The sequence below is a fragment of the Triturus cristatus genome, chromosome 7 (genome assembly GCF_964204655.1).
Source record: "Triturus cristatus chromosome 7, aTriCri1.1, whole genome shotgun sequence".
NCBI classification, from domain to species: domain Eukaryota; kingdom Metazoa; phylum Chordata; class Amphibia; order Caudata; family Salamandridae; genus Triturus; species Triturus cristatus.
Genome location: NC_140590.1, coordinates 20,983,251 through 21,559,966, shown reverse-complemented (window position 1 = coordinate 21,559,966; position 576,716 = coordinate 20,983,251). Strand labels below are relative to the sequence as shown.

The 576,716-nt window shown below is 47.4% G+C and overlaps 2 protein-coding genes across 2 annotated transcripts; both read left to right on the top strand.

Annotated features, from left to right (window-relative positions):
- Positions 1-194,914: 194,914 nt before the first annotated feature.
- Positions 194,915-569,983, top strand: LOC146808708 (cell adhesion molecule CEACAM6-like). Its single transcript, XM_085614219.1, has 8 exons — positions 194,915-195,006; positions 403,456-403,824; positions 446,802-446,867; positions 488,161-488,298; positions 488,378-488,466; positions 537,100-537,132; positions 539,787-539,830; positions 569,206-569,983. The coding sequence occupies exons 1-8, from the start codon at positions 194,937-194,939 to the stop codon at positions 569,216-569,218; spliced, it is 822 nt and encodes a 273-aa protein (XP_085470345.1). The 5' UTR covers positions 194,915-194,936; the 3' UTR covers positions 569,219-569,983.
- On the top strand, positions 459,362-460,777 carry LOC146808709 (uncharacterized). Its single transcript, XM_085620359.1, has one exon. The coding sequence runs from the start codon at positions 459,362-459,364 to the stop codon at positions 460,775-460,777; it is 1,416 nt and encodes a 471-aa protein (XP_085476485.1).
- Positions 569,984-576,716: the final 6,733 nt, after the last annotated feature.

The following is a 576,716-nucleotide window of genomic DNA, read 5'->3' as shown; positions in this document are numbered from 1 at the left end:
TTTCGAAAGGGCTGGTATTGATTGGAAGTTCTGAGTTGCATCGGAAGGGAGTTCCAGAACACAGGGGCGAGGGTGGAGAATTTAGACCCTCCCCATTTCTTACGACGGAAGCGAGGAACTGTGAGTAGGTGGTGAGAAGAGGAGCGAAGTTCCCTGGGGGGGACATAAGGTATGATCTCCGAGGAAATAAAAGCAGGGGACCTGCCTAGCTGGGCCTGAAAGGCGAGACAGCCCACTTTAAAAAGGGAGCGTTCGCGCACAGGGAGCCAGTGCAGGGATTTCAAAAGGGGAGTGGCGTGATGGGATTTCGTCAGGTTGTATACCAGGCGGGCCGCTTGGTTTTGGACCAGCTGGAGACGACGTACGCTATAGGCTGGCATGCCATGGTAAAGAGCGTTGGCATAATCCAAGCGGGAGATGACCATGGTCAGTACAATAAGTTTCAGGGCTGTGAAGGAGAAGAAGCGGGAGACTTTACGGATAGTGCGGAGGGATAGAAAAGAGGAGGAAACCACCGAGCTCACCTGGGAGTGCATAGTGAGTTGATCATTGATTTTTATGCCCAGGGTTTTGACGGAGGAAGTAGGGGGTGGGGGAGGACCAAGTGAGGAGGGCCAGAAGAGGGGGGACCAGGGACTGGAGCAACCACCTGTCAGAACAAGCTCTGTCTTATCTGGATTTAGTTTCAGGTGGTTGTGATTCATCCAGTCCCGGATGAAAAGCATGGTGGATTGGAATTTGGATTTGGAGTCAGGGGAGTGAGACAGAGAAAAAATGAGCTGGAGGTCATCCGCATAATTGTATACGGAGACCTCCATCTGTTGAAGAGCAAAGATGAGGGGGGCTATATACAAATTAAACAGTAGGGGGGAAAGGGAAGAGCCCTGGGGGACCCCGCACGCTACCTTCCGTGGTTCAGCCCAGAAATCCCCCAGGCGAACTGCCTGGGTGCGTCCGCTTAGAAAGGAGGACAGCCAGACCAAGGCGGTGCCTCCGATCCCCGCCGCTCTGACACGGGAGAGTAAGATGGAGTGATCTACCGTGTCGAAGGCGGCCGAGAGATCGAGTAGCACCAGGGCCTGGGGGATGCCAGTGTCCATTCCCTCTCTAAGGTTGTCCAGTACAGAAAGCACGACCGACTCGGTGGAGTGAGCCGGTCGAAAGCCGGCCTGACGGGGCGCCAGGATTCGGTTCGCTTCCACGTAGGAAGATAGTGCTTTGGTGACATGCCGCTCCAGGACTTTCCCTAGGAAGGGGAGGAGGGAGATGGGGCGGTAGTTAGCAGGGACGGAAAGATCTGATCCAGGTTTTTTTAGAATGGGCAGGATTATGGCAGATTTGAGAGCGGGGGTGACCACGCCTTGGGCCAAGGAACTGTTAAGAAAGGTGAGGGGGGGTAGCGGACAGTTGGTGAAGACATGAGCAAGAATATGAGCAGGACAAGGGTCGTGAGGGGAGCCAGATTTGACCAGAGGGAGGAGGGAAAGGAAAGAATCTTCTGTTAAAGGAGGGTATGAGTGAAGGCGGGCGTCTATCGGGGGACAAGGAGGGACTCGGAAAGAGGGGGAAGGGGGAGGAATATTGGCCCTGATTGTCGCAATTTTGTCCAAAAAGTAGGAGTTCAGGGTATCACAAAGAGGTTGAGAGGGGGAGGGTGTAAGGGTGGTTCGATCAGAGTATGCGAGTTTCTTAATGATGGCAAAAATTTCTCTGGATTTGTTCTCCGCAACTAGGATTTTGGAGGAGAAGTACTCTTTTTTGGTGGACAGTATGGATTTCTTATATTGCTGCAAAAGGGAAGTGTAGTGTGATTTAAGCTGAGGGCAGTACTGTCTTCTCCATGCTCGTTCTGCGTGGCGGACCGCTAGTTTTTGTGCCTTCAGATCGTTATTGAACCACTGGTTGGAATCATTAGTCCGTTTGGAGGAAATGCGCCTCAGGGGAGCGATGGAATCGCAGGCTAAGAGTAGCCACGAGTTGATGGAATTAGCTTGATCCGCTGAGGGCAGGCCGGACAGATCGGGGCAGGAGGAGGAGAGAGAGGAGGCTAAGGCAGCCAGGTCTACCCGCCCCCAGGAACGGGCCCAGATGTTTTTGGGGTGCGAGGACTTGATAGGCGGTCCGAGTTGAGAGGAGAAAGAGATCAATGAGTGATCAGACCAGGGGCAGGGAGAGATGGACAGAGAAGAAATAGGGCAGTTCAGAGACCAGATTTGGTCGAGCGTGTGTCCATGAATATGGGTCGAGGTATTGATATGCGAGATGAAATTAAGAGAGCGTAAGGTTTCAGAAAATTCCTTGGAAGTGGAGCATTCAGCTGGGTCGGAAGGCCAGAAATTAAAATCACCCAGGAGCAGGACGGATGAATTGTTTACAGCTAGGGAGGCCACCAGTTCTTGAAATCCGTCCAAGAAGGTAGGCGACGGTTGAGGAGGGCGGTACATAAGAAGGCAGGTGAGGGGAGTATGGTAACAAAGAGAGCGAGCGACTAAGAAGTCGGCCGTGCCTATCGAGGGAAAACTGATAGGTTGGAATGGTAGATCCTTTCTGGCGATCAGGGCGACACCCCCTCCGGATTTACCCATTGGGCGGTCAGCCCGGAGGGCATAGTAGGTGGCTGGAAGGGAGGCAAGGAGATTAGGGAGGGAGCTGTCGCGGAACCAGGTCTCCGTAAGGAATAGGAGGTCTGGTTTATGGATATCAAGCAAAACTGACAGTTCGTGGCAATACTTAACCGCGGACCGCGTGTTGAGGTAGAATATGATAAGTGGGACCTGACTGGGGCCGGCTGGGGGATTAGGACGGGGAGGAGAGGGCAGGGGGGGAGGGAGGGGCGGAGTGAGAGGGGCGATCGGAGTTGCTGCGGCTGTGATGCCCAGATTCTTGATATGGATGGTCAGGGAGGCTTCAATGGGCCTGCTGGCTTGAAGAGCGAGTAGCTGTGCCGATGAATATTGTAATGGGCCGGGCAGGAGAAGGGGCCTAGGCCCTAGGCGCGTTTGGTCGCGGACGGGCGCAGACGGGCTTGCCTTAAGCGCGCCTTCAGCGCGCCATCGGCGCGCCCGCTGCGCTCGTCCGCTGCGCGTCCGGTAATGGCACATGATTTATGGGAGTTGAGGGAAGGGGAACATGGGCGTGGCCTCCGAGAGGGGGCGTGGCCTCGGCGCTCGCCAAAATGGCGTGAAGTATTGTCCAAAGGTCGGTGACCTCCCGCCGCAGCGATGAATCGGCTGCGCGGGGAACCGGAAACCGGTGCTGGGGCTCTCCAGCCCCAGTCCTGGCGCGAAACTGGACAAAGGGAAGGGGGTGTAACCACCCCCCTCCCAGGTCCCACCCGTAAGGCGTGACCTAGCAGGTAACCCAGCCCCCCAGATTTGGATAAGAGTGGTAGCTGGGCCCCAGCTACCCAGATTAGATTTCGACATTCGACGAAAGAAGAAGACTGAAGAATCTCCCTTGTGGCCAAGGAGTGGCTACCCTGTGCAAACAGGCACCATCAAGAGACTACCCTTTGCTTTGCTAAAGTTCTACGAGGGACCGACTGCAGAGCCCGACCAGAGCCTTGACTTCCAGACTTCTCCGACCCTGATCCACATCCACAGCCGAGCTGAGATCCGTGGAGGCGACGAGAGACGTGGGACCGGCTACCTGGATAAAGTGGCGAGTATCTTCCAGCGCAGCTTCTGAGGTACCCTCGAAGTTGTGCACCGGGGATTGAGAAGCCCCAACCCCAAGCACCATCTGCACCGAAGATCAGCCCCCCACACTCCACGAGTCCTGCGTGGGGCCCTTCTGCATTTTCCTGCTTGCCGCGCCTGTCCGGTTGCTTGCCCGTTGGCTAGTGGCCTTTGTGACGACGCATCCAGAAATCTTCACTGCTGGTTTGGCTCCTCCAGACTGGCTCCCGCTTCCTTGCAAAAGAGAAGCACCTCAGACCTTCCTGGTCTGCACCAGAAGCAAGTCCTCCGTTCTTCATGGGTTCCGCTTGCCAAGGCTTGGTGAGTCCTAGTCCAACTTCGACACCGCTGACAGCAAGAGCCTTCGTGGGACAGCTCGCCTCCTGGTCCTGGTCGTCCTCGACATTCCCTGGTCCTCGTGGCTGCAGCGACTAGCTTCACCTTCACCTGCAATCTTCACGACATCGCCTGGTTCCTTCCTGGTTCCACGTGGTCACTGGCTAGTGACCTTGACTCTGTCCCTTCTGCTTGCAGGTCTCCTCTCTTCTTGATCCCGGCCTTGGGATCCACCGGACACTCTTCACTGACTGCCTGTCAGCAACTTTCCTTCAGGCAACCATAGATTTCTACGACGAAACCCGACGCAAGTTCACACCTATGCACCCGCAGTCCGTGGGCTAGGTAACTTGGGTACTTCGGCTTTATCAAAACATGTCGTGTAAGGTGTCTAACACTTTGGAATAATACCCCCATCCCATTTCTGGGGATGAGGATATTATCCCTCCCTTCTAGAGGGAGAAGACATGTTGTAACCTACTTACCCGGTTAAAGTTAACCAGAGCCCCAGCATCACAAAATGGATGCTGCTGCCACAGACACGAGTCTGACCTCCTGCTGCTGGGAGTGATCCCGGCAAGGGAGGCTTGGACAATAGGATTCCTGCCTTGGGAGGTGCGAGCACCACCCCAGACAGGCCTTAGTGTATTGGGGCAGGGAGGGATGAAAAGAATGAGACATGCCTGGGGCACACAAGGTGTCCCGTGCATAGTCCAGTTCAAACCGGTGCTGGGGCTCTCCAGCCCCAGTCCTGGCGCGAAACTGGACAAAGGGAAGGGGGTGTAACCACCCCCCTCCCAGGTCCCACCCGTAAGGCGTGACCTAGCAGGTAACCCAGCCCCCCAGATTTGGATAAGAGTGGTAGCTGGGCCCCAGGAGATTAGATTATCCCGAACCTGCAACTTGAACAGAAACTCTGGACCTTCGACATTCGACGAAAGAAGAAGACTGAAGAATCTCCCTTGTGGCCAAGGAGTGGCTACCCTGTGCAAACAGGCACCATCAAGAGACTACCCTTTGCTTTGCTAAAGTTCTACGAGGGACCGACTGCAGAGCCCGACCAGAGCCTTGACTTCCAGACTTCTCCGACCCTGATCCACATCCACAGCCGAGCTGAGATCCGTGGAGGCGACGAGAGACGTGGGACCGGCTACCTGGATAAAGTGGCGAGTATCTTCCAGCGCAGCTTCTGAGGTACCCTCGAAGTTGTGCACCGGGGATTGAGAAGCCCCAACCCCAAGCACCATCTGCACCGAAGATCAGCCCCCCACACTCCACGAGTCCTGCGTGGGGCCCTTCTGCATTTTCCTGCTTGCCGCGCCTGTCCGGTTGCTTGCCCGTTGGCTAGTGGCCTTTGTGACGACGCATCCAGAAATCTTCACTGCTGGTTTGGCTCCTCCAGACTGGCTCCCGCTTCCTTGCAAAAGAGAAGCACCTCAGACCTTCCTGGTCTGCACCAGAAGCAAGTCCTCCGTTCTTCATGGGTTCCGCTTGCCAAGGCTTGGTGAGTCCTAGTCCAACTTCGACACCGCCGACAGCAAGAGCCTTCGTGGGACAGCTCGCCTCCTGGTCCTGGTCGTCCTCGACATTCCCTGGTCCTCGTGGCTGCAGCGACAAGCTTCACCTTCACCTGCAATCTTCACGACATCGCCTGGTTCCTTCCTGGTTCCACGTGGTCACTGGCTAGTGACCTTGACTCTGTCCCTTCTGCTTGCAGGTCTCCTCTCTTCTTGATCCCGGCCTTGGGATCCACCGGACACTCTTCACTGACTGCCTGTCAGCAACTTTCCTTCAGGCATCCATAGAAGTCTACGACGAAACCCGACGCAAGTTCACACCTATGCACCCGCAGTCCGTGGGCTAGGTAACTTGGGTACTTCGGTGCTCACAAGGGTAGTGACTATCCTAGGGTCTAGTTTCCGAGTCTCGACTCTCTAGCTGCTTCAGAAGTGTCCTTAAACTGTTAATTTCTAACTGCTAGTAATTCTATCGACTTTTACGCATTACGCGTGAGTGTTTCCACTCTGCACCTGAATCCCGTGGGCCTCCCACTTCCTAACTGTTGCTAGTGTAGTGTAGCCCCAGCGATTCCCTAGGCCTAGGCCTATCCTATTTCCGTGACAGTGGTCCTTATACCACTTACTTTGTATATGGTTTGCGTGGCCCCTAGGGCCTAACTGTATTACTTACCTGTGTGACTTAATGTATGCTTAAATAAGACTGTGTTGTACTTACCTCTAATCTCATAAAGAGTGCTGAGGGTTTGACTAGAATAAATACATTTTATTTTATATATATATCTGTTGTGGTGTCCTTTCATTTGGTATTCAAGGGATTATATATGGTATCACAGCTGGCTTCACATGCCATTCAGAGTTTAGCCTAAGACTGCTCTTCTCCATGCTACCACTAGGATAGCTGGTGTATAAGGTTGACTTTACAACCAATCACCATAAGGGTTGTTTGGACTGATATAAGGTGTACACTAGAACTAGTGACATCATACATCAGGCCAACTTCTCACACATGGAGTCCATTTTAAAGAGAGAGCAGACAGCCTGAGACCCTGAATGGCAGGATCTCAGGCCAACTAAGTCGAAAAACCAGCTAGACACTAGGCAAAAGGTTGGGGGTAACCATAGTCAGATATCCACCTTCCTACAGTCATAAGCGCCCGCCCTCCTCCCCGGTGGAGAGATAATTCTTCATGTGAGGAATGCTACAGGTCTGGCGTGCTACGCCTTCAAACAGAACTGAAAGTAGAAGGGACCTGCTGGGCATTCTGGGATACTGGGAAAGTTCTGGAAATCTGGAAAGTTTTCTTAAAGGCACAGTATCCTGTTCTCAGCCACATAATGGCAGCCTATGGGGCTTGTCTGTCCATTCCTTCCTCTCTATCATTCCAGAGGCTTTTGCTGGTAGAGGCAGGGTTTTTTCCTGTGTGGAGAAAAGCTGGACAGGCAGTGCTGTTTGTGGATGTTGGTGGAATTCTAGTTGAATTACTGGACAGTGTAGCCTGTGGGTATAGGCTGCATTATCTGTCTTTAAATTAAATTCTCTCTTAAAGGTGGATGCAGGTCTGCATGATTTGACACTTTAAGAGATTATTTTTTATTGCTCCGGGGTCCACGCACATGGGCGGGACTATTCACTAGATTATGACTATCACAGAGGTACCCCCACTACAGAACTGGAGTTACAGAAAAGAAACTACTCCTTACTAACTAATAACCACTAATTTTGGGTTCCAGAGTAGCGTGTCTAAGTCTGTTTTAAGTCTGTCTTGAGTCTGTCTTAAGTCTGTCTTAAGTTTGTCTTAAGTTTGTCTTAAGACAAACTTAAGACAAAATCCTAACTTCTGTGAATACCAAAAGTAGTCAGTTTAGGATTTTGTCTTAAGTTAGTTCTGTGAATCGGGCCCCTGGTTCGGTGGGGATCCATCTGTAGATTTTTCGGAGCATTCGGAGGATGGTGAAGCAGGAGGAGGAGACGGTGTTGACTTGCTGGGTCATGGTGAGCGTTGAGTCCAGGATGAACCCTAGATTGCGTGCATGGTTTGTGGGTGTCGGGGCAGCTCCCAGCGCGGTCGGCCACCAGGAGTTGTCCCATGCGGAGGGGGTGGAGACGAGAATGAGGACCTCCATCTTGTCTGAGTTCAGTTTCAAGCAGCTTGTCTTCATCCATTCTGCGATGGCCTTCATTCCCACGTGGAGGTTGGATTTGGTGATGGTCGGGTCTTTGGTGAGGGAGAGGATCAGCTGTGTATCGTTGGCGCATGAGACGATGTTGAGGTGTTGTTGTCGGATGATGTTGGCGAGCGGTGCCATGTAGATGTATGTATGTATGTATGTATGTATGTTTTATATAGCGCTCGACTTACCCTTGGGCATCTCGGCGCTTGCATTGGGAACCCATCCTGGTTTTTCCCTGTAAGATAACCCGTACTGGGTATCCCCAAGGTGAAAGCCAGGCATCCTGCCGCGGGGGGCCGTTGTGGAGATTAAGCAAGCTTGTTGCCCAGAGCTGCATAGTGTGAACTCGTGCTTAGAGTGGGCACCGAAGCGAGAATTATCAAGTCCGTGGACAATTGGGCTCCGAACCCTGCCGCGTCGGGAATCGAACCCTGGTCCCGGGTCTGACCTCTGCTTCAGGGTATGCCTCCTCTAACCAGTGAGCTACACTTCTCCAGATGTTAAAGAGGGTTGGGCTGAGGGATGATCCTTGGGGTACGCCGCAGGTGATCGTGGTGGCTTTGCATTGGTACGGGGAGGCGGACTCTCTGGGTTCGGCCGGTGAGGAAGGAGGTGATCCAGTCTTTTTTTGAGGAGGGCGTTGATTTCGGCATGTTTCCAGCTCTCTGGGAAGGTGGAGGTCTCGAAGGAGCAGTTGATGATTTTTCGAAGTTGGGGTGGGATGATGAGGATGTATGACGTTACAACGCATACTTTTACAACGCATGCACTTACAACGCAATTTTTACAACGCACCATCCACTACAACGCATTCCATTACATCGCATGACACTACAACGCATTTAAAAAAACTACCTTTACAACGCATTCCATTACATCGCATACTACCTTTACAACGCATACCATTACAACGCATAATGTTACATTGCATTTAAGGTAAGTATTGGATAGTATAGGGGTAAAAATTACTATTCTTACTCCAGGGGGTGCAACAGTAGGTTAAGTGTTGGATAGTATAGGGGTAAAAATTACTATTCTAACTCCAGGGGGTGCAACAGTAGGGTAAGTGTTGGATAGTATAGGGGTAAAAATTACTATTCTAACTCCAGGGGGTGCAACAGTAGGGTAAGTGTTGGATAGTATAGGGGTAAAAATTACTATTCTAACTCCAGGGGGTGCAACAGTAGGGTAAGTGTTGGATAGTATAGGGGTAAAAATTACTATTCTAACTCCAGGGGGTGCAACAGTAGGGTAAGTGTTGGATAGTATAGGGGTAAAAATTACTATTCTAACTCCAGGGGGTGCAACAGTAGGGTAAGTGTTGGATAGTGTAGGGGTTAAAAATTACTATTCTAACTCCAGAGGGTGCAACAGTAGGGTAAGTGTTGGATAGTGTAGGGGTTAAAAATTACTATTCTAACTCCAGGGGGTGCAACAGTAGGGTAAGTGTTGGATAGTGTAGGGTTAAAAACTAATATTCTAACTGGTATGCATTGTAATGGTATGCGTTGTAATGGTATGCATTGTAATGCCTGCGTTGTAGTGACATGCGATGTAGTGTCTGCGTTGTAATGGTATGCGTTGTAATGGTATGCGTTGTAGTGTCATGCGTTGTAAAGGATGTTGCGTTGTAATGTCTGCGTTGTAAGTGTAATAGTTGCGTTGTAAAGGTTGTTTCCCGATGATGATGCTTGCCTTGTTGAAAATGTGGTGGGGGCAGGGGTCGGAAGGTGAACTGGAGTGGATGGTGTTCATGATTCTGCTGGTTTCTTCGTCGTTCACATTGCTCCAGGTGAGCAGAAGGTCGGTGCGATCGGTGGGTGTTGGTTCTGGGGAGTCGGCGTCTGCCGATTGCGTCTGAGTGTCGAAACTGTTGTAGATGTCTGCGATCTTGCGGTGGAAGAAGGTAGCCAGGGAGTCACAGAGTTCTTGTGACGGTGGGATGTCGTTGGAGCTGGGGATGGCGAGTTCTTTCACGATGTTCAAGAGTTCTTAGCTGTTGTGTGCGTTGTTGTCTATGCGATCATCGAAGGAAGTTCTTTTGGAAAATCTGATTGGCTTGTGGTGTCTGCGTCTGGTGTTCATGAGGGCTGCGTGGTTGTCTGGTGTCTGGTCCTTGCGCTATTGTTTCTCGAGTTTTCTGGAGGTCTGCTTGTAGTTCTGGAGGTCGTTGTTGAACCAGATGGCTCTGGCGCCTGTGTGTCTGTTGGTGGGTTTCCTGATTGGGGTGAGGGTGTTGGCGCAGTCGTCGATCCATCTTTTGAGGTCGTAGGCTGCTGCGTTGGTCTCAGAGGGCTCGGGGGGATGGTCTTGGGTGAGTGCGGTGATGAGATTGTCTTCGGTGGTCGGTCCAGTGGAGTTCGGTGGTGTGGTTGAAGGTGACGTGGTCGCTGGTGAAGAAGATGTGGTCGCGGGTGTGTCCAGCGGAGTGGGTGGGTGCTGTGACGAGTTGTTTGAGTCCGAGGTTGGCGAGGTTGTCGATCAGTATTATGGAGTTGTTGTCGTTGGCGTTCTCGAGGTGGAAGTTCAGGTCTCCAAGGAGTATGTAGTCTGTGGAGGCGATGGCATGCATGCTGATGAGGTCGGCGATGGATTCACTGAACTGTGGTCAGAGGCCCGGGGGTCTGTAGACGAGGGTTCCTCTGAGGGTGGTGTTGTTGTTGACGTGGATCTGGAAGTGTAGGAGTTCGGCCATGTTGAGGGCGTCTTCGGTGCTGGTTGAGTCTCTGATGGTGTCCGTGTGGATAATGTCTATTCCTCCTCCAGGTTTGTTGTTGTTCCGGTCTCTGCGCGTGATCTTGTAGCCGTCGGGGTTGGCTATGGCTATGTCCGGTGCCGAGGAGGTGTTCAGCCAGGTTTCCGTCAGGAAGGCGAAGTCCGGTGCCGAGGAGTCAAGCAGGTCCCAAAGTTCGACGGCATGCTTGTGGTTTGAGCGCGTGTTGAGCAGTATGCAGCTGAGATGGTCGTGGCCTGCAGTGTTGGAATGGGCAAGGCGTGCTGGTGTGCGCAGGCTGTAGAAGCTGCAGCTGTGGCAGTTGAAGGGTCTGTGGGTGATCTTCAGGGTAATCACTTACCATCCATCAGCACTACCCACATTGTTAGGTGCACCTTATATATACCCCTAAGAAAACACTCTAACACACATTATAAAAATACATGGTTATTTTGATTCATATTTCTTAAATTCTTACTGTCTTCATACAGCCACTCTTTCAAGTGCATTGATTACAATAGGCCAATGCACAGAGCAGGTCCCACAATGTAACCCACAGGTATGTTCTAATACTTGGTTTGTTAAATGCTAGGATGATACTCCTCATCCTAATCACACAAGGTTACAACGACAATCATTCCCTAAGTGGGTCATCAGGTATCAGATTCCAAGGAATAGTTAGTTACCAAGCAGTGCTTCTCCAGATATGTATGTTGCACACACTAAAATCCCGACATTCAGGGATGCAATGATCACCTTCCAAGATAAGCATGTGCACCACAAAAAGGTCAAAGCGTTTGATGGTCAGGACATTTGATCATATGCTTTATATGAACTTGGGTTTCTCTTAGCTCCATTATGGTACACCCTTAAGAGCATTGGTTAAACAAAGGGCGTAGAAATTCCTGTGCTTCTTCTAGGTTGTGCGGTAATGCTCAGGGTCCTAGAAAAACAGCAACGTGTACCGGTGGGACTCCGGGGTCCCTATGGGTTTTGAAATGTGGTCTTATGGGTTCACCGGACAGCGATGGACAACGCGCTGCCTCGCTTTCACCAAAACTTGCCAATGCGGGTCGCTCCTCTTTAAGGGAGTACACTCCTGATGGATACACCGGCCACCTCTGCTTCTGAAGTGGAGAGGCCGGTATGCCGTGCACTGACTCAGCGAAGACTCAGTGAAGACCCTGTATTTAATGTTTCTTTGTAAGTGCCAGTGCGCTTCTGTTAAGGATGTTACGGTCGGCTGACACATTTCAACCACAGCGTGATGGGCAAGTAAAACACAAGTGTTAGAAATCGGTGTCTCTAGTTGGCAAGGGTTTGCACCTTTTTCCAAGTAGGGACCCTTCTTCCTAGTCAGGATAAGGGAGTTACACTCCTAAAATAACCCCTACTCACCCCTTTGGTAGCTTGGCACGAGCAGGCAGGCTTATCTTAGAGGCAGTGTGTAAAGCATTTGCACAAAACCAACATTAATACAATGTAAGCACTACAAAAGGACACCACACCAGTTTAGAAAAATAGCAAATATTTTTATATACATAAGACAAGACCAAAATGATAAAAATCCACAATACAGTACTTAAAAAGCTTCAGTTGTCAAAGTATCCTTGAAAAACAGTTCCTTGATGTTGACAGCTCCATCCAGGGCTATCACAGCGTCGTGAACAAACAAATCCAAACAATTCTGGCTGACCGTGGCGTCGTGGGTCAGCTACGCGGTGCCGGGAAGACCCGCAAACAGGACCTTTCAGAAATGCAGGTCGTTGATGACCTCTGGTGGTCCCACGCGTTGCAGGTCGTTCTCCTCTCTGATGGAATCAGGGGCGCTGGCGTCGGTAGGAGTCGGATACTGTGATGCGAAGTGCAGCAGTGCGGCTTGTGGTGCCCTCTGGTCGCGGTGCGAGCAGCGGCTAGGTGGCGGCATTAGATGGCGTCGTCGGTGTGACCACGGTCGCGAGGCGGTGCTCGTCACGGTGCTGGCAGGTCAGGGGGCAGCAGCAGCGTCGTCATTGCTGAAGCGCTGTCATCAGCTGACGAACTGGAGCTTATGGCACCGGCATCAGTAGGCCAAGGCTGCGGTGCGGGATGAGGGTGGTGCGTTGTGTATCTTTGTGAGCAGTGCCTTCAAACCACAGTGCAAGCAGCGGCATTGAGTCCGGCGTGGAGTGGCGCCGTCGGGGATACCAAGGCATCGTCATGAAGCGAGACGGTGTGGAGTGCGGTGCCCACAGGTCGCAGTGCGAGCAGCAGCTCGGTGGCGGTGTCAGCAGGCGTCGTCGGTGAGACCAGGGTCGTGGTGTTGCGTTGCGGCGGTGCTCTCTGCGGTGCCAAAGCATTGGCATGAAGTGAGGAGGTGCGGAGTGCGCTGCCCACATGTCGTGGTGTAAGCAGCTGCTTGGTGGCGGCGGCGGCTGGTGTCCTCGATGAGACCAAGCTTGCGGTGCAGCATTGCAGCGGTGCCCTCTGCGGTGCCTTCAGGACACGGAGTCGGCAGCGGCGGCGTAGACGGCGTCAGGCTTGAAGACTTTGCTGTTCCTGAGACTTCTTGAACAGGGGGCAAGCTCTACCTCAAGCTCTTGGAGACACTCACAAAAGTAGATTGCAGAAAGTTCAGTTCCTTCACTGCCCAAGACAGAAGCAGCCACTGCAGGCCAACACAGCAAAGCACGCAGCAAAGTGGTAGTTCCTCCTCACAGCTTCTTCAGCTCTTCTTCTTGGCAGTCTTCTTGATTCCAGCGAGTTCTCTGAATTCTTTCCTATTCCTGAGACTTCCAACAGGAGGCAAGCTCTACTTCAAGCCCTTGGAGAAAACTCTAACAGCAGGATGATGAAAGCACAGTCCAGTCCTTTCCCTACCCCAGACAGATGCAACCACTGCTGACGAACCCCTTAACACTCAGCATAGGGGCTGTTGGACTTGGCCCTTCTGGCATGTTCACCCCTGAACTTTTTGCTTTTATTTGGTGACCTAGTGGTAGTGGTTTTTGGTTTCTGCGCACTTTACCGCTGTGTCCCAGGGTAAAGTGCGTGCGTGTAGTGAGATAGGCCTGCCCTCCCATAGGAATGCATGGGGGAATGTATGTGTCCCTGGTAGTTCCTGATGCGTGGGGTGTGCAGGGTCGAGTCTGGTATGTGCGGACTCGTGTGATTAAATGCTGCGCGATGATGTGTGCGGCGTGCATGTAGCTAGTGTGGAAGTGCCACTTCTAGAAGTGGGCACTTCTGTGTGCAGTGTGAAATGTGTGCCTGGTCTAGCGATTGGCTGGTTGAGGTCATGTGACGGGCTAGGGAATCCCCCGAGTCAGGATGAGTCACCCAGTTGTGAATGGGGAGATCAGCAGCTAGATGGGTGGGAGGAGTACACCTGGGTCCTGAATAGGGCTGGGTTTTCCCCACACAATGCTGGCTCCGCCCCCTGTGGTGCGACTGATGACCCTGGCCTGTCTTCTGAATAGGGAGAGGGGCTGAGCAAAACAAAGTGCTCAAGAACCAGTTGCATCTGGTTCGCCCCTCCCCTGCACCTTGACAAAGGAATCCTGTGTATAAGAAGGGGCTGTGACCCCCAGTAAAATGTTCTCTTGCTGATCCAACTTGAGGGGGGCCTGCTGCTGCTGGGCGCCAGGAGAGACGGCCACTGGGGACTGCCTCCCTGCTGGAGGGCCCTGTGAGCTGGCCCCTGGGCCCAGTCTTTGCCCCCCTGCTTCTGAAGACTTTTGCTGGACTTGCTTTCTCCCCTAAGAGCCTGGAAGCGTTTTTTACTTATAGCGCTAGGAGCGCTCTATTTGTGGCCCCAGCAGCGCTGAGCTGCGATCCTTTACAGGGGAACCCCGACGTAGGTATTCCCCCGCTTTTGCCGGATTTGAAGCGGGTGCCCACCCCGCATTGCCGTGGTCGTTGGCGGGTGCCCATCCCGCTTATTGGTTTTATCTCCTCGCGGGTGCCCACCCCGCTTATGTGAGGTGATATCCTCGCGGGTGCCCACCCCGCATCACAGCCATCGTAATCACCGCCGCAGCCCGGAGTCCCGGCCGCGTCATCCCCCTGCCGCGCTGGGATTGGTCCAGTGGGAGGATGTGTGGCCCACGTGATCAGGGCCTCCAGGAAGAACGTCGCGCTGAGGAAGGGAGCAGCTGAGAGCCCACCCCGCGCTCCGGCGACCGAGAAGTGCTGCCGGCAGAGGAACGGAGTCCCCAGAGAACAGCCCGGTGAGTAGGGAAGGGCTGGGGGACTGTGGGTACCGTGGGTGCCGGTCCCAGACCGGCTGATCCTTCAAGCGGCCCCCGCCTCCAACGCGGGCACGTTGTGACTGAGAGCCTCGCTCAGCTCTCCAACGTCGGGGGCATTACTCTGAATTCCCCAGAGTCCAGAGGGACTCCAACGGTCGGGGGCATGAATGTTTAGAGCGCAAGGCGCTCCAACGAGGGGGCCAGTGTTGGCAGTGACGCCGCCGTAGCAGGCCACTGTAATTAAGGGGGCAGTGTTCCTGAGCCCCTGAGAGGCCCCAACCTACGCAGCATTGTTTTGATAGAGCCCAGGGAGGCTCCAAGGCATGCCAGATCTGTTTTAAAAGGCACAGGGGTGCCCCAGTGTTTCTCCAGCTGCCCAGCACTTAGTGGGCAGCTCTAACGTTTAGGACACCCAGTGCTAAGTTGCGCTTTGGCTTTCGCAGCTGGCGCAATCTTGCCCTGACTTTGGGACATAGGGCGTCCTAGCCCGCCCTTCAAGGCCAGTTGGCCTAGGGACTGCCACAGGTGGTGGCTTATGTGAGTTCTTGCGCAATTGTGTTTCCCTGCACCTCTGAATGTGTTTTTATGCGTCATGTGCCTTGTTTTACACCGCTGAACGTATTTTATGCATCATGTGTTTTCCTTCCTTACACCTCTGAATGTGTTGCGATGCATCATGTGTAACGTGCTATTACCCCTACAGGTATTGTGATACTTAGGTGGTTGTTTGTTTACTCCTAGTACAGGTGGTGCTAGTGAGGTCCTAGTTCCCTGCGTGACATTTTCCTAAGGTGGTTAGGGTTGCGTAGGTGGTACTTACCTGTTACCAGTAGTTACTGGTTGTGTGCTACATTTGCTATTTTGTACTACAGTATTTTATATCCTATGTGCTAATTCCTACAAAGTGCTAATTCCTGACAGTGGTCCATGTGGGCCTGTCTCCTGTACATATAATCCCTTGTAAATTCTGCCCGTGCCTGTTGGCACATTCTAAAGTGTGTGTTTTTATCTAATGTGTTTTTGGTACAATACAAAGGCTATTTTTATATAATACCTTGTGTGGAGTTTCCTTTGTGGTGGGCCTTGGGTGTTTTTGCTGGGTGCGCGCGCAAACGCTTTACACATTGCCTCAGAGATAAGCCTGACTGCTCGTGCCAAGCTACCAAGGGTGTGAGCAGGGGTTATCTTTGGCATGTAACTTCCTTGCCCTGACTAGAGTGGTAGTTTCTGCCTGACTTTAGCGGAAGCCTTAGCCATTTATATTCAAAAAAGGAGTTTGAGAGAGATAAATTACCAGGCCACCCTCCACTCAGTCACTTAATACAAAACAAGCCTTAGCCAACCAGAAATCCCATTTCTAACATTGGTGATCAGCGGTGGGATTTGGACTTGCGTTTGCGCTGTACTGCAGCAGCAACTGGCCGCACTACAAAACTCTGCATTTAGATAATCACATGGTATAGGGATTATTGTTCTAAGGTTGCTTTTAAATGTCATTTCTGTGGAAATGTGTTTCTGGATTCACCAGTAGGGTGGGATCCAGTGGTGGCAGCATAATAGTGTCCAGTACATTTGTCCCCCGCCCTGCGCCCAGAGTTTGGTACCTGTGTCACGTGTGGTCAGGTTGAGGAATCAGGGGTGGTAGAAACTGCCTTACCAGTCAGAGGGGAGGGTTGTGTGTAGATGAATAGTGTGTGGCACTAGTCAAGTGAGTGTGAGTTCTCTGGGATAGAGAGCTTGCTGAACCTTTTTTTTGTGAATTATGTACTCCTGTTTTAGCTCAGACCCCCAGGTTCCTTGTGTTAAACTTTTCTCGAGAACATCTGCCAAAATGGAGCCTGCTTTTAATTTCTGTGGTCTGTTTAGATACAGTATGTTGGAGTTGGTAAGGTTCTGTGAAGAGAGAGACATAGAGGTGGGTGAGTCAGATACCCAGTCCAAACTGAGGGACAACCTGATCCTATGGCAAAAGGATGAGTGGGAACGTGAGCGCAGTGAGGAAGATAGGGCCCGGGCCGCACGCCAAGAGGGTGCTGGGTCTGAGGGGAGCCCTGAGGAATCTGAAGAGGAGGAAGATTACCTGACAGGGACGCCAGTAGAGAGAGAAGACCCCATAGATAGGGAGTCCCTTGCTGGGTCCAGTGTCAGGAGCAGCACCCCATCCCTTTCCCTGTCCCCAGAGGAGTGGGTAGATAGGAGGGAAGAAAGGGAGCATCAGCTGGCCATGGAGAAGTTCAGGTTAGAGCATGCCCGGGGGATGGCGCAGCTGAATATAGAGGAGAAAAAGCTGGAGACCGAGAGGGTCTTAGCGCAGGAGAGGATAGAGGAGGCTGACAGGGCCTTCACCAGGGAGAAATCAGCTCTGGAGAATAGACTATCCCCTGCGCGCAGTCTTAGTTTTCTGGGCTCCCCAGGGAGGGTTGAGTCCAGTGGTGGCAGCTATATAGATTTCAGTGTAGGAAATCCCAGTCCCAGTTCCCCCAGTCTGGTTCCTGTTTCCCAGGAGGAGGAATGTAGGTTGAAATTCAGGGGCAGTAAGAAACTGCCTCACCAGTCTTGGGACATGTTTGTGGGTGAATGTGAGGATGCACTGGATGATTGGTTAAGGGTAAACACGAAATGGGATTTTGACGGACTGTATGCTCTGGTTATCAAAGAGCAGCTGCTCGGTAGTTGTTATCCCGGGTTGCGCCAACATCTGTTGAGGTATGGCTCTTTTTGCCCATGGGAGATTGCAGAGGAAGCAGACCGTTGGGAGAGTGCCCAAGGTCCTGATGAGGTATGGGAGAGTACTTCCAACAGCAGTGGCTCAGGTATCTTCCCGTCCTGGATGGGGGTGGAGGCTCAGAGTAGCCCAGCTAGGTCCCAAAGTAGTGAGAGGGGTGTAGGGGCTCACGTCCTGTCTCAGTGGAGTAGGAGTGAGTGGGTGACTTCGAGTCCCCAGAGGCCCGAAACCCAGTCTCAGAACCTGGATGGTTTCTTCAGGGAACACCAGGTTGGGGGCCTAGGCTGTCCTGTGAGTCCATTTGAGGAGGATCACCTAGTGTATGGAGGACCTGGAGCGTCTGTAAATAGAGCTCCAGTGGTTCTGATGTCTGGCAGTACCGCTCCAGTAGGGAGGGTACAGAAGTCCAGCGAGAGGAGTGGCATGGGGCTGTGTTCCCCGGTGGAGGAGCCAGTGGGTCAGGGACCAGCCGGGAGGGCTGAGTCTCCTGGAGGTGACCATGGTGACCACACGTCTGTCCTGGGGGATCTCCGCGCACTGTCAGGTGGACAGGGGACGGGAGATCTGCGCCAGGCAGACTGTCATGCAACATATGAGGCATATGTTACTCTCGAGGGCATGGTGTGTAAGTCCCCAGAAGTCCTGGAGTGCCAGGCAATTATTCCACCGAAGGGTCTAGACCAGAGGTTGGGAGGCCAGGTTCAGGATCAGCCTGACCTGAAGGGTAGGACAACTGTAACCAGTGTCCTGACCGGTTCTTCTTCCAGAGGTACCGCCCCAGTTGGTAGGGAGCAGGACTCTGGAAGGGGGTGCAGAGGGTGGGAGAGCCCACCTCTGACCCCGGTGCAACCTGAGGGGTTAAACCCTAGGTTGGGAGACCAGTTCTCAGGGAGGAGTCCTGAGCTGGTAGGTGAATTGCATTACGGGGTCGCCTCTCAGAGGAGGAGAGGGCGGAACCCTAGAAGAAAAGGTAGGGGGAGGAGAGCCTCTCCCGTGACTTTTGGTCAGCTTGAGGGTACAGACCCTAGGCTGGAGGATCAGTGGCAGTTAAGAACTGCCCTGATGAGGGGTAGAGTGGAGAATGGCTGCTATGTGCCAGGGGTTACTACCCCCCACTCTGTGGTTAGGCAAGGACCAGTGGCGCCTAGATGGCCTAGGGCCTGGTCCTGGCCACGGACAGCTGAGGAGTACCAGGGGGGTAGCCCAGTTGGTCCGCTGAGTTTTTTCAGAGGAAACCATGTGAGTTCAGAGTGGCGTAAAACCGGAGAGTGTCCCTGCCGTTGCGGGCCTGCGTCCGTGTTTTATCGCCCCAAGCAGGGAAGTCAATCACGGTGGTGATTGGTCTGCCCTGCGTTTTGGCTGGAAGGGGGTTGTGTTGGACTTGGCCCTTCTGGCAGGTTCACCCCTGAACTTTTTGCTTTTATTTGGTGACCTAGTGGTAGTGGTTTTTGGTTTCTGCGCACTTTACCGCTGTGTCCCAGGGTAAAGTGCGTGCGTGTAGTGAGATAAACCTGCCCTCCCATAGGAATGCATGGGGGAATGTATGTGTCCCTGGTAGTTCCTGATGCGTGGGGTGTGCAGGGTCGAGTCTGGTGTGTGCGGACTCGTGTGATTAAATGCTGCGCGATGATGTGTGCGGCGTGCATGTAGCTAGTGTGGAAGTGCCACTTCTAGAAGTGGGCACTTCTGTGTGCAGTGTGAAATGTGTGCCTGGTCTAGCGATTGGCTGGTTGAGGTCATGTGACGGGCTAGGGAATCCCCTGAGTCAGAATGAGTCACCCAGTGGTGAATGGGGAGATCAGCAGCTAGATGGGTGGGAGGAGTACACCTGGGTCCTGAATAGGGCTGGGTTTTCCCCACACAATGCTGGCTCCACCCCCTGTGGTGCGACTGATGACCCTGGCCTGTCCTCTGAATAGGGAGAGGGGCTGAGCAAAACAAAGTGCTCAAGAACCAGTTGCATCTGGTTCGCCCCTCCCCTGCACCTTGACAAAGGAATCCTGTGTATAAGAAGGGGCTGTGACCCCCAGTAAAATGTTCTCTTGCTGATCCAACTTGAGGGGGGCCTGCTGCTGCTGGGCGCCAGGAGAGACCGCCACTGGGGACTGCCTCCCTGCTGGAGGGCCCTGTGAGCTGGCCCCTGGGCCCAGTCTTTGCCCCCCTGCTTCTGAAGACTTTTGCTGGACTTGCTTTCTCCCCTAAGAGCCTGGAAGCGCTTTTTACTTATAGCGCTAGGAGTGCTCTATTTGTGGCCCCAGCAGCGCTGAGCTGCGATCCTTTACAGGGGAACCCCGACGTAGGGATTCCCCCGCTTTTGCCGGATTTGAAGCGGGTGCCCACCCCGCATTGCCGTGGTCGTTGGCGGGTGCCCACCCCGCTTATTGGTTTTATCTCCTCGCAGGTGCCCACCCCGCTTATGTGAGGTGATATCCTCGCGGGTGCCCACCCCGCATCACAGACATCGTAATCACCGCCGCAGCCCGGAGTCCCGGCCGCGTCATCCCCCTGCCGCGCTGGGATTGGTCCAGCGGGAGGGAGTGTGGCCCACGTGATCGGGGCCTCCAGGAAGAACGTCGCGCTGAGGAAGGGAGCAGCCGAGAGCCCACCCCACGCTCCGGCGACCGAGAAGTGCTGCCGGCAGAGGAGCGGAGTCCCCAGAGAACAGCCCGGTGAGTAGGGAACGGCTGGGGGACTCCGCACGAGTACCTTGGGTGCCGGTCCCAGACCGGCTGATCCTTCAAGCAGCCCCCGCCTCCAACGCGGGCACGTTGTGACTGAGAGCCTCGCTCAGCTCTCCAACGTCGGGGGCATTACTCTGAATTCCCCAGAGTCCAGAGGGACTCCAACGGTTGGGGGCATGAATGTTTAGAGCGCGAGGCGCTCCAACAAGGGGGCCAGTGTTGGCAGTGGCGCCGCCGTAGCAGGCCACTGTAATTAAGGGGGCAGTGTTCCTGAGCCCCTGAGAGGCCCCAACCTACGCAGCATTGTTTTGATAGAGCCCAGGGAGGCTCCAAGGCATGCCAGATCTGTTTTAAAAGGCACAGGGGTGCCCCAGTGTTTCTCCAGCTGCCCAGCACTTAGTGGGCAGCTGCAACGTTTAGGACACCCAGTGCTACGTTGCGCTTTGGCTTGCGTAGCTGGCGCAATCTTGCCCTGACTTTGGGACATAGGGCGTCCTAGCCCCCCCCTTCGAGGCCAGTTGGCCTAGGGACTGCCACAGGTGGTGGCTTATGTGAGTTCTTGCGCAATTGTGTTTCCCTGCACCTCTGAATGTGTTTTTATGCGTCATGTGCCTTGTTTTACACCGCTGAACGTATTTTATGCATGTGTTTTCCTTCCCTACACCTCTGAATGTATTGTGATGCATCATGTGTAACGTGCTATTACCCCTACAGGTATTGTGATACTTAGGTGGTTGTTTGTTTACTCCTAGTACAGGTGGTGCTAGTGAAGTCCTAGTTCCCTGCGTGACATTTTCCTAAGGTGGTTAGGGTTGCGTAGGTGGTACTTACCTGTTACCAGTAGTTACTGGTTGTGTGCTACATTTGCTATTTTGTACTACAGTATTTTATATCCTATGTGCTAATTCCTACAAAGTGCTAATTCCTGACAGTGGTCCATCAGGGCCTGTCTCCTGTACATATAATCCCTTGTAAATTCTGCCCGTGCTTGTTGGCACATTGTAAAGTGTGTGTTTTTATCTAATGTGTTTTTGGTACAATACAAAGGCTATTTTTATATAATACCTTGTGTGGAGTTTCCTTTGTGGTGGGCCTTGGGTGTTTTTGCTGGGTGCGCGCGCAAAAGCTTTACACATTGCCTCAGAGATAAGCCTGACTGCTCGTGCCAAGCTACCAAGGGGGTGAGCAGGGGTTATCTTTGGCGTGTAACTTCCTTGCCCTGACTAGAGTGGTGGTTTCTGCCTGACTTTGGCGCAAGCCTTAGCCAACCAGAAATCCCATTTCTAACAGGGGCAGTACTCCTCCTCCAGCTTTTCCTGTTCTTCTTCCTGGCAGGTTCCTTAGTTCAGAAGTAATCTAAAGTTCTGGGGTCTGGGCCCCAATATTTATACCACCATATCCTTTGTCCTCTGAAGGCAGAGGATCCTGTACCTAGTTCAAACCAGTTCTGGGTGCATTCTGCCAGTGTGCACCTTATTCCTTTGTCAGTGTGGGCAGGGTCATCAGACGCACCACAGGAGGTGGATCCAGCATTGTGAAAGGCAGGCACAGCCCTATTCAGACCCAGGTGTGACTCCTCCCACCCATCTACATGCAGATAGGTCTATTCAGCCCTGTGCTGACTCACCCTGTCTCCTGGAGTCTCCCCAGCCCCTGTCACTCACAAACCAGACAGACAATACACAAGCTAGCAGAGGCAGGCTGGATGGTTAGGCAAGAAAATACTTACTTTCTAAAAGTGGTATTTTCAAACACAGAATGTTAAAACCATCTTCACTAAAAGATGTATTTTATCATTCTGAGTTCAGGCATACTAAACTCGAATTTCTGTGTTCCCTGGGTCAGTTAGGATTATAGGATGTTATAATCAAACTGCCCATTCTGGAATATGGGTAGAGGTAGCCTTGCAATAGTGAAAAACTAAGTAGGCTGTAATTCATTATCAGGACATGCCACACACACCAGGGCATGTCATACCTTTCACATACAATGCACCCTGCCCACAGGGGTACCTTAGGGGTGACTAACATGTAGAAAAGGGAAGGCTTAGGGACTGGCAAGTGTGTGCACTTGCCAAGTCGACATGGCAGCCCCAGGCTGCACACAGGCTCTGCAATGGCAGGCCAGAGTTATACTTTACGGGCTGTTTGCGTGGGTGGCACAATCCAGTGCTGCAGCCCACCAACAGCATTTGATTTATAGGCCCTGGCACTCGTAGTGCACTTTACTAGAGACTGACACATAAATCAAATAGGCCAATCGTGGAAACACCAATTCATAACACAGTTTACACGGAGAGCATAAGCACTTTAGCACTGATTAGCAGTGGGAAAGTGCCCAGAGTCCTAAAACCAACACACACAGGTCAGGAAAAAATAGGAAGAAAAAGCAAAAAGATTAGGGATAACCCTGCAAAAAGGGCCATTTCCAACAACAAGGCGCTCACCATGTGCTGACACATGTGCCTGGGCGCTCACCATGTGCTGACACACGTGCTTGGGCGCTCACCATTTGCTAACACACGTGCCTGGGCACTCACCATGTGCTGACACACGTGCAGGCACCGGGGCTCAACCACCATCCCTGGAGAGCACTGGGTCACAAGAGCAGGGCAGGAAGCAGCACATGAGGCAATCGGCCCAAATGGTGGTACCTGCTAGTAGTCCAACAATCCTCTTGGAAGAACAGAGTCAGGGAGCAGCTGGCAGCAGGGCAACAAAAACAAGAACAAAGTCAGGGAGCAGCTGGGCACTAACAGAAGAACAGAGTCAGGGAGCTGCTGGCAGCAGGGAAACAAGGAGAATTACAGAGTCAGTGAGAAGCTGGCAGCAGGGCAAAAACAGAAGAACAGAGTCAGGGAGCAGCTGACAGCAGTGCAACAAGGAGAAGAGCAATCCAGTGTCTTTGTTAAGCCACCCAACAACTAGTAGCAGCAGGGCGACAACAGAAGAACAGTCCATATGAGTCCTTTGTGCAGCTCAGCAATTCTTCTGAAAGAGGTTCGGTCCCAAAAGTGCTAAAAAAATGGTCGGTCAGAGTCCATGTATTCATACTCTTGTGCCTTACTTCTAGAAGGTAGGAGAAGTTTCCAGAAAGGCCTGTGCAGTTCCAGGAGTTTCTCTGACATGGGTCCCGTGCTCTCCATGCCACTGGATTCAAGCTAGCCTGGCTGATGAGGGGTGATGCCTGGAAACTGGTCCCAGGATGCCTGTTTCCAGTCCAGGGAGGACCTGGCCTGGCAGTTCGGACTGGACTGTTCCCATGGGGAACAGGGCCAAGACTGATTTGCATAAGGCTGGGTTTAAACTCGAATGGCATGGTGAGCACAAATACGATGGATGTATGCCCAGATCTCTGTACTGGGGTGAATGTATGACATGGTTCTGCATTCTGTCCATCAATTGTTCTTTTTGCACTTTCTAAAAATGCCATTTCTAAAATAGTAAAAAAAAATCCACTTACGCCAGTAAGCATGATTTTCCACTGCTATTCCAAACATATCAAAGAAGACAGCACTACTTCTTCCAGATCAGAAATTTCCATTGAAAAACATATCAGGGAATTCCCAATGCTAGCCTGTGAGAAGAGTACACCTCACACCAGTGAGAAACCAAATAGGCTGTTTGTCACTACCATGACATGGCGCATAATGAAGGGACATATCCTACCTTTTAGCCACATAGCACCCTGCCCATAGGACTACTTAGGGCCTACTTGATGGATGACTTACATGTAGTAAAAGGGAACGCCAACGCTCTACTCTCTTTCACAGGGCACCTGTGCTCTAATCACCAATGACAGTAGTCTTGGATGCCCTGGAAAATGTCCCCTCAGGCCGTCTCCCCCAGTCCTGTCTATTGGCAAAAATTTCCTACCACCCAGCATTCCCCTTGGTCTCCCAATAAAAATTATACCTCACTTGTGTGGGTCTCCAATACAGAGTCAACTTTAAAACGTATTTAAACAAAAATATAGCGTATAGAGCCCACCATGCTATCCCCTCAATCTCTATGTTTTTGACCTTTGCTAGTCAAACAAGTGAGTTATCATTTTACTCGGGTGACCAAGGGGAGCGATGGGTGGTAGGAAATTTGTGCTGGCACAGCAATTCCCACATAGAAATCTGAGAAAATTTTGATTTTTTTTCAGCAAAATTTGAGGTTTACAGGGGCTTTTGGGTAAGAAAATGTTGGGAGATCTACACATCCTTTGACTTTCTAGTTTTCAGAAATGTCTGGGCTTGGTAGTCTTCCCTACATGGCCACCGAGCCTAGAACCAAAAACGCAGGTGACCCCCTTGGACAGCCAAGTCGTTTTGTGATTAATAATTTTTTATGTCTCCACAGTATGTTTCGGACCCTTGCCTGTAGAGGGCAATTGGCCCGCCCACACAAGTGAGAAAGCATTTTTATCTGGTCATTTTACCTGGTTGAACACTGGGTGGTAGGAAATTTGTGGTTTCTTGCTGATTCTGGAAGAATATGGCACAGTAATGCAAGACAAATGTGTGACTGTAGTCACATTTTGAGGTTTGCGGGACATTTTGGGTAAGATAACTTGTTGGGATACACGAGAGAGACATCACCCTGTACTTCCCTGGGTTTTTAGTTTATGTAAATATCTAGAATTGGTAGATTTTCCCTAGAGACAATGGACACCTTGGCAGAGAAAAACAGAAAATACAAATATTACTTTACAGCCAACTATTCCTCAAGTACACACTCATACTGGTTGGATTTGGCAAGAGGGTGAGTGAAGGTTCAGAGCGTAAAACTTTATTAACAAGAGATTTCACAAAAAGGAAATGCACTGTTTAATTATTAAAATGTTAAAACCCTAAATTAACGACTCACAGCTCCTGAGCTGTAAAGCCACAGCAAGGCACCAACCTCTTTACTGTGCTTTCACACACCTTTCATTCATGATACATACAAGACCATTCACACTGCCAGGTACACGCCCAGCATATTACAACACTCACATCAGCAGGTAGCGTCATTCAAGGGCCCATCACTTTCATATGCCTACATGCCTGACACATCAACCACACCGGCTGAGGTAGTGTGTGGACTGACGTTTGGCTAGCAGTGTTTGTAGTGGCCAGCAGCAAGTCACTATCCACACACCTCCAGCCAAGCGCAAGTCCACACACATTGCCAGCCAAGTGCCAGTCCACACACACCACCAGTCAAGAGCTAGTCCACACACATCTCCAGCCAAGCACCAGTCCACGCACACCTCCATCCAAGCGTCAGTCCACATACACTGTCAGCCAAGCACCAATACACACACACTGCCAGCCAAGCGCCAGTCCATGCACACCACCAGTCAAGTGCGAATCCAGGCACACCATCGGCCAAGTAGCAGTCCAAGCACCAGTTCAATGGCATCACATTTTTCATGCAAAAAATAAATTACAAACCTATTGGCAATATATACAAATCTATAACTACAAACAAAACAGCTCTAACTAAATGCATCACATTAATGCCAAGCATGATGTCTGAACAAAAAATATAAAACATTATAGACCAGTCAGTTTACTTTTACGCTCATGTTTACAACTAAAAACTCTGTTCTGTGTGGTACAATTTAAAACATGTGGGCACACACAGCCCAAGATTAGAAGGACAATAGGCGCAGTGCATACGGCTCTCCTTCTGGACACCTCTTCAGTAACAGACTTTACATTTCTTAGCGGGTAAGCCCTTTTTGACCGCAGAAGGAATGTGATGAGGAAAGTTGTAATCTTTCAATCTAGCCTCGTCCTCCACCAATGCTTCTCTAGGAACTCCTACCTGTTACATAGCGAAGCGACTATGGGGCATATGCATCAACATTAGCATTTGCGATTCCTTATTAGCGAAAAATAAGGAATCGCTAATAAGGAATAGCAAAAGGCTATGCATGTAGGAATCGCTATTCAAATAGCGATTCCTTAACATTCCTTATTACCGAATCGGTAATACCGAATCGGTAATAAGGAATACCTACCCATTCATTCCTATGGGCTTGGAGGCCCATAGGAATGAATGTAAAGCCATTCTGTATTAGCGATTCGGTATTACCGAATCGCTAATAGCTGGAGCACTTTCAAGGGTGCCAGGGTGTCAAAAGGACACCCTGTTGCACCCCTGAAAATGATATGTGCACATATGTTGCACACACACATGCTCTAAGGGCATGTGTGTGCGCAACATGACACTTTGAAAAATGCACAAAAGTGCATTTTTCAAAGTTTTTGCAAATTACCATGCAGTTCATCTTCATGGTAATTTGCTCCCCTTATTAGCGAAATCGCTAATTTTTTAACTTTGATGCATTGCATTTAAGGAATCTCACTTTGGGATTCCTTAAATGCAAGAGCTATTTAAGGAATCGGTATTTAAGGAATCCCTATTTAAAGAATCGCTATTTAAGGATTCCTTAAATACCGATTTCTGCTTTTGGGTTGATGCATTGGGATTGGGTATTTTTTACTTAATACCGGGAGCTAATAAGGAATCGGTATTTTACCGACTGGATTTTGGCTTGATGCATAAGGGTGCTAGCGGTCCATCGTTTAAACCATTATTAGCTGTCATAAAAGCGAAACTCCTTCCGACCTTAGCTTATGCCACTGAAGTACAACACGGCAAAGAAGCAACAATCCTTGAGAAAATGCAATAAAGACATATAAAACAGTGTTTGGTCTACCACGAAGTTCTTCCCCAGCACAGATCCGCCTAGAATTTGGCCTACTGCAGCAACATCTAGCAAGAATGTTCACAACAATAAAACTATGGTACAAAAGCTGGTCAAACTGCCAAAACCCGCTTAATAGCGCCATCTGGAAAGCTCAAGATAAGCCTATAACAAGTACCTGCAGCTATCAATAAAGTCAATGAAGGTGACAGATCTTTGGCAACTGAACTTACCGTACACAACATTTCGACAAACACTGAATAAAGCAGAAAAAAAGCATTCAGTAATGGAAGACAAAACTATATTCAGTAAGCGCTCTCACACGTGGATGGTACTGCAATCATTTTTGATTTTGCAACCTGCGGCGTACCTGAGTATAACATACTCCATACACTTTAAAAGGAAACTGCTAGCAATACGCCTTGGGTCACTACCAACTAATGCTGATCAACCAACCTGCAAAAATAATGGCCCACCGTCTTGCACTCTATGCAGTGCACCGAAGCAGGACTTTGTTCATTTGATCTGTTGGAACCAAAGATTGTGGCCTCCAAGGATGGAGATGCAGATTGGGAGCTGGCCTGCCTCTCCGCCCGCTGCTGAGAGACCACTGACAAGCTACCGAGGCAGATTTACCGCTCCTTGTGCGACCTCCTGTCGGCTGAGTCGAGACCCGACTTTACTGTATCATGTGACCGCAATGGGGGTGACTAAACTGCTGAGATTTGTTGCCTGACATGATGTGGAACAGATCGGCGGCGCTCCTGGGGCGAACGAGCTCTGCCTGACCCCTGGGATTGCACACCGCGCTCATCCAGTCAATGCTCAGCGCCCCTAAGCCATTTTGATGCGGATGTCCTGCGCTGCCGCAAGTGCACGCCAACATCTGTGGTGAATTGCCTGAAGCTGTGGCTCTTTGTGAGGACCGTGGATGTCCTGTGTGTGGTGCAGCTCGAGATCGGGGTTGGTGGTGTGCTGATCGGGTCGTTTGGGATGCCGGCCATCGGCTGGCTGCAGCCGCCATCTTGCGGAGCTGGAGCGGGATGCTTCGGCTGAACAGGCTGCGCCGCTGAATACCTCGTCGTGAGGCGAATTGTGGAGGAGCTGCCCGCCGGGATAACATCGGCTCTGGAGTGAAGTATGGCGGGGCGGGAAGGGAAGGATCGTCACGCTCCTCCCAGTGTCGTGGGCTAGCACGGACCTCCCTCTCTGGCGAGCCCCCTACAACGGCTGTGAGACGGGCGGCAGCATTCCTATCGGCCCTGCCGCGGATCTGTACGCATGAATAGGAGCGGGCCCCGTATGGACCGAGCAGCCGCACCCAAAGACACATGTTGGCTTTTGTGGGGTAGAGCTTGTACGCAACCCTAAGGGCCAGTATGGTCTTGTAGTCCAGCAAACATACTCACGAGGATGACAACATGGGTTGGAGGGACAGTGGGTGGATGCTGAGCTCATTTCAATCCCTTCCTTCAACTGGTAACCAGTCTATCCCGCAATGTATCTCACAAAGGATTTCTTTATGATGGCCAACAGATTATGAGCTCCGGCCAGGAGCACCTCTGCCAGGGACTGACTTTTAGGCTTTATTACCCCTGGAGCTGAGCAGAGACCTGAGCAATATGGCTGATGCCCGGTGGAGCTGCTAGACAGCTATTGAGGAGATTAGCCCTGGTTTCCCCCTCGACCGTCACCTACCCAGCCGGACATTGGACACAGTTCTTTCTCGTCTCACTGCTATGGCTCTTTCCTCCCCTCCTTTCCTACAAACTCTCTCAACCTTGTTTTTGGGCAAAGTTCCTCCTCGTCTCCCGCTATGACTCCTTCCTCCCCTCCCTCCTACGAATTCTCGCAACATTGTTCTTGTGTACTGTACCTTACTATGCTCTTGTAACTGATGTAAATTTTAACGCAACAATCCTAAATGTAAAGCTCTCTGATACCCTCTTGGGTCAAGTTCGCGCTATATAAAACTTTATAAGTTTTAATTAATTAATAAATAAATAAATAAATCTGCATATGTCCGGTTTTAAATTCAAATCGGCTTTTATTGTTACAAAATCTTTTTAACGGTAGGAGCATTCGCACCTGCAGGTCCGCCATACTAAAGTGTCTTGACCCAAACGACCTGCAATTTATCTGTAATCTGGTAACATTTGTACGCTTATAAGAGAAATTAATTTGGTCTAGTATCCTAACTAGCACAATAGCACTTTATCAAAACAAAAAAAACAAGGAAAAACTCTAGGGAATTTAGCTAAATATTTTCTCGTCTTCCAGTAAACGTATTCTTGCTGATCATCAGTTTTTATTATGTGTATTACATTGGTGATAAAATTGTCCTGACATGACTTTCTCAACTGTAAACATACTACCGGCAACCCATGATTTTAACATGTATATTATACTTTTTACAACTTGTTTGGTTTTATTGAAAAATTGTTATAGTTTTAATTAACTTAAACAATAAAGATTCTTTCATTCATTCACTAAAACAAGGCTGCCTATCAGAGACTGCTGAACTGGAACAAATGTCATCATTGACTCAGGAGAACAATCTTTAAATACAACAAAGGCATGGTAGCTAGCTAAATGGATAGCCAACGTCTTATACCAAATGTATGCCTTACGAACTCAGTGCAAGGTTCCAACCTCTGATCTTCTCAATCTACACCACTCATGTGCTTATTGTAGTCTAAAATGCACACAGGTTTGCACACTTCAGCAACCTGACCCCAAACAGTCACAGGTGAAGTATTTACTTCATGGATGGTAGTCAGCATGGAGACATCTCTCCTGTCAGAAAATGTCAGGGCTCGAAGTTCATCACTACGCAAGGTACTGCACTGTCCCTTGTCAAGATTTTTTTACAAACCAGCTCTTTTGGGTAACCATAATGGTTAGAGATGATTGTGCCACAAGCAACAGTGTCCACTTTGAACAATTCTCTGAACAATGGCACACCAGTGTAAAGGTGATCTACGTAAAAATGGTTACGTTTATTAAAAAGCCCCCTACCAAGTTCCCACACAATTTTTTCAGTAACTCCAAAAGTGGACGGACACCCGGGGAAGGGGGGTGTTCAATACTAGAATCCCTACAGGTGTATACCGTGAAATTATAGAGATATCCAGTACTACTCTCAGACAGCATATGCATCTTAATTCCATAACATGCCCTCTTGCTAGGAATGTACTGCCTGAAAAACAATCGGCCCTCCAACAGGACCAAAGACTCATCCACAGCTATATCTTTCAATGGCACTTAGATCTCTTAATATCGATCTACAGAGTGATCAAGGACAGGCTGAACATTAGAAAGATGGTCACAATCAGGGTGATCTTGTGGCAACGCTAAAATATTATGAACAAAATGCAACATCCAAAGAAGAAGCAAATGTCGATTATGACTCATGGTAGCTGGAAATATAGCTGTTGCCATCAAGGCATTAATAGACTATTATGAAGACGATGACAGCTTCCTTATCAGGTCCATCAAAAAGTGGGAGTCCACTGGGTAGCTCTAGAGTGGGGCTTAAATCTGGCACTGAGGTCCCTCAAAACTGTTCAGCATACAAATTACTCTGCTCAACAATCTCATCCAAAAAAACATAGTCCGTAAACAACAGAAAAAATGTATATGCAAAAAATGTTGACAATTTAATCAACACCCTTCAACCCCACTAAAGGCAGACAACACCGGCTGCATTATGTTTGGGTCAACCCATATCCAGCACTTCCAATGGGAAGCCTTGCAGCCCCAGGCTGCAATACAGATTCCTCTTGCTGCACTATCGGCACATCAGTTTCCTCTGCAAAGATAGGCACTTCATCCACACTGAGAGTAGCTTCATCAGCACTGAGAGTAGCTTCATCCACACTGTGAGTAGCCTCACCATCAGATGATTCCTTTTGGACAGAAAACTCACTGCAAGGATCCTGGCCTTCCTCCTCTGCCTCAGATGCAGAGTCAGTCTCATAATCATGGTCAAAAGAAGACTCGAAAAGCATCCCAACAACCTGCTGAGTGGTCATCCTGCGGCTAGCCATAATCCTTTACCCCTTCGATGCTCATGACGGAGCGGTTCCGTCATGAGCATCGGTTGGGCTGTGCTTATGACAGAACCACTCCGTCATGAGCACAGCCCCTGGGGGAAGCGCTGGCGCTCCCCCCTGGGGCATCGATCCTGCTCCCACAGAGGGGGATGGCAGCGGAAGAGTTTCTGCTGCCACCCCCGAGCCCTCCCGCGCTTCCCCATGACGTCAGCGCGCACAGCGCGCGCCGACGTCATCAGGAAGCGCTGGGACGCCTGGAAGCCATTTGCTTCCAGGCGTCCCAGCAAGGAGGAGGTAAGTTTTGCTGGCTGGTGGGGCCGCGGGGGGGATTTTGTTAGCGATTGAGGCATCGGGGGAGAGGAAAGAGTATTTCCTCTCCCCTGATGTCTCAATGCTGGGCATTCCTGCTTCACGATCGCGCACAGCGTCGCGATCGTGGAGCAGGGATGCCCCCACTAGACACCAGGGATGTCTTTGTTGTGGTAGGAAGCAACCCCTTGGGCAAGGGTCGCTTCCTGGGGCCCCATTTATTTTGGAAGACTTTTCTGCCCCCTCTGGGGGCAGATCGGCTTGATTTTGTTGCCGTTTCCGCTCCCAGGGGGGGCAGAAAAGCCCACTAGACACCAGGGATGTCTTTGTTGTGGTAGGAAGCGACCCCTTGGGCAAGGGTCGCTTCCTGGGGCCCCATTTATTTTGGAAGACTTTTCTGCCCCCTCTGGGGGCAGATCGGCTTGATTTTGTTGCTGTTTCCGCTCCCAGGAGGGGGGCAGAAAAGCCCACTAGACACCAGGGATGTCTTTGTTGCGTGAAGGAAGCGACCCCTTGGGCAAGGGTCGCTTCCAGGGGCCCAATAATGGTATTAAGACTTTTCTGCAGATCGGTCTTTTTTGTAGCCGTTTCTGCTCCCGGGGGGGGGGGGGGGGCAGGAAAGCCCACTAGACAAAAGGGATGATATTTTTTGAGTAAAGGAAGCGACCCCTTGGGCAAGGGTCGCTTCCTGGGGGCCCACATTAATATTAAGACTTTTCTGCCCCCCCCCCCCCTGGTGGCAGATCGGTCGTTTATGTAGCCGTTTCTGCTCCCAGGGTGGGCAGAAAAGCCCACTAGACACCAGGGATGTGTTTTTTTGAGTAAAGGAAGCGGCCCCTTGGGCAAGGGTCGCTTCCTGGGGGCCCAAATATTTTTCAAGACTTTTCTGTCCCCCCTGGGGGCCGATCGGTCTTTTGTGTAGCCGTTTCTGGTCCAAGAGGGGGCAGAAGAGCCCACTAGACACCAGGGATGTTATTTTTTTGCGTAAAGGAAGCGACCCCTTGGGCAAGGGTCGCTTCTTTGGGGCCCACATTTTTATTAAGACTTTTTTGCCCCCACTGGGGGCAGATCGGTCTTTTGTGTAGCCGTTTCTGGTCCCGGGGGTGGGGGGGCAGAAAAGCCCACTAGACACCAGGGAATTAGTTTAAATAAAAATGGAAGTGACCCCTTGGGCAAGGGTTGCATCCAGGGTGCAATTTTTTTTTATATGTATTTGGCCCACCTGCCCCGGGACAGAGTAGCCTTTTTTTTTTCCTGCTGTTTTCTGCCCCACCTGGCACACAACCCGATTGACCATTTGGGTAGTAACATAGCATGTTATAATGTTTATTGTTATATTTTTTGTGAATTGCAATTGCAATGTTTTTTTTTTTACTTTTTTGTTCTAGGTGAAGGCTTTTGCTCTTTCCAGTTTGCCGTTTCGTTACTGGTGGTTCTGCTGTTTGTGCAGTTTGGTAAGAGACTTTTTTTTGCACAATGTAAATGTGTTTGATTTCTCTGCATGAATTTTTTTTGCAAATGGTGTTATAATAGCAGTATGTTTGGTTTTTGAGTGTCAAAAACTGTTTGCATTTGGGCTCGATGTGCATTTTGTTGTCTTGTGAGTAATTTGTTTTTTTTTCTTCTTTCTAGTTGGATATCGTTGGTTTTTGCTGTGTCACTGCAGAGTAGGTTCTGGTGAGTGTAGCTGTCTCTTGTAATTGAATTCTATAGGTTTTGAGTACATTGATCTTTGTGATAAAGGTACACATTTCTTTACTTACTTGGTTTGCACATTGTTGGTTGTTGTTGACTTGTTTGTGCAGTCTTCTATCTTAGTAAGTATAATGGCTAGCCGCAGGATTACTGCTCAGCAGGTTGTTGGTTTGCTTTTTGAGTCTTCCTCTGACCATGGTTCAGAGACTGACTCTGCATCTGAGGCAGAGGAGGCAGGGGACGATTCTGGCAGTGAGTTTTCTCTCCATATGGAGTCATCGGATGATGAAGACACTCTTAGTGCGGATGAAGTGCCTGTGTTAGAGGAGGAGACTGATGTGCCGATAGTGCGGCAAGAGGCATCTGGGCTGCAGCCTGGGGCTGCAAGGCTTCCCGTTGGTGTAGTGCGGCAAGAGGCTTCTGGGCTGCAGCCTGCGGCTGCAAGGCTTCCCGTTGGTGTAGTGCGGCAAGAGGCATCTGGGCTGCAGCCTGGTGCTGCAAGGCTTCCCGTTGGTGTAGTGCGGCAAGAGGCATCTGGGCTGCAGCCTGGGGCTGCAAGGCTTCCCGTTGGTGTAGTGTGGCAAGAGGCATCTGGGCTGCAGCCTGCGGCTGCAAGGCTTCCCGTTGGTGTAGTGCGGCAAGAGGCATCTGGGCTGCAGGCTGGGGCTGCAAGGTTTCCTTTTTAAAGTGATGACCTCTGGGTTGCCCCTGGCATGGTGCAGCCGGCGTTGCCAGACTTTACTGGTGATCCAGGGTGTAGAGTGAATACTGAAATTTTGTTGCCGATAAATTTTTTTCAGATGTTTATGGACGATGTGTTTTTGGCAGAGATTGTTGAGCAGACTAATTTGTATGGCGAACAGTTTATGAGGGACAACAGTGCCAGTCTTAAGCCACACTCTAGAGCTACCCGGTGGACTCCCACAAATCTTGAAGAGATGAAGAAGTTCTTGGGTTTATCTTTTTTGATGGGCTTACTAAGGAAGCCAGCAATGTCTTCATATGGGTCTACTAGTCCCTTGATGGCAACTGCTATTTTTCCGGCAGTCATGAGTCTTGACAGGTATTTGCTTCTGCTTCGTATGATGCATTTTGTTGATAATGGTTTAGCGTTGCCACAAGATCACCCTGAGTGTGACCGTCTTTTTAAGATTAGGCCTGTCCTTGATCACTTTGTTGATCGATTTTCTGAGATCTATGCTCCTGGGAAAGAAATTGCAGTGGATGAGTCTTTGATGTTGTTCAAGGGCCGCTTGGCTTTTAGGCAATATATTCCTAGTAAGAGGGCATGCTATGGAATTAAGCTGTATATGCTGTGTGACAGTAGGACTGGATATGTCTCTAATTTCAGGGTGTACACCGGTAAGGAATCCAGGATTAACCCCCCTGGTTGTCCGTCCACTTTTGGAGTGACTAAGAAAATTGTTTGGGAACTTGGTAGAGGATATTTTAACAAAGGCCACCATTTATATGTAGATAACTTCTACACTGGTGTGTGGTTGTTTAGGGAATTGGCCAAAGTGGACACTGTTGCTTGTGGCACAATCCGCTCCAACCGTAAAGGTTTCCCAAAAGAAATGGTTTGTCAAATGCTTGTGCGGGGACAGTGCAGTGCGTTGCGTTGCGAGGAGCTTCTTGCTGTGAAGTTTTCAGACAGGAGAGATGTCTACATGCTGACTACCATCCATGATGAAAGCACTGCACCTGTGACTGTTTGGGGTCAGGTCGCTGAAGTGCGCAAAGCTGTGTGCATTTTAGACTATAATAGGCACATGGGTGGTGTTGACAGAGTAGATCAGAGGTTGGAACCTTACGCTGCTCTTCGTAAGGCTTACATTTGGTACAAGAAGTTGGCTATCCAACTTTTCCACTTGGCAATGTTTAATGCTTTTGTTGTGTTCCAGGATTCTTGTCCTGAGTCAAAGATGACTTTTGCTAAGTTTCAGGAGTCTGTAATAGGCAGCCTTGTTGTAGTGGAACAGGCAAGTGTTCCTAGAGTTGGAGTGGTGGAAGATGTTGCTAGATTGAGAGATCGCCACTTTCCTGATCACATTCCTCCCACACCCTCAAAAGATTTTCCCAGTAGGAGATGTAGAGTCTGTTGGCAAAGAGGTATGCGGAAGGAGATTCGTATGTACTGCCCGGACTGTCCTTCTAAACCTGGGCTGTGTGTCCCGGCTTGTTTTAGAGCGTACCACACGCAAAATAATTTTTGGGAGCATTCATGAGTGGTAAAGTGAACTGCCTGGTGTGTATTCTTTTGAAAATTTGATTCTGTTTCAAGGTTGGCGTTAGTGCAATGTATTTAGTTGGTGATTTTGTGTTTGTAGATTTGTATCTATTTGCGATTTGTTTGTGTTTTTATTTTTGTCTTTAAAAATCCTAAATGTGATGGCGGTGTGTGAAGGCCTGGCGCTTGGCTGTTGGTGTGTGTGGACTGGCACTTGCTTGGTGGTGTGCGTGGAATGGTGCTTGGTTGGCGGTGTGCGTGGACTGGTACTTGGCTGGCGGTGTGCGTGGACTGGCGGTGTGCGTGGACTGGTGCTTGGCTGGTGGTGTGCGTGGACTGGAGCTTGGCTGGCGGTGTGCGTGGAATGGTGCTTGGCTGGTGGTGTGCGTGGACTGGTACTTGTCTGGCGGTGTGCGTGGACTTGCGGTGTGCGTGGACTGGTGCTTGGCTGGTGGTGTGCATGGACTGGAGCTTGGCTGGCGGTGTGCATGGAATGGTGCTTGGCTGGCGGTGTGCGTGGACTGGTACTTGGCTGGCAGTGTGCATGGACTGGCGGTGTGCGTGGACTGGTGCTTGGCTGGTGGTGTGCGTGGACTGGAGCTTGGCTGGTGGTGTGCGTGGATTGGCGATTGGCTGCCGGTGTGCCTGGACTGGCGATTGGCTGCCGGTGTGCCTGGACTGGCGATTGGCTGGCGGTGTGCCTGGACTGACGCTTGGCTAGTGGTGTGCGTGGACTGGTGTTTGACTAGTGGTGTGCGTGGACTGGCGCTCTGCTAGCGGTGTGTGTGGACTGGCGCTCGGCTGGCTGTGTGTGAGTAGTGACTTGCTGCTGGTCACTATACACACTGCTAGCTGAGTGCCACTCCACGCAATCCATCAGCTTGTGTAGTTGCTGTGTCAGGAATGTGGGCGTGTGAAAGTGATGGGCCCTTGAATGGCGCTGTGTGCTGGTGTGAGTTTTGTTATGTGATGGGCCCGCGGCTGGCGGTGTGAATGGTTTTGTATGTCTCACACGTATGAAAGGTGTATGAATGGCCTGTAAAGAGGTTGGTGCCTTGTCGTGGCTTTACAGCTCATGAGCTGTGAGTCAATGGTTCAGTTTCTCGCCCTTTCAATTTTTAACAGTGCTTTTCATTTTTGTGAAATCACTTGCTAATACAATTGTATATACTGAACCATCACTCACCCTCGTGCCAAATCCAATCAGTATGTGTGTGTGCTTGAGGAGTAGATGGCTGTGCAGTAATATTTGTCTTTCTGAAGTAGGGTGTACCTTGTCCCTTTTTGTGAATTTTGTAATGTGTTTTGCTTTTGTGCCTGGTGGTGTGAATGGTCTTGTTTGTATCATGTATGAAAGGTGTGTGAATGGCCTGTAAAGTGGTTGGTGCCTTGACGTGGCTTTACAGCTCACGAGCTGCGAGTCATTGGTTTGGTTTTTTGTGAATTGAATTATTGACAGTGCATTTCATTTTTGTGAAATCTCTTGTTAATGAAATTTAATACACTGAACCATGACTCGCCCTCATGCCAAATCCAACCAGTATGTGTGTGTTTGAGGAATAGATGGTTGTGCAGGAATCTTTGTCTTTAGTTTCTCTGCCAAGGTGTATTTTCCATGTAAGAATAACCCACCAACTGTAGATATTGTTGAAAACACTTGGGAGTTCATGGTGATGTCTCTCTTGTGAATTCAAAAAGTTTTTTTTATCCCCAATGTCCTGCAAACCTTAAAATGTCTGCCACATTTTCATTGAAATATTGTTCCAAAATTCTCAGGCTGTAGAAACGAACCAATAATTATGTCTAAACTATCTGGTTTTGCAAGGGGGGTCATTTGGGTTTTTGGCCCGGTGCTTGGCGGCCATCTAGGGAAACCTACCAAACCCATACATTTCTGAAAACTAGACACACGGCGGCTTCCAGGGAGGTATGGCTTGCGTGGATCCCCCAACGTTTCCTTACCCAGAATCCCCTGCAAACCTCAATTTTAGCTGAAAAAAATCACTTTTTTCACACATTGTGGTGTGGGAAAGTTGTGGCATCACCGGGCTCACACAAATTTACCACCACCCAGCGTTCCCCCAGGTCTCCCGGTAAAAATGGTGCCTCACTAGTGGGGGAGGCCCAAGTACCCGCGGCAGGCAAGGGCCCAAAACGTAGTGAGGCGACATCAAAATGGCCTATCGCAAAACCTCCTGGTTTTGCAAGGGGGGTCACTTGGGTTTTTGGCCCGGTGCTCGGCGGCCATCTAGGGAAACCTACCAAACCCACGCATTTCTGAAAACTAGACACCCGGCGGCTTCCAGGGAGGTATGGCTTGCGTGGATCCCCCAACGTTTCCTTACCCAGAATCCCCTGCAAACCTCAATTTTAGCTGAAAAAAACACTTTTTTCACACATTTTGGTGTGGGAAAGTTGTGGCATCACCGGGCTCACACAAATTTACCACCACCCAGCGTTGCCCCAGGTCTCCCGGTAAAAATGGTGCCTCACTTGTGGGGGAGGCCCAAGTACCCGCGGCAGGCAAGGGCCCAAAACGTAGTGAGGCGACATCAAAATGGCCTATCGCAAAACCACCTGGTTTTGCAAGGGGGGTCACTTGGGTTTTTGGCCCGGTGCTCGGCAGCCATCTAGGAAAACCTACCAAACCCACACATTTCTGAAAACTAGACACCCGGCGGCTTCCAGGGAGGTATGGCTTGCGTGGATCCCCCAACGTTTCCTTACCCAGAATCCCCTGCAAACCTCAATTTTAGCTGAAAAGATCACTTTTTTCACACATTTTGGTGTGGGAAAGTTGTGGCATCACCAGGCTCACACAAATTTACCACCACCCAGTGTTCCCCCAGGTCTCCCGGTAAAAATGGTGCCCCAAGTACCCGCGGCAGGCAAGGGCTCAAAACGTTGTGAGGCAAAATCAACATTGCCTATCAAAAAAATGTTTGGGCCCTTGCCTGTCGCGGGTACTTGGGCCTCCCACAGAAGTGAGGCACCATTTTTGCAGGAAGGTGACCCACCCTTCAGATAAACAATAAAAAAACAATCAGTGTCGTATTTGTTTGAGTTAGAGCTATTCATATTGTAAATTGGAATGTCCTTTACCCATGTGTTAGTGGTGTGTAGTGGAATTAAGTGGGTTAGGGGTTAGATTGGAATAATTGGTTGTGGAATTGTGTGGCATGGAATTATGTGGTGTGGAGTGGATTTGTGTGTTGAAATTATGTGATTTGGTGTGCTGTGGAATTATGTGGATAGTAATTATGTGGCATTGAGTGTACTGGAGTTATGTGGAATTGGCTTGTGTGCTATGGATTGTAATTATGTGCAATGCTTTTTTGTGCTGTGAAGTGGTATGTAGTTATTCTAAATTATTGTAAGGAATGGATGACCTTTTAAAGGAGATAACATTATTGGACATGTTATGAAAGAGCAGGGAAAGGAGCATTTTGTCTGTTTAAATTTGTGTGTTGCACTTTAGAGAACTGCAAAAAACATTTATGATCATCCAACTATTTACATGAATAAATAAATAAAGTATTTTGCATTGCTTGAGTGCAACATTTGGGAAGGCCCTGGATTATCCTTAGAAGGAATTTCCCTTTGAAGATATGTTTCTGTACTCATTTCGACTACTGAATAAGCTGCCATCGAAAGGGTGGGACAGTTACAGTTGGCTAGTTGGCTATTGAGAACATGTGATGTAAGACATGCTCAAAGAGCTCATCAGTGACCGTATGACCCAGGGACACGAAGCAGATGGAGAAGGTGTGCATGTCTATCATCATTTGCCTTGTGAAATAGAACTGTACTTTTCAATAGCCTTCTTGACCAAATGCTGTCAAATAATAAGATCTAAGTTGTGCTTACATTTGTCACAAGCCCTAAAACATAGGCGGCTGAATGCTCAAGTATTTAGGTTCACAAACAGAAGGAAGGTGGTCACTTTATATATTGAAACTGCACAAAAAAATGACAAGGCTGGACTTTAAATCTGTAGTATCCTACTCATGTTCTTGTCATGCCCTTTACTCCCCCTGCTCAGCCAGTGTGTTTGTGTGTGTGCTCTCGGAATGTTGGAGTGATGATGCGATCGGAATGTTGGGTGCCTGAGAGGTTTGGAGGGACAGTTGAGAATGGGCTGAGCAGCAGGCAGGCTGCTCCTGGTGGGGCTGCTTCACAGAGCTTTACTTCTTGCTCTACAGAACCTAACTACCTGCTGTTTATGTAACTATCTTCAATAAAGCTTCTTGAATGTCATCCTACCTGCGTGGACCTTCATTACTACAAAATCATATCCAGCAAAGTATACAAATTGTCTTTCGAAATAGCCATCACATGTTTTGGAAAAGTTTGTTACTGTTATACGCTGAAATGGCTTCTAGATAATAAGGCCTTGCTTTTCTACCTACATACGGAATGGTTACATGTTGGATACACAAGGGTTAGCATCGCAATCAGTCAAGCAGCTTAGGGCAGGGAAGCTGTGTTTGCTACGGTCACGTTATCCCACTGAAGATTTACATTAATTGGGTCTTAGAAGTTTTAGAGGTAGGAAAGTCACAACTGTTTCATTGGCCCAGGGACTCCAATTTCAGACATAAATGCAACCGTCCACTAGGGCAGAGTTTAAAACGAGCAGGATTCAATCTATGCACGGGGAAAGATTAATACTGGGAAGCACGCATCATGTATATTGGGTACACTTTAATACACTTTACTTTACACAGTCTCAGAAATCAGACCTCTAGAAGGAGGCTGCCTTCACTCAAATAACAAGCATTTGCAATGCAACAGGTCTCGCATTTACGCGAGTTTCAGCTATTGGCACTGTAATGGCAATGCCTTTTTTTTAGGTTTTTCGATACCAAATTGCATTGCAAATGCTTGTATTTGGATATCAGAGCCTATTTTGTGTCCCAAGTCGACCCTGGTCAGGCAGATGAGGGCTGTTGCACGGGCCAGATGGAAATGCCAGTAGTGATAGGAAACAGCCCACTACACAGACTGAATAGCAATGCCCAAATGCAAGTCACAGGGGAGAGGGGCGACTCCGGGTCTCTGCCGCGCAGGCCAACAAAGAAGTACAAGCACAGAAAAGTGAGCGAGGAAAATAAAACACATCTTTTACACATATCAGAGTCCCATGTGCATAGAAGGGCCTGGGGTGACGTGCCTAATGTGGAAATATGGATTTTTCTGGTCAGTTATGTCCCCTATCTTGGACCCCAACGGTTTCATGTATAAATCACAAGTACATGTATGTTCCCTCCAGTTCCAGTTATGAAGACGCAAACACATGTGCGTCCTCCGTCAACATGTCCTCTTTCAGATCCGCCATGAATGGGCCGGATATTCCATTCCTAAGTACGAAAGGCCACCGGCTTTATATGGTTCACTTATGACATTTTACAGTCCAGGCAAGTAGGCCCTGATTCTGCCATCAAGCTTTTCCTGCCTTCTGCCTCTGAAAGCTCCAGTCCGAGCTCGCATCTGTATCCATGAACTTTGTCCTATTTCCTGCGCAGCTAACGGTGCCTGACATCAGCCTGTTGCCTGCCAAAAACTGTATTTCACCTTCGAAATTATCTGCTCCGCTCCCTACCCAATGCATTCCTGTCTAGTAGTTTAAGTAAACATTCTTCAAGCTACCGAGCAAAAGGCCCGGCTTCTCTGTCTCTATGCAAGTAATTCATAGCCCTGTTACTATGGAAGATTCCTGCCCTCGCATATTGTGTAGACACTTAGACGCTTGTACACGCACTCACAGTCAGTATAGTCAGTATAGAATAAGATTCTACTCTGAGAGACCTCTCTTTTGGATAACATAGTTCTTTAAACATAGGATGTTAGATATGATTTGGGATTAGGTTGACTTGACCCTCCAGACTTCTGTCGCCACATGTAGAGCTAAATGTCAAGTCCCCTTCATCCCCTAGTTGCACGTCAATTACACGTCATGCTGCTGCGCGCGCATTTCTGCCAAGTATTTCTGCTGACATTGCGAAATTCTTTCATGGAACCACCCTATTATGACATCATACCTGATGACGTTCTCTAGTTACGCCTTGTTACACCCACTTTTGCTACGCATGTATGTTTTATCTTTACTATCAATTGTCACGCCTCCTGCATTTGTTTCACTGTAATGCCTATTGTATAAAAATGATTACTTATCAATAAAGTAAGGTCTTCACTTCCTGAACCTTCGTGGTGATGGAATATGGAGCTCATTGATTTAAATCGATTCTGGAATAAAGCCCGTTCCGAACCTCTAATACCACGGATTCTGCCTCTTATTTTACTGAGCTATTGTTATAGATTTTCCGCATCAAATTAAGTCCCGGTAATTAAATTATTTACCACATAAATGGCGCCCGAATAGGGACACTTTCTCATCTCACGCGCCGGCGGTGCGTTGCAGGCCCGGTCTCCTGTCACAGCTGGACGGACAACAACGCGTACCCACAGGATTTCCTGTATCTCCCTCCTGCCGAGCGGGGGTAACTGAGGCTGCGATCAACACCCAGACGAGGCGGTGAGAAGTGCGAAGTATCCCGACCAGAGCCTAGCTGAGAGAGCAAGATCCGAGGTATACAGAGGCCCACCAGTTTCCGAAGTTTCCGAAGTTCCGAGTCGAGTCCAGTCCGGTTCAAGTTCAGTTCAGTTCCGAGGCCTTCCGTTCCGAGCTACCCGGTGAGTACCATTATCGGGGAGGCGTTCTGACGTGCACATAGGTTGTGCCGGTCAAGACGGATTTGGGTACACAAATCCGGTCTGCACTGTTTCAGCAGTGTATCTGTACTGTTTAGCAGTATATCAAGTATGTCTAGTATATAATTCAGAATTACCTAGATAGTATCGAGTATTATGCTTAGTGACGAGTTTCCCTAAATGGCCATCATTTGTCTATTTCATTTAAATGTTAAATGTTAAAATGTTTTAAATACGTTCTGTATACTGTGGTGTGAATGACTGTTCATTATTGTGTTTTATGGTATTAAACGTGTTCAAAATTAGGTATCAGATCAGTTCTCAATATGCCGCTCTTTTCGAAATTAAGACAGATCACAACTAGAAAAGGGGTACTCGAAGAAGCTGTTCCCATTCCTCCTAGGGACACTCCAGGGTACTTCATGTATCATAAACATGGCCTAGACGCCATATTATTTCTTGATCTATGGGTAGACTACACCAAGGAATTACCAGAAAGTCAGAGGTGGCCCGCAGCTGGGACCTGGGATGCAGATTGTATTATGAAAGTAGAAGAAGAATTGTGGAAGAAGAAAGCTAGACAGTCACAGAAAGATGCCATTGAATTATGGCGTAAAGAATCATATAGACGTACAGAAAAAGGGCTCAGACAGGAAGAGAAAAGTAAGGAGAATTCAAATAAAGTTCGAGAAAGTGTATTAATTGAAGAAGGTGCTCGAGTAAAGTCAGAACAAACAGACAGACAAAGAAATGCCCTTGTGAATGGTATGTATCCTCTTCTAGCCGAAGGATTACCTAAGGCTACTCCAGAAATACCAAAAGACTTGCCACCCCCATTGTTTCCGATAAAAGTACATCTCAAAGGGCATCCCAGAACCGCAGAAGATGTTTTTCTTTCCTCTTATTTAGACGGCGCAGCTCCCGAGTATGTTAATGCTGCGCCACATAGACCGTCTGCCGAGGGGGTTCAACGCCAAGACCCCCCTTCGTCTGTACCTCTGCAACAGCAAACTCCGACACAAGTTCCGGCAAGCACATCTGTTTCTACATCCGCATCCACACCTATGGTTGCTATATCCCGTTCAACGAATCCTTTCACATCCAGCACCCCAGGTGGTGCTACCGGAGGTGCATCAAGCATTTTTTCTACGCCACCCAGAACAAATAAACTTTCCTTTCAAGAATTAGCCCACCAACGTACACCCAAACTAGTAACTCCCAACACGCTCAAGGAACTTCTAATAGATTGTAGATATGACCCAGTGCCCGGAAAAGGGGACGAAATGATGCTGGCATCATTACGTATCCGACGAGCTGCAATATACTTAGGAAAGCTACCAGGAATGACTGCACATTTAGAAAATATATATCATTTTGTTCAGCCAGGGCGAGACCCTGAGAGTATTAACAGAGCCATGGAGTACCAAAAAGTGGAAATCCAGTGGGAACTGTTACGTTTCCTCATAAACTGTGTGATCAGAAATCAAGATCAACCAGGGGTAAATCCGGAACAAATGCAAATTCTTACCACATGGGGTAAGAATATATCAGAGGGGAGACACGATAAACGATCATGTATAGTAGCTATGAGCCGAAAGATCCGTAAAGAAATAGAACGAATACACGAGGAAAGATTAGCAGTAGACGAACCTGAACAAACCGAGGACGAGGAAGAATTAGAACTGCCCACAGGACAGTTAGAAACCATGGCCTATGTAGGTAGAGGAAGATCTTGCAATAATACTAGATGCTTTACTGATCCGATATGTCCGATACGTCCAGATAATAACAGAAAATTCCAAACTCCTATAATAAATATAAGGTCCCCCGAACATTCCTTCCAAGCCGCAGACAAATTACTCCGAGAACGAAGGGGTTATCATATACTCGATTCTATGGACGAACAAGAATTAGCCAGGTCAGCCGTTCACTGGGTTGATAGTCCTGGAAAATATGGTGATGATACACTAGCACATACGTTTTTGAACCTCGCCCCAGATGAACAGCGTTTAGCTGGTATCTATATGATTCAACAACTCCTTATATTATATAAAAGCCAACACTCTGATCCTGGCCCCTTACCTGATATATTGACTGAATTACTCACGAATAAATGGAGAGGTTCCGGTACTAAGTTAATTAGAGAAATACTAGAATTTAGAAGGCAGTACAGCCTTTTTGTATGTCCTGAACATGTCTCACTGCCCATCAAGGAAAGAACGACGTATTACATGGATAGACAGAATCCCTTACGCGAAGTGCACCCGATAAAAGGTGATGACAATGAGTTTAAACGAGTGTTTGTATACATACCCATATCCAAAATAGAACTATTAGAAATGAAGAAAGTGGTACCCAGTCATGACAAAGACCCAGCGGGTTTCCACCGTGAAATTAAAGATATGTTACTCATGGGAGAATATACCTACACCGACATTATGACAATATTAAAGGTATTAATGCCTGCGGGCATTTACGAAAAACTCAAGGAAAAGGATTGGGAGGTGGGAGACCAGAAGATAGATTGGACAGCATTAGAAAACTAAGAAAAAGCTCGAGGTCCAGGTTCAGGGCTCGGGGACAAGACCAAAGCACTACCAGGTTTACTAGTACAGGTACTGCCACGATTATTAACTACGAAAAAGGAAGACTGGGGTGCAATCTCAGCCTGTAAACAAAAATCAGATGAAGACACTAGTGATTTCTATTGCCGATTTGAGAAATGTTTTGGTATAAATAGTGGAATAAAAGCAAGTAGCGAGTCGTATCCACACCTGTTTGTGACAAAGTTAGTTGAAAATGCCTTGCCCCAAGTTAAGAATAGAGTATTGAAGTTCGAGAGTACCTGGCAAGGTAACACTCCGTCACAAATGTTACAAATGCTACAGTACCATCACAATAGAATCAGAGAAGAACAAGAACATGAACATAGACGCATGAAAGACACGAAAATGAAAATGCTAGTTTCCCAGACAGTTCCAGCTGATAGTCATAAGAAGGGCATAACACAGTCTAGTGTTTCAACAGGTCCTGTAAAAGGGACATGTAACTATTGTAAACAGCCAGGTCATTATGTACACGATTGTCAAGTTTTAAAACATAATATTGCAATAGGTAACACAAAAGAAAGACCACGACCACTTAGACAGGATCAGAATCAACAAGGAGCACCGCAGCATGTACAGTCCATGCCAGCTCCGCAACAGTCTATGCCAGTTCCACCACCGCAGCCCATTGCTGCCACACAAACAACGACCCGACAGATGTATCAGACCGCACAGTATGACTATCCTGATTATCAACGATACTCATGAAACAGCCTAGAGAGGGAAGTTGGCTTACCCCTTATTGAGGTCCCTGTAGATCAAGAAGGACCTTATGTACACAGTGAATTGTTAGGTCAAGATAGAAAATTCTTACTTGATACAGGGGCAAGCCGAACAACAATAAAACGTAGTGAAGTTCCAGGGGCACCCCTCTCAGGCTCACAGAATATTTCCCTTGGCTTTTCAGGAAAACCTATCATTAACGAAGTAACACAGCCTCTTCCACTTACGATCGGTCCCTTGACACGAACTACAGATTTATTACTTACTAAATCATGTCCAGAAAACTTGTTAGGCATAAAAACTTTGAAAGCTCTAGGAGCTATAATATGTTGTTCTCCAGAAGGAGTAAGATTGTTTTTACGTGATTTCAAAGGGCACTACGTGTCCCGAGACATGGATCACCGACTGCAGACTTTACCGACACATTTATGGGCACAAGGCCCTACAGATGTTGGTTGCATGAACATTACACCATATCGAGTCACACTAAAGGCAGGAGTGGTACTTCCACGAATGCGACAATACAAGTTACCCCCAGATGCTGTAGTGGCTTTACTACAAATCATTGACGAGCTTATTACCCAAGGAGTGGTTGTGGAAACTGACTCCAATGTATGTAATTCACCGATAATTCCGATTCTTAAACGAACCGATCCAACAGCCCCGCCAGTATATCGATTGGTTATTGATCTGCGCGAATTAAATAAATGCATAGTACCACAATACCCCGTAGTCCCAGACATTTCTTCATTACTGACAGCCATTGATTCCGAAGCGACATTCTTTACTGTAATTGATCTCAAGAATGCCTTCTTCAGCGTCCCAATAGATCCGGAAAGCCAATACTTGTTCGGATTTAGTTTAAATGGACGTAGCTTTAAATTCACACGCGCACCTCAAGGATTTACAGAAAGCCCCAGCATCTATAGCCAAGCACTGAAACGAGAACTCGACAGTATCCACATGCCAGTCAACACTGCCCTGCTTCAATATGTCGATGATCTGCTGATCACCGCTAGAAGCGAACCTGAATGTGAAAAAGCCTCACTGATGGTTTTACAATTCTTGGCCGAAAAGGGGCACAAGGTGTCCCCTTCTAAGCTGCAATTCTGTGTCCAGCGAGTTGTTTACCTTGGTCACTCGCTGTCCAAGGAGGGAAGGCAGCTTACACCAGATCGCATCCAGCTAATTGCTAATATGCCAGTACCCAAGACACAAAAGGAGGTGCGGGCTTTCATAGGCCTCACTTCATATTGTAGGCAGTGGATCCCTCAGTATGCATTTTTAGCAAAACCACTCATTCAATTGACAACACAGGAGGCAGCCACATCGACTGTTCTCCCTTGGACTCAGGAACATACACAAGCTTTTGAAAGCCTAAAGACAGCCTTATGCCAAGCACCTGTTTTAGCAACACCATGTTACAATAAACAGTTTACACTCTTCGTTACAGAACGCGAAGGTACTGCCTTGTCAGTTCTCACACAGGAACAAGCAGGATCACACAAACCATGTGCTTACTTTTCTAGTACATTAGATCCCGTAGCTCAGGCTTTGCCTGCGTGCCTGAAATCAGTGGCAGCAACAGCTTTAGCAATCAGACAAAGCGATGCCATAGTATTAGGACATCCATTGACAGTACAAGTACCACATGCAGTAGAGGTTCTCTTGAACCGCACACAAACACAACACTTGACTATAGCACGACTCACTGGTTACGAATTGACATTGTTTCAGCCACATATAGAAATCAGACGTTGTAGTACATTGAATCCTGCCACACTGTTACCAATAAACGGAACAGACCCACTTGCGCATGATTGTATTGAAGTTATCACTATCACGACGAAACCCAGACAAGATTTGACAGACGTCCCATTGTCAGACCCAGACCTGACGTTGTATGTAGATGGTTCATGTATGAGAACAGGTACAGGAGAGCTAGTGGCCGCTTACGCAGTCACAACAGACACTGAAATCATTGAAACAAATTGCATAAAAACCTTGTCAGCTCAAGCCGCAGAGCTCATCGCTCTGACACAAGCCTGTATTCAAGCCACAAATAAAAAAGTCAATATATACACTGATTCACGTTATGCATTCGGAGTTGTACATGACTTCGGCGTGCTGTGGCGAGAGAGAGGTTATTTAACTTCTCACGGTGCCCACATTCAGCACGGACCCCTCATTCATGCCTTATTAGATGCAATACATCTACCCACTGCAATATCAATTATGAAATGTAAAGCTCATACGAAAGTTACTGATATCATTTCTCAAGGCAATGATCTAGCTGACAGAACAGCTAAACAGACTGCTCAAACTCAAACATCCGACATGACAAAGACAATAGTCCCGACACCAACATATTGCATGACGGTTAAGGATCCCGCTCTTGACGTAATTGACATACAGACGCATGCTACACCAGACGAAATAAAGAAATGGACTGAATTAGGAGGGATCCAAACGGATCAAGGATGGATGACGAAGGAAAAATCTGTGTGGTTCCTTCCTGATTCAATGGTCCAAGTTATAATTAACACTGTACATAGTCCAGCGCATCTAGGAGAAAAAGCTATGCTAGACAGCATCCAACACATTTGGTTCAACAAACATTTACGAGCAGCAGCTAAACAAAAAGTTCGTACCTGTATGATCTGTTGTCAGTTTAACCCGGGTAAAAGCATTCCCGTAGAACAGGGTGGATTTCAGCCTCCTGATCACCCTTTTGAAGTCCTCCAGATGGATTATATCCAGATGGAACGATGTCGAGGATTCAAATATGTTCTCGTAGTTGTCTGTGCTCTTTCCCGTTGGACAGAGGCATACCCGGTTTCAGATTACACTGCCCCGACTACTGCCAAACAGTTAGTTCGAGAATTCTTCCCACGGTACGGTTTACCACGTGCTGTCTACTCAGATAACGGCCAGCCGTTCTCATCCGAATTAATGAAACACGTATCACTTTTGTTAGGCTATCAGTGGAAATTTCACTGTGTCCGACACCCCGAGGCAGCAGGTCTCGTGGAACGACATAACCAGACCCTGAAAATTAGATTGTCCAAAATATGCAGAGAGAAAGGTGTCGACTGGGTAGTAGCCTTACCCGTTGCACTCTTTTACATGAGAATGGTAGCACACTCTCGAACAGGGCTATCCCCTTATGAGGTGATCTTCGGTAGACCACCAAATATGTGGGGGACGCCTATACCACGCAAAATAACTGATATTGACTGTAATATGCTGACAGATTACTTGGCTTCCTTGATGTCTGCACTACAATCTTGTCGTTCACAGGTAGCTGCAGCCTTTCCCGACAACACCGAGGTGAAACCCCATGACGTAATTCCAGGAGATTTAGTTTTAGTGAGGAACTTTGATCGGAAGTCCCAGCTGGATCCTAGGTGGAGGTCGCCTCAACTCGTATTGTTGACGACGAGGACAGCCGTGAAGATCGAAGGTCGCAAAGGCTGGATACATTCAAGTCATATCAAGAAATTTTATGGACTACCATCAGACGTAAACGACACACCTTGCGTGTCTTCACCGATTGACTCTAAACTTCCTTTGGTTGAACTGACTAGCCATGAACAATACAAACTAAAACTTAGGTCTAACAAGTCAGGCAATTTGATTGTTTAAGTCCTCTCCAAGGTGAATCGGTCGAATTTGTCTCTGACATGTATCCCTTAGACCTGTATAGAGAAAAAAACAGAAGGATAAAGCTGAAACGACATGCGTACTGTAAATCACTGCGTAGTCATTGCACAGTGACGTTATTAATTTTGTTTTTCTTAAGTCTTTTAATAATTACTGCAAGTATATTGTTACACACATATTATCCTATTTCTAGACATGTTTATAATGTTACTGCTGAACATTCTTTTAGTGAATTACCTCCGCATGAATTGTCTTATAGATTTGCGCTGCGCAATAACACTTTTATTAGTATGTTACATCATTCCCATCAGGTTAGCAATGCTACAAATTGTTGGATATGTGGCCGACTCCCTCCCTATCAGAACTATAAAGGAATTTTACCTCTCTTTCCATACCCGTTCACACACAACGGCTCCTGTGGAGCATGGTTTAGTTTAATTAATTCCCTAGATTCGAATTCTGCAGTTTATCAGAATAACTGGGTATGGGGAAATTTGAACTTAGTTTTACTCAAAGTCTGTCACCCTAACAAGGAGGGACTTCCCAAAAGAACAGGAACTGATCTAGAAAATGAAGTATATGGATTAGGTAATTTTACACTTAATCTCATGATCCTGAATATCGAATCCGAAGCTACTCCAATTTTGCCCGCCATGTCAGTATTTCCAGTTAAAGGTGAATTATGTGTAAGAAAGAATGGTTCCATACATATGGGCCATAGTAGATGCACCACTGTAATAGAATTTAGTGATCAAGGCAAGTCTACATTTAGAGCTTCCCGCCATTCCTACTTCATATGTGGTCAGACGGCATATATACGTTTGCCACTAGATTGGGATGGTACCTGCTACATCGGATTCCTTTTGCCACCTGTTTTCCTAGCTCCTCCTGATTATCACAGAAACACTCATTTAGTACACAATAGAGAAAGGAGAGATCTCCCAATAGTCGATTACACTGAGACAGCATGGGAAAAATACACAGATTTCAATAAAGGTCTCTTTCCCTATATAGGTACAGTTACCAATAGTAAGCTGATACGTAGATTAACCAGAACCCTTGAAGCAGTAGTGAACGAAACTATTTCCGCCTTAGGCAATTTAACAGAAGAGCAGTCTGCTATGCGGATTGTTGTGCTTCAAAATCGTCTTGTCCTTGACGTCATCCTGGCCGATAGGGGCGGAGCTTGTAGGGTCATCGGATCAAGTTGTTGCATTTTCATACCAGAAAATTCGCCATCTGTATATAAAGCCATAACTCGCCTTCATAAGATTGTAAGCCAGATACACCAGAATCCAGGCACCTGGACTTGGTCCGGTTGGTTTTGGAGTGTATTATCTACCTTTGGATGGAAGGTCCTATCCTTCCTAGGTATTGGCTTTCTCATACTATTCAGTTGCTGTCTATGCCTACAATGTGGACCAGCGATTTGTGGTCTGTGTGCCACATCGTGTATTCCACCACCAAGATTTCATTCATCACGGAAGAAAAAAGAAGAACAAATGATGCTATATGAACAGATCGATGGATTGATGAAGATTGATATCTCTTGACGGGCAAGTAGGGGACAAGGAGGGAATGTGGAAATATGGATTTTTCTGGTCAGTTATGTCCCCTATCTTGGACCCCAACGGTTTCATGTATAAATCACAAGTACATGTATGTTCCCTCCAGTTCCAGTTATGAAGACGCAAACACATGTGCGTCCTCCGTCAACATGTCCTCTTTCAGATCCGCCATGAATGGGCCGGATATTCCATTCCTAAGTACGAAAGGCCACCGGCTTTATATGGTTCACTTATGACATTTTACAGTCCAGGCAAGTAGGCCCTGATTCTGCCATCAAGCTTTTCCTGCCTTCTGCCTCTGAAAGCTCCAGTCCGAGCTCGCATCTGTATCCATGAACTTTGTCCTATTTCCTGCGCAGCTAACGGTGCCTGACATCAGCCTGTTGCCTGCCAAAAACTGTATTTCACCTTCGAAATTATCTGCTCCGCTCCCTACCCAATGCATTCCTGTCTAGTAGTTTAAGTAAACATTCTTCAAGCTACCGAGCAAAAGGCCCGGCTTCTCTGTCTCTATGCAAGTAATTCATAGCCCTGTTACTATGGAAGATTCCTGCCCTCGCATATTGTGTAGACACTTAGACGCTTGTACACGCACTCACAGTCAGTATAGTCAGTATAGAATAAGATTCTACTCTGAGAGACCTCTCTTTTGGATAACATAGTTCTTTAAACATAGGATGTTAGATATGATTTGGGATTAGGTTGACTTGACCCTCCAGACTTCTGTCGCCACATGTAGAGCTAAATGTCAAGTCCCCTTCATCCCCTAGTTGCACGTCAATTACACGTCATGCTGCTGCGCGCGCATTTCTGCCAAGTATTTCTGCTGACATTGCGAAATTCTTTCATGGAACCACCCTATTATGACATCATACCTGATGACGTTCTCTAGTTACGCCTTGTTACACCCACTTTTGCTACGCATGTATGTTTTATCTTTACTATCAATTGTCACGCCTCCTGCATTTGTTTCACTGTAATGCCTATTGTATAAAAATGATTACTTATCAATAAAGTAAGGTCTTCACTTCCTGAACCTTCGTGGTGATGGAATATGGAGCTCATTGATTTAAATCGATTCTGGAATAAAGCCCGTTCCGAACCTCTAATACCACGGATTCTGCCTCTTATTTTACTGAGCTATTGTTATAGATTTTCCGCATCAAATTAAGTCCCGGTAATTAAATTATTTACCACACTACACAAAGGAAAGGGTTGCAGAGCTCACATACGTGAGAAAAGGGGCAGTACAGAGAATGTCGTGTGGGGAGGGGCACCAAAGCATTGCACTTTTGTGAGAGTAGACCGAAGCCTTGTCAGAGGGCACAGCGGTTCAGTGGGGTAATTGTACATGTATGGCAGCGTCTGTAAAAGCAGGGGGCACTGCTTGTGATGCGCTGCTGCATGACAGCCTAGAAAGATTCAGCGGACAGTCATGCGCACACACACACTTAGATTGGTACTTGTGGGAGAACTTTGGCCATTGGATACAGCCGTCCAGCCTTTGGCTACTGCAAGGCCCCGGTGGGAGTGTCAGCAGGGAGGGGACTGTGCTGTGTGCACACACCAAGGCTTGAACAGAAATGTAGGGGGACTGTGGGAGGAAGGGGAGTATTAAGGTTCACAACATAGGTGCAGATCCCTGGGGGGGGCACATGTGGCGCAACACTCACCAGTAAGCTCTCCACATTGATGGGGGACTTGGGGTCACTGATGATGGCCTCTAGCTTCTCTGCCGGTTCACCATATACTGCCCGGTGGAGGCGGACCTTTTCCCAGTCCAGGAGGGGGGCAGGCCATTCCTGCCTAGGCCTAGCGGTGGCGTTGCCCTCCCTCTACCAGGGGCGCACGGCAGGAAGAACCACTCTCCTGCCTCCTAGGAGCTCTGCGGGCACCTTGGACACATTGTTAGACTAGAAATGCTCCTGCTTACACATTTTCAAATGTAAGTTAGCATTCGCGGCACCATTTTCTGTTACGATGCCATTTTGACTCATGAATGAAACTAATGCTTTGCTATTTCTGAGAAAAGGCTTTTGCTAAGTTTCACTTCCCGAGGTTGGATTTTGCTTCACTAATGAATAGACTATTCTTATTAGCACATACCTTTCTCACTAGATAGCGGCCTTCTCCCACGTGTCTGGTGACGAGGCCGACTAGGGTAACCTTGGACTTCAATTTATATAAATACATTGCTAAGTTAGCACAACCTCGTTAGATGTTAGAAAGCCATCTTGACACTTTTGCTGCTTTTGCACACGACACTACAATTACATGTTATTATTTGAAAACTGCTTGCTCGCCTTTTCTTCACATGAGAACTGTCTGTTGTTCACATCCCTAGCCGTGAGCTGCGACCTTGGTCTGAACATTGTGTAAAGAAACAGTCTGGGTCGCCAGACAATGCATGTTTTTGAGTTCAGGTTGATCGGCCCACTATTTAGCCATAACACGCACACAGCTGCAAATACCTGAGAGTCGAGAGCTTTTAATATTGCAGTCTGCATGCCTTTAACACATTCTGAAGAAGAGCTTTCCCAGGAGCATTTTTTATGGTATTGTAACCATGCTGATGGTTTTGATTTTAATCGTTTGTCTGCTTATGTTAGCCAAAGTACTGCATCTTAGGACACAAGGTTTATAAAATAAACTCCTTAAACTTTACTGGGTCTTTGTTTACTCTTGTTGTGGACTGACATGAGAATAATTACGAACAGGTATTTCTGATTCCCACCATTCCTGAGAGTACACTAAGGAGCATATTTACAACGAGGCGATAATAAATTATCGCCGCTTTAGCGGCCGTTTTCGGCCGAAAAGCGGCGATAATTATAGCGCTATATTAGCAAGGTCACGCTAACGCGTGAAACCTTGCTTTAGCGTGGGGATTTCTAACGCCCAGCTTTGCATCTCTAATGAGATGCAAAGTGGGCGTTCCTGACCTGACATGATAGGAGAAATGTCGCTAAGCGACATTTCTCCTATCATCAAGCCCCACGCTATGAAGCATAGCGTCAGGAAAAGTAGCGATAACACCTGTTATCGCTACTTTCCTAACACCTGCTTCCGGACTGACTAAGCCATGATATCCTATGGAAGGAGGATATCATGGCTAAGTTTGTGAGTCCATATCAACAAGGCAACGTGAGATTATCGCTGGGTTTCCAGCGATAATCTCACGTTAGCCAGTTAGCGTGAGGATTTTTATCGCTATTGAGATAAGCGTTGCTAATAGCACGCTATCTCAGCGATAAAAATCCGCGCTAGCCGGCGATAATTATCCTAGCGCTAAGTGCGCTTTGCGCTAATTATCGCCGGTTGTTGTAAATATGCCCCCAGGTCGCTTGTTCTGGGTTGTCTATACATTGGGACCTCCGAGATAATATGGATAACGAATGGGACACTGATGCTGGTCGGATAGGGGTTCTGGGTTCTGAGGTGAGTTTTTGGTACACCACAATTCACTGAGGTCCTGGTTTCCTGCGCATAGGTCTGTGCATGAGCAGAATCCCTGCAACATGGCGCACCTAACGTTTGGTCTATTGATTTGAAACGCCTTAGTAGTGCTTATATTAGTCCACGACTCCCTCACTCTTGTTTCCGGATAACGGGAGTGACGGATTTTAACCTACCTATTACTCACCTGATAGGTTCATTCAAGCTTGATCATTAAAAAGGTTTCTGAACCCTTGTGCTACTGATTAAACCCGTTGTAGATCCTCTGTGTGTCCTTATGGCGGTCGAAATTGCTGCACATAGCCGTACACCTCTGCAACGTCATTTGACGACGTATGGGGTGCCGGACGATGGGATGGCCGTTATTTTTGTGATGAGTGCAAATGGAACCCATCCTTATGAGTTGTTCTACTCTTGGGTGACACTGCCAGCAGTGAATGCGGATGATAAAACGTTTCACTCGAATACTCACACACGGGTCCCAGCCAATTATATGCCGTATCGGACACTGGAGATCCCCCTTTCAGCTTGGCAGCATAGCATTTGGTTTAATGGCGCCCTTCCCCATGCAGTAGCACCGGCTAGACTAGGTCCTTTGTCAATTCCAGTGGCCACATTGCCGGTGCTGGCCGGATTTACGCCTCATCCCCACTATTTGACTATTGCGGTGGATGAGTTGCGTACGCTCCATACCAGCCTTATTTCAGTATATAGGGCTTTGGTGCAATACGTTTCGCGCAACGTGCAGGTGGGTCCTGCTGTTGCGGGGCTACCAGCTGGTCACCCGGCAGTTGTTATTAGTCCAGTCATAGTTAATTTGGTGATGGGCAAGCGCCCCCAAAATAAGGATGATTTTCCTTATTGGCTTGCCGAAAAATTTGACCAACTGGAAGCAGTGTTTCCACACTCTACGGAGGTGGAGAAACACAGAATTCTCACCATTAGTTTGCCGAAAGATATAATCCCTGATTTGTGCGATTGTGACAACTGGGGTAAAATCTTTGCCGCGGTCTACTTGAAGTGCTTTGGCACTCCGTCTATGGCCGTGCTGCCCTCCGTCATTAAACGTGTTCAAGATCAGCACGGACCGGAGGCGGCTGTAGAGTTGGGAATGAGACTTGTCGGAGTATTTGACGTTGTTGCCCCCCTCGTGCTTGGTAATCTCAAGGGAGATGCGGTACAGTTCCAAGTGGCTAATGGCTTAGCCCGCGTCGCTGAACTCGATAAACCCAAAGAGTTGCCTAAACTTATTGCGGAAGCCTATAGAACTCTTGGCCGCAGTAGTTTGGGAGTAAAACCGACTATAATCATTCCTGACTTGATACAACAAACTAAGGTGAGTTTGTCTAGTAAAGACGATCGTCCAGCTTTTCCAAAGCAGAATTGGAGAACAAAGAATCAGGGAAAGCAGCAACAGAAACAGGGGTCTCGTCCTGCGTCTCCCGTACAGCAAACTAGCGAGCGCACTTACGATTTGCGCTATCGTTCTAGTATTAAGTTGCCTGATAGATTTCAGGTTACTGAACAACGCTCTCCTCATTCTTCACAGAAAACTTCGGCCTCACAGTCCGGTGGCGGAGACCGTGGCAAGGGTCGGGGTGCACTACAAGGTCGTGAGCAACCCCGTCAGGCTGACGGCAAAGGCAAGCAAGACAAGTTTGCACGTCAACGTCCCCCGTTTCAGAAGAAGAAAGTTGCTGCACTAACAGCGAGGTATGCCACAGATAGTGCAGACGCAGCTTCTGAACCTGACATAGGCGCTAACGCTGCTAGACAGCGCGGCGGAAGTTATAGTAGTGCGGCAAGCACTACGTCCATATCTGGAGGCGACAGCAACTGATACGTTCATTACTGTTAAAACTGCTGACACTAGAGTGGCACCCCCTGACAGACTATATGACATAGTCCTCTTAATTGAAGTGACATGCAACGTACAATTCAAGGGATTTTTTGGGATAATCTGACCTCTTCTTATGACATTCTCCAAACGGAGGCAGACTGGCCCCCGGCTTTCATTTTAGATGCTCCTAGAGGGGAGGAAGTAATCCTCCCGTCCTTTGCGAACACAGTGCCAAAGGACCACGCTAAAAAGTTCACTGAGGAGTGGGCTCTGGTGCTTGCACCGGCTTTGTATCGTACTCAGGTAGGCTGGGATAAATTGTCCCCCAGCCATGAGATTCCATTGCGGTCTATGCCCCAGCCACAACACCAATATCCCATGCGTCGCAAAGCTAGACCTCACATCGCGGCAATTCTTGAACAATTGGAATATCAAGGTGTTATTGAAACATGTGTGTCACCAATGAATAATCCTTTATTCACTGTGACGAAGCCTGATGGGTCGTACCACCTAGTTTTGGATTACCCGCATTTAAACTTTCATTGCCGGACATGCGCGGTACAGAATACTCACAGTTCGGCTCTCGTCGATAGTCTCATGAGAAAAAGGTTTAAAACCATACTAGACATTTCCAAGGGCTTTTACAGCCATGACCTGTCCTCTATTAGCAGTCAGTGGACAGCGTTTTCTTCAGGCGGCAAACAAAAACAGTTTAAAAGACTAGCCATGGGCTACAAAAACAGCCCTTTTGTCTTTGCCGCACGTGTTGTCTCTCTGTTAGAGAGCATTGACCCTGATGGGTACTCGTATGTCGATGATATCTATCTCACAGACGACGAGTTGTGGCCGCATCTGTGTCGCGTTGATCGCATTATTGTTATGTTTGCAGACATCGGTTACAAATCCAACTTTGCGAAGTCTCACATTGCAGAGTATACAGTGTTGTTCTTGGGCTATGAGCTCAACAATGAAGGTCGAGGATTAGCTCCACACTTTCTGGAGAAGTGCGCATGCCTGCGTGCTGCTACAACACTGAAAAAATTACAGTCTTTGCTGGGCTTTCTGAATTTCGGTCGTACGTACATTCCTGATTATGCCCAGCGTATCAAGCCGTTTTATGGCTTGGTACAACCTACTTTTTCCAAATTGAGCTGGCTGCCAGAGCATTCAGCTATTTTGCAATTACTGCAAACTGATCTTCTTGCTTCAAAATACTTACTGACACGTGACAACCGCACTAACCTGGTAATAAGAATTGTACCTGGTGCAGTGGGTTTCATGTACTTAACGTTCAATGAGGGCAATACCGTCCCCATTGCATACAAATCACACCTGTACACTTCAGCTGAATTGCGTTTTTCCTATGTCGAAAAGGTTCTGACGGCAGTGCAGATGGCGATTCTCAAAGAACGAGCGCTGTCGCAAGGAAAACGCATGTTGGTTGTCACACCATATCCTGCCCTTGAGGCAGTGACAAAAGCAAGGGTACAAAATTCTAAAGCTTTGAATCCTCGGTGGATACAATGGGCCACTTCCTTGACATCGCCCGATGTAACATATATCTTTGATGCCTCATTACAGACTCAGGAGTACTTGCAGTATGAATTCGTTCATCCGGCTCCTCTGTCTTTGCGCCCGCTCGAAGATGACCATTGTGTCATTTACACTGACGGTTCCGCGCAACCGGCGATTGGATCGAAGCATGCCTATTCAGCGACCTGCGCAATTGTGGTGGGTACATTCATAAATGGTGAATTCCAATCTGATGTCGTGCATACGCAGTCATTGGGTGATTGTACCGCACAATTGGTGGAGCTTCGTGCTCTGGTGCTTGCACTAGAGTTTGCTGATCCTCGAGTCACTACTCTTATAGTAAGTGACTCGTTTTATTGTGTTCAATCTTACAACGACAATCTATATTTTTGGTCTCAAAATAAATATCGTGATTCCAAAGGTAGCACAATTAAGCATAAAACGCTTTGGGTTCGAGTGGCAGAACTTAAAGAGCGTCTGCTGCTCGTGAATGTTATTCACACTCTCGGTCACCAACGAGTTGGTGTCCATGCTGTCTGCAACAGCTTAGCTGACGAGGCAGCGAAAACAGCAGTGGCGACATACTTAGTAGCAGCAGTTACAAGATCCAAAAGTAAGATCGATGATGACATCTTGGCAGCTATCGCTGCTACAGAGAAGGGAACTAATTACCCGAGAGGTTTCCCTTCTCGTTACCATTATCACTTAAGTCCTAATAACGTCCCGTTAGTGAGGATTAACGATGTTGGTGACAGATTGATTCCCAACGCGGACTGCAGACCATCTTTGATATTAGCAGCTCACGAGGGTATGGCCTCTGCCCACGCCGGCGTTGCAGCTACTGTATCTCTGTTACAACAACGTTACTGGTGGTGCGGTTTATATAAACAAGCTTGCGCTTATGTTCTTGATTGTGACATTTGCCAGCAGATTAAACCTTCGACTGCTGCGCGCCCACCACAGACTCAGTTGTACATATCTAATAAACCACTTGGGTGCGTTTATTTAGATCACTGTGGTCCTTTTTCCTCTGATACTGCGTACAAGTACATCTTGGTTGCAGTGGATTCGTGCACACGTTTTCTGTGGGTATGGCCACAAAGGAGTGCTGATGCCTGTACTGTCATCAAGGATTTGCATGTCTTTGTGGGAAGTTTTGCATGTGGTACCTTTCATTCTGATCAGGGCCCTGCGTTCGCCTCTAAGGCGTACAAAGAAGCCATGAGAAATTTGGGGGTCCAAGTCAAATTTTCGTTAAATTTTCGTCTCCCTATCGGCCTGAGGGTAATAGTGTGGTGGAGCGAATGAATCGTGACTTAAAGCAATCTTTGACAGCTAGGGTTTTAGGCACTGGCCGGAACTGGCTAGCCCATCTGTATAACATCCAACGTGCACTTAATAATCTCCCTAGAAGGTCTCTGTGTGGGCGGACTCCATACATGATGCTCTTTGGCATACGAATGTTTGCCCCGGACCTTGATGGTCTAGACATGGCGGCGTCAGCTGCACCCTTTGACGTAGATGGTCACTGTGCTGTATTGCAGACTCTACAAGAAACCAGAGACAGTCTCGCGAAGGAACACGTGCCCTCCACATCTGATGCTGCGCTTCAGATTCCGGTAGCTGGCTGGCTACCTCGAGTTGGTGACCTGGTCCGTGAGAATGTGGAGAACAAGAAGGAGTTCGGCCCCTCTTATTGTGCACCGGTTCCAGTGCTTTGAGTGCAGGGTACAAGAACAGTCATTTTACCTCCACTTCCTGGTCGCAAGGATAACAGGTACATCTCTATTGACAATGTCAAGCTACAGCGAGTGGCTGATTCTTCTTAGTATGACTCCAGCGGTTTCTTGCCCTGCGATGCTGAGAAATTCTGTTTTGGCTCCGGCATCTACCACCATGCCTGATGTTGCCATCGAGATGCAAACAGTTGCTGTTCCTTTATTGATACCATCGGGTGGTGGCCCACCTGAAGATTCTGAGTATGCTTATCCTACAGATGTAGCATTGCCAGTTTTACAGTCAACAGCAGTTGCCCAGTCACGTTTCTCCTTTGACACTAACTCAATGACTTCCAATGCCCCTGTAATCCAGGCATCGCGGAAGACGAGACTTCCGTGCCCTCCAAGATGGCCGCGCCCCGATCCGAAGAGGATGAGGTTAGCGGGCTAGTCACGCCGGCCAACGCGGGAATGACGTCACGCGCCGGAACAAGAGAGGAGAACGCGAGGAGAGAGGAGAACACGAGGAGAGAGGAGAACGTGAGGAGAGAGGAGAACGTGAAGAGAGAGGAGAACGCAAGGAGAGAGGAAGAGTCGAAGGGCCAAGGGCCCCCAGCCTGTATCGCCTCAGTGTCAAGACGTCCCCCGGAGAAACAGGACGCCGAGACACCCCACGCTACGGTCCTGGAGGACCGTAGCTTCAGGTCAGTGCCTTTCTTGTACTATTTAAAACGGTTAACTGGGAGGGGAGATCAGGGAGGATAACCTAAGTCGGGCATTAGTTAGGACCGCTCCTTCCCCCACGTCCTCAGTCCCTCACAAACCGTGGTGATAGTCCGTTGAGGTGGATGGTTAGCACCACAACTACCGAAATGTAAGCCATATTACTGACAGGTGGTTGTTTTTGTGTTTTTTTGTTTCCCCAGGGGCGCCAAGCAAATCTGGGAGTCAACCAAGAGCTGAAGGGAAGCTGTGAGAAGAAGAGGGACCTGAGGAAGCGCACCCCGGACCCGTTATACTTTGTTGAACATTCCTTTGGGACACCCTCGTACCCCGGACTGTGTCTCTGCATCACCATTGTCATTTTTATTTATTTCAATAAATAGATAAAGTGTTACCACCTCTGTGATCATCATCTAGCTCCGAATTTGTACTGACTAACAAGAGGAGAGAGGATTAGGTGTAGGTCCTGGGAAGTCAGCTTACGACAGCCCCGTTAAAGGTTTCTATTTTTGCTGTTTGGTTTAAAAGACATTTTTTAATTCCCCCTTGGACTTACATTTGGCTGACGCTCATATGTATTTTTTTGTTCATGTCCATTGGATTTGTGGTCGTGTTTTTCCGTCTTGTGAATGGACACTACCTTAAAGAAAGATCGACAATTAGGCTAATTGATGGAACTTTGGCCCCCCACTCCTCATCACACATCATGAAGAGGGACCAGACTTTTGTGAATATTACTGCCTGGCCCGTGTTAGATGGGATTGCATGGGATGCTGTTAAATTTCAGATTTATGGTCCAACTGAGGTTATCAATGTACCGAATGTATTTCGTGTATCTATGGGTGATGTAGTTAAACAAAACATCCGTTCTGATGATTGGGACGTTCAAGCCATAGAAGCACTATTTTCTGATTTGAAATATTATGCCGCATTTGATGCTGAGGATTTGTATTTAGATACTGCTAATTATGGTGAACAATTTAGCTATCAACATTATGGCAATCATTTCCTGCATAAAGCGAATACGTTTAGAAATTTTGTAAATTTTTCCCAATGGGAACATTGTCCAACACCAATCCTAGGTAGCTCAACCACATTGGTAGACAAATTCACATATTTTTCTGATTTCAGTGTTTCCAATCCTGCCTCCTTTTATTTCAAAGTGGCAGCTGAGTCTGCATCAAAGGTTAGGCTGACACACACTAAATTATTGTATTCCAAATCCTTTATGGATGATTTGTCAATCAGAGGTTACGATCTGTGGAAGGCTGCTATTGATCTTAAATCGGTTTGGGGTTCCAAACCGTGGCAGGTACAAGGGACAGAAGCTTTGCATCGTGCCTGCCTTATACCAAACCACATATTGTTTTTAAATTCAACAATCTTCCAAACCACCTGCCTTGGATTGGCTACTTCGAAAAATTAAATTTTCCCTCTACTCCGGATCTGGGTGCTTATCCAAATTGGGATAATCATACAGATCTGTCCCATGATGCGTTGCAGTCATCTATCTCTAATACATCCTTCAATATGTCCAAATTTAATGCGGAAGGATGGTTAATATGGCAGAGACCCTCGTTTTGAATCTTCTCATTCCGTTACCACCTACTCTGTAGGGAAGTTATGCCAATCTTGGCGTCAACATTCCACCTTGGCATCTGTTAAACTTCATTTATCTAAATTACAGGCCAAAATAGATTTGAATGATTTTGTTAAGGGTCCTGTAGGTGGCAGGTCCAAAAGATGGGTATATGCTATTTATAACGAAGTTTGGAAATTATCACAAATTGAAGCTGCTTCCAGATTAAGGGCTATTGATCAAGCCAATATGGAAAAAGTACTAGCTGTTATAGATAATAGCATTAACACCCTTTCTTCCAGAATTTACACTTTAGACAATATTGTTACCTCTGTTGTTGATATTGTGCAGGACGATGTGTCTGTTTTGTATCATGGTCAAAATCAATTGCGGTCTGTAATGCAGTTTGCATGGACCTTGCAAACGTTAAAGACTGGGAAAGTCCCATGGGACTACATGAATACATCATCCTTGTTTCTTCCCTTTAATTTAAATGCGAAACAACAATTTATGTCCATGAAAGATGCAACATACTCGTTACTGCATAATGAAAAGTTAGAACCTTTGCCTTTCTTTGTGGCCAAATTGAATTCAGCTGTGTGGCTTATCCACGGGTTAATCACTTTGCCATTCCCTTTGTTTAAATTCAGTTCATGCGTGAAACATTATGCCCTAGGTAGATATGAACAACTTGGCACTGCCTTCCTGCATGAAGTTTGGTCACTCCCATTTACATATAGGTGCATGAGAGATGGTAAAGAGGTCTACTTGAAGGGTGAAGAGTGCCCTTCCACTCCTGATCACTCTGTAGTATGTAGGCACATTCAATTGCATGGCGCATGCAATGTGCACGCTCCTAATTTAGCTTGAGTCCTGAAAGGGATTCCAGTGCCAGGTATTATACCATCATTCACGCTGTTGGCTAACGGTAGTTATTTGCTCTTAAATAATGAAGCTTGCTGTGGGATGCTAGTGGGAATTCCCTACATAGTGACTGTCTCACAGAGGGTAGTCTGCTGTAAGAATGTCCTTTTCCCACCCCCGCATGGGCGGCTGGATATATCCATCTGGCCTTCCATTCCAACCTTGAAAGCAGAGTTCAACAAGATGAGCAGAATAAGGACTCTATTGTCTCAAAAAGAAGTAGCGCTGACTTCTTCCCGGGAAACATTTGTCCTTCACGTAGCAAATACGCGCACCGAGGTGCAAGCGCTTTTGAATACTGATCTCCCACTTCATTTTGGTACCCTGATTCAAACTATCTTTAATGCCTCGTCAACAAGTGGCTTGGCACATTTTTTCAAAATTGTGGGCTCCGGCCTCGTGACCTCCTTCCAAACTATTTTTGCTGTGATCCCGGCATTTTTTCATTCTATTTTTTCCAGCGTCTTTGGTGGTCTCCCGTTGATTCTGGCCCTCGTAGCTGGAGTGCTGTTGTTGGTCTGCTTACTGCACAATGGCTGCACGATTTGTGTCACACGACAGCCTGCCCCGGCTGCTACATCTCCGTGACCGGATGCTTGAATACTATGGTACATTACCTCTGGCAACCTTAAGCATAGCCTATGGATTGTCCTTCCGGTTTTCCTACTTTACACACGTACAACCTGTCTTTCATTGCCTAGACTGTCCCTTCCAATGGGCTCTGGATTTGTGCTTGTCAATCTCGGTGTCTCCCGCCCCTGAATTCTGATCGACTAATGAGTCCCTTAGTGGCTCATGAGTTGGACAGTTCTGGTGTCAGGATTATGGCCTGTGGAGCGGCACATGGAGTTCTAGGGAATTGGGACATCGGTACGGCTGCATATGACTTCCTGGCGAGAAGTTATCTTGAAGAACACGCCGGTTGTCCTCTGATGGTACTAGAGGCTCCAATTATCGAAGAACATGTATGTTCATTTTCCTTACTGAACTGGATGGCAGACACTTTTACAGAACATTCCAATGATTTCCTCTTGGAAGCTGTTGCTACTTACTGTGCATATACGTTGATGGATTAACATGGAGGTCGTCCAACTTTCCGTTGCACAGATTTTTGTTTTTTTTATTTTTTTCTCTTTTTTTCTTTCCTCATTGGGGCTCTCTGAGCCTTGCCATTAATTTTTCCATTCAATTTTTTTTTCCTTTTCTCGGTTTTTTTCTCTTCGAACTTTCACTGCCCTTTATATGGATTTCCAACTAGTGCACTTAGTTCCGTTCTATCGAACTTGAACTCTGCGTTCCCTGATTGTATCCCTATTGGTTAGTGGTCCGATCAAGGGGGGGTGTAGTGAGGGCTGCAATTTATATAAATACATTGCTAAGTTAGCACAACCTCGTTAGATGTTAGAAAGCCATCTTGCCACTTTTGCTGCTTTTGCACACAACACTACAGTTACATGTTATTATTTGAAAACTGCTTGCTCGCCTTTTCTTCACATGAGAACTGTCTGCTGTTCACATCCCTAGCCGTGAGCTGCGACCTTGGTCTGAACATTGTGTAAAGAAACAGTCTGGGTCGCCAGACAATGCATGTTTTTCAGTTCAGGTTGATCGGCCCACTATTTAGTCATAACATGCACACAGCTGCAAATACCTGAGAGTCGAGAGCTTTTAATATTGCAGTCTGCATGCCTTTAACACATTCTGAAGAAGAGCTTTCCCAGGAGCAGAGCACACCTGATCCTGTGATGTGATTCAACTCAGCTGATCTTTACGGTATGGGGTTCTCCATTCAAGCCTAGAGACCATTTATTAGTATAATAATATTAGTTTACTAACGAAAGGAAGGTGGCTGTATTCCACTGTCATTTGTAATATGATCTCTCCTTTCATTTTTTATGGTATTGTAACAATGCTGATGGTTTTGATTTTAATCATTTGTCTGCTTATGTTAGCCAAAGTACTGCATCTTAGGACACAAGGTTTATAAAATAAACTCCTTAAACTTTACAGTGTCTTTGTTTACTCTTGTTGTGGACTGATATGAGAATAATTACGAACAGGTATTTCTGATTCCCACCATTCCTGAGAGTACTCTAAGTCGCTTGTTCTGGTTTGTCTATACATTGGGACCTCCGAGATAATACGGATAACGAATGGGACACTGATGCTGGTCGGATAGGGGTTCTGGGTTCTGAGGTGAGTTTTTGGTACACCACAATTCACAGAGGTCCTGGTTTCCTGCGCATAGTTCTGTGCATGAGCAGAATCCCAGCAACAGTAGCACCTGCCTGGTAAATTACATTATGGGCGTGTTCTAGCCCAGTTACGAAATGTACTAAATGTATCTTTATGCTTGTCAATTTCGGTCCCTCTGCAGCACTCCTAGCGATTGGGCAGATTGGGCTCCACTCTGAGTGTACTTAGAATAAACAATTATTGGTTTGTATTCTCTACTGTCTAACCGACTCTTCATTTGGCATGGAAGGCTGAGAGGTAGTCATTAGTGACCCGAGTGACCCGAATCGGGCCACTTCCTTCAGTTGGCGCCCAAACAGGGACTGCTTCAGGTGAGTGACCCATCCCCTTTCCGCGGACTGAGTGGAGGTCGAGGCCATCGTCGAGTCAGACTGAGGGTTCAGGGATCCCTGCACGAGGAGTGTTGATTGCTTGCAGCTGTCACTTCTGTCCTGCCAACGGTGCCTCGCCCAGTGGTCATCCCGACTGAAGTCCTGAATGGCGAAACCCTTGGATCTGACCGTTTGGGTCTGAAGAGTCAGCAGTGGAGAAACGGTTTGTTTGTGCTACTCATATCAGGTGAGTTTAATTTGGTTCTTTGTGGATATTTTACTATTGTGGTTTGAGGTTGGTACGGTCTGAGGAACGTTTTTGATTAAAAGCACTTACAATTGCTTTGCCAGGCAAAAAAAAAAAGAAAATAACGAATTTGTTTTCCTTTTGAAAATGCCTGGCATCAATAAGTTTCTCTCTTTGTATTGTCGTTGTTGTTCGACAAATGCCCGCTTACAGGAAGCCCAGCCGGCGCCCCCAGAAGGCACCCCTAATTTTGATATGTATGTGAAGCATGCTCTTGGCCCTATTAGGTTTAGTACATTATGGCACAAATATACGAGGGCCAATGCTGAGTTACAGTGGCCGTAGACAGTAGACAGACGACCACGAAACCTTTGGGGCCGAATCAGTGAGTGTATTGTAAGGAGGGGGGCCATTGGCATAGCGACTGTTCTGTGCTTTTGCAGAAAGATGCAGTCCCTAGAGGGTATGGTCCTCGTGGCCGAGGTCATGGGACCGATAGAGCTCAAAGTGCTGCGGTCTCACAGGGTCGTTCTGATACCAATTACTTTGATGACCCTTGTGGTGGACAGTATTATCATGATGATTACGATACGGATGAGGTGACAGGGATGTCTTATAGCTAGGACAGTCAGGGACAGAGTGAGGGACCAGTTCTGATACCTGTAGAGCAGCGTGGTCCTTATGTCACTGCGGAGTTGAAAGGTTTGACTAAGGAATTTTTGGTGGACACAGGTGCAACAAAGAGTTCTGTCTCTCTGCACATGGGCTTCTCTGTATGGCCATAATAATGTTTTGGTAGGTTTTTCAGGTGTACCGGTAGTAAGCCCTATTTCATGACCTTTAGCATTTACTGTTGGTCCTTTCACTGTGGATTTTCCGTTTTTGTTGAAATCTAATTGTGGTGAAAATTTGATGGGTTTGGATTTATTAAAGAAATTGCATGCTACTATTTATTGTTCCCTGGAAAGTGAGTATATGACAATGGGCCCAAATTTGAGTACTAAACAGTGCTTGTCTCACCCTCTTCCCGTTGAATTTGCTAATGTGCCGTCCACATTATGGGCGACGGGTGATACAGATGTGGGACTATACCACCAGTTTTGATACGGGTCAAAGAGAATGCTATTTTGCCTCGCATTCCTCAGTATAAGATACCTCAGGTGGGAAAACAAGCCTTTCTACAGATTATTCTGGATTTGATACAAAAAGGAATAGTTGAGGAGACGTCTGCTGATATTTATAATAGTCCTACTCTTCCGATTCTTAAAAGGACACCCTCAGGCTCCATTGATGATCATGAGGATGTTTACCGTTTTGTGATTGATTTGCGAGAGGTTAATAAAATTGTGGTTCCTCAGTTTCCAGTGATTCCTGATATCACCACGCTTCTGACAATGATTCCTTCTACTGCTAGATTCTTTTCTGTTATTGATTTGAAAAAAACATTCTTTAGTATTCCTATTCATCCAGATAGTAGCTATCTGTTTGGTTTTACTCTAGCTGGTAGGAGCTTTAGATTCTGCCAAGGTGCTCAGTGCTATACAGAGAGTCAGAGTATTTATAGTCAAGCTTTAAAGAGTCAGTTGGATTCCCTTTCACTTCCCCCGGGTAATGTATTGTTGCAATTGGTCAATGACCTCTTCATTGCATTGGTTTTAAAGCACAGCACAGTTAAATTGTTGCTGCATTTAGCTCATCATGGGCATAACGTTTCCCTTTCTAAATCTCATTTTTGTTGACAGGAGGTCACCTATTTAGGTCACCTACTGTCGAATGAGGGTAGGAGGTTGACCCGTGAGCATATCAGTACGATTGTTAAAATGCCCATTCCACAAGCACAAAAAGAGGTGCACGCTTTATAGGTATTACTTCCTACTGTCACCAGTGGATACCTACCTACTCCCTACTAATTAAACCTTTGCTTGCATTAAGAACTAAAGAAGTGCATGAGCTTTTGCCTTGGACACCTGAATGTTAGCAGTTTTTTGAGCAATTGAAAGCTGCAATTTTTTCAGCTCCTGTGCTTGGCACACCTAACTATGGTAAGTCATTTGTGTTATATGTCCATGAGATGACTGGTTGTGCACTTTCTGTTCTAACACAAAAATGTAGGGATAAGCAACAGCCGTGTGCTTATTTCTTCGTTGTGCTTGATCCTGTCGTGAGAGCAGTGCTTAATTTGTGCCGGTGCTTTCCGGTGCTTAGCACCGGCACGTATTCATAAGGGCCGGGCTAGACCTGAGTGCCAAATTACATCAACGACTACGAACGTATTCCACAAAAATATAATCGGCTGCACAATCTGTCTCCACTCTCTCCGGTAATAATAAATGCATTCCTGCCCTTCAGTTATTACTTCCAGTGGGCGGGCCACCAATTGGGCTGGATTTGGTCCTGACTGTGGGTCTGTGCTGCGCAGCCGCGTGTGTAACCTTCCACGCAGCGGCCAGCCGTGCCGGCCTGTTTGCCCGCCATATCATCATTCATGAGGCATGCACATGAGTCACGATGCACGCACCGGCAGTTCAGCACAAAGCTACTATCTTTGAAGCAGTGTATCCAGCAGTAGGCCTCTAAATGCAGTAACCTTAACTGTAACCAAGTAAGTAACCAACACTCCTTTTTCTTGAAGGTGGTCACTGTGATAGTTACAGTGGAAAAAACTTGGTATGGAAACATTACGTAATGACTCCTCCAGTCAGACATCGAGGCATAGGATGATCGGGATAGACATGAACTTGCAGTTGCAGGGCCAGGACCTCTCCCTCTATCTGAAGCAGCATGCCCAATCGGGGATTTTCGGCTCTGGGGTGACCTTGTCCTTGGTGCTGGGATTCGGAGCTGCCTATGTCTGCTAATTCCTCAGTAACACCGCCAAGGTGAGCTCTTGCCCACCTTTGGGGATATTGCAGTCGATTCGTTGTTCTGGGAGGGAGTGGGGAGGGTCTGGGGGTGAGACTGTATTATTGCCGAGATATAGGCAGCGCCGCATAAATAAGATGAAGGATAGGGAAGACTCCTTAAATCCAGCACGAGACTAACCCAATAACAGCGTGCAAAAACTTGTATAATATTCTCAAGAGGCGTTTATTCCTTCACTCTTCAGTCTCCTGAGGGAGTGTGTTTTTCTTGGGGCTGAGTTAGAGAGGCTTAGAGCCAGCACCCAGTTCAGCCCAATCTAGATTCTGTACTTGATTCTCGGTTTGTAAAATTTGAGGCTGATGTAAGTATTTCACCTCGTATTTCCAGTTGCATCAGAATACATTTCAAAAGAGCTGAGCAAGTCGCTGAAAGCTGGTACCTTGCTCTGGCTCAGCTTGAGGCCCTTTTGGACCGTTGAACCGAAAATGAGTTTAACTTTTATTTGGCTTCTGCGTGCCATCAACGCTGAATCCATACACACAAAGAATTAAAAACAGCAGTTACCTTTGATGTAAAAAAAAAAAAAAAAAAGAGACACAAATTCATATTTAGTGTTGCGCAATGTCAAGTAGTAGTCTAGCATAGTAATTAGGTTGCATGGCTGGCCCTCCCATGCAGGAGTCAGATGTTTCTGAGTATATTAAGGCCCTCCCTCACAGGAGTCAGTTGTTTCTGAGTATGTTAAGGCCCTCCCATGCAGGAGTCAGATGTTTCTGAGTATATTAAGGCCCTCCCTCACAGGAGTCAGTTGTTTCTGAGTACATTAAGGCCCTCCCTCACAGGAGTCAGTTGTTTCTGAGTACATTAAGGCCCTCCCTCACAGGAGTCAGTTGTTTCTGAGTATATTAAGGCCCTCCCTCACAGGAGTCAGTTGTTTCTGAGTACATTAAGGCCCTCCCTCACAGGAGTCAGTTGTTTCTGAGTACATTAAGGCCCTCCCTCACAGGAGTCAGTTGTTGTTTCTGAGTACATTAAGGCCCTCCCTCACAGGAGTCAGTTGTTTCTGAGTATATTAAGGCCCTCCCTCACAGGAGTCAGTTGTTTCTGAGAATATTAAGGCCCTCCCTCACAGGAGTCAGTTGTTTCTGAGTACATTAAGGCCCTCCCTCACAGGAGTCAGTTGTTTCTGAGTACATTAAGGCCCTCCCTCACAGGAGTCAGTTGTTTCTGAGTACATTAAGGCCCTCCCTCACAGGAGTCAGTTGTTTCTGAGTACATTAAGGCCCTCCCTCACAGGATTCAGTTGTGTCTGAGTATATTAAGGCCCTCCCTCACAGGAGTCAGTTGTTTCTGAGTACATTAAGGCCCTCCCTTACAGGAGTCAGTTGTTTCTGAGTACATTAAGGCCCTCCCTCACAGGAGTCAGTTGTTTCTGAGTACATTAAGGCCCTCCCTCACAGGAGTCAGTTGTTTCTGAGTATATTAAGGCCCTCTCTCACAGGAGTCAGTTGTTTCTGAGTACATTAAGGCCCTCCCTCACAGGAGTCAGTTGTTTCTGACTGCATTAGTGTAGTGTTATTGCCTCATGACTGGAGTCACAGTGTTGTATCAGTCATGTGCAACAACTACTGTGGGGCACAAGTCCTCGAGCACCAGCAATATTTCAGCGAAAGGGTTTATAAATGTGCACCAAACTCAAGGCCCTTCAAGGCAGCAGAGGTGCCAACAGTGAGACTTTCTTAGCAATTCAGAACAGATAGTTGCTGCTGCTATACAACGTGACAACTGAAAAAGTGAGGTTGCAGATGTATTATGACATAGGGTTCACACAAAAAGGGTGTTTTTATTGTAATGAGTAGTAACGTTTTGGACATGCTCTATTATTTTAAGAAAACTGTGAATGTCTACCGATTATTACTGGAATTCGAACATCTGCGCATAAAATGCAGGCACTGACATTTCACTGCTTGCTTGATTAATCCGATTGTTTCAAAGAAAATCAAAACCTGAAACGTAATTTTTTTTTTTACTCTTTTACACGCCCATTGTCTTTTGTGACACATTCAGTCCAGTCATGGCTTTCCAGGCACCTTAGATTTACACACTGGGACTTTTAGATATTTTGCTGGCTAAAAATCCAACACTATCTGAAGGAATCACACTGGACATAGGATTACTTGAAAGCTGTGTTTGTAATGTAGTAAGTGGTCTAGTCCATTTCCATCGTCACTACTTGATGCGAATATACAACCAAATATAAATCTGGTTCACTTATTTGATAACAGTGTAATATTCAACTCTCATTATGCATAAAAAACAGCAAAAAGGCCATTTGTTTTGAATAGTGTGCAGAGGAAAGTTTTTACCAAGCTTCACTAACAGATATAGAAGGGGTAGCAGCAGGGCAAGCATTTTTGAAACACACACAGATAGAAAAAAGAAGAGTGTCAGTGGGAATGTGCATGAGAGTGAGAGTGTGTTTGAGAAAATCTGAGTGTGAGAATATGTGAGAGTGTGTGAGAATTTGAGCATATGTGAGAAGGTGTGCACGCAGTGTGTATGTGAGTATAGCAGGGTGTGAGAGTATTATGCTTGGGATTGTAATCCGGCCCTGGCATACTGGAGGTAATTCTTGAATAATAGGCAAGGGCACCCTTGGCATATGGATACTTATCCTGGCATATTCGATATATAATTCTTGGTAGGTGGGGCAACCCATGGCAAAATCCTGGTTCTGATATAATTTTTTTTTTTTTTTTTGAAAACCTTTATTGACATTTCAATCAATTACACGTATGGGCCTACAACCCCCGGGGCCGGCCGCTAAACAATCAGAATAACAAAAAGCAGGTCTATCACAGTCAGTACCTCGGGGAGCAAAATCTCGACGCTAGCATAATCTCAGTCTCTGAACAGCCCAAGTAGGAGACCAGGATAATAAAGGTTTACATTTTATGATAGAAAAGGATGGAAGGATCAGGTGCCAAACAGTTTCCCAGCAGCGAAAAATGGCAGGCAGAACGATGAACATAAACAATACACAGCAGTCTATCTAAGCAATGGCGCTGAAACAGGAAGTTCAGGATGTGGAGGAATGACACGGCCATTTGCGCCTGCAACCCCCTGCCCCAAGACCCAGGAAACTTCACGGAAATTGTGGCACTCCGGAAACAGCAGTGATTAACAACAAAGGAGTACTACCATGCTGATCCCAGAAAAAGACAAAGAAGAGTAAGAGAAGAAAAGGAGGCCATAGAAAAAGAAGGTGAAAGACTAAAGGATCCCCCCCCCCAACCCCCCACCCTGCACCTCTGCAGATGAGTACGGCCCCTCCCCCCAGCAGTGTGCCTGTCGCTCGGAACCAGACCCGAAATATAGAAGAAACAGAGAAAAAGAGTAGGAAAAGAGCCCCCACCAGACGGGGGGGTAGAGAGAGTATTAATAAACTGGAGGAGGGCCTGTAAAACACGCCCCCGGCTTTTCCCTCCCACACCATACGTTTTCCCGCAAAGCATACAATACAGAACACAAAATCGACCCTGTCAAAGTGAAGTAAGGAGCATTACACACTTGGTACACTAACAGTTATGCCGTGAGAGCACACAACTCCCGAGCCCGCCCGCCTAGTAGGTGACCACCTCGGGAGGGTCAGCATCATCCTTGGCCACTCTTTGCAAACCCACCCACGCATACCCCTCGTCCCAGTGCCATGTCCAATGTTACCAGGAAGAGAAGTGTCCAATAAAACTCAGGAAGCGACACACACAGGTAGGGTAGAGGGCTCTGAAGATCGACACAGTCAGCTCTAGGGAGGATCGTCTTTCCCGATGCCGAGCCAGGATTTACACTGCACACCAGGCCCAGGAAGGCGGAATCAGCCAGGGCGGGCGACCGTTGCTTGGACGTTGCCTGGGTCGTCGGAGACCGCGCACGGGACAAGGCCACCACCCCCCACTCAGGTCCGAAACCTCCGGAACAGACCAAATCCACAGCCAGCTGATCGCACTTTAATATACTGTCCGGAGAGTCCAGGCGTGCACTATTCACAGGGGCGGCCACGACACTGTCCCCCCGTGCGCGGCGTGAGAAGTCCCAGTGCACCTGGGGATAGGCAGTCGGCAACTGTTCCGACACTGATGTCACTCCATCGAGCTTGCTCCCCAACACCCAGGCTCCGTGAATCAGGGTGGAGTGAAGAGCACCGAGAGCCTCGAGAAGGTCACCGTACCCCAGCACAGCTCCCGGCGCTCGCTCCGCTACGCTCCTCAGAGTCGCCCCCTCCCAATCCTGCTGCAACCCGGTGTGCAGGATGGTGGACTCTGGCATACCAAAATGGTCGCTGGGTAGGTCCATCCCAGATAGGGACCGGGGCTCAGACACAAGCGCCTCGGGTTCCATGGCACTGGTAACTGGGTTCCGAGGGCAGGCAAACAATATGTCCGGTGTGTGGTCGCGGGCCACAGTCGTCCCCACCACGGACCAGCGCCGCGAAAATCCGGGAGCAGCCCGCAAGAATCGGGACAAGGTACGGGCGGCGTCCAGGCAGCTCACCGGCGAAGGCTGAAGCAATCACCGGAGAGTCTTGGAGTTGCCGCCTCGGGCACGCATTCGTTCAGCTACGCTGAGTGGTAGGAGCGACCACGGCAAAGCGCAGTCCGACATTCGCACCCCTCCGGCAGTCCGACCCCACCCAGTCACCAAAGGCCGTTGTTGTTGCACTACCGCCCGGCCACGGCGTTCACTCGAGGTCCCGGCTCCGGGGCTGCACAGGCCGCAAACTTCAGACGGACATTTCTCCGGCGGTACCGCTGTCAGAAACTTCGGGGTCACACGGCCGGTTGCCGCTCGCGTTCACCAACACGGGTAGATAGCGCAGGCTAAGGATCTCGTGCAGGATATCTGTGCGGGGTGCGGAGGTTCACGGAGCTGGGAGCCTACGCTGCCATCCCGGTCGCCATCTTGGCTCCTCCGGTTCTGATATAATTGAGGCAATTCTTGGCATAGGAGAGGGCACCCATAGTATAGGGTGACACAAGTCCGATTCTGGTCTTTGCATGCCAGAGGTAATTTTTAAATATGGGGCGCATTAGGGATATGTGTGTATATGATAACACAAAGCACCTTAACACATATCTCTGTATTTTCCTTTCCCCAAATCGGCACATAGAGCACTGGAATATTTCCTGTGCCCCTTTAAAATGCATTAGTCATTTTAGCAAATGTATTCCAAAATTGTGCTTCAAATGCACAGTTGTGATTTAATTTTTTTCAAACTTTTCACTGGGCGGGCGAGCCTCCTATCAAAACCTTGCTTGAGAAAGGCTCCTGTGCTGAAATTCAGATTAGGTATTACATCTGGCTTTCAGTAGTGCCAGTTAAGGATGTCGGTGGAGCCAATAGAGGAAGTGGGCGAGCCAATGGAGAAAGTGGTGGAGCCGGGGAAAGTGGATGTTGTTTCTGAGAAACATTTGAGCACCTGGACTTCATATTTTACAAATTAAGCACTGCGTGAGAGCCCTCCCGAGTTGTCTAAGAGCGGTCACGGCTGTGGCCACTTAGATCAGACGATTGGCTGGACTTGCACTTGATAGTGATCTCACAGTCATGGTACCCCATGCTGTGGACACCCTTTTGAACAAGACAAAGACACAGCACCTCACCAGTGCACGTCTTACCTGCTATGAGTTGACATTGTTTGCTAAACACATTACAATTAAAAAATATGCTACTCTGAATCCAGCCACGTCACTACCCTTCCCTTCCGATAGTGATGAAGTTGATACACATGATTGCATCTTCTGAATGGAGGAAGAGACAAAGGGAATGGTAGACTTGACTGATGTTCCCTTATCTGACCTACAAGGGAAACTATATGTCGATGGCTCTTGTTTTAAGTTACCAAATGGCACTACGACTCCAGCCTACGCTATTACCACACTGCGCACAGTAGTAGAGACATTGCGGGTCCCTTATCAGTCGGCTCAAGCTGCTGAGCTAGCTGCCCTTATTCAAGCTTGTGAATTGAGTGAGGGACTGGTTGTCAATATCTATACTGACAGTCAGTATGCCTTCAGGGTCACGCATAATTTTGGGTGACTCTGGGTGGAGAGAGGGTTCCTTACCTCACATGGCACCAAGATTCAATATGCGCACCTCATATTGAGGCTTTTGTCCGCTTTGACACTCCCTAAGAAATTGGCAATAGTGAAGTGTAGCGCCCACAGAAAGGTCACTGATGATACAGGTAGAGGAAATGTTTTTGCAGATCAGTCAGCTAAGGAAATGCCCGGGCAAACATGAAAAGAATGTTTGTAGCAGGCCCAGCTAGGTGGGTCCCTGAGGTTGGCATGTTTGAAGATACCCTTGAAAATGTAAAAGAGATACAAAGTGAAGCCACAACAGAAGAATTAGCAGTGTGGCAGGAACGTATGGCACAGTTGAATGACAAAGGATGTTGGATTGATAAATCAGGGAAGCAGAGATGGATGTTGCCAGATGCATATGTTCTTTCTGTGGTCACAATGGCCCACAGTCCAGCTCATATTAGTGCTAAAGGCATTTGTAAATTGTTAGATCTCGTATGTCAGAATGACAATATCTCTAAGACAGCTGCACACTTAGTGAAGTACTGCATGGTATACATGATGCATAATCCTGGGAAGGGTACCCCTACACCGCCTGGTAATTTTGCACCACCCACTTTCCCTTTTGAGGTCCTTCAAATGGATTACATCGATTTAGAAAGATGCAATAATCTGAAGTATGTTTTGGTGTTTGTATGTGCATTCAGTAAATGGGTTGGAGCTTATCCCACTAAAGACAATACGGCCATTACGACTGCAAGGCTACTCCTGAAGGAGTTCTTTACTTGTTTCGGCTTGCTTCGAGTAATCTGGAGTGACGACAGAAGCCATTTTAATGCAAAAGTGATTCAATTGATTTGTGAGGGTCTCCATGTTAAGCAGAAATTCCATGCTGCCAATCATCCTCAGTCAGCAGGTTTGGTTGAGAAGTACAATGGTACTCTCAAACTTACAATGGCAACAATTCAGTAGAAGACAGGTTTACAGTGGCCAGATGCTTTCCCATTAGCACTCTTGTCGACAAGAACAACAACTCATTCTAGAACAGGGTTTTCACCGTATGAGGTTGTGTTTGAATGCCCGGCAAATCTCTGGGGCGTCCCGTGCCCTCGTTGGATTTCTGAAATTGAGTATTCTATGCTGTTGGATTATCTTGGCCAGTTAACAGAAAGTTTACGTTCTATTCACCAACAGGTGCGGGAGTCCCTGTCTTCTACACCAGAGGGACCCAGCCACGATACTCAGCCTGGCAATTTTATGCTACCCCGGAACATTCAGCGAAAGAAAAGTTTGGAGCCACGTTGGAAGAGGCCGGAGCAGATCCTGTCGGTGACGCGCACATGCAGTGAAGGTTACTCGCTGTAAGAACTGGGTACATGCGACCCAGTCTAAGAGGGTTTCTCTGCCTCTACCCTATGACCAGTGGGTCGCTGCTGATGACATAGAGAACTCCGAGTGTGAGCAGGTACCTCGGTTCCTCCCCTTTAGTGATGCCCAGCTGACTTGGACTCAGACGGATAAGGAAAATGATGATGTGTTCAATGTGGCTGTTCCTCCAGAAATATAAGCTGTTCGAGAGCCGTTGTTCACCAGTCCTACAGTGCCTGGAGCTACCAGATACAATTTGCGCCCTCGGCTTAGGGAAAGTGCACCCAAAGAGAAAAGAGATTAGGGATGGACTGCGTAAGATTGGTTGTACTGTGTTATTGTACAAACGCAGATCTATTGAGCTTGGTGAAGGATTTCTGCTTATTTTAGTTAGTTGTTCTGAATACTAGATAGGGCAGACCAAAGTATACCGTGGAGGTATACCATTGCGATCAACATGGGATACGAATTTAGAACAGAGCAAGCTCCACCATCGGTGCTCAAGAGCGCCCACGTATCGACGGACAATAGAGCCTGTACCAGTGAGGCTCTGATGGACACTGGAAGCTTGTATATTTTCTTTGCATTAATACCCCATGTTATCATTCCTTATGCATCCCTTTGGTAGGCTGGTTGCTGAGGAAGATCAGCAAAACACACAAGATGATGGACGGGATGTTGCACATTGGCAAAACATTCACCCCCAGTCACAGATCTGGGTTTCATCCATCATTATTTTGCGCACCACGCCACCCCAGTTCAGACATGGCCATATGCAAATCAGTTTTGACCCTGTGCTTCATGGGAACAGTCCAGCCCGAACTGCCAAGCCATGTCTTCCCTGGACCGGAATCAAGCATCCTAGGACCGGTTTCGGGGTTTCACCCCTCTTAAGCCAGGATAGCTTGACTCCAGTGGCGTAGTGAGCACGGGGGTGAATGTATGACATTGTTCTGCATTCTGTCCATCTACTGTTGTTTTTGCTGAGGAAGATCAGCCAGTAATTCTTGTTGCCCCGCATAATGTAGTGTGGACCACCAAGAAGAAAATACCGTGGGGCATATGTACAAGCCCCTATCGCCACCACAACATCACTTTTACAGATGTTGTGGTGGCGATAGGGGCTGTGCCTTATGTACAATGCAAAGTTGAGCCACTTAACGTGGCGTAATACTGCCTTGCACATAAGGCACCCTTTAATGCTATGATTAGTGTGAAAGGGGCATTCCACCACAACACCCATTGTATTTGATGCTGCCCTCTATGTACAAGGGTTGCATACATAAGAGGCAGCGCCAAAACTGAGAACAGGAAAACCCTGGACTTAAGTTGGCAAAACAAGGAGAAATGCATTATTTCTCCTCGTTTTTGCTTTTTCAATGTGTGCTGCCTTATGCAGCACACATGGAAAAAGCAAAATGACATTATTTGTTGATGTACAGAAAGATGTCCCTTCCTGTACATAAACAAACCTTTAAAAGAAATGTCATTTTGTCACTTTCATGTGTGCTGCATAAAGCAGCACACATGAAAGTGACAGAATGGCATTTTTTGGATTGTTTATGCGCAGGAAGGGACACCTTCCTACACATAAACAATCCTCCCCAGCACACAGACACCCTTGCACTATGTTGCAAGGGTGCCTGCGTTGGTGCTAAGTACATAAACTTAGCGCCATCACAGGGGGAAACGCAAGGTTGCATCACATTCTTGTAAATATGGTGCAGCCTTGCATTTCAAAAGTGGTGGAGTGTGTCGTTAAGCCAAGGAGGCTAACGACACGCTTCACCACTTTCTTGTACATATTCCACTTTGTGTTGCTCTTGTGGTTTTATTGTTGATATATTGTGCAGGGTGTCATGGGTTTTGGAAAATGATCAAGATGGGTCTTTACGTACCAAGGTTAAAATTCTTTACCCGTCAAGAAAGAAAAGAACAGCCAGAGCAATGTGTTCCTAGACATGCACAAGACATTCTTTGGAGAAGGGACTGCTTGCTATCCCACTGAGTCTGGCACTAGTTTATGGACTGCATATCCATTATGTCTTGTGAACTATACCTACACTCGTCCAGAGCAATTTACTGAAGTGAAAGGAGTTTTTGGTTTTGGCTATCCAGGTCCTTGTTTATTTTATAGAAAGCCATGAGTAATGGGTTATCCAGGGTGTGATAACAGCACATATTGTAATTATTTTTACATGGAAGAAAAGAATGTCACTTTAGTGGGTTGACACAATAAGGAATTGATAGTTACCCGGGACTCTAGTTATTATCCTGCTTGTTGCCCCATTGTGAACAGCACGGACACCGCTTTGTAATCAATTGTACTGGCATAGTGCTGTTCAAAAATACAATTCCCCTGGTGAATGATAAAGATCCAAGTACGTTTGGAATGAACACTATATATGCACAGTAGATTATGAAGGTCCTATTTATGCACACCCAGGGTTTTATTTTTTGTCCAACGGTACTTGTTCTAATGTTCATATTGGTACAGATGATGTCACTCTTGGAATGTTGCCTTTAGGGGTGCCCTGTAAGTACGCTAAGCCTAATGTCCGCTGGGTTATAAGGACTTTAACCGAAGAATTCTGTGATGGAGTGATTGATATAGAGGTCAATAACTATAGTAATGGGATCCCTTTTGGGTATATCCTTTTGTCCATCTTTACTTTGGGTGGTACCTCTATGGCCCGAGGTGAGAAGGCCAGGAAATATTTTGGGTGCAAGTTGCAAGTTGCAAATAGTGTCTAACCCTACCGTAGCTGCCCTACGCGACATCACTACGCAGTTAGAGAGTAAGCGAATATATTCGGAACAGACTAGATACGCTGTGGATTTTATTGTGGCCAAGAGTGGTGGTATATATACGCGGTAGTGGGCGACCAGTGTGTAGTCGGGTTCAAAAATATGGAAAAGAATATAACTAAACACATATTAGACATCCTCAAGAACGTCAAAGGAATGGAAAGTGGAAATTGGAGTTGGTCTATTCTTGATGGCTGGGGTTGGATTCTTGAAAAAGTGATCTATTTGATTGTGAAATTGGTGTTGTGGTGTGTCCCTATCCAGTGCACCACCCTTCTCACTCTCAAGAGAAAAATATCGTTTCATGATACTAATGCCGCAAGTATGGTGCAGAAAGAGATAGATGACCTAATGCAGATAGATGAGGGCATTTTTGAGACTTCTTCCATCCTTGCAGTCTCCCTTCCTGATACTGAGAACATGGAATGCTCATAAGAATTTACTGTTATTAGTGTTTATAGCTTGCTGTTTTCCTGATTTTCTGCTCTCCTTTTTGATGTTCGAAAATGTTTTAGCTCATGCTAAAAGGAGGGTCTGTTAGACTAGAAATGTTCGTGCTTACGTATTTTCTAATGAAAGTTACCATTTGCTGCACAATTTTCTGTTAAGACGCCATTTTGACTCATGATCAAAACGAATCCTTTGCTATTTCTGAGAAAAGGCTTTTGCTAAGTTTTGTTTCCCCAAGGTTGGGTTTTGCTTCACTAATGAATAGACTGTTCTTATTAGCGCATACCTTTCTCACTAGATAGCGCCTTTCTCCCACTTGTCTGGTGACGGGGCCTACTGGAGTAACCTTGGACTTTGAAAGTTTGTATGAGATATAAGCTCTGAGACTGCTTTTCTTTGTATTTCATTGCCTTGTAGCACTTGCCTGGAAAATTCCATTATGGGTCTTGTAGGAACCTGGGGTCACCAGGCCCTATGGGCGGTAACGTGGCACGAGCCGGTCGGGCAACCAGAGGGCTATGTGTTAAGCAACCATACACCACACACTCTCCATGGACTAGGGACACACACAATAAGTGACGCCACACCGTTTAAATTATGCAAATACTTCAAGTTTATCCATGTATAGCTGGTCAGTTGCAGTTCAGGAAATACCAAGGCGATACATGCATCATAATACCATCAATCAGTGAATACAGCAATCTTGGCGATACATATGTAGTGCCTAACCTCGTTCATATACCCACTGCAGATGGCTAAGTGCGGGTGATTATAGCGCAGTGCGCGTTTACGAAAGGTCTTTCCCTGAACAGGCTGTCTAACACAGCGCAATACTCGGAGGGGGTAACATTGGGTACATCAACATGGAGCCCGTAGAACTGAGCGCTCCTCGGAATCAATGGCCCCTAATACTGTGGAGCAAGGCATATAAACCAAAGCGCTACGCGCAATCATTTGCATGTAAATACGTTTGAGCAGAGCATATAGCACAACGCGTTACTCTTAATCAGTTGCATGTAAGTACTTTCGAGCAGAGCATATAACATAACGCGCTACTCGCGATCATTGGCATGTAAATACTTTCGGGCAGAGCATATAACATAACACGCTACTCGTGATCATCGGCATGTAAATACTTTCGAGCAGAGCATATAACATAACACGCTACTCGTGATCATCGGCATGTAAATACTTTCGAGCAGAGCATATAACATAACACGCTACTCGTGATCATCGGCATGTAAATACTTTCGAGCAGAGCATATAACATAACACGCTACTCGTGATCATCGGCATGTAAATACTTTCGAGCAGAGCATATAACATAACACGCTACTCGCAGTCCCGGTCTCTCCGGCTGGGGAAGCGGAGTCGGTGGTGTGAAGCGCCACACGAGGGTAATGTCAGTCCGTACTTGGGACGGCTTCCAGCGGGGAGGGTTACCGAACTTGAGGAGCGGGTCCTTATGCTCCGGTGCAGTTCACAGAGCACTGCGCTCAGTATCGCGGAAGGGGGGGGCACGGACAGGATCCCTCGGCGGGGTCTCTCTGTCGCGCAGGCAGTGTAGGGGACTCCCACGGAGGGGACAACCCGGGCCAAGTGCGGTGTGGTTCCCAGACCAGCAGGGGGCGCACCAGGGGGGATCTCGGCCTCCGGGCTTACCTCTGTCTCGGCGTCAGCAGGCGTCCGTCCTCACGACGATGGGGGAACTCGGCACCGACCTTGCGCACCTCCTCACACGGCTGCGACGGCAGCGACGGGGCCCCGGGCTTCTCCTGGGCCTCGCGACACAGCAGGGCACTTCTCTAGGGCCTCGCGACACAGCAGGGCACTTCTCCAGGCCTCCAGGCCGCGGCGGTGACTGCGCTGGCTTCGTCGTCGCAGGGGGGGGCTCAAGTTAAGGATGGGGATATGGTGCTCAGCGGAGCACGCTGCCGGGGGTCCCAGACCAGGGCAGGGAGCGCGGGGGTCACAGCGCTAGTACCTGGTCGATCCCCGGTGGCTTGGCAATCGGCTTAGCATTTAGTTTGATAGGTCAGCTTGGACACGCAGTCTCAGCTCTGGCATTCAAGGCTTACAGCTCGCTCTTGTCATGCAGTCTCCGTTCTTACAGTTAGGTTTCAGTTCTCAGTTGACAGATGAAGTCTTGTGGCGCAGATGTATCTGGCGCCCTTACGGGGTTCTGTTACAGGGGGTAGGAATGGAGAGGGCGACTAGATCCTTCCTAGTCAGGCTGTCAGAGAGTCTCTGGGTCCTCCTACTACTGGGCAAGATCAGTGGGATTCACAGGGCACCTCACTCACTTAAGAGGCAGTACCTAAATCCTGTCACTCTCAGAGGCATAAGTCCCTGGCTAGGCCCTACCGCCTACACTCCTGGTGGATTCTTCCAGCTCTGCTTCACCCCAATGGCCAACTCACCACAAAAGTTTCCCTCCCACTCTTAAGTAGCCCTAGGTCAGGTGACCTCTAGCCAAGGCGGCAAAAGTAAAACCCCACCTCCCTTCTAGAAGGTTCCAGCATCTTCCAGGAGCTTCCCCACTCTACCTATGGGACAAAAAGGCGGGCTGGTGTCGCAACATTGTTGTGGGTCCCAGCCAGCTCCTGGCAGCTAGGGTGCTACTATGAAAAACGACCACCCTGCAGTAGCAGGGGTCTGTGGCAGCCATCTTGGGAGAAGGGAGCACCTGCACCTTAACACTGATTGGCAATGAAAAGGTGCCCGGAGACCTAGTCCAACATAAAAATGAGGGTGGAAAAAATGAGGCACGATACAAAAATAGAAGGGGAGACCACCCTAGGGCTGACAGGTCCAACATGCGTCCCCCCCAGCTGAAAGAGGGGAGAGCTACCCAACCTCTAGGGAGTTCTCTTCACTAAGGCGGAAAAACCTGGAGAGACCGTCAGCATTGGCGTGGTCAACTCCGGGCCGATGTTCCACCCAAAAGTCCATCCCCTGTAGGGAAATGGACCACCTCAACAACTTGGGGTTTTCGCCTCTCATCTGCATGAGCCAGCGAAGGGGGCGGTGGTCGGTCTGGATAAGGAAGTGAGTGCCAAAGAGGTATGGCCTCAACTTCTTCAGAGCCCATACCACCGCGAAGGCTTCTCTCTCAATGGCGCTCCATCGCCGTTCCCGAGGGAGGAGTCTTCGAGATATGAAGGCCACAGGTTGGTCTTGGCCCTCGGTGTTGAGTTGCGAGAGCACCGCACCTATGCCGTACTCTGAGGCGTCTGTCTGTACAATAAATTCCTTGCTGAAATCGGGTGTTGCTAGTACTGGAGCTGTACACATCGCATTTTTCAGCGTATCAAAGGCTTCTTGGCATGCAGCTGTCCATATGACCTTGCAAGGTTGTTTCTTTGAGGTCAACTCCGTCAAGGGGGTCACGATGGTACCATATCCCTTGACGAACTGGCGGTAATACCCAGTGAGGCCGAGGAAGGCTCGGACCTCGGTTTGGGTCTTGGGGGGCTCCCAAGCCAAGATGGTTTCAATTTTGGCCTGGAGGGGTTGCACCTTACCTCCGCCCACCAGGTGTCCCAGGTACACGACAGATCCCTGTCCAATCTGGCACTTGCTGGCTTTAATGGTTAAGCCAGCGCGTTGCAGCGCCTGCAATACCTCCTGGAGGTGTTGCAGATGGTCCTCCCAGCTGCTACTGAAGACAGCTATGTCATCCAAGTAGGCTGCTGAGAAGGACTCCAGGCCAGATAGTACCTGATTCACTAACCGCTGGAATGTGGCCGGAGCATTTTTGAGCCCAAAGGGCATCACTCGAAATTGGTAGTGGCCCTCTGGGGCGGAGAACGCTGTCTTCTCCCGTGCTCCGTCGGCCATGGCAATCTGCCAATATCCGGACGTCAGGTCAATGGTGCTGAGGTACCGGGCTGCTCCCAGCTGGTCCACCAGCTCATCTGCACGTGGGATGGGGTGAGCATCTGTCTTCGTGACAGAGTTCAACCCCCGGTAGTCCACACAGAACCGAAGTTCTGGCGTCGTACCCGGTGGGGCCGCTTTTGGCACCAACACCACTGGACTAGCCCACGGGCTGCTGGAAGGTTCTATCACCCCCAGCTCCAGCATCTTTGCCACCTCACGCTGGATGCTATCCTTCACTCGGTCAGAGAGCCGGTAAGACTTGTTCTTCACCGGGGGCTGTCCCCTGTGTCCACATCATGGGTACACCAATGAGTGATTCCAGGCGTGAGTGAGAACAACGAGGCGAACTGTCCCAGGACATGGCGACAGTCCCTCTGCTGCTCTGGGGTCAAGGATGGGGAGAGGACTACACCTTCCACCGAACCATCCTTCTCTTGTACCGCAAGAAGGTCAGGAAGAGCTTCACTCTCTTCCTCTTCGCTCCCATCCGTCACCATAAGGAGAGCAAGCTCCGATCGCTCATGGTGCGGCTTCAGGCGGTTGACGTGGAGCACCCTGAGGGGCTGACGGGGGGTTTTTACATCCACAACGTTTTGTGGTCTGGCCTCGCCTCTCCACAATGTCGAACGGGCCAGTCCACCGGTCCTGGAGGGCACAAAGCTCCCCAGGTTCCATAACCCACACCTTCTGTCCAACGTCCAACTCGACCGTCCGAGCGTTGCGGTCATACCACTCCTTCATCACGGTCTGGCTAGCCTCCAGGTTCTCTGTGGCTGCCTTCCACAGCTTGGCCATCTGGCTGCGGAACGCCAGCATGTAGCTGACAATGTCACGGGGAAGCTTCTGTGAAGTCTTCTCCCACCCCTCTTTCACTAAACTGAGGGGACCCCTAACGGGATGGCCATAGAGCAATTCAAACGGGCTGAACCCGACTCCCTTCTGCGGTACCTCCCGATAGGAGAATAACAAGCAGGGGAGGAGGACGTCCCACTTACGCCTCAAGCCTTCTGGAAGGCTTCGGATCATCCCCTTCAATGTCTTATTGAAGCGCTCTACAAGTCCGTTAGTTTGGGGGTGGTAAGGAGTGGAGAACCGGTAGGTCACTCCACACTCCTTCCACATGGCCTGCATGTAGGCCGACATGAAATTTGTGCCCCTGTCCGACACCACGACCTTCGGGAATCCCACTCGGGTAAAAATTCCCAACAGTGCCCGCGCCACCACCGGTGCAGTGATGGTCCTCAGAGGAATAGCCTCTGGGTACCTTGTGGCGTGGTCCACCAAAACCAAGATGAACCGGTGTCCCGCTGCGGTCGGAGGGTCCAATGGCCCAACAATATCGATACCGACCCTCTCAAAAGGGGTCCCGACCACGGGGAGCGGTTCCAACGGGACCTTCAACTTTGTCCCAGTCTTGCCACTAGCCTGACAAGATTTGCAGGTCTTGCAAAAGGTGTCTGAGGCAATCCTCATCCTGGGCCAATAAAAATGGGGGACTAACCGTGCAAAGGTTTTGTCCTGGCCCAGGTGTCCAGCTAAGGGGATCTCGTGCGCTAACTCCAGCAGGAAGGCCCGGTAACATTGGGGGACCACTATGGCCCTCGAAGATCCATGTACCGGCACCCTGGGCTCACTGTATAGGAGATTATCCTCCCAATACACATGATAACCTCCCAGTTCCTGACTGGCCACTTGAGCTTCGGCCTGCCGCCGCATACCCTCAAGAGTGGGGCACGTCCTTTGTGCTTGACAGAATTCCTCCCGGGTAGGCCCTCCTTCCACTTGCCAGTCAGCAAGGGTCGGTAAGTCCTCCACAGGAACGCCATCTACCTCCGCGGACTCCGGGGGCACCTCTGCGGCCTCCCCATCCGACTCACGGGGCATGTCTTCCACCACCTTCTTCTTTCCACGTTTGGCTGTGGGTTGGGCCCTAATTCCAGGCTCCAACCCCGGGTGAGTTCCATGCCGGGCAGCCATGGACCGCGTGCTCACGCAAGTCCACCCTGGTAATCCCAGCATCTCAGTGTGAGCGTGAAACTCGACGTCCTTCCATTTGGTGTGCTCCAGGTCGTTCCCTAGCAAACACCCCACAGGCAAGGCAGGGCTCACAGCAACTCGAAGTAGGCCTTTGACTCCTCCCCACTCGAATGGAACACGAGCCACTGGATAGTGACTCAAACTGCCGTCAGCCAATACGGCCGGATGGAACTCCTCGGGGACTACTTGGTCTGGGGACACCAGCCGCCGCACGACAGTGGTCATGCTGGCCCCTGTGTCTCTCAGAGCTTCCACCTCCTCCCCATTAATTCTCACCCTCTGCTGATATTTAGCAGTGTTCGGGGGCAGGGACACTACGGGGACCACTTCTCTATCCCCGAGTGAAACCAGCGTCAGGCCTGTCCACTCCCCTTCCCTATCTAAGGGCAGCTCCAACCCAAGCGCTATACTACTCACCCCGGGACTTTTCCCGCCCAATGGGGCTGGTGGTCGCTTGCGACACTTGGGATCTCCTCTGTAGTGTCCAATCTCCCCACACTCGTAGCACCGCACAATCCTTGGCTGCTGACTCCTGTCAGGGTAAGTGGGTCTTGTGGAATTGGACGGGGGTGGGGTTCCTACTCCCTTCCTAAACTTATTTTGGGGACCTTTCGAGAACTCCACCTTTTTATCTCCCCCCTCTTTCTTCTGGGGGAAACCCTGTCCGCCTTTCAAGCCATCTCCCCCGGGGCCCTTGTGAGACACCCGGGTACTCACCCAAATATCTGCCTCCTCCACAAGCTCTCGAGGATCCTTCAGCTTGCGGTCCACCAGATGTTGGCGCAGCTCCGGAAAGCTCTTATCCAAGAGGTGCTCCCTTAAAAAAAGATCGTACAACCCTTGGTAGTCCTGCACCTCGCTGCCACGCACCCAACCATCTAGTGCCTTCCTCGCATAATCCAAAAAATCTACCCATGTCTGGGTGGACAGCTTATGGCTGCCACGAAACTTCTGCCTATACTTCTCGGGGTTCAGGCCAAACTTCTTTAACAAGGCCTCTTTCATGGGGGCGTACTTAACCTGATCCGCCTTGGCCAAATATAACAGGGTGTCCCTAACAGTGGGAGGTATATACCGGTAGAGACCACCTCCCCAGTTACTCTCGGGTACCCCATGGGCCGTTAAGGCTACCTCGTATGCCTCCAACCACTTCATGATGTCATCCCCTAATGTATAATTGGCTATGACTTCTTTGGGTAGGTAGAATTTTGGTTCTTGAGGTTCCCTGGGTATGCTGCCACCATTGTCTTTGTTAGACGCGTTCAATTGGAGGGCGCGTAGCTCCAGCTCTTTTAACTGAAGCTCGTGCGCCAGCTTCTTCTCCTCCATTGCCCATTCCAATTTTGCTAATTCCTTTTCCTGTTCCAATCTGGCCCTTTCCCTTTCTTTCTCCTGCTCTAATTTGGCCAGTTCCCATTTTAATCGCCTCTCTTCCCTCCTGTCCTCGTACTCTTCTGGAGACGCGCTCCTCCTGGACCCTGTCCTACTACTGGCCCCAGAACGTCTTCCTGGGGACACATTCTCGGACATGTCTACATTCAAGATGTCTAGGACTTCCTGGGCGCTCTCCCCCTGAGGTGCCTCTGGCACCTCCTGTCCCTCATCCCCTCTCCCTTCTGGGTGGGCTTCTACCCATGCCCTAATGGCGGTACGGAGTTCCGGCCCTTTTGCCTTCCGCATCCCGGGCACCCCCATCTCCTGCGCGAACTCCCTTAGTTGCTTCACGGTGTACCCCTCGAGGTCCGCTAGCCGGGATTCCATTCTGGCAGGTGGGGACCTAGACACTAAGGAGAAAATTCCTAGGGTATAGGCAACAGTCAATAGCTAACCAGGCTTCTTGCACTCTCTACCTGGACAGTGGAACCAATAATCCAGCAACCAATGGTTTTTGAGCTATGGAACAAAAAACGTAGGATAGGCGTTTAATTGTGGCGCCCTTCACCTCACGGAAGGGTGCTGTATGGTCACAGGTCCCAAGGATCCCACCGCTCGCCAACAATGTAGGAACCTGGGGTCACCAGGCCCTATGGGCGGTAACGTGGCACGAGCCGGTCGGGCAACCAGAGGGCTATGTGTTAAGCAACCATACACCACACACTCCTCATGGACTAGGGACACACACAATAAGTGACGCCACACCGTTTAAATTATGCAAATACTTCAAGTTTATCCAAGTATAGCTGGTCAGTTGCAGTTCAGGAAATAACAAGGCGATACAAGCATCATAAGACCATCAATCAGTAAATACAGCAATCTTGGCGATACATATGTAGTGCCTAACCTCGTTCATATACCCACTGCAGATGGCTAAGTGCGGGTGATTATAGCGCAGTGCGCGTTTACAAAAGGTCTTTCCCTGAACAGGCTGTCTAACACAGCGCAATACTCGGAGGGGCTGACATTGGGTACATCAACATGGAGCCCGTAGAACTGAGCGCTCCTCGGAATCAATGGCCCCTAATACTGTGGAGCAAGGCATATAAACCAAAGCGCTACGCGCAATCATTTGCATGTAAATACGTTTGAGCAGAGCATATAGCACAACGCGTTACTCTTAATCAGTTGCATGTAAGTACTTTCGAGCAGAGCATATAACATAACGCGCTACTCGCGATCATTGGCATGTAAATACTTTCGGGCAGAGCATATAACATAACACGCTACTCGTGATCATCGGCATGTAAATACTTTCGAGCAGAGCATATAACATAACACGCTACTCGTGATCATCGGCATGTAAATACTTTCGAGCAGAGCATATAACATAACACGCTACTCGTGATCATCGGCATGTAAATACTTTCGAGCAGAGCATATAACATAACACGCTACTCGTGATCATCGTCATGTAAATACTTTCGAGCAGAGCATATAACATAACACGCTACTCGCAGTCCCGGTCTCTCCGGCTGGGGAAGCGGAGTCGGTGGTGTGAAGCGCCACACGAGGGTAATGTCAGTCCGTACTTGGGACGGCTTCCAGCGGGGAGGGTTACCGGACTTGAGGAGCGGGTCCTTATGCTCCGGTGCAGTTCACAGAGCACCGCGCTCAGTATCGCGGAAGGGGGGGGCACGGACAGGATCCCTCGGCGGGGTCTCTCCGTCGCGCAGGCAGGGTAGGGGACTCCCACGGAGGGGACAACCCGGGCAAAGTGCGGTGTGGTTCCCAGACCAGCAGGGGGTGCACCAGGGGGGATCTCGGCCTCCGGGCTTACCTCCGTCTCGGCGTCAGCAGGCGTCCGTCCTCACGACGATGGGGGAACTCGGCACCGACCTTGCGCACCTCCTCACATGGCTGGGACGGCAGCGACGGGGCCCCGGGCTTCTCCTGGGCCTCGCGACACAGCAGGGCACTTCTCTAGGGCCTCGCGACACAGCAGGGCACTTCTCCAGGCCTCCAGGCCGCGGCGGTGACTGCGCTGGCTTCGTCGTCGCAGGGGGGGGCTCAAGTTAAGGATGGGGATATGGTGCTCAGCGGAGCACGCTGCCGGGGGTCCCAGACCAGGGCAGGGAGCGCGGGGGTCACAGCGCTAGTACCTGGTCGATCCCCGGTGGCTTGGCAATCGGCTTAGCATTTAGTTTGATAGGTCAGCTTGGACACGCAGTCTCAGCTCTGGCATTCAAGGCTTACAGCTCGCTCTTGTCATGCAGTCTCCGTTCTTACAGTTAGGTTTCAGTTCTCAGTTGACAGATGAAGTCTTGTGGCGCAGATGTATCTGGCGCCCTTAAGGGGTTCTGTTACAGGGGGTAGGAATGGAGAGGGCGACTAGATCCTTCCTAGTCAGGCTGGCAGAGAGTCTCTGGGTCCTCCTACTACTGGGCAAGATCAGTGGGATTCACAGGGCACCTCACTCACTTAAGAGGCAGTACCTAAATCCTGTCACTCTCAGAGGCATAAGTCCCTGGCTAGGCCCTACCGCCTACACTCCTGGTGGATTCTTCCAGCTCTGCTTCACCCCAATGGCCAACTCACCACAAAAGTTTCTCTCCCACTCTTAAGTAGCCCTAGGTCAGGTGACCTCTAGCCAAGGCGGCAAAAGTAAAACCCCACCTCCCTTCTAGAAGGTTCCAGCATCTTCCAGGAGCTTCCCCACTCTACCTATGGGACAAAAAGGCGGGCTGGTGTCGCAACATTGTTGTGGGTCCCAGCCAGCTCCTGGCAGCTAGGGTGCTACTATGAAAAACGACCACCCTGCAGTAGCAGGGGTCTGTGGCAGCCATCTTGGGAGAAGGGAGCACCTGCACCTTAACACTGATTGGCAATGAAAAGGCGCCCGGAGACCTAGTCCAACATAAAAATGAGGGTGGAAAAAATGAGGCACGATACAAAAATAGAAGGGGAGACCACCCTAGGGCTGACAGGTCCAACAGGTCTGTTCTAGCCCAGTTACGAAATGTACTAAATGCATCTTTATGCTTGTCGATTTCAGTCCCTTTGCAGCACTCCTAGCGACTGGGCCGACTGGGCTCCGCTCTGAGTGTACGTCGAATAAACAATTATTGGCTTGTATTTTCTACTGTCTGACCGACTCTTCATTTGGTATGGAAGGCTGAGGTTGGTCATTAGTGACTCAAGTGACCCGAATAGGGCCATTTCCTTCAACATCGATCCCCGCTGCGTGGAGGTCCCCGCTCTGCTCCGCCTAGCCTCCATGGGAGAGCCCTGGCTGCATGGCAGACGCTGCCTTTTGCTTCCTGCAGTGGGCAGAGTGTTGCTGGAGCGTCAGCTGCATGTTCCTTCAAGTCCGGCCTTTCCGCTGCAAAGGTGGGGATTCTGCTTCTGCAGAGTGGCCCGTCCGGATCCTACCTGCTCACTCCTCAATGCCGCTGCATGCGGCGGGGAAGTGCTGCTGCTGGTGCCGCCTGCCTGCTCTATGCTCGGAGACCATTGAACATCAGCCTGATTCGGCCCCTTTACCACAACCCTCCTCTGCCCTGTGCACAAGCAGACAGACAGGCAGGAAAAGGAGCCAGTGCTCCTCCACTGTCCCGGAGCGCCCCGCCGAGGCTGTCCTGCAACACATCTTACCTGCAGCGTTTGCCCCCAGCGTGCAAAACACTGGCATGTGATTCACTTCGCGGCAGCAGACGATGCAGGGCTTACTAATATCGTGTGCCACTACACAATGCGCCCTGTGACGTTAACTTGAGTGATTTTCATTTGGAGGGTCTGACCTTAGTTTTATCCAAATTCTAGTTTAAAAAAACATTGTCCTGGCTCATTAAAGAAAAAGTTCACCTACCTTGTAACAAGCAAGTAAAGGGGCCAGTAATCATGGGAGGATACAAGTGACAACATGGCTGTACTAAGGAGGGACTAGCAAGCCTATGAACCAACCAGAAGCCTGCATTTACAGAGGACAAAGACACAAGCCAATAAAAAATATGGCCGAGGCTTCTCTCCCGTACTGAACTACCATAGATCATCGCCAGAGCCGCACTTGCGCGGTGGCTGAGGCTCGACCTAAAAATGTGCTGTCATGTTCGAAAACAATTCACTTTTGCATGTAGTTTTTTAAACATGATTCATGTTCTTGACTCCAGAAAAACAAAAACACATATCAATGAAGGGCAAGGGAAGGAGACAGCAGACAGCTACAGAAGTGAATGCAGTGTTGCTACCCGATGGGACCTGGGCTCGTTTTATTTGCGGTATTAGTTTTGTGCTAACAAGAAACACAGCTAAGGCAGAGAAACGCACAAGGTCCAGGAAGGCAAAGAGACACGCAGGTAGAGGAGGGAGGGAAGAGGGGCAAGCATACAAGATGATATTCCACGTCCCTGTAGTAGATGAAGAGTAGGGGGAAGTTGCAAAGAGAGAACAGCCCGAAGCGAGGGAAAGGCAGAGAGTGTTTTTTTGTGTTTGCCCACGATAATTTGCATGGGGGTGATGCATTTGGGAAATCCTCAAAACTGTGCAAAACCTGCAAAACAAAATTCCATAAAATCTACCCAGCTCAATACGGGGCATATCAACAACAACTGGCGATAATTATCTCTAAGCGCACTTAGCGCTAGGATAATTATCGCCGGCTAGCGTGAATTTTTATCGCTGAGATAGCGTGCTATTAGCAACGCTTATCTCAATAGCGATAAAAATCCTCACGCTAACAGGCTAACGTGAGATTATCGCTGGAAACCCAGCGATAATCTCACGTTACCTTGTTGATAGGGATAGGCAAACTTAGCCATGATATCCTCCTTCCATAGGATATCATGGCTAAGTCAGAAAAATACCAGACGTAAAAAAGCAGCGTTAACCACGGTTAGCGCTGCTTTTTTTGTCTCTAACAGGATTAGCGATATTCTTGATAATAGGAGAAATGTCGCTTAGCGACATTTCTCCTATTATTTTACTCTGGAACGCCACCTTTCAATCTCATTAGAGATGCAAGGGGAAGCGTAGAGTAAAAGGGTGCTAACATGCAAATTTGCATGTTAGCACCCTGTTGTTGATAGGGCGCTAGTTTTATCTCTCCTTTTTTGGCTTTTAAAGCCAAAAAAGCAGAGATAAAGCCCTTGTTGATATGCCCCTACATTTGTTGAAAATTGGCAAATGAACTGTGTAAGCGAAATTTCCCACATGAGCAGGTTTCTCACGTTCTTCGAGAATGTTTTTCCTTTCACTGTTTCCATATTTAAAGGTGGCTGTCTGCAGAAAGTCTGTAATTATACTAGTGGCACAGTACATTACCAATTATTAAAGCGTGTGCCATGACAGTAAATGGAGCACACAGGGTCACTCTCCTACCCGCACTCACCCAGTCAGAGAAATGAAACAGAACTTCAAATGTAGCACACGACGTGTACTTCGAATGCACCAAGACACGTACTTGAGCCCTGCTGAGAACTGTTTTATGAGGCCCACGAAAGTAAAAAGAATGAGATAAATACTTCACGTTAACAAGAGGCGCTGTGCTTAAATAAAAAGAATATCTTGTGAAGCAGGGTGCTTAAATTAAAATAATATTGTGTTTGTGACGGGTGTGCCACGAGGGAAGTGCTTGATCAGAATGGAGTGTGGCAGCCGTGAATCGGCACCCATATGAGTGTGCAAGCCACAAATTCTAATAATAACCAGCAAACAACATTCCAAACAGGAGCCATTAGCCAAGCGGGCATCATTACGGAAGCAGCCCTTGCGGGCAGGGATTTAAAGAAGAAGTCCCCATACAAGCATACAAGCACGTATAGTGTAAGGGAACGGTAGTTGGCCGGTGCTCCCGAGCTTAAACAGAAGTGATGTATCGGGAGCACCAACCAATGAGGAGTCAGTAAAGAACATTGACACAACGGGTGAACCTATGGTAAACAGCAGGCGGAATTTCCCATAATATAGTGAAAACAACAGGTCTTGCAAACAGTGCATAAGCGCTGTTGCTCGACCGAATGATGTTTTGCAAATTCTATGTGTGCTGCATTCAGCAGCACACATAGAAGTTTCAAAACGCCATGAATGATTGTTTATTTGCAGGAAGGGAGACCTTCCTGCACATAAACAATAATTTCCCCCAACGCTGACACCCACGCACTATGGTGCAAGGGTGCCTGCACTGGAGCTAGGCAGCCGAAATCAGCGCCAGCGCTAGGGGAAACGCAGGGGTGCGCTGCATTCTTGTGAATACGATGCATCCCTGCATTTTCAGAATAGAGAAGCATGGCGTTAGTAATGTTTCCTTAACTCCACACTTCTCCATTCTGTGTAAATATGCCCCTATGTTCCAGCTGTACTTTTTCCATGACTCTGGCTTGCTCAACAATCCACGTCTTGTATTCTGAAACACCCCTTCTGAAAAAGGAATTAAAGACGGTATTTTTTGTAATGTGGATCCAGTATTGTGGCACGAATGTACTTTTTGTATGACACAACGTCTCTTTGCAGCCTTGTATTCTCAGTCAAGTGAAGCATTAAGCTCTGAAACAAGGTAAACGCATCTTTGTTTTCATTGTCCACGTCTCTGAACCTGTCAGACACACTTTTTAACTGGCCCTTTAGCAGTTACAACAACGGGATAGCTTGGCCCATCATACTGTCCTTTATGCTACCTCAAAAGGAAGAAGCATCTCTGTCAGGCATTTGACGAGTTTCCCTTTGTCCAACCCAATGGCCATGCTTTTAGTTACACCCCCTCCTCTTTGCATGAAATACTCATCGGTCAGTTTGTGCTGCTCAAATAGATGTTACAACATGTAATACGTTGAGTTCCATGGCAAACATGGCTACCGTTGCATGCCGGTGAATGCCCTTAAAAAGTATCATCAGCACTGAGACAAGTGGATATCTGTTGCTTAACTCCTACAAAAGTGATGCACATGTAATCAGTGGCTTGACAACTGATCTAGATGTCTGTCAGCTGGTGGACAGTCTGAACAGCACTCTTCTGCAAAGCCTTTCCAACCAATTCCAGCAAATCATGATGGAGTGCTGGAACAGCCACTCCGGCAAAGCAGGTTCTGCTGGGAACATTCCATTTTGTGTAGCTGGCCGCCACAAGCTTTAAAAAACTTGTTCCTTTACCAAAAGAAAAAGGGGGGAGGTCCAGCGCTAACATTTTTGCCAGTTCCCCATTGTACAAATGTGCAGTTGGGTGGTTTCCCTCGCAGGGCACTCCTGCCTAAACATGCCCGTAAAAGTGGACTGGATTTTTTTCTTCTGTGTTGCCACTGATGCACGCAACTTCTGAAGAGAACTAGCAGGTGTTAGACTCAATGTGCATCATGGGGGAGTCTCTGTATGCTGTTACTGTCTCTATTGACTCTTGAGCCATTGGGAGGTTGCTGAGGTGGGTTATACTGGAGCACTGCAAAAAATATGTCAAACTCTTCTTCCTCAGTTTCATCAGTGATGACATTTGAGATGTTATCAGTGATGTCAGCATTGATGTCACTCACCATGCCATGAGTGATGTAATATGTAAAGTTAAAAGCAGTGCATTGCAGGGGCGTAAGATATAGTTAGCACAGTTAACTATAACTGCTGAATTTCAATGGTTTTGTACCCTAACTAAAATGTCCTTGTAATCTTTGTTTTTTGCGTTTTTGAGTGAGTTCCTAAGGTGTGTTTGCTGAGTGGTGGAGAAAGGTGGTGGGGACTTCCTCAAGCTCTCAGCAATCCCACTGTGTGGGACTTACTGGAGGTTACAGGTGGGGTTGTTTGCCCCTAAAGATCCTCTGCATACAAGGGGACTTCATCCTCCAACCAGCAGTGCACCAAGAGGCGTGTTTGCAGAATTATAGATAAAGGGAACGGGGCCTCTGATGACCTCTCAGCAATCCCACTGTTTAGGCCTTACTGGAGGTTGTATGAGGAGTTGTTGGCTTCCACGGGCCCTTATCAGTGAAGGAGACTTCATCCCCAACAAGTTCTGCACCAGAAGACCCCTTTGCAGAGTGGTTGAGAAAGGAGCTGGGCCTCCAGCGACTTCTCAACAGGGGCGGCATTTTTTTATTTTATCTAGGGGACTCCATTCCCGGGGCCTGGCGTTTTTGAACAAAAAAGATACTTTTTAATTTGTTAAATGGGCCATGTGCCAGGGGTGGCTGGCACGGCTCACAGGTTAGAGAGGTGGCTCGGGCGAACTGGGGGGCCACAGGCTGCTTTTGGAAAATAAAATAAAAAATAATACTTACCTTGCCGCTGCTGCCGGGCCCCGCGTCTTCTCTCCTGCTTGCCTGCGTCCCACTCTAGGTCAGAACAGAAAGCAGGCAGCCAGGCTCCCACCCATAAGCCAATCACAATGCTGCAATGCAGCGTTGTGATTGGTCTGAGCGCCGTGCCACAGTGCTCAGCCAGGGGCTGGAGGAGTGGGCATGATCTCCATGCCGGCTGTAATACAGCCTGCGTGGAGAACAGGGAAGTGCACATGACTGTTTTGGATGGCCCAAGAGGGCCGACCAAACAGTCATTGTGCACAGGAGTGTTCTACCTCTCCTCCCCTGCAGCTCCGCCCCACCCCCTCATGCAACATTCTGTTATTATCATTTTATTTTTTCCTTTCTTTGCTGCTCCTGGCAGTGGTGCAACGCTCCTCTGCCGTAGTGGAGTAGCCGCCACTGCCGTGTGACCACCCCTCCCCATGCCAATTTTGGCCCTGTATACCTCATTACCCGGGGCCTGGCCTTTCTAAACATTTATATATATTATCTACTGGCGGTCGCCAGTAGATAGTTATAGTTAGGACCGTGTTTCCATAGGAAATCTCAAAATTCTATTTTGAATAACTTTGGCGCCGGTTGACGAATCCTCGCGAAATTTTCAAAACTTATGGGGCGCTCCGCTCAGCTCCTACCCTGAAAGTCTCAGGGTGATTCGTCAAGTGGGGGCCGAGAAAAAAGGGGGGTCCCAAAACACGTTTTCCCGATGCATTTTTCCATAGGACCTTTAGTCGAAGGTACAGCCCGAATGGCTGAACAGAATTACTTGAAATTTGGCAGAGAGGTAGTCCTCAGGTCTGGTGACAATCTGTTCAGTATTTCCTGAGAAAATAGCATTTAAAAGCATATAAATATCTATACGCGCGCACCGTGCGCGCACGGTGCCGTGCGCGAGCGAAATTCTGATTGGTTGTTAGATGTCAGTCAACGTTCGAATCGGTCGAAATCAGGAAGTGTCGGCCGCCATTTTGTTTGTTTTCGATGCGAGAGAGAAAAAAGAGAGGTGGCGAACGTGAAAAGGGGACACGGTAGAGAGTCCCTGACCCCCTAGCCTTTGTCAGGGGATCCCTGAAGGACCCCGAAGGGCAAAAAAACCATTTTTTTTTTCGAAAAATCGCGGGGTGCGCACACCGTGCGCGCATGGCGAAATGTTTCTTTTTTTTTAAAAATAGGTTTTTATTACGTAGTTTATTGTAAAATAAATATAAAAAACATAATAATAGATACATAACTTAGCATTTAAAAAAACGTACAAATTCACTTAAAAAACCATAGGTTTCGCACACGTTATAGTTAGGAATTAGCATTTAAAAAACCTTGCAAATTCACTTAAAAAACCATAGGTTTCACACAGGTTATAGTTAGCTGGACATTTCACTCGTAAAAAACCAATGAAATTCCACCGTTATAGTTAGTTCAGATAACTATAACTCGCGCGACCGCCACTCTATCAGAAGGATGATGTCATCAGTGATGTCATGAGTGATGCCACTGACCATGTCATGAGTGATGTAATATGTGACGTCATCAGCAGTGGATTGCAGGCGTGCGAGTTATAGTTATCTGAACTAACTATAACGGTGGTTTTTTACGAGTGAAATGTACACCTAACTATAACCTGTGTGAAACCTATGGTTTTTAAAGTGAATATATATATATATGTACCTATCACTAATCCTATCCTGAGTCCATAGTGGGTGTATCATCTGCAAAAGCTCTTAGGCTTGCCAAGCCCCCATCTCTGAATAACTTGGCCAGGCAATCGTCCTGGAGTAGATTGACAGTCCCTCTCTGCAGGATAGAAGATCAGCAGGGCTGCATTTCGAACACAGCATTCGTTCCAGGATGGTAGTGACCTGAATGCTCCTCTGACCTCTAATAGGGCATATATAATAAAAACACTGTGTTATGGATACAGCACTAATGCAATTAGGTTTCTAGATATTAGAAGCTGTCTCTGATTGGACAACACAAGGACTAGGATATCCTGTTCTGTTTTCTTTGCCTTGCATAGATGCAGATACAAATGTTGCTTGCCTATGGTGCACTGCGGCGCTGAGATACCACTTCCGGGGTGATTTATGCACATTATAAATTATATTAACATAACATATCATACAGAATACATGAGGAGAAAAACTTCCCAAAACAAGCAGCATGTCAAGTATCTTCTGCAAATATTATTGCAAAACATATAAAATAAATCATTGCTAAATGAATGCCAGCCTAAAAGGGCTCAAATGTAAACCTATATGAAGAACCAAAGTGGGCCCAAGAGGGCCTCAAGATATCAACAGTGTGGGAGATTGGGTTGTTAGTTTAGGGGGGTGTTATCCCAAAATTCACTAAATTAATTTATTTTGCTTTACCCTGTGGTCCCTTGCATCAAAATCAGTCAGGCATAACTTAGAGTATTTATGCAGCACACAAACAATAATAAAATGAAAACACAAAAATCACATCACAAAAAAGTTCCTAACCAATTTAGTAAAATAGAGAAAAATGTAATACATTAACAACATTACAACAATCCAGTTATGAGAACCAGACATATGCAATTTTAAAGCTTTAGATAGGGAAACTGCCTAAAAGTGCAAATCATCTCTCGTGGTCATCTGTTCGTGTTAGACAAGGGGAAAGTCACACGTTCAGGATGACTGCAATGGAGCAAGAGACGGATACAGGGACCTGGTTTGTCCCACTGAGAAAGTTACCTTTTCAAATTCCAGTACGAAGAGTGCTTTTCTAGAGGAGTGCACTCTGATGTCAGCCAAGGGACCAAGCACCTCTTTTAGAGATCTGAGACTCACCCAAGCACAGACCAGCAGGCCTCATTCCGGGTCCAGGCCGGTCGAGTTGCAGCAGGGCAGCTGGGAAGTTTCATGGTGGCCTCTGGAGCTTGTTGTGTCCCTGTAGCCCAGAATAGGAGGTCAGCCAACTTAGCCTTAAAGTCACTCTGGTACCCTGGGATGAAAGGGAGCAGGCCCAGTCTTCCTTCGCAGAGAGCAGGGCGGACCCTAAGGAGCAGGGCAGTTCTATCTGGAACAAAGCCAGCCTCAAGGAAGCGTGGTCGTCTTCTGGAAAACCTGGCAGGCATAAAGCAGCAAGGCAGTACTCTGAGGACTAAGGTGAGCATAAACCAGCAGGGCAGTCCTCCGGGTACCAAGGCAGTCTTTGCTCTTTAATGTCTACAGGTCCAGGAGTGCACTGAAGATGTATTCTGAGGGTCACATATTTAATCAGTCTTTGAAGTAGGGCAATCTTCTTTCTCTACCCTCACATCTAGTTCTGGAAAGTTCCTTCTTACCCCTGCAAAGGCACCAAGAAGTCAAGGGTAACCAACTACTTCTGTTAGGTGGTTTGTGTGTGCTGTAGGCATGCGTCTTTGAAGTGCAAGTGTGCCAGGGATCAGCTGTTCCACCAGCTACCCTGGTACGATGGCCCTCTCCCAGCCACACCCTGTCCTACTGTTCACTGACTGGGTACAATATGCATCTTTTTTACAACTTGTATTGCCTTTCAATTTTAATTGATGAACATGGCCCATGTGGCCAACATACAATAAAAAAATAGAAGGAGAAAGGACATACAAAAAAGCAAATACCTGAACACCTAATCCTGTCCAACCCTCCACTCACATCCTATTAATAGGACACAACAGAAGTCCAAGTCTTAGAACACATGCCTCGCACCTCCCCACCCCTGTCTCCTCCCATGAATTTTACAACTTCATCCTGAACCACTTGATGCATAGAAAGGACAGGTACTAACTCAATGCTCCAATTATCTGCCCATACCGGCCACATTCTATGGTATCTCTGTGGGCAACCTTGAGCTTTGTCGAACGCCACCTCTAAGCCCAGCCAGTGGTCCATCCCTCTCTTCCACACTGCCAGGGACGGAGGAGTAATGCCCTTCCATTCTTGTGCAGTATAATGTTTTGCCAGAGTCAGATCCATAAATAATAGTGATAGTTTCGGGTCCATCGGAATAGATCAGGACAGACGTCGCCCATATAAGTAATCACTCCACGCCAGAAGCAGACCAGCGCAGGACAGTCCCAAACCATATGTAAAAATGTTCCGTCCTCAAAGCTACAAATAAGACAGTTCAGGGAGGCAATTATCCCCGTCCACCAAAGTCGATGACGTGTAAAATGCACCCTGTGGAGATATTTGAACTTAATCACTCTAAGTGTGGTGCCAATAGCCATCCCTCAAGGTGTTCCCAGCGCCTCGGTCCCATCCTCATCCTCCAGAGCTCCCACATCAGCCTCCCAGGCCCCTGGGAGAGCGCTCAAAGCATTGGGACGGTTATAGATAATCATCTGGTATATCTTTGCAATCTTGTGGTTTTCCCATTTCCTCATAATAAGTTTGCCCTGTAATGGATTAAAAACAATATGCATTCTCAATAGGAGAGCCATTAACAAGCCTAGGCAACTGGAAACTCCTAGAAGGCCTCAGAAACGTTTGGGCAGGAGAATGACAACTTTCTAAAAGTAAAACTACACAAGGTTCGGCCCATAATCAGTAATGCTAGGCCCTAATACTAAGAAGAACACCACAAATACCAGTACTGATAGCTTTTCATGAGATCATTCACTCATTAAATCACACTCACGTTATGACCCACGACAATTTATTCTTTTTTTCTTTTTTTTTTGTATCTCTTATTTTTTCTTCAAGTTAAACATTTTGAGACTCAATTTTTTCCAACAAAATCGATACACAGAAAGAACATCAACAACATATACAAATTTTAAATGAGTCAGATTAATTACTTTTTTTGTACAGAAAATTATGCAAACAATTACACAAACACAATCACAATTAAACAACAGTTTTGAACAGCCTAGGTTCCGTTGTTTTCTTTTAGTTATTTTTTGAGAAAAGAAAGAAATGGCCAGAAAGCTAATTTGAGATAATCAAGTTATTTACTCAACGGGCCAGCACCAAACGGTAAATTTGGTGGAAAATTGTCAACGCATTTCGGACCCCTTTCTATTGATTTATGGGGTTCTCCTCAGGACCCAGAACGCTAGAATGCTGAATATTCAACAAAAAGAAAAAAATTGAGTCTCAAAATGATTAACTTGAAGAAAATGTTGATCCAAAAATAAGAAATACAAGAAAAAAAGAAAAACTTATAAATAATACATTGTTGTGGATGGTAACGTGAGTGTGATTTCATGAGCGAATGATGTTAAGTCAAGATATCTTTACTGGCATTTGTGTTGTTCTCCTTAACTTTCTAAAAGTGGCATTTTCTAAATTGTATCTAACATCCATCTGGCTTTACCACTTAAATGAATTTTTAAATTGCAATCCATTTGAGATGAAACATGACATTTCTCCCTGTACCTATCAATGTTAGCACTTATTAAATGGAATGTGGTACCCCAATGTCAGGCTGTGGAGAGACCCAAGCACGTTAGCAGTGGTTAGCAGTGGTAAAATGCACAGTCCTCATGCCAACAAAACAAATTGAGAAAACCGGAGGGGTGAAGGCAAAAGATATGAGGGTCAAACCCAACACTGATATATTCTTTAGTCAGACATATAATCTTGGGCCACAGTTGAGTTTCTCTTTCTTTGATTCCTCTCTTAGACATTGCTCCCTCCTTTGGCACCAAATGTTTCTAATCAATTGGGTGCAAAAGGTGAAAATGGGATATTTTACGTCTGCCATCACCTCCTTGTCTTTGCAGGTTCTAATGAATCAGTTCTTACTCTGTCATGATTTGATCCATCTTCGACCTAAGTTGGATTGGTCGGAAACCTTCGAGTGTCTGCACAATCACATGCTGAGGACACACAGATGAATGAAGTTCATCCAAGAGCCAATATCAGGCCAGGATCCGCAAGTCGTGCTTGACGCCATCCTTGCTCGGGTGCAGAGAACTGTTTGAAGCTTTCTTCATCTAAAACAATGTGCCCTAAAACTCCCATTGTATTTGCATTACGGGTTTCACCTACAGCTAAGTTAAACCTCCTATTAATATCAGTGAAATCTGTTGCACATACTCCATACCAAATGCGCAGACTAAAACCTACAATGCCTGTAATGACACAAAAAACTAAAACCCTGGGAACCATGGCAGCTGTTTTTTCATTCCTTAACTATCGCAGCGCCCTGTGTATCAGCCGGTCTAAAAACTTTACAGGAAATGTCTAAGTTGCTGCGGTCAGAGCTCTCGAAGTGTGAGACAGAAACGCCTCATTTCTGAAGCTCGAAAAGGGTCACATGGCCACCTGTGTCTGAATGCAGCTCCAGTGAGGTATTCTGTGTGGTCTATAAAGGCTTCTGGGTTTAGCTTCTAGCAACTGTTTTATCAAAATCCGACCTCAGACAGCTCTTCTTAGCTACAGGAAACTCTTGTCACTTGTCGCCGGATGTTAAGAAAGTGCGACGCTCCTGTCACTTCCTTTTCACATACAAAGCTCCAGCGAGCAGGGGGCGTCCTTCCTTCTTTAGGTGTTTCTGCTGCGATTCTCACAAGAAAAGATTAAAAGTCCTTAGACTGAACTCTACAAGCTACGAGAATCCGTGGGTCAATAACATTCGGTGATAAACTCTCTACTGAGGACAGGATGATGTCAGGCTTACTCAAGGAAGCTTCAGAACCACATTCATTGAAAGGGGTTGGCCACACTGTGATAGGCATCATTCCCGTCCAATCGGCAACCAGCCTGAGTGACATGCAAAACCCTCCACCAATGGGAAGTACAAGCTGTGGGTGGGCCGAGAGACGACTGGCTGTTCTATGCTCTTCAGCTCTCCTTAAGTAACTGAGCCTGGATGGTGATTAGATATTCATACGTTCCCATCATCCTCCCCGGTGGAGGGACTGAGTCTGAATATGTGAAGAAGCCCATGTGTGAGGTGGGATGGAAGGTCATGGATATGCTCAGCTCATCTGATCCCTACTGAAGGAGTGAAGTGGGTCAGTGTGTGGCAGCGCCTATGCACGAGTCTGACCAGAGCTGCATGAATCTGTGTGAGGAGGAGGTGCCCTTCCTCTCTGGTTTGGGATGGAGACCTCTACAAACCAGGCACAGGTGGATGCCCAAAGCCCTGAGTGCTCCTGTCTGAATACTCTTGTGGTAACTACATAGGTTACATATGATGCTTCTCATTGTCTGCTTTGCCTGGGACTAGTGAACTGTTCTCGTTGCTGTCTTGGACCGCTAGAGCTGGGACTCTACCTGTTTCAACGCCGCTCCTCGCCGGACCCGCTGCGCGGGTCCCGCTTCGTCCTTCCTGCCTGCGGTGACCCTGCGTGCTGTGAGGACCTTTGGGGCATCATTGTTGTTGTTGGCGCGTGTGTGGGGAACATCAGGGCTGCAAGCTGACCCGCAGGGACTCAAAGTACCAGGAGTCCCTGCGTGAGGTCGAGACCCGCAACACCTGGGTCGCTCTCCCTGCCTGCCCCGCCCCTCCCTCAGCAAATAAGTGTCTGCAGCCGTGTAGCACCACTGGGATTGTCTGCTTTGCCTGGGACTAGTGAACTGTTCTCGTTGCTGTCTTGGACCGCTAGAGCTGGGTCTCTACCTGTTTCAACGTCGCTCCTCGCCGGACCCGCTGCGCGGGTCCCGCTTCGTCCTTCCTGCCTGCGGTGACCCTGCGTGCTGTGAGGACCTTTGGGGCATCATTGTTGTTGTTGGCGCGTGTGTGGGGAACATCAGGGCTGCGAGCTGACCCGCAGGGACTCAAAGTACCAGGAGTCCCTGCGTGAGGTCGAGAACCGCAACACCTGGGTCGCTCTCCCTGCCTGCCCCGCCCCTCCTTCACCACTTACCTCATTACTGGCCTCTGTTCCCGCTGCGCGGGAGCGCCCGGGGCGAAGCCCGGGGTAAGGGCGGGCCGTCAGAGGCCGAAGGAGGCCGTGCTGGGCTGTGTCTCTTTCGCCCGAACAGGGCTGCTTGTCCGTAGACTTTACAGCTGTCAGGAAGTATCATGGCTTTAAGTCCCACTGCTGGTATATCACTGCTAGCAGGGGGATCGAACCAAGGGACCTTAGATGGTTACTTCACTAGGACTTCTTTAGAAGCTGATAGGGAGCAAGCATTGGTTGAGCGACGAATCGAGCGTCGTCGCTCGATTGAATCCATGAAGGGTAGATGCCCATCCTTAGACCCTCTGCAATTGATTGTTCCACATCCTCTGAGTATCCCTAGCTCACCTGAAGGCCCTGATGTTTCTCAATTAGACAGCACTCCCGTGCTCTTCCGTGAAAAATCTCCCGTACCTGACTTAACTGTTCCTTCGTCTTCCATTCCTGTACACCCTGTTAGCGGCCCAATCACAGTGGTGGAGATCCATTCTGAGCAACGTCCTATAGGTGCAGGGACCGCACAAATGGATAGAGCTAGGAAAAAAGCGTCTACTAAGGTGCTGGGGCCCCCGCCTAGAAAAAGGAGAATGAGGGGGGGTGAGCAACCTAAAGCCAAACTAGTCACTTAGACTTTGGCAAAGCGCCCAAATCTCTTGTTTTGCCCTTAGATAAGCCAGCAAGTACATCCCTACAGACACAATCCACGGGAAATGAGGTAGTTTCTTCTGCTCTCCTAGGTGGTATAGAGCAGCTAATCAAATCCCTCATGTTCCCGATCAAGCAAACACTAGATAGGTTGGAGCAAAGGTTAGGAACCCTAGAGCAAACTATTGCTGATATTACTGGGTTGTTAAAAACTTTCGAGAAATCGGTACTGCCCTCTCCAGCTCCCGCAGAACCTGCTGCTATTATTACTACTCACAGCAAAGATATAAATAAAACCACTAAATCCATCGTTAGTGTCAAGCAGAAGGCCCCGCCCATTAATATCGAGCAGCTTGCACAGAATGATGGTAGTGTAGTTGCGGGGGGGCATAGTATTCTCCACCCAAGACCTGATAGCATTAGAGGGGTTTGTAATGTCAAAACAATGAATACGGAGCATAATGGGTGCCCAGTCGAGTTACCCCCTGAATCAGTACCATATGTGGTAGTCCTTACTGGAGTTCCCGCGTTAGCAGAAGGCAAAAGAGAGGGTTTCTTCCAGCTAAAGCATAAAGTTATGCATTGGTTGGCTCAGAATAGACCTCTCCCTCGCAATATCGATGGCGAGATCCTGCATGTTCGGCGCCTCCCATGGTTAGGTCGCAGGGTTAAGGACCTACAGGGGGATATCATTATTGTCAATTTTAGAGAGCAGGGAGTTGTTAGGCATATCTTAAACTGGTTCCCGGGGAGTGGAAGTAATCTCATCACTCCCTACGACCTAACGTATTTCTATCCAAGACCCCTGGTGTGTCCCCCAGTAAATTCTGGGATCTTAGTTTGTGATAGACCTAGTCATCATCCCGCACCCCGAAGCAATTGGCCTGTGCCCCATGCACTGTACCCCTTGGCCACTAATAGATCATTGGGGTGGCAGAATATCCCACTGAAACATTGTGGTCCTAGATGGAGAGGTATAACAGGCCCACTGACCCCTTCGACCCCCTTGGATGCGTCAAATAGATTTAATGCCCTCTCGGGTATGAGCGATTGCGATTGACAGTCAGGTTCCTTAGGGTATTCCATACCTGCCTCCACGTAAGTGGAGGGATTGGTTGACCGTGGTAATACCTCTAAGACACCGATACCCGACCAGGGATTGTACTCTCCAGCGGCCATCCAATCTCCTAATCGACCCACACTAAGCAATTCAGTAGTGGTAGTGGAGGTTGTGAATTCAGACGACACAAGTGCTTCCTGTATAAAGAATTCTGCACATGTACAGGGAGGGTCGGATGGCAATGGATTAATGATGGGGGTTATGAGTTGGAATATAGCGGGCATCTGTAGGAACCTGGATCTCCCCGAATGGCACTTACAGGTAGAACAGCACTGCATCTGCATCTTCCAGGAAACTTGGAGCCTTGAACCTGTTTATAAAGTTGGGTATTCCACATATTACCTGCCTGCCCTTCAGTCATCATCTGGGAGGGGCCGGCCTTCGGGGGGACTCTTCATCTGGGTGGATATCTCCCTGGGGTGCAGTATTAGACAGAAGCATAGTGGCTCAATGGACATTCTTAGAATTTCACTAAAAGGCCCAGGATCTAGGGGGCACCTAGAGATTCTGAATGTGTATGCCAGAGGTACTAGAGGTAGCTCTCTTTCCCCCACTATAGTGTCACTGGAGAAAGTCTTAGATGAGTGTGGTGAGGATGCCCAAGTCATGATTGCAGGAGACTTGAACTGCACGTTCGAACCCCTTGCCACAGAAGATATTTTGGGTGTGTTAGAGGATGATGCGAGGAGGGGTATTCCAGCACTATCTGCTGAGCCGATAAAGAGATGGTCAGAGAGGGCGACTCAGCTAAATTCTATGACCTTGGAGTACGGCTTGCGAGCTGTTAAGGGAAGAACCACCTCTGACCCATTGGGCAGTCATACATACAACAGGGTTAACCACTCTTCCCGGATCGATTACATCTTGCTTGATTTTGACCTTTGGCAGTCTGTTGTGGATATGGCTGTAATACCTACTACAGATAGCGATCACAATTTCCTTTCGCTTTCTTTAAGGCACCTATGGTTAAATCATAATACCCCAACCCTATCACCAGTCAAAAGGATAACATCGGACGTCACTCTGTCTAATTGTGGTAGGCGCCTCAAATGGCGGAAAGTAGCCTCTGACGCACCAAAACTACAGGCTATAGATACATTTTTGGAAACCACACTAAGCGAGATGGCAACAATCTCTTTAGATCAATCTACCTTACCCAGGACCACGCTGATGTTTGAGGAGACTATCAACTTGATTGGTAATCTCTTCAAGGCGCAAGCTCGTGTAGGTAGGCCGGATGGCCACCCCAGGTCAAATGAAAAGCAGGGGTGGTATACGTCAAAATGTAGAGAATTGAAGGCGTGCCTCATTCAAGCTGTTAGGACAAAGTCGCAGCCCCTTGTGCTGCAGGCTAGAGCAGAATACAAACGAGCGATTAGGATTGCAAAAAAGGAATGGGAAGACGCATACTGGCAAACCCTAAGAGAAGCAAGCACTGGGCGAGATGCAGCCCGTTTTTGGAATACTATTAGGGAAAGGAACAGACCTGTTAGTAACTGTATAACGTGTAATATAACTGGTCAGGTCTGGTTCGAACATTTTACTAACTTGTATTCGAACCATCAAGAGGCTTTTGCCCCCCCTGCATCCTATGGACCCTTAGTACCCATGGGAAATGAAATAGTCTCCCCATTCACAATCAAAGAAGTAGAACACGCTATTAGGTGTATTGTGCCCCAGAAAGCAGCGGGACCCGACGGAGTTCCGGGGGATCTGCTGCGCTCAAACCTGCAGAGGTGGGGGAAGCTTATTCATTTTCTGATCAGTGCAATCGACAAAGGAGCAGCCATTCCCGACTCTTGGAAGGGGGCAGAGGTTGTCCCTATTTTTAAGAAAGGTCGGAGGGACGACCCTGCCAATTACCGACCAATAAGTTTATTGGATTCAACCCAGAAGGTTGTGGGAAAGGTGGTCCTAGAAAGAATCCTCCAATGGATTAACGACGAAGAGATTCTGTCGGACTTTCAGGCTGGTTTTAGGGCTGGAACGGGCACGATAGAGCAGGCCTTCAGGCTTTTACTACTATACTGGAAGGTGGTAGTGATAGGTGGAGGCAGTCTTTATGTGACATTTATTGACCTGAAGACTGCCTTCGACCTTGTGCCCAGAGGACAACTATGGGGCGTGTTAGCTGAAATGGGGATTCCACCAAACATCCTATCTATCTTAGTGCGCCTGCATGATGGCAATTACGCGCAGGTGCGCTGGGGTACTGATGGCCAGAAAACCAGCAGGATCCCAGTGGCAAAAGGGGTGCGCCAGGGCTGCGTCCTGGCTCCCACCCTCTTTTCACTTTACGTGAATGGGGTTGTGGACCATCTACTCAAACAACCTTCGGACGCACCATCATTGGCAGGGGAGAGAATTCCCACCCTTCTCTTTGCTGATGATACCCTTTTAATCTCAAAAACTTCGGCGGGCCTACAGAGACTTTTAAACAACTTTCAGATCTTCTGTGACCAACGGGGCCTAGTAATAAATACAAATAAAACGAAGTACTTGGTATTAAATCCCCCCAAAAAATTAGGCCGTCCCCCTGTCCTTAGTGAAACCTCTCTGGAAAGGGTCACTGTTTTTGACTACCTAGGGATCCGTATCACAGATTCCATGCAGTGGACCCCTCATATATTAAAAATGTCTCTTAACCATAAACGGGTTATAGGGGCACTTGTCAGAGATCTTCTTCGACCAAGCCTATTGCCCCTGATATCTACAGGGCAAAGGGAGTTAGTTCCGCTTTGTATGGCGCTGAACTTTGGGGTACCTCTAACATCAGTGTCCTAACTAGGTCTGAGAATAAGTTCCTAAAACACATTATGTCTCTCCCGGAGAGTACACCTACGTTACCCCTCCGTTTGGACCTTGGTTGCCAGCAAATTAGCGACGTAGCAAGATTGCATCCACTGCTCTTATGGGCCAGGCTATGGCGCGTCTCCGAACTCGCTAAGTATGCTAAAGGCCTAGCAGAGTTGATGTCTATGGTAGGCTGGGGTAGGATCAGATGGCTTACTGATGTCAAGTCTATGCTCGGTAAACTAGGCCTTAGTGCAGCTTGGGAAAATAGGTCTTCCCCTCCGAAAGCAGCCTTGAAAACCTTATATTGGAACTGGGTTAGAAGCAGAATTTCCACGGATTCTACTCATGGTAGGCTCACAGAGGAGTTTTTAGTGCATAAGGATTCACCCTGCCTGGAGCTCTACCTGGATTTGGTCTGGAAGCCATATGACCGGGCCCTTTATTTTAGATTTAGAGTGGGGACCCTCCCTGTGCGTGCCCTAACATCTTGCTGGAAACCGCCTTACCAGACAGTTGCGTTTTGTCCCTTCTGTAGTACTCCCAAAGAGTCAATTGAACATTTTTTGTTTGTTTGCCCGGCCTATGCTTGCCCAAGGCAAACGTGGCTTAAGCCCGTGTGTAGGGCCTTGGGCACCAGGCATTCATCTGTGGCACTTCGAATTTTAATATCAGATACCCGGCCCTTGTATGTTTTTAGCCTTGCGAAATTTCTGTCATGGGCTTGGACGATCAGGACAAAACGGCTGTTAATTACTGTTTAACTGGTGACTTTTAATCGTCTAATTGTTTGATAACTTGTTTCTTTTTTTTTCTTTTTTGTGTTGCTTTTTTGATGTAACAATCGAAATAAAGCTGTTAAACAAACAAACAAACATATGATGCTTCTCATGTGCAGGTCCCTACAGTCCACACAGACCACACAGGCCAGAAGAAGAGTGAGTGACCGGTAGTGTGGGAGGAGTCTGTTCTGAGCATCACTGTTTCACTGCCAACTGTGACTCTAATATAGCGCTTGGACCGTCCACCTCGCAGACTCATAGAGCGCAGTCATGACGTAGGACTGAAGAGATGCCCTTGAGATATCAGTGGTTGCCATCTGTGCCCAGCTGTGCTGCGGGTCTGTGGGTCAGACTGAGCATTGGAAGCTTGGAGGGGGCAGAAAAGACATCATGGAGGAGGCTGTCGACTGTGCGACTCATACCGGGGCATAGATTACCTGCTGGGTTTGACTCAGCTCCTCCCGCTTTTAATGTGACATTCGATTTGGACAAAACCAGAGGCAATTTAAAGAGGAATAGAATTTGCTATATGGCTTGATCAGGCCTCTCATACTCCCTTGTTAGGTTGTAAAATGTTCAAATGACGACAGCGCCTCGAGGGAGTCCTGTAAATCAACGGTTATTCCTCATTCTCTATGATTATTCAAGGATGGAATGCAATTTTACCTCGAAGTGGTGTCCATCTCACAACATACGTTTGTGTTGACACATTTTTGCCTTAACATTGTTCCCCTTTTGGTGGTTTTCGCAAGGACTGTCGGGTGGACTTTGTATCTCACTCATTGCTCATGTGAAAGCTGTTCCCTTCAGTGTAGCCTCCATGTTATGTTTTTTCTAAATATTATCAGCCCCCAAGGGCCCCGTATTAGAGCCCAGTATTAGAGCCTGGTTTTAGAGCCCAGTATTAAAGCCCGGTATTAGGGCCCAGTATTAGACCCTGGTATTGGAGGCCAGTATTACAGCCCGGTATTAGGACCCAGTATTAGAGCCTGGTTTTAGATCCAGGTATTAGAGCCCGGTATTAGGGTCTGGTATAGGGTCTCGGTATTAGGGTTTGAGTTTGAGTTTGAGTTTAAAAATTCTTATATAGCGCTCTTACACCAGCGGTTTCATGGCGCTGTAACTGGCAGATCTCCTCAATAGACAAGGAAGGGAGGTCGGGTAACAGAGGATTAAATGAAAATTTTGCAGAAGAAGTAGGCTTTAAGTTTCTTTCGAAACTGGGAATATGGGGTTAGGGATCTGAGATCAAGGGGTAATGAGTTCCAAAGGGTTGGGGCAAGGGTCGCAAATTTTGAGCCCCCCCACTTTTTCCGGCGAAACCGGGGAACTATCAGGAGGGATTGGGAAGAAGATCGGAGCTCCCTAGTTGGCAAGTAGGGGATAATCTCCGAAGAAATGAATGCAGGGGCCGTACCCAATCGAGCCTGGTAAGTGATAGATGCAAGCTTGAATTGGATACGTTCCCGAACCGGAAGCCAATGTAAAAGTTTCAGAAGGGGGGTGACATGTGAGGATTTAGGAAGGTTAAAGACCAGCCGAGCCGCCTGGTTTTGGATCATCTGCAACCGCCTGAGACTATATGCAGGTATACCTGCATATAGGGCGTTGCCATAATCCAGGCGGGAGATGACCATCGCAAGGACGATCAACTTCAAGGCCTCAAAGGTGAAAAATCGAGAGACCCTGCGGATGGTGCGAAGAGACAGAAAAGAGGAAGAAACCACAAAACTAACCTGGGAGTGAAGGGTAAGGTGAGAGTTGAGTTTAATACCAAGGGTTTTGACCGAAGTAGAGGGGACCGGAGAGGGACCAAGGGAAGGGGGCCAAAAAAGTGAAGACCAGGGACTGGAACAACCACCCGTCAACACCAACTCGGTCTTATCAGGGTTGAGTTTCAGGTGGTTGAAATCCATCCAGTCCCTGATGAAAATCATAGTGGACTGGAAATTAGAGATAGAGGCAGAAGAAGAGGACAGATTGAAGACAAGTTGGAGGTCATCCGCATAGTTGTATACGGAGACCTCCATTTGTTGTAAAGAAAAAATGAGGGGAGAAATGTAAAGATTAAACAGAAGAGGTGAAAGGGAGGAGCCTTGGGGGACCCCGCCTAGAACTTTCCGAAAGTCCGCAGTGAAGTCACCCAGGCGAACTGCCTGGGTGCGGTCCCTCAGGAAGGAGGACAACCAAACCAGGGCCGTACCCCCGATCCCCGCCGCCGCGACACGGGAAAGTAAGATGGTATGATCCACCGTGTCGAAGGCGGCAGAGAGCTCGAGGAGGACCAGTGCCTGGAATTGATTGGTGTCCCTCCCCTCCCTGAGGTTGTCAAGGACCGAAAGAACTACGGACTCCGTAGAGTGTCCGGGGCGAAAACCAGCCTGGCGGGCAGCCAATACCCCATTTTCTTCCACAAAGGTGCTCAGAGACCTGGTGACATGGCGCTCGAGCACCTTAGCCAAACGGTATTAGGGCCTGGTATTAGAGCCCGGTTTTACAGCCTTTGTAATTAGGACCTGGTATTATGGCTCGGTATTAGAGCCCGGTATTAGAGCCCAGTGTTAGGGCCCGTTATCAGAGCCCGGTGTAAGAGCCCGATGTTAGGGCCCGGTATTAGAGCCCGGTGTTAGGCACCCAGTGTTTCTTCACATAGCTGACTATTGCTGCTTGAAGGATAAAGAGAGAGCGCTGGCAAAGTTCTTGTGGTTCATCAGCTCAACATCTGCAAGTAGCACCCCCACTGTGGAGACACCTTCCTGTGACCAAACAAGTATACTCCACCTCGTGACCAACCCAGTGGCTGTGGGGATACCCAGCAGAGGAGTATTAGGAGTGTAGGGGAGTTTCTGGTATGTGTATTGTAGTGCCTTTTTCCAATAAGTGAGAGCTGTTCACAGCAACAGGGGGGTTCCAGGCACTATCCTACAGTGTGGTAGCAGTACGTTGTGGGGGGCACCCTGTGTCAGAAATTGTGTTGTGGAACCTCATTTGTGCTGGTTCCGCCCGCCAGCCAGTACGAAAGCCATTGCAGCTGCCTTCCAAAGCAGTAGGCGCGGAAAACCAGCACCCACAAGACCCCTCTATCTGTCCCCATCTGCAATTTGGCCAGCCCCACCACTCGGCGGCCCCATCCCCAAATAAGGTCCGATAGGAGTGTGACCAGTGTTTTAAAAAGGGAGGCAGGAATGAGTACTGGTAAATTTGTAAAGAAGTAAAGCAGGCGCAGAAGCATGACCATCTTGGAGATGACTATTCTGCCCATCACCGAAAGGGGCAGTGACACCCAGAAAGATATTTGGGTGCAAAGCGCTTTAACCGCCCTCATCAGGTTGCCCTCTAATAAGTCCTGTGTGGTCCTATATATTTGGATACCTAGGTACTTGAAGGTACTTCTTGGCACTACTGAGAGAGAGAGCTGCCCAAACCAAATGGCCACCGGGCGCTCTCCTGGGTAGAAGAAGAACGCGTGGGACTTCTTGTTTATGGTTAGGCCCGAAATGCTTTTGAACTGATTTAAAATGCACAGTATGGGCTCTAGGTCACTCGCTAGGTCATGAATGTATAGAATTAGATCATCGGCATATGCTGACAGTACATGTATTGTGTTGCCCACCTCGATCCCAGTTTTCTCTGCTTTCTTCTGGATCCTTGTAGCTAGGGGTTCAAGCGCCAGCATGAAGAGTAATGGTATCAGAGGGCATCCCTGCCTTGCGCCTCTGCATACTGGGTAGGGCCGCGAGACATGGGCTTCAGATCGGGCTTGTGCCGTGGGGGCGGTGTAGAGCAACTTGACCCAACTCACATACTCCGGTGGGACGCCATACTTAGCCATAGCATTGAACATATATCCCCAATTAAAGGTGTCAAAGGCTTGGCGCAGATCGAGGGCAATGCACCCAGCACACAAAGAGTCCCCAGTAGTGGCCTCCATGACATGTTCAGGGAGGTACTACGAGCTGGGATGAAGCAGCTTTGGTCAGAGTGGATTAGTTTTGGCAGGTAGGGGAGTAGTCGACTGGCCAAGATTTTATTCAGAATCTCATATTCTGTAGCTAAAAGTGACAGTGGGTGGTAGCCCAACATGTCTTAGGAAAGGAAGTAACCAATGCCTGCATGGTGGTGGGGGGAGGCTACCAGCATCCAGAGCTGTTTGGTATAGCCGCTCTAGGTGGGGCACCAATTTGTCAAGGAAGGTGTTATAGAATTCCACTGCTAAGCCATCTAGGCCCGAGACCTTGTTGTGTGGGAATTCTTGGATGGCTTCCCTAATTTCTGTTTTAGTGATGGGTCCAATCAGATCTTTTTGGTCTGCCTGTAAAAGTTGGGGGTAGTTTCGATCACGCAGGAAATCTTCCATGGGCTCTCCTGTTGGGTCCCCAGGGGCCCTGTACAGTGCCTCGTAGTATTCACAGAAGACTAAATTTGTGTCCTGTTGTGTGTTCACTGTGGTGCCATCTAACAGTGCTATCTCTTGTATAGGGATGGTTGGCTGTGCATCTCGCAGTAGCCGTGCAAGGAGCAGTCCTGAATTATCTGCCTCTGCATGATTGAGCTGGGTATAGGATTGGTAATGCATTATTTGAAGGCACTCCAGTAATTCAGCGTTCTGTATGCATGCCTCCTGCAGCGCCCACTTTTTTGCGGGCTGGCTGACCGCCTCCTGCTCTAAATTTTTTAGGGTATCCTCTATGGTCTGAAGGTGCTTGTGGATCTCCTGTCTGGCCCCCACAGTGGCGCTAATAGCAGTACCCCTCATTACAGTCTTGAACGCGTCCCACTCTATGAGGCTCGAAGGCGCTGAATTGGCATTCCCATAGAAGTAATTGGTGATGGCCAAAGCCATAGTGGCTCGGGAGACAGTGTCCTCCAACATCCGTGGCCATAACCTCCAAGTAGGGATGGGCGTAGGGATTCTTCACCATGCTAGCATGACTTTCAGTGAGTTATGGTCAGAAAAGGTCTTCCCCAGATATGTGGCATGAGTCACTTGAGTTGTATTGGAGAGGGAACAGAATACCCGATCTAGTCATGTGTGTAGCTGGTGGGGTGGTGAATAGAATTAGTATTCCCAGCTGTTTGGGTTTTTGAGGTGCCAAACATTTGCCAGCGACCAACCCGCTGCCCACCTGCAGAGGGCATCCGCCTGTCAGATAGAGTCCGCTCCCTGTAGAGGGGGGTGGGAGTGGTCCTTCTGAACCTCCATGACCGCGTTATAGTTCACTCCCAGTATCCATGGGTATTATGCCCAGTCTGCCAGTACTGTGTTGAAAACTTGTTAAGAATTTGTCCTGATCATATATACTGGCTATGGTTATGCGTGTGCCATCGAGTGTGCCATGGATTATGACATACCTGCCATGTACATCTGCGTGCTGTTCCAAAGACGGAGAATGATTTGGTGAACACTTGGCCTCTCCACTTCTTACAGAGCTTGATAGCCTTGGAGACAGTGAGGCGTGTCTCCTGCATCAGGGCAAACTGCGCCTTTTGCCTGTTTAGTTGAGCGTGTATCCTATGGCATTTGTGCACCGCCACAAACCCTCTGATGTTCCAGGTGACTACACTATACGTTCCCAATGTGGCTATATATGTGTGTATTCAGCTCCGAGACCTGCCTGAGCTCGGGGCAGAGTAGTGTGTACCGTGCAGTAGGGGATAAGCCAGAAACCCAAAACCCATATTAACACCCAATACTAGGTCCAACCCCAGAACTATGCAGGATCAAACAAAATACACAACTTTGTAAAGAGTTCGCTGAGTTTGGTTTGCATTTGCTGTGGGTGAAGCGGTTCCAGCGCCTTGCATAACACTCTGGGTTGTGTGCTACATTATGAATGACCGGACCATGGCCGTTTACTAAGGATATAGAGAAGCTGGGGGAATGTAAAGGAAGCTGCGGAGGGCTGCAGTCCTTATATAATTTAGGTTCCTTGTGGCTCATCAAGGTGCTCGTGAGAAGGGGCCTTCAGTCCAGAAACTCATTTGCGGTTTGTGGAGTGACAGAGGGAAACAAAGCGAGGCTATTCTCTGAGTCTGAGTGCATAGAAGTGTCTTCGGTATACTCCAGAGAGGAGAGGGGGTCACAGTCTCTGAAGGCTTCCACAATGGCAAGTGAAGCCTCCCTGTTTCGCATGACCAGCTCTGGTGATGGTCTCTTTGAGTTGAGTTTGTGAGTCAATCCGGTGCGGTGTGTTCTTCCCTCTGCCGCTGCTTTTGGCTCCTGGTTTGTGCTTTGTGTCGTTCTCGCTGACGTGTGTAGGGGGAATGTAACTCCCAGCCAGTCCCCTCCGGCCTCCTATCAAAGAAGTGTGTCTTCTGCTCATGCATAATTTTCAGGCAGGCAGGAAGCAGCAAGGTTTACTTGAGGTCCGGGGCTCTGAGTTTCTTTTTAGTTCTTTGGTAGGAGGTCCTCTGGTGCTGCACCGGGGCCGTGAAGTCTGGGTATAGCAAAATTCAGTTTCAGGCAAATCCTGTGATTGTCGTATTGGATAGGGAATTTCTCCCTATTCTGAGCAGTGTATCCCGATCCTTATAGTTAAGTATACGGGCAATCATAGGACGTGGAGGAGCACTCGCTCCTAGCTTCTTGTGGGGATTCATTGGGCTCTCTCCAGACAGAAGAGGTCAGACAGGTTTTCAGGGGCTACATGCTTCCGCAACCATTGCTCCATGAATTGTGTGGTGTTTGGACCTTCACAGCAGGAGCGATCCCGTAGTCACGAGCTCACCCGGTCAGTTTGGGTGTCCGGCCGTCCCGACCTTATGGTGCCTTGATCTGAATTCAAGGACAGGCCGCCAATGCCAGGGTGGGGCAGCCCCTCGCCTGCCTTGTCCCAACACACAAGCCCAGCAGTTAATGGCCTCCTTTTGTCTGTAGCTCCCCCAGCGGTCGTGCAGGCAGCCCTCACAGATTCAGGCACACAACCTCAGGGATATTCAGTCAATCCGGGGCTCTGGCCCTCACAGTCCGCCACCACGTGCAGGGCCCTACAGTCAAGGTCAGAAGGTAGGAGAAGGCTCAAGTGAGGGCGCGCCGCTCTGCACGGCAAGCACCTTGGGCCGCGCGACTAACCGCAGGGTAGATAGAATCCGCGAAGTCCACATCCACGCCAGGAGCCCCAGAAGTCTGAAGTATGTCTGCCCTCTCCCCCTCGTCACCTCACCTCCGCGGGCCCAGCGGGCAGAGCCACCATCCTGTTGCTCCTAGCTGCAGGCCGATGTGTACGGAGAAGCTGTTCCGGTGCAGCAGCTAAATCCCATTCTCAGTGAGTCATCCATGGTAACCGCTAGCAGGGGCCCAGCGGCGCCGCAGCCCAGGGGGAGTAGGCGGTAGGTTGCACTCACCAAAGACGCTGCAGAGTGCATCGGCTCGGGTGGCTGCGCAGCCCAACAGCACGAGTCTCCAACGCTCCTGCCAGATAATGCTGGATCAGTCGAGGTGGAGGCCCAGAAGTCCCCGATATGCCGCAGTCTACTCCAGGCAGTCCGCCGGGTCCAGGTTCATACGTCACGCTCATCTCGGGTGATTTCATTGGTTTCACAGTCTGTATGGCGTCGTACGAAATGCACAGTATACCACCAGTATTCCCTTCAGTTTTTATGGGCAGCAGGGAAGGATGTAGCCTTGGATGTCCCCTAGCGTTGCCGTAATGATCCGTATAAGGGGGTCTGGTCTCGGAGCTCCGCTTCAGTGCGGCCGCCATATTCGGTGGTTAGCCACACCCCACTACAAATTAACTTTATAGACTTTTTGATAACTAATTCCTTATTTTGCTCTTTACCAAAACAAGACAAGAACTCTGGTCGCCCAGACAACAGACATTTTCCCTGAAGACCATCCTACAGCCTAAAAATTATTTTTAAGTTATTCACCTCTGTAGTATTTTTGTGCACACTCTGTCCCCAAAATGTGGTTTGTTCCATGAAACCTGCTTTTACATTCTTGCAACACATGCGCAGAGATTTCTTGCACCTCATGTACACATACACTGAATCTGTATCCCAGATGCAGTACACAGTGTGCTCCTACACAATACATGGTATCAACACATGGCCACCGTGGGCACTCAAACCACAAACAGGTCATGTTGCACATGCTCACTGATACCCCACGCCGTGGATGCAGACAGACTTTACTCACTCCAAGAGATAGCCCCTGAGAAAGCCACATGTCTCATTCACCTGTTTCTCAGTAGGATTAGGGCAAAGATACGACCCAAAGTAGAGTAGAACCACATAAAGCAGTAGTAAACATCTCCCGATACAAGGCCAACCCCACAGCACTGTACATATTTACCTAGAGACATTCAAACAGAGTTAGACAGAATATGCAGATGAAGCACTGTAGGGGAGGACACTGTTTGGCCCTGAGACGTCATAGAAAAGAGGTTCTTAGAGGTAGCAAAACCTCCACTCCAGTGCCCAAACGAGTCTGCTCCCACTTCTGTATGTGGTCTCCGGATGCACCCTAATGTACTTGGGGCTGCCTTTTTTAATGACAAATGGATCCCCGGTTTGGAATTCCAGTGTAGGGCTATACACCTCTACAACGCTAGGTGAAATGAGTCCAATGGGAGGACGTCGAGCTCCAGCACTGGCACCCCATGTCAGGAAATCTGGGATACTGAGAAAAATGGGTACACATGGTTGGAAGGGAAGGGGCAACCCCTATTTGTATGGAAACTTACACAGTATTCAGTGTGTTTCAGAGGCAAAGGGACGATACGCCTTGTGACCAATGTCAACTGTGAAGTGGTGTTGCACATACCGGACCCTCAATTTGGCAAATCCATGCTAACGGATTTTTACTGGCATTGTGTTGACCTTATCTATGCCCAGCTCATTCCTGAATGGCGGAGCCTCTGCGCCCTCATAACCATACACACCCAACCCTGGTCATCCCTGGAGTAGATCTGTCTGGGTTGTTCCAACATCCTCTACAGAAGAAAACAACTCCTACATCAGGCTCAAAGCATAAGAACTTCTGATTATTTTTGTTGGTCTCAGTACAATGACATTCTGAAGAATTCAGACTGTTCACAGACAGTCAAATCAATGCAGGAGGGTCCATACTTTTCTTCACCGTTTAAACAAAAGAAAATGCCCGCTGGCTACAAATTACCAGGTGGGAACTGTTAAAAAGGATCAGTGACACTGAGCTCGGCCTTAATGCTATCAGGGAAGAACTTAGAGCCTTATGGTGATGCAACATCGGTAAGTGTTGGACTTGATGACCGCAATGGGGGGAGGGGTTTGTGCCAATATCGGTGGTTCCTGTTGTACTTTATCCCTGGAAATGACATGGACAATGGGACACTGTCTCTTGCCATCATAGCACTGCATAGTCTACAAATTGAAATTAAGGCGAGGGGGTACCCCTGAGCAGGACCGTTTTCATAATCTCTTCGCCTGGCTTCCCCTATGGGCGACCAGGCTGTGCACATTGCTGCCTACTGTTGTCATGGTTGCACAATTAATTTGTGGTTTCCTACAGGGGGGAGATTTCCTGCTGTAAAAACTCCTATGCATATTTACAAAGGAGTGGCGGAGCGTGCCGCTAGCCTCCTTGGCTTAAAGAGACGCTCCGCCACTTCTGAATCACAGGGCTGCACCATATCTCAAGCAATTGGTGAAGGCCCCTACCAATGAAAAAGGTCACACATTGGATGGGAATTATTCAAACAACAGTGATCTTGTCTGTACCTCAGTTCTCCCTCGCTCCTGGTCCGATCATTATGCCATTCAGTTTGAATTGAGCAGTCACGGGGAACTTCCGGCCTGTTCTAAGTTAACCCAGGAGATTGCATTCAGGGCCTGGGGAAGTGTGGATATCGAGAAACTTGGAGATACCCTGAGGTGCTCAATGCGGCCTCTCCCCTTGGAAGTGGATGAGGCCACATTAGCCTATACTCAATGGCTAGGTACTATCTGCAACCTTTTAGACCCTGTAAAAAAGTGGATCTCCAAACGGGCTCAACCCTCAGCACCCTGGTACTCTGAGGAACTCCGCGCTGAAAAATTGGCCTGTAAGCAACTGGAAAGGGCATGGCGCAAAAAGTACATAGAGGCGGACAAGGAAAAGTACAAACTCAGTATTACCACCTATAAACAACTATTGTTAGAAGCCAAAAAAAGTTCTTCACCACACAAATAGCACTGGCCAAATCGAACTCGAAGGAACTGTTTAAAACCATCAAAAAACTTGCCACCCCGAATGTCCCAAAGAGCCAGAATAACTCCGAACTCTGTGATAAGTTAGCCGATTTCTTCCAACAAAAAGTAGAAATCATCTTTTAGTCGTTCTTACAAGTTGACAAAAAGGCACATGATCGCCCGCATATGGATAGTTCGTACTACTCCTGCCCCCACTGGTGATAGCACAATTCAAACCCCTTGAGACACCAGAAACTATTAAACTCTTGAACTCTATTCGTTCTGGAGCCCCTACCGATCCCTGTCCAGTACGGATCATAAAGCAAATTCCTGATATCATTGGAACAGGACTCACACCCTTGCTGAATGTTATACTCAGATCTGGCCTATTCCCCAAATCTGTTCTCCCTCTGTTGAAAAAACAGACCCTGGATTCAAAAGATCCTAACAGCTACAGGCCTATCTCTCGGCTCCCTTTCCCGGCCAAAATATTGGAAACAGCCATGAATATCCAACTGAGCGCGTTTCTGCAGCTCAACAACTCTCTTGACCCTTCCCAATATGGTTTCAGAGCAGAGCACAACACGGAGCTCTACTTAAATCCACAGAGGAAATCAGAGAGGCCTTGGATAGGGGTGGCAATGCCGTGCGGATTTTGCTAGACCTGTCGGCGGCATTTGACACGGTCCACCACCAACTGTTGATGGACCATTTGTCTGATATAGGAGTAGAAGGGCCAACATGGAAACTGCTGCATTCTTTTTTAACCGACAGATCACAAACTGAGGATCTGGATGGTAACAGTTACAAACCTTTCTCCCTTCCATGCGGTGTGTCTCAGGGCTCGTCCCTTAGCCCGACGCTTTTTAATATCTATGTGGCACCCCTTGCTGGTGTCATTAGATCATTTGGCTTCAAACTCACCTCCTACGCTGATGACACTCAGATAGTGCTATCACTGGTGGAAGGGAGGGAAATGGAAACCGTTTCCATGACTGTATGGGGGCCATCTCACACTGGATGGCCTCTAACTGCCTAAAACTAAAATCCACCAAGACTGAGGTCATAAAGTTCGGCAACAACCCACGTATGTGGACACCGGACTGGTGGCCAGAAGATCTTGGTGTATTCCCACCCCCCCCCCAAACAAGGAAAGCAAAAAACCGAGGGGTACTGCTGAACAATAAGCTAACCATGAGTGACCAAATAAGCATGGTGACCACAGCTTGCTTTCTAGTCTTGAGGATTATAAGGAAAATTAAGATCTTCCTGTCAGAAAATAGCCTCAAGACAGTCATTACTGCTCTGATAATGTTGCAGCTGGACTACCGCAATGGTCATTACCTCAATGCTCAAAAGCAGCACATTAATCGGCTCCAACTAGCCCAAAATGCAGCTGCAAGAGTGCTGTCAGGAACTCCTAAATTTGTTTCCGTGAGAAAGGAGCTGAGGCAACTGCACTGGCTCCCGGTGAAACAAAGAGTTTGCTTCAAGGCACTCTGCACTGTGTTTAAGGCTATCAATGGAACAGGACCCGACTTCCTTAGGTGCAAATTCCTCTGGTATGTCCCTGGAAGAATGCTACGCTCCTCTGGAGCCAAATAACGTACAAGTCCCCCAATTTAAAAGAGTCAACTGGGGAGGTAGGAGTTCCATTAACAGTGCCTCCAGAGCTTGGAACGAGCTTCCCCTCCATCTCAGGAGCACCCCGAATCTCCTCTCCTTTAGAAAAGGGTTGAAGACCTGGCTCTTTGCGCAGTAGCATACATTCTTTTCCCCCAGCAATAAGTGCCAGCGCCAGGACACCCCAGGGTAACCGTGCGCTCTACAAATGCAACTAACATAACATTTACAAGAATTTGGTGCAGCCCTGCGTTTCCCCCTGCACTGGCACTACGTTTAGCAGCCTAGTGCCAACGCAGGCACCCGTGCACCATAGTGCAAGGGTGTCTGCGCTCTGGGGAAGATTGTTTATATGCAGAAATGTCCCTCTTCCTGCACATAAACAATTATTAAATGTCGTTTTGCAACTTCTATATGGGCTGCCTCATGCAGCACACACAGAAGTTGCATAACAGCATTTTAAAATGTTTTTTGTTTATTAGCAGGAAGGGGGACCTTCCTGTACGTAAACAATCATTCGCTTTTTGCTGTTTTCAAACAGCAAAAATGAGGAGAAAAGAAACATTTCTTCTTGATGCGCCAGGGTAAGTCCAGGTTTTCGCTGGTCTTAATTCTGGAGCTGCCTCCTATTTATGCTTCCCGTGTAAATAGGAGGCAGCATCAGAATCATTGGATGTTGTGGTGGAACACCCACAGCAACACCCATAGCCCTCTCCTTTCACGCTAAGCATAGCATGAAAGGGGGCCTTATTTACAAGGCAGTGTTAAACCACGTTAGGTGGCTTAACGCTGCATTGTAAATAAATTGAGGACCCTATTGTAGGAGAGTAGGATCTGCTTCACATGGGTACCCCCACTCTTGGCTGGTGTTTCACTGTTTTTCGACCTTAGTCTGGCTGTGGCCCTGCTAATCAGGACCACAGCCTAGCTGCTTCCTCTCTAAAATGGTTTGCATGTACATTAGGTACATATCTAATTGGATTCTGGAGTGCCTTATAAGCCCCTAGTATATGGTATGCTATGTACCTAGGGCATAGGTACCTCAGAGGCCTACCAGGGGCTGAAGCATGTATTATGCCACCCCTGGGAAGCACTCCAAAATGGCACCACAGGTCTGCTACTGCAGCCTGGGTAAGGGTGTGCTTGCACCCCTTACAGTGGTATAGGCTACCTATATCACTATCATTGCACACACACATAAAACCTATAAGTCACTCCAATGGCAGGCCTTAACAAACCTGAAGGCAGAGTGCTTGGTTCTTATGTGAGAGGGTGCCCCTGCATGAGCAGAGCCCCTCTGCAGCGTTCGGAGTATCTCCTCTGATGCTGTTTGTGGTACAGCCTAACCATATACTATTAAGTGCATTATAACCTTGCGGTAAATGCTAACTTTGGGATGGCTGTACGTAAACATGTCGTGTTTGATGTCAAACGCTTTGGAATACTACCCTCCCCCCCCGCCAGTTCTGGCGGAAGGGGTAGCATTCCACCCTTCTAGAGGGAGAGACATGTTCACAGTGGTCAAACCCGGTAGGACTTTCCTGAGCCCTGGCATCACAAAATGGATGCCTCTGCCACAAAAACGGGTCCGGCCTCCTGCTGCTGACCGAAACTCCGGCAGGGGAGGCCTGGACAATAGGTTTCCTGTCCCAGGGAGGAGTAATCACCACCCCAGACAGGCATATGTGTATTGGGGCTGGGCGGGAGCACTCTCTGGTGCTTTGAAGTCCTGCACTGGGGGCACACTTGGTGTCCCTTTGCATAGACGAGTTCAAACCGGTTGCAGGGGCTACCTGCCCCTGCTCTGGCATGAAACTCGACAAAGGAAATGGGTGTAACCACCCCTCTTTACAAACCCTCCCATAGGTGGGTCCCTAGTGTATGTCCAACCCTCAAACTTTGTATAAGTATGGGAACCCAGTCCTTGCGACTTTAGATTACCCTGGACAAAACTCTGCAATATATATCCTGGACCTTCGACATTCTACTTTGCTTAGAAGACTGAAGAAATCTCCCTTGGGGTCAAGGAGTGACTCCCCTGCTTGGCAGGCACCAAAGAAGCAACTGTCTGATCTGCAATTCCGAAGCTCCGGTTGGACGCCGAAGCCTCTGCATCCCCAGGTGCATTTCCTGACTTCCCGGAGGCTACCCTGAGTCCACAGCAAAGCTGAGGCCCGTGGCTATTGTGGGTGACGAGGAACTGTGACCCCTGGGCACTGTGTACTATTGCTGGTACATCAACTTCCTGTTTACCCTTGAAGCCCTGCTTTGGGCTTCGAGTAGCCCCAGCCTTGAGCACTGACTGCACTGAAGATCTCTGGCCTCCACGAGTGACCCGTGGGCCGGGTTCCAGTGTGACCGCTCGAGGCTCCTTCGTGATCGGTAGCAACTCCTCTTCTGCTTGGGCTTTCCTGGTTGCTCCAAATGTGCCCCGACTTACCATCACTGGGTGAGTCCCTCAGACCTTGCTGGTCTGCACCGACGTCCTTCTTCTCTTTCCACGAGACTTGCCGTTGCCAAGGCTTGTTGGGTCCATTCTGGTCGCCGGCACCGCAGCACTCGACAGACTATGTGGGACAGCTCGAATACAGCTCCTGGTTGTCATCGGCGCCTCCTGGAACTTGTGGCTGAAGAGTCAAGACACCCGTCAACTCACCTGAAGCACCCGACATCGGTGGGCATTGGTCCATCCTGCCCTCGGTCACTGGCAAGTGACCCAGACTCTGTCTCCTCTGCTTTCAGGTTCCTTCCATCCTAGATCCGGGCTTGGATCTCTTTGGACACTTCTCCTCATCACGGCAGCAGCACTTCTTCGCCAGCTTCCATTGAAATCGACGACGCGACCCGACGCCAAAAGACACCTATGCACCCGTCTTCCCTGGGTGAGGTAACACGAGTACTCCGGTGCTCCCATGGGTACTAGCCCTAGAACTTCCTAAGTCCAAAATGGTTTGGTCCTAACTCGATTCTAAGTATCCCTAATCTTTAAATTTCCAACTATGACATTGTCCATAGAAGCTAACGGGAACCTGTGGTTGTGTTTACTCACTGCACACGGCCCCCTGGGTCCCCTGCGTCACTACCTTGGGTGGTTCCTTGGGGTCCCAGTGATTCTACAGGCCTTGTGTCTAGTTCAGTCGTGGTTCTTATACCACTTTATTGGTATATGGTTTGGTACGCCCCTAGGGCGTATTTGTGCTATTACTGTTTATTGCTAACTTGTAAATTAAGTACTTCGAACTCCGGTCTCATAAAGAGACTGGAGGGGTGTGTTTTATCTTAAATACATACATTTTAAATATATACCTGGTGTGGTTGTCCTTTCATTTGGTCATTCAAGAGATTGTAGACTGGTAAAACAAGCTGCTTTACATTCCTTCAAGACTGAGCCTGAAGGCTGCTCTCCACTAGGATAGCTTTCAATAAAGGTTGTCTTTAACCATTCACCATAAGGGGTTGTTTGGACTGATACAGGGTGCCCACTATAATTAGTGGACAGCATATATCAGGCCACCGTCTCACACCTATCACCATCACAACGTCACTGAAAGTGAAGCTGTGATGGCGATAGGAGCCTGTAAATATACCCCTGAAAACGAGGTAGTGGGCAGATAACAAGGGAACAGACACCACAGCGACTCACACCATTTAAAAAAATATGAGTATCATAAAACATGAGGAAAATGATGTAGTTGAAAATTCAACTCGAGAGGGGAGTGTTGATATAGATAAATATAGCAATGTACACCCTGATGTATGCATGAACAGCAGTGCTAATGGCAGTTAATGCTGTATTGATGTACACTGTAATCTATGAAAGCACGATGATGTCAACACCAGTAAATTCAATGCCGATGTACGCTGTAACTTATGCATGCATAATGACGTTAATCTCAGTGAATGCAATGTTGATGTACGATGTAACAACTGTGCATATAATAATGAGAATATCAATAAATCTGATATCAATGACTGCCATGTTACACGTAGACACACTCACAAACTCATATCATTTCTGTCTGATTCATCCAATATGACCTCCCCATCAACCCCGAGTCAGAGGTATGTGGTCAGACAAACGCTGCGGCCCAAACACAAGCCTACCGATTGACTGGTCAAAAGTGGGGTTACACTTAGCCTAAAGACAAACGTGCACCCAGGGAAAACACTGATCGATCGACTTGTGGATAAAATAACAACATCTAAGTAAGACAAATAATTTTTTTTTTGTGTAAATTTGTTTATTGGTATTTCAAAAATAAAATGCAGGATACATTTTACAACAACTAACAACTCTGGTGTACCAGTTCCGGTCATATTATACTTCAAAGTACACAATGATCGTCCATCTTCATTTACCCATCTCGGCCATGTGGCCCTAAAGCTCCCGGAACAGTAATTATGAAACAATAAATATAACGAGGTGACAGTCTCTTAATGTAAAATCAGTGTCCATAGTGCATAGTACAGTTCCCATAGCGTACACAAATCAATTCACCATTCCTCATTAATTATACATCCCCAGTGGAAGTCGCTGTGACCTCAGCATCTTCATTTGTGTTTGACTGCTCCCGAACCCAAGTGATAAACGGTTCCCATATCTCTTTGGGTCTAGAAGTGGGTGGCAGCAATTCCCAGAAAGTAGCTAGCTGAACGTGACCATATGTAACCTCTCTAATCCATTCCTTGGTCATAGGTTTCCTCCTCCTTCTCAGTGTACCGCAATTTGGCGTTTGGCGACCAGCAGCAATAATGCATGTAACTTGCGTTTCTTGACATGTGTTTCCTTAACATACCCTAATAGTCCCAGGAGCGGAGAGGGAGACAAGGACATACCCAGAATTTGGTTTATAGACGTGAAAACCTGGGACCAGTAGTCAGCTAGTACGGGACAGTCCCATGCCATGTGGAGGAAGGAGGCCGAAGCTACTCCACAGCGCCAACAGCATTCATCCTCCCTTAGCCCCATCCGGTGTAAGTGGATGGGTGTTCTGTAATATCTGTGTAGAAATTTAAAATGGCTCAAACGGAGCTGGTAATTTGGAGATAGCTCAGCGAGCTGAGCACAGCAGTATTCACATTTATCGTCAGTCAGTGGAGGCGATAGCTCAGCATTCCATTTCAACAATGCATTAGGTCTCGTCAGAGGTGCGTCATGTTGCAAGTGTGTAGAGTCTGGTTATAAGTCTGTGTGGTGAAGCAGAATGGAGTATGTTCTCCAGGGCCAATAATGTGGGTGGGGAGGGTTGGGAAGTCGCTGTGCAATATGCGGCAGGCTGCCCGTAGCTTATGGTAGAGAAATAGCTCCCCAAATGTCACCCTCTGTCTCTCCTCCGCCACAGGGGGGTCTCTAAACGTGCCTCCTGGAAGTAAGACAAATAATGTAAGAGCATTTTGGGGTATTATTAACTCTTTGGAACATGGCAATATGAGAGCTAGTAGTGCTAACAGTTCCACAATGGCCTGAGAGTCTTTTATTTCTACTCTGTATGGGATGAATACTGTAAATGGACCAAACTCCTTTAACAACACATGTAACCCGGTATCGATAATTAATAATATATATAATGAGAATAGAAGGCACGAAAACTCTTACGATCAATTATTAATATTTGAGACACCGCCGGTGGACATGGTAAAGTCATTGATAAGCAGGATGAAAACAAATGGTGCGCCTGGTCCAAATGGGATCCCGAATGCTGTTTTTAAAGCAAGAACAGACATATGGTCAAATTTCTTACCCAAATGTTCGAAGACATCGTAAAAACTAAGCAGGTCCCAGAATCTTGGCAAGGCAGCATAATACATCGGATTTATAAAAGTGGCCCCCCTGAAAACCCAGCAAACTATAGGCTAATTGCCCTAACAGATGTAGAGGCAAAAATGTTTGCAACATTATTACTCAAAGATTTAGAGGAATCGGCAACTACAAGGAAAGTTATACCAATTTTTCAAACTGGATTTCGTAGGGGACAATCAACAATAACAAATTTGCTGATACTTACCTTGCTGGCAGAGAAAACCAAATACAAAAACTTTTTATTTGTTATGTAGATCTAAAGGCAGCTTTTGATTCTGTTCCACGTAACCTTCTTTCGGCAAAGTTATCAGAATGGGGCGTACCAAAAAACCTTTTAGATATGGTTGTGCTATTGTATACAAATACGTGGGTAAAGGTCAAAGTGGGGGATGGAAGTAGTACCACTCGTTGCCTTGAAACATATAGTGGCCTTAAACAGGGCTGCGTACTTGCCCCCTGTCTTTTTAACCTTTTTATGGCGGATTTGTCTCATCATTTACATAGTGTCAATGCACACTCGCCAATTCTTGCAGGGCAAAGTGTAAAATATTTGCAATATGCAGACGATACTATTGTGCTGAGTCACACGCAAATAGGGCTGCAAAGATTGATAGAGTCATTTGATCGATATATATTGGCAAATGGTTTAAAAATAAATGCCAAAAAAACTAAAATTATGATAATAGGATCAACAAAATCAGATGAGACATTATGGAAAATGAAGGATTTATCTATTGAAACTTTAAAGCAGTATAAATACTTAAGAGTTACGCTGGATGATAGAATGACTTTTAAACCACACTTTGATAATTTAAAGGCCAAGGTAACTTCATTGTCTTTTGCCTTTAGATCATTGCGTGATAAACTTTCATGCCCTAGTTTCAATCATTTACTAAAAGAAATGAAAGCAAAACTTATCCCTGCGCTTACATATGGGTCAATAATTTTCCGAGGAAAAGATAGTCAACTGCTGGATAAACTACAAATAAAAGTTTTAAAGTCATTTTTTAGGATTTCAAAAAATGTTGGACACGCTACAGTTAGACTGGAATTCGGTTTGCTAAACCAAACATTGGTAAAACAAGTTGCATTTTTAAAATGGCTATTTTCACTTTATTTATCGGACCCTTGCATATATGTGTTGGCAAGAAATGAATAAGAAGGAGTATACTAGATCATGGAGGTCATAGTTAACGGAAAGTTTGAATACTTTAAAGTTCCAACCTTTTGATAAAATGATTAGAAATAAAACCCTTTTAAAACAGATTTTAAATCAATCAACTAAATTGGTATCATTAATGTTGGATCAGTAGCGGACTATAAAAAAAAGCATGCCTGGTCGGTTATTAATTCATATAATAAAATTGAACCCCAACTAACTTCTTGCTTGAAACCGGTGGTAAGGGATATGTTGCTCAACAAAAGATGGTACACCCAGATGGGTACAAGTTTGGCAATCACATAAGTGTAGATTATGTGGTTATATTAATGAAACGTTATTGCACATTGTGTGCATTTGCCCCAAATTGTGTCAAGAAAGATTAACACTTTTAAAACCAATATTCAACAAACAAGGGGTGAGAACCTGTCGCCAAGCAATAATACTGTGCCTTCAATGGCGTATCATCAATCTAACAGTTAACTTTGTCAAATTTATCCTTATAGCGGAGACAAAACTGTCTCAGGACAATGTTGTGGTCATTTAATAAGAATAGAAAGCGGCTAGGATTCCAACTATATTGTTTACCCCTATACTGGCAATGTGACTTGATAAATTTTATAAAGTATCTGAGGTTCGGGTAAATTTAAGAAGCGTGGATGCACTTTATATTTTAAGTACTAAGATCACAACTGGACCAAACATGTGTTACTGTATGCTCTGCTTCTTTTTAGGGGCTGATAAAAAACACCAGAGAGGGCACTCAAAGATTATCTTTATGGGTGGGTTTACTAATATGTATGGTGAATAATAATTAAATGCAATGTTTATATTTGGTTATGAACAAAATACCTTTTTATGATATTTTATGTATTTCTAACAGTTATAAAGATATGTTAACACCTCCTCATTATCTTTAAGGAATGTAAGAAATTGCCTTGTTTTACGAACTGTGTTGTTTTATTGTAATGATTTTAATTAACCGGACAATAAAGAATATATATACCACTGATCGATCCCACAGACAGGTAGTCACACCACAAACAGGACCAAGGAGATTGGCCCCAATAAAACACATTTGGCCAAAGGTGCATGTAAAAATCCTTCTTGAGGCATGGAGATCATGAATAAGTAGTTTATTTGCAGCAGCACAGTACAGTACAACCGTCAAGTATCAGTACAAATGAATCTCTCTCTAACATTCTCCTGGTTCCTAGAGTAACACTGGAACATTTAAAACTCCGCAGAAACTATGCACAATGAAATGTAACAGCACACTTTTCCAAAATACCACACAATTATATGCCGCATGTTGTTAGTAACACTCAGCCAATCAGGACACGGCACAGTGTGATCATGCGCTCACCACATCAGACATCTGGACAAGCATACACTGGCCCACTCTAGTTCTCCTCAAGGTTGAGAGTCATCTGTGTCCCCCTCATCAGGTGGTTGTACTTGGAATTTATATACTATGATGCTTTTCAATGAATGTCAAAGTGTTTTTATTGTACCCACAAAATGTATAAATTTACAGCCAAAACTTCTGTACTTCGAGACGGTCTTGAGACGTGCCTCTGTTGATACTCCCCCGGTCTCTGCATTTAATTAAACAAACTTAATGCCTCTTGTCTTTTCATTTATTTAAGGTAATTTCATACTCGAGAAACAACTCCACCTGACACAATTCTAGATGCCACAATGGAAATGATTCCAATTTGCAACTTACTCTCACTAGCCGGGAAATTTCACTTCTGAGCAAGGGCTTGACCTTTGTCCCTACTGACCAAAATAACTTGTTTGACCTACATGAGGATCTTCTGTGTGTTTTGTAGATGCATCAGATTTAAACAATTTTTCTCTGACAGACCTCCCAACAACAACTTTAGCTATTCCCCTTTCCACCCCCCCATTGACTTTTCTTCCACCAGTCATTACAATGCCACCAGAAATATTTATGTTTGAAAGATTGGTTCTACACAAAGTTATGGAGGTCAAACTTGTATTTGAATATGTTCATTACAAACTCACCCTCCTAGAGAAACATGCCTTGAACGATCTTATTGCCAATTCAAACATTGTGATCAAACCAGCTGGTAAGGAGGAGGCATTGTCAATATGGACCCAGACAAGTACAATGCAGAGATAATGAGGCAACTGTCTAATAGTGACCACTGCAATGTATAACCCTCTGATCTGATTCATATCCTAATCAAACAGGTAACTGACCAGGCTAGGGGTCAGGGTGTCATAATGGAGAAAGAACATTGTTTCCTGAATAGTTCTCACCCTCGTACCTCAGTACTACATGCATTACCTAAAATGCAAATGGATGAGATTAATTGCCCAGATCGCTCTATTGTTTCAGCGTGCGGTTGTATTTTAGAACCCCTCGTTAAATACATTGACGTCATTATCAAAGATTTTGTTCCAATCACTGACACCTATATAAGGGACAGTACAGACCTTATCAAATAGACAGAGGACAGAACTTTTAATCCTGAAACAGATTTGATGGTAGGCCTTGATATCGAATTATTATAAACAAACATCCCACATACTGAGGGCTCTGAAGTGATTCAAAATATCTTGAACATCTGCCCCAACTCAATCCGGATCCCCACTGACTTTGTGACTGACCTATTGAAAATTGTCCTTGTCATGTGTCACAGTTAGGCCTAGAGGGAAACACTGCCATTTCTACATGAACACAGGTTTCTACCTAAAGTTGTCTGACTTTTGACACACATTTGCATTTGTGACAGCCTGAACTTGTTTACTTGCTTCCAGTAACAACTTTGCAAGAACCCTATCTTGCCACCTTGACACCAGGTACAAGGTTTATTCATATGTTATGCAAATGTACTTATTGTTTTTGTACATATGGCAACACAGCTATCTATAACACACAAACAATTGCAGCCTGATTGAGATCTCGGCCCAAGACAAGGATGCCTTTTGTTATAAATAAACATCAATGTTCTGGTGTTAGCAGAGGAGCACGTCATTGTGAGGTCTCTACATGCTGATGCTAAAGCCCAGCATTTTGCTGATATCTCCTCAGGTAGTGGGGTTGAATCATCCACTACAGGGATTATTGGCAGTACATGATTCTTTAAACACTGTCTTGTGCAATGTAGATGTTTTTGACATGTGAATATGTTTCTTTGTTATTTGTAGAACTGTCCTCCTGAAGAAGGGCCTCCAGCCCGAAATGCATTGGGCATGCTGAAAAACATTGAAAATTGGATGTATGCAACATTATTTGAACAAAAATATGGTTTTGTGCATGGAATAAATATGATGTTATTGTAAAAACATTGTTTCCACATATATTATGTTGGAATATTGTGAAAAATTATGGTGCAAATTACATTGATCAGTGTAGATTAAAGACAAGTTCAGTTAATTCAAAATAATACACTGCAGTTGCACTGAGTAACAATACTTACCAGAACCATTTGTCACCTGTCTAGATATAGGGGGGCTTATGGTGGCACTGTGAGCTAGCTGGTATAACGGACAACATATCCTGAGTGGGTGCTCAGAATCAGTATGGCATCATCCCAATGTTATTGCTGTCCACAAATGCACAATTCACACTGTAGAGTGCAAACTACACAACACCCTGACCCATACCTATTTTCTATATAAAGACGCCTTCCGCAACCTCAGCAGTCCCGTATGTAATCGACAGTATACGGGCTGCTGCGTTAACCAAGGGATTGTATTCCTATTTTCCTGCTACATGCTGAATGTCGTAACTGATGATCGACCCTCTGAGGGGCGGTGCCTGGTCCCAGCATGTGACTGGGCATCAAAAATATGACGTCACTGTGCGTCTTTTCCTCTGTGTAAGCGTCACATGATTTTCTACATTATTCGTTGTCATGGAGACGAATACCTTGTGTAGAATTAGTCTGCCTATGTGGTTCCGATGTCCTTTTTTTATAAAAAAGAAAAGAAAGACAAAGACTTCTTAGTATCCGAATGCCTCTGACTGATTATTTACTCATGATAAACTGCTTGCTAAGCCAATCGTGCGTTGTTTGTTACATACAAGTCAAACTTAGTTCGGTTTTGTATACATTGCCTCCTGGTCCTGTGTATGAAACCAGTGTACATATTGCATATATATCTCTCCTGCTCAATTGATTATATGTGTTGTCTACTGGTAGTTTTCCTGACACTAGCTCTTCATCGTGATGAGATTCTTTACCGATGGTCCGATGTCTAGATCACATTGTTATATCGTAGTGAGTTTCGAGGCATAGTCCCTTAGTTTCTTCTATGGTATAGCCCTATGCATTAATCATGAGTTTAACCATGGCTTTGTGTTTCTTCATCTTCGTACTGTGTTTTTTTACTCATAGGTGGTATATTCAGAAGAACTTGTGATAACTACCGCAAGAGTAGCTTCACGCAACTCTCAACATCGCAGCCTATCGCGGGAAAATGACGCCGTGCCAACCAAATTTTCACAACGTGGCGGTAGCATGCGATAGTCACTAGATAATGCGTCAAATGGCCACGCAAAAATCAACACCACGCCGCAAAAATGCGAAACGCAAACACAAAAAATCATGCGATGAGGCCAATCGCGGTACAAAAAGTAGCGAAAACCAGCCACAGGCCTGCAAATCCCACGCGTCTGGTGGGAAAATGCACCATAAAAACCAAAGAAACAACACACCAGAAACAAGCCAAAGCACGTAGCAACATGGATGGACCCTGACTCAGCGCAGAGGCCAACGCGAACCCCACAACCCCCACAGACCACCAGCAAGGAACAATGGGGTCAGGGAAGGCGGGGTGCAGACCGCAGGAAAACATGACCAGCGTCACGGAGGTGACAGAACACTACCAGCAACTGCCCATAAGTAGACTATACTGAATGCAGACAGAGTGTCGAGGAGGCCAATGGAGGAGGCCAAGAGGCGCTGGCATGACGTGGAAACCTAAACCAGGCACACACCCGCTGACAACAGGAAGGCAGCAACAGCAGCAGGAGGTGGGAGTCCTGCACCACAGGAGGAGCTGGAGGAAATTAAGGCCAGTCATCAGTGTGGAGACGCTGCAAGGAGTTGGGAGTCCAGACACAGCTCGATAGGACCTGACACAACAACAGGGTGAGGATCTAAAAGGGACTGGGGGGACGGGGGAGATGGGCACAATGGCACACATGTGCAACGATGTGTAGCACACTGCACAACCACAAATACCCAGGGACCTGTCCCCCATCCCCGTGGCACACTGCAGCACACACACATAGCAATCACAGAACATCCCATGACAATGTGGCACAAAGTGCAACACCGACACTGCAGAACACGGGACACAACTGGGTCCACCCATGCGCAGAAACAGGCCAATCACATTGGACAGAGCAGGGAACTGTGAGATGCATATGTACGGGTGCAACCTCACATCAGTCAGGTAGTCCAAATGTCCACTGTCCCAAGTCAAATTGCCAGCCCCGCCCAAACAGTCATGATGTACATTGTCACACAGGCTGCATGTCCACAACAACAATGCGCCAACATAAATGTCAAAACAATGTCAACATGCATCTCCCCTTCACATTGCAGAGGGACAAATAACACCTCCAGAAGATCACACCAAACAACCCATCAGTGATGCCAGAGACAACCACCACACCTTCGACACCAACGCCATACAACAGCCCATGGACATTCCACGCAACCCACCACCAGGACCAGGGCAGACAAGCCACTTAGAGGAGAACCCAGCCCCTGCAACAGACCACACAGCATGAAGCACCCGCAAGCACGGCTGGCACACAACACTTCACTGACCCACACATGGCACACCAATGCCAGGTGTCAGAACGTCAAAAGGAGGAGTCCCAACAGATGCGGGTGTGGTCCGAACTCATGGAAGGCCTAACAGAACACATACGTGGGTGTCCATTACCGTTCAGGGACCACCTACACCCCACAAAGGAGACCCACACTGCCGTAGAGACACACACAGATGCACATTCCCAGTACAGAACCACGCCCAGGGGCACGCACATATCAGTTACACACCCACGTTGGCTCTGCATACGACGGGACAGTCCACTTCCCTTATGAATTGAGTGGGTGACGACAAAGCTACATGTCCAAGCTCTAACCCGCTGCCTGCGGTGACATGTCTGTGTCTGCTGTACACAGCTCAATGTAATGTTGTAGGGCCCAGGGCCGGCATTCATACAACAAGACCACAGGGACACACGCAGATATTATGTCGAACTGGCTACGGGCACGTGCGCCCGGCCCCTTTATTGGCAGGGCCACAAGTACAGTGACGCCTGTGCTGGATGTGTGTGGGGTGGGTGCAAGCCAGCCCTCAGGGAGTTGTTGGTGCTGGCAATAAATACAACACTTAACACAATGAATACAAAAACAGACAACACCAGCATTACAGAGACAATTGCGGAGAATCATGGAGGTAGCCTGAGCGAGTCCAGTGGGAACACAATGAGCAAACAGAAGTGTCCGTGAGTTGCAGTGCGCTGAGTCTGGTTCACCAGAGCTGAGCACACTCATGTGAAGAGAATGTCTAGGATTCTGTCCCTTCGGACCTTCATGATGCAGCTGCAGTGGGGGGATGTCACACCTGCATCAACTTCTTCATCGACGTTCCAGGTCTCCCAGACCGTCTAAGGTGACATTGCTGCGTGAACCCACCACAGTACATAATCAAGACAGTGATGGACGATGATTCGTGGTGTACTGAGTCAGTGGCACCTGGAGTGCTGAGCAGGGGATCAGGCAGAAGAAGGCATCCAGGACATGTGGAGGCAACTCCGTCAGTCTGCCAATACAACCATTTCGACACAGGCATTTTGCGGTTGGAGTCAGTCCTTACGGTGGTTTTGTGTGCCTCCTGCGGTGTTGAGACGTCTAGGCCGGTCAAGACTCGATTTGGTATGTGTGCCCTGGTGGGCCACAGTTGAGCCGGAGGCTGCAGACAGCGCAAGGCCACAGACACATGGCATTGATGACCCCAAACCCATCGCTTCAGAGGCCATCCAACATCTCAGAAGAAGGTGTCCCGGACATGACCAGCACAGAGTTAGTGTCCCCGGATGCACTGCGGCCAGCACAGGCACTCAGCCCCGGGATGGTGATTTGCGGTGCTGTCAGATGGGCCATGCAAGCTGAGCGGGTCCTCATCATTGTCCGAGGTGTATGTTGCGGAGGGTTGCGTGGGACAGTGGAAGGGGTCCTCCAGGGCATGATGCAGAGGATGGAAGCTGCCTGGAAGCAGCAAATGGAGGGGTGGAATGCCACGGCCTCGTTTTTGCCACAAAGTCAATATCACCGCCATGATGGCGATGAAAACCCCAAGTCCATGGACTCAGTCACCATCAAAGTCCAACCAGAAAGTGTTCATGGGTCTCGGGGAATAGACATTGTGGCACCGGGGCTGAAAGGGGATGCAGTCTGCGATGAGGCCTGTACAATGACATCAAGTCTGCCATAAAGAAATCAAGGCTGAATTCGAAAGTGTGTGTGACCTATTCGACCGCAGTGTAGGCAGGGGTCAGCGGTCAGCAAGGGCATACAGCCATGTGTCGTTGGGATGCTATGCACATGGTTGCTGCCACCTGATCGAAGGGAGTACAGTGAAGTAGAATGTTCCTTCTTGTGCGTACACGGACAATGTTTGATCAAGACTCAGTTCCAAATGTGTGACCTACTTGTCTGTAGTGTAGGCCGGAAGCGGCAGTAGAGTACGTCAATGAGAAAGGACTAAAGCGAGCCTGTGTCGTGGAGGCTGTGATAGTCTGAGGAGGCTGCCAAGGTCGCGGGCCTTGGACTTGGATCTTGCGCAGGCACGTGGTGGGCCATCCTTGACACACGCCGGTGTTGGAAGGTGATCAGTTTGGCCTGGCTGTGCAGGGGTGGGCCTGACAGGTTCAGGGTCCAGCGGGCTGGGGTACGGCAGGTGCAGAGGATCGCAGGCAACTCTGATCACAAGGACGGCGTTGGCCTCGTGGCGTGGTGCGAGGCGCCACCCTGTCAGAGACTTTGGGATTTCCAGAAGAGGACCACGTCCAGGGCTACGTGTTTTTTATTCATACCCCTACGCCAGCCTGGCGTACGCTGGGCCAACCCACTCTGCTCCTGCCTACGGGGGGATGTAACAGGCAACATTTCCGCGAACTCCCCCACTGGCTGGGGTGACATGGTTGTGTCCACTGTCCACCACACTCCATACACCAGAGGTGTATGTCGCCATGGATATGGGTGTGTTCTGTATACTGCGGTCTGTCCAGCACATCTCTGCCACTCTTGGCATTGTGTACTTTCCCAATCATGGTTCTCCTGCATCCTTCACACATGCCTGGTTGCCACCTCTCCCCACATTCGGCTATTGTGTGGCTGGGGTGCCATGCCGTTTACGGCTTGCCCAGGTTACCATTGTGAGTTGTTCTGTCGCGTCTGGTGTGTGGGCATGTTGTTTTGCATGTTGGTTGTAATTTGGTGACGTGTGCATTGCCAGAGTTTTGAGTTGTATGATTATGGAGTTGAGGTGAGTGGGGTATTCATTTGGAACTTGTCAAGGGGCTGTGCATTTCCCTTGGTACCATCCTGGGAACGCTGGTTTCTGATGGACTGTCGGAGGATGGAGGTATCATGCACACTGGCTGGGTATTTGGAGGTGACATTGGTGGAGGTTCCACGGTGTTCGGTTGTTGCCGGCACATTGATGTGAGATGTGTGCTTTCTGTTGCGCTGATTGTGTGCCGTGTCAAACGGGGGGCACAGGTAGGACATGTGTGCTGTGGATTGCCCCCAACACGTGCGTGCATCCAGCTATGGCGTATGGTCCTTTCTTGGTCTCCAGCGGATCCTGCGCATTGTGTTGGACGTAAAGGGCTGGGGTACCAGGTTGATGGTGATGTCCAGGACAGGTGTGAGGGACTTGGATGTGGCTGGCTGTGAGACTCCTCCGACTCTGGCAGGTGTTGGTTGGGGGGTACCAGGGGCCAACAGGTGCAGCACAGCCAGCAGCCTTGTGTGGGGTGGGTTGTTGGTTGTCCGCTGTGTTGGTGCCATCGGCCTGTTGGATGATGTTGGTCAGGATGAGTAGGATAGTTGTCCTTTTGAGCCTGTAGTGGGCAATGACATTGTCAGGTGTGGGGTCTGTGAGGCTGTTGCGTTTCCTGGGGGTCTGCTGTCTTTGCCTGCGCTGCCTCTGTCGTGGTCCGGGGGGGTTCTGGGTGGGTGTTGGGGTCCTGGGGTGGTGGCGGTGGGTGTTGTGGCCCTCTTGGGTGTCCGGGCCACATGATCAGTGGCTCCATGGTATCTGCTGCCCTTCCTATGTGGCTGTGGGCTGGACTCCCTTTTGTGGTGCAGGCTGTCGTCCGACTTTGCACCAGGTCTGAGCAGGTGTTAGTTTTCGGATGCTGATGCGCCTTATCTCCTGTTTTGTGTTCTTATCGCCGATCTGGCTGGTCATTGAGAATGTTAAGGTGTGGTGTTGTCGCGGCTTTTGGCACGGGAACGCCTACTCTGCATCTCATTAGCGATAGTTGCAGGGGTCATCTGTGGTGATGTTTTTGTGGCTGCTATCGAGGGTAAACTGGTGCTGTGGGATGTTAACACCAGCTTGTGATTGGGGCGATAAGTTTATCACAACTTTGGCTGTGATAAAGTGCCGTTAACTCGGCGAGAGATCCTTCTGAATATCCCCAGTAGTTGATTGGTCCAAAGTTTTGCGACTGTTGTTTGATGCCTTCTAGGGTCTATAGGGTATGTTGTGTCCCATTATTACAGCCTCTTGTTCTTCTTTGTGCTTGTCTTTTATATGATGTTTTTCCATGGTATACTACCGTTCAAGCCTGTCTTATGTGTTGACATCCTGTAAATCTAGTGCTGTTCTTTTTTTTTTTAAACAAACCTTCCAGGTTCTTTGAGGAGCATTCCAATTGTTCTATTACTACCTAGGTCATGTTGTTGGTAGTATGTCCTTGATGAATAAAGTTCTCTGCCATTCTTGTCTTGTTTCTACTTCACCTTATGTTGCTTTTGTGTTTGCGTATATGGGTTTAGATTTTTCTTGTGATCATGCCAACGTATTGTAAGCCACAGGTACATGTGATTAAGTAGATTACGTTTATTGAGTTGCAGTTGGTGTGTATGCGTAATGTCCAAGTTCTACCTGGTTCTAAGCCCAATGGGCTCCTTATTGTAGTTCATACATCAATGGTGGTAGGATTTTGGGGTCTTGTTCTTACAAGGTTGTCTTTCAAGCTCTTTGCTCTTTTGAAGGAGAAAATGGTTTTCTCCCTCTTTAGATTGCCTGATTGGAATATGCACCAGTTATTGTTTTTGATTTTATTTACGTTATTTCAGATGGTGCTGTGGGTTATTCCGTTCTCATTTCTGATAGAGGGTTCAAGGAGGTCTTCTCTAATCTGATTGCTTGCTCTTTTGTGGGTCTTTCTGATGATCATTTATGGATAGTCGCTGTCCTGCACTTTCCTTTGAGATCTTTCTCTTGGATTATAAAGTACATTTCTTAACAATTCCTTCTTAATCTATGAAATTGCCGATGTAAAAAAATCATAAACAGGAACTGGCTAATAGTCCAATCAGGCAACCTAAAGTGGGAGAAACCAAAAGGTTAAAAAGTCCATTGCTGAACCTAATGTTTCACAAAATTAAGCATGCTCTGAGTCCAGATATATAATACAGTTCAAGGTTTCATACTTTGATCCAGTCCCCTGAGGAGTTGGCTGACAGGAAGGCTGCAAATAGCCAAACTCAGGATGTAGGAGGCAGCAGCTACGCGAGAGGCAACAATTCAGCAATAATGGTGGCAGCATTCATCCAGTGTCCAATGGGGAGGTGAAAGTCTGAAGATCACAAGACCTTGTGCCCATCTATATGTTGTGTTTGATATTAAGTTCACTGGCCCCAGGAAGCTTTAACAGGAAGGACATCTCTGGGTCAGCAGCAGAGTGTCAAAAAATGCATCTGTGGGGGATTGCCAAACGGGTGGAGGGTTGCCACTAAAAAAGAAGGGGGAGAGCAAATAAAAAATAAGGATTTTGCTTTAGGCCCCGAAATAGTTCACAGCGGAAGAAGACCCCGACCCAACCTGACCAGAAAAAGAATGGATTTGTGGACAAGAAACAGTAAAGTTTGTTCTCAAGTGCTATGAGTGTTTTCACGTGAAAAGGGAAGCCAAGTATGACTACTGTAAGGTGTCATCTGGTGTCTTCAGAGCATTTAATACCCAATACCTTCCACCATGTTGTTTTAACCGCGAGAGCCACTACCCTGCTGCTCTGGTTACTATTAAGTTCTCAGGTTCTTTAAAAGTAGCTGTGAGCCCTGCCATGCCTGAGGATTGTCTGTTAGACAATGATCTGGAACACAATATTTGGAAAAAAGTGAAGCTCAACTCACCTAGAGTTGTTATGGCCGCCTGAGTTGGGGTGCCTGACAACAGGGTCCGAGAGGGGAGTCAAGTAGGCCTGGATCCTATACAAATATCCCAGGCAGCTGATAAAAAGAGGAAGGTCAAGGGGCATGGAAAAACCGCCTCTGAAACTCCCATAGTCCATAAAAAAGAGGTGTCGGAGGATGCCTCCCTGTAGTCTACTGGGGAGGATTGTGCAGCCCTGGTAGACCTGTCTATATTTTCTGGATGAGCCCACCAGGAAGGAGTTCTGTGGAGTTCAAAAAGAGTGCTCTACACTAGAGGGCATGAAGAAGCAAGCTGAGGCACAGGCAGCCGGTGAAAACTCTGCAGATCACCTGCTGTATTGGGAAAATTACCTTCTACATAGTCAGCTTAAGGTTCCTGAGCCTACGGCAACTTGTGTGTCGGTAGTCCCACAGTGCTACTGAACCTTCCTGCTAGATCTGGCTCATTATATACCCTTGGCAGGACAAGAACTTTGCAGGCTTGTCATCCACTTCTATTGGCCCTGGATTAAAAAAGCCTCAAATGCATTTTGCAGGTCATGTCCCACGGGCCAGGACAGTAGTTTCAGGAAATAAGCTAAAAACTCCAACGGTTCCTTTGCCTGCCATTTGCACCTCCTTTGATAGGGTGTGCTTCAACATTGTTGGGTCCCTGGACCCCAAAACTGCCTTTGGCAACAGGTTTATTCTGGTTTTGGTGGTCCATGCCGCTATATACCCCAAGACCATACCTCTCTTTTAGGGGAACTCTCAGTTTTGGGAGGGGTTGTGGCAAGCTCCCAAGAAGTGCCCCACAGAATGTAGTCAGCTACATGGTGGCTCTGAGAAACCATAATCCAGTGCCTCTGGTCTAGTTTCAGCCAAAAAGTATGGGTGAAGTAGTCAGGGCCCTCAACAACCACTGGTCAGGACCTTAAGAAGGGAAGGACAGGAAGGGGGAGGTCACCGAAATGGTGGACCTCAAGACCCCCAGGAGCCCATTAAGAGTACTCCATGTCAATCACCTCAAACCCCATTATGAGAGGTGTGAAGTCGACCTCCTAACTTTCCAGATGGGTCAGTGGAAGGTGTCAATCTCTCACCTACCCTGACCCCAGAGCAGAAGGGACTGTCGCAGGTTCTTGGGGCAGTGTGCCTCTCTGTTCTCCATGAACCCAGAGTTCACACATTTGGGTACCTATGCTATTGATTCTCGAGACAGTATGCCTGTAAAGAACAACATTTGTGGGTTATTTGGCAAGGTGATGGTCAGCACTAAGGAGAAAGTCTCCAAGATGCTGTAATTGGGTGCAAGTGAGCACTCAAATAGTCCCTGGTCCAGCCCAATAATGCTAGTACCCAAAGCCACCCCATGGGGCACTGCCCCAGAACTATGTGTGAATAACAGGAGGTTCAATTCAGTCACCAAGACTGCAGCTCACGCCATTCCCTGAACTGATGAGTTCATTGATAGGCTGGGAGCTGCCAAGTTCCTGAGTGTTTTTTACGTGACATCAGGGCACTGGCAGATTACCCTAATTGAGGGGGTTAAATAAAGGTCTTTATTCTCTACCCATTTCCAATTTAGTGTAATGCCCTTTGAATTGATGAATGCCCCTATCACATTCCAGAGGTTGTTAAACAGATTCCTGACTGTGATGGAGGACTTCAGTGTGCCTCACCTTGATGAAATAGATGTCTTGAGCTGAAAGGATCACGTGTGTCACCTGCCAACGGTGATTCAGGCTTTGCAACTGGCTGGCCTATCTAGGCCAGCAAGTGCCATATAGGGCAGGGTTATGTGGTGTATCTATGACTGCTAGTGGACGGGGCATGGCACATCCCCTCCAAGTCAAGATAGAGACTATTCTGGCACGAGAAGCCCTATACCTCAAACAAAAGTGAGAGTGTTCCTGGGTCTCAATAGATTTATTAGGAGGGTTGTCAAGGGTTATGGGACCAGTGTTGCCCCCCTGACTGAGCAAACTTCAAAGAAGCAGCCCAAGAACATGATCTAAATAGAGGCCTGCAGAAAGCCTTTAACACCCTCAAGGAGACCATGTGTACTGCACCTGTACTCAAGGCTCCTGAATTCTGCAAAGACTTCATAGTGAAGACAGATGCTTCAGAGCAAGGCAAAGGGACTGCACTATAGGAGGTTACTCCCCAGGAAACAGAAGTGAAGTGCTATTGAAAAAGAAGCTTTTGCTGTGATCTTAAATTCATTTTTCAATACTATAAGGCCTACCTCTCACATAGGATGACATTGGGTTACCTTATTATATTTAATAAGTAATAACTTTTGTTTGGGTACAGGTAGAAATATCATATTTGTTCACCAATGAATTGTAATTTAAAAAAGCTCTTTAATGGTAAAGTCAGATTTTAAGTCACAATTCTAAAAATTGCATTAGACGGTATACAGGTGCTTCAGGCAGTTGTTTAGGTGTGTGGTCCTCAGCATCTTGCAGAACTCAAGACGTGAGGAGGAGGATCTGATGTTTTGAGGGAGGTTGTTCCATGTCTTGAGTGACAATCAGCAACCTCCAGTTTTGCTTATGCAGATACGGGGAATGGATGCTGGTGAGAGTGAGCTAGGTGTCTGGTGGGTTGCTGAAAGTGTCTGCAGCTGTTCAGGTGTTGTGGTTCTGTGTTGTTTAGGGCTTTTATGTGTGCGTGAGAAGTGTGAATTGACTGTGCTTGTGAATGGGGAGCCATTGATGCTTCCTGGGGTGCGGTGTGATGTTAGTGTGGCATGGGAGGTTGACTATGAGTCTTACAGTGGTGTTCTGGATGGTCTAGAGTCTGTGTAGGAGTTTGGAGATCCCGGCACGGAGTGTGCTGCTGTAGTCCAGCCTACTGGTGATGTGTGCTTGCTTGACAGTTTGTTTGCGATTCTGAGGTAACCATTTTCAAATTTTTTGCTGCATGCATAGTATGTGGAAACAGGAAGGCCACAGTGCAATGACTTGAGCCGTCATGTTGAACTTGTCGTCTAAGGTGATCTCTAGATTTCTTGTGTTGATTGTGGGTATGGGTGTGGGTGTTGGTCCTAGCTCAGAGTGGCCTCCAGGTGGACTCCCATAGGAAGGTTTTGTTGCCAAAGACCAGTACTTCCGTCTAGTCAGAATTGAGCTAAAGACAGTTGTTTAACATCCAGCCTGCTACCATGGTTATGCAGTTGGGGAAGTTGGTTCTGGCTGTTATGTCCTTTCGGGTGAGGAGGAGTTGGGTGTCAGTGGCATAGGAGATGATGGTGATATGATGTTGTCATGTATAGGTTGAAAAGGCTAAGGTTGAGGGACGAACCCTATCGACCCTGCATATAAATTTCTCTGATGTGAAGGGTGGCAGCCTGACCCTTCGGGTTCTTCACATGTGGAAGAAACAGACCCCTTTGAGAGTGAATCCTTGTATGGCAATCTTGTGGGGTTTTCTGATGAGGGTGTTATTGGTGACATTTTTTAAGGCAACAGAGAGGTCGAGCAGGATGAGGGCCACTTTTTCTCCTTGGTCTAGTGTGATTCAAATGTCATTGGTGGCCGCAATGAGTTCTGTTTCAATGCTGTGGTTCTTTCTGAATCCTGATCGAGTATGGTTTAGAAGATGGCGAAGGTTGAGTTGGGCTGTCAGCTGCATGTTGATGACCTACTCAATCACTCATACTCGATAGCAGGGAGATACGTCTGAGGTTACTTAGTTAATACGGGTCGGTTGTAGGCTTCTTGAAGAGGGCGTTGATTTCTGCAAGTTTCCATTCATCTGGGAACATGGCAAACATGATGGAGTTGAGTGGATGGTCCCCATGATTACTGCTGAGTCATTTCTGGGGAGGGTTGTCCATTTGGTCAGGTGGCCGTCTTGGTTGGTGGTGGGTAGTTTAACAACAAGTCCTCTGATGTTGGGATGGTGAGAAGAGTTGCTGCAGATGTTTCCAATGTTGCTGTGGAAGAAGTTGGATAGGTTGAAGCAGAGTTGTTGGGAGGCAGCAATGTTGGTGACAGTGGCTGAGGGCAAGGTGAAATCCTTAGTGATTGAGAAGATCTCGTTGAAGTTGTTGGAGCTTCCTTCAATGCGGTCCACTAGTGCTTTTTTCTTGGTGTCTCCTATTTGCTGGTGTTAGTGTCTGAGTGAAGCCTTGTATGTAGTTCTGCTGCTGGTGTTTTGGCTGGCTGTCTGTTTCTTTTCTAGCTGCTTAAATTGTCGTTTGGTGTCTCTGAGGTCTTCTGTCTGCTAGCTGGATTGCTTGTTTGATGTACTATGCTTGTTGGGTTTGATGGGTGTGAGGGCGTCCATGCAGTTCTTGATCTAGTTGTTGAAGTTGTTGATGTCCTTGTCGAGTTTATCTTTAGGGCCATCTTTCCACAGATGGGGCTTGAAATGCTGAAGCTGGTAGGGGTGTTGACTTGAGGTGTGTTGATTTGGAAATGGATGATGGAGTAGTTAAACACACAAGATGATGGACGGAATTTTGCACATTGGCAAAACATTCCCCCCCAGTCACAGATCTGGGTTTTATCCATCGTTATTTTGCTCACCACGCCACTCCAGTTCAGACATGGCCATATGCAAATCAGTCTTTACCCTGTGCCTCATGGGAACAGTCCAGCCTGAACTGCGAAGCCATGACCGGTTTCGGGGTTTCACCCCTCTTCAGCCAGGATAGCTTGACTCCAGTGGTGTAGTGAGCACAGGACCAACGTCTGGGCATACCCTTCCCACATAGGGCGAACAGCAAAACACACAAGATGATGGACGGAATGTTGCACATTGGAAAAACATTCACCCCCATTCATAGATCGGGGTTTAATCCATCATTATTTTGCTCACCACGCCACCCCAGTTCAGACATGGCCATATGCTAATCAGTCTTGACCCTGTGCGTCATGGGAACCGTCCAGCCTGAACTGCCAAGTCTTGTCTTCCCTAAACCAGAATCAAGCATCCTGGGACCGGTTTCGGGGTTTCACCCCTCTTCAGCCAGGATAGCTTGACTCCAGTGGCATAGTGAGCACGGGAACCCCGTCTGGGCATACCCTTCCCACATAGGGCGAACAGCAAAACACACAAGATGATGGACGGAATGTTGCACATTGGCAAAACATTCACCCCCAGTAACAGATCTGGGTTTAATCCATCGTTATTTTGCTCACCACGCCACCCCAGTTCAGACATGGCCATATGCTAATCAGTTTTGACCCTGTGCCTCATGGGAACAGTCCAGCCCGAACTGCCAAGCCATGTCTTCCCTGGACCGGAATCAAGCATCCTAGGACCGTTTTCGGGGTCTCACCCCTCTTCAGCCAGGATAGCTTGACTCCAGTGGCGTAGTGAGCATGGGACCCACGTCTGGGCATACCCTTCCCACATAGGGTGAAGAGCAAAACACACAAGATGATGGACGGAATTTTGCACATTGGCAAAACATTCACCCCCAGTCACAGATCTGGGTTTAATCCATCGTTATATTGCTCACCACTCCACCCCACCGCAGTTCAGACATGGCCATATGCTAATCAGTCTAGACCCTGTGCCTCATGGGAACAGTCCAGCCTGAACTGCCAAGCCATTTCTTCCCTAGACCGGAATCAAGCATCCTAGGACTGGTTTTGGGGCTTCACCCCTCTTCAGCCAGGATAGCTTGACTCCAGTGGTGTAGTGAGCACAGGACCCACGTCTGGGCATACCCTTCCCACAGAGGGCAAACACCAAAACACACAAGATGATGGATGGAATTTTGCACATTGGCAAAACATTCACCCCCGGTCACAGATCTGGGTTTAATCCATCGCTTTTTTGCTCACCACTCAACCCGAGTTCAGACATGGCCATTTGCTAATCAGTCTTGACCCTGTGCCTCATGGGAACAGTCCAGCCCGAACTGCCAAGCCATGTCTTCCCGGGACCGGAATCAAGCATCCTATGACCGGTTTCGGGGTTTCACCCCTCTTCAGCCAGGATAGTTTGACTCCAGTGGTGTAGTGATCACGGGACCCACGTCTGGGCATACCCTTCCCACATAGGGCGAACAGCAAAACACACAAGATGATGGACAGAATGTTGATCTTTGGCAAAACATTCACCCCTAGTCATAAATCTGGGTTTAATCCATTGTTATTTTGCTCACCACGCCACCCTAGTTGAGAGATGGCCATATATTATCAGTCTTGACCCTGTGCCTCATGGGGACAGTCCAGCCTGAACTGCCAAGCCATGTCTTCCCTGGACCGGAATCAAGCATCCTGGGACCGGTTTCTGGGTTTCACCCCTCTTCAGCCAGGATAGCTTGACTCCATGGGCATAGTGAGCACGGGACCCACGTCTGGGCATATCCTTCCCACATAGGGCGAACAGCAAAACACACAAGATGATGGACGGAATGTTGCACATTGGCAAAATATTTACCCCCAGTCACAGATCTGGGTTTAATCCATTGTTATTTTGTTCACCACGCCACCCCAGTTAAGACATGGCCATATGCTAATAAGTCTTGACCCTGTGCCTCATGGGAACAGTCCAGCCCGAACTGCCTACCATGTCTTCCCGGGACCGGAATCAAGCATCCAGGATAGCTTAACTCCAGTGGCGTAGTGAGCACGGGACACACATTTGGGCATACCCTTCCCACATAGGGCGAACAGCAAAACACACAAGATGATGGACGGAATGTTGCACATTGGCAAAACATTCACCCCCAGTCACAGATCTGGGCTTAATCCATCGCTTTTTTGCTCACCCCAGTTCAGACATGGCCATTTGCTAATCAGTCTTGACCCTGTGCCTCATGGGAACAGTCCAGCCCGAACTGCCAAGCCATGTCTTCCCGGGACCGGAATCAAGCATCTTAGGACCGGTTTCGGGGTTTCACCCCTCTTCAGCCAGGATAGTTTGACTCCAGTGGCGTAGTGATCACGGGACCCACGTCTAGGCTTATCCTTCCCACATAGGGCGAACAGCAAAACACACAAGATGATGGACGGAATGTTGCACTTTGGCAAAACATTCACCCCGAGTCATAAATCTAGGTTTAATCCATTGTTATTTTGCTCACCACTCCACCCTAGTTCAGAGATGGCCATATGCTAATCAGTCTTGACCCTGTGCCTCATGGGAACAGTCCAGCCTGAACTGCCAAGCCATGTCTTCCCTGGACCGGAATCAAGCATCCTAGGACCGGTTTCGGGGTTTCACCCCTCTTCAGACAGGATAGCTTGACTCCAGGGGCATAGTGAGCACGGGACCCACGTCTGGGCATATCCTTCCCACATAGGCGAACAGCAAAACACACAAGATGATGGACGGAATGTTGCACATTGGCAATATATTTACCCCCAGTCACAGATCTGGGTTTAATCCATCGCTATTTTGCTCACCACGCCACCCCAGTTCAGACATGGCCATATGAAATCAGTCTTGACCCTGTGCCTTATGGGAACAGTCCAGCCGGAACTGTCAAGCCATGTCTTCCCTGGACCGGAATCAAACATCCTAGGACTGGTTTCAGGGTTTCACCCCTCTTCAGCCAGGATAGCTTGACTCCAGGGGCATAGTGAGCACGGGACCCACGTCTGGGCATAGCCTTACCACATAGGGCGAACAGCAAAACACACAAGATGATGGACGGAATGTTGGACATTGGCAAAATATTTACCCCCAGTCACAGATCTGGGTTTAATCCATCGCTATTTTGCTCACCATGCCACCCCAGTAAATCAGACATGGACATATGCTAATCAGTCTTGACCCTGTGCCTCATGGGAACAGTCCAGCCCGAATTGCCCAGCCATGTCTTCCCTGGACCGGAATCAAGCATCCTAGGACCGGTTTCGGGGTATCACACCTCTTCAGCCAGGATAGCTTGACTCCAGTGGTGTAGTGAGCATGGGACCCACGTCAGGGCATACCCTTCCCACATAGGGCGAACAGCAAAACACACAAGATGATGGACGGAATGTTGCACATTTTCAAAACATTCACCCCCAGTCACAGATCTGGGTTTAATCCATCGTTATTTTGCTCACCACGCCACCCCACCCCAGTTCAGACATGGCCATATGCTAATCAGTCTTGACCCTGTGCGTCATGGGAACAGTCTAGCCCGAACTGCCAAGCTATGTCTTCCCTGGTCTGGAATCAAGCATCCTAGGACCGGTTTTGGGGTTTGAGCCCTCTTCAGCCAGGATAGCTTCACTCCAGTGGCGTAGTGAGCACGGGTCCCACGTCTGGGCATACCCTTCCCACATAGGGCATACAGCAAAATACACAAGATGATGGACGGAATGTTGCACTTTGGCAAAACATTTACCCCCAGTCACAGACCTGGGTTTAATCCATCGTTATTTTGCTCACCACGCCACCCCAGTTCAGACATGGCCATATGCTATTCAGTCTTGACCCTGTGCCTCATGGGAACAGTCCAGCCCGAACTGCCAAGCCATGTCTTCCCAGGATCGGAATCAAGGATCCTATGACCGGTTTCAGGGTTTCACCCCTCTTCAGGCAGGATAGCTTAACTCCAGTGGCGTAGTGAGCACAGGACCCACGTCTGGGCATACCCTTCCCACATAGGGCGAATAGCAAAACACACAAGATGATGGACGGAATGTTGCACATTGGCAAAACATTCACCCCCAGTCACAGATCTGGTGTATAATCCATCGTTAATTTGCTCACCACGCCACCCCAGTTCAGACATGGCCATATGCATTCAGCTTGACTCTGTGCCTCATGGGAACAGTCCAGCCCTAACTGCCAAGCCATGTTTTCCCCGGACTGGAATCAAGCATCCTAGGACTGGTTTCGGGGTTTTACCCCTCTTCAGCCAGGATAGCTTGACTCCAGTAGCGTAGTGAGCACAGGACCCACGTCTGGGCATACCCTTCCCACATAGGGCAAACAGCAAAACACAAAAGATGATGGACGGAATTTTGCACATTGGCAAAACATTCACCGACAGTCACAGATCTGGGTTTAATCTATCGCTATTTTGCTCACCACTCAATCCCAGTTCAGACATGGGCATATGCTAATCAGTCTTGACCCTGTGCCTCATGGGAACAGTCCAGCCCGACCTGCCAAGCCATGTCTTTCCTGGACCGGAATCAAGCATCCTAGGACCGGTTTCGGGGTTTCACCCCTCTTCAGCCAGGATAGCGTGACTTCAGTGGCGTAGTGAGCACGGGACACACATTTGGGCATTCCCTTCCCACATAGGGCGAACAGCAAAACACACAAGATGATGGACGGAATGTTGCACATTGGCAAAACATTCACCCCCAGTCGCAGATCTGGGTTTAATCTATCGTTATTTTGCTCACCACGCCACCCCATTTCAGATATGGCGATATGCTAATCAGTCTTGACCCTGTTCCTCAGGGGAACAGTCCAGCCCGAACTGCCAAGCTATGTCTTCGCTGGACCGGAATCAAGCATCCTAGGACCGGTTTCGGGGTTTCACCCCTCTTCAACCAGGATAGCTTGACTCCAGTGGCATAGTGAGCACGGGGCCCATGTCTGGGCATTCCCTTCCCATATAGGGCAAACAGCAAAACACAAAAGATGATGGACGGAATTTTGCACATTGGCAAAACATTCACCGACAGTCACAGATCTGGCTTTAATCCATCGCTATTTTGCTCACCACTCAACCCCAGTTCAGACATGGGCATATGCTAATCAGTCTTGACCCTGTGCCTCATGGGAACAGTCCAGCCCAAACTGTGAAGCCATGTCTTCCCTGGACCGGAATCAAGCATCCTAGGACCGGTTTCGGGGTTTCACCCCTCTTCAGCCAGGATAGCGTTACTCCAGTGGCGTAGTGAGCACGGGACCCACGTCTGGGCATACCCTTTCCACATAGGGCGAATAGCAAAAAACACAAGGTGATAGACGGAATGGTGCACATTGGCAAAACATTCACCCCCAGTCACAGATCTGGGTATAATCCATTGTTATTTTGTTCACCGCGCCACCCCAGTTCAGACATGGCCATATGCTAATAAGTCTTGATCCTGTGCCTCATGGGAACAGTCCAGCCCGAACTGCCTACCATGTCTTCCCGGGACCGGAATCAAGCATCTTAGGAACGGTTTAGAGGATTCAATCCTCTTCAGCCAGGATAGCTTGACTCCAGTGGCGCAGTGAGCACGGGACACACATTTGGGCATACCCTTCGCACATAGGGCGAACAGCAAAACACACAAGATGATGGACGGAATGTTGCACATTGGCAAAACATTCACCCCCAGTCACAGATCTGGGCTTAATCCATCGCTTTTTTCTCACCACTCAACCCCAGTTCAGACATAGCCATTTGCTAATCAGTCTTGACCCTGTGCCTCATGGGGACAGTCCAGCCCGAACTGCTCAGCCATGTCTCCCCTGGACCGGAATCAAGCAACCTAGGACCGGTTTCGGGGTTTCTCCCCTCTTCAGGCAGGATAGCTTAACTCCAGTGGCGTAGTAAGCACATAACCCACGTCTGGGCATACCCTTCCCAAACAGGGTGAACAGCAAAACACACAGGATGATGGACGGAATGTTGCACATTGGCAAAATATTCACCCCAGTCACAGATCTGGGTTTAATCAATCGTTATTTTGCTTACCATGCCACCCCAGTCCAGACTTGGCCATATGCGAATCAGTCTTGACCCTGTGACTCATGGGAACTGTGCAGCCCGAACTACAAAACCATGTCTTCCCTGGACCGGAATTAAGCATTCTAGGACCGGTTTCGGGGTTTCACCCCTCTTCAGCCAGGATAGCGTGTCTCCAGTGGCGTAGTGAGCACGGGACCCACGTCTGGGCATACCCGTCCCACATAGGGCGAACAGCAAAACACACAAGATGATGGACGGAATGTTGCACATTGGGAAAACATTCACCCCCAGTCACAGATCTGGGTTTATCCATTGTTATTTTGCTCAGCATTCCACCAAAGTTCAGACATGGCCATATGTTAATCAGTCTTGACCCTGTGCCTCATGGGATTAATCCAGCCCGAACTGCCAAGCCATGTCTTCCCTGGACTGGAATCAAGCATCCTTGGACCGGTTTCGGGGTTTCACCCCTCTTCAGCAAGGATGCTTGACTCCAGTGGCATAGTGAGCACGGGACCCACGTCTGAGCATACCCTTCCCACATAGGGCGAACAGAAAAACACACAAGCTGATGGACGGAATTTTGCACATTGGCAAAACATTCACCCATAGTCACCGATCTGGGTTTAATCCATCGTTATTTTGCTCACCACTCAACCCCAGTTCAGACATGGCCATATGCTAATCAGTCTTGACTCTGTGCCTCATGGGAACTGTCCAGCCCGAACTGCCAAGCCATGTCTTCACTGCAATGGAATCAAGCATCCTAGGACTGGTTTCGGGGTTTCACCCTTTTTCAGCCAGGATAGCTTGACTCTAGTGGCGTAGTGAGCACGGGACCCATGTCTCAGCATACCCTTCCCACATAGGGCGAACAGCTAAACACACAAGATGATGGACGGAATGTTGCACATTGGCAAAACATTCACCCCTAGACATAGATCTGGTTTTAATCCATCGTTATTTTGCTCACCTAGCCAACCCAGTTCAGACATGGCCATATGCTAATCACTCTTGACCCTGTGCCTCATGGGAACAGTCCAGCCCGAACTGCCAAGCCATGTCTTCCCAGGATCGGAATCAAGGATCCTAGGACCGGTTTCAGGGTTTCACCCCTCTTCAGGCAGGATAGCTTAACTCCAGTGACGTAGTGAGCACAGGACCCACGTCTGGGCATACCCTTCCCACATAGGGCGAATAGCAAAACACACAAGATGATGGACGGAATGTTGCACATTGGCAAAACATTCACCCCCAGTCACAGATCTGGTGTATAATCCATCGTTATTTTGCTCACCATGCCACCCCAGTTCAGACATGGCCATATGCTAATCAGTCTTGACCCTGTGCCTCATGGGAACAGTCCAGCCCTAACTGCCAAGCCATGTTTTCCCCAGACCGGAATCAAGCATCCTAGGACCGGTTTCGGGGTTTCACCCCTCTTCAGCCCGGATAGCTTGACTCCAGTAGCGTAGTGAGCACAGGACCCACGTCTGGGCATACCCTTCCCACATAGGGCAAACAGCAAAACACAAAAGATGATGGACGGAATTTTGCACATTGGCAAAACATTCACCGACAGTCACAGATCTGGGTTTAATCTATCACTATTTTGCTCACCACTCAACCCCAGTTCAGACATGGGCATATGCTAATCAGTCTTGACCCTGTGCCTCATGGGAACAGTCCAGCCCGACCTGCCAAGCCATGTCTTCCCTGGACCGGAATCAAGCATCCTAGGACCGGTTTCGGGGTTTCACCCCTCTTCAGCCAGGATAGCGGGACTCCAGTGGCGTAGTGAGCACGGGACCCACGTCCGGGCATACCCATTCCACATAGGGCGAACAGCAAAACACACAAGGTGATGGACGTAATGTTGCACATTGGCAAAACATTCCCCCCCAGTCACAGATCTAGGTATAATCTATTGTTATTTTGCTCACCACGCCACCCCAGTTCAGACATGGCCATATGCTAATCAGTCTTGACCCTGTGCCTCATGGGAACAGTCCAGCCCGAACTGCCACACCATGTCTTCCCTGTTCCGGAATCAAGCATCTTAGGACCGGTTTCGAGGATTCAATCCTCTTCAGCCAGGATAGCTTGACTCAAGTGGCGTAGTGAGCATGGGACACACATTTGGGCATACCCTTCCCACATAGGGCGAACAGCAAAACACACAAGATGATGGACGGAATGTTGCACATTGGCAAAACATTCACCCCCAGTCGCAGATCTGGGTTTAATCTATCGTTAGTTTGCTCACCACGCCCCCCAATTTCAGATATGGCCATATGCTAATCATTCTTGACCCTGTGCCTCAGGGGAACAGTCCAGCCCGAACTGCCAAGCTATGTCTTCGCTGGTCCAGAATCAAGCAACCTAGGACCGGTTTCGGGGTTTCACCCCTCTTCAACCAGGATAGCTTAACTCCAGTGGCATAGTGAGCACGGGACCCATGTCTGGGCATACCCTTCCCACATAGGGCAAACCGCAAAACACAAAAGATGATGGACAGAATTTTGCACATTGGCAAAACATTCACCGACAGTCACAGATCTGGCTTTAATCCATCGCTATTTTGCTCACCACTCAACCCCAGTTCAGACATGGGCATATGCTAATCAGTCTTGACCCTGTGTCTCATGGGAACAGTCCAGCCCAAACTGCGAAGCCATGTCTGCCCTGGACCGGAATCAAGCATCCTAGGACCGGTTTCGTGGTTTCACCCCTCTTCAGCCAGGATAGCGTTACTCCAGTGGCGTAGTGAGCACGGGACCCACGTCTGGGCATACCCTTTCCACAGAGGGCGAACAGCAAAAAACACAAGGTGATGGACAGAATGGTGCACATTGGCAAAACATTCACCCCCAGTCACAGATCTTGGTATAATCCATTGGTATTTTGTTCACCACGCCACCCCAGTTCAGACATGGCCATATGCTAATAAGTCTTGACCCTGTGCCTCATGGGAACAGTCCAGCCCGAACTGCCTACCATGTCTTCCCGGGACCGGAATCAAGCATCTTAGGACCGGTTTCGAGGATTCAATCCTCTTCAGCCAGGATAGCTTGACTCCAGTGGCGTAGTGAGCACGGGACACACATTTGGGCATACCCTTCCCACATAGGGCGAACAGCAAAACACACAAGATGATGGACAGAATGTTGCACATTGGCAAAACATTCACCCCCAGTCACAGATCTGGGCTTAATCCATCGCTTTTTTCTCACCACTCAACCCCAGTTCAGACATGGCCATTTGCTAATCAGCCTTGACCCTGTGCCTCATGGGGACAGTCCAGCCCGAACTGCTCAGCCATGTCTTCCCTGGACCGGAATCAAGCATCCTAGGACCGGTTTCGGGGTTTCTCCCCTCTTCAGGCAGGATAGCTTAACTCCAGTGGCGTAGTAAGCACATAACCCACGTCTGGGCATACCCTTCCCAAACAGGGTGAACAGCAAAACACACAGGATGATGGACGGAATGTTGCACATTGGCAAAATATTCACCCCAGTCACAGATCTGGGTTTAATCAATCGTTATTTTGCTTACCATGCCACCCCAGTCCAGACTTGGCCATATGCGAATCAGTCTTGACCCTGTGACTCATGGGAACTGTGCAGCCCGAACTACAAAACCATGTCTTCCCTGGACCGGAATTAGGCATCCTAGGACCGGTTTCGGGGTTTCACCCCTCTTCAGCCAGGATAGCTTGTCTCCAGTGGCGTAGTGAGCACGGGACCCACGTCTGAGCATACCCGTCCCACATAGGGCGAACAGCAAAACACACAAGATGATGGACGGAATGTTGCACATTGGGAAAACATTCACCCCCAGTCACAGATCTGGGTTTAATCCATCGTTATTTTGCTCAGCATTCCACCAAAGTTCAGACATGGCCATATGTTAATCAGTCTTGACCCTGTGCCTCATGGGATTAATCCAGCCCGAACTGCCAAGCCATGTCTTCCCTGGACTGGAATCAAGCATCCTTGGACCGGTTTCGGGGTTTCACCCCTCTTCAGCAAGGATGCTTGACTCCAGTGGCATAGTGAGCACGGGACCCACGTCTGAGCATACCCTTCCCACATAGGGCGAACAGCAAAACACACAAGCTGATGGACGGAATTTTGCACATTGGCAAAACATTCACCCATAGTCACAGATCTGGGTTTAATCCATCGTTATTTTGCTCACCACTCAACCCCAGTTCAGACATGGCCATATGCTAATCAGTCTTGACTCTGTGCCTCATGGGAACTGTCCAGCCCGAACTGCCAAGCCATGTCTTCCCTGCACTGGAATCAAGCATCCTAGGACTGGTTTCGGGGTTTCACCCTTCTTCAGCCAGGATAGCTTGACTCCAGTGGCGTAGTGAGCACGGGACCCACGTCTCAGCATACCCTTCCCACATAGGGCGAACAGCTAAACACACAAGATGATGGACGGAATGTTGCACATTGGCAAAACATTCACCCCTAGACATAGATCTGGTTTTAATCCATCGTTATTTTGCTCACCTAGCCAACCCAGTTCAGACATGGCCATATGCTAATCACTCTTGACCCTGTGCCTCATGGGAACAGTCCAGCCCGAACCGCCAAGCCATGTATTCCCAGGATCGGAATCAAGGATCCTAGGACCGGTTTCAGGGTTTCACCCCTCTTCAGGCAGGATAGCTTAACTCCAGTGGCGTAGTGAGCACAGGACCCACGTCTGGGCATACCCTTCCCATGAATTTGAATTTGAATTTGAATTTTGAATTTGAATTTGAAAGTATTTATAGAGCGCACGTATACCAGCGGTTTCTTGGCGCTTCCCACATAGGGCGAATAGCAAAACACACAAGATGATGGACGGAATGTTGCATATTGGCAAAACATTCACCCCCAGTCACAGATCTGGTGTATAATCCATCGTTATTTTGCTTACCATGCCACCCCAGTTCAGACATGGCCATATGCTAATCAGTCTTGACCCTGTGCCTCATGGGAACAGTCCAGCCCTAACTGCCAAGCCATGTTTTCCCCGGACCGGAATCAAGCATCCTAGGACCGGTTTCGGGGTTTCACCCCTCTTCAGCCAGGATAGCTTGACTCAAGTAGCGTAGTGAGCACAGGACCCACGTCTGGGCATACCCTTCCCGCATAGGGCAAACAGCAAAACTCAAAAGATGATGGACGGAATTTTGCACATTGGCAAAACATACACCGACAGTCACAGATCTGGGTTTAATCTATCGCTATTTTGCTCACCACTCAACCCCAGTTCAGACATGGGCATATGCTAATTAGTCTTGACCCTGTGCCTCATGGGAACAGTCCAGCCCGACCTGCCAAGCCATGTCTTCCCTGGACCGGAATCAAGCATCCTAGGACCGGTTTCGGGGTTTCACCCCTCTTCAGCCAGGATAGCGTGACTCCAGTGGCGTAGTGAGCACGGGACCCACGTCCGGGCATACCCATTCCACATAGGGCGAACAGCGAAACACACAAGGTGATGGACGTAATGTTGCACATTGGCAAAACATTCCCCCCCAGTCACAGATCTAGGTATAATCTATCGTTATTTTGCTCACCACGCCACCCCAGTTCAGACATGGCCATATGCTAATCAGTCTTGACCCTGTGCCTCATGGGAACAGTCCAGCCCGAACTGCCACACCATGTCTTCCCTGGACCGGAATCAAGCATCTTAGGACCGGTTTCGAGGATTCAATCCTCTTCAGCCATGATAGCTTGACTCAAGTGGCGTAGTGAGCATGGGACACACATTTGGGCATACCCTTCCCACATAGGGCGAACAGCAAAACACACAAGATGATGGACGGAATGTTGCACTTTGGCGAAACATTTACCCCCAGTCACAGACCTGGGTTTAATCCATCGTTATTTTGCTCACCACGCCACCCCAGTTCAGACATGGCCATATGCTATTCAGTCTTGACCCTGTGCCTCATGGGAACAGTCCAGCCCGAACTGCCAAGCCATGTCTTCCCAGGATCGGAATCAAGGATCCTATGACCGGTTTCAGGGTTTCACCCCTCTTCAGGCAGGATAGCTTAACTCCAGTGGCGTAGTGAGCACAGGACCCACGTCTGGGCATACCCTTCCCACATAGGGCAAACCGCAAAACACAAAAGATGATGGACGGAATGTTGCACATTGGCAAAACATTCACCCCCAGTCGCAGATCTGGGTATAATCTATCATTATTTTGCTCACCACGCCACCCCATTTCAGATATGGCCATATGCTAATCAGTCTTGACCCTGTGCCTCATGGGAACAGTACAGCCTGAACTGCCAAGCCATGTCTTCCCTGGACCGGAATCAAGCATCCTAGGACCGGTTTCGGGCTTTCACCCCTCTTCAGACAGGATAGCTTGACTCCAGGGGCATAGTGAGCACGGGACCCACGTCTGGGCATATCCTTCCCACATAGGGCGAACAGCAAAACACACAAGATGATGGACGGAATGTTGCACATTGGCAATATATTTACCCACAGTCACAGATCTGGGTTTAATCTATCGCTATTTTGCTCACCACGCCACCCCAGTTCAGACATGGACATATGCTAATCAGTCTTGACCCTGTACCTCATGGGGACAGTCCAGCCCGAACTGCTCAGCAATGTCTTCCCTGGACCGGAATCAAGCATCCTAGGACCAGTTTCGGGGTATCACCCCTCTTCAGCCAGGATAGCTTGACTCCAGTGGCGTAGTGAGCATGGGACCCACGTCTGGGCATACCCTTCCCACATAGGGCGAACAGCAAAACACACAAGGTGATGGACGTAATGTTGCACATTGGCAATATATTTACCCACAGTCACAGATCTGGGTTTAATCTATCGCTATTTTGCTCACCACGCCACCCCAGTTCAGACATGGACATATGCTATTCAGTCTTGACCCTGTACCTCATGGGGACAGTCCAGCCCGAACTGCTCAGCAACGTCTTCCCTGGACCGGAATCAAGCATCCTAGGACCGGTTTCGGGGTTTCTCCCCTCTTCAGGCAGGATAGCTTAACTCCAGTGGCGTAGTAAGCACATAACCAACGTCTGGGCATACCCTTCCCAAACAGGGTGAACAGCAAAACACACAGGATGATGGACGGAATGTTGCACATTGGCAAAATATTCACCCCAGTCACAGATCTGGGTTTAATCAATCGTTATTTTGCTTACCATGCCACCCCAGTCCAGACTTGGCCATATGCGAATCAGTCTTGACCCTGTGACTCATGCGAACTGTGCAGCCCGAACTACAAAACCATGTCTTCCCTGGACCGGAATTAAGCATCCTAGGACCGGTTTCGGGGTATCACCCCTCTTCAGCCAGGATAGCTTGTCTCCAGTGGCGTAGTGAGCACGGGATCCTCGTCTGGGCATACCCATCCCACATAGGGCGAACAGCAAAACACAAAAGATGATGGACGGAATGTTGCACATTGGCAAAAACATTCACCCCCAGTCACAGATCTGCGTTTAATCCATCGTTATTTTGCTCAGCATTCCACCAAAGTTCAGACATGGCCATATGTTAATCAGTCTTGACCCTGTGCCTCATGGGAACAATCCAGCCCGAACTACCAAGCCATGTCTTCCCTGGACTGGAATCAAGCATCCTTGGACCGGTTTCGGGGTTTCACCCCTCTTCAGCAAGGATGCTTGACTCCAGTGGCATAGTGAGCACGGGACCCACGTCTGAGCATACCCTTCCCACATAGGGCGAACAGCAAAACACACAAGCTGATGGACGGAATTTTGCACATTGGCAAAACATTCACCCATAGTCACCGATCTGGGTTTAATCCATCGTTATTTTGCTCACCACTCAACCCCAGTTCAGACATGGCCATATGCTAATCAGTCTTGACTCTGTGCCTCATGGGAACTGTCCAGCCCGAACAGCCAAGCCATGTCTTCCCTGCACTGGAATCAAGCATCCTAGGACTGGTTTCGGGGTTCCACCCTTCTTCAGCCAGGATAGCTTGACTCCAGTGGCGTAGTGAGCACTGGACCCACGACTCAGCATACCCTTCCCACATAGGGCGAAGAGCTAAACACACAAGATGATGGACGGAATGTTGCACATTGGCAAAACATTCACCCCTAGACATAGATCTGGTTTTAATCCATCGTTATTTTGCTCACCTAGCCAACCCAGTTCAGACATGGCCATATTCTAATCACTCTTGACCCTGTGCCTCATGGGAACAGTCCAGCCCGAACTGCCAAGCCATATCTTCCCAGGATCGGAATCAAGGATCCTAGGACCGGTTTCAGGGTTTCACCCCTCTTCAGCCAGGATAGCTTGACTCCAGTAGCGTAGTGAGCACCGGACCCACGTCTGGGCATACCCTTCCCACATAGGGCAAACAGCAAAACACAAAAGATGATGGACGGAATTTTGCACATTGGCAAAACATTCATCGACAGTCACAGATCTGGGTTTAATCTATCGCTATTTTGCTCACCACTCAACCCCAGTTCAGACATGGGCATATGCTAATCAGTCTTGACCCTGTGCCTCATGGGAACAGTCCTGCCCGACCTGCCAAGCCATGTCTTCCCTGGACCGGAATCAAGCATCCTAGGACCGGTTTCGGGGTTTCACCCCTCTTCAACCAGGATAGTGTGACTCCAGTGGCGTAGTGAGCACGAGACCAACGTCCGGGCATACCCATTCCACATAGGGCGAACAGCAAAACACACAAGGTGATGGACGTAATGTTGCACATTGGCAAATCATTTCCCCCCAGTCACAGATCTAGGTATAATCCATCGTTATTTTGCTCACCACGCCACCCCAGTTCAGACATGGCCATATGCTAATCAGTCTTGACCCTGTGCCTCATGGGAACAGTCCAGCCCGAACTGCCACACCATGTCTTCCCTGGACCGGAATCAAGCATCTTAGGACCGGTTTCGAGGATTCAATCCTTTTCAGCCAGGATAGCTTGACTCCAGTGGCGTAGTGAGCACGGGACACACATTTGGGCATACCCTTCCCACATAGGGCAAACAGCAAAACACACAAGATGATGGACGGAATGTTGCACATTGGCAAAATATTCACCCCCAGTCGCAGATCTGGGTTTAATCTATCGTTATTTTGCTCACCACGCCACCCCATTTCAGATATGGCCATATGCTAATCAGTCTTGACCCTGTGCCTCAGGGGAACAGTCCAGCCCGAACTGCCAAGCTATGTCTTCGCTGGACCGGAATCAAGCATCCTAGGACCGGTTTCCGGGTTTCACCCCTCTTCAACCAGGATAGCTTGACTCCAGTGGCATAGTGAGCACGGGACCCATGTCTGGGCATACCCTTCCCACATAGGGCAAACAGCAAAACACAAAAGATGATGGACGGAATTTTGCACATTGGCAAAACATTCACCGACAGTCACAGATCTGGCTTTAATCCATCGCTATTTTGCTCACCACTCCACCCCAGTTCAGACATGGGCATATGCTAATCAGTCTTGACCCTGTGCCTCATGGGAACAGTCCAGCCCAAACTGCCCAGCCATGTCTTCCCTGGACCGGAATCAAGCATCCTAGGACCGTTTTCGGTGTATCACCCCTCTTTAGCCAGGATAGCTTGACTCCAGTGGCTTAGTGAGCACAGGACCCACGTCTGGGCATACCCTTCCCAAACAGGGCGAACAGCAAAACACACAGGATGATGGACGGAATGTTGCACATTGGCAAAACATTCACCCCCAGTCACAGATCTGGGTATAATCCATTGTTATTTTGCTCACCACGCCACCCCAGTTCAGACATGGCCATATGCTAATCAGTCTTGACCCTGTGCCTCATGGGAACAGTCCAGGCCGAACTGCCAAGCCATGTCTTCCCTGGACCGGAATCAAGCATCCTAGGGCCGGTTTTGGGTTTTCCACCCCTCTTCAGCCAAAAAAGCTTGACTCCAGTGGCGTAGTGAGCACGGGAAACACGTCTGGGCATTTCCTTCCCAAATAGGGCGAACAGCAAAACACACAAGATGATGGACGGAATGTTGCACATTGGCAAACATTCACTCCCAGTCACAGATCTGGGTTTAATCCATCGTTATTTTGCTCACCACGCCACCCCACCCCAGTTCAGACATGGCCATATGCTAATCAGTCTTGACCCTGTGCGTCATGGGAACAGTCTAGCCCGAACTGCCAAGCTATGTCTTCCCTGGTCCGGAATCAAGCATCCTAGGACCGGTTTTGGGGTTTCAGCCCTCTTCAGCCAGGATAGCTTCACTCCAGTGGCGTAGTGAGCACGGGTCCCACGTCTGGGTATACCCTTCCCACATAGGGCGTACAGCAAAACACACAAGATGATGGACGGAATGTTGCACTTTGGCAAAACATTTACCCCCAGTCACAGACCTGGGTTTAATCCATCGTTATTTTGCTCACCACGCCATCACAGTTCAGACATGGTCATATGCTAATCAGTCTTGACCCTGTGCCTCATGGGAACAGTCCAGCCTGAACTGCCAAGCCATGTCTTCCCTGGACCGGAATCAAGCATCCTAGGACCGGTTTCGGGCTTTCACCCCTCTTCAGACAGGATAGCTTGACTCTAGGTGCATAGTGAGCACGGGACCCACGTCTGGGCATATCCTTCCCACATAGGGCGAACAGCAAAACACACAAGATGATGGACGGAATGTTGCACATTGGCAATATATTTACCCACAGTCACAGATCTGGGTTTAATCTATCGCTATTTTGCTCACCACGCCACCCCAGTTCAGACATGGACATATGCTAATCAGTCTTGACCCTGTACCTCATGGGGACAGTCCAGCCCGAACTGCTCAGCAATTTCTTCCCTGGACGGGAATCAAGCATCCTAGGACCAGTTTCGGGGTATCACCCCTCTTCAGCCAGGATAGCTTGACTCCAGTGGCGTAGTGAGCACGGGACCCACGTCTGGGCATACCCTTCCCACATAGGGCGAACAGCAAAACACACAAGGTGATGGACGTAATGTTGCACATTGGCAATATATTTACCCACAGTCACAGATCTGGGTTTAATCTATCGCTATTTTGCTCACCACGCCACCCCAGTTCAGACATGGACATATGCTATTCAGTCTTGACCCTGTACCTCATGGGGACAGTCCAGCCCGAACTGCTCAGCAATGTCTTCCCTGGACCGGAATCAAGCATCCTAGGACCGGTTTCGGGGTTTCTCCCCTCTTCAGGCAGGATAGCTTAACTCCAGTGGCGTAGTAAGCACATAACCAACGTCTGGGCATACCCTTCCCAAACAGGGTGAACAGCAAAACACACAGGATGATGGACGGAATGTTGCACATTGGCAAAATATTCACCCCAGTCACAGATCTGGGTTTAATCAATCGTTATTTTGCTTACCATGCCACCCCAGTCCAGACTTGGCCATATGCGAATCAGTCTTGACCCTGTGACTCATGGGAACTGTGCAGCCCGAACTACAAAACCATGTCTTCCCTGGACCGGAATTAAGCATCCTAGGACCGGTTTCGGGGTATCACCCCTCTTCAACCAGGATAGTGTGACTCCAGTGGCGTAGTGAGCACGAGACCCACGTCCGGGCATACCCATTCCACATAGGGCGAACAGCAAAACACACAAGGTGATGGACGTAATGTTGCACATTGGCAAATCATTCCCCCCCAGTCACAGATCTAGGTATAATCCATCGTTATTTTGCTCACCACGCCACCCCAGTTCAGACATGGCCATATGCTAATCAGTCTTGACCCTGTGCCTCATGGGAACAGTCCAGCCCGAACTGCCACACCATGTCTTCCCTGGACCGGAATCAAGCATCTTAGGACCGGTTTCGAGGATTCAATCCTCTTCAGCCAGGATAGCTTGACTCCAGTGGCATAGTGAGCACGGGACCCATGTCTGGGCATACCCTTCCCACATAGGGCGAACAGCAAAACACACAAGATGATGGACGGAATGTTGCACATTGGCAAAATATTCACCCCCAGTCGCAGATCTGGGTTTAATCTATCGTTATTTTGCTCACCACGCCACCCCATTTCAGATATGGCCATATGCTAATCAGTCTTGACCCTGTGCCTCAGGGGAACAGTCCAGCCCGAACTGCCAAGCTATGTCTTCGCTGGACCGGAATCAAGCATCCTAGGACCGGTTTCGGGGTTTCACCCCTCTTCAACCAGGATAGCTTGACTCCAGTGGCATAGTGAGCACGGGACCCATGTCTGGGCATACCCTTCCCACATAGGGCAAACAGCAAAACACAAAAGATGATGGACGGAATTTTGCACATTGGCAAAACATTCACCGACAGTCACAGATCTGGCTTTAATCCATCGCTATTTTGCTCACCACTCCACCCCAGTTCAGACATGGGCATATGCTAATCAGTCTTGACCCTGTGCCTCATGGGAACAGTCCAGCCCAAACTGCCCAGCCATGTCTTCCCTGGACCGGAATCAAGCATCCTAGGACCGGTTTCGGTGTATCACCCCTCTTTAGCCAGGATAGCTTGACTCCAGTGGCTTAGTGAGCACAGGACCCACGTCTGGGCATACCCTTCCCAAACAGGGCGAACAGCAAAACACACAGGATGATGGACGGAATGTTGCACATTGGCAAAACATTCACCCCCAGTCACAGATCTGGGTATAATTCATTGTTATTTTGCTCACCACGCCACCCCAGTTCAGACATGGCCATATGCTAATCAGTCTTGACCCTGTGCCTCATGGGAACAGTCCAGGCCGAACTGCCAAGCCATGTCTTCCCTGGACCGGAATCAAGCATCCTAGGGCCGGTTTTGGGTTTTCCACCCCTCTTCAGCCAAAAAAGCTTGACTCCAGTGGCGTAGTGAGCACGGGACACACGTCTGGGCATTTCCTTCCCAAATAGGGCGAACAGCAAAACACACAAGATGATGGACGGAATGTTGCACATTGGCAAACATTCACTCCCAGTCACAGATCTGGGTTTAATCAATCGTTATTTTGCTCACCACGCCACCCCAGTTCAGACATGGCCATATGCTAATCAGTCTTGATCCTGTGCCTCATGGGAACAGTCCAGCCCAAACTGCCAAGCCATGTCTTCCCTGGACCGGAATCAAGCATCCTAGGACCGGTTTTGGGGCTTCACCCCTCTTCAGCCAGTATAGCTTGACTCCAGTGGTGTAGTAATCACGGGACCCACGTCTGGGCTTACCCATCCCACATAGGGTGAACAGCAAAACACACAAGATGATGGACGGAATGTTGCACTTTGGCAAAACATTCACCCCTAGTCATAAATATGGGTTTAGTCCAATGTTATTTTGCTCACCACGCCACCCCAGTTCAGAGATGGCCGTATGCTAATCAGTCTTGGCCCTGTGCCTCATGGGAACAGTCCAGCCCGAACTGCAAAGCCATGTCTTCCCTGGACCGGAATCAAGCATCCTAGGACCGGTTTCAGGGTTTCACCCCTCTTCAGCCAGGATAGCTTGACTCCAGTGGCGTAGTGAGCACGGGACCCACGTCTGGGCATCCCCTTCCCACATAGGGCGAACAGCGAAACACTCAAGATGATGGACGGAATGTTGCACATTGGCAAAACATTCACCAACATTCACAGATCTGGGTTTAATCCATCGTTATTTTGCTCACCACTCCACCCCAGTTCAGACATGGCCATATGCTAATCAGTCTTGACCCTGTGTGTAGGAGAGTAGGATGTGCACTTATGTTGCCCCCACTTTTTTCCTGATGTATACACTGGTTTCTGGCTATAGTCTGGCTGGGGCCCTGCTAATCAGGGCCCCAGTCTCTCTGTTCTCTCTAAACGACTTGGTGTGCATATTAGATGTACTAGTGATTGGATACTGTGCTACCTTATGAGATCCTAGTATATGTTACATTAGGTTCCTAGGGCACAGGCACTTCACAGGCCTGCCAGGGGCTGCAGCTTGTATTATGCCACCCCTGGGAAGCATTCTCAATCTGACACCACAGGCCTGCTACTACAGCCTGTGTGAGGTAGTGTTAGCACTCCTCACAGAGATATAGGTTCCTATATCTCACCATACACACACATATAAACCTATCAGCCACCCCTATGGCAGGCCCTATCAATCCTGAGGGCAGGGTGCGTGGTTTACAATGTGAGGGGGTGCCTCTGCATGAGCAGGGCCCCTCTGCAGCTACCAGAGTCTATTCTCTATGGCTGTTTGTGGATGCGGTTAAACCATATACTCTTAAGTGCATTAAAATGCTAACTTTGGAATGACTGCATCAAAACATGTCGTGTTTGGCTTCAAACAACTTGGAATCATACCCCCACATCAGTCCATGATGTGGGAGCATGATCCCACCCTTCTAGAGGGGATGACATGTAAAGCATTAGAAATCCTATAGAGCCCTGGCATCACAAAAGGGATGCCACCAGCACAGACACTGGACTGCCCTCCTGCAGCTGACTGAAACTCGCAGTGGAGGAAGCCCAACAAAAGGCATCCAGTCACAGGGAGGTGTCACCACCTTCCAGACAGGATTTAGTGTATTGGAGCTGGATGGGTGCACTCTTTGAGTGCTTTGAAGTCCCTCACTGGGGGAGCAGTAGGCTCCTCTGTGCATATGCCAGCTCAAACCGGTTCAGGGGCTACCTGTCCCTGCTCTGGCGCGAAACTGAACAAAGGGAAGTGGGTGTAACCACCCCCTACCCTGACCCTCCTAGAGGAGTGGTCATAGAGCTAGTCCCTCCCCTATCTTCACTATAAGATAGCAAGCATTGCCATTGCAAAGGAGATAACCCTGGACGACGCTCTACAAAGAAGAATCCTGGCCCCTTGACGTTCCACTACCCTTGGAAGACAGAAGAATCTCCCTTGGAGTCAAGGAGTGACTCCCCTGCTTGGCAGGCACCAAAAACCTTAATCAACGGTTGCAAACATTCCCGCACCTGCCGGAGTTCGTAGACTCTGCTGCCCCAGAAGTAGATTTCCTGACTTCTCGACAACCATTGTGAGTCCCCAGCAGAGCTGTGGTGAGTAGACCCTACGAGTGACAAGGAACAGCAATACCCGGGGACCGTGCACTTTTGTCGAGTGCAATCCCTTCACGACATTCTACAAACTTGTGCTTGGGATTATTTATGGCCCAAGCATCCAGCAGGTTTTGCAGCGAAAATCAGAGGCCTACCCTGTCCCGAGTGACCGTGGGCTCCTGTGAAGCATTTCCTGAAGAGGCGTCTTTGCAATCACTTGCCCGTTGGCTAGTGGGTCCCCAAATAATTTCTTATCAACTCAAAGTGCTCCTCTATTTGCTCCAGGCCTGCCCTCACTTACCTTCACTTGGAGAGTCCCTCAGTCTTTGCTGGTCTGCACCATTGACTTTCATCAGTCTACACAAGACTTGCAGTTGCCAAGGCTTGTTGGCTCCAATCCGGTTGCCGATAATGCCATCAGCTGCAGACTTTGTGGGACACTCCGAATCCAGCTGCTGGTCATCATCGATTCTTCCTGGAACTCGTGAGCGAAGAGTCAAAACACCATCGACAACCTGAAATCACCCGACATCTGTGGTCATCCATCTTCCTGGCCACCGGTCACTGGCAAGTGACTTTGAACACTGTCGCTTCAATTTTCAGGTCTTCTGAATCTTGAATCCACCCTTGGATTCCACTGGACACTTCTTCAGTCGACACAAGCAGCAAGTCTTCTTTGGTCTCCATAGAAAACAGCGACGCTACCCGACACCAAAAGACACCTATGCACCCGGCTTCCCTGGTGAGGTAACTCGTGCACTCCGGTGCCCTAGTGTGTGTTGGCCCTCAAGTACTTACCTTGTAAGTAGGCTTGCTTGTAGACTTCCTTGAAGTAACCTAAAACTTTAAAAATCAAACCGCGACTTGCACCTTTGTAATCAATAGGGATCCCGCGAGTGTGTTCACAAACTGCACGCGTCTCCCGTGGGCCTGTTACTTACCTGCTAACACTGCAGTAGTGAAGCCCCAGCGATTCCCCAGGCCCTAGGCCTCTTCATTTTGCAAGTCGAGTTTGTTAAACCATTTTTTTAGTATATGGTCTGGTACGCCCCTAGGGCTCCAGCCATATTTGTGCTTAATTTATTGTGAAACGTTGACATTTGAATGTGTATGTGGCTTCTAATCTCATAAAGAGATTAGTAGAGTGTGTCTAGTAATAAATACATATATATTTGATATATATACCTGTGTGGTGTCCTTTCATTTGCTAATTCAAGAGATTATAAGGTAAAACAAGCTGCTTTACATTCCTCTGAGGCTTAGCCTGAAGGCTGCTCTCCACAGCTACCACTAGGATAGCTTTCTTTAAAAGGTTGTCTTAAACCTATCTAGCATAAGAGTCGAATTGGACTGGTGCAAGGTGGCCACTATAACTAGTGACCAGCATATGCCAGGCCAACTTTTCACACTGTGCCTCATAGGAAAAGTCCAGCCTGAACTGCCAAGCCACTTCCCTGGACCGGAATCAAGATTGATTATAACTGATAAAAAATGGAAGAAGGAATTAAAAAATATTTCATGGGAATGGCTGATTGATGCTAGTGCGTCTACATATACCTCTGATTTCTGGCAAGTCATCAATGGCCATTTTTTAAAGGAGGACCGCACCCCCAGTTTGGACGCAGAAATCAATGAGAATAAGGGGGCCGCCCACTTTTCGAAGATTTGTTCTTATCCCTGCCAGTTGTCTATAGGGCTTGACCACTGCCCTACTGAAGTTTTGACCTTCGATTTCAGTAATTTTGTTTCTCTTAATAGCAAGAAGCAAGGGCGGCATCCCCATTGATTTTTTTCAGACTAATGCCCCCTTGTGGGGTCCAATCCTAACTTGGGTAATATGGGCTAGCTGCTGTTCCGGCACCTTTGAAACCTGCTCGGAGGCTATAATCGTACTAACTCTCAAGAAAGGCGGTAGCGCGGATCCCACCTGTTACCGCCCTATTTCCATCCTTGATTCCGTGGATTAAATGATAGAGAGAATTTTGCTGATTCATTTAGAAGAGTGGGCTGAGACCAGTAACATTCTCTCTGACTTTCAGTATGGCTTTCGAAAAGGTTTGGCGACTAGTAAGCAGGGGTTAAATCTTCATTTATTTATCTGTAAATATACTGTCATGAAGAAGGGCTATTTGTTTTTAGCATTTGTTGATATAGAGAGCGCTTTTGAGTGCATTCACCACAGAAATTTATGGGTAATCCTCCCAGAGTTGGGGGTGGAGCCACCGATTATAGCACTTCTTAGAGATCTATACGCAGGTGTCAATGTCAGAGGACTCTCTGGCTTCGGGGGTGAATGCACCAGCACTTTTGGTCTTGGAAGAGGGGTCAGACAGGGTTGTGTACTCGCGCCCCTTCTATTTACCCTGTATATTAACAGGGTAGAGTCTGCCCTACGCAGTACCTGCAGGGATCCTCCCACCATCAGCCACTGACCTACACCGTGTTTGATCTTTGCTACCAACAACGTGCTCATGTCCCTTACCCTTTGGGGCTGCCATAGCTACATAATGGTTTCTCAGCTTTAGGACTGACCTTGGTCTGATGGTTAATATAGGGAAATGCTTTGTAATTAAGTGTGGATGGCAACTTTTGAAATGCCGTGATTTTATAATCAGCAATGGTAAGTTATGTTTTACCCAGACCTTATGTTATCTGGGCATTTAATTTGACGATTATAGTTCATGGACCACGACCATTAAGATGAGAAAGCAATAATGTAAAAAAAATATTTAATTTTACTGAGGCATAAGTATAGCACAATACAAGACAATCAACAGAGAAGGAAACTGGGGAGAAGAAAAATAGATAAGACATAGAATGTACATAGATTGTACACTAAAGTTGGAAATGTTAACATCACTTAGTGCCAATCCGTAACTGACTCTGTTATAGTTGGAGAAATAAACCAGGTATAGGAGAAAGAATCAAAAACAAAACTGTACGAAGTGACAACAATTTCCAATTTTGAGATTATTGTTTAAGATTTGAGATAGAAAAACTAACATTTATATGACAAAGATGCAGCCATAATAAAAACATATATGATAAAGTGACAGTGCATCAATAATCCTATTGAATTTAAGCCAAGAGCGAGGCCCCCTGGCCTTGACGTGTAGTTCCTATATATCCTATACAGGATCTGTGCGTTTGGATAACATAGACTGTGGGTTTGGTGTCAGACTGATTCTGTGCACCCCCACCGGATACGTTAGCCTGTCTGTATCAGCTAGCTCACAGTGCCACTAGAATCTCCTTTTATCGGGGAGAGTATAGTTCTTGGCAATCTCAGAACATGACAACCCTTTTCCCTCAGAATCATGGAAAACAATATACTACTTTTCGCTCAGTCACTCGTGCTCACTTAGTTTGTCTCAGAGAGATACACAGAATAAACAGGCTGGGCGTTTTCAAAAAGAATTTATTGAAAAGTTGTTATTCTAGTGTAGAATAGATTAGCTGCAACAATTAGACGGTAGCAGAGATATATTATTGGAAGCAATAAGAAAGTAAATGGATGGTATAGCTCTACTATCTTGCAATAATCATGAATACATACAAGTATATAAAACACATGATAACAAGTGCATACTCCTGTAATGTGTCCCTAACTAGATGTAGCTAAATATACCTAGCATCTGTGTAGGTGTTATGCCAAGAATCCCTCTAGCATCTAGTCAACCCCATTACCTGAGAATGAGAGAATACGGGACCCCATCCTGGTCTCAAGTTGGACACCTCGCGAGGGTTGTTATACCACTGCGAGCTGGAGCTTCTGCTTGCAGGATCCTCAGCGTCTCTGGTCAGTGTGTCAGCCGGAAATTATCGTCTCCTCTGTATTTCTAAGCCAGACATGATGTATATCTCCCCATAGGTCTCCCCAGGGGTCCTACCTTGCTGTGTTACTGTGTCGGCCTAAAGGATGACGTTGGTCCCGAACTTTATACAGAGATATTATACAGGAGATGTTCATCCTACTGTGCTTCCGGGAAGCCTAATGCATAATGTATGAGATTCAAACGAGGGAGAAACCCGCGTTCTTAATGCAGTGGTGTATCTAGGTAAAAGGTCAGTGTCTAAGAACCGTTATGTATGTAATGTAGGGAGGGATATAGGTGAAAGGTTGCAGTGTTACCTGCACCTATATAGGGTACCTTTATGGAATATAACACCCACTCCTCTTCCGACTGGATGACACATGTAACTTATTACTGTACTACTAGCCTAACTAGATATTGGTACGCACAAAATTTATAAAAACATCTCTTGAGCTAAAATATTTGAAACTTCCCCCCAAAAAGTTTTTTAAATGTAAACACATCTAAAAAATGTTTTGCAAGCCATAGCTCTAAAGTGTCTGTAGTCATAGTCTGAATCACTATAAGCATTAGAAAGCCATGTATGCCCAATAAATGAACTCAATGTCAATTTTGTTTCTAAGTTCCAAATCGAGCTTGTTTAAAAAGGGCAAATTTCTTCCAGCACATGACGAGCCAAAATGAGTCAATTGTTTATGTGTCCTGGCTGGTAGATGCAACATTTTTGTTGCTTGCTTCCGTAGTAGACGGTCCCTATAGCACCGCACAGAGTACGTCAATTGAGCACAGATGATGTTCCACACTGTCTGCAGCCGGTGCTGGGGCAGACTGTGCGTCGTCCAAAGGCTGGGTGACAAATGCAAAAACAACAGTTGATCAGTGGGTGTCAGTGGAGGAGCCGGTGTTGATACCAACAGGAGCAGTTACTACCTGCGGTGGCTCAAGGAATGCCGCCATCAACATTGGAATACGCTGAGGACACTGCAGAACATGGGCCGCTATCGGGTCCAGTAGAGCATTCATGTCCGGTTGCGCACATGATGGGAGTGTCAAACAAAGGTCTAACACACATTCTTCTCCACAAAACAGGCATTGGAGGACAGGTAAGATGCAGTCCATCCAGACTGGCCGAAATGACAAGAACCAAGATGCACTTAGTTCTCTTAGGCGAGGCATGCCTCGATGTTGTACCATGCGGTCATGGTATTTACGCTCCGGGAATGCTTTTTCCATCTCCTTGGTGACTGGGACGTCCACTGCATAGCAGATAGAAGACAATCAGGATACCTGCTATTAGTAATAGGATTAGCCAAAGTCCTCCAAAGATGCTTCCAAATACAGAGTGTATGAAGTTTGGTATAACTCCAAGTACCGTCTGAAAGGTGCCTAGAAGTCCAGAACCTATGGTCTAAAATAGGCGGACTATGCCTGTGGTATCAGACATATTAAAGGTACGATATACCATTTCTACGAAATGGAAAGGGCCGTTTGTATGGCTAAGCGCCTGTATCTCTGCCAAAGACCTTGCGATCTGGAGATCAAAAGTCTTTCGAGCAGAGGTTAAGGGCACAGACCTCTGTAAAAGTATGGCTTTCATTCTGCTTAGAGTATCAAACCGTATTAAAGAAAGATTCAGTGAAGGCCATAACGGCGCCTCCCTGACTGGGTGTGTTGGTGGAAACAATACTTGTGTACAACAAGTAACCCTGGAGCTCACGGTTACCAGATATGCGATGGCCGGGAGCATTCAGCAGCAGCCTTGACTCTTCAGCATCAAGTAACTCCCATTTGAAAGTAGCCCGAATGCTGGAGTAATCACTGCAGCTGGGGCACACCTCAGATGACAGGGCAGGTTCACTACAGAACCATTACAAGCCCCATGCAGCATTATATCCTGACATATGAGTGATCTACTAAAAGCGTTCTCACAGTTTGTACCGCTTAGAAACACTTCTCAATCCCCACACCGACATCGAAATCTGTATGGTAATTCCCATGAATCCTTAATGTATTCCTTACCCATTTCTTCATATCTGCCTGCCTGCTTTTGTTCAAGGCAAAACTGAAACTGAAAAGTAGTGACCGGTAGAGTTGTGTTGCCATGGATTAGCCATTCCGTGGATGGTGATTCTGTCACTGTAAATGGTAACCTATCCAGTCTTTCGATAACCAGCATTGTATATTTTGCTCCCCTTTGTTGCATTTCTATCTGTTTAGCTGTTAGATTGTATTCAGAAAACAGAGACGTGCTGTTGATGAAACGCCAGGGCACATAGCCTGCACGCAAAGATTGCAGCGTCCAGCTTAACAACATAATAGAAAGTGACTGAGATTGCCCGTGTTGTAATATGGCTAAATCTTGTTCTAGTATGTCTACCGCAGAAGATACAATGTTGCCTAAGGAATATACCCTGGAGATCAATGTAGTTAACCCACTGTATACCACAGCTAGGGATGTCTCTAGATTTATACGGTCCATTTCACATAATCTCTCTGCGGCCTCTTGTTGGGATATCTTCCATTTTTCATTGTAGCCAGCATAAATGCCAGCATAAATAAAACATTTCTGACGTGGTTTCCTGGGACCTAGTGATAAATCCCTAAGAGCCACAGCTTGTGACAGTAAGGATAAGTGTTGCTTCACCTGTGTGAGTGTTGAGGTTTTTAGCCAATCAAGGCACAACTTCCCAACACTGTAGGATGTCACTACTCCTGGATGATATCTCTGTACATAACGTGGATCTGGCCTATGGATACTAAACACTTCGGTTTTACGCATAAATCTCGCCTGAGAACTATTGGTGTCTGTGGGCCAAATCAACCATTTCTTCCAATCGGGGTCTGATCTGTTGTATTGTATGATGCTATCTAATGTAACCTCTTTTTGTGATGTTTTGTTGCACTCGGTCAAGTCTTTGTTCTTGGCTAGTCCAAGGCAAGACGTCTGTTGCACTGTCTTGTTCAAAAACACGATCTGTTGAGGAAAAAGGCATGCTCTAAACAAAGCTTCAGTTCCCTGAACTTGACATTCTCTAGTACCCCAGACTAATTTTTCTAAGTCTATGGTGTCCTTCCATAAGTCGTAACCTTGTACAGACAACCGGGAAATAAAGGATGCAGAGTAAATCTGTTTGGTGTTCGTTAACATATTTTTCTGTACTGATGTTGGTGTAACTCTTATAATAATATGAGGCTGGGTCAGACATATTAAACCCTGAAAAATATGGAAACATTTGTGTAAAAGTTTTTGAACTGCCTTTCGGCGGTGTTGGACATTGTTCCCACTGATGGCATATGAACACATTTCTAGGATTAGCAGATTTATGCAAAAAATGATTACCAAAATGTTGATAACAATACATTGTTTCGAAATCTGATGTGCTTTCCAATGTTTCACTATTAGAAAATGTAGCAGATTTATCCAAATCAGACATGTTATTTACAGTCTCAAAATCCCAATCATCGGAAAATGTACTTGAGGTAATGATATCACTTAATGAGATTTTAAATAAATGAGGAATTTCTAAAATTTCGGCCGGGCCAAATATATCGAAATTAACCTTGTCCCAAACTATACCATCAGGTATAGGAACTGCTGTAATGTTCACTAATGACAAGTCTCTTTGTTGTTGATTAGATGATTGGTGTGGTTTTAAAATTAAATTCACCTTTTCGGCTGCAGAGCTTTGCCGAATGTATTGTCCATTAATGAGCATGTTTAAAACTATCACTAATAATAACCAGAAAAGAAAGAAAAGTACCCCGGAGATTACCCATAGTTCTACCCAAGGTGACATCCGGTAAGTCTTTTTAAGAAAGTTCAGAAAGTCTTTAACTTGCTGCTTGCGTGATTCTTGGGCTGGCATCGTGCCAGGTTCACTTGGATCCAAAGAAAACGTATCAAAGTTTATGAAGTAGCCAGAATCAGTTCGATCAATTGTTGGTATTGCATCAGGATTTGTTGAAATCGTAGTTTGCTCTTGTTGAGGCATGTTGATGTAGACATCTGTATTTGGTCTAATAGAAATTTGTTTTTCATTTTGGTTCTGAATATTAGCTTCAGGTTCAAGAGGAACGAGTTCCATAGCATTGTTGCATAGTCCATCATTCCGTACAGGAGACTCTTTGAATGTGATGAGTCTTTCCATTTGAACTTCTTAAATTGTAGCGAGAGGAGGGCGTCTGCTAATTTGGAGTCCAAGTGGCCTACTACTCAGTATCGGCCACATAGTATGGTTTGATTAGGTCGATTGAGACAAATCTTTTCTCCTTTTTTCTGACAAGAGGCGGTAGAAGTACAGTTCTTGTTCCTTCAACTGCTAGGACCTGTACAGGCTCTCTGTTGGATGGCCCAAATTCTTTCTTGTTCGCTATTTTCTCTCTGATCAGATCCCCGACTTTTGGGATCCAGACAGATCTTGCCATGACTGATTTGACTTCCCCAGTGGTGGTCTGCTTCAGGTGGACATTACTTTGTTGTGTCCTGGATTCATTTAGATCCTGTAAAACAGCCAAACGATCATCCATGTCAAAATGCGTTTCATCCGCCACCGCGCCTACGGAATCAAGATCAGGTACCCACATTCATGTCCCAAATAGGACCTCATATGGAGTGACCCACCCTTAGAGAACTTCTTGGCAGGTTGTTCAAAACTCGCTGCACTCCATACAGATGTTTTACCCAGCTCTCACCCGTGCCTAATACTCTAGCTGTTAAAGCCTGCTTTAAGTCTCGGTTATTCCTCTCCACAACCAAACTTCCCTTGGCATGGTACGGAGAGGAGTACCGCAATGCTACAACCAATCCTCACATGGCCTCCTTCTAAGCCCGAGATCTAAATGCAGGGCCCTGGTCAGAATGTAATGTGCCAATTTCATATGTCTCTATAAAGACTCGCAAATCTTTGATAACAGTTCGAGCGTCAGACGAGCCTTGGGGCCACACCAACAGGAATCTTGAGCAGAGATGTATTACGGAGGAACCTTTCATCTGCTGGCAGATGTCGCATTTCAAGACATAGGCTTTAGTCTGCTTTGTTAACCCAGGCCACCAATAGCGTTGTTTCAACAGAGAAACAGTCGCTGTAACTCCTGCTTGTGGAGAACCTATCCCTTCGTGTGCTGTTAGAATTAAACCTAACCTACGATCCATGTTTAGAATTACTCTATCCCCCACTCCAGGAATCTGAGCAAATGGAATGTTATTGGCATCTAACTTGTAGGAGTATTTGAGTGGAAACCTTTTTCGTAATTCCTTGCTGTTTTTGTGTGAAGCAGTGACAGCCACCATAATCTCACTGTCTATTCTTGTTTTAGAATGAGTGATTGCAGCTATGGAAGCCGTGCGTACTGCCCCCTTTGTGGCTTTATCAGCCAATGAATTCCCTTCAATGTGAACGTCATCACGCTGATGACTCAGGGTATGTATCACGTTCGCTCTCAGTAGTTAGTTTTGTTAACTCCACTACCAGTTCCCATAGCATTTTATGTTTACTTGTGCCACCTTTTGCATATTTGAACCCGTTTTGAACCCAGTACCTCAGATATTCACTATGTTATTGTACACAGTAAAATGACTCACACACAATTAGTGTGGGGAATTCTCGATCCGTATTTACCGGTGCCAGTATCAAGGCTTTTAATTCTGCCAGCTGTGCCTAGATATCTCCTAGAGATTGCGTTTTTGTGCAACTCGGGTGGAACTTTCCATCCTGCATGCGACCTTTAATGATTGTGCATGCCACGCTATATTGTTGCTTACTTCCTGTGGCCGTTTGAGCAGTGTAAATTATATATTCATACTGGTCAAGAGGCATTATTTTGTTTGGTAGAGGATATTCTTGTTCGTATTGCAGAAATGCCTGTGTCTTTAGATTTGGTTGGTACCTGTACTCTACATCTGTTGCAGTGAGAGAATTAGCCCATTGTATCTATCTCGGATGTAAGGCTTTAGCGTTAGGAACACTTGCCTTTGTCGCAGCCTGTAAGGCTGGAACTGGAGTCACAACTATTATTCGTTTCCCCTGTGCCAGTGATCTTTCTCTCACTACAGCAGTCTGTACAGCTGTTAGAATCTATTCTGTAGATGCGAAACGCATCTCAGCATTTGTGTACAAATGTGATTTGTATGCAATTGGTACTGTTTCACCTTCATTATATGTCAGATAGGTGGGCCCAGATTGACCCGCAACTAAAGGGATCACCAGATTATGTAAGTTTACGCATGTCTAAGTGTTTGGAAGCTATCATGTCAGCTTGTGGGGACCGAAGGCTATCTGTGTGTTCCTGTGTCCATTGTCTTAATTAAAAGTCAGGTTTATTAAATCATAGAAAGGTTTTACTCTTTCTGTGTAATCTAAAATGTATGTTCTACCACAATTTAGGAATAGCAGGATTGAGTGTAAATTTTTTAATGATTTTGGAGGTTGGAGCAGCGCGCATTTTTCTAAAATATTGGCTGCCAGGCTTTTCCCTTCACTTAAAAGCTCATATCCTAAAAACAGGACACTGAGATGGCCAATTTTTGATTTCTTAAAGTTGAATTTGTAGCCCTCAGATGCAAATCCTAAAATGATGGTATGCACTCTGTTCAAGTGCTCCTCTAGGTCATCGTTTGTTAGATAAATATCATTTACATAGGACAATGCCACTTCATCTAATTTTTGAAGTAACTCTGCTACCCAGGCCGAAAACAACCCCAGGCTGCTCTTATACCGCTGGGGGAGTTGACAAAATTGACGCAGGGTCCCTAGTGCTGAGAAGGCTGTCAAATACCTTTCAGGTGCTACATTTTGGCAGAAAAAGCCATTTGAGATATCAAGTGTTGTTTTATATTTTCTCCGCACAATGTTATTCATTAATTGGGCACTGTGTGCATTTTGCAACCTTCATCTTTTTGAACTGTGGCTTTTGCTTTGGTTGTTCTTTTTTGGAAGTATAATCTTGAGCGTGCTGCTTGTCTCCGGACTTTGTAAGCTCTTCTTGTCTTTCTGACCGTCCTTCTCTCTCTGAGTTTTTCAATGAACCCCGAAAGGAACGAGAGGAATATGTACCAGTATCCTGATACCTGTCAGGTTTCCTGATACTATCCCTATTTCTAAGGTTGTACCTCTTTTCGGAGGGCTCCTGTGGAGGAGATCTACCTCGGGATTGAGATCTGTTTCCTTTAAAAAAATAAATAAAATTATTGTCCCACTTCTTTTTAGAAGAAGCAGGTGTCTGCTTGGTAGTGTCCTTTTCATGACTGCCCATCTGTTGTGGTTTTAAAGCTTTCCCACCCAAACTGTCTCTGCCTGATTCTGCAAACGCAGTTTCTATTATTTATGGTAGTTCGTGTTCCTGTTCTAAAGGACTGAACTCCCTCAGGTGTTGGCGGATAGCCACTGAAGCTGCTTCCCCTTTAATATTAGCACATTTTATGGCTGATACCTGGGCATAGTTACCTAGTAACTTCATCCCTAAGTTCAGAGCAAGCTCTGCTCCGTACTCGTTCTGTATTTGTCTCACTACATCTGGTGTCACTGCTAATGACGGAATACCATGAGTTCTGGTATACATGGCATCAAAGACAGTACCCCAAGTGGTACAGTCCTCTACTTGTGGTGTTATCCCCATGGGCTAGCATGTTGTTAGCATTCTATGTTTTTCATACGGGGTAGTATTCGGGAATACTTCCTCTAGCTGTGTTATTTTCTGAGCTAACCTGAATGGCATTTGTTCACATTTTGTGGGCATTTTGCCCATCACTGCGTGTAACGTTTGTGGTGTGATTTTAGTTGCTGTACCCTGAGCTTGAGTTCCATTTGTTGCAACTGTTGCTGGTTGGACTGTAAGTGTCCTCATGACCTATTGCGTCACATTTCAATATATTTTTATCAATTATTTGTGTTGTGTGAGTAAGTCTCATGGTGGCAATCTTTCAATGTCAGGATGTGGTGTGTAGGCCGCTAATATTGGCCATGTTGCCCCCATCTCTTCTGAGTGGGCCATGTCTTACTCTTCTTCTTTTGTGGGGTAGGGTGCCTTTAAGCCAGTATAAATGTTCCTGGTACGTGAGCGGAACTTCAATTTCCTCATACGGACAATATTCCGATGGTGCATCTCCTTCTGTGTAGGAGTTAAATGTTTTTGTTCTTGCATCTGCTGCTGGGAATGTAACCCATGAATAAAATACCTCTGTTCTGTAAGAGTCATATGCCTCAATCACAAATACTACTATGCCACCACTAGGTGTTAAACCATGTTCCAGCAGTTTCAGGGTGACTGTATTTCAGAAGTTTGGTGCAATATGTATTGCATCTGCATCTTCCTCGTCTTCCAAGAGAGGCAGTGCTTGTTGCAGTGGGTCCAACACCTGGTAAGTCATTGTTTTGAGAATACTGAATGACTTTTCAAGGGAACCAAGATAAGGCGTTTTGCAAAATAAATAGGATTTTTTTAGCCTACTCGGCTGTGTCGGAGTTTGTACCCACCCACTCCAGATGTCTCTAGTGTTTTTTGAGTGGGGGTCTCTGAGAATATTATGACTGAAATACTCAGATTCTACTGTTAAATAGGTATCCAACCAACCTTGGCGGTGCCACGTCGTGTAGTTCCTATATCTCCTATACAGGATCTGTGCGTTTGGATAACATAAACTGTGGGTTTGGTGTCAGACTGATTCTGTGCACCCCCACCAGATACGTTAGCCTGTCTGTATCAGCTAGCTCACAGTGCCACTAGAATCTCCTTTTATCGGGGAGAGTATAGTTCTTGGCAACCTCAGAACATGACAACCCTGATCCCTCAGAATCGTGGAAAACAATATACTACTTTTCGCTCAGTCACTCGTGCTCACTTAGTTTGTCTCAGAGAGATACACAGAATAAACAGGCTGGGCGTTTTCAATAAGAATTTATTGAACAGTTGTTATTCTAGTGTAGAATAGATTAGCTGCAAGAATTAGACGGTAGCAGAGATATATTATTGAAAGCAATAAGAAAGTAAATGGATGGTATAGCTCTACTATCTTGCAAAAATCATGAATACATACAAGTATATAAAACACATGATAAAAAGTGCACACTCCTGTAATGTGTCCCTAACTAGATGTAGCTAAATGTACCTAGCATCTGTGTAGGTGTTATGCCAAGAATCCCTCTAGCATCTAGTCAAACCAATTACCCGAGAATGAGAGAATATGGGACCCCATCCTGGTCTCAAGTTGGACACCTCGCGAGGGATGTTATACCACTGCGAGCTGGAGCTTCTGCTTGCAGGATCCTCAGCATTTCTGGTCTGTGTGTCAGCCGGAAATTCTCGTCTCCTCTGTATTTCTAAGCAAGACATGATGTATATATACCCATAAGTCTCCCTGGGGGTCCTACCTTGCTGTGTTACTGTGTTGGCCTAAAGGATGACTTTGGTCCTGAACTTTATACAGAGATATTATACAGGAGATGTTCGTCCAGCTGTCAGTCCTGCTGTGCTTCCAAGAAGCCTCAGGCATAATGTATGAGATTCAAACTAGGGAGAAACCCATGTTCTGAATGCAGTGTTGTATCTAGGTAAAAGGTCAGTCCCTATGAACCATTATGTATGTAATGTAGGGAATGATATAGGTAAAAGGTTGCAATGTTACCTGCGCCTAAAAAGGGTACCTATATGGAATATAACAGCCTTAGCCAGAGCAAGTTCCATCTCATACACCTGTTGGAGTAGAACCCAAACTTCACTAACGTTTGGACCGACATTGTTAATCAAGACTAGTGATACATAGTCGGGCACATACTATAATGATAGTAGCTAACAGACTCGCATACCTAGCAACATCGCGTGTGAACTCCAAAAATATTTCCTTTTCAGTGAGCTGGAAATTTTGGCCGAGAAGTAAGGCGAGAATATTAGAGACCTCACTCCAGAATCTAATAAGCCTAGGGCAATCAATAAACATGTGCTTTAAGTCTGCAGCAAAGAGTTGGCATTTCGGACAGAGTGACTTAGCAGAAGATCGAATTACAGCCCACTTAGAAATAATCGCAGGTGTGTAAAACAACATGTAGATTGTCCGATGCTGTTGTAATTTCAGATTAACAGAAGTTACCACACAGTCCAATACACCTATTGACTCCTGTATTTCCTTAGCTGTTATTTCAACCCTAAGAATCCAACTTAATTGGTAGCTATCTGTGTGCTATCATCATTAGCTGCTTCAAGAAATTTCTGATAAGCAGCACCGATTGCGCCTTGGCCGGAGCTCATAAATATTCCAGACAGTATTTCCGGTGGGTTTAGCAAAACTAATAGCTTGTGACCTCTTAAAAAAAGTTCCTCATTTGTAAGTACTTAAAAAAAGTACTCTGCAATAGTACAAACTCATTTTTTAATGAGACGAAGGAACGTAACCCCCGTGCATCGTACAATTGTCAATCTGATTGATGTTGTTACATTGCCAGCCTTTTCCAATAGAATCTTGAAATATATCAGGCAACAAAGGGTTGCCCCATAACACCATATAATGGTGGAGCAGGGGCAGAGAGAATTGTTTACAGATATCCTGCCAAACACTGGTAATATCTTTTACTACATTAAATTTAACTCGCTTGAAGTAGTTAGGATCGGAGGCTTTGTATAGCATGAACCCAGCCGACGGACCGCAAGCTAACTGATAAGACAGCAAAGCCGGACCTGCATCCAGCCTGCCAAGCAGGCCCCAGACCTGGCCGAGAAAAGCAGCCCAGTGGTAGAGCCTGAAGTCTGGGAGCTTAAAAGCCCCTTGTGTATATGGCAATTTCATAAGCTGGAGAGCCCTCCTGGCTCGTCTTTACCCTCAAATAAAACTGCCTATAGCACTGTCTAATCGCTGAAAGAAAGACCAATGAACCCGCAGAGATATTGAGCGATATAAGTATAGGAATTTAGGCAGAATATTCATTCTGATTATGTTGCACCTCCCATTAATGCTGAGAGGAAGCCGATGCCAACTATGCAATTTATCCAAGGCTGTCTTGAGTAGCGGTTCGTAGTTCAAAGACACAATGTCGTCAACCTGACTGCTGAGACAAACATCAAGATAGGTAGCTGTCTGTGTAATCCTGAGTGCGAGAGGCAGGGTTTGGGATTGAAAGTTTACAATTATCTGGGTCTTGGCTAAGTTCAACTTATAGCTGGAAAAAGAGCTAAATATCTCAGCCTCTCATGTAATGTTGACTATGGTTTCTCCAGGATTAGTAAAGAAGACTGCGATATCATCAGCATACACAGTGACCTTGAGTTGCACACCGTCGAGACACACTGGGGAAATCCCTCCATTCTGTTGCAGATGCCTTATAAACAGCTGGATGTAGAGAGTGAACAGTAAGAGAGATAGTTGGAAGCCCTGCCGTATCCCCCGTTGGACGGTGAATAGGGAAGATGTCATGCCATTCAATTTAATTGCTGCTACCGGCTTTTTATAAAGCTTCTGCACAGAAGAAATAAACCGAGAGCCAGGACCAAATGTTAGCATGGTCAGCCGGAGAGCTTCCCAGGCAACTCTGTCAAATGCCTTTACTGCATCCAGCATGACCATCCCTATCCGTTAGTTAAGTTTGCCAGAGACATCAAAGGCAGATACAGCAGTGTTAATGTGAGCCGTTGTGTCTCTGCCAGGGACAAAGCCATGCTGCTGCTCAGAGACTAGCTTGTGAATGAGGGGAGCAAGGCGTAAAGCCAGGATCTTAGAAGAAATTTGGCATCTGCATTATTTACGGATATTGGACGATACCAGCCTCTGTCGTCAATTGGCTTCCCCTTCTTAGGGAATACCACGATATTAGTAGCACTCCATGAGGCAAGAGCATCGCCCCCACTAGAAATGTCCATACTCAACTGCGTAAAGACAGGTACAAGTGTATCCCTGAAAGTTTTATAAAATTCTAGCAGAATGGTATCCTCGCCAACTGCTTTGCCTGAAGGCAAAGACTTTATAGCAACCTCGACTGGCTCTATATCTTTCTGTAACTCTATGGTGTCCGAAGAGTCTAGTTGAGGCAGGTGACTCTCCTGCAAATACTCGAGAAAAGTGTATTTATTGAATAACGCGCACTCTGAATATAAGTTGGCGTAGAATAATCTGAACTGCTCCGCTATGTCCCGTGGCTGAGTGAAAGACATGCCAGCATCTCCTTTAATCAATTTAATGTTGTACCTCGCCTTCTGATTGGCGATCTGAATTGCCAACACACACTTCAACTTTTCTCCGTATTCATACTGTAAAGTTTTATGCTTATGGTAATTGGTGGCAATGTTATCAATTAACCCTCTAGTGATTTCGGACCAAACTTTCAAAAGTCGAAGGCTGTGCCATTGGGTCCTTTGCACCGAATGCCCTAGCATGTTGGTGTTCCAGGTCTAAATAATCAAGACGATCCTGTTCGGCCTCCTCAGTTGCATGCATGTTTTGTGCTAGAACAAATTGAAGAGTCACTCCCCTGACAAAAGCTTTCATACAGTCCCAGACTTTTGAAATATTGGCAGTACCCAAGTTATTATTACTCAGATACTCCTTCATTGCTATTCTAATATGTTCCAGATACTCAGGATTACTGAGCAAGTGTCTTGGAACTGAAAAAGCCCAAGGATCCTTTCTGACACCAAGTTATTTCTGTAGAATTAACATTATTGGGTTATGGTCGGATATAATTTTAGGACAGACCTCTACGTGTGCATTGTCCAACAGTGACCTCTTATTAAAGATCATGTCGATACGGGAATAATGTTTGTGCCAGTGAGAGTAGAACGTATACCCTGGCAGCATTGGTAAGAGTGTCCTCCAGGTATCATCAAGCTGATGTATGTGCAGTAATGCCAACAAAGCTGCCCTGGTCTTGACCATTCTGGCCTGTGCTTCACTATTAGTAGTATCTATTGTGCTATCCATAATGCAATTGAAGTCACCCATAATGATCAAATCCCTGGCCCACCCCAATAATCAGAACTTAAATTATCAAAGACATCGGGACAATCTGAGTTAGGACCATACACTACACAGATCGTGGCCTTACGCCCTGATATCAGCAACTGAACTATTGCCCACTTACCCTTATTATCAGCTAATGTGCGTAAAACAGTAACTGCTAAATTCCTAGCTTTCAATATAGCGACCCCACGGATAGAGATTGCTTGTGAAGTGCATATTAGTATGTCATACTCAAGGTCTCAACAGTAATCTGTCCTTAAATGCAAGATGAGCCTCGGTTAGGCCGAGTAGATGTGGTTTGAATGCACGAAGTTCCTCCCCAATTAGTCACCGTTTTCTAGCTTGATTCAACCCTGCGACGTTTCAACACATACATTTTAAGTCAGACATTACATCATTTTTAATTCAACCGCCTCCAACCTGGTTTCATCTTCAAGCACCTTATGTTCTGCACCTACATTTCTAACTATTGATTGGCTCTTTCACCCCTTCCAACCCTCACCCCTCCCCACCCCAACCCTTAGATAGCATGGTGGGAGACCATTATCCGACAAAACAGCCCCCCACCCAACACCCGCTACGCCCTCCCCCCGGCGCCTACAGGAAGAAATTATCCCCTTGTCCCGCTGTCGTTGGATGACATCCAAAGGAGAACAACCCCCCCCATGACTTGCCGCTCCCATCCACCCCCAGCCAGTTTGTAAGAAAGAAAAAAATAGTGAGTACCTCGAGCAATAAAAGAGTAAAGAAAAGAAAGAAAAATAAAGGTTCACAAGATATTTGAGAGAGAGAGCATTGAGAAAGAAGAGAAGAGAGAGATTAGATAGCAGAATTGTGCTCACGTCAAAATATCACTTTACATATCTTTCCCTCTCTGTACTTTTAGCCAGTGGATTCAGTCTGCCAACCTGAGAGTGTTTGTCGAGCATCGTGCTCAGTATAGAAAAAGTGCGAATGTCCGTTTCTAATAATCTCCAGGCAGGCTGGTTCCTGGAGAAAGACTTGTGAGAAGACTAAATTAAAGGGGTCAATTAACTGGCGAAGCTTCCATTGCTTGTCCATTGCAGACTTACACAAATCTGAGTGCACAAACATAGTAATCGAGACTAATTTGACTGGAGTAGAAGGGCGTGCTTTTACATAAATTGCTTGACACAACAGAGAATTGCCCAGGAATACTGAATTGGGCGTGGATGAGGTGGCTTTACTTGATTCCCTTGTGTGACAGTAAGAGGTAATCAATGCGCCTGCATGACTTGCAAATCAATGTCCCATTCCACCAGATCTGGAAATGCCTACTGAAATAAATTGACTATGTACGCCCGTGGGTCAGAGCCTTCTGTCCCTTCCGGCATGACAAAGACGCGTAGATTATGCCGCGATTTTCAAGATCCTCAACTTTAGAATGTAGAATTGCCACCTGATTCTCGCAGGTTTTAGCACATCTTAAGGTGAAGGCGTTGACTTCTTCGACTGCTGCTACCCATTCTTACAGATCCGTAACATCTGAGGACAATGAGGCGACCCTAATGGTGATGTCCATGAGTGCTTGTTTAATCTCTCAGCTATCAGCTTTAGCTTGGAGATAGTATTCCTGAGCCTCAGCTCTCTGAATGGATAGCGCTTGCAAAATTGTGGACAGGGAGGGCATCTCATGTTCAAGAGATAGTGAAAGACCGGCGGACGGCTCTTCCATGGAGTTACTGCACTCCGTTGATATTGTGGGGGCAAATGCAGACCCAGGTACCTCAGGATCTCTGACCGAATTTCCATCGGAACTGCTGAACTGAGCTGTTGGGGAGGCCATAGACTTCATACAGGGGCGAGAAGATGTTAGTGGGTCTGCCCCCTCGACTGCCACAGGTGCCGCAGGGACCGTAGGTGCAACGGCCTCCACATTGCCAGAGTTGTGAAATGAAGGCTTTAACCTCTCCCTTTGGTTCCACCCATTTGCAAAGAGGACTAAAGCCAGAATCAGCTTTGCTGCTGCTCCGGCGGAGTTTTTGAGTCACCCAACTGTGATTGTCAGTGGGAGTTTGGTGCCACCACAGCCTTTGCCACCTTTAGCCCCTCTAAGGCTTTCTCTGGTGCTTTTAGAACCTCTCGCCTTTAGGCTTTTCTTCCCCACCGGGGAGTGTATTTTTTGTGTGTTTGATACTAAGGCGTTGTCAGTCTCACCATCCTCACTAATTGCATTCACTGACAGAGCCACAGACTCCAGCTGGGAGCCACCCTGAGTATCCAGGAGAGCATTGACAAGATGAGTGTGCACAGAGCCAGCAGGTGGCTCTCGCCCAAGATTGCTGCTAAGCGTGGACGATTGCATATGACATTCTGAGCCCGGAATAGTATTGGTTTGAGAGTGAGGGTCCACGTCGCTGGGCATTACTGAGTTAAGATTGTTGGCACAGAGTGGTAGATGAGAGTGCACTTGAGTTGGTAAACCAGGTTGGATGGCAGATGACACTGGAGAACTATAGTCACCTGATCGCGAGCCATCTGGCTGCTTTTGTACTACATAGATCTCTCTTTTTCCCTCTCTTCCAACATCCGGAAAAGATTCTTCAATACTCCTAAAGTCTGCTAAGGGGGGGTTCACTCCCCTGCTGTCCAAGAACTGGTGTAATCCTGAGTGCGAGAGGCAGGGTACTGTATTCATAGTAGGACAGGCTCAGGGATCACCCGTTTCACCCAAGCCTTCATGTACCGCAATAATCAGGTAATCGGCCATCTCAAGCCCTGAAATGAATGTTTCAGAGCCACAGGACCGGAGCAGCCCACCAGCCCTGCGTGAACGCAGTAAGCGTGGCATTGGTCTTCCCAGATGGGAGCAAGTGTCTGCATCGACTGCTGCACCAAGATCCCCAGTCTTGCTGCCAGTCCCGGAAGTGAGCTTGTCACTGCAGCTCCCTCCGTTCCTACTGGTCCCGCTGCTCTGGTTATTGCCACCGAGTCGCCGATGGGTTTGCGTCCTTTGAGAGCAGCGGTACGCTGTGGAGCCATCACTCTGCATGAAAGAAACACAGCCGAAGGTCGCCCACAGCTGCCAGTGGCACGCCTGGAAACCGGAGCAGAAGGAAGTTAGAAGGGCAACCCAGTGCGACACCACTGAGCAGTTGCGACCAGCCGCCGAGCACAGCCGCCACATCAAAGCATTTGAAATCACCCGGACCACAGCCACCAATGCCGCTGTATACGGCAGCTCCGCTTGCGCCTCTGCTCTCCACTCTCAGCCACAGAGTGTAGTATCCGGCTGGATACATTCTAGTGTTCCACTCACACTGAACACCCACCCATCACAGGCGTCACCAGTCAGGTGACCCTGTCAATAAAAGGGGCCGGGCGCACGTGCCGTAGGCCAGTGTTAGTACAATACTAGTGTGTCCGTGTGGTCCTTGTTCGAGCATGTGGGCCTAGGACCCGGGACACCACGCAGAGTAAGTAAAAAATTGCCAAGCGTTGTCGAGTCTGCATCCTTTGATGCATGAGGGTTAGCCATGGGGACGAGGGGGCGTGGTTTCGGGGAGGTCAGTGGGAGGCGTCCTCCGGAGCAGACTCAATCCGACATCTTCCTTTCCCACGGTATCATGTTCGTAAAGTAGGAGTGGTACCTTGGGAAAAAGAAGAAAGCTATATTTTAACAAATCTATCTCTGCGTTGCTTCATTTTGCTACCAAGCTAGACAATAAGGCAGTTAGAGAAATGTTATCCCTCTACAATACAAAACGCGTATCTGTGGCCCTGCTCAGGTCCGGAATCTGGGCTTTAACAACATCACTCAGCTTCAGATGTTCAGGAATCGCTGCTCCACCTTTGTTTGCCACGCAGAACTAGGGGTGGCGTTTTTCTCTGATTTGATTCATATTAAGCCAAATGTATTATAGCATCAAGTTTGGACCAGCGAGTTCACTATTGTAAACCATTCCACTCTGAATGATTGTCTAAAGCTGACTAGTTCGGGGGCATTCTCCTGGTTCGAATCTCTTATACATTTTTGCACTAATTTGAGCCAAGCTGAATATTTTTACTCACATGAAGCGACTTCCTCAAAAACCAAAGATTTTCTACGGAAATGGCCAATTCTAGTGCTATTAAAAACCAGCTGACATTGGCCACAGACCACGTCCAGTCGCACCGCACTGCTATACAGAGTCGTCGGCATAGGTTTATTTTAACTCATTTTAAATTAGATATTTTCCATCCCACAATCACTTATACCGTTCTTGACACTTATAAGTTTTGCCCAATTGTACTCGTGGTGGTATTTCTAGGCAATGCACTTTATGTTCTATTGTCCTTTTTATGCTGTGCCTCGTAAACGTTTCATTTGAACTATTTCACATGATTTTAATTTTGAATAATGTCAGCCAGCACTACAACTGAATTCTTTTGGGGATTTATTGCAAAATCTCTTGTTTTCTTTGGTCCTTGATATGGTCAAGGAAAAATATTAGTGTGCAGTAATGATGTTTATTAGCCCATCTTTATGTTTTTATGTGCATTTAATCTGTATTTTTTGCTTTTACGGTTTCTTTCAAGATGACTGAATAAAGCTGACTATAACTACTTCTATCTAAAGATACCTAAAAGGATGTATGATAGAACAACCCATGCCTGTACCATGCATGCCTTAGCACTTCTTTAACACGCGTGTCATTACCACAAACATACATAAGGGCAAATGATAAGTACTATTACCACGCATACCGTTACTACGCATACCACTACTAGCCTAATATTTACCATGCAATTTATTTTCTTATGTGAAAATTGTGTTAAATACAAAATAAATAAATACATATAAATGGTAGCTAGTATAGATAGTAAAACGCTACACATGTATATGATTGCAATGAAACAATTGTGACATTATATACTTTAGTAGCAAAATATTTCTATAAAAGAAAACTATTTTGCGTTGCAGATCTCATTGTAAATGATTCATTACCCCCTAAAAACATATAAATGTGGCAATCCACCAATTTGAAATCAGTGGTACACAGGGCCGGACTGGCCATAGTGGGCACCGGGCGTTTCCCTGGTAGGCCCCTAGGGTGGGGGCCGGTTTTGGGCCCCTAGGGGGCCGTTTTTGTTACTGTGGGTCGGCAATATCATCCCCCAGTAACAAAATTGGCCGAAACAGGCCCTCGCAAACTGCTCGGCTGCACTCCCCCTCACCTCAGGGGTTGGCAGCTGAGCAGTTTGCCAGGGCCGGTTTCTGTTACCAGTCCGGCCCTGGTGGTACTGCCTTCTGACTTGACCACACGCACCAGTGAGACCAGAAGACTACAGCCCACCCATTTCCAAATAGTGCCCTCAACTACACAAGTAAGTATATGTTTGCCATTAAGCACCCTAATAGAATACTAACTATATAACCAGAACAATTAATTTTAAAAAATTGTTTTACTTTTCAGATATTCTGTACATTACCTTCAAACCCCACCTTCGATCCAGTTAATACTGTTCCAGCAATGTAAGTTACTATTCAGGAAAGGTGCTGGGCAGCGTTGGGGAGGGTAAAATGTCCTATTCTACCACTTATAGTTATCTCACGGAAGGTGCTGGACAGTGACTGGGGGCACATCTTCTATTGTAACTGCACCAAGTATTTACCTCAGGGAAGGTGATGGACAGTGGTTGGAGCAACATTACTATTCCAACTCTAATGAGTTCTTACCTGAGGGAAGGTGCTGGACAGTGACTGAGAGACAAGGGGGCATATCAACAACAAACGGCGACAATTATCGCTAAGCGCATTTAGCGCTAGGATAATTATCGCCGGCTAGCATGGATTTTTATCGCTGAAATAGCGTGCTATTAGCAACGCTTATCTCAAAAGTGATCAAAATCCTAGCGCTAACTGCCTAACGTGAGATTATCGCTGGAAACCCAGCGATAATCTCACGTAGTGTGGCGTTAGCTTGTTGATAGGGACTCACAAACTTAGCCATGATATCCACCTTCCATAGGATATCATGGCTAAGTCAGTCCTGAAGCAGGCGTAAGGAAAGTAGCGAGAACAGGGGTTATCGCTACTTTTCTTGCCGCTATGCTTCATAGCGTGGGGCTTGATGATAGGAGAAATGTCGCTTAGCGACATTTCTCCTGTCATGTCAGATCAGGAACGCCCAAAATTTGAGCGTTAAGATTTCGTACGCTAAAGTAAGGTTTCATGCGTTAGCGTGACCTTGCTAATTAGGCGATAAAATTATCGCCGCTTTTCGGCCGAAAACTGCCTCAACAGCGGCGATTATTTTCTATCGCCTCGTTGTTGATATGCCCCTAGTTTCCTTTTGCATCTCCGCAGACTACTTACCTGTTTTTCTTTACATTAGACTGCCAGACATTAAAATGCAAGACATTCCAGCAACTGGGAAAGGGGAAGGAAGTCCTCAGGTCGTCACTGCTTCCAGAGTGTTTCCTCAAAGTAACTAAAATAAAGAGGAGGAGTTAGAACACAGAAAACACTCCTTATTCTTCTCTTATCTCTTCGAACCATTTGAACTCATACCTTAATGACTCCCTCTTCCCATCTGGGATCCCTTAATACTCTCAGGTAAGGCAATAGCGAGGCTGCATCAACAAGGGAAACAGAAACAGAATCACCATACAAAGTAATGTTTCATATAGATATATGTGTCCCCTTAATACGCTACGCTCACCACATTGTGTATTCGCTGCCTTGGTGGAAAATTCTAGAACTCTCAAGTGGGTCACCCAGGCAATATAGGCGAAGGCCCGCTTGGTCATAGGGCATGTACGTTCACTTAGGTATCGCCTGATACAGTTAGTCTTCAAAGTAATAATAAGGTTTGTACAAACAATAGGGAAAAGAAGATAATGAAGCAGCGGAACTTCCGCTGTTACCGGTGTACTGTATTTGAATGCTCCGTAGACGGAAGTCCAAGTTGTTCACACCGGAGAGACTGTGCAAATGCCGAAGTGCACACAACAATCCTCCTACTCATCCAGCAGACAGGAAACAGGATCGGGGTTACCTCTACTGAAACGTGAATAGGGATTGGGACTCCGGAGACAGTAGCAGGAATGTAAAGAACGGGAGCCGGGACCCCAGGGCGGAGCGTCCAGCACCGAGTCAAGTGGCAAGCCTCTAATCCGGCCAACGAGCGGAACACTAGTCCGGCTCGCGGGCAGAATAATTAACCTCCAACACAACTTCGGGGCTGAACCGTTCCGACCGGAACCCTCCTCCCGAGCCTACACCCAAACTACCTGCGGACAAGAATCAGACTCTTAAAAGATTCGGCAAAAGGAATAACAAGAGCAGCTACTGCACAGAAAGTGTTCCACGGAAGGAGACGGGACTCCAATAGAAGCGTGCAGGCAAAGGTTGGAACCTTCAAAGAATGTTCAAACGAGGAGCGGGCTTCAGGACGCGGGGATTCCAAGTTCCGGATCGCAAAGCGTATGTTCCGGGGGAAGCCAGGCTTTTGAGGTTGCCTGACTTGTCTGCGCATGCGCAGGCCACTGATGTCGTCCTGTTCCGGAGCGACGGCAATCCTGACAGTACACTCCTCCCAACGACCCTCCTACCGGCTTGGGTTTCTCTGGATGTTGTCTGTGGAATGTACGTAGTAAACGGGGTGCATGGACGTTACTAGCAGGTTCCCAAGTGCGGTCTTCTATGCCAAACCCCTTCCAGTGTACTAGGTACTGTAATTTACGTCTGACTCTCCCAGAATATATGATTCTCTCTACCTCATATTCGGGTTCTCCCTCAATAAGCACAGGTGCAGGAGCAAGTAGGAGGCGAGTCCCTGGTTCTAAAGGTTTTAATAGGGAGACATGGAAAACGGGATGTACCGTTAGTGATGTAGGGAGTGCTAATTTCATGGCTACAGGGTTCACGACCTTTACTATTTCATATGGTCCTACATACTTGGGTTTGAATTTACAGGATCCCTTCAAAGCCAGATGTCTTGTAGATAGCCATACCTTGTCTCCCTGTTTATACTCTGGTTTTTGTCTTCTGTGTGCATCTGCCCTTTTCTTATAGTCGGCCTTGGTCTGCTCTAAATTCGCCATTGCTGCTTGGTGTATTTCCTGTAGATCCTGTATGACTTCTACGACTGTGGGTGTGGAACAAGAGGAGTAAGTGGGTTGACATATGGTTCTTGGGTGGTAACCATATGTACACATATATGGGGTGGTTTTAATGGAAGTATGGTAACTGTTATTATAAGCTATCACTGCCAACCAGACCAACTCATCCCACTCTCTCGGGGTTTGCAAACTCTGACACCTAATGTATTGCTCGAAACACTGATTAACCCTTTCTGTTTGACCATCTGTTTGGGGATGGTGACTGGATGACAAACGGACATCTACTTGTAACAGAGCACATAGTCCCATCCAAAATTTGGATAGAAATTGAGCCCCTCGGTCTGAAATCAACACTGACGGGAGCCCGTGTAAGCGGACTATGTGTTGCAAAAATACTTTAGCCAATGTCTGTGAGGTGGGGAGTCGTGTTAAAGAGATGAAATGCGCTAGCTTTGAGAAGACATTCACGATTACAAACAAAGTGGTGTTCCCTCTGACTGTATGTGGTAACTCGACTATAAAATCTAGAGAAACAGTATGCCACGGGCGTTGGGGCGTAGGTAACGGTTGTAGCAGACCTACTGGTTTTTGGTGGGATGCTTTACCTTGGGCACACACGTGACACTGCTTAATGTACAGTTTAGTGTCTTTATTCATGTCAGGCAACCAAAAACGACCTTGCATGAACTCTAATGTTTTTGCAAAACCAGGATGCCCTGCAAGGGGATGCGTATGGCTCCATTCTAACGCTTGCTGCTGTAACTCTTTCGTTGGAAGGATTAAACCCCCTTCTACATAACGACTTTCTGACTCTCCCTCAACTGTGTGGGACCCTGTCATCTGTTCCAAGTCAGCAGAGGCTTGTTCTTGCTGTACTCTCTTATAGAAGTCATCTTCGGAGCTGATCCCCCCCACAATCTTATTTCTGGCTATGATGCGTGGTGGTTCTGTGGGTTGTTCCTCATACTCGTAACCCAAGCGGGATAAGGCATCGGCCTTCCCATGTTTTCTTCCTGCTTGGTAACGTATGATAAAATCATATTCGTTAAAAAACTGAGTCCAGCGCAATTGCCTCATGGATAGGGCTCTCGCTGATTTGAGGAATTGCAAGTTACAGTGGTCTGTTAGTACCGTCACTGTTTGGTTGACACCCAATAAATACTGTCTCCATTCCTCGAAGACCTTCTTAATGGCTAGGAGTTCTTTATCTCCTATGGCGTAATTGATTTCTGCAGGGGTGAGCTTTCGAGAAAAGAAAGCTACGGGATGTAGTATTCCTGACTGGGGGTCTGGTTGAGAAAGGACCCCCCCCACGGCCACCAGAGAGGCGTCTGCTTCCACCACAAAGGACTGGGTAGGATTTGGGTGGCGTAATACTGGGGCCTGGGTGAAAGCAGTCTTCAAGTGTTGGAAGGCCTCTTCTGCGTCTGGAGTCCATCTAAACTTGGCTCCCTTTTTCAACAACTGTGTGATGAGAGAGACCATATGGGAAAAGTTACGGATAAACCTCCGGTAAAAGTTGGCAAAGCCAAGGAAGCTTTGAATTTCTTTTACTGTCTGTGGGGTTGGCCAACGATGTATCGCTGTCACCTTCATTGGATCCATCTTAAGACCTTGTGGGGTAACAATGTATCCTAGAAAAGCCACTTCCTGTACATGAAAAATGCATTTCTCCAATTTGCAGTAAAGTTTATTTTCTAAGAGCCTCTCTAGCACATTCCTCACATGCTGTTCATGATCTGCCATGGAAGAAGAAAAAATCAATAGATCGCCTATATAGACAATGACATATTTCTCAATCATATCCTTGAGGGTTTCATTTATAAAAAACTGGAACGCGGAAGGGGCGTTACACAGCCCAAACGGCATTACTAAATATTTGTACAAGCCGTATTTAGTACAGAAGGCCGTCTTCCATTCATCCCTCTCCTTAACGCGCACAAGATGGTAGGCGCCACGCAAATCCAATTTTGTGAACACCTTCGCGTTCTTTACTCGATCAAGTAGTTCGGAGATCAATGGCAAAGGGTACCTATTCTTGATCGTGACGTTGTTAAGTGCTCTGTAATCTATACAACAACGTAGACCACCCTCGCGTTTTGGTATAAAAAACAGAGAGGAAGAGGCAGGGGAGCGAGAGGAACGAATAAACCCCATTTGTAGCATTTTGTCCAGATATTCCCGAAGATAGATGTTTTATTTTTCAGTGAGGGCGTACACTCTGCTACAGGGTATACGCGCCCCTGCCTGTAGGTCAATGCGACAATCATATATTCTGTGCGGAGGGAGACTAGTGGCTTCCTTTTCGTCAAATATAGAGTGCAGATCTTGGTATACTGGGGGGAGAAACCCTTCTTCTAGAGTTGACGAGGCAACTAGGGTATGTTCTGTCATGGGAAGTATGGGCATGTGTGTCTTACATGTGTCTGACCTAAATTCCAGGTTTAAGTTTGTCCAATCAATTAGCGGATTATGGTGACGTAACCAGGGTAAACCCAGAATGACAGGAAATTGTGGTGCGTCGATCAAGTCAAAACTCAGATCTTCCGTATGTTTCTTCTCTATGTCTAGTCTAAGAAGAATCGTATTGTGGGTAACAGGACCGGAGGATAAAGTACTACTGTCTATAGTGATTACGTCTTCCCACACCCTTTTGGATACTTGCTGATCTTGTTTGTCTTTGCCCAAACGAGATCCATAAAGGTGCCGGAAGCACCAGAATCTATCATCACCTGCACTTCTACTTTATGTTGATCCCAGTAGAGACAGGCTGAGACAAAGAAATGATGAGAGGGACCCACAGAGACGTCTGAAAGGGAGTCAATTAATCCAGAGGAACCCGAGGGCTTAGTCTCCTTAAACCTCGGGTTGGTTAGTTTTCCTACGGTCTTTTCTGTTTTGGCCTTACAGGACAATCTCGAAGAAAGTGGTCAGGTTTTCCACAGAAGAGACATAATTTATTGTCTCTCCGTCTTTGTCTCTCCTCTTTAGATATAGGCCCTTTTACTATACCTATCTGCATGGGTTCAGGATCATTACTTCCCTTCTCTGAGTCAGACTTCTTGTCTCGAAATGCTAACCATCTACTGTCACCCCTGCCTTTCTCCCTCCTTCTCTCAGTAAGTCGATGGTCCAATTTCACCACTAGGTCGATTAAGGCTGGGCAAGAGTCAGGGGGATCGACAACTTGTGCTAGTGCATCCTTTAACTCTTCTCTCAGACCTTTATAAAAGAGAGCACTACGTTTCTCCTCTGGCCATCCTGCTTCGGCTATTAATCTCTGGAAGGAGGTGATGTAACTAGCTAAATCTTTGGTCCCTTGTCTTAGTGTCAAAAGTTCGGTGTCAGCTGAATGTGTAAAAGTATGTTTGTCAAAAAGCTTCCTAAGCTCCCTACGAAAAGCATTATAATCATACAATAATGGATCATCTCTTTCTATGAGCGGGATGGCCCAAATTGCTGCTACCCCCCCTAGGTAAGAAATAACAAAGGCCACCTTGGCTTGATCGGTAGGAAAGCAGGTTGACTTACACATAAAATGCAATTGGCATTGACTAATAAAAACAGCGAATTTAGCTGAATCACCCAAAAAACGCTCAGGTGGGGCTAATGGTATTGCCTGAGGGGTAGACACATGTATCACCGAAGGAGAGGTACTTGGACCAGGTTGAGTCATGTCGCCTTCCACTCTCCTACTCCTTTGTAGAATATCCACCCTAGTAGCTAAAGACTGGGTCTCCAGTTGTAGGTTCCCTATCATGTTGGCCAAATCAGCCAACGTCACCTGACTCAGTTCCATGGCGTCTGGGCAGAATAGTCGTCTATTTTGTTTTAGGCTTTGCGATCTGTCAGGTTCTATCAGGTAAGCAACTTCTCACCTGTGATTCTGCAGAGACGCCCCGGAACTGAAGACAAGGTCCGCCACGTCCCCTGATTACCACTTGCGCATATCAGACCCTATGCAACAAGGGCAACCTGGGGAAGAGGGGAAACAAAACAAGGAAAGGAAGAAACAAAAAAGGGGAAGGAAGTCCTCAGGTCGTCACTGCTTCCACAGTGTTTCCTCAAAGTAACTAAAATAAAGAGGAGGAGTTAGAGCACAGAAAACACTCCTTATTCTTCTCTTATCTCTTCGAACCATTTGAACTCATACCTTAATGACTCCCTCTTCCCATCTGGGATCCCTTAATACTCTCAGGTAAGGCAATAGCGAGGCTGCATCAACAAGGGAAACAGAAACAGAATCACCATACAAAGTAATGTTTCATATAGATATATGTGTCCCCTTAATACGCTACGCTCACCACATTGTGTATTCGCTGCATTGGTGGAAAATTCTAGAACTCTCAAGTGGGTCACCCAGGCAATATAGGCGAAGGCCCGCTTGGTCATAGGGCATGTACGTTCACTTAGGTATCGCCTGATACAGTTAGTCTTCAAAGTAATAATAAGGTTTGTACAAACAATAGGGAAAAGAAGATAATGAAGCAGCGGAACTTCCGCTGTTACCGGTGTACTGTATTTGAATGCTCCGTAGACGGAAGTCCAAGTAGTTCACACTGGAGAGACTGTGCAAATGCCAAAGTGCACACAACAATCCTCCTACTCATCCAGCAGACAGGAAACAGGATCGGGGTTACCTCTACTGAAACGTGAATAGGGATTGGGACTCCGGAGACAGTAGCAGGAATGTAAAGAACGGGAGCCGGGACCCCAGGGCGGAGCGTCCAGCACCGAGTCAAGTGGCAAGCCTGTAATCCGGCCGACGAGCGGAACACTAGTCCGGCTCGCGGGCGGAATAATTAACCTCCAATACAACTTCGGGGCGGAACCGTTCTGACCGGAACCCTCCTCCCGAGCCTACACCCAAACTACCGGCGGACAAGAATCAGACTCTTAAAAGAGTCGGCAAAAGGAATAACAAGAGCAGCTACTGCACGGAAAGTGTTCCACGGAAGGAGACGGGACTCCAATATAAGAGTGCAGGCAAAGGTTGGAACCTTCAAAGAATGTTCAAACGAGGAACGGGCTTCAGGACGCGGGGATTCCAAGTTCCGGATCGCAAAGCGTATGTTCCGGGGGAAGCCAGGCTTTTGAGGTTGCCTGACTTGTCTGCGCATGTGCAGGCCACTGATGTCGTCCTGTTCCGGATCTACGGCAATCCTGACAGGAGCAGCGAAGTTCCAACCGGGTCACTTGCAGTGTTTCAGGTGCCTGCCAAGCAGGGGGATAACTCCTTTATCCCAAGGGAGATTTCTTAAGTCAGCTGGGCAGCAGCTCTTCGAAGGTCAAGTCTGTGAAGTCCAAGATTAATCTGAGGCTCTGGGGCCACGCTATTCACCTTTATCCCCAAGATTAGGGGAGTGTCCAGAGTAGTGTCCACCAATGAGTGGTGAGGCGGGAAAGGGTGGCTACACCCTCTCCCCTTTGTGTGTTTCCCGCCTGGGCGAGGGGCAGGATGCCCCTGAACCGGTTCCAAGCGGTGTATGCAGAATGCAGGCGCTGGAGCTGCATATGTGCAACTCTGAAAGGACATTTGGTGCACCCACCCTGTTCCAATCCACATATCCTGTCTGGGGAGGTGCTGGCACCTCCCTGCCACAGGAGCCCTATTGTCCAGCTGCCGAAGCTGGGATTTTCCCCAGCAACAGGCAGCCATAGTCGTGTGGGTGGCTGGTAGCATCCATTTTGTGATACCTGTGCACTTTAAATTGGTTTCTAAATTCTGCCGCTTTTCCCATATCGCCCCTCTAGCAGGGGGTTATCGTGCCCTCATGCCCATGGCTGGACTGGGGGTATGATTCCTACATGTTTGACACCAAACACGATATGGTTCTGTGTAGCCATTCTCAAGTTATCGCGTTATCGCGATTGACTTATAATGCGGTTAAGAGTATATGGTATGGCTACACTACAAACAACCCAGCAATGATTTTACGAAGGTTGCAGAGGGGCCCTACTCAGGTAGGGGTCCCCCTTCACACATACCTCAGCACCCTGCCTTGTAGGATTACCAAGGCCTGTCAAAGGGGTGACCTATGACAGTACATGTGTTGTAATGGGGTGGGATATAGGGTACCTATATCCCTGTAAGGGGTGCTAGCACCACCTCACCCAGACTACAGTAGTGGTCTGGTGGTGTCATTTTGTATGGCTGTCCCAGGGGGGCACAATAAGTGCTGCAGCCCTGGTAGGCCTACTGAGGGACCCATGCCCGGGGTACCTAGGGTACCATCTACAAGGGACTGCCAGGGTATCCTCAGCATCCAATTGGTTTGTACCTAGGGTACACACATTAGTTTTTAGGGAGAAAGCAGATAGGCTGGGGTCCTGGATAGCAGGATCCCAGCCAGACTAGTCAAAAACCACTCAAATACCAGGCAAAAAGTTGGGGCAACCATATAGTCAGATTCCACCTTCCTACACATGTCTACACATCTTTGCAGATATGAACCTGCGACACAACCCATGGGTGGATGCACAGGAATGGCCATGAATGACGTAGCATTACTTTTGGTTACAAACCAAAACAAATTACCATTTGAATTGGTTTGTGAAGACCAACCTGGATTTTGCTTCAGGTCTGTGTTAGATGAGTTTATACAAACTCGATGCAAAGTCTTTCTGGATCTGGGCTACAGTGTCTCCATGTCCTGTCTGAGGTAGGAGGCCTGCAAAGTTAAAAACAGAACCAAAGACCTGGTGACTTTTTCCTGCTAGAGAAAAGGAACGGACTTTGATGTAGAAATAAACCCACGCAGAGGTTTTTCTTAGACGAGTGACCAACTCTAGCCACAGACCCCAGGTTTTGACAACTGCTGAGAGGGGAGGAGACATCCCCGCAGCTGAGGGCTGAACGAGACTGTCTGCAGAGAGGTCAAGAGCAGGCTCTCTCACTGCACACAGGAAAGGATCAGATTGTGGAAGGCTCAGGAGTCCTGTCTCTGCAGACAAGTGAGTACACAGGGTGAGAGAGACACTCTCACCGCACACAGGATCGTGAAAGGCTCAGGAGTGCTGTCTCTGTGGACAAGGAAGTGAGGACACAGGGGGGGTTCTGCACACTCAAGTCTTCTTCCAGCTCGTTTGAGCTCAGCTCGTGGTGTTTGAAGGACAATGGTGATTTCACTGAAGAGGTGGAGACCGGGTGGACGAGTTCATGGTCGCTGGGGCTGGATCCACGCAGGTAAGGCAAGTGACAATGAGACACCATGACCAGTGCTTGTAGTTTCTACACACACAGCTCACGGTGAAACCTCCTGTCCTCTCCTCCCTGGGACCAGCTCTCCCATCTCTTGTTGACTTTAGACTTGTCTTTGACCCTGTACAGAGCTCCGCTACCTTTTGGCTAGGCTCACACTAAGAAATACCAAATACATACATTGATACATACATGTTCACCTGTTGTGCTGGTCATTGCACTAGGGTGACAGCTGACCTCCATCTTTTGGGGATTCTTTGGGGATTTATGTATTTAACATTTTTTGTGTAGCGCGAACATGACCCCGTAGGGTATCAGAGCGCTTTACATAGGTATAGGTAGACAAAGGAACATAGGTAGTTGAGGGAAATCATGGAAACAGTGAGGCGATAAACAACATGGGCAGGCAGAGATTGGGGGGACAAAGGAAGCAGGAGGGGTGCTGGGGAAAGAAGGGCAATATACATCAAGAGCAAACCGGAAAAAAAAAAACAATCACTTAAAGGCAATAGGAACACAGCATCAAGTTCAGCGCATTGTTCATTGGGATGGGAGTGGGTGTGGGGTGTACTGCGAGGATGCACCTGGAAATACATCTCTCTGCAGATGTGTAATAGGTCCCTGGGGGTTCACTGTGGCAGGGTTGTGGGCCACAGGGGATGCCTCACCTGTGCCATTGCAGTGTCTTTTTTACAGTCTGAGGGATGGCTTGGGCAGGGGAACCTGCTTCTTGAAGATGTATAGCAATGCCTGCCAGGCACACATCCCATCCTGCGGTGGAGAAATGATGCTCCTGTGTACTGTGGAGTATTACGGGTGTGTTCAGTGGACCCCGCAGGACTCTGGGCACCGGTGCCACTGCACCTGCTGTACCAAAGGAGCCTAAGCTCCTGCCTATGTACAGAGCAGCATCAGAGGCTTGTTTGATACTGTTTACCAGGTTGTCTCAAAGTCCAGTCCCCTCCTGTCTCACACCCTGCAGTGAGAAATCCCAATGATACAGGAAAAGGTCACATTGACAAAAGTATCCCGGTGTCTTCTCAAGATGAATACAGCCCCAGACAAGTTCTATTCGCCATGCTTTTCAGAAGTGTTTTTATCAGTGTTAGTGGGAATGTTTCCTCTCTTTACAATGAGCAGCGGATTTTGTATAAAGTGTCTTTTGTTTTTCACATAGCCATTCTATGTTGGAGACACTGAAGTGCGGCCATCTTGTGATGGGAACGTGCTCCAAAGACTTGCAGCTCATCACTGTAATACAGGATGGAGGAGGTCCTCTGTCTCTATTGGTTCTGGAGAACCTGAAAGTGCTTGTATTCTAAGAAAGACGGTCTACAGAGCTAGAACAAGTCAGCGAACTTGGAGTATCTGCAACCGGTTCTCTATAAGCGCTACGGTAACCTGGAGCAGTCCGAAATATTAATCGTGAAAGGTACAAATACCTCGGATTTGACCTCAAAGTTTACTTGGTTAGTAACCACTTACTCTTCGACACTCCGGTCCTGACGAAAGCCTCTAGAGGAACCAAGAGGCTGAAACATGTTGACCTACACCAGTGCGTCAGACCAGTAACTTGGTCTACAAACGCACGCCACCTTTTTTAGCTTTCCTATACCACTTCCTTTAATAAATAACTGTTGGTTGTGATTTCAGGAATTTTAATTCACTCCACCACAACCACACCTCTCTTTTTTTAGTGTCTGACCACTACTGACAAACCAGTTGGTCTCCCTCCGGGCGGAGGACAGCATTCTGACTAATAAAAGACCCTATGATGATGCTGATACAGTACACTTTGGCGGAGAACCAAGATATACCGCCCATCCACCTGTGTACGTATATGAGGGTTTTTTAAGACGGTCTCCACGCTACTAAAAGACCCTGGTTATACAGGACAAGTGGTCCATTCTCCCCACAATTGATTTTTCGCTCTAACCATTGGAAGCCGAATGGGCCACAGCTTCTTTTCCCTCTCCTTAATGTTTTGAATGAAGTCCTCTGCAGTTGGCCAGGGTGCATCTGTGGTACTCCGCTGTTGATGAATTTTGTCCTGTGGCATTTTCCGTATGCTGTTCTTGTGCTTTTTCACGCATTGTGCATGAGTATTGCTGCCCTCGCGCTGATTGTCGCTGTTTTCTTATTGCGCTTTAGCCCATCGCAGGTTTTTTCGTGTTGGGGTTTGTGTTTTTATCTCCGTCGAGGTGGTTGCGTCATGGGCATTGGCCGCGGTTTCGGCAAACTATTGCATGCTACCGCCGTGGTGGGAATTCCACGTTGTCACAGAGTTGTTTTCCCGCGATAGGCTGCGATGTTCAAAGTTGCGTTAGGCTACTCTTGCGGTAGTTATCACACGTTCTTGTGAATATACCCCTGCGTGTCATGCACTGTACATAGGCCAGTGCACACGGTAACTGCACAGTGGGCAGTACCTGCTGCTCACTGTGCATCGTTCACTGCTTACTTGATCATACCACATGGCGCCCTGAATGGTAGCATGTTAAGGACTAAACCATGTCCTTGCTCTCTTCTGAAGAGCTTTAGGCACTAACAGAAGTAAATACATTTATTGTGTTAATCACATAGAGCTCAATAAAAACTTTACATCTAAAATAATCATGCACATTTATAAAAACAACTTCAATTTTATATACCCTAAATAGTGTTAGATTAGTCTAACAATATTTTTGAGTATTTGATAAGCCAAGTCTAAAATTTCATTAATTTGTCAATAAAAATATGGTATTTGGTTGTAAAACAGTGTCTGATGGCCTGGCCTCCCTCATCGCTCTGCTGTAAATAAAGTTTCCTTAATATTAACAATTTTGGACAAATGCAAACTACATGATTAAGTATTTCAACTTTATAACTACACAGACGGCAAGCACTCTGACCTTTCAGTTTCAGATTCAATATTCTCTCGAACTCAAATATTGGCATGTAAAGTCATCTGAATCTAAAGTATGTCTTTCTTAATGCACCTTGTAGATTTGATTCAATGTTTTCTTGATTCACAGATGAATAAGATTCATACTCCAAATCCTTGTGTCTGTGGTTCATCAAGGAAGCAAGGTCATGTTCTCTGCTGCTTTGAAGGTAGTTTTTAGGTCTCGGCTAGCGAAGGCTGCGCTTGCGCAGTCTCGCTCGCGAGATTTAACGTTTTAGAAGTGGGGCTTTAACCCGCCCCTCTTCTTCCCTCTTCTCTATTGGCTGGCCTCTTAAATGCTGGTCAGCCATTGGAGAAGAGCTTTGTCTCTCCAAAGAAGCCCCGTCTTTTTCAGATTCGGGGCGTGTTTTTTACTTTCTTTCTCTCCTCTGGAAAGTAAACATTCCAGCCAATGGCAAGAGGAGGGAAAGAAAAACATGCCCCCAAATCCGAAAACGCCGCTGCGTTTCTCCGAGGCATTTCTGCTTGACCTCGGAGAAAGGCGGTGGTGTTAATGGCGTCCTCTCCCCCTGCTCTCGGCTCCCGTGTTCAGCTGCTGCTCTGGTCTCCTCCCCCCTGATCATGTATTAAATCCAAGCTTGATCACAGCGTCTCAGCTTCCGCACTGTGTGATTTGGGGCAAATTCTTTTTCACAAAGCCGCTTTTGTGCACATCACAAATGACCGCACCTTCAAATGCGCGAGTTCAGAAAGCTCTGAAATGCACCTACATGTTACAGAAATGCATTCTTTTAACTTTAAAGACATTTGATCATGTATTTGTTTGTGTCACAGCTCACCAACCTTCACCCCTTCCCTCGCTCGCTCTCTCCCTATTCCCCGCCTCCCCTTTGCTTTCTCCCTCCCCTCACTTCTCCTTCCCTCATCTCCGCCACAATCTGAGCTTAATCACGGCGTCTTCTTCTGCACTGTGTTATTTTGGGCAAGTTGAACTGCACAATGCACGAGTTCGGAAAGCTCTGAAATGCGCCTACATGTTACAGAAATGCATTCTTTTAACTTTAAAGACATTTGATCATGTATTAAATCCGAGCTTAATCACGGCATCTCAGCTTCCGCACTGTGTGATTTTGGGCAAATTCTTTTTCACGAAGCCGCTTTTGTGCACATCACAAATGACCGCACCTTCGAATGCGCGAGTTCTGAAAGCTCTGAAATGCGCCAACATGTTACAGAAATGCATTCTTTTAACTTTAAAGACATTTGATCATGTATTTGTTTGTGTCACAGCTCGCCAACCTTCACCCCTTCTCTCGCTCGCTCTCTCCCTATTCCCCGCCTCCCCTTTGCTTTCTCCCTCCCCTCACTTCCCCTTCCCTTATCTCCTCCACAATCCGAGCTTAATCACAGCGTCTCTGCTTCTGCACTGTGTGATTTTGGGCAAGTTGAACTACACAATGCACGAGTTCGGAAAGCTCTGAAATGCGCCTACATGTTACAGAAATGCATTCTTTTAACTTTAAAGACATTTGATCATGTACTAAATCCGAGCTTAATCACGGCGTCTCAGCTTCCGCACTGTGTGATTTTGGGCAAATTTTTTTTCACGAAGCCGCTTTTGTGCACATCTCAAATGACCGCACCTTCAAATGCGCGAGTTCGGAAAGCTCTGAAATGCGCCCACATGTTACAGAAATGCATTCTTTTAACTTTAAAGACATTTGATCATGTATTTGTTTGTGTCACAGAAACACGTAAACTGAAAATCTATGCATAACATAGTGTGCCACCTGACTGGTATTTTGCTGCTTCTGTCACTGTATCCAGATATAGAATACCACAAGTAAACAAGCATTGGCATAGCCAACATGTCTCGCTTTTGGGACCTTATAAGTGTTTAGTCATGCAACAGTTGATGTTGTTGCACCAAGGATATTGTGCTGCATAACTAAATACTTATAATGTCCCAAAAGCGAGATCTATGTCCTCTCAGTGGCTTTGTGAAAAGGCACAAACTAAACTTTCCCTAATTCAGACATATGGTCTACAGGTTACACCCACGTCACGCTTGCATGTACATCAGGCACCTGTGCTATTTCACTGGGACTATAACGTGCTCCTGCAGGGCTGATCTTCGCATCAGGTGAATGAACCCACTGAGAAAGCCTACTGGAATGAGAATATACGGTGAACATATTAAACACAGTTTTCTGCTTTTACTACTTTAAAGGGATTAAAGCCCACGGAGAAAGGTGGTGGTGTTCATGGCGTCCTCTCCCCCGGCTCTTGGCTCCCTCGGTGCTCCCGTGTCCGGCTGAGTGTGTGTGTGTGTGTGTGTGTAGGTGGCCCTGTGGGTGGCTCTATTTGTGTGTGTGTTGCTCTATGTGAGTGGCACTCTGTGGGTGGCTCTGTGTGTGTGGGTGGCTCTATTTGTGTGTGTGGCTCTGTGTGTGGGTGCAAATGCAATAGGTCTCGCATTTGAGAGTGATTAAGCTATTGACATTGTAAATAACAATGCCGTTTCTTTAAATGTTTTTAAAACAAAAACATAAACAAAAATAATGTCATGAGCAATGCCAATAGCTCTAACTTTAACAATGCTGAGACCGTTGCATTGTAAATGCTTGTTCTTAGTAGGTCTTTCTGCACAGCACAGCTCATTTTAGCCAGCATTTCTGTTGATGGTAGCTTGAATTTTTCAATTGCATTATCTATGGATGTTAGCTTTAATTCCATATTTTGTTATGAATATATTTTTATTTCTATGAAAATGAGATATTTTAAAGATGGTTTTGAGTAATCGTATTCCTCCTGAGGCACAGCCGGGAGACTTGTATTTGTATTCACTCGTTTGCTTTTAAAACTGAAAAATTGTAATTTTATCTGCACTTTCCCCCTGCTTCCTACACACGATTGCTGCGGTAAAACGAGCGCTGGGAAGGCTACAATTACACCTTTTGGAAACCCCATTCTCCCCGCCCGGAGCAGGACACGCCCACTCCGAGGCCACGCCCTCTTAGGAATCTCAGACTACAAGAATGTGCATGAATAGGAAGCGCAGCGGACAAGCACAGAGGGCGCGACGATTGCGCGCCGAAGGCGCGCATAAGGCAAGCTCGTCTGCGCTCGTCCGCGCCGAGTCCGGGCCTTGGGCCACCCCCCTTGCCCCCCAGCCATCAGCACAAAGATGCTATACGCTAGCAACCCTTTACAAGTTAAGGCCTCCTGTTAACTCATACCCTCGACACTCCCTCCAAGCCATGGACCTTCCTGCAACCTGTCCTACCTGTTCTGCGCCTCTCAAACCTAACTCGCGCACAACAGCCACACAGGAATTCCAAATGCTCCTACTAAACTGCCGCTCGCTGCCTAAGCATAGCACCGAAATGGCCTTATTGATAGAAGAGCACACCCCGGATATATTGTTCCTTACGGAAACCTGGCTTACCAGTGAGTCCAACCCGGCGATAGTAGAGGCCCTCCCCACCGGCTATCAAATAACACGGCAAGACCGGCCAAAAGGGAGAGGAGGAGGCCTTGCTATCATCCATAAGGAGCAATATCATTGTCCACTCTCTCCTGAGACCATTTTGGACTGCGAGAGCATGGGTTTTAACATCAACCTCTCTCCTAACATCTGCTTCTCAGGCACCTTTATTTATCGCCCGCCCGGCCTCCCTAAGCAGTTTCTTCTAACTCTGCCATCGAATGTGGCCAGCAGAGTCAGCACCTCCTCTAGCTTTACCGTGTTGGGTGACTTGAATCTACATTTTGACTCCCCCTCGGACCTTTCAGCTGCTATCCTATCAGATGATCTAGCGGCTCTACAACTCACTCAACGTGTCTCCTCCCCCACCCACGAAAAAGGCCATTTACTGGATCCTATTATTTTAAATTGTTCTGAGATCACAGTGGACCCAGGCATTACCCTACCCTGGACTGACCACTTTTTAATCCCCTTTAAATGGACCACACCTAAATTCTCTCCTCCGGCTCTCACCACCAAAGTCAGGCGAGCCTGGACGCGCCTTGAGGTTGATAAGTGGTGCACTAAACTGGCTAGCTCACAACCAGAAATTCAGGATGATCCCGCCCTAGCAAACCAGGCTTATACCAACTGGATCTCCTACACTCTTGACTCTACTCTCCCAATGAGCAAGACTGTACTGAAGCGGCCTCAAAAAAACGCCCCTTGGTACACCCAGTCTCTCAGAGAAAAAAAGCGTCTCTGTAGAAGGGCGGAAAGACGTTGGCGCTTAGACAAATCGGCGGATAACAAAACCCGGTACCGTGAAACCATCAACGAGTACAAAACTCAAATAAAAGCAGCTCAGTCGACGTATTTCGCCGAAAAAATCCAGAATGCTAGATCCAAACCCAAAGAGATCTTCCAGATCATTAAAAACGAACCCATCCCCTGTGGTGCATGTCGAGAAATCTGTCACCCAATGTAATGACATTGCCGAATTTTTCTATCAGAAAATTAACAAAATGTATTCAACTTTTTCTCCCCCAAACACCGACCTGTCTACTCAACCTAATAACCTCCCTAGCCTGCCACATTCCCCCACCCCTTACAGCTTAACTCACTTTCCCCCACTAGACCTCCCCACTTTAGAATCACTAGCCCTCAGTGTCAAATCAGGTTCTCCGGCCGACCCTGCCCCTCCTGACATCTTAATGGCAGCATCCTATACCATCCTGCCCATCATCAGAGAGGTATTAAACTCTTCCATCTCCTCTGGCACCGTTCCACCCGTATGGAAGCAGGCCATGGTTAGGTCACTGATCAAGAAACCCAATCTGGACCCGTCTGATCTGGCTAACTACCGCCCTATTTCTCTGCTCCCTTGGTTGAGCAAGGTTTTGGAGAAATATGTGAACCAACAGTTAGTGAACTATCTAGAGGACCACCACATACTGGATCCCACTCAGACGGGTTTCAGACCTAAGCACGGGACAGAGACCGCCCTCCTCATGGTCGTAGAGGAAGCGAGAAAAATCTTGGATCAGGGAGGATCAGTGGCAGTGATCCTCCTTGATCTAAGCGCGGCCTTCGACACAGTGTGTCATGACACCCTACTAAGCCGCCTGTCCTGTGTGGGGATCAAGGATAAAGCTTGGGCATGGTTTGAATCCTTTCTGGGGAACAGATCTTTCAGGGTTTTTGATGGCGATTCAGTTTCCTCCAGTAGACCTCTTGTTGGACAGGCCTCACAGACGGCCCGCGCCCTCCCCGCTCGACAAGGCCCGGACTCCAGACCACCTGGCATAACCCCGCGACGAGCACCTGCACCCCGTCCCCCGACGGACCCTCTGCCTCGGACCCTCACTCGTCACGGGGTCCGGCCCCACCGGCTTTCCCGGCCGGGTCCAGCCGCCATCTTAGACCCTGTACCACGCGGCCGCCTGGCCTCCCCTCGACCCTAACCCCGGGCCTGGCCGGCCCCGACATCCCGGCACCACTATCCACCCAGGAGGTGAGCGGACCACTTGGCAGGTCAATGGGAGACCGAAGTGTCAAGGGCTCTCCCCCGCCAGGTGCCGATCGCTCCCAGCTCCCCCGGGCACTGGCTCCACCCCCTGCTGGGTGTCTGGACACCTTCATCCCGGACCCTCCGACCTCCAAGTGCGAGGGTCCGGACATCAAAGGGCACCAGCCCTATAACTGAGGCAGCTCCGGAGCAGGAAGGCAGTTGTATCCTGGAGTCGAGAGACACCGAGTGAACTCAACCCTGACGGACTACTGGCGCTGCCGTAGCCCGCTCTTGTGAACCATCGTCCTGCCTGCTGGCGCTGCCGCGGCCTTCTGCAACAGTCATCTTCCTGGGACCTGCTGGCGCTGCCGCGGCCCGTTGTACCGACCATCCTCACTGGGACCTGCTGGCGCTGCCGCGGCCCTCTGCAACCTGCATCTTCCTGGGACCTGCTGGCGCTGCCGCGGCCCGTTGTAACGACCATCCTCACCGGGACCTGCTGGCGCTGCCGCGGACCGTTCATCTTCCTGGGACCTGCTGGCGCTGCCGCGGCCCGTTGTATCGACCATCCGCACCGGGACCTGCTGGCGCTGCCGCGGCCCATACCACCTAACCACCAAAGCTCGAGGATTGTGAGCTCATCACCATCTCATCCGGATTACCTGAGTGGTAAATAGACTGTCCCGCTACCCCCTTCCCTACCTTGCGAGACTCTAATCGAGGGGACCCCTGAGTCCAGACCTCCTTGTACCATTTGACCGTACCTTACATAAGTGCCTATAAAGATCATTGAACCTTATCCGTGTGCGGTATTTGTCTGTGGGGGGGAAGTTACTTGTCTGTACGATCGCTGGAGACGGCTCTCCCCGGAGACCTCTCCTCCTGACCCCGGCCGACCCTCCCGGTCCGTCTACCTTTTCTAACATTGGTGGCCAGCGGCGCGATCCGAATCAACGCGTAATCGTACGGAGAGTAGCTCACCCCACGACAAAGCACGATGTCGACCAAAGATAGCAACTCCACCGAGAAGTTCCAAATGGAGAAACTAGACGAATACAACCACCGCGAACTGAGACAATTTTGTATAGAACTTGGCATTGCTACCACCGGCCTGAGTACCAAGGATGATCTAAAGCGCGCCCTTGAGTCGTGGACAGAAACGGGGGTCGCAAGACCCTCCGACCAAAGCAGCGGCACACCAGACCAAAACAGCGTTACACCAGAGGGGAACGCCACGACTCCCGAGGAGCGGGGAATGGGCCTCTCACCGGAGGAGATACGAGAAAGAGACAGAGTCAGACTGCACGAATTAGAGATGGCACGACTCAAGATGGATGGAGAGCTCAAGTTAGCTGAACAAAAACTCAACCTCGAGCATATGCGGATTCGAGAGGAACGGGAAGAAAAACAGAGGCAGAGAGAGCTGGAAGAGAAAAAGATAACGCTCGAGCACGAGCGCCAATTGGCCGAAATAGAACTGCGCAAACAGCATAAGGACTTGGGGGTGCCTGAAAGACCACACACCCCGGGACCAACTGAGAAAAAAGTGCACATCCCCAAGGATGTGGTCCGCGAGTATGTCCGAGAAGACGACATACAACAGTGGTTTAAGGCCTATGAGATCGCAATGACCTCCCACCGGATCGACCGGAGTGATTGGGGAGCCGGACTTTGGGGGAGATTCATCAACGAGGGTCGCGATGCCCTGCTGCAGCTCCCCGATCACCAAATGTCATCCTACGACCACATGAAGGCTGCCCTCCTCACCCGCTACGGCCTCACACCCGAGATGTACCGCCAGAGGTTCAGGGATTGCACCCGGATCCCAGGTACAACTTGGGTGGAATACGTGAACTATTTCAGCCGGGCCTTCGAGGGGTGGATCAAGGGAAGTCAGGTCACCACATACGAACAACTCTTCAATCTTATGGTATGGGAACACCTGTCGAACAACTGTTTCGTCGAGCTCAGGCAGCACCTGCTCGACAGTAAGCTGACTGACCCCCGGCAGCTCGCCGCCGAAGCTGACCGGTGGGAAAGCACCCGAGTGGGCCGGAAAGGGCCACACGACCAGAACAGAAGTAACCAAGGCCAGCACCGACCTCGGGGAGGAGGAGGAGGCCAGGGGCGTGGGAGAGACGCCTTACCAGCAACAACCGTGGCCAGCACCCCGCCGCCGGCCGGCCGGGGCAACCCCCCGTTGCGGCCTGGGTACCGAGCCAACATCACGTGCCACCGGTGCCAGCGACTAGGCCACTACGCCAACGATCCGAGCTGCCCGCTGAACCAAACGCCCAAGCCCCGCCAGGTAGCCGCCGCTGCCCTGGGGGAGGAGCAGTTGTCGGAGGGACCCGAGGAGTGTGAGCCGGATCAGCAAGGGTGGGAACCGGCCGCCATGGTCCTGGCATGCTTAGGGGGAAGAGACATGGTTCCGCGGGCTCCCCTACCCGCCAACACCAGAAAATACGGTCAGTGGGTGACCATTAATGGACAGAGAGCTGAGGCCTTGCGCGACACCGGCGCCAGCGTGACGGCCGTCCGCTGTCACCTGGTGAAGCCCGAGCAGATCCTGCCGAACATTCTCTGCCCCGTCCGCTCGGCAGATAACTCCGAAAGCATGTGCAAGATGGCCTGCGTCCCGTTTGAATGGGGAGGGGTCTCCGGCCTACTGAAAGTGACGGTCCGGGACGATGCCCCCGTGGACTGCCTCCTGGGGAATGACCTCGAGAGTTCCCCGTGGGCCACCGTCGAGAGGAGAGAGCACCTGGGGATGCTGGGCCTCCCGGACTGGGCCTGCATAACCACCCGATCCATGGCCGGCCGGGCCGCCCCCCGATCAGAAGAAACCGAATGGCCGGCACCTCCGCCCCCGGTGGTCCCCGTAGAGGACAACGGCGAGTCCGACCTCCCAGACCAGGCCCCCGAAGAAAACGCGCAACCCCAGGGCCTTCCGGATCTGGCTCAGTGGCGGCAAGAAGGGGGGCCCACCCAAGAACAGTTCCGCCAGGAGCAAAAGACCTGTCCCTCCCTCGAGGGACTTCGCCAACAAGCCAGCACCCAAGCCGCCGGGGACACCACCGGAACCCACTGGGTCTACTGGGATAACGACCTGCTCTACAGCGAGCAAAGAATCGCCGAGCTGGGGGCCAGTCGAGTTCTGGTGGTACCGCTCCGCTTCCGAGACTTTCTGCTCAACCTAGCCCATGATGTCCCCCTGGCTGGGCACCTGGGCCAAGATAAAACGTACAGTCGACTGGTGACCCACTTTTTCTGGCCAAAAATGAGGAATGACGTCCTGAACCACTGCCGATCGTGCCCCACATGCCAAGCAAGCGGGAAGAGTGGCCGGAAGCTGAAGGCTCCTCTACAACCCTTCCCGGTGGTCACCACCCCGTTCGAGAGGGTGGGGATAGACATTGTGGGACCGCTGGATCCTCGCACGGCTCAAGGACACAGGTTCATCTTGGTACTAGTGGACCATGCCACCCGCTATCCCGAGGCGGTGCCCCTACGGACCGTGACCGCTCCAGTGGTTGGCCGGGCCCTGATGGGGATCTTCTCCCGGGTAGGCTTCCCCCGAGAAGTCGTCAGCGACCGAGGTACGAACTTCATATCGAAGTACATGAAGTCCCTCTGGCAACAATGCGGGGTCACATACAGATTCACGACCCCCTATCACCCCCAAGGAAACGGACTAGTGGAGCGGTTCAACCGCACTCTCAAAGGGATGATTGGGGGATTAGAAGAGCCTCTCCGTCGCCAGTGGGATGTACTGCTCCCGTGCCTCCTCTTTGCCTACCGAGAAGTACCCCAGAAGTCCCTCGGCTTTAGCCCCTTTGAACTCCTATACGGACACCCTGTGCGAGGGCCCCTCAGCCTAGTGAAGGAGGGCTGGGAGCAGGCCCCCCTAACGACCCCTCCAGACGTCTTCAAATACCTCCTGGCCTTGCGAAACCAGACCCGGCGCTTCAGGGAGATGGCCAAGGCGAACCTCGAGGCCAGCCAGGAGGACATGAAGAGGTGGTATGACCACAATGCCTCCTCCGTGGAATTCGAGCCGGGGCAGCAAGTATGGGTGATGTCCCCCACCGAACCGTGTGCCCTGCAAGATAAGTGGACGGGGCCCTTCAAGGTGGTCGAGCGCAAAAGCCCCGTCACTTACCTCATCGACATGGGGACCTCCCAGAACCCCCTTCGGGTCCTCCACACCAACCGGCTCAAACCGCACTTTGTGCGCTCCGAACTAAGCCTCTTGATGGCTACGGACAGTGGCACCGAAGAAGACTCCGAGCCCCTCCCGGATCTCCTGAAGACTCAAGAGAAGGACGGCTCCGTGGACGGGGTCCGGCTCTCTGACGCCCTCACTACGGAGCAACAACAGGACTGCCGGGACCTCCTGCTGCAGTTCGCTGCCCTGTTCTCCCTCACCCCCGGGGTCACCCCCTGGTGTTTGCACGACGTAGACACCGGGGACAGTCCCCCTGTCCGGCACCGGGCCTACCGCGTACCAGATCGGGTACGGGCCTGCATACAGGAGGAAGTGGCCAAGATGCTCACAATCGGGGTCATCGAGCCCTCGGACAGTCCCTGGGCCAGTCCAGTCGTACTAGTTCCCAAAGCCGCTGCCCCCGGCACCGCACCTGAACTGAGATTCTGCGTCGACTACCGGGGCTTGAACGCGGTCACCCGGACCGACGCTCACCCCATCCCCCGAGCAGACGAACTGATCGACCGGCTGGGGGCCGCCCGCTACCTTAGTATCTTCGACCTAACGGCGGGCTACTGGCAAATCGGCCTCACACCCAGGGCTCAGGAACGGTCAATCTTCTCCACCCCCGATGGCCACTATCAATTCAAGGTCATGCCCTTTGGCATGAAGAACGCCCCCGCCACGTTCCAACGCCTTGTGAACCAGGTCTTGGCGGGGCTTGAAGAATTCAGCGCTGCCTACCTGGACGATATCGCTGTGTACAGCCGCCACTGGTCCGACCACCTCCGTCACCTCCAAGAGGTCCTACAAGCCCTCCAGCGGGCCGGCCTCACCATTAAGGCCGGCAAGTGCCAGATTGGCCAAGGGTCCGTGACCTACCTTGGGCACCAAGTGGGGAGCGGGCTGGTGGCCCCACTACAACTTAAGATCGCTGCCATCCAGTCCTGGCAGCCCCCCGTCACCCAGACCGAGGTCCGAGCCTTCTTGGGGCTCACCGGCTACTACCGGCGGTTCGTGAAGGACTACGGCAGCATCGTGGGGCCCCTCACGGGTCTCACATCCAAGAACCAGCCAAAGCGGATCAATTGGACTCCTGACTGTCAAGCGGCCTTCGAGGAGCTGAAGGCCGCCCTGTGCACCGCCCCGGTGCTCCAGGCCCCCGATTACAGTCGGGAGTTTGTGGTGCAGACCGACGCCTCCGACCACGGCATCGGAGCCGTCCTCTCTCAGCTGAACCCCGAAGGTCATGACCATCCGGTGGCCTTCATCAGCCGACGTCTCCTGGCCCGAGAACAGCGTTGGAGCACCATCGAAAGGGAAGCATTTGCAGTGGTGTGGGCCCTCAAAAAGCTCCGGCCCTACCTCTTCGGTACCCACTTCCGGGTACAGACCGACCATCGACCCCTGCAATGGCTGATGCAGATGCGGGGGGAGAACCCAAAACTCTTGCGCTGGTCCATTTCCCTGCAGGGAATGGACTTCACCGTGGAGCACCGACCGGGCCAAGACCACGCCAACGCGGATGGCCTGTCCCGCTTTTTCCGCCTCGACGAAGAGAGTCCCCAAGGGGATGGGTGACTCTCCCCGCCTTCAGCTGGGGGGGACGCATGTTGGACAGGCCTCACAGACGGCCCGCGCCCTCCCCGCTCGACAAGGCCCGGACTCCAGACCACCTGGCATAACCCCGCGACGAGCACCTGCACCCCGTCCCCCGACGGACCCTCTGCCTCGGACCCTCACTCGTCACGGGGTCCGGCCCCACCGGCTTTCCCGGCCGGGTCCAGCCGCCATCTTAGACCCTGTACCACGCGGCCGCCTGGCCTCCCCTCGACCCTAACCCCGGGCCTGGCCGGCCCCGACATCCCGGCACCACTATCCACCCAGGAGGTGAGCGGACCACTTGGCAGGTCAATGGGAGACCGAAGTGTCAAGGGCTCTCCCCCGCCAGGTGCCGATCGCTCCCAGCTCCCCCGGGCACTGGCTCCACCCCCTGCTGGGTGTCTGGACACCTTCATCCCGGACCCTCCGACCTCCAAGTGCGAGGGTCCGGACATCAAAGGGCACCAGCCCTATAACTGAGGCAGCTCCGGAGCAGGAAGGCAGTTGTATCCTGGAGTCGAGAGACACCGAGTGAACTCAACCCTGACGGACTACTGGCGCTGCCGTAGCCCGCTCTTGTGAACCATCGTCCTGCCTGCTGGCGCTGCCGCGGCCTTCTGCAACAGTCATCTTCCTGGGACCTGCTGGCGCTGCCGCGGCCCGTTGTACCGACCATCCTCACTGGGACCTGCTGGCGCTGCCGCGGCCCTCTGCAACCTGCATCTTCCTGGGACCTGCTGGCGCTGCCGCGGCCCGTTGTAACGACCATCCTCACCGGGACCTGCTGGCGCTGCCGCGGACCGTTCATCTTCCTGGGACCTGCTGGCGCTGCCGCGGCCCGTTGTATCGACCATCCGCACCGGGACCTGCTGGCGCTGCCGCGGCCCATACCACCTAACCACCAAAGCTCGAGGATTGTGAGCTCATCACCATCTCATCCGGATTACCTGAGTGGTAAATAGACTGTCCCGCTACCCCCTTCCCTACCTTGCGAGACTCTAATCGAGGGGACCCCTGAGTCCAGACCTCCTTGTACCATTTGACCGTACCTTACATAAGTGCCTATAAAGATCATTGAACCTTATCCGTGTGCGGTATTTGTCTGTGGGGGGGAAGTTACTTGTCTGTACGATCGCTGGAGACGGCTCTCCCCGGAGACCTCTCCTCCTGACCCCGGCCGACCCTCCCGGTCCGTCTACCTTTTCTAACACCTCTAAATTGTGGAGTTCCTCAGGGCTCCTCTCTGAGCCCTGCTCTATTCAACCTATATATGAGACCACTGGCCAGTGTCGTCCGCCCATTTGGAGTTAAAATCATCTCATATGCGGACGACACGCAGCTGGTGGTCTCACTGGCGCAGGAGGCATCTCGTAGTGCGCAAGGCGGGCTCAGAGAATGCCTGGAGGAAGTGAGGAGCTGGATGTCGTCATCATCCCTGAAATTGAATGGAGAAAAAACTGAGCTGATGCTCCTAGGACCTTCAGAGCCGGCACTTCCCCCTTCCCTATGGCCCCCATGCCTAGGACCGCCTCCAACCCCAAAAAACACCAGCAAAAATCTTGGGGTATGGCTGGACAGCTCACTATCTTTCAATGTCCAAGCCACAAAACTGTCAGCCACATGTTTTGGCATTCTGAGAGTGCTAAATAAAATCTTCCCCCTCCTCCCCCTGGAAGCCAAACAGGCTGCCATTCAAGGGCTCATTCACTCCCGTCTTGATTTTAACAACGCACTTTATCTGGGTGCACCAGAATACACCCTTCGGAGGCTGCAAACTGTACAGAACAGCGCAGCTCGCCTTCTACTTAAAATCCCGCACAGACACTCAGTGAGGACCGGACTGACTAGCCTCCATTGGTTACCGGTCCGGCAGAGAGTTCTGTTTAAGGCGCTATGTATAGCCCATCAAGCCTTCTGGGACATGGGACCTATTATTACCCGTGATCTGATCACTCATTACATCCCAAATCGTAGTCTTCGTTCCAGCCAGACTCACTTAGCAGTAGTCCCAAGAATAAAAAGATCTAGAACCGGCGGAAGGACGTTCATGTACAACGCAGCTGAGGCCTGGAATGCTCTCCCACTTCATCTTAGAGCCACCCAGAACCGTACTATGTTTCGCAAGCAATTGAAGACCCACCTTTTCACATCTGCCTGCTAAACCGTTGTCTTTTTTCTTTTTTTCCCCTTCCCTGCTCTCTGTAGGTGACGGTTATCCTAGCTCTTGGACGCCTTCGGGCAACAACTGCGCTCTATAAATCCCCAAGTTTACAAGTTTACAAGTTTCTATGACACAATCGCAAAATTATTGTATTTTTGCAGCAGTCTGAGTTATATCTGGGAGTTTTATGTTAAGTTCCAATCTCAATATGCTATGTCAAGTAGATGCTATAAGCTTTAAAAGTCGCTTGATGTTTTGCAGGCAGATTGTTTCCACATGGCTATGTTATTCATAGTGAATACAAAGGAAGCGTAGAGTAGCAAAGGTGTAATTTTCATTCCTAAAGCTTTTAATTATGAGCCAATTGCTGTACCTCAATGCAGTTTTGCAAACCTCATTACAGATGTTGTTGTTAAGAAGACTTTTCTTTTCTGGTGATCTGTGATTGGTCCAAGATAATTTGTTGTCGTACGGATTAACAATATCTATAGGTGGATCTTATAAGTTTCTTGATGAGCCGAATGTCATTATCTGGTCTTTGAATAGTTAGTTAGGAGCCCATTAGCTAAATTGGTCTTGCTTAACTAAGTTAGTAGATATTGTAAGCCTTTTGGAGTTTATAAAAGGATTACCAAATCTTCGGCGAAAGCTAGACTCTTAGGAGCCCGATTTACACAGTTACACTGAGACAAAAGTCTAACTTTACAATCTTTGGTGACATTTATAATTAGTAAAGTTAGACTTTTGTCTCAGTTGTAGTTTAAGTTTTGGTCTTCAGTTTAACTGAGACCAAGGGCCATATGTAGGTAGCATCACATTTACCGATTCATAAATACCGAATTTTACCGATTCGGTATTTATGAATCGGTAAATGGTATGTAGGTAAAAATTCGGTAATTATTACCGAATCGGTAATAATCGGTAATTATGAACCGGTATTTACCGATTCGGCAATAATGCATCCCTTCCCATTCATTCCTATGGGCCTGGAGGCCCATAGGAATGAATGGGAAGCCATTTACTATTACCGATTCGGTAATTACCGAATCGGTAATAGGGGGAACATATTCATGGGTGGCAGGGTGTCACATTGACACCCTGTTGCACCCCTGCATCGTGCATGTGTGCACATGTGGCGCACATACATGCCCTAAGGGCATGTATGTCTGCCACATGGCACTTTTAAATCTGCAAAATATTACTTTTTGCAAGGTATTCGTTATTTATCACCAACCTGTATTTGGTGGTAAATAACGAATTCTTAATACAAATTGTCACTCTTTAGAGTGCTCCCTACATATGATTTCAGGATTCGGTATTTACCGAATCGGTAATTTACCGATTCGGTAATTTACCGATTCGGTAAATACCGAATCCTGAAATTATGCCTCCTACATCTCAAATAGCTAAATACCGGTCGGTAACGGGATATTTACCGAATTTCGGCCGTTACCGACCGGTATTTAGCTACTTACATGAGGCCCCAAATGTCTAGTCTCAGTTAAACTTAAGACCAAAACTATGGTTAAACTGAGAAAAATTTCAAATTTTCCTACTCATAAATGTCCTTTGTGAATGCCGAAAGCCGTAATGTTAGACTTACGATTCAGTTTACCTCTTAGGATCTGGCCTATACTGTCTCCAATTTTTGAACCATGATTTAACCCCTTCTGTGCCCATGACGAGTCCAGCACGTCATGGGGCATTCCCTGGGGAATCCCTCTGGTGCGGGCACCAGAGGGATTCCCTTTAATTAAAAATAGCCTCGGGAGCTGGGGAAGAGCTTCCCCAGCTTCCGAGGCCCCCCCCCTTTCACTGTAATGACGATCGGCGCGCACGTCGTGCCGACATCATTACAGTGAAAGTGAAGCCAAGAGGCTCATTTCAGTTTCACTTTCTACGTGCTCAGGGGGCTATCTCAGCCCCCTGAGCACGTAGAAAGACGTGAGAGGTATTGTTGGAAAGGGGAGAATCTCCCCTTTCCAATGGTACCCCTCCCCAGTGGATCCATACTTGGGGATCGCCACAGGAGGGCGATCCCCAAGCAGGGATCCATCCACTAGACACCAGGGAGGGGGGAGCGGCCCCTTGGACAAGGGCCTTTGCTCCCTCCTGGTTACTTTGGCACGATTTAGTCTTTTTGCCCCCCCCTGGGGGGCAAATGGGGGCATTAACCCCCAATCTGCCCCCCCGGGGGGGCAAAAAGCCCACTAGACACCAGGGAATTAAAAAAAAAAAATAGGGGTGGGGGCTACCAAAAACGGGCAGGCCCATGCCCCCACCCCACCCCCCAATTACTACAGTCTTTCTTCCCCCCCGGGGGGCAGATGGGGAATTGGCCCCTAATCTGCCCCTTCGGGGGGGCAGAAAGCCCACTAAATACCAGGGATTAGTTTTTAGGTTTTTTTTAGGCTGGGGGCTGCCCGCAATGGGCACGCCAATGCCCCCACCCACCCACCACCATTACAGTCTTTCTGCCCCCCCGGGGGACAGATGGGGCATCGACCCCCAATCTGCCCCCCGGGGGGGGGCAAAAAGCCCACTAGACACCAGGGAATAAAAAATAAAAAAAAGAGGTGGGGGCTGCCCAAAACGGGCAGGCCCATGCCCCCACCCCACCACCCAATTACTACAGTCTTTCTGGCCCCCGGGGGGCAGATGGGGCATTGGCCCCTAATCTGCCCCTTTGGGGGGCAGAAAGCCCACTAAATACCAGGGATTAGTTTTTAGTTTTTTTTAGGGTGGGGGCTCCCCGAAACGGGCACGCCAATGCCCCCACCCACCCACCACCATTACAGCCTTTCTGCCCCCCCTGGGGGGCAGATGGGGCATCGGCTCCCAATCTGCCCCCCCGGGGGGGCAAAAAGCCCACTAGACAACAGGGAATAAAAAAAAAAAAAAAATAGAGGTGGGGGCTGCCCAAAACGGGTAGGCCCATGCCCCCCCAATTATTACAGTCTTTCTGCCCCCCCCGTGGGGCAGATGGGGTATTGGCCCCTAATCTGCCCCTTCGGGGGGCAGAAAGCCTACTAAATACCAGGGATTCGTTTTTAGTTTTTTTTAGGGTGGGGGCTGCCCGAAACGGGCACGCCAATGCCCCCACCCACCTGCCATAATTACAGCCTTTCTACCCCCCCTAGGGGGCAGATGGGGAATTGGCCACTAATCTGCCCCTTCGGGGGGGGGGGCGGAAAGCCCACTTGACGCCAGGGAATTTTTTCACGCAATTTCCTTTAGGGTGATGGATTTTATTTAGGGTGGAGGCTGCCCGAAATGGGCACGCCAATGCCCCCACCCCCCGCCACCATTACAGCCTTTCTGCCCCCCCCTGGGGGGCAGATGGGGCAGTAGCCCCCAATCTGCCCCCCCCCCAGAGGGGCAGAAAGGCCACTATCCACCAGGGATTTTTTTGCGCAATTGTTTTTAGGGTGTGTGATGCCCGAAAAGGGCACGCCAATGCCCCCACCCTCCCCCCCCCACAAAAATGACAGTCTTTCTGCCCCCAGGAGGCAGATGGGAGCTGTAGCCCCCAATCTGGCCCCCCCTGGGGGGCGCAGAAAGCCCACTAGAAACCATGGATTTTTTTGTTTTATTAGTGTAGGGGTGGGGGCTCCCCAAAATGGGCTTGACAATACCCCCACCCCACCCCCAGAGAAACTCCAGTCTTTCCGCCCCCCTGCGAGGGTAGTTGGCGGCAGCGGCCCCTGATCTGCACCCTGGGGGGGCAGAAAGCCCACTAGGCGCCAGCGAGTATGCAGGCTTTTTTTATGCGTGGGGGTGGGGGCTGCCCAAAATGGCCATACCAATGCCCCCACCCCCACAAAAAATTGCCACAGTCTTTCTGCCCCTTTAGGGGCATATCGGGATGAAACCCCCTTCCCCGATTCCCCCCCAGGGCGGCAGAAAGCCCACTGGGCTCTGGCTTTTTTTTAGCAATGGGCATACCTGTGGATTTTGGGCCCTAGCGCAGTTGGCACGTAGGCAAACCTAGCAAACCTGTACATTTTTTAAAACTAGACACCGAGGGGAATCCAGGATGGGGTGACTTGACAGGCTCTCACCAGGTTCTGTTACCCAGAATCCATTGCAAACCTAAAAATGTGTCCAAAATAACACATTTTCCTCACATTTCTGTGGTGGAAAGTTCTGGAATCTGCGTGGGTCCACAAAATTCCACCCACCCCGCGTTCCCCAAAGTCTTCCGAGAAAAATGGTACCTCACTTGCGTGGGTAGGCCTAGTGCCCGCGTCAGGCAAGGGCCCAAAACCAATTGAGGAGACATCAAAATTACCTATCACAAAACAACCTGGTTTTGCAAAGGGGGTCCCATGAGTTTTTGGCCCCAGGCTTGGCGGCTATCTAGGGAAACCTACCAAACCCCCAAATTTCTGAAAACTAGACACCCGGGGAATTCCAGGGAGGTATGGCTTGCATGGATCCCCCAACGTTTCCTTACCCAGAATGCCCTGCAAACCTCAAATTTAGCTGAAAAAATCACCTTTTTCACACATTTTTGTGTGGGAAAGTTGTGGCATCACCGGGCTGACACAAATTTCCTACCACCCAGCGTTCCCCCGGGTCTCCCGATAAAAACAGGGCCTCACTCGTGTGGGAGGCCTAAGGACCCGCCACGGGCAAGGGTCCAAAACGTAGTGAGGCGCTCTACGTTTTGGACCCTTGCCTGTTGCCAGTTTAGCTTAAGTTTTGGTCTTCAGTTTAACTGAGACCAAATGCCTAGTCTCAGTTAAACTTAAGACCAAAACTATGGTTAAACTGAGAAAAATTTCTAATTTTCCTACTCATAAATGTCCTTTGTGAATGCCGAAAGCCGTAATGTTAGACTTACGACTCAGTTTACCTTTTAGGATCTGGCCTATACTGTGTCGAATTTTTGAACCATGATTTAAGTATTCCAGTAGAACAGCAATGTATTGTGAAAACAAGATTGGTGCTAAAATACAACCCTGTTTTAGACCAATTAAGGTTGACACCTTTGGTGATGAAACGTTATTGTATGTTAGTCTTATGTTCAATTAAGTTTCAGGATGTTTCTTCATTAAAATGTGCAGGAGAGAATGGTCTATTCCCCATTTGAAAAGTTTATTCCATTAGCACTTTCTACGTATTTTGTCAAGTAATATAGTGTAGTCTACAAAACAGACATAAAGGAGCATATGTACCAGCCCCTATCGCCACCACAAGGTCACTATTACCAATGTTGTGACGGTGATAGGGGCTGCGCCTTATGTACAAGGCAGCGTTAAGCCACTTAACATGGCTTAACGCTGCCTTGTACATAAGGCCCCCTTCACGCTATGGTTAGCGTGAAAGGGGTGCGCAGTGGGTGTTGCGGTCGGCGTTCCACCGCAACACCCATTCGTTTTGACGCTGCCCCCTATGTACAAGGGTGGTGTACATAGGAGGCAGCGCCACACTAATGCTGGTCTTAAGTTGGTGAAATAAGGAGAAAGGCATTATGGTTTGTTTACATGGAAGCTGTCCCTTCCTGTACATAAACAAACCTTGAAGCAGCATACATGAAAATGACAGAATGGCATTTTAGGATTGTTTATGTGCAGGAAGGGACACCTTCCTACACATAAACAATCCTCCACTGCACACAGACACCATTGCACTATGATGCAAGGGTGCCTGCATCGGCACTAACAGGCACATGCATCAAGCTAAAATGTGCTTGCTAAATTAGCGAAGCGCATTTCAGCATTTTCAAATGCATCAACCAAATATAGCAAATTCACAATTTTAAAGAATCACTAATTTCGGGAAACAAGAAATTGCGATTCCTTTTCAGCGATTAAAAAAATGCGACAACAAATAAAGAATCGCTAAAATAAATCGCAACACTATGCATGTAAAATCACAAATAGCGATTTCCAAGAAAATCACAATTTAGCAAGTGCAGATTAAGGGGAATCACAAGCAGGTGGTAAAAAAAAATAATCTAATCAGCTGCAAACCATCAGAAGGCTATTTAAACTGACCAATGGAGGCACTCTACGTGTTTGCGAGGAGGATGAGGATCCATGCAGCAGGCCAGACCAGAAGGAGAATACAGGAGAAGATATTCTGCCTGCGCATCACTTTGTTGAGACAAACTGCTGAGGTCATAGATGATAAGTACTGGCTCAACGCTGCAATGATACTTTACTTAATAGCCAAATTGAAACCACTAATGCAGCGCCAGACACTTAGGACCCATGCAATCCCTACTCATGTCCAGGTGCCATGTTGCCTGCACCTACTTGCGTCAGGAAGTTTCCATGGGGTAGTGGCAGTAGCTGGAGGGGTATCACAAAGCTCCCTTTCACGTTTCTCCAAATCCTTCCTGGCTGCCATGATGACTACGATCCACAACCACATCACCTTCCCCACAACCCAACAGGAATTGAACCAAACAAAACTCGACTTCTACCGAGTAGCCCAGTTCCCTCGTGATCGGATGCATAGATTGCACCCACGTAGCCATATGTCCCCCAGCAGACAATGAGTATATCTTCCGATACAGGAAATCGTACCGACATTGTAGCGCAATACCCTGGGAGCACCCATGATTCATACATCTTCTGATATAGTGGCATTCACACACGTCTGCTCAGGGGGGAATTTGGCGATGGACACCTGCTAGGTAAGACAATCTACTCTTTCATATGACTAAAGTATGATATGGCAATGCATACCTGACACTAACACCTTACTTACTGCCTGCAGGTGACAGTGCATACACCGTGAAGAACTAGATCATGACTCCATACTTGAACCCAGCCTCCCCACAAGTTCAGAGGTACAACGCAGCACACATCAGGACAAGTAATGTGATCGAACAGAAATTTGGATTGCTCAAAAGTCGTGTACAAAACTGACGGAGCGATGCTGTACCAGCCGGAAACCTACTGTAGGATAGTGGCTGCATGTGCAATGTTGCATAATATAGCTACAAGGAGAGGCATACCCATAGAGATGTCCGACACTGAGGACAACCAGTCCCCGGTACACGCACGACAGGCGCATTTGGAAAGCTCAGCGGAAGGGCAAAGGAAATGTGCAGACATCACCCAACATTATTTCTGAGGTATGTACTAAGGAGACACAACACTTAAATTCTTGAACTGTAAAGTATTTACTTGCACATGAACAGGTAGTGGTGTTTAGCTAAACATAGATGGTGCTTAATAGCACATTAACTGCATGCACCAAAGCACAAATGAAATGAATGTTCGACTTCATACTCAGTCACTATGAATGTCTTTGACATGGTTACGTCACCATGGAAAATAGTCCAGAGGTATAAATCTGTTTAGCGCTTCCTCCTACGCACACCCAGACGTATTTCGCCTGCTTCTCCATCATCACTCATGGGTGCAACGGTAGGAGTTGTTCTACGGGTACTGCACCTCCTGCCAGTGCTGACTGGCGCAGACATGCTGCTACGGCTGGATGCCCCCACACTACACTCTTCCCCTGTGACATTGCTGAGCCCACCAGTACCAGCCTGGAGCTGTTCAACAACAGTGGTTATTTGGCCAAGTGCCCTTGCCACATCCCCACAACAATGGCCCATATCTATTTGCATTGCCACCGACCTACGTGACAGCAGTGCAGTGGCGCTGCATAACTTTTTCTTTGACCTGATATAGCCAGCCAAGTGCATCATGAACTGACGATGCCTCCTCCTCTGTGTGTGGTGTCCCTCCTGCATCACACCGCCCAGCTCCTGCATTGCTGAGTTTGTCTGTCTGTTGCCTTCCACAACTGCTTGAGTCAGTTCCCTCACACAATCGGCCATGACTGATATGTTCTTATTCATCTTTGTCATTTGCAGATTGATGGCTCCCATATGTCGTGCTTGCAGGCGCTGCACCCTCATCATCTGGGACTCCACGCCGCCCCACACATTTGGAGTCGGTGCCTCCTGTGCTTCTATGAGGGCCCTTGACCTGCGTCTTCGTCTCATCCGGACCTGTGCCTGAGGTGTAGTGGTGGGCCTCACACTAGGCTAGTTAGCTGCAGGGGCTCTTTCGGGATCCTGATCGGTCTCCATTGTCTGCAGAGTTGTGACTGTGGCCCTGCATCTTGGGGGTGCCTGGGATGTGCTTGGTGGTGTGACAGGTGTCGCAACGGCAGTCTCTGCAGTAGCCTGTGTGCTCTCTCCACATTCACCATCATCAGTGTCTACTTCTTCAGCATCTGTGGTGTGAAACAGTGCAATATTAATTTGGGTCGGTGCTAATGTTTTACCACATTAAAATTACTTTACTCTGAAGATGTTACTGTCTGTAATCACTGACTGTAATGCAGTTTTGGAAATATTGACTCACAATGTTGATTTTGACTACCAATTTGGCTAAGCAGCCTACGACTCCCATAATGCATTTGGGTCTCTACGTAAAATGTGGACTGGAGTTAATTACTGAAAATGTGGCTTTTAATTACAGATTGTGCACAATTACTATGTACATTGATGTGTATATTTTAATGCATCTTACCTTGTGTACTACTGGCCGCCCCGGATGTACCCAGCTGCGTTACTCCCACAACAGCTTCTGGCTGGATTGTGCCCTCAACCAGGTCCTCCAGGGCTGTGTTGTCTGGGACTGTTGAAGTTCCTCCTCCAGTACTCTTCGCCTCCTTCAGCCTCTGTGCTATTCGCTCCTTGGCCCGGCTACGCAGGTCATACCATATTTTCTTTAAATCTTCTATACTGCGGTGTGTCACCCCCACAGCATTTACTTTGTTTTTAATCCTGTTCCATATTCTTCTTTTGTCAGCCTCTGGGACTTTAAGTGAGAGCTTCCCAAAGAGCTTATCATGGCTCTTTGCCACCTCCTCAATGAGGTACTCTAGTTCCCTTTCACTGAATTTGTACTTTCTCTTCCTGGCCACTGCACCCTCTCCTGCTGTTGTTTGGGCCATTTTTGCTCTCTGCAGATGTCAGCAAAACTTCCCCAGCACTCTGCTTCTTGCTCGCACTTCCTCTGGGCACAGACTGCAGCATGGGCTGAATGACTTCCTGGTTGTGAGGTCATCAGCCTGCTCCCAAATCGACTCGGTAAAATTGCGATCTCGCAAATTGCGATCTCGCAAATTTTGATCTCGCTAATTGCGAGATCGCAATTTGTATGTTTTACTGTATTAGCGAATCTTTATGTTAGAATCGCTAATATATTTAGCGATTTTTATCGATTCTTTATTTTCTCGCTATCTGCATCATGGAAAGGTAATAGCGATTCCTTATTTGCGAGTCCCTAAAAATCGCTAATAAGGAATCTCTATTTCTCTGCTTGATGCATATATATGCCTGGAAGTTGCTAAACTTAGCGCCATTGCAGGGGCAAATGCAAGGCTGCACCACATTCTTGTAAATATGCTGCAGCCTTGTGTTTCAGAAGAGGCGGAACGTGTCGTTAAGACAATAAGGCTAACGCCGCGCCCCGCCATTTCCTTGCACATATCCCCCATAATGTGGTATTCTTTTTTAATGTTTTTTTGTGAGAAGAGTCATAGTGGAAATATTATGTGCAGTTGAACAATGTGATCATAAGCCACTTTGAATTAATGGGATCAAATTAAGTTAATTGTTCATATAGTAAGAATATTTAGTAAATATTTTGCAAAACGTTTGTCGTCAAATTCCAGAAGTGCAGTAAATCAGTCATTTTTGGATCTTGTTTTGAGCTCTTTTAATGAATAATTGACCCTTCTCATGAAGGAGACCCCAACCCAGTTGATGCTGATTCTGTTCTGGAGTTCTCCTTTACTTGGGAACCTTGTGGTAGAGGTAACAGTCTCTCTTTGCGTGACAGAACATGCTGGGAGCAGTGCAGGGGAACGGCCACTTGGTGGCATGGCAGGCACTTTTCTCAATGCCTGGCAGTTTTCCTCAGCTGCGGCTGTGTTGCTGGAACATGAGCCAAGGGGCGTGACAAACACCCCCCCAGCTCCCGTGGTGCGGGGGTGACCCGCGTCTTCTGTATGTGAAGGGGGCCCCCTCAGCTCATCTGTAGAGAGCCGTGCGAGGCTTGCTCTAAAGCAGCTGCAGTGTGCAGCCTGCTCCTCGCTCCTCGCGCTGACCCAGGACTGAAGAGAAACAAAGTAACAAGTTATATTGTTTCTCTTCAGTCAGAGCTAGGGCCGAAAAAGGATGGACGTGGGTGACCCAGAGAGAGCATTCCCCAGAGGGCACTGCTTCACTGAGAAGGGATGAGGCAGCACAGAGCTGACTGGAACAGGAGAAGGACTGCAGCTCCAGGAACAGGATCCGCTGGGACACATTGGAAGGTAAACAAGCATTTGCAACATATGGTTTTGCAATATATTCATTTGCATATATGCAAGTAATATATGGTTTTGATTAGAATTGTTAGTTGTGGAATTGTGTTGTGTGGATTGGATCTGTGTAGTGAAATAATGGGGCATGGTGTGCACTGTAATTATGTGGATATTAATTGTGTGGTATTGAGTGCACTGGAATTTTGTGGAGTGGGACTGTGTGTCATGGAGTGGGATTGTGTGTCTTGGAGTGAGTTTATCTGGAATGGTATTTTGTGTTGTGGAGTGGTATGTAGTGAAGTTTACTTACGTGGTGTGCTGTTAAATATTGTAGCATGATGTGGAATTTTGTGGTGTAGATTGGATGTATGTGGTGTGTTGTGTTGTTGGGTTGAATTATGTAATTTGTTGTTGAATTATGTGTTGTGGAATGGAAATGTGTAGATGTGGAAGTGTTTGCTGCTGAGTGAAAATTGTGCTGAGGATATTATGAGGCATGGTGTGAAGTGTGGTTATGTGGAATGTTGCTACGTGGCATAGACTGGATTTATGTGGAGTGTATTTATGCAATATGGAGTACAGCATAATTATGAGGAGGTAATTTATGTGGTGCTGAGTGGTATTATGTGGAGTGTAACTATGTTGTGTGATGAATTGTGGAATTGTGTGACGTGTGGAATTATGTGGCATGGTGTAGTGTATAATTGTGCAGAGTGGAATTATGCAGCATGTTGCAGAGTTGTATTTTGTGGAGTGTAATTATGTGTTTTGGAGTTGAGTGTAAATATGTTGTGTGAAGTATAATTAAATAGGTTTAAGTGGAATTATGTGTAGTTGAATTGTATTGTGTGGAGTGTAATTATGTGGTTTGGAGTGGTATTAAGTTGTGTGGAATGTTATTATGTGATGTATAATTATGTGGTATGGCGTGAAGTGGAAATATGTGTTTTTTCATTTTTAGGATTGTAATTATCTGGTATGGAATGTTGTAGGGTTCAATTATTTATAGTTGAATTGTGTGTCATGGAATTCTGAGATGTTCAAATGTGCTGTGTGTGGTAGAATTGTGTTGAGTTTTAACGGGGTGACCCACGTAAAACTATCAGACCTGGGTCTGTTAAGCAGTACAGTAAAGAACTGGTTGTGGTAGAAGATTGTAAGACAGTTTGATAGCACAAAAGCATTCACCACTCATTCTTTATGTAATGTTCTAGTCATATTTAATTCCAAATTTTGACAGGCATTAAATGCGAAATAAATTCAAAGCATTAGATGGCAACACAGTTGCTCCAAAAAATAACGGTGAAATTGTTATTTACAGTGCTCTTGAAGTGGGAGAAGGAGAGGGTGTGGGATAGGAGGTAGTGAGTCAGTGAGTGAAGGACAGGAAAAAGGTATGGTGACATATGTACATCATTTACACATGAAATGGAACATTTCCAGCCTAGCATAGGCTAAACATAGCTTAATTATACATGTTAATCGTCACATTTAGTCCATTGAGCTTGCAATAGAGGTGGTAAGTAGTCTACGTTTCGACCTCAGAGTTGGAGGGTAACTTGTGTCCTCGCGTTAGGGTCTTCTTCAGGACAGGGAGGTGAAGAGCACTTGTGGGCGAAGCACAACGAGTATGCGTCCAGGAAGGATCAGAGCTCGTACGTAGCTCTGTGTAGGGAGTATCATTAAGTGAGGTCATCATTCTCTCACAAAGGGAGAATGAATCCAACCACAAGCTCATCCACGGCCGTCCGGCTCAAGAATGTGTGGTTGAATTAGCATAGCTGTCAAGGTTTCAGATTGCTCTGTGTGACATTTTCATAATTTCAGTGTAATTATGAGTGACATTTTGATGACTATGATTGACACTTTCTCGTGAGCAAAATCAAGCAATGAAGAGGAGGGAAACATATAAATATCAGAAACTACACCCATTTGAGTAACTAGAAACTCTAAGAAAGTCACTGAACTAAATTGCGCTAACAGCAGGCTACTGAAAACCGAGCAGAGTCAGACTGTGTGACTGTCACCCATTATTACAGTTAAATTATGAAAATGTCACACTTATCAATCTTAAACCTTTCCATCTAAGAGTCAATCAGTGTGAAAATGTTCTCGAATCGAGGTGTATTCCGCTGCACCCTGGTGGTGACCATCCTGCCATGTGTCTTTGCAAATTTGCAAGCGCCAAGCAGTTTTCCATCAGCTGCATGTTAATGTAACTCTACAAAATAAATACATAGGATGTTCTCTGCAGAAATCAGAGGTTTGCCAGCGCCAGGTTACACTTACTCCAGCACTTTAAAAGTGGCCCTTCATTCAAGGTCCAATCAGGCCTCCCATAATGTCTGGTTACTCTGCTTAGAAATGCTGCAAAGTTTTTTTTAAATGCTAGTCCGTGGTCAGATTAAACCTTCCAAAAAGAGCTGCTTTCATCTATGAGTAATCAGTCCGTTTCTGGGATGCTAAAATCACAGTAAGACCCAGCGACCTACCCTCTAGTGCCTCCTCAGTGATCTTCTGTCTGAGGTGGGGTGCAACTGGGTTCTAACATGTTTTGGGACTATGTGGTCTAGACTGCCCTGGTCTGCAGTGTTTTGCCTATTTAGCCAGGAGTGTGAGGAGGGGAGATCCGTGCCTGATGCAGTGTGTCCAGTGGTGCCGCTGATGCTCCCAGACTAGAGTTAGGCCATAGCTCCCTGCGCCACGGAAGGCACCTAGACCCTCGGTGCAATCAGCTCGTCTGCAGAGCAAGGTCTGTAGGTACATTAATACAACACCTGCTGGACAGAGGGGGACCTTAGGCTTCTTCTGTGTGTGTGTAAATTGGGCCTCATGGGCCTACGATCAGCAGGCAGAGGCCCGAACTTGAGAGGCTGGGTGAGGCGATATAGTAGACTGTTAGAGCCTGCCTCTCGATGGACTCAAGTCAAAAGAGGAGCATTGAGGACCGAGGGAGGGTCAACAGGCATTGGATTGCTGCAAGGTGACTGACCACAGTAACAGGTGGAACTACGAGAGATGACTGGAGGCACTAACCCTCTGAGGAGCAATAATTCATGGCAGTGAGGGGAGGGGAGGTTATGTCTATGCAATCAGAGATTGTAATGTGCAGTATCAATGCAATGTCACCTGGGTACAGTAACGCTTTCGGAAACCATTGTCATACATTTAGCAAATACTCAATGTAGCACCCCTAATCAGTGCAGCTGTATATCTATCTTGCATCTGAAGAAATTAATGCTCTGACACAGGTAAGACTTACCAACACACCTAGGTCACAGAAGTTACGGGACCTTCACAATTAACGTTTTTGGTTTTCATTCCGATATGTCTGCTGCTGAAAGTAGATTTTACCGCCATGTGAAAGTTTAGAAGAAAACAAGCCTGGAAACAGACTCCTGCATGTTATTCCTTTAATACTTACTCATCATTATTTCCGTTGCCCCAACATCAAAACAGCAATGAAATTGGGCACTTCAGTGCTGTGGTGTCATTGTTTTCAGACAGTGGTCTGTGTTTGGAGGTGGTCAACTGAGTGGGCTACGCTTGAAGGTGGGTCATCAAGTAGGAGGATGTGTTTGGTGGGCCGGCTGGAGACAGTGTTATGTAACCATGCAGGAGAGTGCAGCAGCAGTATTTACTGATGTATGTAAATCGCCCAATGAAAGGGCGGATGTGACCAATGGAGGAACCAGAATCCTTTTTTTATGGCTGGGGTGAGCCCCTGTAGTATGGCGGGTCGCTGGCCTGAGAACTCTTAACTGATGCGGAGAATGGGGGCCCCCCTCCAGGTACTTTGCAGGGGACATCTTAGATCCCGGCTCCTCCATGCAGAGCGGCCGTTTTTGCACATCGCTCCCTGCAGGGAGGCTTAGGTTATCCCGGGTCACAACATCACCTCCTCCAGAGCTCCAGTGCCCTTCTCAAGCCCCTAGCTCCAGTCAGGAACCAGTCCTTGCAGATGTCACACTCGAAGCGGCTGACATCGTAGGGCTGCCGCTGCATGGCACGCGCCTGCAGCAAATCCTCGCAAGACTTAACTTTATGGACACACTACGGAAATCCGACACAATGTTGTGAGCATAGAAAAGGGACATTCATTACAGGGCTACCAAACAGGCAGCTGTACTGCATAACGAAGTTTACTGCACCGCGTTTAGGAGACAGGGGAAGCACCAGAAAACAGACGGCGGCCACAAATTATTCTACACCAGCATTGATTAGCAGCACTAGTACCCGGGGAGACGCGATGCCTGTTATGCGTGATTTTGCATTTCAGTGCCGTGATGCGGATCACCACACTGAAATGCGTTAGTCTAATGCCAGATGTGTGGTTATTCGCAGGGCTGAATTAGGTGGCGTGGATTTGGACAGGCTGTGCATGCCAAGGCTTTTTTGGCATGGGGTATAACATGGACGTTTGTCTATTTTTCTTTATAAAAATAATATGGGCTGTTTCTTTACCTTCCGGTACATTTCTGAACAATTTGTTAAGCTAAATTGTATTGTTACATTGTGTGCGCATGCAGGGAAGAACGAGTGTCTGACAGACATGCAAAAAATCATCCTACGTCTCAGTATTGACTTCCACTCTTCTAAGCCGTAATTCCAATCCTAGAATGAGTCACATGTTTGCTTTGCCTTGACCCTGAGTTCAGGTAGGTCGCCCCACTCTGCCGCCTCGCGGTCCTCCTGTGACGTGGCCTGTGCCTACCCCGCGGCCTGCTCTGCCGCTTCCTGCCCCCGTGCCACCGGTACACTTTTACTGTATTGTGCGTCTCTTTTTGCTTTTACTGTATTACCGTAATAGTGTGTCTCTTTTTGCTTTTTGCTGAATCACCGTAATATTGTGCCCCTTTCCACTGTATTTTTTGCCTTTGTTCCTCCACTTGCTGTTGCCCTAAATTGTACCCCTGCCCCCCCGTTTTTGCCTTCTGTTTCCCCCCTCCCGCTCCCCTCCCTCGCATTCTCGCATTCTCCCACCGCTGCGTCCCTGTGGCCCCGCCCCCCTGTGAGCCCATTAGCCGCCCCGCTCTCGCCTACCAGTTGCTCCTCCCTCCCACTGCCCTTATTATGGAGGCCACGAAGCGGTGAAGGGAGCGACACTTGACCCGGAGTTCACGTAGGTCGCCCCCCCTCTGCCGCCTCGCGGTCCTCCTGTGATGCGGCCTGTGCCTGCCCCGCTGCCTGCTCTGCCGCTTCCTGACCCTGTGCCACCGGTACACTTTTACTGTATTGTGCGTCTCTTTTTGCTTTTACTGTATTACCATAAGAGTGTGTCTCTTTTTGCTTTTTGCTGAATCACCGAAATATTGTGCCCCTTTCCACTGTATTTTGTGCCTTTGTTCCTCCACTTGCTGTTGCCCTAAATTGTACCCCTGCCCCCCCGTTTTTGCCTTCTGTTTTCCCCCTCCCGCTCCCCTCCCTCGCATTCTCGCATTCTCCCGCCGCTGCGTCCCTGTGGCCCCGCCCCCCTGTGAGCCCATTAGCTGCCCCGCTCTCGCCTACCAGTTGCTCCTCCCTCCCACTGCCCTTATTATGGAGGCCACGAAGCGGTGAAGGGAGCGACCCTTGACCCTGAGTTCACGTAGGTCGCCCCCCCTCTGCCGCCTTGCGGTCCTCCTGTGATGCGGCCTGTGCCTGCCCCGCTGCCTGCTCTGCCGCTTCCTGCCCCCGTGCCACCGGTACACTTTTACTGTATTGTGCGTCTCTTTTTGCTTTTACTGTATTACCGTAAGAGTGTGTCTCTTTTTGCTTTTTGCTGTATCACCGTAATATTGTGTTCCTTTCCACTGTATTGTGTGCCTTTGTTCCTCCACTTGCTGTTGTCCTAAATTGTACCCCTGCCCCCCCGTTTTTGCCTTCTGTATCCCCCTCCCGCTCCCCTCCCTCGCATTCTCCCGCCGCTGCGTCCCTGTGGCCCGCCCCCCTGCGAGCCCATTCGCCAGCCCGCTCCCGCCTCCCAGCTGCTCCTCCCTCCCACTCCCCTTCTTATGGAGGCCGCGAAGCCGTGAAGGGTAGCGACCCTTGACCCTGAGTTCAGGTAGGTCGCCCCCCCTCTGCCGCCTCGCAGTCCTCCTGTGACGCGGCCTGTGCCTGCCCCGCTGCCTGCTCTGCCGCTTCCTGCCCCCGTGCCACCGATACACTTTTACTGTATTGTGCGTCTCTTTTTGCTTTTACTGTATTACCGTAATAGTGTGTCTCTTTTTGCTTTTTGCTGTATCACCGTAATATTGTGCCCCTTTCCACTGTATTTTGTGCCTTTGTTCCTCCACTTGCTGTTGCCCTAAATTGTACCCCTGCCCCCCGTTTTTGCCTTCTGTATCCCCCCTCCCGCTCCCCTCCCTCGCATTCTCACATTCTTCCGCCGCTGCGTCCCTGCGGCTCTGCCCCCTGCGAGCCCATTCGCCGCCCCGCTCCCGCCTCCCAGCTGCTCCTCCCTCCCACTGCCCTTCTTATGAAGTCCGCGAAGCGGCCACGCAGCGGACGCATGCAGCGGGCGCGCCAAAGGCAAGCCTGTCTGCGCCTGTCTGCGCCTGGACCGCGCCCAGCACCAGAACCCCTGGCCCCCACAGGGACCAGAAGCCCCGCCTGAGATACGACACCGTGGCCCCTCCACACACTCAATGCTGGCCGAATACCCGCCTGCCATCAAGCCACCCCGAAAGGCACCCACGGATCCTTCACCTGCCAAGCCTGCAAATTCACCTGCCTCTGAACCTGCACCGCGCACCCCAGACCAGGCGCCAACAACCACCTCAAGTGCATCCTGCTCAACACCCGCTCCGTCCACAAGCACGCCGTCGAACTCTGGGACCTCCTCAACACAACAGCACCAGACACCGCCTTCCTCACGGAAACCTGGATGAACGCCTCCTCGGCCCCCGACATCACCATAGCCATCCTGGACGGCTACAAGATCACCCGGAAGGACCACACCAACCAAACCGGAGGAGGCATCGCCATCGTCTACAAGAACACCATCCGCATCACGACCAACTCCGAGGACACCCTCACCGCCGCCGAACACCTCCACTTCCAGATACACACCGACCCCAAGATCACCCTCCAAGGCACCCTCATCTACAGACCCCCGGGGCCACGCACACAATTCAGCGAAGCCATCGCAGACTTCATCAGCCCGCATGCCCCATGCCCTTGCCTCCTCTGACTACATCCTCCAGGGGGACCTGAACTTCCACCTGGAGAACAACAATGACAACAACTCCACCACCCTGCTAGACAACCTCGCCAACCTCGGATTCAAGCAACTGGTAGACACCCCCACCCACTACGCCAGCCACACGCTTGACCCCGTCTTTTCCTCCAGCAACCTCGTCACCTACAGCCACTCGACCAGACTACACTGGACCGACCACAGCTGTGTCTGTTTCAACTACAGAAGGACCACGACTCACCACCACGTGCAACAGGCTCCCCAAAGATGCTGGAGCAAGATCACCACTGACCAGCTTACCACTGCCCTCAGCCAAAACCCCCCTACCTATACTTCAGACACTAACGACGCAGCCAGCAATCTCACACAGTGGATCTCCAACTGCGCCGACAATCTGGCACCACTGAAGAACCTTCGGAGCAAACCTGGCAGCAGCAAAGCCCCTTGGTTCACCGACGACCTCAAAGACTCAAAGAAATCCTGCCGTACCCTCGAGAAAGCCTGGCGCCATGAACAGACGGCAGACAACCTGACTGCCCTCAAGAACGCCACCCGAAAACACCACCAGCTGATCCGCGCAACCAAAAGGACATCGTTCAGTGAACGACTGGACAACAACACCCACAACAACAAGGAACTCTTTAACATCTTCAAAGAGATCTCCAACCCCAGCGCCAGCAGCAACGACATCACGCCTTCGCAAGACCTCTGCAACTCACCCGCCACGTTCTTCCACCGCAAGATCGTTGATATTCACGACAGCTTCGGCACCCAGCCCACGTACCCCACCACCGCAGCAACGCCCCCCACCACCACCCTCTGCGCCTGGACCCCCGTCAGCACTGAAGACACCACCCAGGTGATAACCACCATCCACTCTGGCTCCCCTGCCGACCCCTGCCCCCACCACATATTCAACAAAGCAGACTCCATCATCGCACCCCAACTCCGGAACATCATCAACAACTCTTTCGCATCCGCCACCTTCCCGGAGAGCTGGAAGCACGCAGAGATCAGCGCCCTCCTGAATAAACCCATCGCCCACCCCACAGACCTCAAGAACTTCCGGCCCATCTCGCTCCTCCTGTTCCCCGCAAAAATCATCGAGAAGACCGTCAACAAGCAACTGACCACCTTCCTCGATACAAACAACTCCCTCGACCCATCACAGTCCGGTTTCCAAGCGAACCACAGCACCTAGACCGCCCTCATCTCAGCCACCGACGACATCAGGACGCTGCTCGACAACGGGGAAACTGACGCCCTCATCCTCCTCGACCTATCGGCCGCGTTCGATACAGTCTGCCACCGCACCCTAACAACCCGCCTCCACCACGCCGGGATCCAAGGAAAGGCCCTGCAATGGATCACCTCCTTCCTCTCCGATAGAACCCAGAGAGCCCGTCTCCCACCCTTCCGCGCCGCGGCCACCAAGATCATCTGCGGCGTACCCCAGGGCTCCTCGCTCAACCCCACCCTCTTCAATGTCTACATGAGCCCCCTCACAGCCATTGCTCGCAACCACAACCTCAACATCATCTCCTATGCTGATGACACCCAGCTGATCCTCTCCCTCACCAATGACCCCGCCACCGCCAAAACCAGCCTCCAGGAAGGAATGAAAGACGTCGCGGAATGGATGAAGCTCAGCCGTCTGAAACTGAACTCAGACAAGGTGGAGGTCCTGATCCTCGGACCTACCCCCTCCGCCTGGGACGACTCCTGGTGGCCCCTTGCCCTGGGCTCTGCCCCCAAGCCCACGGACCACGCACGCAACCTGGGCCTCATCCTTGACTCCTCCCTCATGATGACCAAGCAAGTCAACGCAGTCTCATCCTCATGCTTCAACACCCTTCGCATGCTCCGAAAGATCTTCCGGTGGATCCCCACCAAAACCAGAAAGGCGGTCACCCAGGCCCTCGTCACCAGCCGGCTGGACTACAGGAACGCTCTCTACGCCGGAACCACAGCCAAGCTACAGAAAAGACTCCAGCGCATACAGAACGCATCTGCACGACTCATCCTGGACATCCCCTTCACTCCCACATCTCCGCCCACCTGAGAGACCTGCACTGGCTCCCCGTCAGCAAGAGGATCACGTTCAGGCTCCTCACCCACGCACACAAAGCTCTCCACAACATCGGCCCCGAATACCTCAACAACCGCCTTACATTCTACTCGCCATCCCGCCAGCTCCGCTCCGCCAGCCTCGCCCTCGCCACCATCCCACGGATTCGAAGAACCACCACAGGAGGAAGATCCTTCTCCTACCTGGCCGCCAAGACATGGAACTCCCTCCCCACCCACCTTCGACTGACCCAGGACCACCTCTCCTGCAGAAAGCACCTCAAGACCTGGCTCTTCCAGCAGTAGCAGCCCCCCCCCCCAGCACCTTGAGACCCGCTCGGGTGAGTAGCGCGCTCTACCAGTGGCGTCACTAGGGTTGGTGTCACCCGGTGCGGGTAACTCATGGTGTCACCCCCCCACGACTTACCGCATGGACCTCCTCCGCTCCGAGTCCGCTGGCCTACAAGTCCTAGATTAGATTATATCTACTTGCAAACAGTCACCAGTATACAACGGATCAATTCTGTGTGTATAACTGTATACAGAGCATGTGGAGAGTTATTTGAAAGTAAGAGCGATGTCTGGATGTAAGTGCAAACCCTCAAATTCCAACAGGCCAGGTTTTAACACAAGTACTTCCAGGCCCGATTATCCACTTTTCGACCATTCCGCTCCTGTGTACCTTATCTCACAGCTGACCTTCGGGCCCCAGCCCCATATCAGCCCCATCCAGCTCTACTTTCATTATTCCCGTAAAAAACATTAGCAAAATCACCTTCAAACTTAAAACATTAAATAAAGCAGTAAATATAATTAGCACGCACTTTAAAATATGTTCCACAGTTGCCCTAATGACCTGATTGCTAATTAAATAAAAACAGAAAAGCAATGACAGGGCCGGTTTTATCGCTAGTATGTAATTCCGTCTACAGGGAATGTCACATGAGCCAATGAGGATTACAAGATGTAGGAATCACATGGCATCCATACTGGTGGGCAGTAAATTTAAAGAGGGTTTGGGCTGGGGAAGCACAAACTCAGGATTCAAACCATACCGTAGTGGTTGGGGCTTGGCTTTAATAATAAAAATGTATATCGGCCCAAACTCTTTTTAGCAACATTAAAATAATGAAAGACTGGGGAATTTCTAACTTTATAGTAACACAAAAAAAGTGAAGTTCTAACTATACCATTCATGCTTGTCTGCAGGTCTTTGATGACAGTTCATAGCCTAAGCCACTGTCCTATGTTAGGATTGTAACTTTTGAACTGCAAGTAACACAAGAATCTCTGTGACAAAGGCAGTAACCCACTGAGCTATCCAAATAAAATACAGTTTATCTGCATTTCAAAACTATCAACAGGCAAAGGACTGCTCTCCAGCAGGATCATTAATCACCAGTTCTCTGGACATGTTTTATTGTTGCCTTGCATCCATGGCCATGATAATGATGTGCCTTGCTGGGCCTGTGCAGATTTTTAAAATAAAAACAAACAGTAATGAGGTCCCTAATTATCCCCTTCCATTTATCTTTAAGACTTTCATGTATACATCCATCTATCCATCGTTTCATACTTTCATGAATCCTTTCACCATTCCATCCATCCACCCTTTCATTATTAGTTTTCCATCCATCCATCCTTTCGCTCACACTTCCAAACATTCATACATCCTATTACCCATCCATTCGTCAATCCATTCTTCTTCATCCATCCACCAATTCACCCTCCTTTATTCAGTCCAGCAGTCCATCCTTCCACACCTCCATCCAGGCGGCCATCCATCCAGACTTCTATCGTTCCAGCCACTTTCTTTCTCACACTCATGCAAATATTGTTTTGTCCTTACATCCATCAGCCTGTGGTAAATAAATTCTTTACCTGACTGAATTTCATACTGGATCTTTAATCAAGAATAGCTCAGAATAATAAGAGGCAGAATCCGTGGTATAAGAGGTTTCTGAATGGGCTTTATTCCAAAAATGGCCGACTCGAGTCGCGGCCTTCAGGTTCCGTCACCAAGAAGGTTCAGGAAGTGAAGTACGATATTTTATTGACAGGAAATTGCTTTTATACGAGATACATTACAATGAAACGAATGCAGAAGGCGTAACAATTGATAAGAAAAATGACATAGCAAATACGTAATCGAAACTAGGCGTAATAGGGAAAAAAAGGAAACATGATTGGTTAGGATTATCACATATAAGTGGATCTATAAGATAATACTTGGCATAGATGCGCGCGCAGCAGCATGACGTGTGATTGACGTGCAACGGGGGGGGTGAAGGGGACTTGACATTAACTCTACATGTGGAGACGAAAAGTCTGGGGGGTCAAGTCAACCTAATCCCAAATCATATCTAACATCCTATGTTTAAAGAACTATGTTATCCACAAGGAAGGACTCTCGGACAGAATCTATTCTATACTGACTGTGTGCGTGCACAAACGTCTAAGTGTCTATATGAGATGCAAGAGGCAGAAAACTTTCCATGGCAACTGGGCTATGAATTACTTGCATGAAGACAGGGAGGCAAAACCCTTTGCTCGCGAGCTGAAGGAAATGTTTACCTAAATCACTAGACAGGAATGCATCGGCTGAAGAGCAAAGTAGATAATTCGAAGGTGAAATACAGCTTCTTGGCAGGCAGACAAGAACTGGCCGAGGCAGGCACCGTTAGCTGCACAGGAAATAGGACAAGGTTCATGGATACAGATGTGAGCTCAAGCTGACGCTTGTCAGAGACAGAGAGCAGGGAAAGGCTTTGAGGACAGAATCGGGCCTACTTCGCCTGAACTGTAAGAATGGAGTAACTTAGCCATATAAAGTCGGTGGCCTTTCATACTTAGGAATTGAATATCCAGCCCATTGATGGCGGATCTGACAGAGAACATGTTGATGGTGGACGCACATGTGTTTGCGTCTTCGGAACTGAAACTAGAGGGAACATACATGTGTTTGTAACATGCATATAGAACCGTTGGGGTCCAAGATAGGGGACATAACTGATCGGAAAAATCCACTTTTCCACATTCCCTCCTTGTCCCCTACTTGCCCGTCACGAAACATCAATCTTCATTAATCCATCGATTTGCTCATGGAGCATCATTTCTTCTTCTTTCTTCTTCCGGGATTTTGAACGAAAACCTTGATGTGGAATACACGATGTGGCACACAAACCACAAATCGCTGGTCCACATTGCAGGCATAAACAGCAACTAAAGAGTATAAGAAGGCCAATACCTAGGAAGGATAGAACTCTCCATCCCCAGGCTGATATCACACTCCACAACCACCCGGACCAAGTCCAAGTGCCTGGATCCTCGTGTATCTGGCTCACAATCTTATGAAGGCGGGTTATAGCTTTATATACAGATGGCGAATTTTCTGGTATGAATACGCAGCAGCTGGATCCGATGACCCTACAAGCTCCGCCCCTATCGGCCAGGATGACGTCAAGGACAAGCCGATTTTGAAGAACAACAATTCTCATCACTGATTGTTCCTCTGTCAGATTGCCTAGGGCGGCTATAGTCTCATTCACTACGGCTTCAAGAGTCTTAGTTAGTCTACGTATCAGTTTACTATTGGAAATTGTACCTATATATGGGAAAATACCTTTATTGAAATCTACATACTTGTCCCATGCCGTCTCAGTATAATCGACAACTGGGAGATCTCTTCGCTCTCTATTGTGTACTAAATGAGTATTTCGATAATAATCAGGAGGAGCTAGGAAAACAGGTGGCAAAAGGAATGCTATGTAACAGGTACCATCCCAATTTAGAGGTAGACGCATATATGCAGTCTGACCACATATGAAGTAGGAATGGCGTGAAGCTCTAAATGAAGATTTGCCTTCATCACTATATTCCACAGTAGTAGCGCATTTGCTATGGCCCATATGTATGGAACCGACTTTTCTTACACATAATTCACCTTTAACTGGAAATACTGACATGGTGGGCAAAATTAGCTCAACTTCGGATTCGACATTCAGAATCATGAGATTAGGTGTAAAATTACCTAATCTGTATACTTCGTTTTCTAGATCCGTTCCTGTTCTACTAGGGTGACCCTCCTTGTCAGGGTGACAGACTTTGTATAACTCTATATTCAGATTTCCCCATATCCAATGGTGCTGATAAACTGCGGTGTCTGAATCTATGGAATTTAATAAACTAAACCATGCTCCACAGGTGCCATTATATGTGAACGGATGTGAAAAAAACGGCAGAACTCCTTTGTTGTTCTGATAGGGAGGGAGTCGACCACACACCCAACAATTAGTGGCATTACTAGTCTGATGAGAATGATGTAACATACTAATGAAAGTGTTATTACGCAGCGCAAGTCTATAGGACAACTCATGTGGGGGTAGGTCACTAAAAGAATGTTCATCAGTTATATTGAAAGCACGTTTAGAAACAGGATAATACATATGCAATAATATACTTGCAGTAACTATTAAAAAACTCAAGAAAAACAAAATTAATAAAGTCACAATACAGTGGCTACGCAGTAATTTACAGTAAGCATGTCGTTTCAATATTGTTCTAGACTGTACATGATTCAGACCTAAGGGATACATGTCGGGACAGATTCAACCGCTTCACCTTGGAGAGGACTTAAACAATCAAATCGTCCGACGATTTGGGTCTGGACCTGAGCTTTAGTTTATATAGTTCGGTGCTACTGGCCTCAGCCAAAGGTAGCTTTGAGTCAATGGGGGAAGACACACGGGGAGGACTGTTTGTGTCAGGAGGAAGTCCATGAAATTTCTTGATATGGCTGGAATGCACCCAGCCTTTTCTCCCTTCGATCTTCACAGCTGTTCTGGTTGTCAGCAGGACCAACTTCGGAAGCTTCCACCTGGGCTCCAGTTGAGTTTTCCGATCAAAATTACGGACGAGAACGAAGTCGCCGGGAATTACGTCATGGGGTTTCACCTCAGTGTTGTCGGGAAAAGCTGCGACTACCTGTGAACGACAAGATTGTAGTGCAGACATCAAGGAAGCCAGGTAATCTGTCAGCATATTACAGTCAACATCAGTTATTTTACGGGGTATAGGCGTCCCCCACATATTCGGTGGTCTACCAAAGATCACCTCATAAGGGGATAGCCCTGTTCGAGAGTGTGCTACCATCCTCATGTAAAATAGCGCAACTGGTAAGGCTACTATCCAGTCCACACCTTTTTCCTGACATATTTTAGACAATCTGATTTTCAAAAGTTGATTATGTCGTTCCACGAGACCTGCTGCCTCGGGGTGTCGGACACAGTGGAATTTCCACTCATATCCTAGCAAAAGTGAAACATGTTTCATCAATTCGGATGAGAAAGGCTGACCGTTATCTGAATATACCACACGTGGTAAACCATACCGTGGGAAGAATTCTCGAACTAGCTGCTTGGCAGTAGTCGGGGCAGTGTAATCTGATACAGGGTACGCCTCTGTCCAACGGGAGAGAGCGCAGACAACTACGAGAACATATTTGAATCCTCGACAACGTTCCATCTGGATGTAATCCATCTGGAGGACTTCAAAAGGATGGTCAGGAGGCTGAAATCCACCCTGCTCTACGGGAACACTCTTTCCTGGATTAAACTGACAACATATCATACAGGTACGAACTTTTTGTTTAGCTGCTGCTCGTAAATGTTTGTTGAACCAAATGTGCTGAATACTGTCTAACATAGCTTTCTCTCCCAAATGTGCTGGACTGTGAACTGTAGCTATAACTGCTTGGACCATGGAATCAGGGAGAAACCACACAGATTTCTCCTTCGTCATCCATCCTTGATCTGTCTGGATCCCTCCTAGTTCAGTCCATTTCTTTATTTCTTCTGCTGTGGCATGTGTCTGTATGTCAATTACGTCAAGTGTGGGATCCTTAATCGTCATACACTGTGTTGGTATCTGAACTATTGGCTTTGTCATGTCAGATATACGAGTCTGAGCAGTCTGTTTAGCTGTTCTGTCAGCTAAATCATTGCCTTGAGAAATGATATCAGTAACCTTCGTGTGTGCTTTACATTTCATAATTGATATTGCAGTCGGTAAATGAATTGCATCTAACAAAGCATGAATGAGGGACCCGTGCTGAATATGGGTTCCATGAGAAGTTAAATAACCCCTCTCTCGCCAAAGCACCCCGAAGTCATGTACGACTCCGAATGCATAACGTGAATCAGTATATATGTTGACTTTCTTGTCTGTGGCTTGAATACAGGCTTGTGTTAGAGCAATAAGCTCCGCTGCTTGGGCTGACAAAGTATCTATGCAGTTTGTTTCAATAACTCCAGTGTCTGTTGTGACTGCATACGCGGCAACTAAATTTCCTGTATTTGTTCTCATACATGACCCGTCTACATACAATGTCAGGTCTGGATCTAACAATGGAACGTCTGTTAAGTCTTGTCTGGGTTTTGTCTTTATCTCAATAACTTCAACACAATCATGAGCTAGTGGGTCTGCTCCAATTACGGGTAAAAGTGTAGCAGGATTCAATGTATTACAACGTCTGATTTCTATGTGTGGCTGAAACAATGTCAGTTCATAACCAGTAAGTCTTGCTATTGTCATGGGGTACTTGTACTGTCAATGGATGTCCTAATACTATGGCATCGCTTTGTCTGATTGCTAAAGCTGTTGCTGCCACTGATTTCAGACACGCAGGAAGAGCTTGAGCTACGGGATCTAATGTACTAGAGAAATAAGCACATGGCTTACATGATCCTGCTTGTTCCTGAGTGAGTACTGACAAGGCAGTACCTGCACGTTCTGTAACAAAGAGTGTAAAAGGTTTGCTGTAACATGGTGTCGCTAGAACAGGTGCTTGACATAGAGCCTTCTTTAAGCTCTCAAAAGCTAGTGTGTGTTCCTGAGTCCAAGGGAGGACAGTCGACGTGGCTGCCTCCTGTGTTGTCAACTGAATGAGTGGTTTCGCTAGAAATGCATATTGAGGGATCCACTGTCTACAGTATGAAGTGAGGCCTATAAAAGCCCGCACCTCCTTTTGTGTCTTGGGTATTGGCATGTTAGCAATTAACTGAATGCGGTCGGGTGTAAGCTGCCTTCCCTCCTTGGACAGCGAGTGACCAAGATAAATAACTCGCTGGACACAGAATTGCAGCTTGGAAGGAGACACCTTGTGCCCCTTGTCGGCTAGAAAATGTAAAACTGTCAGTGATGCCTTTTCACATTCGGGTTCGCTTCGTGCGGTGATCAGCAGATCATCGACGTATTGAAGCAGTGCAGTGTTAACTGGCATGTGGATGCTGTCAAGTTCTCGTTTCAGTGCTTGGCTATAGATGCTGGGACTTTCTGTAAATCCTTGAGGAGCGCGTGTGAATTTAAAACTTCGTCCATTTAAACTAAATCCGAATAAATATTGGCTTTCCGGATCTATTGGGACGCTGAAAAAGGCATTCTTGAGATCAATTACAGTAAAGAATGTGGCTTGAGAATCAATAGCTGTCAACAATGATGAGATATCGGGGACCACAGGAAATTGTGGCACAATGCACTTGTTTAATTCGCGCAAATCAATAACTAATCGATATACTGGCGGGGCCATAGGATCAGTTCGTTTAAGAATCGGAATTATCGGTGAATTGCATACATTGGAGTTTGTTTCTACAACCACCCCTTGGGCAACTAGCTCGTCAATGATTTTCAGTAAAGCCGCTACAGCATCTTGCGGTAACTTGTATTGTCGCATTCGTGGCAATACCACTCCTGCCTTTAATGTGACTCGATATGGAGTAATGTTCATGCAACCAACATCAGTAGGGCCTTGTGCCCATAGATGCGCTGGTAAAGTCTGTAGTCGGTGATCCATGTCTCTGGATACATAATGACCTTTAAAATCACGTAAAAACAATCTTACTCCTTCCGGAGAACAACAGATAATAGCCCCTAGGGCTTTCAATGTCTTTATACCTAACAAGTTTTCTGGACAAGATTTGGTAAGCAATAAGTCAGTAGTTCGTGTCAAGGGACCAATCGTAAGCGGAAGTGGCTGTGATACTTCATTAACAATAGGCTTTCCTGAAAAACCAAGGGAAACATTTTGAGAGCCTGAGAGGGGTGCCCCTGGAACTTCGCTACGTTTTATGGTTGTTCGACTTGCCCCTGTATCGAGTAAAAATTTTCTGTCTTGACCTAATAATTCGCTATGAACATAAGGTCCTTCTTGATCTACTGGAATCTCGATAAGGGGCAAGTCAACTTCCCTCTCTAGGCTGGTTCATGCATAACGTTGGTACTCAGGGTATTCATACTGTGCGTTCTGGTACAATTGTCGTGAAGTTATTTGTGTGGCAGCAGTAGGCAACGGTGGTGCAGCTGGCACAAACTGTATGGGCTGCTGTGAGGCTGGCATAGACTGTTGCTGAGCTGGCATGGACTGTTGCTGAACGGGCATGGCCTGTCCATGCTGCATAGCTCCTTGTTCATTCTGATCTTGTCTCACTAATCGTGGTCTCTCTTTTGCAATACCTGTGGCTATATTACGTTTCAGGACTGGACAATCGTGTACATAATGGCCTAGTTGTTTACAGTAATTGCAGGTTCCTTTTACAGGAACTGCAGAATCTCCAGAATGTGTCACACCCTTTTTGTGACCATCCGCTGGTACTGTCTGAGAAACTAACATTTTCATTTTAGTATCCTTCATGCGTCTATGCTCGTGTTCTTGTTCATCCCTAATTCTATTGTGATGATACTGTAACATTTGTAGCATTTGTGACGGAGTGTTACTTTGCCAGGTACTCTCGAATTTCAATATTCTATTCTTCACTGGGGGCAATGCATTTTCTACTAGTTTTGTCACAAATAAATGTGGATATGAGTCACTACTTGCTTTTATACCACTATTTATACCAAAACATTTTTCAAATCGTGCATAATAGTCACTTGTGTCTTCATCTTGCTTTTGTTTGCAGGCTGTTATTGCACCCCAATCTTCCTTTTTCGTAGTTAATAAACGTGGCAGTACCTGTACTAGTAAACCTGGTAATGCTTTAACTTTATCCCCGAGTCCTGAACCTGCAGCTCGGGCCCTTTCTTCTTCTGCTAATGCTGTCCAGTCTATCTTTTGGTCCCCCACTTCCCACTCTTTTTCTTTCAGTTTTTCATAAATGCCAGCAGGCATTAGCACCTTTAATATCGTCATAATATCAGGATAGGTATACTCTCCCATCAGTAACATGTCTTTAATTTCTCGGTGGAAACCCGCTGGGTCTTTGTCATGACTGGGTACTACTTTCTTCATTTCTAACAATTCCATTTTTGATATGGGTGTGTAAACAAATACACGATGAAAATGATTGTCTTCACCCTTTATTGGGTGCACTTCTCGCAAGGGATTCTGTCTATCCATGTAGTACGGTGTTCCTTCTTTGTTGGGGATTGAGAAAGGATCTGGACTTACAAAAAGAACGTACTGTTTACGTGACATTAGTATTTCTTTAATTAACTTGTTACTAGAACCTCTCCATCTGTCCGCAAGTAGTTCAGTTAATATATCAGGTAAGGGACCAGGATCAGCATGTTGGCTCTTATATAATATAAGAAGTTGCTGAATCATATAGATCCCAGCTAGACGTTGTTCATCTGGACTGAGGTTCAAAAACGTGTGTGCGACTGTCACATCACCATATTTGCCGGGACTGTCCATCCAATGAACAGCTGACCTTGCTAATTCTTGTTCGTCCATAGAATCGAGGAGGTGGTAACCCCTTCGTTCCCGGAGTATTTTATCTGCGGCTTGAAACAAACGTTCGGGAGACTTCATATTTATTATAGGTGTCGGATAGCTTCTGCTATTGTTTGGACATACAGAATGTATTGGATCAGAAAGACATCTGGTACTATTACAGGACCTTCCTCTGCCTACATAGGCTATGGTGTCAGTCTGTCTCCCTGAATCTCCGGATTCGGACTCCTCGTCCTGCTCGAACTCGTCTGTTTCCAATCTTTCTGCATGTATGCGTTCTACTTCTTTCCTAATTTTTCGGCACATGGCTACTATACTTCCTTGTCTATCATGTTTTCCATCTGAGATATTCTGACTCCATCTCGTAAGAGTTTGCATTATTTCCGGGTCTACCCCCGGTCGGTCTTGATTTCTGATCACACAATTTGCAAGAAAACGTAACAATTCTCCCTGTATCTCTACTTTCTGATATTCCATAGCTCTGTTAATGCATTCAGGGTCTTTTCCTGTTTGAACAAAATGATATATGTTATCTAGATGCATAGCCATTCCTGGTAGCCTCCCTAAAAACGATGCAGCTCGTCTAATACGTAATGATGTTAGAACCATTTCGTCCTCTTTACCGGGCACCGGATCATATCTACAATCTATCATAAGATCCTTAAGCATACGGGTATTTACAAGTTTGGGCGTACGTGCATGTACTTGTTCTTGGAAAGAAAATTTACTCCCTCTGGGTGGCGTGAAATGAAGGCTAGTAGCACCTCCAGTAGCCCCCTCTGAGGTGTCATACGTGAAAGGATTCGTTGAACGTGCTACAGCTACTACAGGTGTAGACACGGCTGTAGAATCAGTTGCGGGGACAGACGCGGAAGCAGATGTGCTTGCCGAAGCTTGTGTCGTGACTTGTGTCGGAGCTTGCTGTGGCACAGAGATAGCTTGATCTTGACGTTGAACCCCCCCAGCAGACGGTCTATGCGGTGCGGGGTTAGCATATTCGGGAACTGTATCATCTAAATATGAGGAAAGAAAAATATCTTCTGCGGTTCTAGGATGTCCTTTAGGATGTACCTTTATTGGAAACAATGGGGGTGGCAAGTCTTTTGGTATGGCCGCAGTGGCTTGAGGCAATCCTTCGGCCAGAAGGGGATACATTCCTTTCATAAGGGCATTTCTTTGTCTCTCTGTCTGTTCTGCTTGTACTCGTGTACCTTCTTCAATCAACTGTTTCTCTCGAACCTTATTTGCACTTTCTTTACTTCTCTCTTCCTGTCTTAGCGCCTTTTCGGTGCGCCTATGTGATTCTTTGCACCATAATTCAATAGCGTCTTTCTGTGACTGTCTAGCTTTCCTCTTCCACAACTCTTCTTCTACTTTCATGATACAGTCTGCGTCCCAGGTCCCAGCTACGGGCCATCTCTGATTTTCTGGTAACTCTCTGGTGTAGACTACCCATAGATCTAGGAACAATATGGCGTCTAAGCCATGCTTGTGATACATGAAGTGCCCTGGAGTGTCCCTAGGAGGGATAGGAACTGCCTCTTCAAGCACCCCTTTTCTAGTAGTGATCTGTCTTAACTTCGAAAAGAGCGGCATTTTTAACAACTAATCTGGTACTTACTCTTGAACACAACTGATCTGAGACTTAATCTTGAACACACTTAGTACAAAACACAATAATAAACAATGCACAATGGACAATCATTCATACCACAATATGCAGGACATTTTAACACGTTAGAAATTAAACACTAAACATTAAAAAAATGACCAACAATGATGACAGTCTGCATAACTAATCACCAAGCAGAATTCTTGACAATAACTAGATACTTCGGAATACTTGATATACGGCTAAACCGTACATATACACTGCTAAACAGTGCAGACCGGATTTGTGTACCCAAATCCGTCTTGACCGGCACAACCTATGTGCGCGTCAACACGCCTCCCCGGCGATGGTACTCACCGAGTAGCTCACAACGAAAGGCCTTGGAGGATGGACAGGACTTGATTTCGAACATCGGACCCTCTGGACATCGGGACTTCGAAAACCTGGTGGGCCTCTGTATACCTCGGATCTTGCTCTCTCAGCTAGGCTCTGGTCGGGATACTTCGCGCTTCTCACCGCCTCGTCTGGGTTGATCGCAGCCTCAGTCGCCCCCGCTTGACCGGAGGGAGCTACAGGAAATCCTGCTGGTACGCGTTATGGTCCGTCCAGCTGTGGCAGGAGACCGGGCCTGCAACGCACCGCCGGCGCGTGAGATGAGAAAGTGTCCCTGTTCGGGCGCCATTATGTGGTAAATAAATTCTTTACCTGACTGAATTTCATACTGGATCTTTAATCAAGAATAGCTCAGAATAATAAGAGGCAGAATCCGTGGTATAAGAGGTTTCTGAATGGGCTTTATTCCAAAAATGGCCGACTCGAGTCGCGGCCTTCAGGTTCCGTCACCAAGAAGGTTCAGGAAGTGAAGTACGATATTTTATTGACAGGAAATTGCTTTTATACGACATACATTACAATGAAACGAATGCAGAAGGCGTAACAATTGATAAGAAAAATGACATAGCAAATACGTAATCGAAACTAGGCGTAATAGGGAAAAAAAGGAAACATGATTGGTTAGGATTATCACATATAAGTGGATCTATAAGATAATACTTGGCATAGATGCGCGCGCAGCAGCATGACGTGTGATTGACGTGCAACGGGGGGGTGAAGGGGACTTGACATTAACTCTACATGTGGAGACGAAAAGTCTGGGGGGTCAAGTCAACCTAATCCCAAATCATATCTAACATCCTATGTTTAAAGAACTATGTTATCCACAAGGAAGGACTCTCGGACAGAATCTATTCTATACTGACTGTGTGCGTGCACAAACGTCTAAGTGTCTATATGAGATGCAAGAGGCAGAAAACTTTCCATGGCAACTGGGCTATGAATTACTTGCATGAAGACAGGGAGGCAAAACCCTTTGCTCGCGAGCTGAAGGAAATGTTTACCTAAATCACTAGACAGGAATGCATCGGCTGAAGAGCAAAGTAGATAATTCGAAGGTGAAATACAGCTTCTTGGCAGGCAGACAAGAACTGGCCGAGGCAGGCACCGTTAGCTGCACAGGAAATAGGACAAGGTTCATGGATACAGATGTGAGCTCAAGCTGACGCTTGTCAGAGACAGAGAGCAGGGAAAGGCTTTGAGGACAGAATCGGGCCTACTTCGCCTGAACTGTAAGAATGGAGTAACTTAGCCATATAAAGTCGGTGGCCTTTCATACTTAGGAATTGAATATCCAGCCCATTGATGGCGGATCTGACAGAGAACATGTTGATGGTGGACGCACATGTGTTTGCGTCTTCGGAACTGAAACTAGAGGGAACATACATGTGTTTGTAACATGCATATAGAACCGTTGGGGTCCAAGATAGGGGACATAACTGATCGGAAAAATCCACTTTTCCACAAGCCCATTTGCCCATGCATTCATCCTTTTATCCTTTTTACCCTTCCTTCTTGTCACAGTTCCTTCCTTATTTTCATATGCCCTTCATTTCCCTCTTTCTCCCAGCCATCTCCCTCTCCCTCCATCTTGCTTTCTTTCCCTTTCATTTCCTCCTCATTTCTTTGTTGTAATTTGTTTTCCTTGCTTGACCTCTGTTATCGGTGTCCCGTGTGTTTTTAGTGCTTTTGTCTACAGAGCCGCAGACAGGTAAGGCTCATAAATAACTGTGTGTCAACACTACCCCCGCTTAAGCTGCAAAAGCAGGGCTTTCACAACACCACCGCTCAGAAGTGATCTTTTACCCTTTCCCAATTTAGAAGAATGGAAAGCTGGGTACCAAGGGATGTTGCCGCAGCAAAGATCATAGGGTGTGACGTTTCGAGAAATGCTATTTTTCAATGCGCAAAAGCTGTTCTTTTACAGGTCAGACAAGTCCTCTGACTTTTAACAGGGATTGGGTGACCTTCCTGAATCGCAAACAGGAAGGTGTGAGAGTCGCAAAGGTATCTAGCTATGGTTTGAGACTGGAGTTGTGACTGCAAACCATTGATCAGTTACCAGTACCAGAGGTTGGGTGGTAGCTGCTTTACAAAGCAGAAATGTTACTCTTGGGACAGTTTCCTCTTTTGAATCTTGTCTAGTGGCCTCTGTGGAATACGCAGTGACCGAGGAGACAACTGCAGGCTCTCTTCCCCCACCCCCCGGGCGGGGAAGTATTAGTTCGTGGACGAGGCTCGGTAATCTCCCGGCTCCACAGCCACACACCTCTCAGCTGGGTCGTTGGCATCCCTGAACTGCCTGCCTGCCGCATTATGGGTCGTTGGCGTCCCTGCAGTGCCCACTTGCAGCATTGTGGGTTGTTGGCATCCCTGCACTGCCTGCATGCAGCATTGTGGGTCGTTGGCGTGCCTGCTGTGCCTGCATGCAGCATTGTGGGTCGTTGGCGTCCCTGCTGTGCCTGCATGCAGCATTGTGGGTCGTTGGCATCCCTGCGGTGCCTGCTTGCAGCATTGTCAGTCGTTGGCGTTCCTGCAGTGCCGTTTCTTGGGAGCAGTGTGGAGCACTGTATGCTAGGTGAGAGTTCACGTGGGTTTGTCGGGATGCTGTGGTTCCCTCGACTGTGTCGCATAGGCCCCTTGGTGGGAGGGTGGTCTGCATTTGTCGGGTGTCATATGTTGGGCTGTTTGTGCCTGGGATCTCCTCCGGTTCACTGTGAGTGCTCCTCATCACATGGAGGCCTGTCCTATTGGCTTTGCCAATGCTGTGGGGATTGGGGGCAATGTGCTTGGGGATGTGGCCAAGTGTACTTTCACATGTAGAGAAGTGCCTCGTGCATTCCGAATCCGATAAAGGCATTTTATTTTTTTTGCAGTTTTATATAGCGCGAACTCGGCCCTAAGGCGTCACGTCCGGAGGTACCCCACCCTCCCTCCTTTGACTTCTATTCCAGGACCTGTGAAAATGAAAATTAGTAATGGGCCGGGCCCGGCACTCCTCGGTTCCATACAAATGGCGCCCGCGCCCTAACTTGGCATCCGGTGCGGCGGCACCGGTCGCACCGCCCTAAAGCCGGCACTGAATAGGCAATAGGCCACTCACCTGCTGAGTTGGTGGCAGACAGGGGGGGGGACTACCTCGGTCAGCGGCCCGCGGCCGTTAGCCTTAAACCAGACTTCCCTCCTCCAATTAAATTATAGTGGCGCTGTGGCGACCTGAGACCTCCTCACCTCCTCGTCCCTCGTGATGCCAAGTCACGCGCACTTGGGGCCCAATGCGCATGCGGGATTCGGATTCCTCCCGTATTAAACAACATCGCCGACTGCACCCCTCTAGTGACGACGTGACGTCACTGCCGAGGCGTGCAGATGCGGCGGAGGAGACAGTGCGCGCTGCGCACAAGCACCTCCTGCTGAATAGAAAGTTAGGTTGCGACGCGTCGTTGCGTTTCTGGACTGGTTTCAATTTTGCACGGTTGCAACACACCACACCGACCGTACCGGCCCTTTGGTGTCACCCCCCGTGAGGGTGTCACCCAGTGCGGTCCGCACCCCCTGCACCCCCCTAGTGACGCCACTGCGCTCTGCAAATTTCGGGATTGATTGATTGATTGATTAAAATGACAGATAGTAAAACAAGTAAGTGCTTTGCGAGCCTGTATAATAGCAAAGGTTTGAAAGGGACTTGTTTTCGTGCAAGGTATTGCTTTTCCCAGTTCACAGAAGGGATAAAAAACATCTCCAGATAATAATAGGGTTGACAGGATGGTGCCACACCAGAATAATGGAACGTGTGGATCTGGTGAGGACTGCGGGCAGCAAGTGCTTGATACGCTATTTGCATTGGAAAATACCATATATTTTTTCCGTTATCCTCCATTAGTTATTAGTAAGGAAGGGGGAAGAAAAGCGTTCACCGACAGCATTCGATTAGTCTGAGGGAGACAAAGCATGCTGTGGTCTGTGGTAGATGCCACCCAGACGTCATAGGTATATGCATAAGGAGCTGCCATTGAAAGGAAGTGGAAATGCACTTTAGACATTGCCGGTATTGATGGCTACTGTGCGTTGCAGACTTGGCTGGGCTGACAGTGGGTGGGGAAATGCTACGTTGTCACTGTAGGTTTAATTACATGAATTGCGTATTCTCTCTGTGTTTGTCCTTGGGGTACTTGCTGACTGGTGCTACACATGGGATCAGGTTTGCCTTTGACAGGAGGTATAGTTTTGGTGGGTACATAGTGTAAATTAATGTTGGTGTGAGCAAACAAATATCGGACCCTTTGTACATTTAATATTATTGTATGCATCATGCAGAGGATGAAAAGTAGCAGGAACGGGTTTGATGCCGTAGAGGCTAGCAGGAAGAACTGTTTTGGAGTGGTCAGTTGAAGAGATTGTTTATCATGTTTTAAACTACTACAGTGGCATTGGGTACGGCAGCAGCTGAAAGGCTCTGTCTTTACTGGTAGGCAGTGGTTAGATGGGGGTCAGCCATCAGTCTTTCTGTTGGTGGTGGGCAGGGGAGCAGTGGGCGGCAGTCACAGGTTCACAGTGACATCCGAGGAGTGGTTTTAAAGGCGGGCGGAAAAGCATAACTGCGGGTTTCGTAGGGGTGGGAGTAGAGTTAATGGATGCGTTAGTAGCAGGCACAAAGGCAGTGGTCTGTGTTTGGAGGTGGTCAACTGAGTGGGCTACGCTTGAAGGTGGGTCGTCAAGTAGGAGGATGTGTTTGGTGGGCCGGCTGGAGGCAGTGTTATGTAACTTTGCTGGAGGGCGCAGCAGCAGTATTTACTGATGTATGTAAATCACCCGATCAAAGGGCGGATGTGACCAATGGAGGAACCAGAATCCTTTTTATATGGCTGGGGTGAGCCCCTGCAGTATGACGGGTCGCTGGACTGAGAGCTCTTAACTGATGTCGAGAATGGGGGCCCCCCTCCATGTACTTTGCAGAGGGCCCCCCTCAAGTTTCGTTACGCCACTGGAGCCGAAGTGGTGTCACTTAGAGCCGGTGCAGCCACGGTCTCCTCCCTTATTGGGTTACTGCTAATGGAAGGCCACAGTTGATATAGATGGTCGGGTGCCTCTCACGAAGCAGCTGCATCTTTTTCATGCACTGTGCGGTCCTCAGGTGAGCGGGGTTATTGCGCTACATAACAAATGCTGGGCAGCAAGTTTCTTTTAAATTCTTAGTCCGTTCCGGGCTGCTTTCTATCTGCGTTGCTAGATGCAGCTCACCGCAGAGATCCATTGGTGGCACTACTGCCTGAGGCTGTGATGCCATAACAGGCCTTACTACAGCCTCTGGTCACGCATAGCTGGATTTGCAGGTGGGGGGGCACATTAGGCTGGTGGAGGCTTACTTCAGTGTTGGTGGAGCAGGGCTGTATGCAGCACTGACACAGCCCCAGTCTTCTGGTCAGGGTCACCACACGTGGTAAGTGGTGTTGCCATGTCAGCTACGGAGACCATGACAGACGGACGGCCGCGTCTTTTGCATCGGGCCACCTTAACTTGCTGCAGGAGTGTGTTGCTAGCCAGATGCGCCCACTGCACTGTTGTTGTCCTAGCGACTTTGTGCACTACAGAGTTGCATCTGCAAGTCTGAGGGCTCTTGCTGTGTGGGTGAGGCAGAGGCAGTGACAGAGGGCAATACAAGCACGTCGCTGGTATTGGGTGCAGAACTATTGTACTTTGCAGCGCTTGGATGGCAAGGTAGCTCACAACAGCCTTCTTGATGGCAAAGTGAGCACTGGTTTCAAGCAAGCCTGGCTGAAGACGGCTGAAATGCCAGAAACCGGCCCTAGGAAGCTTGTTTCCGGTCCAGGGAAGGCATGGCTTGGCAGTTCGGGCTGGACTGTTCCCATGAGTATATAATATGAGGGGGGATTCAATGAGGTTTTCAGAGGCCGGAATCTAGGTAATACTTATATAACAGCAAAATACCTCTGACACCATAGATCACAATATCACTTTGGTCTCAGCAGATCTGTTTATTGACTGCGAGTAGAATATGATTTCATATATTTGGTTAACTTGGTGAACACTTTCTCAATGTGACAAACAAAAATCTCCAAATATTCACTTTTTTCGACAATACAGTGTGACAACAACACATATATATCACAAATATAAATTTCTCAGTGTGAAAATGAAATAGATTTCACTTTTCCGACAAAACAATGTAACGACATACATAAATGTGCAAAATTGATGCATAAATCAAAACAGTACTCAGATATCCTCTTTGTTAGATAGAGTGGCATATAAAGTCATTATTGCCTACACATTATATGATTGGTTCGGTCCTAAACTGTAATTAGCGAAAAGTATATTTTCCAGATTAGAGCTAGAGAGCATTGACTAGGTATTTAAGTTTGGCTCTTCACGGGGCGTTATTGTGTGGTTTTATCCCCAATATATTTTCATATTCTGTTAGCCGACGCGTTTCGACCTTTCCTGCTGTGGACCTTTTTATTGCCTTTCTAAGGTCTTCATCAGGGCTTGGTTATTATTCCATAGGACATCTTTTTCTGAAAGAATCAATAATATAATATGTGTCATATAGGGATATGATATTAAAGTAGTTTTTAAGTGTACTCTGTTAATTTTCCGAGTATTCACTTAAATGTTTTATTAAAAAGTTAGTTTAAAAAGTGGAACTTACGTGCTGTCAGATAGGGGTTGCTTGCGCTATCCTTAACCTGCGAAATACAAGGGAAATATCTCTGTGTCACTGTCAGCTTTCTGACGCTATGTATTCCATTTTTAAATGAAGTTATAGTCTTAGTATTTTCTTTTTATTTTTATTGTGGCTCCACGTACCTTTCCTTTCTTTTGGAGTTGAACTGAATGGAAATTTTAAATGTTTGCGGGCTTCTTTGTTGATCTATTGGATAAAAAGGGGAGGTTGAAAAAAACTCAGTAGAGCGTTTATACGCAGACTAGTTTTTGTAACAATTTACCCCATTTGTGGTGTCTCATGCGAGAGTCTATGGATGCCAGTTAGTGCTTTTATGCGGCTTTTTCAGGACGTGCCCGCGGTGCTTTTTTGTAACATTAAGTGCGGCGGATTTTTTCATCATGCATACACTGGTGCAGCGGGGCTGTAATTTTAATGCGGGGCCGTGTGGAGCTGCCGTGTTGGATTTCAAAGTGACCTGGTTTGGCGCTTTACGGTACTCTAAAAAGTGCGTGATAATCCAGGCATCCGTGCATTACTATCCGTTTGTGATCGGCATGCACTCGCTAATTCAACGGGACTTCGTATGCGATGTGAGGCCATGTTTGGTTACCAAGTGACCTATTTCGAAGTTTCACGGGACTGTGGGGCACACGTGTTGTTTCGTGCGTCCGTGCAAGTTATTAGAGCGTCCTTGACTTAAGTAATTTACGAGTATTGTTCATACCGGTTTGGCTCTTTGGCGGTCAGGGTTGTTTCCTCTCCTCTGTGTGTTCCGTCTCAGTACTTCGTCGTTCGCGCACTTCCTTACTCGGAAGTCGTTGTTGATAGGAAGCGTTTATGGTTGCCATTACGTCACCACGTGTGCGTTGCGTTGTTATGGCAACGCTTTGTTCCTACTGCTACGGCTGTTTTTTTTGTGTAATTTATTGACAACTGCAAGTTGTCCTCGATCTTGTTAGATCACGGTGTCCTGTAGGGGTGGGGGTTCTGCTGATGTGGGGTTTGTTTTGAAGTTCCCTGCTGTCTGGTGTTGTGTGCAGTGTATTTTCTTCTTTACTGCCTGCAGGCTGCTTGGTTTCTCAATTAAAGGCTTGTGAAATTGCCAAAGAAATTACCCCTTCTTTGTCGCTGTTTTTAGGGCGCCCTTCGCAAGGTGTCTTGGTTGCTCTTTTTAGTTGTCCATAGATTCAATTTTAGTTTGTAGTTTCGCCCTTCTAAGCACTCCAAGGCTTATCCATAAGGTTTTCTTGAAGAGACCTTGTCAATATCATCTTTTTGTTCGGGGAAGATACGGGATGTCTGGAAAGAACCTTCAACTCCGCTTCTCAGCGAGGAAGTTAATGTTATTGTCCTTCTAGGTAATGTGCGTTAATTCTGTCATTTCGTTCATTCCATTCACAATGGTTCCCAGAAACATAATCATTTTTGCTTCACTTTTGGATAAAGTTGTATCAATGTTGGTCCCTCGTATGTGGCGAAGGACTGTCCACTTTAGGTCTTTCGGGCTGTGGTTTTTTTCAATGCAGTGATTGACCATGGGGGCGGTCAATACTTTACACTTTATCCTGGATCGGTGTTGGGAAATGCGGTTTTTGATTGGTTGTGTGGTTTTCCCAATGTATGCCAATGGACATGGGCAAGTGATACAGTATACCACATTGTGGGTATTGCAGTTAGTGAAGTCTTCATGTTTGATGTATTTTTCTCCATACGTGAATCTAGTTCCTTCTATGGTGCTATCACATGAAGTGCAATTGCCACATTTTTTGTGTCCTTTTATGGGCGGAAGTGAGAGCATGGATCGTAGATTGATCTGTGGTTGCCTTATGTTCGTGTTTGCTCGTACCAATTTTTCTCTGATGCTCTTATTTTTCTTCAGGGCAAATATTGGAGTCTGTGCGAGGGATGGTATACTGTTTATCGTATGCCAGTTTTTCCTGATGATTTTTTGCATTTCTGTGGTCTGACCTGAGAAAGTGGTGACACATACCAGTGGTGTGGTTTTTTCCTCTTTCTCGGTGGTGAGGAGCGCGTCTCGTGGCGTGTACCATGCTCGCTTCAGTGCTTTTTTCAGTAGTTTTTTTGGGTAATTTCTCTCCACCAGTTTCTCTAGTAGTGTTCTAGCGTTCTTGAAGTAATCTTCTCTTTTGGTACAGTTTCGCCTAATCCTTAAGAACTGGCTAAAGGGTAGGTTCTCTCGTAAATTTCTTTGATGGAAGCTGGAGAAATGCAGGAAGGTGTTTCTATCGGTGGTTTTTGTGTAAAGTGTTGTGTAGATATGTCCCTCTTCGTGTTTGATAAGGAGATCTAAAAAATTCATTTCCACGTTGCTTTGACTGACAGTGAATTGGATGTTTGGATTTCTATCGTTCAGCCAAGTCACGAAATTCTCAAGTTGTTGTATGTTGCCTCTCCACAGTAAAAACACATCATCGATGTAACGACGCCATATTTTGATGTGGCCGTCGTGTGGGTTATTGTTGAAGATCCATTTATCTTCATAGAGGGCCATAAACATTATGGCCATCTCTGGGGCAAATGGACAACCCATCGCGGTACCCATGATCTGGAGAAATTGAGTGTCATTGAAGTTGAAAAAATTGTGTTTCAGGCATATTTCCGCCAGTTGTATTAAATACATGGTGGGTACGTTGTGTGGCCTACTTCGTTTGTCTAGGAATATTTGCATGGCTTCCAAGCCTGCTTCTTGGGGGATGTTGGAGTATAAACTCACAATATCGAGTGTAACCAATAGTTCTTTTTCTTCTTCGAACGGGAAATCCTCCCAAAAATTGATGGCTTGCGTTGTGTCTTTAATGTAGCTTGGAATACTGCAGACTAGAGGTTTTAAAAAAGTGTCCACGTATTTTGCCGGTCTTTCAAGGATAGAGTTAACGCCCGAAATAATCGGGCGGCCTGGTGGATTATGAGAGTCTTTATGCACCTTTGGAAGAACATACATTAAAGGTGTACGGGGGTTCTTGTTTATTAGAAAATCTGCTTCTTTTTTGGATAGCCATCCTTCTTCTTCTCCAATATGTATGATTGGAGTAAGTTTGTCTGTGATTTTTCTATTCCAATCTTCTTTTGTCTTCCGATAGTATCTGGGATCGGCTAGTTGGCGCTCTACTTCTGACTAATAAAAAGGTCCACAGCAGGAAAGGTCGAAACGCGTCGGCTAACAGAATATGAAAATATATTGGGGATAAAACCACACAATAACGCCCCGTGAAGAGCCAAACTTAAATACCTAGTCAATGCTCTCTAGCTCTAATCTGGAAAATATACTTTTCGCTAATTACAGTTTAGGACCGAACCAATCATATAATGTGTAGGCAATAATGACTTTATATGCCACTCTATCTAACAAAGAGGATATCTGAGTACTGTTTTGATTTATGCATCAATTTTGCACATTTATGTATGTCGTTACATTGTTTTGTCGGAAAAGTGAAATCTATTTCATTTTCACACTGAGAAATTTATATTTGTGATATATATGTGTTGTTGTCACACTGTATTGTCGAAAAAAGTGAATATTTGGAGATTTTTGTTTGTCACATTGAGAAAGTGTTCACCAAGTTAACCAAATATATGAAATCATATTCTACTCGCAGTCAATAAACAGATCTGCTGAGACCAAAGTGATATTGTGATCTATGGTGTCAGAGGTATTTTGCTGTTATATAAGGACTGTTCCCATGAGGCACAGGGTCAGGCTGATTTGCATATGGCCATGTCTGAACTGGGGTGGCAGAGTGGGCTAAAGAACGGTGATGGATCAAACCCAGATCTGTTGACTGGGTGTGAGTGTTTGATTGGTTCTTATGCTCCGTCCATCACCACCCCCTTTTGTACCGCTTTGTTCGCCATACGTTGGCAGGGTATGCTCAGATGTGAGTCCCTTGCTCACTTTGCCACTGGTTTCAAGCAAGCCTGGCTGAAGACGGCTGAAATGCCAGAAACCGGCCCTAGGAAGCTTATTTCCGGTCCAGGGAAGGCATGGCTTGGCAGTTCGGGCTGGACTGTTCCCATGAGGCACAGGGTCAGGCTGATTTGCATATGGCCATGTCTGAACTGGGGTGGCAGAGTGGGCTAAAGAACGGTGATGGATCAAACCCAGATCTGTTGACTGGGTGTGAGTGTTTGATTGGTTCTTATGCTCCGTCCATCACCACCCCCTTTTGTACCGCTTTGTTCGCCATACGTTGCCAGGGTATGCTCAGACGTGAGTCCCTTGCTCACTTTGCCATTGGTTTCAAGCAAGCCTGGCTGAAGACGGCTGAAATGCCAGAAACCGGCCCTAGGAAGCTTGTTTCCGGTCCAGGGAAGGCATGGCTTGGCAGTTCGGGCTGGACTGTTCCCATGAGGCACAGGGTCAGGCTGATTTGCATATGGCCATGTCTGAACTGGGGTGGCAGAGTGGGCTAAAGAACGGTGATGGATCAAACCCAGATCTGTTGACTGGGTGTGAGTGTTTGATTGGTTCTTATGCTCCGTCCATCACCACCCCCTTTTGTACCATTATGAACCCCACAGCACAATAATGGCTACACTGAAAACTGAGACGTTTGGTATCAAACTTCTCAGCACATTAAACCCACACTGATGCCAGTGTGAGATTTATTGAAAAATGCACACAGAGGGCATCTTAGAGATGCCCCCTGAAAATCGACCTACCACTAGAGTCCAGGCTGAGTGGCTGCTTTTAGCTGCCACCACTAGACATGTTTCTGGACCCCTGGGGCGAGAGCCTGCTGCTCTCGGGGCTTGAAACAATGCACATCCCGGGATGAGGTGCCAAGACTCCTCCCCCAGGATGGGCAGGCTCCACGAAGGGGAAGCTTCATGGGCTTGCCACCATTGTGAGCTTCCCTAGGCCACTAGCTGCATTCAGCAACTTGGCCCCCACAGATTCTGACCCTCACTTTGGGCAGGAAAACCAGAGTTAAAAACAAGTGAGGAAGAGAGGTGTACCCAACTCTGCCAACTCCACCCCTAAGGTGGGGGCGGCAAGGTGAAGCACAACTCTCAGTCCCTGACATCATGCAGATGTGGGGACCCAGCCAACCAGGGAAAGGCTTATGCCCCCCTCTCACTGGAGGGTGGCATAATAGGGGGTGTACCCACACCAGGGAAGGGACCCATTGGTCCCAACCTTTTACCTACCTGTAACACCCCTAAATCTGGTATTTAGGGGCACCCCTGAACCTTGCTTCCTCAGACAAGAAACCAGAAGAAGAAAAGAAGACGAAGGACTGAACACCGTGCCAAAGCTAACAAAAGGAGGACGCCCACTGACTTGGCCCCCGCCCTACCGGCCTGTCCCCATCTCGAACCTGCTCCAGCAAAATCCCGGTATGTCCTGCAGCCAGCGACCTAGAGAAACCCGGAGAACCTGCCTGCCTTCAATCCCAAAGACTCTGTCTCCCATGAACACCGGATTTGTTCAAACAGCAGACTCCAGCTCCGCAAGGATCTGTGTGTTTGCACCACTCTGCACCGGATGCCCGCGGCCTGAGTTCAAGCGGCCCAACACCAAGAGGAGGTCTCCCTGGTGATCCTGACCCGAGATCTGGTGACCCCTGACCTGCCTCAAGCCTCCAGCAGATGCCTGCAGCCTCAAACCTGAAGGTCCCCCCAACCGCAACCAGGAGCTGGTAGGAAGATCTGACCCTAAAATGCACCCCTGCACCCGATACCCCATGGCCGTGGGTGGCCCAACTGACAGTGTCTAACCAACCCCCAACTCCCCAACTTACCTCTCCAAGTGGTACTCGCACCCAGAAGATCTTCGTCCCTGAGTCTGCAGCGCTGTTGCAAACCGGAGACTCCCCATTGAAAGCTAATGGGCTTCTGACGCCAAAACAGCACCCGGCCGTCCCAGTGCCGCTGAGGGTTCATCTTTTGTACTGGCTCGTACCCCCATTTGCCATGGGCTTAAGTCCTAGAGCTACCTCCGGTCAGGTAGCACTCTCCCCAGCAGCGCCGCTCTTCAGCTTGATCGCCGAGCTTGAGCCTCTCTCCCTGGGTTCGAGGCTGCTGCGGCACCTGTGCTGGTAATCTGGTTAGTGCCCTCCCCTGCCTGCTATTATTCATTTACATTTCTGTACTGTTCTTCTACATTTTTTGTACTTCTGTTTTCTTGTGTATTCTTATCTTTGCCGCGGTGTATTTTCCCGCTGCTTCTGCCCCACCCCCCACCCCCCGGTCAGCCCCGCTCCCGCCTCACAATCCTCTGCTCCCGCCCCCCTCCCCTACAAATGTCCTTGCCAAGGCAAGCCCATCTGCGCCCGTCCGTGACCTGATGGCGACAAGCACCAGGAACCCTGGTTCTCCTGGCCCACACCGCTATGACTCAGCCAGCCTCCGCGCCCCCAACCCCGGAGGCTACGCCGATTACGTAAGATCCTCAACCAACACAACCCACGGGCAGTTCTCGTGCGGATACTGCCGTAGTTCTTTCACCGTCGTTACCACACCCTGAGCCACCGAAGGACCACAGATTGGACGACCCACGGAGACCTTGAACTGCATCCTTCTCAATGTGCGCTCCCTTCACCTTCACGCCGTAGAGATCTGGGACCTGATCGACACCCTCTCGCCCGACGTCGCATTCTTCACGGAAACCTGGACCAACGCCACCTCCGGCCCCGACATCGCCACATCTATCCTCGACGGATACAGGATCCAGAGAAAGGACCACCCACACTGCCCAGGAGGAGGTCTCGCCAATGCACACAAGACCCCCCTCCGACTCCACATCCAGCACGAGCGACCCTCACTCCAACACGGAACACCTCCATTTCCAGATCAAGTCCAGCCCCCGGACCACACTACGTGGTACACTCATCTACAGACCACCAGGCCCCAACACCCAGCCCGGAACCACCATCGCCAAGCTCGCCGCACCGCACGCCATCACCCCCACTAACTACATCCTGCCCGGGGACTTGAACTTCCACCTCAAGAACAACCAGGACCCCCGATTCCACCGCTATTATCGAGAACCTCGCCAACCTAGGACAGAAACTGCTCGTCAGCACTCCCACCCACAGGGCAGGGCACACCCTCGACCCCATCTTCCCAGAAGGATCAAACATCCGTTTCAGCCACACCACCCAGCCCACCTAGACAGACCACCACCGCGTCCATTTCACTTTCAACACCACCACCGTACCCAAGCCCACCCTGAGCCCGCCTCGACGGAACTGGAGTAAGGTCACCGAGTGTTAGACCTGGCACCTTGGCGTGGGTCTCCCTTCCATTTTTCGATGTTGCCTCATGTATTTTTGCTGGTATTAGTTGCTCAGGGCACTGTGCCACTGCTGTCCCGTGCCACAGTGCAAGTGCTCCCTATTGTAAATTGATGTAGGATTTGTGATTCCATGATTGGTTGGTTTGGTTTACCTGTCAGACCCTAGTACAGTGCACCATGAGTGCCCAGGCTTTGTAAATCCAAATACTGCTGGTTGGCTTGCATCACTGGTTGTGCCACCCACAGAATCAGCCTGTAAAAGTGTGTCTAAGGTCTGCCATTGCAGTGCCTGTGTGCAGTCTGGTACTGTCATGCTGACTGGGCAAGTGCACCACTTGCCAGTCCCTAAACCTTCCCTTTTCTTCATATCAGACACCCCTACGGTAGGCCCATGGGCAGGGCGCATTGTAAGGATAAGGTAGGACATGCCCTGGTGTGTGTGGCATGTTCTAATAGTGAATTACAGCCATTTTCGTTTTTCACTATTGCAAGGCTACCTGTTCTCCATAGGTCAGAATGGGCAGTTTGATTATTACATCTTATAATCCTAACTGACTCAGGGAACATGATAGAAATTCGAATTTAGTATGCCTGAACTCGGAATGATAAAATACATCTTTTAGTGAAGTTGGTTTTAACATTCTGTGATTGAAAATACCACTTTTAGAAAGTAGGTATTTTCTTGTCCAACCATTCAAACCTGCCTCTGCTAGGCTGTGTATTTCCTATCTGGAGTTTGAGTGACAGGGCTGGGGAATTCCAGGAGACAGGGTGCTGCATCTAGATGGGTGGGAGGAGTTGCACCTGGGAACTGAATAGGGCTGTGCCTTCCCTCCACAATGCTGGCTCCACTTACTGTGGTACGTCTGATGTCTCTGCCCTGCACTCTGAAAGGAAAGAAGGAGTCAGGTAAATAAAGTGCTCCAGGACTGACCAGAACCGGTTTGAACAAGGCCCCTCTGCTTCAGAGGACAAAGGATTTTGGGGTATAAGTATTGGGACCCTGATCCCAAGAATTTAGATCACTTTGGGAAAACAAGAAGAACACTCTGCTGAGGAGAGGAACCAAGGAGAAGCTGAGGAGGAACTATCCCTGAAACTGGGGGATTGGCCTGCAGTGGTTGCCTACTGCCAAAGAGAGGAGAAAGGAACTTGGGGGCAGATTTACAAGCCCCGTGTGCCACTTTTGCGCCGCCGTTGCATCACTTTTGTGACGCAGCGGCGACGCAAAGCTAGCGCCATGCTGCGACAGATTTACAACGTGACGCATCTAGGGAGATGCGTCAAGTCGTAAAGCCCTGCGCCACATTGAACCCACATCAGGTTTAATGTATGCAGGGTGGGCGTTACCTCGGAAGAAGCCTCGGAAAAGTGACGCAGTGAAATCTACAAGATTTCACGCAGTCACTTTTCTGACGCTGGTGCGTCAAATCCTTACGCCTGCTTCAAGCAGGCGTAAGGCGTGACGCACCATGTTAGGAATAGGGCAGGTTGTAACAGTGCTGGAGTTGCGTCGTGCTTGTGACACAACTTCAGCACTGCGCCAACCTTATGCCGGCAGATGCGTCACGCATTTGCTTGTCCTTGTGCCATGATGCAGCACATTGTAAATGCGGCGCATCTGCTGTGGCGCAAGGGCAAACTTGTGTGACGCATCTTTCCTGGCGCATCCCTGCTGATTTGCAGGGATGCGCCAGGAAACATAAATCTGCCCCTTTGTGTGTATTTTTGCTCAACTTGTGAAGGATCTCCAAGGGCTTGGAAAAGAGCTTGCCTCCTGCTGCAGTCTCAGGAACAACAGACTTCACCCCCAGCTCCCTAGAGTTCTTTGGAAGTGTCTGCTGCTGTTGTTGGGCCTTCTGAGGGACTGCATGTCGCAAGGAGCTGGAAGCGTGACTCGAGATGGAGAAGCGTGCCGCGGTCGGAGCTGTTGTAGTTGCATCGCGTAAAGTGTGTCGCAGCTGCAGCTGTCGCATCGAGCGGAAGCGTCTCGCATCATCCAGGAAGTGTCTCGCAATGCCGAATTAGCATGTCGCCATCGCAGCCATCATAGCTGACGTATTGCACCGCATCAAGAGAAGAGTCTCGCATCGAGGAAGAGGCGTGTCGCCATCGCAGCCATCGTCGTTGTCGCATTGCACCGCATCAAGAAAAGCGCCTCGCGTCCACGGAGAAGTGAGCCGCCGTCGGAGCTGTTGTCGTCGCATCGCGTAAAGGGGTGTCACCGCTGCAGCATCGCATTGAGTGGAAGCGTCTCGCAACGTCGGTGAAGAGTGCTACTGCCAAGGCCGCTGTCGTCGCATCGCGTAAAGTGTGTCGCCGCTGCAGCATCGAATCGAGTCTTCTCGCAACATCGGAGAAGCGTGCCGCATCTGGAAGATCTTCAGGTCTTTATTTCTTTGCACCAAAATCTTCAACGCATCAACATTGTTGCAACACTTTCATTGCTCTGCGTGTCGCATCTAAAAGTTACATTGACTTAAAGTGTTGCATTTAAGAACTAAAGAGAACTAAGCTAAATTCTACCATCTAAAGTAACAGTATTGTGTATTTTTGTCATTTAATGGTCTTGTGGTACATCTATATAAAGAATACTTATTTTTGATATAAAACCTGTGTGGTGTCCATCTGTAGTGTTGTCACTTGATTACTGTATGTGTTCACAAATGCTTTACACACTGCCTCTGAGATAAGCCTGTCTGCTCGTGCCAAGCTACCAAGGGGGTGAGCAGGGGTTATTTTAGGAGTGTACCCCCTTACCCTGACTAGAGGTGAGGGTCCCTATTTGTCACAAGTGCATACCTGTGCTGTTAGACCTGGCACCTTGGCGTGAGTCTCCCTTCCACTTTTTGTTGCTGTGCCTCATGTGTTTTTCTGGTGTTAGATGCTCAGAGCACTGTGCCACTGCCAACCAGTGCCACAGTGCAAGTGCTCCCTGTATAAAATGTATATGTTGGTTGGATTCCATGATTGGCTTATTTGGTTTACTGTCAGACCCCAGTAAAGTGCACAGGAATGCCCAGGGCTTGTGAATCCAAAAGCTGCTAGTGGGCTTGCAGCACTGGTTGTGCCACCCACAGAAGCAGCCTTGTAAAATGTGTTTAAGGTCTGCCCTTGCAGAACCTGCATGCAGTCTGGTACTGTCATGCTGACTCGGCAAGTGCACCCACTTGCCAGTCCCTAAACCTTCCCTTTACTTCATGTGAGTCACCCCTATGGTAGGCCCAAGGGCAGTGTGCATTGTAAGCATAAGGTAGGACAAGCCCTGATGTGTGTGGAATGTCCTAATTGTGGTAAATAATTTAATTACCGGTACTTAATTTGATGCGGAAAATTAATAAAAATAGCTCAGTAAAATAAGAGGCAGAATCCGTGGTATTAGAGGTTCGGAACGGGCTTTATTCCAATGACAATTCGAATTGTGGTCTTCATATTCCATCACCACGGAGGTTCAGGAAGTGAAGGGCATACATTATTGACAGGTAATCGTTTTTATAGAAAAGGCATTACAGTGAAACAGATTCAGGAGGCGTAACAGTTGATAACAGAGATAAAGACATACGTGCGTAACTAAAATAGGCGTTACTAGGCGTAACTAAAAACGTCATTAGGTATGATGTCATAAATGGGTGGATCTATGAAAGAATTTCGCAATGTCAGCAGAAATACTTGGCAGAGATGCGCGCGCAGCCGCATGACGTATGATTGACGTGCAACTAGGGGGTGAAGAAAACTTGGCATTTAGCTCTACATGCGGAGACAAAAGTCTGGAGGGTCAGGTCAACCTAATCCTAAATCATATCTAGTATCCTATGTTTAAAGAACTGTGTTATCCAAAAGGGAAGGTCTCTCGGACGAAATCTATTCTATACTGCCTGTGAGTGCGTGTACAAGCGCCTAAGTGTCTACATGAGATGCGAGGGAGCAGAAATCTTCCATAGTAACAGGGGCTATGAATTACTTGCACGAAGACAGTGAGGCCAGGCCTCTTGCTTGGTAGCTGGAAGAATGTTTATTTAAACTACTAGACAGGAATGCATTGGATGAGGAGCGGAGCAGATAATCTTGAAGGTGAAATACAGTTTCTTGGCAGGCAGACAGGCCGAGTCAGGCACCGTTAGCCGCGCAGGGAGTAGGACAAAGTTCATGGATACAGATGCGAGCTCAGACTGGAGCTGTCAGAGGCAGAAGGCAGGGAAAAGCTTGATGACAGAATCAGGGCCTACTCGCCTGGACTGTAAAATGTAATAGATGAACCATATAAAGCCGGTGGCCTTTCATACTTAGGAATGGAATATCCGGCCCATTCAGGGCGGATTTGAAAGAGGACATGTTGACGGTGGACGCACATGTGTTTGCGTCTTCATAACTGGAACTGGAGGGAACATACATGTACTTGTGACTTATACATGAAACCGTTGGGGTCCAAGATAGGGGACATAACTGATCATAAAAATCCATATTTCCACATTCCCTCCTTGTCCCCTACTGACCCTCAGGAGATATCAATCTTCATCAATCCATCGATCTGTTCATATAGCATCATTTGTTCTTCTTTCTTCTTCCGGGATCTTGAATGAAAACTTGGTGGTGGAATACACGATGTGGCACACAGACCACAAATCGCTGGTCCACATTGTAGGCATAAACAACAACTGAATAGTATGAGAAAGCCAATACCTAGGAAGGATAGGATCCTCCATCCCCAGGCTGACAACACACTCCAAAGCCAACCGGACCAAGTCCAGCTGCCTGGATTCTGGTGTATCTGGCTTACAATCTTATGAAGGCGAGTTATAGCTTTATATACAGATGGCGAATTTTCTGGGATGAATACGCAGCAACTTGATACGATGACCCTACAAGCTCCGCCCCTGTCGGCCAGGATGACGTCAAGGACAAGACGATTTTGAAGAACAACAATCCGCATCGCAGACTGCTCCTCTGTTAAGTTGCCTAAGGCAGAAATAGTTTCATTTACTACTGCTTCAAGGGTCCTAGTTAATCTACGTATCAGCTTACTATTGGTGACTGTGCCTATATAGGGAAAGAGACCTTTATTAAAATCTGTATATTTTTCCCATGCCGTCTCAGTATAATCGATAATTGGAAGATCTCTCCGTTCCCTATTGTGTACTAAATGAGTATTTCTGTGATAATCAGGAGGAGCTAGGAAAACAGGTGGCAAAAGGAATGCGATGTAACAGGTACCATCCCAATCTAAAGGCAGACGTGTATATGCAGTCTGACCACATACGAAGTAGGAATGGCGAGAAGCTCTAAATGTAGATTTACCTTGATCATTAAATTCTGTTACAGTGGTGCATTTACTATGGCCCATATGTATGGAACCATTCTTTCTTACACACAATTCACCTTTAACTGGAAATACTGACATAGCGGGCAGAATTGGTGCAGCTTCGGATTCAACATTCAGGATCATGAGATTAAGCGTAAAATTACCTAATCCATATACTTCATTTTCTAGATCGGTTCCTGTTCTTTTGGGAAGTCCCTCCTTGTTAGGGTAGCAGACTTTGAGTAAAACTAGGTTCAGGTTTCCCCATACCCAATTATCTTGATAAACTATTGAGTTTGAATCTAAGGAATTAATTAAACTAAACCATGCTCCACAGGAGCCATTGTGTGTGAACGGATATGGAAAGAGAGGCAGAACTCCCTTAAAATTCTGATAGGGAGGGAGTCGGCCACATATCCAACAATTTGTAGCATTGCTAGTCTGATGGGAATGATGTAACATACTAATGAAAGTGTTATTGCGCAGCGCAAATCTATAGGACAACTCATGCGGGGGTAATTCACTAAAAGAATGTTCGGCAGTAACATTGTAAACATGTTTAGAAATAGGGTAATATATGTGCAACAGTACGCTTGCAGAAATGATCAGAAGATTTAAGAAAAACAAAATTAATAATGTCACTGTGCAATGACTACGCAGTGATTTACAGTACGCATGCTTTTTCAACTGCATCTTTCGGTTTCTTTCTCTATTCAGGTCTAAGGGATACATGTCAGAGACAAATTCAACCGATTCACCTTGAAGAGGACTTAAACAATCAAATTGTCTGACTTGCTAGACCTTAATTTTACTTTGTATAGTTCTGTTTCAGACTTTTCAACAAAAGGAAGCTTTGAGTCAATCGGTGAAGAAATGCAAGGTGTAATGTTCACATCAGAAGGTAATCCATGAAATTTCTTGATATGACTTGAGTGTAGCCACCCTTTGCGACCTTCGATCTTCACGGCGGTCCTTGTGGTGAGCAGTACGAGTTGAGGCGATTTCCACCTAGGATCCAGTTGAGTCTTTCGGTCAAAATTTCGTACAAACACCAGGTCCCCGGGAACCACGTCATGGGGTTTCACCTCGGTGTTATCGGGAAAGGCTGCAGCTACCTGTGAACGACAAGATTGTATTGCAGACATCAAGGAAGCCAGGTAATCTGTCAGCATATTACAGTCAACATCAGTTATTTTACGAGGTATAGGCGTCCCCCACATATTTGGTGGTCTACCAAAGATCACCTCATACGGGGATAGCCCTGTTCGAGAATGTGCTACCATTCTCATGTAAAAGAGTGCAACTGGTAAGGCTACTACCCAATCAACACCTTTCTCTCTACATATTTTGGACAATCTAATTTTCAGAGTTTGATTATGTCGTTCCACGAGACCTGCTGCCTCGGGGTGTCGGACACAGTGAAACTTCCATTGATAGCCTAACAAAAGTGAAACGTGTTTCATCAGTTCGGATGAGAACGGCTGGCCGTTATCTGAGTAGACAACACGTGGTAAACCGTACCGTGGGAAGAATTCTCGAACTAACTGTTTGGCAGTAGTCGGGGCAGTGTAATCTGAAACCGGGTAGGCTTCGGTCCAACGGGAAAGAGCACAGACAACTACAAGAACATATTTGAATCCTCGACATCGTTCCATCTGGATATAATCCATCTGGAGGACTTCAAAAGGGTGATCAGGAGGCTGAAATCCACCCTGTTCTACGGAAATGCTTTTACCTGGGTTAAACTGACAACATATCATACAGGTACGGACTTTCTGTTTAGCTGCTGCTCGTAAATGTTTGTTGAACCAAATGTGTTGAATGCTGCCTAGCATAGCTTTCTCTCCTAGGTGCGCTGGACTATGTATTGTGTTAATGACAACTTGGACCATAGAGTCAGGAAGAAACCATATAGATTTTTCCTTCGTCATCCATCCTTGATCCGTTTGGATCCCTCCTAATTCAGTCCATTTCTTTATCTAGTCTGGTGTAGCATGTGTCTGTATGTCAATTACATCAAGAGCGGGATCCTTAACTGTCATGCAATGTGTTGGTGTCGGAACTATTGTCTTTGTCATGTCAGTTGTGTGAGTTTGAGCAGTCTGTTTAGCTGTTCTGTCAGCTAGATCATTGCCTTGAGAGATGATATCAGTAACTTTCGTATGAGCTTTACATTTCATAATCGATATTGCAGCGGGTAGATGAATTGCATCTAATAAGGCATGAATGAGAGGTCCGTGCTGAATGTGGGCACCATGAGAAGTTAAATAACCTCTTTCTCGCCACAGCACGCCGAAGTCATGAACAACTCCGAATGCATAACGTGAATCTGTGTATATGTTGACTTTCTTATTTGTGGCTTGGATACAGGCTTGTGTCAGAGCAATGAGCTCTGCTGCTTGAGCTGACAAAGTATTTATGCAATTTGTTTCGATGACTTCAATATCTGTTGTGACTGCATACGCGGCCACTAACTCTCCTGTATTTGTTCTCATGCATGAACCGTCTACATACAACGTCAGGTCTGGATCTGACAATGGGACATCTGTCAAGTCTTGTCTGGGTTTCGTCGTGATAGTAATAACTTTACTACAATCATGTACTAGTGGGTCTGTTCCGTTTACTGGCAAAAGTGTGGCTGGATTTAATGTATTACAACGTCTGATTTCTATGTGTGGTTGAAACAATGTCAATTCATAACCGGTAAGTCTCGCTATAGTCAAGTGTTGTGTTTGTGTTCGGTTCAAAAGAACCTCTACTGCATGTGGTACTTGTACTGTCAATGGATGTCCTAACACTATGGCATCGCTTTGTCTGATTGCTAAAGCTGTCGCTGCCACTGATTTCAGGCACGCAGGCAGAGCCTGAGCTACGGGATCTAATGTACTAGAAAAATAAGCACATGGTTTATGTGATCCTGCTTGTCCCTGTGTGAGTACTGACAAGGCAGTACCTTCGCGTTCTGTAACAAAGAGTGTAAAATGTTTACTGTAACATGGTGTTGCTAAAACAGGTGCTTGACATAAAGCTTTCTTTAGGCTTTCAAAGGCTTGTGTATGTTCCTGAGTCCAAGGGAGGACAGTCGATGTGGCCGCCTCCTGTGTTGTCAACTGAATGAGTGGTTTTGCTAGAAATGCATATTGAGGGATCCACTGCCTACAGTATGAAGTGAGGCCTATAAAAGCCCGCACCTCCTTTTGTGTCTTGGGTATTGGCATGTTATCAATTAACTGGATGCGATCTGATGTAAGCTGTCTTCCCTCCTTGGACAGCGAGTGACCAAGGTAAACAACTCGCTGGACACAGAATTGCAGCTTAGAAGGGGACACCTTGTGCCCCTTTTCAGCCAGAAATTGTAAAACTGTCAGTGATGCGTTTTCACATTCAGGTTCGCTTCGAGCGGTGATCAACAGATCATCGACATATTGAAGCAGTGCAGTGTTAACTGGCATGTGTATACTGTCAAGTTCTCGTTTCAGTGCTTGGCTATAGATGCTGGGGCTTTCTGTGAATCCTTGAGGTGCGCGTGTGAATTTAAAGCTTCGTCCATTTAAACTAAATCCGAACAAGTATTGGCTTTCCGGATCTATTGGGACGCTGAAAAAGGCATTTTTGAGATCAATTACAGTAAAGAATGTTGCTTCGGAATCAATGGCTGTCAGTAATGAAGAAATGTCTGGAACTACGGGGTATTGTGGTACAATGCATTTATTCAATTCGCGCAGATCAATAACCAATCGATATACTGGCGGGGCTTTTGGATCAGTTCGTTTAAGAATCGGAATTATCGGGGAGTTACATACATTGGAGTCGGTTTCCACAACCACTCCTTGGGCAATAAGCTCGTCAATGATTTGCAGTAAAGCCACTACAGCATCTGGTGGTAACTTGTATTGCCGCATTCGTGGTAATACTACTCCTGCCTTTAGTGTGACTCGATATGGTGTAATGTTCATGCAACCAACATCAGTGGGTCCTTGTGCCCATAAGTGCGTAGGTAAATTCTGCAGTCTGAGATCCATGTCTCGGGACACATAGTGCCCTTTGAAATCACGTAAAAATAATCTTACTCCTTCCGGAGAACAACATATTACAGCTCCTAGAGCTTTCAATGTTTTTATACCTAACAAGTTTTCTGGACATGATTTAGTAAGTAGTAAATCTGTAGTTCGTGTCAACGGACCAATCGTAAGTGGAAGAGGTTGTGATACTTCATTAATGATAGGTTTTCCTGAAAAACCAAGGGAAATATTCTGTGAGCCTGAGAGGGGTGCCCCTGGAACTTCACTACGTTTTATTGTTGTTCGGCTTGCCCCTGTATCAAGTAAACATTTTCTATCTTGACCTAATAGTTCACTGTGTACATAAGGTCCTTCTTGATCTACAGGGACCTCGATAAGGGGTAAGCCAACTTCCCTCTCTAGGCTGTTTCATGCGTATCGTTGATAATTAGGATAGTCATATTGTGCATACTGGTACATCTGTCGTGTCGTTTCTTGTGTGGTAGCAATGGGCTGCGGTGGTAGAGCTGGCATGGACTGTTGTGGAGCTGGTATGGACTGTTGTTGGTTCTGATCCTGTCTAGGTGGCGGTGGTCTTTCCTGTGTTTTACCTGTGGCGATATTATGTTTTAAGACTGGACAATCGTGTATATAATGACCTGGCTGTTTACAATAGTTGCATGTCCCTTTCACGGGACCTGCTGACTCACTGGACTGTGTCATACCCTTTTTATGACCGTCAGCTGGAACTGACTGGGCAACTAGTATTTTCATTTTCGTGTCTTTCATGCGTCTTTGTTCATGTTCTTGTTCCTCTCTAATTCTATTGTGATGATATTGTAACATTTGTAACATTTGTGACGGGGTGTTACCTTGCCAGGTACTCTCGAATTTCAATACTCTATTCTTAACCTGGGGCAGGGAATTTTCAACTAATTTTGTCACAAACAGATGTGGGTATGATTCGCTGCTTGCCTTTATGCCACTATTTATACCAAAACATTTTTCGAATCGGGCATAGAAATCACTAGTGTCTTCATCTTGTTTTTGTTTACAGGCTGATATTGCACCCCAGTCTTCCTTTTTCGTAGTTAATAAACGTGGCAGTACCTGCACTAATAAACCTGGTAGCAATTTAGTCTTGTTCCCAAGTCCTGAACCTGGACCTCGGGCTGTTTCTTCGGTTTCCAATGCTGTCCAATCTATCTTTTGGTCTCCCACCTCCCAATCTTTTTCTTTGAGTTTTTCGTAAATGCCCGCAGGCATTAATACCTTTAATATTTTCATAATGTCGGGATAGGTATATTCTCCCATGAGCAACATGTCTTTAATTTCACGGTGGAAACCCGCTGGATCTTTGTCATGACTGGGTACCACTTTCTTCATTTCTAATAATTCTATTTTAGATATGGGTGTGTATACAAATACACGTTTAAATTGATTGTCATCGCCCTTTATTGGGTGTACTTCGCGTAAGGGATTCTGTCTGTCCATATGATACGTCGTTCTTTCCTTGATGGGCAGTGAGACATGTTCTGGGCATACAAAAAGAATGTACTGGTTTCTGGATTCTTAGTATTTCTCTAATCAAATCAGTACTTGAACCTCTCCATTTATTCGTGAGTAATTCAGTCAATATATCAGGTAGAGGACCAGGATCGGAGTGTTGGCTTTTATATAATATAAGGAGATGTTGGATCATGTATATACCAGCTAAACGCTGTTCGTCTGGGGTAAGGTTCAAAAACATGTGTGCTAGTGCATCATCACTATATTTCCCGGGACTGTCAGTCCATAATACTGCTGATCTAGCTAATTCTTGTTCGTCCAATGAATCAAGTATATGATGTCCCCTTCGTTCTCGAAGTAAGTTGTCAGCGGCTTGGAATAAGTGTTCGGGAGATCTTATATTAATTATAGGGGTTTGGTAATTTCTGCTACTATTTGAACGTGCCGGACGTATCGGATCATTAAGGCATCTAGTATTATTACAAGATCTTCCTCTGCCTACATAAGCCATTGTTTCTAACTGTCCTGTGGGCAGTTCTAATTCTTCCCCCTCCTCTCTGTCTTGTTCAGGCTCGTCTACTGTTAATCTTTCTTCGTGTATTCGTTCTATTTCTTTGCGGATCTTTCGATACATAGCTACTATACATGACTGTCTATCATGTCTCCCTTCTGATATATTCTGACTCCATGTGACAAGTTGTCGCATTTCTTCCGGATTTACCCCAGGCCGGTCTTGGTTTCTGATTACACAGTTTATGAGGAAACGTAACAGTTGCCCCTGTACCTCCGCTTTCTGGTACTCCATGGCTCTGCTAATACTTTCAGGACCTCGCCCTGACTGGACAAAGTGATATATATTTTCTAAATGTGTAGTCATCCCTGGTAGCTTCATTAAATATATTGCAGCTCGTCGGATACGTAATGATGACAGCATCATTTCGTCTCGTTTACCGGGCACAGGATCATATCCACAATCTACTAGAAGTTCCTTAAGCATGTCGGGAGTTGCTAGTTTGGGCGTACGTTGGTGTGCTAATTCTCTGAGGGAAAATTTATTTCCTCTGGGTGGCGTAGAAAAAATGTCTGTCGTACCTCCTGTAGCACCGTCTGGGGTGCTGGACGTGAAAGGATTTGTTGAATGTGAGACAGCAACCGTAGTTGCAGGAAAAGCTGTAGAAACAGAAGTGTTTGTCGGAACGTGTGTCAGAGTTTGTTGTTGTGGAGGTACAGACGGAGGATCTTGGCGTTGAACCCCCTCGGCAGGCGGTCTATGTGGTGCAGTATTAGCATACTCGGGAGCTGAGTCATCTAAATAAGAGGAAAGGAATACATCTTCTGCGGTTCTGGGATGCCCTTTGGGATGTGCTTTTATCGGAAACAATGGAGGTGGCAAGTCTTTTGGTATTTCCGGAGTAGCCTTAGGTAACCCTTCGGCCAGAAGTGGATACATACCATTCATAAGGGCGTTTCTTTGTCTGTCTACTTGTTCTGATTCTACTCGGGTACCTTCCTTAATTAGTAGATTTTCTCGGACTTTATTTGAATTCTCCTTACTTTTCTCTTCCTGTCTGAGCGCTTTTTCTGTACGTCTATATGATTCTTTACGCCATAATTCAATGGCATCTTTCTGTGATTGTCTAGCTTTCTTTTTCCATAATTCTTCTTCTACTTTCATGATGCAATCTGCATCCCAGGTCCCAGCTACGGGCCACCTCTGACTTTCTGGTAATTCCTTGGTGTAGTCTACCCATAAATCAAGAAATAATACGGCGTCTAGGCCATGTTTATGATACATGAAGTACCCTGGAGTGTCCCTAGGAGGAATGGGAACAGCGTCTTCGAGTACCCCTTTTCTAGTTTTGATCTGTCGTAATTTCGAAAAGAGCGGCATCTTTAGACCTTATTACTTGAACACACTTAATACAACAAACCCAATAATGAACAGTCATTCACACCACAATATGCAGAACGTATTTAAAACGTATTTAAAACATTTAACATTTAACGAACAACAATGATGGCCATTAGGGAACTAGTCACTTAGTATAATACTCGGCACTAACTAGGTGATTCTGAATATTCTGAATTATATACTAGACATACTAGATATACTGCTAAAACAGTACAGATACACTGCTGAAACAGTGCAGACCGGATTTGTGTACCCAAACCCGTCTTGACCGGCACAACCTATGTGCACGTCAGAACGCCTCCCCGGCAATGGTACTCACCGGGTAGCTCGGAACGGAAGGCCTCGGAACTGAACTGAACTGCCATGGGCCGGACTGGACTCGACTCGGAACTTCGGAACTTCGGAACTTTGGAACTTCGGAACCTGGTGGGCCTCGGTATACCTCGGATCTTGCTCTCTCAGCTAGGCTCTGGTCGGGATACTTCGCACTTCTCACCGCCTCGTCTGGGTGTTGATCGCAGCCTCAGTCGCCCCCGCTTGGCCGGAGGGAGATACAGGAAATCCTGCGGGTACGCGTTGTTGTCCGTCCAGCTGTGGCAGGAGACCGGGCCTGCAACGCACCTCCGGCGCGTGAGATGAGAAAGTGTCCCTATTCGGGCGCCAATTTATGTGGTAAATAATTTAATTACCGGTACTTAATTTGATGCGGAAAATTAATAAAAATAGCTCAGTAAAATAAGAGGCAGAATCCGTGGTATTAGAGGTTCGGAACGGGCTTTATTCCAATGACAATTCGAATTGTGGTCTTCATATTCCATCACCACGGAGGTTCAGGAAGTGAAGGGCATACATTATTGACAGGTAATCGTTTTTATAGAAAAGGCATTACAGTGAAACAGATTCAGGAGGCGTAACAGTTGATAACAGAGATAAAGACATACGTGCGTAACTAAAATAGGCGTTACTAGGCGTAACTAAAAACGTCATTAGGTATGATGTCATAAATGGGTGGATCTATGAAAGAATTTCGCAATGTCAGCAGAAATACTTGGCAGAGATGCGCGCGCAGCCGCATGACGTATGATTGACGTGCAACTAGGGGGTGAAGAAAACTTGGCATTTAGCTCTACATGCGGAGACAAAAGTCTGGAGGGTCAGGTCAACCTAATCCTAAATCATATCTAGTATCCTATGTTTAAAGAACTGTGTTATCCAAAAGGGAAGGTCTCTCGGACTAAATCTATTCTATACTGCCTGTGAGTGCGCGTACAAGCGCCTAAGTGTCTACATGAGATGCGAGGGAGCAGAAATCTTCCATAGTAACAGGGGCTATGAATTACTTGCACGAAGACAGTGAGGCCAGGCCTCTTGCTTGGTAGCTGGAAGAATGTTTATTTAAACTACTAGACAGGAATGCATTGGATGAGGAGCGGAGCAGATAATCTTGAAGGTGAAATACAGTTTCTTGGCAGGCAGACAGGCCGAGTCAGGCACCGTTAGCCGCGCAGGGAGTAGGACAAAGTTCATGGATACAGATGCGAGCTCAGACTGGAGCTGTCAGAGGCAGAAGGCAGGGAAAAGCTTGATGACAGAATCAGGGCCTACTCGCCTGGACTGTAAAATGTAATAGATGAACCATATAAAGCCGGTGGCCTTTCATACTTAGGAATGGAATATCCGGCCCATTCAGGGCGGATTTGAAAGAGGACATGTTGACGGTGGACGCACATGTGTTTGCGTCTTCATAACTGGAACTGGAGGGAACATACATGTACTTGTGACTTATACATGAAACCGTTGGGGTCCAAGATAGGGGACAGATAGGGGACAGATAGGGGACATAACTGATCATAAAAATCCATATTTCCACATATTTCCTAATAGTGAATTACAGCCATTTTCGTTTTTCACTATTGCAAGGCTACCTGTTCTCCATAGGCCAGAATGGGCTGTTGGAATTGTTACATTCTATGATCCTAACAGACCCAGGGAACATGGTAGAAATTCGAGTTTAGTATGCCTGAACTCAGAATAATAAAATGCATCTTTTAGTAAAGTTTATTTTAATATTCTGTGTTTGCAAATACCGCTTTTAGAAAGTTGGTATTTGCTTGCTTGACCATTTCAGCCCTCCTCTGCTATGATGTGTATCTGCCTGTCTGGTTCTGTGAGTGACAGGGCTGGGGAAACCCAGATGGGCAGGGCTAGGTAGCCTGGTGGTGAATAGAGAGATTGACATCCAGATGGGTGGGAGGAGTACACCTGGACTCTGAATAGGGCTGTGCTCTGCCACCACAATGCTGGCTCCACCTCCTGTGAAGCGGCTGATGTCTCTTGAGTAGAAAGTCAGAGTCATGTCAACAAAATGCTCAGGAACTGGTTCTGGCTGGGCAAAGGCCCCTTTACCCCAGAGGAACAAAGGAATTAGGGGTATAAGTATTGGGACCCTGCTCCCAAGAAATTAGATCCTGCTCGACAAGAAGAACCTCTGCCAGAGGAGAAGGAACCGGGAAAGCTGTAAGGAGGAGTACTGTCTCTGACCTGGGGGACTGGCCTGCAGTGGTTGCCTTGCTGCTGAAGGAGAGGAGAAAGACTACAAAAAGACTTTGTTCAACTTGTGCTCAAAGATCTCCAAGGGCTTGTGAGTGAGCTTGCCCCCTGACCGAAGTCCCAGGACCAGTGGACTTCATCCGCCTCACAATCCGCTGCTAGAAACGCTGTTTTTAGCATTTGCCGAGGCCGGGAGCTGTGTACGATTCGCACCACCAAATCGTATCCAGCAACGCACCGTACCCCGCCTGTCCACCTCGAACAATGCGTCCTACGACCCATAGATCGCACCGTGACTGGCTGACTTCACCGCGTACAATGCTGCGCTTCATCGAGCCATCTTGGTTGGTGCGACCCGCACCCCGCCGCTGAAGTTTAAGGCTGCCACTCACATCGAAGGAGGGGAAGTACACACCGTACGTACGCCCCGCATTGCAGCCAAAGACTGAAAGCCGCTCCCACAGTACGGCTCGTATGCCGCAACGAACAGCAAAAGCACCGTACAACGTCCCATCCCCTCAAGCAACGCGACTCAGGCCCCAACGAGCCGTAAGCTCGCACCGCGAAAGGAGGACATCGCAGCGTACAATGCATTGCTTTCACCGCAGCATCCGTGACGAACTCTCCAAAGCTAAGGTACTGTGTACGTTTTCGCACCGTAGGGTGTACGCTTTGCACCGGAGCGTCCGCAGCGCTTACAGACTCATTCTGTAGGCCAGTTCATCCCCCTACGGGCCAAACCAAGAAGAACAAAGCGCACAGAACTTTTAACGTACGCTGTAACAAAGAACTGTTTATTACAACTAGTACGGTGGGCCTCTTTATCGTTATTTGGTCTTGTCCTAAGCCTGATATAAAATACTTATTTTTGATAATCCCAGTGTGGAGTCCATTTGTGGTGGGTCGCCTGAGTACTGTATGAGTTCACAAATGCTTAACCTATAACGTCTCTGAAAAAAGTCTTGTCTGCTCGCGCCAAGCTACCTAGAGGGTGAGCGGGGGTTATTTTAAGAGTGTACTCCCTTTTCCTGACTGGACGAGAGGGTCCCTGCTTGTCACACGTACCTACCTGTGCCAACCAGAGATCCCCAATTCTAACATGTGCCAACTAGAGACCCCCAAGTCTAACACCCAGGAACACCTGAACTCCACCCTCCTCCAAGACCCCAACTTCGCAGCCAGAGAATTCCACCGCTGGGTCTTCTGCTGCGCCGACAAGCTGGCACCTCTCCGACACACCGCCAAACAACACCCGCCTAAGGCCGCCTGGTTCACCACCGAACTCCAAGAAGCCATACGCACCGGCAGATGTCTGGAGAAAACCTGGCGGAACCAGAAGACCAAGGAAGCACAAAACAACCACAGGATCGCCATGAAGGACTACCACCAACGTATAAGGGACACCAAAAGAACCTTTATCAGTGGCAAAGTCAAGACTAACGCATCCAACATGCAGGAGCTGTTCAAAGTCATTTAGCAGTTCGCAAAGCCCTCCTGCGAAGCAACCGACATCGTACCCTCCCAGGAACTCTGCGACAAACTCAGCTTCTACTTCCACCTGAAGAGCAAGGCCCTCTACGACAACTTCAGCGATCTCGCAAAAGACAGCACCACACCACCCACCACCACGAGAAGCCGACCATCCCCTCCTGGGCCACCGCGTCCGTCGAGCTCATCTCCTCAACCATGAAGAAGACACACTCAGGAGCCCCAACGGACCCCTGCCCCCCTCACATCTTCCACAGGTCCACCACTGCCATCGCTCCCGAACTAGGAAATACTATCAACTCTTCCCTCACATCCAGCAACTGCCCTGACGACTGGAAACGCACAGAGGTGAAACCCCTCCTCAAGAAACCAACGGCCTATTTCTCTCCTCCCTTTCGCAGCTAAAGTCACCGAAAGACTCGTGCACCGAGACCACCCTCCTCGCTGCCACCGATGACATCCACATACTGCTCGACATGGGACACACTGCAGCCCTCATCCTCTTAGACCTCTCCACAGCTTTCGACACCGTCTCACACCGCACACTAGACGCCAGACTACACAACGCTGGAATACAGGGGTCCGCCCTCGACTGGATCAGATCCTTCCTCTCCGGCAGAACCCTGAGGGTCAGACTCCCCCCCCCCTTCCCCTCCGACCCCACTGACCTCTTCTGTGGAGTACCCCAAGGATCTTCACTAAACCCGACGCTCTTCAACATCTACATGGCCCCCATCGCCGCCATCGTCAGACAGCATAGGCTTAGCATCGTATCCTACGCTGGCGACACCCAACTCATTCTATCTCTCACCAAGAACCCAGAAACCACCAGACTCAGCTTCCAGGAAGGAATGAGAGACATAGCAGCCTGGATGAAGGACAGCTGCCTAAAGCTCAACTCCGAGAATACCGAGGTCCTCATCCTTAGGCCCTGCACCTCCGCCTAGGATAACACCTGGTGGCCCACCGTCCTCGGGAGCCCACCCACCCCGACAGACCATGCTCGGAACCACGGCATAATCCTCGACTCTTCACTCTTCATGAACCGCCAGATCAACGCCGTCTCCTCCGCCAGCTTCAACTGCCTCCACATCTTCCGTAAGACTTACAAATGGATCCCCACCGATTTCAGAAAGACGGTCACCCACGCACTCATCACCAGCAGACTTGAGTATGGCAATTCCCTCTATACCGGAATCAACAAAACTCTTCTACGCAAAATCCAAACCATTCAGAACGCTGCAGCCAGGCTCTTCCTAGGGACACCGTGCCACGAACATATGACCCAACACCTTCGAGACCTCCACTGGCTCCCCATCGAGAAGAGGGTCACCTACAAACTCCTCACCCACGCCTACAAATCCCTCAACAACATCGTACCCAATACCTCAACTACTGAGTATGTTTCCACGCACCCAAGAGGAACCTCAGAAGCAGAACGGGTGGGAGAGCTTTCTCCTACATCGCAGCCAAAACCTGAAACGAGCTTCCGGTCAGCATCAGACGCTCCCCAACCCTCCACACGTTCAGGAAAGACCTCAAGACCTGGCTCTTCAACTGACCCGGAGCTGCTTACCCCCACCCCAGCACCTTGAGACCCTTGCGGGTGAGTAGCGCACTCTATAAACCACTGATTGATTGATTGATTGATTGAACCCAGTGTCCTGCTCTTCAGCAACCACCAACTGGAGGCCCCTATCCCGGATTGGATAACATTGGGCCTCAGCACTCAGCACTCGGCCGCCTTAGTGCCTCTGAGGGTGTAACTAGAGTGCATCCTTGACCCTAGGGGACCTATGAGTCTACCCCCAGAATACCAGCTCCCACAACAAAGTACTTACCTTTGAACCGATAACACTATTTTCCTCCATAGGATAACATTGACTGTTTCTCTATGAAATGTTTCTAAGTGTGGAGTTGGAAAATCTTAGAAATCCTTTAAAACTGTAACAAGAAGGATCTACCTAACATGGACCTATACAAGTTTCTGAAACTTAAAGTCCAAATATCTAAACATCCGATAAGCCTATCAGACCCCTCCCTTCCAGCAAATTGACACAACTTCTCAAAACTGGCCACGCAGTTTCAAATATATATAAATTACTCCTCTCTAAGCCAGGAAAGAACATTACAGAAAATGAAAAGAAATGGGAAACAGAAGCCAACTCCGCAATTATAGAATTTAACTGGGAATGCATACACATGACTCCCTTCAAAAAACAAAATCTCTCCCATACTCTCTCAAATGAAGTACATGATCATAAACAGAGCTTATTGGACTCCTGCCAAGTTACACAAACTCGACCTCATGCAATCGCCATTATGCTGGAGCTGTGAATTCCACATAGGAGACCTCCCACACATGCCTTTTTATTGCCCAATTCTAAAACCATTCTGGGAAAAGATCTATGATTACATAACACACACTCTCCATATCACCCCAATCAGAGATTTTTCATATATCCTACTAGTATTCCTTGACCCACAAGTATACCAAGATAATGAATGAGACCTCCTTGACTTAGTGCTTACCGTAGCATGCAAAATAATATTGGGCAACTTGAAGAAGTGGCAGGAATATCTAATTTTCCTGAGAGGAGCAGATAACACCGTCCTGCAGTTCTCCACACTGCGCTCAACACATAGAAAAATGTGGAATGCCATGGATGTTTCCTCTTTCATCTATGACCCTCCATGCCACCCCTCGAAATTAAAACTTCTTGAAACACAGAATGTCCAACTCTACAGACCTCCTGTGAATATATATTACAGAAGTCTCCCTTAACGTGCCCATGTAAAAATACTGTGAGTCAGTGGTTTATACTATATTGTATTTTTCTTTTACTTTATTGTACTGTGCTTATCCATTCATTAATCAATTTGTTACTGATGCACTCTGTGTTAATTATGTACCTTGTACTTTGTACTACTTAGGTGCATTGCTTGCGCTCTCTGTTTTACTTTTCAACATTTTTCAATAAAAATGATTTGAAATAAAAAAAACTGTAACTAAATAACCAAAACATTTTTACTTATCTGTTTGCAGGAAATGTCCCAGTGCAGTATCCAGGTATACTGCATTGTGTAAGAAAAGTAATGTCAAAAGAAACTTATATGATATTCTGCTAAAAATCCTACACAAAGTATATGCACAGTATTCCACGGTATTGCATTAGCAGTAATTCAAACTCTAACCACTCCAAAGTACATTTACAACTGCATTTCTAAACTGTATATTTACTGCAAAGTATGTATCACTTACCTGTGGCAGGAATGCTTTGTTCTAGGAAATAAAATAACTAAAAGAATATTTTTATACAAATACAATTGGTTTAGTCTTTGAGTGTGTGAATTAATTTGCTGACTGAGTGTGAACAAAAAATGCTTAACACTCAAACTCCAAAACATGTTTTATTCGATTGTTATATCACACAATCATAAAAGCACCTAAAACACATTAAGGATCACTGACAAAATATCGAAGGTCCAAAAATTGACCTACAAAAATATCGCAGCAAAAATATCAATGTCAAGAATATCGACATCCTATCTACAACATGGTAAGTACAAAAATATCGAAAACAAAATATAGATGTCAAAAATATCGTTATTAAAAATATCGTTTTTTTTTTTTGTTAAAAAAATATGTAAAATAAACCAAATGATGCTTATAAATAAAATAAAGATAATTAAATATATTTTATAATGTTAAAAATTAATAATTAATATATATAATTTAATAAAGCATTAATTAAACATATACATATAATATATAATATATATACTTACTTAATAATGTTTTAATAATTATTTTAATAAATTATAGATTATTTAAAAATATTATAAATTGCAAATACATCATACACATAAAACAATAACATGAATAAAAATTATGGGGCCGATTCCAATCGTGGAAAAAGGCCGTACAAGTCATTGTAAGGAGCGTTTTACCCGTACGACTCTGCTTGTACGCGACGTCCGCACGTATTTGAGCAGCGTTTTCCGGCCCAGCATGAACGATTCGTCCCGACGTCACTACGTACCACGCTTTGATTACAGGAGCGAAAAACTGCCAGGAAAGCAGAACCCTACGCCACGGAGCCCCGGTACGCGACGTACGGCCATGAACCCCGCCCTACGTGTCATCCCGGTCCTCTTGGCCTACGACCTGGTGCACCGCACCCGACGCACACGCCGCAGAAGGTGAGAACAACACCCAGGGGCCAGGTTGGGGGTGAGGGGCAGGAAACATACCCCATACTCAAACACAAACCTATAATATGGAGGCCATACAATACCACCTGGGACTGGTCACTTGGGGGGCATGTCCAGCAACCCCTGCGTACCGCAACAACTGAAGTGGACGTGTACGGTGCGTACCACACGTACCCCTATGGCACCATTACAACAGTGGTATGGACCGTACCGACGCATGAATTCGTGGGTATGGTGCGTACCACACGTACCCCTACGGCACCATTACAACAGTGGTATGGACCGTACCCACGCATTCATGCGTGGGTACGGTGCGTACCACACGTACCCTGTTACGACAGCAGTAAATTTTGGATACAAGGCGTACACACGCCAGGAATGTGGGCATAGAGGACTGGCCCAGCATGTTACCTTCATATTGTTGTGTGTGTAGGTCCTGGCCAGCAGTGTACAGCTCCAAGGGGGTGTGTGGGTGGGTGCATATCACTACCAGCAGAGTCCAGACATATGAGGGGTGGGTGCAGAGTACTCCCAGCAGTGGACAGACAGATGAGGGGTGGGTGCAGAGTACTCCCAGCAGTGGACAGACATATGAGGGGTGGGTGCAGAGTACTCCCAGCAGTGGACAGAGATATGGGGGTGGGTTCATATCACTACCAGCAGTGTCCAGGCATATGACGGGTGGGTGCAGAGTACTCCCAGCAGTGGACAGCGATATGGGGGTGGGTTCATATCACTACCAGCAGCGTCCAGGCATATGAGGGGTTGGTGCAGAGTACTCCCAGCAGTGGACAGAGATATGGGGGTGGGTGCAAATCACTACCAGCAGTGTCCAGGCATATGAGAAGTGGGTGCATATCACTACCAGCAGAGTCCAGACATATGAGGGGTGGGTGAAGAGTACTCCCAGCAGTGGACAGAGATATGTGGGTGGGTGCATATCACTACCAGCAGTGTCCAGGCATATGAGGGGTGAGTGCATATCACTACCAGCAGAGTCCAGGCATTTAAGGGGTGGGTGCATATCACTACCAGCAGAGTCCAAACATATGAGGAGTGGGTACATATCACTACCAGCAGAGTCCAGACATAAGAGGGGTGGGTGCAGAGTACTCCCAGCAGTGGACAGACATATGAGGGGTGGGTGCAGAGTACTCCCAGCAGTGGACAGAGATATGGGGGTGGGTGCATATCACTACCAGCATTGTCCAGGCATATGAGGGGTGGGTGCACATCACTACCAGCAGAGTCCAGACATATGAGGGGTGGGTGCAGAGTTCTCCCAGCAGTGGACAGACATATGAGGGGTGGGTGCAGAGTACTCCCAGCAGAGTCCAGACATATGAGGGGTGGGTGCAGAGTACTCCCAGCAGTGGACAGCCATATGAGGGGTGGGTGCAGAGTACTCCCAGCAGTGGACAGACATATGAGGGGTGGGTGCAGAGTACTCCCAGCAGTGGACAGAGATATGGGGGTGGGTTCATATCACTACCAGCAGTGTCCAGGCATATGAGGGGTGGGTGCAGAGTACTCCCAGCAGTGTCCCACTCCCAGGAGGATGGATGTCTTTCACACACTGCATGACACACCACATGTGGGTGTGAGGACATATAACACATGCATACCCACCCATGGCGGATGCAGCACAATACACACCCTGATTTAATGCCAACAGACTGTATAGTCATGGAACTGCATACAAAAATAAGATAGCCAAAGGAATGTCCAGGTGCTGTTCCAACAACCCAGATGTTGTCTCTCATTGAAGGAATAGGGTTCACTGCGACTAGATACAATGCCCACAATTGTGAGTCAGGTGCCCAAATACCCTGCATTACACGTGCCATTTGTGTGTTAGCCCGTGATTACGCACATGCATAGTGCTGAAAAGGGGCAATTGGTCCCTGATGCCATTCCTACATACCCAAAACACAAGTACAGTGACTGGCAAGGATGGCACAGGCGATTCAGCAGGAGACATCGGTGAGCATGCATGGCCATTGTTGAAGGGATCCGTTACCAACAAAGGATATGTTGACACAGGTCAGCACAACAATTGTGCAACTGCTTGCAGGGAACATGTCAGGTGCCACAGAGGAAGGAACACTCCTTGGGACAATGTCTCTAAACAAAATTAACACACACGACCAATGATTCTTTGCAGAGACATTGTGATGGCACACAGATACCATGGTCCACCTCATGACCATCATACAAAAGCATTTCTCAGAACCCTAACACATTACCATAACACCAACACCAGGAGCCTCATCACCAACATCAAGTACCTGAAATGCAATAGTGTTGAAACTAAAAGAAAAGGCTTTCTTCAGAACAAAAAAATAAAAAATTAAGAAGACACTATTTACAAAGGCCAATTGCCAGTCCATTTTTCGAGTCCAAGGGTGGACGTAGGTGACCGTGTCCACCCCTACCTTGCCTGTACAAAGTCACCTCAAGGTCTGTTGACCGGGGGGGGGGCATCATCAGTGGGAGTACCAGGCACTGCAGGGACAGGAGTGGGTTGGGTAGGTGTGGTGGGTGCAGAGCTGGACATCTCCACCACAGGGGGTGGGGCAGCGCCAAAGGTGGTGGTGAGCAGCTCGCTGCACACTGCTGCCAGGGCGTCCAGAGTAACCCCTGCACCGGAAGAAACACCAGGGCCAACGGAGGGGGGGGCGAGGGATGGGGTGCAGCGCTCTTGGGGGAGGGGGTGGACATGGGGGGACCCAACTCCCCTGCCCGGGGACTTCCTCGCCCGCTTGCGGGGTGGTGTCACAGTGGGGCTGAGGGCCAGACCAGCCATGTAGGTCTCTTTGGGTGACACTTTGGCTGGGGAGCTAAGGGGAGTGGTTTTGGAGGAAGTGGGTTGTGAGGACTGCGGACTCTGACTGTGGCTGCGTGGCTGCCATTTGCCCCCAGACCCTGTGTGTGTAACTACATCCCCCTGAGTGTGCATGCCAGGAGGTGTGCACTGTGCCTTACTTGGGGGTGTGCTGGATGTGTCTGTTGGGGTGTGTGCCTGTGACTGTCTGTGTGTGCTTTGGTCAGGCATGAGAGAGGGCAGTGTGGATGGGTCTGGGGTAGGTGGGGACGGAGCGCCGCAGGAGAGAAACTGCTTCCGTCAATGAAGAGTCCATGGACCGCAAAATCCTGCGTTGCTCAGTCATCATTGATGACATGCCCTCCACGAACGACACCAACTGTGTGAGCAGTTTAATGCGTTCATGGAGGACATGCAGCATCGATGCCTGACCAACCTGCAACTGCCGTAGTGTGTCCACAGACTCTTCACTGAGGGCAGCAGGGGTGACAGGGGCAGGGGCTGCGGTGCCTGGTCCGAAGGAGACACGGTCGGACCCTGCACGGACAGAAGGGACGGGAGCAACTGGGAGGGCGGAGATGGCAATGGAGGAGGCGGGTACAGATGGTGAGATGCTGCCAGTTGTTGTTGCTTACTCCGCCTCCTCAAGGATGTCAGCCTGGGACCCGTCGGTGTCGTACATGCTCTCATCTCCGGACAGCTCCTCCGACTGACTCCCCTCGCCCTCCGTGCCACTGGCTCCTGCCTCCACAGCACTGGTGGCACTGTCGCTGGGTCCCTCCTCAAGGTCCATGCAGGTGTCTCCTTCGCTTGTGGATGATGCTGTGGGCAAGGAGAAGAACCAAAAAAGCATCAGTCACCTGTATACATCTGACACATGAGCACAAGAACAATTGGTCACAGCGCATATCAGGCAATGCATCATGAGTAACAGCTAGATTACTCCGCACATATGTAAGCCCTGTACTGCCCAGTTGGTAGACCCACCATGCCACTTGGACACCAGGAACATAAATACACCAAAGGCCACAATTTGAATGATAAATACACTGAGAAGCTAGTGTCTGTGAACCAGTGAGCACAGCAATACAATGAAGTCATGACACCTCTTGTTTACCCTTAAAGAAACAGTAGTGGTGCACTCAAGGTAAACTAACACACCTCAATACTCAAGGTGTCACCACACTCAGAGACCTGTAAGTCCTTTGGAACACAAAACGAACAAATGTTGGTACCTTGGGACTCACAATACTTTACCCAATCTACATGTTTTAAATATGCCAATTGGCCATTTCGTGAAAAGAACACTCATGTGCCTGCATGCAATATGTTGCACAAGGCAGTGCACACAAAAGTACATTGACATTGTCATTGAAGAAGCTGGCACCTTTTCTGAGAAGCCACTGTTAGAAATAAATGGTGTTGCAGAAAGTACATATACATGGGCCCACGGAGGTCTTGATGTCTTGACACTCGTTAGTTTGTATCACCGACAACTAAGGAGTCTCACAAAATCAAGACCACCGTGGGAACATGTATATGGAGAAACTGCAACACCATTTATTTAGCACAGTGGCTTCTTTGAAAAGGTGCCAGCGTGTTCCATGAAAGTGGAAATGTCGTTTTGTGTGCACTTCCTTGGTAGACTTTTTACATGCAGGCACATCAGTGTTCTTAACACAAATCCACAAATTTCCACATTTTAAACATGTACAACTGTTGACAAGTTCTGTGAGTGCCAAGGTACAATTCTTGAAGAGTAACTACTTGAATCATGTCAGTTGTCACTAGGCCATCCGTCACCTGATTACACAGTTGGCTACACATATGACCTACTGCCTGTCATCTGGAGTGGCACACATGTCCACACCCAGGACAATGCATAAGCTAATTGGCCTGCAATTGGGTGGTAAAAAAGCCAGGCTGTACTGTGGGGACACCCTCATGGCAAGCCAGAATGTACACACAGATGTCAGCACACAAAGTCCAAACTGCGTTGCATCAGAACCACACAGGCGCCAAACATGTATGAGCAGGATTCTTGTTGGTAAAAAAATGACACAGGCTGCAAAGCACGTACATTAAGCACTGGCCAGCATCACAGGGGCACTGCACAGTGTATTTTAGTCCAGCCAATTCTCACACACTAGTCAGACCTGGCAATGAAAAAACAGGGTTGCACATGTATGCCTCTCCCTCACCCCCCCCCCCAATACCTGAGTCAATGTGATTGATACAGATCAAGAAGTGTCACCTCTTATTCTGGGTTACAACAACTGTACTTGAAAAATTGCTTAATTTACACCACATCACCTTGTGGGGCTGGCATCACATATTTGTGACAAACAACCATCAACAGATTTTTGTGAATAGCCACACAGGCACTGCCCAGTGTGAGTATGCACAAGCAAAAAGGATTGCAGCAAGGCTATTTGTTGGTGGTCGGGTTGGGAATGTGTGGGCCTGCTCCTGTGCATGTTGTGGTACCATACATACATGTATTCTCACCATGGAACAAATCACATGTAGCATCACTCCCATGATATGATAGTCACCCGTCTTGACAGTCATCTGTAGTAGAGTGTGGCATCTGATGAAGGCATCAATGTGTGTAAACCTTGCCTCTGAAACATTGCGTATGCTACGGGTGGACATAGTGTGGGACCTCACAACCACAGGCTCTCTATGGAATTGCATCCTCTCCGTGTGCAGCAGGATATGTTTGGCTCATCCCCTTAACATGTGTGCCAGTTCATTGGGATTTACATAATCCGTATTGTGAAGGTGGTGTCCAGCGTATGTCCCACATGTTCTGTCAACTGACCTGTGAGTCAGTTCATATGGATGCATATCCCTTTGTGTGTGTATGTGGAATAAAGGTGTTCTGTACAATCCAAAGTGCCTCATCTCTGTCACTGCAGCTCTCTTGCCAGTTTGCATGCGTCATCTATGGCATAATTGTCAAAGATTGAGCATCTGTGTGTATGTGTACTTCGGCAACATGCATGCAGTGCTTCATGGCTAATGATCTCTATTGTGCATGTAGTACCTGGTTGTGTATGTATTTCTGCAGGTTGCTCCCCACAACGGGACGTGAATGCATGATGATGGTGTGTCTCCTGTGCGCAGCTCCGCATTCTGTTGCCTGATCCCGTGGCCTTAATTTTTGGTGATTGTTCATACATTTTCTCGTAGTGACCCATGAGTAACCTGACACTCCTTCCTTTACATACACCTGTTGCACTGTGCCTTTGTGACCTCCTTGTGTTTGTGTGCTACTTTTTGCGTAATTTCTCACCCCTTCCACCTGCAGCTGCCTCACCTGCGGCACCGTCCCACCTCGCCAAACAGACCTGGGACTCCCTCCCCGGGCACCTCAACATGACCCATGACCTCTACACCTTCATGATACTCTTCCAAATTGGTCTGTCTGAGCAGTATTGCAAGCCCCCCCTCAGCAGCTTGGGGCCATCATGGGTGAGTATTGGGCTCCATGTCTGTATTGGGTGTTACATTGTGACCCATGTGTGTCCTCGACCAGACTCAGATTCCAGTGTATGGATGGCTGGAGTTAGTTCCACACTCAGGCATACTTTGACATATCCCCACACGTATGTTGTGGACTCATGCTAAATGACGGAAACATAAAATTTAAAATGTAGAATTTTTTTTTGGGGCTCTGGGGTGTTATCTGTGCACAGGAAAAGGTGCTATACAGGGACCATAGAATCCAAAGTTCACAGGGGGAGATGGGATCCTTGGCAATTGAAGTCATCGGAGTCCAGGCCACAGTGTTTGGCATCATTGTTCAGACTGTGACCAGCAAGTCCATGTGGCAGATGATGTCAGTCAATGAGGTGATGCTGTCGCACATGAAGCCCAGGTGCCAGGCCAGGTGACCTGGGAGATGTCGATGGGCGGATGCCTCTCATGGTCTGTTCCGTGGAGGACCCACCTTTCTCAGGGGATCCTCAGATGCAGTCCTTGACGATGCATGGGACGCTCCGTTGGACGAATCCTCCTCCTCCTCCCTCCCTGTAGCTGGTGCTGGTCTTCGCCTGGTGGCACAGGGAGGGTTGCCCATGTTGTCGGCAATCCGACAGATTGAATGGCTAATGTCCCTTTGCACTGCCAGGAGTTCAGCCAGTCTTGCCTCTATCCGTCCTTGGTGTTGTTGCTCGGCCTGCTCGTTTTTGATGTCTGTGAGGGTCCCCACTACCTGGCTCAACTCCCTGGTGTCCCGCCGGTATGCGTCCATGATGTCCTGTATGTGTGACATACCGGTACCTTCAGCTGGCTGGTCAGGTTCTCGCCTCCGCCGTCCTCCACTCCCAGCACCCCTGCCCACACAAGCCTGGGCTGCCGTTGTGGGCACATCTGGTCTACGGGACCCCTGAGGGATGGCAGTGGCGGTGTTGTCTGCTTCCTCCTGGGTGCCCGTTGCACCTTGTCCCTCCTGGTCAGACAGGCTCAGTTGTTCAGTGTGGGCAGGGCTCCTCGGGGTCTCCTGGGATGTGGCAGTCATGGGGGTGGTGGTTGGCACAGATGTCCCTGAACCAGATGCTGCAGGGGCTTGGACACCAGAGGGTCAAGGTCGGTCGGTGTCATCCACGGAGTGTTGAGAGGCATCGCTGCCGGTAGGGTTAGGTTCCTCCCGAGCCTGTGACTGTGATTCTTCCCCCCCATTGTTGGGGGGATGTTCATCACGTTGCCCTGTGTGTGAGAGACAGACAATGTTAATGCTGTTTCATGCAAAATGCATGTTTCATACACATTCAAGTTGGCACTGTTCCTCCAGGTAGTTGTATGTGCCTAGCATTCTCCTCAATGTTCACTTGTGGATGGGTATGTTGTGGTGGACAGATTGATATGTTCTCCTGAGTCTTTGACATGTCGAATTGCGGCTTGGGTGCTTCTTCGGCTATGTATTGGTCTTGTTGTGTTGCATGTCCATTGTGACAGTGGGTAAATCCATTGCCTGTCCTGATGGTGTTTGCTTGTGTAAGGGGTGTGTGTGACAGGGCCTGCTGGTGGGTGTAGTGTGATTTGGCACTGGGGCTCCCAGGTGATGTAGCTGTCCCCCCATGGAGCATGCTGCCATGAAAGTGAGTGTGAGTTCCTGTCCTAGATATCTGACCTTGTTGTCTTGGTGTTTGTGTTTGCACTGGTCACAGGAGGGCCTTGTGCTGCCTACACTAGGGCCGAGTGTGCGCTATCTTGTCAGTACTTTCCCAATCCCTGGGCATTGCGCATGGTGCATGGGTATGTAGCTGGGACATATGGGATGAGGGCAATTGTGTCTGATTTGGAATTCAAAAAAGCGTTTTGTGCCACCCACCCTCCCTGCATACCGGACATCCATTCTTGGGTTGGTGCTTCGTGTAGCATGGGACATAGCATGGCCTTGCTTTCTCAATGGGGCATACACATGTTATTGGCATTCGTGTTGTTTTTGACTGTGGTTCTGGCCGGTGAGGGCTTGGGGGTAGTTGCGTGCATTTGGTGTAGTTGGGGTGTGGATGCCATTACCCCCATGTTACGTAAGTTGTTTGTGTACTCACCAGGCTCTGGAAGTCCTTGGAGTCCATGTACTCCCACCGGCGGAAGCATGCCCATCACCTTCTCCTCCCAGGGATGGTAATGTACTGGTCTGCGGTGCGCCCCACCTCCAGTGATGTTGCTCTGGGCGTAGTCCTCAGTCATTTTTCTCTTGACCGCCCTCCGCAGATCGTACCACCTGGCTTGGCATTCGGTCCTGGTCCTTCAGATGGGTGCAACAGCATTCACCCTATCGAGGATCCTCTGCCACAGGCGTGATTTTTCAGCTATGCTGGTCTGTCTGACCAATGTTCCAAACAGCTGTGGCTCGACTCTGATAACTTTATTGACAAGGATCTCCAGCTCCTCCCTTGTGAACTTTGGATTCTTGCCTGTGGGCATGGTGTGGGGTGAGGGTGTGCATGGTTGTGGGTGTGTGGGTCTGAATGTGAAGAGGGGGTATGTGTGAAAGAGGTTGTGTGAAGGTGTGTAAGTTAAGGTGGATGGGTGCAGTTGTTTGTGTGTGCTGTCTATCTGCAGTGAGTATGTTGCAAAGGCTCATGGTTTGTGTGTGTGGGCCCTTTTTATTGGGCAATTTGTGGGTGGGGCTCAGTTTGAATTTTTGGTGGGTGTGTTATAAGGGGTGGTTGTGAGTTTGCCCGTCTGTTTGCCTGTTTGGTTGTGTCCAGGTCAGTCCTTTCCATTTTTTGTGCAGTGTAGACGTGTTTTGTGGTGTTGTGCGAGTCGAATAGACCCTCCTTGTGCTGTTTTACAGTGTTCGTGCTTCAGTACGGTACAGGGGTACGAGTCATACAGGCACACCGCCCATGCATTGTGTATGTACGGTGCATACACCGGCATCGCTTATGTACGGTGCTTACACCGCCATTGCTATGTACGGTGCATACCCCGACATTGCTAGGTACGGTGTGTACACCGCCATCACTTATGTACGGTGCGTACACCAGCATCGCTTATGTACGGTGCTTACACCGCCATTGCTATGTACGGTGCGTACCCCGACATTGCTAGGTACGGTGCGTACCCCGCCATCGCTTATGTACGGTGCGTACACAGCCATCGCTTATGTACGGTGCTTACACCGCCATTACCCTGACATTGCTATGTACGGTGCGTACACTGCCATCGCTTATGTGCGGTGCGTACCCCGACATTGCTAGGTACGGTGCATACACCGCCATCGCTTATGTACGGTGCGTACCCCGACATTGCTAGGTAAGGTGCGTATATCTCCATCGCTTATGTACGGTGCGTACACCGCCATTGCTAGGTACGGTGCATACACCGCCATCGCTTATGTACGGTGCGTACACCACCATTGCATATGTAGAAGTCATTCCCCGTGTACGAGACAGACGTTTTCCGTACAAATTGTAATTCGGTAAGCCGGTCCGGATCGTACTTGTACGTTCAGACTCTATTTTTACGATTTGTATGGAAAAGTGTCCGGGTCCGTGTCGTCCAACTTTTCCAGACTCTAATTCGTACGGATGGGGCGGATTCGTATGTATTTTTCACATACGGATTTTCCACATAGGAGGACGGGACTCATACGATTCGTATGGAAAAATTTACAGATACGAGTCGTACAGGGGAATAAAATACAGGATCGGAACCGGCCCCTAAATAATTATGTATAACAAATTAAAAAAATTACATTTAATTTAAATATTGTTAAAATTAATTATATATTACATTAGCTAAAATAATTTAAAAAATATTAAATAGCAGAGAGAATAAAACTACTACTCCAGCTCCAAAAAAAACAACAGTAGGGAAAGTGTTGGATAGCGTGGGGCTAAAAATTACTATATCCACTCCAGGGAGGGTAACAGTAGGGAAAGTGTTGGATAGCGTAGGGGTAAAAATTACGATTCCCACTCCAGAGAGCGCAACAGTAGGGAAAGTGTTGGATAGCGTAGGGGTAAAAATTACAATTCCCACTCCAGACAGTGCAACAGTAGGGAAAGTGTTGGATAGCGTAGGGGTAAAAATTACTATTCCAACTCCAGAGAGTGCAACAGTAGGGAAAGTGTTGGATAGCGTAGGGGTAAAAATTACTATTCCCACTCCAGAGAGTGCAACAGTAGGGAAAGTGTTGGATAGCGTAGGGGTAAAAATTACGATTCCCACTCCAGACAGTGCAACAGTAGGGAATGTGTTGGATAGCGTAGGGGTAAAAATTACTATTCCAACTCCAGAGAGTGCAACAGTAGGGAAAGTGTTGAATAGCGTCCGAGAGCTTCTTGAAATTAATACGGTCGAGGAAGGGGACTTGAAGCCCCGCCCCCTCTTTCCATTGGCTCACGTCATAGCTTAGGCTAAACGCAGGCTTCTCGCTCTAAAGGAGGCTTCTTAGTCCCTCCTTGTTGCAGCCTTGTCTCCTTTTCGCCCCGCCCACCGGGATTGGATCTTTTACTGGTGGCGTTAGACTATGGCCTTTAATTACTGGGTGAGCACTATTTGTTTTCTCCTTCCCTCTGTCTCTCTCCCTGAGGAAACCCTTCCCTCAGACAACGCTGCTGTTTTTAACTTTGAAACTGAGCGCGGCGCCGCTTCACGGACACTGCGCTCTGATTATTTATATATTTCTTAACTTTTGCACTGAGCGCAGCGCCCGCTTCAAGGACACCACGCTCAGTGTTAAAGTTAAGAAATATATAAAGAAACCGAGCGTGGTGTCCGTGAAGTGGCTCCACGCTCAGTTTTGTCTATTTATTGCAAACCACGGGCTGGCGGCTTGTTTTACCAGTTGTTAGTTATGTCACGTGCCACTATTGGGGCTTGCAGGGTACGTTCAAACCCGGTGTGGAGTCTGCGTCCTGGTCCCTGTAATGACAAACCTTAGATCTCCCCTGGGCCAAGGAATGTACCGTCACTTTCCCAGGGCGAGAAGATCAGTTCCAAACTTATGGAATAAAACATATACACAGCACTTCCTAAGGTGGGCAAACTTTCAACACTCCCCCAAAGGCAAGGCAAGAAAACAATATAATTTGAGCATCACTTGCTCAGGAGTAGCACAACTTCCTATAACACAATTACCTGCTAGAAGGGAATTCACCCATCCTTCTACAACAGAATACTTGGCCAAGAAGAGTCCACACCTCCTGCTACAAGGAAAAGACGAATTGGTATATCTGGGATGTATTTATTTGTAAATAGCACCACACAGTAATCCAAATGCACCTAACATAGCAGACTCTAACACATCAATAGTATGATTGAAACTCAATCAAGACAAATATATATATTTAGAGATATATATGTATGGATATAGAATCAGAACATAAGAAGGAAAGGAAAGAGTTCAGAAAAGAATCAAGAGACAGTTAGTAGCAGAGACACCTCACCTAATTCTCCATCACTTCACCCCACTTTGCTCAAGGGGAGTCCATTGCTTGAACCGGGTGAAGGTCAGAGGTGACACCAGCCTCTACTCTTCCGTGACAACACGTCTGCTTCACGGATGAACTTCCACCGAGCCAGTGTAGACTCTCCTTTTTAATACACATTCAAACACAGCGAAGCTTCTAGCAAACTCCGCCCCCTAGTTCTCATGAGAGCCGCACCAGCTTGTTCAAGGTCGCAGCAAAGGGTTGATCAGGCCCTCGCTATGGCCGAGTCAAACCATGTACATTCCTCTGATAAGAACCAGTTCTCTCTAGTCCGAGAAATGCGAAAAACAGGAGGAAAGAGAGCAGACCATGCCCTCCCCACTTTGCAGCTTCGTGCAGGCAAAGAAAATGGCTTCAGAGTTAGTTAAGCCGTGCACACAAAGGTCCAAAGCAGGATGGCATTGAAAAGCAAGATGACATGAGACCATGTCAAAGGAGCACCTATAATTCTCATCCACACAACTTACAAGCACCACTGTGCACACAGCAAAGTTTGAAGCAAAGTAAAGTCAGAAGGCAGAATGACATTAGACCACGTCAAAGCCAATAGGTCAAAGTCATAATTCACCTAACCCAAATAACATTATACACTTAATCCCTCAGTATACAACATTGAGCACATGTGTGCACCGCCACCCACAAGACTGCACCTCAACATCCCATGCCTTCTATTCTTGGAAAGACTATTCCACTGAAAGACAGAACACACTTAAGTCAGTACAGAATGGTGGGGGTCGAGGGTCATCATAGGGTATCAGACCACAAAAGTGGCTGATTCACTACAGTCCTGCCTTCTGCAGAGACTGGTCCAAAACACCCTAGTTTTGTCGCAGGGCCCAAAGGTGTGCGCTTGATCCCCATTGCTGCAGTTTCTTCTCTAGTCTTTTAAAGCTTCAGCAAAGAGTCCGTTCTTGAGACAACGCAGTCGACAACCCGCTAGCAAGGATGTTTGATCCTTAACTCACAAGCTTGTGTACGATTTCAATTCCTATGTGGCGCGCCCGCTGTAAAAGTTAAAACGTGGATTGTAAATGCAGGTCAGTCGACCCCTTGGGCACTAGCTTTTCTTGTTCGCAGTGTGCCTGGCCTCGGAGCTGCAGCGTCTCTTAAACAGGGCTTTAGGTGGGGTGAAAAAACTTCGGGTGAGGGGGGGTCTCTCATAGAGGCGTGACCACTGTATTTAAGGACATGGCTTAAAACCACAAACTAAAAATCTGTGCTTAGCATAGTGTGGGCCTGACTGATATTTTGCTGCTTCTGTCATTGCATGCAGATAAGTAATACAACAGGTAACATTACACCTACAACAAGCCGGACTATTGGCTTTGTCAATGGTATTAGTTGCATAACATAAACAAGCATTACAAATGCAATAGGCCCCGCCTATCATTAAGTTAAAGACATTTGCTTTGCTATACAATACCATTAGCAAAGCAAATGGCTTTAACTTAATCAAAGGCGAGACCTATTGCATTTTTAATGCTTGTTAAATATTGGCACTAGGATCGATTCAGTTCAAGTAGTTAAACAAGTATTTTCAATGCAACCGGTCTCGCCATTGGGACCTTGTAAGTGTTTAGCCAGAGCTATTGGATCTGCCAGTGTGTTTAAATCATACTATTAAAAATTACTTAATTTAACGACAGCCCACAAACCACTCTGTCCATTGCAAGGTCTACAATCCTGAAGCCCTTTGCGGTAGACCAGACTCTGGGATGGGAAGGTTAGGAGACAGATGGTCCTATCGAAGTGAAGGGAAATTCCCCGGCTCTTTCCTGCTCCGTTGCTCCTCATAAGGGTAAACCCCAACAAGCTGAGTAGTAGGTAGTGTGCCTTTATTTTGGGTGTCCTCTGAGAAGAGATTCATTGCCCTTTAAACGCTGTGAGGCAATGACTATATGAACCTGTCTAGGAGGAATGTGCAAAAGTCGTGAACTGCCTCAAACCCTTGGACTTGTGGAACGCACAAACTATCCTCAAAGTAGAACCTACTAACCAGTGTTCGAGGATTTCTCTGCAAGAATGCTATGGTTTCACACCAGTGGTCATGAGAAGATTTTCTCTGCTTGAGAATTGTAGTCATTGTCTTGTAACACCTCTTCGCCAGGTTTGAGGACCGGAACTAGGATGTTCTACAAATCTGCCTGAAGAAGCCGTCTGAGACCTGCCTTGAGGGGAAGAACTGACTGACTGCTGTGAAGGGGGCTTGAGATGCCCTGGCCCAAAGACTATGTTCCCTTGAAAAGGAGGACTGCGAGGAGCTGAGGCCGGTGGAACAAAGCACAGCTACCTGCAAATCAGGAAAGATATACACTGTCAGGCTTTGTGGAAAGGCTTCGAGACTCTGTGGCACCTATGGAGTGTTAATAAGCTAAAGCGCCTGTGAACACTTAGGCGCTAACTGAGATCACAACATCACCTGTCTCGTTCTCCCCATAATGAAACCAAGTATGGGACTAATGGGGGGCCTGAAGAACTGAGAATCATCACCTTATGTAAAATTAAAACACCTTGAAAGAGTAGGTGTCATGACAAGATCACACACCGTCATCAGCAGTCTTTTCCCATCCTCCAATGGAACAATGCTCTGGCTGTTTTGGCTCTGCACTTCGTTTGGGTGGGGACTTGTGTTTAGGCCCAAGGAAGAAGCACCAATGTGGGCCTAACAATAAACTCAGCAGCGCTGGTGGATTGCAGCTTGCAAAGCCCTTGGGCCCAGACACCCCAATTGTGTTGGCTGGGCCTAGTCAGATCACCTCCCCTAGGAGGGTCATGTGGAACCACAGACCACTGGTAGACACACATTGCCAGCCCACAGCCAGCAAGACCCAACCGATCTTCCCAGGACTATGAAGATTAATGTACAGTGTAAGAGAAGAGCATTAAGTGAACGTTGACTTGAGAAAACGATACACGCTGCCACAATCCTAGTCATGTTTCTGGTGAGGAGTGGAAGACGTGGATGAAGAAACGGGGGAACAAGAAGACCTGCCCTAACCCGTCTCTCGATAGGGCAGTGGGCCAGAGTTCACACTGAAGAGATAATACAAAGTCTTAGGACAGAAAATCATTTGTTTCCTCAGACAGAAATTGTTACATTAATGATTATGTAGCATGTTTGTCTTGTCTCTAATATTTTCTGCTAATAGACGTTTCATTGAATCCCACACCACCTCCTTGAGTAAGACTTGAAACAGCACAACTTTGCTACCAATGGGGTCAACTGCTAAAGGGGTGTGCTTGGCGTTCAGTTTCTTTAGTTCAGTTTTGTTTTCAGTAGTAGAGTTAAACCCCAGGACACAAGTGGTAAAAGGATTTGATTGTTAAAAATTGAGCCCTGCAACTCTTGATTGTCCTGGGACTCCTGAAAAGTTCACACAATGCTCCATAGAGTGATTCCTACAATGGTCTAGGGCTGATCACACCTTGTAGTATCTAGGGTGATGTTGGGCACCTGTGGTCTAGAGGTTCCCTTTAAAAGGATGATTGTTCCATAGTGTGCTGCCTGGTGTGTTCCAGACCTCATCTTACCTGACAGTATCCCAAAGCGATGTTGAACACATGCGTTGTGCTTCCCTCCAGTCCCACTCCGAAGCTGTCCGGGATCATGCGCTTGTTGCGGTGTCGCACAATTTGGGAAAGGTGCTCCAACTGGACTCCATGGATAAAAGAAGTAAAGCTGCTGGTGACCGCCTTGTCCCGCGGGGACCCTTCCAACGCTGCACAGGAAGAAGGGAGAGGATCAGAACTACTGCTAGCCTGGGTAGAGTCATACAAGAAATCCAGCGGATTTGGGCCAGAAAAAACAAGCTGAAGCGGATCTCAGTCAGCACCACACGGGCATGGAGACGAGACAGAACGAAGATCTATGTCAGGATGGTACACACTGGAACATATAACAAACCCTAGATTACAGATCACTTAAACTCCAGGACATAGAACATTTAACAAACCCTAAGACACAAAACACTTAAACCCCACGACCGAGAACATTTGACAAGCCCTACGACATGAACATTTAGCGACCCTGACAACACAAAACATTTAACAAACCCTATGACATTGACATTAAGCAAACCCTATGATACGGAACATCTAACAAACTCTACGACACAGAACATTTAATAAACTCTATGACATGGAACATTTTACAAACCCTACGACATGGACATTTAATAAACCCTATGACATGGACATTTAACAAACGCTATGGCATGGACATTTAACAAACCCTATGACATGGACATTTAGCAAACCCAGGACATGGAACATTTAAAAATAACAGGACACGGACATTTAATAAACCTGTGGACACAGACATTTAATAAACCCCATGACACAGAAAATTAAAACAAGCTTTGGCATAGCCAATAGGTCTCGCCTTTGGGACCTTATAAGTGTTTAGCCACGCAACAGTTGAAGTTTTTGCACCAAGGATATTGTGCTGCATAACTAAATACTTATAAGGTCCCAAAAGCGAGACCTATTGGCTATGCCTATGCTTGACATATCAGACAATATCAGACATAATGTGAGGCATTCCTAGGCAGAGGATATGCAGCCGGGTGATAAAGCTCATCCCAGCTAACCCTGCTGGATACCCCATCGCTTGTGGTCTGCCCAATACATGAGTTAAAATACTATCCTGTTGTTTACTGTACACAGCTACATTACTGAGCTGTGTGGTGGAATGTAATCTTTGTTCTGTGTTACCCGCACAGTAAAATCAAATAATAAAAATAAATAAATAAAAACCTTGCTGGCTTTGAAACACAACTTTCACCAAATGCCAAGTCACTTGAATTCACCCTGGGCACAAACCTCACCCTCAAGAACACACTGCCATGTTCAGTGCTCCAGATACAAACCTCACCCTCAAGAACACACTGCCATGTTCAGTGCTCCAGATACAAACCTCACCCTCAAGAACACACTGCCATGTTCAGTGCTCCAGATACAAACCTCACCCTCAAGAACACACTGCCATGTTCGGTGCTCCAGATACAAACCTCACCCTCAAGAACACACTGCCATGTTCGGTGCTCCAGATACAAACCTCACCCTCAAGAACACACTGCCATGTTCGGTGCTCCAGATACAAACCTCACCCTCAAGAACACACTGCCATGTTCAGCGCTCCAGATACAAACCTCACCCTCAAGAACACACTGCCATGTTCAGCGCTCCAGATACAAACCTCACCCTCAAGAACACACTGCCATGTTCAGCGCTCCAGATACAAACCTCACCCTCAAGAACACACTGCCATGTTCAGCGCTCCAGATACAAACCTCACCCTCAAGAACACACTGCCATGTTCAGTGCTCCAGATACAAACCTCACCCTCAAGAACACACTGCCATGTTCAGTGCTCCAGATACAAACCTCACCCTCAAGAACACACTGCCATGTTCAGTGCTCCAGATACAAACCTCACCCTCAAGAACCCACTGCCATGTTCAGTGCTCCAGATACATACCTCACCCTCAAGAACACACTGCCATGTTCAGTGCTCCAGATACAAACCTCACCCTCAAGAACACACTGCCATGTTCAGTGCTCCAGATACAAACCTCACCCTCAAGAACCCACTGCCATGTTCAGTGCTCCAGATACAAACCTCACCCTCAAGAACCCACTGCCATGTTCAGTGCTCCAGATACAAACCTCACCCTCAAGAACCCACTGCCATGTTCAGTGCTCCAGATACAAACCTCACCCTCAAGAACACACTGCCATGTTCAGTGCTCCTGATACAAACCTCACCCTCAAGAACACACTGCCATGTTCAGTGCTCCAGATACAAACCTCACCCTCAAGAACCCACTGCCATGTTCAGTGCTCCAGATACAAACCTCACCCTCAAGAACACACTGCCATGTTCAGTGCTCCAGATACAAACCTCACCCTCAAGAACCCACTGCCATGTTCAGTGCTCCAGATACAAACCTCACCCTCAAGAACACACTGCCATGTTCAGCGCTCCAGATACAAACCTCACCCTCAAGAACCCACTGCCATGTTCAGCGCTCCAGATACAAACCTCACCCTCAAGAACACACTGCCATGTTCAGCGCTCCAGATACAAACCTCACCCTCAAGAACACACTGCCATGTTCAGTGCTCCTGATACAAACCTCACCCTCAAGAACACACTGCCATGTTCAGTGCTCCAGATACAAACCTCACCCTCAAGAACCCACTGCCATGTTCAGTGCTCCAGATACATACTCAGCGAAAGAGCTGAAATCTGGGAGACAGACTCAGCCTTTATTCCCTCCTTCATCTAGATGTAGGGAGTATGTGAAAAGGGTGGCTCAAAAGACAGATATGAAGAGAAAACCACCTCAGAAGAAAAACAGCACCGAAAAAGAAATGCAGGAATCAAAGGAAAAACATCGAATGAGGCAAAAACATCCACAGAGGACGGAGATTTTCAGCCCAAAAAGCTTCAGAAAGTCAACAATGTCGGACGATCCTTCCCTGGTGAGCCTGGCAAGCGAAATGCCTGAAAGACCCTGCATTGCATGAAGGGAAGGCGGTCAACGTCTGGAGCTCTAAAAGGCGCGGTGTCACGCTGGCAGTGTTGGTACTAAGCGCACCCTAGTGTCCACTATTCGATTGGCCATGATCGACGTCCTGCCTATGCCTGTAGCCCTTTCTCCGTGGTTGAGCACTGCTTACCTTTCTAGCCTGGTCTACTGTTTTTGGATATCTGGGTTTACTTCCCCATACTCCCAGCTCCGTCATACGCATTCCTTAGGAATGCATAAACTGCAATTCCACCTCCGTGTTCTAGAGGCATGAGCAGAACAGATTTAGGAGTGACCCTTTCATTGCAAATTTTCAAAACAAACTACTTCACTAACGCTGCGCTGCATAAAAGGGGAGCTGGTGGACCCTGGAAGGTGCCATGTCATACTGGCACCATTAGTGGCTTTTTTCAACCAAATGTATTGTTCTGTAAGTCTGTGTAATTAGATATTTAAAAAACAATAAGGGTTAAAAAGTCAGAATGAACCTCTCATTTGTTTACTTCTCTATTTAAGCATTGTTTTGCAAATTATTTTTTTTTTCTTTAAAGTGATTCGAGGAATTATGAAATCTACAACAACTCTCTGGTTGATATAGTTTATAGAAAAAATAGTAAATTTCGACTAGGTCTTCATGGTGAAAATGTACATGGACTTGAGGCTAGCAATATCTTGGAACAGTGACCTCCTCTTTTGGTATTAAAAAAACGCCTCATCCCCTGTTTAACAAAGTCCTTCTCCTTACACGCGAGCAACCTGGGCGAGGCAGACGCAACACGCGCACGGCATGTTCTCTACTTGAACCGCCTTTATCTTGGTGGCCAAGCAGCAGAAGAGAATGCCTGGGTGGAGTTAAAAATGATTTCCTGAGAACTGTAACCAAGAGAAGAGGAGCTCTCCTAGACAGTGACTCCAGATGCTGCATATTATGGATGGAGTGCCACAAAGCAGTAGTCCAACCAGCACAGTGACTGGCAGCTGGAAACCCTCCCCCTAGATCACTGAGGCTAGAACGGACCACGATGGAAGGATCATCTATTTTATTAGGATATAAAAACCTCACTTTGTTTATTAAGGTGTTTTTCTAATCTCTATATTATCACCCTGCAGTCACTTCAGAGCGCTATCATAGCGCTACAATTTCTAGCTATAGCACACTTAAAATACACATTTTAAATGCAGTTTTTAAAATACACTTCTGTACAGTGGTTTCAGATATACACTTCAGGTTCCATAAGTGGGGTGTGTTTTAGCAGAAGTTCTAACCTTGAGCCTTTGATAAGCGGGCGCTCGATCAATGCTCTCAGATTTGTAATAAACTTTCTTACAGGGATCAGATAAGGGATCTGTGCTCAGTAGATAGTAATGGAAACACTGGCACCATGGGAGTGCAAGGAGGCAAGATGGCCGCCGTAGCTCTGTAGAGGAAAGTCGCTTTTTCTCCTCTCTCCTATCCTAGGATGTTAATGGGCTTGTGAATAAGGGGATGTGGGTCCTTGGTGGATTTTTATCTAGTATCTCGACAGGAGCATTCAGGCCAGGCTTACTGAGGAGAATTTCAACTAATGCGAGGAAAACTTTGTATGGCTGCTGGAGAAGTATAATTAACAGAGCTAAAGTACCTTCCAAAATGTCGCAAAGAAGTAAGCTGGACAAGGACAAGGATAAAGACAAAGATAAAGACCAAGCAGTGGCAACTGAGTCGATCAAAGGCTCAGCAACAAGAGAAGAAAATCGCTCTGTAGCGATCCCAAAAGTACCAGTCACTACCGCCAAAAAACAAACGGAGCATCTCAACCGCTCCACAAAGAGTGCCCTGCTGAGAAAAACTGAAAGGCAAGAAAAGAAAATTGAGGCAAAACCAGAGACCCGCTTAGCAGCGAGCAAGGCTGCAAGGGAGCGGACATTGGAGTCAGAAGGGAAAGTACAGCGCTCGCAAACGGCGACCTCAAAGGAACAGATGCGGCAATCAACATTACCTGAATCTTTCGTATCTAAAGCAACTCCGCTGGTTCAGAAGCAAGCGGACGACCCTCGGCAATCTGGAGCTAGGAGCGGACATGCAACGGCATCACAGATCGGAGCAGGACCCCCGCGGCATTCAGCCGCGCTGAACGCGGGCGCCGAAGAAACAGCAGACCGTGAGGACGTAAGCGCTGTAGACCCGGTTGCTGGGCAACCACTGAATGCTGAAGGGAATAGCACGCAGCAAGCGGTGCAGAGTGCCGGAGCCAAGAAGGTGAGCGAGGGGGAAATGCAGAAAGCTGATGCAGATTGTAACGCGCTAGAGCAGCTGGAGAGGCATAATAACGTGCAAATGCTAGACGCACTGCTAAACGTGGAGGCAGGGTTGAACAAAAGAACTTTGCAACATTCTGAGCCGAGCTGGGGGAGCACCCAGAGCCTCGAAGGGCACCAAGACCTCGAGTATGATCGGGACAGTGTTAAGGGTGGCAGAGAAGACAGAGGCATGAGGGGTGGTTCCCCTGAATTTTTTTCAGTCAATGAGGGCTCTGATACAACGGACATTAGTGATCCCGAAAATGAGGAGGAGCGGAGCTGCACAGATCATACTTCTGGCTCAGACACAAGTAAGGACTCCAGGGATCTAGTGACCCAGAAAAAAAAAATAGTTGGAATTAGAAGAGATGGTCGAGGGTCTAGAAGTAGTATGAATAAAAAGCTGTTTTGGGACTATTCTGCTACGTCAGAGACTTACCAGGAAAATGATCAGGGAGAAGGAGATAATGTTGGGAGGTCAAAACCTCAAAATGTAACTCTTGAAATGTTGTTTGGAACACTGAAGCAGATGCAGTCAGAGGCCAGAGCAGAAAGTCGAAGAGCAAAAAGAGATACAAAAAAACTACAAGCTTCACTGAGAAGAGTAAATAGAAAGTACGAAGAGGTTGAGGAGAGAGTAACCCAAGTTGAAGAAAGGACTAGCAGAGTGGAAGATGAGGTAACAGAATGGCAGACTTTTAAAATGGAACAAGGAAAAGTAGTGGAAGACCTACAATGGAAGCTAGAAGATTTCGAAAACCGCCAAAGGCGGAACAACGTAAGACTTTTGGGACTTGAGGAAGGGCGTGAGGGACAGGACCCGAGAGGATACGTGGTTAAGGTACTAAAAGAAGCCTTTCCAGAATCAAAATGGCACTGGGATCTAGAAGTGCAAAGAGACCACAGATATCCTCTGTTTGTAAGAAAAAACCGTGGGGGTCAAGAGAACGCACTACCAAGAGCAATGTTGGTCTTTCTAGGGAACTTTTTAGCGAGGCAAGAAATAATTGATAAAGCTAGACCAGATTCCAGAAAGACAGCTGATGGAAACACATTCTTCGCCAGGCCAGATTTCTGCCACGTTACTGTGGAAAGAAGGTGGAAGTTAAGGCAGATGATAGTACCCTTTCAAAAGCAAGGCGCAGAAGCTTATTTGCTGTTCCCGGCAAGACTGAAAGTCATCAGGAAGGGGTATACCAAGATGTTCACGTCTGAGATAAAAGCGGGAGAATACCTAGCAGAGATCATGGAGTTAGACAAAGGAAATGAGAGTAGAGGAAGAACTCCATCGAAAATGCCACCAAATAGCCCACCAAAAACCCCGTAAGGGAAAACACCAAAGTACGCATAGATATAACTAACAGATGAGAGAACAGGATAGGAGAGAGTAGCGACACTGCAGACTACAGGGGCTACACATAGGTCAGGATTGACCTATTTGCCTGTAGCAAGGGGGGATGGGATCCAAAAGGGAGGGGGGCAGAGGGGGGAAAGGGGGTGGAGGCGGGGGGGGGGGGAAAGACATGCACTTAGGAGGTGGTCGCAAGCACAGTACATGTAAGGAAGATTTGCGAGGTAGGTTACACAGTAGCTTAGTAAATAAAACTGTAGGTAAGGAAATAATGAAGTTTATTGAAATACTGTTGGCACAGGTATATACAGAGGGTAGGAAAAAGTATGAATCACAATGACTTGTAGGATAGCCTCAATAAACATCTGTGGGCTAAATGAGCTAAATAAGAGGCTTAAAACGGCTGCCCTGCTAAAATCGTTAAGTCTCGACTTAGTGTGCCTTCAGGAAACACACATTGAAGGCACTAAGGCTTATTTACTGGACCAGCTTGGCTTTAATGTACTAGCAAAAACTTACCAAAGCACAAAGACGAGAGGTGTGGCGATTCTAGGTAGGAGACAGGATACGCTGGTTAAGAGAAAGAAGGAGGATCAGTGGGGTAGATGGGTTATAGTAGAGCTAAGGTTTAGGGGGGAAACTATCACGGTTGTCTCGGTTTATGGCTCCACAGGAGATGATCCGGATATTTTCAAATTTTTAGACACAGAATTGGCGCAATGGCGGGAGCCCATTATATTTTGCCGTGATCTCAATCTACATGATGTAGACAGTAGTTTTTTAGACCCTGGTAGAAAATACTCAGGGAGGAAAAAGAGGACTTATAGAGCCTTGGCGGATATGGTAACACACAACTTGTTGAAAGATCATTGGTTAAAATGTAACCCAAACCTAGATGGGAGCACCTTTTTTTCAGCCCCTCACCAGATAATGGTTAGGCTGGATTACTTTTTAATAACAAGAGGACTGTTGGATAGAGCAAGAATAGATAGGGAACCAAGGATCATCTCAGACCATAGCCCGTTAGTCTTAACTGTAATAATTGGGCAAAGGAGGAATAAAGAGCTAAGACAATGGACATTTGATAGAACGCTGCTCCAGGATCAGCGGTATAGGGAAAGAATGAGTAATTGGATTAAGGAATACTGGGAGATAAACAGGGGTACATCATCACCAGGGATAGTGTGGGATGCTTTTAAATCTGGAATAAGAGGGGAAACCCTGAGTTATGTAATTAAGGATCAAAGAATGTTGAAGGTAAAAGCTGAACAAGTTAATAAATTAATCTTGGAAGCAGAGGAAGCACTTATTACAGCCATACATACACACTCTCCAATTGACCAGATCTTACTGAAAATAGTTGCTCTTAAAGCCGAAGCTATGGACGGGATGGGGAAAAAAACAGTAGAAAGGTACATAGTAAATAAAGAAAAGGTATATGAACTCAGTGAAAGAGTTGGCCATATACTGGCTGTGCGAGCCAGGCAAAGGGACGGGATGGCTGATATAAAGGAGATTAAAAATTATCAGGGGATTAGGGTGAAGGAAGCTGAACAGATCAGAGAGGTTTTCAAACAATTTTATACGGAGCTCTACACAAAGGATGGTCTGGAGAGAGAGGAGGATATAAGGACTTACCTAAGTGAGATAGAGCCCTCAGTGCTAGCAGAGGAGGACAGGAAGGGGTTGGAAGAGATATTGCAGTTGGATGAACTGGTTGAGGCTCTGAGGGATTTACCATCCGGGAAGGCAGCTGGTCCGAATCAGATTCCGGTAGAATTTTACAAAACCTTTCAACCTTCTCTTGTAAAAGAAATGTTTAACGTTATGCTGCTAGCACAAAAGGGCGAGTCTGCTCCAGAATCGTGGGGCGGCGCAGATATCATTGTAATACCGAAGAAGGGTAAACCTACAGACATCCCGGGGTCCTATCGCCCCATTACTCTAATGAACGCAGATGTCAAGGTGTTCTCCAAAATTCTGGCGAAAAGGCTATCTAGGGTAGTCGAATCATTGGTAATTCCTTCGCAGCATGGGTTTATTCCGGGTAAAGGAACAACTCAACACATCAGACAAGTAATCACGGCATTTGATGCAGCAAGCACTTTAGAAGACCCTATGGCAGCTTTGTTCCTGGATGCTGAGAAAGCATTCGATAGGGTCTCCTGGAGGTACTTGTGGGAAGTCTTGAGATGGAATGGTATAGGGGCAGGATTTATTAAGGCCCTGCAGACCTTATATATAAATCCGACGGCCAAGATAAGGGTCAATAGAGGACAAGCATCCGCAGTTAATATCCAGAGAGGAACAAGGCAGGGATGTCCCTCTTCTCCCCTCCTCTTTGCTTTATACCTTGATCCCTACATACGTAAGTTGGAAAGCAATGATCAGATTCCACCGCTAGTTCTAAATGGTTGTAGATTTAAAACGTTAGCATATGCTGACGATGTGGCCATCCTGACTGCAAAACCTTCAGATGCTATCAGGGCAATCGAAGAAGAAGCTGCGCGATTTGGACAGTTCTCAGGATACAGCCTGAATAATGATAAAACTCAGATAGTCAAAAACCAGTGGGTAATATGTAACGATGACAGAGTGGTGGGAGCGGCAACCTATCTAGGGTGCAAATTACAGCAGAGGTTGATAAGATTGTCAAAAACAATATGGCACCTTTAATAGCTCAAGTCAAAAAGGATTTGGAAAAAATGAATAACCTACACCTGTCACTGGTAGGCTGTACAAACATCATCAAGATGATGGTTTTACCTAAATTTTTATACTTTTTAGGGCTATACCCCTGTTGTTTGAAGCCAGCTGGAGACCATATGTAATAGGTTCATCTGGGCACACGGTAAGACCCGGAGGGCCTATAGGTTTATGACACTTTCTAGGGAAAAAGGGGGATGGGGGGCACCAGATTTCCGGTTATATTATATGGCAACTGTTTTCCAATATATACAAGGATTAATTGGGGGGAATATTGATGATGCAAGAATGCATAATATGTCTACTGAGGTTTATGCTGTTGTGCTAGGGGCAAATGCCTATAACTGTTTCTTAAAATGTACAGATTTTAGTTACTTCAAGAGAACCAGGTTTAAAACTGTTAAGGCGGCAGTTACGGTATGGAACGCTTTTTTAAAGAAAGTTAAGATGGGGAGGTATAATAGATATGTGTCCTTAACTAATAACAGATCACTCTCAGCGGAAATATTTGCTGATCAGACAATGGCAGAGTGGGCAGCAAGGGGGATTACGCAAATAGGAGATTTGTTCTCTCAGGATGGTTTTAAGCAATTCTCAGATCTGCGAGCTACATATGGTATAGACAACAGGGGTTTTTTCAAGTATTTGCAGATTAGAAGTTTCTTTAAAAACAAAGTGGGAGGCCCCGCAGGCATTATTAAAATAGAAATAATGGAGAAAATTAAGCTGATGGGGACTGCTCAATAAGGTCGTTTTATGCAACTCTGTTGAAAGAAAGCCAGGATGACCTAGAGAAATTTAGCATGAAATGGGCAGATAAAATAGGAGTTGAAAGCAATCTGTTTTTCGAATCTCTGAATTTAGGACGCACAATGTTAAGCGCAGCCCCTTTGCAGTCTTAGCATTATAAAACATTATATTTTCTTTACTTTACGCCTGCAAGGATAGCAAAATGGGGTGGGAGTTCAGGAATTAACTGCCCCCGCTGCGATGCATTAGAGGCAGATAGCATACACATTTTTGCAACATGTCCCCAGCTACAATTATTGATTAAAGAGATAGAGGGGTTTTTAGCAAAGTCCTTGGGTATAGTGATCTCTCTTGTACCATCTTGGATCATGTTAGGAGTGGCTGAAGGGGAGCAGGAGCAGTACGCAGAATTTTTGTTTGTTATAATGGCTGTTTATAGATTGACAATAGCTAGGGCTTGGCTAGATAAAAATCCCCCAAAATTTCAAACTTGGTTGGCAAATACGTTGTACGCATACAATATGGAGGAAAATATCTATGCTCGGAAAGGGAGGAGAGGAAGATGCTTGGGGAGAAGGATATGGGAGCCATTAAGTAAATGGAAGGAGAAGCAAAGTAAGGACGAATAGGGGGAGGGATGGGAAGAATGTGGCGGCTCTATCTTTCCGTTATTTTTTTTGTTTTTTCTCATTGTTTATTTTAGATTCCCTTATTGTTTAAACAAAGTGTTAAAACAACTTGGTTGAATTTATGATTGGCATACTTCAAAGATGGAATTTAAATAACAGAAATTAAGGAAAATATTGCAACTGTTAAAGTGTATTCAATGTAAGGTAAACTGTGCTTATTTTTGGTGAGAAAAATAAAAAAGAATAAAAAAAAAAAAAAGGAAACACTGGCACCATTATGTGCCTCGACAATGGATTATCGCCAAGAGTCTGGGTCGTCAAGCTGCGCTACTGATCCATCCCCAGCGTCTGCCTGTTCACCAAAGACAAAAACAACAGTTGATGGACAGAATGCAGAACAATGTCATACATTCACCCCAGTACAGAGATCTGGGCCTAAATCCATCGTTTTTTTGCACAGCATGCCATTCTAACTTGAACCCAGCCATATGCAAATCAGTCTTGACCCTGTGCCTCATGGGAACAGTCCAGCCTGAACTGCCAAGCCAGGTCCTCCCTGGACCGGAATAAAGCATCCTAGGACCGGTTTCGGGGTTTCACCCCTCTTCACCCAGGATAGCTTGATTCCAGTGGCACAGTGAGCCCAGGACACACCTTTGGCATACTTAGGGCGAGAAAGCAAAAGACACACAATTGATGGACGGAATGCAGAACAAATCAAAACATTCTCCCCCACTCAAGACATCTGGGTTAAATCCATCATTCTTTTGCTCACCATGCCACGCCAGTTTAGACCTGGCCATATGCAAATCAGTCTTGACCCTGTGCCTCATGGGAACAGTCCAGCCAGATCTCTGTACTCGGGTGAATGTATGACATTGTTCTACATTCTTTCCATCAACTGTTGTTTTTGCATTTGTCACCCCGAGTGGGACGGGTATGCCCAGATGTGGGTCCTGTGCTCTCCATACCACTGGAATCAAGCTATCCTGACTGAAGAGGGGTGAAACCCCGAAACCGGTCCTAGGATGCTTGTTTTCAGTCCAGGGAGGACCTGGCTTGGCAGTTCGTGCTGAACTGTTCCCATGAGGCACAGGGTCAAGACTGATTTGCATATGGCTTTGTTCAAACTGGAATGGCATGGTGAGCAAAAAACGATGGATTTAGGCCCAGATCTCTGTACTGGGGTGAATGTATGACATTGTTCTGCATTCTGTCCATCAACTGTTTTTGCATTTGTCACCCCGAGTGTCGCACAGGGCTTGTAAATCTGCCCCATCGTTTTTTTGCTCACCATGCCATTCCAGTTTGAATCCAGCCAGTTAGCATGCTTGGTTCCAGTCCAGGGAAGACATGGCTTGACAGTTCGGGCTGGACTGTTCCCATGAGGCACAGGGTCAAGACTGATTTGCATATGGCCAGGTCTAAACTGGAGTGGCATGGTGAGCAAAAGAATGATGGATTTAACCCAGATCTCTTGACTAGGGGTGAATGTTATGATTTGTTCTGCATTCCGTCCATCAATTGTGTGTCTTTTGCTGTTCACCAAAGAGACTGTCCACACAGCTGGGGAACAGCTGCAACCAAAACTCACAAGACTGGCACCAAGAAAGGAGAAGGGTTCACATGTTTGGGGCCCCGACTTATGGACACACAACTAACATGTAAGCAAACCGGGGCAAGCAAATGACAGCAATGCCAGTCCTCAGGCAGTAAGGAGGCCTGAATGATCACTGCTTCGAAGTGCTAGATAGGTGGAGATTTTATGGTCATGAAAATGAGCACAGGGAAAGATGGACATAGGAAAAAGCATGCCTTGAAAGAGGGGGAGAGGAACTTAATATGCAAAACAATATCATGAAAATGTCTTCTTGATAAGTAAAGTAACCCGTACATGTCCCCAGCAGAAGGCTCCCAAACCCTCTTCCCATTCAGCACAAGTTACACACCCTTGAAGCAGCCCCCCGGGGAACATTCTGCAGAAGGGTAACTCACATTGTTGCCGCCACTGCCGAGGGTGCGCAGCATCTGGGTTAGGTATGGAAATACACTCATCTGAATGGCTGTGCTCCCCATGCGCTGGATCACAAGGCCAGCCCCACCAGGGTTCAAAGTGTAGCAACAGAGCCCAGGCCAGAAGCACTGGTGCATGATGGGGGATGTCTCCAAAAGTCAGCAACAGACAGACCATTTCCTGGAGTGAAAGGAAGGAACACCAAGTATATTTCACTGGTTAAATAAGTCAACATGGTTGCATAGATATTATGACTCAATCCATCACTGGGCCAACATAAACATGCAAAGAAACTTGCCAGTCTAAACTACTTACTTATTTCACTGCAAATAACTTATTTTTGCATTTAGTTAATGATTGAATGTATGAGTGTTAGAAGACAGTACAAATCAGAGATATGCATAGAAAAGTTTACCTGAACAGAAGGACAATTATTAATGTATAAGTGGAGGGGCAGTGAAGGCTACTGGGCACGATGCTCAAACATCAGCTCACATTCATCAGAGCTACCGAGGGGCAAGCACCGAGGAACAGAAGGATGAGGGTCTTACTGGCAGATGATCTCTGCACTGGCAAAGGGGTGCTCCTGTGCCCGGTTGTCCAGGGCGCACTGCTGCAGAGAGTACATATCCATGCCCTGCACCAGAATCAAAGAGCTGAAATAACTGCGGATGGAAGGAGGAAACATTTTCAGTCCTGCTTTCTCTAATGAAGCATTGGCCGCACGCGGGGCCGCGAGACGTGATATGTGGTGGGGGAGGGAGAGAAGCGGGAGTTGTGTGCGCGCGCGGCCAATGCTACGAAAGTCATCGCGATCACGATTGCTGTGAAAGCGAAAGTCATCGCGATGACGCGTAATGGCATTCTTAAGTGCTGCTGACTGGCCTAGCGCATGGCGGCAGCGCGCGTGCATGCTCACATGCACGCAAGCGCTAGGCCAGCCACCAGCATTTAAAAAAGCCACACACAAAGGGGCCGATTCCAATCATGGAAAAAGGCCGCACAAATCGTTGTAAGGAGCATTTTACCAGTACGACTCGTTCCCGGTAAACTCTCCTTACAACCTAGGAAGTACGATTCATACAGAAAGCCTTTTTCTGTACGAATCGTACAAAAGACCATACAGCCAAAAAATGCCAACGATTCTGATCCGGAACTGCTTGTACGCGATGTCCGCACGTATTGGAGCAGCGTTTTCTGGCCTAGGTACGATTCGTCCCGACGTCACTATGTACCACGCTTTGATTACAGGAGCGAAAAACTGCCGGGAAAGCAAAACCCTACGCCACGGAGCCCCGGTACGCGACGTACAGCCATGAACCCCGCCCTACGTGTCATCCAGGTCCTCTTGGCCTACGACCTGGTGCACCGCACCCGACGCACACGCCGCAGAAGGTGAGAACAACACCCAGGGGCCAGGGTGGGGGTGAGGGGCAGGAAACATACCCCATACTCAAACACAAACCTATAATATGGTGGCCATACATTACCACCTGGGACTGGTCACTTGGGGGGCATGTCCAGCAACCCCTGCATACCACAACAACGGAAGTGGACATGTACGGTGCGTACCACATGTACCCCTACGGCACCATTACAACAGTGGTACCGACCGTACCCACGCATGAATGTGTGGGTACGGTGCGTACCACACGTACCCCGTTACGACAGCAGTACATTTTTGATACGAGGCGTACACACGCCAGGAATGTGGGCATAGAGGACTGGCCCAGCATGTTACCTTCATATTGTTGAGTGTGTAGGTCCTGGCCAGCAGTGTACAGCTCCAAGGGGGTGCGTGGGTGGGTGCATATCACTACCAGCAGTGTCCAGGCATATGAGGGGTGGGTGCATATCACTACCAGCAGAGTCCAGACATCAATCAATCAATCAATCAATGACATTTATAGAGCGCACTACATACCCGTAGGGTCTCAAGGCGCTGGGGGTGGGGGGGGGGTGCCGCTACTGCTCGAACAGCCAGGTCTTCAGCTTCTTCCTGAAGGAGAGGTGGTCTTGGGTCAGGCGCAGGTCGGTCGGGAGGGAGTTCCAGGTCTTGGCGGCCAGGTAGGAGAAGGATCTTCCTCCTGTAGTCGCTCTTCGGATGTGGGGGACGGCGGCGAGGGCGTGGTTGGCTGATCGGAGGTGGCGTTTGGGAGCGTAGAAGTTGATTCGGCTGTTGAGGTAGCTCGGGCCTTGGTCGTGTAGGGCTTTGTGTGCGTGGGTGAGGAGGCGGAAGGTGATTCTTTTGTTGACGGGGAGCCAGTGAAGGTCTCTCAGATGTCCGGAGATGTGGCTGGTTCGTGGGATGTCGAGGATGAGTCTGGCTGAGGCGTTCTGGATCCGCTGGAGTCTCTTCTGGAGCTTGGCGGTGGTACCGGCGTAGAGGGCGTTGCCGTAGTCCAGTCGGCTAGTGACGAGGGCCTGGGTGACGGTCTTCCTGGTCTCGGTGGGGATCCACCAGAAGATCTTCCGTAGCATGCGTAGGATGTTGAAGCACGCCGAGGAGACGTTGTTGACTTGCCTGGTCATGGAGAGGGAGGAGTCCAAGATGAAGCCCAGGTTGCGTGCATGGTCTGTCGGTTTGGGTGCGGTGCCCAGGGCGGGAGGCCACCAGGAGTCGTCCCAGGCGGAGGGTGAAGAGCCCAGGATGAGGACCTCCGTCTTGTCCGAGTTCAGTTTCAGGCGGCTGGTTGTCATCCACTCGGCTACCTCTTTCATCCCTTCGTGCAGGTTAGCTCTGGCGGCGGCGGGGTCGTTGGTCAGGGAGAGGATCAGCTGGGTGTCGTCGGCGTAGGAGATTATGTTGAGGTTGTGTTGGCGTGCGATGGCCGTGAGGGGGCTCATGTAGACGTTGAAGAGGGTGGGGCTCAGTGAGGATCCTTGAGGGACGCCGCAGATGACTTCGGTGGCCTCTGACTTGTACGGTGGTAGGCGGACTCTCTGTGTTCTTCCGTCGAGGAAGGAGATGATCCATTCCAGCGCCTTGTCCAGGATTCCGACGTTGCTGAGGCGCTGTACTAGGGTGCGGTGGCAGACAGTGTCGAATGCCGCGGAGAGGTCTAGGAGGATGAGGGCTGCTGTTTCTCCGTTGTCCATCAGGGCTCGGATGTCATCGGTGGCGGCGATGAGGGCGGTCTCGGTGCTGTGATTGGCTCGGAAGCCGGACTGTGAGGGGTCGAGGGATCCATTCGTCTCGAGGAAGGCGGCCATCTGCTTGTTGACGGTCTTCTCGATGACTTTGGCAGGAAATGGGAGGAGCGAGATGGGGCGGTAATTCTTGAGTTCGGTAGGGTCCGCAGTGGGTTTCTTGAGTAGAGCGCTGAGTTCGGCGTGCTTCCAGCTCTCAGGGAAGGTGGAGGTGTCGAAGGATGTGTTGATGATGTCTCGCAGGTGGGGTGCGATGACAGCGTCGGCCTTGTTGAAGACGTGGTGAGGGCAGGGGTCGGTCGGTGATCCGGAGTGGATGGAGTTCATCGTGCGGATGGTGTCTTCGGTGCTGACCGGGGTCCAGGCGTGGAGGGTGGTGGTGGGGGGTGGTTGTTCGGTCTTGGTGTGCGTTGGTTGGTTGTTGAAGCTGTTGTGTATGTCCGCGATCTTGTTGTGGAAGTATGAAGCGAGGGAGTTGCAGAGGTCTTGCGATGGGGTGATGTCGTTGTTTCCTGCGCTGGGGTTGGATAGCTCTTTCACGATGTTGAAGAGTTCCTTGGAGTTGTGTGCGTTGTTGTCCAGCCGGTCCTTGAATGCAGTTTTCTTGGCGGCGCGGATCAGCTGGTGGTGCTTCCGGGTGGCCAGCTTGAAGGTGGTCCTGTTGTCCGGTGTAGGTTCCCTTCTCCAGACTTTCTCGAGGGCTCGGCAGTTCTTCTTGGAGCTCTTGAGTTCGTCGGTGAACCACGGGGCTTTCTTGCTGCCGGGTCTGCTGGGCGGGGTCCTCAGCGGGGCGAGTTCGTCCGCGCAGATGCTGATCCACTTCGTGAGGTTGTCGGCGGCCTGGCTGGGGTTTGCTGAGCTGGCAGGAGGGTGCTGGCTCAGGGAGGTGGCGAGCTGGTCTGCTGTGATCTTGTTCCAGCTTCTGCGGGCGGCCTGTTGCTGGTGGTGGTGGGTCGTCGTTCTCTTGAAGGTGAAGTGGATGCAGCTGTGGTCCGTCCATTGAAGCTCTGTGGTGTGGCTGAAGTCGATGTCTGTGCAGGAAGAGAAGACTGCGTCGAGTGTGTGTCCGGCGAGGTGGGTGGGGGTGGACACCAGCTGCTTGAGTCCAAGATTGGCGAGGTTGTCGAGCAGGGTGCTGGTGTTGCGGTCGTTGTTGTTCTCCAGGTGGAAGTTGAGGTCCCCCAGGAGGATGTAGTCAGCGGAGGGGAGGGCATGCGGGCTGACGAAGTCGGCGATGTCCTCGCTGAATTGGGTGCGTGGTCCCGGAGGTCGGTAGATCAGGGTGCCTCTGAGGGTGGTGTTCGGGTCGGTGTGGATCTGGAAATGCAGGTGTTCGGCGGTGGTCAGGGTGTTGTCGGTGCTGGTCGTGAGACGGATGGTGTTCCTGTGGATGATGGCGATGCCTCCTCCCATCTGGTTGGTGGTGCGGTCCCTCCGGACGATCTTGTAGCCCTCTGGGATAGCGATGGCGATGTCGGGAGCTGAAGAGGCGTTCATCCAGGTCTCTGTGAGGAAGGCAACGTCAGGGGCTGTGGCGTCTAGGAGGTTCCAGAGTTCGATGGCGTGTCTGTGGACGGAGCGGGTGTTGAGCAGGATGCACTTGAGGTGGGTGCTGCTGGTGTTCGACTTGGCGGGTGCTGGTGCGAGGCAGGTTCGGATGCAGGAGAATTTGCAGGCGTGGCAGCTGAAGGGTCCGTGGGTGCGTCGTGGTGTGGCTTGGTGGCATCCTGGGAGTCGGCCGGTGTTGAGTGCGATGAGGGTGGCGGCGGAGTACGTCAGGCGGGTTGGTCGGGGTCTTCGTGGGCCAGGGGTCCTGGCGCTGGTCGCGATCAGGTCGCGGACGGGCGCTGACGGGCTTACCTTTGGCGCGCCTTCGGCGCACAATCGGCGCACCCGCTGCGCGTTGCCGCTGCGCGTTCGCACGGTCGCCATATAAGGCGAAGTGCGCGGGTTGGCGGAGCAGCTGGGAGGCGGGAGCGGGGAGGGTACAGAAGAGAAAGGGGCGGGGTAAATGGCGGTGGCGGGAAGCGGGGAGGGAGAGCGGAGGGCGGCGAGGTAGGCGGGCAAACAGGAAGGAAACTGTTACCACGGCACAATAATTACAGAAAAACAAGCACAAATGGAGGGCAAAAACAAATGGCGAAAACAGGCAGAAAAACGTTAACACGGCACAATGATTACAGAAAAACAAGCACAAATGGGGGGCAAAACAAATGGCGAAAACAAATGGGGAGAAACCAAGACAGCAGCGAGGCCGGCGGCGAGGCAGTTAGGCAAGGCAAAGGGGCACACGCAGCAGCTGGTGGCCGTGCGGCGCGGGGGTGTCCCACAAGACATATGAGGTGTGGGTGCAGAGTACTCCCAGCAGTGGACAGAGATATGGGGGTGGGTGCAAATCACTACCAGCAGTGTCCAGGCATATGAGGGGTGGGTGCATATCACTACCAGCAGTGTCCAGGCATATGAGGGGTGGGTGCAGAGTACTCCCAGCAGTGGACAGAGATATGGGGGTGGGTGCATATCAGTACCAGCAGTGTCCAGGCATATGAGGGGTGGGTGCATATCACTACCAGCGGAGTCCAGACATATGAGGGGTGGGTGCAGAGTACTCCCAGCAGTGGACAGAGATATGGGGGTGGGTGAATATCACAACCAGCAGTGTCCAGACATATGAGGGGTGGGTGCATATTACTACCAGCAGTGTCCAGGCATATGAGGGGTGGGTGCAGAGTACTCCCAGCAGTGGACAGAGATATGGGGATGGGTGCATTTCACTACCAGCAGTGTCCAGGCATATGAGGGGTGGGTGCAGAGTAATCCCAGCAGTGGACATAGATATGGGGGTGGGTGCATATCACTACCAGCAGTGTCCAGGCATATGAGGGGTGGGTGCATATCACTACCAGCAGTGTCCAGGCATATGAGGGGTGGGTGCATATAACTACCAGCAGTGTCCAGGCATATGAAGGGTGGGTGCATATCACTACCAGCAGAGTCCAGACATATGAGGGGTGGGTGCAGAGTACTCCCAGCAGTGGACAGAGATATGGGGGTGGGTGCATATCACTACCAGCAGTGTCCAGGCATATGAAGGGTGGGTGCATATCACTACCAGCAGAGTCCAGACATATGAGGGGTGGGTGCAGAGTACTCCCAGCAGTGGACAGAGATATGGGGGTGGGTGCATATCACTACCAGCAGTGTCCAGGCATATGAGGGGTGGGTGCATATCACTACCAGCAGTGTCCAGGCATATGAGGGGTGGGTGCAGAGTACTCCCAGCAGTGGACAGAGATATGGGGGTGGGTGCATATCACTACCAGCAGTGTCCAGGCATATGAGGGGTGGGTGCATATCACTACTAGCAGTGTCCAGGCATATGAGGGGTGGGTGCATATCACTACCAGCAGAGTCCAGACATATGAGGGGTGGGTGCAGAGTACTCCCAGCAGTGGACGGAGATATGGGGGTGGGTGCATATCACTACCAGCAGTGTCCAGGCATATGAGGGGTGGGTGCAGAGTACTCCCAACAGTGGACAGAGATATGGGGGTGGGTGCATATCTCTACCAGCAGTGTCCAGGCATATGAGGGGTGGGTGCAGAGTACTCCCAGCATTAGACAGAGACATGGGGGTGGGTGCATATCACTACCAGCAGTGTCCAGGCATATGAGGGGTGGGTGCATATCACTACCAGCAATGTCCAGGCATATGAGGGGTGGGTGCATATCGCTACCAGCAGAGTCCAGACATATGAGGGGTGGGTGCATAGTACTCCCAGCAGTGGACAGATATATGGGGGTGGGTGCATATCACTAGCAGCAGTGTCCAGGCATATGAGGGATGGGTGCAGAGTGCTCCCAGCAGTGGACAGAGATATGGGGGTGGGTGCATATCACTACCAGCAGTGTCCAGGCATATGAGGGGTGGGTGCAGAGTACTCCCAGCAGTGGACAGAGATATGGGGTGGGTGCATATCACTACCAGCAGTGTCCAGGCATATGAGGGGTGGGTGCATATCACTACCATCAGTGTCCAGGCATATGAGGGGTGGGTGCATATCACTACCAGCAGAGTCCAGACATATGAGGGGTGGGTGCAGAGTACTCCCAGCAGTGTCCCACTCCCAGGAGGATGGATGTCTTTCACACACTGCATGACACACCACATGTGGGTGTGAGGACATATAACACATGCATACTCACCCATGGAGGATGCAGCACAATACACACCCTAATTTAATGCCAACAGACTGTATAGTCATGGAACTGCATACAAAAATAAGATAGCCAAAGGGAACACACACTGTCAGGCACATTCCAGCGGTGATAGGAATGTCCAGGTGCTGGTCCAGCCACCCAGATGTTGTCGCTCATGGATGGAATAGGGTTCACTGCGACTAGATACCATGCCCACAATTGTGAGTCAGGTGACCAAATACCCTGCATAACACGTGCCATTTGTGTGTTAGGCCGTGATTACACACATGCATAGTGCTGAAAAGGGCCAATTTGTCCCTGAAGGCCTTCCTACATACCCAAAACACAAGTACAGTGACTGGCAAGGATGGCACAGACGATTCAGCAGGAGACATCGGTGAGCAGGCATGGCCATTGTTGAAGGGATCCGTCACCAACAAAGGATATGTTGATACAGGTCAGCACAACGATTGTGCAACTGTTTGCAGGGAACATGTCAGGTGCCACAAAGGAAGGAACACTCCTTGGGACAATGTCTCCAAACCAAATGGACACACACTACCAATGAATATTTTCAGAGACATTGTGATGGCACACAGATACCATGGTCCACCTCATGACCATCATACAAAAACATTTCTCAGAACCCTAACACATTACCAGAACACCAACTTCAGGAGCCTCATCACCAACATCAAGTACCTGAAATGCAATAGTGTTGAAACTAAAAGAAAAGGCTTTATTTAGCACAAAAAATTTAAAAATTGAGAAGACACTATTTAGTTCTAGTCCAAGGGTGGACGTAGGCGACTGTGTCCACCCCTACCTTGCCTGCACAAAGTCACCTCAAGGTTTGTCCACCGGGGCGGGGCATCATCAGTGGGAGTACCGGGCACCGCAGGGACAGGAGTGGGTTGGGTAGGTGTGGTGGGTGCAGGGCTGGACGTCTCTATCACAGGGGGTGGGGCAGCGCCAAAGGTGGATGTTAGCACGTCGCTGCACACTGCTGCCAGGGCCAGGGCGTCCAGAGGAAGCCCTGCACCGGAAGAAACCCCAGGGCCAACGGAGGGGGGGGGTGTCCGAGGGATGGGGTGCAGCGCTCTTGGGGGAGGGTGTGGACATGGGGGGTGACTCAACTCCCCTGCCCGGGGACTTCCTCACCCGCTTGCGGGGTGGTGTCACAGTGGGGCTGAGGGACAGACTAGCCATGTAGGTCTCTTTGGGTGACACTTTGGCAGGGGAGCTAAGGGGAGTGGTTTTGGAGGAAGTGGGTTGTGAGGACTGCGGACTCTGACTGTGGCTGCGTGGCTGCCATTTGCCCCCAGACCCTGTGTGTGTAACTACATCCCCCTGAGTGTGCATGCCAGGAGGTGTGCGCTGTGCCTTACTTGGGGGTGTGCTGGATGTGTCTGTTGGGGTGTGTGCCTGTGACTGTCTGTGTGTGCGTTGGGCAGGCATGGGAGAGGGCAGTGAGGATGGGTTCGGAGTAGGGGGGGGACGGAGCTCCGCAGGAGAGAAACTGCTTCCGTCAGTGAAGAGTCCATGGACCGCAGAATCCTGCGTTGCTCAGTCATCGTTGATGACATTCCCTCCACGAACGACAGCAACAGTGTGAGCAGTTTAGTGTGTTCATGGAGGACATGCAGCATCGATGCCTGACCAACCTGCAACTGCAGCAGTGTTTCCACAGACTCTTCATTGAGGGCAGCAGGGTTGACAGGGGCAGGGGGTGCGGTGCCTGGTCCGAAGGAGACACAGTGGGACCCTGCATGGACAGAAGGGACGGGAGAAAATGGGAGGGCGGAGATGGCAATGGAGGAGGCGGGTACAGATGGTGGGATGCTGCCAGTTGTTGTTGCATCCTCCGCCTCCTCAAGGATGTCAGCCTGGGACCCGTCGGTGTCGTACATGCTCTCGCCTCCAGACAGGTCCTCCGACTGACTCCCCTCGCCCTCCGTGCCACTGGCTCCTTCTGCCTCCACAGCATTGGTGGCACTGTCACTGTGTCCCTCCTCAAGGTCCATGCAGGTGTCTCCTTCGCTTGTGACTGATGATGCTGTGGGCAAGCAGAAGAAACAAAAAGGCATCAGTCACCTGTATACATCTGACACATGAGCACAAGAACAATTTCTCACAGTGCATATCAGGCAATGCATCATGAGTAACAGCTGGATTACTCCGCACATATGTAAGCCCTGTACTGACCAGTTGGTAGATCCACCATGCCACTTGGACACCAGGAACATAAATACACAAAAGGCCACAACTTGAATGAGAAATACACTGAGAAGCTAGTGTCTGTGAACCGGTGAGCACAGCAATACAATGAAGTCATGACACCTCTTGTTTACCCTGAAAGAAACAGTAGTGGTGCACTCAAGGTAAACTAACACACCTCAATACTCAAGGTGTCACCACACTCAGAGACCTGTAAGTCCTTTGGAACACAAAACGAACAAATGTTGATACCTTGGGACTCACAATACTTTACCCAATCTACATGTTTTGAATTTGCCAATTGGCCATTTCGTGAAAAGAACACTCATGTGCCTGCATGCAATATGTTGCACAAGGCAGTGCACACAAAAGTACATTGACACTGTCATTGAAGAAGCTGGCACCTTTTCTGAGAAGCCACTGTTAGAAATAAATGGTGTTGCAGAAAGTACATATACATGGGCCCACGGAGGTCTTGATGTCTTGACACTCGTTAGTTTGTATCACCGACAACTAAGGAGTCTCACAAAATCAAGACCACCGTGGGATCATGTATATGGAGAATCTGCAACACCATTTATTTAGCACAGTGGCTTCTTTGAAAAGATGCCAGCGTGTTCCATGAAAGTGGAAATGTCGTTTTGTGTGCACTTCCTTGGTAGACTTTTTACAAGCAGGCACATCAGTGTTCTTACCACAAATCCACAAATTTCCACATTTAAAAAATGAGGAACTGTTGACAAGTGCTGTGAATACCAAGGTACAATTCTTGAAGAGTAACTACTTGAATCATGTCAGTTGTCACCAGGCCATCCGTCACCTGATTACACAGTTGGCTACACATATGACCTACTGTCTGTCATCTGGAGTGGCACACATGTCCACACCCTGGACAATGCATAAGCTAATTGGCCTGCAATTGGGTGGTAAAAAAGCCCAGCTGTACTGTGGGGACACCCTCATGGCAAGCCAGAACGTACACACAGATGTCAGCACACAAAGTCCAAACTGCGTTGCATCAGAACAACACACAGGTGCCAAAAATGTATGAGCAGGATTCTTGGTAAAAAAATGACACAGGCTGCAAAGCACGTACATTAAGCACTGGCCAGCATCACAGGAGCACTGCACAGTGTATTTTAGTCCAGGCAATTCTCACACACAAGTCAGACCTGGCAATGAAAAATCAGGGTTGCACATGTATGCCTCTCCCGCACCCCCACCCCCAATACCTGAGTCAATGTGATTGATACAGATCAAGAAGTGACACCTCTTATTCAGGGTTACAACAACTGTGCTTGAAAAATTGCTTAATTTACACCACATCACCTTGTGGGGCTGGCAACATATCTTTGTGACAAACAACCATCAACAGATTGTTGTGAATAGCCACACAGGCACTGCCCAGTGTGAGTATGCACAATCAAAATGGTGTATCCCTGTCCAGTGGACACATGTAGCACACATTAGCAAAATACAAACTAGGCCAGGGAACAATGCCACAGAGGCAGACCTATGCAGAACACACAGAGAATGTGCACATTGTTGGATGACACACATGATTAGGAGGCCAGGGTGTCTCAGGGGACTGTAGTGGGCACACTGCTCCGTGGTCCTGGAAAGAGCTGACTGTGCCATGTTCAACCGTCATGGCACTATGCATATCTCACACTCATGCACATCATGTCTGAGGCCAGAACATTGGTCATGCATGCTGCAAGGGTGTCCAGTTGAAAGCTCACACTCCTATGTTGAGAATCAGCATCAGTGACAACACCTATGGACCCCAAACATAGTGAACAGGTCATGGCACAGGCAAGGTACCAACACAAGTCACAGACCACCCTCCCACATGATGCAGAAAGCAATGTGCACTTAGATGTACTGGCACCCTAGTTGCCCATGTGCAAATGTGATTACACACACACCAGGGGACACATGTCAAGGAGAGTAAGGGATGAAAAAGAGCCCCAGGAAATGTTTGGGAACAGAAAATGCACTGCCCATATGAACTCTGGGAGTGTATTCATGCAAAATAGCACTTCCTAAAGCTGGCGACAAATAACACGACAAAAAGCCATGTACCTACCCCCTCCTTGCTGCAGTCTCTCCTGTAACAGCCTATCGAGGTCAGGGAAAAACACCGCCAGGACACGTTTCATGTGGTGGGTCAGGCGTCGGCGGCCGCCGTGGGGGCGAGGAGGCGAGAGCTCCAGCTGGACCCGGGCGATCCGCCAGGTCCAGCACCGGATGTCCTGCCACCTCTTGCGGTCCTGGGGCAGTTGCCGATCACGCTCCCACACAGTTCTCACTGCCCTGACGATGTTGGTCGAGATCACCCCCTTCTCGTAGGCAGTTACCGGTCAGGATGACAAAGTGACACAACATCAATACACCTGCTCCATGTCCCAGAGACACACATTAGAACATCTTTGAAATGTTGAACAGGGCATAGGATGCTGACATGAATAGCCTCATTCACAACATGAAATTGGCCTGTGTGCAAGCGCCAATGCAGTACATGGCATTGAAAGTCTACAAGTGGCATGAGGGGTGCAACACACTCAATGAACATGCCACACACTGTGCAGCACATGCAACAGCAGGCTGATGGCCAGCACGTGCCATGCAGTCACATGTCCCACTCCACTGACGCACCCTCAGCAGACTAGACAGACACACCCAGCCACAGATCACTCGCCTGTCATTGACAACAGTGGATACAACCCTCACTCTGCACATGTGCCATTTGCCAGTGGGGAGTCACAGGTGTCGTGCTAGCTCTGCAAGTCAGACACGAAGCGCGGCTCACTTGTCACATCAGATGGGTAGATCTGTAGCCTTCACCATGCAGCTGTGGTGCAACACTTCACATAGACACTCACCCACATGACAAGGAACATTCACGCACATCAATGTCCATGAGGTCGTACACATCATTTGGAGACTCTCACCACAGGTCCACTCAACTCATACACATCTGTGGGTACAGTCACCTGTCACACCGGGGGGACCACTGAATCACCTCAGGACAACAGGAAAAAAAGCCACCAAGGATTTGCCAGGCTGAATGTGTCATGCACTATGCAGTGAAAGTCACTGTAAGCACTATGCAAGTGAGGAGTGCACACAGGAACTACATGATGCACTGCATGAGACCCATAAGCATGACCCCCCCGGGACACACTCTAAACAACATTGCATGTCAGTCCCACCTGGACACAATATTGACAGTCACACAACAGGTGCATAGGCAAAGCTAGTGGACTCAGCACTCACCTGCTCCCCTGGTCTCCCATAGAGGCTGGTGTACTGTGGGAGGAGGGCGTCCAGCAAGGCCTCATTCTCCTTAAGTGTGAATGGCTGGGCCCTCTCCACAGCAAGTGACATGGTCCAGGGAAGCAGAGATAGCAGCAATGTTGTCGACAGGAAAGTTGTGCAGGCAAGTGCCCTCTCATGCGTTCTGGCTGCTTTATATCTGTCTTGCTGAGGGGCATTCATTTTGAGGAGTACATAGTGATTGGTCAGAATCACTCGCATCTTACGTTTACTCAAATCCCTTTAAACATACACCAGTGACAGCATTTGCATCGTTCAAATTTTGAGCATCATATCAAGTCAACAACCACTTTGCAACATTGTATTTTGTGGCCAACTGACTTTTCCAGGACACCTGGTGGACAAATTTGAACTGAAAACTCTGTCTCCATGACAACCAGCATGCATTTAGGGCCTAATACTTGTCCCTTATGTGTCTCCTATGTAATTTTGAAATCCATACACGGTGCGTTTCACACGTACCCCTACGGCACCAGTTGCACAGTGCGTTTGACACGTACGTGTACGCACTAGTAGTACAGTAGTACACGTTTACAACTAGTGCGTACACGTACATGTACTACCAGTGCCTGCACGTACATGGTGTACTACCAGTGCGTAAACGTACGTGTACGCACTAGTAGTACACGTACGTGTACTACCAGTGCCTACATGTAAGTGTACTACCAGTGCATAAACGTACGTGTACTACCTTAGTACACGTACATGTACTACCAGTGCCTACACGTATGTGTACTAGCAGTGCATACACGTACGTGTACTTCCAGTGCCTACACGTACGTGTACTACCAGTGCGTACACGTACATGTACTACCTTAGTACACTTATGTGTACTACCAGTGCCTACACGTACATGTACTACCAGTGCCTACACGTACGTGTACTACCAGTGCGTACACGTACGTGTACGCACTAATAGTACTCATATGTGTACGCACTAGTTGTACACGTACGTGTACTCACTGGTAGTACACGTACGTGTACGCACTAGTAGTACACGTATGTGTACGCACTAGTTGTACATGCACGTGTATACACTGGTAGTACACGTACGTGTAGGCACTGGTAGTACACGTACGTGTATGCACTGGTGGTACATGTACATGTACTACTAGTGCGTGCACGTATGTGTACAACTAGTGCGTACATTTACGTGTACTACCAGTGCCTACGTGTACATGGTGTACTACCAGTGCGTACACATTCGTGTACGCACTGGTAGTACATGTACATGTACTACTAGTGCGTACATGTACGTGTACAACTAGTACGTACACGTATGTGTACTACCACATATGTGTACACATATGTGTACGCACTAGTAGTACATGTATATGTACGCACTAGTTGTACACGTACGTGTACGCACTGGTAGTACACGTATGTGTAGGCACTGGTAGTACACCTACGTGTACTAAGGTAGTACGCGGACGTGTATGCACTGGTAGTACACGTACGTGTACTACTAGTGCGTACAGGTACGTGTTCAACTAGTGCGTACACGTACGTGTACAACTAGTGCGTACACGTACGTGTACTACTAGTGCATACACGTACATGTACAACTAGTGCATACACATACATGTACTACTAGTGCCTACACATACATGTACTACCAGTGCGTACACGTACGTGTACGCACTAGTTTTACACATACATGTAGGCACTGGTAGTATACGTACGTGTACACGCTGGAAGTACACGTACGTGTAGACACTGGTAGTACACATACATGTACTAAGGTAGTACACGTACGTGTAGGCACTGGTAGTACACGTACGTGTACGCACTAGTAGTACACGTACGGGTACCTGTACTACTAGTGCGTACACATACGGGTATGCATTTCTCACGCTTACAATGGTAATACAGGCGTACACATGCGAGGAATGGAGGGCTACTAGTCGCACACGGATGTACATCATGTACTTGTCATTGCATACTTTCATGTGCAGGCCCTAGGTGTGTTAGCCTGTGATATTGCACAGGTCATCTCACCTAGTTGCACAATTGATGTGTGATGACCTGTGGACACATGTCATGTGTGATGGTGCAATATGTGGCAGACATCACCTTGACATTTGCCACATGTGTGTCTGTAGTCCAACTGTGTCATGCACAGCAGCAGTGGGATGGCACAGTCATCAACACCGCACCTGTCTCCTGATGGCAGGGACAGGGACACTCTATCAACTGACATGTCATGATCAGCATTCCCCTTTGTGTCTATGTCATGTGTGTGTCATGTGTTCACATGACCTTGATGTCAGTGTTCCGTCAACTGCATCTGATGTTGGTGCGTACAACATGGCTCTGCGTGGATATGGGCATGGAACACATCTACTCACACCATGCCACATGTGGATTCCCACGGCTGTAGTGTCAGTAGTACACGTACGTGTGGGCACTAGTAGTACACGTACGTGTACACACTAGTAGTACACGTACGTGTAGGCACTGGTAGTACACGTACGTGTACGCACTGGTGGTACACGTATGTGTACTACTAGTGCCTACACATATGTGTATGACCTTAGTACATGTACGTGTACAACCAGTGCCTACACGTACGTGTACTACAAGTGCGTACACGTACGTGTACTACCTTAGTACACGTATGTGTACTATCAGTGCCTGCACGTACGTGTACTATCAGCGCGTCCACATACGTGTAGGCACTGGTAGTACACGTACGTGTACTACTAGTGCATACACGTACGTGTACTAAGGTAGTACACGTATGTGTATGCACTGGTAGTACATGCACGTGTACAACTAGTGTGTACATGTACGTGTACTACTAGTGCGTGCAGGTACGTGTACTACCAGTGCCTGCACATACGTGGTGTACTACCAGTGCGTACACGTACGTGTACGCACTGGTAGTACATGTACGTGTACTACTAGTGCGTACACGTACGTGTACAACTAGTGCGAAAATGTACATGTACTACCACGTATGTGTACTACCAGTGCGTACACATATGTGTACGCACTAGTAGTACACGTACGTGTACGCACTAGTTGTACACGTATGTGTACGCACTGGTAGTACACGTACTTGTAGGCACTGGTAGTAGACCTAGGTGTACTAAGGTAGTACACGTACATGTTCGCACTGGTAGTACACATACGTGTACTACTAGTGCGTACACTTACGTGCTCAACTAATGCGTACACGTACGTGTACAACTAGTGTGTACACGTACATGTACAACTAGTGAGTACACATACATGTACTACTAGTGCATACACATATGTGTACAACTAGTGCGTACATGTACGTGTACTACTAGTGCCTACATGTATGTGTACTACCAGTGCGGACACGTACGTGTATGCACTAGTTGTACACATATGTGTAGGCACTGGTAGTACACGCACGTGTAGGCACTGGTAGTACACGTACGTGTACGCACTACTAGTACACGTACAGGTACGTGTAATACAAGTGCGTCACGTAAGGGTACGCATTTCACACGCTTACAATGGTAATACAGGCGTACACATGTGAGGAATGGAGGGCTACTAGTCGCACACGGATGTACATCATGTACTTGTCATTGCATACTTTCATGTGCAGGCCCTAGGTGTGTTAGCTAGTGATATTGCACAGGTCCTCTCATCTAGTTGCAGAATTGATGTGTGATGACCTGTGGACACATGTCATGTGTGATGGTGCAATATGTGGCAGCCATCACCTTGACATTTGCCACATGTGTGTCTGTAGTCTAACTGTGTCATGCACAGCAGCAGTGGGATGGCACAGTCATCAACACCCGCACCTGTCTCCTGATGGCAGGGACAGGGACACTCTATCAACTGACATGTCACGATCAGCGTGCCCCTTTGTGACTATGTCAGTTGTGTGTCATGTGTTCACATGACCTTGATGTCAGTGTTCCGTCAACTGCATCTGCTGTTGGTGCGTCCATCTTGGCTCTGTGTGGATATGGGCATGGAACACATCTACTCACACCATGCCACATGTGAATTCCCACGGCTGTAGAGTCAGTAGTACACGTATGTGTAGGCACTAGTAGTACACGTAGGTGTACGCACTAGTAGTACACATACGTGTAGGCACTGGTAGTACACGTACGTGTACTCACTGGTACTACATGTACATTTACTACTAGTGCCTACACGTACGTGTACTACCTTAGTACTCGTACGTATACTACCAGTGCGTATACGTACGTGTACTACCTTAGTACATGTATGTGTACTACCAGTTCATACACGTACGTGTACTACCAGTGCGTCCACGTACGTGTAGGCACTGGTAGTACACGTACACTAGTGCGTACACGTACGTGTACAACTAGTGTGTACATGTACGTGCACTACCAGTGCCTACACATACGCGAACAACTAGTGCCTACACGTAGGTGTATGCACTGGTAGTACACATATGTGTACTACTAGTGCGTACACGTACGTGTACAACTAGTGCACACACGTACATGTACTACCAGTGCCTACACGTATGTGTACTACCAGTGCATACACATATGTGCACTACCTTAGTACATGTACATGTACTACCAGTGCCTACACGTATGTGTACTACTAGTGCGTACACGTACGAGCATGCACTGGTAGTACACTTAAGTGTACGCACTAGTAGTACATATACGTGTACGCTCTAGTTGTACACGTACGTGTACGCACTGGTGGTACACGTACGTGTAGGTACTGGTAGTACACGTTCATGTACTAAGTAGTACACATCGTGTACGCACTGGTGGTACACGTACGTGTACTACTAGTGCATACAAGTACGTGTACAACTAGTGCGTACAGGTACTTGTACTACCAGTGCCTACACGTATGTGGTGTACTACCAGTGCCTACACGTACGTGTACGCACTGGTAGTACATGTACGTGTACTACTAGTGTGTACATGTACGTGTACAACTAGTGCGTACACGTACGTATACTACCTTAGTACACATATGTGTACTACCAGTGCCTACACGTACATGTACTACCAGTGCGTACACGTACGTGTACGGACTTGTAGTACACATATGTGTACTACCAGTGCGTACAAGTACCTGTACGCACTAGTAGTACACGTACGTGTACGCACTAGTTGTAAATGTACGTGTACGCACTGGTAGTACACGTACGTGTAGGCACTGGTAGTACACCTACGTGTACTAAGGTAGTACACGTACATGTACGCACTGGTAGTAAACATACTTGTACTACTAGTGCACACACGTACGTGTTTAACTAGTGCATACACGTATGTGTACAACTATTGCGTACACATACGTGTACTACTAGTGCCTACACGTACGTGTACTACCAGTGCGTACACGTACGTGTACGCACTAGTTGTACACGTACATGTACGCACTAGTTGTACACGTACGTGTAGGCACTGGTAGTACAGGTACGTGTACTAAGGTAGTACACATACGTGTACGCACTGGTAGTACACGTACGTGTACGCACTCGTAGTACACGTACGGGTAAGTGTACTACTAGTGCGTACATGTACGGGTATGCATTTCAAATGCTTACAATGGTAATGCAGGCGTACACATGCGAGGAATGGAGGGCTACTAGTCGCACACGGATGTCCATCATGTATTTGTCATTTCATACTTTCTTGTGCAGGCCCTAGGTGTGTTAGCCAATGATATTGCACAGGTCATCTCATCTAGTTGCACAATTGATGTGTCATGACCTGTGAACACATGTCATGTGTGATGGTGCAATATGTGGCAGACATCACCTTGACATTTGCCACATGTGTGTCTGTAGTCCAACTGTGTCATGCACAGCAGCAGTGGGATTATTATTATTATTATTATTATTTAAAATCTTATATAGCGCGCAGCTACCCTTGGGCATCCAGTCATCAAGACCCGCGCATGTCTCCTGATGGCAGGGACAGGGACACTCTATCAACTGACATGTCACGATCAGCGTGCCCCTTTGTGACTATGTCAGGTGTGTGTCATGTGTTCACATGACCTTGATGTCAGTGTTCCGTCAACTGCATCTGCTGTTGGTGCGTCCATCATGGCTCTGTGTGGATATGGGCATGGAACACATCTACTCACACCATGCCACATGTGGATTCCCACGGCTGTAGTGTCAGTAGTACACGTACGTGTAGGCACTAGTAGTACACGTACGTGTACGCACTAGTAGTACACGTATGTGTAGGCACTGGTAGTACACGTACGTGTACACACTGGTAGTACACGTACGTGTACTACTAGTGCATACAAGTACGTGTACAACTAGTGTGTACACGTACGTGTACTACCAGTGCATACACGTACGTGTACGCACTGGTAGTACATGTACGTGTACTACTAGTGCCTACACGTACGTGTACTACCTTAGTACACGTACGTGTACTACCAGTGTCTACACGTACGTATACTACCAGTGCATACACGTATGTGTACAACTAGTGTGTACATGTACGTGTACTACCAGTGCCTACACGTATGTGTACTACCAGTGCATACACGTACGTGTACTATCTTAGTACACGTACATGTACTACCAGTGCCTACATGTTCGTGTACTACCAGTGCGTACACGTACGTGTACGCACTGATAGTACACGTATGTGTGCGCACTAGTAGTACACATACGTGTATGCACTAGTTGTACACGTACATGTACGCACTGGTAGTACACGTACGTGTAGCCACTGGTAGTACACGTACGTGTACACACTGGTAGTACACGTACGTGTACTACTAGTGCATACAAGTACGTGTACAACTAGTGTGTACACGTACGTGTACTACCAGTGCATACACGTACGTGTACGCACTGGTAGTACATGTACGTGTACTACTAGTGCGTACACGTACGTGTACAACTAGTGCGTACACATATGTGTACTACCATAGTACACGTACGTGTACTAACAGTGCCTACGCGTACGTGTACTACCAGTGCATACACGTACGTGTACAGACTGGTAGTAGACGTATGTGTACTACCAGTGCGTACAAGTATGTGTACGCACTAGTAGTACACATATGTGTACGCACTAGTTGTACACGTGCGTGTACACACTGATAGTACACATACGTGTAGGCACTGGTAGTACACCTACATGTACTAAGGTAGTACACGTACGTGTTTGCACTGGTAGTACACGTACGTGTACTACTAGTGCATACATGTACGTGTTCAACTAATGCGTACACATGTGTGTACAACTAGTGCGTACACGTACATGTACTTCTAGTGCACACACGTACGTGTACAACTAGTGCTTACACATATGTGTACTACTAGTGCCTACAATTACATGTACTACCAGTGCGTACACGTACGTGTATGCACTAGTTGTACACATACGTGTAGGCACTGGTAGTACAAGTAAGTGTACGCACTGGTAGTACACATACGTGTAGGCACTGGTAGTACACATACGTGTACTAAGGTAGTACACGTACGTGTACGCACTGGTAGTACACGTACGTGTACGCACTACTAGTACACGTACAGGTACGTGTACTACTAGTGCGTACACGTACGGGTACGCATTTCACACGCTTACAATGGTAATACAGGCGTACACATGCGAGGAATGGAGGGCTACTAGTAGCACACGGATGTACATCATGTACTTGTCATTGCATACTTTCATGTGCAGGCCCTAGGTGTGTTAGCCAGTGATATTGCACAGGTCATCTCATCTAGTTGCACAATTGATGTGTGATGACCTGTGGACACATGTCATGTGTGATGGTGCAATATGTGGCAGACATCACCTTGACATTTGCCACATGTGTTTCTGTAGTCTAACTGTGTCATGCACAGCAGCAGTGGGATGGCACAGTCATCAACACCCGCACCTGTCTCCTGATGACAGGGACACTCTATCAACTGACATGTCACGATCAGCGTGCCCCTTTGTGACTATGTCAGTTGTGTGTCATGTGTTCACATGACCTTGATGTCAGTGTTCCGTCAACTGCATCTGCTGTTGGTGCGTCCAACAATGCTCTGTGTGGATATGGGCATGGAACACATCTACTCACACCATGCCACATGTGGATTCCCACGGCTGTAGTGTCAGTGTGCATCAGACATCGTATTTCCCTGGCATACATGTCTTCGTTGTCTCAATGGCTGTGTGTTTGTGTTGTCACGTGTCCCCCTTCATCGCAATGTGTTTGCTATGTACATTTGACAATCCATGTGACCTGTGCGTGTGCCTTGCAATTAGCTGTCTGGATGAGATGACATCCTTCCAATGCAGCCATGTGGTTGTGTGTCACTCCGGTGATAACTGTGGCTTTTCACTCAGACTGGCCCCAAGTTCATTTCAAGGCATGTCATGTAGACTTGACAATCAACAGGTGTATCTTGGTTTTTGTAGGAGTGGCAGCAAGCTGGCATATGTGTCCTGTATGTATTGCACCCACCCGACTCCATAGTTACATGATGTGTATTAGCAGTGTAGCATGTGCTATGTTCATTGACATTGATGTTTCCCGACTCTCAATCTTCCTTCTTCAAAACAATGTTTTGCAGGGCACCACCTGTCCCAAGACCAATGCCAGACTTGGGTACCATGAGGGAACATGCCTGCATCCGCTGGTACCGATTCACTCAGCAGTTGATTGAGGACTTGACAAACAAGCTGGCACCAGACCTCTAACCGCAACACAGGTATCCTACTGCGCTGACCCCCAAGATGAAGGTGATGGCAGCCTTACATTTTTATTCCACAGGTACGTTTTGAATTGACCATAGCTGATGTGGGTGGGATGTCACAGACCATGTTCATCCGTGTCTTGCGTGATGTTTTAGCAGCCATGTTGGGACACCTTGATGAATTCATCAAATTTCCCACTCCAGAGGAGATGACCGATGTCAAGGGTGATTTCTATGCCCTGGGAGGGATGCCCCATGTAATTGGGTCCATTGATGGTACACATGTGGCTTTGGTACCACCACAGGCACAGGAGCAAGCCTATTGCAACCGAAAACCTTACCACTCAATAAATGCCCTTGTGGTGTGTCTTGCTAACATGCTGATTTCCCATGTCTGTGCATGTTTTCCAGGATCAGCACACGATGCCTACATCATGAGGCGTAGGAGGGTGCCACAAATGATGCTGCGGCTGCACAACGAATGAGCATGTCTTGTTGGCGGGTATACTCTTTTTGTCCTGTGTGTTGCGGTATCTTTGTCTCTTACAGCATCTCCTGACCCACTTCTTTACATGATTTTTCCATGTAGGAGACTATCCCAACATACCATGGGTGATGACACCTCTCCGCAACCTAAGAACAGCCGCAGATCACCGATACAACAATGCACACGGGCAGACCAGGCGTGTGATTGAGAGGACGTTTTGACTCCTGAAGAGCAGATTCCGGTGCCTGGACAAAACAGGCGGGTCCCTCCCTTATGCCCCAGTCTGCCAAATATTCCTCGTGTGCTGCATGCTGCACAACATGGCAGTTGACAAGGCAGTGCCACTCATCCTCGATCCATATGAGCAGGAACATCCACCCGTGGAGGGTCAAGGGCTTGGTCACGAGGCTAGTGATGAGGAGGAGGAGGATGATATCCGGAGTCAGCTCATACGCAACTTTTTCTCATGATGGTGAGTGACTGGGTATGGGTGTGCAAGCTTGTAGCATTGAGTGGCATGTGTTGCAATGTGTGTGTCCAACTGAATGAATGCAAATTGACTTTGATGTGTGTTCTGATGTGTCACTCGAGTGATGATGTCATGCCACACAGTTTGGTGGAGAGACTTTCTTTCAACTTTACATGTGTATAACATTGTTCATGTTTTGTAAATGTCCATGTGTGCGGCGAGAATTGTTTTAGGTGACTTCTTGTGTGTCTGTCATTCACAGGGTTTTGCGCCTGTTGTCTGCTCGTGTCATCGTTGTCCTCCTGCTATTCCTCATGAGTATTTCAACGTGTGCTGAATCAGTGTTCCATGCACGGACATGTGGAAATGTCAGTTTGGGTAAGGATTGCAGCAAGGCTATTTGTTGGTGGTACAGGTTGGGAATGTGTGGGCCTGCTCCTGTGCATGTTGTGGTACCATGCGTACATGTATTCTCACCATGGAACAAATCACATGTAACATCACTCCCATGACATGATAGTCACCCTTCTTGACAGTCATCTGTAGTGTAGTGTGGCATCTGATGAAGGCATCAATGTGTGTAAACCTTGCCTCTGAAACATTGCGGATGCTACGGGTGGACATAGTGTGGGACGTCACAACAACAGGCTCTATGGCGAATTGCATCCTCTCCGTGTGCAGCAGGATATGTTTGGCTCATCCCCTTAACTTGTGTGCCAGTTCATTGGGATTTACATCATTTGTGTTGTGAAGGTGGTGTCCAGCGTATGTCCCACATGTTCTGTCAACTGACCTGTGAGTCTGTTCATATGAATGCATATCCCTTTGTGTGTGTATGTGGAATAAAGGTGTTCTGCACAATCCAAAGTGCCTCATCTCTGTCACTGCAGCTCTCTTGTCAGTTTGCATGCATCATCTATGGCATAATTGTCAAAGATTGAGCATCTGTGTGTATGTGTACTTCGGCAACATGCATGCAGTGCTTCATGGCTAATGATCTCTATTGTGCATGTAGTACCTGGTTGTGTATGTATTTCTGCAGGTTGCTCCCCACAACGGGACGTGAATGCATGATGATGGTGTGTCTCCTGTACGGAGCTCCGCATTCTGTTGCCTGATCCCGTGGCCTTAATTTTTGGTGATTGTTCATACATTTTCTCGTAGTGACCCATGAGTAACCCGACACTCCTTCCTTTACATACACCTGTTGCACTGTGCCTTTGTGACCTCCTTGTGTTTGTGTGCTACTTTTTGCGTAATTTCTCACCCCTTCCACCTGCTGCTGCCTCACCTGCGGCACCATCCCACCTCGCCAAATAGACCTGGGACTCCCTACCCGGGCACCTCAACATGACCCATGACCTCTACACCTTCATGATGCTCTTCCAAATTGGTCTGTCTGAGCAGTATTGCAAGCCCCCCATAGCAGCTTGGGGCCATCATGGGTGAGTATTGGGCTCCATGTCTGTATTTGGTGTTACATTGTTACCCATGTGTGTCCTCGACCAGACTCAGATCCCAGTGTATGGATGGCTGGAGTTAGTTCCGCACTTAGGCATACTTTGACATATCCCCACACGTATGTTGTGGACTCATGCTAAATGACAGAAACATAAAATTTAAAATGTAGAACTTTTATTTTTGGCTCTGGGGTGTGATCTGTGTACAGGAAAAGGTGCTATACAGGGACCATAGAATCCAAAGTTCACAGGGGGAGATGGGATCCTTGGCAATTGAAGTCATCGGAGTCCAGGCCACAGTGTTTGGCATCATTGTTCAGACTGTGACCAGCAAGTCCATGTGGCAGATGATGTCAGTCAATGAGGTGATGCTGTCGCACATGAAGGCCAGGTGACCTGGGAGATGTCGATTGGCGGATGCCTCTCATGGCCTTTTCCGTGGACGACCCACCTTCCTCGGGGGACCCTCAGATGCAGGCCTTGACGATGCATGGGACGCTCCGTCAGACGAATCCTCCTCCTCCTCCCTCCCTGTGGCTGGTGCTGGCCTTCGCCTGGTGGCATGGGGAGGGTTGCCCATGTTGTCGGCAATCCGACGGAGTGAATGGCTAATGTCCCTTTGCACCGCCAGGAGCTCAGCCAGTCTTGCCTCCATCCGTCCTTGGTGTTGTTGTTGACTGGCGTGTTGCTCAGCCTGCTGGTTTTTGATGTCTGTGAGGGTCCCCACTACCTGGCTCAGCTCCCTGGTGTCCCGCCGGTATGCGTCCATGATGTCCTGTGCCGGTCGCTTCAGCTGGCTGGTCAGGTTCTCGCCTCTGCCGTCCTTCACTCCCACCACCCCTGCCCACACGAGTCTCTGCCCTAAACCCGTGGGATGTCTACTTCCGGTCATGTTTTCAGCCATTCACTGGGGATCGGATACCGGCTGGTGCAGCTGTGCTGTTCGCATCCCGCTGGGATAGAAACAAGCACTGGTCTGTGCCAAACTGACTACTGGTGTTAGTGGGTGATGGGACACGGCGCAAGGCACACCCTCTCAGGGAAGGGGGGTGGGGGGCTCCGGGGACACTCGTGCACGAGGCGAGGAATCAAAGTGCCCACCCTCAGTTCCCAAATAATTGTAAGAAGTGTAAACAATGAAAGCGTTTAACCGGTCTGGGGACTGACAGTGCCAAACAATTGACGAAATCTAGAATGATCAATTGTTACGAATCTGTATGTACACAGCGGCACTGCAACATGGGGTGCAGGAGGCGCTACACCAGCCCATACAAATTGAAAGATTTTAGACAGAGAAAGAACAATTAAGAGGCCATTTTGATGTGTTTCCTTGGGCGGCACGTGTTGTGTTTTCAAAGACAGACAGACACATTTCCCCTATGCCTTTAGTGGTGGCGAGTGAGGGCAAGCGCTGTGAGAGGGGATGTTTGGAGGAAGAGAGAGGGGCGGGAGCTGTGCCTGGGTTCCCAAGACTGCTCGGCTTCATAAACACTGGTGAAAGCCTGCGCACGGGACCCCAGACACACACAGGACCTATTTTACTTTTGCACGTCTGCACGGCCGAGGGTGGGTTTATAATTCGCAGCTTTGGCACGTGTATTCTCTGCTTCCTGTAATAAAGTAATGTATTCAGGAATTGTGCTCACAGGTGTTTGTTAAGGCAAACAGAATCGCACATTGCTCCTGCGGGAGCTGTTAGAATATTTCTCACTAAAGACACTTTACCTGGAGCGCAGAAGGACCCGCAGCAAGAGTCAGTGAACGGCGAGTCCAGGGAGGGAGGGAGACAATTTATCGCCTTGGAAGAGTGGGCGGTGTGGGGATGGATTTTGGCCCTCACAACCCTTATTAAACATGGCCAGGAAATGTTCATGTGGTGCGCATGCTAGGAATGTAAGGAATCGCGTGCATGCGTAATATAGCCATCTGGACAGGTCAGGCAAAATATAGTGCGAACTCACCCAGCCAATCCCCTGAGAAAACAAGCATTTACAAATGCAATAGGACTCGAATTTACACAAGACTTATTACATTGTAAACAAAAGTGCTGGCGTGCAAGAACATACCAACAGGAGTGGGGTGGGGTGGTGAGCAGAGAAGTTACAAACTTCAGGAGGGAGCGGGGGGAGGCATGGGAACAAAAGAGTCTTTAAAGTAAAGGAACTGATAGCCATGGAGGGAGAAAAATGACGACATGGCTGTCAGGAGGAGGGACTAACAAGCTGAAAAACAATGAGAATGCAGCATTTACAATTGAAGCCAATGAAAAAGTTGCTTGAAAGTGGGCGGAGCTTCCCCCCACTATACTGTATATTGCACTGCAACGCTACGCGAGACCTAAAAAGGTGAGACACAGCTTGCTCTAATTACCTGGGTTATGAGTGGTCCCCATAGTGGCACATTTGACTTGTATAAATATACAGGAACCCTGTCTTGCCCGGGAGCCTTACCGCCTAAGCTCACGGAGATTGCCCTATTAATTTCGTCCGGGTCAAACTGGAGGTCAGAGTATTGAGGAATAGATACCAAGGCGGCTTCCCCATGATGATGAATATCTAGCGCATTATGCCTCCCCTTACAATTATACACCTTATCAAAGTGCTCTACCCATTGTTCTTTTGTTATCGCTCTTTCTATCGATGGGCCATCACAGAGGTCAGGTAGGGGGCTTTCACTGCTCTCCAGAGAGCAGAGCTGTCTTTCGCTAAGGAGGCCTTGTGAAGGGTCTCCCATGCCTTATTTCTCAGGGATGCTTTTCGTTCTTTAAGTTCTAACCTATACGCCACTCTAGCCGGCCTAACATTACCCAAATTTCTTGGAGCCTTGTGTAGTTCACTTTTCAAGTTGGCGTATGCTCGAGTGCACGTCAAATCGAACCACTCCTGACGTTTCTTTCTATTTCTATTCTGTACGAATAAGGCCTCCCTTACAGCTTCAGAGATTTGTGGAAAGTAAGAAAGGACACATTCGGGAGTAGCTGTTTCGCTCAGGCAAATATCAACCGCTCATTTACACTTAGTTACCACTTGTCTAGTAATTTCCACGGGGTCCACCTTCGCCCAACGCATTGAATAACCATTTATGCTATTTAATGTGAGATTTTGCAAAACCTGATTTGTTTTGTCCCTTTTACCAGAAGATCTTACCGGCAATAAAGTATACACACTCAGTGGGAAGTGGTCACTGAGAGAATTACTATGAGTATGAAATGATTGGAGTCTACTTAGATAGATGTTTCTTATTAATATATACCCCATGATAGAATACAGGCCTCTACCATTAAAGATCTGACTCATCAGGACAGGCCTATCACATAATTCATTTGCAAACCCTAGATCATGGCAAAACATCATCTCGTTGTACAGTTCCCCCAATTTTGAGTGTCGGAAATGTGTATAACTAGACCCACCTTTATTCATAAATCCGCATTGTTTGCCAACAGTATCAGGACATAAAACACAGTTAAAATCCCTGCCCAAAATCAAAAAATGCATCCTTGGCATTATAGCAGTTTCAGATCATTAACCAATTTTTCATTACTTCCCCCATTTGTTCCGGAGGAATGTTATTATAACAATTTGTCAACACAATACAATGTCTCCTGTCCAGATACATTTTTATCAGTTGATAATAAATCTCCTCGATATGCATCTCTCTCTTATTTACATTTAAGCTATTTGAAATGTATGTGCACAGCCCTCCCTTTGTCCTTCCACAGGCCACCTCGACAGCTGGGGTATGGAAGGTTTTAAATACATTAACATGCAATGCATCCACCGCCCATGTTTCCTGAAGACAGAGTTTGTCAAAATGAGGTGTGAAATCGCACCATACAGGGTTGTTTAACTTAGACCGCAAACCGTCTATTTTCAAAAGGCAAAGTTAACGACAGTACAAGTGGTACTACATCATTATCTGAGTGCCTTAGTGATCTAGTGTTATTAGGAGGCGGTTTGTGGTTATCGGTTGGTGGCTGATTTACATTTAGATATTTATTGGGGATTGGGGACACTGTCTGGTTTAAACTAGTAGCTTCCAAGGTCTCCTCTCTGAGCTCATTAGGGTCAGATATTAGAGGATAGTTATTCATTTCATTTTTCCTATAATCAAGAGAGGATTTCTTTATAGGTAAAATGTCAGTGATATAGCCGCCAGGGTGGTTCTTGTGGGTAGGGTAGATGTTTCTAGAATGATTTAGTCAGTATATATCTTCTAAATTATTGAAGGTGTCAAAGCGGTTACTGACTGGGAGCCTATACCTATGCTGCATATTACTGAAATGACTCAACTCCAAGCAATTATTCCAAGTGATCTTGAATGGTTTGTAAAAGTACCCCAATGATACGATATTAACCCCCTGGGTCATAGCAAACTGATTACCCACCCTTCCAAGAATGGACTGCACCAGATACGGGGATCTAAAAGTTAAAACCATGCAATCACCTGCCAGGTGCTTGTTTGTTTTGCCGATCCAGCCAATTCTTCTCGCCATTTTGAATTCAGAGAAGAGAATATCTGTTAGGCCAGTTCTGGTACTCAGTAGATGCAGCAACTTGTTTCTCAGAGTTGTCCAGTGCTTGGGGGCACAAGGGGGCAGTGGAGGGACATTTGTCAACACTATGGTGTAAGGGGTTGCTTCTGGCAGGAGATGCAAGGTCTCATTTAGGTTGATATTGTCTTAAGTTCGACCTTCAAAGGCTCGGTACATTAAAGTCGCTCCCATCGTTACCCAGCGTGGGCATCCCTAGAGCAGTGAATGGTGCATTAGGGGTATTCACTGCTTGCGCATGGGTAGCGCCTGAGCCTGCTGACCCGTGTCCTCTATGTTCTGCTAATGGGAGTACTACAGCTTGTGAAACTGGCCCCGGAGGGGCTATTACACCGGGGAGACTACCCTGAGTACTGATGTTATGTGCTTGACCGCTGTCCGGAATAATAACAGTTTGATTTGCCTCCAACCTTACTCCCTTATTTAACATTGTGTCAAAGCTTCTACCTAAATGTAGATCCTGATGAACCAGGCCATTATTTACAGGTCGTCCCTCCAAATTATTAAGTCTATCTTCAATTTTTGATGATTTCTGTAATAAGGGTCGATGAATACAGATACAATAGTTTCTAGTCTTTTCCAGAAATCTTCCTCCTTTGTCCCTGATGGTGATCTAAAGGTCCCATTAATCTCCGGCCTTAGGCAAGATCCCTGCACACTGGTTCGATCGGGGCCGTTTTTAGGTCTCGTCTTGGCAGCGCATGCGCTGTCTCAGTGAGACTAAAGTAATCTATATATTGGCTTAAACTTCATGTAATCTGTTTTCCCGCTTGCTATTGGCTTACTTGTGGTAGTGTTGTTGTTATCTCCCTTTCTGTTGGCTGTTGGTCATTTGCTAACTTCCTTGTAGTCCCGATTCGGCGGTGCCTAACTACAGTTTTAGTCCGCTCTGCTTGCACTTCTTTTAATTGCCTACAGTGTGTCTGTTTTTCACTGTAGCTTGCATCTGTAACTGTTGTGTACAGGCTAGTTTTGCTTTATCTTTACTTTGTCGTCTTTATGAAGACCTGCATCTGTTAAAGGTCTATTGCACCCCCGTCCACTCCCCCTTGATTCTCCCAGCGCGCGGCCTCAGGCATGTCAAATCTGCCCGGAGACGATGAGTTTATCTGTGCTCTAGGAACGGCTTGGTAAAAGCTGCAGTCTCTTGGGCAGAACTAACCAGCTGAATCAGGGAGTGACGACGGACTTGGTTTAAGACACTTCAACTCTTTTGATTCCAAGCGAAAAGTTCAGAGTGACTTGAAGCCAAAGCTGTTATCACAAAGTGAGATTTGATTTTTAAGCAGCTGTAGTTTCTCTGCTGCCTCAAAGAGCGTTTTTTTTTCAAACTGGAGCACGCAACCGGACTGACAAATACCTGCTAATTCCAAACACAACTGGAAAACACATTTGTTAAATTAAAGAAAATGACACGCTGTTGAAAATACATTCCCTGCGTAGACTAGAGAGATTACAACTAAATTGGATCCGACACGAATGCAGAACCGAGCCGCTAACGCGCAGTACTTTGATTCTGACGAAGATGAGCCGTCTGCAATCTGTCTGTTCCATCTGGAGATATTTGACAAGCTCTGTTCTTTCAGTGGATGAGGCTTCATTTACTTTTCCTCCCTCTCAAGTCCCAGCTTTTGTGGTTTTTAAGAAGTTCAAAGATAGCAGACTCTTTAAATACATATCTTGCCTTCTAGAGCACTAGTAGGTATTTGGTTTTTATTTGATTAAGATAACCATTAGCCCACTAACCTTCGATCAAATATTAGCCACTGCACCTTCTCTCGCCTCCAATGGAACTGCCAGTAATACAGCGAGTAAGTAGAAATAAACGCAGATGTATATGAAATTCCATTCCCTGTCAAGTCTTAAGTATAAACGGCTATGCTAGCTGCTAGTGACCCAAGTACGCGTGCAAACGTGTTTAAAGCGCAACGTTAAATGCCCCCCACTGTGAACTCGGGTTCAGCTTAAATATTTCAAAGGATAGAACATTTTTATAAGGAATGGCACTCAGTATGCTCTGCTGTCTGTAGCTTTTGGCCCGGTGCTTAATGAATATAACAAATAAAAAAAATAAAAAAAAGATTTTTTTAAAAATGTTGGAGCCAACCGCTGACTGTCATCGAATAGAATAGGTGCTACATCGTTCTGCTCAACACGTGAAAGGGCAAGGTGTGGTAGGTGGTGTCCTCCTGGCAGGGCGCGTGAATACATTAATGGGAGCCCCACTGGACGCTACAAACACGGGGGACATGCGCAAGGACCGAGTACGGTAGGTCCTCGCCCTTTAGACGGGATGAGAGAAGGACGCATTGAATGAATGATTGGATGTGAAATCTGTACAGCATGATACTGAACGGCCTCCAGCTGCTAGATGGGCAGTATGGCCACTTAAGAGTTGCGATTGGTCAGAATATTGCCTCATTGGCATGTGGACAGAATCACATGCTGGAAGACAAGTGAACTAATAAATGAAGACTTGACTAACACAGCAGCGCCGCATGCCGAGGCGTCTCTAGGTGCTACATTGCATTTAAGGACCACTTGGGAGTCACGGGATCATGCCGTGTTAACTCAGGGGTGGAAGCAGGCTTTCCATCGTAATGTGCGGATTAATGAGCATATTTGTATGTCAAAGTGTCCCTCGAATTAAGTGGAACTGTATTCGTTTTCTAGAGCTTGCCTGCCGCAAATTCCATGCGAGGGCAATTTGTTTAATTTCTTATCTCATGATGGAGCAAACTTAGAGAAGCGCTATATCCAGAGAGTCATCTCTAGGCGCTAACACGGATGCGCCATAAGATTCGACGTTACTCTCTACAGTTCGGAAGGGAACTAATCCAACCTAAAACAGAGCGCGCTCTTCATATGACACGCGTGTGAATCACGTGCAGGGGCTTGGTAATGCGAGTTTCAAGCATTATGTACTTTTATAATATATTGCACATACCGCACATTCAGTAGATAGCGTCAAGCGAGGACGTACAGCATAAAAGGCACAGAAAAACAGGGGCATATCAGCAACAACCGGCGATAATTATCGCTAAGCGCACTTAGTGCTAGGAAAATTATCGCCGGCTAGCGTGAATTTTTATCGCTGAGATAGCGTGTTATTAGCAATGCTTATCTCAAAAGCGATAAAAATCCTAGCTCTAACTGCCAAACGTGAGATTATCGCTGGAAACCCAGCGATAATCCCACGAAGTTTGGCGACAGTTTGCTGATAGGGCCTCACATACTTAGCCATGATATCCACCTTCCATAGGATATCATGGCTAAGTCAGTTTCAAAGCAGGCGTAAGGAAAGTGGCGATAACAGAGGTTATCGCTACTTTTCTTGTCGCTATGATGTTTTGCGTGAGGCTTGATAATAGGAGAAATGTCGCTTAGCGACATTTCTCCCGTTATCCTGGGGAGGAACGCCCACTTTGCATCTCATTAGAAATGCAAAGGTGGGCGTTCGGAATTCCGGCGCTAAGGCATGGTTTCACGCAATAGCGTGACCTTGCTGATATAGCGATAAAATTATCGCTGCTTTTCGACCGAAAACGGCCGCCAAAGCAGCGATAATTTTATATCGCCGCCTTGTTGATATGCCCCTAAATCAGTCCTGAAGCAGTCGTAAGAAAAGTAGCGATAACAGGGGTTATCGCGACTTTTCCTGCCGCTATGCTTTATAGCGTAGGGTTTGATGATAGGAGAAATGTCGCTTAGCGACATTTCTCCTGTCATGTCAGGTCAGGAACGCCCACTTTGCATCTCATTAGAGATGCAAAGCTGGGCGTTAGGAATTTGTGCGCTAATGCAAGGTTTCACACGTTAGCGTGACCTTGCTAATTAGGCGATAAAATTATCGCCGCTTTTCGGCCAAAAACGGCCGCAAAAGCGGAGATAATTTTCTATCGCCGCGTTGTAGATATGCCCCACAAGTAGTAAATAATATTAAGAGATTGCGCTGACTGTGATCAGAAACGCATCTGTGTGCCCTTTCATTTGTGAATTAAAAGGAGAAAAAAGTGCGACCGTAGCCTGGGGTCTTCAATTTCATCTTGGCTCGTGCTTTGCTGGGTCTGCTTCTAAAGGCCCCAACCCCACAAATCTCTTAATTTCAGAGTTTTCCACTGTTGTTTGTGGAAAGTGCACCCTTTCCTGCTCTCTTCCCCTTGGAGGGTGCAGCCTAGAAAGAGAAAACACGCATGCTATATAACACGCCTGGTAGCATTCAGCCCTGATTTGTATATACCATATGCTTTGAAAAATAGGCCATCGTTAAGTGCTCATCTATACATCTCCGGCTCTCCCTATAAATTGTTCATGAAGGGGCATATTATCAAGAACGGCGTTAAAATTATCGCTGCTTTAGCAGCAGAAAACGGACGCAAAAGCAGCGATAATAGGCTTGATAATATGCCGCAGAGAATTCCAATAGAAGCCCATGTTGACACCAGAACATGGGCTTCTATGGGAATTCTCCAGGGCATATTATCAAGCCCATTATCGCCGCTTTAGAGGGTTTTCTGCCGCTAAAGCTGCAATAATTTTAACGCCATTTGTTGGTAATATGCCCCGATATTTTTAACCGTAAATGCGCAGATTTTCACGGCTTGCATAGCACCCGGGTTTGAGTTGTTTCTTAAGTGCTCCCAGCTTTAGTGAGACGATAAAATAGAGTTACAGAGATGACCTTACTCGCCTGCCGAGGATCACATGTTGGGGTAACCCCTGGCTCAATTGCTTCATTTAAAAAAATGAGTTACACATGTATGCTGATGACGTGCTCGTCTCGTCACTGGTCTCACAGTCATACCCATCTTGACTGATTGTTTCCCTTTCATTTGCTGCGGGGTATCCACTATCTTTTTGAAACTCAGTCTTTCCAAAACTGAGCTCCATATCACCGAGAGACTCTTTTTCAACTTGAACTCACTAAGGTGGCAGCATTAATAGGTCCCTTGCCTTTCCTCTACCAGAACCAGTGCAATATTGGCATCCTCATCTAAGCAGACCTGTCGCTGGAAGCCCATGTTGCAAAGGTGTCTAGCAATTGGTTTTATTTTTACAAATAAAATCTTCCAGAAGACACACAATCATACACCTGCTGCGACCACCCTAGTCCAGTGTCAAGTCTTTCTATTTTGTGGCTCCTGGTCAACTACAGCCGGTGCATTCACATGGCTACTCACAGGCTTTCAAGATGTGACCATGTGAGTCCATCCTCCCAGTAAAACAGAGAGCTTCATAAACTCTGATGAATACACAAATGACAAAATCCGTCTGCCATGGATTTAAAGGCAAAAGAAACAAATGATGCACGGAATGCTGAACAGTGCAAACATTCACCCGAGAAGATCTGGGTTTAATCCATCGTTCTTATGCTCACCACAGCACCCCAGTTCAGACCCAGCTATATGCAAATCAGTTTCGACCTTGTTCCTCATGGGAACAGTCCAGCCCGAACTGCCAAGCCAGGTCCTCCCTGGACTGGAAACAAGCATCCTAGGACCGGTTTCAGGGTATGTCACCCTTCATCAGCTAGGCTAGTTTGAATCCAGTGGCACAGTGAGCACGGGATACACACCTGGGCATACCCATCCCACTTAGGCGACAAAAGCAAACAAGCATTAAAAATGCAATAGGTCTCGCCTTTTATTAAGTTAAAGCCATTTGCTTTGCTATACAATACCATTAGCAAAGCAAATGGCTTTAACTTAATCAAAGGCGAGACCTATTGCATTTTCAATGCTTGTATTTATTTCTTTGCTTACATTACTACGGTCGGCCATGAGCTGGAGTTTACTACCCCTCACCCTGTCCCTCCCCCACCCCACCACCCCCGGCATGCCCTCCACGGGCTGCAACTGTGCAGGAATAATATTGGGTCACCTGTATCTGGTGCTACTCCCCAAATAAGTGCTTCGAAGCCTCGTAAGGGGTAGTAAGCACTATATAAATGCAATGCAACACAATACAAAAGCAGTAACCCACCGGCCTATTTACAGTACATGCATTTTGTGATCTGCATGGTACACGTTCTTGTCAGTAGGCACATTAACCCTCTGTGCTACCTTGTGATGAGGAAACACTGCCACTATGTAAGACTCTTCTGTCTCCAGGACGAACATTACTCACTGAAGTTATCTTGACATTTTTATTGTTGTCCGAAAATTGCTGGAGGCAAGGAACGCAGCAGCAGGTGCCTTTAAAGTCATAATATACTTGCAAGCAGGGCGCCCCTGCCTGAAGTCAGCGCCCTGTGCGGTGGCACCAGTACCTGCGCCCTAGAGCCACCCCTGCATCTGGCCCATCACCACCATGATAAACTGCAACAGGTTACGAAGCAGGTATTTTTAAGTAAGTCAATTTTTAACATGTAAAACGAAAGGCAAAAGAACAGGGCAGCTCGCTGGTCCCCTCCCTCTCAAAGCCATGTGGGATGCCGGCAGCGCTTGGTGTAAAGGCGGGGGACAGCTGTGATCTTTCCCTCTCCCTCCATCTCCTCGCCTTCCTCCTGCCGGGACTGGGAAGGGGCAGGCTTTCCCGTTCCCTTGCTTGCGGCAGCTCCATACTCAGAGGGCCAGGAGGCTGCTTCAGGCCCCGGGATCTTCACTTGAAGCACAAAAGTGAGAGCTGTTTCCTCTTTTTAGGTCTCGCCTAGCTTTGCAGCACAAATGTGCTGCCATCGCTCTGCGAGGCATGCAGTATACACTATGGTGTGGAAGCTTCGTGGAAGCTCCGCCCACTCTCCGGGCCATCTTTTTCATTGGCTTAGGCTATAAATGCTGCCTTCCGATTGGTTTTATGCTTGTTAGTCCCTCCCCATGACAGCCATGCCAGTCATTTGTATCCTTCCATGGCTACTGGACCCTTCACTGCACTACTTTCTCCCCGTCCCTCCCTACCCCCCCTTCCACAGTCCCGGACTTTTTGGGGGCTCTCCCACCCCCTCTTGTGTACTCCCAGTCGTGCTTGTGCCTTCTCGCGCCCGCCTGCACTCCCGTTTTCAATGCAATAGGTCTCGCGTAAATGCGAGTTTTATTGCATTTGCCAATGCTTGTTGGGAAAGCAGCAACAGCTAGCAGACGACCATATTTCGAAATGAAGGGTCTTGCATGGCTTAATGTTCTTGGTTTGTTTATTTCTTATCTAGTCATGCCGTAAAAATGCCGCATTATTTGCACATTCCTTATCTGCACCTATCTACACGTGATTAGGATTACGGCCGGGCTGAGTTACTTTGTACTCCGACACCATGGCATTCAGCACTGACGTCATGATTCAATCTGATTTTGCCCAATGGTTACTGCTGAAACAAGGAGGATATACACTCGCGTTATACAGATGCTACAATAGGTGGGACGGCGGTAGCGCGGAAGAGTGGCTCGCAGTGCACAGTTTGAAACAGCACCATAATGAAGTGCTCGTTCTGCTGCCTCAGTCCAGCCTGCACTGCTGTGAGCGGCTCTAACGTAAGGCTGATCATGAAAGTGAGCTGTGCGCAGTGTGACATCAACTCCGGTCTGTTGTGTAATATCTGGTATCCCCACGGTATCGTGTATCCCCTGCACTTCGGGACTTTTTCGGAAACGAAACTCAGCCCGGGCAGGTTCAGACAGAAGCAGCTGATCACCCAATAGGCAGTACGTCCGGAGGATGCCGAAGTGCAGGGGATACCAGATCTCGAGGGAATACCAGATATTACACAACACCGGCAGCATGAACAGGAAGAGCTTTTAAACCTCACATGCTCGTGACGCCGGAGCTCCCAGGCTGCAGGTTTATAATATGACGAAGTAAAGGAGAATTCCTAGACTTTCAGTTTAAAAACAGTTTGTCGAGGGTCCTGCAGCTCCCGCCATGTTCATTACCTTCTCTTTAGAGGACTCTGAAGCTCTTGTGTGTTTTGTTAGTGCAGACAATCTGCTGGCTGCCCACACAAGTGCTGGCCTGGCTGAGTGATTGCAGACAGTGGTCAGAGCGGGCAACACCGGCCGGCTATCCGTTGCATGTTGTTTACTGCGGAGAGCCCACCCAGCACCTTGATTTTACTGGCCCGATTAGTGTTTTCAATAAACACCATATTATATCTGTCAAATGTCAGGCTAGGCGAGGATTAATTGTTCCACTCAAGCTGCACTAATGGACGCTCCAGCACCGCTGGACAGCCAGATATACTGTCCCAAGTTAGGAGGGGAGAACTGTAACTGATCGTCTGCACCTTGGGACGCTCTTGAAGTGCCTGCTGCTGAAGCGTCGCCATCCTGACTAGCCTGGCCGCATCACAATGCTTTTAAAGTAATCTATGATGTCATTGGTTTAGCTCTTCAGTATATTTCACATTTTCCTTAATCTTGCATTCCTTAAGATAGTTAGCTACTACCAGTACTTTTTTTTCAATTTTTTTCATGTAATATTTAACGCTTGTATAGTGAGTGAAATTTGAACTATTCACCTCCAGCTATTTTATAACGAGACGCAATCAAGAGATTTAGATTTGAAGATGAAGGCAGTGAAAATTCCTCCTAGTGCGTGCGGGTTAAAAAACAGTTTTCACAATACATGGTCATCCAATCTTGGCCAATTTACAGAGTGCACAAACAAATAGTCATGTATTCCAGTCGAAACTGTCAATATGTGTGACGGAGGGGCGCAGTGCCAAAATATTGAAAAGGCACAAAAACGTCAGTGCTTATCGGTGAGTGGGTCTGTTTTGTGTTTGGGCAATGGAGTGAAGGAGTTGTGAGGAAGTGCATTCAAGAGTAAGTGAAAACAAGGGCACGGAGAGAAAAGTGGTGAGGTGTAAAATATGCAGAGAAAAAGTATGCGAAGATCACACATGAGTGACATAGGTTGAACTTAACAGGAGCGATTGAGACATTCAGAAGACCACTATCATGTCTGCAGGCCTCAGCTGTTTAATTCAGAGCCTCACTGTTTCATAATTGAAACATTTTCAAAACAATTATTTACAACAAACTCATTCTTTTTACTAATTTATCTTAAACTGCTAACAACCATTGACAAAGCCAGTAGTCCTGGATGGTTTAGAGATATGTCAGTTGTCAAGCTCAGAGAGAAACCAAAATACTTATTGGACGGCACACTGTGAAAATCACAGAAATTATGTGTTTAGGCCATACGCCTAATTACATAGGCCTTGCATGCTCCTTTTAGAGGCCTCCACTTGTTTCATCCCACTTAAAGCCATGATGTCAAGATCTTCAATTTCTGGTGCTTTGCAGCAGTTTTAAGATTTTCTTAGAGTTTCTCGTTGCTCAAATGGGTGTCATTTCTGATATTTTTATGTGCTTCCCTTGTCTTCATTGCTTGATTTTGCGCGCGAAAAAGTGTCACTCATAGTCGTTGAATGTCACTCATAATTACACTGAAATTACAAAAATGTCACACATAAGCAATCTGAAACCTCGATAGCTATGGAACATATTTTACTACAAGGCTGTAGGTTTTACAAGTGGCGGCTTCTGTGGCTGAATGCACTTACAAGCGCTGGGGGTGCGGTGCCTCCCTGATGGTATATGCTGGCAAGCAGTGAGTCATAGGCCGGCAGTATTGCACTTTCGTTCAAGAGAAGGCGGCCGTATAACATATCCCTACTCTACTTCTTCGTCCGCAGCTTCTCTCTGCAGGCCTCGCCTCCTCTCTGCTCTGCACATTTGTGCCAACGTGTCCATTCACCCTGTGTCAGTGTCGGAATCTTTCCTTTCAGGTATACTTGTGACTTGTTTTTCCTACCATCGAGTAAAGCTGTTGCACAGTTCTCATGTACTATACAGCCAGTCTCTGGGTTCGGGGACCCGAGTCGTGCCCTCGCTGCGGTAGTTTCGCACCTAGCTGCCTTAGTTTGCCCTTTTGGAATGTAGAGGATATGGTTGATAGTTTGGCGGATGTAGAATGAAGACAGGGAAAAGGGGAGTATCAGTGTCAAACATTTTATCAGTCACATCAACTACCTTTATCCAGTGTCAATGAAGCTTTGGACAATGCCATTAAACCAGGGTTAATGTGCTGCGTTGTCGCATCCTCTGGGATAACCATCAAACCTCTGTGAACCCTATCTGTGCTCTTTGACAGGTGTGTTTGTGACCAGTATGTTATGGTTTCCATCATGGCTTCTTTTCCTGCAGCTCACCTCGCTGAGACATCAAATATATCTCCTCTCCCTATCAATTAAGTGTCTTCCACGCTCTGTTTTCCATCGTTTCTATCCAGGTGAATTCTCCTGTGCGAGTCCATCTGCAAAATGCATATACATCTCTGGGATAAGCCTTTAATCACTTTTTACCAAAGGCAGTTTTTCAGACTTTATCAGCTAGCCAGTGATACAGATCAGGGTATCAAAAATATGCCCACTACCACGGATAGAGTAATCTCACAGTTACACGCACATACATTCATCATACGCTAGGGCCCATTTCACTAACATACGCTCAAATACTCTACCAGCAATAAACCTGTGGGAAGAAAACTCCTAAAGCACCCTGCATCTATATCTAGGCGATAGGACCTGATTTAGTGGTTGTCCTTCTTTAGCATACTATAAACAATCTATAAACAATAATCAAAAATGTACTCAATAATCAACAAGGAAAGAAATATTCAACACCATGTTTAAAAGTTATATTGCTTTATCTAAAATTAGTCAAAGTAAAATCAGAATAAATCATTTCTCATAGTTACCTATTCTAACTAAGTGTCAGAACGGGTCAGGACCAGTCTCTCGATAAAGTCTTTCAGGACCAGGTCCTCAGCATCAGTCCTCAGCAACGCAAGTTCACGCGGCAAAAGGCGACGAAAGAGTGGGGAGAGTCCTCCCTAAGCTAACAATTTTATAATGAAAAATACAATGGAAACTCACATAGAATTGACAAGTAAAATTGTATCACTGAGCAGAACGAGAAGGAAGGGATGTAACTTTGCAACATCTTGAAATCTCCGCACAGGAAAAGTCGCAATACGTAAACCACGGAACAGGAACCAAGAAACAGAAACTATTAAAGTATCCATCTCGTTCATTTCCCTCGGCAACCCGGCTTCAGCACATTGTTCATTTCAGAAGCTCCTTTGTTCACCAAGGACAACTCATTTCTTTTGGAGATCCTCCAAACTGCTGATGTCCTCACAGAAATTTCCATTCAAGGACTACGGTCAGTTGTCTTCAACCGAATTCCAGCAGGGGTCTCCCTTGTCACATCACAAACTGCGCCACAGCTCAGCCAGGCTTCAAATTATTCTCAGCCATTTCATAAAGGCCTCCATAGGCCACAATAGACCATCTTTAATTAAAGAGACAAAATAAAGATTACTACAACATATTGATTAGACAGTGTTAACCCCACTAATACCCTTATGTGTATGCATTTATCTAGCTTGGCAACATAAAAAGCATTAATTCAGACAGCGTTTTGTGCTAAAAAAATAAATAGCACACAGCAACGTTTAAACATGAAAACTTGCACGTTATTGTAAATACAGAAACAGCATACTTAGGCTAACCCTCGTGTAGCTTTCTCTCGTGTTAGGACAAACAGGTTGATTAATGAAACACACTTGCACAAGACAAATAATTAGTTGTTAATTATTAATAAATTAATAAAACGCATAGACATGCCAGAGCTTCAAAAGCCTCAGAATGTTCTAACAGAAAACTCTGCTCCAGCAATCCCCCCTTTGGTGATTTTATCACCAAATAAACCCAAAAAAAAAATTACTGAAAATTTAGTCCCATTTTAGGAGAAATCAGAAATGTCTTTTCCCCTTACACAAAATTATACACCAGTCACTCTTTCATCATCTCTCTTAGGGCCTCATGTAGGTAGCATACCAGTTACCACTTCTAAAATACCGAACGATACCGAATCGGTATTTTAGAAGTGGTAACTCGTATGTAGGTAATGAGTCGGTATTTTTTACCGATTCGTTACAATTCGGTAATTACCGAATCGGTATTTACCGATTCGGTAATGAGGCATACCTTCCCATTGATGGGAAGGTATGCCTCATTACCGAATCGGTAAATACCGATTCGGTAGTGGGGGGAAAACATGCAAGGGTGGCAGGGTGTCACATTGACACCCTGTTGCACCCCTGATTCGGCCATGTGTGCACATGTGGCACACACACATGCCCTAAGGGCATGTATGTCTGCCACATTGCACACGTCTAAGCGCTTTAAAATGCGTAAAGACATACATTCATTATTTACCACCAACTATTAGTTGGTGGTAAATACCGACTCCAAAAAACACACACACACTCCCCCTACATATCATTTTTGTATTCGGAATTTACCGAATCGGTAAAATTACCGATTCGGTAATTTTATCGAATCGGTAAATTACCGAATACAAAAATTATCCCCCTACATACCAAAAGCCAAAATACCGGTCGGTAACGGTATAATTACCGAAAATCGGCCGTTACCGACCGGTATTTGGCTACCTACATGAGGCCCTTAGTCTCTAAATAAACACTCTCCCTCAATTCTTCTAATTCAATCTCCTCTGGTTCTCTTTTCGAATTTTTGTTTTTCTTTTCATTTCTCAATTTCTCTTTCTTCTCTTTCCCTCTCCTGTTTTTACAACACACACACACTAATCTCAGTATCAGCAAAGCAACAATTATACAAGACAAAGGAAACAATATTCTACCTATAATAGTACTACCTATTTTTGCAATAAAATCCTTAACAGCTATCATCTTATTAGCTAGTTTAGTCCATAAACTCCCAGTTTCAAGTGGTACTAAATCTTCATGCAAATCAGTAATATTTTTGATATAGACCTTCAGGTCTTTACTTTCGTCAGGAATGTAAGTGCAACAATGTTGAACTTTCAAAATTCCACAAACTCCACCCTCCTTAGCCAAAAGAATATCAAGGGCAAGTCGATTTTGCATAGACATGGCACGTACGGCACTTAACTCCGTATTTACCAAAAGAAATCCTCCTGCGGTATTTGTCGATAACCGATCAACCACTGTGGACAATTTCCGAATTCCATAAGCATTTAAAGAAATTCCCACTGCTGGAATCAAAACCCCAAAAATATCACCCACTATTTCAGACCAAGTTTCTCTCTTAAAACGTTTTAATAGGTTAATATCTTCTACATCACTTATTTTATCTGTATGAAAAATCTTAGGAAAAACCAAACCCACATAACATGTGCCATACCAATGGTCAGGCAACTTGTAATAAGCCTTGTTCCCACACACATAGTACACTCCTGGAAAAATTGTATCTTCACCACCTCTGAAACCCCAACCAGTCGCAACGAAGTATGTATCATGGCACTCACTAGTTCCCACAAAATATGTATCATATTGGGATTTCTTTCTGGTAATGCATAGTTTACCCTTCTGCGGTGCATCTAGAGCCAAAGTTGGACTAGCTCCATTTCTCAACTCTTTTCCCATCTCAATGTCCCAAATTGTCTCACTCACTTCATATTTCCCCGCTTTCTCATGCATATTCACTCTCCTTTCCTCTACCATATCCAGGAAAGCTTTCTCCTCTTCTTTCAAACTGCAAGTTAAATTATTCTTAAAAATGTAATCTAATGTTAGTCCTTTTTCTTCAATAAAAATCTCACCAAAAGTGTTAGCTTCTTTAGCTGGATTCAGCTCTTTGTTCATTGGCAAGTGCCCAAAAATACTATCTCTGTTAGACATGTTATAATCTATTCTTCCTAACGAATAAAAAACACTACTTAAAATACTACAAGAAATACCATATGTAGCTGGTAAATGGTGATAAGTAACACCCTGTGAAACAGATGCAGGTAATTGCATACAGACATAGCAATCCCTCACTTCCATTGTCTTCACATATTCATATAACAATTTAGAAAAGACATTACTAGAAAAATTATTAATTGACCTATCTTTGTGTATGTAACTACTACTTTTAATTGGAACTATTTTTTGTGAATTCTTCTCTATATTAGTCATGTTTTCTGTTTCCATCCCAAATTCAACCTTAAAAGTAACTAATAAAACTAAAACACCCCATAGAAGCATTAATAATCCAGTACAACAGCAGCACATCTTGCACCACCTTTTAAAGAAGGCACATCTATTTTGATTATTCTCTATGTTAGCCATTCTGTTTTAACCTCTACTACTCCACTACTGAAATTAGAACTTTTCAAATATTCAACGTAGGTTCCAAACTTTTCAGCTCTTCAAATGAATCTTTCTGTTCACTCAGTCCAAGTGAATCCTTCTTTTACTCAGTTTGGATACTCATCATTTTTCACTCCAATTTCTTCAACATCAAATTGTATCAAATCTCCAACACTCAAATCCTCAGTATCTGACTCTTCTCCAATGTCAGTCAAGAGTACTTTCAGAATTTCACCAGTATCTTCCTCAACCACTTCTCTCAAGACCACTTCCCGATTATCTTGAGTCACTGTTTCTTCTTTTCCTTCTTCAGACAGTGTCACATAAGACCATTCCGGTGATCTGTACTTTTGGTTGGGTTTTTTAACTCTTTTTATTTCTACTGGTTCTTTTGATTTAAAGTTATATTGCTTTATCTAAAATTAGTCAAAGTAAAATCAGAATAAATCATTTCTCATAGTTACCTATTCTAACTAAGTGTCAGAACGGGTCAGGACCAGTCTCTCGATAAAGTCTTTCAGGACCAGGTCCTCAGCATCAGTCCTCAGCAACGCAAGTTCACGCGGCAAAAGGCGACGAAAGAGTGGGGAGAGCCCTCCCTAAGCTAACAATTTTATAATGAAAAATACAATGGAAACTCACATAGAATTGACAAGTAAAATTGTATCACTGAGCAGAACGAGAAGGAAGGGATGTAACTTTGCAACATCTTGAAATCTCCGTACAGGAAAAGTCACAATACGTAAACCACGGAACAGGTACCAAGAAACAGAAACTATTAAAGTATCCATCTCGTTCATTTCCCTCGGCAACCCGGCTTCAGCACATTGTTCATTTCAGAAGCTCCTTTGTTCACCAAGGACAACTCATTTCTTTTGGAGATCCTCCAAACTGCTGATGTCCTCACGGAAATTTCCATTCAAGGACTACGGTCAGTTGTCTTCAACCGAATTCCAGCAGGGGTCTCCCTTGTCACATCACAAACTGCGCCACAGCTCAGCCAGGCTTCAAATTATTCTCAGCCATTTCATAAAGGCCTCCATAGGCCACAATAGACCATCTTAAGTTAAAGAGACAAAATAAAGATTACTACAACATATTGATTAGACAGTGTTAACCCCACTAATACCCTTATGTGTATGCATTTATCTAGCTTGGCAACATAAAAAGCATTAATTCAGACAGCGTTTTGTGCTCAAAAAATAAATAGCACACAGCAACGTTTAAACATGAAAACTTGCACGTTATTGTAAATACAGAAACAGCATACTTAGGCTAACCCTCGTGTAGCTTTCTCTCGTGTTAGGACAAACAGGTTGATTAATGAAACACACTTGCACAAGACAAATAATTAGTTGTTAATTATTAATAAATTAATAAAACGCATAGACATGCCAGAGCTTCAAAAGCCCCAGAATTTTCTAACAGAAAACTCTGCTCCAGCAATGGTTGTCTTGATCTGATAAGATAAGATTGCTTGTAAATTGGCTTATTGATTATTGATTTATTTTGATGTTTTTGGTATATGTACTAATACTATATGTTGGAGTCGTAATGTTGAGTTATATGTAGTGCTTCTGGAACTTGGAAGCTGGAAACAGTTCCGTAGTAGGGCAGAAGAAGGTGTATATGCTGCTCTCGGGAAAGACGGGATTGTAAGGAATTACGTGTGACAATTGAAGTTGCGCGTTCACATTGTCTGGGTTCGGAATCAGTGACATTATTGTATGTTACTATTGGAAAATTTCTGGTATATAAGGAGTGTGTATCGTAGTGAAGGTTATTTGTGAAACTCTGGTCTTAAGTCCCAGGGATCCGTAAGGATTGCCGTTAAAGCTTATTGCGGGAGGAGTAATAGATATTCTCTGAGCTTGTTTGAGGAACTGGGCAGAGGTAAGCTGCTTAGTTGTTGTGAGTTATAATTCTGTACAGAGGCAGATTGTGCGCTGTTCTCAAGAAGCAGGATTCTGTGTGTATGTACTATATTTTTCTCGTATGAATGTGCGTGAATGCATATACATTTATTGATTGTAAGACTCTTTTGGATACGTCCTAGAGGAAACAGTTATGAGATGTATGTAAAGTTGTTGACTCTTGAGAAATAGACTCTCTTTTACTATTCTGTGGTTAGCGAAGCAGACAATGGAGATGTTTTTATGTTGTAACTAATAGATTTTGTAGAAATTTTGACACACGAAGTCTACTGAGAGTTTTGTAAAGGAGGGGAAGACAAGAGACAGAGACAGGAGACAGAGACTGCAGCGGCTGCTGACGTCAGAAGGTTCGCGCACTGATTGGATAGTGACTCAGAATAGGGTTCGCGCTAGGATTGGTGCGTTCGTGTGAGTCGCGCAGGGATTGGAAGAGCTGCTTAGTGACGTAGACGCTCCAGGACTGGTGCGTTAGAACCTAAAAAAGTAGAGAGTTTAATAAGTGCTCGCTAAAATGTATTATCAAGAAGAGAAAAAGAAAAAGACATTCTTTGGAAAGGTTAAGAAGTGGTTTAGCAAGGATAAAGAGGTTAAGACAAGAGAGGGTGAGTTGCTACCTCCAGCGAAAACACCTGCATCCTTCATGGTTGCAAAATATGGATTACATACCTGTATATGGTTGCAGAATTGGGTCAGGTATACTAAAGAAGATGGTGTTCTAGCATTCCCGGAACATGGTTCATTTAATCTGGCCGTGTTGAGAAATTTGCGGGAAAAGATGTTATGCTTAGACCCGAAGCCGAGACCTACACAGTTCGAGGCTTTAGTGGAATGGGAAGAGGAAGTTCATGACAGAGAAAAGCAAAGATCTGGAGGGTATTACAGGTACATGTTTGGGAGGAGACATGATCGTGAGACACATCATGATCGAATGAAAAGATGGCGAGAGGTTAGTATGTCAGAGGGATTATATCCTATGAGAACAGTTGAAGCTTCTGCTCCTTCAGAAGAAAGGGTTTCCGAGTCAGATAGGAGAAGACATGGGGAGTATGAGGATGAGGTTTTAAATGACATGATTTACAAGAGACCACCTCCATATAGATCAGAACCAGATGAGAGTACACCAGTTGTTTCTCCGATAAGAGATACAGTTGAGAAAGAAAAAATGACACCTGAATGAAGAAGTAGTAGTTCTTTCAGAGAGAGAGAGAATCGAGGTAGTGAGGAAAATGCCAGACAATTAGCAAAGACGATAACAGAACTGACTGAGAAAATTAGAGAGTTAACGATGAATCTGGAAGCTGTTACGGTACCTGTAACTATAGGTCCGGTTATGCCTGTATTTGACAAGCAGAAGACAGGTGAGAATGGACTGGTGATTCCATATGTTTGGAATGATTTGACAAATTCAGCTGGTCCTTCAGGAGATTCGGATAAAAGAACAGGGAGAAATGACCTGAGACAAACAAGACATGACACAGGTAGTGACCTGAGACAAACAAGACATGACACAGGTAGTGAATTAATGGATGTTACTGAACCTAGTTGTTCAGGAATGCCGATTTTAGAACCACAGAGAAAAGTGGTTCCAGTGAGAAAAACTGCAGAAATAACAGTTGACGATTTAAATGACTGGATGAAGGTTCTCCAGAAGAAGGATAAAGATTCACAAGTTATTGATGTGGTTAAATTACGTATAGAATTAGAAGAGCTTGTGACAGGAACAGTACCAACAGAAATCTTGAAAAGTCATCATGATGGTGAATTATTGTTTATGTGCAAAAGCATAACATGGAGAGCGAGAAACACACATGATAGACTGAGAGCGATAACAAATGAGCAAGGAGTTGACATTGATAAAGTAAAGGCTTTGCAGAAAACGTACAGAATAGATTTCACAGAGAAGGACATAGAGAATTTGAATACTTCTGGTAGAACAGGACAGATTAAAGAAATGGTGGCATTATTGCGAAGATGGGGTGATGTAGAAAAGTGGAAGGATAGGTGGTATAAAAAGAGAGAGGAATCTGAAGATAGAACAACTTACTCAGCATTTCCAGTGAGAGAAAAAGAGAAACCAGTGGAGCAGTTTCCCATGAGAGAAATACCTGGAGGAGGATATGTACATGTTCCATGGACCAGACAGGATATTTTATCATTTACGAATGATTTCCCTCGATTGAGAGAAAAGCCCGTCGAGTGGTATAGACAGGTAGATAGGTTTGTGAAATTGTCAAAAGTGCTGTGGGTTGACCTGAATAGTCTGTTTGATATAATTGTTCCAGCAGACTTGTGGACTGAGTGTAAAATAGTTGTGAGTTGGCCTACTGAGGAATATCCAAGAGATCCAAGAACAGGGGCACCAGATCCAGAAGTAATGAGGAAGTATGATCAGGTGATGGTATACCTGAAGAGTAAAGTTCCTCCAAAAGAGACAGACTGGGTTAAAATAGATCGAACACAACAGGAAGCAAAAGAATCAGTTCATGCTTTTTATGAAAGGCTGATACTGGCTTTTAAACAATTCAGTGGAGATGAACACCTGGGTGACAAGGATTTGAGTCATTTTGTATACAGATTTGTATATGGTCTAAGACCTGAAATTGGTGAGAGAATTTGTGAACACACAGTGGATTGGCAGAGTAAGAAAGTAGATGAGATTCTGAGACATGCAAAATATTTCAGTGATGAAATTGAAGCAAAACAAGTGAAAGTTGCAGAAAGACAGGAAGCACAGTTAGTGGAACAGGCAAATAATCCAGGAAATAATACAGGGAATAGACCAAGATTTGCAGGAAAAGGAAGGGGAAGTCTTGAGGAAGCAAAGAAAAAGTTCCCGTGTCACAACTGTGGCCACCTGGGACATTGGAGATCTGAATGTCTTAATCCACCATTAAATGAGGGTAAATCCTTAAATCAACAGGTGCAGAATGAAGGGAATAACCTGATGGACTGCTCTAGAGCCCAGTACCGGACCTGATGATGGTGAAATCTTTCTGTTTCTTATAGGTCAGACTCCATTTTGATGCTTGCAGAGGTTAATCACAGCTGCTTTTCAAACACATAACCTTCTCTTATACAACTGTTAATTGTCCATGTACCATGAGAATTTTTGTCAAGCACCTTTGTGAAGACCCGGCTGTGTAGTTACGAGCAACAGGTATGTGGGCAAGCTTGTTTCTTTGAATAACCTGTCACAGATTGGTAGAGTTTCCATGGCGATAGGTACGTCAAGTCTCTACAAATGACGCTGTTTCGAGCCAAAGAACCTTCCATATTTGCCCATTGTTTCTTGCAATGCAAATAATTAAATGTATGCTTTCAATGTAGACTTATTTATTGTCATTAAAATTCACTGCTTTGCATTCCCAGGCACCAAGTTGACCTACATGTAGGTTTGGTTTACATATGAATACATTAATTGTGTACACATATTTACATTCATATATGAAGCAGGTACTATAACTGAGCTCTGGATATAACAAGCATTTGCAATGCAATAGGTCTCGCATTTACATGAGTTTAAGCTATGGGCATTGCAAATGACAATGCCTTTTATTTATGTTTTAAAAACCAAAACATAAATAAATAAAAGGCATTGTCATTTACAATGCCAATAGCTCAAATTCGCGTAAATGCGAGACTGATTGCATTGCAAATGCTTGTTAACCCCAGTCTCTGCCTTGAGCTCTCAGCAGGATGTTTATAGTGCTTTTATTTTCACTCTGCTGCGCTAAGCAGAGCAGAGCGCCTTGAGCAATCCAAGAGGAGCTCTTACTGGATTTGACATTTAGGGCCAAATTTACAAGGAAGTGGCGGAGAGAGGCTTCAGCCGTCATGCCCTAACGCCTCGCTCCGCCACTTCAGAAACGCCGGGCTGCACCATATTTACAACACTATGGAGCAGCCCTGCATTTCCCCCTGCGATAACGCTACACTTAGCAGTGTAGCGCCAACGCAGGCACCCTGACACAGTAGTGCAAGGGTCTCTGCGTGCAGGGGAGGATTGTTCATGTACAGGAAAGTCCCACGTCCTGCACATAAACAATCTGAAATGGTGTTTTGTCGCTTCTATGTGTGCAGTTTAATGCAGCACACATGGAAGTCACAAAATGACATTTATTTCAGGATTGTTCATGTGTAGGCAGGGACACCATCCAACAATCCAGAAGGTTTGGCTTTTTCCATGTGTGCTACAAAAGGCAGCACACATGGAAAAAGCAAAAATGAGGAGAAATATGGCATTTCCCCTCTTTTGCCAACTTAAGACCAGGTTTTTCCTGGTCTTAATTTTGCCACTGCCTCCTATTTACACCACCCTTGTAAAATAAATGGGTGTTGCAGTGGAACCCCCACTGCCCACCCCTTTCACGCTAAGCATAGTGTGAAAGGGGGCCATATTTACAAGGCAGCGTTCAGCCATGTTAAGTGGCTTAACGCTGCCTTGTAAATAAGGCAAAGCCCCTATCGCCACAGCAGCGTCAGAAAAAGTGGCGTTTCCGTGGCGATAGGGGCTTGTACATACACCCCTAAGATTCAATGCAGTAATGCAGGGCGAGCACTGAAATGCATTAAGCTCACCCGCTATGCGTGACACTTGGCAGGGATGTCTGTGCTGCCTCTTGGTTTTTCTGGGGACAATGAAATACGTACCTTTGAGTTGAGTAACAATAAACATTTGCTATTCAGAGCCAAGCTACCCTTGGGTGAACGTGTGCTGTACAAATACATGGTATATCATGTTATGTATGTCCTAAGACGCTTTCTGCACAGGGGTTAGGTCTGGCCTTTGCTCAGAGAGTTCCCTGTATGGACCTAAGTTTGCCTCCCTCACTGCTGTTGTTGAGCAAATTGAGGCTACAGTGAACACCTTTGTGTTCATTCGTCATTCCTCGGCTGATTACACCAGAGCAGAGATTGACCTCTGAACACATACATCTCTGTTCCTCCCCCACTCACAGCTCAGCACCTCCTTGTTGGTGCCAAACTCTTAGTGAAAGAGAAGGAGAGTAGAGGGCGAGAAAGATGGGAGGAAAAGCAAGGGGCTCAGGGTTCAATACAGAGGCGAAGCCAGTAGGTCTCAGCAGTGAAACCAATCGGCTTTGCCATTATATTTTTGTTTTGTTAGATAACCACCATGCATGTGTATACATTTGCAGCGGCCATTGTTAAATGAGTTTGTTCAACATTATAAATGCATTGAAAGAGAGCAGCCTTGGATGTGTGCACCCACGGCCGCACCTTTGAATGCATTAGTAATACTTGAACAAAATCCATTCAGCGGTGATAACGGTGCACGTACACAAATCTGAAGCAGATTAACTCTCTGAAAGAGTTAATGGGTTCGTTTAAATCATGCAACCCAATTTCTTGGTCCCTGCCGGACATGCATAAAATGTTTTTTAAATGGGTGGTGCTGCTCCTAATATGAGAAATTGGGTTAGTGGTAAAGGGGAGGAAACATCCTTCTCAAGCAACAACCACAGTCTTTGTCAGTTTGAACCACAAAAGTCACTAAGTTAACTAGTACTTAACTCTCTGGTAGCTTGGCAGTCAGCACTGTGTCAAGTATTTAGGAAGCACACAAATTTAACTACAGAATCCCAACACTGCCACCAATGTAAGAAATTGGGTTAGTAACTGTGCAAGATGTGAGCCTGCACAAATAATAGGTCCATAATTTACAGGTAACCAAGCACCACATTGTAGCGCTTGACTCTCTCAAGGTAGCGAACCAGAGCTGTCAAAGGCCTACTCAGAGGAGGTGTGTGGTCTATTAACAACTATTCGCTGGCACGCAATAATAACACCAGATAAATGATCGTACAGGCATTGCTTTTCTTTAGAAACAGGAAAAGTACATTTATAATACACACTCTACTAAATACTATACATTAATTTACAAACATATGAATAAGGCAGACAGAAAACACCTTAGGTGATATTCTGCAAACACACTTGACCCCTAAATGGCCATGACTGCCAAAATCACAGTACCCCCACCTATAACAGAGAACCATCACAATATAGAACATTTAAAAAAAAACTGGCCTATTGGTTTTGTCAAAGGCTCATCAAAACCCTAAAAGCAAAGTCACAGAGGTTCAAAAGGCCATAACTCAGTCCCTGTTGGGCCCATTTGGATAATATTGGGCTAATTGTTTCCTTTTTTTTTTTTTTTTTAAACCTTTATTGGGCACAATCAAATCTTACACAGCTTATCACCTACAACCTGAATGAACAGGCCGGTAGCGGTAATGCAGTATAATGAGCAGTGAACAGTGTATGACGATGATCAATAATTTAACACAGCTCAAGCGCCTACAACCCTTAAGGGCCGGCAGCGAAATAAAAACATTTACCGCACAGAAATGCAATGATGTGTGGTGACAAAGCGGTGCAAAGTCAACAGTGAGTAGTTGAGGTTTCGTTTATCTATAATAACCAACTTAGGAGCCACAAAACATCAAACTGTAATTCCCGCCCAGGGTGTGTCCACCATACACAGTATGTGGCAGAAAGGACTGAGCGGCGCGGGGCTGCTGCACGGCAAGTCGCACTGAAGAATGGAGTAGGCGCAAGTAGCAGCACAGCTCCGCCTGGTATAGCCAGGTCAATTGCGCTGGGGGGGTAATATGAGCTAATCAGGGAGCCAGAAAATGGTGTCACCATCTAGAACGCCATGCTGCACGATCTATTAGAGAGCCAGGATCCCACGTCCTAGGGGTCAGGGGAAGCAAGAGAGCCTCCGGTCATCTATCCCAAGCATCCGGCGCGGGGCGGGTAGGCACATCCGAAAGCGTACGGTAAGGCAGGGCAAGGCAGGGACGCTGTGCGCGGCGTGTGGTGTAAGGGAAGGGTGTAAGTGGGGGTAATGTGATGCATCAGCCATGACCACCCGCGGGGGCAGACCCTGGCCCGCGTGGGGTAGGCAGCCCGTCTCTCTCCGAATCCTCCCGAAGCTCCCCCTCTCCTTCAGTCGAGTCTTGAGAGCGCATAAGATATGCAGTGAGGGGGCCCCATAGGTCTTTGGGACGGGATCGGTGTGGCAGGAGGTCAGCATAGCTGTGCAGGTGTTCCTGCCAGGTTGACATCGTGGCCAACCAGGTCTTGAACTTGGGCGCTCGCCCCCGTCCCCATCTGCATGCTACATGTCGCTTAGCCAGCAATAGTCCCAACGAGAAAAATTTCCGGTGTGCCTTTAACGTGGGGCAGGAGCGGCCCAGAAGGGCAATCATTGGGCACGGGGATATGTCCATCCCCACCATTACAGAAAGGGCCGCGAAGACCGTGATCCAATACTCAGCCACGGTCCGACATGACCATGCCAGGTGTATGAAGTCCGCTCCAGGCTGTCGGCAACGAAGACAGCGATCATCATCCCGGAGTCCGAAGCGGTGCAGTTTAGCCGGAGTGAAGTAAAGGCGGTGTAAATACTTAAAATGTATCAAGCGGAGGCGGGCGTTGCCCGTCACATCATTGGTGTGACAGCAGCTTTCCTCCCATTGGGCATCTGTCATTGGGGCACCCAGATCGTTGTCCCAGTCCGTCCGCGCCCGAAGAGGGGGGAGAGATGGTGCCACCTGTACATGTTTATATAACATCGAAACTACATGTGTCGGGGTGGTCGTCTGGAGCAGGGTATGCAAAGGCGCCATGGTGTCCGGCTCGTCCGGGAAGTTAGGGGTGACCGCCCTAATATTTTGCCGGAGACGGGTGTATAGGAATGTATCCATTACCGACGGGGTGGTGTCTCCGAAGAAGTGGGACGCAGCACGAAAGGTCCCCTGGTGGTATAGGTCGCCCCATGTATGGCTCGCCAGCCGCGTGAGCAGCTGACGTCCAAGCTCCTCGCGGGTAATACTTAGTCTGGGATCATGGGCCAAAGTCATACAGGGAGAGTACAGAAATTTGGCCTCCAGATAGTCTGCCATGCGCTTCCAGGCTTGAACAGTGCAATCTACCGTGGTGGGGTCACGAGTCCCCGATCTGGTCTCCGTGTACAGATACCCGGAGGGTTTCTCGGGTCTCATAAACCCGTCTTCCACTGCCAGGTGTGCCATGAAGGGGGGGGGGGGGTGAAACCAGTACACCGCAAAGTGGCCCTGGGCGCAATCATAGTAGCGTTGAAAGTTCGGAACGTCGAGCCCACCCTGATGATAGGGCAACATAAGTGTCCGCAGTCCGATCCTGGCCTGCTTCCCGCCCCAAATAAGGCGGGACAGCTGGGAATTGAGGGTCCGAAAGAAGTTTGCCCCAGGACTATATGGTATATTGGTGAAAAGGTACAACAATTTGGGAAGTATTACCATCTTGATCAGGGAGATGCGTCCTGCCATGGACAACGGAAGATGGTTCCATTGCGAGATATTATCGGAGAGTCTGTCCATGACAGTACCATAATTTGCTCTAAGAAGGGCGTCCCGGTTCCTGGTCACCTTGACCCCCAAGTATGTTATCTCGTCGGCCTCCCACAGCAAGGGGTAATCTAGCGGGAACTGCGTAGTACTATCAGTCAGGGGGAATAACGCAGACTTCGCCCAGTTTATTTGTATGCCCGATATAGCCCCGAATTTAGTCACCTCCCGCAACAAGGGGTTAAGATTGTCTCGCGGCTTATGGACGTATAGTGTCATGTCGTCCGCATATAATGCAATGAGCAATTGGCGCTCCGGGTAAATAAGAGAGCGGTGCTTATGGTGCTGGCGAAGTTTGGCCGCAAGCGGTTCAATAGCGAGGGCGAAGAGGACCGGTGAGAGAGGGCATCCCTGACGAGTGCCTCTGTGAATTATGAATGGGGCAGATCGGGATCCATTGAGCAGGACCGCCGCCTGAGGTCGGCGGTACAACAATCGGATCCAGTCCAGGAAGTTGAAGGGAATTCCCATCCGCTCCAACAAGGCCAGTAAGTAATCCCACTCGAGTGAGTCGAACGCCTTGGTGGCGTCCAGGAAAACCGCCGCCGCCTCGCAGCGGGGGTCGATATCCTGCATCACCGCCTGCAGGGTACGAAGATTGTGGGACGTCGACCGGTTCGGGACAAACCCGGCTTGGTCGGGAAGAACGAGACGCTCCATCAGCAAATTAAGCCGCGTTGCGAGCACCTTCGCAAGTATCTTACTGTCCGTGTTCAACAAAGAGAGGGGTCTGTACGAGTCACAGTACTCCGGGGGTTTACCCGGCTTCAGCAGAGAGGTGATGAGAGCCTCGCGCATCGTCCCCGGCAGGATACCCGCCTCAAGGGCAGAATAAAACAATTGCTTTAGGATAGGGGCAAGGACATGGATAAAGGCTTTGTAAAAATCTATCGGTAAGCCGTCCGAGCCCGGCGTCTTGCCTGACTTCATGGACATTATCGCGTCCTTGATCTCGTCCAGCTCCAGTTCGTGATGCAGAAATTTCTGCTGGGATGGGCCCAACCAGGCCACTGCGGTGTCATCAAGGTACTCATGTAGTGCAATCGGAGTCTGTCTACAGGAGGTATACAGACCAATGTAGTGGTCCGTAAGGACACGGAGCTGGGCAGAAGTGTCCCTCTGCGGGACCCCATGTTCATCCAGCAGAGAGGACACGTAATTTCGGTAGCGGGGCGGCCGCACCGCCGAAGCCAACGCTCTACCGGGTCGGTCACCCGCGCCGTATATCCTCGCAACATAAGGCTTCCCCAGGAACTTGCATTCCTTAGCGGCCGCGTCTGTATACTCATTCAATTTTTCTCTAAGACGCGCTGCGATCCCCTGATCCTGTGTGTTCAGCGCCTGCTCGCGCTCTAGTAGCAACAGTTCAGCCTCCCGTCTATGCACATCTCCGCGCAGGCATTTGAGGATCCCCCCTCCTTTCGCTATGCACCACCCCCGCACCGTAACCTTAAAAGCCTCCCATACAGTAGTGAACTCGGTGACTGAGCTAGTGTTGCGGTTAAAGAAGTCTGTTATGTCATCCTCCATTTCTGCCAGGAATACTGAGTCTGTGAGGTGCGCAGGGTTGAGGCACCAGCTGAGGTATGGGGACACATCAAGGGGAACGTGCAGAGAGACCAACACAGGGGAGTGATCGGAGAATTTGCGCGCTAGGTGACTCGCCTTGACTAACCATGGGGTAAGGCCGGGAGACAGAAATATATAGTCGATGCGGGCCCAAGTGCAGTGTACCGCGGAGTAGTGCGTGCCCTGCCGAAGCGAGGGGTGGAGATGTCGCCAGGCATCAATCAGCCGATGCTCATCCGTTAAATTAACCAGGGTGCGTTGGGTATGAGAGTAGTGGGACGGCTGAGGGTGTGAGCGTTCCAGTGCGGGCCGAAGCGCGGCATTGAAATCTCCTCCCAGGATTACATGAGATATGCCTAGTGTCTGTATCTTTCCCCACATATTCAAAAGCGTCGCCGGGTCATCTACATTGGGGCCGTAATAGCAAGCGAACAGTATTGTGTGAGAGTAGAGCCTCCCCCAAATCATGCAATATCTGCCACAGGGTCCCATCTCGGTTCCCGCAGGTATGAACCCCAGCCCGCGCCGAACCAATACCGTCACGCCTCTAGCATAAGTTGAGTAGGATGAGAACACCCTGCATGCAGCCCAGCGTGACGCAAATGAGGGGTCCCTCCCGGGCCGTAAGTGCGTCTCCTGAAGCATGGCAATGGATGCTCCCTGCCTATCTAGGTACCCCAGGACCTGGCGTCTCTTTCTCGGGTCATTTAGTCCCCGAACATTCCAGGAGATCAACTTAAACTGTTGCATAGGCCCCGTGTCCCCTACATCCCCCATCGTTCCCGGCCTAGTAATGTTCTGCAGTTATTCACAGCATGGTACAACACAATGAAGTCAGAATGGTAACCAAAAAAGACCCCTCTAGGTGTCTTCCCTTTTTCCCTGTTCCGCTCGGTCATTACTCGTATTTCAGTGACTTGAGAACAGTAACATCGAAACTGAGTCCCTCCCACACCGGCTACCCCAACTGGCCGGGAATATTGGTCCCACCCATCCCTCCCCATCCCCAGAAACACCAACCCAAGAAAAGAAACTTTTAGGACATCAACCCCTATCCCGCTAGGGGGGGGGGGTGTAGAGGGGCTCACCCGTAGGGGGGGTAATGTCTAGGGGTGCCCAACCTGCCACCCAACTCCTTACTTTCACCCACAAGAATCCAGACGGCTAGTCTGGTCTCTTAGCGTGGGACGGAGGTGGGTGACCGAGCACTGAAGTAAGCAATCACCCTTGCAAACATCTATAATAGTAGAGGGTTACCTCACCCGGTATGTTTGGTAGCTGGATCAGGAGAGTCCTGCAGCTGCATGTGTACGTGACCCTGTCCCCACCGCAAGTGCGGTCAGTCCTGCTGTTCCATCGGTGAGGGTGACCTGGAGCGATGCGGCGCCTCATTCTCTCGAGTCCCGGCTCTCCCATGCTGCTTGAGGAAGTCCTCAACCTGCTGTGGCTGCTGAAAAAAGAGTTGTTTGCCTTGATGAGTTATTTTCAGTTTCGCAGGGTAAAGCATAGCATAGGGGATCTCACGGGCTTGTAATTTCTTTTTGACGGCAGCAAACTTGCGTCAAGACTCTTGTACTGATGCGGTGAAGTCAGGGAAGAATGATAATGTCGCATCGCCGTGTCTCACTGTACCTATCTCCCGCGCGCGGCGGAGGACTGCATCTCTATCCCTGTAGTTCAGGAATCGTGCGATAATGGGTCGCGGAGGGGCCCCAGGAGGAGGGCGGGCCGCCAGGGACCTGTGCGCTCTTTCAACGATCAAGTGCGGGGAGAAGGAGTCTTTCCCAAATAACTCAATCACAAGGTTCTCAATGTAGGCCTCCATTTTCCCCGTGTTGGTGGACTCCGCAAGGCCTAAAAGGCGGACGTTGTTTCGACGGGACCTGGCCTCCAGGTCCTCATTCTTGTCCGCAATTAGTTTAAGGAGCCGGTCCATTTGAGACATCTGTTTGCCTGCGGAGGTGGCGCCATCCTCCAAGGAAGAGATCCGCTCCTCGGTCTCCTGAATGCGGACGTCATGTTGATCAAGTTTGGCCACGACCCCGTCCAGTCGGGTAGTTATGGCATCAATCTTGGAGTCGATGGTCGAAAGGCTCTGCCTCATGCCGAGCAGTAGAGACCTCCAATCCTCATCCGGGGCCTCGGCGGACGGAGGCCCGCCACTCGCTCCGGGCGCCGGCGGAGGGGGGGTTTTCTTGGTCTCAAAAGGCAGCCTGGACTGGTGGGTGTCACCGCGGCCCATGGCGCGACCTGGGGGGGGGGGAGGGGAGCCCACCCCGCCGCTCGCGATCCCACCTGAAGGGAGGACCGGCCAAGGTATGAGGGGGACGCCGTCCCAGAGCACCACACGGTCGAAGTCCAACCGGATCCGGGCAACGGTCCACGGTCCACAGGAGGGCGATAGCGGGATGGACCCCACGGGGTCAGGTAGGCCCCAGGCAACAGCGACCAAAGCAGGCGAGAGCCACCAGGCAGGTGGAAAGGAATTCAGGGTCGCGAGGAGGGTGCGAGGGCAAGCGGGGCAACACTCGACCAGCTAGCAAGGAGTAAAGTGCAGTCGTTCCCTCGGTGCCATTGCTCCATGGCCCAGAAACGCACCGCGGCCTCCTCCGCAACCCCCGTGGCCGAGGGCAAGGTCGCTAGCAGTGCAGGCAGCCAGAGCGGCGGGGGGGAGATGGCCGGGGACCACAGGTAGCAGAAGGGTCCAAACTAGGGGGTTGTCCAGTCGTCAGGCATCCGGGGGACTCCGCCACGATACAGCACCAGGGTCCCCCCACAGCAGGAGCGAGATCAGGCCCCGGTGCGCTCGCAGCCCGCCACCGGGAGGATCACCGGTCGTCCCTCAGGGCCGAAGGAGGCGCCCGCCACCTCGCAGCGTGGAGGGCGGTGCAGGAAAGGCAAGCTCTCAGAGGGGCTCCAGAGGGCAGCCCCCACGCGGTGTTCAGCCGGGGCCCCAGGCGCCCCCCAGCTCGGGGCCTCGCAGTGCGGTAGGGCACAACAGCAGGTGTCAGGCCATCACGGGCAGGCGACCGGTCCCCCCATAGCCCAGGGGCAGTCCGGTGCGGAGAGGTGCCGCGCGGCAGTCAGGGATCAAGCGATGTCGGAGGCGGCGCTCCTCAAACCACACAGCGCCCGCAGTCCGGGGCAGCGCCGGGCAGCAGGCAGCGGTCGGCCAGGGTCTCCAGGGCAGGCCTCCTCCCAGCTCCGTCCCCTTCCGCAGTCCAACGGCAGCTCGCAGGGCAGAATCACTCACCCCTGAGCCCCGGAGCCTCCAGATAGCCGCCACGTTCCCAGGCCAGGGTAGGCCCCAAAGCCGCGGGCCCCAGTTGTTCGCACCGCCGCGAGGCACCGGGTCTCACACAGGGAGCAGCCGCCACCGGACAGAACACAGCCGACAGCGCCGCCCACCAGCACGGGAGCGCATCGAGGAGCACACCGTTGTGATCAGCAGGCTCCTCCGGATAAAACGGTGAGGACTGTTCTCAGGATAGTGAGGGCAGGATGGTGTGAAGGATGATGAAGTGCCCGGTCGGGCAGGAGCCTCACGATAGTGTGGCCATCTTGGTGCTGCGCCACCTAGCGCCCCCCGGGCTAATTGTTTCCTTGATGGCAACCTTTAGCCACCAGGAGCAGATTCAGGAGACCTCCTCACCTCCAATGCAGAGCATTCTGCAGTGAGATGGATTTGATAACTTCCTGTGACATATTTCCTCTGACTCCGCTGCTCCTTTCCTCTTGATTAGGCACAGAAGTTCAGATCTTCCCCAAACTGGTCCTTAGAGGGTATAAAGGAATCAGCTTCCCTGGTCACAGAGAAACACACTGGTCCTGGAGTCAACTGGTGACACAGTCTGTAGTCCATTAGGGCATCGGGAGCTTGTCCTTCCAGTTCTACATGGCTGCTGCTGCTGTTGCAGTCCCAGTGTCCTGGTCCAACATAAAGCCCTCTCTCTATCTTGTGCAAGAGTTTTTAAGTTGGCTGTAAGGTTCTAGAAGCCGGGCTCCCCGGCCAATCCTAGGGTACAACATCATCCCACCACCCCTGTACTAATGTTCTTGCACAGCATGCTGGGAAAAACCAAGATGGTGTGTCATATTTTCTCTGCTCACATATCCTCTAGAGGCCTCAGCTGCACCCCTCACTGACATCGCTACCATGGACTTTTCCACTGCAACTTAAACAAGCATTGGCATAGCCAATAGGTCGCGCCTTTGGGACCTTATAAGTGTTTAGCCATGCAAGAGTTGATGTAGTTGCACCAAGGATATTGTACTGCAAAACTAAATACTTATAAGGTCCCAAAGGCGAGACCTATTGGCTATGCCAATGATTGTTTTCGGTTACTGTCTCGCTTTTTATTGCTTCTGGGATTCTCTGCTTCTGAGCCCCCCCGCCCCCTTCTCTTTTTGGGTAGCGGCTCACTGCTACATTCTCGTCTCATTTTACTTTTAGTCTTCCGGCCCATCGTAGGTATGTTTGGCCTAGTTTGCCCATTCACTTGCTCAGAAAGTATGAGAGTTTCCTGGTCAGGCGTCATATTTATTGACTGCATTGCCTGTGCTGAGGAGTCTTGAGAGCTATTTTGCGATGGATAGCCACCAGGAACTGGTCGTTTCTGAGGAATCTGCATTTCCAACTAAAGCCGACGCTCAGTTAATTCAATTTCATTAATAAGGGTAGACTCGGCCCTCAAAAGGCGTCAAGTGTCCCCGCAACTCCCTGGCCGCTTTGATCCCTGGCAATTTTGCGTCTACTCATTTTCACACCCTTAAATGGCTGTAAGTCTAACGGTGGAATCAAACAGTACCTTTTGAAAGGATGCTCCCTCGGCCCAGGATACAGTTGTTAAGGGGGTGGCCCAGCTCGGCCTCCTCCGGCCTCGGACGCCATCCCGTGCTGCGGGAGCCCCAGGCCGCTTTTATGTGCCGCCTGGTGCTGTGATTCCACGTGGGCGCCTCCTGGCACTTGGGACACTGGGTATTTAGGTCCCCAGAGGTAAAGTGTTGTTGTGCGGAAAAGTGCTGGTGCAAGGGTTCATACCAGGGCTCCGGTTGTCACTGCTCGGCTCTACTGGACCATGAGGGCTCCCGCGCTATGGGAGTCCGAGGCCGCTTTTATGTGCTGCCTGGGGAGACGCTGCGCTGTCTTGAGGGGAGACGCTGCGCTGTCTTGAGAACTGCTGTGGGCGGCCAATTGAGGACTCCAGAACCCAGGAACCAGCGGGGGCCGCGGAGCATTCCAGCAGCCCCTTCCATCTCACCTGCGGGGCTACATCTACTCCTTGCGCCTCCCATTTCGCGGGAGATGCTGCGCTGTCTTGAGAACTGCTGTGGGCGGCCAATTGAGGACTCAATGGTTTGCTTCCCTCCTTGCTAACCGGGAATACATCTACACTCATTGCCAATTCTCCGGACTCGATGCTAGTGTCCTCTTATGTGGAGCTTCCATGTGTTTAGACTGTTTTAGATGCCAGCTCTCCTATTAATCCAATCGCCTTTAGTTCCTCAGATAGCGACAAAGGCATCAAAACCTCGCTCTAGAACTAAGAGGCCGAAATTACCCAAAAAGCCTTCTAAGAGCACTATAATTACCTCAGATGCTCTGGAGGCAGAGTCAGCCCCCCTCTTCTCCATTTTAGCACCTCCGGTATGGGCTACTCATTTACTAATTGATTTCCAAGCCCAATTGGAACAACTTATCAATTCTCACTTTAAAATTTTGATGAGTAGAATTCACTGATAAACAATTACAAAAGTGGAGGAGGAGAACAGCTACCTATTCCAACTGGGAATGTTACTGTGAAAGTGGTCCCAGGTAATATCAAGCAGGCCACACAAGGCCATAGCCTAAATGTTGGTTCTCCACTAGACAACTTGGCCCAGGGATTGGTTCCAATAAATATGTGCAAACGAACCGCTGACACCATCGTGCCTGGTCCTGTTCTCACCCCCAGGGTGCACCCAGCTACAGCTAGCTCGACCCCCCGCAACCCACCTCCTGCTCTTAAAGTCATTAGTAAGCAGCGGGTGGACCGGGGCCTGGTGCCTCAAAACCCTGCTCTGAAGGAATCCGGTAATGGTTTGCTACAACTTCCACCCTGCCCCCAGTTACCACCTGAGGCCTCTCCGTATGTGATGGTTTTAACAGGAGTTCCTTTGTTGTCAGGTGAGCGAGGTGAATCATTCCCTGAGTTGAAGAACAAAATTATTTTTTGGCTGAACGGACACAGACCATTAATGAGATCGGGCCAGGGGGAAATTCTATATGCTAGAAGAGTTAGCTGTCTGGGGACCAAACCCAAGGATATTGGAGGGGATTGTGTGATTGTTAATTTCAGGGATCCTGGAGTGGTCAATCACATTCTTGAGTGGGGAGTGTAATCCGGGACCAATCAATCCTCTCACCTTGGGGTATTTTTACTCACGGGATTTAGTACTGGGTGGGCTTGTACCAACTTATCTCCATCATGGCCCACAGGAATTAGAATACAACATACCTGTAGCTAACACCTTTAGTGTTTTGAATAATGTGGCTTGACTAACTTATCGACGGGGGCCCATCGAAATGGTCCCCAATGTGGCCGTTTGTCCTGTGGTGGAGGGTGGGAGAGCAGAAGAGGGCCAACCCCAGCGGGCTTTTGGGGCTAAGCAAGTTGGAATGACAACAAACTCACCATCCTCAAGCTCAAACATCAGCCTTTTAGGAGACGGATCGGAGCAGGAGACCCATATAGGATCTCCCTCTTTTAATGTGCTCGAATTCACTACACCTAGGCCCGCAAGGGATGAATTTCGTAGATCTTTAATTGGGTCCTGGAAACTAGTAGGGCTAGGTTCTAAGTTATCTAATCCAGACTGGGGTGAGTTGGTGGACAAATATGATTTGTGTTTGTTCCAAGAAACTTGGCTGTTGACTGCCCCCTTAAGGGTAGGCTATGCAACATTTTATATCCCGGCTGTGCAGGGACCCAGGGGACGACCTTCGGGGGGATTGTGTATTTGGGTAGCCACACATTTGGGGTGTTCAGTCAAAGTAATAGATTCTAACTCTCCGGACATTGTCTGCATTGTACTTAAATACTTGGATGGTTTGTCGGTGTTGGTTATTAATATTTATTTGCGCCCTATTCCCCAACGGTTGGGGTTATCTATGCTAGAGGCTCTTGACAAACTTCTTTTTATGTTTCCATCACCGTCAAACAGAATTATCGGGGGTGATTTTAATTGCCATTTTGAACCCTTGGTCGGGATCCCCTCTGTAACTTTAGATGAGGACGCCATTTGGCACATTCAGGAGTGCTCTATGCACTCGGCAAAGCGCCTCTGGCTCTCCAGATCAATAAGCTTTTAGTAACTCACTCCCTCAGAGCCTGTAATGGTAGACTCCCTCCTGATGCCCCTGGGAAGAGCACCTATAATAGAGTGGGGAAAAGCACAACCATTGACTATATTATGGACAATGTGGAATTTTGGTCCCAAATGAGGGCCTTCACTGTAATTAATAGTGTAGATATTGACCATAATCTTCTGTCACTAGAATTAAAACATACATTGGGACGCCAACATGAACTGGGGGTGTTGGAGACTTTTGCCCATTCGAATCTAATCAAAGTGGCGGGGGGCAGACGCATAAGGTGGGTCAAGTTTGTGCTATCTCCTGATAAAATAACTGAGTTATATCAACATGTTGCTAGCTCTCTAGCAGAGGCCTTCGAACTCCCGGTTGATAATTATGATCTTTCCTATTTCCAGGAGCTTGAGTATATACATTCTAACCTTTTCTCTGCCCTGGCTGACTATTTTTATACTACAGCGAACAAGAAGCCACGGGGAAAAATCCAGGCCCAATGGTTTAACAGTAACTGTAGGGCGGCTAAACGTGCTCTTGTTAGGGAGGTTAAAAAAAGTTCTCTGTCGAGTATTAAAGGGGCTAGACACACCTACAAATGTATAATCTTGGAGTCCGAGTCGGAATGGGAGGCCTTGAGATGATATAGCATAAAAGTAGCCCTGGAAGGACGCGATTATAGGGCCTTCTGGAACCTAGTTAGATCAGGTTCGGTAGAGGGGTCGCCACTATATTACCTAACCTGAGTGAGGAGGTTTGGATTGCTCATTTTAAGCCTCTCTTCACCCACATGGACACCGCATCTCTTGCAGATGTGGCTTCACCAATGAAGGATACATCTGCTTCAGTGCTTTCGGATGTAAAGGATTCTGATTATCAACCTTGCACTATCCTCGAAATCCAGGCGGCCCTTAGAAGTCTCTCGTCCGGGAAGGCTCCTGGTTTGGATGGGATACCTGGAGATCTATTTTTGAGTGAACAGAGGGTTTGGGTTCCCTATATTCTGCTTTACTTTAATGTCATTTTACATGGCATGGAGATCCGCCCAACCTGGCGGGGTGCAGAAATCATTCCTATCCATAAGAAGGCTTCGCCACTCGTCCCGGCTAATTACCGCCCTATTAGCCTTATCGACACCTTGCAGAAACTGTTTGCCCGCCTTTTATTATCAAGGTTGCAGTGCTGGATGGACGAACATCACATCCTAACCTCCCTTCAAGCGGGCTTTCGTGCCAAGGTTTCCACAACCGATCAATTGTTCAGACTCCAGCTGGTCTACTGGAAGGCGGTGACCATGGGGGCTGGTAGTCTTTACTTGATCTTTGTGGATCTTCAATATGCATTTGATTTGGTACAGAGGGATAAGCTCTGGGCGTTACTGTTAGAGATGGACGCGCCGGTATATCTGTGCCATTTGTTCAAACGTCTGCACCAAGGCACTTTTGCAAGGGTGAGGTATGGGAGGAACGGGGAGCTTTTGGCTCCCTTTGCGGTGGAAAGAGGTGTGAGGCAGCGGTGCGTCCTGGCCCCTACACTCTTTTCCTTGTTCCTTAACGGTTTGATCGAACATCTAATGGGAGCAAGGATCTAGATTCTCCCAGTTTAGCAGCCCGCAAGATACCAGCCCTGATGTGCGCTGATGATACCCTTTTGTTATCAAAATCCCTTATGGGTATTCAGCGAACACTGGAGGCGTTTTGCTCCTTTTGTAGATCGAGAAATCTGGAGATTAATCTCTCCAAAATCAAATACATGGTTTTTAATGCAAAATCATCTAATTGCCCCACCTCCATTTGGAGGGTTCCGTGTTGGAGAGAGTCTCCACTTTCGACTACTTAGGGGTAACACTCAACGACAGGATGGAATGGGGGTCGCACATGGCTAAGGTAAACATGAAGCTGGCTCAATCGTCCGGCGGTATACTAAAGGTTTATAATGAGTGTTCATTTAAATCCTTGGGTCCCCCAGTGGAAATTTATTAAGCACAGGCGAGAGGTGGGGCGCTCTATGGAGTAGAGCTATGGGGCCATGTCAGCGCCACCTCCCTGTCTTCTACTGAGAATAGTTTCATTAGGCGCCTATTGTGACTTCCCCAGAGCACACCCCTGATCCCTTTACGGTTAGATCTTGGTTTGGCCCCCATACAGGAGATCACCTCAAATCGCCCTTTGCTGTACTGGAGGTGACTCTGGTCTACTCCAGACCTTCTGAGTTTTAGGGAGGACCTAAGGGATTTCTTAACAATAAGGGGTCTGGGAAAAATCCCCTGGCTAAAAACACGATAAGCAGCTCTGTTATGCATTGGGTAGGGGAGACATGTGGCTTTTCCCCGAGGAAACTTGTGCCCTGACCTCTAAGAGGTCGTTGGTGACCGCACTCAAGCAATATCGAAAGGCTCTTATAACATCAAATCCATTTTTGGGTAGGTTGACCAATAGATTTCTGGAGGTCAAGGAAAACTATTTATTTGAGAAACTCCTGGACGATATCCAGCCCTTACTGGCAAAGAAGTTATATGTCCAATTTAGACATGGAATACTTCCAGTGCGGGCTGTGACAAACAAGTGGTCTAATGCTCCCCATGTACCGAGCTCTTGTCCTGGGTGTGAAAGTGGAGAGGAGACGGATCAGCACGTTCTGCTCTTCTGCCCTTTCTACTCTAAGGCCAGAGCTAAATGGATTGTCCCACTATGTAAGACTAGGGGTCTCAGGGATTATAGGGAGGTATTTCGAATTTTAAAATATGATACTACCCCCTTGATTGTGTTTGCTACCTCCAGATACCTCTTCTCTATGTAGTGCGCAAGAGGCGTCAAAATTAAAAAAAGAGTTAAATTGTCCGAATTGAGCCACTGTAATTATTGTAATTAAGAAGGTACCCTTAACATTATCCAGCCCTGGGACTGACCTATTTTTCTATTTTATTTTATTACGTTTTTAATATTCTATTTTAAGCCATTCTAGGAGTAATGTCTGTATTTTGAGCGTCCAGCATTGTTGTATAATGTTATGTTCATATTTCAATTATTGTATATATGTGCTTTTATGGTTTTCAGCCGATATTAAAGCTTTTTAACTGACTGATGTGCTGCCTGGCGCTGTGATTCCACATGGGTGCCTCCTGGTGCTTGGGACAGTGGGTATTGTGGTCCCCAGAGGTAAAGTGTTGTTGTGCGGAAAAGTGCTGGTGCAAGGGCTAATACCAGGGCTCCGGTTGTCACTGCTTGGCTATACTAGACCATGAGGGCTGCCGCGCTATGGGAGCCTGAGGCCTCTTTTATGTGCTGCCTGGTGCTGTGATTCCACGGGGGCGCCTCCTGGCGGATGGGACAGTGGGTATTGTGGTCCCCAGAGGTAAAGTGTCGTTGTGCGGAAAAGTGCTGGTGCAAGGGCTAATACCAGGGCTCCGGTTGTCACTGCTTGGCTATACTAGACCATGAGGGCTGCCGCGCTATGGGAGCCTGAGGCCTCTTTTATGTGCTGCCTGGTGCTGTGATTCCACGGGGGCGCCTCCTGGCGGATGGGACAGTGGGTATTGTGGTCCCCAGAGGTAAAGTGTCGTTGTGCGGAAAAGTGCTGGTGCAAGGGCTAATACCAGGGCTCCGGTTGTCACTGCTCGGCTCTAATGGTCCGTGAGGGCTCCCCTTAACCCTGTTCTCTGATAAAGCCTTACTGCTCCACCACACTACCACACTACCACAAATAGAGAGTAAGGTGCTATCTACTTTTACCTCTGCCTACTTTTGGGGTTCCACTGGACTTTTTGCACACTATACCTCACTTTGGTATAGTATATACAGAGCCAGCTTCCTACATCCTAGAGATGCAAGCACACATTGAATAAAGAGTAAGAAAGGCTCTGGGACACGTTATTCAATTCAGTGCTTGACTGTCATGGAAGATGGTTAACAACACAAGGTTTTACAGTATAATGAATGCTATTGACTTCAATGGTGGGTTATAACATGTATTGCATACTGGTACTATTCACATTGACTTCAGGGCTGGTAAAATGGTGAAATATTACATGTTGCTGCTTTTACTGATGTGATGACCCCCTTATTGGTAATGCCACCCCCTTCTATTATGATAATAGTGGATATAGTTTTCAGGATGTAAGCTGATTGTATCATCAAAGGTATGTCCACCCACCTGATTGTACACATTTGCACTTTAATGGGTAATGTTTTATACTGCCTGCCCCATAAAAGTACTTTTAATTTTTATAAGAAAAGGTCTTGGCTTTATTGAGTGTTGTTGAGGTTATTAGCCACACCACTCCCCCTTAGTAGTTGTTGGACTGTTCTGCTTCGCTACCATGAGAGAGTCAAGTATTATTGGGGATGCTTGCTACCTAGTAAAAAAAACAGCTTCAGACTTATTACTGGTGAAAGACTCCCATCCTTACTGTAGCATTTTAGCGGTCACCATTTCAACTTTTAACTCTTTTATGTCAACATTGTCCCTTATGTTTATAGCCGATGGGTCCAAGGGTGCAAAGAACCACAGTCGGGTCAGAGGACAATCCTATCAGTGGCTCTGTCGAAGATTAGAGACTCAGGATCCCAAAGGGATTATTGACAAAGTAGATTTAGATTGCTTTTTGTAATGTACCAACTGTTAAGGCAAATCAGGCGTTTTTACGTATTAAGAAACAAGAATGCATTAACCAAACGTTTAATTCTCTGGCCAAGCATGGCTGATGATCATTGAGTTAATATTGAATGGAATAATGTGTCAGTATCAAGTGTTTGAGATATTTTTAATTTGATTGTTTTAATTTTCTATTCGATTTACTTTCCACTCTAAAGGTTTCTATCACGAATGTGTCACAAGCTTTTCTATTCTATTTCTTTCATCTCATATTGTCACTTTAATATAATGTATACGCAATTCATTAACGCGGTCTTTGTGGAAGGAGAGATCAGTGTTTTTTATATCTGAAACAGTAATAGGGTTTGTATATTAATCATGGTTATTCATGTTCACTTTAGCAACGGATTTTTTGCATCAGTTACTATACAATTCTTTGAAAAATTGTTCCTTCTATATACTTGTTGTGTTTATATATCACGTTATAGTCCATGCGACGGGGTATAGATCATTTCTCTTCATTCCCCTGAGAATCTGAAGCGTTTAATGTTTGGTTTTGGTGTTTAGGGAGAATGTTTTCACTCGAGTATCGTTCCAACATGGCGCCCATAGAAGTGGTAGTAGTCCGTTTTCTGTTTATACTTCGCACTCACGTTTTTAAGACGTGGGTTCGTCATAACGTAGACGGAAATATTTTGAAAACTTTGTTCCGAAATCAAACCACTCGAGGTCGGGATTAACAGCGGCGGATAACTTGAGCAGAATTTTTCTACCAGAACTGGAGGTAAAAGAGAATACATTTGTTTAGTAGCGAGTCGAGTATAGCGGTAGTTCATGGCGTTTTTCTATTCATTTCAGGTTTATACTGAGGCGCGTGTAGTACAGCTACTGTGTATACTTTTTCATTAAAGGATTTCGGTGAGATTAGTTATGGTTTAATTGCATTCTGGTTGGGTTCACGTGGCGTTTCTTTCTGCAGTTTGATGACTTGTTTGACATCACGAGCACTGGGTGTCAGTTTTAAAAAAAAGTGGTGTTGGTTTATCTATCATTACTGTCTCGATCACAAATGGTTTCTTGCTTTCCTTTTTTTTCATTTTTAGGTCTCGCCTGAGCCAGCGCATGCGCTGTCTCAAGCGAGACATTTTGTATACGGGATTTTCAAAGCGCTACCAGCGCTGGCCTAACACTTGCGTTCACGCGAGCGTGCACGCGCGCAGCCACCATTCACGGCTGCGCGCGCACCACTCACGTGCTTACCACATAGCGCGCCTGTCCTCGCGATCGCAATCACTTTCAACTTTGATCGCGATCGCGATTACTTTCGCTTTCAGACCCGCATGGCCGTTACTTTTACGGCCGTGCGGCCAATGCTTGTTTATTGTTACCTATGAGGACGCGTCAATCAGTGACGCGGGAATTCTCTTGTCCTATAAATACGTTTAGATCAGACGCATATATTTCGTGTAGCGGGTATTTTGGTACTCGACGGATAATTGACTTTCAAGGCGGCGAACCACACACTGTTCCGGTGAGCTGCGATTTTGTTATCCTTTATAGTGGCGCTTCAGCGCAAAAGCTAACATGGATTTTTTTTAACAAGGCTCTATGGTTTTTTCTTTAGGGCGGTAAAACTTGTTAGCGCATAGTGTGACGGAGTATACTTCCACGAAATACTCTTTAGATACCACAGTTACGGCATCAAAGGTAGGAATGCATTTACGACTGTGCATTGGTCTTATTGTGCTTTCAAGCAGTGTCGAGGCGTTAACAGGAACATTATATGGTGTTTTCCACAGGTATCAAGTGATAGTGGTTTACCTACTTTTATATTTTCAATCGGCACCTGTATTCATCACATTACGAGTTTTCGAGGTAACTGTTTTCATTTTTGCTACATACCTTGAACTGTTTACCAAAGATGTGAGCTTTCCATCCTCCCAAAGGTAAGAAAATTGAGGATCATCATTGGATACTAGCAATAGCTATTAATCGTAGCGCTTAGAAATGGCAGACGTGCAGTATGAAGCGCTACAAAAACAACACACGTTATTACTTTCGCCATTACAGGCTGACCACAAATCTTCAACTGAAAGACATTGATTGACAAAAACACCAGCTTAATGCATTCAACAGGAAAAGTAGGTATGAAAGCTTCGTTGATAAGCAATTACCTGCTGTACAAACCGGTGCCTTCCCCATAGGCATCGCTCTTACAACAACCCCCTAAAGTTTGTGGGGCTGGATTTTCAGATGCAGTCACATGAAGGAAATGGTTTATAAGAATTGATGTGACTAAAGCTGTGGGGCACTGAAGGGAGACTAGAAGAAGCACCTGAGCAATAAAGGCAATCATAAGCAGCATACAGCAGCCTCGGACCCTGCCACCAGGCGCCGAGACTGAAATTCACTTATCCAGGCTACACGGTTGTATATCACAATACCGAGACCACCTCTAGATCAACTGCAGTGACTCCACAATATCGATTAGCAATATATCTACCGGGTAGGTATTCATAGACAAGTATACATTTAGTATTCACAACTGCAATGTATACATAACCGCATATCAGACACAAAGTTGTGTGTATTAGGAGCCAAGGATATTGATTATTGTTCATTACTTTTGAGATACACACACACACACGACAGACAGGAATGGGCTCGGCCGTCTACAGCGAGTAGTAGTTCAAGCAGCTGAAAGTAGTTACGCTTCCAGCACGGCAGGATGGTAAATAAACACTGAAGTGAACGGAGTCCTGGTACCCTTCGGTTCCAGAAACATGTTTCAATTTATTAACACAGAGATAGAGAGGGGGTTATACAGAGGTGCTCTTGGATGTCTAAAGTTGAGGTAGATGTCATGTTTAAAACGGTGCATTACTAAAGATATCAGTGGTGGGCCGTGATGAGCAGCGGGAGTGGGGTGGAGACACAGACACATGCGCACACCCACACACACACGCACACACTAGCACACCCATTCGAAACATGCACACACAAATATTCACACAAGCATGCACACACGTGCCCAAAATTACAGAAGCAGCTGACCGGGCCGCATATCGAGTGGCAGCGCCTTCTGATGCTCAGCAGCTTTCCTGTTGCAGGGTGTTTTATCGGTGCACCAGCAGGACAATATGTGGCTGAAAGAGAGCCTAGTTCTGTGGCCGCAGGTGGTAGGCTTCCCTGAAGCAAACTTTCCCATTTCGCCTACCTACAATGGCTAAGGACTTCCCATTGCCTTATCCCTAGCCATAGGCTTTAGCAGAGGCATGAAACTCAAAGGAAAAGCATTGGTATAGCCAATAGGTCTCGCCTTTGGGACCTTATAAGTGTTTAGTTATCCAGCACAATATCCTTGGTGCAAAAACATCAACTGTTGCATGGCTAAACACTTATAAGGTCTCAAAGGCGAGACCTATTGCATTTCAAATTCTTTTTTTTGTGTGTGTAGCGCTGCATATCGCTCCAGTGGTGTCATTGCGCTTCAAACGTTGGTTACTAGGAGGGCAACCTAAAAGTGAGATGTTAGGATAGTGCCAAATTGTTATGAGAGTAGAAGCTTGGTTACTAAGGCGCTGCTTTAATTCGGGTGTATCATGACAAGCTCATTGTGGCATGCTGAAGAGCGCTGTGAAAATTCAACTTCACCAGTAGCGAATGGTTTCAATTGGATAGCACTGCCCTTGTTTAACCCATTGCACTGTATGGCCCAGTGGCAAAAACCTGTATTATGTTACAGCTCAAGCCATTTTTAAATGGACTTTTGGAATTTCTGTCTCGATCTTGCACATTTTCCCACTATCCTTCATGTAAAGTTTACTGATGTCCTTGACTTTAACCAGGGTAGGAGGTTGTGAGGTTGCTCTTTCCCATTTATTGTTCACTGTTGATGTAGGTCTGAGTTAAAAAAAATTACGACGGTGTGAGCATTAATCGTCATGAGAAATTTCCAAACCCAATGCAAGCATCTTACACTGTATGCAAGTCAGCGTTGTCTTCAGTTTACTCTCTTAGTTACAGATCAACGACATTGGTAAATTTCCAGACATAGCCCCTTAGCCTAGTTTTTATAACCCTAATGACATTAGGAAAGGGTTCACAGTGTGTTATGCACTTTAAAAACAAGTATTGGCATAGCCAATAGGTCTCCCCTTTGGGACCTTATAAGTGTTTAGCCATGCAACAGTTGATGTTGTTGCACCAAGGATATTGTGCTGCATAACTAAATACTTATAAGGTCCCAAAAGCGAGACCTATTGGCTATGCTAATGCTTGTTTTATTTGTCCCATCGAACTTTATTTCGTAAAGAACAGTCATAATTCAGGAACTTTGTTCCTTTGAGAAACTTTGTGCTGTTACATATTATTTGTCTGATTAACAATATTTAAGAATTAAATTGTTTGCTTTATTGTTCCCCTGTATATTACAAGTAAAACAATATATTTTATTTATTTGTATAATTCACAGACTGTAGCCCCTGAGGAAGGGCCGATGGGGCCCGAAATGCATTGGGCATGTCATTAGAAGTACAGTCAAAGCAATGGATTTCATGGACTTTTTGTACTGATGTAAAGAGATTGAGCCTCAAGAAAGCATCCACGGAGATAATGGAATAAAAACTTTGCAAAAGGAAACGATTATCAAATATTACTTGCGTTGTATGAAGTTGAATGTTCAAGAAAGTTTTGATCTACAAATGTGTTAATGTTTAATGTGTTTGGATTCATGATTTTTTTTTAAAGAAATGATATAGCAACAGCTACTAGGATATAGTGCGCAGAGGTCAGGTTTAAATACTTGTCATTGTTTGTGTTCATTGTAAGGCTTGTTTAGGCAGCACGTCAGACTCTGCAGCACGCCACATTTAAGGTATAAAAAATATAATTAAAAAGGAATACGAGAGTTAAATTTGGAGTGCTCCTCGTTCAATCAAATTTTCTAACCTCTGTCTACCCCAGAGGAAGCACCCAGCCATGTCATTCGACGCTATTACAAGTTTAACAGAAAACAGGGCCACTACTTTGGCATACACAAATGAGCAAGCTTCGGAAATTTATTCTTTAATCAATGAGGTAAAATCTTTTAATGTGCAGGGAAGCACTCTACAACAACAACTCAAACAATTAGAAATTTTAATAAAGAGATAACTAAATCAACGCCTCCACGCCTCCACATTGGTACAGTGCCATCGATCTAAAAGGATTCCAAGGGGTTTACGACTGTCAATCAAACCAATGTTGTTTAGATTTCATCTTAAAAAAGACTTCATGGACCGCCGGTATGCTGCACTTAATAAATGTTCTCTTGACCTAATTTTGTTATTAATAGAGGAACTAGCTGTAGTGATTAAAGAAATCACGGATGAAATTTCGATAATCCAAACAGACCTTGAAGCTAGGATGGAAGAAGATGATTGGAAAAAAGTTTTAGAGGGCATCAACACCAAACTGGAAACAAATTCTAAGGAATTGCAAGAAGGCAAACTCAGAAAATATAAAAGAGACACTTTGGATTATAAACTCAACGAAGTGTATACATGGGCGGAGGTTTATGTCCAGAGGAGAGCGTATTTCAGAAAGACCACCAATACTTCTTCAGAAGAGAGTGTGGCCACAGAAGTGGATACCCACATAAATAGAGCACCGCCTCGAATTGAAAAAACTAAAGATAAAACACGATCTGAGGAGGCAACAACATCTGTTGATGCCTCGAAGTCTTTTTTGTACAGGAGACAGACACCAGCCAACCGCCCGGAAAACAAGGAGGTAGACCAGGAGAAGTCAAAGAAAAAGCAAGACCGAATCTGAGGAGTCAGAAGATAACTTAGTTGTGAATATTTCATCTATCCAACATACTCCCAAACAAACCAAACTTTTAAACAAAGGACTAGGTTTTGTACTAACTTATCACACTACAATGTTGGAAATGAAGTAGCCTTATTCAAGTTCTTGCGAATTTTACGTTTCCGTTACTTAGTACTGAAGGAGAGAAAAAAGATCCAGAATTTATTGAATTCAAGAAGAAATCCACATTTCAATCACCAACATCTCACAAGATTCTTGACGCTTTTGAGAATTTAGTTAAGAATGATCTTCTAAAAGTCAACGTCAAAGCATCAAAAAGAACTAACTTCACTCAATAAGATAGAACTATTCTGAAATCTTTGAAACTCAACACTAGAATAGTAATACAGAAAGCGGACAAAGGTGGAGCTATAGTGGTCATGGATAGGACATTTTATATGTCTAAAGTAACTGAACATGTTTCAGATTCCAACACTTACTTATTGTTAGACCAAGATCCCACTCTACAGATGGCTATGACTTCGGATACCATTCTTGAGAAAGCAATTGAGATGTGTTGGATTACCCAGACAACTAAACACTATTTGACAGTTACTAACCCTAAGAGACCTGGGTTGTACATGTTACCAAAAATTCACAAAAATGTATGGAACCCACCTCTAAGACCGATCGTTACAGGGTGTGGCCCAATCTTTGAACCCATAGGACAATACATGGATCACTTCTTGCAGCCCTTTGTCCAGAACTGGTTGTCTTATGTGAAAGACACTACTCATTTTTTACAAAAACTTAGCATGGTCACACTTGACAAAGAGATTCTTTTATGTACCTTGTAAAAACACTATATACTTCCATCCCCCTGTCAGGGCTGGTCAGACATGTGCTAAGATACAATCACCTGCTCCCACCTTCAAGATTAAGGGAGGCTACACCATTCTTCATTCCCCTATGGGGTGGTCTCAAAAAGTGGCGAAGTATTTACATTGCCATTTCCATGCAGAAGATTTCCATCAGGAAGAACGCACCAATATGAGTTAGCATTCTAGTCCTTTGCCTCTCCTGACAGTTCCGCTATTTCGTGCGTGAGCGATTGGGATGCTGCGCACTTCAACCGTCGTGTTTACGGAACAGCAGCGTTTCCAGTCAGCTCCTCAAGGATCCTTCAGAGACTCACAGAGTATTTCTCCGCCTCCTGTTATTCCCTTACAGAATTCTTTCGCTCGCATTCTGGGTCTAGTTTTTTGTGAGGAAGAATTCCATTTGGCTTTTTGGGTCAGGTACCGTTTTTCTCATTACTGCCAGCATCCCTCTCGTATTCCTTGGCTATCTGGTACTCCGGCTCTGGGTAAGCTCCATATCTTTTTCTCATTTTTCTGGGCTTGCCGTGTGTGTGGAGTTTATAGAACTCCCCTAGCGATTATTGAACCAGCTGGTAGTATCAGTAGCGGACTAAACCTTTTGGGCTCCGGCTAAATTAGTGATTCCACCTTGCAGAGGCCAAGTCTAGCCCTTGTTCAGGCAGTGTGTCTGAAGTTTTCATTACTGTATTTATACCTGCTATTTCCGAAGACAACTGTTCAACCCAGACTATAAAATTAGCTTGTTCTGCTATCTCTTCATTTTGCGCAGCACCTGTTTGGATCTACCATCTCAACTGCGCAGTTTGACAATGCTATAAGAGACTTACCTGTTTTACCATGTAGATATAATTATATATATATATTTGTACTTACCAACTTCAGCAGCGGCAACTCTTCAGTTTTCAAGTTGAACTAAAACAGAAGAAGAAAGAAAGAAAATACATTGGACTATTTTACCATTACAAAATTTCCTCCTAAGTTCATACACATAAGAGTCGCTAGTCATCACATAGTGCCATTGAAGAGAGAGGCTAAAACCGCACACATTTCAGGTAACACACAGTCAGGAAGGGAGGCGGGGGCATATAGAAATCAGGGAAGGTTAGAATTGCACTAATCTCTGCTCTTTGTTACAGGTGATTCCCACTCATCCCAGACGAATAGAAGTGAGGACACCAGTGTGGCAGTCTCTCTTGTTTGTTATCCCAATTCCCCTTTCCCCCTCATCTCTGAGTCCAGCTTAGACTTGGGTTAGAGGTGTAGGGGAGCTGGGAAATAATCTTCGAGATTCAACCTCAGCTGTACGGCTTCATGACAGATTGAAGTGCCTTTAATTACTTCCGTCTGGGCAGTATGGCTGAGGGTTTTGATGTAAAGGCTTTGGCTGCTATCTTAGAAGGGTTACAAAAGCAATTAAGTGAGACTAGGGAGGAGGTTAGGAAGTCTAACCAGGAGGCTAGTTATTTGCGAAGCAGGTTAGATGAACTCTCAGTTAGTCCTAGTCCCAATTTTGGGGAACAGAAGACCCAAACCTTCACTCCCTCACCATCCTCGACTGAATTGACTACTCAAGTAGTTCATGCCATGTCTCCCACTGTTCGTTTGGCCCCCCCAGAGAGATTTCAGGGAGACCCGCATAAGGCTCAGGTCTTTATTACACAGTGTTCGTTACATTTTTTGTGAAAAACCCATCATTTTTAAGGAAGATCAATCTAAAGGTCATGCTGTCTTATCTGAGTGGAGATGCAGCGGCTTGGTCTATGCCATTAGTTTCTACCAACGATCCGGTGTTATATAATTTTGAGGAGTTCAAGGCTGAGTTTCTGCGAATATTTGATCGTAGAACCATCTCTCAAACCACCGATAATGAGTTACTTGATCTGAAACAGGGGAACAGAGAGTTGGTGGCTTATTTAGCGCAATTTAATAAATTGATAGTGGAAACGAATTGGCCAGAGGCAAAGAGAGCAGCAATTTTTTACAGAGGCTTGAAGGATGAATTGAAAGATGGCCTGGCTCAGATTCCTAAAAGACCTACCGATGTATCAGAATGAATTGATCTAGTTCTTCAAATAGACCAGCGTCAATCGGAAAGAAGAAGTGAACGTCAGAAGGAAACGAGACAAATTCCACCCATATTTGACCGGATCCAAACAGAAGTTGTGAAGAGCAGTGAAGGAGTAATCAATGAAGAACCCATGCAAATTGGCACAGTACGGGGACCTCTTAGCAAAGAAGAAAGAGAAAGAAGACGTTTAGGCAAATTGTGTATGTACTGTGGAGGTTCTGGTCATTTCGTTAAGGAATGCCCAAAGAAGCCTAAGACAAATCAGTGGGTAAAAGACAAGCTCCACCAGTAGACGGAGCTGCTCTGGTGGGAGCTGTTAAGGAGACAACTCCAAATCCTCAATTGTTGGCAAATACCTTACAATCTTCGGCCCCTCATCTAAATATTTTCAGTCAGATATCTTTTGGAAAAGATAAATTGGAAGAAGTCGCGGTCATGATTGATTCCGGGGCGACTGGGAATTTTTGTGATATTCGATTTGCCCAAAACATGGGGATTCATTTCATCAAGAAAGAAAGACCTGAACCTGTGCGAGCTGTGGATGGTACTAATCTTTCTTCTGGCCCCATTACCTTTGACACAGAAATAATTACTCTGTTGGGCCCTGGGAAACATCGCAGTTACATAAGTTTCAATTTAATCGACGCCCCACAGTTTCAATTAATCTTGGGATTGCCCTGGCTCACGGAACATAACCCAAGAATCGATTGGGTAAGGCGATCAGTGGAAATGAATTCCATCTATTGTCAGGAGCATTGTTTTCATTGTGACCAGAAGGAGAAACAGTCATCTCCATCTTCTTGTCTGGCAGAACAGTCCCGAAGGATTTGCGCCATTGAAGTTCCAAGTATACCAGAGAGCTCAAGGATTTGGAGTCAGCATTCAATGAAAGAGAAGCTCAGAAACTTCCTCCTCATCGTGAATACGACTGTAAAATTGAATTGGAACCTGGAGCCTCATTACCGTGCAGTCGCATTTATGCACTCTCTGAATCGGAGAATCAGCATTTGAAGGAATATCTGGATTTACATTTGGCTAATGGGTTTATACGTCCTTCTCAGTCCCCAGTCTCTTCTCCTCTTTTTTTTATTCCCAAGAAGGATGGGAGTCTGAGAACGTGCATTGATTATCGAGCATTGAACCAAGTCACAAATAAGAATCGATATCCGTTACCACTCATTTCTGAACTTCTGGATCAGGTAAAAGATGCTTGTATTTACACTAAATTGGATTTGAGAGGGGCCTATCATCTGGTCCGCATGGCCGAAGGAGATGAGTGGAAGACGGCATTTCGAACTAGGTTTGGCCTGTTCGAATACCAAGTCATGCCTTTTGGTTTATGTAATGCCCCAGCAGCTTTTCAGCATTTTGTGAACGATATTCTTCATGAATTTTTGTATCGTTTTGCTGTCGTATACATTGACGACATTCTTATTTTTTCTAAGAATAGGGAAGAGCATGTTCAACATGTCAGAATGATTCTGGAGCGTTTATTCGAAAATCAACTATATGTCAAACTTGAAAAATGCGTGTTTCCCACTACACAGGTTGAATTTCTGGGTTTCATACCCTCCCCCGATGGTGTATCAATGGATGACTCCAAAGTGAGAGCAATCAAGGATTGGCCAGCTCCAAAATCCGTCAAGGAAATTCAAAGTTTCTTGGGCTTTGCCAATTATTGCAGACGTTTCATCCCAAATTTTTCAGAGAAAGTGAGCCCCATCACGCGCTTGCTCAAGAAGAAAGGAAAAATTAACTGGAATAAAGAAACTGAAGAGGCTTTTCAACAACTAAAAGAAACGTTCATTACAGCTCCAGTTCTGCAGGACCCAGATCCAAAGGAACCTTTTTATGTTGAAGCTGATGCTTCGAACCTGGCCATTGGAGGAATCCTTTCCCAACGGCATAAAAACACAGGTCAGCTTCATCCGGTGGCTTATCATTCCAGAAAATTATCGGCTGCCGACGTAAATTATTCCATTACCGACAAGGAATTGTTAGCCGTTAAAGACGCCTTTCAAGAGTGGAGGCGTTATCTGATTGGGGCGAAACATATCATCACAGTCTTTACAGATCATCGAAACTTGCAGTTCTTGAAATCTGCTCGAACTCTTACACCCAGACAACTTAGGTGGTCACTGTTTTTTGCAGATTATGATTTTGTCTTGACCTACAAGCCGGGTTAAGCTAATGGAAAGGCCGATGCACTTTATCGTTTGACATCAGGTACAAATCAGGAATTACCTATTTTGGGGCATATCATTCCTGAAGAAAAGATCGTGGGAACTGCAGTGATTAACGAAGTGGAAGATAAGATCAGAAAAGAGTTCCAGAAAGAAGAATTCAAGGAATGGTGTACGGAAGGTCCAGATCGAGTGATAAAATATGGGATGCCATTCTTTCAAGGAAAACCTTTTGTGCCAAGTAAGGAACTGAGAAAAGAGGTCATTTATTTGTTTCATGACAATTATTTGGAAGAACACAAAGGAGTTATGAAGACTCTAAACCTTTTGAAGCGAAATTTTTGTTGGCCGGGAATGGACACTCAGGTGAGGCAGTATGTAGCCACTTGTGAACTATGTGTTAAAGGCAAAGTTGTGCGACAGTCACCTCACGGTCTCCTCATGCCACTACCGGTAGCCCCTTATCCTTGGCACACTGTGTCCATGGATTTCATTGTGGAAATGCCTTCCAGTCAGGGGAATTCAGTAATTTGGGTGGTGGTAGATCAATTCACAAAGATGAGTCATTTTATCCCTTTAAAGAACCTTCCAAATGCAACCCAATTGGCTACAATGTTCATTCAGAATATAGTGAAATTGCATGGAATTCCTAAAGTAGTCATTTCAGACCGAGGCCCGCAATTTGTGTCTCGCTTTTGGAGATCATTTTTGATGGGTTTAGGAGTTGATTACCGTTTGTCCACCAGTTATCATCCAGAGACTGATGGGCAAACCGAAAAAATGAATCAGGACTTGGAACAGTATCTGCGTTTATACTTAATGGACAAAGAGGGGGAGTGGCCTTCCTTGCTCAGTACCGCAGAGTTTGCTTATAATAATTCTGTTCATTCTGCCACTGGTTTTTCACCTTTCTATTTGAATTCAGGTAGACATCCCAATATGATTTTCGGTAAGGTAGAGGTAGAGGTTCCAGCAGCTGGGGAAGTAATACTGAATCTGCAAAAGGCTTATCAGCTAGCCACAGAAAATCTTACTAAAGCTAAAGAAATGTACAAGAAACAAGCTGACAAGAGTCGTAGAGATAGTCCAGTCTTTGAACCAGGAGACCAGGTCTGGCTTTCGACTCGTTTTATGCGACTTAGAGGGAATCGAAAGTTCCAACCTAAATTTGTGGGTCCCTATCCAGTGGTTAGGATGGTGAATCCGGTGACAGCCAGAGTAGATCTCCCAAGAAAATTTAGAATCCATCCCACATTCCATGTCTCTTTGGTTAAACGTAACCCTCCCAATCTCAGACAAGTTTTGCCACCTGCTCCCATTCAAGTTCAATCAGAAGAGGAGTTTGAAGTCAAAAGAATTCTAGATTCCAAGAAGAAGGGAGGGAGGTTATTCTATTTGATTGATTGGAAGGGTGTTGGTCCGGAAGAGAGGTCCTGGGAACCCAGCTCTAAGGTTCATGCTCCTAGATTAGTGAAAGAATTTCACAAAACACATCCTCTGAGGCCTAGAGAAGGGGTTTTGGTGGGGGGTACTGTCAGGGCTGGTCAGACATGTGCTAAGATACAATCACCTGCTCCCACCTTCAAGATTAAGGGAGGCTACACCATTCTGCATTCCCCTATGGGGTGGTCTCAAAGGGTGGCGAAGTATTTACATTGCCATTTCCATGCAGAAGATTTCCATCAGGAAGAACGCACCAATATGAGTCAGCGTTCTAGTCTTTTGCCTCTCCTGACAGTTCCGCTATTTCGTGCGCGAGCGATTGGAATGCTGCGCACTTCAACCGTCGTGTTTACGGAACAGCAGCGTTTCCAGTCAGCTCCTCAAGGATTCTTCAGAGACTCACAGAGTATTTCTCCTCCTCCTGTTATTCCCTTACAGAGTTCTTTCGCTCACATTCTGGGTCTAGTTTTTTGCGAGGAAGAATTCCGTTTGGCTTTTTGGGTCAGGTACCGTTTTTCTCATTACTGCCAGCATCCCTCTCGTATTCCTTGGCTATCTGGTACTCCGGCTCTGGGTAAGCTCCATATCTTTTTCTCATTTTTCTGGGCTTGCCGTGTGTGTGGAGTTTATAGAACTCCCCTAGAGATTATTGAACCAGCTGGTAGAATCAGTAGCGGACTAAACCTTTTGGGCTCCGGCTAAATTAGTGATTCCACCTTGCAGAGGCCAAGTCTAGCCCTTGTTCAGGCAGTGTGTCTGAAGTTTTCATTACTGTATTTATACCTGCTATTACCGAAGACAACTGTTCAACCCAGACTATAAAATTAGCTTGTTCTGCTCTCTCTTCATTTTGCGCAGCACCTTTTTGGATCTACCATCTCAACTGCGCAGTTTGACAAGACAATGCTATAAGAGACTTACCTGTTTAACCCTGTAGATATAAATATATATATATATTTGTACTTACCAACTTCAGCAGCTGCAACTCTTCAGTTTTCAAGTTGAACTAAAACAGAAGAAGAAAGAAAGGAAATACATTGGACTATTTTACCATTACAAAATGTCCTCCTAAGTTCATACACATAAGAGTCGCTAGTCATCACATAGTGCCATTAAAGAGAGAGGCTAAACCCGCACACATTTCAGGTAACACACAGTCAGGAAGGGAGGCGGGGGCAAATAGAAATCAGGGAAGGTTAGAATTGCACTAATCTCTGCTCTTTGTTACAGGTGATTCCCACTCATCCCAGACAAATAGATGTGAGGACACCAGTGTGGCAGTCTCTCTTGTTTGTTATCCCAATTCCCCTTTCCCCCTCATCTCTGAGTCCAGCTTAGACTTGGGTTAGAGGTGTAGGGGAGCTGGGAAATAATCTTCGAGATTCAACCTCAGCTGTACGGCTCCTGCGGAAACAGGAATTCCAGGTACTGCTTCATGACACCCCCATGGGGGTGGTATGGAGGCAGTGGAATGGGCTTTATTAAAACAATCTACGATAGGAGCTGATAAAGTGTTCGTTCTTGAGATGTTACATTTCTGTCTTCATCATAGTTACTTTGAATGGGATAACAAATACTATTTGCAATTGAAAGGTACTTCGATGGGCTTTGCTGGGGCCCCAGCCTAAGCGAATACGTATATGGCCATGTTTGAGGATAGGTTTATCATTTCTGATAAAGAATGGACAGAAAATGTGTTACTATACTGTAGATACATTTATGATATCTTTCTTATTTGGGGAAATAACAGACAACTTTTGGAAACTAAAATTGCAAAGTTAAATCAGTACGATGAACACATAGAGTTCACGAGTACAATTGATAAGAAATCATTATCATATCTGGATGTTTTGATAACAGTTGAGGAAAATAACATACTCACAGAAGTGTATCATAAACCCACTGATAAGAATAATGCATTACTATTTAATAGTTTTCATTCACTGAATCTTATTCATAATCTCCCATATTCTCAGTTCCTTAGAGCCAAGAGGATTTGTTCAGAAGAAAGTTCTCTTCAAAAAAACATTGATCTTCTTAAAGAAAGATATTTGTCTAAAGGTTATCCTGAAAGCATTTTAAATCAAGCTATTTCTAAGATGACTACTAAATCCCGGGATACGCTCCTAAAAGCTCAACCTCAAAAAACATTGAATAGACAAGTCTTTGTTTCTACATTTTCTACCTGTTCTAGTCAAATAAAAAGGATTATAAACAATAGATGGGAAATAATAGAACATGAAAGCGACTTTAAAGATCTTTTTGTGAACAAACCTATCTTCGCATATAGGAGATCGAGAAACTTGAAAGAACTGCTCAAACATCAAGTTGTTACAACCACACAAGAGTTTAAAGGAATGCGGAGGTGTCAAAATTGCATACATTGCAATAACGTTATATGTGGAAATACTGTACAACATCCTCATACTGGAGAAACTATCAAAGTCAGATTTAATGCAGATTGCAACTCAAAAAATCTAATTTACGGCATTAAATGCCCATGTGGATTACTATATATAGGCAAAACGGAACGAAAAATAAAAACACGTATTTCATAACACAAAAGTACCATTCGCAACAAAAACACTAAAAGCAGTTTATCTGTTCATTGGATGAAATTTCGCCATACAATAGCGCAATTAAAATTCCAGGTAATAGAAATGATCGAGCACGCACCAGGTAGGGATCTCACTAAAACCTTACTTCAAAGAGAGATATTTTGGATTAGAAGATTAGAGACTCAGGATTCCAAAGGGATTAATGACAAAGTAGATTTAGATTGCTTTTTGTAATGTACCAACTGTTAAGGCAAATCAGGCGTTTTTACGTATTAAGAAACAAGAATGCATTAACCAAATTTTTAATTCTCTGGCCAAGCATGGCTGATGATCATTGAGTTAATATCGAATGGAATAATGTGTCAGTATCAAGTGTTTGAGATATTTTTAATCTGATTGTTTTAATTTTCTATTCGATTTACTTTCCACTCTAAAGGTTTCTATCACGAGTGTGTCACAAGCTTTTCTATTCTATTTCTTTCATCTCATATTGTCACTTTAATATAATGTATACGCAATTCATTAACGCGGTCTTTGTGGAAGGAGAGATCAGTGTTTTTTATATCTGAAACAGTAATAGGGTTTGTATATTAATCATGGTTATTCATGTTCACTTTAGCAACTGAGTTTTTGCATCAGTTACTATACAATTCTTTGAAAAATTGTTCCTTCTATATACTTGTTGTGTTTATATATCACGTTATAGTCCATGCGACGGGGTATAGATTATTTCTCTTCATTCCCCCGAGAATCTGAAGCGTTTAATGTTTGGTTTTGGTGTTTAGGGAGAATGTTTTCACTCGAGTATCGTTCCAACATGGCACCCATAGAAGTGGTAGTAGTCTGTTTTCTGTTTATACTTCGCGCTCACGTTTTTAAGACGTGGGTTCGTCATAACGTAGACGGAAAGATTTTGAAAACTTTGTTCCGAAATCAAACCACTCGAGGTCAGGATTAACAGCGGCGGATAACTTGAGCAGAATTTTTCTACCAGAACTGGAGGTAAAAGAGAATAAATTAGGGACTCTTTTGTTTAGTAGCGAGTCGAGTATAGTGGTAGTTCATGGTGTTTTTCGTGTAGTACAGCTACTGTGTATACTTTTTCATTAAAGGATTTCGGTGAGATTAGTTATGGTTTAATTGCATTTTGGTTGGGTTTCACGTGGCGTTTCTTTCGGCAGTTTGATGACTTGTTTGACATCACGATCACTGGGTGTCAGTTTTAAAAAAAAGTGGTGTTGGTTTATCTATCATTACTGTCTCGGTCACAAATGATTTCTTGCTTTCCTTTTTTTTCATTTTTTTATTTGTCCCATTGAACTTTATTTCGTAAAGAACAGTCATAATTCAGGAACTTTGTTCCTTTGAGAAACTTTGTGCTGTTACATATTATTTGTCTGATTAACAATATTTAAGAATTAAATTGTTTGCTTTATTGTTCCCCTGCATATTACAAGTAAAACAATATATTTTATTTATTTGTATAATTCACAGACTGTAGCCCCTGAGGAAGGGCCGATGGGGCCCGAAATGCATTGGGCATGTCATTAGAAGTACAGTCAAAGCAATGGATTTCATGGACTTTTTGTACTGATGTAAAGAGATTGAGCCTCAAGAAAGCATCCATGGAGATAATGGAATAAAAACTTTGCAAAAGGAAACGTTTATCAAATATTACTTGCGTTGTATGAAGTTGAATGTTCAAGAAAGGTTTTGATCTACAAATGTGTTAATGTTTAATGTGTTTGGATTCATGATTTTTTTAAAGAAATGATATAGCAACAGCTACTAGGATATAGTGTGCAGTGGTCAACAGATTCTTGAAACACTCTAGAAATCTATTGATTGATTATTTGATTGATTGATCTCTCTCCCAAACGTCCCCCATCTCTTGCCCAACCTTCAGAATTCTTACTTTTGAAGGTATTCCTGAATGTGCGTCGAGCCTTGCTATGATCTCTCTGAAGTCCTGGTAGGAGTGGATCACTCCCCTTACTTGGTCTGTTGTGTGGTTTGTACTCCTCACCTTCGTGTCTTGAAAGTGTGTGTTGCCATCTCCCTCAGCTTCAGTTGTGCTGCTAAGAACCGTCTTTCCTTCTCGTCTTGTGTGAAGCTCTTTTCGTTGCAAGGTCCTAAATTACAGAATTCACTTCCTTTTCACATACAAAGCTCCAGGGAACAGTAGGTATCCTTCTTTCAGATGTTTCTGCTGCGATTCTCACAGGAAGAGATTGAACATCTTTGGACTGAACTCTACAAGCTATGAGAATCCATGGATCAATAACATTTAGTGATAAACAGCTCTCTGCTGAAGACAGGATAATGTCAGGCTTACTCAAGCTATCTTCAGAACCACGTTCATCAAAAGGGGTGGAACCCACTATAGGATAGACATTGTTCCTGTCCAATGGGCAAGCAGCCTGCATGACATGCATGTCCCTCCACCAATGGGAAATACAAGCTGTGGGTGGGACGAGAGATGAGTGGCTGTTCGATGCTCTTCAGCTCTCCCTAAGTAACTAAGCTTCGACGGTCACGAAAGGTGACACAAGGGCAACGCAAAGTCAACAGTAAAATTTGCAAAGCCGCTCAACGGGCGATTTGTGCCACATCACACGGCTTTGTAAAGAAATGTAACGCAATGCAGTTACATGTGCTGAGTTATAATACATTTCTACTTGGGAGGCATTTCATGGGTAGAGCGTTGTCATGCGTCCACCCATGGATGTTGGCACATTCCCAGATTTACAATGATGAGTAAACCTGGGAGTGTGTGATATTGGCCGTAAATGAGGAGAAATATGTTTATTTCTCCTCGTTCTTTTCTGTTTCCACTTGAGCCGCACTCTGCAGCGCACATAGAAAGAGGAAGAGGTCTCAAATGATTATTTATGTGCTGGAAGGTATCCCTTCCCGCACAAGAACAATCCCGTCTGTACTGCAGGAACTATTGCGCAAGGGTGCCTGTATTGGCGCTAGAACGCACACAGTGCCCCAGTGCAAGGAGAGAGCAGAATGCCTCATATCTTTGTAAATATGGCACATTCCCGCCCTCTCCCTTTTACTCAGTTCAGCAAGGTGAATTGCAACATTGCGTTGTGGGAAAAAATGATAAATATGGCTCCATATTTATGAAAGCAAAAAAGGTTTGAAGGTGCACACCAAGATAGTTCTAATAATATTCAACTTAATATGTAGAATAATAGGTGCCACGGTACAACATCCGCTGTCAAACAGGATGAATGTAAAGTTATGATATAAATATAGCAGGAAAACCTACTAGTACCATGCACTGTTCAGTTAATTTTATCCAAAACCACTGTAGATAGATAAGCATAGATGAAACTAGCCCAATGAATAAGCGAAACGGTACTATCCCCTTATTTTTTCCAGTCCCGATTATGTATATTCGGCCTGTTCTGTTATATCTTTGTATTACCGTTAGTTCCTCATTGGTTTTTACACCCATTACAAGATTATGACGCGCCTGTTGCAGTTTTTTTGCTTTGTTTTCGTTAGGAATGTTACAATGGACTCCAAAGTAGTCAACTAGGGGCTCGGATTCAAAATTTGCGAACATTCGTGACAAGAATTTTCAATTCTATTAAGGACACGGAGGCGAGGATTATGCTTCTCATTTTCTTTACTGAAAATTCTCAGCAGCCAATCAGAAAGTAAAAACACAAATATATACTACAATACCCATAAACCTTAGTGGGTATCACATGACAACCATAGAGTAGACCCCTATATATGGAGCATAAGAGAATACTACATCCTCTTTCTTTATGTGAAAACAGGTAAGTCAAAAACATAGTCACAGTCTGGTATCCAAGGACAACTGGAAAGAATCCATGCAACAGAAGGAAATCCAAAGGCCAATGGCAGCAACGAAAAACTTGAAGTCAGCTTCCATGCAACAGCATGCCCTGGGAGACGACGAAAACCTTCTTTAAAGGTGAAAAATCAGCAAACTTCACTTGAGATCAGAACCTAGAATAGAAAGATAAAGCCGTAATACCACACTCCCAGGAAGAAATATAGCAATAGGGAAGGGTAAAAACAGCATAAATATACATTGCAGTAGAAAACAATTCAAATCAGACAGTACAGTACTGATTATGGGTGGGATAATCCTCGCCTCCATGTCCTTAATAGAATTGAAAATTCTTGTCACGAATGTTCGCAAATTTTGAATTCTATGTCAGGACCGGAGGCTCCGATTATGCTTGTTCAAAGCTGCGCCACCACAACAGATGCAACATTTACAATAGGTTTATAATAAAAAGTTTTAAATGTAGAGTCAGAGGACCAATCAGCTGCATTCATAATGTCCAATAAACTGACTCCCATAGAAAAGGCCTTGGATGTCATAGCACCACGAGCAGAATGAGCACCAAATTTGGAGACATCAATACCAGCTTCGCTCATGAGCCAACGCACCCATCGTGCCAGTGTAGCTGGGGTCACTGGGCGAAAAGGTTTCTGTAGAGCAATCAACAATTGACCTGCCATATCTTGACGAAAACCTGCAGTACTCACCTCATAATCACGGATACATTGTACCACCAACAATTTTGGATTGTCAGGAAACGCAGGATAAGTGACAGAAGTGGTGTTACATTTAGTGCGTCTGGTGACCAAAAAAGTAACACCCTCAGGAGAGAATCTGCGACCCGCTAGATCAAGGGCGCGAATATCAGAAATGCGTTTACATGATACCAAACAAAGCAGCATAGCTAGCTTGGCAGAAAGCTGTTTACGAGACAAACTTTGATTTACAGGCCAGGAATCCAAGAAACGTAAGATAATGGAGACATCCCAAAGCTCCGAATATTTAGAACACAGTGGTTTTACCAACCGGATACCCCTAAGTAATTTACACACTAATGGATGGTCACCAAGTGGTTAGCCCTCAATGGCCACGTGACCTGCCGAGATGGCTGACCAAAAATTATTGACAGTGCGATAAGCAAGGCCTGAAGCGGCTAAGGACGCTAGAAAGTTCACTACCAAGGAGACATCTGCTGTAGCGGGATCCACCTCCCGTGGAGAGCACCAATCACGCCATCGTTTCCATGCTGCAGCATAACATTTATGTGTGTTGGGCGACCAAGCCTCACTGATAAATCTGGTAGCGTCTCTTGAAAGGCCTGGGACCTTCCAACGATCCCCGAAATTCGCCAAGCGACCAGCCAGAGTTGACCTGATGTTACGGACGCGGAGATTGGAGAGGGTCTAACAACAGATTCCACCGCTGGGGAAGAAGAACCGGAACCGCACATAACATTTCCAGAAGTTCTGGGAACCACGCTTGAGCCCTCCACAGAGGAGTGATCAGAATCAATTCCGAGCGATAACATTTGGTTCGGGCCAGGACCCTTGGAATCATTACAAACGGAGGAAACACATAACAAAGCACTGGAGGCCACATTTGCAGAAAAGCATCCGTGGCTAGATTCTCCGGATCCGGACGCCAACTGAAGAACTCCAGAATCTGTTTGTTGAGCCTGGAGGCAAACAGATCGATCCGACAAGGACCCCACATCTTGTTCAATAATCGGAACATTCGAGGGTGAAGCCGCCAATCGCTGAAATCTCGGAGATGTCTGGAATTCCAATCTGCAACTTGGTTGCTGCACCCTGGAAGGTACTCCGCCACAACAAACAGACTGTTCTGAAGGCAAAAATGCCAAAAGTCTTTGGCAATCTCTGCTAGAAGTCGGGACCAAGTCCTGCCCAACTTGTTGACATACCGAACCGCTGACACGCTGTCCATGAGGAGAAGGATGCAACAATTTGTCTGACGGGGCGAGAGGCAACCAATCGCAAAGGAGCCCGCCAGAAGCTCCAGGCAATTGATCTGGAGATTCAATTCCTCTGGAGGCCAACGGCCACCAGTGGACACTTGACCGCATTGGGCTCCCCAACCCCACCGACTGGCATCGGATTCGATCACTACCTCCGGGGCGGTGCCGAATAGGGCTCGACCGTTCCACGACTCCATATGTTCCAGCCACCAAAACATCTCCCACCTCGCCTCCTCTGAAAGAGGAATCTGATCGGAATACCTGAGGCCTTTCTGGAGATGGCGTATTTTGAGCCGTTGAAGCGCTCGGTAATGAAGGGGACCCGGGAAGATCGCTTGTATAGAAGAAGCTAACAACCCGACGACCCGGGCTACAGACCTCAAGGACACAGTCTTCTTGTTCAAAATCAACCTCAACTCTCTCTTGATCGATCTGATCTTCTGTTGGGGTAAGAGGATTTGACAAGTGAGGGAGTTGACTAGAAAGCCCAGAAACTCCACCGACTGAGAGGGGATCAACACTGATTTCTGAGGGTTGGCCAAGAAACCCAGATTCTGTAATAGATCTGTGGTCCAGGCAAGATGTTGCAAAACAAGACGAGGACACTGACCCATGATGAGAATGTCAGCCAGATAAATGATGAGGCGAACGCCTCTGGGACGAAGAAACTCGACCACAGGCCTCAGAAGCTTCGTGAAGCACCAAGGTGCTGACGAGAGGCCGAAAGGAAGGACTTTGTACTCGTACCACATTCCCTTCCATTGGAATTGAAGAAAACGACGATGTGGTCCGTAAATGGGCACCAACAGATAAGCATCTTTCAGGTCTAGACGGACCATCCAGTCCCCTTCCTGAAGAAGATTGCGAAGAAGACGGATCCCCTCCATCTTGAAGTGACGATATACAACCCATCCATTGAACCCCTTGAGATTTAAAACAAGCCTGGATTCACCCCCTTCTTCTGAACTAGGAAGACGTTGCTGACAAAGCCCTGAGGATGACGAACCGTCCGCCCTATGGCTCCTTTCTGGAGTAGAGACTCGATCTCGCTGGAAATGAAAACCTGATCCAGATGTGAGAAAACCATCGGTCGTGGGGTAAGAGTCTGAGAGGGAGAATGAAAAAACTCTATTTTGTAACCCTGCACTGAATCCAGGATCCACGCATCTTGCGAGATCTCTTGCCATTTGTGGAGAAAATATTGGAGACGGCCCCCAAATTGAACCTCTGAAAATGGGATTAAGCTCACCTGAAGAAGTGGCGTCACGTTGACCTCCTTGGTTGCCGCCATAGCGTCCCTTTTTGTTGTAATTGCGGGATCCACGTGTGGGGTAGAAATTGGCGGAAGAAGTGGACTCTTGATACCTTCCATGTTGGGAATCATAGCCTCGCTGGGTGCCTCTTTGATAACCGCGGCCGAACGACCGCCCCCTATGTCGTCCGGCCCGTCCAAAAACCGGGCGAAAAGCCCGCTTTAAGGAACCCTGTGCTTTATCAAGGCCACTGAAAGTTGTGACAAACTTAGTTAATTCCTTCAAAAAAGGTTGACCAAAGAGGAGACCCTGCGCCAAAGGGCCGGACTCAGAAGAAGACAACTCTGCCAATTTAGGATCGAGTTTGAGAAGAATATAGCGGCGGCGCTCACTGGACATGGCACAGTTTGCATTGCCTAATAAACATATGGCACGTTGAGCCCAACCAATTAAATCATCCGGATTGATAATCTGCCCTGAGGCTTTGGATTTGTAACCCAAATCCCAAAATGTTGTTAGGGGGCCGGACAAATCGAGCAACTTATCCTGGCAGGACCTCCATGCCCGATCTATACCTTTTTTGGGATCCTTCGTGTATTTCTTTAGATATGTGAACATGGAAGGATCCACTTCCGGAGTATCCGCCACTTTGTCTGCTAGATCTGGTCGTGGGCATTCTGAACGGCAACGCGTTCTAACATCCTTATCAAAAGGTTGACGTAAGTGGGAATGCACATAGGTCGCAACCTCAGTAGAGGGGAGCCATGAGGAAGAATTAGGGTGGACAATTGTAGAAGGCTCAAAGGTCAATAAAGCAGGATGCGAGGGAGCGTCCACAAACCGCTCTTTGACTGATTTCTTTGCGGGAGGAGGAGAAGCCTCCGACTCAGACGTCGTACCAGAGGAGGTATTACCATCATCTCTGGGAGGAGAGCTAGAAGGAGTGTCTTTGGACGTAGATCCATAAGAATGGTCCAACGCCAAGGTTTTTGCGAGTTTTACAAAATCTGAAGAGTGTGGGATTTTTGAATGCTTAACACCAGACGAAGTCCGGGACGTAGAGGCTGGAAGCCAGTCTTGCTGCAAGGCATAATTACATAAATGGCGCTTCAAGGGTTCAATAGCCGTGACCATAGCTTTATTAACGGAGTGCTGAACTCCCACATCTAGAGCTTCGACGAGCTCATGCTCCAAAGACCCAGAGGGTTCCTCCTCAAAATAGTCTGCCTCATCATAATAATATTCAGACATTATTGGCACTAAGAAGTGACAAAATATACCCACTGGAGGAACAAATTTGGAGCTAATATGATCTGTCAGAGGTGTAAACAACTTGAAGGGTAATGATAGTGACAAGTAAGGGGAGTGGCTAACCCCAGGCAAGCCAAGCAACACAGGAATGTTGAAATTCCAAAGTGTATAAATATGTAAATATTTATATGTGGAGGGAGGGCTTGCCTATCAATGCCACTCTAGGCAGAGCCTATGCTAATTATACAGCCCAAGCCCTACTGTAGACCTGGACGTCGCTGGGGAGGCTGGCAAGGTTGTGGGTATAGAGCAATGAAAAGCGCTGCTCCTGCACTCCAGAAATACCGGTGAATTGCTGAGGGAAAAGCCGGTATGCAAATATGGCCGCCGCGCATGCGTGGAACGGCCGAAACACAAGCCAGAAAGAGGACTGCGCTTGCAGAGCGTGCGCGTCCTCACTCCCCGTCTCCCACTCCACCGAAAGGTATGCGGACACAATGCGCCCGTAACCGGGAGGCAATACGCGCTCCCACGGAAGCGGTGCCCTTGAAACGGAGCGGCACCTAAACGGAGAACAATGCGGCAAGCTCCAACGCTTAAGAAAACAATGCGCGATATATCGCGAACCCGATAGGAGTGTCAGCGTCGAAAGCGCACACAGAGAAAAGACGGCAGTGCGAGCAGCGCACACAACAGCCCAATGATCATACAGTGAAAATGTAAGTATAGACCAGCAAGCAAGCAAATAAGTGAAAACATGCATATACAAGGAAAAGCTGAAAACACTTAACTGGCTGCGGAGCAACAAAGAAAGAGGATGTAGTATTCTCTTATGCTCCATATATAGGGGTCTACTCTATGTTTGTCATGTGATACCCACTAAGGTTTATGGGTATTGTAGTATATATTTGTGTTTTTACTTTCTGATTGGCCGCTGAGAATTTTCAGTAAAGAAAATGAGAAGCATAATCGGAGCCTCCGGTCCTGACATAGAATTCTTCAGGGAACCATAATGTGTTTGTGTAAAGGAGACGCAAGATATTTGAACCATGAACCGGTGGAACACGGAAGTAATCATGGTCACGTGTCGAATAATAAAAACAAACAATGCACTGTGAGTAGTTTCACGAAGTTAAGGAAAACTACCTGTGTGATATAAAATAAGAGAAAAATGTTTATGAAGGCGAAAGGGTAACAAATGTTACAGGTCATAGTCGGTTGATGAAGCGCTCGTTAGACACGTGTGTGATGCAGTTGAAATATAACTACAGGCACAGTGGAGATGTGCAAGGATCTGTAAGACAATAATGAATGAAAAAGCCATCTTAGTGTTGCCCTTGCATTATGGCAAGTGACATACGGACAACGCAAAGTTAACAGTAAGATTTTAGATTTACTAAGCCACGTCAGGGGCGATATGTGCCATCTCGTGTGGTTTTGGGAAGAAATGTAACTCAGTGCAGTTGCATGAGCTGTGTCACGCTACATTTCTATTTGGAAGGCATTCCAAGGGTGGAGCATGGGCTTTGCGATGTGACCACCCATGGACGTTGGTGCATTCCCAGATATACTAAGATGTATAAACCTGCCAATGTGTGAACATATGACGCTTTCCCAAGTAAGGCGCAATGAGGAGAAATATGTTTATTTCTCCTCATTATATTCAATTTCCACATGAGCGGCACTCTGTAGCGCATGTAGAAAGAGGAAAACGTCTTAAAGGATTATTTATGTGCAGGAAGGTATCCCTGCTGCACAAAAACAATCCTGTCTGTAATACAGGCCCCCTTGCACTACTGTGCACCATGGTGCCTGCATTGGCGCTAGGCAGCACACCGTGCACCAGTGCAAGGAGAGAGCAGGAATGATCCATATCTTTGTAAATAGTGCGTATTTCAGCGTCGCTGGCCGCCTGGCAGTTCGTGAAAGTTTAGTAAATGTACCCTACATGTGGTGGGAACCTAAAGGCAGGTCATTCTGTTTCAGAGACCCTCAGATTTCCAAACCCACAGATTTATTGATCTAGTCCAGTGAGGCGGCTTTGAGGCGGGAATTGATGAGATGCAGACCCCTGTTATTGCCAATATTTGCCATCAGGGCTGGTGGGGGAAGTGACGCATCTTTTGTTGTAGGTGTGGCCAGCTCTGTGACCCTACAGCTGACTCCATAGCCCCCTTTGTGTCTGTCCAGAAGTAAAGGTTGATCGGGTTAAACTCCTGAAACCTTTGTAATGGCCATTAGGGGTCTCGGGGTCAGTGATGCTGCCCAGGTTTGGGTAGAAAGAGCCAAGTGCGGGCGGTTGGCAGACTGGTCAAGGTTACTGAGTTAACATGGAGTAAGGTGGAGAGACAAGACCCTTGCTTACATCACACTCTGGAGACTGGTCAAGGTTACTGAGTTTACAGCGAGTAGGGTGAAGAGACAAGACACTTGCTTACATCACACTATGGAGACTGGTCAAGGTTACTAAGTTAACAGCGAGTAGGGTGAAGAGACAAGACACTTGCATACATCACACTCTGGAGACTGGTCAAGGTTACTGAGTTAACAGCGAGTAGGGTGAAGAGACAAGACACTTGTTTACATCACACTTTGGAGACTGGTCCAGGTTACTGAGTTAACAAAGAGTAGGGTAAAGAGACAAGACCCTTGTTTACATCACACTCTGGAGATTGGTCCAGGTTACTGAGTTAACAATGAGTAGTGTGAAGAGGCAAGACACTTTCTTACATCACACTCTGGAGACTGGTCCAGGTTACTGAGTTTACAGCGAGTAGGGTGAAGAGACAAGACACTTGCTTACATCAAACTCTGGAGACTGGTCAAGGTTACTGAGTTAACAGCGAGTAGGGTGAAGAGACAAGACACTTGTTTACATCACACTCTGGAGACTGGTCCAGGTTACTGAGTTAACAAAGAGTAGGGTGAAGAGACAAGACCCTTGTTTACATCACACTCTGGAGACTGGTCCAGGTTACTGAGGTAATAATGAGTAGGGTGAAGAGACAAGACACTTGCTTACATCACACTCTGGAGACTGGTCAAGGTTACTGAGTTAATAGCGAGTAGGGTGAAGAGACAAGACACTAGTTTACATCACACTCTGGAGACTGGTCAAGGTTACTGAGTTAACAATGAGTAGGGTGAAGAGACAAGACACTTGCTTACATCACACTCTGGAGACTGGTCAAGGTTACTGAGTTCACAGCGAGTAGGGTGAAGCATCACACTCTGGAGACTGGTCATGGTTACTGAGTTAACATGGAGTAGGGTGAAGAGACAAGACACTTGTTCACATCACACTCTGGAGACTGGTCCAGGTTACTGAGTTAACAATGAGTAGGGTGAAGAGACAAGACACTTGCTTACATCACACTCTGGAGAATGGTCAAGGTTACTAAGTTAACAGCGAGTAGGGTGAAGAGACAAGACACTAGTTTACATCATACTCTGGAGACTGGTCAAGGTTACTGAGTTAACAATGAGTAGGGTGAAGAGACAAGACACTTGCTTACATCACACTCTGGATACTGGTCATGGTTACTGAGTTAACAGCGAGTAGGGTGAAGCATCACACTCTGGAGACTGGTCATGGTTACTGAGTTAACATGGAGTAGGGTGAAGAGACAAGACACTTGTCTGCATCACACTCTGGAGACTGGTCAAGGTTACTGAGTTAACAGCGAGTAGGGTGAATAGACAAGACACTTGCTTACATCACACTCTGGAGACTGGTCCAGGTTACTGAGTGAACATGGTGTAGGGTGAAGAGACAAGACCCTTGTTTACATCGCACTCTGGATACTGGTCAAGGTTATTGAGTTAACATGGAGTAGGGTGAAGAGACAAGACACTTGCTTACATCACACTCTGGAGACTGGTCAAGGTTACTGAGTTAACAATGAGTAGGGTGAAGAGACAAGACACTTGCCTACATCACACTCTGGAGACTGGTCAAGGTTACTGAGTTTACAGCGAGTAACGGGGAGAGACAAGACACTTGTTTACATCGCACTCTGGAAACTGGTCATGGTTATTGAGTTAACATGGAGTAGGGTGAAGAGACAAGACACTTGCTTACATCACACTCTGGAGACTGGTCAAGGTTACTGAGTTTACAGCGAGTAGGGTGAAGAGACAAGACACTTGCTTACATCACACTCTGGAGACTGGTCCAGGTTATTGAGATAACAATGAGTAGGGTGAAGAGACAAGACCCTTGTTTACATCACACTCTGGAGACTGGTCCAGGTTACTGAGTTAACAATGAGTAGGGTGAAGAGAAAAGACCCATGTTTACATCACACTCTGGAGACTGGTCCAGGTTACTCAGTTAACAATGAGTAGGGTGAAAAGACAAGACACTTGCTTACATCACACTCTGGAGACTGGTCAAGGTTACTGAGTTAACAATGAGTAGGGTGAAGAGACAAGACACTTGCTTACATCACACTCTGGAGACTGGTCAAGGTTACTGAGTTTACAGCGATTAGGTTGGAGAGACAAGACACTTGTTTACATTGCACTCTGGAGACTGGTCATGGTTATTGAGTTAACAATGAGTAGGGTGAAGAGACAATACACTTGCTTACATCACACTCTGGAGACTGGTCCAGGTTACTGAGTTAACAATGAGTAGGGTGAAGAGACAAGACCCTTGCTTACATCACACTCTGGAGACTGGTCATGGTTACTGAGTTAACATGGAGTAGGGTGAAGAGACAAGACCCTTGTTTACATCACACTCTGGAGACTGGTCAAGGTTACTGAGTTAACAGCGAGTAGGGTGAAGAGACAAGACACTTGTTTACATCACACTCTGGAGACTGGTCATGGTTACTGAGTTAACATGGAGTAGGGTGAAGAGACAAGACCCTTGTTTACATCACACTCTGGCGACTGGTCCAGGTTACTGAGTTAACAGCAAGTAGGGTGAAGAGACAAGACACTAGTTTACATCACACTCTGGAGACTGGTCAAGGTTACTGAGTTAACAGCGAGTAGGATGAAGAGACAAGACACTTGCTTACATCACACTCTGGAGATTGATCAAGGTTACTGAGTTAACATGGAGTAGGGTGAAGCATCACACTCTGGAGACTGGTCAAGGTTACTGAGTTAACATGGAGTAGGGTGAAGAGACTAGACACTTGATTACATCACACTCTGGAGACTGGTCCAGGTTACTGAGTTAACAGTGAGTAGGGTGAAGAGACAAGACACTTGTTTACATCACACTCTGGAGACTGGTCAAGGTTACTGAGTTTACAGCGAGTTGGGTGAAGAGACAAGACCCTTGTTTACATCACACTCTGGAGACTGGTCCAGGTTACTGAGTTAACAGTGAGTAGGGTGAAGAGACAAGACACTTGTTTACATCACACTCTGGATATGGTCCAGGTTACTGAGTTAATAGTGAGTAGGGTGAAGAGACAAGACACTTGCTTACATCACACTCTGGAGACTGGTCCAGGTTACTGAGTTAACAATGAGTAGGGTGAAGAGACAAGACCCTTGCTTACATCACACTCTGGAGACTGGTCATGGTTACTGAGTTAACATGGAGTAGGGTGAAGAGACAAGACCCTTGTTTACATCACACTGTGGAGACTGGTCAAGGTTACTGAGTTAACAGCGAGTAGGGTGAAGAGACAAGACACTAGTTTACATCACACTCTGGAGACTGGTCATGGTTACTGAGTTAACATGGAGTAGGGTGAAGAGACAAGACCCTTGTTTACATCACACTCTGGTGACTGGTCCAGGTTACTGAGTTAACAGCGAGTAGGGTGAAGAGACAAGACACTAGTTTACATCACACTCTGGAGACTGGTCAAGGTTACTGAGTTAACAGCGAGTAGGATGAAGAGACAAGACACTTGCTTACATCACACTCTGGAGACTGGTCAAGGTTACTGAGTTAACATGGAGTAGGGTGAAGCATCACACTCTGGAGACTGGTCAAGGTTACAGAGTTAACATGGAGTAGGGTGAAGAGACTAGACACTTGATTACATCACACTCTGGAGACTGGTCAAGGTTACTGAGTTTACAGCGAGTTGGGTGAAGAGACAAGACCCTTGTTTACATCACACTCTGGAGACTGGTCCAGGTTACTGAGTTAACAGTGAGTAGGGTGAAGAGACAAGACACTTGTTTACATCACACTCTAGAGATGGTCCAGGTTACTGAGTTAACATGGGGTAGGGTGAAGCATCACACTCCGGAGACTGGTCCAGGTTACTGAGTTAACATGGAGTAGGGTGAAGAGACTAGACACTTGTCTGCATCACACTCTGGAGACTGGTCCAGGTTACTGAGTTAACATGGAGTAGGGTGAAGAGACAAGACACTTGTTTACATCACACTCTGGAGACTGGTCAAGGTTACTGAGTTTACAGCGAGTTGGGTGAAGAGACAAGACCCTTGTTTACATCACACTCTGGAGACTGGTCCAGGTTACTGAGTTAACAGTGAGTAGGGTGAAGAGACAAGACACTTGTTTACATCACACTCTAGAGATGGTCCAGGTTACTGAGTTAACATGGGGTAAGGTGAAGCATCACACTCCGGAGACTGGTCCAGGTTACTGAGTTAACATGGAGTAGGGTGAAGAGACTAGACACTTGTCTGCATCACACCCTGGAGACTGGTCCAGGTTACTGAGTTAACAGCGAGTAGGGTGAAGAGACAAGACACTTGTTTACATCACACTCTGGAGACTAGTCAAGGTTACTGATTTTACAGCGAGTTGCGTGAAGAGACAAGACCCTTGTTTACATCACACTCTGGAGACTGGTCATGGTTAGTGAGTTAACATGGAGTAGGGTGAAGAGACAAGACACTTGTCTGCATCACACTCTGGAGACTGGTCAAGGTTACAGAGTTAACAGCGAGTAAGGTGAAGCATCACACTCTGGAGACTGGTCATGGTTACTGAGTTAACATGGAGTAGGGTGAAGAGACAAGACACTTGCTTACATCATACTCTGGAGACTGGTCAAGGTTACTGAGTTAACAGCGAGTAGGGTGAAGAGACAAGACCCTTGTTTACATCTCACTCTGGAGACTGGTCCAGGTTACTGAGTTAACAGCGAGTAGGGTGAAGAGACAAGACACTTGCTTACATCACACTCTGGAGACTGGTCCAGGTTACTGAGTTAACATGGAGTAGGGTGAAGAGACAAGACACTTGTTTACATCACACTCTGGAGACTGGTCCTGGTTACTGAGTTAACATGGAGTAGGGTGAAGAGACAAGACACTTGCTTACATCAAACTCTGGAGACTGGTCAAGGTTACTGAGTTAACAATGAGTAGGGTGAAGAGACAAGACACTTGTTTACATCACACTCTGGAGACTGGTCCTGGTTACTGAGTTAACATGGAGTAGGGTGATGAGAAGAGACCCTTGTCTGCATCACACTCTCTGTGAGAGCAGGACATAGGCTGAGTTTACGGGAGCTTGGCTAAACTGGTTTTTAGATTTGGGATTTTAACCCGGGAATAGGATTATGGAATTAACTGGGGGAATAACTATGTATATTTTATCAGGTCGTTTTTCTCGAATGAGTTGGGATAATTGCGTATTTATTAAAAATAATTTACGAAGCAGAATGTGGATTGTTAGCGCTGGGGTGAGTGCTGGATTCCTCACCGCGTTATCTAATTGACTTTGCCACTGAAAAACTTGCCGCAGCCCACTAGGGAGCAAAAATGAACTTCCTTTCCCATAATGCCGTGCTATACTCACCTTAGCCTGATTGTAGAAGCCATTATATGTGAGAGGTCCTGGAAACGCGAGTGTCGGTGGTTTTTACAGCCTAACCTTTGATAAAGGGGAGCGCTTGAAACGCGTCAGGACTGGCTAAGACGCGCCGAGTGAACCCCCATCTGCGCGCATCGCTCAACATGGGGCGACCTCTTTTCTTCTCTTGAGCATTATTTGTTTAGGACTTCAAGGGTAGAAGTTGTAGCTCCGCGCTGATATATTAAGGCTTTTGTGTAATCCCTGCATCTAGTTACAGTCGAGTTTGTCTCTTCGCACCCCCTGGTGTCTGTTGTTTTTGGGGTTCCACCGCAGCGCCTCTAATCTCGTTTCTCTTCTGTGTTTTCTTTCAGCCTGGGTGACGTCGGTGTGGGTGACGTCATTGTTCCAGTGCACAGCGGCGCAGCTGTCAATCACTCCAGATGTGGTGACTGCGGCGGTGGGAGACACCGTCACCCTGTCTCTGCGGTACGAGGGACGTTTCGAATATGTTCTGTGGTACAGGGGCGGAAGGCCACGCGCAGATGACCAAATCCTCGGTCGCTTTGGCAGCGGTCGTCCTTCCTACGGTCCTAAACACACCGGCCGAGAGGCACTGCTCCCGGACGGATCACTGCGGATCACAGACGTGCAGATGAATTACACCGGAAACTACACCGTGCAAATGAGCGTGGATCCGGGGGGGCTACAGAAGGAAGCCACAGTGCAGCTCAGAGTGCACGGTAAGGTCGGTCACACCTGTCCTGTCACTGCCTCCTGTGCACACACTTACTCCAGGAGCTCGGGGTCTTGTGTGGGACCCTCGGACACTTGTATATCTCAGTCAGTGGTGATTGTGAGCCGGGGGGGCTACAGGTGGGCACAGCGCAGCTCAGAGTGCACGGTAAGGTCGGTCACACCTGTCTTGTCACTGCCTCCTGTGCACACACTTACTCCAGGAGCTCGGGGTCTTGTGTGGGACCCTCGGACACTTGTATATCTCAGTCCGCGGTGATTGTAGCAGGGCCGGACCTAGGGCGGTGCGGTTGGTGCCTCCGCACCAGGCACTGACCTTTGGGGTGGGGGCGGATAGGAGTGTGTGTTTTCAAGTACAATACGTTGTACAGGCACCTGCTGCGGCGTTCCTGGCCCCAGCATCTTCAGGGCAACCAGAAAAGTGTCCAGACACCTCTGGAGATTGATGGCCGTGCTGCAGAGATCGGTGATTTCTCTGGTGGAAGTTTGACTCCTCATAAAGTAACGCAGAGGGTTAATGTGCCTGCTGCGAAGCACGTGTACCATGCAGACCACAAAGAGCATATAATGTAAATCGGTCCGTGCGTTACTGCTTCTGTCAGAGGCCCTTTTGTTACTTGCAGTTTATAAGTTTAAATCCTAATAAAGAATGGTGAGCTAATAACTGTCATCAAAGCGCTGCTGCAAACTGCAAGGTAGAGGTCAGAGGCTATGACCCCCCCCCCCCCGCCCCAGCCTTTCATAATAATCCTAATGTTGCAAAAAGTGTTCACTTGGGTAGGAATCAATTCTTATTAGTAAACACAACTCCCACCATGGTGTTACGTTTTACATTCTCAGGGCCTCATTTATGAGAAGTGGCGCATCGCTGCGTGAAAACAGGGATGCGTCACTTTTCATTGCGCCCTCCTTGCGACATGCTGGATGCGTCATATTTACAGTATGATGCATCATGTCGCAAGGAGTTACAGATACGTCAGTATTTCTGACGTATCTGTAGGCGCAAAAATGACGCATTGCTGGAGTGTGTCACGAAAGTGACGCAAATCCATCAATGGGTCATTTCACATGGCCTGCGTCAGTCTTAAAGATATTGACGCATTTGCGTCCTAGAAGTGGCGCAGTGAAATCTGATAGATTACACTGCGTCACTTCTACGAGACTTACTTGCATGGGAACGCCCCCCTGCATACATTATACCTGGCGCAGGTATAATGTGCCGCAGGGGTTTACAAAGCGACGCATATACCTAGATACGTCTCTTTGTAAATATGACGCAACAAGGCTAATTCTTTACGCTGCTGGTGCGTCACAAAAAGTGACGCACCGGCGGCGCAAAAGTGACGCAAGGGCTCATGAATAAACCCCTCAGTGTGTACTTCTCTACACCAAGCACTATTAAACTATAATCTCTACCACTAGGGATGAATTGTGACTCCTACACCTTAGAGTCCTTTGTTTTATGTTACATTTTCGATACACTGATTTACATACGTATTATTGATTGTTTCTGTGTAATGTGTGTGTAAAGTTCTCTAACACCCTATGCTGGTGTGACTGGCGCTATAAAGCAAAATAAATGCATCTGAGAGAGAGCGGTTATGGAGACTTAAGGGGCACTGTTAAAGGGCGGTAGTGGGGAAATCTATGGAGAAGGAGGTAATTGGGGGGGCTCAACAAACATTGTCACATCGGGCACCACCAGCATTAAAGCCATCCCTGATTGTGACCCCAGGGGCAGGTAAACGGGGGCAGATTTACAAGAAAGTGACGCATCTGTAAAGATGCGTCACTTTCCCTGCTCCACCCTGAGAAACCCTTGTGCCACTATTGATGCGCCGTATTTACAATACGGCGCAACATGGTGCAAGGATTGACAGATGCGTCAGAAATTCTGACGCTTCTGTTGATGCAAAAGTCACGCATTCCTTAAGGCGTGTCGCAAGCACGACGCAACTCCAGCAATGCATGATGAGGCCTATCTTCATTGTGCTGTGTCACTCCCAGGCGTAAGAATTTGACGCAGTGGCAGTCCTAGAAGTGGCGCATTGAAATCTTGTAGATTTCACTGCGTCACTTTGAGTTTTTTTTTGCGTTGAGCGTTGGAACGCCCACCCTGCATACATTATACCTGACGCAGGGCTTAACAACGGTACGTATCTCCCTAGATGCGTCACGTTGTAAATGGGCCGCATTTTTATGCAGCCGCTGCGTCACAAAAAGTGACGCAACGGTGGCGCAAAAATGACGCAAGCGGCTTGTAAATCTGCCCCCCAGTACTTTCAGGGCCGCAGGTCTCTTCTACACCAAGGACCTTATAGCGCAATTGGCGACCAAGGTGGCTTTTTAAAACACATTGTTCCAGTCTGGGAGCGTGAGGGAGAGCCTGATGGGTGTGAAGTTAATCTTAGAGAGGGCTTAGCACCCCTTCCATAAGGAGGGCCGCACCATGGGTTCTGGATTACAAGCTTCCAATAACATTCATTAAAGATCATAGGCATTGAAGACGGTTGTGCTCGGCCTCGGGTTCACCAGAAATATATAATGAACTAAGTCGAATATTGTGCATTTCCAAGAGTGTTCCACAAACCTTGACAACATTTAAAACATACTTAATGGAGGAGTTTTGGTCGTTTCATCTAAGTAAATGAGAGAGAATTAATGGAAGAATTTGGGGTTTCTTCATCTAAGTATTTGAGAGAGAATTAATGCTAAATTTGGATTTATAGATTATTCTTTCAGTTTTATGTAGGGCACTCCTGGCCCAAGGGCATGGCTTCGTTTCCCATCAGCACCACATTACATTACACATTTACTGAAAGATCGGAGGTCAGGTGAGCTCTCAGACACAGGATGTTGATCCAAGGCTGGGACTTGAACCTGCTTCTCAAGGTCGGCCACTCTGGGGTTCGAGCCACGCTGCCTCCCCATTTAACTTAGAAGAAATGAAAGACTCGACGCATGCAGGACGTCTTTCAGGCTCGTCTTTATATTCCGACTGATCATAATATCTGTTTAATATTTGTAAGTGACCTCGAAGCTCCACTCAGGAGACCTCCCGATCGGAGCTGGTACCCGTCAGTGACCATCAGAGGTTCTGCTGAGTCCTGCCAGGACTTGAAGAAGGCAGGCAGGGGCCACCGGGGCCAGCATTTCCCTTTCACTGCCTGCGGCCATGTAGGCCTGTACAAGGCTCCGTGTTGTGTGAGAATAGTGGAGGTGTGATACATGTACACATTGGCAAAAGGGTTGGTTTGCTTCAGTCCAGGGGCTTTGAACAGCCAATGAGGATGGAGCAAGGTCTATTGTGCGACAAGCAGCCTTGACACGCCATTGAGTCTGAACCAGTGATTGGCAGGTCACAGCCTCTCTTCCAGCCGCATCAGCACGTCCGTGTGTCTCTGCAGGAACCAACACACCCTAAAATGAGGCACATTATAGGCAAAGTGTAGGAAGCAGAGACGTATTTTATTTAAATACCACATTTAGCTTCAGTTCCTTCAATGTTACATAAATCCCACATTGTAACATGGAACGACCTGCACTAAAGATTGGTGTGGAAGGCAGGGCAGGTCCTCGGGGTTCTTGAGGTTGCTGGCTGCAGGACACACCGGAGTTTTGCTTCTGTAGGTTCGAGGTGGGGACAGGTCGGTAGGGCTGGGGCCAAGTCAGTGGCATCCTCCTCTTCTTAGCTTCGGCACGGCTGTTCAGTCCTTCTTCTTTTCTTCTTGTAGTTTCTTGTCTGAGGAGGCAAGGTTCGGGGTACCCCCTAAATACTAGATTTAGAGGCGTTACTGGTAAGTAAAAGGTTGGGACCAATGGGTCCCTTCCTTGGGATGGGTACACCCCCTATTATGCCACCCTCCAGTGGGAGGGACATATGCCTCACTCTCGTTGGCTGGGTCCCCCCATTTGCAAGATGGCGGGAACGGAGAGTTGTGCTTCACCTCGCCTCCCCACCTGAACGGTGGGGTTGGCAGAGGTGGGCACACCTCCCTTCCTCACTTGGTTTTTCCACAGGTATCCCCACCCAAAGTGGGGGTCAAAACCAGTGGGGACCAGTTGCTGGGAGCAGCAAAAGGCCTGGGAAAGCTCACAAAGGCGGCAAGCCTTTGAAGCTTCCCCTTCGTGGACCCTGCCCATCCCGGGGGAGGAGGCTTGACACCTCATCCAAGGATGTGCATTGTTTCAGGCCCCCTGCAGCAGCAGCAGCAGGCTCTCGACCCCAGAGTCCAGAAATATGTCTGGTGGTGGCAGCTGAGAGCGACCACTCAGCCTGGACACTAGTAGTAGGTCATATTTCAAGGGGCATCTCTAAAATGCCCTCTGTGTGCATTTTTCATTGAATCCCACACTGGCATCAGTGTGGGTTTAATGTGCTGAGAAGTTTGATACCAAACTTCTCAGTTTTCAGTGTACCCATTATAGTATTGTGGAGGTCGTAATGACAAACTCCCAGTACCGTATATTCCTAATGGCAGCACTGCACTTATGTTATGTTCTGAGGATTTGTAGAGCGCATGGCTACCCGAAGGCCTCCCAGCGCTAGGCATGAGACACAGTGAAGCGAGAGAAGAGGAAGTTATTTGCAATTATTGAACAACCAGGTTTTCAGTTTTTTTTCTGAAAGAGGATTCTGATGCTATCAATCTCATCTCTCGTGGAATTGAGTTCCATAGCTTGGGCGCCAGGTGGGAAAAAGCTATCCCCCACATCTGGCCCTTTTTATTGTAGTGATTTTTGACAAGCGCTCAGAGCCTGACCTCAGACTTCTATTGGGGAGATATAGGCCTACCAGATTTCTGATCTTACTGGGCCCTTTCTTGTTTATGGCTCTATGGGTCAGGCACAGTGATTTAAACTTGATTCCCGCCTCAATCGGGAACCAATGTAACTGCCTACGATGCATCCTCACTGATTCCTGCATTGGAATCTGACACAGAAGTCTGGCCGCTGCATTCTGGACTAGCAGTAGCTTGTTAATGACATATTTAGGTGCACCCAGAAGGAGCGAGTTCCCATAGTCTAGGCGTGACATGACCAGGGAATGTATGACCGTTTTCCTGAGCTGTTTAGAGATTAGGTCAAGGATCTTGCGGTTCATTCTTAACAACCCAAAGCAAGTGCCTGCCACCTCCCTTGCTTGGGTCTGCATGGTGAGCTCCTTATCCATCCAGAAGCCGAGATTCTTGATGTCAGTGCTCGGAATGGAGCGATCCATAGGCAGCGTGGCCAACTGACTAGAGACCTGGGTACCACAGCTCCCTGTCATCCATTTAACCACTTGTTCAAGACAAGGCGCCAGCTGGCTTGACGCACCATTAGTCCTGGAATCAAGTGACACCACCAGCTGGGTGTCGTCAGCGTATGAAATCACGGAGATGCCATATCCCTGAACTTTGTCCGCCAATGGGCGCCAATGGGCGCATGTAGATATTAAACAACGTGGGCCTTAGCGATGAGCCCTTTGGCACACCGCAAGTCAAAGGCTTAATATCAGAGAAGAGATTGGCTTCCATAACCTGGTAGGACCTCTCCTCCACGAAGGACCCCAACCAGTCCAGAGCTTTGCCCTGGATACCAATTTCCTGGAGTCTGTTAGCCAGCAAGCCATAGCCGTAGGTTCTAATGCTGCAATTAGGTCTAGGAGTAGTGTCGCAGCTGCTCCACTTTGATCAAGGGTCATTTTAAGTTCTTCAGACACTGCTTGCAAGGCGGATTCCATGCTGTGCTGAGGGCGGAACCCCATCTGTGTAGGGTGTAGCCGAAGATGTTCTTCCAGAAATTGTGACAATATTCTGTTGACATATTTCTCCAAAACATTGCTATTAAATGGGAGAAGTCGTATTGGTCAGAAGTTCTGTGCGATCTTATCCTCAATGAACCCTGCCTGCACCTCTTTAATTTTGGTGTGATAGGTTCTGATTGTCAATTTATACTTAACTTTAAGTTGGGGATCATAGCTCTTTCTCCAATCCCTTTCCAGTTTTTTACACCCTTTCTTCAATAATGCTAGCTGAGCATTAAACCAGGGTGCCTTTTTGTGAGTATTAGTTAGTTTAGGATTCGTTTTGGGTACTGCTTCATCCAGTGACTGGAGAATCCCCCTTTCCCAGTTGGCAAACACTTCATCGATGCTTCCGGCTGTATTAAAGCATGAGGACAGCAGGGATTCTACCCAGACTTCTAAGTTCAACTTAGCCCAGTATCTCAGTTGGGGAGATGAGGCAGACTTGATGGATTGGAGGTTGGTCTTTACTATCTCCCTCTTGTCTAGAGTGAAGGAAATGAGATGGTGATCAGACCTTGGTACTGGGACCTGAAGGTGTATTGAAATTCTTGGGCCATTGGTGATCACAGGGTCAAGTATGTGTCCTTTGATGTGAGTGGCCAATGTTATTAACTGGGCTAGTGCTAAGCTCTCCAGTTCATGCTCTAACCTCTTAATGCTAGGGAGACTCTGATCCCCAAAGTGCAGGTTGAGATCCCCAAGGATGGTGATATGGGCTTGCTTCATCAATAGACTGCAGACTATGTCTATAAATCAGTCTAAAAACTCCGCCTCTGTCCCAGGGGGCCTGTAAAGTAGCAGCCCGAGAAGGTGTGGGTTGGTATTAATCTCCTCTTTAATCACAATCGCTAGTCCTCCTCCTACCTTCCCAATGCGGTCTAGTCTATGAAAATGGAGCCCATGGGGCAGGGCCATCAGAATGTTATCACTAAGCCAGGTTCCAGTAATGAACAGAGCATCGAAACTGCCCTCCTCCAAAAGCAGATGAATTTGAATTTTATGTCTGAGGAGCGAGCGACAGTTGATGAGGCCAAGGCTCAGGGAGGGGTTTGTCTGATTGGCACTTTGGTCTAAATTACTTTGCCCCCGATATTTATTGTATGTTTGCAGAGCTTGCATACCTGTAATCCCTCGACATGCGGTTCCGGTAGCCCTCCCTGTCCCTGCATGGTGTCAGAGCTTGCCCAAGCGTTAGAAGCTGCTCCTTGGTGTAATGTATTCTCTGTAATTGGGCAGGGTCCCTGGCCCCTGGGCCCAGTCGGGCGCGGATGGGTGCAGACGGGCTTGCCTTTGGCGTGGCAGCGGTGCATCCGCTGCGCGCCCGCTTTTCAGCTGACATTTAAGGCGTCAGAGGTCTAAACACTCGACTGATGACCTCTGGTGCCACGCACAACTCTATTGTAGAGAGGGTTAACACTGCCTCTCTACCACGCTTCCTAATAATGCTCTATGATTTCCAGGTAATTCAGCTATGGCGCTGTGCTTACTGCGGGAACTGGTCTCCTCCCAGGTAAATACCACAAAACAATGGGGACGGAGCTTGCCGGCAACGATGGCGGACGCGTGAGCACTGCGCTCTCCACCGCAGCCCTCGCATAATCCTTACAAAGATCCTGTCCTGCGGAGCTACATAGTGGATCAGACGGGGGAGTACTTCCTACACCTGATGGAGCGGTGTGCGGACCCCGGGGGCCGGCGGTTGAGCTGTGCGGCGCGCGGACGGCGTGAGGCGGAGCACTGGGTGGACTGGGCCGACATCCCCGGACTGCCCTGGGACGCTCCCCGGTGTGCGTGGCGCGGCGTGCGGCCTGGCCGTCGGCTGCCGGCCCGCCCTGCCGTGCTTGGTCGCAGTCTTTGGGTGGACCGGAGGGGCCGCGACGCGGCCCCCCCTGGAGTGCAGTGCAGACCTGGGCGCCTCCACGGTGCTGGGCGCCTCCACGGTGCAGGGTGGGAGCTCACGACGAGGGGACCCTGGCAATAGGCGGAGCCTGTCCGCGCGCTGCTGTCGACGACGTCCTGGGCTCGGGACGGTCTGGGTGCCCTGGTCGGTGGCAGCCTACCCGTGCAGGGGGTCCTTCCGAGGTGGACGTTGCCGCATCGGCCCTTTCCTCGGAGCGCCGCCACGTGGAGAGGAGTGATTCCGGGGTGCCTGTGAAGGAGGAGCAGCCCCTTGCACCCCTGCGGAGCTGTGCTTGGCGTACCCCCCTCCCTACAACGGCCTGGAGTGAGATCCCTGGCGACTGGCAGAGACGGCGTTGGGCCCGGGCCTGTGGAGCTCTTCGGTGAGGTGGCCCTGGAACAGTGCGGAGGCGAGGCCTGCCGGCGTCACCAGTGTTGGTGCCCCCTTCCCCGCCACTCGGGGGCAGTCGCTTGGTGGTGTGGAGCCCGCGGGAGGACTCACCAGTTGCGTGGATAGGCCCGTGGGCCCGGTCCTCGGGTGTCCGCCGAGGCTGATGCGGGTGTAGGTCCCAGCCTGCCACTGGTTGGGGCCGCTCTTGATCCACGAGGCTGCACGGCATATTGTACAGACTCCTAAGACGACGGTGCCACGGGACACGGTGGGCGCATAGAGACTTTGGACCTGTGGAAGCGCTGACCTACCGCATCGCCATGGGCAAGGGCGACAAGACTCAACCTAAACTATCCTTTGACCCACGCAAGGCGAAGGCGTCTACAGTCGTGGTGCCGGAGGCGTCCACCGGCGGTGCGGCCTCAGAGAGCTCTATGTGTGCGGACATCAGAGAAATGCTAGCGGCGATGGAAAAGGGCCTGCAGGGCAGTCTGACTGCAATCGACGCCAAGCTGGACGCACTCACCTACCGCATGGACCGCATGTCGGAGCGGGTGGACAAGAACGCGGAGCGCCTGGACATGACTGAGAGGCGGGTCACACACGTGGAGGAGGCGCAAACGGAGTGGGATGCAGACCGTAAACACTTCAGCAGACTGCTTCAGGTCATCCAGGACAAGTCGGAGGACTTGGAGGCCCGCTCGCGGAGATCGAACATTCGTATAACTGGGGTGGCGGAGCCGACACACACCGGACGGATGGAACTCTTTGTGGAAAAGCTTTTCAATTCCCTGCTGGGGGCGGAAGTGTTCTCTCCCATGTTCGTAGTAGAGCGTGCCCACCGTTCGCTGGGGCCTCGCCCAAAGCCGGGGGCGCCACCGAGACCGATAATAGCTAAGCTGCTAAATTACAGGGACAGGGATGCAGCCCTGAGGGTGGCTAGAGAAAAAGGGAAGCTGCAATTCGAGGGAATGGACATCTCCATCTACCCTGACTTCACGGCGAAAGTGCAGGAAGAACGGAAGCACTTTGCGGCGTACAAAAAACAACTTCGTGACCTCGGACTGGATTATGCGATGTTGTACCCGGCGAGACATCGGATTAACAGACAGGGCCACTCGCATTTCTTCACGGACCCGAAGGAGCTGCAGAAATCCTTGAAGGAATGGTCTAAGGAACAGCGGAACAGTCCTCGGGGGCAAAATGATACTCTGGCGGAGTCCTCAAGTTTGGAGGAGCGGGACTAGTCTGCTGCGGGTGGCCCGGCCTGGCATGCGGCCATGCAGTCTGGGTCTGCAGTTTGGGTGGGGGGTGTTTGCGGCTCCGGCAGGTGACCGGAGCGCCTAGTGCTGAACCGACAACTGCGGACGGTGGTGCCGCACACGAGGACTACGCAGCTGATATTTGGTGAGACCTTTCTGATACCTTGAGCATGAACAGTCTCGGTGGGCCTACTTGCAAGGAACTCCTGTGGGCGGCTGTGTTGACTCTCACCTGCAGATAACTTGATTGCTCCGAGCTCCCTGGGGCCGGGGGGCCCTACATGGGTCTGTTATAGACATTCGCTTAGCTGGCCTGTGACTGGGACTAAGAGAGGAGGGGAGGGTTTGTTGCTCGGGCCTTTCGGGGCCAACGGGAGGGCTCCCCTGGGCGTAGGGCTCGGACCCGTAAAGGGGTAATGGGGGACGCACCTGGCCCTAATGGTGGTGACAGGAGAGCAGCTCGCGCAGTATGACTATTTGGGGGCGGGGAAGCGGGGGCGCGGCGTAACTATGGGTTGTGGACAGGTTGTGATTGTTTCTGGCCAGGTAACCTCTGCCCCAGTGTTGTTGTCTCGCATGGTCCCTATGGGGGCCGGTTTGGGGAAAGTTTCAGGTGTTTGTTGTTGGGTAGGGCGGGGGGAAGGGTCGGAGTCCTGTCTGGCCAGGTTGGGGGTGGTCGGCTGTGGGTGGGGGGTAGTGAACATTGGGGGATGCTTTGGGTGGGGGGTCGGGGGTACGCACTGTACGCTGAGAGTGATGTCTTCTGCTTTGTCTATGCAAGTCTGGACTAGGTTGCCAGGTGTCTACTACAGGGTGGCACTTAGCAGGGGTTACATCTTTGCTGTTTACATGGTGCGACATGGCGGCGATGTCGGCCTCTAGCGTTACGAATGCTGACGGCGGCAGCATGACTCTGAGAGCGTTGACCTGGAATGTTAGAGGGTTGAATGATTTTCGCAAACTGAGAAAAGTGCTGAATTATCTCCGCAGGCACCACGTTGATCTGGCACTTCTACAAGAAACACACCTCCCTCTCACGAGTAACATGCTCTCTGCGAGGGGATTGGCGGGTAGTAGCGCTGCGGCAGGCTTCACTACGCACTCCAGAGGGGTGGTCACATGGGTGAATCCACGATCAAATCTGACACTGACGGTACTGGAAGTGGACCCCGAGGGGCGCTATTTAATTGTCAGATGTGTCGGGAACGGTCATGACCTAGTGGTCGTTAATGTGTACGGACCTAATTATGATAACCCAGCGTTCTACGCCGCTCTGGCCGCGCATTGCAGGCAATACACACACGCTAGTATGGTGTGGGGGGCGATTTTAATTTCACATTTGACCCGACCATGGACCGCTCCTCGGGGCCGCTGCGTGGTCCGGCGGCTGCTGCATTACACATGCAAGCGGAACTGACTAGGCTTGATATGGTGGATGTCTGGCGACATGGACACCCTGGGAAAGGGGGATATACGCACTACTCTGCGTTCCATGACGTGCACACTAGAATTGACTACTGGCTAGCATCACAGTCGCTGCTAACGGCGATTAAGGGGTGCGTGGTCTTACCGCGTACGTTGAGGGACCACTCCCCTCTTCTCCTGATATTGGATACACCGGCCAAACGCATCCCGCCGTTCACATGGCGGTTCCCGCCCTACTCACTGTTGGATGAGGTATTCAGGGGCGAATTGGCGGAGGATATAGACACTTTCTTCGAAAAGAATTTGGGTTCTGTGCAGAGTTTCCAAACGCTGTGGGACTCGTTCAAAGCATACATTCGTGGCATGGCCATGACCAAGCACTCCGGCGTTCTCAAGTCTATAAGGCAGAGGCTGAAGACTATGGAGACGCAACTGGCGCAGTTAGAAGAGCAACATCGGGTGGCCGCGGACTCCGACGTCGCAGCTCGGATTCGAGCGTTGGTCTCTGAATACAATAGGGAGGCGGATAGGGAAGTGCAGCATATGGGCAAGTATGCTATGGCCCGAACATATGGGGAGGGTGAACGCCCGGGTTCCTTATTGGCGAGGGTACTACGTAATTCCAGGAGGCCCCTGGTCATTGACGAGCTTGTCACCTCTACAGGCACAGTGGTTACTGGAGAGGAAGAGATACTAGACGAATTCAAAGGTTACTATGCTGGGCTTTATACATCTAAGTCCTCTCAGATAGAAGAGGAAATAGAGGACTACCTCAGCTATATCAAAATGCCCTTTTTGTCCAATTCGCAGCGGGAATTCCTGATGTTACCGGTGCAAGGGGATGAGATACTGGAGGCCCTGGAGGGAATGAGATCAGGCAGTGCCCCAGGGGCTGATGGTCTGACGGTGGCCTTTTACAAGGCCTTTAAGGATAAGCTCCTCCCGCATCTGATTACGCTATTCGATGATATATGCCAGAAAGGGTGCATGCCAGCCACTATGAGAGAGGCCCTGCTCGTCACTATATTAAAACCTGGGAAACCCCCTAATCTGTGCGGATCCTATAGACCGCTCTCCCTGATCAACGTCGACGCCAAGCTGTACGCCAAGGTTTTGGCTACGCGTCTTGCGCTGCTGGCGCCGGAGCTCGTAGCTCCGGAACAGGCGGGATTCATCCCGGCCAGAAACCTAACCTATAATATCCGTACAGTCTTGGGCACCATGCAGCATGTGCGCCCGGAGTGCAAAGCCTTAGCCCTTTTTCTGGACATGGAAAAGGCGTTTGACTCTGTGGAGTTGATGAATACAAGCCCCAGCTAGGCCCGCAAGAGACAAGGGTTCGCTCTTCTGTAACGAAATCTATAAGGAAGTTGGCACGGAAACTGCAAAGTACAAAAACAACGTTTATTAACCCTTAAGGGTGGTCCTACAATCCACACAACACTCTTCAGTATTGCAAGGAGTAGCACAAAGAACTTACGTGCACAGTCCCCTTTTATACACAACAGAGGGGCTCATGAGTGGGTGGATAGCACATGAAGTCGAAGAACATTACCATTTAGGGTCATTCTCGATACTGAATCAATACATGGGCGGAGCTAACACACTCCTTGAGCCCGCAAAAACACATGGTCAAGCAAAGCTAATTATAACAGACGTGGTCAAGTCTGGGCATGCGCCAGATGGACAGGAGGGCTATTTATAAACTGTTGCTAGGCAGATTACAAGAGCAACTAACACAGAGGTCGGACTCTCCTCGTGACGAACACATGGCAGCGTGATGATACAAAATGGAGTCCGGACTTCGGTCAACATACTGAAGAGAACACGATAAAAGGGAAGTATTAATGTTTTCAGTAAATGCTTAATCACATTCTGCTTTAATTTACAACAGACGACCCTTTCAGCATTTACTGAAGACATCCGGTTTCCAAGAATAATCATCGTATATGTCAATTATCATCATTCCTTTAACTTCTTTAGCTAGACCCTTCTGGCGAGCAACATCGGCAATAGCTTTCTTATCTGGAATGCAGTATGAAATGCATACAGAACAGCATAATGGTCCACATTGAATACACATACAGAGAAAGAACAGAATTGCTATGATAATACAAAGACCAGTTAGAACCTTCCAACCCCAGGCAGTAACCAACGCCCAAAACCATCCAGAAAAGGACCAAGTGCCGTTTTCTGTGTGGATTTCAGCTGCTATTTTGTGCAGCTTATTAATAGCGCTATAAACAGATGGCGTATGATCAGGGATAAACACACAGCAGCTGCTTCCAATAATTTTACAGGCTCCTCCTCGATCAGCTAGCATCACATCCAATACCATACGATTCTGCAATGCAACAATCCTGGTTATCTGTAATTCTTCCGTAAGATTCCCAAGAGCAGCAGCAGTCTGATTAGTCACAGCTTCTACCACTCTCGTTAATCTCCGGATCTTCCTACTATTCAAAGCAGCTCCAACAAAGAAAAACAGTCCTAAATTGAAATCAATATACTGTTGCAAGCTAGTATCTGTTTGATCCACATCATCAATTGATAAAGTACGTTTATATCTATTTACAGTCACGTTATTCAGCAATTTCAAGTCCTTATGATACGACGCGGGTGCTAGAAATACAGGAGGTAATAGGAATGATACATAGCATACCCCGGACCACCCAGCCGGCAAACGGTAATAACCTTTATTTCCACATACAAAATAGGTATTATGGGATGCTAGGAAGGTGCTGTTGTTCAGCCCATCAATGTTTAATACTGTTATACAATCACTGACACCAACAGGGATAAAACCCACACTCTGGACACACAGGTCCGCTTGGGCTTGGGCCACTTGGATCACGAATTTTTCCTTCCCCACAGTGTCTCTGGTATTCGTGAAGATATAGGGAATGGATTCATTGTCCGGTCGGTACTCTTCCCATTCCCAAATTGTTCCATTTGCTTGTGGATATCCATTTCTGTCCTGATGACATTCTTTATTCAGTCTGAAAAGCAACCGTCCCACTGTCGGTTTCCGAGTAGCAAACAGCAAAGTGTACCATGCTCTACAAGAGCCATTATGAGAGAAAGGAAGTGGTATGAATGGCGTACCTCCTTTCTTCTGATGAGCTGGCATCATCCCACATATCCAACAGTTCGTAGCGTTCGTAGCAACGTGGGTATGATGCAGCATCTGAATGAAAGTGTTATTCAAGTAGGACTGTCGATGCTTTAATTCTTGATACGGCAATGTATAAAAGTAGTGCTCCGCAGGCACCGGAGTCGTCAACACAAGTGTTTTCCGAGCAGGTGTGACCTCCTCCACAAACCATGTTGTTATGCCAACAATAGCTATTGTTAGCATGAACCCCAACGCACAAAGGACTTTCTTCGTCTCCATGTCAAAAAGAAACAGTACCCTGATATCTTCCTGCAACTAAAAAGGTCTGTCAGAACTCTTCCCCTTGGGCAGCGGTTGATTTCTTCACCAGCGGGCCAAGACGGGTGTCACTACACTAATGCAGGGCTGATCCCCCCCCCTTGCCTCATCGGCTCTCCGTTTCACTAACCCAAGGGCCGTTCTGACAGTATGTCCCGGTACTGAAGATCTCACTTCCTTGGTCGCAGATGATATCGCCTTCCTCCAGAAGTCGTGTGGTCCTAAAAGAGCTCCTCAGTGTCGTTTGGCCTCGCAGCACGGCCTGTCTCTGCTGCTAGGACTTCTCGTTGATCGGTCAGCACGGCAGACTCCACCAATCCGGGCGGTACCTTCCGACAGTGCAAGGAATGGATCCAATTCTTCCTGTTCGAGACTCGCACTGCCGTCCTCGTTGCAAGAAGAACTTGCTCAGGTCCGACCCATCTCGGCTCCAAACTGTTCGATCTGTCGAAAACCTTTATCATCACATGATCTCCGGGCCGGAGACCATGTCCTTCGCCAGTAGACCGATCAGGGAGCGCCTCTCGGACCTGTTGATGAATAGAAACCAAGTTATCCGTTAACTGTGCCAGATAATCACTCATCATCACACAGGGTACATCATACACAGCCTTAGGCCTTGGTGGACCCCAAATATTCATTGGGCGTCCAAATACGATCTCATAGGGTGTAAGGCCGGTTCGAGAGTGTGGCACCGACCTAATGGATAATAACGCCAGTGGCAAGGCGTCTGGCCAAGTCAAAGATGTTGAAGCTTGGATTTTGGCGATCTTAAGCTTCAGCGTACCATTATACTTCTCGACTAGTCCTGCAGACTGGGGGTGGAACACAGCGTGGAACTTCTGAGTGATGCCTAGGCCCTTCAAGACATACTTTATAACATCCGCTACAAAGTGAGGGCCATTATCACTCCACAGAAGTCTACAGACGCCGTATCGAGGGAAAAACTCTTTTAGCAGTAGCTTCGCCGTGGTCATTGCAGTATTATCTTTCGTAGGGTACGCCTCAACCCATTTACTGAAGGCGCAAACCACTACTAGAACATACTTCAAATTGTTACAGCGCTCAAGCTGGATGTAATCCATCTGCAGAACCTCAAAGGGTGCAGTGGGCGTCGCAAATCCTCCTGCTGGAGTTCGCGTGCCTTTCCCTGGGTTATACTTCAGACAGATCATACAAGTCTGCACCACCCTCTTTGCTGTGCTAGCAATCTCTGGATGCTCCCAGACTTGGGTAAGCAATTTTACAATTGCGGAAGCTCCAACATGTGCTAGCCCATGTGCCATTTGAACCATAGGTTGTACGAAAGCCGTGGGTAACTTCCATCTATCCATCTGTTTATTTCTCCAACAACCCTCGTCATCCAACTCTCCCTCGCTAGCCCATTGCTCCCGCTCCTTATCAGAAGCGGTTCTTTGTATTTCTCGCACTTCTTCCTTTGCATCACGCCATCTCTCCACCTGTGATTTTACTACATACATGGCAGTAGTACCGGGCTGCATCGCAGTCTCCCGTGCCACTCGGTCTGCTAACGCATTCCCTTCTCCAACTTTATCAACTACTTTCCTATGGGCACTACACTTAACAATGGCAATTTTCTTCGGGTATGTCAATGCAGTTAGAAGATTGTGGACTAACTCCCCATGCATTATCTGTACCCCATGTGACGTTAGAAACCCTCTCTCCTTCCAGAGTAGACCGAAATCGTGTGCTACTCCGAAGGCATAGCGGCTGTCTGTGTACACATTCACACACAATCCTGTACTGAGCTCACACGCTCGTGTTAATGCTATCAGTTCCGCTGCTTGAGCTGATTTCTGTGGTATGCGTGCTGTCTCCACTATCGTTTGTAATGTGGTAATTGCATACGCTGCTGAAGCCGTACCATCTGGTAGCTTCAGGCAGGATCCGTCCACCCACAGTTCTCCATCTACCTCTGAAAAGGGCGTATCCTGGAGATCAATACGACCCTTTGTTTGTTCCTCAGTCACAAGAATACAATCATGCGCTTTCTGTGCCTCCGGCTGGGTCTCGGGGTATGGCAACAATGTGGCCGGGTTTAATGTCACGCACCTTTTCAACGTAATATGAGGAGCCAAAAGCGTCAACTCATATCCCGTTAAACGGGCACTGGTCAAATGCTGCGTCTTTGTTTGATTAAGCAGGGCATCAACAGCATGGGGAACTAACACCAACAGTTTATGGGACAATACAATTCCTTCACTTTGGCGTATTGACACAGCTGTCGCCGCAACCGAGCGAAAACACCCTGGCAATGCGCGGGCGACAGGATCAAGTACAGCCGAAAAGTATGCACAAGGGCGTTGCTTATCACCATGCATCTGTACCAAAACTGACAATGCACATCCATCTTTCTCATGCACATACAACGAAAAGGGTTTCGCATAATCAGGGGTCCCTAACACTGGTGCTGAACAAAGGGCCTGTCGCAATTGCTGAAAAGCAGCATCACACTCATCTGACCAAGGGATTGGGATGGGCGTATCTTTTGTCAAGAGAGCTAGTAATGGCTTAGCCGTGTGTGAAAACCCCAGTATCCACTGTCTACAAAAAGAAACAAGGCCCAAAAATGCACGCACATCCTTCTGCGTGGATGGTCTCGGTGTGTCCAAGAATACTTGGACACGATCTGGTGTGAGTGCACGCCCCTCCTTGGACAAAAGGTGACCCAAATAAGTCACCTTTGGTCTACAGAATTGCAATTTCTTCCTAGAGACCTTGTGATTGTGGGAGGCTAAAAAGGAGAGTAAGGATAGCGTGCTTTTCTCGCACAACTCCAGGGTGTCAGCCGCCAACAAGATGTCATCGACATATTGAATGAGGGCGACCCCCTCGAGTAAAGCAAAGGAGTCCAACTGTCGTTTCAAAGCCTGACTGTAAATACTAGGGCTTTCTGTGTAGCCCTGGGGAATTCTACAAAAGCGATAAGATCTATTGTTTAAGGTGAACCCAAAAAGAAATCCGCTATCAGGGTGAATGGGAATAGAAAAGAAGGCATTTTTCAAATCAATCACTGAGAACACGGTCGCCGTAGGCGGGACCAAGGTAAGCAACGTCGTGATATCGGAAACCACCGGGTACTGAGGTATCACGATCTTGTTCACCTCCCTCAAATCAATTATAAACCGATAGACCTTTGCATCCGTGTCCTTTTTCAGAATAGGGAGAATCGGACTGTTACAGATATTATAGGGAACTTCTTCCACTACTCCTACTGCGATCAAATCTTGCACAATCTGTATGAGAGCTTCCTCGCCCTCCTGTGAAATACGATACTGCGGGAGGCGTGGTAGCACCGCCCCCTCCTGGACACTAATGTGGACCGGAGGAATCACCATTTGTCCCACATCTGTGTCCGAAGTCGCCCATAAAGCGCGGGGGAGGGTAGCCAACAACGCATCCTCTGAGATCGTACACATCCGCCCAGATCGGGGGTAGTTGTCATTTAGAATCACCCTCTCACCCTCAGGGGAACAGCGAATCGTAGCCCTAAAGTGTTTTAACATGTCAAGGCCCATAATGTTATCCGGTGTATACGGGGCAAGCAGGAACGGACAGGGCGCAGAAAAACAATCAACCTTAAATGCGAGGGGCTGTGAAAGAGGGCTTCGGGAGAGTGTACCGTCAAACCCTACCGATGTAACCATTGAGCCGGATGGGGGAGCCCCCGGAACCAAGTACCTAGACAATGCACTACGTGTCGCTCCTGTATCCACTAGGAACTGATCAGTAGAACCTAAAACCTCAGCCGATACATAAGGACCCGTCTGATCGACCGGCACCTCAACTGATTCAGACCCCCATCCAACGCATTCCTATGCATGCTGAGAATCGTGATATCCCGAGTGATCGATATCCGATACATGATACTGGTGCTGGCGATCAAAAACATTCGAGCTATCTCGGTGCTGTCCTGCAGTATCAAAACGGACATTATCGTTAGAGTTCCCTCTAAAGTTCGAGAAACCCCCTCTACCTCTCTGGCCACCCGGAGTGTGCCCCTGCCGCGAAGCACGCAACGCTGGGCACTCCCTGGCCCAATGGCCCAACTGCTTACAGTACGCACATTGGTTCCTATTCAAATCAGATCGGCCCGAAGGGGGACCATAAGATCCGCCCCTTCCCCTATTATTATTACCCCGGCGGGGCGGGCCATATACTTGTGCTAACATGACTTTTGTTTTGAGATCTTTCGATTTCTTCTCCTCCTGGCCCTTCGCCTCGTGCTCCTGACGCTCATAATACTGGGCGATGGTCAGAAGGGCCGTCGGTGTCGCGGAGGACCAAGAACTCTCACTCGCTTTTAACCGGGCCGCAACTGCCGGCAGCAGATTGGCCACATATTTGTCCGCGAAAAGGTGGCGGCCTGTGTCGTCGGTAAGCGACTGGCCACTAAAGTCATGGAACGTTTCTTCAAAGCGCGTGAAGAAATCTGCCACTGACTCATCAACTTTCTGCTTACATGCCGCCAACATATTCCAGTCAATCTTTTTGGGGGGGATTATTGTTTTCAATTTAGCCACAATAGCAGCAGGGAGATCTAGAATATTCTGGGGTGGTTTCTGTGCGGGCTTCCGTTCTCTATCCTCATCCTCAAGCTCAGACCACCGGGCCTTAAAAGCAACTGCATCATCCACCTTTCGGACAGATCGCCACGTGTCCGGTGGTAGAATAAGGCCAAAGAACAGATCTATATCCGCTAAGGTCATAATGCAAGAATTCAAGGCCCCCTCAACTTCTTCATAGAAGGCCGCTGGATTCTTGCGGGGGTCAGGCAATGCGTTCTTTAACGCCATAACATCGGCCCTATGCCAAGGGGTATAAACCCAATTATACACAAAATATCCCCTAGCATCGGCGGAGTTAATGTCCGAGCTAGTCCCTGCTCCTTTCGGAGGGACATATAAAGGTGCCGCCTCTCGCATCGGTTTAGCATGCACTACATTATCCTTATCTGACTGGGAGGTAGATGGGTGGCCCCCTGTCGCAACTGAATCCGATCGCTTCTCCTCCTCCGCTCGTTGGCGTGCTTTCTCTCGAAGGGCCAGCACCTCGTCCCGCAAGGCGAACAGCCGCCGAGCCGCCTCAGGAGCCTTAGAGGGAGAAAAAGCACCGTTACGTATTGCTCTGGCATCCGAAGATACTTCGTCAGGCTCAAAAACATGAGAATATTTTCGGAAAGCATTAATCACTTCATCCGCGAAATGACCCAGAAAATACACTTTATCTCTCTCCTGCCATGGCCCCCAAATTTGAAATAATTCCTCCATGGATACCTTGCCTTTAAGCGCACGGAAGGAAATTTGCCGGAGCTCAGCCATTTGCTCGGCCGGCAGCATGGACCGTGTGTCTACCTTACCCGAAGCCGGGTCAGAATCTTGCGGCCGCGGAGCAGATGCGCCAACATAAGGGGGCGGAGAGCGATCTAGTAAATAAAAATCATCATCAGGATTATTAAGGACAGGATAAAGCGGCTGGCGAACAACATATTGACCCGAAACTTGTAGCCTACGCTCTTTCTCTTGTCTATCCGTCTGCTCTTTGTCCTCCCGACGCTTTGCGTCTTGTGCTCGCACATGATCATTCTTTCGTTGCTCTTTATCAAACAGCGCTTTCTCACGTTTCTCTCGCTCACGCACTTCCTTCACCCATAACCGCACACACTCAAACATATCCTGACGAGCACGCCGCTTACACATACACTGTTCCACATACTCAATCTTACGCATATCAAATGATCCATACAAAGGCCATCGCAACTCAGGATCCTTCTTGGTATATTTCCTCCACAACGTGCTGTACATTATGGAAGAAAGACCATGCTTCACGTACATATCCCTATTAGGAGTCCCCTCTGGGGGAGCTGGAGCAGATTCCTCGAGGTTCAACCGGTTCCCCAAACAGCAGCGCCACTTACGGAGTGCGCTAAAAGCAGGCATGCTAGGAATAATGCAAAATATGCAGTATTATCAAGAAAAATGGCACTTAATCGTTGCGCCGTTCCAAGTTTACACCGCTCCGGAGAAATTTCTCCACATTACCTGCCTATATGTGTTGCAACGCATATATTTTCACAAAGACAAATTCAAAATATGACTAGTCACCATCAATCAAACTCAAATAGCCAGACCAGGCTTCAAAACTCGGAGCAAGTACCGTACAAGGGTTCTTACCAATCAAGAGTCCAGGTTCCAACTGCCAAGCTCCACAATCGCCCAAACGGCTCTCACAGCAGGACCGACAGAAGAGGTCTCAGTCGATGACCGGCGCCACCCAGACGGTCAGCTCGGAAGGGAAGGAAGAAAAACCTCGGGATGCCAGGGCTAAGACGCCACTGGCAGTGATCACGTCCCCGGCCAAACTCCTCACCTTCGTCGCGACCAGTCCTTCGAGCATCCGAGTCGACGATGAGCCCCACGTGACGGGCGCCAATTGATGAATACAAGCCCCAGCTAGGCCCGCAAGAGACAAGGGTTCGCTCTTCTGTAACGAAATCTATAAGGAAGTTGGCACGGAAACTGCAAAGTACAAAAACAACGTTTATTAACCCTTAAGGGTGGTCCTACAATCCACACAACACTCTTCCGTATTGCAAGGAGTAGCACAAAGAACTTACGTGCACAGTCCCCTTTTATACACAACAGAGGGGCTCATGAGTGGGTGGATAGCACATGAAGTCGAAGAACATTACCATTTAGGGTCATTCTCGATACTGAATCAATACATGGGCGGAGCTAACACACTCCTTGAGCCCGCAAAAACACATGGTCAAGCAAAGCTAATTATAACAGACGTGGTCAAGTCTGGGCATGCGCCAGATGGACAGGAGGGCTATTTATAAACTGTTGCTAGGCAGATTACAAGAGCAACTAACACAGAGGTCGGACTCTCCTCGTGACGAACACATGGCAGCGTGATGATACAAAATGGAGTCCGGACTTCGGTCAATATACTGAAGAGAACACGATAAAAGGGAAGTATTAATGTTTTCAGTAAATGCTTAATCACATTCTGCTTTAATTTACAACAGAGTGGCCATTTATGGTGCGGGTGCTGAGGAAGTTTGGTCTGGGTGAACCCTTTTTACAGATGCTCGGGGCATTGTATTACCGACCCACTGCCAGGCTGAGGATAGGAGACCGGGTCACGGAGGCCTTCGAAGTTGGCAGGGGTACCAGGCAGGGCTGTCCCCTTTCCCCCCTCCTATATGCGTTAGTGGCGGAACCCTTGGCGTGCGCGATACGGGAATACCACAGTTTCGAGGGTATTAAATTTCCCACCTATAAGATCGGTATATCAACATATGCAGATGACACGCTGCTGTACGTCCGGGACCCGGAGGTGAACCTTTCGTCGTTACTGCGGGAGGTGGTCAGGTATGGGGCCCTGTCCGGCCTTAAGGTGAACTGGAGTAAGTCGTTAGCGTTCCCGCTGACTCCGGTTACTCTGCCGTTCCAGATGGAATATCCCCTACAGTGGACGACGGATTCGGTTCGATACTTGGGGATACGGCTTCACAAGGATCCGGAGGTTCTCCTTAGGGAAAAATACGGTGTAGCATACGCCAATCTAGTAGAGGACGTAGAGGTGTGGAATCGGCTTCCCCTGTCACTGCTGGGCAGAATAGCCATCATGAAAATGGTGGTCTTGCCGAGATTCCTATTCCTCTTCAATAACCTCCCTATAGTGTTGTCCAAGATCTTCTTCAAGCAGTTAACCCAAACCCTAGTCAAGCTGGCCTGGGGTGGTAAACAGCCTAGAATTCGGTGGGAGGTGTTGACGCTGCCATACGAGATGGGGGGCTGGGTGCTCCGGATCTGGAACGATATTACAGGGTAGCGCAGGCGGCTCACCTGCACGCGTGGATCCACGCCGACCCTGCAGTCCCACACGTCCTTCTGGAGCGACTGTTTGCAGACCCGCTTCCCTTGCCGGCGACGGTCTTCCAGCCGGTTGATCGCCGCGTGGGCAGTTTGGACTCTCTCGAAGCCACGAATCATGCTTGGCAGGCGTTAATGAAAGCACAAGACTGTGCATTACTGTATTCCCCGCTGATGCTGGTGGAGTGGGCGGTTTGGCTCCCCCCACTGCGAGAGAAAGGGGTGCTGCAGGCGTTAGGACATTTAGGCATCGTCAGGATGGCGGATTTGTTTCTGGATGGGGTGGCCAAGACATGGGAGCAGATCGGCTTGGCACAACCTACTCCCACGCTCCTACAGCGTTTTCAATTCCATAGGGTCCGTAGCGCTCTGTTGGTCCTGTTGGGGCCGGGCATGGCAGAACCCCCGGAAGTCCCGGAGCTTACCTATGTCATTAAAACGGTGACGCCGTCCAAATTGGTTTCGGCCCTTACCAAGATGGGGGACCAGTGCACGGAGCGCCAGTGCACCAAAGCGAGGCAAGACTGCCAGATTGACCTACAAATGGACATTTCTGACGAGATGTGGAAATACTGCTGCGCCAGCACCAAGAAGGTGTCGCTTAATGGCCGGCACAGACTAGTGCACTTTAAGTACTTACAACGGGTCTATTACACCCCGGAGAGATTGCACAGGTACGGGCTCCGCCAAACAGCGGAGTGTGAACGTGGCCACTTCCTCATGGCGGACTTCATGCATATGGCCTGGTACTGCCCAGGAATTGCTAAGTTCTGGACGGAGGTATCCCAGGAGCTGAGCCGGATTTTGGGTACAGAGATACTACCCGACCCATCGTTGGCGTTGCTGGGGTACTCCAGGCCGCTCCCACTGGCACTGCGGCGCCTAACGGATATAGCGCTATTAATAGCTAGACGAGTTGTGGCGATATGTTGGATGAGAGGGCCACTTCCCACTAGGAAGCGATGGGCCAGCGATATGCTGTACTGCAGCACACAGGCGGAGACATACAGCGAATTGCTACTGCAGAAAAGTCGCCCCAAGAACTTCTGGGGGTTGTACAGTACGTATTTGACTTCCAGGGTCACTGAGACGGCTGGCCAGGGGGAGATACAAAGCGAGGGACCCAATGCGTGCACTTTGGACGAGGGTGGCACCGGACACGATCAGGACTCTGGGGGCGTGCGAGTGTGAAGGACTCTGGAGTGATTGTAGGGATGGATGCTCACATGTAGAGAGTGTGGACGGGCGTTAGACAGACCGGTACAGGACGCCTAAGCGGGGTGATTCAGGGGGTGAATGACTAATGCAGGGTTGGATGCGGACTGCTTGCGGGAGGGTGCCACTGATGGTTGTGCATAGACTATCGGGCTGCGGCCCAGTGTGCATGGGGATGGGAGTCGTGTGGAGACAGCCAGCGTACGGTGGGTGGGGTGGGTGGTTGGGGTTAGGGTTCAGTTTAGACCTTCCTGGTCTAAGCCAGGAGTGCAGGCATCGGAGGCTACTTTTAAGCTTCGAATTCATAACCGTAGTCGGAGTCATAGACTGGGGACTGGTGCAATCTCCAATTGAAGCTTTGTTCATGATTGGGCTTTTGTATATGCTGTATTATTGAAACGCCGCCGGTCCTTCGGGATGTCGGCTAAATGGCTGTTTATGTGTTAACCTGACAGCCCAACTGTCAGGCAGAGTCCTCTCACGGCTCCGTTGATGGTAGACGATTTGTCCTGTAAAATTTTTACAAGTCAATAAAGGTTTTTGAAAATTAAAAGAAAAAGAAAAAAAGAAAAAAAAAAATACCACAAAACAATAGGTAGGATACCCCCAAACACAATAAGGCACGAGAATTCTAATGAATAAAAGATTGCATTTAAAAATGAGTATGCAAGGGCACCTCTTATGCTCCTACTCAATGTTGTCTATTACATGAGTGCGCCCGCTTTGCAGCTGACATTTAAAGCATCAGAGGTCTGAACACTCGACCGCTGACCTCTGGCACCATGCACAACTCTATGGTAGAGAGGGTTAACACTACCACTCTACCATGCTTCCTAATAATGCTCCATGATTTCCAGGCAATTCAGCTATGGTGCTGTGCTTACTGCGGGAACTGGTCTTCTCCCAGCTAAATGCCACAAAATAGGTAGGATCCCCCCCAAAACACAATAAGGCACGAAAATTAAAATTAATAAAATATTAAATTTAAAAATGAATATGCAAGGGCACTTACAATGTCTAAGAATGGACTTAAATACTGTAGGGGTACAGGGCTCATGCACCTGTACCCTCACCATTGGTATAGTGCACCTAGCTAGAGGGGTGACTGATCTATGCCAGGGCAGTGGGTTGTAGGCATAGCACACAGGGATGTGTGCCATTTTGACTCTTTACTTTGTTCTGCATTAAAACACACAGTCTGCAAAGGCGGTGTGTGAGTTTAAAGGTAATGGGCCTCTAAGGGTGGCACAATAAGCTGCAGCCCTTAGAGGCCTTCCCTGGCCACAGTGCCCTGGGTACCTGTGGTACCATTTACCAGGGACTGACCTGTGGCCAGAGATTGCCAATTGGATTTGGTCTTCAAAGTAGTTTTAGGGAAACAACTTAGGCCCTAGGCACCTGATTGGCAGGAGCCCGGGGCACACTCAGTCAAAATACATCAACAGTTCAGCAAAAAGTGGGGGCAACCATGCAGATTGAGGGCACTTTCTCACACAACCCCCACAAACAAAAGAGGATGAGGCTAACCTTTCCCTAGAGAGTCTTCTGTTTCTAAGTGGAAGAACCTGGAAAGTACATCTGCATTGACATGGGCAGTCCCTGGTCTGTGTTCCACTACAAAGTCCATACCCTGTAGGAAGATGGACCACCTCAACAGGTTAGGATTTTTACCTTCCATCTGCAGTAGCCATTTGAGAGGTCTATGATCAGTTTGAACTAGGAAGTGAGTACCAAACAAGTATGGTCCCAACTTCTTCAGAGCCCAAACCACAGCAAAGGCCTCCCTCTCAATGGCACTCCAACGCTGCTCCCTGGGGAGAAGGCTTCTGCTTATATAAGCAACAGGTTTGTCTTGGTCTTCATCATTGTACGGGGATAGGACCGCTCTTACCCCTAGCTCAGAGGCATAAGTCTGCAAAATGAACTGCTTGGTATAGTCTGGAGGTATGAGAATTGGTGCTGAGCACATTGCCTCTTTCCGGGTGTCAAAAGCCTTTTGACAGCTAACTGTCCAGTTTAACTTTTTGGGCATCTTCTTGGAGGTGAGTTATGTGAGGTGAGTCACAATGGACCCATATCCCTTCACAAACCTCCTGTAGTACCCAGTCAAGCCAAGGAATGCCCTGACTTGCGTTTGGGTTGTTGGAACTGCCCAGTCCACGATGGCCTGGATCTTGGGCTGTAAGAGTTGCACTTGGCCTCCACCAACAAGGTGGCACAAGTATACCAGAGTTCCCTGCCCTATCTGGCATTTGGATTCATTGATAGTTAGGCCTGCAGTTTGCGGGGCTTTTAAAACCTCCCAAAGGCAGATCAGGTGATCCTGCCAGGTGGAACTAAAGACACCAATATCATCAAGATATTGTGCACTGAAGCCTCCAATCCAGCAAGGACTTGGTTCACCAACATTTGGAAGGTGGCTGGGGCATTCTTTAAATCAAAGGGCATAACAGTAAACTGATAATGCCCATCGGGTATGGAGAATGCTTTTTTCTCTTTTGCTCCTGCAGTTAAGTCAAAGGTACTTAGAAATTTGGCTGCAACCAATTTACCGATCCACTCATCTGCTCTTGGGATAGGGTGAGCATCTGTCTTGGTCTCAGAGTTGAGCCCTCTATAGTCCACACAGAACCTCATTTCTCTCTTTCCACTCTGTGGAAGAGGTTTGAGGACTAGAACCACTGGGCTGGCCCAGAGGCTCTCAGAGGGTTCAATAACCCCTAACTCCAGCATCTTGCTGACTCCAGCTCTGATGCTTTCCTTGACATGATCAGACTGACGATAGATTTTGTTTTTGACAGGTGAGCTGTCACCAGTGTCCACATCATGGGTACTTTATGTTAACTTAGTGAAAGATTCATTCTATGACAACTATTGATGTTGTTTGTTATTAGGAAATGAATTCCAAATGAGTTCCTTGTGAACATTGTTTTTCAGTACGTTGTACTTACCCGGTTCGCAGGGACATTAGGGTTGCTCTTGTGTTTTTGAATATATAATACACATCATGGGTACAGCAGTTTGTCAGACCAGGGGTCAGGGAAAAGAGGCTAGCATACTGTTGCAAGACTTGCTTGCAGTCAGTCTGCTGTTGGGCAGAGAGGGTGTCTGAGAATATCACACCATCTACTGACCCATCTTTTGGGCTGTGGGAGAGGAGGTCAGGGAGAGGTTCACTCTCTGCTTCCTGCTCCTCATCAGTCACCATCAGCATGGTGATGTCAGCCCTGTCATTGTAGAGCTTGAGGCGGTTCACATGGATGAACTTCTTGGGTGTCCTGCTAGTGCCCAGGTCAACTAGATAGGTGACCTCACTCTTTCTTTCTAGGATAGGGTAAGGGCCACTCCATTTATCTTGGAGAGCCCTTGGTGCCACTGGCTCCAAAACCCACACCTGTTGCCCAGGTTGAAATTCAACCAGTGCAGCCTTTTGGTCATACCAGTGCTTCTGGAGCTCCTGGCTGGCCTCAAGGTTCTTGGATGCTTTTTCCATGTACTCAGCCATTCTGGACCTTAGGCCAAGCACATAGTCCACTATGTCTTGTTTGGGCTCTTGAAGAGGCCTCTCCCAGCCCTCTTTTACAAGACAAAGTGGTCCCCTTACAGGATGACCAAACAGAAGTTCAAAGGGTGAGAAACCTACTCCCTTCTGTGGTACCTCCCTGTAAGCGAAAAGCAGGCATGGTAACAGGACATCCCATCTCCTTTTGAGTTTTTCAGGGAGACCCATGATCATACCTTTCAATGTCTTGTTGAATCTCTCAACAAGGCCATTGCTTTGTGGGTGGTAGGGTGTAGTAAACTTGTACTGCACTCCACACTCCTTCCACATGTGTGTTAGGTAAGCAGACATGAAGTTGGAACCTCTGTCTGAAACCACCTCATTAGGAAACCCCACCCTGGTGAAGACACCCAGGTGGGCCTTGGCTACTGCAGGAGCTGTAGTAGTCCTAAGTGGAATTGCTTCAGGGTACCTAGTGGCATGATCCACTAAAACTAGAATGCATTCGTTCCCTGAGGCTGTGGGAGGTTCAAGTGGACCTACAATGTCCACTCCCACCCTTTCAAAGGGGACCCCCACCACTGGTAGTGGAATGAGGGGGGCCTTTGGGTGGCCACCTGTCTTGCCACTGGCTTGACAGGTAACACAGGAGCTGACAAACTCCTTCACCTTTTGGTGCATCTGGGGCCAGTAAAAGTGACTCACTAGCCTTTCCCAAGTTTGTCAGACCAGGGACAAAGAAAATAGCTTAGCATACTTCTGCAAGACTTGCTTGCAATCAGTCTGCTGTTGGGATGGAGGGTGTCTGAGAAGACAACTCCATCCACTGACCTATTTTTTATCTGCAGGTGGGAATTTAACCCAAGAATAAAACACCTCTGTTCTATATGCTTCGTGTACCTCTACCACAAAGGTAACATCCCCACCATCTAGTGTGAGACCATTTTGCAGTAGCTTCTGAATGACACTATGTCAGCATATCTGCTGTTCTCAGTGCTGTTTTGTGCAATGTATGCAAAAATAAAGCACAGATAAGGCTATCACAGTGGGAAATAGATAGTTTCAAGCTTGAATTACCAACAGCCAATACATAGGATATAGCTACTCAGCTGAGGAGGATATTCCTTACCACCATAAACTTCTCCAGTTAGAAGGAGTGTAGGGGTCTCTGGGAAGGCACAATTGAACTACTCAGATAATTCATACAAAATAAGAACCACACCAACGTTGGCAGCACCATGTCATGTAGTTTTCACTAAACAGTAGGAACTGTACACTTGTGGATGACATAAACTTTGGGACGGTGCCAGACTGATTCTGTGCCCACTGCAGGATATGCTGTCCCATAGATCAGCTAGCTCACGGAGCCACCATAAGCCCCCCTAAACCTAAACCGAGAGTGAACAGTTCTGGCAACAACTGAACATGACAACTCTGTTCCATCAGGAACTGTGGTGACAGATCTAGAACCTTTCTCTCACATACTCCTGCTCTCTTTTGCTCAGAGAAATATGCAACAAATACATAGAGGAGCATTTTCAATGTTTATTGAATCAACGTGATTCGTATATAGAATATATGTCAGTCAATCAATCCATCAATAAATCAGTATTTGTTAAGCACGCCTACACACCCACTAGCGTCTCAAGGCACTGGGAGGTTCAAAGAGCCATTGCTTGAGGGCTCTCGTGAACTGGGTCAGTGACGGGTAAAGAGGTAAAGAGGGTGGGTGTTCTAGGTCTTGGCGGTGAGGTAGGAGAAGGATCTTCATCTGGTCCTGACTTTGTGGATCTGAAGGATGGTGGTCTGGGCTAGTTTGGTGGAGCGAAGGTGTCCGGTGGGTATATGGAATGAGAGGCAGTGGTTCAGGTATGCCAGTCTGTCGTCATGGAGGGCCTTGTCGGCATGTGTGAGGGGCTTGAACCCGATTCTTTTTTTGACTGGGAGCCAATGGTGTTCTCTCAAGTGTTCGAAGATGTGGCTGCAGTGGGAGATGTTGAGGACCAGTCTGACTGTGGCATTCTGAATGTTCTGTAGTTTCCTGAGGGGTTTCTGGGGGACACCTGCATAGAGTGCTTTGCCTTAGTCTGGTCTACTGCTGATGAGTGCGTAGGTGACCGTCGTTCTGGCTTTGGTGGGGAACCATCTGAAGGTCTTTAGAAGCAGGCAAAGATAGTGGAAGCATGATGAGCAGACGGTGCTGATCTGCTGGTTCATCGTGAGTGAGGAGTCAAGTATGATGCTCAGGTTTCGTGCACGATCCGTGGGTTTGAGGGCTATTCCTAACGCAGCGGGCCAGCAGGAGTCTTCCCAAGCAGAGGTGTTGGGCCTCAGGATGAGGGCTTCATTCTTGTTCAAGTTGAGCTTGAGGCAGCTGTCTCTCATCCATGTAGTGACACCCTTCATCCCAGCATAGGAGTTTTTTCTGGTGATTGTGGGCATGTTGATGAGGGAGAGGATCAGCTGGATGCTGTCAGCGTAGGAGACAATGTTGAGTCCGTGGTTCCTGGCTATGGCAGTGAGCGGGCCATATAGATGTTGAAGAGGGTGGGGCTCATGGAGGAGCCCTAGGGGACCCTGCAAAAGATCTCTGCGACTTCTGAGAGGAACAGTGGTATTGTGACTCGCTGTATTCTACGGGTGAGTGAGGAGCAGATCCAGCCCAGAGCTTTGTCATGGATGCCGGCGTCGTGAAGTCTCGTACTTAGGGTGCGGTGGGAGACTGTGTCGAAGGCAGCTGAGAGATTGAGGAGGATGAGGGCTGCTGTCTTTTCCCGGTCGAGGATGGAGCGGATGTCATTGGTGGCAGCGAGTTATTGCAGCAACGAGTGCTGCAATGATCAATAGACAGAAGCAGATGTAAGTTATAAGAAGTATCAGAACAGTGAACAATACAAAAAGTTCAACCATCATGCTGAAAAAAAGTATATATGCAAGCAAATGTAATATTATAACAATCTGGCATACTCCGACTAGGCAAACCCTAACCTATGTGTCTAGGGTGTATGTGCCAAGAATCCCTTTACTGGATAATCAAACTCCATTACCAGGTGGTCAAGAATGTGGGACCCCATCTTGGTCACAATCTGGACACCCCTCACAGAGATGCTAGCCAGCTGCTGTGTAAAAACATCTGCCTGTAGAGACCTCTAGATGTTAGAAGAAGTGTCTCCTCTGACTATACCCGGAAACAGAAGTTTATTTATAAAGAAAGGCATCCGTGCCTTGGGCTGAGAGTGTTATCAGGCTACCATTGTTTATGTGCTACAGATAGTTTTGTCACCATATGGACAAAAATAACAAACACATTTGCAAAACTTATGAGTAGGCCTTGTATATAGTGCCAAGGCAAAACGATTGTGTTCTTGCGAAGTTGACTCGTATAAGCCAGGTTGATGTTTCCAGGAAACTAACCCAGTGTCGCAAATGTGTGCCAAAAGTCAATGTGACAAGTGAAGACCTTTTAGGTGGCACACTGTCAGTGTTCTTTCTGACAGCTTCTTTGCCTCTGTTCCCACGTTTATAGTGTGGCGCAGGTGCAGATGCAGAGGGATTCCCTCATTTGCAAGTGGGCAGCCTCTGGTGATAGTGCTATATATGTGCCAGCGCTATCTGTATTACAGAAAGGGCCGTACAAGCGTACGCACCCCTTTTTGTAATGCCAAAGAGCTCCGGGGAGTGTAAAGCAGGTGCACATGCCAGTTGTGCTCCAGGGGCACTTTCTATAATATAGCCCCAGTTATTCACTATTATGTTTGAGGAGTCGAGAGTGCTGGTACCACAACGGATGAGTGATAATGTCTTTCAGTTTAAACGTCACTATCTTGACTTGTGGCAGTAGCGATTTGTTCCAATGAAATGGCAGCTGGTGTGCGCGATTTCACAATGAAATTCATGTAGGCTTCAGTCGTTTTAGAAAGGGTGTGGACGAACCCACTATGTGTAATGTAAATTAATCACTGTATGTAGTATATACATGGACCCATTACGTGCTTTTAAAAGACCCCTCACACACCAAACTAGTTGGTGTCCTGCTTCATCATTGGGGTCCCAACCGGGCGGCCGAGGGCCCCCCGCTTGTGCTACGACACCTGATTACAGCGCAGCTGGTGTGGTGCATAAGTGTGAAGTGTGGTGGTATTGTACAGTTAAAAATATCTCTGAGAATCCTTGCCTTTAATTTTAATGTTGGCGGCTCAGGATATATGAAAAACCCCTCGCACACCAACCTAGTTTCTGTTTCTGTTTCCTAAGAGGATGTTTCTCAGATGATATCCCCCTTACAGTTGCCTTTCTTGCTGCCCAAAGTTTATTAGTGGAGTCAATTGACTATTATGTTCCAAATAGACCTTGAGTTGGGAGTGTTGCTGTCATCAGGCAATTTACAGTGAGGCAGGTTCATTCTCCATTGCCTCAGCGGTGGTCTCAACACACCCAGATCGAGCCAGAGATGATTGGTATTGTGATCTGAAACCCATGTTGGAATGGCAGTATCAAGTACGTGAGCCAGAAGAGTGGGGATAACAGGAAGTAGAAGGACTGTGGACTAAGTTTGTCGCCTCCCAGTAGTGCATTTGTTTTTGGTTACAAAATGGCCACCACCCTACCATTGCTTGGAGGCCCTTTTTCCTTCATGTCTGGCTGAATAAAGCCCTCCTTCACACTATTTATCCAGCCTTCGGTCAAATATTACATCATCTTTCTATAAATAAACTGCAGCATGAAGATAATGAATTATCTTTATTAGAAAAATACTTGACCCTACTTGGTCCCGAATAAGGCTTGATCTTAATTGGTTAAATTAATCAGTTAATACATGGTTTAAGGTCTAACTGCCCTTTATTATCTCTTCTAATGCATTAATAAATATAACTTCCCTCATATAGGGGTTTAAAACCACAGCTGTATTTCAGTGACCTTCCAAAACTCATAAAAGAAAAGTGACTCTATCAATTTGTTAACGAATATGTAAAAACAGCAGAACTGTGTACATAATCCTAAATAATTTGTTCTCCAAGGTATTATGCCCTAACGTGTCATATGGATCCTAGGACCCCCCAGGACCTGTACGTTTTGGATGACCTAAACTGAGGGCTTGGTGTGAAGACAGACTCTGGACACCCCCACAGGATGAGTCAGCCGTTAGACCTGCTAGCTCTACAGTGCCACTACAACCCCCCTGTACTATAAAGTGTGGTAGGTAGTTTCTGGCAACCACTGAACATGACAACCCTTATTCCTCAGGTATCATGGAAACAATACGGTATCTTTCGCTCAGTCACTCGTGCTTGCTTTTCTCAGAATACATAGAATGACGATTGGAATGGTTTCAATAAGTATTTATTGGTCAAGCGTCAGTCTAGTATGAAACATTAGCTGCGACAATCAAAAGACGGGAGCAGACAAATGTAATCGCCAGTACCAATAGAATAAATAGTAGATTCATTTCTACCATAGTGCTACGAAGATTAATAAAAGCATATTACATAAAACTATAGCATTGGCGAACTCCTATGATGCGTAGCCTACCTAACAGCGCCTAGCCTAGAGGTGTAGGGGAATCATGTATGTATAAGTGCTAGGATATGTCCTAATGGAACCTAATGGAGCCAAGAATACCCCGGGGAAGTGCTAACCCCTCACCTGATGGTTCTGAATTAAGGGCCCCGTCTCTGCATCAAGGATTGCACCCCGCAAGGGATGTCAGATCTCTTCCTGTCGAAGGATCAGCCTGCAGAGTCTCGGTCCAGCCTGGAAGGAATTCTTCCTCTGTCTTGGTAAGGGGGAGTGAGGGTCTTTTATACTAAAGTGGTCACTCCGGGGTTTTTCTAAAATTGATATTTTGAAAACATTCGCTAATCCCCTGATAATCCGTTTCTAAACAAACATGAGCATATGCAGCTGGCTGTTGGCCATGAATGAAAAAAGTGGTGACCCTTGTACCGAATAAATCTACTGTGCCTGGGGACATGGTTTGTGTATGTCAGGTGCAGGGATTAAGATAGGATACCAAGAGCCCGATATCAGAGAGACAGAAATAAGCTACTGAGTAGAAGGTCACCTGTGTAATACCGTTCTGTCATGTGGATGGGACGAAATGTACGTAATCGGTATGTACATGATGGAACTAACCTAAGGGACATGACACCCACACCTCATAAAAAGGTCAAAAAACCTTCATAATAAAAGCATATTTAAAAGCGTTTAAAACTGTTCCTAAAATGTAAATTCTATAGTGAAAGTATTCTTCCCTACAAATCGATAAAAAAAAAAAGGCCCACTATACATTCCGATATATTGTCATATTTTTTTCTGAGCAACTTGAAAGCCATTATGTTCATCTAGAGTGGAGAAGAATGAAAACAAAGTCTGTTCGTCCTCCAATTTGGTACATGTTTTAAAAATTGCCCAAACGGTTCCCAGCACAGGAAAGGCCGGATTGTTTATGAATCCTGCGCTGAAGACTCAACATCACTGTACATGGCATCCGCAGGAGGCAGTCCATCCAATACCTCTAGTATGATATCAAGTGAGCAGAGGTGGCCATCGCTGTTTTCCATGGCAGCCGACGGGGAAGAAGTAGTTGCCTCCGTGCCTGAGACTGATGCTTGCATATCCATTGTAGAGCTGTTCTCCGGTCCACCAGGAGCTGAAGCGTCCCATGGAGGCTCTAGGAACACCATCATCCACATGGGAAAAAGCTGGGGACAACTGTGCACATGGACCAAGGCGCATCCGAATCAACAAAAGAGGCAGCGGAATACTGGTAGAATGCAATCAATCCAGACTGGTCTGAAAGACAGGAACGAATGCTCACTCGGCTCTTGAAGCCGAGGTAACCCCAATAGGAACACCAATCACTCACGACAACGCCGCTCCAGCAGTGCTCTCTCCATGTCTTGAGTGATGCTGACATCCATTGTGAAGCAATAGGAGTAAAATCAGGCTGCCCGCTACTGAAAGCAGGACCAAAGGAAGCCCTCCCAAAACTATCCCAAGTAGACAGGGGCAGATTTACAAGGCTTTTCCTGTCCTTTTAAATATGGCCCCTTTACAAGCAGCACTTTGAGTGAAAGGGGCGTTCCATGGGTGTTGCTGTGGGTGTTCCCATGCAACACCCATGGAACCAGACACATTTCCAGATTTACGTGGAATCGTAAATCTGGAAATGCGTCGGTATGCTACTCCACCCGAGGGGTGGTGTAGCGAGTCGCAACGAGGAGAAATGTTTTCATTTCTCCTAGTTGTTTCCTTTTCCAATGCGTGCTGCATTCTACAGCACGTATTGAAAGAGGAAAATCCCTGTAGTGATTGTTTTCGTGCTGGAAGGTGCCCCTTCCTGCACGAAAACAATCTCCCCATGACGCAGGCATCCTTGCACCATGGTGCAAGGGTTCCTGCGCCAGCGCATGGCAGCTGTTTGTGCACCAGCGCAGGGGAGAGCACAGGAATATGACATATCATTGTAAATATGTCGCATTCCTGTGCTCTGAAAGTGACTCCGTGCGGCGCAGCCAAATGGGTTGCGGAATGCACTGAGTCACTTTCTCGTTAATCTGTCCCTGAGTGTATAAATGATGGTGTTGGCGTATAGCCACCGCTGCTGCTTCCCCTTTATGCTGCTCATCATAATTGCCAAAACTTGGTCAAAATGACCTATAAATTTCATCCCCAAGTCCAGGGCAGGTCCTGCCCCGTACTCATTCTGTATCTGTTTTAATACTTCAGGAATAACTGATATGGTTGGGGTACCATGTGTTCTAATGTATACTGCAGCAAAGATTGTTCCCCATGTGTTACAATCCTCAAATGAGGGAAAAATTCCCATTGGCAAGCAAATTGTTAACATTCTGTGTTTTCCCTGCGGAACCGTACGGGAGAAATACTGCTTCCAAATTTGCTATGTTTTGAGCAATCGAGAATGGTACTTGATCCCTTCTTGATGGGAACACACCCATTATTGATTTTAGTGTTTGTGGATTAATTATTGGTGTGGGCTGGGTCTGGACTATCACTGGTGGAGCAGCTCTTGCAGGTTGTAATGTGAGTGTTCGCATGACAAACTGGACAGCCTCACCCACCCCACTACTTCCTTATAAAGTGTACACACTTCCCCTACTGGGAGTGTGTCTATCTCAGGATGTGGAGTGTAAGCCGCTAAGACTGGCCATGTTGCTCCTCCTATGCTGAGCGGACCTAGTCTTACGAATGTAGTTGTGTGTTTTAGGGAGCCTTTAAACTAGTTTTTATGTTGCTGGTAGGTTAACGGAACTGCAATGTCCTCGTATGGGATGTATTCTTCTGGTGGATCCACTTCAATGTATTCATGGAATATGTGTGTCTGTGGATCTGCAGGTGGGAATTTTACCCAGGAATAGAATACCTCTGATCCGAACGCCTCGTTTGCCTCAATCATGAAGATAACATGGCCACCTGTTGCTGGTAATCCATGTTCTAATAATTTCAGAGTTACTGCCTGTCGGTAGTTTTCTGAAATGTTAGGAGCGTTGGTAAATTCATCTCCTTCCTCACTTCCACTGCTATTTGCGGGTTCAGTCATTTTGGAATGAGAGATAGGGTTTAGCACGATAGGGAACTTTTAGTCCTTACAAGCTTGTCTAAACCTTCAGCCAATACACAGGGTGTGCCTGCTCAGCTGAGGCGGATTAACCTTCCCACTTCAGACGTCTATGAAAAATGTGAGTAGGATTGTCTGAGAAAGCATGACTAAACTACTCAGATTTTACTGTTAATATAAGAACCGAATCAACGTTGGTGGCGCCATGTCGTATTGTTTCTAGGATCCCCAGGACCTGCACATTATAGATGACCTAAACTGAGGGCTTGGTGTGAATACAGACTCTGGACACCCCCACAGGATGAGTCAGCCGTTAGACCTGCTAGCTCTACAGTGCCACTACCACCCCCTGTACTATACGATGAGGCAACCATTGAACATGACAGCCCTGATTCCTCAGGTATCGTGGAAACAATACGGTATCTTTCACTCAGTCACTCGTGCTTGCTTTTCTCAGAATACATAGAATGACGATTGGAATGGTTTCAATAAGTATTTATTGGTCAAGCGTCAGTCTAGTATGAAACATGTTAGCTGCGACAAGACAGGAGCAGACAAACGTAATCGCTAGTACCAATATTGTAAAAAGTAGATACATTTCTACTATAATGCTATTGCTAATAAGATGAATAAAAATATATTACATAAAACAATAGCCTTGGCGTACTCCTACAATGTGTATCCTACCTAACCGTGCCTAGCCTAGAGGTGTAGGTGAAGCATGCCTGGATACGTCCTAATGGAACCTAATGGAGCCAAGAATTCCCAGGGAAAGTTCTAACCTCTCACATGATGGTTCCGAATGAAGGACCCCATCTCTGCGTCGACCATGGCACCCCACAAGGGATGTCTGCCTGTCGAAGGATCAGCCTGCAGAGTCTCGGTCCAGCCTGGAAGGAAATCTTCCTCTGTCTTGGTAAGGGAGAGTGAGAGGGCCCGATTCACAGAACAAACTTAAGACAAAATCCTAAACTTAGTACCATTTTGGTATTCACAGAATGCACTTACTACTTCTGGTATTCACAGAATGAACTTACTATTTTTGCGATTCACAGAATAAACTTACTACTTTTGCTATTCACAGAATGGATTTATGACTCCTAACTTTACGTCCGCACTCGGGCCGGAGCTTCCGGCCCGGAGGCGCAGCTTCCGGCCTGGAGGCGGAGCTTCCGGCCCGGAGGCGGGGTTTCCGGGCCGGAGGCGGAGCTTCCGGCCCGGAGGTGGGGATTCCGGCCAGTGGCGGATCTCCACCACTGGCCGGAATCCCCACCTCCGGGCCGGAAGCTCCGCCTCCGGCCCGGAAACCCCGCCTCCGGGCCGGAAACCCCGCCTCCGGGCCGGAAGCTCCGCCTCCGGGCCGGAATTTCCGGCCCGAGTGCGGACGTAAAGTTAGGAGTCATAAATCCATTCTGTGAATAGCAAAAGTAGTACGTTTATTCTGTGAATCGCAAAAGTAGTAAGTTCATTCTGTGAATACCAGAAGTAGTAAGTGCATTTTGTGAATACCAAAATGGTACTAAGTTTAGGATTTTGTCTTAAGTTTGTTCTGTGAATCGGGCCCAGAGTCTTTTGTACTAAAGTGTTTTTTTCTAGAATCAATGTTTCGAAAACATTTGCTAATCCCCTGCTAATCCTTTTATAAACAAACATTAACATGTTCAGCTGGCTGGTGGCCATGAATGAAAAAAGTGGTGACCCTTGTACCGAATAAATCTACTGTGCTTGGGGACATGTTTTGTGTACGGCAGGTACAGGGATTAAGATATGGTACCAAGAACCTGATGTTGGAGAGACAGAAGTAAGCTACTGGGTAAAAGTACACTTGTGTAAAACCATTATGTCGTGAGGATGGGACACAATGTACGTAATCGGTATGTGTATGATGGAACTAACCATTTCTCTTGGGTAGAAATGTGTTGCAGAAATAAATACACCATATATTTCTTTGCCATATATTTACTAGGGGTGGGCGGAATTTGCGTAATCGCGTTACGCAAATCTCAGCGAAACGGTAAAAAATCTCCACGAACACGCAGAAATTCCGCGAACACGCGTAATTGCTTGTTCGCGATGCTTTGTTCCTGTTCACAATCGCTGTTTGCGTGCTCGGGGAGAAATATCTTGCGAACACGCATTTTGAGAACGCGAACAAGCAAAACATTTCGTGAAGTCGCGGAAAGCAGAATTTCGGGCAATTTCGCGTTCTCCGCGCAACGCGAAATTACCCAAATTACGCAAACTCCGCGAGCGGAACGGAATTTACCGCCCAGGCCTAATATTCACTAGGATAATTTAGAATTGGATTGAACATTTGGAGTGTTAATGCTTAGAGTGGGCAATTAGAAGGCAAATGAAATGTAGTAAAAGTGTTTTGACTGTTTTAAATAAGTGACAATTTGACAAAGTTTATTTACCCCACTGTATGCAATGTCTAAACATTTTAGACATAATATCAACCTTTTTAAATTCAGAAGTTTGTAGCTATTGATGGCTTTCTTTCTTGAATAATGATATTAAATACACTAGATTACGGTGGAGAGCGACTGTCTCTCCACAACATTGGCTACTCTTTGGTCATTGATGAGGGGTGGCAAGGTTTTTGTGATTCAGGAAATGATCACAGATGAGGTCCCATGTGTCAGTTTGTTCTCTTCAATACGTGATTCTCCGTTAGATATTCAAGTGCATTGTCTGATGCCTTGTGGTAGTCATCTGCCAGAGAGGAGGGAGACCTGGGCTGACTGACAAGAGGAGGATTCGCTGGAGGATTTCAGAATCTGAAGAGAGCATTACATGGTAGAGTGAGATTTTAAAATCAGAGAAAAACATGCCCGAAACCACAACACTGAGTATGGTAAACGCTTTGTGCATCAGTCGTATGTAAGTCTCTACTGATCAATTCTAAAAAATCATTACAATCATGGACAATAAAAACAAGACGTCTTAAAACAGAGTCATCAAAAAGAATTTTTGAACAGATGCATTACCAATTTTAAGATAATTCAGGTACTGGACCATTGAATTCACATAAAATTAGTATTTCGCCCATTTCATTTTGTAACCACTCAATATAATAATAATAATAAAAACTTCCATGCGTTCAATCTTAGCCGCCTGGCCCAGCCCAGTAATTAAAGTGCCTTTGTGCAATCCCTTCGAACAAGCCATACTTGATACGGACATCATATATATTAATAAAAAATAACTTTATCTATAAAGTGCCTCCGTGTCTCTACTCAAAGCTTAACAGCATTTTATTAGGATCATATACAATGAAACCTATGTTTCAGAACAAATTTCAGAAATTATCCATAGGAGGTCTCATTGATAAATTCAAATAAATATCATAAAAAAGTTTAAAGTGCCTACGTGCCTTCGTTCTTACATTTTTTTTTTTTAAAGGAGCGAGATTAGAATTATTTGACTAATTTTGGGTAGATCGGCCAACTTTAATATCCGGTCGTAATGAACTTTACTAATTACAAACAGTAGGGTTTTACCTTAACTGACACTCATCTTACACCGGTCAATTAGCACTATTAATACCACAGCAAGGCTATTAATATAACCATTTATTATTCCTGTAACACAGGCAGAACATCAGCCTGGGTCAGTTTCTTCTCAGCTATAAGGATGAACTTAACAAAATGGGTTGTTAAAGCGGTGGTATTCCCTCAGAGGCACGAAATAGTTGCTTGGTGGTACGTTCTTACTCCTATTTCCTTAAAAATGGGTTTTAACACTGTGAGAAGTTGGCCTGGCATCTGCTGTCCTCTAGTTATAGGGGACACCTTGCACCAGTCCAATTCGACTCTTATGGTGATAGGTTAAAGACAACCTTTATTGAAAGCTATCCTAGTGGTAGCTGTGGAGAGCAGCCTTCAGGCTAAGTCTTGAAGGAGTGTTAAGCTTATTGTTTTACCATAGATAACCTCTTGAATGACCAAATGAAAGAGTAGTCCACACAGGTATATATATAAAATATATGTATTTATTCTAGACAGAATCCCCCAAGTCTTTTTATGAGGCTAGAGGTAAAGTTACAATTCAAACAAGCATTTATAGATACAATAAATAGCACTGGAATCACAGGACCCCAGGCGGGGACCAAACCATATACTAAAAAAGTGGTATAAGAACCACGACAATTCTACAGACAATGCCTAGGGCATTTAGGATCGCTGGCCCCTTAAGAATCCACCCCAGGTAATGAGGAAGGGGACCCACGGGAGACGCGTGCAGTGGAAATAGCTGCTATCGGGATCTCCATTAAAGCCTATGGATAATGTCGCGGTTGAACTTTACAAGATTAAAAACACTTCTAGCAGGAGTTTAAGTTCAGGAGCTTAGAGTTAAGCTTTTGAAGAGCCCACACCCACGAGAGTACAGAGGTACCACTGTTACCTGCCCCAGGGAAACCGGGTGCATAGGTCGTTTTCGATGTCTAGTCGCGGGCTGAATTTCAATGGGAAAATATACAAAACTGCTGCTAGCCAAAAGCGTCGAGGATGTCGTGAAGAATGAAGATGTAGATCTTGAAGAGGAGGACCTGAAAGCAGAGGGGACAGAGTCTGAGTCACGGCACAGTGACCAGGGAGCTCAAGGAAAAGAGCCCTTCAATGTCGGGTGCTTCAAGTGGAAAAGGTGCAGCTTGGATCAGCAGCCACGGCTCCGGGAGGCTTCAAGGAAGGTCAGCTTCTGGAGTCCAACTGTCCTACGAAGGATGAGGGTCGCTGCGGTGCTAGTGTCTGGATTGGATCAACTAAGCCTTGGCAACTGCAACCCACGCAAGCTGAACAAATCGGCTACTGGTGCAGACCCACGAGGTCTGAGAGAGGTCTCCTTCAAGGAGACTGGAGAGCAGGCCTGGAGCAACCAGAGGAACTCTTAGAAGTAAAGATTGACCTCCGCTAGGACCCATAAGTCAAGAGACAAGGGACCGCAAGAGGCAGCAATTTGGCATGCGTAAAAGGGAGCCCACGGGCCACCGGAGTGGGTTAGGGCACTGATCTTTGGAACAGTTGCTGCTGAGAGGTTGGCTCAATATTGGGCTAAAGCACAACTGCCCCACTTGTCGGGGTTATGTGCTATGCAAGAGGTGGCTGGTGTCCTGTGGTATTGGGGATCTCGGCACCCACGCGGTCCACTGTGCTCAGACTTGCTGTGCACACTCACTGGCCTCTGGGATGCTAGGAAACCTACCTCAAGGTCAAGAGGAGTCGTCGATGTCCAAAGGAGCAGCAAAGTTCCAACTGGGTCACTTGCAGTGTTTCAGGTGCCTGCCAAGCAGGGGGGTAACTCCTTTACCCCAAGGGAGATTTCTTCAGTCAGCTGGGCAGCAGCTCGTTGAAGGTCAAGTCTGTGAAGTCCAAGATTAATCTGAGGCTCTGGGGACACAGTATTCACCTTTATCCAAAGATTAGGGGAGGGTCCAGATCAGGGCCCACCAATGGGAGGTTAGGCAGGAAAGGGTGGCTACACCCTCTCCCCTTTGTGTGTTTCCCGCCTGGGCGAGGGGCAGGATGCCCCTGAACCGGTTCCAGGCGGTGTATGCAGAATGTCGGCGCTGTAGCAGCCTACGTGAAATTTTGAAAGGCATCCTATGGTGCACCCACCCAGTTCCAATCCACATAGTCTATCTGGGGAGGTGGGAGCACCTCCCTGCCACAGGATCCCTATTGTCCAGCTATCGAGGCTGGGGTTTTGCCCCGCAACAGGCAGCCAGAGTCATGTGGGTGGCGGGTAGCATCCATTTTGTACTACATGTGCACTTTTAAATTGGTGTCTAAATTCTGCCGCTTTTCCCATATCGCCCCTCTAGCAGGGGGGAATCGTGCCCTCATGCCCATGGCTGGACTGGGGGTATGATTCCTACATGTTTGACACTAAACACGATATGGTTCTGTGCAGCCACTCTCAAGTTATCACGCTATCGCGATTACTTATAATGCGGTTAAGAGTATATGGTATGGCTGCACTACAAACAATCTCGGGCTAGTTTTAATGAAGGTTGCAGAGGGGCCCTACTCAGGTAGGGGTCCCCCCTCACACATACCTCAGCACCCTGCCTTGTAGGATTACCAAGGCCTGCTATAGGGGTGACCTATGAGAGTACATGTGTTGTAAATAGGGTACCTGTATCCCTGTAAGGGGGTGCAAGCACCACCTTACCCAGACTACAGTAGTGGTCTGGTGGTGTCATTTGGTATGGCTGTCCCAGGGTGGCACAATAAGTGCTGCAGCCCTGGTAGGCCTCTGAGGGACCCATGCCCTGGGTACCTAGGGTACCATCTACAAGGGTCTGATAGGGTATCCTCAGTATCCAATTGGGTAGTACGTAGGGTACTCACATCGGTTTAGAGAGGAAGCAGATAGGCTGGGGTCCTGGATAGCAGGGCCACAGCCTGGCTAGAGTCATAAAACAGTCAAAACATCAGCAAAAAGTTGGGGCAACTATGCAGTCGATGCCACTCTCCTACAAACAATGTTTCCCTTTTGTCGCAATCTAAGGCAAATACATACAATTTTCAATAGCGTTTCATTGACACAATCACATAATCTGCAATTTTGAGTTTGCCTATGTTGTACCCATCTCGGAGTCCCATCCTTTGTTGGATAGCTTTGTTGGATAGCGGCCAAATCTTAACATAAGATATCCATCCCTTAAATCCGGTTTTAAATGGGAGGTTAAATAGGGTTGGGGCTCTGTTTTATTATACCATTAAATAACCGACCAAGCATGCTTTTTTTGCAATCGCCTCCTTATCCAATTAAAGCGGTAAAAAAATAGTTGATTGATTTAAGATCTGCTTTAAAACAATGTTGTTTCTATCCAAGTGTTCCAAAGATGGAAACTTAAAAGTGTTTAGGCTCTCTGTTAAATAGAATCTCCAAGCACTAACTTAGTCTTTATTTATTATTTATTCCAGGAATGAGTTGACAAGAGAGTCAGAATCTGATATATAAAACGAAAATAGACATTTTAGAGACGTGGATTGTCTCACCAGAGTTTGGCTCATTAGTCCAAACTCTAGTCTGTCATTGAGATTTCTCTAGGGAGAAGGGCAGTAAATTCATACCTATAGTCACTTGGCAACACTCCAGGACAAGTTCTCTTATGATGAAAGTTTGCCGTTGGGACAATTTCAACAAGTGAAGAAGTATATATTTTTTTTAAAACATTCATTTCCCAGGCGAGCAGATAATGACACCTTCCTGCGGAAGCTGGTGCTGCCACAGTAGATGATTGGTGATGGGACCCATTGTGACTCCCTTGTGAGACAAACCATATACCTGAACTTTAAAGACTCCTTCTATATGATTACTTGTTGAGGAAGGTTTTCAATATGTCATTGACACAACTGTTGCAGATGTTAATCAGAACTGTTAGGTTGGATAGAGGCTAGAACCTTTAGTTGGGCCAAAAATGACTGACGGAAAGAAGGAATGTTTTTTGTGGAGCAGGGAAATTGTTTTCAAGGATAAGAAATCAGAGGGCCTGGTGATGCCCTTCACAATTAAGTGGTCAAAGGATTCATAAAAAGAATTTCTGATTGGTTTGTAGCTCCTGAAGCTGGTGGAAATAACATCCGGACCTCCACCGCGACGATCGTCTCTATTCCAGAGAGAGGTAGGTCTGAGTGAAGTTTGGTTTGAATTTCTTGTGTAACAAGGGTTGTGTGTTGCAGATTATAGGTGATTGTCATGGGTGAAGCATGAATTTCATATCTACTTTGGTGACTGACAAGCACTGAGCTGGACCTGTTAGTATGGGGAGCAGCACCCCAAACCCCAAAATGTAGGCACTCTGAAATGCAGATCATCCCAAATTTTACCTTTAGAGGTTCTGCTTCAATCCTAGATCTATCAATAAAGAACCCCATCCTCGTTATCAGACCTAACATTAGTTTAGCCAAGTGTAAATAATTAACTGGGAACATTCAGTATCTAAGTTATAGATAAGGAATAGTTAAAGAGTTTTATTACAAAGTCTCAAAATCAAGGGGTACAGAGTATTACAAAATATGCTGTGAAGTCTCAAATGCATAATACAGTCAGAAATCCAATTATTCTAAGTCCCAAATGAACAGCTAACTTATAAGTGGAGAGGACAGAGTCCCTGGTAGAAAAAGAAAGTCATCTCATTATAATTGATATAATCACAAAGGAAACCAACAGCATCTCCGGCAAAAAAGGAAAGGCCTCCCAATAAATAGACATAGACCCTACTAGACAGGAACTTCTTCTGGCTCACCTAAAAAACAGAGTTTTTATACAGAATTTCAGAGCACTTAACCCCTTCGCTGTCAGACCTTGCCCCCCCTGCCAAACCCTTGTTTGCTTAGGCCCCCATACCTTTTTTTATCCACATAAGGTATCCATGCCTGTAGGAAAGTAGACTCTGCTTTTATGGTTACCCCCACTTTTTGCCTGGTCTTATGCTGTTTCTGACTAGTCTGACTTTGACCTTGCTAATCAGGACACCCTTCTATGTGCTTCCTCTCCTAAATGAGTTATGGTGAGTACTTAGGTACATCCCAGATTGGTCACTGGTGTATCCTTATAAGTCCCTAGTATATGGTACTGAGGTACGCAGGGAATAGGTACCCCAGCGGTCCCCCATGGGCTGAAGCATGTATTATGCCACCCATGAGAGACCACTCAAACTGTGACTACAGGCCTGCCATTGCGGTCTTTGTAAGCTGGTGCTAGCACCACTTACGGCAGATATAGGTTTCCCTATATCTAAGGTCACTGCACTTAAAGCCTATAAGTCAAACATAAAGCAGGCCTTTCAAGCCTGAAGGCAGGGTGCTCGGTTCTAAGTATGAGGATGGCCCTGTATGAGCAGGACACCCCCACAAATTTAGGAGTCCATTCTCCCGGCTTGTAAGTGCATCAGCCATTACGATACATAGAGGGGCCACACGTCATTACGCAATGACCATCTCTAACCTGGCTGTAATGAACCCTGTAATGTTTGGTATCAAACATGTTGGAATCATACCTCACACACCCTAAACGGTGTGTGAGGTATGATTTCATGCACTGTAAAGCTCTTCCGTGAGGCCCTCAGTGATCCCGGTACCAGTCTTCCAGAACTAGACAGCGGCCAGAGACATGTTTCTGCCCTTCTGCTGCTGAGCCAAGCTTGAGCAGGGGAAGGCAGAACAAAAGATATCCTGTCACATGGAGGTGTGACCACCTCCAAGATGGGGTTTAGTGTATTGGCACAGGGTGGGGATGCTTGCCAGCACCACTGAGACTGCTTGGAGAGAACAATTGGTGCCCTCCTTGCTTAGTCCAGTTCAAACCAGTTCAGAGAGCCCTTGACTCCCACTCTGGCGTGAAACTGGACAAAGGACATGGGAGTACCCTCCCCACTGTCCAGCCCCACTTCTGAGAAGGACCCCTGAATCGTCCCAACCCTTTCCTTCGGGTACTTAAGGGCTTACCTGTGGGTGGCGCACTCTGGGCATCCCTGGACTTTACTCTGAGCACCTAGACTGCAACTGGGAAAACTACTCCTGCTCCTGGTCTCCTAGTCCTGCTTGTCTGCTGCAAAATCTGTGCCTGTGCTTCAAACAGGATCCTCCCAATGCCTGTGGACTTCCAAGACACCTTAAGGAATCTCCCTTGAAGTGAAGGAGTCACTTCCCTGCATCTACAGGCACCGCAACAAATCTGACCAGTCTGCTGATACTGGGATCCCACGGACTCTGAAAGGCTCAGCAACACAGATGGGGATTCTTCAACTCCCTAAAGGCCTGCACCGTCTTTTCACTGAGTTTGAGGTCAGTCTCCCTCGTCGGAACCACAGGAACCGAACCCATGTGCACCATGTCAACTTTCAATTGCAAATGCTTATTGGCCCTCTTCCTCAGAGATCTTTAGGCTCCAAGTAGCCTCAACCTCAATCATCTACTGTGACCAAGATATTCCTCCTCACCACATCTCTTGCACTGTAGACATGGGTCTTTGGTGCACTGCTCGAGGTCTTCTTGCGACTCCAGTGCCTCCGGCCTATGGGTCCTCTTGAGGGTCTTCTTTGACTCCAGTGGGATCCCCTGATTGCTCGGGCCTACTCTGACTCCCCTGCTTGTGGTGAGTCACTTGGACCTTGCTGATTCCGACACTGCACCTTTTTTGCTTGCCAGGATGTTTGCAGTTGCCAAGGCTTGTTGGTGCTCCAGACGGACATCGACCCCTCAACTCTCAACATCTGACGTGGGTCAGCTTGTGAACAGCTCCTGGTCTTCCACAGCATTGCCTGGTCCACACAGCTGCAGCTCCAAGGTCACTGTCAACTCTCCTGCAACACCAGATATCGGTGGGCATTCGTCATCCATGCCTCCTGGTCACTTCTGAGTGGAATGAACTCTGTCCCCTCTGCTTGCAGGTACTTCTCATCATGAATCCACCTTTGGGTTCCACCGTACACTTTCCCCTTCTTTACCAGAGACATCTTCCCGAAGTCCTCCATTGAGTTTGACGGCGGTTTCGACGTCACTTCGCACCTATGCACCCGGCATCACTGATGTAGATATCCTGGTTCCTACGGTATCCATGGGTTGGGTGGCTCTTCAACATTTTGTCTTCCATTGGTATTCTTCAGGGTCTGCTGGGAAGGGTCCTTCTTCTGTGAAATTGCAACCGCAACTTACCCATTTACTTGAATGTTCCTGGTTATTTACCTTGGGTGGTTCCTTGGGTCCCCAGCACTTCTACATCTTCGGGGTATAGTCTTGACTTGAGTCATGGTTCGCATCCTACTATTTTAGTATATGGTTTGGTCTCCCCCTGGCGACCACTGTGTATTCGTGCTATTTACCTGTTTTATTTGCAAAGTATTGTGTGCATTGTGTAATTCTCCGGGTTGGAGATGTTTGTATGTGTTAATGAATGTCTTATAAGAAATATCTATTTTTATAAATACATTGTGTGGTTCTTTTTCATTTATTCTATAAAAGTAAGATTATGTTCTGGTAAAACAAGCTACTTTACACTCCTTCTGGACTAAGCCTGGAAGCTACCGCTTAGAGAGCTTTTTAAGGTTGTCTAAGACCACTAAAATTACCATAAGTATTGTCTGGATTTTACATAAGTGAGCTCCATATACTAAGCCAGACTCCTACAGTGCCAACTTTGAGCCCTTTTCTTCCAACATCCTAAGGATGTCCAGGGTTTGTGGATTCCCCTGGAGGGGACTGAACAAGTAGGCAAAATACAGCTAAGATTTTTTTGTGGGAAACAAGTGCTGCAGAAATAGCATCTGTTTTTTTTCTTCCAGCGAAGGGTTTGTGGTGCTGAAATCACCATCTTCCAGCTTTCAGGAAGAGGCAGCATTTTGTACACAGTTGTGGTATTTTACTGAGCCATGGCCTATTTGTCATATTTTTTGTGCTTTCAACCTCTTTGCAGTTAGTGGTAGAAATGGGTGAACAACCAATAATGGATCCCGGAAAGATATACATTTCTGAAAAGAAGACACAATTTTGAATTTAGCATGGGGTTATTTGTGTAGTCCTTCAAGGTTTTCCTATAGAAAGTAAAAGTTGAAAAAAAAAGTATATTGAAATTGAGTTGAAAAAAACTGCCATTTTTGCCTACATTTTCACCTGTTACTTCTTTTAACTTTGCTATATTTTTGAAAGCACTATACCGTTACGTCTGCAAGACCCTTCTGGTTGTGGGGATATATCGGGCTTGTAGGTTCACCTACAACCCGAGGTACCCAGAGCTAATAACTGTGCTGCACCTTGAAATGGTTTTTCATTGTGTACCTGGTATAGAGCAATTCATTTGGTAAAATATAAAGAGTGAAAAATAGATATCAAGGAAAGCTATGAATTTTCGGAATGGGAACAAGATATGGAGTTTAGAAGCAGTGGTTATTTGCACATCTCTGAATTTGTGGGTAGCCATATTAGCATGTGAGTTAGAGGGTATTGTTCAAAATGACTTCTTTTTACACGCTGTCTTGCATTTGGAAGGCAGAAATGCATAGAAAGACAACTGGTAACACTTTTTCACTATTCTGTATTTCCCTTAGTCTCCTGATAAAAGCAGTACCTCACTTGTGTGGGTAGGCCTAGTGCCCGCAACAGGAAATGGGTCAAAACGCAACATGGACACATCAAATTTTTCCACTGAACACTGATCCTTTATTTGCAATGTACCTAGCTGTGGATTATGAGCCCTAGATCAGCTGGCACCTGGAGAAGCCTACCAAACCTGTAAATGTGTTTAAACTAGACACTCAGGGGAATCCAGGATGGGGTGACGTATGTGGCTTTGACTAGTTTCTGTTACCCAGAATCCCTTGCAAAACTCAAACTTTGTAAAAAAACACATTTTCCTCACATTTCTGTGATGGAAAGTTCTGGAATCTGCGTGGATCCACAAACTTCCATGCACCTAGCATTCATCAAAGTCTCCCGATAAAAATGGTACCTCACTTATGAGGGTAGGCCTAGTGCCCATGTGTAATGACAAATTTTAGTTCTCCCCTGGACCAAGGAATGTACCGTCACTTTCCCAGGGAGAGAAGATCAGTTCCAAACTTATGAAATATAACATATACACAGCACTTCCTAAGGTGGGCAAACTTTCAACACTCCCCCAAAGGCAAGGCAAGAAAACAATAATTTGCACATCACTTGTCAGGATTAGCACAACTTCCTATAACACAATTACCTGTTAGAAGGGAATTCACCCATCCTTCTACAACAGAATACTTGGCCAAGAAGAGTCCACACCTCCTGCTACAAGGAAAAGACGAATTGGTATATCTGGGATGTATTTATTAGTAAATAGCACCACACAGTAAGCCAAATGCACCTATCATAGCAGACTCTAACATATCAATAGTATGATTGAAACACAATCAAGGGAAATATATATGTAGAAATATATATATGTATGGATATAAGAATCAGAAAATAAGAAGGAAAGGAAAGAATCATTAAAGAATCGAGAGACAGTTAGTAGCAGAGACACCTCACCTAATGCTCCATCATTTCACCCCACTTTGTTCAAGGGGAGTCCATTGCTTGAACCGGGCGAAAGCTCAGAGGTGAGACCAGCCTCCACTCTTGCGTGACAGCACGTCTGCTCCACGGATGAACTTCCACCAACCCAGTGTAGACTCCCCTTTTTAATACACATTCAAAACACAGCGAAGCTTCTAGCAAGCTCCGCCCCCTAGTTCTCATGAGAGCCCGTACCAGCTTGCTCCAAGGTCACAGCAATGGTTGATCAGGCCCTTGCTATGGCTACGAGTCAAACCATTTACATTCCCCTGATAAGAACCAGTTCTCTCTAGTCAGTAAAGTGTGAAAAACAGGAGGCAGAGCAAAACATGCCCTCTTCTTCACAGAAAATGGCTTCAGAGTTAGTTAAGCCATGCACACAAAGGTTCAAAGCAAGATGGAATCAAAAAAGCAAGGATGACATGAAACCATGTCAAACGAGCACCTATAATTCTCATCCACACAACTTACAAGCACCACTGTGCACACAGAAAAGTTTGAAGCAAAGTAAAGTCAGAAGGCAGAATGACATTAGACCACGTCAAAGCCAATAGGTCAAAATCATAATTCACCTAACCCAAATAACATTATAAACTTAATCCCTCAGTATACAACATTGAGCACATGTGTGCACCACCACCCACAAGACTGCACCTCAACATCCCATACCTTCTATTCTTGGAAAGACTATTCCACTAAAAGACAGAAGAAAAGCAGGCATATGCAAACCCATCCTACATTAAGGCTAAGGTAACATAACACACTTAAGTCAGTACAAAATGGTGGTGGTTGAGGGTCATCATAGGGTGTCAGACCACAAAAGTGTCTCATTCACTACATTGCTCCCCATGACCCTCGATCATCACCATTCACATATGTCAAAAACAAAATCTGTTAACTAAAGGCACAACTGTGAAGGAAGCATTGGATCTCTTAACTGCAAAAATGAAATAATTGCAAAGCAAATAGCAACTGTATATCATAACTGAAAAACAAAACTATCATTGAAGCACTACATATCTCAATTGAAAGCAAAACCATTTAAAACCACATTCCTAAATTGAAAGGCACAACTACTAAAAAACACATGTTGAAACAGCAACTCATGTGTTGAAGTGGCTACACAAAAATACATAATTCAAAACAAATCAGGACTAAAAAGCAACTATGATCGAAATACTCCACTGTAAAACTGAAAAACTCATCAAAAGTATATAATAATCACTTTAGAGCAAAGAAAGTCTGCATTCTCTAAATACATGTAAAAGCAATAACCCAGGTGCATCTAGAAATAGCTCATAGATATCTGGATACATGTTGAATGGATACACAAAATAAATGAATCAAGCTTTTGAATGCGCCTAATGCCTCTAATGGTTAAACTAGAAACTCCACTGCCAAACTAATATATTGTAGCAACAAAAAATATCTACTCCGATTGCAGCAAAGCGTCTCTATTGGTCTCCATCCCTAAAAACAAAAACAGTCCTGTGTGAAAAAACACACAGCCGTCTCCCATTGCATCTGTACTTCACATTGATAAAACAGTTCTGGCAAAGCACATCCTGTAGTTCCCTCTTTTGTTTTGTCTTCACTGTCACACAAGCAGTCACGCTGTGTGAAAGACACACAGCCTTCATGCATGTAAAGTCGGCCTCACGTGAAGGAAACAGTTCCACACTCTGCTGATCCCTCTTTGCTTGGAAAGAAGCAGTCCATCATGCTCTCCGGCATATATCTGCATCTGTATCTGTATCTCCTTGACAAGGGAGGACCCCATCCAGTCTGGTCAGCCACAGGCATCAGCTGCCACCGTCTGGTCTGACGATCACTCCAGGCTTGGGGGGAGGGAGGGAAGGAGGAAGGGGAGGGGGGAGGAGGGGGCAGAGGAAGGGCCCCACTCACACGGGAGAAGGGAGTCCCACTCACACATGGAGAACTGGGCGAATCTGAAAAAGAAACAAGCATCACTCTTCTTGCAAAAAACATTTTTCAAAAGCACACCTTTTCTGTCTTGCATTTCTACATAGCTCTCCTCTAGCTCTGGGGAATTGTCTAAGAATACTACCAACGCTTTAGCCTCTGAATTCTTGGTAACATCTCTCTTTTTCTTTACACAGCAAGAAGGGCTGGGGCAGTCTCCTTCTCTCACTTCTCTCACTGCACCCCTCACAGGTGCTGCCCCCCTTCACAAATCTCTGCGGACACCAAATGGCCCCTCACCAAACATAACAAGCAGAGACTTCTCTGCTGTCTCTAGCTCGCACCTTATCTATTCCAAGGTCGAAGTGCTCTGCACTCCTGCCAACTTTCGTCTGCTCCTATCTGCTCTGCAACTCTCCTCATGGGGGGGGGGGGGAGAACCTGCACCTTTGCAAGCCTCCCAGACATCTATCTCCAAGAAGCTGTCTCTGTCTACTGGGGAGAGGAGCTGGGATGACCCCTCCTGTGTGACGGTACTTCTCGTCAGAGTAGTTGCCATTTTTTACTTTTTTGTAAATTTTATCAGTATTTTAGGCTTAAATACCTTAAACCAATTTTTATTAAATACAACATCTGTACCACACAAACAGCATTGATATTTTTATCTTTACTAGTGAACGAGGAGATTTGTTTCTACTTGGCTACTTTTATTTTAAATTGTACAGCTACCAGGAAAAGTATTGTACTTTAATGTTGTTTACTGACCTGTCTGTACTTGTGTTATACAGCTGCCAGGGTTTATTCATGATGAAATTATTGTTATTATCCCTGTCTGTATACATATGTTTTATTTCTCTTTGAATTTTATATCAATGTCTGTATTAAGGTATTTATGCAGTGCCCCACAGTATTGAATGATTATTTAATAATTTTAATATACAGTTCTCAGTAAAGGCCTAGTAAGTAATTTCTACTGACTCCCAGTTAGTCTATGTAAGAACGTCGTGTATTTTATCAAAACATGTTGACCTATAGAGGCATGATTACTTTTCACTTGCTGCACTTTAGCTTTTTCCATTTTTTAGGAAAGATTATCTGGTGATTTTAATATTTCAATTGTGTTTTTTCTTGTATGATTTGTATGTACAAATCGAATAAAAGCATCAATCGACCCCTCCTGTAGGAATTCCTCCTCAGCCTTCACAGAAAGCCTGAGCTCTTCTCAGCGTTGCTGGATGATCTCATTGCAAGCCTCCCAAACATCAATGTCAAAGACGCTTTCAAATGAAGCATCAACAGTGTATTTCATTTCTTCCCGTGTCCCAGATTTCTACGTAACAACTCTTTACATGTCTGAGAGGAAAAACAGCTTTAACCTCTCCTGACCTCCAGCAAGACTTCACATTCTTTAATCTGAAAATGCTCCCCCATTCTGTCTAACTAATTCAAGCAAATTCATAACTGTCATTAGTCTATCACCTCATGAAAAAAAAACTAAACTGCTCTAGTCTTGACATATCAAAAAGAAAAAAGCATTGGCAATATCAGGAGTCACATACCAAGTCCCATGCTACTTCTGTAACACTATCTGGGACAGCATCAGTCAAAGAAGGTATATGTTTGTCCAGTTCGCAATAATCAACTGTCATGCACCAAGAATTATCACATTTGCGCACAGGCTACACAATTAGGGTCACCACCTCAATCTGTCAAGCCCTGCATGATCTCACTGATCCCTTCACGCCCATCTGGTATTCTGTACTGTTTCAAATTAATTTCCTTTATAACATGGGGCACATTCACTTGGAAATCTTGTGTTTCAAACTCCACCCCTGGATCTTCTATTAAATCCGGTGCAAACTGTTTTTCTGTCTGTACCTGCCACTTAATAACCATTACAATCTCCCATAGGCAAACCACAGTTTCTCCAATTCTGTTCTGTCCAGTATCTTTTGGTGCGCAAAAGCACAGAATCATCTGCATTTGTCCAGCATCTGAATTTAACAGTGACCTCTTCTTTCCCTGCACTGCTCAGTAACTAAAAAGGGGATGTATGATGATACAACGCATGCTATTACAACGCATGCTTTTACAACACATTTTTTACAACGCATAGTCTGTTTCAAAAAATGTTTTTACAACGATAACCTTTACAACGCATTAAAAGAGCCATACAAATACATTAAAAGAGCCATAAATTAGCAAGACAATACAACGCATACCATTACAACGCAAAAATATATTTTTTTAAAATTTGTAAAATACAACCTGGCACGGGATGCAGGGAAAATAGGGGTTTTGGGTGGGTAAGTGTATTAAAATGTGGAGGGAAAATGTACACATATTTTGGTGTAAATACTCTATTACAAAATTAATACTCAGGTATTAATTTTAATACTCGAGTATTTCTCGAGTATTAAAATTACGCAAGCAATTTAAAAATATTTAAAATATTTTTAAAATACGGAACAATTGAGAATTAACTTGATATAATTTTAAAACTAAAATTACGAAATTAACACAGTTTAAAATGAAGTTGAGTGAAAAGAAAACAAGCAGACCACCATTTATGACCTTATCTCTTATCTCGAACACAAGTCCTACAACAGTTTCAATGACATAAACTACAGCGTCAAGCAAACAAAATGGAGTTTAAAACAGACACAATCCAAATAAACGGGCATAAATTAAATTGATTATTAAAATATATGTTTCCACATGAACAAATCAAGAAAAAAAAGATAATCACAATACATATTTTCACGAAAATAATGGTTGTACATCAAAAAAAGTATAAAAAGAAGACGTCCACCATTTTGCAAACAGTTGTCGACTGACTACCAGCGAGAGCACACGCTTTTTTCACTGCCTCTGTCTCAAAGTCAATTCCAGTTTGACATCACATAACAGCCTCTCCAATCAAGCAAGTAAGTAACTTCAAATATAACAAATGATTAACTTACTCACATTTTTAAATCCACAGAACATGAATTTTATAAATGTTCATTATTTTACAGGTTTTCGAATACCTTTCTTGTGAATGTCTTGAAACGTGGTAAATATTGGATTTCGCATACTGAAGTCGAAAGTAAGTCAATGAATAAAATACATTAATGAAATAATTTCCAAATCATTGAACGATGTGTTTGTAAAAATATGTATTTTAAAAATATGAAATGTTGTAATAAGCCACCCTCAAATGATAATCCATATAGTGGTGAAGAAAATAAAATGTTCTTAAAATGTTTAATAATTACTATTCTTACTCCAAGTGGGGTGTGCATCAGTAGGGTAAGTGCTTGATAGTGTAGGGGTAATAATTTATATTCTTACTCCAGGGTGGGTGCTTCATTAAGGTAAGAGATGGATAGTGTAGGGGTAATAATTACTATTCTTACTCCAGGGGGTGTGCATCATTAGGGTAAGTATTGGATAGTGTAGGGGTAATAATTACTATTCTTACTCCAAGGGGGGTGCTTCTTTAGGGTAAGTGCTGGATAGTGTAGGGGTAATAATTACTATTGTTACTCCCGGGTGGGGGTGCATCTGTAGGGTAAGTGCTGGATAGTGTAGGGGTACTAATTACATAGTGACTGAAAAAATTACGCAATAAAAATGAGTTTATTAATTAATTTGCACTTATGTGAAGAAGTAGCAAACCTGTGATATACCAGACTTGTCTTAGCATTAATTTTTTATAATTCAAAAATTGTCAAAATAGGGGTGTAAAGGAGGAATGTGATGTTTTTTTAAAACTTGACTGATATTTGTTTTGCAAAAATAGATAGATATTGTTTGACTAATAGGAAATATAAATTTAAACTGGTGCATACAATGGAAAATAATTTAAAATGAGGTTGAAAACTCAAATTAATTTAAAATAATTTTTTTAAATTAAATTCCTAACCATTTCTAATCATACTTATTCCATCAGAGAAACAAATCAGAAAACAAATTATTTTTTGAGAAAAAAAAACAACCAAAATCCATTTAACCTTCTCCAAATTACCACAGAAGTTTTAGAGGTGAGTTCATTTAAACCCAAAATCATTACCATTATAAAAAAAATAGTTTTAAACCATTGAAATGTTTATATATTTTTTTTTATTACTGTAGGAGATGTAAAGAATAAATCCACACTTGATACGTAGAAGAAGGAAGTGAAATTATTTTAAAAAGGTAACATTCAAAAATCTAAATACTTTTTTCTTCTGCAGATAAATGTCTTCTGAAAATGATGACTTAGTAATTTTTTTTTTTAATAAGGAACGTACTTCTTACTTAAATTAGATGCATAATACAGAAGAGGTACCACTTTGAAAATCAATAATTTCATAACCATGTGCAACGTCCATAACAGGATAATGGTGCAGAAAAACATAACATTAAAGATGTCCCCCTCTCTCTAAAAAGTTAATACTGTATCAAAGAGCGAAAATAGTGAAAAGATTCATCTTAAAATCTAGAACCAGACTGAAACTGTATGAAAAACTCACAAGTTGAATTTCTTTAATGAAATATTGTTTTCTATAATTTCTATAAATAATTGCATAATGATTGCATTGTGTAACTTATTTCCCCCAAAAAATGCAATTTGTATTTTAAATGTGATATCTATTTTAAAGAGAAATTTAACTGTTATATCATATAACTTTAAACAGATATCAACAGTCAGTAAAGAGCTCACACTTAATCCATAAAACACCAGCTTTGCCAGACCTTCAAAAGAAAAGAAAAAGCATCTTCTGAACAACAACAAATAATTGTACAGGTAAATTCTTTTAAAAACGATATTTTCAATGTAAATAACCTTTTTTTTTTTCAAAAACGACCAACACACAAAATAATGAATAAATATATACCAAAGCTATTTCCTTCTCTCTTTCAGCTTAGAATAAACAACAGTGCAAATATCATCTTTACGTTCCAAAAATTCCAACTTGAAGCAAAGTGAAGTAATCGAAAAGGTATTTTCTACTGAATCAAATTTTTTTCTGTTTTTACGTAAAAACAGGAAGAATTAAAAATGTTAAAATTAAAACAAGCAAAGCAGTTAATCTTTAAGAAATGATTTTAGAAGAGATTTCTCAAATGAATCATTAAACAAAAAATTTAGAAAAATAAATTTAAAGTTACAATATTTTCCTATATTTTCTTTTCATTTCAGATAATGTCAACAAATAAGACAGTAAATTACATTACATCAAGGAAGGGAAACCGCCTCCTAAAGCATGCAGGGTACATTTATTGCAAGGAGCGACTAACAGAACCAAGGTGTCATTGGAGGTGTGTGCAATACTACTCAACCCATTGCACAGGCAGAGCGGTTACTCTGGGTAACTGTGTCTTAAAAACCACAGGCCATAACCACTCTACCTCTGCAATGGAGACTGAGGTGAGAGAAACAATTAATGAGATGAAGGAAATTGCAAGCACCTTTAATGACTCCTGTGGTTCCATTTTGAGGGAGGTTGCACAACATGTCCCAACTCATGTTGCCAGCAGTATGCCCATTATACCCAATCTGAGACGAATTATACAACGCAAAAAACAGGCAAGTAACCCACAAAGAGTTACACCACAAACCTTCTCTGACATTCTAATTCCTCCTGAACTCTCACTTTCTGTTTCTAACAAACCTTTTTTACTGCATGACAACAAAAACCCACTGAAAAGAATCCTTATCTTTAGCACACCCCGTAATCTAGTTAAGCTAGAGAATAGTGATGTTTGGATGATGGATGGCACGTTCAAAAGCACGCCCCATCCTTTCACCCAAATATACACCATTCATGCTAAAATTAACAATACTGTAGTCCCCTTGGTATACACTTTGCTACCTGATAAACAATCCACAACTTACACTGAAGTTTTAACAGTGGTAAAATCAAAAACATCCAACAAAAGTCCTAGGAAAATTATAATGGATTTCGAATTTGCAATGATTAATGTGATTTCCAAAACTTACGTGGATACCCAAATTCAAGGATGTTTTTTCCACTTTTCCCAGGCATTTTGGCGTAAGATACAAAAAACATCCTTAGTTGTGGATTACGTATCGGACAGCAAACTTCAATTTGAACTGAAAAAACTTACTGCACTTTGCTTTGTTCCTCCTGATAGTGTAGACGAATACTACACTGCAATTACAGAATCAGACTTTTATACCACAAATGAAGACAAGTTGGCTCCCTTACTAAATTATTTCGAAGACACATGGATTGGGCATCTAAGCAGGTCTGGTCGCAGGAGGAAGCCACGTTTCCATGTGGAGTGGTGGAACTGCTACTCGACCTGCTTAGAAGGAGGAGCAAAGACAAACAATGCCATAGAGGGATGGCACAACTCCTTCAATCATTCAATTGGCAAATCACACCCAAACTTTTATCATTTTTTGGAAACTTTGAGGAAGGAGAAAAGTTACCAAGAAATGAGAATGTCACAAGCATTAACAGGTAGCCTAAACCCACGTATTAGCAAAAAATCTAAGGAAATGTCTGAAAGACTATTGGGAACTTTACAACAATTTTCGTTGTGTGTGGCTTCAGACTACCTTGATAATGTTGCACACATACTACATTACTAATAAATACTAGACTTTTACTTTCCTGTTTTACCCTAAATTATCTCTCCTGTTTTAATTGACATTTTTGTAAACATTTTCAAAATTATTAAGTCGGTTCACCTTACCTTTGTTGTTTTCTATTTTCTATTCTTCATCTTTGCAATCCAAATTTTTTTCTCCATGATTGACTTTTTTTCCAACACAAATCCTCTGGCAAAGATCCCATATTGTTTTTATCCCCAAAAATTAAAAAATGACAATATCTTTTTCTTCCAAACTATCAGTCTTCTTCAAAGTACTTTTTCATAAGTACGAAGCCTTCTTTAAATATATGTATACTTTTGAAAAATAGTAGTAACACCAAGCAATAATCCAAAAGAAATTGTACGAAAAGTAAAACGGTTGATTTTCACCGTGGAAATCCATCGGTATATCTTCATAGATGTAAACCCCCAAAAAATAAGCAATGTCCATCCGGAATCCGCAAAAAATCCAAATGAAGAAAATCGTTCTTTTTTCTTCCCATCTTTTTTTTCTTCTAAACATTTTCTCATTTTTTCGTTTTTTCAGTTTTTCGAATTCTAAAACCTTTCTTGATCCTATTTAATTATAACAAACAATTTCGGATGGTAAACACGTGACCCGACATGGGCATACTCTTACAACATACTTCGTGACAAGTTACGATTAAACAAAGTAATTTCATTTATTACATTTACAAACCTCCCTCTACTCTCCTTGCAATAATAAACAATCATCTACTTGTATATATGTTTTTTAAATTTTCTTACCTGAGCGCAGATCTCCCAAGCTTCTGCTATGTCCTGCGACGCTACTGAAAATGGCTGCCGTCAAGTTTCACGTTTACGCGTCAACATCATCTGAAACAACAAAAACGAAGAACGGACTTGTCAATGTTATTTCGTTATATATTTATTATTACTGTTTAAATTAATTATATGCATTTTATTTATTTTCTATGTTTTAAATGCATTTTCTTTTTTTTAATATTACAACTATTTATTTAAAAATCTTAATAAATATTTAAATAAACATCGCAGTCTGGCATTTATTGAATAATTTTTAATCTATTTATTTTTAATAAACTACTACTTTTTTGACATTACATTATCCATTTAAAAAATTACTTACCGTTTCTCTATTCATTCTTCCTTTTATTCTCTACCGCAATCCTCTTCAAATGAACTTCAATTTCATTTATGCGGCAGTCTCAATGTAAACTATTGAAATAAAAGAAGGACAATTCTTTCCATTCAGTTCAATGGCAAAGCGTGGGAATGTTTCTCTAAATTACAATGATTAATTTTTTTAATTTTTTCAATAATTTTAAAATAAATATAAAACATTGTTTATAATACATTTATTTAAACATTTTTAAATTATTTTTTAATTTTTTTAAAATAAATTTTAAAAATATTTAAAAAAGGATTAATTTCTAATTTAACTCCAGTAGTGTACATTATTATGGTTAGTGCTGCATACTCAAGGGGTAATAATAACTAATCTTACTCCAGGGGGTGTGCATCAGTAGGGTAAGTATTGGATAGTGTAGGGGTACTAATTACTATTCTTACTCCAGGGGGTGTGCATCAGTAGGGTAAGTGCTGGATAGTGTAGGGGTAATAATTACTATTCTTACTCCAGGGGGTGTGTATCAGTAGGGTAAGTGCTGGATAGTGTAGGGGTAATAATTACTATTCTTACTCCAGGGGGTGTGCATCAGTAGGGTAAGTGCTGGATAGTGTAGGGGTAATAATTACTATTCTTACTCCAGGGGGTGTGCATCAGTAGGGTAAGTATTGGATAGTGTAGGGGTACTAATTTCTATTCTTACTCCAGGGTGGGTGCTACATTAGGGTAAGTGCTGGATAGTGTAGGGGTACTAATTTCTATTCTTACTCCAGGGGGTGTGCTTCTTTAGGGTAAGGGCTGGATAGTGTAGGGGTACTAATTATTATTCTTACTCCAGGGTGGGAGTGTATCAGTAGGGTAAGTATTGGATAGAGTAGGGGTAATAATTACTATTCTTACTCCAGGGGGTGTGCATCAGTATGGTAAGTATTGGATAATGTAGTGGTAATAATTACTATTCTTACTCCAGGGTGGGTGCTTCATTAGGGTAAGTATTGGATAGTGTAGGGGTAATAATTACTATTCTTACTCCAGGGGGTATGCATCAGTAGGGTAAGTGCCTGTTAGTGTAGGGGTAATATTTACTATTGTTACTCCTGGGTGGGTGCTTGTGTAGGGTAAGTATTGGATAGTGTAGGGGTACTAATTAGTGTTGGGGTACTAATTACTATTGTTACTCCTGGGTGGGTGCTTCAATAGGGTAAGTGCTGGATAGTGTAGGGATAATAATAACTATTGTTACTCCTGGGTGGGTGCTTGTGTAGGGTAAGTAAATAGTTTAAAATTTTAAAACTTACAGGGTAAGGTAATTTTTTAAATTAAAAACTTACCCATACTTACGTTGTATTGGCATGCGTTGTAATAGCATCTGCGTTGTAATAGCATGCGTTGTAATAGCATGCGTTGTAATAGATCTTGCGTTGTAAAAGTTGTGTTGTAATGGTTGTGCGTTGTTATGCCTGTGTTGTGATGGCTGTTTCCCTAAAAAGGGCACATTGCTCTTGAATTAACTCACCGTTGATCTGTTTACCTTCCTGCACATTCCTTTCTGGCTGAAAAACCTCCTCAGAAGAATTAATTAAAACCGTCTGTGTAGCTTGTAGTCTGGCTGCATTCTCTGTTACATTTATCACATCTGAATCATTCTGGCTGGCCAAAGTAAACAGCTTCACAGCCTGGTACACGTTTAATTCTGTCTTCAAAGATATATTTTCAAACTGGGCATCAACTAACTCTGTTTTCAACTCACTACGTTCTTTTAGCACATGTTTGATGCATATTAACCAACACATTTAAAATAACACCGCTGTCTCTGTCTAAAATGTCATTAATCTCCTGCTGATTAACACCCTTCATCGCAACTCCGGAGTCTGTAATCTCAAAGGAGTCCCACGTTTCAGAGTTATGCTCTGATATCTTACATTCACTTTGCAACTGAAAACATTTTATATGCATTCCTTAACAAACACTTGAAAGGGATCCAGCCCTTTCTGCCTAACGTAGCAAGCTATTTATAAGCACTTTTTACAAAACACACTTAAACACACACTCACCAATTCTAACTCAGGACAATTAGCTCACTTCACGAGCCAGCACATCATATGGGCTACCCCCATTCAAATAAATCAATTGATATCTAAGAGTCTGCTTTCAATTTCTAAAAAACATATTTCTTCCCCTTTTAAATCAACGTTCACATCCTGCAATCGACTACGCCAAAAATGTAATGACAAATTTTAGATCTCTCCTGGACCAAGGAATGTACTGTCACTTTTCCAGGGAGAGAATATCAGTTCCAAACTTATGAAATATAACATATACACATCACTTCCTAAGGTGGGCAAACTTTCAACACTCCCCCAAAGGCAAGGCAAGAAAACAATAATTTGCACATCACTTGTCAGGATTAGCACAACTTCCTATAACACAATTACCTGTTAGAAGGGAATTCGCCCATCCATCTACAACAGAATACTTGGCCAACAAGAGTCCACACCTCCTGCTACAAGGAAAAGACGAATTGGTATATCTGGGATGTATTTATTAGTAAATAGCACCACACAGTAATCCAAATGCACCTATCATAGTAGACTCTAACATATCAATAGTATGATTGAAACACAATCATGGCAAATATATATGTAAAAATATATATATGTATGGATATAAGAATCAGAAAATAAGAAGGAAAGGAAAGAATCAGTAAAGAATCGAGAGACAGTTAGTAGCAGAGACACCTCACCTAATGCTCCATCATTTCACCCCACTTTGTTCAAGGGGAGTCCATTGCTTGAACCGGGCGAACGCTCAGAGATGAGACCAGCCTCCACTCTTGCGTGACAGCACGTCTGCTCCACGGATGAACTTCCACCAGGCCAGTGTAGACTCCCCTTTTTTTTTTTTTTTGAAACCTTTAATACAGAATGCAATAGATATACAAGTATGGGCCTACAACCTTCAGGCCGGCCGCTAGCAAGCAGTGGGACCATAAAACACAGTTATAAAACACAAGCGGCAAGCGGTAAAGGTCCCAGAAGTCGAAGGAAGCGTTTGCGGCCACACCGTCCAGACCCTCCAAATGGCGGTTCCATTTTTTAATGAAAACCTACAAACAAACCCACAAGGCAGCAAAAGTCTAAGCAGCATTATGTGCTCCCCTCGGGAGAACCCCACCGATCCGCAGGAATAGGGGGGGGACGGGCCGGGACAGAAACGAAGTGGGCATGACGACACAGAATCAAGGTGACAAGCGGACTAGGGAGACTGGGCCGCTGCCAAGTCAGGCGTCAGTGGCGGGGTACAAATCCCGCCACGATAGGAGTTCCAGGGGCCCCACACCTTCACCCATTTCCCAGGCTTACCTCTCGCCACATACACTACCTTCTCCCGAAACATACACCAATCCATGTTGTCCTTCCATACCGAAACCGTTGGTGACCTCTGGGAGCCCCACAATTGTGCTATATCACGCTTGGCCACCATATATCCCAGTGTCACCCACCACGTTTGCGGCACCGTGTAATCAGTCGGTTCCCACACATTCAACAGACATCTCCTAGCCTCGGGAAACAGCGTCACATGCGTGACCGCTTGCAATACCGCATGCACACCACGCCAGAACCGCGCCACCTCCGGGCATTCCCACAAAGTATGGAAGAAGGTCCCTAACAAACCACACCCACGCTTACACATCCCATCCACGGCATATCCCATACGCATCAGACCCGGCCCCGTAACGTATACCCTGTGGAGTATTTTGAGCTGGACGAAACGAAGGCGGGCCGGTATGGCCACCTCTTTCGGGAAGGCCACCGCAGATACCCAGTCCTCGTCATCCAGCTCCAATCCATCGGCAACCCATGCCTCACGAAGGCCAGTCAGCAGTCCCGAGCGATCGTTGATGAGCTTTTTATAAATCAACGAGATAGTGTCATCCGGTACATGCCCGTCTAGCACTCTATCTTCCAGAGGGGAGCACTCCGGGATGGACGCCACATCCGGGAATACAGAACACAGCGCATGACGAACCTGTATATATCGGAAGTACTCCCTGTCCTGCAACTGGAATTCCATCTGCAGCACATCAAACGTTTTAAATCCCCCCCTCGTCCAGAGATCGCCCACCCTGCTGATGCCAATCGTGTTCCATTTATCAAAGCCTTTCGTGGTCCACAAGCAGCCCAATCGCTCAGATGTATACAATGGCGTCGCCCGGGTCAACCGATCCTTCCACCCCATCGCCAAGTTTGCCGCGTGCCACACCCGTACCGCGACCCGTGTAGGACCCGTCAACCGTGCGTCGAGCGATCTAGAGTAGAGCGCACGATTGTAGTCGCCACCCGGCAACAACAATTTGTCCATTTCAAAAGCCGGGTTAAGGGCGGGCCCATAAAGCCCGTGGTTTATCGCAGCCAGCTGGGAGGCCCAGTAATACCGTTTGATGTCTGGGAGGGCGACCCCCCCGTCATACCACAGGAGCGTCAGCTTCGCGAGGGCGATACGCGGCCTCCCACCCCAAAACAATTGGCGCTGCAGACCCTCCACCTCCCAAAAGTAGCGAGCCGGGACGACGTCCATCGTGTTTTGTAGAGCGTATAAAAAACGTGGCAACGACATCATCTTAAACAGCGCCGCACGGCCGAGCGGCGAGAGCGGCAAGCGCCTCCAACGCGCCACATCCACCTTCAGGCGCTGGAGGGGGGGAGTAGGTTCTGTTTATATCGGGCCGCAGAGTCCAGGGTAATAAAGGTACCCAGATACTTAAATCCCTGCGGAGCAACCTGGATAGGACAACCCCGCGGAAGGATAGGAGCCTCCCCTGAGAGGACATATACACAGGATTTAGCCCAGTTGATGACTAGGCCGGAGTTGCGGCCAAATGAACACAGTACATCCACTAACACAATCAACGATTCACGCGGGGAAGCAAGGTACAATAGAATATTGTCCGCGTAAAGGGAGACGCGATCCTCATACTCAGGAGTCCATCGGAGACCACGAATCGAAGGGTGCCACCGCAGCCACTCCGCCAGGGGCTCCAAGGCGAGCGCAAAGAGGAGCGGCGACAGCGGGCAGCCCTGCCGCGTGCCCCTGCCCAATTCAAAAGGAGCCGATACTCTACCATTCATCACCACCCGCGCCAGCGGTCCGGAATACAACAATTTCACCCAGCCAATGAATCCCGGGCCAAACCCAAACTTCGCCAGCGTCGCCCAGATATACGGCCACTCGAGCGTGTCGAACGCCATAGTGGCGTCCAAGGACGCCAAAATGGCTGGCTCTCGTATGAACGGGACCCTCGTGAGCACCACATGCAGACGCCGCAGGTTAAGTGCGGTGTTGCGATGAGGGATAAAGCCGGACTGGTCCTGATGGATCAGATCGCACACCACGCTAACCAGCCGATTAGCCAGCACCTTGGCCAGAATTTTCGGCTCCGCATTCAACAACGAAATGGGCCTGTAAGACGTGACCCGATCCCGCGGCCTCCCCTCCTTGTGAATGACCACAATAGTGGCAAGACGCTGGTCCAGCGGGAGGGTACCCGCCGAACGGGCCCTGAGGAACATATCACGGAGATGCGGAGCCAGTGTATCCGGCCGCAATTTGTACAATTCGATGGGAAGGCCATTAGGACCCATGGCCTTGCCAGAGGCGACCGAACGTATGGCGAGGGCAATCTCCTCAGATGTCGGAGCCGCGTCCATCAACAATTTATCCTCCTCCGAAAGGGAAGGCAGCGCAATATCTTTAAGCAGGGCGTGGGAATCCTCTTCCGAGCGGGAAGATACCGGGGAGTACACTCCACGAAAATACTCAGCGAAGCAATCAACAATTTCCTCCGGCTCAGTGACACACACACCATCCAGTCTCTCAACCGACGGGACAACTCGACTCGCTCTCTCCTTTTTATCCAGCCACGCAATCAGTTTACCAGCCTTATCACCCACATCATACAGTCGCCCCTGTTGCTCTCTACTCAGGCCCCTGGCCGCCTCTGTAACTAGGGCCTTGTAGTCCGCTTGTTTGAGTCTGAGAGCATGCAGCTTGTCGTCTGTGACACCACAATCCAGATCACCCTCCAACTCCGTTATCTCAGATTCGATACGGGTCACCTCCTCCCGCTCGCGCCTCCTGGAATGGGAAATGAGGGATAGGGCCTCCCCCCGGATTACCGTCTTGAACGCCTCCCACAGAGAAACAGCAGACGACACAGATCCCACATAATCTCCAAAATATTGCTCAAGGGCTTTAACCAAATCCGCGCGGATTGTGGGGTTACACAGGTACCAGGGGTTGATCGGGACCACCCTCCCCTCCCCCCTCGGGACAATGTCGAAGTGCAACAAGAGCGGGGAGTGGTCGGAAATACCCCGAGCTAGATGCCGCACCTCCCCAACCCTCCCCGCCTGTGCCGCTGGCATCAGAACATAGTCAAGCCTCGAAAGACTGCCATGCGCCCCGGAATGAAAGGTGTATTGTACCTGCGTAGGGTGTTTCAGCCGCCAACAATCCACCAATCCCAGGGTATCCAAGAGGCCAGACAACCAGGCTTGGGCACGGGGGAGATCCCTGGGTGGGTGACGATCCACAGTTCCGGAAATTACAGCGTTAAAATCCCCCCCAACCACTAGAGTCCCCTCCGGCAGTCCAAGAAGAAGGCGCCCCAAATCAGCGAAAGTAGTAGTCTGCAACCCCGGCGGGACATAAACAGAAACCAAAACAGTCACTTTACCCTCCAATCTGCCCACTAGAGCCGTATACCGTCCCCTATCATCATGGAGCACCTCATCAACCTCCAACGGGAGTGAGGTTTTAACCATAATGCCCACACCCCTCGAACCAGAGGTGAAGCCCGAATGGGCTACAAGGCGATAGCCCCGCCTGTTCATGGCACGAAAGGAATTGCCAATAAGGTGTGTTTCCTGCAGAAATACAATATCAGGTGAAATCCGTTTTAAGAACTGCAGGACCACCCCCCGTTTTATCCTGTCCCCCAATCCATTAACATTCCAGGACAGAAGTCTCAGTCCCCTACCCCCCATCACAGCCAAAACCGATCAGCCTCCCCCCAGAGAGCACTTTAGATATAGCACAACAATACTTCTGCCTTGTGGTACAAACAAACAATACCCAACCCCAACCCAACATCCCAAACGAAACTCCCCCCTCCCTGCACCCCTGCATGAGCCCAGACAGCCCCCCCAACTTGCAGTGTGCCTGTCGCTAGGCCTGGGCGGTAAATTCCGTTCCGTTCGCGGAATTTGCGGAATTTGGGTAATTTCGCGTTCCGCGGAGAACGCGAAATTGCCCAAAAATCTGCGTTCCGCGACTTCGCGAAAGTTTTTGCTTGTTCGCGTTCTCAATATGCGTGTTCGCGAGATATTTCACCCCGAGCACGCAAACAGCGATCGCGAACAGGAAAAAAGTATCGCGAACAAGCAATTCCGTGTGTTCGTGGAACTTCTGCATGTTCGCGGAGATTTTTTACCGTTTCGCGGAGATTTGCGTAACGCGATTACGCAAATTCCGCCCACCCCTACCTGTCGCCCCTGTGTGAACTAAACTACAAAGACCCCCTAGAGGAGGAAGGAGAACCCCCTCGAGACACCGCACAACCTCCAATGGGGGGGGAACGAGACACCACAGTCAAAAAACCCTGAGCTTGGCCGAAAAGTGGCATCATCAGGAATGAGCCCCAGTGTCAGTGCCTCATACCCGGTCCGGTGGGCACTCTCCTCCCGCTGCCCCCATCCCATCCCGATCGTGTCCCCCAGACAAAGTGTCCAACCAGTCCCCGGCCATCTCAGGACGGTCAAAAAAGTGAGTGCGACCATCAGACTCCACACGCAGCCTGGCCGGGAAAAGCATTGCATATTTTAAGTTCATATCTCGAAGCCGCCGCTTGACGCCCATGAAACTCAGTCTCTGCTTCTGGACCGCCTGCGTGAAATCAGGATAAAAGTTCACCTCCATGTTCTCCAGCTTAAGCGGCCCCCGCAGTCTGGAAGCTTGTAGAATCGCATCCCTGTCCCGAAAGTTGAAGATACGGGCAATGAGAGGCCGCGGGGGAGCCCCGACCTTCGGCTTGCCGCCAGGAACTCTATGGGCCCTTTCCACCGCATTTACTCAGTCCTCGGGGCTGGAGATGAGTAGAAATCAGATCCTCCACAAAGAGATCCGCCGCCGAATCCTCCAGTCCCTCAGGCACTCCGATAATGCGAACGTTATTCCTCCGGGCCCTGCTCTCGGAGTCCTCCAGTCGCCGATCCGTGAGCGCACTGGCCTGCCGGAGCCGGCGCACCTCCGTCTGGAGGGCCGCCACCTCAGTCGTGAGGTCCGACGCGGTATGGGCCAAAGAGTCAACCCGGTCATTTGTCTTGGATAGATCCGCTCTAACAAGGTTGACATCGATGAGAACCGCGTCGAGTTTGTGCGCCAGGGTGTCGAATTGTTGACCCACCGAGGTCTTCATCTCAGCTATGGCGCCCATGACGTCCTGCAAAGTCAGATCCGTCGGCAAATCCGGGGCATCCGGAGGGCACTCGGAAGACTTATGCGACCCGCCGGGAGAACCTTTTGGTAGGGTGTAGCGATCCATGATGTTGACTTGAAGTGCGGCGCCACGCCGGGTCGATTTGGCCTTCAGCCGATCTCCATCCTGCTTCGTGGCCATCGTCGTGTATCTCGCACCCCCACGAGTCATGCAGCGGAGAACGAGCAATCGAGGCCGGGGACCCCGGAGGTCACCTCAAGAAGGCGGAGCAGGTCCCCGCAGGCAGGCAGGATCCCCCCGCGAGGCAACCACCACACAAAGAAGCGCCGTGATCCCACTCGCGATGACGGCAAGGGGACTCAAAAGCGAAAGTGAAAGTGTGGGGTACGCGACTCGCCAGGCTCGTCCCGCCGTTGTTATTCACTTCTCCACTGGATCACCCCCAAACTAAAAATCCGGGGTCAGGAGAGGAGCAGGCCGCAAACTTCAGTCGGTGCTCATCACGGCACCCGGGATCCGATTCAAAAACGGAAAACGGGTACCACCTCGGCTCAGGTTCACCGACACAGTCCCCTCAACCGATTCAGGATGAAGACAGGATAAACTTAGGAGGTTGCGGAGGTCCTCGGGAGCTTTGCACCTACGCGGCCATCTTGGTTGCGCGCTAGGCTCCTCCTCCGAGACTCCCCTTTTTAATATACATTCAAAACACAGCGAAGCTTCTAGCAAGCTCCGCCCCCTAGTTCTCATGAGAGCCGTACCAGCTTGCTCCAAGGTCACAGCAATGGTTGATCAGGCCCTTGCTATGACTACGAGTCAAACCATGTACATTCCTCTGATAAGAACCAGTTCTCTCTCGTCAGTAAAGTGTGAAAAAACAGGAGGCAGAGCAAAACATGCCCTCTTCTTCACAGAAAATGGCTTCAGAGTTAGTTAAGCCATGCACACAAAGGTCCAAAGCAAGAAGGAATCAAAAAAGCAAGGATGACATGAAACCATGTCTAAGGAGCACCTATAATGCTCATCCACACAATTTACAAGCACCACTGTGCACACAGAAAAGTTTGAAGTAAGGTAAAGTCAGAAGGCAGAATGACATTAGACCACGTCAAAGCCAATAGGTCAAAATCATAATTCACCTAACCCAATTAACATTATACCCTTAATCCCTCAGTATACAACATTGAGCACATGTGTGCACCACCACCCACAAGACTGCACCTCAACATCCCATACCTTCTATTCTTGGAAAGACTATTCCACTAAAAGACAGAAGAAAAGCAGGCACATGCAAACCCATCCTACATTAAGGCTAAGGTAACATAACACACTTAAGTCAGTACAAAATGGTGGTGGTTGAGGGTCATCATAGGGTGTCAGACCACAAAAGTGGCTCATTCACTACACCGTGACAGGAAACAGCCCAAAACGCAATGTGGACACATCACATTTTTACACAGAAAACTGACCATTTTTTGAAAGTGCCTAGCTGTGGATTTTGAACCCTAGCTCTGTCGCCACCTAAGGAAACTTAGCAAACCTGTACATTTTTAAAAACTAGACACCCAGGGGAATCCAGTATGGGGTGACTTGTTCAGCTCTCACCTGGTTCTGTTACCCAGAATCCCTTGCAAACATCAAACTTTGTGGAAAAGCAAATTTTCTTCATATTTCTGTGAGGAAAAGTTCTGGAATCCGCAGGGAGACACAACATCCCACACACTCATGATAAAAATGGCACCTTACTTCTGTGGTTAGGCTTAGTTCCCGCAGCAGGAAATGGCCCAAAACAAAACGTGGAGACATCAAATCTTTCCAGTGAAAACTGACCCTTTTTTCTCAATGTGCCTAGCTGTGGATTTTGGACACTAGCTCAGCCGGCACCTATGGAATCCTAGCAAATCTATACATTTTTAAAAACTAGACATCCAAGTGAATCTAGGATGGGGTGACTTGTGTGGCTGTCTCCACGTTCTGTTACCCAGAATCCCTTGCAAGCCTCAAACTTTATTTAAAAGAAACTAATTTTCCTGATATTTCTGTGATGGAAAATTCTAGAATCTGTGCGGAGTCATAAACTTTCACCCACCCAGCATTTCCCCAAGTTTCCCAATAAAAATGATACCTCCCTTGTGTGGATAGGCCTAGTGCCCGCGGCAGGAAATGGCCCAAAACACTACGTGAAAATATCACATTTTTTCACAGACCTTTTTTCACAGTGTGCCTAGCTATGGATTTTGAACCCTAGCTCAGTCGACACCTAAGGACACCTACCAAACATGTACATTTTTTAAAACTAGACCCCAGGGGAATTAAGAATAGGGTGACTTGTGTGGCTCTCACCGGGTTCTCTAACCCAGAATCCCTTGAAAACATCAAACCTTGTGATAAAAACACATTTTCCTCACATTTCTGTAATGGGCAGTTCTGAAATCTGTGAGGAGCCACAAACTTCCACCCACCCAGCATTTCCTCAAGTCTCCCGATTAAAACGGTACCTCAGTTGTGTGGGTCGGCCTAGTGCCCGCCACAGGAAACAGATCAGTCGGCACCTGAAGAAGCCTACAAAACCTGTACATTTTATAAAAGTAGACACCCAGGTTAAACCAGGATGGGGTGACTTGTGTGGCTCTCACCAGGTTCTGTTACCCAGAATCCCTTGCAAACCACAAACTTTGTAAAAAGAAACATATTTTCCTCACATTTCTGCGGAGAGCCATAAACTTCCACACACCCAACATTCTGCCAAGCCTTTGAATCAAAAATGGTACCTCACTTGCGTGGGTAGGCCTAGTGCCCGTAACAAGAAACGTCTCAAGACACAATGTGGACGCATCACATTTTTACACAGAAAACACCCTTTTTTTGCAAAGTGCCTACCTGTGGATTTTGGGCCCTATCTCAGCCAGCACCTAAGGGAAACCTAGCAAACGTGTACATTTTTAATAACTAGACACCCAGGGAAACCCAGGATGTGGTGATTTGCTCAGCTCTCACCTAGTTCTGTTACCCAGAAACCCTTGCAAACTTCAAACTTTGTAAAAAAAGAACACATTTTCCTCATATTTCTGTGTTGGAAAGTTCTGGAATCTGCGGGGAGCTACAAAATTCCAACAACCCAGCATTTCAACAAGCCTCTCGATAAAAATTGTACCTCACTTGTGTGGGTTTACCTAGCTCCCACGACAGGAAATGGCCCAAACTTACTGTGGAGACTTCAAGCTTATCGATCACAAAAATACATGCTCTTGCAAGGAAGTCACTTGCCCTTTTGGTTCCGGGCTGAACGGCCATCTAGGAAAACCTACCAAACCTAGACATTTCTGAACACTGGACATCCGGGGGAGTCCAAGGAGGTGTAGCTTGCCTCAGTTTTTCATTTTTTAGGTTCTCTGCTTTGGCCACCCACAAAAGTTAGGTATCATTTTAATAAGGAGACAGTGTGAAATGGTGGGTGGTGAGAAATTTGCATCAGCACGGTGATCCCACAACGGTTTTACACAGAAATGTGAGGAAAGTGAGACGTTTAGCTAAATTTCAGGTTTGCAGGGTATTCTAGGTGATAGGATGCTGGAGGATCAACACATGCCACACCTCCAGACAAGCATCATCCATGCACACCACCAGCCAAGCGCCATCTATGTACACCCCCAGCCAAGTGCCAGAAAACGCACACCACCAGCTCAGCGACAGTTCACACAAACCGCCAGACATGTGTCATCCTCGCAGACCGCTAGCCAAGGGACAATCCACGCACACTGCCAGCTAAGCACAAGTCCACACACACTGCCAGCAAAATGCAGGTAACCACACAGTCAGCCAAATGCCAGTACACACAGATCATCAGCCGAACTCCAGTTCACTCACACACAGACACCTTCGCTAGTGTCTAATGGTTTTCTGGCCTCTTAGGGGCAGATGAGCCTAAAAATATTGCTGTTCTGCCCCCAAAGGAAAGCAGAATGTGTTCCCAAAGAAAAAGGGGTGCAACCCATGCCTAAGGGGCTGCTCCCTGACATGCCCGTTGTTAGAAAGGTTAGACGGACCGGGAGGGTCGGCCTAGGTCAGGGGGAGAGGTCTCCGGGGAGAGCCGTCTCCAGCGATCGTACAGGCAAGTAACTTCCCCCCCACAGACAGATACCACACACGGATAAGGTTCAGTGTTCTTTATAAGCACTTCTTAAGGTACGGTTGAATGGTACAAGGAGGTCTGGACTCAGGGGTCCCCTCGATTCAAGTCTCTCAAAGTAGGGTAGGGGTAGCGGGACAGTCTGTTTACCAGTCAGGTAGTTCGGATGAGATGATGATTAGCTCACAATCCTCGAGCTTGGTGGTTTAGCTGGTACGGGCCGCGGCAGCGCCAGCAGGTCCCGGTCGAGATGGTCGGTACACGGTCCGCGGCAGCGCCAGCAGGTCCCGGAAAGATGGTCGATGTACGGTCCGCGGCAGCGCCAGCAGGACCCGGTGAGGATGGTCGTTACAACGGGCCGCGGCAGCGCCAGCAGGTCCCGATGAGGATGGATGTTGCAGAAGGCCGCGGCAGCGCCAGCAGGCAGGACGATGGTTTGCAAGAGAGGGCTACGGCAGCGCCAGTAGTCCGTCCAGGCTGAGTTCTCTCGGTGTCTCTCGACTCCAGGATACAACTGCCTTCCTGCTCCGGAGCTGCCCCAGTTATAGGGCAGGCGTCCTTTGATGTCCGGACCCTCGCACTTGGCGGTCGGAGGGCCCGGGATGAAGGTGTCCAGACACCCAGCAGGGGGTGGAGCCAGCGCCTGGGGGAGCTGGAGGCGATCGGCACCTGGCGGGGGGAAGAGCTCTTGACGCTTCGTTCTCCCATTGACCTGCCAAGTGGTCCGCTCACCTCCTGGGTGGATGGTGGTGCCGGGATGTCGGGGCCGGCCAGGCCCGGGGTTAGGGTCGGGGCGAGGCCACGCGGCCTCGTGGTGCAGGGCCCAAGATGGCGGCTTGACCCGGCCGGGGAAGCCGATGGGGATGGGCCCCGTGATGTGTGGAGGTCCGAGGGTAGAAGATCCGTCGGAAGACGGGGTGCAGGTGCTTTTCGTGGGTTACGCCTGGCGGGCCAGAGCTCGGGCCCTGTCGTGCGGGGAGGGAGCAAGCCCTTCGTGTGGCCTGTCCAACATGCGTCCCCCCCAGCTGAAGGCGGGGAGAGTCACCCATCTCCTTGGGGACTCTCTTCGTCGAGGCGGAAAAAGCGTGACAGGCAATCCGCGTTGGCGTGGTCTTGGCCGGGTCGGTGCTCCACGGTGAAGTCCATGCCCTGCAGGGAAATGGACCAGCGCAGTAGTTTTGGGTTCTCCCCCCGCATCTGCATCAGCCACTGCAGGGGTCGATGGTCGGTTTGTACCCGGAAGTGGGTACCGAAGAGATAGGGCCTGAGTTTTTTGAGGGCCCACACTACTGCGAAGGCCTCCCTCTCGATGGTGCTCCAGCGCTGTTCTCGGGCCAGGAGACGTCGACTGATGAAGGCCACCGGCTGGTCATGACCTTCGGGGTTTAACTGAGAAAGAACGGCTCCGATGCCGTGGTCGGAGGCGTCGGTCTGTACCACGAATTCCCGACTGTAATCGGGGGCCTGGAGCACAGGGGCGGTGCACAGGGCGGCCTTCAGCTTCTCGAAGGCCGCTTGACAATCAGGGGTCCAGTTAATCCGCTTCGGTTGGTTCTTGGACGTGAGACCCGTGAGGGGCCCCACGATGCTGCCGTAGTCCTTCACGAACCGCCGGTAGTAGCCGGTGAGCCCCAAGAAGGCTCGGACCTCGGTCTGGGTGACGGGGGGCTGCCAGGACTGGATGGCAGCAATCTTAAGTTGCAGCGGGGCCACCAGCCCGCTCCCCACTTGGTGCCCAAGGTAGGTCACGGACCCTTGGCCAATTTGGCACTTGCCGGCCTTAATTGTGAGGCCGGCCCGCTGGAGGGCCTGTAGGACCTCTTGTAGGTGAAGGAGGTGGTCGGACCAGTGGCGGCTGTATACTGCGATATCGTCCAGGTAGGCAGCGCTGAACTCTTCGAGCCCCGCCAAGACCTGGTTCACAAGGCGTTGAAACGTGGCGGGGGCATTCTTCATGCCGAAGGGCATGACCTTGAACTGGTAGTGGCCATCGGGGGTAGAGAAGGCCGACCGTTCCTGAGCCCTGGGTGTGAGGCCGATCTGCCAGTAGCCCGCTGTTAGGTCGAAGATACTAAGGTAGCGGGCGGCCCCCAGCCGGTCGATCAGCTCGTCTGCTCGGGGAATCGGATGAGCGTCGGTCCGGGTGACAGCGTTCAAGCCCCGGTAGTCGACGCAGAATCTCAGTTCAAGTGTGGTGCCGGGGGCAGCGGCTTTGGGAACCAATACAACCGGGCTGGCCCAGGGACTGTCCGAGGGCTCGATGACCCCGATTGTGAGCATCTTGGCCACTTCCTCCTGTATGCAGGCCCGTACCCGATCTGGTACGCGGTAGGCCCGGTGTCGGACAGGGGGACTGTCCCCGGTGTCCACGTCGTGCAAACACCAAGGGGTGACCACGGGGGTGAGGGAGAACAGGGTAGCGAACTGCAGCAGGAGGTTCCGGCAGCCCTGGCGTTGCTCCGAAGTGAGGGCGTCAGAGAGCCGGACCCCGTCCACGGAGCCGTCATTCTCCTGAGTCTTCAGAAGATCCGGGAGGGGTTCGGAGTCCTCCTCCGTCCCACTGTCCGTAGCCATCAGGAGGCTGAGTTCTGAGCGCACAAAGTGTGGTTTGAGTCTGTTGGTGTGGAGGACCCGAAGGGGGTTCCGGGAGGTCCCCATGTCGATGAGGTAAGTGACGGGGCTTTTGCGCTCGACCACTTTGAAGGGCCCCGTCCACTTATCTTGCAAGGCACATGGTTCTGTGGGGGACATCACCCACACTTGTTGACCAGGCTCGAACTCAACGGAGGAGGCATTGTGATCATACCACCTCTTCATGTCCTCCTGGCTGGCCTCGAGGTTCGCCTTGGCCAACTCCCGGAAGCGCCGGGTCTGATTGCGTAGGGCCAGGATGTATTTGAAGATGTCTGGAGGGGTCTTTAGGGGGGCCATCTCCCAACCTTCCTTGACTAGGCTGAGGGGCCCTCGCACAGGGTGCCCGTACAGGAGTTCGAAAGGGCTAAAGCCGAGGGACTTCTGGGGGACTTCTCGGTAGGCGAAGAGGAGGCACGGGAGAAGTACATCCCACTGGCGACGGAGGGGCTCTTCCAATCCCCCAATCATCCCTTTGAGAGTGCGGTTAAAACGCTCCACTAGTCCGTTCCCTTGGGGGTGATAGGGGATCGTGAATCTGTAGGTGACCCCGCATTGTTGCCAGAGGGACTTCATGTACTTGGAGATAAAGTTCGTGCCTCGGTCGCTGACGACTTCTCGGGGGAAGCCCACCCGGGAGAAGATCCCCATTAGGGCCCGGCCAACCACCGGAGCTGTCACGGTTCGTAGGGGCACCGCCTCGGGGTAGCGGGTGGCATGGTCCACCAGTACTAAGATGAACCTGTGTCATTGTGCCGTGCGGGGGTCCAGAGGCCCCACAATGTCTATCCCCACCCTCTCGAACGGGGTGGTGACCACAGGGAAGGGTTGCAGAGGGGCTTTCAGCTTACGGCCACTCTTCCCGCTGGCTTGGCATGTGGGGCAAGATCGGCAGTGGTTCATGACGTCGTTCCTCATTTTCGGCCAGAAAAAGTGGGTCACTAGGCGGCTGTACGTTTTGTCCTGGCCCAGGTGTCCAGCCAGGGGGACATCATGGGCCAGGTTGAGCAGGAAGTCTCTGAAGCGGAGAGGTACCACCAGTACTCGACCGGCCCCCAGCTCGGCGATTCTTTGTTCGCTGTATAGCAGGTCGTTATCCCAGTAGACCCAGTGAGTTCCGGTGGAGTCCCCTGCGTTCTGGGTGCTGGCTTGTTGGCGGAGTCCCTCGAGGGAGGGACAGGTCTTTTGCTCCTGGCGGAACTGTTCTTGGGTGGGCCCCCCTTCTTGACGCCACTGAGCCAGGCCGGGAAGGTCCTGGGGTTGCGCGTCCCCTTCGGTCGTTGGTTCCGGGGGGCTGGCCTCGTCGTTGTCTTCTACTGGGGCGACCGGGGGCGGAGGTGCTGGCCATTCCGGTTCTTCTGATCGGGGGACGGCACGGGCGACCATGGACCGGGTGGTTATGCAGGCCCAGTCCGGGAGGCCCAGCATCCCCAGGTGCTCTCTTCTCTCAACGGCGGCCCACGGGGAACTCTCGAGGTCATTCCCCAGGAGGCAGTCCACGGGGGCATCGTCCCGGACCGTCACCTTCAACAGGCCGGAGACCCCTCCCCATTCGAATAGGACGCAGGCCATTTGACACATACTTTCGGAGTTGTCTGCCGAGCGGACGGGGCAGAGAATGTTCGGCAGGATCTGCTCGGGCTTCACCAGGTGACAGCGGACGGCCGTCACACTGGCGCCGGTGTCACGCAAGGCCTCGGCTCGCTGTCCATTAATGGTCACCCACTGACCGTATTTCCTGGTGTTAGCGGGTAGGGGAGCCCGCGGGACCATGTCTCTTCCCCCTAAGCACGCCAGGACCATGGTGGCCGGTTCCCACTCTTGCTGGGCCGGCTCATACTCTTCGGGTTCCTCCGATAATTGCCCTCCCTCCAGGGCGGCGGCAGCTACCTGGCGGGGCTTGGGTGTTTGGTTCTGTGGACAGCTCGGGTCATTGGCGTAGTGGCCGACTCGCTGGCATCGGTGGCACGTGACGTTGGCTCGGAACCCAGGACGCAACGGTGGGTTGCCCCGGCCGGCCGGAGGCGGGGTGCTGGCCACGGGTGTTGCCGGCAAGGCGTCTCTCCCTCGCCCCTGGCCTCCTCCTCCTCCCCGAGGATGGTGCTGGCCTTGGTTGCTGCGGTTCTGCTCGTGTGGCCCTCTCCGGCCCACTCGGGTGCTTTCCCATCGGTCAGCTTCGGCGGCGAGCTGCCGGGGGTCAGTCAGCTTACTGTCGAGGAGGTGCTGCCTGAGCTCGACGAAACAGTTGTTCGACAGGTGCTCCCACACCATAAGGTTAAAGAGTTGTTCGTAGGTGGTGACATGGCTCCCCTTGATCCAACCCTCGAAGGCACGGCTGAAATAGTTCACGTACTCTACCCAAGTTGTACCGGGGATCCGGGTGCAATCTCTGAACCTCTGGCGGTACATCTCGGGTGTGAGGCCGTAGCGGGTGAGGAGGGCAGCCTTCATGTGGTCGTAGGACGACATTTGGTGATCTGGGAGCTGCAGCAGGGCATCGCGACCCTCGTTGACGAACCTCCCCCATAGTCCGGCTCCCCAATCACTCCGGTCGATCCGGTGGGAGGTCATGGCGATCTCGTAGGCTTTAAACCACTGTTGTATGTCGTCTTCTCGGACATACTCGCGGACAACATCCTTGGGGATGTGGACTTTTTTCTCGGTTGGCCCCGGGGTGTGCGGTCGCTCAGGCACCCCCAGTTCTTTACTCTGTTTCCGAAGTTCTATTTCCGCCAGTTGGCGCTCGTGTTCGAGCGTTATTTTTTTCTCCTCCAGCTCTCTCTGTCTCTGCTTCTCTTCTCGTTCTTCTCGGAGCCGCATATGCTAAAGGTTGAGTTTCTGTTCAGCTAACTTGAGTTCCCCATCCATCTTGAGTCGTGCCATTTCCAACTCGTGCAATCTGGTTCTTTCTCTTTCTCGGATCTCCTCCTGCGAGAGGCCCGTTCCCCGCTCCTCGGGAGCCGCTGCGTTCCCCTCTGGTGCGATACTGTTTTGGTCGGATGGTCCGGCGACCCCAGTTTCTGTCCACGACTCAAGGGCGTGCTTTAGATCATCCTTGGTACTCAGGCCGGTGGTAGCAATGCCAAGTTCTATGCAGAATTGTTTCAGTTCGCGGTGGCTGTATTCTTCTAACTTATCCATTTGGAATTTCTCAGCGGAACTGCTATCTTTGGCTGACATCGTGGTTTTGTCGTGGGGTGAGCTACTCTCTGTACGATTACGCGTTGATTCGGATCGCGCCGCTGGCCACCAATGTTAGAAAGGTTAGACGGACCGGGAGGGTCGGCCTAGGTCAGGGGGAGAGGTCTCCGGGGAGAGCCGTCTCCAGCGATCGTACAGGCAAGTAACTTCCCCCCCACAGACAGATACCACACACGGATAAGGTTCAGTGTTCTTTATAAGCACTTCTTAAGGTACGGTTGAATGGTACAAGGAGGTCTGGACTCAGGGGTCCCCTCGATTCAAGTCTCTCAAAGTAGGGTAGGGGTAGCGGGACAGTCTGTTTACCAGTCAGGTAGTTAGGATGAGATGATGATTAGCTCACAATCCTCGAGCTTGGTGGTTTAGCTGGTACGGGCCGCGGCAGCGCCAGCAGGTCCCGGTCGAGATGGTCGGTACACGGTCCGCGGCAGCGCCAGCAGGTCCCGGAAAGATGGCCGATGTACGGTCCGCGGCAGCGCCAGCAGGACCCGGTGAGGATGGTCGTTACAACGGGCCGCGGCAGCGCCAGCAGGTCCCGACGAGGATGGATGTTGCAGAAGGCCGCGGCAGCGCCAGCAGGCAGGACGATGGTTCGCAAGAGAGGGCTACGGCAGCGCCAGTAGTCCGTCCAGGCTGAGTTCTCTCGGTGTCTCTCGACTCCAGGATACAACTGCCTTCCTGCTCCGGAGCTGCCCCAGTTATAGGGCAGGCGTCCTTTGATGTCCGGACCCTCGCACTTGGCGGTCGGAGGGCCCGGGATGAAGGTGTCCAGACACCCAGCAGGGGGTGGAGCCAGCGCCTGGGGGATCTGGAGGCGATCGGCACCTGGCGGGGGGAAGAGCTCTTGACGCTTCGTTCTCCCATTGACCTGCCAAGTGGTCCGCTCACCTCCTGGGTGGATGGTGGTGCCGGGATGTCGGGGCCGGCCAGGCCCGGGGTTAGGGTCGGGGCGAGGCCACGCGGCCTCGTGGTGCAGGGCCGAAGATGGCGGCTTGACCCGGCCGGGGAAGCCGATGGGGCTGGGCCCCGTGATGTGTGGAGGTCCGAGGGTAGAAGATCCGTCGGAAGACGGGGTGCAGGTGCTTTTCGTGGGTTACGCCTGGCGGGCCGGAGCTCGGGCCCTGTCGTGCGGGGAGGGAGCAAGCCCTTCGTGTGGCCTGTCCAACACCCGTCAACAAATCTATGGTGCCTAGTGGGCTTTCTGCCCCCCGAGTCATATCAGTGGCAATTGACCCAATCTGCCCCTCAGGGGGGCAGAAAGACTGGGGCTATTGTTTGGGTGAGGGGGCATTGGCATTGTCCATTATGGGCACCCCACACCTCACTTTATTTTTAAAAAAAATCCATGGTATCTAGTGGACTTTTTGCCCCCCGGGGGCAGATTGGGGGTAATAACCCCCATCTTTCCCCTGCAAGGTGGGAATAAAGACTCTCCTTTTTTTCATTTGGGGGGCATTGGCATGCCCATTTTGGGCAGCCCCCACCCTACATATTAAAAAACAAGCATTGGCATAGCCAATAGGTCTCGCTTTTGGGACTTTATAAGTATTTAGTTTTGCAGCACAATATCCTTGGTGCAAAACATCAGCTGTTGCATGGCTAAACCTTGTACCTTATAAGTGTTTAGCCATGCAACAGTTGATGTTGTTGCACCAAGGATTTTGTCCTGCATAACTAAATACTTATAAGGTCCCATAAGCAAGACCTATTGGTTATGCCAATGCTTGTTTTAACATGACTTTTGCCCGAACCGCTGAACAGAATTACACCAAATTTGGCAACAAGCTAGATTAATTTCTGTAATGTTTTTGTCATGTTCATTTTATTCAAAAGGAGCACAGATAAATGAAATGTCTTGTCTTCAAGAATATTCTGCACCAGACTTTCACCTTCTGACTAAACTATATGAGGCTTGTGTCTTGGTTATCTTTTTCTTGCAGGTACTCTGAAATCATGTAGTTCCCATTTCTCATAGGCAATTATTATGTAAATGCATACCTGTCTCAACTTTTTTTCTCACTAGTACTCTAAAACTGTGTTACACTGATAACTTACAAACGTTTTATCTTTGATTACCTGCTTTGCCTTAGCTTTTCCTCATAAATGACGACACAAATAGTTTGCTCAATTCAAAAATGTTTGGAAAACCTGAATTATTCACAGCCGTCGATATGAGCTATATATAGGCGAATGTTTGACATTGTTCAACATTCTGTCCATCAGTTGTTCTTTTTGCATAAATAGGTACTTGGCAAGGCTGTTGGGAGGAAAATACTAGGAGATTTTGCAAAATACTGGAATAAAGAAAACTGCGTTCTTCTACCTAGGTAGTAAAACATAATTAAAGAGTCATACTTGGTGTGCAGTGGGCCCCTCAGAACCCCAGGCCTTCGTCCTACTGCATCCACTGCCCTAGAACGCTGTGCAAATGAATGCCATGCTCTGTGGTCCTTTGTGGCGACACTCCTTCCTTGCTTTAGTTACTATAAATCACACGCGTGCTACAACGACCGTTCAAGGGGTCATTCAATGCTGAGAAAAAAGGAACAGTTCTCTTTACCCATCCTGCATATCTAACAATTACCAACAATAGGCATTCTAGAATGTTCGACATCAGTTTGGGCTTAAAGCTCTATTGCGGATTCATTCACCCGACGACCCTTAAAGTGTATTATGTCTGAATGCCCATATATCGGTTACTTGCAATTGATTGCTTTGTGGGTTCTAAGGATACGACTGGACGCAATATAAGGATCAGAACAATATTTCTCTTGCACCTACAGACACTGTGACTGGGCTCTGATTGTATGACACAGACAGTAAGATTTAAGGCGAGCATCCAAAATGTCCGCTAATAAATCACCAGGTTCTTGCGCTCAGATCCTTTCTTGTTCACATCTATAATGCTAACAAGCAGTGCAGCATTGAGCTGGCATTTCTGGAACCTCGCAGCAGGGACAGGTGGTTTCCAAGTAGTCCCGAGAGGCAGGTGTGTATTGACTGAGCACCATGCTGGCAGAACGTGCTTCGCAGGTGTGTATATCAATGGGATACAGATGGAAACAGGCATTTTCTGTTTGTGCGGAGGCTGCCGTGATACATGCCTATCACCAATCAAGCTGTGGTGTGTTTTAGTTCCTAGAAAACAACAATTTAAACATGAAATACCACATTTCTGATTTTTGCTATTAATGCACTAGATTGATAAAAATAGGCTAATTGCATGGTCAACTCAAGTTTCAATTTATTTGCGCAGTTAAGTAAAATCATTATAATATCGAGAAAAAAAACAACAGAAGGGTACAAGTTAAAAATGTTTTAAAGATTCCAACAGTGTCAGAATATACAGCTAAGAGTGCAAAATACAAAACAATTAACTATTGTAGGTAAGAAGTGCTTCATAGATTTTTTAACACAATTTTGCTAACATGCTATTGCAGTGTTGTATGTAACTGGCTGTTGTCCGTATTTGTTACTACAGCCTGAATTTTTATCTTTTGTGGCCAAAGTGAATTTCTCGAATCCAGTCAGAAGACGACCATGATTGCAGATAAAACAAGTATATGCTGAGAAAGAAAGTACCTGCGGTGAAAGTGAAAGCAGCGTGAATTAACGTGAGACGCGGTGGGGGAGGGGCAGAGGAGCGTTCCGAGAACAGGCGAGAGGAAAGACAGATGATGCCTGATCGGGTGCTGAAAGCTGGCGTTTGCGCGTGTGTACGCTCGCGTGAACGCAGGTGCTAGGACAGCCAAAGCGTGGGGTCGCACTTTGAAAACCCACCTACTAAATGTCTCGCAATGCAGCGCATGCGCTGGCTCAGGCGAGACCTAAAAACCTGGTGCCTAGTGGTCTTTCTGCCCCCCATGGGTGGCAGATCGGTGGCTAGCACCTACAACTGCCCCTGGGGGGGCCGAATGACTTCTGTTGTTATAATTGTGGGTGGGGGCATGCCCATTGTGGGTATCCCTCTTTTATAATGAAAACAAATCCCTGGTGTCTAGTGGGCTTTCTGCCCCCCCGGGGGAGTAGATTGGGGGTAATAACCCCCATCTGGCTCCGGTGGGGTAGAGAGACTGTCACTTTTGTGTTGGGCGGTGGGGGCATTGGCTGGCCCATTATGGGCAGTACCCACCCCTCTATTATAAAAAGAAATCCCTGGTGCCTTGTGGGCTCTTTGCCCCACAGGGGGGCATATCGGGGGCTATTACCCCATCTGTGCTGCAGGGAGGGCAGAAAAACTGCGCCAATATTTGAGAGGGGTGGGGGCATTATAATGCTCATTTCGGGCAGCCCCAAACCCTTAAGTCTCAGCACAAAAGAAAATCCCTGGTGCCTAGTGGGCTTTCTGCCTCCCCCTGGGGGGCATATCGGGGGCATTTTCAAACCAGGGGGTAGTAAGACTGCCAATATTTCAGATTGGTTGGGGCATTATACTGCCCATTTAGGGCAGCCGCTACTCCTACGTTTGCATACAAACAAAATCTCTTGTGTCTAGTGTGCTTTTTGCCCCTCCGGGGGGGGAAATTGGGGGCTGTTGTCCCATCTGCACCCCAGGAGGGCAGAAAGACTGTGTCAATAATTGTGAGGGGTATGGGGCATTATAATGCCCATTTAGGGCAGTTCCAATCCCTAAATTTGCTCACCCAAATAAAATCCCTGTTGTCTAGTATGCTTTCCGCCCCCCCAGGGGGGGGCTATTGTGTGCTATTGCTCCCATCTGTGCCCTATGGGGGCAGAAAGACTGTGCCAATATTTCAGAGGGGTGTTGGCATTATAATGGTCATTTAGGGCAGCCCCATCTCTAAACATGCGCACCAAACAAATCCCTGGTGTTTGTCTTTCTGCCCCCCCCCCCCCATGGGGGGGTTGAAAGACAGATCATTGCCAAGTTTTAATGGAGGGAGCAAATGCCCTTGCCCAAGAGGCCACTCTCCCCTCCCTGGTGTCTAGTGTGTGGATCCCTGCCTGGGGATCGCCCTCCTGCAGTGATCCCCAAGCAGGGATCCACTAGGGAAGGGTACCTTTGGAAAGGGGAGATTGTCCCCTTTCCAGCGGTACCTCTACCGCCTGCCTACATGCTTGGGGACTGAGAAAGCCCAAGGAGCGCATAGGCAGTGAAAGCGATATAAGCCAATTGGCTCATTTCACTTGCAGTTCAGTATAATGACATAGGGGCACATTGGGCGACGATTGTCACTACACTGAAACAAAACAAAATGACTCAGGCAGCTGGGGAAGTTCTTCCTCAACTCCTAAGGCTGAAAGAAAAAAAAAGAAATCCCTCTGCTGATTACAGAAGAGGTCTTTCTGACTGATGTGCAGAGGACGTAATGGTTATGTACTTGGCACAGCAGCACTGCAGCCGAGGATATATCTAGCCGAGGATATAACCATTATGTCCTCGGCATGCAAGGGATTAATAACCAAAGTCTGAAAATTCAGCCTGGATAACTAGAGATAACTTATTTTAAGCAAATCAGAGCACAGTATGTAATAATAAACTACATAGCACTAACCTAACCAATCCTGCAGCAGCTTCTACGCTGTTGCTGTCTGGAAATAGTTGCCAGGCCATATAGGAAATACAGCTGGGTACTTGATACAAGTATCTCTAACCCATCCCCTGGAGTGAGGTTGTAACACTGTATAGTCTATGTTTTATCTATTGCCACCTTCACCTGATGGGAGACAGATTTCCACATATCAGTCAGACCTTTGCAGCAATCTGAGATGATGATAATTTGATGGATGGAAAGCTGAATAAGTCAAACCTCAAGTCAAGAGATCGGAGTTAAAGCCATCATTCTTTTGCTCACCATGCCACCCCAGTTTAGACCCAGCCAATGCGTATCAGTCTTGACCCTGCTCCCCATGGGACCAGTCCAGACTGAACTGCCAAGCCAGGTCGTCTCTGGACCGGAAACAAAACATCCTGGGACCGATTTTGGGGTATTATCACTCATCAGGCAGGCTTGCTTAAATCCAGGGTCAAGACTGATTTGCTTTTGGCTGGGTTTACACTGGAATAGCATGGGGACCATAAAACGATGGATTTAGACCCATATTTCTATACTGTGGTGAATGGTTGACATAGTTCAACATTCTGTCCATCAATTGTTCTTTTTGTCTTGGTCACCCCGGGTGGGATGGGTATGACCGGATGTGGGTCCTGTGCTCTCCATGCCACTGGAGTCAAGCTTTAACAAGGATTTAACACAGATCTGTGACTGGGGTGAATGTTTGATTTGTTCAGCATTCCATCCATCATCAGTTTTTTTTGCATTTGTGCTCTAAGTGAGAAGGGTATGACCAGACGTGGGCCCAGTGTGTGCTACGTCACCGGATTCAAGCTAGCCGGGCTGATGAGGGGTGAAATTCTGAAACCTGTCCCAGGATGCTTGCTTCTGGTCCAGGGAGGAACTTGGCTGGCAGTTTAGGCTAGACTGTTCCCATGAGGAGTAGGGGCAAGATGATTTGCATATGACTGGTTCCAAACTAGAATGGTGCGGTGCACAAACAAAATGATGGATTTAACCTAGATCCGTGATTGGGATGAAAGATTGATTTATTCAGCATTCCGCCCGTCATTTGTTCTTTCTGCATTTGTCACCCTAACTGGGAAGGATATGCCCAGATGTGGGTCCGGTGCTCTCCATGCCACTGGATTCAAGCTAGCCTGGCTGATGAGGAGTGATGTCCTAAAACCGGTCACAGGATGTTTGTTGCTAGTCCAGGTAGGACCTGGCCTGGCAGTTTGGGGAACAGGGTCAAGACTGATTTGCAAATGGCTGGGTCCAAACTGAAATGGTGTGTTGAGCAAAAAAATGATGGATTTAACCCAGATCTGTGACTGGGGGTAAATGTTTGATTTATTCAGCATTATGTCCATCATCTGTTCTTTTTGTGTTTGGATTGAGGTCGTGGCACTGGATAGTCTATGTTTCTTCATATCAGTAACCCTGGGCTGTGAACTCTGCTCCACCAGCGGAGTTTAAATAGTTTTGCCAACTCCACGCTCCGTTGGGAATGCAGGGTTCAGGCAAAACTCTGACTCCGTGGCAGAGCGGAGTTAACCCCTGTGCCACGGCCCAAACTAAAAAAAAAACACCACTTACCTGCTCTCTGGCGTCTCCAGGCTGCCCTCCTCCTCGCCGTGGTCTCTCCTCCTCACCGCCGTCCTCACTGCCAACCCCTACGTTGAACGTCTTGTGTGGAACATGCAAGATGTAAAACATAGGGGTTTGCGTAATCACTCATCAAAATATTGCTCGTTTTTCTAAACTGGTGTGGAGTCCATTTGAGGTGATTTCGCAAATGTACTGTTTGTGGTGTGCACAAATACTGTACACATTGCCTCTTAGTTAAGCCTGACTGCTCTGTGCAAAGTTACCAGAGGGTGAGTAACAGGAGTGAGCAAAAAACAACATCCATATTAAATAAATTGGATATTTCATCAAAATGCTATACATTATGTCAAACTAATTTCATATACGTTCATGTTAGATTATTATTACCAGATTGGACCCATTATTAAATTTATTATTCGAAATCATTTTCCATAATATTGCAAATGCTAAAACCATTTCAACAATCACATTTTAACAAATTATATACTGCTGTTGAGGAGTGACGATAACCAGCTCAGAACCTTTCCTCGAAAGTACTGGTGTGTTTTAAGAATCTCTTAGACCTTTTTCTCTCTACTCTTTTTGTTATTTCTTTTTTTCTACATTCTACCTGCACCTGCCTAGAGCCTGACGAGCCTGATTCTCACAGGTTGTCTCTCATCTTCAGGTGCTCCCCCTTCTTCAGATGCCCCATGTACTAGCTGGTGGGTCACCTTGGCGGTGGCTTCAGGGATGCTCCTCTGTGCTGTCTTCGCTGTCCTTGGTGTGGTTCTCTTTTATGAGAGACGCGCCAAGAAAGCAAATGGTAAGAGTCCATTCAAAGTTCCATTTCAAACTATATAGCAATGAGATAGCAAGTGTGATATAATGTGTTCGAATTTTAGGTGGGACCCCCGGTGGCAGCCCTAGAGTCATCTATGAAGCTGCAGTAAAGTATGAGAACGTGGAGAAAGGAAACCAAACACAAACTGCAGTGAGTGCATTATAATAAATCTATAAATACATATGGACAGCCTGTGACCAAGAGACCACTCACAAACTGCAAAGAGTAACACACATTATTACCATAGACATGTATGTACAGATAACAGACATGTAACTGAGCACAGACTGCAGTGAGGTCATTATAATACATCTATAAATATATATGTACAGCCTGGAGATGCAAAGAGTAATGGATATTATTACCATAGACAGATGTGTACAGATAACAGGCATGTAACCAAGTACAGATTGAAATGAGAAACCACTCACAAACTGAGAAGAGTAGCACATATTATTACTATAGGCAGGTATGTAAAGAGATCAGACATGTATCCGAGCAAAGACTGCAGTGAGTGCATGATAATACATCTATTAATACATATGTACAGCCTGTAACCAAGAGACCACTCACAAACTGCAAATGTCCCTGTGTCCGACCCCAGCTCCATTGTTTTCGGCCTGAGCGTTTGGAATTGATGCGGTGAAGAGCAGCCTGATAACCCGGGTTGGTGCTATCTGCTTCTAAGCACTACAGAAAATGTTATTCTTTAAAAATTCATAACTTGACTTCTGATTTTTGGATTTTTGTCTTTTTGGTCTTGGTTCACTTATCAAAATATGGGCTGTTTTTCTAAACTGGGGTGGCGTCCTTTTTGTGGTGATTTCACCAATTTACTGTTTGTGGTGTGCACAAATACTGTACACATTGCTTCTTAGTTAAGCCTGACTGCTCTGTGCAAAGTTAGCAGAGGGTGAGCACAGGTTAATTTAGAGGGTGTCACTGACTTACCCGGTCTAGGATTGTGGTTCCTACTTGGACAGTGTGTACCTCTGCCAACTGAAACCCAATTTCTAACATCTACCATGGCCCATGTTTTGCCACTGCTCCTGCCCCTCCCGCCTGGCCTCTGTGGTTCATTTTTCTTTCCCTGCCTCTCCCACCCACCCTTTGATATCAGCTTGCTGATTCTGCACTTCCGGCCTGCCCTCTGTGGTATTGTTTGAACTGCTCCTGACCCTCCCTCTTGCCCTCTGAGTTCAGCTTGTTGAACGTACCCCTGTGACCTGCCCTCCATGGTCAGCGTGCTGCTCTTGTCCCCATCTGCCTTCAGTTTTTGGTTTGTTTCATTGCCTCTACCACACCTTGCTACCCTCCGAGGTCAGCTTACTACCCCGCCTTTGGTCCATGTGCTGCCCCTTCGACTCCAGCCTGCCCTCTAGGGTCCATGTACTCCCACAGCCCCTCCACCGGGCCTGTTGTTACTGTGTTCTCTCTCACATCTTGCCTAGCGAGTATGTTTTGTGTTATTAATTTCAGTATTCAGTGGTTACCATGGTACCGGCAGCGGGTACCGCAGGACCGGCATCCCGATAATGTTTTTTTTATTATTTAACTGGATGGGTGTCTCTTTGTAACCATCCCCCACATGGCCTTGGGGTTCAGAGTGTGCCTACACTGCACCCTAAGAGGCTATTTTATAATATTTTTCAAGACTCAGTGATGAGTTCCTGAGGTTTGTAATGTCTGCCGCAACAGTTTCTTTCTTGACCAGTAAATCAAATTGCAGGGAATATTTTGACAAATCTTGGTCCGACTGTACCATAAAGGCACAAGATAGAAAAACTTCTCTGGCCAATCAGAAGGCCTCACTTTAAAAAAATGTCAGTCCCATGGGACTCCTGTGGGACCTACTGTCAATGTATTTCACCAAAACTCATTTTGCACTTGCAATTTTCCAAAGGAATTTTAGACAACAATGCATGAAAAATGGATCAACAGAATTGCACTAAATTTGGCACTAAGCTAGATCTTTACTGAAAAAACTTACTTTTTGCGATAAATCCATTCAGCAGTTTATGAGAAATTAAGGTTAAAAAAATCAAAAATCTAGATGATTGGTCCCACTGGAGACCTGCAGTACTTCTGCGGTATGGCAAAAAAAAAAAATAGAATGCGCTAATGGCCTAGATACCTTATTTTCCTGTCCACCTTCTACACTGAGCCTACTCTACTGAGCAATCTGAATGTTGCAGCCGCCATTACAGACACAAGTACACTCCCCAGTACCCTGAATTTGTTAGAATAAATAGTACATAACAGGGCAGGGAAGGAGCACCCCAACCTCTTGTCTTGTGGAAGTGGTAGGCGGTCTCAGAACTACCCGCAATGGGAACAGTTTTTAAAAATCTTCACTTTCCTCTCCTGGGGAACTGCAGTGGGAGCCAGTGAGGCCTCCTGTGTTAAATAAATACCTTTGGACACCCAAGTTGCTACTATATAACCCTCTGCCTTGTACAGAACTTTTCACCGAGAGCCCATTCTCCTTCCAGAGTCCGTAGCACTAGAAAGTGACCAAGAGTCTACTACACACAGCCTTCATTCTCTACACAGTTCCTCATCGAGAGGCCTGTCCATCTCACACGCAAGCCCGTGCTATGCACACCCTTCTCATTGTACAGAAGTCTTCATGGGCATCCCACTCCCTCCAGACACTCAAGCACCATTAGGTGAATGAGATCGTACTGCGCACACTCTTCACCTCCTACAGAAGTGTTCATGGACAGCCCACTCCCTCCAGACACTCAAGCACCATTAGGTGGATGAGATCGTACTGCGCACACTCTTCACCTCCTACAAAAGTGTTCATGGACAGCCCAGTCCCTCCAGACACCCAAGCACTATTAGGTGGATAAGATCATAATGCGCACACTCTTCACCTCGTTCAGAAGTCTCCACGAAGAGCTCACTCCCTCCAGACAATCAAGCACCATTAGGAAGAAAAGATCATACTACGCACACTCTTATCCTTGTACAGAAGTCCTCATTGACAGTCCACTCCCTCTAGACAATCAAGCACCATTAGGTACATAAGATCATACTTCACACACTCTTGACCTCGTACAGATGTCTTCACAAAGAGCTCACCTCCTCCAGACACCCAAGCACCATTAGGTAGATCAGATCGTACTACACACATTCTTCTCCTTATACAGAAGTCTTCATGGACAGTCCACTCCCTTCAGACAATCAAGCACCATTAGGTGGATAAGATTGTACTGCGCACACTCTTCACCTCCTACAGAAGTGTTCATGGACAGCCCACTCCCTCCAGACAATCAAGCACCATTAGGTGGATAAGATCATACTATGCACACTCTTCTCCTTGTACAGAAGTCTTCATGGGCATCCCACTCCCACCAGACACCCAAGCACTATTAGGTGGATAAGATCATACTACGCAAACTCTTCTCCTTGTACATATATTTATATTTAACCTACTAGCGGTTGCCAGTAGGTAGTTATAGTTAGAATCTAGTTTCCATAGGAAAAGCGTTTTTTGACTTGCCTATATCCATGGCGGCAGTTGACAAATTCACAAATGTTTTTTTTTCAATGTGTGCCAGTGGGTCTTACTGTGCACGAAATGTTTTGGGGGGTGATCCATGAAGCGGGGGCTGAGAAAAAGGGGGGGGGTCAATAAAAGTGTGTGAGACACAACAGCCTGAACTGCTTGACGGATTTGCACCACATTTTGCAGAAAGCTAGATCTTGGTTTAGAAGGTGTGCTTTTTGTGATTTGGTCTAAATAAGTTCAGTAGTTTTAGGGATATTTAACGAAAAACAAATCTGTTCATCTCTAGGGTTGTGCCTACTTCATGAATATTGACGATCTTGTGCAGAGATCTGATTGACTGCCCACACTTCAACCAGGAAGTGTTGGCAGTCCTTTTGGAACTCAGCCTCAGCCGAGACCCCAGAAAAACATCACATTTAAGAAAAGGTGGCAGGGTAGAAATACTCTGACCCCCTAGCCCAGGATTTTGTGTCCCCCAGTGATCCTGCCAGACCAAAAAAGATCAGTGAAAATGGGACTGAATAACAGCAGATCGCTACCAGCACATACCAAAGAAATTAGGATGCTCATTGAGAATGAGGAGCTTGACATCCTATTCCTAACAGAAACTTGGCTGAAAGTGTGCTCCACTCCGGATACAGTCCAAGCAATCACTCCTGGCTTTGCAATTAGGAGGCAATATAGAAGGGAGAAAACAGGAGGGGGGTGGCTATTATATATAGAAATGATTATGGATGCATGACAACACCCTTGTCCATCTCTAACTGTGATACTTCACTCTTCAGCATAAAACTTTCACCCAATACCACCTTCTCAGGGACACTAATTTATAGACCTCCGGGTACCGCTAACTCTTTCCTAGAGGAATTTCTGTGTACCGTAGCCACAACGGTGGCCGGTAAGGGGTTCACAACTATACTAGGGGATTTTAATCTTCACCTAGAGTCACTTGACAGTAACACTTCAAACAGAAATAATCCAAGACATGGAAGCCCTACAACTCAAGCAACTGATCAGAGAGAGCACACATGAAAAAGGACACCTATTAGACGCCATATTCTCCAATGAACCCAAGTTAGTGGTAGGGACACCCATGCCAGTGCCATGGACTGATCACTTTTTCATCCCTTTCACATTAAATCACCTCCAGGCACAGCTCATAGGGGATAAACTAACCAAGACTTGGAATAAATGGCCTAGATTGTTAAAGGATAACATGGTAAATGATCTAGTAGCCCAGGCCCCAGGCATAACAAACAACATAGAAGAGTCTGATAAGAGGTGGACAGAATGGATTAATAATGTAGCAGCCCAATACCCGCAAAGAACCAGACCAAACAACCAACCATCGAGGAAAAAAGCGGCCTGCTTCAACAATAACATTATACAGTTAAAAAAAGCCTGTAAAAATCTGGAAAGACTCGAGAAAAAATGATGACCCGATATAAAAAAAAAGCCAATACAAGACAGCTATCAGACAGTATCATAATGAAATGCTCCAAGCCCAAGCCAAATTTTTCGAAGGAAAAATTAACTCAGAAGGTAACTCGTCCAGAGAGCTTTTTAAGATAGTGCGCTCACTCACTTCCCCGGAGCAGGAAACAAACATTCCCACCTCAACCAAGGAGAGATGTAATAGGATGGCAAACTTCTTTAAGAATAAAGTAGAAATCATATACAACTCCCTTCTAGGAAACAATTGCCTAAATCAGGGTGAGACTCAACCGAGAAACACAGAAGACATGGAAAGTAAAACGGATGAGATTAGACCACTTCACAAACATAAGTGAGGAAGCTATGACCTCCATCTTGACAAAGATTAAATCCGGCTCCCCCTTAGACCCGATGCCGCCAGACATCTTGAGGCAAGGAGGTAAAAAAACATATCAACAACTGCAGCACTTATATCACTCTCCTTGACACAAGGGACTGTCCCCCAATCCTGGAAACATGCTATTTTCTGTCCACTGCTACAAAAACCCCAGCTAGACCCAGCAGAACTAGGGATCTACCGACCCATCTCACTCTTGCCACTACTAGGAAAAATAACCAAAAAATATATTAATCAGGCTCTGTCCCAATACATAGAGGATAATCAGATACTACACGCCCTTCAAATGGGCTTTCGACCCCATCATAGCACAGAGTCAGCTCTGTTGGTAGCAACAGAGGAATTAAGGGGAATCCTAGACCAGGGAAGTTCAGCAGATATACTGCTCCTGGACATTAGCGCCGCCTTTGATACGGTGAATCATAACACCATGATACGCAGGCTAAAGGAAACCGGTGTCACAGGCTCTGCCCTTAAGTGGATAACTTCTTTCCTAGAAAACAGATCCTTCTGGCTAATGGAAGGTGAACATTACTCTGATATCCTCCAACTGTCGTGTGGAGTCCCACAGGGCTCCGCGCTAAGCCCGACACTTTTCAATCTACATATGCTACCACTAGCAGAGATAGTGCAGCAATTTGGATTGTCAATAGCGTCATACGCGGATGACACCCAGCTGATTTTATCTGTGATGGAAGGTCCCCAATCGAGGCACCACAATCCGGCACAATGCATAATGCAAGTTGCATATTGGATGAACAAGGGGTGCCTAAAATTGAACAGAGGCAAAACCGAGCTCAAGTTCCTGAGCAACAAGGAGGTCCCAAGAAACACGATTAACTGGCCTCCAGAACTAGGAGATCCCCCCCGGCCCCAAAGACAGAGGTAAAGAATCTTGGAGTTTGGTTGGACAAAAATCTGTCCATGGAGACTCAAGCCAGAAAAATATCAGGTTCATTCTTCGGAGCATTGCGAACGCTTCAGAAGATCCTACAGCTCATTCCTGAAACCACTCGGAGAACAGTGGTACAGGCCCTAGTACTGTCGTGACTGGATTATTGCAACTCCCTGTACCTTGGCGCACCCAAATACCTCATAAACAGACTACAGGTGGCACAAAACGCAGCAGCTAGGATTCTACTCCGCATCCCTAGACAGCAGCCAGCTAAGGCAGCCCTGAAGACACTACACTGGCTCCCAATCAAGGCCAGAATAGAGTTCAAATCACTCTGCATCGCTCCTAGAGCCATGAATGATAAAGGCCCGACTTCAATTAAAACACTTGTCACACCATTCATCCCAGGCAGGCACCTTAGATCCTCCACTGATCTACTCATGAAACAGAACAGGATAAAGAGAGCCAGATGGGGAGGTAGATCCTTCTCGTATCTGGCCCCGGGACTATGGAACTCCCTGCCTACGGAAACACGCATGTTAACTGTTGAATTGGCATTCAGAAAAAAGCTCAAAACATGGCTCTTCCCATAATCCTCTATGCAACCTCTGCCAACTCTCTCAGCACTGGAAAGCCCTCGGGAAGCTATGCGCTCTACAAATCCATAAACATAAACATACCTAAAGTGGGAGACACTCCATCTATAACCTTGGGATATTTTGGTATATTGACCAGGCTTCTGCTTCTATCTTCTATAAGGAACTGCATACTCAGGTCTTAACAATGTTTAAGTGTTGGACAATAGTTTGCAGAACTAATCAGATTCTGTTTTCTTATATAGAATTCTGTCTTTCGGCTACTATATTAATTACAAGGAAGTACGGCTGAAGGCAGTCATTAAAAACGCATCTGCTGCTCAGTGTGGGAAAAGAAGCCGAGCAAGAAAGAGGGAACCAAAGAAAAAGGGGAAACAGCTGGCAAGCAGTCAAGGGGTTATGGGCTATCTCGGCTTTAAATGCATGCAGTCGGGCATCAAACAAAGACAATACTGTTTTAAACAAATCATACAGCTCTGAAAAGTGTGTAGGTTATCCCTTACTGATTAATGACATTGTAGACACCATTTTGACGTTACAACTGATGCCCAAAAATAATGGAACTACCAGCAACTTGTGAAGCTCTAGGTGGTACTGGGTAGCAGAGTACCTCACGGTACAGGGACCTCGGCTACAGTAGCCATTTCCTTGCCGTGTTGCCTTCCCAATCCAGAGTAGACTAGTAGTGACAACGGTAGTAGGCATAAGGAGCCCACCCCCGTGAACGTGCTTATGTCAGACCGAAGTGCTAAAAACAACTTTATTATTTTTTTATTGGCCTGTGGTACTCCAGTGAAAACTGGAACAGGAAGCAAAACACACATAGAACTCCTTCCGGGGTTATTCTTGGGTTGTAAGTGTCCTGCAGGAGTACCACAGGGCCATTGAAAGTGAAATGAAAAATAAATACAAATACAGCTTACAACACACATTAAGTTATACCATTAAAACATACTGCTCAAACTTTTCGTGCAAAATTCGAAAGGTGAAATTTGCATTATGTCTGACTTTTCTAACTTTGAAAATGAAATTTTTATTTATATTATTTTCTTTATTTAAATTCATCTCTGCTTTCTGGATCGACGTGGGACTAACCAGTTGACTTTCTTGCCTTTCCCGTGCTAGCAACTCGCCGGACCCGCTGCGCGGGTCCTGCAGCGTCCAGTGAACACCATAAGAGCGCCTGGACGGGGTTGCCTTCACCGGGGTGAGCGCATCTGTACAGGGCTGCGAGCAGCAGGGGACTCCATTGCCCAGGAGTCCCTGCGAGCCCCATTGCCTACACCTGGGCTGCTCTCCCTGCACGACACGCCCCCCTGCATAGCTGGGACTAAAAGCGGAACACCAAGCTCCCATCCCTGGGACTCATCTCTGCTTTCTGGATCGACGTGGGACTAACCAGTTGACTTTCTTGCCTTTCCCGTGCTAGCAACTCGCCGGACCCGCTGCGCGGGTCCCGCAGCGTCCAGTGAACACCATAAGAGCGCCTGGACGGGGTTGCCTTCACCGGGGTGAGCGCATCTGTACAGGGCTGCGAGCAGCAGGGGACTCCATTGCCCAGGAGTCCCTGCGAGCCCCATTGCCTACACCTGGGCTGCTCTCCCTGCACGACACGCCCCCATCATCTACGTAATTTCCAAACTTAAGCAGACACTAATCCGCGGCGCGGGCGCGCGCGGGAGCGCCCGGGGCTAAGCCCGGGCAAAGGGCGGGCCGTTCGAGGACGGAAGAGACCGGACCGGGCCACGTCCCTAAGCTATACTTACGATATTCATTAGCCTTTTTCCTTATGAAAAATAGAGAGTTGTTTAAACATTATTTGTTCTTGTATGCCCTCTAAGTCTAAGCCTTAGCCCGAGCTTATCCTATAGGCTGTTAACTACTTGCCCTGGGTCCTAGAAACTATGGTTGTAGCGAGAGGAAAAAAAAACGAAATTAGGGGGGGCAGAGGAAAGTTACTGGGACCGATGGATGAGTTTATTGTTAAGGCAAATACATTCATTGACCAAAGCATTAGCTTAATTGAAGGTAGGGTGTCTCTGGATCTAGAGTTGGCAAAAAGGTCATCTTTAGGAAATTTAAGGCACGCAAAAACTCCGGAAAAGGCGGTAAAAAAAGCACCGATCTGTGAGGGTAGGCGTAGCCTCCCAAACAATGTGGACCTGTCGGCTTCCCAACTTTCAGATTTCCAATTAAGCCTGGATTTAGAAAAAACACCAGAATTGTTCCCCGAACTTACCCCAGAGGAAACTAGGCAAATAAGAGGGAGGAGGGAGGGAGCAATAAGGAAACGAAAGGAAAAAGTAAAAAGTCCTATTCATCACGACACTAGTGTTCATTATAAAGGGAAGGATATAGCACCTCTCCATGCTGATTGTTTAGCTGACTCCCCACCCATTAATCACTTTTCCCAGGATAACGCAGATCTTATTACTGTGGAAACTTCCACTCATTCTTCACCAAGTAAAATAATAAGGGACAAGGAAAATCTACAACTGATAAATAACATCACAGATCTCTTAAAAACTTTCATTGCTCCGATCGAAGTAAGATTGTCTCAGATGGAGCTCCAGTTATTGAATCTTGTGAATATTTTGAAACCCAAGCAAGTGCAGGGGGATAAAAAAAAGAGAGGAACCAAGCTACCTCCTCAAAAGACGCCGCCTAGACAAAATAAAAAAGATGAAATAGTACCTTCAGAAGTTCAATCTAATCCACTACCCACTGTACGAATCATTGATAGGGTATTGGAACCCTCTGCTAACATCACGATAAACTCCCTCCAGGGTAATTCCTTGACCACAAAAACTGTTGGTCCTAAAAATTTTGCCCCTAATACATCATTGCCTAAATCTAAAACTAATACGATGCTATTAAATAAATCGGTCCCTAATATAGTAGCACCGGGAATTAACAGAGCCGATACGGGGGAATCTCCCGAAACTAGATTGGTGGCTGACTTGCCACCGGAAGCATCCCCATTTGTTGTTATTATGACAGGTGTCCCTGAGTTGGCTGACTATAATGCAGAACCCACATGGTCGCTGAAAAATAAGGTACAATATTGGTTAAACAATAATCGCCCCATTCCAGAACCTGGGTTTTCTAGGATCCTGATGGTACGCAGAACCCCCTGGGTGGCAAACAGTAGGAAAACGATACCGGGAGACTGTATCCTGATTACATTTGATGATCCTAGGGTGGCGGATCATATTTGCTCATGGGAATTTCCGAATGTACCTGGTGAAATAGGAACCAAGCGACTTCCTTTCTTTTATCCCTCCAGGTCTTCTAGGGAGCCACCCAATAATAATTATGTCCCTAATTGGGAAATAGGAGCCTCAGCCCATGGTCCTTGGGAAACAAGGACTCCGGTCCATGGTAGACATTTTAACCAATGACAATTAGTGGGCCCCCGTTTCCGTACGCATGGGGGTCCTAGATACAATCCAGGACCACCTTACTGGAACGGAGGTCGAGCTGAGTGGAGCTCTCACACACACTGGTTGGTAAATAGAGAGCAATCCCAAAGGGAACCCTGGTCTAGTATTCCAATGGATAATAGATTCAGCGTCCTAAAAACAGTCGACTGACCACTAACCCCGAATAATCTTAACGAATCTAAGATACCGTATCTAGCCCTAAATGCCACAACGACTTGTTTAGCAAACGAAGTTGTGACAAATACAGATCCGCGGCCGCTCTCCATCCTCTTCTGGAACGTAGCGGGTCTTCGCTCCAAGATTGAAGATGGCTCGGCCGCGAATTTCTTCGAGCAGGAAAAGATCATTTGCTTACAAGAGACATGGTCTATAACGGAGTTTCACCTCCCGGGTTTTCAAACATACTTTACGCCAGCTGTGGGTGGTGGTACAGGTAGACCCAAGGGTGGGTTGACTACCTATATTGCTAACACACTAAAATACCAAAAACTGTCTGTAATTGTATGTGACCCAAACTTCCAATTATTCAATCTTGTTCTTAGCAAAAATGAGTCATTCCTCTTGCTTAATCTTTATAATAACTTAGAGGACGACCAAGTTTTGTCCCTTCTTTCCAACATTAAAGAGAAATTGACTCATAGTCTTATGATAGGAAAAGGGACAGTTCATCTTATTTGGGGTGGAGATCTGAATCTTCACCCATGCCCACACGTTGGAAAAAATAGATGTGGGATTGTAGATGAATTTAATGCTCCCATTATGCACTTTGCTCATAGCAAAGTGGGGACCGTTATGAATAATCTCCTATTAGATCTGGAACTTGTAATAGCAAATGAGATAACTCCAGGGTCAAATTTTCTACAACCAACCTATGTGGGTAGGGGCCATAACACGACAGGAGATTATATTCTCATCTCGACAGCTTTGTCCCCCCGAGTTGGGTCTTTTGAGGTTTTGTTAAACCTCTTAAGCGATCATTCTGCTCTCAGGCTGGAGCTATGTCGAACTAACTTTCAACCTGTGACCGATGCCATAGTGACAACTCTTGCACAAAATAACTTAGAGTTAGGCAGGCAAAATGGTTATACACTAAAATGGGGGGTGATAAATCCTGAAGAAGTCACTAGGAAACTGGTCAAGGAGGCATATATAAACATAACTAAGTGCCTTGATTTATCGGAATCGGATGAAGAAGTATTAAATAACTTTCTACAAATTCTACAGAAAATCAAGGCTCGCCTTACTTTAACCCCAAAAACGTCGAATTCAACCATCAGAGGGTGGTTTGATCACAGCTGTACCACAGCCCTAACTAATCTAAAGAAGGCTTTGAAGGAAACAGACAGAGTGCCGGCCAAGATTCAATTACTGAGACGACAATATGTCTGTGCACGTAAGCAAAGAATCAATCAATTGAAACAAAAATTATGGGATGACTTACACACCAGTGCCGACTCAAAGAATAGTTTGGTCTTTTGGCGAACTGTTAAATCCCCATATCTTCTAAACAAAGATAGTGCAAAGATTGAAGTGGCTATAGATGAAGATACTTGGGTGGCCCATTTCTCCAAGATTTTTAAAGAGACAGAAACATTAATAACAGGAACGGAACCCACACTTTCAAAAGTTGGCTACCCTATTCCCCTGTATTTTGATATTGCTGAGGTTTTAGCGGCCTTAGAAATAAGCAAAAATGGGAAAGCCCCAGGCCCTGATGGGGTTCCAGTAGATTTGTTTAAATTTAATCTGGATCTCTGGTCTCCCATCCTTACCAGAGTGTGTACTGCAGCGGCAAAGGTGGGTCTGATAAAATCTTGGACTAATTCAATTATGGTCCCAATCTTTAAAAAAGGAGATCGGCAGGACGTTAAATGTTATCGTCCTATCTCCTTATTGGACTCTCTAGGCAAGGTTGTTGGCAGAGTCATACTAGAACGACTCCAGCAGTGGGCAGAGGAAGGAGACATAATCTCGGACCTCCAATTTGGATTTCGGGAGGGGTTTGGAACGGTGGAGCAGGCCCTTAATCTCAGCTTGATTCTTGGAAAATATTTTCAAGCTAAGAAGGAAATGGTTTACATGGCCTATGTAGATCTGTCCGCCGCCTTTGATTGCGTCTCACACGCAAAACTTTGGAAAATTTTGACACATATGGGAGTGGACCCCCCACTGTTAGATTTTTTGAGAGAGCTATACTCAAAGGCATCTGCAAGGGTGCGTTTTGGTATGAAGGGGGAGTTGACCGCGTCCTTCGGAATAGAGCGAGGGGTTAGATAGGGGTGTGTCCTTGCCCCCTTCCTCTTCTCTCTGTATACAAACGGATTAGAGGTGGAGATGTTGAGGGGGGCTTTGGATCTACCTCGAGTAAAACAGCGCCTGATACCTGCCTTGCTCTATGCGGATGACGCCGTCATTCTGGCGCGTACTCCACGTGAACTACAGTAGTCCCTGAACAGATATGTCGATTTTATGGGTGGCCTGGACCTACAAGTAAATGTTAAAAAAACTTTCGTCATGGTAGCAGGCAGAGGGAAAAAAGGAGTAAAGAACATCTCCCTTAAAGAACAACTATTGGAGGTGACCACTCAGTACTGTTACCTGGGAATAATGATTGACGATAGACTAAATTGGAGGCCTGCAGTTGAGGCTAGATGCCACCGGTTTAAAAGAGCTATAATGTCCCTGTTGAGTTTCTCACAGAGATTAGGGAAAAGGCCCCCAGTGGAACTACTAAAAATTTACCCTGCTAAATGCCAGGCAATTGCCCTTTATGGAGCGGGAGTCTGGGGTCTTGCAGATGTTGGTGCCCTTCAGGTGGCTGAAAACACTTTTCTTAGATTCCTTTTAACTGCACCATCGAGTACCTCAGTTTACGCCCTCCATTTGGAACTCGGAATCCCCTATCTTGAGGATCTCTTAAAGATTCAACCATTGTTGCTCTGGCGGCGTATCTGGATCTCTGACAAAAACACCCTATCTCAGGAAATCTTAACAGATTCTATGTCCATTGACCATTCACTGGAAATAAAGTGGCTCCGATATATTAGAAACTTCTTTGAGGATCTTGGCCTGGAGAAATATTATTCTGAACCTAAAACAATTATTGAGTTATCAAAGAAAGAGCTGAAAAAAACGTCTCTAACTCATTTAGAGTCTCTGAGGCTGACATCTGAGTCAAAAAAATCCTCTGTCCTTCTTGCTAATATGATTCAGATTACCTACAGTATCCAACCATACTTAACATTACAGATCAGTACCTATCATAGAATGCTACTGACAAGATTCAGATTAGACTCGTTTCATAGACTAGTATCCTTCCCTGAGAGAAATAGATGGGACCTAACTCCCACCACCTGCCCATGTGATGAAGTTTCAACGCAGTCTAACTTGCACACAATTTTGTTTTGTAAGTTTTATCATCCACATAGGAAGGTTTGGCTACTACCTCTATTAAAACAATGGGGACTAAGACAATGTCGTCCGGCAATGCTACGTCTCCAATTCTTAGAATCCGAACTGATCTGTTATCATGTTCTTAACTTTTTAAAATGCATTGTAAAACATAGGAATAATCTGTAAAAGTTTTGCTGAACTTAGTTCTCGATGATGATATGAATTTTTTTTTAAAGAATTTTATAATAATATGTATTTTTTATATGTATTTGTTTGTTCAAACATGCTCCTTTTATGGTTTTCAAATGTGAAAAAACCGAATAAAGAAGATATTATTATTATTATTTAAATTCACTAAAAAAACTAATTTGAAAGTGACATTATAGTTAGACATGGTAATAGGATCGTACTTTATATTAAAAAACTCAAACATACACTAAAAACACAGGTCGAAGTGATGTTATTGTAAGGCATGGAAACAAGATATTAACTTACTGTTAAAAAAACTAGGCATTCACTGAAAAAAATAAAGGTTACAGTGACGTTATAGTTATGCAACAATGTCAGTCCTATTATAACATTTTAGACCAGAAAAAACCCTGAAATTCTTAATTTATAATTCAACGAGCTAACTATAGCTTGCGGACTCCTTGCCATGCATCGCTTATGATGTCACATAATATATCAGTCTTCACATGTTCAATGGCATCATTAATGACATCAATGATTGCCTCAGCTAACCTACTGTTGATAAATTTACTCTACAATAAATCTAATCCCCCCTTCCATGAACAAGCACACACTACACACAGTCTTTACCCTGTATACAACTGATCCTGGAGACTCCACTCCCTCTAGAGACCAAAGGCCCATTAGGTAGACAAGTCCCTACTATGCACAGCCCTCACCCTGTGCACAACTCTTCGCGTAAAGTCCACCCCTCCAGACATCCAAGCTCCACATGAGGTGTCCCAGCTCCTACTATGCACAACCAAGCCCCATTAAGTGGCCAGGTCCCTTATGCATAGACTTTGCCCTGTGCACACGACTTCATAGAGAGCCCTCTCCCTCCAGGTGACCAAACCAATTAAGAGGCCAAGCCCCTACTATGCACAGCATTTGCCCTATGCGCATTTCTTCACAGAGAGCCATCTCTGTCGCCAGATACCCAAGCACCATTATGTGGCCAGGAACCTACTACACACAGTCTTTGCTCTATGCACCCCTCTTCATAAAGAACCCTCTCTCTCTAGATGACCAAGCCCCTTTAAGTGGCTAGAACCTTAATACACACAGTCTTTGCCCTATGCACACCTTTTCACAGAAAGCCATCTCTCTCCAGACGACCAAGCCCCATTGACTGGCCAGGCCCCTACTATGCACAGCCTTTGCCCTCTGCACAGCTGTTCACAAGGACCCACTCCCTTCAGAGATGCATTCACCATTAGATGGCCAAGGCCCTACTACACACAGCCTTTTACCCTGTACAGAACCCTTCGCTAGTAGTCGACCTCTTGTGATAAACCAACCACGCATTTACTCTATCTTCATCCTGTGTACTAACTCTCATTTAGCATCCACTCCCCCCAGACACCCAAATCCCATGAAGAGGAAAAGCCCCTAGACCACAAACCTTCACCTGTAGTGAGCCCTTCGTGACTATCTGAAATATTGTGGGCAATCAACCAGACAGGAGTTGGCAGGATCCTGCTGCATGCAATCTTCGCCCTCCGCACAACCATTCGTGCATAGTTTACTGCATAGTTTACTCTCTTCAGACACCCATGACTCTTTACAAGGCCAAGCATTTTGCAAAAGCTTACAATCATTAGCAGTACAGAGGCTATAGAAAATTTGGTCAGGATGCAGTTCACTAAATAACTTCAAGTTTTGTTCAAGTTTTGTAAATGTATATGAAATAGTCACATTCACTGGATGATGTACTCAGTGATGCAAGTGTACTGAAAGTGTGAAAGTCAACTATTCTGTCACACAAGGTATTCCATTGAATGGAATTGCTTCCCCTTCAGCTATCTGGTAGATTAAATTGTAATTTCACAAGAAAGCCTAGTGAATATACCATATGCGATCAAGGTGCTCAACTACTAGTGCAGGCGCAGTCCTCATGACAGAAATTAAAAGTAGCTTAGATACACTTGTAATAGATGATGGCCACCTCTACAACCTGTGTACTTCTCAAGTTTAATATGGCTAAATTCCATCCAATTTTTGTTCATCCATAAATTGGCAGTCCATTCAACAAAAGATGTTGACATTTCGACTACCAGTTTGTAGGTGGCTTGAGCCTGGTCTTTATCAGGAGAGGTTCCAAAGTTGAAAGCCAGTGAAAAAGTATGTACACAAAGCCCGAAGTGTGTGGTGTGAATCACAAGGCATTACAAGATAGCCAAGATCTACAGGAACATTAACCCTCAGTCCCCCCCCATGATATACCCTCTATCACCGGCACTAACCACAGGAGCCCCTCCACTCACCGATTGGACCCCAATGACCACTGAAGAAGTCACAGCAAATATGGCATCCACTCACTCTGGTGCCCCCACAGATTAGTCTCCAGCATGTGCTCCTGCTAGATGTTCGACCTTAGAGGTCTCACGAAACGCTCTGCACTCCAGACCAACATCAACTCCTCTATCACTCAAACAACATTCCTGCATATCTATAAACAAACAGATGTCACCACATTCCTCAAAAAAACATCCGTGGACCCAGAAGCCATCAGCAACTCCCCCCCCCCCCCCCATCTCACTGCTTCCCTTTCCAGCAAAAATCATGGAAAAAACAATCAAATTCCAGCTCTCCCACTACATAAAACAGCACAAACTCCTGGACCACTCACAATTAGGCTTTCACAGCAACCATAGCACCGAGACGGCCCTCATTAAAGCAACACATGATATTCGCATCATTATGGACCAAGAACGCTCTGCAGCCCCTATTCTTCATGATCTCTTCATCACCTTTGATTCGGACTCCCACCAAACCCTCATCACAAGACTTCACCACACAGGAATTCAAAGCTCAGCCCTTCAAATGTTGTCCTCCTTTCTGACTAGAAGAACGTAACAGATCAGACTGCCTCTCTTCACTTTTGAGCCTAAAGACGTCAACTGTGGAGTACCGCAAGGCTCATCCCACAGCCTTACCGTCTTCAACATTTACCTGGCTCCCCTGGTGAAAATCATCTGCTCCCACAGACTCTGCATCATCTCTTACTCTGATGAAACTCAACTCATCCTGTCACTCACAGATAGTTTAGACAACACCAAAAACAACTTCAAAAGATGTAGGATGGAAGGGGCAGCTTTGACACATACTAACTGAGTTTAGTCAGTTAGTATGTGTCCAATCTGCCCCATCCACCATGGTCGCAGAGAAAATAGAAGTCCTGATCTTTGGATCCAATAATTCTCCCTTGAACTCCACCTGTTGACCCTCTGAACTGGATCCCAACCCACACCCACCAACTGGGCAGGAAACCTGGGCATAATTCTGGACACCAACCTCACCATGAGACTCCCAAATAATCAACAACTTCATATCCGCCTGTATCAACATCCTGCTCATTGCTTAGAAAGATCTTTAAGTGGCTGCGCTTAGACACCAGAAAGACCGTTCCCCAGGCCCTGGTCGCTGGGAGATTGGACTACGGTGAATGCCCTTAATGTCGGCATCTCTACCCACCTCACAAACAAGCTCCAAACCATACAAAGTGCAGCTGCAAGACAGGCACTTAACCTTCCCTGCAGCAACCACATCACACCTCTGAGAACTCCACTGGCTCCCCTACAAGGCCCTGCCTACCTCAACTGCTGACTACATTTCCACAAACCGACCCTGAACCTCTGCTTGGCTTTTCTCACACACACCCCTGAGATTCTCAGAAGCAGGACAGGAGGCCACTCCTTTTCCTAGCTGGCAGCAAAGAGGTGGAACTCCCTCTGCCAGGACATCAGAGCAGTCCCCACACTTACGAATTCTGCAAGAAACTGAAGACCTGGCTTTGGTACTAATTCTCTGGGATGCCCGCACCTACTGAGCCCTGGAAACTCTCACGTGTGATTAATTTGCGCTTTACAAATCCTTGTCACATCACATTGCATTACAGAAGAAGTGACTATCCAATGTATAGTTCCTTGCAGCTATAGCAAACAGTAGATATAAAATTGCTGGAACAACTTGCCAACTTTCGGTTGTGACTAGCTTTGGCGAAAAACTGTGTAAAAATAGCACACATTTCCTGGCAGGCTGCTCAATTATGACACCTCCCTTGTGTCTGTGCATTCAAACACCACGATTACGCACCTGTCATGACTCCACACTTTTTTTTAATACACAGTGTCTGCAGCAACTTTCCTTTTGATCTTTTCACTTGTAAAATTTCAGGGGTGAATATGAAGCTCAAACCTTGTTACATAAAACATTGACACCTGTGGACCTGTGTGCTGTCCATGCACAACACTGCAGTATGCATGCAACCCATTGTGTCATGCCTATGAACCAATTCATTATAAATGCAAACAAATAGAGTATGCCTACAAACAGTATATTGTGCATGTAATCCGTTGTGTTATACATTGACCAGTGTTTACACTGCAGACACCAGTGCACCAAATAGACCCGACAGTGAGCTGTTGACATAAACCATTATATTGGGAACATAAATGAATATGTTGTGTTTACCTTTAAACTGTATGCTTGTTAGGCAAATCAATCTGCTTGGTTAGAGCTCCAGTAGCCTGCCTATGTGTTAACCAGCATATTGCTTACTCAGGCCAGTGTTCCTGTGTAACAAGGGTATAAACTAATCTATTATCAATGTGAACCACTGAGAAGGATATAAAGACTAGAGAAGAGCCTCATCACTACTGCCCTTGTTTGGATACACAAGCAGGATTGGACACTGGATTTCTCATCTAAGCTTGTCATCTACTGAACACATGATATTGCATCCGGGACCGGGCACATCTCTGGTTGATGGGGGTGGTTAAATCAAGACAAAGGCATGGGATCAGTTGGTAGTCCACTGGGAGGTACTAAAAAGTCATTGGAAAGTAGTCTAACATCAGTAGGCTTTATGCATCGCTAAAAGGTGGTATCTTAGCTCCTAAAGTGATAAGGCTACAAGCACAGCTTCAGAATTTTAACCACTAGGACTATAGTTAACCCTCACAGGGGAGTTTCTATTAGCAACCAAGCGATGTCCTCTGTTAAAGATGGATAAACATTTTGGGGTCCAGGACAACCCTCAGTTAAGAGGGAGTAGACACAGATTCCAGAAATATTCCATTTCTAAACATTGCACGGCACTAGTCTTAATAGCGCATTGAAGTCTACTGTCCCACCAGACTGGGCAAGAGAGACTGAGTGAGTAATTGACTGACTAATGCAAATATTACATGTTCCTTATCAGGGGGTTTTCTTCATCCCACTTTAGCTTACTTGGGTTCATGACCACGTCAACCGAATATATAAATCTGATGCAACATAGTACTCTGTGTTGGGGAGCCTGTGCAAATAAAGTAAAGCGCATCATGTAGGTCACAAATGTAAAGAAACCCTTAAAGATCACTTAACCTGTTGTGGTTTAGCTTAACCAATCAGGCAGTCTATCCGTAAAAACAGAATTGTCAATGGGAGAAGCCAACAGAGGTGTAAACCAAGCTGCATCAGAGTATAGTGGAGGGGAGAAGATAGTCTGTAACAGCCAACACCATCCATCTGTCTTACTGGAACAGCTAACACCATCCACCTGTCTCATTGGAACAGCCAACACCATACATCTGTCTCACTGGAACAGTCAACACCATCCATCTGTCTTAGCGGAGCAGCTAACACCATCCATCTCTCTTACCGGAGCAGCCAACACCATCCATCTGTCTTACTGGAACAGCCAGCACCATCCATCTGTCTTACCAGAGCAGCCAACACCATCCATCTGTCTTACCGGAGCAGCCAACACCATCCACCTGTCTTACTGGAACAGCCAGCACCATCCATCTGTCTTACTGGAGCAGCCAACACCATACATATGTCTTACTGGAACAGCCAGAATCATCCATCTGTCTTACTGGAGCAGCAAACACAATCAATCTGTCTTACTGGAGCAGCCAACACCCTCGGTCTGCCTTACTGGAGCAGCCAACACCATCCATCTCTTCTACTGGAGCAACCAACAGCATCCATGTGTCTTACTGGAGCAGCCAACACCATCCATCTGTCACACTGGAATAGCCAACACCATTCATCTGTCTCACTGGAGTAGCCAGCACCACCCATCTGTCTTATTGAAGCAGCCAACACCATCCATCTATCTCAAAGAAGCAGCCAACACCATCCTTCTGTTTTACTGGCGCAGCCAATGCCTTCATTCTGTTTCACTGGAGCAGCCAACACCATCCATCTGGCTTACTGGAGCAGCCAAAACCATCCATCTGTCTTACTGGAACAGTCACCACCACACATCTGCCTTACTGGAGCAGCCAAAACCTTCCATCTGTCTTACCAGAGCAGCCGACACCATCCATCTGTCTTACTGGAACAGCCAACACCGTGTATCTGTCTTACTGGAACGGCTAACACCATCCATCTGTCTTACTGGAACAGCAAACACCATCAATCTGTTTCACTGGAATAGCCAACACCATCCATCTGTTTCACTGGAGGAGCCAAAATAGTTGTTGGTCAATATCTATCAAGGTGCAATCAAGTAGATGAGATAGCCTGTCTGTCATCCATCTGTCTCACCGAGGCAGCCAACACCATCCATCTGTTATAGTGGAACATTCAACATCATCAATCTGTTTCGGTACAGTAGCCAACAAAGTCATAGGCAAACATCTATCAAAGTTCAGACAAGAGGAGGAAAAAGCCTATTACTCTATCTATGTGGCTCACTGCTGCAGCCAACACCATCCATCTGTCTTACTGGAACATCCAACACCATCCATCTGTCTAACTTGAGCAGCAACTGCCATCCATCTGTCTTAGTAGAACAACCAACAGCATCAATCTGTCTTACTGGAACAACCAACACCCTTCATCTGTCTCAGTCGAACAGTCAGCACCACCCATCTATCTTACTTAAGTAGCCAGCACCATTCATCTGTCTTACTGGAGCAGCCAACACATCCATCTTTCTTACTGGAGCAGCCAACACCATCCATCGGTCTCACTGGAACAGCCAACATCTTCCATATGTCTTATTGGAACATCCACCAGCATCCATCTGTCTCTCTGGAGCAGCCAACACCATCCATCTGATTAACTGGAGCAACCAACACCATCCATCTGTCTTACCAGAGCAGCCAACACCATACATCTGTGTTACTGGAGCAGCCGATACCATCCATCTGTCTTACTGGAGCAACCAACACCATCCATCTCTCTTACAGGATCCGCCAACACCATCCACCTGTCTTACTGGACCAACCAACAGCATTCATCTGTCTTACTGGACCAACCAACACCATCCATCTGTCTTACTGGAGCAGTCAAAATCATCCATTTGCCTTATCGAAGCAGCCAACACCATCCATCTGTCTTACTGGAGCAGCCAGCACCATCCACCTACCTCACTCGTGCAGCCATCACCATCCATCTGTCTTACCGGAACAGCCACCACCATCCACCTGTCTTTCTGGAGCAGCCAACACCATCCATCCGTCTTACTGGAACATCCAACCCCATCCATCTGTCTCAGTGGAACAACCAGCAGCATCCATCTGTCTTACTGTAAGAGCCAGCACCATCCATCTATCTTACTGGAACAGCCACCACCATCCATCAGTCTCAGTGGAACAGCCAACACCATCCATCTGTATCAGTGGAACAGCCAACCTCATCCATTGATCTCACTGGAGCAACTAGCACCATCCGTCTGTGTTACAGGAACAGCCATACCATCCATCTTTTTCAGTGTAGCAGGTTACATCATCCATCTGTCTCACTGGAACAGCCAACACCATCCATCTGTCTCATTGGAACAGCCAACACAATCCATATTTTTCATTGCAACAGCCAACACAGTCGTAAGCCAACATTCATCAGAGTACAGTTAGAAGGAGGAGCTAGCCTGTCTCTCCATCCATCTGTCTCACTGGGGCATCCAAGACATGTATTGACCAAGATCCATCAGCATAAAGCCAACAGGAGGAGGTCGTCTGTCTCTGCAACCGTCAGTCTGTCTAGGAGTCATTTTAACTTAGATCAGTCTGCTTCAAGCATTAAAGGTATATATCTTAAAAGTGGCAGGCTGGACGTGATTGTACACTTAACTGATCACTAACCCATTCTGGGGAGGTACTTTACATAAACCAGTGATGGGAAAGACTACAGGCCCAGAACACAAGGGGAATGTAATGCTTTTTCCACATTCCCCAAACATTAGTTGTGAAATGTTTTTCAATATGAAGAAATTTGCGCTAATATTGAAATACATAGGATTGATGGAGAAAATTCTTCACTGGTGTCGTACTAAATGACAAGCGATTTCACATGCAAAAAATTGTGCTCCTAGTAACACAGCTGGAATGGTATGATGGAGGACAATAACCTGTTGCACTGAGTATAATACAGGTGAAGTGATTAGAGCTATGTACACTGATCACTCATTTGTTGTTCCAAACTGATAAATCCACCTTTGTTCTGCATAAAGAAGCTTGCTATGAATAGCACCTGCTCAATGACAGTCCATTCCAGGTCTTTGTCAGAATGGCCTTTCTCCAAACATTTTTGTAGCTTTCTTCCTACACCTTATGTTCATTGCGCCTGATCTTCACTTTTCGTGTTGTCATCCATATGTGTTGGACCTAGCCTCTCTGCAGGGTCACCACCAAACATCATGCCTTTTACCCCACTTTTTGCTGACTTTGGTTTTATTAACCTTAGGACTTTGTGCATGTTACCACTGCTTACCAGTGCTAAAGTGCTTGTGCTCACTATCCTAAAATATGTTTTTTTTGTAAAAAAATGTTTTAGTGACATTTCAGCTCAACAACGACAAACCAGTTGAACAAGCCAGTTACATATCGAATAATCAAAAGTCAGTTTCAAATTAGTCCACTTCATACATGATAGCAATGACAGAACCACCTCCCCAAAATCATATATATAATACATAGAACTCAAATGTCTTAGTATTATCACATTATATCGGATTCGATGCTAACATATGAATGCCTGACATGTCTTTACCTGAGAGGGCCGGTTACAGATTCACACCCCCATTTGTTTGCCCAGACTGGCGTCTCCTGTACTATATAATAGAAAATAAATGTGAGGCATTAATATAATACAACTACAATGGTGGCTACGATGCCGCCACTTCCGATGTCTCAGCTTCCATTTGTGAGTTAATTTTCCAAGTCAAGAACGGGTCCCAGATGTTCCAGAGGTCTGGAAGTGGGTGGCATCAACTCCCAAAATGTGCTTAGTTGGGTGTGACCGTATGTGATGTCCCTAACCCACTCCTTGACGGAAGGCACCCTCCGCCTACCCCAGTGCACGGCGACCTGGCGCTTTGCAAATAGGAGGAGGGCATGCAGTTTACGCAGCTTAGGTGGCGTGTCCTTTACATATCCCAGCAGGCCTATCACTGGAGATGGAGTCAACGCCACCCCCAGTATGTCATTCACTGAATCAAAGATTTCCACCCAAAAATCAGCTATCCTGGGGCAATGCCACGCCACATGCAGAAATGTAGCCGGAACGAAGCCACACATCCAGCAATCGCTCTCCGCTCGAAGGCCCATACGATGGAGACTAACTGGAGTTCTATAATATCTATGCAAATATTTGAAATGTATCAATCGTAACTTATAATTCAGGGAAAGTTCCGATAACTGTCCACAACAATATTCCCATTGCTCTTCAGATAAGTCTACATCTAACGCCGCATTCCAATTTTTAGGAGAGTTTGGCGTTACGATCGGGGTAGTGTCTTGCATGCGGGTGTACAAGCGAGTGACCAGTTTCCGCGAGGAGGGGAATTTCTGCAGATTTTCCAGTGCAGACATAGTCGGCGTTGCCCTCAGGAAGTCCACCCATAAGGAGCGAAACGGCGTGCGAATTTTATGATATATAAAAAGATTTCAGCAAATGGCACCGCCTGTCCCTCGATCGCGGCAGGCGGATGTCGAAATGTGTCTCCGGGGTGTAAGTTCTCGAATGTCTGGATTTTTATTGTCTTAGCTAGTGTCCTGCTTATGCTGTCTCGTACACAAGGCATCATTGGGTTCTGTGGCAGAGGGACAGAAGTTGCATAGATCAACGGGAGTCTCGCCCTCTTGCCAGACCGTCCAGGATTTCACGATTTGCAAAAAAATTGCGAAATCAGCAGTTTTGTAAAAATGGCGCGATTTTTACAAAACTGCCCGCGAAATTTAGAAAATGCGCCAAAACACTGAAGGTGAATCCCGAGAGACACTGAAAAGCCGTCGATACATGGATGCGGGGGCAGGCATGGATGTTTTACCCACAGTGGCAATCTCAAAGGGCTTCAGCCCCCCTCCCTCGCCTGTAGTGTGTGTCAGCCCGGGCTGAGAGAGCCTCCCGGGCTGGCGACAGTCTTAAGGCAGCCGCACCCGAGTACTTCACAGGTCTTTAAATGAGACCATTCACTTGTTAACTAGGCTTTGTTCTGTTTTCACCCCTTCTTAGATCCCCCTGCACCTCCACTCTGCCTATTGCTGTAGGAATTAGCCTCCCTCTTACCCCCCCCCCCGAAATTTGGCTCTGGTTGCGCCTCTGCACAGTGGCACAAACACGCCGAAGCAGGCATAAAATTCTTCATTTGCACGCACACTCCACGTTCAGTGGATTGATAGGTCCGAAATACACTTATTCTTGCTGACTGGCTCAATAAAACCATTGCTGCCCTGGTGAATGCAACAGGGAAGGAATATTTTAATAGCCAGTTTCAAGCACACCATGCTTGCATGCAAACCGATTACTACAGGCCTGGTGTGCAGCATGCCCATGGGCACGTACTCTTGTTTTGCACATCATTGGTGCGTGCATTTGCCCTTGTTATTTATGGCATGAGTCTGCAAAAAGACATCCGTGATATGGTTGAGTCCTTTACACCACTTTCAAGAGGGCCGGCCAGACGAGTCTCAGCTGAGGGGGTAGTGAGCTGTGATTCATTCAGAAGCCATCAAGCCAATGAGCATTCGAAGCAGGAAGCGTTACTCTCAGTAAACGCGGAGCTGCGTTACATTGCCGTGCAGGCTTGTGTTAGCAAGTACTTGTGGATCTTGGGGTAGGTTATATTCAAAATTAATGTTGCTTCTTTGACATGCTCCAGAGATGAATTAATAAAACGGTTCCAAATTTGCAGAAGCCTTTTCAGATGGGAACAGCCCACGGTGACACTGTACTCTGTGCATCCAGAGTCAGAAAGACAGTACAGGAAGACTAACAGAATTAGCTTGACGGACAAATGTTACAGTATTATTTTCTAAATACAGCTATCTGAATCAAGGCGCTGTATGGTCCCACAAGATTGGGGGGCATCAGTGGCACCCTCAATTCTTCGAATTTACGTGGGTAGGTGATCAGAGGTGGGCAAGTCAAAATGGCACACTCAGTTGCTTTTAATCTACCCGTGAATGAGTCAAATGGTCTCTTGAGTGCAGGGTATGTACATCGCTTGTGCTGTTGAAACTGACCTAACCTCCAAATTGACTACAGCAATAGTGGCATACACTGGACTGCCAACTGGATTGGGCAGCACTTTATCCTTACGGTGCACAGTACGCAAAGAGTCCTTTTATTTTACTTTTCCCTGGGTGAGAGCTGAGAAAATCAGTCAAAGGCTTCACAGCATTAACTGGATCTGACTCAATAGTTACAAGTTCACGTGTAATACAAGGATTAACTCTCCTCCATCAGGAGGACCCAGATGTATTTAATCAACTCAGGTTACTTGATTCAGTACTGGGGCTGGCGACTTCTGATGCTGGTAGAGCCTGCTTATCTTCCAGCTAAACCTGTTTGGTGACACCTAGGCTTTCCTCAACATTACTGATCTCATGGTTGAGGGCCCCCATAGCACTAGTTAAAAAATTATCAAAAGAGGGTGCCTGAGGAAGAGGTGTCCTGCCTCTCAGATCCAGGGGCAGCGGTGCCCCAACACGCTGCGTACATGGGCACTAGAACATCCCAGGGAGAAATACAGCACACTCCCACAAGGTTGGGACTTGAGCTGTGCTTCCGTAGACTGCAGATACTTTAAACATGCCTATTACAAGTGGAATACTCTGCTAAAACAGTTTCCATTGATTTCAGGCTGAAAATGAATGATTATGAGTAAAATAAAGTGCCGCAAAAATGCCACTAAATTTCCATATCTGTGCAGCTAAATTTCAATATTTGTGCCGCTAAATTTGCCAATCAATGCTGCAATATCCTGGGGGGTCTGTCTTGCGCAATTTGGCCCACGCCCAGCACAGGGTTCCAGCCGAATCTATATCTCCGCGAGGGCGGTGAGGCTTTTGGTACAGCGCCGCGTTAAGCGGGATTGGGGCCATTACGTCTGCCTCGACCGCTACATGCGGCTGGAATGGGGTTGGGTGTGCCCAATAATGCAAGAACTGGGCTTGCGCACACAGCGCATATAGGTGCATATCTGGGGCTCCCAGACCACCCTGCCTCAGTGGGAGAGTGAGAATATCCCACGAAGCTCTGACCTGCCCACCCGCCCACGCCAGCGTGAGAAGATGAGATTTGAGCGTGTTCAAAAAGTGCTTGGTAATCGGGATTGGTATGTTGACAAACAAATATAAAAATGTTGGTAGAATGACCATTTTGACGAGAGCTATCCTGCCGGCCAGGGACAGCTGCAGTTGCGCCCATATTTTCACTTTGTCCTCCAGCCACACCATCATACCGCCATAATTTAGGCGCCACACCTCCTGCGTGTCGCGGCTTACCCAGACTCCTAAGTACCTAACCTCTCCCACCTCCCAGCGCAAGGGGAATTCTGATGTCACCTGGGGGGTGCCATCAGTCAACGGGAAGATCACAGACTTAGTCCAGTTAATGCAAACACCCGAAAGCCCACCAAAGCGGATAAATTCCCTCAGCAACGGGTCCAGATTGTCTTCTGGGTTTATGATATACAACGTGACATCGTCAGCATATAGAGATATGAGCAGGTTATGGGAACTAAAACCAAAACCTCTCATGGTGTGGTTTTCCCTGACTCGAGCCGCTAAGGGCTCCATTGCAATAGCAAACAGGAGAGTGGATAGTGGGCACCCCTGTCATGTCCCAAGCGAAATTGAGAAGGGGTGGGATAATAAACCATTCACCCGCACGCGCGCCGAGGGAGAGGTGTATAGCAGTTGGATGCACTGTATAAAAAGCGGACTGAATCCCATTCGCTTTATGATGTTGAATAAATAGGACCATTCAAGTGTATCGAACGCTTTGGTGGTGTCCAAAAATACCACCGCAGCCTTTGCGTCTGGGTGCAGGTAATGTAGTACTGAAAAAAATCGTCCTTAAATTGTGAGATGTGGATCTCCCCGGGATGAAACCTGACTGGTCCGGAAGTGCTATCATTGGTAAGAGTGGTTGCAACCTGTTAGCCATAAGTTTTGTGAAGATTTTTAAATCTACATTTATCATGGAAAGTGGATGGAAGGAGACCAGCTCCTCCTCTGATTTCCCAGGTTTTAAGTGAGTAATGATCGTCGCCTCTCTCATGGACTGAGGCAGTATCCCCACCTCCAGTGCTTCTCCATAAACCTCCAATAGGCGAGGCGTCAACTCCTCAGCATAAGTCTTATAAAAGGATGTGGTTAGACCGTCCGGGCCGGGAGCCTTACCCATAGGTAGGCTTTTAATGACCTGGGCCACATCTTCCACTGTAAAGGGGAGGTCCATGTATTTCCTATGGGAACCATTAAACCAAACCAATGCGAAGGTGTCAAGGAATGCATCCAGCTCTTCTGTATATGGTCCCTGAGTGGTCGTGTATAGTCTATTATAAAATGTAGCAAATTCACCCGACACCCCAATGTGACCCCTAATCATGTCCCCCTGCGGGTTGCGGATCTCATGGAAAATGTCGCTGATTTAGATTATCTAATCATACCAGCGATTGTGCGACCCAGTCTGTCTCCCTCACCGTATCTGCGCACTTCAGCGTATTTGCCTAGGAACTTTGTTTCACGCTGCGCCTCCTCCGCATAATCCAACAGAATGAGGGTCGCTGGTGGAATAAAAAAAAAACCTCTAGTTCCTTAATCTGGGCCTCCAGGGAAGCCAGCGTGCCACGAATCGCCTTAAGTACCCCCGCCTGCCTCGCAATGCATTGGCCTCTGACCACAACCTTAAAACCTCCGAGAGTGAAGGCGCAGTCTCCACCGACCCTTCATTATTAGTGTAATAATCAATGATATCGCCCCGTATCTCTTCCCTGAAGACCTCATTCATCAGAGCAAGCGGTGGGAACCGCCATGAAAACGCTCGGGGGAGTGATCCTAGGAGTGTCAATTGCAACAGGCACGGAGCGTGGTCCGACAATGTGCATGGCAAGTGCGAAACGTCGGCACTCCAGGCTGCCGCATCCCTTGATACCAGCGAGAAATCCAGGCAGGACCACGCACAGTGATGATCTGACATGCATGTGCCTTCCCTCACTAAGGGGTGCCTACGGCGCCATATATCTACTAGGTTGCCGTCTCAAACTATGGACTGCAGAGCTGTACTAGCAGCTGGATGTAGGGTGCGAGCCGTGCCCTTTCTATCTGTAGCATCATCTAAAATGGCATTAAAATCCCCCCCCCACAACACGGTGTCATACCCTGTTGCCTTAATTCTAGACCATACATCATGGAAGAAGTCAGGGGAATCGGTATTGGGCCCATATAGCGCTGCAATCACCAGGTTAAGCCCCCCCAACACTCCACAGATGATGACAAACCTTCCCTCAGGATCCGTGTGTTCCTCCCTCACGCGCCAGTCCACCTCCTGTCGAATCAGCACAGCCACTCCTCTGGCATATTTGGAATATATGGACATGTACGTGTGCCCCCCACCTGCGATGTCGCAGTTTCGGAGATGGCGTAGTATTCAGATGTGTCTCCTGCAGCAGACAAATGTCAATGTTATGCCTAGTCAAATAAGCATGGACTAGTCTGGACTTACGGCAATCATTCAGTCCTCTGATGTTCCACGTTAACAAGTTCAGTGGTTGTGCGTGTGAGTCTCTAGACAAAAGTTCATAGTGAGAGGCAGGTGTGCTGCAATGTGAACAAGCAAATCAAAAAAGGGGGACATTGGCTCACATCTCAGAATCATACTGGCATCAAAAAAACCAACGATCCCCAAACTCCACCCCTCAGCCACTCCAACCCCCCAATCAGGTTGCAGAATAACCCACCCTAACAACCAAATGCGTAACCAACTCTGAAAATTGTGAGGGAAACTTCCCATGGGGGGCATGGTGGCGTCAGCAATCCCCCCTGAGTGAACAGGGTGGCCGGGAGCACTGTAGTGCGGCCACAATCCCTCCCCCGACATCCCAAAGGCAAGCTACCAGGAAAGAAAATAACATCATATTGACCCACAGTTGCATTTGAATGAATTACCACATATTTCGGCATTATAGTGAGTATATGTGCAACTCAATGATGATCAGGCTCTGTATCAGTCATTGTCACTAAGGTTTCCAGACTCTGGAGTCAACGAACCACGAGCATCTTTACCCTTCCGCCCTCCAACATGCTTGGCAAACTTTAGGGCGGATTTTGCATCAGTAAAGTAGTGTGCAGTACCATCATAGGAAACCTTCAGTTTCACGGGGTAAAGCCAGGAGTACGGGATCTGCGCATGAAGGAGTATGCGTTTGGCCTGTAGGTAACTCACGTCTTGCTGCCTGCACAGCTGGGGTAAAGTCCGGATAGAACGATATGGCGTTACCCTGATAGGACAGTTTTTTTTTTTTTAAACATATTTATTGGCATTTTTGCTTTTCTCCTGAACACAAAATAAAAACAACCAAACAAACAGGTCAGCACCGTTCAACACACCCACCGTGTCTGCCAGCCACCCCCCCCCTCACTCTCATTACACAAGGATCCTGTTCCATAATTATTCTGTGGTTGGCACCATCGTTCTCAGTATACACCTCCGCCCTTGCCCCTGGGCTGTACACACCTTCCGTGAACCGTGCAAGACCCCCCCACTCAGCCACCTCTCTAGAGACCCCCCTCCAGGCCATGATATTTCCGCCACCGGGACCACACCCTGCGAAATGTTTTGGGGCAGCCCCGTGCCTTGTACGTAACCCTTTCGGCCGCCATGTATAGGTCAAGACCCCTCCTCCATTCCTCCAGTCGGGGTGGCGTGGGCGCTCCCCAGTATTTTGCCACATCCCTTTTTGCCACCACCAGGGCTAGCACCAGGAAAGTCAGCAGCGGGCAGGTGAGGTCCACGTCATGTGTCATGCCCAGTAACACCAACTTGGGGTCCTCCTGCAGTGGCACCTTTAGCACCTTACTCAGTTCCCCCAGGATCCCCCGCCAGTACCCCTGAATCTGCGGGCACAGCCAGAGTATGTGATAGAAGTTCCCTCCTTCCCTTCCGCATCGTAGACATGACGTCTCCCCAGTCCTTCCCATTTTGTATAGTCTGAGTCTGCCAAAATACGTCCTATGCAGAATATTGAATTGAATCAGCCGCAGCCTGGACTTAATCGCCACTTCTCGCGGATGCATGAGAACTGTATCCCAATCCACCTCGTCCATCTCACCCACGTCTGCCTCCCATGTTGCCCTAAGCGCCCCCATATTGTCGGGCATATTGTTCATGAGGGTCCGATATGTGAGGGACACCGCCCTTTCCACCATGTGTTCCTGCAGCAGTCTCCCCTCCAGTGGTGCGTATTCTGGGAGTGAGGCAGTCTGTAACCCCTCTGCCTTCCAGGCATGCTTCAGCTGCGCGTATTTGTAGTACTGCGTGGGGAGAAGTCCAAATTCCGTGCGGAGCATCGAAAAGGACTTCAGTTCCCCCCTCACTAGCACGTCCCCCAGTGTCGACACCCCGATGGTATACCAGTGTGTGAACCCTCTCAACCACAATTCTGGTAGCCACGTGCAGTGCCATAGGGGCGTTTGTCTACTTAGTTTCCGTTCCCAGCCAATCTCCCGGGTCGCCCTTTTCCATATCGCCAAGGTGATTTTAGTGGCCGTCAGTAACCGTCCCGTACCCTTGCCACCATATAAGTAGTAATTATACGAGTGGGCGCTCATGACATGACATACCTCTCTAGAGCATACGTTGGGTGCATAGCTGGGGGATGGAGCCAGTCATTAATGGACACCAGGTGTTCCGCCCAGTAGTAAGCCTCAATGTTGGGATGCGAGATCCCCCCGCTATATTGGTGCCGCTGCAGGGTCTTTAGCGCCACACTGGGTTGCTTGCCTAACCAGAGGAAGCCACGTACTTCCGAGTCAATCTCCCGAAAGACCCGCCTAGGAACCGGATAGTATTCATTCTGGAACGCGTACAGGAACCTGGGTAGCGTTATCCTTTTAAACATGGCTGCACGCCCTAGTATTGTAAGCGGCAGCCGACGCCATCTGTGTGCGTCCTCCACAAAATTGTTCAGAACCCTCCTGATATTCTTGCTATAGGAGACAGTCCGGTCCAGTGTTATGAACACTCCAAGATATTGAAATCCATCCTTCGTTGTCTGGAGCCTGTCCGGGAGACACGGCCAGTGCTCCTGCCCCTCCGGATCGTATAACACCGACTTATGCCAGTTAACCCTATATCCCGAGTGGGCACCATACCGTTCCAGCTCTGAAAAAATTATCGGGATCGTCGTGTCGGGGTGGGTAACATAAAGAAGGACAATATCCGCATAGATGGATATTTTTTCCTCCAGTTCGTCTAGTGGTCCCTTCCGAAAACCCCTAATCCCCGGATGGCGTCTGACCCGCGCCGCCAGTACCTCTATTGTCAACGTGAAGAGCAGGGGGGACAACAGGCATCCCTGCCGTGTACCCCTACAGATAGGGAATTCCCCCGACGTGACCCCATTTACTCTCACTCGTGCCCTCGGGTCCGTATACAGTAAACCCACCCACTGGCGGAAGACAGGTCCGAAGCCCATGCACCCCAGAACTCCCTCCATGAAGGGCCAATGCACCGCATCGAATGCCTTCTCTGCGTCTAGGGAGAGAAACCAGTGGGGATCCTGTCGGCCGCTCACCGCCTGTAGCCAGTTGTGCGATCCCGGCAGATTCAGTCTCGTCGCCCTGCTGGGGAGAAAGCCCGTCTGATCCAGGTGAACCAAATCTGCGAGCACCTTCCGCAACCTGAGGGCCAGCACCGTCGCCAGTAAGCACCGTCGCCAGTAATTTCCCCTCGGTGTTAAGTAGTGAGATTGGGCGATACGAGGTGCACTCCTCCGGCGGTTTCCCCGCTTTGAAAATCGGGACGATCGTGGCCAGTCTGAGATCCGGGGGGAGGCTCCCCTCTTCTCACGCCCCCTCAAATAAAGCCAACAGATCCGCCGTTTTTTTAAAGAATTCCGCCGGGAACCCGTTCGGGCCCGGCGCTTTCCCCACCCGCAGCTTGGCCAGAGCCTTTTTAACCTCATCCAACGTAAGGGGAGCCTCGTCCCCGTCCGCGAGCATCGGTATGTCTAGATCCGCCATGTACTGCAGCGCGTCGTCTTGCGAGCCTAGGTCCCGAGCTGCATAGACTGTCCGAAAGTGCACTGCAAAGGCTTCCGAGATCTGGGCATCAGAACTCACCAGATTACCCCGCTCATCTCTCACCTGCTCCACCCATCGCGCATCCCGCTCTTTTCTACTTAACCACGTCAGCAGCTTGCCCGACTTATCTCCAATGTCATATAGACGGTGGAGTGTCGCCAACGCCTGCTTTTTGGCTTCTCCCGTAGCCAGATCTCTATACTGCCGTTGAACATCGAGCAACCTGCGCAGTGTCTCCTGTGCCTTATCAACGAGATATTCCCTTTCCAACTGAAGTTTATGACGCTCCAGTGTCTGTAGCTCCCTTTGCCTTTCCCTATTCTCCTCCGCAATCCTATCCTGGACCCTACCCCTCATGACTGCCTTCATGGATTCCCATAAGGTCACCGGCGACGACACCGAGCCCACATTTTCGGCTAAGCAGACTTTAACATCCTCGCGGATGCCCTTCAGCACCGTCGGGTTCTGCAGGTCCCACGCTGATACTCGCCACTGCCCCCGCCCTGGTATCCGGGGGCCCATTGTCACCATAAGGGGAGAATGATCCGACAAACCCCTCGCTTTATACTCAGCTAGAATCCCCCTATTCAACATGTGCCGAGCCATGAAGATATAATCCAGTCTGGAATACACCTTGTGGGCCCCTGAGAAAAATGAGTACTCTCGCCGTGTCGGGTGTAACCAGCGCCATACGTCTGTCAGACCTAGAGTCTCCATCATGGTGGCGAGGGCCGTCAGAGGCTGATCCCTCCCCCTGTCTCCCGTCCTTTCCAGCGCCTGGGCCAACACGTCGTTAAAGTCGCCCCCAAGCACCTGCACCGTATCTGACGTGTCGAGCATTATTTCCGCCACGCCTTTTAATGTGGCTACCTGGAGCTTAGGTGGGGCATAAACAGACACTATTGTGTAGTCCTTCCGCCTCCACACTCCCCGGACCCCCACGTAGGTCCCCAGTGAGTCCGTCCAAGTCTGTGTCACTCTAAACGGGTGTGTTTTCCGTATCAGTATTGCCACCCCTCTCGAACCTTGGGTAAAGCCCGCATGTGCTAGGACCTTGTATTGTCCTCGGGCTAGGAATCCACATTTAGTCCCCATAAGGTGCGTTTCCTGCAATAACGCAATGTCTGGGCCTAACTTCTTAAGGTATGCGTTTACCAGGCCTCTCTAAATTTTACTACCGAGCCCATTGACGTTCCACGTTAGGATCGAGAACCCTTCCCCGTCTGCTCCCTGTGTTACCTGTGTGTCGTGCATTGCGTCTCCATCTGTGTAGAATGATGTGGTGGCTCCTCGCTGGCGGCCAAGCCCCGTGTCGTGTCGTGTGTGCCTTCAGTGACCTGTCCCCACCCCCTTCCCACCCAACCGGACCCACCTGTCCTGTCCCCCCCTCCCATCCCCCAACAGCCCAAAACTGTAAACCCCCAACACTCCCCTGCTCCGTCCCCTCCCCACCTCCCCCCCGTCAGTCCCAGTCTCCACAAACACAGGACTGCTGGCGGAGTAGGCCTGTCGCCCTCCCTTGCTATCCCACCCGTCGTCAACTTATCACGTGCCCTCTATGTGGTCAACACTAGAACATTCCCAGTCTGCCCGACCCGAGAACACAATACATTGACGACTGAATGAGAAGACAAACAAAGAATAAAAAAGGGGGGGGTGTGTAGCCACTTGCGTGCTCCATCAGGTAGAAGCTGCAATCAAAACTGTCCAGTCCGGTCTCCCTCAGGAGTGGGAGTCTTGGGTATCTGGCCGCTGCTCTTCCGTGGGATCAGGTGCGTCCCGCTCTAGATCCCGGATCGCTGCTTCCAGCGGGTGCATGGACCTCTGCTCCGTCTCTCCCCTCCCTGACTCACGGCCAGTCCCCCCATCGTCCTCCTCAGAACTGCCGCTGCCCGCCAGGCAGCTGAAGCGAGATCCCGGCACTCTAGTCCCTCCGGGTGAAAGGGAGTCCCGCTTTCGACGTCTCGGCGAGCCACCTTCCGAGCAGGGCGTCTTACGCAGCCTCTTCCCAGTTCGCCGCCTTACTGTCCCTGAGTCTGCCTGAGCGCCACTTCCTTGGGCCATGCGCCACTGCCATACGGTCGCTCCCGGCCTTCGTCTCGGTCGGCGGTCCGTCGGCCTGTCGTAGGTCTGTCCTCTAGCCACTGCCAGGACTCCTCCGGATGGGTGAAGAAATGCGTTCCGCCTTCGTATATCACCTTGAGCTTCGCCGGGAAGAGCAGCATGTAGGTAATGCGTAGATCTCTCAATTTTGCTTTAACCGCGTCGAAGGCTCGCCTCTGCTTTTGCACTTCTTGGCTATAATCCGGGAAGATAATAATGTTTGTATTTTCTAGTCGTAGCGCTGCCTTTTTCCGGGCCTCCCGCAGGATCAGATCCCTGTCTGCATAATTGAGGAACCGGGCAATGACGGGGCGCGGTCGCGCGCCCACCAGCGGCTTCACCAGGAGTGCCCTATGTGCCCGTTCAATCACAAAACCGTTCGAAAATTGGGCCTGTGGAAACGTGTTCTTCAGCCAGGTATGGAGATATAGCGCCATGTCCGATCCCTCGATGCCTTCTCTAAAGCCCATGAATCGGAGGTTGTTGCGTCTCGCCCTGTTTTCCGCATCATCCACCTTCCAGAGCAGTTGTCTGTGCGATGCCTGCAGTTCCGCCACATCTCTGCGGAGTTGGGTGATGGTATCCTCTGCTTCACTGATCCGGGTTTCGGCCGTCTGCACCCTCTCCGACAGGTTGCGGAAGTCCTGCCGCAGCAGCGTTACTTCAGAGCCCACCTCTCAGATCTTAACCTCCAGCGCTGCCCTTGACTCGTGGATGTCCGACCTGGAGGCCTGTATGGCCTCCATCAGCAGCGCCGTGTCAGAGCGTGCAGCAGGGGGGGGGAGGCGGCGCCCCTGTCTGCGTCCGGGTGCGGGCATAATCTTCCATGGTCCCTTGCCTGGTGGGTTTCTCCAGCGGGGCCTTCTTCCCCATTTCCAGCCTCGATGTCGGGTCTGCACTCCACCGCTAGATCCTGGGGGTTGCGCCTGCCTTCTCCTTGCTCTGTAGGACCCTGCCGCAATATCCACTCCGCCCGGGCCCCACCGGCTCCAGTGCTGCTGTTCTCTGTGGGCCCAACGGCGGCGACCGGTCGTCGCAGGGCTCCCCGATAGGGTGGACTGCACTGCCGCGGGCGGGACTACCGCCGTAGAGCCAATGGCCTCCGCAGCCCGGGCCCCGCGGCAGGCTACCGAGTAGGTGGGGGGGAAGGGCCCAGTCGTACGATACCGCCCCCAACAGGGCAGAGATGCGCCCAGGGCCCACCAGGCCGGCTCCTCCGTCTTGCGGCCCCTCCGCTTCCTGCTGCCCCAGATGCCCGTATAGCCGGATTTCCCGCTCTGCGGTCATCACCGAGCAGCTCCCCCGATCCGTGGGCGTCGCACCATCGGTACCTCACAGGCCGGCCAAGTCCCCCCACGAAGTTCACCACTGCGGGCCTCGTCTGTCCGGTTCTTGCCATAACGCCGAGGGGAGGCGACACGCGTCCCAGCCCCCCCGATCCAGCCCGTCTCCTCCTACCAGGGATATGCGGGGGAATCTGCGGCCCCGGCCGGTCCACTCGGGGCGTCTAGTCGGCCTCTTGCTTCTCTGCGCCGCACTCCGTCTGGCCGCAGAGCCGTCCCCTAGATCTCGGGAGCCGCCGCCATCTTGCTGCCTCCCGGCCTCGCTCGTCTCGCGGGCAGCACCTCGCGTGTTCCGGAGTTGTCACTCTTCTCTTGTCTTTCCCTCGGCTCTGTGGACGCCTCCGATCCCGGGGCATATCAGTCCCGTCTCCAGCGGACCGCCAAACACAGGTATATCGCCGGATTTAGAGCAGCTCTGCCAGAGCTAGCGCGGAACACGTCTTACTCGGCCATGTTGCTGGCCACGCCCCCCCCCTGATAGGACAGTTGACCTTTTTCCCTCACCATTCTCAATATATTGTCCCTGTCCTGATAGTTCAGCAATTTGGCCAGTATCGGTCTAGGCGGTGCCCCAACCGGGGGTTTTTGCCCCAAGGATCTGTGCGCCCTTTCCACCACGAAGACAGGGGACAGCTGAGGGTCAAACAGCGTATGCAGGAGCTCCGTCACGTAACTCTCCATCCTAGTGATCGCATTGGTCTCCGGAATCCCGGAAATGCGTAGGTTATTTCTGCGCGACCTCGCTTCTAAATCGTCATTTTTGGCACGAACAACTCCCAAGAGTTTGTCCATATTTAACAGTTGTTCTTTTGTTTCCACTTGAATTCGTGGAATTCAGTATGCCGGTTTTCCAGAGAATCTAGGCGAGTGTCATGCACGTGAACCTGAGCTTTTATCGAGTCCCACTGCGAGGTCAGGGTATCCAACTTGGAATCAATGTTACGCAGGCTAGAGCGCATTTCTAACATGAGCGTGCGCAAATCCTCTCCCCCATCCTCAGAGCGCATCTCCTGCTGTTCCTCCGTCTGCGCGTCAGAAGGCGACTCAGCGTGGCGCGTGGCTCTCTTATCAAAGGTCAGCTTCGGCTGCTTGGCATCATGCTTGCCCATCGTGCGCCGAGTTGCCATCGCCCAGCAGCGATCAGGACACAACCAGAGCCCCAGGCCTCAAGGGTGTTTTCAGTCTGCCTTACCACTTATCTTCGCAGAGCAAGCATCCCAGCGTTAGGCAGCAGCGCAATTCTCCTCTATCTTGAATCTCACTGCGTCCCTTCAGTGCTACTCTGACCACCTACGGCAATACATGGCAGTAAACAGCAAGCAGGAATGGCAGGACAGGCCGGATTTCAGGTCTCGGCAGCGCTCTTCTCAGATCGCCTCAGGTTGCAAAATGTTTACCCCACATGGGCGCATACAGTACAATCAGGAGGTCCACACAGCAGGGCGCAAACACAGCATACTACTATTAGGGATCTCACCCACAATGCTCTGCAATGTCGGTGTTCCTGGGCCTTTCACTGTCCCCGGCAGCATAGGTGCTTCTGCAGCACCGCCGATCTCTGCCCAGGGGTTATGCGCCTTCCCGCCGTGTCACCATTTAATCAGCTGCCCCCAGTCCCCACCACGCATCGGGCACTGCACCTCGCAAATATATTTCCAGGGGCTGCACTGAGACCACAGCTTTCACCGCACGTGGCTCAGCCTCGCGCAGCACTCCGCACAGGTCCACCGCAAGTGAGGGGAGGCTGAGGAATACTCTACTCACAGGCCTGCAGCTTTCTCTGTCACACTCGCAACTCCCCAAGATGGCGCCTTCAGGGCCTCCGATTCACGCCGGAGCTCTCCCTCGACTCCATCCGGGTCACCCTCCAGCAGGAAGTGCCAATCCTCATGCGCTCCTCCAACGCAGGTCCGCCTCTCTGACTGTGGCGACGACCAGTGCTGTCCGATCCAGACATCCGCAGCTCCTCCGCTAGTACAGGCCCGCGCCTCCACCGCAGCCCCGGGTTCAGTTTTCAGGGCCGCCAGCCACCGTGACCACCTCAGGCAGGCACCACGGGTGCAGTAATTCGCCCCCTCAATCCAACGTCGAAGAGCACGCCCGGAGCTCAGGACAGACAGCGTAACAATGCGCAACCGGTCAGAGAGGTAAGGATGCCGGTTTTAGTCTCATGGCCCCACCATAATGCAGGATGTTGACAGGATTATTATCCCAGTGCGCGGAGCGCACTCAAAGAGCAGCCATTCCTCTGCTCGGCAGACAACGCCCCCCATCCTAAAACATGGTTAAAGTGGTTTAGACCCATTTGGCATATTTAATTTCTTTGTAAGTCCCTCGTTAAATGCTATACTTGGGTCTTCAGCACTCATTGTGCCACCCACTTAAGCTGCCCCTTAAAACGTCCCAGGCCTTCCACTGCTGCCTGAAGGCAGTTTAAAATGCCATGTCAGCTTGACTTTAAAACCCCCTTGCCATGCTGAAACCCTCCATTTATTACATATAAGCCACCCCTAAGGTAGGCCCTAGGTAGTCCATAGGGCAGTGTGCTGTGTAATTAAAAGGTTGGACATGTACTTTTAAGTTTTAAATGTCCTAGTAGTGATAAACTCCTAAATAAATGATTCCACTGCTGTTAGGCTTACCTCTTATATAGGAGAATATTGAGGATTCCTTATTACTGCTAAAATCAACATCTACATGGCTCCGCCCGCCCCCATCGTCAGAACCCACGGACTCAACATTGTTTCATATGCAGACGACACCCAACTCATCCTCTCGCTATCCAACTAACCCAACTCAGCCAAACACAACTTTCAAGAAGGCATGGAAGCAGTCGCCAAATGGATGAAGAGCAGCTGTCTACAACTCAACACGGTCAAAACATAAGTACTCATCATGGGCCTTGAACAACACCTGGTGGTCCCCCACCCTCGTAAGCCCACCCACCCCCACGGACCACGCACGTAACCTGGGAATCATCCTGGACTCCAAACTCAAAATTGACCACCATATCAACTCTGTCGCATCCTCCTGCTTTCATACCCTCCACCTTCTACTCAAGACCTTCAAATGGATCCCCCTCGAACACAGAAAGACCGCTGGACACACCCTCATAACCAGCAGACTCGACTACGGCAATGCACTCTATGCCGGAATAAACAAAAACCTCACCGCATACTTCAAAACAACCAGAACGCCGCCACCAGACTAGTCCTCAACCTGCTACGACACTGCCACATCACCGAGCACCTGCGCATACTCCACTGACTCCCCATCGAGGCAAGAATCACCTTCAAGATTCTCACCCACGTGCAAAAACCCCTCCACAACACCGGACCAGCATACCTAAATAGCTGACTCACATTCCACGCACCCCAAAAGACCCTACGATCAGCCCAGCTCTCCCAACACCGTGGTCCCTCACACCAGGAAGTCCAGATCAGGAGGCTGCTCTTTCTCCTTCCTCGCGGCCAGTGCCTGGAACGCCCTCCCACTTCACCTCAGACTGACGACCTCACTCTCCACCTGCACGAGGGACCTCAAAACATGGCACTTCGATAGACCGCCTCCTTGATGTACAGGACCCTGTGCCACCCCCCGCCCCCCAAGACCTTGGAGACCCTTACGGGTGAGTAGTCACGGTTAACAAACCCATGATTGAAGATAATAATTTCCAATCCAATTGGGGGTAGGTAGCTATATCAGATTTAGTTTCTTTGGAATTGTAATGAAAACCCCAAATTTAATGATAAAGTTTGTTTTTTATTACAGTTTTGAGAATGCCACTCTTAGAAATTTGGCAGTTTTCTGCCCTTAGTCCTTTGTGACTGTAAGCCTGTTTTGGGTCACATGGCTGAGTGTAACTGACGATTAGACTTTGTGAATTACTCCCAGACAGTCAGGCAATAGAGGGATTAGATGTGCCTTAATGGGCCATCTGCTGGCAGGGTAAGAGGGTAGAGCTGGTCACAGCCCCACTCTGCCCTCACACAAAGAACCTATCACCTTCATATTGTCACCGCAGTCAGCTTGGAGCTAGGGTAGGGGAGTAAGGAAATTCCATGCAGTACAATGGAACTTTTTAGAAGCTTCTCCCACCTTCCAGAGTAAGGGCACCAGTGTATAAAAGTAGGACCTCATTCACCAACTCTTTGGTACACTTCTGGACCTGTAGATGCTCTGCCAGGAAGAAGGACTGCTGGGGAGCTGAAGGGACTGCCACTCTGCTGGACGTATGACCTGCATCAACCTTGCTTAATTCCTGGATTTTCAAGGCTGAATTCCTGCCTTCCCACCCTGCTGTCCTTTTGTCTGGGGAGGAAGAACTGGACCTGCAACTATATCTTGAACCCAGGGATACCAGAGTGACTCCAGGGGCTAATCTGCTGGCCTCCTGATATTATCACCAGCACCTGAGCCCAGGGCTCTAGTCAAGCTTTAGGGCTCTTCGTGACCGTGAACTGGCCCGCTCACATCGAGACCTCACCACTTGCACTGCGATTCAATGCCAAGCTCCATCTGCTGACCATTCATGCTACAGCATCGACCACCTGCAGGGACCGTCAATGCAAAGTTCAAGCAACGCCCTTCCACAACATCTGGTCTGCTCTTCTCTCTACTCTGGCAGCTTCCAACGATGCTCTCCCTGCTCCTCACAGTCCCCTTCACTGCAAACAGGGCTCTTGGCACAGATTTGAGCAGGTAACATTTTTGTGGGCGTAATCTGATGACTGCAGCCGACCTGTGCCCCATCGTGATTGACCTGAACTTGTGACTTTGACCCAGTGTGACCAGACATCCATAATTGTCGTTTTGTGATTTTTGGCGCTATGTTCACTAAAACCTTTTAAAAAATCATAACTCTGGTTCTACTGATTGGATTTTTGTCGTTTTGGTGTCAAACAATGTATAAATATTTACTCCATTTATCTAAATTGGATTAGGAATTTTCTTGTGTTGTATTATCACTTTATTACTCTTCGTATGCTGCATAAATACTTTACAATTTACCTCTAAGTTGAGCCTAATTGCTTTTTGTGCAAAGCTACCCGGCTAAACACTGGTTAATTTACTGACGTTTTGTTGTACACTCCCCAGTCAAGCAACGGCCCAGTTTCTCACACTATGTAACTGACACCTCAGGGACATGTGATCATGCAGGAAACATTGGCTGAATAACAATTTGTGAGATGTTTGAGAAACCATGGAGTGCTCATTCCCTAGTCAATTTGCTTAGGTCTTTTGTATACCTACAAATGTTGCAATGTCTGCATGGAAATTTTCGACCACTGATTGAAGATTCCACGTTGTGATGAGCGTATTTTTACTGATTGAATTTATAGGTCATGTGTGAACCAATTCATCTTTCAGAGATTCACCATATCTGATGCAAGCATTAGTTTCTCAATGTTCAGTGTTCGATAGGTTAGAATTCTTCAATGTTTATTAACAATTTTTTGTATTGAATTAAAATGAATACCATAGGTTGTCAGGCAGCTGAGACGATCAGTCACTGGTTTCTGAGTGTAACAAAATGTCTCTAGTGCTGTTGCCCTTCGTATTATTCCCATAGGGTACTATTTCTCCTGCAATTCCTTGGTTAACACACCCACACAGTGAGTGTAGTCTTGTTTTTCACCACAGTTACCCCGTAACCTCAAGAATGGTCCAACTGTGAGATTATCATGAAGGGATTTAGGAAAGAAGCTATAGTACCTTAAGAGGTTATAGCGATCAGTAGGTTTTTAAAACACTTCACACTTAAGAGCGTCTTTAGTAGTTCTTATCTTCAGATCTGAGAAAGAGATATTGGTTTTGTTTATCCTCAGAGTAAACCTAAAGAACCTATTCCATGTGTTATCCAATCAGAACAGGCAAGAACTTCTTCTTCACTATCAGGTTAGATAATGAAAATATCATAGGCAAGATTTTGTCTCAATGTTTCTAGGACTCGTATTGGTCCAGTCATTTCCAACAGTTCATTGCCACGTACAAACCGCAATCAAGAGTACCAAGCACACCAATCCAATGGAAGTACTTTATTTATAAGATAAGATCCTTCCAGAGGCAGAGAGCTTTGGCATCTCGACCATTACGTCGTCTCCCGGTGACTGCTGCAGACCGCAACTATCATATTGCGACTGTTTCGGGTTTGGCCTTAATTGGTAATTTTACAGAGATGCTTCATGTTGATGATGATATTGGATAATCCCTAGAGAATCGGGACGGATCTTATCTTATAAATAAAGTACTTCCATTGGATTGGTGTGCTTGGTACTCTTGATTGCGGCTTGTACGTGGCAATGAACTGTTGGAAACGACTGGACCAATACGAGTCCTAGAAATATTGAGACAAAATCTTGCCGGACGGGATAATACTCTCCATGCAAAATCAATAACGTCCTTCCAACACAATAATACTTCGTATCCCATCATTGAGTAGCGCCCTGAAGAAGTCCTGTATTAGGACGAAACGCGTCGGCTGTTCGTTCTGTTTGTTGAGTAACAAGAACTGAACTATGTTTGTCCTACATAAAATGAAAATGGAATCAAATAAATAATTTTTGAAGATCTCTCATTGCTGGAGATGAACTTTATGATTGTCAATACCAATTCTTTCGTGTGGTGCACCTTTGTTTTGATTTTATATATTTGGATTCCTGATCGAATAAGCACTGTGACAGTGGGTGCTATTCAGTGTGCACGTGAATTCCCACTAAAACTTAAAGCAATAGTACCGAGGGAGTGATAAGAGGTTAGGTGCTGGTCATTAGAAGGTTCCACTGTTTTCCTTCTTTCAGATTAGAAGCTGTGTACCGAACTCCTAGAGGCCAGACGCCTCGAGAAAATGTGGAGGAACCAGAAGACCACTGAAGCCCACACCGACCACAAGATTGCCATGAAGAACTACCACCAGCTGATAAGGGACACCAAAAGAACCTTCATCAGGGAAAAAATCAACACCAACTCAGCCAACACAAGGGAACTCTTCAACGTCATCAAGTATTTCACCAAACCCTCATGCGAAGCCTCTGACATCACACCATCCCAAGATCTCTGCAACAAGCTCAGCACCTCCTTCCACCAGAAGATCATGACCCTTTACGACAACTTCAATGAGCCAATGAATGCCTTCCCCCCTACGACCACTACTACCTCCAAACCAACCATCACCACCTGGAACCCCGCACCCATCGAACTTATTGCCACCACCATGAAGAAAACTCACTCAGAAGCCCCCACGGACCCCTGACCCCCGCACATCTTCCACAGAGCCTCCACGTCCATCGTCCCGAGCTAGCCCGCACCATCAACTCCTCCCTGGCCTCTGGCTCCTGCCCCATGGACTGGAAACGCGCGGAAGTGAAGCCCCTCCTCAAAAAACCATTGGCTGACCCGACTGACTTCAAGAACTACCGACCCATCTCCCTCCTCCCCTTCGCTGCCAAAGTCACAGAAAGACTCGTGAACGCCCAGCTGACAACCTTCATCGAAGATAACTACATCCTTGACCCCTCCCAATCTGGTTTCCGCAGCAACCACAGCACCGAGACAGCCCTGATCGCCGCCACGACGACATCCGTATGTTGCTCGACAAGGGCCACACCGCAGCACTCATTCTCCTGGACCGCTCCGCAGCTTTCGACACCGTCTCACACTGCACACTAACCACCAGGCTCCACAACGTGGGAATTCAGGGAGACGCCCTCAACTGGACCTGATCCTTCCTCTCCAATAGAACACAGAGGGTCAGACTCCCACCCTTCCTCTCCAAACCCACCAACATCATCTGCGGAGTTCCCCAAGTATCTTCTCTGAGCCCGACTCTCTTCAATATCTACATGGCCCCCATTGCCGCAATCGTCAGGCAGCACGGGCTTAGCATTGTGTCCTATGCTGACGACACACAGCTCATCCTCTCCCTCACCAGCAACCCAGAAGACACTAGACTCAGCTTCCAGGAAGGAATGAAAAACGTGGCCACCTGGATGAAGGACAGCTGCCTCAAACTCAACTCCGAAAAGACTGAGGTTCTCATCTTCAGACCCCGCCCCTCCGCCTGGAGCGACTCCTGGTGGCCTCCCGCCCTGGGACCCCCACCTACCCCGACGGACCACGCTCGTAAACTCGGCATAATCCTCGACTCCTCCCTCTCCATGAACCACCAAATCAACGCTATCTCCTCCACCAGTTTCAACTGCCTCCGGATCCAACGTAAGACCTTCAAGTGGATCCCCCCAGACTGCAGAAATACCGTCACCCACACACTCATCACCAGCAGGCTCGACTACGGAAACACCCTCTACGCTGGAATCAACAAATCCCTACTACGCAAACTCCAAACCATCCAAAACGCGCCCGCCAGGCTCATCCTAGGGACACCGCGCCATGAACATATGACTCCACACCTGCAAGAACTCCACTGGCTCCCCGTCGAGAAGAGCGTCACCTACAAACTACTCATGCACGCCTACAAATCCCTCAGCAACATCGGACCCAAATACCTCAACAACCGAATGAGCTTCCACGCACCCAAGCGGAACCTCCGTTCAGCCGACCTCGCGCTAGCAGAGGTCCCACGCATTCACCGGAGCAGAGCTGGAGGGAGAGCTTTCTCATACACTGCAGTCACAGCTTGGAACACTCTCTCAGTAGAAATAAGATGCTCGCCAACCCTGCACACCTTCAGACGGGCTCTCAAGACCTAGCTTTTCGACTAACCGGAGCAGCCCTACCTTTCCCTCCCCCATCGCCTTGGGACCCTCACGGGTGAGTAGCGCGCTTTACCAAACCCTGATTGATTGATTGATTGTATCGTCCGCATATGATATAATCTCAAAGCCAAAGGCTCTGACAATTTTGGCAAGAAGGGCAACATAGATATTAAATAGTGTAGGGCTAAAACTTGAGCCCTAGGGATCCCCACCATCTAATGTCATGGTACAAGATTTATAGGAGCCTAGAATAACCATTTGGGTCCTTTCGGAAAGGAAATCTGAAAGCCATTGTGAGGCTCTTCCATGGATACGGATCTCATGAAGCCTACCAAGTTACTTGGTATGAGATACCATTTTAAACGCTGGATACAAGTCCAGCAGCACCAGCATAGATGATACATTAGCATCGAGAGAGCATATGATGTGGTCAGTGACCACTACCAGAGCTGTCTCTGTGCTATGCTCTGAAGCTGGACTGTGATGAGTCTAGGATACTATTTGCCTCCAGTTATTTTATAAGTTGTTTACTCATATGCTTCTCCAATATCTTCCCATTTAAAGGAGCAGTAAAATGGGTCTGTAACTGGCAAGATTGGTCAATGCCAAATTGTTTTTTTTTTACGGGTCTGACCTGAGCTCAGTGGTGTAATAAAACGTGAGGGGCTCCTATGCAAGATATGCTGAATGGGCCCTCACATCAGTAGAGGCTGAGTGCCCCCCCTCCAGTATGAGTAAGCCTGAGCCCCCGCACACTGCTGTGGCTGTGGGGGCCTTTGTTACACCTCTGCCTGAGCTACCTTCCAGTCCGATGGAATAGTCTTGTATTGATAGATAGATTGAACAGGGATCAAATTGAAGGGGCAAGCAGATTGGCAAGGTCAGCCAAAATTCTGGGGGGGGGGGGGGCAGACATCTAAGGGAGAGTCCGACTTAGTTGAGACAAGGATTTTCTGAATTGTCTGTGGTGTAGAACATTACAATTTGCTTGGGCTGTTAGCACAATTAGGGGGAGGTGCACAAAAGTCGAGCTCCTCGCAAGCCTGATCAAGTGGACTAGAGAATTTCTGAAAAATCATTTAGATTGTGTCTTCAAAATGGTTAAGTTAAGGAGTCACAAAGTGTTTCTTGGGAGCATGCTTCAAAATGTATAAAAGTATTAAGCACATTAAAAAGGGCTTTTGAAGAGCTTTTGACCTCTTCAATTTGGTTTGATATAAGCAATTTACTGGCTATCTTGAGGTTGAGATGGTATAGGTTTAACAATACTTTATAAACGTCCTTATTGGATACATTATTAGAACAAAATATCGTTCCCGAGCACAAACGAATAAATGTTCAAACCAGTAATATCAGAAGAAAATTCAGTCCATATAATCAGGAAACAGTCTTCTTTATTTTCTTATTTCTCAAAGTCTCTCCTTGAGGTCATAGCATGACATTTCATGGTAACAGGTAAGCACAAATGTTGCAGCCAACACGTGTTTCGTCTTGGGTTAATGGCCCAATGACTTCCTCAGGGCAAATATAATATTAAAGCAGGCAGTACACCACACATTAGGTAGGGCCTATACGTGGTTCCATATATTTTGTGTCTAAAAATCGCTGGTATTTATCCAAGTTCAACGATAAAACATATGTAACTATCTCGATTGGACTATTGATTGATTATATCAAAACCGTCTCATAGGTAGAAGAATTGTGTATCACAAAACGTAGAGGGCTCCAGTCATCGTTGCGTAAAGTTCGTGGTTCGTGGTGTACTGTCTGCTTTAATACTATATTTGCCCTGAGAAAGTCATTGGGCCATTAACCCAAGACTAAACACGTGTTGGCTTCAACATTTGTGCTTACCTGTTACTATGAAATGTCATGCTAGGACCTCAAGGAGAGACTTTGAGAAATAAGAGAATAAAGAAGACTGTTTCTTGATTATATGGACTGAATTTTCTTCTGAGACATTGATATTACTGGTTTGAACATTTATTCGTTTGTGCTCGGGAACGATATTTTGTTCTAGTTTTTATCCTCTGTATACCTACAGTAACGGAGGATTATTGGGACGCAGGTGGCCGTTTCCCTTTCTATTCCCTTGAGCAATTCTTTTCTGTTTTCCATATACAATCATTGGTTTTGCGCATGATTAACCCAGCCACTTTTCAATGTTTGATGGATACATTATTACTCTAACGCCATTATTTTTCTAAACTCTTACATGAGGCTTTCTCTATTTTTAATTCTGTCGAGTACCAAGGTGCATGGAGTCTGTGTATCTGATTGTCGTAGGGTTTGAGAAGGGCTATTTGATCAAATTCCGACTCCAGCGCTCTGTTGTAGTCAGAAAGTGCTTGATCTACATCTAAGTCATGTGAAGGGACACTTCACTTCAGCACCTTAGCCACAGAATCAGGAGTGGTTTTCCACCACTGTCTGGACATATTGTTTTAACCCGTATTTGTTTTTACGGCCTCATTATACTTAGGGATCTGAAAACAGATGAGTGAGTGGTCTGTCCAGAGTAAAGATTTGGGTGGTTTGCAAATGAATGGTGAGAAGTTAGTAAAAATGAGGTCCAGAGAATGACCTGAGACATGAGTTGCTCTGTTAACTTGTTGAAACAGACCAAGTGTTGCTAGATTGGAAAATAGTTGACTAGTCTCTGAAGCAGAGGAATCTTCCCCATGGTAATTGAAGACTCCCAACAAGAGGAACTGTTGTGCTTCAAGCACATGGGGCACAATATATTCCGGTAGGCTGTGACTGAACCCTTTTTTGGACCAGGCGGACGGTAGACTAAATTGCCTTTCCAACTTACTTTGGGAGAGAGTTGAGCTTGAATATGCATATTTCTGCCCAATCTCCCAAGGCGGCAACATTGGCGATGTTTACAGTGAAAGAAGCAGTAGAAGTGTGGTGTAAAAGGCTACACATAAACAAGTTATTAGTAGTAGTAGTGTAGCACGATTGTGCTTTCAATACTTTGGCAAGCGTGTGTGGAGTTTTTGAATTTCTATCAGTTGTATGTTATGTATGTGGTTACATATAGTTAGTTTTTGTTGAACATCTACTTTATGGATTGTGTTTGCTAATTTGAAAGTATAATGAGCTTCTCCCTGTTAAAGATGTTTGTAGAGTGATTCCTCTATAGACAGGTGTTCCAATGGCTTTAGCATTTATTTGAGTTAGTTGAGTTCATTGAGTTGGATGGTCAGTGGTCCAGTGCTTCTCTAGAAGAGCGCTTTGATAGGAAGGTGCATTTCTGTGATTCAATGTTGTGCATTGGACCGTGTGACATGTTTCAATGCATTTTATTTGGATGGTTCTCAGATGTATGTTGACCTGGTCTGGGGGCGTTGCTGTTGAGTTTGAAGCATCTTGCCAAGAATAAGGCGTTGTTGGGGTCTGTCAATCGTGTTCAGATTCAGAAAGGGAATTATTAGCATTGTATTAAAGATGTCCCATAATGAATATTGTTCAGGGGAAGATGCTGTTTGGTGTCCAGAGTTAGCTGATGTGTGTATGTCTAGTTCATACTGTATTGGTGGTTTTGTGGTGTTGGGTATTTGTGTTGTAGAACATGATTAGCTGCACTACATGGCAGACCCAAGGAACCTTGGCAGCTGTAGAGGAGTACGTAGTTATTAGACCAAGAAAGTAGAGTGTTCACACACGCATGAACAAGGAAGTATGCATCATGTGAGCAAGGATTTGCGTGTGATGGAGGACTATGGAATTACCTGGTGTTTAAAATGTGAAGATTATGTGGTAGTGTGATACAAAGCATAGGATGCAAGATATCTTCTACACGTTTCCAGTATATTCCCTCACCTTCTAGTGTCAATTCAAGTTCAGTATTTAGATTTACTAGAACGCTGTTTCATTTATGAATTGGGAAGTCTGGGCTTTGGTAATTGTGTCTTTAATCTGTTAAGCACATTACTTTCACCTGCTTCTAAAATGCAACTTGGTTATTTTTGACCCAACAGTATCCCTCGTTGTGAAGGAATCATCTCACACATGCAGGGTGAGTCTGGACGGAACAAAAATGAGATGTCTCTGGGTCTTTAACTAAGACCAGGATGGGTTTCTACTCTGTGCTCACCTCTTATGCCGTCCAGGTGACCAGAGGTGGGGTATGGCTGCTCTCTCTTCATCTAGTCATCTGGTGACCACTGCTCTTCCTTTTTCCACAGACGCAGTCCCTTGATGCAGACCACACTTACATGGTAAGACAAATGTAAAGCATCTCTCACACACAGAATGGTGTTTCTGAATGCTTAGATAAATATCATTTCTTGATACCTCCTGAGGATACTTAGTTCTTATTCGGTCACCTCTGTAACTGCTACACAATCCAGTGGGTGGTTAGTAAGGCCTGTGTGCTGGATAAGTCTGCCATGGATATCTAAGCTTACAAAACAGAATCTCATGAACTGACATAAGATACTCTCCCTTATAGATTGTAGAATAGGTTAAGCAAATGTAATTTCCTGGTTGGCAAGGTCGTGCATGTAGCAAAAATGTATTTTAATTAACTATCCAAAGGCCTTTCAGTGTTGTAGGAATAAAAAAGGGACTGTTTATAGGAAGAGCTAATATTACCGGCTGTCAGAAGTACCTGGTTCTCCCCAGAAGCAGAATTGACGAATAATTCCCAATGCCCACTCACCGGTACCGTCACCTCTTGAAATGGGTAACCGCACCAGCAGAGGGGGAAAGGGGAGTTGGACAGAGAAGAGAAAACTTCAGATGGGTGACTGCTCCCTTGCTGCCAGAATCCCTTCAAGGACCTCTTCTGTTCTTCGGTAACCCAAGGTAATTCCAGGCGGAAACAAGCACCTAATGCACACAATTGAAAAACAACAATATAACCACACTTCCTCAATTATCTTCTATTCTATCCAGCTTTTGACTAAACTCTTACCCAAATTGTCTGAAGTTATTGCCCTTTTTCCATTAGCTGATGTGTGGTCTAAACTGTTTTCGTCACCACCAGTATACCTCACTGATGGGTCTGAATACCTAATGCACACAGGGGAATGCGGTTAGAATAATTTTACCTCACTGGATTTTACTCATTTAACGATTCTTGCCTATGCTTACCCTGGTTAACTGCGCTCTTTCTTAAAGCTTTTGCTGTTGCACAAACCATTTACATATTTACAATGTTTTTGACATGCAAATGAAGTTAATTTCCATCACTGCACAAGGACTTCTGTTAAAGTCTCAGTAGCCCGCTTCTGGGTTGAAGTCCTTTGTCTAACCTCCAAGCGCTGACGTTGATGAAACGCGCAAAAAGGGACTATGGATGGAAAGTGAGGTAGGTAAAGACTAGGAAAAGATGCTCTAAAGGGGAAGCCTGGAGAGGATAGTGAAACAGTATCTTTGCCCCTGAAAGACTGAGCCTTTGTGACTGTTCCTGACGCTGCTGCTGCCAAACTTCTCAAATCCGGAAATATGGGAGAAGGCACTCGCCGATAAGAAGTTCTCTTGTGACGAGCTTCTCCCTTCTGGAAAGGTGAGTCGCTGCTCACCAGCTGAAAATACTGGTACGAGACAGAGCGTCGGCTTGGCTAAGAAGTCCCCACAAGCCTCCATGGACTTCTGCCGGCGCTCCACAGTTCTAAGACAGGGAAGTGAAATCTAAGCAGCCTTCCCTCAAGGATTTCAAATTGAAGTGCGCCGCATATAGCACGCGTACACAGCTGATACTCTCTAATTATCACAAGAGCGTGCCACATCTAAAGAGGGCTGCGAATTGCAAGGGAACCCAGCAGCCATCTTACAATGTTCTTCCACACACAGTTTTTACAGTAACTTCCAGTGAGTGTTCACTGGTAGCTTCTTCACCAAACTTATTTTTCAGTTGTATCTTCTCCTCAACCTGCTCTGAACCAAAGATATTACATTTACACCGGCCTGTAGGAAAAAAAGAGGGACTGTTTATAGGAAGCGCTAAATGTTACCGGCCTGTAGGAATAAAAAGAGGGACTGTTGATAGGAAGACCTAAATATTACCAGACCTGAAGTAAGATCTTTGGAAACTAGCAAAGAAATGGCACCAAGTGTGCTCTCAAAGGTGAGATGTTCCACAAGATGACAACCTTCCCTGAGAAGCATCCGGCCTTACAGTTGGGTCTCTGCTGTAGGGGAGTAGAGTGTTGACTGCACCAATTGTACCCTTAGAGGTGAGGTGTTCCACAAGATGGCTGTCTTCACTAAGAAATATCTTTCCTCGCAGTTGGTTCTGCAGTTAAACTGCACCACATGCATGTCCAGAGGCGAGATGTTCCACAAGATGGCTGTCTTCACTAAAAGCCGCTTACATTTGGATCTCTGCTGTAGGGAAATAGAGTCCCTTACCTCATGTATGTTCAGAGACCAGATGTTCCACAAGGTGGCACCTTCACTGAGTAGTATCCCAGCTAACAGTTGGATCTCTTTTGTAGGATAGTAGAGTGTGGAATCCTACTCAGGCAAGAAGGATTATCTAGTCATCAGTTTGAGATGAGCTGAATGACCGGCTTTAGAAACCAGGTAGAGGGCCGTATTCACACAGAGGGTCTGTCCTCACTTTGTTCTGATGCTGGTAGAAGCCCATGATCCAGGGCCGTAGGAGAGTCCATTCCACTGTTCATCCATTTACTGAAATCACACCTATTTAGTGACATGTGATATACAAGCCTTCTTTTATTTACTTCAAGAATACAACAACATAACATAACAATAACATAATATAAGAGAAAGGATATAGCAAATAGAATGGAGGAAACAAAAAAAAAATGCCACAGAACAAAAGTCAGAGTGAGACTGCCCATCTCAATAAAATCCAGGTATGTGTCTGCAGAAGGCATCTTAATACTGTCTCTTTTGCTTGCAGGCATTAAAGCATGGAGATCAGGGAACATATGACCACCTGCAAAGGTAAGCAATGGTAAACGTAATATTCTTCTCCTCATTCAATCAATCAATCAAACATTTGTAGAGTGCACTAATCACCCGTGAGGGTCTTCAGGCGCTGCAGGGAGGGGTGCAGCTACTGCTCGAACAGCCAGGTTTTGAGAAGACTTTTGAAGGTCAGCAGGTCCTGGTTCTGTCGCAGCTGTGTGGGTAGGCTGTTCCATGTCTTGGCGGCGAGGTAGGAGAAGGATCTGCCACCGGTGGAGGTCCTGAGGATGCGCGGGACGGTGGCGAGGTCGGTGGAGCAAAGCTGGTGGTTCGTGATATAGAAGGTGAGACGTTTGTTGAGGTATGCTGGTCTGGCGTTGGGGAGTGCTTTGTGAGCGTGGGTGAGGACTTTGAAGGTGATCCTCTTGTTGACTGAGAGCCAGTGCAGGTCTTTCAGGTGGGCGGTGATGTGGGTGTGGCGGGATATGTCGAGGACGAGGCGTGCAGAGGCGTCCTGTATGTGTTGGAGTCTTTGCAATATTTGTACTGCAATATTTGCACTATCTACAGCCACATAGAAAAGACAAAAAAAGCCCGCATCATAAAAATGTATTGATGACTGAGGAGATAGACCCCTCTGGGGGGGGTAGATATATTATTTTTAGCACAGCGCAACAGAGCAATCAAAGTATTAATTTAGAATGGCCTACTGCTGCTGTCCTCCTCTGCACTGAAGCTCTTAAAGTTTGTCTCCTACAACGCACAACCTTTGCACTATGGTGCACAGATATGTGCATGCTCTTTTGTGTAAGATGTATACTGGAAGCCTACCCTTCCAGTAAAACATGAAGGCCTAGTTTTACTGACAGTTCAGGCAGCACAGCAAGGCAAGTTGCCGAGCTGTGTTATGTGAACAGGAGAGAGCTGAACTGCACCAGAAAAGGCCTTATAACTGATGAAACCTGGGATACAACATTCTCTGTCCTTTCATGTGTGGGTTTTGGGATACTGGATTTGGGAATAAAGGTTTACAGGCTGAGCAGAATGGCTATCCCCATCCTCTGAAAATGTTCTGTACGTATGTCCTAAGGACTCCACTTAGAGTGCAACCTCCGACTGTAATGTTCATCTTTACATCTGTGGATGTAACTGAGGGGGGAGCATGAGGCAGACCAGAAGCAGTCTCCAACAATAAGGACACTGCAACCTGCCTCCTAATGTATCCACTGAGGAGCAAAGAAAAGACTTACGGAGACTGCAAGTTAATAGTTCAACCTTCAGTGGATCAGCACCGAGTAAGGCTTAGCACCAGCCTCACACTGAGGACAGAACTCCCTGATGGGCACCCTGAAGGGCAGTGTGTGTATGAGAACAATAAAATGTGGGCTCTTGTGGCATTAATTAGAAGACTGTAGTCTGGCCAGCGAGTTCACAACACTGTATACAGAGGTCTGTGAGTTATGGTACTGTTTGGGTGGGGTGCAAATTAACTTTAAGTTATAAATAAAACTTTTCAATTTCTAATGTTTGTGTAGTTTGAGCTTATTTTGTATAGAAATAATACATTAAGTTATATTAATTTACATTTTAAATGATAAATTAAGGAGCAGCTCCTCGTGCCAGCTCCCACTGCTACAGCACTCCTGTCCAGCTCGTCCGCAGTCCACTACTGCCTTGTAGACCTGCTACCCTCTGCTTGCCCTATGCCTGCCCTCTGCTTGAACCTCCTGTGCTCATTTCTTGCCTTCTATTTTGTTTTTACTGCTCGTTTTTCTGCCCTCTGTTTTTCTGCCCTCTATTTTGACTTTTTCTGCTCTGTTTTGGCCTTTTCTGCTTGTTTTTCTGTGCTCTGTTTTTCTACACTCTAGTTTGCTTTTTTCTGCTCTGTTTTGCCTTTCTCTGCTCATTTCTTCCTTCTTCCCACCTTTTCACTCTTTCTGCCATTTCCCTTCTTCTGCCACCCAGAACGGGGCCATCCCCCAGTACCTACTTAAGGGATGCCGCAGTGCAGCTGTGCAGCAGGCAAAAGGCATGTCTGTTGCTACCTGACCTCGCCTGGTTCGAGCCCAGCACCAGCAGCCTTGGCCCTCCCGTCACTCTCCACTACATTGCCGAGGAGCTCCTGAACCTAGACCTCACACACTGAAACAACGACTGCTGCACCGCCTCCCTGCGAGCAACCAAAGGACCCTTCACCTGCCGCCATTGCTGTTTCTCATGCAATATAAGATCACCAATCTACACAAGATCCCACACCACACCTCCCCTAAAGGCCACATACAACCCGGAACTTCTTTTCAATCTCAGAACCAATCAAATCAGCATGGAACTCACCAGCATCATTAACACCTCCATCACCACAGCAGCCTTCACGGACAGCTGAAAGCACACAGAGGTCAGACCCACTCCTAAAGAAATCCTGCTTTGACCCCAGGAAACTCAAATATTATCGAACAATCTCCTTGCTCCCTTACACTGACAACGTACTCGAAAAGGCCATCAACCAACAGTTCAGCAAATACCTGAAACAAATCTACCTGCTTGACGCCACCCAATCAGGATTCGAGCCAACCACAGGTCAGAGATTGCCCTGAACGCTACCACAGGCGACATCAGAACCCTTCTCAACAATGGGGAGACTGTAGCTCTGATCCTCCTTATCCTCACGGCTGCGTTCAACACCACATCTGACCACACCTCCTCAACAGACTCTACAACATCGGCATACAGCAAAAGGCCCTCAAGCAGATTGCCTCATTCCTTACAGGATGCACACAGAGCATCTGGCTGGCTCGTATGAACCCAAGACAATCGTAAGCGGCATACCCCAAGGATCATCCCTCAGTACCACTTTATTGAACACCTAGATGACCCCCCTCACAGACATTGCCAGATCCCACGGCCTCAACATAATTTCCTACGCAGACACCACTCAACTTATCCCCCTGCTCACCAAAGACCCGTCCACCACCAGAACAAAGCCATGACCAAGGTAGCCAACTGTATGAGAGCCAATTGCCTTAAACTCAGCTCTGATCAGACAGATGTGCTGATCTTCAGGAAAAACAAATACACATGGAACCACAGCTGATGGCCAGCGGAACCCATCCTACACCCAGGCCAACAGATTATGCACACAATCGATGCAGCATCCTCAACACTGAACTGACCAGGAAACACCAAGTTAACGCAGTGGCCTCCTCCTGCTTTCACACCCTCATCTCGTTCTGCAGAATCGTCAGATGGATTCCAGTCAACATCAGAAAGAACATCACTCATGGCCTTGTCACTAGCCGCCTGACTACGGCAACACACTTTATCCCGGAATCTCCACCTGGCTCCTCAGCAGACTACAGACTATACATAATGAGGCAGCCAGACTCATCCTGGACCTTTCCAAATGCACCCAAATCACCCTCATCTCAGAAACCTCCGCTGGCTACCCATCCAGAAGAGATGCCAGTTCAAAATCCTCACACACACCTAGAAATCCCTACACGATCAAGGACTGTCCTACATCAACCACCGACTTAAGTTCCATCTACCTGCAAGACACTTGCGCTCCCCCTCACTAGTCCTTTTGCTCACCCACCGCATTCTTCACAGCTGCAGCGGGGACCGCACCTTCTCCTATATTGCTGCCAAGACTTGGAATGACCTGCCCCTCCACCTCCAAACAGCATGCTCCCTAGCAGACTTCAGAAAGAAGCTCAAGACCTGACTTTTCGATGGATACCTCGCACTCCAGCGCCCAGATACCTCCCAGGGATGACAGTGCTGCGCATTACAAATACTGATTGATTGATTGATATCTATAACTAATCTTTAAATTTTGTTTTTTTCTTTGAATTTAATTATTGTTTTTATAAAAAATGTGTTTTAAAACATGAAGTGGAGTGTTGTTGAGTGGAGTGTTGTAAAGTATTCTAGTGTAGTGTGAAAGAGTAGAGTGGGTTGAAGTGGTATAGAGTTCGTAACTATAACGTATCCTCAAAATTAATTTTTTTAATTGAATTTTAAAGTTTAAAAAAAAAAAAATGTGAGTGTAGAGTTGTAAAGTGTATCCATCCTTCTTCCTATAACATTTTTTTTAAGGTAAAACAATAAAAAGCTCATATTCCCACTGTCATGTCCTCACCAATGATCACGCGGGGACAGATAGGTGGACATTCAATTCTTTATTCTTTCTCGTCCTGGCATTGCCCACATGCACGTCTGTCCCTTGCCCTCGTGGCTGCAGAATGCCCTCCCCTCTCCCTGACCGGAAGTGGTGTCCGGTTCCTGTCCCCTTCTCATCATTCGGGTCCAGGGTCTTAATGCCCTCTGACCCAGGTCACCACATCTCCCCTTTTGTGGAAAGAAAATAGCTGACAAGCAATTGCGAGTGAGAGAGAGAAAAGAGCGAGAGAAAAAGAGAAAGAGAGAGAGAGAATGAGAAAAGAGAGGGAGAGAAAGAGAGGGAGAGAGAGCGAGAGAGAGAGAGAGAGAGAGAGGGAGAATGAGAGAGAGAGAGAGAGAGAGAGAGAGAGAGATGATGATCCCCATCGTTGCATTTCCTCAATCAGTCTTTGTGGCCTTCTGCTCACTCTTTATGGACATCCTCCTTCCATTCCCTCGTGTGATCCCTCTTCTTGTCTCTCATTGTTGTGTACCTCTCTTCTATTGCTGTCCATACTTTCCTCTCTTTCTGCTGTGTCTCCTCCGTCTTCATCCAATGTCATCAGTCTCTTGAAGTGAGAGCTGTTTCTGGTAATCCGGTAGGGGCCGATGCCGCTGTTATCATAGGCCCCTTGACGTTTATAATTGTCAGTAGTTCATCTGAGAATGGACTGTCCTATTTTCTTGACTGCCGCTGGCGTACCACCACTGAGTCCCCTTGCTTCAGGTGCGAGGCAGTGGCCTCTCTCCTGGCGTCCGCATCGACCTTAATCTTGTTTTTCGCCTCTTGGTCTCTTACTGCAATGCTGTCACACCCGGGTGGCGTCTTTGCTTCTAGTTGAGGCAGTTATGTCCTTCTAGTACTAGTTCTGCTGGATATTGGCCTGTGGAGCTGTGGGTGGTGTTTCAATAGTCCCTTAGCACTTGACAGAGTGCTTGTCCTATGGAGATTTGCGTTAGCTTTGAACTTTGGACTGCTTTCTTTATGTTCCCCATGAACCTCTCCACCATGCCATTTGCTTGCGGCCACAGACGCGTTATTTTCCTGTGGTTAATGCCTAGGTAGTCCATGAACTTGCGAAACTCCTCTCCTGAGAAAGGAGGACGGTTCTCTATCTTTATTGTTTGTGGGGAACCCCAATCTGCAAAAATGTCAGCTAGGATTTGCAACGTCGCGTTTGCTGATGTTGACGAGACTTGTCGCACTGTGGGAAATCTGGAGTACTCATCAATGATTACTAACAAGTAATTTCCCATGTCTAGTGGCCCATAGAAGTCTGCTGCCAATGTTGTCCACACTGCCATTGGAAGCTCCGACATCTGTGATTGTTCCGGCTTTGCTAGTCGCCCTGTAACTTGGCACAGGTGACAGTTTATGATGGTTGTTTACACCTGTCGATATAGGCCTGGGAACCATACTTTCTCCTGTATCATTTTCTTTGTTGCTGCCATGCTTCTGTGGGACTCATGTGCCAAATGTATGGTCTGCCGACGTAGTGCAGTTGGCATGACTATCCTTGTTCCTCTTAGTAGGATTCCGTTTTATGTCTCCGAGTTCCTCGTGTAAATTTTGTAATGCCAGCATTTCTTCCATGTTTACTCCTTCTCCCATGGTGCTGTTGCTGTTAATGTGTCTCCATCTTTGCTGTCTTGTTGTCTTTTTCACTGCTTGCATTGTGGCATCCTTTGCTGTCTCTTGTTCTAGCTCTGTGATTGTTATGGGTGCAGGAGTTTTCTGCCTCAGCACAAAATTGAAGTTTTCCTCTGCCATTGATGTGTTCTCTGGTGCCTGTGGAAAGGGATGTCGTGACATGTAGTCAGCTGGGTTGTGTTCTTTTCCCGGCTTGTGCACGATCTTGAAATCATAGTCCATCAGCCTTATTCCCCATCGTTCAATGCGTGGTGGTATCTTTGCATTAGGATTTCCATATATTGTCATTAGTGCCTGATGGTCCATTACGATGGTAAATGGCTTCCCGTAGATGAACATGTGGTAGTGTTAAAACACCCATACCACTGCGAGGCTTTCCTTCTCTGGCTGAGAGTATGCCCTTTCAACGTCAGTTAAACGTTTGCTCGCATATGCAACAATTTTTATTGGTAAATCTCTCCCAGGCATGTGTTGCGCTAGGATTGCTCCCAACCCTACTGGGCTGGCGTCTACAGTCAGCTCAGTGCATAGTGATTGGTCAAAATAGGCCAAATGATCCACGGCCATTTCGGCGTGTCTAATAAACTCAAACGCTTTATTGCATTCATGTGTCCAGATGAATTTCTGACATTGCTTTGTTTGTCAGATCTCATAGAGGAGTGCTCACTGTGGCAAAGTCTTTCATGTCGCGAGCACAGTAGCTTGCTAGGCCAAGAAATGACCTCACTTCCGCAACTTCTGTTGGAGGCTTTGATTTTTCCAATGTTTCCACTTTGCTGCGGTCTGGCCTCATGCCTTTTTTTGAGAAAATGTGACCAAAGAATACTAGCTCATTTCTCCCCAGTTCACACTTGTATTCATTTAAAGTTAAGCCTGCTGGTTCCAACTGGTTGCAGACTTCACGTAGGGCCTTTTCATGTTCTTCATCTGAACTGCCGAAAACCAGGATGTCATCACTGTAGATCAAACTGTTTTTTACCGGGCTTATTACTTGTCTTACAATCTCTTTAAATATCTGTGCTGCTGACGATATTCCGAAACTCAGTCATTTGTAGCAAAAAAGGCCCATGTGAGTGGAGAAGGTAGTGATGTACTGTGATTGTGGGTCAAGCTCCAGCTGATGGTATCCTTTGCACTGGTCTAGTTTTGAAAATCGGCATGCGCCAGTGAGGCAACTGATCATGTCGTTGAGATGAGGTCCGGGGTGCCTTTCCCTCTCAATTGCCGTGTTTGGTACTCTCATGTCCACGCATATGCGAATCTTTAAGGTGTTCTTCTTTGGCACCGCTACTATTGAAGACACCCAGGGAGTCGGCCCGTTTGCTGGCACTATGATATCCTGTGCCAGCAGGCTCCTCTACCTGTGGGTGCAAATGAAGGGGCACTCTTCGGTGATGATGAGCTACACGTTTTATCACTTCATTGATATGCAGCGTTATTTGTTTTCCTTTTAGTTTGGCCAGCCCTTTTAGTATGGCTGGATGCTCTCTCAGAATTTTCTGTCTGTCTGACATGTTATAGGTCATTGCTAGGAGCCCCATGTTGTGAGCTGAGCAGACATAGTGCGGGAATGTCCTTTCGTAGTATATGTACTTCTTCTCTGCTTGACCTTTCTTTGTAAGTTAATGTCTCTGTGAACTTTTCCATGTTCACTACTGGTTTTCTTCCTACTTCAATGTTCACTGTCACAGTTTTCTTTATCTGATGTCCTCTACAAGATGAATGTGTTCTGACGTGCGTTCTCCTGCTGGTTCATCTGACATCAGATACAGTTGTTCTTCAGCCTCTGGCATGCCTGCTCCATCCGATTCAGCTGAGGGACTGTGATTCTCTGTGTCCATGTGTCTTGCGTATCTGCTCGTCACTGTCCTTGATTTAGCCGACCTTCCTCGCTCAGTCTTAAATTGGCGATTCATGCAGGCGCTTGCAAAGTGGTTCTCTCTGTTGCATTTTTTGCATCTGTGGCCCATGCGCCGGTATGTGGAAATTCAAGTCCGCATCGATAGCACATTCTTTCTTGCTTCTTTCTTGTTGGTGGTGTATTGTCTCTCTTCTTGACATTTCCAGTTGCGCTGTTTGCTTTTTCCAATTTCTTGCCTTTCCCAGTTCCATCTGTCTTGCATGTGTTGTTGCTCTGGCCTCCACTCGGGCCATGGTTAGTATCTTGGAAGAGGTGTGAAGCAGCGGCCAGGGTGCCTGACTCCGTACTACGGGGTTCACGGTTCGATCTCCGGTGCCGGAGGGAGGTTAGCCCAGCATCATGTGACTCTGGGCAATAGCTTGCTTAATCATCCCGAGGGCCCCCAGCGCCGGGACACCACTTCGGAGGTAACTGTGCGCTTTACAAATACTGGTATTTCGTATTTCATTTCTTCTCGAGCGAGACGGTTCCGTTAGAATTCTTGCGCGGAATTCCACTGAATGACAGCCTTCAATGATGCGCAGTCGTATCGCTTGTTCATTGTCAAACTTGTCAAACTCGCAATATGTTACTAATTTTTGCAGTCTGGTTGCGAGATCATCGAGTGACTCCTCTGCCAGTTGACACGTGGTGTTGAACGTGTACCTCACGAAATCTACATTTCGCCGCTGTTCGAATTTGTCTGTAAGACACTTTATGATTCCCTTGTATGTTGCTGTTTGATCTTGGGGAAAAGTAATTAGCAGGTCCTCAACCTTTTGTTCCGGTCATCCTTGTATGCCTTGCAGTTGGCCCGCATGTATCGTTCGAATTGCCTTATCCACCGTTCCCACCGAATGCCTATTTGTGGTTCTGATAGACTGAATGGGAGTGGTCTGTGGAAGATTGCATTTGCGCTATTCTTGTCGCTTGCGTCTTCCGTCATTTTGTTGTGGTGCCTTTCTCTTCTCTTGTTTGCAGTGTCTTCCTTTTCTGTCTTTTAGTTCTTTCTTTCACATTAAATTTGTTATAATTTCCTTTGTCTTCTTTTGCTTCCTTCGTTGTAATTTCCTTTTATTTCACTTTTTCCTTCTTTTCCTATTTGTTTTAGTCTTTGCCAGACTTCAAAATGGCCACCTGGTCTTCTCTAGCCTCCTATTGGTCCTCACGCCTGACTCCAAGATGGCCGCTGAGATTTCTATGGGTGAGATTCGCTATCTGTTCCTATGGCCTGACTTCAAGATGAACGTCCAGTCTTTTACTGCCTTTCATTGGCTCTGCTGCCTGACTTCAAGATGGCCGCCGAGCTCTCGCGAGATTTCGGCCTGAAATCTACACGAAGGAGGCTTGGGGCTCTCTTTGCAGTCGGCAGTCGGGTTTTCACGGTCAGATGCCCTTTTTCTTGCTCCTCACCTCAGTTTGATGATGCAGCGGGGTTAGGCTCCTGATGTCGCTACAGGCTCTTGTGCGCGGACCAGGGTGGGCTCCTGGCTCCATTTTTCTCGCGATTGGGGTGGGCTCCCTACTTCGCGTTTTCTTTCTTTTGGCGGTTGATGGACCAGAATAGGCTCCTGGCTCCGTTTCTTGCAACCGGGGTGGACTCCAGACGTCGCATTTTCGCCTCTTGGTGGTCGGCAGACCAGGGTGGGCTCCTGGCTCCATTTGGATATTGCAGGGAGTGCGGGCTTCTGGTGGTGACTTCAGACAGATCTGACCTGTCGTTGCCAGTTGTCATGTCCTCACCATTGATCACGCTGGGACAGGTAGGTGGACATTCAATTCTTTATTCTTTCTTGTCCTGGCAGTGCCCACATGCATGTCCGTCCCTTGCCCTTGTGGCTGCAGAATGCCCTTCCCACTCCCTGACCAGAAGTGGTGTCCGGTTCCTGTCCCCTCCCCATCATTCGGGTCCTAGTGCCCTCTGACCCAGGTCACTATACCCACCAAGGTAGTCACTTTATGTTTACATGCACCACATTTTTTATTGTTAGCTGACTTTAACATTTTATGTTTGGCATACTTTGATGCACTCAAAGGAAGGCAGGAGGTAAAATCTGAGAGGTACAGTTAAAGAATGAAAGATATCAGAAGCCAAGAGAATAAATCCCTGTCAGTGATTTATTTATTTTTTGGGGGGATAATTGACGTGACCTTTGCCAAGTGCGTGTTGTGCACACTGAGGCAGTGTGGAAGTTTACATGGAAATCTGTGCTTTTTTTAGTGTTATGCAAGTATCGCCACATTATAAAGAACTCTGAGGTATAAATCTGCAGTTTAACCTGTAAAAAAGTTGCACAAGGGTGGACTGGTAACAATCCATGAACAATGCATACTTCAGGCTTATTTTAGGAACACCACTGGCAGATTGAAAATCCCGTCCTTTATTAGGCCAAACCCCAGATAGGCGATGTGCACATAGGATGTGATGTTATTATCAGCACCTCAAGATATCTGAGCAGCACCCTGGACAATGTGAGAAATAGGCACATAAATGGGAAGTAGTCTCACACTTGTGGTGTACCTTGACCGATAATTTTGTCTTATGGTATATTTTTTTATAAATGTATTTTGACGTGGTAACAACTGGCAAATGAATAATAAGGGGCACACTGCATCAGGAATAGCTTTTCATGTGGCACTCATTTGCATCAGAAAAGGGTTAATGAGTGCCATGATTATTTGTCATTTAGGCATCCAGGCCCGGATTATCCAGGTTTTGCATCGCCCTTGCACTATGCAAGGGGATGCAGGGTGCCTTAAATCCCAGAATGAGATGTACAACGTCACTCAAGGCCACCTTGCATGGTCCTGCATGCCTTGGTAATCTGGAGGAACGCAAGACATCACAAGTCACTGCCCTGCATTACTCTTTCGTGGTAGGGCATTGTCGTGTACTTCCTACTAATCCGTAGGATTTGTGCATTGTTTGGACAACAAAAACTAGGGGTTTGTTGTCCAGACTGATTCCGGACAACCAACAGGATATGTTGGCATATGGACCAGCTAGCTCACAGTGCCACTGTAAGCCCCGCTAACCTATCAGGGAGCGAATGGATTCTAGCAACCACTGAACATGGCAACCTTGACCACTCAGGAATCGTGGAAACAGATCAGAACCTTTCACTCAGTCACTCATGCTCAGTTGTTCTCAGAGAAGTATACAGAGAATTCACAGTGGGCTGTTTTCACTTCTATGTCCACATATAGAAAGTATTCATCTGGTGTCTCATCTTCAATGTAAGTGTGAAACTACTTTGTGCGTGCGCCTACAGCTGAGAATGAAACCCAAGAATAAAATACCTCTGTCCTGAATGCTTTGTGTGCCTCAACCATGAAGGTAACATCTCCACCCATTGCTGGGAGGCCATGTTGTAATAGTTTCATAGTAACTGCCCGTCTGCAATTTTCTGAAATATTTAGAGTAGCTGGTTGTAATTCAACGTCCTCTCCTTAAACGGCCATTGTAAAAATAAAAATATATTTTTTTTCTATTTAAATGAATTTATTGAGATTTTGTTTGTACAATATGGGAACATTTTTAACCCTTCAAGCTTGATAAAACCTAAAGCCAATACATAAGACGTACCTGCTCAGCTGAGGCGGATTCCCTCTTTCCACTACGGACGTCTCCGGTTTAATGTGAGTAGGGGTCTCTGAGAAAGCACAAATGAACTACTTAGATTTGGCCATTAAATAAGTGCCTAACCAACGTTGGGGCACCATGTTGTGTAGTCGCTACTAATCCATAGGACCTATGCATTATTTGGACAATATAAACCAAGGGCCTGATTTTGGCCTGCAGACCGCCTAGCTCACAGTGTCACTGTAAGCCCCCCTAACCTACCAGGGAGCGAACAGTTTCCAGCAACAACCGAACAAAACAACTCTGACCCCTCAGGAATTGTAGAAACAGTACAGAACCCTTCGCTCAGTCACTCATGCTCACCTGTTCTCAGAGAAGTATACAGAGAATACACAGTGGGACGTTTTCATATATTTATTGAACCAACGTTATTCTTCTATAAAATACATGGTGCTGCAATGATTAATAGGCAGAAGCAGACACATGTGATTACAAGCACTAAAAGCGTGAATAGTAGATATAGTTCTACCATGGTGCTAAAACAATGTATAAATGCAGGCCTATAAACCAGGCAGTAATTGAGCATACTCCTATGATGCTAATCCGACCTAGAGTTTGTGTAGGTGTGGAGCCAAGAATACCCCCAAGGGATGATCCAACCCCATTACCTGATGGGATAGAATTAAGGACCCCGTTTTGGTCACAAACTGACACCCCTCACAAGATGTCAGACCACTGCATAGTGATTTCTCAGCATCCAAGGACCCTCGTTGGATTTTGCCGCATTCCCAGATTTAAGAAGACTGATAAACTTAGGAATGAATCAAAACACTACCTCTTCACAAGGAAGGTGCAACGAGGAGAAATATCTTTATTTCTCCTCATTGTTTCCTCTTTCTAAGCATGCTGCATTCTGCAATACACTTAGAAAGTGGTAAAAAGCCTTTGTGCTGTCTACACAAAAAAACAATCCTGCCTGCATCAGAGGCATCCTTGCACCACAGCGCTAGCTTGCCTTCTTCGGCGCTAGGATGCCCTGAGTGCGCCAGTTGAAGCAGAGGACAGGAATGTGCCGTAATTTGAGAGATATGGTGCATTCCTGCCCTCTCAACTTTTACGCAGCGCAGCACTGCAAGTTGTATTGCTGCGTTGCGTGAAACAATTATAAATACAAGTGCTTCATGTGCACATAAATGATTTGCTGATGCTGAAAAGTATTGCTTTAGGGTATCATGGCAGATACTCAAGTATTTAAATGTTCAATGTCTTCCCTCTCAGAATAAACTCAAAACCTATGCATTACTAGCTAATTTTATTGAAAAACTATGGGTCTGATTTAGATCCTGCCGGACGGGTTACTCTATCACAACGGTGGCGGATATCCGGTCCACCGAAATATAAATCACATAGGATATAGTGGAATTTTTATTTTGGTGGACGAGATATCCAAATCAAGCCCTCTGTTGTAAAATTCATGATCTGGTGCCGTTTTCTCCAAATATTTTGTAAAGGAGGGTCGACCTCTGCCCCGTTTCCTGAAAGGAGCCTTGCTCATTTTCACTTAAAAATATGTGACTGGTATTTTTGCCCTAAGTGCCTCACCTTTCGGCATCACCAGTTTTCCAGAGACACTCGGTCTGGGTCCACCCTCTCCCCGCAGCTCCGCTGTCCCATCTCTTGCCTCCAGACCACGGCCTCCTACTTGGGAGGTTCGAGGCTGCTGCCCGCTCCTGCACCTGCTGCCCGCTCCAACTGGGACCAGACTGCCTTCAACCACCATAACCTTTCTCAGCCGTTTTTTTCTTAATTTTTTCCCTGTTGTGCCACTGTTATTGTGCCCATCTGTGTCTTGCTCTAATTCCACCACTGTTTTTATTTTTTCATGCCTGCCTGTTCCTTTCGCCTTTCACCACTGCTGCCCTTGCAGCCCCTCCCCCCCAGATTTCCCCCGCTCCTGCCTCCCACCCTCTCCTCCCTCCCACCTCCACTACTTAACGGCGGCCGCTGCAGTGTCGCGCAGCAGACACATGCAGCGGGCACGTCACAAGCGTGGCAAGCCTGTCTGCGCCCGTCCGTGACACGCCCGTGGCCACTGCCAGAAACCCTGGACCTCCCACTACCCATCGCTACAACACTACCACCCTCCTTGCACTCAACCCTGGTAGACTTAGAGAATGCCAACAGGCCTCGCTGAACACGACCCACAGCCAGTTCTCCTGCCTCCACTGCCACCAGACCCTCACCGCCACCCGAGCCTTCAACACCGCCGACGCCAGCACCGGCGAAACTGTAAAATGCTTCCTCCTCAACGTACGCTCCGTACACAAACACGCCATGGAAATCTGGAACCTATTCGACTCTTTGCTGTCTGACATCGCCTTCTTCATAGAGACGTGGATCAACCCATCCTCCGCCCCGACATCAGCACTGCCATCCCAGATGGATACAAGATCCAGAGGAAAGACTGCCCCAACCACCCAGGAGGGGGCCTCGCCATTGCCCACAAGAGCACCCTCCACCTCACCAACATCAGACAAACTGTCGCCTCTGCTGAACACCTGCACTTCCAGATCCAGACCACCCCCAAAGCCACACTCCAAGGAATCCTCATCCAGACCCCCCAGCCCCCGAACACCTTCGCCACCACCATCACCAACTTCATCACACCCCACGCCATCGCCTCAACAAACTACATACTCATTGGAGACCTGAACTTTCACCTCGACAACCCCAGCGACCCCAAATCCACTTTTCTTCATGACAACCTCGCCAGCATCGGACTTAAACAACTAGTCAACACACTGACCCACAGAGCAGGACATGCCCTCGACCGAATCTTCACGGCAGGAAACCACGTCCAATTCAGCCACAAAACGCAGCCGCCATGGACTGACCACCACTGCATACACTTCGCCATCAACAAACCCAAGGCACCCAAACCAGCCCCACGCCCACCACAAAGGAACTGGAGCAAGGTTACTGACGTGCAACTTAACTCCACACTCACCCGAGACAACCACACCTGGGCACCCGACGCAAACGATGCAAACGATGCAGTCAGAGAACTCCACACCTGGATCTCCAACTGCACAGACGAGCTCGCCCCACTACGCAACCCCGATAGACAACGCCCCAGGAAAGCCGCCTGGTTCACCGTCACTCCCCAAGAAGCCAGATGCACCTGCAGACACCTGGAAAAGAACTGGAGAAACACCAAGACAACTAAAAACCACACCACCTACATGGACGCCATGACGGACTACCACAATCAGATCAGAGCCACCAAGAGGAACTTCATCCACAACAAAATCCTGGTCAACTCCACCAACTCCAGTGTCATTCAAGAATTCACCAATCCATGCAGCGAAGCCACAGACATCAACCCATCCCAAGAGCTCTGCGACACGCTTGAAACCTATTTCCACCTCAAGATCAAAAACCTCTACGACAACTTCATCGACCATCCACCAGGTGCCACAAACGGCCCCCGCCCTCCAGAAACACCAGCCAGCCCACCATCTCCAACTGGACACTGATCACTGCTGAAGACACCGCCTCGACCATGAAAAGCATCCACTCGGGGGCCCCCCAACCCCTGCCCCCCTCAAATCTACCACAGAGCCGCAGCCATCGCACCCAAACTACAACGCACCATCAACACCACCTTCAAAGCAGGCACCTTCCCAGATGACCCTGCTCAAGAAGCCCACAGCTGACCCCACCGACCTCAAGAACTATCGGCCCACCTCGCTCCTCCCCTTCGCAGCCAAAGTTGCAGAGAAAACAGTCAACAGGAAACTGACATGATTCATTGAAGAGAACGCTGTCCTCGACCTGTTCTAATCCGGATTCCGAAGCAACCACAGCACAGAGACAGCCCTACTCGCTGCCACAGACGTCATCCGCACCCTCCTGGACCAAGGCCACTCCGCAGCCCTCATCCTACTCGACCTATCAGCGGCCTTCGACACCATCTCCCACCGCACACTAGTTGCCAGACTACACGACGCAGGCATACGAGGAACAGCCCTGGACTAGATCCGACCATTCCTCATTGGAAGAAGCCAAAGGATCAGACTCCCAACCTTCCTCTCCGACCCCAAGAAAATCACCTGTGGAGTCCCACAGGGTTCATTACTGAGCCCCACTCTCTTCAACATCTACATGGCCCCCCTCGCAGCCATCGTGTGACAACACGCCTCAACTTCGTACCCTACGCCGACAACACCCATCTCATCCTCTCCCTCACCAAAGACCCCACCACTTCCAAACTCAACTTCCAGAAAGGATTGCAAAATGTCGCAGTCTAGATGACCAACAGCTGCCTGAAGCTTAATGTTGAGAAGACAGAAGTCTTCGTCCTTAGTACCACCCCTTCTGCATGGGACAGCACCTGGTGGCTGACCGCCCTCGGAAGCCCACCTACCCCTCAGACCGCACCATGAACCTAGACATCATACTCGACTCATCATTCACCATGAACCGACAGGTCAAAGCGGTCACGTCTAGCTGCGTCAAGACCCTCCGCATCCTCCGCAAGACCTTCAAGTGGATCCCCTTTGAGTCCAGGAAAACAGTCACCCATGCACTCATCACCAGCAGACTGGACTATGGAAACGCACTCTACGCCAGCATCAACAAGTCCTTACTCCGCAAACTCCAGACAATACAGAACACCGCCGCCAGACTCGTCCTCGGAATCCTTCGACACGAACACATCAGCCAACACCTACGAAGTCTCCAGTGGCTCCCCGTGGAGAAAAGAGTCACTCTCAAAATCCTTACTCACGTCTACAAATGCCTACACAACAACGGACCCAAATACCTCAACGACAGAATCAACTTCTGCGTACCCAAAAGAAACCTCCGATCTTCCAACCTCGCACTGGCCTAAACCCCATGCATCCACAGAGTCATAGCAGGCAGAAGATCCTTCTCTCACATTGCAGCCAAGACCTGGAATGAGCTACCGGCAGACATCAGATGTGCCCCCTCCCTGAACACCTTCAGGAAGACCCTCAAGACCTGGCTCTTCGGCTAAACAGATCTGCGGACCCCCTCCCTCAGCGCCTTGAGACCCTCACGGGTGAGTAGCGTGCTTACAATTCCCTGATTGATTGATCGATTGAATGAAAGACACGCTCTTATTCAAGGGATCCCATGCCAAATGCCAGTTATCTACTCCTATCAAGTGACATCTGGGATTTTAGGGATACCACTTGTTAATTTAGGTCGTGTTCACACTCTCGCTACACCGGGCTGTACTGGGAAAGTAATTGAAAAACTTACATCTGCCATTTTCCCACAAACAGTTCCTGCCCTAACTTCTCTGCTTTCAAAATGGCTTACCCTAATAATTGCAAAAGCAGAAAAGGACTAATCAGATTCTAACTGTTGCCATCTTGTAACGGCTCCTACTTAATGGCAGCCATCTTGTAACGGCGCCCTACTTTCGGCAGTCATCTTGTAACAGCTAATTTTACAAATATCAAAAACGGCAGCCATCTTCTAATGGCTAATTCCGTAATATCAAAAACAGCAGACATCATGTAACGGCTGAATCTTTTCAACTTCAATGCAAAAGGTTACCTATGCTCCCCACATTCGGCAGCCATCTTGTATCGGCTAACCCTACAAAATCAAAAACAGCAGCCATCTTGTAATGGCTAACTCCTATATAATCAAAAACGGCAGCCATCTTGTAACGGCTGAATCTCTTAATCGCAAAGCAAAAAGGTTACCCAATCCCAATTAACACATCTACTAAGTCAAATTAGACTGAATCTTATAAACCCTAAAACCAAAGGGATCTTTCCAGCTTCCGAACACAATTTCTACTAAAGACACACGCAAAGGAGGCAGCCATCTTACAACGACTCCAACAAAGCACCAGCCAGCTTCAATGGCTCCCACCATCTACTGATCTTTCCCCCACACCCAGAATGAGTATTATCACACAGAACAAGGACTTCCCACATCATGGCTGGACCACACATGAATCCTGAAGGAAACAGTGCATACTCTATTCATTACCCCCCCCAATCTATCTAGAAGTGCCTCTAAAACCTTCAAACATAACCTTCTCAGGAAAAACCCTGAAATCTTGTTCCTGGACCCCTCATTCAACGCCAAGAAAGGCGTTAAAATCAATAACCTCATATTCTTCACAAGAAGAATAGCCAAATGGCGATCTGCCTTCTCAAAGCTGCTAACCATCCAAGGCCATAAAAATATTCCCTACGGATACAGGATAACAATGACACCCGCACCAAACCTCAGAGCCACCCTGAATATAACATCATACAAAAATGGCACCATTCTTATTCAAGCAGCTAACAAGGACCTAGAACTATTCGACAAATACTTTCTCACCCTAAAAACACACACCATCTCCACACCCAGCGCTCCACTGGACCTATCCTCGCCTCCCACCCCAGCATCTCTTGAAGGTCAGAGACTCCCACCCCTGTCATCTCCACCCTCCGCCACCTCCCCTATCCCCTCTACCCTCACTCTCCTCCACAACCCTCTACCGACCGATGATGATACCCACTACGACAAGGCCACTCTAGCGACTCAGACTAAAGCCGCCAGCCAGAACATACCCATCCCATTATCTACCTCCCCGCTCCCAGCCACCCATAGCCACTACACCCCTGCCCCCACATACATCAGACCCCACAGCAACAATATTGCTCCCAGCCCTCCCTGCTCTCTGATCCTATCTCCCCCTCCCCATCACCACTAAGAACAAAACTCTCTCAAACCCAGTCTTACCTCACTACCAAACTACAAAACATTATCCTAGAAATCAAAAGTATCCTACAACTAGCTCAGAACTCTCTCTCCAAACTTACCCATCTTCATCACTCTCTAACGGCAGTCAACAACGTGATTAAAACCATCCCCCTGCCTCTGAACAATCGACTATTAACAGTCCCTATCAACCCAAATAGAACATCCCATCCAACCCACAGAGGAATAAACCTGAACAACCTCCAATCCTTAACTCCTTATCCCAAAACTCAGGATCCGACTTTAAAGCACTCCTAAAAATCGATCTCCTGCCTTCCTGTAATCTGTCGCTCAGCCCTAAAACACGTCTCTGACATAGCCGACCTCACCCTGAACTTGAAAACGGACATAACCATCCTCATGGAAACTTGGCTCTATGAATCATACTCGCCGTGCCTAGACCTTCTAGTCCCCCCAGACTACAACATTATCAGCCTAGACAGACCTCACAAAAATGGCAGAGGAATAGACAGACGTCACAAAAAGGGCAGAGGAAATAGCCTGCATACATCGATCCGACATCTCGAAGTTTTACTCCGAACCCCTGGACTCCTGTGAATACCTAGGGATCTCGGTCATGTCTTCAGATAACCAATCCCAGAAACTACATATCTTCTACCATCCACCACGTATGATCGCAATATTCACGGACCAACTTATGGAAATGATTACTACAAATTCTTCACCTCATTCCAACGATATATTCCTTGCCGACTTCTATCCCCACTGGGAAAACCCCCTAGTCAAGCAGGTCAACACCCTCAAAACCTTCCTAGAAGACCATTCCCTGATACAAGCTATCTCTAAGCCCACTCACTCTAAGGGTTCTACTCTTGACTGGCTCATCTCCAAACACAAAACGATTTATTCTATCTCGATCACCCCATGTGACTGGTGAGACCATCAGATTATCACCTTCCAAATTCCCTCCCCTAACAAGAAAACGTTCCCGCAGCAAAACAAGCCTTAAAAAATGGATAAGAGACACGAAAAACCTTAACTGGAACAACTTAGCCTCCCAATGTGGGAAAGCTCTCATCCCCCCCCAGCAACATGTCAGATGTCAATGACCTCACCACTCATTACAACTCCAAGATGACTAAAATCAAGGATCAAGTTGCCCCTCCAAAACTCCGGACAAAGACAAAAACCCATTGTTCAAAGGAGCCCTAAATGAAGAAAGATGTAAACTTAGATCAATGGAACGGAAATGGAGACAACATCCCTCCCCCTCCATCTTAAACTACTGCGGAAAGCCAGAAACTCCTATAACAAAAGTATTCTAAAATCCAAAAAAGACTTCTTCAGATCTAAGCTAGACAATGCCAAAATAGACCAAAGAAACTCTTTGAAATTCTTAAAGAACAATCCAACAAATTGGCCAAATCCACACTGAAGGACTGGGTTATTCTAAGACCCAGCGGTGCCAGGGAACAACACCTGAAACCTTTGTGGGTTACCTGTTCTGGCGTACAAAACACAGAGACACGGGACACTTCCAGCGACGTCAGAGATCAGCGTTTATTTACTGCAGGGATACAGAGATCACAAGAAGTACACAACGTGTAGGTTCTCGGAGACTTCTTCAACTTGCAAAAGTGGATCGCTCCTTTTATACACGTTTTTGCCATTGAACAGTATGGAGAACAAAGGTTACAACTCAGTTCCCACAATAAACTTCAAAAGAGTCGTGTTCATGTTTCAGGAGGCCGGAACATAATTACAGCAGCATTGCCGGTTCCCAACTGTAAAAACATACCTCCTCTGTAATAAAACACATTCCGTTCTGACCGTAAACCCATTAGGAGAGGGGACAAAAACAGATGCAAAGAAAGGACAAGGATGCACAACAGATTAGAAAAGAGTGTTGGGAGTAATAAAGTAAACTTGATAACGGGATCAAAGACCTCATGTCCAATGCATGTATGCCTGAAACAATAGACCAGCACGGCAAGATGAGCCTCGAGCGGGGCCATCTGCCTTCGCCGTGTCATTTCCCTCATCGTAAAAGTCACCCTCAAGGAAACACGTGTCCCTCGTATAAGCTTGGGAGTCCCAGGGTCACGAAGCGGACAAAGTCCGTTCGCTGGCTACTTGAGGGCAAGAAACAAAATGGATGCCGTATCTAAAATGGAACCCGAGGGTTCAGATGAACAAACCCAAAAATGAGACGAACCATACGTGGTTGCATAGCGAAACTGCGTACACCCACTATACTCGTCGTTTGCGGTTCGTTGACACCAAACTCATCCATATTCGTCACCACTCGAAAGTGTCGTTCCGTCTCACACGGAACCTCAGACGCTCCTTTTGCCCTCATGTAGGCAAGCACTAGTCAAGATCGGAATCGATTTCAATATTCATCAGATTGTTCAGCTGCTGCTGGAACATCATTCTATTCATCAACGTCTCCTTGGTAACAGATGGCTGTCTTATACACGTTGTAGCACAGAGGCCACATAAGGCAGGACCACACTGTACACAAAGACAACACGTGAATAGAAATGTTACAACAACCCCTACGATCATCAGAATCTTCCAACCCCAAGTTGACATCAGGCCCCAAAACCATCCTAGAAGCGTCCAATTACCTTCGTCCACGTGTATGGACTCGGAAATCTTGTGCAACTTTGAGATGGCTTGGTAGACAGTTGGAGCATTGTCAGGAATGAAAATGCAACAACTCGAATGGATAACTTTACACACACCACCTCTATCTGCAAGAACAACATCTAGAACCATCCGGTTCTGCAACGTCATGAGTCTATCCGCCTGAAGTTCAGCTGTTAAATTACCAAGGGCACTCGCGGTAATATTAGCAGTCGACTCAACTACACGGGTCAACTGTCTTAGGTTCCTACTATTAACCATAGGTCCCCAAAACGGCAAGAAACCCTTAAAGAAATCTCCTGCTTCTTGACCGGCAGTATCCTCTTTGCTAATAACGCCTCTCACAACTCTAGTCTTATGATAGTCTGAGGCAACTGTGAAAGTCGGAGGTAAAAGATTCGCAATATAACAGGTACCCGAAAAATCACGGGGTAACCATGTATATGCGCGTTCGTAACATACGAAATAAGTGCCCTTAGCAGTCAGAAAAACAGGGGAGGAGAGCATCGGTAGGACATACGTGTCAGTGCAAGCACTGTTCCCAAGTTGTGCTCTTGGATTTCGACCCAAACCTTTCAAGCAGAAATTACCGAGGTGTGGCACAATCCATATTGGGGAAGAGCTCTTAAGCTGTCTATCACCCACTGACGTACTATACTCAGCCTCACTCATATCCTTATAGGCCTGCACTTCTTCATCTGGGATAAGCGACGCATTAAAAACATCTCTATCTAAATCCGCTATCGCTATCGCCAAAGGCTTGTGGTACGGCCCAGGACCGAAATTGACAGAGCGTGGCTCTCGACTGGGGTAGGAATCTAGTGCACTACGGAACATAGTTTGGAATGCTCGAGCTGAACCCTGGGAGCTGTAAGGAAGGACCAAATACGGAATACCCCTATCCATGGTATGTGGCATTAACCCACACACCCAACAGTTGGTAGTATTCATCACCAACTGATGCTGATGTAGGAGTTGAACAAAGGAGTTATTCATAAATTCCGCACGCCTAACCTGTTCGTGTTGAGGCAGAGGATGAAAAGAATGTGGGGAAACAGTGGTGATGGAGCTTAGTTTAGGAGAAAGGGTAGGTGAAACAGAAGGTAATAATGACTGTACTCCAAAATACACTCCACCCACCAATAGCATAGATACGGTCAGAAACAGTAGGAACACCTGAAACAGGAAACATTTTGTTCGTACAACCCTCTGTAACTCTGATTTCTGCGCTGACATCCTTTCTACTTCCAGCAGCTTAGAGAATGCCATCCTCTACAAACCGTCCGTGACGTACTTGACGCACTTCGTTCTGAGTAGCGATTATCAATCCCCAGGAGTTCCCAGGAATCGACAAAAGTAACCGACCTAGCGTCAGAAACCTGCTAAACAGAAAGGAGTACCCGCACGGCCCTACGGTAACCCGGATGGTAAGGTTTCCTCAAAACGTTCAGTTCTAATGCAAATCTCTTAGCAGTGGAAGCACATAAAAACTCAAAAAGAAAGGATATAATTGTCCATAATGTTCATAGCATCAAAAGCAAATATACAACTAATTTTTATTAGTCCTTGAACGAAGAAAATATCGACTTCTTCCAGGTCGAGTTTGCTCTACAAATAAGGGTTCAGCTGGCGCAACAGTGTTCGATGAGGTGGACAACGAGTCAGACCTTGGGTTCTCTGCTACCGATGACTCCACAAGTGGGTTTGGCAGCAACAAATCATCCACTACAGGTTGAGCATCACTAAACGGCACAAAGTGTAAAGGAGTCTCAGTTTCCGTTGCCGAAATCCCAGTTCTCACCCAACCGTCTGTTGGTAAGGGGATCGGTACCTTTTTCGTGTGGCTGGCGTGGACCCAGTTTTTCCGGCCCTCCAGTCGAACCGCAGTCCTCGTTGTCAACAAGACTTGAAAGGGTCCTACGAATCTTGGCTCCAAGTTACATTTCCGACCAAAATTTCGTGTAACGACCCAGTCGCCTGGCCGGAGCTGATGTCCAGGACCCTCTGTCTGCACCGGTAGAGCTTCGAAGACCTGTTGATGGATTAACCGTAGTTTAGTGGTCAAATCATGGAGGTAATCAATTAGCATTGGATACTCGAGGCTATCAAAGGCTTTAGGTCTCGGGACTCCCCAAATGTTCGCAGGGCGGCCGAACACAATCTCATATGGGCTAAGCCCTACTCGAGAGTGTACAGTCGCTCTGGTTGATAAGAGAGCCAGAGGCAAGGCATCAGGCCATGATAGACCAGTCGTAGCTTGTACTTTTGCAAGTTTTAGTTTCAGGGTACCATTGTACCCTTCAACCAAACCCGCTGCCTGAGGATGATTAGCGCTATGGAATTTTTGACGAATTCCAAGGCCCTTACACACACTCTGCATCACACTACCCATGAACTCACTTCCATTATCCGACCACACAATCCGTGGCATTCCATACCGAGGAAAGTATTCCTTCAGCAGGATTTTCGCTGTGGACAGAGCAGTATTATCCTTAAGAGGATAGGCCTCAATCCATCTAGAGAACGCACAAACCACAACCAAGACATACTTCAGGTTATTGCATCTCTCCATATGGATAAAGTCCAGCTGGATAACCTCGAAGGGACAAACAGGGGGAGCAAAATGACCAGGTGGAGTGGGGGTGCCCTTGCCAGGATTGTGCATCAAACACACCATGCAATTCTTAACCACTCTCTCAGCACACTTAGTAATACCCTCATTCTTCCATACAGGGGACAAGAACTTACATATTCCTTTTGCACTAATATTTGACAACCCATGAGCCATCGTCACGACAGCTAATACATACGCGTCTGGTAACATCCACCTCTGACATTCCGTCAAGTCAACCCAACATCCATGCATATCCAACCTTCCCGTACTCTCTTTCCACTTGGTCTTTTCAGCTTCGGTAGCTTTGTTCTGAATTGCTTTCACACTCTCAACAGTATTTTCACACATACCAGTCTCCGTCGGCCATCTTACTGAACTCGTCACGTACATTCGAGTTGTAAGATTCTTAGCCGTTTCCTTAGCAATCTCATCCGCAAATGCATTACCACGACCAACATCATCCGTCACTTTCCGATGTGCGCTACATTTAACGATCGCCACTTGTTTAGGCAGTGTAAGTGCATCCAAAAGATCATTCACGAGCTGCCCGTGTTGGATCTTCGTACCATGTGATGTCATAAATCCTCTTTCTCTCCACAGTCTTCCAAAGCTGTGCGCAACGCCAAATGCGTACTGACTGTCGGTAAACACATTCACTCGCTTTCCTTTAGACAAAACACACGCTCTTGTCAATGCAATCAACTCTGCCGCTTGTGCTGAATTCTGATTCAATCTCGCCGTTTCCACAACCGTGCTCAACGTCACTACAGCATACGCAGTCGTCACATCGCCATTCGGCAATTTGAAGCAAGAACCATCCACATACAAAGTACCATCGGGATCTGTCAAGGGAGTGTTTTTCAGGTCCACACGACCCTTTGTTTCTTCCTCAGTCCGTAAATAACAATCATGTGGTGATACATCATCTGATTCCATATTAATCGGCAACAATGTCGCCGGATTCAGTACATTACAACGTTTGATCTGTATATGACTTGCCAAAAGGGTCAGCTCGTACCCAGACAACCTTGCACTCGTCAAATGTTGAGTTTTTGTCCGATTCAGAAGAGTGTCAACTGCATGCGGAACCATCACCATGAGCATATTATCCATGGCAAGACCTGCGGACTGTCGAATAGACGCCGCAGCTGCCGCCATCGCCCTCAAGCAACTCGGCAATGCTCTAGCTACCGGGTCTAAAGTCGAGGAAAAATATGCACACGGACGCTGCTTACCACCAAATTGTTGCGTTAAAACACTCAACGCACAACCTTCCCTCTCGTGGATGTATAGTGTAAATGGCTTGCTGTAATCAGGAGTACCTAACACAGGAGCCGAACACAACGCATCACGCAGTTCAGAAAAACTTTTCTGACATTCCTCCGTCCATGGCAAAGGAGTCGAAACATCCTTGCACGTGAGAGCTATCAATGGCTTCGCTAACAGTGAAAAATTTGGAATCCACTGTCTGCAGTATGACGTGATACCTAAAAAGGCACGCACATCTCTCTGAGTCGTCGGCACAGTCATTCGAGCAATTGCTGCGATTCTTTCAGGGGTCAACCTTCTTCCCGCCTTTGACAATAAGTGACCTAAGTAGGTAACTTCTTGACAACAATATTGCAATTTAGAAGGTGACACTTTGTGGTGTAAGTCGCATAGATGTTGCAATAGTGACACAGTAGCCGTCTTGCAAACTTGTTCAGTGTCTGCAGCTACCAACAGATCATCAACATACTGAATCAAGGCCGCACCAGTCGGCAGCACGAATGCATCAAGTTGGCTTTTAAGAGCTTGGCTGTAGATCGATGGGCTCTCACAGTAGCCTTGAGGTGCACGTTTGAACCGGAAGCTACGACCACCTAATGAAAACCCAAACAAATCTCGACTTTCCTCAGCTATCGGAATGCTAAAGAACGCATTCTTCAGATCAATTACCGAGAACCGCGATGCAGAGGCTGGAATCAGAGTCAGTAAAGCTGTAATGTCGGGCACCACAGGAAACTGCGGGACAACAATCTTATTTACCTCCCGTAAGTCAATAACTAGACGGTACACGGGAGGCTTGGAGGGATCAGTTCGCTTCAAAATAGGCAACACAGGACTATTACACACGTTACCTCGTGTCTCCTCAATAACATCTTTATCGATCAGATCATAAACGATCAGAAGGAGAAGAAGAAGAAGGCACAGGAGCAGCGACAGTAGGAGTGGAGACAGTAGAAGTAGACGCGGTACCAGGAGTAGCAGGAACGGAAGAGACTGAGAAAGGCGCAGTAGGAAGAAGAGCCGGTAAAGGAGGATGCACGATTTGCGGCACAAGAGGATTCGGGAGAGCGGGAGGAACGGCGGGCTGACCAGCAGCCGCCAACACAGCAGGTTGAGGAATAGGAAGAATCACAGGACCCACAGTATCTGGAGCATAGGGAGGGGGTGATTTCAACAGATAAGATAGTAGCGAATCTTCTATCACTTCTTCTCCCATCTTATCGGCGTTAGACGGTAACACCGGATAACACTTATCCACCGCCATATGATGAAGTCGAGCACTAATTTCCTGCTCCTTCTCATCTTTGTCTCGCTGATACTGTTCAGCATTTTGCATCACCATAATGACACCTTCTCTTTTATTTTTCTTACTCTGTTTGATTTCTTTCTGCTTGGCCTCTTTACGCCACAACCGGAAGGAATCAAACATGGCCGGCCTAGCCTTCTTCTTAAACAGTTTAGCTTCCAAATTATCTAAGACGGCAGTTTCGAAACTACCATGTGATGGCCAACTAAGAACACCATCCTTTTTAGTGTAACAAACCCAATATTCGTTATATACGATAGGACCCACGCCATGGCGACTATAGAGCTCGTAAATTGGAGTTCCAACCGGAGGTATCGGACATGAATCCTCCAGCCGGGAATCCATTCTGCAACATTTAAAAAAACCAAACAAAGTACTACGGCCAGGCATCGTGCACACTAACCGAGTTTACAAACTTCAAGGGCTATCGAATTATGATGTCCTCGCACAAAAAATGCAAGACCCTCGGTTTTTGGCAATTGCAATCGTCAAATAAATCCCCAACAACTAAGAACCACAAATGCTATGGAACCATGCAAACGACAAAGGAACACTGGGAGCGACCCACAAATACTTAACTGAAAGAACAATGGCGTCACCAGGAAGGCCCGTCTATCGTCTCGCCGTACAAAGGACTACGCCAGGCCCCAAAACAGGTCGACAGTCAGGGCATCAGTCCGTCGCAGCTGTCAGGAGGCGGGGATCTTCGCGGGAAAAGACGTCGGGCCACTTATTTCGACAACTGGATCGATGAAGCGGGGTGCACCTTCCCTCGGAGATTTCACAAGAAGTTCCTCACGATCGTCGGGCTTTGGACCGGTACCGCTGATGTCGCCCCACGTGGGGCGCCAACTGAAGGACTGGGTTATTCTAAGACCCAGCGGTGCCAGGGAACAACACCTGAAACCTTCGTGGGTTACCTGTTCTGGCGTACAAAACACAAAGACACGGGACACTTCCAGCGACGTCAGAGATCAGCGTTTATTTACTGCAGGGATACAGAGATCACAAGAAGTACACAACGTGTAGGTTCTCGGAGACTGCTTCAACTTGCAAAAGTGGATCGCTCCTTTTATACACGTTTTTGCCATTGAACAGTATGGAGAACAAAGGTTACAACTCAGTTCCCACAATAAACTTCAAAAGAGTCGTGTTCATGTTTCAGGAGGCCGGAACATAATTACAGCAGCATTGCCGGTTCCCAACTGTAAAAACATACCTCCTCTGTAATAAAACACATTCCGTTCTGACCGTAAACCCATTAGGAGAGGGGACAAAAACAGATGCAAAGAAAGGACAAGGATGCACAACAGATTAGAAAAGAGTGTTGGGAGTAATAAAGGAAACTTGATAACGGGATCAAAGACCTCATGTCCAATGCATGCATGCCTGAAACAATAGACCAGCACGGCAAGATGAGCCTCGAGCGGGGCCATCTGCCTTCGCCGTGTCATTTCCCTCATCGTAAAAGTCACCCTCAAGGAAACACGTGTCCCTCGTATAAGCTTGGGAGTCCCAGGGTCACGAAGCAGACAAAGTCCGTTCGCTGGCTACTTGAGGGAAACAAACAAAATGGATGCCGTATCTAAAATGGAACCCGAGGGTTCAGATGAACAAACCCAAAAATGAGACGAACCATACGTGGTTGCATAGCGAAACTGCGTACACCCACTATACTCGTCATTTGCGGTTTGTTGACACCAAACTCATCCATATTCGTCACCACTCGAAAGTGTCGTTCCGTCTCACACGGAACCTCAACACTCTTGACCGCGAAATCACAGCTTAGTAGTGAAGAATTTTCATCATTCTTCACAGTAAAAACGAACTCCCTCCAACTCAAGCTCAGCATGGCAGCATGTCCATCGGTATATTCCTTGCAACTCCCTAAAGACTCTTCTCATGAGCTGCACTCAGTGGCGGCTCGCCAAGGGAGTGCTGTGGGACGGTAGGCCGGGGGAGGTCTAGGGTGGGGGGTAGTAGACTCGGACCTGCGAAGGACAAGACTCAGAGTCAGGCTACTCTGAGTTCTGTTCGTCGTAAGTCTGAGTCTTCTACCCCCCACCGTGCCCGTCCCCGCCCCGCAGCACTCCCTTGGCGAGCTGCCAGTGGCTGCACTGATTCAAGTTATATGATGCCAGGGACACTGACAGTTGCCCCCACAACTCCCATTGTTTACATTAATAACACTGGAAACTGCTTCTAGTATGCCCTCTGCCTCTCTACATGTTGGTCTCTTTGAAAAAGTCTGTGTCACAATAGTGACTATTGATACAGCTGGATTTGGTTTTAGTGGATAGGTACATGAACATGGGACGGTGGGGTCTAGGTGGCAGTGTGAGGACCTGGGGTCCCTCAGGGTTCTTTGCAAGGCCTCCACCCCCTCTGTTACACCAATTACTACCGTGGGGAAAATATTCTTTAATCAATATTTAGGATATGATCCTATGCATGTGTTGAGTATATAAACTATAGTGTATAAGCAGTTTCCCTACCATACCCAACTGCACAGACATAAGAAACAACTGAGCATTCCTAGTTGCTTGAAAACATTAGCCAAAACCCTTTGTTGGAAAGTAGTTCAGATTAAAGTTTTACTAAACCACTCAAAGTCATCCTCTGTCTGCAGAGGAGGGGGTAACTTACATCACAAACTGACAGTAAAGGCTGAAAAGGATCTGCCCTTAGCATCTGTAGCAGGAATGTGGAATTTGAGGATGGAAGTTAAACTCGCATGGGGTGGTCTTAATAAACTGACATCACTTTCCCAAAAGTGAGCACTGCCGGGGGACCAGCTGTGTGGTCTTCCTAGACAAGAACAGGATAACTGCAGACAGGAGCAGTAGCTGATGGGAGCAGGAAATTGCAACAGCTTCAGGCTGCCTCCCAAGACGAAAACAGAGAACTTAGTGACATTGAGAGGGTTTTACCTCTCATCGACTGTGTTGGAAATTCTAGCGGAGAAGCACGCAAAGCCATCACCTAGTAAGGATACTAGTGGGCACAGGTTTTGTTATAATTATTATACCCATCTAAGGTCCTTAACCTATAATGGAGGGAAATGTAGACACCTTCAGGAGTTTTATTCAGCATGAGATCCCATTAAAACCTGACAAAATAAAAATGTGCACATAGCAGATCATTGAGAACATTCAGGTTACAGAGTCCCCTCAAACTCCAGGGAAAGAGGAATTTTGCCTGGAGAACATGTAGTCTAATTACAGGAGTACTCAAAACCACACTCTGGACATGTAGAGTCTGAAGACATGCAACAGTGCCTCTATAGTCTATACTTCCCCTCACTTCCACTCAGCCTACAAGGACACAAAGTTAAGAATGTAATAAAATGCATTTAAAACCTTGCACGCAGATGGTGTTCAAAGGGTAGCTGGCCCCTCCTATCACAATATGGTCAATTAATTGCTAAAGAACATATGGACCCTATAATGTTGTTCTAAGCTCCTGACTAACCCCAAACTTAGGCTGAGAAGAGTCTTCATGCTCTCTTTTGTTTCTTCCTCACAGGCCCCAGAACTGAATCCAACATTTGCGCAGCTGAACCTCTCTGATGAACTGAATACCTCCTACGGCTGATACCATGAATGACTCTCTCTGATACATTGAATACCTCCTACTGCTGATACCACGAATGACTCTCTCTGATACATTGAATACCTCCTATGGCTGACACCACGAATGAGTCTCTCTGATACATTGAATACCTCCTATGGCTGATACCATGAATGACCCTCTCTAATACATTGAATACCCCTGCTGAGTATTTCTAAAAGGTAGTATGCTGGCTTTGCTTGAACAGGCTTGTTTGTGTGCTATACATTTAATTTAGAAATAATCTGTACATGTTTTCTTATTCAGTTCTTCTGCTGGGAATTTTTAGAGAAAATGTCCTACAAGGTCCAAAAGAAAACTGTGCGGTCTTTGCTCTGTGGTCAGATAAATCTTATAAAAACTGAAATTTGTCATTCTGAAAACAGAGAGGAGGCATTCACAACATGCAAAGGTTCTGAGACGAGAAAGAGCTCTGCTGCCTGGGATGTAAAATAGCTTCCTATGTATGCTAGGGATGGGGTCCCACACAAGCCCCAGCTATCCCAAATATATGACTGTGCTTCTATAGTGAGGGTAGGTTTAGGCACAACTGTCTTACAATATGACCGGCCTTTTCATTGACTACAGTTTGTTAATTATGCTAATCGCATTTTATACTTGCGAATGTCTTTTAATTGCAGAGCGGCTATTTCAAAATAGAGCACAATAGTTTCAATAAATATTGTAAGCTTGCCTCATGTCTCTTTTCTGTGCATTGTGGATACGTTTGAGTGAGCTAACGAAAGGTGATGGCCTGCTACCGGGATGCCTGAAAGGCTCTAGAGTCTGTGTTCTGGAGAGTCAAATTACCTGTTACTCTGTAAAGGTTGGGAAGGCAGGTGCGGCACTATGAGCTACTCTTTATTTGGAATCAGAGCTACTGAAGTGGTATGGTGACTCATTACCGACATACTGATGTTCTGTGGCCCCAGGCATAGTTCTGTTTCTAAGCCGAATCCCTGCACCGACCCAGTCTAATACATTGAACAGATTCTGCTTGTAATATACCGGTTTTATCTCAGCATGACTAATAGTGTCAACATTTTTTTCGTATCACATTGGCTCTTCAATAATGAACTTGTTTCACCTACAGTCAAATCTCTCCCTACTTCTGCCAATCATTCCTACTGGTAAAGTTCCAGTCTTATGCTAATTATTTGGTGATAACTAATCACAGTTCTCAGGATAGTTTGGAAATAATGGTACGGGCATCAGAAGAAACAACTATCAAAGGACTGATAGACCTAGAAGCCCTTTCTCCTCTGTGACAATATCATAAGTAACTAAAACCCTCTCAGGCATGGCTGCCACATATGTAAGTTTCAAAGCTGCAAGACTTACAGCAGAATGATGAGACATTCAAGCTCGGTCCATGGCCAGTACTGACGCTGAGTGACACATTGAAAGAGAAGGTCCACCAAGTCTGGTTCACTCTGCTGTGTGGAGGGAGTAAGAGTCTCAGGACAGTAATGCTGTTGTATGCTCAACAACCTCTCTCCTTCCTTCCTGCATCTTAAAGATTAGATGTGAGGAACATGCCTTGACTTGATCCATATCCATGTCTTCAGAAGTTCTAATCTCGACCTTGGGCTAAAGAAAGGCTTTCCTTTTCAATTACACATGTATGCTTTGTTGTTCAATAACACACATGTAAGTGGTTCTACTGAAATACTCAGCCTGCGGCCCTGGATGTTAGTTCCATGTTCTACTAGACTCTGCTGAGTCTGAAGGCAGTCTTTCCTGAACCACAGTATCTAACACTGCTGCTGTCTGCAAAGTTATATCCCAGAAGAAGGGGAAATGGTAGAGTGAGAAGAGAAACACAGCTAACTCCTCTAGGAGACTTTTCTCAAAGTACAGAAAGTAGACGGGGGTTGTCTGATAGAATATTGAAGGTCAGTAATATCATGGATGAAGGGGGAATTACATTCATATCATCTAGTGTTTTTTATTGTGCTGTTATTCTGACCAATCCAGAGTGTTGTCTGTTTCCTACATGGCCCATTGTTGCTTTCCATATGTTAGCTTAGTTGTACACATTGTAGGCCATATTTCCTTTGCACCTGTTACTACATAACACGCTTGCTTTTGTGCCACATCGAATTTTCACACAGAACCTGCATATGTTTTTGTGTTCTGTTTTTTCCTGGAATTTAGTCTGAACACACTAGACAAGGTCAAGCAACAATGCCCCTTGTTATTCTCTCTGGTCAGACATTAGCACTTAGACATAACAAGAGCATGCAGCTGGTGTCTGTGAGCACACACGTCTTGTCATATAACTAAGGACATGGGTTCTGATAAAAACACACTGAATAAAGATCCGGAAGCAAGAGTGCTGCGTCAGCTGAGATGTAGAACTTCCACTTTTGAATGCTATGGTACAGGGTCCGCCGCTATTCCCAGAGATCTAAAATATATAATCATTTAGTTTCAATAGAAAGGGGGTGGGTTAGGCTAATCTGTTTTAGAATATGATAGGGCTTTTTATGATATATGGGGGCAGATTTATGAGCCCGTTGCGCCTCATTTACGTCGCCGTTGCGTCACTTTTGTGACGCAGTGGCGGGTCAAATCCTGCGCCATGCTGCGGGGTATTTACAACGTGACGCATCTGGCAGATGCGTCACGTTGTAAAGCCCTGCGCCACATGTAGGTGTTCTGGAGCAGGGGGGGGGGCGTTCCGGCGCAGGAACGCCTCCTAAAAGTGGCTGAGTGAAATCTACAAGATTTTACTCAGTCACTTTTAAGGCCATGCTGCGTCAAAACCCTGCGCCTGCTTGAAGCAGGCGTAAGGATTGACGCAGCATTGTGAAGATAGGTCCCCCCAAAGCATTGATGGAGCTGCGACGCGCTTGCGACGCAACTCCAGCAATGCGCCACTTTTACGGCACAGATGCGTCACGCATCTGTGCCGTTTTTGCCCCATGGTGCGCCGCATTGTAAATGCGGCGCATCCATGTTGGCGGAGCTGTGGCGCACAATAAGTGGCGCATCTCTGCTGATATGCAGGGATGCGCCAGTTATTATAAATCTGCCCCATGGTTTGTTAACCAAGCTAATGATAATAATGGTGTGCGTTTATTGTCAAATTGTGGCACAAGCACTGCATCTTATAGTTTAAATAAATATTATAAACTTCCTATGTGTCTCTTGTTTATCCTATTGTGGACAAGTACACGTGAGAGAGTGAAAGGTGTGTCCTGTTACTGCGATCCCTTAGAGGGTTTTGTGTGTTGTATTCTGGGGTGTCAACTCACTTGTTTGGTGGGTTAGGAGGGCAAATGAGGCACTATAGCTATTCAGACTCTGGCTCATGAATACTGAGCTGGTAAGGTGACTCAGTCCCTACCGGCTGATGTTCTGTGGTCCCAAGCATACTTCTGTTCCTGAGCAGAATCCTGCAATACGGGAGAAACACAGCTAACTTCTGTAGAAGACTTTTCTCAAAGTACAGAAATTAGAAGGAGGAGGTGGTCTGATATAATATCGAAGCTAAAAATATTGCATGGACACAATAAGTCAGAAATATCGAGGTCCAAAATATCGAGAAGGTGAGTCCACAAAGGTAAGTATATATTTATTATTCTTAACACCACATCTGTGTACTTTGAAGATATATATATGTGTATATTGTCAAGGTACATATATGTGGAGTTAAGTATAGTAAAACTTTGCTTACCCATAGAAACTTACATTCACAATATTCCTGTACTCCAGATTCTTGACACAATATTTAGTCCACACAATATTTTTGACTCAATATGTTGTCAAAACACCGACAGCGCATGAATTCTTGCGGCCTCTTAGTCAGGTAGTTTTATATACACACTGCAGCAGCTGGGAGAAAATGTGGTATTAACATACAATAAGCACATACAATGACTAACATCATGGACAATCTGCTGGCAATTAGCTGAAACAGCCTTCCATTTAGCGGATCCTGTAGAACCTGGAACCAGAGCATGCAAATAACAGTGGGATGACAAGATGTTTGAAGCCGTGGAATAAGTAGAGCTTGCATTCATTTAGTTCTGTGAGACTCAGGATCATATTTATTAGTGTGTTCCAGTGCCTCTTTTCTTCACACACAAGAAATCCACACAATGTGCCCGAGTCACAAAAGTAACTTGCACTTTTACGATTTTTTACTATCCACAAAGGTTTTTTACGAGTCGTATCTTCACATGTGCGGAGTCTCCCAATTTAAATAGAGAAGACAGAACTATCTTTTTATGTACAGAGACTCTGCAATATTAAATAAACTAATTGTAAAATGACTTTGTGAATAGCAATCAACCTTAACCTTAACCAAACTTACACAAAAGTGCAAGTTTACCTTTGTGAATCAAGCCCTAATTATGTAAAAAAATGCCTGATTTGAAATGAATGACTAATCTAGAGCAGACTGTATGTGAAGATGGTTCCATTAAAACAAACATAAGGGTTGTAACAGGTGAATAAGCTTATTGAAAATATTTAGAATATTTCAAATGGCATTCATTAAATAAAAATAATAATGATGTAAGGCACCTACAAAGGAACCCCTTACTTGCTAGCCCTGAATAAATCCATCTTAGTGCCAAACTGGCCCATATGAGTTTGGTAGATGGAGTCAGCACGGATATCTTTGCTGGATAATAAGGTTGTTTCCAAGATGCTGCTGTGATTAGGTTGCAGTGTGCTGCTATTAAGGTTTTCCAAGCTGAGAAAGCACAGATAAGACCTGGCTCTGGGAGCCCTCTGTATTGTTGGGCCTCAGGCCCACATTGTGTTGAAGGACGTACACAAACACTTCTCAGGATAGTGTAATAACTGCCTAGGGCACGAGCGCCCGGCCCCTTTTATTGGTAGGGTCACCTGACTGGTGACGCCTGTGGTGGGTGGGTGTGAAGTGTGTATTACATCACTGTTGGATCACTAGAGCGTGCCTAGCTAGACACTACACCCTCCACTGTGACTCACTTCCCCACCATGCACAGTTTACTCATCAATAATTTAATTGCAAATGTTGCAGTGATATTATCAATGATGTCATGCAAGATGTCATGAGTGATGTAATATGTGGTGTAATCAGCAGTGCATGGCAAGGGCGCGAGATATAGTTATGTTAGAGTACGAGTTATAGTTACTTGGGATAACTATAGCTGGTGAATTTCATTGGTTTTGTACATTTCCAATGGCATGTTTTAACTAACATGTTCACCTAACTATAACAACACTTTAATCTTTGTTTTTTTCAGTGAATTTTTAGTTTTTTTTAGCATAAAGTATTTTTTTATTACCATACATAAAGCCAACTCCCTGCAGCACATGGCCATAGGCCTGCAGCCAGACCCTGCATCCAACATCCTGCGAGCAGCCAACCCCCTGCCGAGCACACTCTTTGTCTGTCACATTTTTTAAATAGTTTTTATTTTTACATTTGGTGGTTGAAAAAATGTGAAAGTTAATAATAAGAAATATATTTTTTTATTAAAAAATAAAAGAAACTTGTCTTCCTTCCTGGACCTCTTTGGGGTTTTGGAGGGCAGCCACTCATTCCCGCTCCTTTATAAAGATGTTGGCCCAGTGGGTTAGGGTCCCTGGTGCCTTTTTAGGCTCTGGTAGGTGGCCAATGCACCCCACCTCCCTTGTATCAAAACATCGGCCCTGGGGCATGGAGGTGGTTAAAACAGAATCCTAACTATAACTACCCAGTGATGAGCATCACTGGGTTGTTATAGTTAGGTCAGCATTTCCATTGGAAATGCCTTTTTTGTTTAGCTTTAGAGCCGTTTGACAAATCTTAACAAACCTTTTGAAAAAGGGGCTCTTTTTTACATAATCTGTGCATGGAATGTTTTGGGCATTCTGTAATGGGTTGCCAAGAAAAAGGTGGGGTCCCAAAATTCTAAATCCCCATACAGTTTCCAAGGACATTTTTGATCATGGCTACCGCAAAAACTGCTCAACAGAAATACACCAAATTTGGCAGAACACTAGATCTTAGTCCAGAAAACATGTCTTTTATGAATTGGTGTAAATCCATTCCGTAGATTTTGATAAAATAGGGTTCAAACTCTATGTATATATATCACGCTCGCTGGATCTGTGGCAGATCCGTGGTGGATCTGCGGATCCACAACCTCAATCATGTGCTGTGATTGGTTGGCCTCAACCAGAGGGAAAGTTGCAGCCATCATCTTAGGACACTGTGACACAAGAGAAGAGACCAGAGGAAAATTACAATACTCCAGACAAGAAGAAAAAATACTAAAGCAAGAACTTGTTCCTAGAGAACCCAGCGGGGAGGAAAAATACACAATTGTGGGATGCAGAGCAGAGACCAATATAACCAAAATGAATAAGCTCCATAATACGTAAAGTTGCTAGTCATCTGTGATTTTACAAAGCCTTTTAAACACCATAGACTGAATGATGGGTTGGAAGATCCAGCTTCCATAGATCCATTTTACATAAACACAGAAGCAACCGAGTGTGGAGTCCAACACTTTCTGATGAATATGTTGCTTATAAGGTAAATGAAAATACCGTCTGGCAATACCCCTTCTAAAAGTCCTCGGGAACTAACAATGAAAAATGTATACAAAGAGGGTCATGTACAAAGGAGACAGGCTAAAAATGGTTTGTCTAAGCCACAGGTTTTAGTGCAGAGACCTACTGTCTTTGCCAAAGCTTGTTTGATTATTTATTGCCTAAGAAAATTCAAATGACACAATGTTGAAAGTATGAACTGATTCAAGTCTAGAAATATGTAAAACTAGATTCATGTTAGTAATTTCTTTCTGAAATAACAAGTATGTGTTCTGCTCTAAATCTGAGGCAAAAGCAAAATAAAATATTGTTCGTCAGTGCAGCTTAAAATACTATCAATTACCACTGATGGCAATTGTTGGATATTTTGCAGACACAAAACTAATTTATCTCAGATGATGTTTTCATGTCCGTTTGTAAACTGATTCTGGAAGAAAATACTTGTTAGATTACCATGGTTTGTGACACTGACCTCATGTTGCTGGTAAACTTTGTTTAATGACGTTTATCAAGTCAAAGGTTAACTACACAAGTGTGATATGGGCTGAGAAGAGAATGTACTCTCAGCTTCAATATGATTATAAGCAAATAAGACAGGGGTGCATTCAAGTACCTTTTCTCTTCTCAATACATATTAATGGGGTAGATAAGGCGCTACAACAGCTAGAAGAGTAGGCCTACGCAAGACCCTCTGCTCTTGTACGCAGATGATGCGGTCCTAATATCAAGAAGTGCAAATGGTTGGCAGCTCTTGATGGAGGGGTTTGCATCATAAATGGAGAAACGGGATTTAAGACTTAATTTATCTAAAACATATAATATGGTACGTGTTAGGGCTAATCCTAATAAAAAGGCTGCACTATGTTTATCATTCCTTGGCATTCAATTTT

Bases quoted from the DNA above. Each gene is read 5' to 3' on its own strand.
- LOC146808708 (XM_085614219.1), top strand. From the start codon at position 194,937: ATGGTGATTTCACTGAAGAGGTGGAGACCGGGTGGACGAGTTCATGGT. The intron at 446,868-488,160 runs GTAGGTCTGAGT...TCTCATCTTCAG, and splicing joins CGTCTCTATTCCAGAGAGAG to GTGCTCCCCCTTCTTCAGAT. The intron at 488,299-488,377 runs GTAAGAGTCCAT...TTCGAATTTTAG, and splicing joins ACGCGCCAAGAAAGCAAATG to GTGGGACCCCCGGTGGCAGC.
- LOC146808709 (XM_085620359.1), top strand. From the start codon at position 459,362: ATGTCAACAAATAAGACAGTAAATTACATTACATCAAGGAAGGGAAAC.